This window comes from Stenella coeruleoalba (genome assembly GCF_951394435.1).
Source record: "Stenella coeruleoalba genome assembly, chromosome: 4".
In the NCBI taxonomy this organism is placed as follows: Eukaryota; Metazoa; Chordata; class Mammalia; order Artiodactyla; family Delphinidae; genus Stenella; species Stenella coeruleoalba.
The window spans coordinates 78,865,816-79,299,565 of NC_137149.1; the positions used below are offsets into that span (position 1 = coordinate 78,865,816).

At 35.2% G+C, this 433,750-nt stretch overlaps 2 long non-coding RNA genes across 4 annotated transcripts; one reads left to right on the forward strand and one right to left on the reverse strand.

The window, feature by feature from the left end:
• Positions 1-63,792: 63,792 nt before the first annotated feature.
• On the reverse strand, positions 63,793-130,488 carry LOC307185679. Of its 3 annotated transcripts, XR_013828142.1 has the most exons (4): positions 130,342-130,488; positions 99,722-99,785; positions 70,118-70,267; positions 63,793-64,541 (listed from the first exon to the last, which is right to left on the reverse strand). It is a non-coding gene; the product is annotated as an uncharacterized lncRNA (long non-coding RNA). The 3 variants fall into 3 exon arrangements; XR_013828141.1 differs by lacking the exon at positions 70,118-70,267; XR_013828143.1 differs by lacking the exon at positions 63,793-64,541 and having other exon boundaries at positions 69,813-70,267.
• A 153-nt stretch (positions 130,489-130,641) lies between these two features.
• Positions 130,642-342,863, forward strand: LOC307185944. The gene is made up of 4 exons (XR_013828214.1): positions 130,642-130,746; positions 171,554-171,726; positions 326,501-326,649; positions 341,042-342,863. It is a non-coding gene; the product is annotated as an uncharacterized lncRNA (long non-coding RNA).
• Positions 342,864-433,750: the final 90,887 nt, after the last annotated feature.

Consider the following 433,750-nt stretch of genomic DNA (forward strand, 5'->3'; position numbering starts at 1 on the left):
ACTGTGTTAGCTACTAAGGTTACAGTGACACACAAGGTATATTTTTCATTTTTTGATAATATTATTTCAATTTGAATATTATAATTCAAATTGGCTTACAAGCAAAAATACTACAATAATAATAATAAAAAAAAAGACAGTAGATAATATTGAGTACATTCTACTCAGGCATTGTCCTGTGCTAAGGGTTTCATATTTTATCCCATTTTATCTTCTTGACACTATGAGAATGGTTAACATTTTTATTCCCATTTTAGAGTTAATAGATCTGAAATTTAATGAGATCAAGTTATTTGCCCAATGTTACACAGCTGCTATAGGGAAGAGCTAGGATTCAAATAAGTTTCTCATTGACTACACAAGCAGAACTTTTAACTATATGATTTATGGAACCATTGAGGTCCCATATGAAGATTATATAAAAAGTCAATTTTTAAAAGAGTTCTATGATTTATAAGTCATGAAAAGTATTTTCAATTAAATAAGAACAGATATAATTTCACACATTTTAAAACTAACAATATTTCTTAAAAATGTGACCTTATGTTTGAAAAGTTTCAGTCATCCTAGAACACACATAATATATCAGTGACTTTGAGTAACTATTCTAGAAAGCAATATGTTAACATTTGTCAAGGGTCGTGAAGAGTTTTTACATTTATGACACATATAGGGTCACTACTAGAAACCACTCTAAGAAAATAATTCAAAGGAATAGTCAAAAAGCATATGTGTAAAGATGTTTTAGCATTATTTTCAAAATTTTTAAAATGGCCTAAATATCCAATAGTATGTGAATTGTTATAATTTTGGTTAATCTCTCCAGAAAATGGTATCGCTTGAAATAATTGAAAATGATAATTATAAAAATAAATATATTTAACATAATATCATGCAATAAATATAACTAAACATAATGAAAAATTAACTTCTAGAATTCCAGCTATTTATAATTGATGAATATTTATAGACAATGACTGGAAATGAGTATAAAAATAAAAACATTTCAATTGTGGACTAGAAAGAAAATGAGTCAATATTTCTCTCATTTTTGTTTCAAATAAGTAAGCATTGTCTTAAAATTATTTTTAAAAGCTTACATTTTCAAAGAATGTTTTTCATCTAAAGGGCAGAAAAATGTCTTAATATACGTACTTTAAAATATGATATATAATTCATATTTTTCAATACAATAATTTCTGAAGATTTTTTTAAGTGTTCCCATAATTATATGCACAATTATGTTTATTATATAATGGTATGTAATTGAATTCCTAAAGGCAAAAATACCTTGTCTTTGTAAAAGCTACAGGTCAACTAGGATGTAATATTTTTCTTTTTCTTTGTTGGATACTTGAAAAACTCAAATAACTTGGTAATTTTTCCTTCCCGTTTACGACAAAATAAATTCCGACTTTAGGCAAAAATATCAACTTATGCAAGAATTGATTTATTTTTTATTCATAGTATAATGGCTCCATACTTTTATGGGAAGATGAACTGAGAAAAAATGAAGAGAAAATTCAAGGTGATTTCCCCTCCCATAGAAGGGTATATTTGAAGTGCTTCCAAGCAACAAATTTAGAAGTTTTGGCAACACCAAAGAGGAGAAAGAACTAGTGAAAAAAAAATTTTTTTTTGAGTGTTGCTTTTGATTTGTTTTCCAATTAAAAACTTGTTTCTACAGTTTAGCAGATTGATTTTTATGGCTAGAATCAGTAAAAGTATAAGTTGCTATCTGAACATGTTAGATTATCTTGATATATATATATATATGTTGGATTATCTAGTAATCAAAATTTCTATTAATTTCAATTTTAATTTCTTTGAAAGGCAAAACCTAAAAGAAATCAAAAACTCCTTGAAAATAGCAGGAATGTGAAAGAAAATTAAAGCAGTACTTTCTTATTCTAGAGTAATCTCTAATTTCCCAAGTTGTGAAGAAAGTTATGTTCTCTTTTACTCACCCTTTGAGTGTCACCTAATAAGCTGGTGCCTTTTTTTATATCTTGACCTATTTTTTTTTTTAACTTGTGATATTTCTTGTTCCAGTTTCCATTCATGTGTAATATACCACTCCCAACTTAGTGGCATGCAATAACAATTGTTTATCAGGTTCACAGTTTCTGTGTGTTGCGAATTCAGAAATGGTACAGCCAGAGCTACTTGACGGCGATCTACAAAGTCTGATGCCCTAGCTAGAAAAACTCAAACACTGACAATGATGTCTGGCAATCAAAATCATATGAAGGATCATTCGTTCACTTCTCCAACAGGCAGGACTAGAAGTCTGTGGACCTGAGTATCTACACATGCCTCTCCGTGTGGCTGGGCTTTCAGAGTGTTGTGGCCTTAGGGTAACTGGACTTCACATATGGTAGTTCAAGCTTCCAAGCATGAGCATTCAGGAAGCAAGGCCAAGGTGATACAGTGAGGGAACATAGACCACAATTCTTGACGGGAGAAGTTCCACAGTCACATTTTAGAAGAGCACGTGGAATAGGAGATACTGTTGTGACTAATTTTGGGACGATACAGTCTGGCATTCAGCTTCTAAATCTACTTAGAAGTTTAGAGTTCACTTCCTGTGTTTTGCTAACATCTGTGCATTTGGCAACCACATCACCTTAGCACTGTACTAGAAGTTGAGATTTAAAGATGAACAATATACATCCTCATTCCTATGGATGAGTAATGAGCAATTACAGCAATTGCTGGTTGAAAGATATATACAAATCAAGATAGTTGAATATATTGGGACTTCCCTGGTGATGCAGTGGTTAAGACGCCACGCTTCCAATTCAGGGGGCCCGGGATCGATCCGTGGTCAGGGAACTAGATCCCACATGCATGCCACAATTAAGAGTTCACATGCCACAACTAAGGAGCCCTTGAGCTGCAACTAAGGAGCCTGCCTGCTGCAACCAAGACCCAGTGCAACCAAAAACAAACAAAAAAAAGATAGGTGAATATATAGAAAGGGGTTAGGTATAGGGAAGAAGATAAGTCTTAAATGACTGATGGAAATTTGCTAAGAAGTAAGAAGAAAGTATTAGAGAACATTTCACCCAGAAGAAGTACATGTTAAAAGTTATGAAAACCTGAGAATATGATCCAGCTGATAGATGATAGCTAGTTCAGAATGGCAGGAGATTAGAATATGAGAACATGATTGTAGGAATTGAGGCTGGAAGGGTAAATATGAGCCACATTATAAAGCATTCTGGATGTTACAATAAGGAGACTTGCCCTGAAGCTCCTTGGAATCATGAGATGGTTTTTAATCAGAGGAATAAAGAATCAGATTTGTAAGATCAACTGAGTTACACAATAGAGAATGCATTGAAGGTAGGCAAGAACAGAAACAGGAAGATGAATTAGTAGACTAGAAGTTATGAGAACTTCAGTGATAATAGCATTGAGAATTACCTAAATTACCAAAAGCGGACTGTTTTGTTTGGGAAGTAGAATTGCTAGGACTGAGTGATTTATTAGACTTGGGAGCTAAGGGAGAGTGTCTTTAGCCTTTTGTGTCTGCTCTAGCAAAATACCACAGACTAGGTAGCTTTTAAACAACAGAAATTTATTTCTCAGCATTCTGGAGTCCAACATAAGAGTGCTGGCACAGTTGGGTGAGGGCTCTCCTCTGAGTCACAGACTTTTCATTTTATCCTCACATGGTGGAAGTGGCTAGGAATCTCTCTGGAGCCTCTTTTATAAATAAATCTTATTCATGCGGGTGGTACCCTCATGACTAAAGCACCTCTAAAAAATTCCATCTACTAATACCATCCCCTTTTGGGGGGGTAGGATATTCATATGAATTATGAAGGGACACAAACATTCAAACCATAGCAGAGAGGCTCATGACTACCATTCTGGGGTTTTTGACTTTGAATACTAGGTCAATGTTGGTCCTTTCATGTGAAATGATGAATATAGTGGGTGAAGAAATTGGGATCTGGGGACAGGTTTAGTCAGTTGTGAATGTGGTACAAGTGGCCTAAATGAAAATGTAGAGTGAGGAGTTAGACTTATTATAGGGATTAGTTTCTATCAGTTTATACATGATAGATTAAAAAATGGATGCAATGAAGTCTCCTGAGGAGAGTCAGTGGTGTGAGGATAGCACAGGACTAAAAAATCAGAACATGAAGAAATGACAACAGTTGAGATTATGATTCAGTCAAGAATTCTGAAAAAGGGCAGATAGAAAGTAAGAGGAAAACAGATGAGTGTCAAGTGATAGTAACAGTAATAATAATAATAATTATAATAGAGAAAGGATTTTGGAGATCAATCAAAAGTAAGTTCTTGTAAGAAAAAGACAAAAAGTTTCATTAATTGTGTTTAACAGCAAGAATTAAGCATAGTAAGAGCAGTTTCAGTGGATGAATTAACAATGATTTGAGATGTAGGTAGAAAGTGAAAATATGGAACAAAGAATAGAGGTAATGTTTTCAATATGGGCTATAAGGTAGAAAGACAGAACAGTATTCTGGTTAGGAGATGGGAAAATCTGAAGTAGTGTAAATGTAAATTCAAAAGAACAAATAGAAAGTAGTTAAAAAGACTAGAGAGAGGTTACATAATTAACTAGTATTTTCTTTTCTCATTCTCCTTTGCAGATTTGTGAGTTCCCTGAGCATTGGGTCCAGACTGAAGTAAGGTATCCTAGAACCATTGGTTGATTATGGGAATAATCTGGATTTTATCAATGAATTTGTAGTGCATCACTTAAATAGCATTCCAAGAGGCATTATCCAGAATCAAAATAAAAAAAATAAGCCAGGGAAACAGCCCCTGTGCTAATTATTAAGACATCAGAGATTATGAGGTAAAAAGATGAAATCCAGGTGTGAACCAATAGAATAGATGTTAGAGAAAAGTCTGGCAGAAATAGGAAGAAAAATGTGTGAGGAAGAATCCAGAGTGATTTCCTAAGCTAACTGGATATAGATAACCTTAAAGTTTAAAAATATAACTGAAAAATTTAGCTAGTTCTCAAGTCAAAAAGGTAGCATCTGATTTCTATAGACTGAATTGGTGTTCCCCCCAAATTCTTATGTTAAAGCCCTAAGTCCCAATATGATTGTATTTGGATATAGGGTCTTTAGGAGGTAAGTAAGCTGTTTGGAGAGCACTCGTGTACTTATAAGAAAAGACACTGGAGAGCTCGCTCTCATGTTCTCTCTCTCTCTCTCTCACTGAGGAAAAGCCATGTGAGGACACAGCAAGAAGGTGACCATCGGGCTTCCCTGGTGGCGCAGTGGTTGAGAGTCCGCCTGCCGATGCAGGGGACACGGGTTTGTGCCCCGGTCCAGGAGATCCCACATGCCACGAAGCGGCTGGGCCCGTGAGCCATGGCCGCTGAGCCTGCGCGTCCGAAGCCTGTGCTCCGCAATGGGAGAGGCCACAGTGGTGAGAGGCCCGCGTACCGCAAAAAACAAAAACAAAAACAAAAACAAAAGGTGACCATCTGCAAGCCAGGAAGAGAGCTCATACCAGAAACTAAAGCCTGCTGGACCTTGATCTTGAATTCTCCAACATCCAGAACTGTGAGGAAATAAATTTCTGTTTAAGCCACACAACCTGTGGTATTTTTGTTATGGTGACCTGAGCAGACTGAGAGGCTGATGGAGACTTATGTGTGTAAAGAAGGAAAAGGCAGTCCACCATACCATACAGAAAGCAGACCACTACACTGGAGATCAGATGAACAGAGTTCTAAAATTGCCATTCACTCTTGTTGTGCATTGTTAATTTAGCCTTTCAATTTTATCATTAAAATATTTTCTCATTATATTGGTATCTGGATAATTGTAATAATTTTAGAGAATATCATATTGGTTTGTGAAAGTAAGACATTAACCTTTCTTTATAATAGTTGCTAAGAAATTTAAGAATTCCTAATATCATGCAAAACCATTAAGGCAGATGAAATCATTAATTAATTCCTGATACCTGCTTACCAGTAGATTCTGGGGCCAACACTATTTTTCAAGCCAATTGGCAGTATTTTTGATGAGGTATTCTACCAATTCATCAAAAAAAAATGATATGAGAGATTCAGAATATTGGAACATATTGTTAGACCTATTCAATCAATAAAAGAAATATATAATAGTCACATTCAGTGTCAATAATTAATACAGACATTCAAATAATTTTCAAGCTTAGCAGTAATGTTTATTTTCCACCTTAAGTACGTCCTCTGATACTTGTAAACATTTAAAAAATATAACATGTATTGTTCATTTTTCAGGTTTTCTTTAATTTTCTCCAGCAAGTTTTATAGTTTCAGTTTCTAAACCACATTTTATTAAATGTGTTTTATTTTTTAAATGCTGTCACAAATTATGCTGGAACAAGAGATAGCACCTCTATGACATCTGGTCCCCAAAATTAGTCCAGGTAGCATGAGGGTGAACAAAACCAAGAAACTACTGAAATCTGGGTATAGAGTATTAAGCAGTTGTTTCATTTTGTAGATTGGTATCATTAGCTTCCTAAAGAACTTTTACTAAAATTCATTGTGAAATTAACTAATACAGGAGCAATCTCATTGGTTTTGCTGCAGAATAGAGGAGCATGTTTGGGTGATACAGGACCCACAACTTACTATTGAACAATTATGTCTGCCTATAAATGATCCAAATACACAGCAGGTATTCCCAAGGGTGCAGCTAGCATGGTAGACTAGATAAATGCTTCTATAAAATTTGCTTATCCTGAGAAAGAGAATTGTCCTTCCTCTCCTTTAAATTCCAAGTGGAACTCCCAAGATGAAGCAGCTGATATATTGTATATACAAACCATGCTAGATTGACTTTATGATGATTAGATGTGCATCTAATTAATATGCTTCTTACCCAGGTCATAACAAATACGTGATTAAGGAACCCTTTGGCATCAGCACCCAACATAAACTAGCTGCTACAAAATCAAGTAACGATCAGAGAAGCCATATCAGATTCGGTGTGTCATCTTCCTCTTATTAGTCTTACAGATGCTAAGAAAATTAGAATAGTCAAGGGACTTGTCCCAGCAGGGTGAAAATTGTAACACTGTGACTATGAAATGGTATGAATTAAGCAAACATTGATGGGGTCAAAGCAAAATCATAATGTAGCACTAGCAGAGGTGGGGTAGGCTGATGGGAGCTCCTCTGGTCCCTCAACTTTGAAGGGCCTAAGAAAACCCCCTCTATTTATCCTCATCTGTAGGAATTCTGAAAGCCAGAAGACAAAAAGGATGATGAGAAACCTGACCTTGAATTGTCAGATTGATAGTCTGGGAAATTAATGAAAGTGACAATAGAAGAAAAAACAAGATCTCCCAATGCCATACGGCCATATAGGGGTAAAATGGTCAAGGGTAGAGAAGAATCCTTTCTGTGACTCTGACCCAGCAGCCCAAGGCACTGTGATGCTGAAACCTTTGATGAACTCCTAATGAGGGCTATAATGAAATCAGAATAATATGAGGATGCAGTGGTTGATGAGATTAAGGTAAAATTTCGAAGAAAAGTGGAAAACAGAACAGACTTTATGTGAAGTGGTTGCATCTTCTTTACATGAATGTATTATTGGGGAAGATATCATGTTTGATGGGTGAACATCCCCTTATTTAATATTGTAAAACAGAAGGCATGTAAGTTTCTCCTTTTCCCAGTATTAACTGGATACACTAAATAGCAACCTAGAGATTTGCCTGAGTCCATATAGATTATTAATATGTAACACTATCAGATACGTGGTGGAGAAAAAGACACTACCACTTTAACTAAGGACATATTAGACGTGGGAGGACTGTTATCAACAAATTTGCTGTACAATTGCCCTGTGTGGCCTCTGATAAAGGCAGATGTCTTATGGAGACTAAACAATATATTACTGAGGCTTGAATAAAGAGTACCACCTAGAGCATCAGCAGTCACTAATTTGTTTTCACAGTGGCTGGAAAAAATACAATGTGATAAGGAGACCACTACTCAGTGATTTACCTTACAAATTTTTCTTGTTCTTGATCTCAAAAAAGAGCCAACTAAAGTTTGCCTTCATGTGGGAAGGATCCCAATCAATGTTTGCTAGACTGCCACAGAGTTATTTGAATTCACCAACTTACTGTCTTAATTTGGTAAGGAGGGATTTGGACTTCAGTCAGGTTCTGAGTGTGCTAATACTACATTGATGGTATCATGATATTATCAAAAACAGAAGAACAAGCAAAGACTGAAGAACAATGTAAATATACCAAAACCATTGAATTTTACACTTAATATGGGTGAATTGAAAGGTATATTAACTATAATAAAGCTGTTATATAAAGAAAAGCAATATATTAGTGCCTTGGAACTGATTGGAAAACATATTTGAATATTTCTAATTTATATATAAGAAAAACGTGTTGGTTAACTCTTGTATTTGTTAAGATATGTTAATAAATTGTGTTTCCTGAAAAAGAAATCAGAAGAGAAAAGATGAACTGACTCTGTATCAGGAGCCAGATAAAAGGATCTATAGTGAGGATAATTTATCATCTAAATCAGGACCATTTTGAATGTTAAGGGGTGGAATTTATGGGTTTTTTTTTTTGAATTTTATTTTTTTTTATACAGCAGGTTCTAGTCATCAATTTTATACAAATCAGCGTACACATGTCAATCCCAATCACCCAATTCATCACACCACCCTCCAACCGCCACGGCTTTCCCCCCTTGGTGTCCATAGGTTTGTTCTCTACATCTATGTCTCAATTTCTGCCCTGCAAACTGGTTCACCTGTACCATTATTCTAGGTTCCACACATATGCATTAATATACGATATTTGTTTTTCTCTTTCTGACTTCACTCTGTATGACAGTCTCTAGATCCATCCACGTCTCAACAAAGGACCCAATTTTGTTCCTTTTCATGGCTGAGTAATATTCCATTGTATATTTGTACCAAATTTTCTTTGTCCATTCGTCTGTCAATGGGCATTTAGGTCGCTTCCATGACCTGGCTATTGTAAGTAGTCCTGCAATGAACATTGGGGTGCATGTGTCTTTTTGAAATATGGTTCTCTCTGGGTATATGCCCAGTAGTAGAACTGTTGGATCATATGGTAATTCTATTTTTAGTTTTTTAAGCAAGCTCCATACTGTTCTCCATAGTGGCTGTATCAATTTACATTCCCACCAACAGTGCAAGAGGGTTTCCTTTTCTCCACACCCTCTCCAGCATTTGTTATTTGTAGATTTTCTTTTGTTGCCCATTCTAACTGGTGTGAGGTGATACCTCATTGTACTTTTGATTTGCATTTCTCTAATAATTAGTGATGTTGAGCAGCTTTTAATGTGCTTTGGGCCATCTGTATGTCTTCTTTGGAGAAACATGTATTTAGGTCTTCTGCTCATTTTTGGATTGCGTTGTTTTTTTAATATTAAGCTGCATGAGCTGTTTATATATCTTGAAGATTAATCCTTTGTCCATTGATTCGTTTACAAATATTTTCTCCCATTCTGAGCATTGTCTTTTTGTCTTCTTATGGTTACCTCTACTGTGTAAAAAGTCTGAAATTTGATTAGGTCCCATTTGTTTATTTTTGTTTTTACTTCCATTGCTCTAGGAGGTGCATCAAAAAAGATCTTGCTGTGATTTATGTCAAAGAGTGTTCTTCCTATGTTTTCCTCTAAGAGTTTTATACTGCCTGGTCTTACATTTAGATCTCTAATCCATTTTGAGTTTATTTTTGTGTATGGTGTTAGGGAGTGTTCTAATTTCACTCTTTTACATGTAGCTGTCAAGTTTTCCCAGCACCTTTTATTGAAGAGACTGTCTTTCTCCAGTGTATATCCTTACCTCCTTTGTCATACATTAGTTGACCAAAGGTGCATGGATTTACCTCTGGGCTTTCTATCCTGTTCCATTGATTTATATTTCTGTTTTTGTGCCAGTACCATACTGTCTTGATTACTGTAGCTTTGTAGTATAGTCTGAAGTCAGGGAGTCTGATTCCTCCAGCTCCGTTTTTTTCCCTCAAGACTGCTTTGACTATTTGGGGTAATTTTTGTCTCCATACAAATTTTAAGATTTTTTGTTTTAGTTCTGTAAAAAATACCATTGGTAATTTGATAGGGATTGCATTGAATCTGTAGATTGCTTTGGGTAGTATAGTCATTTTCACAATAATGATTCTTCAAATCCAAGAACATGGTATATCTCTCCATCTGTTGGTATCACTTAATTTCTTTCATTAGTGTCTTATAGTTTTCTGCATACAGGTCTATTGTCTCCCTACGTAGGTTTATTCCTATGTATTTTATTCTTTTTGTTGCAACGGTAAATGGGAATATTTCCTTAATTTATCTTTCAGATTTTTCATCATTAGTATATAGGAATGCAAGAGATTTCTGTGCATTAATTTTGTATCCTGCCACTTTACCAAATTCATTGATTAGCTCTAATAGTTTTCTGGTGGCATCTTTAGGATTCTCTATGTATAGTATCATGTCATCTGCAAACAGTGACAGTTTTACTTCTTCTTTTCCAATTTGTATTGCTTTTATCTTTTTCTTCTCTGATTGCCGTCACTAGGACTTCCAAAACTATGTTGAATAATAGTGGTGAAAGTGGACATCCTTGTCTTTTTCCTGATCTTAGAGGAAATGCTTTCAGTTTTTCACCATTGAGAATGATGTTTGCTGTGGGTTTGTCATATATGGCCTTTATTATATTGAGGTAGGTTCCCTCCAGGCCCACTTTTGGGAGAATTTTTATCAGAAATGGGTGTTGAATTTTGTCAGAAGCTTTTTCTGCATCTATTGAGATGATCATAAGGTTTATAGTCTTCAATTTGTTAATATGGTTTATCACATTGATTTGCATATATTGAAGAATCCTTGCATCCCTTGGATAAATCCCTCTTATTGTGGTGTATGATTCTTTTAATGTGTTGTTGAATTCTGTTTGCTAGTATTTTGTTGAGGATTTTCGCATCTATATTCATCAGTGATATTGGTCTGTAATTTTCTTTTTTTAGAGTATGTTTGTCTGGTTTTGGTATCAGGGTGATGGTGGCTTCATAGAATGAGTTTGGGAGTGTTCCTTCCTCTGCAGTTTTTTGGAAGAGTTTCAGAAGGATAGCTGTTAGCTCTTCTCTAAATGTTTGATAGAATTTGACTGTGAAGCTATGTGGTCCTGGACTTTTGTTTACTGGAAGATTTTTAATCACTGTTTCAATTTCACTACTTGTGATTGGTCTGTTCATATTTTCTATCTCTTCCTGGTTCAGTCTTGGAAGGTTATACCTTTCTAAGAATTTGTCCATTTCTTCCAGCTTGTCCATTTTATTGGCATAGAGTTGCTTATAGTAGTCTCTTAGGATGCTTTGTATTTCTGTGGTGTCTGTTGTGACTTTTCCTTTTTCATTTCTAATTTTATTGATTTGAGTCCTCTCTCTTTTTCTTCATGAGTCTGGCTAATGGTTTATCAATTTTGTTAATCTTCTCAAAAAACCAGCTTTTAGTTTTATTGACCTTTGCTATTGTTTTCTTTGTTTCTATTTCATTTATTTCTGCTCTGATCTTTATGATTTCTTTCCTTCTGCTAACTTTGGGTTTTGTGTGTTCTTCTTTCTCTAGTTCCTTCAGGTGTAACGTTAGATTGCTTATTTGAGATATTTCTTGTTTCTTGATGTAGCCTTTTATAGCTATAAACTTCCTGTTAGAACTGCTTTGCTGCATCCCACAGGTTTTGGATCATCGTGTTTTCATTGTCATTTGTCTGTATGTGTTTTTTGATTTCCTCTTTGATTTCTTCAGTGACCTCTTGGTTATTTAGCAATGTGTTGTTTAGCCTCCATGTGTTTTTTTACATTTTTTCCCCTGTAACTCATTTCTAATCTCATAGTGTTGTGGTCAGGAAAGATGCTTAATATTATTTCAATTTTCTCTAAATTTACTGAGGCTTGATTTGTGATCCAAGATGTGATCTATCCTGGAAATTGTTCCATGCACACTTGAGAAGAAACTCTAATCTCCTGTTTTTGGATGGAATGTCCTATAAATATCAATTAAATCTATCTGTTCTATTGTGTCATTTAAAACTTGTGTTTCCTTATTAATTTTCTTTTTGGATGATCTGTCCATTAGTGTAAGTGAGGTGTTAAAGTCCCCCACTATTATTGTGTTACTGTCAATTTACTCTTTTAGAGCTGTTAGCAGTTGCCTTATGTATTGAGGTGCTCCTATGTTGGGTGCAGATATATTTATAATTGTTATATCTTCTTCTTGGATTGACTCCTTGATCATTATGTAGTGTCCTTCCTTGTCTCTTGTAACATTCTTTATTTTAAAATCTATTTTATCTGATATGAGTATTGCTACTCCAGCTTTCTTTTGGTTTCCATTTGCATGGAATATCTTTATCCATCCCCTCACTTTCAGTCTGTATGTGTCCCTAGGTTTGAAGTGGGTTTCTTGTAGACAGCGTATGTATGGGTCTTGTTTTTGTATCCATTCTGCGAGCCTGTGTCTTTTTGTTGGAGCATTTAATCCATTCACGTTTAAGGTAATTATCAATATGTATGTTCCTATTACCATTTTCTTAAGGGTTTTGGATTTGTTTTCGTAGGTCCTTTTCTTCTCTTATGTTTTCCAGTTAGAGAAGTTCCTTTAGCATTTGTTGTAGAGATGGTTTGATGGTACTGAATTCTCTTAGCTTTTGCTTTTCTGTAAAGCTTTTGATTTCTCCATCGAATCTGAATGAGATCCTTGCCGGGTAGAGTAATCTTGGTTGTAGGTTATTCTTTTTCATCACTTTAAGTATATCATGCCACTCCCTTCTGGCTTGTAGAGTTTCTGCTGAGAAATCAGCTGTTAACCTTATGGGAGTTCTCTTGTATATTATTTGTTGTTTTTCCCTTGTTGCTTTCAATAATTCTTCTTTGTCTTTGATTTTTGACAATTTGATTACTATGTGTCTTGGTGTGTTTCTCCTTGGGTTTATTCTGTATGGGACTCTCTGTGCTTCCTGGACTTCAGTGGCTATTTCCTTTCCCAATGTAGGGAAGTTTTCGACTATAATCTCTTCAAATATTTTCTTGGGTCCTTTCTCTCTCACTTCTCCTTCTGGGACCCCTATAATGCGAATGTTGTTGCGTTTAATGTTGTCCCATAGTTCTCTTAGGCTGTCTTCATTTCTTTTCATTCTTTTTTCTTTATTCTGTTCCACAGTAATGAATTCCACCATTCTGTCTTCCAGGTCACTTATCCGTTCTTCTGCCTCAGTTATTATGCTATTGATCCCTCCTAGTGTAATTTTCATTTCAGTTATTGTATTGTTCATCTCTGTTTGTTTGTTCTTTAATTCTTCCAGGTCTTTGTTAAACATTTCTTGCATCTTCTCGATCTTTGCCTCCATTCTTTTTCCGAGGTCCTGGATCATCTTCACTCTCATTATTCTGAATTTTTTCCTGGAAGGTTGCCTATCTCCACTTCATTTAGTTCTTTTTTAGTTTTTTTTTTTCTTGTTCCTTCATCTGGTACATAGCTCTCTGCCTTTTCATCTTGTCTATCTTTTTGTGAATGTGGTTTTTGTTCCCTGGAATTTTAAACTATGCTGGGACAGGAAGTATAAATTGGGACTCTCTCAGGCAAACCAAGATGGACAAGCTTCCTTTATATAATACTGATGGGTGTGAGCTACTAAGTTCAGTGAACATCCATGGGTTAAAATAATGGAAAGGAAATAATTTATATGTTAGAAACATTGGGATTGCAAGAAATGTAGTGTAAGAATAGACTGGATTTCATCAGTTGGCAAGAATGAACAATATACCAATTTAGGAGGAAGTGAGAGTAATTTAGGCAAAGGGGAATGATTCCCTGTAATAAAATGGTTTTGGTGAGAATGGTTAAAAGTAGAAGGACTTAAAAGATAGGAGTAGATGTGTTATATAATAGCTGTTGATTAATGGGTAAGGGAGCCAATGGAAAGGAAAAGTTTGATGACAAAGAAAAGAGAATGACCAGTTGATGGAGATGTGAAATTCAGGTGGAATCCTGAACAGAGAGAGTATACATCAAAGGAGTTATTTTACGTTTATGTTACAGTTACTGCAATTATTCCGGGAGCAGAAATTGGATTTGTCATCGAGATTGAGGAAATGTCAGGTGTTTCCGTATGATGGTGTTTGACAACTGAGAGAAACAGCTGAGGTCATCTGAAGGTAAAAAGTGGATAAGAGGTGGGACAATAGAGAATGTTCGATGTTGTACTTGAAATCAATGGTGAGAGCTGAGTAGAAATAAAAGAAGGATAGAGATTTAGCACTTTTTAATAAAGATCTAGTGTTGTTTGAGACCATAAATTTGTACAGGAAGCATATTTGTGGTTACCTGAATTCGTTTTCGGTAGCACCGAGCAGTTCAAATGTAGAAGGAGAGAAGAAAATCCAGGAATAAAATGCAATATTTGATGCAATATAATGCCAACAGCAAAGCAGCTGAGGTTGAAATGATGAATTCTATCACCTGAGTTAGATGGTGAATCACTGAAGACAGAAGAGAATTGACTGACAGTAGAGAAGTGTATCAAAATGCTAGTGGCCTTAATAGAGTCAAAGTATAAATTAAGTGAGATGATATCAAGTGTAAAAAGATTGCAGTCAGGTATGGGATTATTGACTTTAATATTTTTGAGATTTATTAGTGTAACCAAATTATATGTGGTTTTGGAATTAGATGCCAGGAGCTGAGTTTTGGTAATAGGTATGGTGTATTAGTTCACTAGGTTTGCCATAACAAAGTACCACAAACTGGATGGCTAAAGAACAGAAGTTTATTGTCTCACAATCCTGGAAGCTAGAAATCTGAAATTAAAGTGCTGGCAGGGTTGATTTCTTCTGAGGGCTGAGAGGGAAGGATCTGGTACAGGCCTCTCTCCTTAGCTTATAGAGGACGTCTTTTTCCGATGTCTCTTCACATCATCTTCTCCCTATGCCTGTTTGCCTCTCTGTCCAAATTTATCCTTTTTTTATAAGGCCACCATGAATTAGAGCCCACCCTCATAACCTCATGTTTAACCTGATTATTTCTGTAAGAACCTTATCTCCAAACAAGATCACACTCTGAGGTACTGGGGGTAAGGACTCCAACATATATTTTTTGAAAGGACACTATTCAATTCATGACATAAAAGATTTAGAAGGTTAATGCATTGGGAGCAAAGGGTGATATCTCAGGTGTCCTCATAAAGATGACGTCATCTAGGGCACATGAATTTCTCAGCATAAAGGAGCATATTCTTCAGGAACTGACAGGTAGTTTCTAGGGTACTGAGGCAGAAAGAAGAAGGGTAATATTTCCAGATAATGTGGCTTTCAAATATATAAAAGTTTCCACTTTATAAGGGTAGGTAAATGGTATTTGAAAGCAGGTTGGAGAGGGAGGAAGATGTTGACATGCCTTCTCAACTCTGTAATAACTGGGGTAGAGAAGAATCAGCAGAAAGACTGAGAAGGCTGCTAAGGCAGTGGTGTCAGCAATGACCAGTAAGTATAGATTAATTTTATGAAATAGGCTTAAAGTAGATGTGAAATTTTTAAACATGGATTGTAGGTTCCTGATTGCAGAGCTGAACATTTAGAAAAGAAGGAGGTAAAAAGGAAGTTGAATCTAAGAAGCGGATGTGCTAAAATACCAGTGGAGGAAAGAGAGTAAATTGTCATTAATGACCAAAAGGACAAGGTTACAAGAAGACAAGGTAAGTCCACAAAATTTTCGAAGTATTAGTACCAAAATTCCCATTTCGAATCCAACAGGCTTTCTAGGCACTCTAGGTTTTTGGAAAGAGCAGCAGCCTGTGAAGCAGGGTTAGTGGATGTAAGATCAAAAACTCCCCATGAAAGCTAGAATTAATTTTGCTGCCAAAGGAATCCAACCCCTAAGAAGCAGTAGAATTAATTAACTGTATTTCTTCTGTTCAAAGTCATAATTAATTGAAAAAAAAAAACTATCAGTGATATAAGAAGTGTTTAGAGAGGCGGGGGACCGTAGAGGAGTTGGTAGGGACTCCACTAAATAAAACAAATATTTTATGAGAAAATATTTCCTGTAATTGATGAAATATAGACTTTTAAGGACTCTAATCTTATACTGCAAACAGCCACTGAATCAGGTTGGAGGAGGTAAAAAGGAGACATCTGTAGAAGGAGTTAGCTAAAGGAGGGGAGGCTATGTATTAAGGTTCTCTTTTCAAAAATACCTCTGTTCTCTTTTGTGTTTGTTATTCCATTCCCCCCCTTTGGAAATACTGAAGTATTACTTTATTCATGCAAAAAAATTTAGAAGTTTTACAAATCATTTGTATGATAGTATCTTAGAAAAACAAATCTTTAAATTTTATTTTGATTGGAGAATATATTATTAATATGTTGAGCTCAGGAGTCTGATTGGAGAATAGAAAATGTGACCCTGCTCTGGCAAATGGGGCTGCAAACCGTATGACTCATGGAGGATGAAGAGGCGGCTGACATCATCGCCAAGATCCTAGACACTTCCATATATAAAAGTTTGAGAACTTACTGAGAGACCCACAGGAATGTGATGCCCCTAAGAGAAATCTGGTTTTGATATAAAGAAGGTACAAAAGTCATTTTGTTAAAAGATCTGCAATAAGGAAGGACAGTGAGTCCTGGGAATTTAAATTGTTGTAGAAGTAGAAAGAGTCTGTACCGATGTTCTGCCATTTCCTTCTAGTCAGGAGATAGATGGGAAAAATGGTTATGGGTTTGGATGTCAAAATATGTTAGACCCAGTCTCTTGGGGACAGGATTGCATTTTTAAGGAAAGACACTGTGTCATTAAAATAAAAGATTGTGATACTGGGAACTTAGGCCCCACATAAGAATACAATATTCTCATCAGAGTAAAGAACTAGAGATAGTAGTGAGGTGGTTCATTCTTTTCTCCTCATCTTCAAAGACCTCTGAGAAAAGGACAGGATTCAGTCTTAAGGGTCCAAGTGAAGTAAAGAGGATTAACCATATATGAGGGCTACAGTTATAGTGAGCAAACTTATTAGGTATCCATTTGGGCACTGGATTTCTTCCTTGGTGGTACTGGAAGTATTTTTAAAACAGGGGTGTTCTAAATTTCTGCCTCCATCCTGACTACATATGTGATCAGGAAAGCCTTTGGACAAATATATGGGTGAGGTTGGTTTAGGGTTATCACTGGGCAAATGGCCTTGGGAGGAGAAAATATCATTTCCCTAGTGGGTGATAAAGTGACTTGCAGGATTAATTTGGAACACTGAAGACAATAATACTTTTCCTGAACCCCAACCTGCTGACAAGGACACAATTTTATACCCAATTTTGAAGATTATTTAACAATATTTGAAAATATTAATGACTAGAAAATAAGTGGAAATAAGAGTAACAGTATTCTTAATGTATTACCCAAATTTTGTAAAAAGAAAAAGGGATAGAGGCAAATGTTTAAAATTGTGATAATATATATCTCTGGAAAAATATACTAACCTGGACTTGCATAAATGCTATTCTAGATGTAACTCAAAAATGTCTGAAAAACATTATTCATTCTAACATATGTGTTTAAATTTTAAAATATCTCCAACAATACCTTTTTACCAGAACTTGCAAATAAGTGAATCCCTATTATTGTAAAGATGAAACCGAAGTACTTTAAATTACAGAGGTTCACATAGCAAAATATATGAAAAAGAAATGCAAAATAGCACTTCCAACACTGCCCTCTAAAGAGAGAAAAGCCAGTGTTTCTGAAGTAAATTTCTAAATTTAAATCATATTTTCTGTATTCAGAATTTTGCATGTGATTAGAATAAAAGAAAAATCTCCAAGGAACAAAACATGAAGTAAAATATGGACATTTGAGCAATTATCAGAGAAGACAAAAGTCCTTGAACTTAAGAACATTTTCTCAAAAGTAATTTCTCAGCTGTTAGATATCAAAAGAGTCCAGGCTTATTCTGTGTAAAGCAAGACTTCAGAATCCTGCTTTAAAAACTATTCCAATATGGAAATAATTCTTTATATTTTATAGCTTTATGAAGTCTTTCATCTAAGGATCTCGAAAAGGAAATGAAGTAAGGGCAATGATTGAATTTTTGCATATTAATGACTGCAAGAAAAATGGAAACAATTAAAAAGAAATAGATGTCTACTATAATGAAAGCCACTTTTTAATGTTATACATAAGATTAGCTGAATAGTTATAGAAAAGTGATAGCTGATGGCTATTATTTTGTTTCTGAGTTTCTTTGTAAGCACTATCATTATGCTATATGGACAGGGTAGAGATGTCTCAGAAGGAAACGTGTTTTATTCTAGCAAGGAGCTGTCCCTTTTATACCTATCAGAACACTTGTATTCATAAAATGTTTCAGTACTGAAACATACAGCAACTATGTTCAAGATTGTTTACAACCCAAGGCCTCGAATAGAAAAATAATTTTTTTTTAAAAAAACTTAAAATGCTGCACTGTACTTTACAGTCAAGGCCACTATTAAGTAGCAACATAGTGTCCTGTGAGATATCATTTATAGGCCTCTAAAAGTCTCATCTGCTCCAAAATGATAGCTATACATTTAAAACAGTTTCTTAGATGGCCATCTTTAACCCCTTTTTTGTCAAAAAGGGCCTCCACTACCTTCTATAAAGAGTCTTTTTGCATATTGCAAAACAAGTAGCACTTTTAGTCATATTAATACAAGACAGCCCTTCCTACAGGCTGACTCAGCCTCAAAAGAGATTGAAGGGTTTAACAAGCATAGGAAGTGCTAGATTTTACCTCTCTACTTTCCTCTTGGCCAGACGCCTTTGTACAGTGCAAATATACAGCAGTACCCACAGCACACTGGTTGCCCTACAGTTGAGAAGTCACTGTCAAAAAAGCCATCTTAAAATGCAAATTACATTAGCTAGGAAGAGATAACACATATGTCTGAAGTTATATTAAGGGCTTAAATATAATCAATGTCCTTTAAAACTTTAATTGTATTCCTAAAATATTATTTACTAGAATACATTATTGCTCATGCCTCCATTTCCCATAGGAGGAAAAGCATGGAAGGAACACATGTGGGTGGCTTACTGCTCCCTGTTCAACAACTGAGGTACATAATTAAATAAGGGGGAATAAACTGCACATATATGTATCAACCCTTCTGGGCTTTCTCGCTGAATCTTGCAGAACCACTTGTCCTCAGGATGCACATATTTTCTTTCTCTTGAATTCAGTAAGCTCCCTGTTCCTCTGGGGATGCCTCTGACTGGGGAGAATAATATAATTCAAGAGAGCAAAAGGTGAGGGGGATTTATATTGGGAAATATCTGACTGTAGGTTTATGCCATATTTTCTAATCACACTACAAGTTTGACCACTCATTTCTTAATTGATACAGAGGTTGAGAAGTAAGTAGAAGTTATTACACATTCTCCAATCTCCAATACTATTTATTGAGAGTAACCACTAGGATTGCTTTTCTCTGATGACAAGCTTTTCATTTTTCAATTGTTCTGGATTTTAGAAAATATTTGGATACTGGTAATATCACAGTGCTATTACTTTATAGTTATCATATTTTCAATATCAAATTGTGGAAAATTTAGGGTTTGTTACTCTAAAACAAGTATAAAATTACCTGCACAACACCTTGTAAGCAGCTGTGAATGAGAAGAATTCAAGCCTACAGCTTTCAGTATAATTAAATACAGAGGAAGAAAGACTAGAGTATCAAATGTAAAAATGTAAAATATAAAAACCGTAAAGAACAGGAGATAATCCCCAATGTCCTCCCCATTTTAGAAACTTGCCAAGAAATTACTACTCAATGGCTTTTAAGTATACATTCCATGCTGGAAAACCAATTTATTTTAAAGGGAGAGTTTATAATTGAAATGGAATGTCCAGTAATATTAGAATCTCCAGATGCTATCCATTTGCAAATGAAAAACATAAGCAGTGTTGTCAAGTCAGAAAATCTATGTCACAGAAAGGCATGTTTTTTCCTGTCAAAACAAAATAAAGGAAAACAAAACAAGCTTTGAAAAAGGTCTCTGGAAACCACCTGACTTTAATGATGAGAAAGAAACTCATTGGATGAATTATCGAGTCCTGCATGTTTATTAATAATTTATGTAATTTAAAAGTCTGACAATATAAATATGGCCATAAATTACAAAGGGGAAAGTACAATCACTGTAGACAAATGAAAGAAAATGTGTTCGTGTCACTTGAAAAAATTACTCACACATTAAGGATTCTTAATGAGAGAATGGGAAATATTTCTACATTTCAGATGAATCAAGAAACATAGGAAGATCAACTCAAAATCAAGCTTGAAGAGAAAAGAAGTATGTAGATAAAAACTCAGCTATTTGCATAGGGTAAGAGTGTGTGATTGCCCTGGAGTTCTAGACAAATAATACCTAGCCTGAATTCAAAGAGAGATTGTCTACTCCAGTATTAGTCATTGCTGTTACAATAAATTCTCCATATAATACCTCTAAAGAATTTGCTAGAACAAATCTTTTATTTTCTACCCCACTGTTAAAAAATGTAATATGGGGAGTTGAGGAAGATGGTGGAAGAGTAAGACAGGGAGATCACCTTCCTCCCCACAGATACATCAGAAATACATCTACACGTGGAACTGCTCCTATAGAACACCCACTGAATGCTGGCAGAAGACCTCAGACCTCCCAAAAGGCAAGAAACTCCCCATGTACCTGGGTACGGCAAAAGAAAAAAGAAAAAACAGAGACAAAAGGATAGGGACGGGACCTGCACCAGTGGGAGGGAGCTGTGAAGGAGGAAAGGTTTCCACACACTAGGAAGCCCCTTCGTGGGCGGAGACTGTGGGTGGCGGAGGGGGGAAGCTTCAGAGTCGCAGAGGAGAGCACAGCAACAGTGGTGCGGAGGGCAAAGCGGAGAGATTCCCGCACAGAGGATTGGTGCCGACCAGCACTCACCAGCCCTAGAGGCTTGTCAGCTCACCCACCGGGGTGGGCCGGGGCTGGGAGCTGAGGCTCAGGCTTCGGTCGGATCGCAGGGAGAGGACTGGGGTTGGCGGCGTGAACACAGCCTGAAGACGGATAGTGCGCCACGGGTAGCCGGGAGGGAGTCCGGGAAAAAGTCTCGACCTGCCGAAGAGGCAAGAGACTTTTTATTCCCTCTTTGTTTCCTGGTGCGCGAGGAGAGGGGATTCAGAGGGCCGGTTAATGGAGCTCTAGAGACAGGCAAGAGCTGCGGCTAAAAGCGCGGACCCGAGACGGGCATGAGACGCTAAGGCTGCTGCTGCAGCCACCAAGAAGCCTGTGTGCGAGCACAGGTCACTATCCATACCTCCCCTCCTGGGAGCCTGTGCAGCCCGGCACTGCCAGGGTCCTGTGATCCAGGGACAACCTCCCCAGGAGAACGCACGGCATGCCTCATGCTGTTGCAACATCACGCTGGCCTCTGCCGCGGCAGGCTCGCCCCGCACTCCGTGCCCCTCGCTCACCCCAGCCAGAGTGAGCAAGAGACCCCGAATCAGCTGCTCCTTTAAGCCCGTCCTGTATGAGAAAAGAACAGAAGCCCTCAGGCGACCTACATGCAGAGGCGGGGCCAAATCATAACCTGAACCCTGGGAGCTGTGCGAACAGAGAAAGGGAAATCTCTCCCAGCAGCCTCAGGAGCAGCAGAATAAACCTCCACAATCAACTTGATGCACCCTGCATCTGTGGAATGTAAGAATAGACAACAAATCATCCCAAATTGAGGAGGTGGACTTTGAGAGCAAGATATATTATTTTTTTCCCCTTTTCCTCTTTTTGTGAGTGTGTATGTGTATGCTTCTCTGTGAGATTTTTGTCTGTAAAGCTTTGCTTTCACCATTTGTCCTAGGGTTCTGTACATCCGTTTTTTGTTTGTTTAAAGAAATTTTTTTCTCAATAATTATTTTTTATCTTTTATTTTAATAACATTATTTTGTTTTACCTTACTTTATTATATTTTATCTCCTTCCTTCCTTCCTTCCTTCCTTTCTTTCTTTTTTTCTTTCTTTCTTTTCTTTCTTTCTAATTTTTCTCTCTTTTATTCTGATCCATGGGGATGAAAGGACTTGGTGCTTCAGCCAGCAGTCAGTGCTGTGCCTCTGAGGTGGGAGAGCCAACAACAGGACACTGGTCCACAAGAGATCTCCCAGCTCCATGTAATATCAAACGGCAAAAATCTCCCAGAGTTCTCCATCTCAACACCAAGAACCAGCTTCACTCAATGACCAGCAAGCTACAGTGCTGGACACACTATGCCAAACAACTAGCAAGACAGGAACACAAACCCACCCATTAGCAGAGTGGCTGCCTAAAATCATAATAAGTCCACAGACACCCCAAAACACACCACCAGACGTGGACCTGCCCACCAGAAAGACAAGATCCACCCTCATCCACCAGAACACAGGCGCTAGTCCCCTCCACCAGGAAGCCTACACAACCAAATGAAACAACTTTAGCCATGGGGACAGAAACCAAAAACAACGGGAATTACGAACCTGCAGCCTGCAAAGAGGAGACCGCAAACACAGTAAGATAAGCAAAATGAGAAGACAGAAAAACACACAGCAGATGAAGGAGCAAGGTAAAAACCGACCAGACCTAACAAATGAAGAGGAAATAGGCAGTCTATCTGAAAAAGAATTCAGAATAATGATAGTAAAGATGATCCAAAATCTTGGAAATAGAATAGAGAAAATGCAAGAAACATTTAACAAGGACCTAGAAGAACTAAAGAGGAAACAAGCAAAGCTGAACAATACATAAATGAAATTAAAAATACTCTAGAAGGGATCAATAGCAGAATAACAGAGGCAGAAAAAAAGATAAGTGACCTGGAAGGTAAAATAGTGGAAATAACTACTGCAGAGCAGAATAAAGAAAAAAGAATGAAAAGAACTGAGGACAGTCTCAGAGACCTCTGGGACAACATTAAATGCGCTAACCTTCGAATTATAAGGGTCCCAGAAAAAGAAGAGAAAAAGAAAGGGACTGAGAAAATATTTGAAGAAATTATAGTTGAAAACTTCCCTAATATGGGAAAGGAAATAGTTAATCAAGTCCAGGAAACACAGAGAGCCCCATACAGGATAAATCCAAGGAGAAACACTCCAACACACATATTAATCAAACTATCAGAAATTAAGTACAAAGAAAACATATAAAAAGCAGCAAGGGAAAAACAACAAATAACACACAAGGGAATCCCCATAAGGTTAACAGCAGATCTTTCAGCAGAAACTCTGCAAACCAGAAGGGAGTGGTAGGACATATTTAAAGTGATGAAGGAGAAAAACCTACAACCAAGATTACTCTAGCCAGCAAGAATCTCATTCACATTTGATGGAGAAATTAAAACGCTTACAGACAAGCAAAACCTAAGAGAATTCAGCACCACAATACCAGCTTTACAACAAATGCTAAAGGAACTTCTCTAGGCAAGAAACACAAAAGAAGGAAAAGACCTACAATAACAAACCCAAAACAATTAAGAAAATAGGAATAGGAACATACATATCGAAACTTACCTTAAATGTAAATGGATTAAATGCTCCCACTAAAAGACACAGACTGGCTGGATGGATACAAAAACAAGACCCATATATATGCTGTCTACAAAAGACCCATTTCAGACCTAGGGAAATATACAGACTGAAAGTGAGGGGATGGAAAAAGATATTCCATGTAAATGGAAATCAAAAGAAAGCTGGAGTAGCAATTCTCATATCAGACAAAATAGACTTTAAAATAAGGACTATTACAAGAGACAAAGAAGGACACTACATAATGATCAAGGGATTGATCCAAGAAAAAGATATAACAATTGTAAATATTTATGCACCCAACATAGGAGCACCTCAATACATAAGGCAAATACTAACAGCCATAAAAGGGGAAATCGACAGTAACACAATCATAATAGGGGACTTTAACACCCCACTTTCACCAATGGACAGATCATCCAAAATGAAAATAAATAAGGAAACACAAGCTTTAAATGATACATTAAACAAGATGGACTTAATTGATATTTATAGGACATTCCATGCAAAAACAAAAGAATACACATTTTTCTCAAGTGCTCATGGAACATTCTCCAGGACAGATCATATCTTGGGTCACAAATCAAGCTTTGGTAAATTTAAGAGAATTAAAATTGTATCAAGTATCTTTTCCAACTACAACGGTATGAGACTAGATATCAATTACAGGAAAAGATCTGTAAAACATACAAATACATGGAGGCGAAACAATACACTACTTAATAACCAAGTGATCACTGAAGAAATCAAAATATACCTAGAAACAAATGACAATGGTGACATGACGACCGAAAACCTATGGGATGCAGCAAAAGCAGTTCTAAGAGGGAAGTTTAAAGCAATACAATCCTACCTTAAGAAACAGAAAACATCTCAAATACACAACCTAACCTTGCACCTAAAGCAATTAGAGAAAGAAGAACAAAAAAACCCCAAAGTTAGCAGAAGGAAAGAAACCATAAAAATCATATCAGAAATAAATTGAAAAGAAAGAAACGATAGCAAAGATAAATAAAACTAAAAGATTGTTCTTTGAGAAGATAAACAAAATTGATAAACCATTAGCCAGACTCATCAACAAAAACGGGAGAAGACTAAAATCAATAGAATTAGAAATGAAAAGGAGAAGTAACAACTGTCACTGCACAAATACAAAAGATCATGAGAGATTACTACAAGTAACTCTAAGCCAATAAAATGGACAACCTGGAAGAAATGGACAAATTCTTAGAAATACAAAACCTGCCGAGACTGAACCAGGAAGAAATAGAAAATATGAACAGACCAATCACAAGCACTGAAATTGAAACTGTGATTAAGAATCTTCCAACAAACAAAAGCCCAGGACCAGATGACTTCACAGGCGAATTATATCAAGCATTTAGAGAAGAGCTAACACCTATCCTCAAACTCTTCCAAAATATAGCAGAGTGAGGAACACTCCCAAACTCATTCTATGAAGCCACCATCACCTTGATACCAAAACCAGACAAAGATGTCACAAACAAAGAAAACTACAGGCCAATATCACTGATGAACATAGATGCAAAAATCCTCAACAAAATACTAGCAAACAGAATCCAACAGCACATTAAAAGGATCATACACCATGATCAAGTGGAGTTTATTCCAGGAATGCAAGGATTCTTTAATATGCGCAAATCAATCAATGTGATCTACCACATTAACAAATTGAAGGAGGAAAACCATATGATCATCTCAATAGATTCAGAGAAAGTTTTCGACAAAGCTTAACACCATTATGATAAAAACCCTGCAGAAGTAGGCATAGAGGGAACTTTCCTCAACGTAATAAAGGCCATGTATGACAAACCCACAGCCAACATCATCCTCAATGGTGAAAAACTGAAAGCATTTCCACTAAGATCAGGAACAAGACAAGGTTTCACACTCTCACCACTCTTATTCAACATAGTTTTTGAAGTTTTAGCCACAGCAATCAGAGAACAAAAAGAAATAAAAGGAATCCAAATTGGAAAAGAAGAAGTAAAGCTGTCACTGTTTGCAGATGACATGATACCATACATAGAGAATACTAAAGATGCTACCAGAAAACTACTAGAGCTAATCAATGAAATTGGTAAAGTAGCAGGATACAAAATTAATGCACAGAAATCTCTGGCATTCTTATACACTAATGATGAAAAATCTGAAAGTGAAATTAAGAAAACTCTCCCATTTACCATTGCAACAAAAAGAATAAAATATCTAGGAATAAACCTACCTAAGGAGACAAAAGACCTGTATGCAGAAAATTATAAGACACTGATGAAAGAAATTAAATATGATACAAATAGATGTAGAGATATACCATGTTCTTGGATTGGAAGAATCAACATTGTGAAAATGACTCTACTACCCAAAGCAATCTACACATTCAATGCAATCCCTATCAAATTACCACTGGCATTTTTTACAGAACTAGAACAAAAAATTTCACAATTTGCATGGAAACACAAAAGACTCCGAATAGCCAAAGCAATCTTGAGACCAAAAAACGGAGCTGGAGGAAATCAGGCTCCCTGACTTCAGACTATACTACAATGCTACAGTAATCAAGACAGTATGGTATTGGCACAAAAACAGAAATACAGATCAATGGAACAGGATAAAAAGCCCAGAGATAAACCCATTCACATATGGTCACCTTATCTTTGATAAAGGAGGCAAGAATATACAGTGCAGAAAAGACAGCCTCTTCAATAAGTGGTGCTGGAAAAACTGGACAGGTATATGTAAAAGTATGAAATTAGAACACTCCCTAACACCATACACAAAAATAAACTCCAAATGGATTAAAGACCTAAATGTAAGGCCAGACACTATCAAACTCTTAGAGGAAAACAGAGGCAGAATGCTCTATGATATAAATCACAGCAAGAACCTTTTTGACCCACCTCCTAGAGAAATGGAAATAAAAACAAAAATAAATAAATGGGACCTAATGAAACTTAAAAGCTTTTGCACAGCAAAGGAGACCATAAACAAGACGAAAAGACAGCCCTCAGAATGGGAGAAAATATTTGCAAATGAAGCAACTGACAAAGGATTAATCTCCAAAATTTACAAGCAGCTCATGCAGCTCAGTAAGAAAGAAACAAAGAACCCTATCCAAAAATGGGCAGAATACCTCAATAGACATTACTCCAAAGAAGATATACAGATTGCCAAGAAACACATGAAAGAATGCTCAACATCATTAATCATTAGAGAAATGCAAATCAAAAGTACAATGAGATATCATCTCACACTGGTCAGAATGGTCATCATCAAAAAATCTAGAAACAATAAATGCTGGAAAGGGTGTGGAGAAAAGGGAACACTCTTGCACTGTTGGTGAGAATGTAAATTGATATAGCCACTATGGAGAACAGTATGGAGGTTCCTTAAAAAACTACAAATAGAACTATCATATGACCCAGCAATCCCACTACTGGGCATATACCCTGAGAAAACTATAATTCAAAAAGAGTCATGTACCAAAATGTTCATTGCAGCTCTATTTACAATAGCCAGGACATGGAAGCAACCTAGTGTCCATCAACAGATGAATGGATAAAGAAGATGTGGCACATATATACAATGGAATATTACTCAGCCATAAAAAGAAATGAAATTGAGTTATTTGTAGTGAGGTGGATGGACCTAGAGACTGTCATACAGAGTGAAGTAAGTCAGAAAGAGAAAAACATATATCGTATGCTAACACATATATATGGAATCTAAAAAAAAAAAAAAGGTCATGAAGTACCTAGGGGTAAGACGGGAATAAAGACACAGATCTACTAGAGCATGGACTTGAGGATATTGGGAGGGGGAAGGGTAAGCTGTGACAAAGTGATAGAGTGGCATGGGCACATATACACTACCACATGTAAAATAGATAGCTAGTGGAAAGCAGCCGCATAGCATAGGGAGATCAGCTAGGTGGTTTGTGACCACCTAAAGCGGTGGGATAGGGAGGGTGGGAGGGAGAGAGTTGCAAGAGGGAAGAGATATGGGAACATATGTATATGTATAACTGATTCACTTTGTTATAAAGCAGAAACTAACACACCATTGTAAAGCAATTATAGTCCAATAAAGATGTTAAAAAAGTAATATGTATATGCATATATATATACAATCATCTGTATAACTATGCTTTATAATTATATAACTATATGTATAATGACTATATATAACTATATATATATTAACGGAGGAATAAAAATCTTTGTTACTAAACACTGGATAAAGAAAGCAAATACTTCTATACAATGTGGAATATTCATGAACTAGTCACACATTACTTTATGAAAATTGAGGAGGGAAGAATAATCTGAATACATGAAAACTAGTAATAACTTTTAAAATGAAACTAACAAAAATATTTGCAATATAAAATGAAAAGTAGAAGATTTATGTTAAAAAATTTTTAATTATTACAACTCAGTGCAAGAAAATATAATTTAGAATACAAAATTCAGGGTAAAAATGTTAATAAAAGCTAATTGAAATGACTATGTGTCATGGCATGAGAGAACTTTAGAAGAAAAATGTCTTAATTCAAAGCTCTAGTTTGTCTACAAATGATATGTGTATTTGGGCGTTGTAAGGATTAAATGACATAAAGTGTCTAACTTAGAGTAAGTTCTCAGTAAATGAAGGGAAATAGAAATTATAAACCCTATTCCCTTTCCAAATGCTAGAAAGAAATTTCTAACAGAGTGACACATATACAATAAAATCTAAGTGGCTTTTAATGATATTTACCAAATGCTATTTTAGGCATGTCTCAGTGATAAATATAAACAGAAGTTTATGTTCCATGATTTTCATCCCTAGCAGCAGGCATTTAAGAGGAAGTAATATTTGGCAATATACAGAACAGAAAGTTAATCTACTGATACTTTCCTATTTATTAAACTTTAATTTAGCATTTTATGACATCTTGATTATATATGTCTCAGTGAAATATGAACATTAAAATAAAATGGTCACCTTATAATAGAGCATGCATGTATTTTAAAATCATCCTCTCATCATATATTATAAAAGTCTTATGTATCATATTTTAAAGTATTTTATTTTAAATGTTTTGTTATGAATTCACCCTTTTGAAATATACTGAAGGATAACACTGCTGTAAAGTGCATCCTAATTTAAACTACAACTGGATATAAAAGTTAAATATTTGTGAATGCAGTTCTAAATCTTTGGGCTCAGTTAAACTACTCATTTGATAACTATATTCTTCTGACCTTTTTAAAAATATAGTCAGTGCTGTCACAGAGAAAATTGTAGCTCAGAGACAATCTGGAAGGCACACAAACATTCCAAAAGAACTGAATCTATGTAGAAAAAATTATGCTTGAAACATTCTCATTTATTTCAAGGTTTTTAAATGAAAGCATAGAAACACTTTCCCCCCTAAGGCTTTAAACAGCATAGCCTGGATCACTTCAATTCCCATAAGGTCTATTTCTTGAATGGCTTTTAAATGTAAGCAGAACAACCTTCTTCAATTGACTTCAAATATGTTTTCATATGCCTCATAGGAAATAAGATGAGACAATAAATTGCTACAGTCCATGAATACTGGAGACCAGCATTCACGTATTTAAAGTTATTTTTAAAGAATGTGTCTACAAAGTACAATATGAATTAATAAGTTGACAATTATCTAGTTAATATAATCAAAAGCACAGCCAAAATTTATGATATAATGCCAACTCAGAAGCTTGTGCATGATGATCAAGCTGTTTCTTGACCTTGTGATACATAGATCAGACCCCAGACCAAGGCATTTAAAAATTTATTTCTCATGGGTTCTGCTTTCAGGAAGATGGAAGAGATTTACTTTTTCTTATTCCAACTAAGTAAATCTTAAAACCTCAACATTATATATAAAACAAACGTGGACTTACAAAAGTAGAGAAAAAAGGCAGACTGGATAGGAAACTCAAAACCCAAAAAATGATGAGTGGTAGATTCCCTCAGGGTTTTTTTTCTTTTTCATATTTTTTTTTCATATATTTTGGACTTGGAGCTGAAGAAGCAACCCCCCAGAAATACTAACAGGCACAGATAATAAAATCCCCAGCAAAAGCCTTCTCTCTTTGGCCTAAAAAATGGGAGTGGGCAGCTACAAGCATAGAAAAACTTTTAGACAATAACTGCTTTCCTATAGCCAAACACCACATTTTTAAAAAAAGTCAGTGGCCCCATCTCCACTCATGTAATCAAAGGCCAAGTGGGAATCTAAGACTTCAATCCCTGCCAAGTTATAACAAGGCACCTTTGAAAGTTAATTTTATTTGTCAACTTGACTGAGCCATGTGGTGCTCAGACACTCGGTCTAGCATTTTTCTGGGTGTATCTGGTTTGTGAAGGTGTTTTTGCATAATCTTAATATTTGAAATGGTAGACTGTGTAAAGCAGATTGCCCTCCCCAGTGTGGATGGGTCTCATACTGGCAATTGAAAGTTTGTATAGAACAAAAAGCCTGACCCTCCCATGAATAAGAGGGAACATCTTCTGGCTGACAGCATTTGAACTGGTGCACCAGTTTTTTCATGCCTTCAGACTTAAACTTTAACATGGGTTTGTCCTGGGTCACAAGCCTGACTGCAACAGAACAGGAACTACATCATTAACTCTCTTGATCCTCATGTCCTGAGGCTCAGATTGGAACTACACCATTGGATCTCCTGGATCTCCATATGGCTGAATGTAAATCTTGAAACATTTCAGCCTACATAATTACGTGAGCCAACACATTATAATAAATTTCTTTATATATATAGATGTTTCTCAAGGAAATATATGTATATAAACAAATATATATACATAATTGCATTATATAAACAAATATATATACGTAATTACATTAAATATATATACACACACAGTGAGTCCCCTACATATGAACCTTCAATTTGTGAACTTTCAAAGGTGTGAACATGCATCGCTCATCCATCCTATGGACGAGGGAAGTTATAGCTACTTTCAAGAAATATTATTTATGTCACACTTTTCATCAGGCAGTAAAGGTGAGTGATGAATCAGGAACAACCTTGTGACAATTTTGGAAGGACTATAATATCTACAAGGCCATATAAAACATTGACTTTGCTTGGCCTGAGGTTACAGCCATCACCATGAATGGGGTTTGGAAGAACCTTTGCCCCCAGTTTGTTCACAGTTTTCGTGGATTTGAGAAGGTGGATGAGGAGTCCAAAGAGGTCTTCAGCAACTTAGTGACCCTCGGAGAGAAGTTGGAGCTAAACCTGCAGCGGATGACTTCATTGCACTCCTTGCTATGCCACATGAGGAGATTACTAATGAAGACCTGATGGAATTGGAGGCCCAGAGAAAGGATAAAGAGAAACAAGAGGAAGAAGAAGTGAGTGAGGACCCGAAGAGATTCACAGTGCAGGAAATAGCAAGGGGGTTTTTCTTTATTTGAGGAGGTACTGTTAGTTTTTGCGGTATAGGACCTGAATGTAGAACGGTACATGAAGGTTGCAGCAGCCTTTCAGAATGCAATCCAGTGCCACCGTGTCATAGATGTTGAGAAAAAAACAGCTACTACCCAGGGATGTCATTTTTTCAAGAGAGTAGATAGAATTGAATCCAGCAAGGAACCAGAACCTGTGCCATCAACGTCAGGTGTGAGTGAAATTGCAGGTTGCCCTCCATCTCCTATTGCTGATGATCCTTCAGCTCTATCATCTCTCACCTCCTCTCCCTCCTTCAGTCAGTAACTCTTCTTGCCTTTTTACTCGATGCCAGCCCCTGTATGCCAGCTGTTGTACTGTACTACTGTACTTTCCAAGGTACTCTACTGTAAGTTTAAATATCTTTTATTTTCTTTATTTTTTGTGTCTACTTATTTTTTTATGTACTATTTGTGTGAAAAGCATTATAAACTTATTACAGTACAGTACTATTATATATAGCCAATTGTGTTAGTTGGGTACCTAGGCTAACTTTGTTGGACTTAAGAGCAAAATTGGATTTATGAATGCGCTCTCAGAATGAAACTTGTTTGTACGTAGGGGACTTACTGTGTGTATACACACATACACACACACACACACACACACACACATATCCTATTGGTTATGTTTCTCTGGAAAATCCTGACTAATATAGCACCCCAACTCCTCCTCCTTGCACCAGGGTGGTGTCAGAATAGGCCAATTAGGTAGGGAGTCAGGACTTTCATCTCCACAAGGCAGTAAGCAGCCCCTTTCCTATGATGTCAGTGTAGATAACAAGGGAAACCTGGACACCACCACCATTAGGTAATAGCAAGTTGCACCTTCTGCTCCCCTCTGAGGTAGTGTCAGAGAAGGTCTTGTGGAGAGTCAGTACTTTCAGTACCACCACCCAGTAATAAGGCCACTGACATACTCTGGTGTCAGTGACAACTATATGAGCATCAGTGAGGAGGCGTTTCCACCCATGCCATCCAGAGAGATACCACTGTAGGCCTAGTGGGAGATAGAACTCCCACACATGCCTAGCAGTAATGAGGAGCCTTCTCCTCAGGTGTTAATGGATTTTTATTCAGGAACCTAGACTTCTACATCCATCTAGCAGTAATGAGGCAGTGCCCCCTTCCTTTCTGTGTCAGAATGGTATCAAAGAAAGCCAGTAAAACAGAGGTTTAAGTAAGAACTCTAGCCTCATAACATAGTATTCAAAGTGTCCAAGTTTCAATTTAAAAAAAAATCACTTATATCAAAAACCAGAAAGATCTAAAACTGAATGAATAAAAAGACAGTGAATAGATGTCAACATCAAGATGACAGAATTGCTAAGATTAGCTGACAAAGATTTTAAAGCAGTTGACATAAAAATGTTTCAAAGAGCAATTTTAAACACACTTGAGACAAAAGAAATACAGAACACCTTAGAAAATAAAAAAAAGAAAGTTGAATAAAGAAATAAAAAAAATAAAGAAGAATGAAGTGGAAATGTTAGAACTGAAAAATACAATAACAGATTAAAAACACTCAATGCATGGTTCAAGAGCACAATAAAGGAAACAGAAGAAAGGATCAGTGAAACTGGATAAAGATTGATAAAAATTATACTGTCTTGTGAACAGAAAAAGAAATAGACTGAAAAAGAAATGAACAGAGCCACTGGAACTTGTGGCACTAAAACAAAATATCAAAACTTCATGTCATTAGAGTCTTAGAAGAAGAGAAAGAAGATGAGGCTTAAAAATTAATAACTAAAACATGAACAAATTTGACAAATGACAAAGTGAACATCAAATAAAATAACTGGAAGAAATCCACATCAAGACAGAGTCATAGTCATTGTCAAATTTCTGAAAACTAAAGACTAAGGAAAAAATCTTGAAAGAGAATCAAGAGTAAAACAGAAAGAGAGAATCACCTTACCTCTACGGGAAAAAATATTTCAAATGACAATGGATTTATCAGAAACCATGAAGGCCAGTAGGAAGTGGCACATGATGTTTCCTGTGCAAAAGAGAAAGAACCACCAACCCAGTATCCAATATTCAGCATAAATATTCTTTATGAATGAAATAGAAATCAAACATTCCCAGATGAACTAAAACTAAGAGAATGTGTTGCTAACAGACCTACTCTACTAGAATGGCTAAAGGAAGTTCTCTAAACAGAGAAGAAACAAAGAAAAAAGCCTTGAAATATCAAGAAGTAAGAAAGAATACAGTAAGCAAAAATATGGATAAATACAATTGTCTTTCCTTCTATTGTATCTTCTAAATTATGTTTGATGATTGAAGCAAAAATTGACACTGATTTCATTCTAAATGTATGATAAAAAATTAAATCAATTATAAACAGAAGTTAAGGAGACATAAAGGGAAGTAAGTTTTCTACAAAAATAGAAAACAGAACTGGAAAATTAATCATCCTAGTAGACTGTGATAAATTATCTTTATACAACAGAGTTGCTGGATCAATAACTAAGCAAGTTATACAAAGAGATACACTTGGAAACTCTATAAATAAATCAAAATGGAATTCTAAAAGTGTTCTAGTACACTACAGAAAGGCAGGAAAACGTATACAGATAATCAAAACATCAGAGAACAAACAAACAAAATGGCCAACATAATCTCTAACATATCAAGAATTATATTACTACTAAATACATCATTTAATTATGTTAAATGAACTAAATGCACCATTTAAAACACAAAGATTGGCAGAGTGGATTAAAAAATATGACCCAACCATATGCTGTCTGTAAAAAACTCACTTCAAATGTAATATTATCAGCATATTGAAAGTAAAAAATAGGAAAAGATATATTACAAAACAATCAAAATAAAGCAAGAATGGCCATACTATCACAAACAGTAGACTTCAAAGAAAAGAAAATTCCAGAGAGAGAGGAATAGTATATAAACACAAAAATGTGAATCTGCAGGAAAGGTATAGCAATCTTACATGTGTATTCAGCAAACAGCAGCCCTGAAAAATATATAAAGCAAAGATAAATCAACAACAAACCTTTAACAACCTTTTCTAAACAAGTGATAATCAAAGGGAGAGAAAAATATCAAGGAAATAGAACTCAAAACGTTATCAATCAACATAATTGACATTTATAGAACACTCTAATTAACAAGAGCAAAATACACATACTTTCCAGTGTCTATGAAAAATACACCAAGAAGGAGAATATCATGGGTCATAAAATAAACCTCAACAAATTTAACTGAAATCAAACAGAAGATGCTTTCAGACCACATTGGAATCAAAATAGAAATCAACAACATTACATCTAACAGGAAAATCTCCAAACACTTTGGAATTAAATATCACATATGGATTATTTATAATCCAGCACGCATGGACTACAGATAATCCATTGGTCAAAGAGAAAGTAACAAGAGAAAATTTTAAAATACATGGAACTGAATTAAAATGAAAATATAACAAATCAAAATTTGTGAGGTACAATTAAGCAGTACTGAGAGAGAAATTTAGAATACTAAACACATACGTTAGAAAACAGGAAAAATCTGAAGTCACTAATCTAAGGTACTTCCTCAAGAAATTAGCAGAAGACAAGAAAAGTCCAAAACAAGCAGAAGGAAGAAAATAAGAACATTACACTTAATGGTGAATAAATGAATTTCCCCCCCTAAAATCAGAAAGAAGGCAAGGACGTTCATTATCACCACTCTTTCTCAATGTAGAGCTGGAAGTTCTAGCCAGTGTAATAAATCAAGATAAGAAAATAAAAGGCATAGAGATTGGAAAGGAAGGACTAAAACTGACCCTACTTGCAGAAGATATGTTGCCTCTTTAGGACATTTCAAAGAGTAAACACACACACACACATACACACACACACACACACACACACACACACACAAATTTCATATAACTAAGTAAGTTCAGCAAGGAAACAGCGTAGAAGATACACATACAAAAACGTACTACCCTGGTGGTCGAGTGGTAAAGAATCCACCTTACAATGCAGGAAATGTGGGTTTCATCCCTGGTCAGGGAACTAAGATCCCACATGCCACAGGGTAACTAAGCCGGCGTGACACAACTACTGAGCTCATGTGCCTCAACTAGAGAGCCTGTGTGCTGCAAACTACAGAGTCCATGCACCCTGGAGCCTGCACTCCACAACTAGAGAAGGGAAAACCCTTGCACTACAACTAGAGAGAAGCACGCGTGCCACAATGAAAGACCCTGCATGCCGCAGTGAAGATCCCATGTGCCACAACTAAGACCTGACGCAGCCAAAAATAAATTAAATAAATAATAAATAAATAAATCTTTAAAAAATGTATTGTAATTCTATTTACCAGCAATGAAGACGTAGACACCGAAATAGAAATATTTGCAATTTTTTAAAATGAAATATGTAGTATGAATCTAACAAAACATATGCTGTACTTTTATGCTTAAAAATGCAAAGTGTTTATGAAATAATTAAAATATCAGATAAATGAAGAGATATACTATATTCATAAATTGGAAGTTTCATCAAAGTAAAGATGATTAATTTGGGAAAAATTGATATAAAGGTTTGTCACATTTCCTATCAAAAAAACAGAAACATAGTTTTTAGATGTAGATAAGATCACTCTAAAATTTGTATAGAATGTCAAGGGAATTTAATTGCTAAAAGCAATTGTGAAAAAGAAGAATAACACAGTAGGAATCTATCCAATTTCAATTATATGGTCACAGTAATCAAGACTGGTAGTATTGGAAAACAGATTTATGTATAGGTAAATGCAACAGAATTGAGAGTCCAGAAATAGATCCACACCAATATATTCAACTGATTTTTGCCAATTCAGTGAGGAAAGATGGCCCTTTTAACAAATGCTGGAGTAATTGTATATTGATAAGTAAAATATGAAAATTGACCTAAGTATCACACCTCATATAAAAGTTAACTCAAAACAGATTACAGCCTTAAATGTAATATAAAGCTAAAATCCTTTAGAAAATATATGAGTAACTCTTTTGGTTCTAGGGCTAGGCACGGAATTGTTACACTTGACATCAAAAGCAAAATCCTTGCAAGAAAAAAGTTGATAAATCAGACTTCATCAAACCTGCTCTTTGAAAGACCTAAAGGGAATGAAAGGACAAGCTACAGACTTGCAGAAAATATTTGCAAAACACATGTTCAACAAAGGATTAGTATCTTGAATATGCAAAGAACTCAAAATTCAAAGGTAGAAAAACAAAAAGCAAAGATCCAATGACCCAATTAGAAAATGGTCAAAAGACATGAGCAGACATTTTACTGAAGAAAATATACAGACACCAAATAAGCACATAGAAAGATGTTAAACACTGTTAGCTTTTAGGGAGATGCAAATTAAAATTACAATGTGATAGTTTCAGAATAGCTAAAATAAAAATGCTGGTGAGGACACAAAGAAATGGATGCCATGATTATACAGATACTCTCAAAACAGTTTGTGTCTAAAAAACAAGACAAGCAACAACAAGAACAACAAAAACCCTAAATATACACATAACTATACAACTACATTTATCCAGAAAAATGAAAACTTCAGACTAGACAAAATTTATACATAATTGTTCATAGCAGTTTTACTCATAATGGCCAAAAACCTGGAAACAACCCATGTATTCTTCAATGGATGAATGGTTCAACAAATTATGGTACAACTATGCTAGTTGTTAATAAGAGGAATAAATGATTCATAATTGCAACCTGGGTGAATCTCCAGAGAATTTTGCTGAATGAAAAATAGACAATCCCAGAAGGTTACATAATATAAAATTTATGTAGCACCCTTGAAATGACAAAAATTACAGGAATAAAGAAGAAATTAGTGGTTTCTATGGGTTAAGGAGGGAGAAGCAGGTGTGGCCATAAAAGGGCAACACTAGGGATTTTTGTGGTGATGGAAATGTGCTGCATCAATGTCAATATTCTGGTTAGAAATGATATACTATATAGTTTTGCGAGACATTACCTTTGGGGGAAAGTGGGTAAAGGGTATACACAATATCTCTGTATTATTTTTATAACTACATGTGGCTCTGCAATTTTCTCAAAAAGTTTATTATAAATAAAAGGTGTGTAAATATTTCTGAAAAGTAATATATTAGCAACTAAAATTTTTAAGGTTTGTGGCCTGTATCCTATAATTTTATATTATTAGTCTCTAAGGATTGTTTCATATAAGCTCTTTTAAAATTATTTTTATTCAAAAATGAACCATAATGATTAATCTGAACTAGAAGACAAAATGATTAACACTGGCACCAATATTTCTACAACAAAAAAATAAAACACGTCCCTCATTATAGTAGTCTGTTTTATATCATATAATTCTGATTCTTGGATTGAATCATTAGTTTGTTTTTGTTTTTAAACAGTATTGAATTATTGCTTTAACATTTTAGAAAAGATTCTATTTTAACTACTGTGGTGGTAGAGTCAAAGAACAGGAATGTGATTTCTGAGTAGTCTAAACACTAGTTCAGGGTTCATGCTTCTAAACTCCAGTACAACACTGACTAATCATTTTGTATTATAGATGATCTTATTTGCAAAACAGAAATAGAGACACAGACATAGAGAACAAATGTATGGATACCAAGAGGGAAGGTAGGGGGAATTGAGAGATTGGGTTTGACATATATACACTATTGATACTATGTATAAAATAAATAAATAATGAGAACATACTGTATGGCACAAGGATCTCTACTTAATGCATTGTGGTGACCTAAATGGGAAGGAAATCCAAAAAAGAGGGCATATATGTATATATATATATAGCTGATTCATCTTACTGTACAGTAGAAACTAACACAACATTGTAAAGCAACTATATTCCAATAAAAATCAATTTTAAAAAATCTAATATACAAAGATCATAATACTTATGGAAAATGAGGCTAAAAAGTCCAATAGACTTTCTCTACTTCTTTTGCAATAATAAGGATGATTGCAATAATTATAGCTTAACATTTCTGAGTACAACTAGGAGTACAACTAGATACTAAATTCTATGTATTTTACTTGACATCAAAAATACTTCAACTGTTATGATTGTAATTATTAATGAATAATATTTCATATGAACTTGATAGAACAAAAATTTAGGAATACATCTTAGCTAATGTTAGAAAAATCAGGAATTCATTATAATTTAACTAAGATTTTACTCAGTGAGCATTTAGAATTCATATATGACTTTAAACTAATTATAAACAAATTAACAATTAGCCCAACCAAGTAAGTGCTCATTCAGGTTCAGAAATCCTTTGCCTATACTCAGAGTATATTCTTACAATTCACTTTAACTTTAAGTCACCACATTAAAAAAATTCCTTAATGAGTGATGTCAACAAGATGGCCAAATAAGATGTCCCTAGTTCATATCCTCTGCTTAGGAATAATTTGGCATCTATCCACGGACAAAGGTGACTTTCTGGGAGCTGCAGGATCCAGGAAGAACTTTATGAAACCCTGGTGCAGTCCAAAAACAAAACAAAGAAAACCATTTTGAGAAGACAGGCTCACACATAGGCTGCTAACTCATCCACCCAGATCCTAACTATAGACCCAGAAACAGCTCCATACTCTTGAAAACAGTTACAGCTCCATTTGGCTTTGGTTCTGTCATAAGCACCATATGCTAAGGGACCTGGGAAGAGTCTTGCCAACCCACACGTTGGGAAATAGGCATACAGACCTCAGTCCTAGCTGTGGACCCTGAAATGGCCCTTGAGCCAGTTCTAGCCCTTCTTGGCCATGGTTCAGGAACCTCTGGAGAACACTGATCTAGACTATAACCCACAGATAAGAGAGTCTTTGTGGAAGTCCAGGAGTCAAGTGGAGAAGTTCTGGTACACCACTGTATCAAAAACAAAACAAAAAAGCCAAACTTGGATGTTTTGAAGAGGGTAAGAGGAACTATCTGACTTAACCCACATCACCCTCTCCCAAGGCTACACAGCTCAGTGCCAGGAGAGCACCTCTTAGCCTTTGTATTCTCCCACAGGGGAAAGTGCTGGGCTTCCCTAGCTGTGTGGGCTGCTGCCCAAGAGACCAGTTTCTCTCTCACCCCATCAAGAGTACTGAGTATGACTGAGGGTTAGTGAGCAGCTAAGAAAACAGCAGTGAAGGCTCAAGAGGAACATATCAAAGGGACAAGGATCCTACAAATCTTGTCATAGACTCCATTGAAGGCCCACCCATGAGCTGCTGGGCTGGGCCCATGACACCCCCAGTGCTCCACAGGCCTTACCCACACAACACCCACCCCTTGGCCAGCTCCCTATGCATATTCCCAACAGCATAATGAGCTTTTGTAGACTGCTAGTGAGCATGTGCAGAAAGCTGTCCTGAATCTGAGCGCCTGGGAGAAACCACAAACTTGAGCATACAGCACCACCCTAGGGAAAGCAAAAGGGACACTGTCAACAAATTGGGTCACCTAGAAGAATTGGACAAATTCCTAGAAACATAAACCCTATCAGGACTGACTCACAAAGAAATGGGAAATATGAACAGACCAATAATGATTAAGGAGATTAAATCAGTAATCAAAAACCTCCCAACAAAGAAAAGCCCTGGACCAAACAGACTCACTGGTGAATTCTACAAAACATTTGAAGAATTAACATCAAGCCTTCTCAAACTCTTTCAAAAAATAGAAAAGGGGATAACACTTCTAAACTCACTTTACAAGGCCAGCATCACCCTGATACCAAAGCCAGATAAGGATACTATAAGGAAAGAAAACTATAGGCCAATATCCCTGATAAATATAGATGCAAAAATTCTCAACAAAATGTTTTGTTTTAAATGTTTTCTAGTGAAAATCAAATTCATAGCACATTAAAAGGCTCATACATCATGATCAAATGGGATTCACCCCTTGGACTAATGGTTCAACTATGCAAATCAATAAATATGATACACCACATTAATAAAATGAAAGATAAAAATCATATGATCATTTAATAGACACAGAAGAAAAACTTATTTACAAAACAGAAGTAGAGTCACAGATGTAGAAGACAAACTTATGGTTACCAGGGCATGACGGGGAGGGAAGAATAAACTGGGAGATTGGGATTGATATATACACACTATAATATATAAAATAGATAACTAATAAGGACCTACTGTATAGCACAGGGAATGCTACTCAATACTCTGTAATGACCTATCTGGGAAAAGAATCTAGAAAAATTGCAGATATATGTACATGTATAACTGATTCACTTTGCTGTACACCTGAAACTAACACAACACTGTAAATCAACTATACTCCAATAAATTTGTTTTTAAAAAAGAAAAGGAATTTGACAAAATACAATATCCTTTCACAGTAAAGATGTTCAGCAAATTGGGTGTAGAAGGAACATAACTCAAGATAATAAAAGCCATATAGGACAAGCCCACAGTTAACATCATATTTGACAGTGAAAGGCTGAAAGTTTCCCTCTAAAATCAGAAACAAGGCAAGGGTAGGGTATTCACTCTCAATATTCCTACTCAATATATTACTGAAAGTTCTAGCCTGTGCAATCAGGCAAGATAAAGAAATAAAAGGCATGCCTGCAAATTAGAAAGAAAGAAGTAAAATTATCTCTGTTTGCAGATAACTTGATCTTATGTATACAAAAATTTAAAGGCTTCACAAAAAAACTGTTAAAACTAATAAACAACTGCAGTAAAGTTATGGGATAGAAAACCAATATACATAAGCCAGTTTCATTTCAGTACACTAACAAATGAAGTGTCTGAAAAAGAAATAAAGAAGAAATCCCACTTACAATAGCATCAAAAAAAAAAAAAAAAAAAAACACCTTAGGAATAAATTTAACCAAGGAGGTGAAATATCTGTATACTGGAAACAATGAGACTTTGATGAAAAGAATTGAAGAATGAACTTTTCCACAAAAAATGGAAAGATGTTCTGTGTTCATGGATCAGAATTATTAATATTGTTAAAATGCCCATACTACTCAAAGCCACCTATAGAGTCAGTGCAATCCCAATTACAATTCCAGTGGCATTTCCTACAGAAATAGAAAAAGTAACCCTAAAATTCATATGGAACCACAAAAGACCCTAAATAGCTGAAGTAGTCCTGAGAAGAAGAACAAAGTTGGAGGCGTCACATTTCCTGATTTCAAACTATATTACAAAGGCATAGTAATCAAAACAGTGTGGTACTGGCATAAAAACAGACACATAGCTGAATGGAACAGAATCAAGAGCCCAGAAGTAAGTCCTAATGTATACAGTCAACCAAGAACAAGGGAACCAAGAACACACAGTGGGAAAGAATAATTTCTTCAATAAATGATATTGGGAAAACAGGGTAATAACATTCTAAAGAATGAAATTGGACCTACCTCACACCACTCACAAAAATGAACTAGGGCTTCCCTGGTGGCGCAGTGGTTGAGAGTCCGCCTGCCAATGCAGGGGACACGGGTTCGTGTCCCGGTCTGGGAAGATCCCACATGCTGCGGAGCGGCTGAGCCCGTGAGCCATGGCCGCTGATCCTGCGCGTCTGGAGCCTGTGCTCCGCAACAGGAGAGGCCACAACAGTGAGAGGTCTGTGTACAACAACAACAACAACAACAACAACAAAAAAAAGAACTCAAAATGTATTAAAAACTTAAACATAGGGAGAGGCCACAACAGTGAGAGGTCTGTGTACAAAAAAAAAAAAAAAAAAAAAAGAACTCAAAATGTATTAAAAACTTAAACATAAGACCTGAAACCATAAAACTCCTAGAAGCAAGCATAGGGTAAAAGTTCCCTAACTTTAGTCTTGGCTATGATGTTTCTTGGATATGACACCAAAAGCACAAGCAACAAAATCCAAAGTAAAGAAGTGGGACAACATCAACCTAAAAAGCTCTGCATGGCAAATAATAATAATAATAATAACCAACAACATGAAAAGGAAACCTACAGAATGGGAAAAATTTTCTTGCAAAACACCTATTTGATAAAGGTTAATATCCAAAATATACAAGGAACACATATAACTCAATAACCAAAAAACTCCAATTAAAAATGGGCAACGGGGGCTTCCCTGGTGGCGCAGTGGTTGGGAGTCCGCCTGCCGATGCAGGGGACACAGGTTCGTGCCCCGGTCCGGGAGGATCCCGCGTGCCGCGGAGCGGCTGGGCCCATGAGCCATGGCCGCTGGGCCTGCGCGTCCGGAGCCTGTGCTCCGCAACAGGAGAGGCCACGACAGTGAGAGGGCTGCGTACCGCAAAAAAATAAAAATAAAAAAAAAAAAAAAGGGCAACGGATCTAAATAGACATTTTTCCAAAGAAGACACACAAATGGCCAATAGGTACATGGAAAGGTGCTCAACATCACTAATCATCAGGTAAATATAATTAAAATCACAATTAGACATCACTTTACACCTGTTAAGTTAGAACAGCTATTATCAAAAAGACAATAATTTGTGACCACCTAGAGGGGTGGGATAGGGAGGGTGGGAGGGAGATGAAAGAGGGAGGAGATATGGGGATATATGTATATGTATAGCTGATTCACTGTGCTATAAAGCAGAAACTCACACACCATTGTAAAGTGGTTATACTCCAATAAAGATGTTTAAAAAATTTTTAAATAAATAAAATTTAACCCCCCCCAAATAAAAAAGACAATAATTAAATATTGCAAGGGTGTGAAGAGAAGGAAACATTTGTGTACCATTGGTGATAATCTAAATTAATACAGCCACTCTGCAAAACAATATGGAAGTTCCTCAAAAAAATTAAAAATAGAACTACCATATGATCCATCAATCCCACTTCTGGGTATACATCTAAAGGAAATGAAATCACTATCATGTAACGATAACTTTACCCCACATTCATGGCAGCATTATTCACAATATAAGATGGAAACAACATAAGTATCTACCTACAGATGAATGGATAAAGAAGACTGGTATAAATATATACAATGGAATATTGTTCAGCCTGAGAAATTAGGAAACTCTTCCACTTATGACAATGTGGATGGACCTTTAGGGCATTATGTTTAGTGATATAAGTCAGACATGGAAAGAGAAATATTGTACAACCTCACTTATATGTAGAATCTAAAAAAGCTGAGCTCATAGAAACAGAAAAGAATGGTTGCTGACAGAGGCTGAGGTTTGGGAGAAATGGAGAAATGTTAATCAAAGGGTAAACTTCCAGTTATAAGATGAATAAGTTCTGAGGATCTAATGTACAGCATGGTGACTATAGTTAACAATACTGTATTTTATACATAAAAGTTCCTAAGAGATTAGATTTTAAATATTCTCACTACACACACACACACACACACACACACACACACACACACACACACACACATACACACTGTAATTATGTGAGGTGAGGGAGATAATAACTAACCTTATTGTGGTAACTATTTCACAATATATACATGTATCAAATCACATATTGTAACCTTATACTTACACAATATTATATGTCAATTATATCTCAGTAATGCTGGGAAAAAATAAAAGACAAAAGATTCCCTTTTTATTACACTGAGAAAAAACAAAAATTCTTATTTTTTGTCACAGAATAATTTTAATAAAGAGATAAAGAGGAAGATTTTAGCAACTTGAAGATTACAATCAAGTGCTGATGATTTTTCTTACAATAATAGCATAATTTTGAAGGATGGCAATACATATTTCATCACATATATTTATCTTAAATCAAAGTTTTTAAATATTTTTGTGTTCTCTGACCACCAAACATACTGATAACATGATAACTGAATTGGGAAGAAACTGTGATTAACATTGTACTCCCCTTTTTTCAGAATGGGTCTTAACAGCAACCATTTGTTAAAAAAAAAATTAATGTGGGAGATATATGGGAAGATAGTGGAAATTCTTGCTCAGGGAAATTAAATTATGATTAAGTAATTTACTATATATCATAGGATCCTAATTCCTTACAATCTAAATTTAAAATACATATTACACACAATGCTAAGACAGTATATGTATATTAATGACAAATTATAATAGAGTACTTAGTATACTATAACTCTATGTGTATAAATTCTATCTCCTCTGTACCAAACATGTAAATCATTTTATTGACAAGGGAAATTCCTTTTAGTTAGAGTAATTATGTATATATGTATACATACAGAAATAAAAGGTATAAAATTATTCATGTTTTCAGTAGATATCTGCAGTTAATATCAATTACTATAATTAACTAAGGCATTCATACAGAAATAAAGTGAGCTAAAAATTAAGTACATAGAAGCAGAATTGTTTAATTATGAACAAAGAACCAATTTTGCCAATACAATATAACTAATCAGAGTAGGTGAAAACACACATAGGTTATTATGTTGGACAAACTTTTTGTCCTTCCCATTCTGTATTATGTGAAGCTCAAAGAAAGAATACTTACTAAGCTTCAGAAATGAGACACTGAAAATAGGACAAGAATTCACAAAATAGAAACCACTGACGAAAGAGACTTCTTTTTTTCACTTCATGTCTCTTTTATTCCTACATTTATTTCCATTTATTTTAAAGCATCTCTCCTTGTTGTTTTTTGTCCTTTTACTTGGCTACCTGAATCATCAAGGAGGATTAATGTGACTTTGAACCACCATGAACTTCTTTTTCCTTTTTCTCAGCACACTTCCTTCCTACCCAGGCCACAGATTCTTTGAAGTCAATGGGCAGCACACATCAGAGGTGATTAGTAGGGTTTAGAGCAAACAAGAATAGCTTCCAGACAAAGGCTCATACCTTTCCACAAATATCTCCAGCCTGGAGTGTCACAACTCTTTTCTAGAAAGCCAAGTTACTTACCTATTCAACTGAGCTCACTTTTAGTCCCTGTGCCTTAGATCTAAGTAAAGCTGTTTGTTTGACTGCTTGGGACAAATCTCTCTTTGGGTCACATACTAAACCATGAACTTTTCCTCTCAGGATTTCTCCCATAGCATGAAACTATCTCTGTGTGTCACCCTTGAGAGAATACTGTAAAGGACCTGAAATATTATGACAGAGTAAAAGGGAAAATGCAGCTGCTAACAAGCACAAAAATGATGAGATGAATATATTTTGAGATGGTTGCTGAACCCTGACAGCTGACTGAAAGCTAATCAGGCAAAGCACCGCCCCCAATGCCAAAGAGAATTCTGGCCAAGGAGAGGAACTCCCTCTTGTAATTACGGGAAACTGAGTAGCATGTTGTAATCGAAAAAGGACCGGCTGCGTTCTGAACCTGCCTCTGCCATTAACACCTGAATAGCCTTGGGCAAGACAGCCTACCTCTTCGAACCTATTTCTTAATGAAAAGGGTCCAGAGAAGAAAATTTCTGTTTCCTTCCAGAATCCCATGATAAAAACATCACAAAATGTACTAATCCAAATGTTTTCATCATTATCACTCGTGCTGGAGACTGGTTGGGTTTCAAGGAACAAGAAGCAAAAGTAACCCACAAGGGACCATTAAAAATAAAGAGAAAACAGGATACAAGACAAAAATAAATCAAATGCCATTTTTTTCTGAAATGTCACTAACATGAAAATAAGAACTGGAAAGCTGAGTAGCTGTAGCTAACATAAGGTCATGTGCAAGAAGATACTGATTTGGGATGGAAATGCCTTCTTGTACCTCACATATCCTGTCATCTATAGCTACTTCTTAATTTGAACTCAGTGAAGATATTAAAAGAAAAAAAAACTTGCTGCCAACTTTTCATAATGTTTTTATAGTATTCTTTTTTGGGCAAAACAGACACATGATTCTTGATATTTTTCTTCTTATCAGCCTTTTTAACTATTTATATTTCTAATTACTTATGATGAAAAACTTATGATTAATGAATTATGCAATATCTAACATACCTTTGGCTGGCCTAGAAATAACATATTAAAAGCATAGAGCTATAAATGTTGGAAAACCCAGTAAACATTCATTTTGCTAGTATATGAATAAACAGAAACCTCAGCAGACATGATTTTCATAGACACAAGCCAGAAATGAAGTAGTGGAAAGAAAACCTGCTTTCAACAGAAGCTAAGTGGTAAGAGAAAATTAAGTTTATTTTGATTATGAATAAACTAATTTATTCAGTGCAAGACGAATTCCAGATATATTTTATTTCATAAACAACATTAACTAAGCAAAATTCATAAATGAGCCAAGTATCTAAAAATAAAAATATAGAAAAATTTAATTTGGGGGGATAAAAGTAGACAAGGAAGAAAAATCCAACAACTCTGAAACATGGGAAATCTTTACATAACCAAATTAACACAGCAGTTTTAAGAAATACCAATGTTTTGATAATGAGCATGACATGAAGAATAGGTCTCAAATGAAAAATGACTTTCTGTGGCAAAATTTTTTCCATTAAAATAATTGGTTTCTGAGTCAATCCTTTTCTAAACAGTAATTAATGAGAACTACTGACAGTGGAGATAGGAGACAATGATATTCCTGGGTTAACTATGGGGAAAATTAGTTCAATGTCTCTGCTTATGGGCTAAGTTGTTAGTTACTTAAAGGGAAAATAATGGAAAGAAAAGAAAGTGTGTATCTTTCTCAGGATGATATCATCATTACATTGGCCTATCTAAATGGAAAGTAGATCCAGGATATAAGCACATTTCATTTCTATATTATTAATTGAATGAGTTATAAAATGAAAGAAAGATTAATTCAGTATCAGAATAGATTGCTGATGTCAAGTAAGTGTTAGTTGCAAAGGCAAATCAGAATTACCTCCAAAATTTATTTCTAAAATTTTTTCATATACTTTTTCCACTGTTACATATTGAGAGATATGTTTGGAGATCCTGAAAAATCTGTTCTTTCTAGTTTAAGTGACTCATCTGTTTCACTAAATTACTAATATACACTATATTGATAAAGCACTAAGATAAATTTGGAGTTTCAAGGAGAAAGATCTTTCAACATACTTTAGGTCTATTATCTTTGAAAATATAAATGCTTACAAATATGAAAGGGGACTTCCCTGGTTGCGCAGTAGTTGGGGGTCCACCTGCCAATGCGGGGGACGCGGGTTCGTGCCTTGGTCCGGGAGGATTCCACGTGCCGCGGAGCGGCTGGGCCCGTGAGCCGTGGCCGCTTAGCCTGCGCGTCTGGAGCCTGTGCTCCGCAACGGGAGAGGCCACAACAGTGAGAGGCCCAAGTACCACAAAAAAAAAAAAAAAAAAAAGGAAAATACAAAGTACGCTTAAAATTTATTGATTTATTAAATTCCTGCCTTCTGTGAATCAAAGTTAACTAGAAAGAACCTGAATGAATAAGAAATGGCTAATATTAAATCACTGAGTGCTTTGCTCACAAGTCAACCAACAGACCTCTGTGATTAGAACTTTTTACATTTCAGTCAGAAAAATGGTAGAAGCTATAAATAAGCTCTTATTATCTTTAGGCCACAGTATAATTACACCATTTCTTTTCCATTCACAAGTTACATAGTGGCAATTTCCTAGGTATCTTTTTAAATGTGTCCTCAAATTTTATCCCCATTTTGTAAGTGAGGAAACTAATATACAAATAAGTTTACTGAAAAGAAAGATACTAATTATCATACTAATTATAAATTAGTATGCTCTTCTAGATCTATAATATCTTATAGTACTTTATCTTGAGGGTTTAAACAATCTTCTATTTCAATAGCAAGCCAATTGCATCATTAAGGGATTTGGATAGAATCAGGAAATTTACTAATATAGATAGTTCAAACATGAGACTTTGAGATTAAAATTAGAAAAAAATTTTCATTAAAAAAAGTCCATCATGGCTAAGCTTTTTTTAACTTATGAAGAGGGAAGAAATCAGTGACAGGTAGACAGAAGGAAGAAAGAGAGGAAGGGAGAGAGAGAAGGAGGGAAGGAGGCAGGCAGGAAAGGGCATGATGGGAGGAGGTACCTTTCAGTACCTTGAAAAGTACAGTATTGCAGTACAACAGCTAGCATACAAGGACTGGCATCAAGTGAAAAGGCAAGAAGAGTTACTGACTGAAGGAGGGAGAGGAGGTGGGAGATGGTAGAGCTGAAGGATCATCAGCAATAGAAGATGGGGGGAAACTGAAATTTTGCTCACACCTGCCGTTAATGGCACGGGTTCTGGTTCCTTGCTGGATTCAATTCTACCCACCCTCTTGAAAAAACAACGTCACTGGGTAGTAGCTCATTTCTTCTCATCATAGATGACACGGTGGCACTGGATTGCATTCTGAATGGCTGCTGCAACCTTCATGTACCGTTCTACGTTTGGGTCCTGTGCCTCAAAAACTAACAGTGCCTCCACAATAAAGAAAAATCCCCTTGTTACTGCCTGCGTTGTGAATCTCTTCGGTTCCTCACTCACTTCTTCTTCCTCTTGTTTCTCTTTATCCTTTCTCTGGGCCTCCAATTCCATCAGGTCTTCATTAGTAAGTTCCTCGTGTGGCACAGCAAGGAGTTCAGTGAAGTCATCCTCTTGCAGATCTAACTCCAGCTTCTTGCTGAGGGTCACTAAGTTGCTGAAGACCTCTTTGGACTCCTCATCCACCTTCTCAGATCCATGAAAATTCTGAACAAACTGGGGGCAAAGGTTCTTCTAAACCCCATTCATGGGATGGCCATAACCACAGGCCAAGCAAAGGCTATGTTTTTTTTATGACCTTGTAGATGTTATAGTCCTTCCAAAATTGTCACAAGGTTGTTCCTGATTCATCAGTCATCTTTACTGCCTGATGAAAAGAGTGATGTAAATAATATTTCTTGAAAGTAGCTATAACTCTCTGGTCTATAGATTGGATGAACAGTGCATGTTCACATCTTTGAAAGTTCACAACTTGAAGGTTCGTATGTAGGGGACTTACTGTACATTAATATTAGAAAGTGTTTCCAAATGATGGGCACTCTGAAGCCCAACAAAGAGCTTCTTTGTTATGGAAGATGGTAAATATCTTCAAGATTATCACTGAACGTTAAACAAACAGACATGCAAAGCCATCATGTAGGTGTTCTCTGGCATGGAGAGATGTCTTTCCTAATTCCTACAAAGGCATTCATGGACTAGCAGCTGTTCTGTTATGTGACAACTCCTTGAGTTACTTGATAGACCCATCAAGGTGGACTAAGGGTGGGGAGAGAGTCATCTATACAATAGCAGTTTCATGACTCAGCCTGGAATAATCAACAACGAAAGTGCTGACAGAATGTCAACCCAATACTCTGTCTCTTTTGCTGTGCAAAACCCTCTGAGAACCCGAATAACAAAGTTTTCTCCCATGAGAAAGTAAAAATTGTTTCCTTAATAATATAGAGTAGTATGATCCAATGAGATTTACGTTCCACAAAAACAAATCAATATTCTGCCATGTTCTGTGGAGAGTGCTTCTTCCTAAGCTTTTCCAAAGGTGTGGTCCTGGTGTGTATCTGGCTTGCTTCTCCAAGAGAGGATAATCCTCTTTACATAGCTTTGAGGGAGTATCCCTCAGCACAGGAGAAAAAAAAAAGAGAGATCCTCTCAGTATCTGCATTGTCTTTTTTTTTTTTTGAGGTACGTGGGCCTCTCACTATTGTGGTCTCTCCCGTTGCGGAGCACAGGCTCCGGACGCACAGGCTTAGCAGCCATGGCTCACGGGCCCAGCCGCTCCGCGGCATGTGGGATCCTCCCGGACTGGGGCACGAACCCGTGTCCCCTGCATTGGCAGGCGAACTCTCAACCACTAGCGCCACCCGGGAAGCCCTGCATTCTTTCATTTTATTTAGGCATCTAGCTGTAATGTAAAGTTGGATCATGAAATATTCCATATTTTAATACAGATGAGAGAAAAACAAATGTCTTTGTGTGACTGGTAGCCAAACACCCTGATATAAAAGCTTTTATATTAGCTAAGATTTGATAAGAAAAGCATTCAGTGATATATAAAAAGGAATATTTTACCAGAATTAGACCTTACGCATTTGTGGGAGCTAGTTCAGTAGTCTACTGGCTATGGCTCTGCATCTAGTTTTAGGACTGAATTCAGGTCTATAGGGGTTGAAAAGGAAAGATGTATAGCAGGGGAAGACAAGGACTAACTGGAAGCCATATCTGTCTCTTACCACCTCCAGCCTTTATGATAAGGGCCACCTGCAGGATAGCCTGCAGCTCTTCACTGTGGATCTGCACACCGCTGGCCCATGATTCAAAGCTGAAGGAGAAGATCCAGTGGGAGCAGAACAGACTGCAAGTAGGATTGCTGTTCCCAAACAACTATTGAGCCCACATATGAGTGAGGATATGTGGAAGCAGCAATAGCACCTGGCCCTGCACCAAACTTGAGAGCATAAAAAATAGGGCCGGGCTTCCCTGGTGACGCAGTGGTTGAGAGTCCGCCTGCGAATGCAGGGGACACGGATTCGTGCCCTGGTCCGGGAATATCCCACATGTCGTGGAGTGGCTGGGCCGGTGAGCCACGGCCACTGAACCTGCGCGTCCGGAGCCTGTGCTCCACAACGGGAGAGGCCGCAACAGGAGAGGCCACAACAGTGAGAGGCCCGCGTACCGCAAAAAAACAAAAACAAACAAACAAAAAAACATAGGGCTACTTCTCCTTCCACACAAACTTCTCTTATGGCCAATCTAACTTGACACCATGCAGTGAAGAAAATCGTGAAACATGGCTCTAGCTTAGCTAAATTGACACAGTGAAAAGAAGCAACATAGGTTTTACTGCAGAAAGCAAATTGAGAAAACTAACATAAATCTTTTTATATAAATTAAACGGGAAGACATACAATAGGCTTCCAAAGAATGTCCACAGGCTGCCTCAGGTTGTGGAGACTTCCTAGGCTAAGCCATCTGCTCAATTCAGAAAAGGTCATCTGATACCCACAATTGGAAATAAGCCAGAAGAAGAAAAAAATCTTAGTAAAAATTGTATGTGATGAAACAGTCCCTTTACCCTTTCATAAATAGATAGAGGATATAGACATGGAGATAGAAATACATAAAATTTAAAATAATCTATTCTTTTTTATAGTTGAAGATATATCAGTACCATCAACCATGGTAGTTCAGAGCCTCTGATTTGAAATTAACAGTAGGCATGCTTGACAGTCACTGTTTGCACATGACATGATACTATACATAGAGAATCCTAAAGATGCTACCAGAAAACTACTAGAGCTAATTAATGAATCTGGTGAAGTAGCAGGATACAAAATTAATGCACAGAAATCTCTGGCATTCTTATATACTAATGATGAAAAATCTGAAAGTGAAATCAAGAAAACACTCCCATTTACCACTGCAACAAAAAGAATAAAATATCTAGGAATGAACCTACCTAAGGACACAAAAGACCTATATGCAGAAAATTATAAGACACTGATGAAAGAAATTAAGGATGATACAAATAGATGGAGAGATAGACCTGTTCTTGGATTGGAAGAATCAACATTGTGAAAATGACTCTACTACCCAAAGCAATCTACAGATTCAATGCAGTCCCTATCAAACTACCACTGGCATTTTTCACAGAACTAGATAGAACAAAAAATTTCACAATTTGTATGGAAACACAAAAGACCCTGAATAGCCAAAGCAATCTTGAGAAAGAAAAATGGAGCTGGAGGAATCAGGCTCCCTGACTTCAGACTATATTACAAAGCTACAGTAATCAAGACAGTATGGTACTGGCACAAAAACAGAAATATAGATCAATGGAACAGGATAGAAAGCCCAGAGATAAACCCATGCACATATGGTCACCTTATCTTTCATAAAGGAGGCAGGAATGTACAGTGGAGAATGGACAGCCTCTTCAATAAGTGGTTTTGGGAAAACTGGACAGGTACATGTAAAAGTATGAGATTAGATCACTCCCTAACACCATACACAAAAATAAACTCAAAATGGATTAAAGACCTAAATGTAAGGCCAGAAACTACCAAACTCTTAGAGGAAAACATAGGCAGAACACTCTATGACATAAATCACAGCAAGATCATTTTTGACCCACTTCCTAGAGCAATGGAAATAAAAACAAAAATAAACAAATGGGACACCATGAAACTTCAAAGCTTTTGCACAGCAAAGGAAACCATAAACAAAACCAAACGACAACCCTCGGAATGGGAGAAAATATTTGTAAATGAAGCAACTGACAAAGGATTAAGTTCCAAAATTTACAAGCAGCTCATGCAGCTCAATAACAAAAAAACAAACAACCCAATCCAAAAATGGGCAGAAGACCTAAATAGACATTTCTCCAAAGAAGATATAGAGACTGTCATGAAAGAATGCTCAACATCATTAATCATTAGAGAAATGCAAATCAAAACTACAATGAGAGGGGCTTCCCTGGTGGCACAGTGGTTGAGAGTCCGCCTGCCGATGCAGGGGACACGGGTTCGTGCCCTGGTCCGGGAAGATCACACATGCCGCGGAGGGGCTGGGCCCGTGAGCCATGGCCGCTGAGCCTGCGCGTCCGGAGCCTGTGCTCCGCAACGGGAGAGGCCACAACAGTGAGAGGGCCGCGTACCACAAAACAAACAAACAAACAAACAAAAAAACAAAACTACAATGAGATATCATCTCACACCAGTCAGAATGGCCATCATCAAAAAGTTTAGAAACAATAAATGCTGGAGAGGGTATGGAGAAAAGGGAACACTCTTGCACTGCTGGTGGGAATGTGAATTGGTACAGCCACTATGGAGAACAGTATGGAGTTTCCTTAAAAAACTACAAATAGAACTACCATATGACTCATCAATACCACTACTGGGCATATACCCTGAGAAAACCATAATTCAAAAAGAGTCATGTACCAAAAAGTTCATTGCAGCTCTATTTATAATAGCCAGGAGATGGAAACAACCTAAGTGTCCATCATCGGATGAATGGCTAAAGAAGATGTGGCACATATATACAATGGAATATTACTCAGTCATAAAAAGAAACGAAATTGAGCTATTTGTAATGAGGTGGATGGACCTAGAGTCTGTCCTACAGAGTGAAGTAAGTCAGAAAGAGAAAGACAAATACCGTATGCTAACACATATATATGGAAATTAAGAAAAAAAATGTCATGAAGAACCTAGGGGTAAGACAGGAATAAAGACACAGACCTACTAGAGAATGGACTTGAGGATATGGGGAGGGGGAAGGGTAAGCTGTGACAAAGTGAGAGAGTGGCATGGACATATATACACTACCAAACGTAAGGTAGATAGCTAGTGGGAAGCAGCCACAGAGCACAGGGAGATCAGCTTGGTGCCTTGTGAACACCTAGAGGGATGGGATAGGGAGGGTGGGAGGGAGGGAGACGCAAGAGGGAAGAGATATGGGAACATATGTATAATTGATTCACTTTGTTATAAAGCAGAAACTAACGCACCATTTTAAAGCAATTATACTCCAATAAAGATGTAAAAAAATAATAATAATTAAAAAAAAGAAAATGAATCGTAGGCATGCTTGAGCTGGAGTCCTGAGAGCCCAACCAACTTTCAACTATGCTTAATAAATCTTCCCTTCTTGTTGATCCAAGCTATTTTCTTCATATTTAAGAGCTTTTATTCCTTTTACACCTTTAATTTAGGAAAAAACAAGGGAAAGTCTTATACAATGATGAGACTAATCAATCCATTTGAATGTCAAGTATATACTTATTTTTAATTCAGAAAGACCAGTTTGAAATTTGTCAATATTAATCCCATGCAGTTGTAAGTATATATGTTTACTAATTTTCTATTTTCTAGCTTTCAGTTCAGAGGATCAAGTACGTGCTAGATTGTGAAACATCTCATTTTAACTCAATATTTATAGTAGATGTGAGTTGCCATAAGAATACTGATTTATATTTCTATGTGTTGAGGGCCATATCAAGTGCTTGTTTGAATAACATGCAATAAACTATTTGGCTATTAATCAAGAGTAGAGATGGATAAATAACTTTTCAATATTATAAATCCTTCATTTATCTCTAAGTGTTATGCTTTATTCAAAACAGATCCTTAGGAATTTAGCACAGGATGTTCTCCAGGTCCTCCAGGAGATTCAACATGATGTCATAATTTATACTTTAACATGGGCATCCATCCACTTAGTGATTACAGTAGGAAAGGGCAGCTACTGAGGTTTAAAAAAAAAAAAAATGAGGGTTAGTGAATACCAAGATGTGGAAAGAAATTAAGTAAGGAATGAAAAAAACTAAAATATATAAGGAGGAAAAAATTAGTAATCATTTGGTGACTACTCATCAAAGAACAGTGTTAAATTGTTTCCTCTCTGTTTCTGCCTCTCTCCCTCTTTCTCTCACATACATGCACAGGCACATGAACAACATTTAAAACAAAAGCTATTGAGCACTGTGATAAGCTCTATAAACACAACCAAGAATAAGACACAGACAACATTCAGTATAATTGAGGAAGCTTGTATAGCCATTTGCCTCCATCCCACCAGAATCATAGTTTCCACTCAATGTTTAACAATTAATTATTTATTGTCATAGCTAAAGTTGTATATCTTCTCTTTGAAACTTTTTCTAACACTACTGAATTAGTCATCCCCATTTTGTGTGGTCTAAGTTATTATTTGTGATAATTCTAACTGATCTTCATGATAATTAGTACTAATAACTGTAACAGATACTCTTTCAATAAAAGACATTATAATAGGTTCAATAGTTTGGGACAGTTGAGTCTGAGACTCTAAAAGAATGTATGAACAGTTGTAGCTTGAGATTGAGTTGTGTAGACTGTTGGAGCTTGAGCCACAACTATGGGCCACTAGCTCAGAAGAAAAATATTGTTCAATTTTCATAGTAAATCTTCAAAACAAATGTCTTTTCACCTTGTTTATAGATAAGACACTTGGATCCTACAGAGATTAATTATCTTTAACAAAAATTCTTCGACATAATGAGAAGTATGATTGAGCCCAAGTGTTTATAATGCTAATACCCAATTCTCACTGAATTGCAACCATCTCTATAACTACTGTGTTCTCTGTTTCTTGTACCTGGCAAATGTGGGTTCATGTAACAGTCATATTAACACTGGCTCATATAAATACTCCATAAATACTCCTTATTAATACTTATCTGAAGTTGATATGCACTAGTGTCAGTTGTCTTTGGTTCTTGTCTGCCCTGATTATTTAGTTCAAGCACCTTACCAGTTGTGGCAAAATTTGAATTCACTCTGGCTGCACAATTTCCTTACCCTATATTGATATTGTACTGAAAAATAAAAATAAATATCAGTAACAACACAGGGTTTTCTTACTGTGCTAATAAAAGTCAAACAGGGCTTCCCTGGTGGCTCAGTGTTTGAGAGTCCCCCTGACGATGCAGGGGACACAGGTTCATGTCCCGGTCCGGGAATATCCCACATGCCATGGAGCGGCTGGGCCCGTGAACCATGGCCGCTGAGCCTGCGCGTCCGGAGCCTGTGCTCCGCAACGGGAGAGGCCACAACGGTGAGAGGCCCGCGTACCACAAAAAGTCAGACAAGTGTTCATTAATAAATAGAGATAAATTAACGTATATTTATTGGATATTTTCTTAATTATTTGTTGATAGGCTTTATGACTTTAATAGACTCAAGTTTTGTTATATTTATGGGTCAATAAACATTTCATATATATATTAAATACAATGTTCATATATGCCTATTAAAGTGAGTCCAACCTACTAAGCAGCAGAAGTGGGTTTTTTAATTGGAGTTTTAAGAATCCTATAGGAGGAGATACGGATATTAACTCTGAGTGCAGTCAGAGGAGAAAGTCTATTGTTCATAGTATTCCCTGACTTGTCAAAAAAAGAAAAGAAAGGAAAATGGAAGGGAAGGGAAGGGAAGGGAAGGGAAGGAAAGGGAAGGGAAGGGAAGGGAAGGAAAAAGCAGGAATTTCTGACTTGATTAGCGTTTACAGAAAAAGAATGAGTGGAGGAGAGACTACTACAGAGTAGATGCATCTAATATTTATACCCATTATGTTAAATTTGAGGTTTGGCATTATCTTAGTCTATTGACAGTAACCCTATTGTACAGGTCTTCCCAAATTTCCTTGATCACATTAATAGCCAGGTACACAAACTTGCAGAATCATTTGAAGTCTCCAGTAAAGGAGTTTAGGAACATGCATTTTAATGAATTCTCATTTGAGGAACAACAGGCAAACTGGACTTTGGAATAGAAAAATATAATTTAGATTCCGAGCTCTCCTGTTAATTATCTATTTGACTTCATATGTATCTTTTTTAAATTAACCTTAGCAGAATTTTTATGGTGTCCATTATGTTTAGAAGACTTCTTGCTTGGTACTACAGTTGAGTATCTTAACTTTATAAAGTAATAGGTTCAAAAGAGATGTGTTCTAATGTCTTTTCCAGCTTCAAAATGTTGATACCATAAAACAGCTCCATTTGTTTTTTTGCTTATTTGTCTGTGTTATTTTCAAGAGATTTGTGGGAGCATAGCTTATTTGGAAAATGTTGAGATGAAAGGGATAAATTAGCAGAAGTTTAAGCATATTGAGATTATCTCAATAGCCTTCTGATATACACAATTTCAGACACCCTATTAACCTAATCCAAGGAGATACAGTTATGCTTACATGAGTAATTCTTAGCGTGAGAATTTTTTTTTAACAGAATGGTATAACAGTATCAATGAGATTAAAATATATGTATTTGACTTTGCCAAATCACTTGTGTAGCAATCTAGATTAACTATTTGTAGTAAACAACTGAACTATTTGATATGGTAAATTCATACTAATCTCATAAAAATATATAGCTAAAATTTGAATCTCAGAAAATATTTTCATTGCCTCAAATATATTTTATTAATCTTAATATACTCTCTGAAAGTGTACTAAACATATTCTCAATATAAATTAGTTGAAGTATATTCATATTAAAAATAATCACTAATTCAGTCAAGAAAAAATTTGTATATCAACATTATGGGGGGAATTTTAAATTTATAGAAGTGATGAAAATGAGGATATTACATTCTAATTTTATTAGTCATAGAAGATCCAGTGGTTAACACCATAATCAAATTTGTGATATTACTGTGCTGGAACTCTGAAATGATAATATTTTGGAGGACTGTTGGGTTGAGTAAATTATATAAGAACTATAAAATATTATGCAACAAAGATGAAATAATCCTATATAATACAGCATGATAACACCAAAATAGTTATCTATTGTTCAAGAAAGTAAATATTTTCAGTTTTGGCCCATAAAAATAGTACTGTACATTTATATATATATATGTATATATATATATATATATATATATATATATAGATGGTTCTGTACAATACATTTATATATATACACATATATTTGCACAAAATATACATATATATGTATATTTATAAAAAGTGAATTAATTTCTATAGTCTAACATCTCAAATTTTCATGTAATGAAATTAAAGATTATGCATATTTTAAAATGTTAGCATATATTGTATTTTTCCAAATATAGCATGGTAATAAAAAAGTGCTCAGCAACATATGAGAGTGCCAACATTTCCATTAGCAATGGAAGGCATTCCCTTTGTCAATCTGATGTTATTTACATTTGTATTTTCTTTACTGATGCTAAAGATGAGCACATTTTAACTTTCGTGATGAATTTTTTATTCATATTCTTTTCAGATTTTTCTCCAGACCTTATTTCTTTTATTTATCTCTTTTAAAAATCAGATTCGAAATTTTACTTCATAAATATTGAAAATATTTTTAGTAGCCCATCATTTGCATTTTGACTCTGTATGTTTTGCCATTTAAAAAAATTTTCATATTGCTAAATATGTGTATCTTTCCTTTATGATCATGAGTTTTGTTTTTTCTTGGGGATATACATTTCATGTTTTCTCAAGTATTTTCCTTGTCATTTAATATTTTTTTTTGCATCTAAATCTCTGATATGTTGGGAATTATCTATTTATAGGAGTGAAATGAAAAATTAGAGAATGTATTTTTTGCTTTCAGATGGATAATCAAGATGAGATCATTTATAAATAAACCTCCTTTCCTCACTGAATTGAAATGTAAACATTTTTATATTAAACCTTATGGACTGTGTATTCTGTTACACTGATCTAATTCACAATTCCTGTCATAATATCATGTTATAATTACAATGGTTTTATAGAAAAATTCAATAGCTTGTAAACTGTGTTCTCCATAATTCTTTTTTTCTTGTATTTTCTTGTTTCATGGAACTGTAGACTTCCTTATTAGAATCTAGAAAAGTATCCTCATGTATTGTCAATGTAATTTCATTATACTTACATATTATTTTTGGAGGATTGTTTCTTTCTTGAAATTAAATCTTCTCATTAAGAACACAGTATAACTCTCTATTTTTTCTTACAGTTTCAATGTCCTTAAAAATTGGTGTTTCCCTCATATAAATCCTATACATTCCTTATTACATTTATTCCTCAGGTTCTTATATCTTTGATCACTATTTTGAATATATATTTATGCATGTATGTTTATTTATATCTGTATATAGCTCTTTCTTGAGTTAGAGAAAAACTATTTTTTGTGTTTATCTTCTTATCCAACTATCTTAAAAATTCTCACTTATTTCACTGTCTATTAAAAATTCTCACTTATTTCACTGTCTAACTGGAGACTCAAGTTTATAATCCTATCATTTAAAAAATATACAAACTTGGCATTTCTTTCCAAAATATGTATCAATTTTCCCTGATCATGAATTATATAGTGAGGAAAAGCATTCCTCTTTTATTCCTGAAATTAAAAGACTTCAATATTTCAACATGTTGTCTAATGTTTTCTACTGTGCTTTGAAAATTAACTCTATCCTGTTTAACTAGTTTCTATTTCTATCTTACTTAGAATTTTACTATGAATGACTGATATTTTTTATCACTTGGCTTGCTAGAATCTATTGTTAAATTATTTGTTTTCCTTCTTTATTTTTTTCCCTTGTAATGAATTTTCTAGATTAAAAGCTGACTGATCATATTATGTTGTTTTTATGAATTGCTGGATCCATATATAATTCTGCATGTTCTATTTGTATTTACAAGTGACTATAAATTTGGATTATCTTTATTTGTTAGAATATTAAGTTTATACTAAGTTCCAATTGTTTTTATAATCTAAATAAAGAAATTACTTTTTGTTTAGAAACATAAACAAAACAATAGAAAACATTGGCATTCTGTCTTTCTTTTAAAGGTGGAGTTTTAATTGCCTTTCTGATTTCTTCATTAGTATTTGCCTGTTCAATTTTTTTAACTTCTCCCACGTAAAACTGTTACTTTATATTATGCTGAAAAATAATCAATTTTCTCAAGATTTTCTCAAGTATTGTGATTGCACTGCATGTCATATTCTCTTATAATTTTAGTTTTTTCATTGTTAGATTTGTTTCTCTTTTTCTATTTATGAGTTTAAGATGCTTTAGGCAACAAGTAAAATAAACAAATCTGGATAATCAAATGACGTCTATAAACAACAAGAGATGTCACATAAATTAAAATTTTAACACTGTTTATTAATAACTATGTACCTAGTTGTGAAGAAAGACATGGATATAACGTGATAAAAACATTTTAATGGAAGATACAAAGGAAAAAGATAAGTTGAAAAATTAAAAAGGTGTAAAGGTGTCAAAGCTTCATAGTTGTGCATAGACCTCTGTGTCCTCAGTCAGGGTTTTACTATTAGTCATCATTTTCTTTTTTGGATCTCTTGGGGCCGAGCCAAGCAGTTTTCTCTGTGGTTGGCTCTCCTGGTTGGCAAAAACAAGAGTCTCTATAAAGGTATTTTTGGTCTTACCAAACCATGGATTTAATAATTTTACTGTCATACAATGCATTAAACCTCATTGTATTGCTTTACAAAAATAAGAGAAAGAAATACAAGGAAAGGAAAGGAGAAGAGAGGGAAGGGAAGGGAAGAGGAGGAGAGAGAATTCTGGAGATAGGACAGTCCCAGGTCTCATTAAATAAGCAGCTCAACAACATTATTGAGACCCAACTATCTTCAATATTTCCCCTCATCCATCTTTAGGATGTTGCTTTTCCTTTGAAAGCAGTGGTTTTCAAACTTTAACCTGTGTCAGAATCACCTGGAGAGCTTGTTACAGCATAGGGCTTCTACTTTAGTAGCTCTGGGCTGGAGTGGGTCAAGATTTCGTTTTTCTAACTTATTTCCAGGTAACGTTGATGCTGCTGGGTGCACCCTAATTTAAGAAATAATCTTACTGACTCCCCTCATGGCTCCCTAAATGGGTGGAAACTTTTCAGGCATTTAATACAGATTTCAGCATTCTTAGACAGAAAATAAAACACCCCTATCTAGTGTCTCATTTTAGAAACTTTTTTTTTCATAAGCCAGTGAATTGCCTTTCCCTCTCTTTTTATTTTTGAGAATTTTGCTATATGTCCATAACTAAAGCAAGGTCTCTGTAGCATGATTTAGTTTATCCATGTTTATTTAGATACATCAAAATTGACCATCTGGGTTCTCCTGAAGACCTTGATCACCTGCAGGGCAGTAAAAAATAATTTGTTTTATAAGCAACAAAATGGGCAGAATGATTATGAATAGGAAATTAACAGAGCCTTAAACAATAACAGAAATTGCTGTAAATTTTATCTCTCTCTTTTTTACATAAATTAAGCTACGAAAGATTCATTGTTCTTTTTTTTTTTTTTTTTTGCAGTATGCAGGCCTCTCACTGTTGTGGCCTCTCCCGTTGCGGAGCACAGGCTCCGGACCCACAGGCTCAGCGGCCATGGCTCACTGGCCCAGCCACTCCACGACATGTGGGATCTTCCCGGACCGGGGCACGAACCCGTGCCCCCTGCATCAGCAGGCGGACTCTCAACCACTGCGCCACCAGGGAAGCCCTCATTGTTCTTTTTTAAAAAAAGAATTTTATTTTTCAGTTCTATTATTTTCCCTTTTGTCATATTTCATTAGTAATAATTTAATTTCCCAATTCTGTGGTTTAATTTTAGTGTCAATTTATTAAATATTTAATTTATTTAATCTGATTTTTATAATAAATATGTATGCAGTAATAATTATTTGTCTAAATATATTCTTGCTTGATTCCCATAGGTTTACTGAATTGCTCTGCTTTTCATTATTTTCTGGTTTATTTGCAATCATTTTCTTTTGCATTTACTTACTAGAGATTATTTAATATTATCTAGTATCCTGTGGTTATTTTGGAGAATCTTAATTTTTAAAAGTATAAATCTCCCCATGGGGGCCCAGTGTGCAACGGCTGCAAACAGCAGCCTCCTCGGTAGTGTATGCAGCCTGTTACCTGCATGGGTTGCCCCATAGGACCTTAGAGACAGCCCTTTCCAGTGGACATTCATGACTGGCATGCTGTTCCCAATCTAGGCTCCAGACAGGTATGCCCGGTGCCTTTGGAAAGCCCCAGGACACAGTGGCCAGGGTCCACATTGGCCAAGTCATAATGTCCATCAGCACTAAGCTGCAGAACAAGGAGCATGTGATTGAGGCCCTCTATAGGGCCAAGTTCAAGTTCCCTGGCCATCAGAAGATCCACATCTCCAGGAAGCGGGCATTTACTAAGTTTAATGCGGATGAATTTGAAAACATGATGGCAGAAAAGCAGTTCATCTTGGAAGGCTGTGGGGTCAACTACATCCTTAATTGTGGCCCTCTAGACAAATGGCAGGCCCTGCACTCATGAGAGCCTTGGTGCTGCCCCCTCCTTACTCATGCCCACCAATAAATCCTACTTTCCTGTGGGAAAAAAAAAAGTATATATCTCCTTTGATCATGTTTCTATTCTTGATTTTTAAGTTTCATCACATTATAACATAAAATATCTACCCTTTTGGAACTAAATACGAGTATCTTTGTAATCAAGTATATGATAGGTTTTTGTAAGGGAAGTATGGATAAAAGAAAAATGTGCATTATCTATAGAGATGAAAATTGCATACATGTAACATTTGTACACACAAACATTTAAGGTTTTGATGATGCATTATTTAAATCTTTTATGTTATTGCTATATATTTGGTTTTCTGTATAACTGGCATCTTACATTCTCAAAAGGGTATATTAAATCATCCACTAAACTTGTGCTTTTTTTAAGTTGCCCTGCATTTCCAATTAGTTTTTATTTATTTGGCTTTTTGTCATTTGTTTATAAGTGGCTGGTAGCTTCATGGATTTAAAATTTAGTAAGTACATGTTCCTTCTTCTCCTATAGAATGCTTTTGACCCTTAGCTCCAATTTGATATTTATTTGCTATGTATGATTTTTTTTCATTTTCACTTGCTTGGCATATATTTGTTTAAGCCTTAGTTTTCAATTTTAGGCCAGTTTGTTATGGATGATATCTACCTTATTGACTTTTTTTAATATCCAGTCGGCCCTCCACATCGACATCAGATCGAATTCACAGATGTGGAACTCGGAAAGACCAAGCACCGCCTGTACTACTCTGTTTTTATATAAGGAACTTAATTGAGCATCCATGGATTTTGGTATCACCGAGGGAGGGGGCGTGTCCTGGAACCAACAGCCCGAGGATAATGAAGGGCAACTGTATGAATCTTATGGGCTGACACCCAATCTGACAACATCTGTATTTTGATAAGGGAGTCAGCCAATCCACATGTAGTGTAATAACTGACATTTGATTGTATTCCTGTCATTGGTACCTATTATCTGATTGTGTTTCTGCTCATTTATCTTTCACTTTTCCTAGTTCTTAAATTCAGTTCTGCTTTTCAATTTTGCCTGATCCTTCCCTTTCTTATCAACAATAAGTAAAGCCATATTTCTTCAGTCTTTCAAATTATGCTCTCACCCAGATGATTTATTCACCAACAGCTTTTCCATCAGAGTGAAACATTTTGAATACTTTCGCTTTGCTACTTCCTTCTTCTACAACATGAAAGCTTAATTTAGAATTATTTTACTTGCCTGATTTTATCTCTGATTATATTGCCAAAATATAAAATGCCTTAGTTCTGGGTTATTATATATTTTTCTCACACACTTTATCTTCTGCCTCAGTAATAACTTATTACTAATTTTTACCTATAGTTATGATATTACCATCTGAATTTAAGCATAGATAATATAAGGTTTTTCACCAGCCACTGTTTGCCTAATGTATCTTTAAATATCTGTACTGATGCAATTGATATTTGGTTAGAGTACATATAGGAGTGAATATTTTGAGTTCTCAAATGTCTAAATATGTCATACTTGATGTTGACAGTAAAGGGACATATTGGCTGGATAGAGGACTCTGGCTTTCTGTCATATTCTCTCAGTCTACAGATGTTCTTCCAATGTCCTTATCTTCTAGTATAGCAGATAACATAACTGTAAGTAGGATTTATTTGGGTCTGAAGGTCAGTAAAATATCCATTTATCCTCAGAATGTAGAAATATTACTGTTGTGCCTTAGAATGTCTTTAAAATTAATTTTTCTAGGAATTTTTTTAAGTAAAAATTTTCTTCAATTTAGGGAAATTCTCTTATGTTCAATAACCATCTCTGCAATATTTGTCTGTTATATAATTTCTTTTATTTGCATATGAGATTTCCTTTACCTGTTCTACATGCCTGTTATTTTCCCTCATGAATTTCATTTCCATGTATATTACAGAGAGAAAAGTCACAATTTATATTTATATATTATTTGACCTTCCTCAATAATATTTCTATTCATAATAGTAAAAATCCTGTTTTTCAGTTAATCTATAAATTTAAAATTTGAAAACCTTGGGATTTCTTTTGTTTCAGAAAATCATTGTGCCTATTTGTGGGCTTTCTCATTACTATTATTTTTGTTAACTTTTTCACAATGAAATCCTGTCTTTTTCATTTAATGTACTTCAAGGAGAGACTTTTGTTCTGAATGTCTACCCTGAACATCCATCTTCATTGTTCATGCTAACACATCCTTTATTGAGCTGTAATTATTTTCTCTTCTTGATCATGATTTTGAGTTCAATAAGCCTTAATGTATTCCTTCAGGATTCCTTTCTCACTGGTGAATGAATGACTAGAAGATGTGGAGGATTCTTCTCTAGGGAGCAGGTAGAGAAAAAGCTGGTAGAGATTTATTCCATTGTGAATGCACATGGAGGAATTTCATATCTCAAGTCTTCCTGGTATGTGTCAAAAGTCCTCCTCCAAGCAGTAAGCCTGGTGACAATCAACACACAAGAGCTGTTTACCAATAAATCAAATGGAGTCAGCAGGTTCTAGTAGGTCCTGCCAAGATAACACCCAGCCAATGGTAGGCACAGCCCCTTTCTGATGGAATTTACTGGATTCTGCATGCTGAGGCTTCAGGGAGTCTTGAGGTCCTCATTATTTGCCTGGGATCTGGAAGCAAAGCACAATCTCTCATCCACTGTAGACCCTATTCTTATACTCCATACAAAGAAGAAGAAGGTACCACGTCTATTTTTTTTATAGAGGTACAGGGAGAAATGCTGAGGTCAGATGAATGATCTGGGTTCTGCCTAATTTCACCACCCTATAAAAGAATTTGGGAAGAAGAATGGATACAGATGGCAACAAATAATAATGTTTTATATGCCCAGGCATTGCTGCGAGTTTTTAAAATATATTTCTTATTTAATTCTTATAATAACCTTGTATAATAGATCCATTTTATATGTTAGCAAATTGAGGCATTGAGGCATTACACAACTTGGCCAATGTTATGCTGCTGGTAGAGTAAAGGAAATAAGATTAAACCAAAGAGGTATAAATCATAATCAGAACCATCATGCTATATTATTTATTTCACTAGTTTCTTATCAGTTTATTTCTATCTGAACACAACATGCACAAAATGTAAACCCGTCATTTGTTTGTCTATTTTGCACATACTTCATCATAGGGAAAGAAAAGACTTTTGTCAGGACTTGGGAATATAAACAAGATGGCTCAAACATTTAAGAGCTTATAATCTAACGGGCTTGATAGAAAATAAATTAATTTTTAAACATTAATCCCAGTATTGATATACATAAGTGTGTGTGTAGAGGGAGAGAGAAAGTGAGAGGGAGAGTTTTACAAATTGACATAAAACATTTCCAAAATGTTTACAAAGCAGCTTATTTTACCACGTTAACTATTATCTACCTAAAGAATGCCAACAAATAGTTAAAAATGAAATGGATCATAGCAGCAGTGACTCGTTTACATATTATAAATTTTACTTTAGTGCATGGTTTCTCAACCTAGGTACTACAGGTGTTTTGGGCTGAACAGTGCTCTTGTGGGAAGGGCTGTACTGTGCACTGTAGAGTATTTAGCACTAACTCTATCCTCTACCCAGTATATGCTAGTAGCACCAACTCCACAGCTGTGACAACCAAAAATGTCTCCAGACCTTGACAGATATCCCTTGGGGGAGAAACTGCCCTTGGTTAAGAACCATTGCTTGGGGCAGCATACCATCCCTAACTTCTCCCACATGGAGGGGGTTTCAACATCTGCAAAACAGCTCAAAGATATTGTTGTGTGTATTGTTAATGGGGAAACAAGACCTTGCCCCAAGGCTACTCTTGACTATTTCTCCCCCGGTCTCACATCCCCTCCCTTCCCTAATTAACAACTGCTTGAATCTGCCCATTGGAACCCAGGGAAGATCATGGAGGCTGAATGAAGGCTGTTTCCTATAATCAAAGAAATGGGGGACACAGAAAGTCTTTGTGCCCAGGAGCCCCACAGGGCCCTGTGCAGTATCAATCCCCCCTTTTCTTTGATACTCCTCAATCTTGAGGAGAATAGATGTTGGACAAAAAAAGGGAACCATCGTTTTGGATAGAGATGTTAATCATAAACTCGGGAGAGGAACTCAGTTTTAGGGGGACTTGGTTTTTAGGGAACGGGGTCTACTCAACCATAAAGAGTAACACTTTCCTAGCAACAACAAGACAACTCCTTAAAAGATAACATTCCTTCTTCATCTTGTAAGGGGTCACATGACTCACCACGATCATGCTTAGATCTGGATTATGTAAACTGTCAATAATATGTCATTTGATGTACAACCCTCTACCTCAAAAAACTTACATAACTGTGCCTTGACGTCTAATGGGTGAAACAGTTCTCAGAGCTTTCTGAGATGCTCTTCCTGGGTTACAATCCTCAAATTTGGCTCAAATAAAATTTTCCAAATTTATTCTCAAAAAAGAAAAATAGAACCTTTGCTCTGGTGCTATTCTTCAGGGATAACATTATTTATACTAACAAGAAAGAAGTTTTTATATTTAAAGATTTAATGGTGAAAACGGCAATTTAAAATTTTAAAGAATCCAGTTGTTAACCTGCCAATGCCAATTCTTATCTCAGACAGGCTTAATGATCATCCCTTAGTGGAAACGGCATTTCTAAATGAATTTTTTTTAACATCTTTATTGGGGTATAATTGCTTTACAATGGTGTGTTAGTTTCTGCTGTATAACAAAGTGAATCAGTTATACATATACATATGTTCCCATATCTCTTAATTCATGGTCTCTACAGGATCTTTCACAAGGCTCTCTGTCTCAAGCTGTATCAGTCGTGTCTGTTTAGTTTCTTGAAATAATATCTGTTATTCATTATGTGGGTAACTGCATTCACCTTAGAGCTGGTATTTCCTCCAGCTGGGACAGAGATGTCTAAGTTCCCATAACTCTTTGGGCTTCCAACAATAGTTTGACACACCAACCAGACAAGTTGTCCTAAATGAGCCTTACTCATAAGTCACTGGGTCTGAGAGCAGAACATTTACTAAAATGGAGGCAAGAGAAAACAAAGACTAAGGTTTATGCTCCAGTCTTTGTCTATTGAAACTCTGACTTTAACATTGGTGCTTTTCTCTGTTAAATATTAACTTGCATCCTTTATTCAACTCCATAAGCTTGGCATGTAGCCATTTCAGTTTGTTCACTCCTGGCAAAGACACTTTCATATCAAAAAAGGCATTAGTAGATTAGTCACATTTTTAGCACAAATATGTGGACTTTGTGCTACCAGAGCTTTGCATGCATTAATTCAGAAAGTGCTTAGAATAATACCTGGCACTCAATAAGGCATATGAAGCCACCTCATTATTAAATCTTTGAACTTCTTAACTCTATGTTAATTCTTAGGCTTTTATAATAAGTTAGCCATTCATCAATGTTGTACAGTATAACCACATTTAGTTTTGTGAGTTATTGCAGTGGCCAAACATATAGACAAGTAACTTTCTCATTCAGGATGGGGGCTCTCTCCTGCTTGACACATTATGACAGTTCTCTCTAGCAGTCAAACCTACCCTTGAAGGACAATTTTGTTTATTGTTTTATATGTGATACCCAAGCTTGCCCCTTAGTGTTTACCTACACTTCATTTAAGGAAAAGTAGTCTGATGTTGTATCAGGGATTCTGATATTACTCAAACCCCAAATAAAATATTGAAAATAAAAATAATACCTATACCATTGTAATATTCCACCAATTCTTCTTTTTCAATGAGAGAAGTTACTACTCACTCTAATATATCAACTTGCATCTTTTGCAACAGCCCATTTATTACAGTTTTCTTGGGCAATAAATTCCCTTCAAAATCTTTACATCTAATTCTAGACATAGAAAATTTCAAGCTGTGAGATCCAATTGTCACATCCTTAAAATCAGTTCCAGGTCTAAAGCAAGAAAAATCAAGCATGTATAATCTTCTATTTTTGGAAAATGAAACACAACGTTTTTAAATGGGAAAAAACAAAAAGCAAGTTTCTTGTCAGCTATAATCACTTAGTGCCCAAAGTAATATATATACATTTACAATTAGCTCTGTGTTTTATATATATATATTATATATATATGATTATTTTATAATATTGTAATTATATATGTTATATATATATGATTATTTTATAATATTGTAACTATAAGAGGACCTTTTAAAAATTATTTGATGAGGGATTTAGAATTACAAACTGTTGGTAGGTGGAACTGGTTTCATTCATGCCCAGTTAAGGCATCAGTGCTCCTGAGGCAGCTAAATATTATCAGTTGCCCTTGGACCTACAGTTTCAGTTCTGGGTCCATTGCTTATTAGGTGCATTATTTTGGCCAAATTGTTTATTTTCTCTAAGCTTTAGTTACCCCATTGTATTAGGGTTCTCCAGGGAAACAGGACCAATAGGCTATACATAGATTTATATAGAAAGATGTTTATTGTAAGAGACTAGTTCACACAATTATGGAGACTGAGAAGTCCCATGATTTGTCTACAAGCCGGAGGCCCAAGGAAGCTGGTGGTGCAGTTCCAGTCCAAACCTGAAGGCCTGAGAAACAGGGGAGCCAATAGTAAGTCCCAGTCTGAGTCCAAAATTGCACCAGTGTCTGAAGTCAGGAGAATATGAGTGTCCCAGTGCAAGCAAGAGAACAAATTCATCCTTCCTCTGCCTTTTTGTTCTACTTATGTCCTCAGTGAATTGGATGGTGCCCACCTGCATTGATGAGAGTGGTCTTCTTTCCTCAGTCTACCAATTCAAAAGCCAATCTCTTCCAAAAACACCCTCACAGACACACCCACAAATATTTTACCTGCTCTCTAGATATCCCGAAGCCCAGTCAGGTTGACAGCAAAATTAACCATCATGCCCATCCATAAGATAAGAATTATATTTGGCCCTAGGTTCTTCATGACATTAAGAAAAAAAAATGTCATGAAGAACCTAGGGGTAAGGCAGGAATAAAGACGCAGACCTCCTAGAGAACAGACTTGAGGTTATGGGGAGGGGGAAGGGTGAGCTGTGACGGGGCGAGAGAGAGTCATGGACATATACACACTAACAAACGTAGTAAGGTAGATAGCTAGTGGGAAGCAGCCGCATGGCACAAGGATATTGGCTCGGTGCTTTGTGACCACCTAGAGGGGTGGGATAGGGAGGGTGGGAGTGAGGGAGATGCAAGAGGGAAGACGTATGGGAACATATGTATATGTATAACTGATTCACTTTGTTATAAAGCAGAAACTAACACACCATTGTAAAGCAATTATACCCCAATAAAGATGTTAAAAAAAAAAAAGAATTATATTTGGGATCTTACGTTTGTTGTGAAGATTAAATGAGATAATGCATGCTAGCACATTCACAGAATGTTTGAAAAAACACAAAGTGTTTAATGTGTTAGCTGCTAATAGCATTTCAATATATCTCATCATTCAAACATAAGATGGGTAGAGATTACTCTTGAGGGCAAATGTGTAAGACCTTGATAATAATCACACCACCTCACACTGTGCCCACACGCCAGTCCCAAGATGGATTATAAGAAAGATTTATGTACCATTTAAAAATAAATGTACTCTAGTTAGTACAGTTATTTAGGAGATGGGATAGCCTAGGCACTACATTGTTCTTAAGTTAGCACTGGATCTCAAGGTGTCAAATAGAGTGTTGCTGGCATTGCATATAACTGACTCTAGAAGCAAATACAGCCCAACTACCTGCACTTTAGGGGTAATGGCTCTCTGTGTGTGAATTCAAAAAATCACTTCTCTAATGCTATAAACTTTGAGCACCGCCCCCCACCCCCTCCAGGAAGTTTTACAATCAAATATTCCAGACTAAATGTAGTTAAATGTAGAGGGAAGAAACTCCCTCAAGTAATCAATACTGTAATGGTATAGGGAGAAACAGTTGTGCTCCTTTCAATATCCACACATTGCAGTCCTGGCCCACAGATGACCATCTGACCATACATAAGATTTGGGGGAAATACTTCTTTTAATCTTATTTATCCCTCCCCATTATGGGGGGCTGCTGTTATTGATGAAAGCCTGACTGAGTTCCCTTTCACTAGTGTGCAAGAATCCTATTAATACATGAAATGTCCATGAAGCTAATACATAACAGATCCTTTTACCGACTTTAAGTTCTTTACTTCTATATGGCAAAGCATACCTGGCCTGGCCTATTTTGCCATATTTGGCTATGTTCCAAGTACTTTCTTTTTCTTCTGAAGCAAGGTAAGTAATGTAGTCTTCTATGTAGCTGGTCAGCCTTGGAGTATGCCAAGCAGAGCTAGTTTTATCTCATAATATATAGGCACACCTGAGAAAATGAATCCAAATTTTATTTTAGAGTAAGAAGCAGGAGACCCCACTTTAATATCAACTAAAAGCCATGTTTTCTAATCTAGGTTTTATTATACTATATCTTTCTACTGGGAAATCAGAATCTTGCACATTTTTTTTTCTTTTTTTTTTTGCGGTATGTGGGCATCTCACTGTTGTGGCCTCTCCCGTTGCGGAGCACAGGCTCCGGACGCGCAGGCTCAGCAGCCATGGCTCATGGGCCCAGCCGCTCTGCGGCATGTGGGATCTTCCCGGCCCGGGGCACAAACCCGTGTCCCCTGCATCGGCAGGCGGACTCTCAACCACTGCGCCACCAGAGAAGCCCTCTTGCACATTTTTGACACAATGTTTTCCATTTAACTATTTTCTTTGGTTACATGTCCTGTATTGGAAGGAGACCAAAGGAGGGGAGAGTTAAGTGGTACCTCAAACCTGTTACTGCCTGGATAATACTCTAAGATCTGCATTAATGGCAGTGATCATAGAGTTTGCTCTGAGAAAGAGCAGGAAGAGGCAGGCAGTCAGAGCCCCAGCTCCAGAAACTGCCATGGTTTTAGCAGGCTGTGTTAGCAACAAAGTTCACTAACAAGCCACAAGATACAAACAACACTTAATTTCCTGAAGTCATAGGTTACAGAATTGTATTTCAAGAGTACACCTAGATTCAGATCATCCTGGCAGGTATAGTACTTTATGGGCAAGTTAAAGAAATCTTTGAGTTTATCAGAAAAAATTAATAGGAAAGAACTTATGTAAACCACTAGAATTCTTACTAGTAAAATAAGATGTAGTCATTTAGAGAATTTTTTCTCAAATGACGCTACTCTGTGTTTGTGATTTATTTTCCCTAAGGATATTACAATAAAAATTAGAACACAAGAGTAACAATAGAACATTTTCCTAAAGATTATTTTATTCAACATTTGATACACCTAACTTTGTGAATGAAAGAAGGGAGGTAATATTCTGTTAATATAAAGGCTATTTATTTAATAAGTGGCTCATCTAGAAGAATCACATCCCATAGTTTCCCTTTTCCTTATACTATGTTGACCATGAATGATTCCAAGTCACTTTTTAATTCTTACATTTAAAATTCTGGAGGTCTGCATATATTTATAGCTGGACGCAGGCCTTGAATTTTTAATCAGGTATCCCATTCTCATCATTCCCTCATTATACTGTAATTTGTTGTACATTGGGAAAACTGGCAGAAATGTCACATTACATGATTTCTAAATATCTTTCAGTGGGTGGATTATAATTTACAGAATGATAGCAGAATATGTGCACATGAGAACTTTTCCCAAGGCAGTTCAACTTGCCCACTGTCACTGCTAACAACCAGGTAGTAGCAGAAGGTGGTTGGGACATAGCTCTAGTCCCAAACTCTGATTGAGGGGCAGAGAGTGCCTGATTCAGCTTCTTCTGAAGTCCAGTCTTGGCCTTCTTAACATACAATTCCTAACAGCCAGAAGGAACGTGTACATTTAAAACTTTGGACAGATCGGAACCAAGATGGCAGAGTAGAAGGACGTGCTCTCACTCCCTCTTGCGAGAACATCAGAATCACAACTAGCTGCTGGACAATCATCAACAGCAAGACACTGGAACTCACCTAAAAAGATACCCCACATCCAAAGACAAAGGAGAAGCCACAATGAGACGATAGGAGGGGTGCAATCACAGTAAAATCAAATCCCATAATTGCTGGGTGGGTGACTCACAGACTGGAGAACACTTATACCACGAAAGTTCACCCACTGGAGTGAAGGTTCTGAGCCCCACGTCAGGCTTCCCAACCTGGGGGTCCGGCAATGGGAGGAGGAATTCCTAGACAATCAGACTTTGAAGCCTAGTGGGATCTGACTGCAGGACTTTGGCAGGACTGGGGGAAACAGAGACTCCACTCTTGGAGGGCACACACAAAGTAGTGTGCACTTCGGGACCCAGAAGAAGGAGCAGTGACCCCAGGGGACACTGAACCAGACCTACCTGCTAGCGTTGGATGGTCTCCTGCAGAGGTGGGGGGTGGCTGTGGCTCACTGTGGGGACAAGGACACTGGCAGCAGAAGTCCTGGGAAGTACTCCTTGGCTGGCGTGAGCCCTCTCAGAGTCTGCCATTAGCCCCACAAAAGAGCCCAGGTAGGCTCCAGTGTTAGGTTGCCTAAGGCCAAACAACTGACAGGGAGGGCACCCAGCCACACCCATCAGCAGTAAAATGGATTAAAGTTTTACTGAGCTCTGCCCACCAGAGCAACAGTCAGCTCTACCCACAACCAGTGCCTCCCATCAGAAAACTTGCGTAAGACTCCTAGATAGCCTCATCCACCAGAGGGAACACAGCAGAAGCAAGAAGAACTACAAGCCTGCAGCCTGTGGAAAAAAAATCATATTCACAGAAAGACAGACAAGATGAAAAGGCAGAGGGTTATGTACTAGAGGAAGGAACAAGATAAAACCCCAGAAAAATAACTAAATGAAGTGAAGATAGGCAAACTTCCAGAAAAAGAATTCAGAATAATGACAGTGAAGATAATCGAGGACCTTGGAAAAAGAAAGGAGGCAAAGATGAGAGGATACAAGAAATGTTTAAGAAAGACTTAGAAGAATTAAAGAACAAACAAACAGAGATGAACAATACAATAACAGAAGAACGGATAAGTGACCTGGAAGACAGAATGGTGGAATTCACTGCTGCAGAAGAGAATACACTAAAAAGAATGAAAATAAATGAAGACAGCCTAAGAGACCTCTGGGACATTAAATGGAACAACATTCGGATTATATGGGTCCCAAAAGGAGAAGAGAGAGAGAGGGACCAGAGAAAATATTTGAAGACATTATAATCGAAAACTTCCCTAACATGGGAAAGGAAATAATAATGATAATAATCACCCAAGTCCAGGAAATGCAGAGTCTCCCATACAGGATAAAGGCAAGGAGAAACACGCCGAGACACACAGTAATCAAACTGGAAAAAATTAAGGACGATAAACATTATTGAAAGCAGGAAGGGAAAAATGAGAAATAACATACAAGGGAACTCCCATAAAGTTAACAGCTGATTTCTCAACAGAAACTCTACAAGCCAGAAGGGAGTGGCATGATATACTTAAAGGGATCAAAGGGAAGAACCTACATTCAAGATTACTCTAACAGGCAAGGAACTCATTCAGATTTGATGGAGAAATCAAAAGCTTTACAGACAAGCAACAGCTAAGAGAATTCAGCACCACAAAACCAGCACTACAACAACTATAAAGGAACTTCTCTAAGTGGGAAACACAAGAGAAGAAAAGGACCTACAAAAACAAACCGGAAACAATTAAGAAAATGCTCATAGGAACATACATATCGACAATTACCTTAAACGTGAATGGATTAAATGCTGCAACCAAAAGACACAGGCTTGCTGAATGGATACAAAAACAAGACCCATAAATATGCTGTCTACAAGAGACCCACTTCAGACCTAGGGACACATACAGAGTGAAAGTGAGGGGATGGAAAAAGATATTCGATGAAAATGGAAACCAAAAGAAAGCTGGAGTAGCAATACTCATATCACAGAAAGCAGACTATAAAATAAAGAATGTTACGAGAGACAAGGAAGGACACTACATAATGATCAAGGGATCAATCAAAGAAGAAGATATAACAATTATAAATATAAATGCAACCAACATAGGCGCACGACAATACATAAGGCAACTGCTAACAGCTCTAAAAGAGTAAATTGAAAGTAACACAATAATAGTGGGGGACTTTAACACCTCACTTACACCAATGGACAGATCATCTAAAATGAAAATAAATAAGGAAACAGAAGCTTTAAATGACACAATAGACCAGATAGATTTAATTGATATTTATAGGACATTCCATCCAAAAACAGAAGATTAGAGTTTCTTCTCAAGTGCGCACAGAACATTCTCCAGGATAGATCACATCTTGGGTCACAAATCAAGCCTCAGTAAATGTAAGAAAACTGAATTGCTATCAAGCATCTTTTCTGACGACAATGCTATGAGATTAGAAATGAATTACAGGGAAAAAGACGTAAGAAACACAAACATATGGAGGCTAAACAATACGTTACTAAATAACCAAGAGATCACTGAAGAACTCAAAGGGGAAATCAAAAAATACATACAGACAAATGACAATGAAAACACAACGATCTAAAACCTATGGGATGCAGCAAAAGCAGTACTAAGAGGGAAGTTTATAGCTATACAAGCCTACATCAAGAAACAAGAAAAATCTCAAATAAAAACATCTAACCTTACACCTAAAGAAATTAGAGAAAGAAGAACACACAAAACTCAAAGTTAGAAGAAGGGAAGAAATCATAAAGATCAGAGCAGAAATAAATGAAATAAAAACAAAGAAAACAATAGCAAAGATCAATAAAACTAAAAGCTGGTTCTTTGAGAAGATAAACAAAATTGATAAACCATCAGCCAGACTCATCGAGAAAAAGAGGGAGAGGACTCAAATCAACAAAATTAGAAATGAAAAAGAAGTTACAACAGACAGCGCAAAAATACAAAGCATCTTAAGAGACTACTACAAGCAACTCTATGCAAATAAAATGGACAACCTGGAAGAAATGGACAAATTCTTAGAAAGGTTTAATCTTCCAAGACTGAACCAGAAAGAGATAGAAAATGTGAACAGACCATTCACAAGTAATGAAATTGAAACTGTGATTAAAAATCTTCCAACAAACAAAAGTCCAGGACCAGATGGCTTCACAGGTGAATTCTATCAAACATTTAGAGAAGAGCTAACATCCTTCTCAAACTTGTCCAAAAACTTGTGGAGGAAGGAACACTCCCAAACTCATTCTATGAGGCCACCATCACCCTGATACCAAAACCAGACCAAGATACTACAAAAAAAGAAAATTACAGACCAATATCATTGATGAATATAGATGCAAGAATCCTCAACAAAATACTAGCAAACAGAAACCAACAACACACTAAAAGGATCATACAGCATGATCAAGTGGGATTCATGCCAGGGATGCAAGGATTCTTCAATATATGCAAATCAATCAATGTGATGCACCATATTAACAGGTTGAAGAATATAAACCATATGATCATCTCAATAGATGCAGAAAAAGCTTTTGACAAAATTCAACACTCCTTTATGATAAAAACTCTCCAGAAAGTGGGCATAGAGGGAACATACCTCAACATAATAAAGGCCATATAGGACAAACCACAGCAAACATCATTCTCAGTGGTGAAAAACTGAAAGCATTTCCTCTAAGATCAGGAAAAAGACAAGGATGTCCACTCTCACCACTATTATTCAACATAGTTTGGAAGTCCTAGTGATGGCAATCAGAGAAGAAAAAGAAATAAAAGCATTACAAATTGGAAAAGAAGAAGTAAAACTGTCACTGTTTGCAGATGACATGATACTACATATAGAGAACCCTCAATATGCCACCAGAAAACTACTAGAGCTAATCAATGAATCTGGTAAAGTTGCAGGATACAAAATTAATGCACAGAAATCTCTTGCATTCCTATACACTAATGATGAAAAATCTGAAAGAGAAATTAAGGAAACACTCCCATTTACCCTTGTAACAAAAAGAATTAAATACCTAGGAATAAAACTACCTAGGGAGACAATAGACCTGTATGCAGAAAACTATAAGACACTGATGAAAGAAATTAGAGATGACACCAACAGATGGAGAGATATACCATGTTTTTGGATTGGAAGAATCAATATTGTGAAAATGACTATACTACCCAAAGCAATCTACAGATTCAATGCAATCTCTATCAAATTACCAATGGCATTTTTTACAGAACTAGAACAAAAAAATCTTAAAATTTGTATGGGGACACAAAAGACCCTGAATAGCCAAAGCAGTCTTGAGGGAAAAAAATGGAGCTGGAGGAATCAGACTCCCTGACTTCAGACTATACTACAAAGCTACAGTAATCAAGACAGTATGGTACTGGCAAAAAACAGAGACATAGATCAATGGAACAAGATAGAAAGCCCAGAGATAAACTCACGCACCTATGGTCAACTAACCTATGACAAAAGAGGCAAGAATATACAATGGAGAAAAGACAGCCTCTTTAATAAGTGGTGCAGGGAAAACTGGACAGCTACATGTAAAAGAATGAAATTAGAACACTCCCTAACACCATACACAAAAATAAACTCAAAAGGGATTAGAGACCTAAATGTAAGACTGGATACTATAAAACTCTTAGAGGAAAACATAGGAAGAACATTCTTTGACATTAATCACAGCAAGAGCTTTTTTGATCCACCTCCTAGAGTAATGGAAATAAAAACAAAAATAAACAAATAGGACCTAATGAAACTTCAAAGCTTTTGCACAGCAAAGGAAACCATAGAGAAGACGAAAAGACAACCGTCAGAATGGGAGAAAATATTTGCAAGTGAATCAATGGACAAAGGATTAATCTCCAAAATATATAAACAGCTCATGCAGCTCAATATTAAAAAAACAAAGAACCCAATCCAACAATGGGCAGAAGACCTAAATAGACATTTCTCCAAAGAAGACATACAGATGGCCAGGAAGCACATGAAAAGCTGCTCAACATCACTAATTATTAGAGAAATGCAAGTCAAAACTACAATGAGGTGTCCCCTCACACCAGTTAGAATGGGCATCATCAGAAAATCTACAAACAACAAATGCTGGAGAGGGTGTGGAGAAAAGGAAACCCTCTTGCACTGTTGGTGGGAATGTAAATTGATACAGCCACTATGGAGAATAGTATGGAGGTTCCTGGAAAACTAAGAATTGAATTACCATATGATCCAGCAATCCCACTACTGGGCATATACCCAGAGAAAACCATAATTGAAAAAGACATATGCACCCAATGTTCATTGCAGCACTATTTACAACAGCCAGGTCATGGAAGCCACCTAAATGCCCATTGACAGACGAATGCATAAAGAAGTTGTGGTACATATATACAATGGAATATTACTAAGCCATAAAAAGGAACGATATTGGGTCACTTGTTGAGATGTGGATGGATCTAAAGACTGTCATACAGAGTGAAGTAAGTCAGAAAGAGAAAAACAAATATCGTATATTAACGCATATACATGGAACCTAGATAATTGTTACAGATGAACTGGTTTGCAGGGCAGAAATTGAAACACAGATGTAGAGAACAAATGTAAGGACACCAAGGGGGGAAAGCCGCGGGGTGGTGGGAGTGGTGGTGTGATGAATTGGGTGATTGGAATTGACATGTATACACTGATGTGTATCAAATTGATGTCTAATAAGAATCTGCTCTATAAAAAAATAAGTAAAATAAAATTCAAAAAAAAAAAAAAAGAACTTTGCCCATAGTTGAGCTAGAAATCTGTGGCAAAGATTTTTATTTATAAAAGCTGGTTGTCAGTTTATTCAGATTTTATAGAGGAGAAATAAACAATATATTATAGTGTTGGAGATGGTGTATATTTGAGTTGGACAAATCTTCATTTAAATTCCATTCTGCTTTCTAGTGGCTGTTTGACACTGAGCAAGTTTCTTAATCTCTCTGAACCTTTTTCCTCTTTATATATAGTTTAAATAACAGCTCAGTGGGTGAATTTAAGTACAAAATGAGATGCTTTATGTAAATTATTTAGCATAATGCCTTTTAAAATATTCAAAGTAGTTTTATTATAATATTACATATATTTATAATTGCATTAATGTAATAACTAAGTTGTATGATTAAATCAACACATCTTTATTTATTGCTAAAATGTGTCAAGCACTGTACTAAGTTGTGGGAATTTGAAAATAAGCAAATAGTTTGTTTATAAGCCTGTGGGGGAGGTAAATATCAATCAAATAATCATACAAAGTAATGTAAAAAATTACAGTTGTGATTAGTGTTAAGGAGAAATACATCATGTTAAGGAACTGAGTCTTTATACTAAAGTTAAAATTAAATTAGCTTTAAAACAGGGGTTTTATAAGGCTTATTAAGGATTTTAATAATTTTCCTAAAAGAAAGAGAAGTCAATAATGTGTTTAAAATAAAGTGTTAGTATGATCAAATATTTGTGTCAGAAAGTTGTCCTGATCACAGCCTGAGAAAACAGCTAAAAAGAGTCTAAGAGTGGATGAGAAGAGGCCAATTATCAAGTGATTGCAATACATCAGCCTACAGATGGTGGTAGATTTTGGTTGTGGATATTGATAGGAGTTAAAGATTTTAGAAAAATTTAGGATGTAAATTGAGTGAACTTGGTAATAAATGAATAAGGATGATGAAAAGGAGATGTCAATGCTGACACCTAGCTTACTGACATGCCTAATGAGGTGGATGGTGTTGCCATTGCAATAGCATTGATAGTAATTAATAATGAAAATGATATATCTGGAAAATAGCCTAACTTAAGGGCTGAGCAATCACTTTTGAGGTTAAACATGTCCTCCAGAAATGTAACTCATGGTTCCAAATGAGTTAGAACAGAAAACAGTTGAACGTTGAGGAGATAAGAAAAATGCCATTGTTTCCAATACATTCTGATTTTGAAAATCACAAAGGTCAAAAACCTATGGGTAGTAGCTCTACTTCTGTTCAAGATGGAGTAACAAGGATCAGATTTACCTTCCTGCTTAAACAACAAAAAAACAGACAACATGAAACAATGGTTTTAAAGTCACTGGACTTTAGGTATGTTTAGTGATCCCTGAGAGATGAGAAAATAAGATGAGCTCTATGAACATTAAAACTTATAGATGTAGATGGTTTACAGGTGTGGTCCAAAGAGCAAGAAATCAGACAGACTCCAATGTATTCCCTGAATTATAGAGACAAAGCTGAGATTACAGAAAGAATAAGATAGCTATTGCCCACAGGAAAGACTACAGATAGAAGGGAAGAGCACGGAGAGAAAATTTCAGGAATCTGGAGAGTTTCCGCTTTGAGTATTTATACGGTACTGTAATCTATTAAGTGAGTAATAGCATTATGTCTAAAAAAGCAATGTATATACCTTAATTAAAAAGTACTTTATTCCTAAAAAATGTTAACCATCAACTCAGCCTTCTGTGAGTTGTAATCCTTTTGCAACAGTAACATCAAAGATCACTGATCACAGATCACCGTAACAAATACAATAACAATAAAAGTTTAAAATATTGTGAGAATTACCAAAATGTGACACCGAGGCTCGAAGTGAGAAAATTCTGTTGGAAAAATTGTGCTGATAGACTTGCTTGATGCAGGGTTGCCACAAAGTTTCAATTTGTAAAAAACCCAACTGTGAAGTGCAATAAAGCAAAGCACAACAGGACAAAGTATGCCTGTATACATAAAGATTTTATATATTTGTATATACATATTTTCCTATATATATAAAATCTCTCTTGTATATATATATATATATATATATATATATATATATATATATATATATCCTCTGAAGAAACCTCTAAAATAACAAAACAGTATAATTAGTAAGTCAAAAAAAGGAAATAAAATGGAATAACAAATTAATTCAAAAAAGAGAGAAAAGGATGAAAAAGTAAAAATAGATTGGAAATGTAGTAAACAAGTAATATGTAGATAGTACATTTAAAATTAACCACATAAATAATAACCAAAAAGTAAAATGCAAATGGTCTAAACACACCAATTATGAGGGAGAGATTTTCAGACTGGACAATAAACCAGGACTCAACTATATGCTGCCTAAATGAAACATGCTTTAGATACTAACCCCTTATCATATATACAATTATAAATATTTTCTTCCATTTTATAGTTTTTTTCACTCTGTATATGGTTTCCTTGTTATGCAGAGCTTTTTAGTTTGATGTAGTCTAACTTGTCCATTTTTGCTGTTGTTGCTTATGTTTTTGTTGTAATATTTAAGAAATCCCTGCTAACACCAATGTCATGAAAATTTTCTTGTTTTCTGTAAAAGTTTTATAGTTTCATATCTTATGTTTAAATCTTTAATGTATTTTCAGTTGATATCTGTGTACTGTGTAAGATAAGGATCCAATTTCATTATTTTGTATGCAGATGTCAACTTTCTTTTGACATGCAGATGTCATTTGTTAAAGAGACTATTCTTTCCCCGTTGTGTGTTCTTGAAACCTTTGTCAAAGATCAGTTGAACATATATGTATGAGTTTATTTCTTGGATTCTTATCCTGTTCCTTTGTTCTATATGGCTGTTTTTATGCGAGTACCACACTGTCTTAATTACTGTGGATTTGTAATATATTTTGCAGTCAAGATCAGGAAGTGTAATGCCTCTAGCTTTGCTCTTCTGTTTCAAGACTGCATTGACTATTCAGGGTCTTTCATGGTTCCATATGCATTTCAGGATTATTTTTACTATTTATGTAAAAACAATTCAGATAGCAGAAAATATTTGCAAACCACATAACTGAAATGGGATTAATATCCAAAATATATAAGGAACTAAAACTACTCAATAGCAAAAAGTATAAATGATCCAATTAAAACTGGACAAAGGGCTTGAATGTACATTTCTCCAAAGAAGACATACAAGTGGCCAACAGGTATATGAAAAGATGATCAACATTGCTACTCATCAGGAAAATTCAAATCTAAACCACAAAGAGATAACACCTCACACTGGTTAGGATGGCCATTAGCCAAAGAACAAAAGATAATAAGTTCTTGTAGAGGATGTGGAGAAATCAGAGCCCTTGTACACTATTGGTGGGAATATAAAATGGTGTGGCCGCTACAGAGAACAGTATGAAAATTCCTCAAAAGATTAAAAATAGGATGAATACATGATCCAGCAATTCTACTTCTGGGTATATATTCAAAAAAACTGAAATAATGATTTGAAGAGATAGCTGCATTCCCATGAATATTGCAGCATTATTCATATTAGCCAAGATGTGGAAGCAACATAAATTTCCATCAATGAATGATGGATAAAGAAAATATGGTATATACATATAATGGAATATTATTGTTTAGTCTTTAAAAAGAAGGAAATCCTGCCATATGGGGCAACATGGATGAGCCTGGAGGACATTATGTTAAGTGCAATAAGCCAGTCACAGAAGGACAAACACTGCATGATTCCACTTATATAAGGTATATAAATTAGTCAAACTCATAAGAACAGAGAGTACAATGGTGGTTTCCAGGGGCTGAGGGAGAAAGAAATGAGAGGTGCTATTCAGTTACACAAGATGAATAAGAACTAGAGCTCTGCTATACAACATTATACCTATAGGTAACAATACTGTATTGTGCACTTAAAAATTGTTAAGATTGTTGATCTCATGTTGTGTTCTTACCACAATAAAAATAGAATAAATTAAATGAAATACACTCTAAATATAAAGACTCAAATAGATTAAATAGAGAAAATATACTAACACTGGTCAAAAGAAAGCAGGAGTAGCTATGTTAATGTAAGACAAACTTGATTTCAGAGCAAAGAATATTACTGAGGTTAAAGAAGACTCCTTCATAGCAATAACTCTGCCAATTTATCAAGAATACAACAAATATTAAGTGTTTGTGCACCTAACAGCAGAGCTTCAAAATATATAAAGCAAAAACTGATATAACTGCAAGGAGAAATATATAAATCAAAATATAGAAGCAGATATTTCAATACCCCTCTCTCAATTATTTATGGGAGAAGAGATAGAAAACAAATAAGGTTATGAGTTCAACATTATCAAACTTCACTCTTGACATTTATACAACACTCTGTCCTACAATGGAATACACATGCTTGTCAAATATACATGCAATATCTATTAAGATGGACCATATTCTGGGTCATAAAATACGTCTCAACAGACTTTAGAAAAATTAATCCCCATAGGGTATATTCTCTGACAACAATGGAATTAAATCAGTTATTAATACTAGGGAAATTATTTTTAAAATCTCCAAATAATTAGAAAACAGATACAACACTTAAAATAACCCATTATTCAAGAAGAAATAAAAGGAAAATTGACAAATATTTTGAACTGAATGAAAATGAGAATACAACATATTCAAATTCATAAAACATTGTCAAAAAGCAGTATATAGAAGGAAATTGATGGTACTGAAATATAATAGAACTGTATTAGAAAATAATAGAGGTATCCATAATGAAGGCCTTAGGTTCCTCTTTAGGAAACTATAAAAAGAATAGCAAATTAAATGCAAAATGAATAAAAGAAAGGAAACCATAAAGGTAAGCATGAATATCAATTAAATTTATACAAGAAAAAAAGTAGATAAAATCAATGAAACCAAAAGCTTAATCATTAAGAAGATCAATAAACTGACAAATTTATTGGCAGATTGAGCAGGGAAAAGAGGGAGAATACAAAAATTACAAATATCAGAATTTAGAGAACTGACATCACTGTAAATTCTATAAATATTATAATGACAATAGATTAAACAACTTAACAGAAATGGGCAAAATCCCTGAAATGCACATCTTAATCAGGAAGAAAGAAAGAAACTTAATAGAACAGCATGTAAAAGAAAATAGAAATTATAGCTAAAAACCTCCCCACAAAGAAAACCAGGCTGGAATGAATTCACTAGCTAATTCTAGTAAACATTTATAGGAAAAAATAATACTTTTTCTACACAAATTCTCCCATAAAATTGACAAGGAAAGAATATATTGCAACTCATTTTATAAAGAGAGCATTCCCCTGATATAAAGATGACAAAAAATTACATTATTACAAGAAAGAACCTACAGAGTAACATCTTTTGTCAAAGTGGATGTAAAAATCCTAAACAAAACTTTAGCAAATCAAACCCCAAATGTATAAAAGACTAATTCACAATGACCAGATAGAGTCAGTCCCAGGAATGCAAGATTGGATTAGTATTCAAATATCAATAAATGTAATTCACCATGTAAACAAAATAATAAAGAAAAACCACATGATCATCTCAATTGACAAAGAAAAAACATTTGGCAAAATCTCATATTTGATTTCTTTCCACAAATGTTTTGGATTAATTAGATATTCATATTAAAAAACGAACTTTGATCCATACTTTATTCCATATTGAAAATTTAACAGAAGTAGATTACTGACATAAATATAAAATCTAAAACTATAATATTTCTACCAAAAAACCATAGGACAAAACATTTGTGATTTTGTCAAAGATTTCCTTTAAAGAATGAAAAGATCAATTTAACCCCTCTAAAATTTTAAAAAAAAAATCTGCTTTTCTAGAAACATGTTTAAGGTAATGAAAGACAAGCCACAGACTAGGAGAAAATATTTGCAAATCATGTAATTGAGTGGTCACAATATATATTAAAAAAAAACTGTCAAAAATCCATTTTTTAAAATGCCAACTTAAAAAAAAGGACAAAAGTTTTGAAAAGCTATTTAATCAAAGAAGATACATAATGGAGATGTTCATCATCATTTATCAGTAATTGGGGAACTAAAATTAAAACCACAATAACACACAGCTACACACATATTAGGATGGCTCATATCAAGGGCTGGAAGAACTCTTTATACTAGCGCAAACTGGAAACAACCAGAATATCCAATAACAAGTGAATGGATAAATTAGCTGTAGTATATCCATACAATGGAAAACTACTTAGAAACAAAAAGTTACGAGTTACTGAAACACTACAACATGAATGATTCTCTAAATAATTCTGTTAAGAATAAAACCAGATGCCCTCCACCTGCTTCACTGGGTGGGGTGTTGTGCTAGGACCTTGCTTCAGAGAGGGAGACCTTCAAGATGGTGGAGGAGTAAGACGTGGAGATCACCTTCCTCCCCACAAATACATCAGAAATACATGTACCTGTGGAACAACTCCTACAGAACACCTACTGAATGCTGGCAGAAGACCTCAGGCTTCCCCAAAGGCAAGAAACTCCCCATATAACTGGGTAGGGCGAAAGAAAAAAGAAAAAACAGAGACAAGACAATAGGGACAGGACCTGCCCCAGTGGGAGGGAGCTGAGAAGGAGGAAAAGTTTCCACACACTAGGAAGCCCCTTCACTGGCAGAGATGGGGGGGTGGCGGGGGAGAAGTTTTGGAGCCACGAAGGACAGTGCAGCAATAGTGGTGCAGAGGGCAAAGCAGAGAGATTCCTGCACAGAGGATCGGTACTGACCAAAACTCACCAGGCTGAGAGACTTGTCTTCCCACCTGTTGGGGCAGGTGGGGGCTGGGATCTAAGGCTTGGGCTTCAGAGGTCAGATCCCAGGGAGAGGACGGGGTTGGCTACGTGAACACAGCCTGAAGGTGGCTAGGGTGCCACAGCTAGCCAGGAGGGAGTCCAGGAAAAAGTATGGAGCTGCCTAAGAGGCAGGACCATTGTTTCAGGAAGCGCAAGGAGAGGGAATTCAGAGCACCACCTAAATGAGCTCCAGAGACGGGCACAAGACACAGCTATCAGTGTGGACACCAGAGACGGGCATGAGATGCTAAGGCTGCTGCTGCAGCCACCAAGAAGCCTGTGTGCAAGCACAGGTCACTGTCCACAACTCCCTTCCCAAGAGCCTGTGCAGCCTGCCACTGTGATCCAGGGACAACTTCCCTGGGAGAACACGTGGCATGCCTCATGCTGGTACAACATCACCCCAGCCTCTGCTGCCACAGGCTCGCCCCGCATTCTGTACCCCTCCTTCCCCCTGGCCGGAGTGAGCCAGAGCCACCTAATCAGCTGCTCCTTTAACCTCATGCTGTCTGGGCAGGAATAGATGACCTCAGGTGACCTACACGCAGAGGCGGGGCCAAATCCAAAGCTGAACTCCAGGAGCTGTGCGAACAAAGAAAAAGGGAAATTACTTGCAGCAGCCTCAGGAGCAGCAGATTAAATCTTCACAATCAACTTGATGCACCCTGCATCCGTGGAATACCTAAATAGACAATGAATCATCCCAAAACTGAGGTGGTGGACATTGGGAGCAACCGCAGACTTCAGGCTTGCTGTATGTGACTGACTGGATTCTGGTTTTAGGTTTATATTAGTTTAGTATTTAGAGTTTATAATCATTCATAGATTTGATTATTGATTTGGTTGTGCTCTTCCTTTTTTTTTCATCTTTTTATATATAGATATATATATATTTTTTCCTTTTTCTCGTTTTGTGAGTGTGTATGTGTATGCTTCTTTGTGCGATTTTGTCTGTATAGCTTTGCTTTTATCATTCGTTCATGGGTTCTGTCTGTCCATTTTTTGTTTTAGTATAGTTTTTAGCTCTTGTTATCATTGGTGGATTTGTTTTTTGGTTTGGCTGCTCTATTCTTTCTTACCTTGGTTTTCTTTTTATTACTTTTTAATTTTATAAATTTTTAATAATTAAAAAAATTTTTTAATTTAATAACTTTCTTTCTTTCTTTCTCTCTCTCTCTCTCTTTCTTCCTTTCCCTTTCTTTCTCTCTCTTTCTTTCTTTCTTTCTTTCTTTCTTTCTTTCTGTTTTTCTCCCTTTTCTTCTGAGCTCTGTGGCTACCAGGGTCTTGATACTCTGGCTGGGTGTCAGGCCTGTGCCTCTGAGGTGGGAGACTCGAGTTCAGGACATTGGTCCACCAGAGACCTCTCAGACATACATAATATCAAACAGCGAAAGCTCTCCCAGAGATTTCCATCTCAACGCTAAGACCCAGCCCCAATCAACAACCAGCAAGATACAATGCTGGACACCACATGCCAAACAACCAGCAAGACAGGAAAACAGCCCCACCCATTAGCAGAGAGGCTGCCTAAAATCAAATAAGGTCACAGAAACCCCGAAACACACCACTGGATGCGGTCCTGCCCACCAGAAAACAAGATTCAGCCTCATCCACCAGAACACAGGCACTAGACTCCTCCAGAAGAAAGCCTATACAACCCACTGAAACAACTTAGCCAATGGGAGCAGACACCAAAAACAATGGGAACTACAAACCAGCACACTGTGAAAAAGAGACGCCAAACACAGTAAGCTAAGCAAAATGAGAAGACACAGAAACACACAGCAGATAAAGGAGCAAGGTAAAAACCCACCAGACCAAACAAATGAAGAGGAACTAGGAAGCCTACCTGAAAAAAAATTCAGAGCAATGATAGTAAAGATATCCAAAATCTTAGAAATAGAATGGAGAAAATACAAGAAACATTTAATAAGAACTTAGAAGAAATAAAGAGCAAAGAAACAATGATGAACAATACATTAAATGAAATTAAAAATTCTCTAGAAGGAATAAACAGCAGAATAACTCAGGGAGAAAAACGGATAAGTGACCTGGAAGATAAAATAGTGGAAATAACTACTTCAGCGCAGAATAAAGAAAAAACAATGAAAAGAATTGAGGACAGTCTTACAGACCTCTGGGACAACATTAAAGTTACGACCATTCGAATTATAGGGGTCCCAAAAGAAGAAGAGAAAAAGAAAGGGACTGAGAAAAATATTTGAAGAGATTATAGTTGAAAACTCCCCTAATATGGGAAAGGAAATAGTCAATCCAAGTCCAGGAAGTGCAGAGAGTCCCATAGAGGAAAATCCAGGGAAAAACATGCTAAGACATATATTAATCAAACTATCAAAAATTAAATACAAAGAAAAAATGTTAAAAGCAGCAAGGGAAAAACAACAAATAACACACAAGGGAATCCCCATAAGGTTAACAGCTGATCTTTCAGAAGAAACTCTGCAAGCCAGAAGGGAGTGGCAAGGCAAGACATACTTAAAGTGATGAAAGGGAAAAATCTACAACCAAGATTACTCTATCCAGCAAGGATCTCATTCAGATTTGATGGAGAAATTAAAACCTTTACAGACAAACAAAAGCTGAAAGAATTCAGCACCACCAAACAAGCTTCACAACAAATGCTAAGGGAACTTCTCTAGGCAGGAAACACAAGAGAAGGAAAAGACCTATAATAACAAACCAAAAACAATTAAGAAAATGGTAATAGGAACATACATACCCATAACTACCTTAAATATAAATGGATTGAATGCTCCAACCAAAAGACATAGACTGTCTGAATGGATACAAAAACAAGATCCATATATATGCTGTCTACAAGAGACCCACTTCAGACCAAGAAACACATACAGGCTGAAAGTGAGGGGATGGAAAAAGATATTCCCTGCAAACAGAAATAAAAAGAAAGCTGGAGTAGCAATTCTTATATCAGACAAAATAGACTTTAAAATAAAGACAATTACAAGACACAAAGAAGGACACTACATAATGATCAAGGGATCCATCCAAGAAGAAGACATAACAATTGTAAATATTTATGAACCCAACATAGGAGCACCTCAATACATAAGGCAAATCCTAACAGCCATAAAAGGGGAAATCAACAGTAACACAATCATAGTAGGGGACTTTAAAACCCCACTTTCACGAATGGACAGATCATCCAAAATGAAAATAAATAAGGAAACACAAGCTTAAATCCATACATTAAACAAGATGGATTAAATTGATATTATAGGACATTCCATCCAAAAACAACAGAATATACTTTCTTCCCAAGTGCTCATGGAACATTCTCAGGATAGATATCTTGGGGCACAGATCAAGCATTGATAAATTTAAGAAAATTGAAATTGTATCAAGTATATTTTCTGACCACAATGATATGAGACTAGATATCAACTACAGGAAAAAAATCTGTAAAAAACTAGAAACACATGGAGGCTAAAAACACAGTATTTAATAACCAAGAGATTACTGAAGAAATCAAAGAGGTAATCAACAAATACCTAGAAACAAATGACAATGAAAACACGACGACCCAAAACCTATGGGATGCAGCAAAAGCAGTTCTAAGAGGGAAGTCTCTAGCAATACAATCCTACCTCAAGAAACAAGAATCATCTCAAATAAACTACTTAACCTTACACTTAAAGCAATTAGAGAAAGAAGAACAAAAAATCCCAAAGTTAGCAGAAGGAAAGAAATCATAAAGATCACATGAGAAATAAGTGAAAAAGAAATGAAGGAAATGATAGCAAAGATCAATAAAACTAAAATCTGGTTCTTTGAGAAGATAAGCAAAATGGATAAAACATTAGCCAGACTCACCAAGAAAAAACGGGAGAAGACTCAAATCAGTAGAATTAGAAATGAAAAAGGAGAAGTAACAACTGACACCACAGAAATACAAAGCATCCTAAGAGACTACTACAAGCAACTCTATGCCAATAAAATGGACAACCTGCAAGAAATGGACAAATTCTTAGAAAAGCACAACTTTCCAAGCCTGAACCAGAAAGAAATAGAAAATATAAACAGACCAATCACAAGCACTGAAATTGAGACTGTGATTAAAAACCTTCCAACAAACAAAACCCCAGGACCAGATGGCTTCACAGGCAAATTCTATCAAACATTTAGAGAAGAACAAACACCTATCCTTCTCAAAGTCTTCCAAAATATAGCAGAGTGAGGAACACTCCCAAAATCATTCTCAAGGCAACTGTCACCCTGATACCAAAACCAGACAAAGATGTCACAAAGAAAGAAAACTACAGGCCAATATCACTGATGAACAGAGATGGAGAAATCCTCAACAAAATAATAGCAAACAGAATCCAAGAGCACAATGAAAGGATCATACATTATGATCAAGTGGGGTTTATCCCAGGAATGCAAGGATTCTTCAATATATGCAAATCAATCAATGTGATAAACCATATTAACCAACTGAAGGAGAAAAACCATATGATCATCTCAATACTGCAGAAAAAAGCTTCAACAAATTTCAACACCTATTTATGATAAGAACACTCCAGAAAGTAGGCATAGGGGGAACTTTCCTCAACATAATAAAGGCCATATATGACAAACCCACAGCCAACATCATTCTCAATGGTGGAAAACAGAAACCATTTCCACTAAGATCAGGAACAAGACAAGGTTGTCCACTCTCACCACTATTATTCAACATAGTTTTGGAAGTTTTAGCCACAGCAATCAGAGAAGAAAAAGAAATGAAAGGAAGCCAAATTGGAAAAGAAGAAGTAAAACTGTCACTGTTTGCAGATGACATGATACTGTATACAGAGAATCCTAAAGATGCTACCAGAAAACTACTAGAGCTAATCAATGAATTTGGTAAAGTAGCAGGATACAAAATTAATGCACAGAAACCTCTTGCATTCCTATACACTAATGATGAAAAATCTGAAAGAGAAACTAAGGAAATACTCCCATTTACCATTACAATAAAAAGAATAATATACCTAGGAATAAAACTTCCTAAGGAGACAAAAGACCTGTTTGCAGAAATCTATAAGGCACTGGTGAAAGAAATCAAGGATGTTACAAACAGATGTAGAGATATACCATGTTCATGGATTGGAAGAATCAACTTTGTGAAAATGACTCTACTACCCAAAGCAATCTACAGATTCAATGCAATCCCTACCAAACGACCAATGGCATTTTTCACAGAAGTAGAACAAAACAGTTCACAATTTGTTTGAAACACAAAAGACACTGAATAGCCAAAGCAATCTTGAGAAAGAAGAATGGAGCTGGAGTAATCAGGCTCCCAGCTTTCAGACTATACTACAAAGCTTCAGTAATCAAGACAGCATGGTAGTGGCACAAAAACAGAAATATGAATCAATGGAACAGGATAGAAAGCCCAGAGATAAACCCATGCACATATGGTCACCTTATCTTTCATAAAGGAGGCAAAAATATACAATGGAGAAAAGACAGGCTCTTCAATAAGTGGTGCTGGGAAAACTGGACAGCTACATTTGAAAGAATGAAATTAGAACACTCCCTAACACAATACACAAAAATAAACTCAAAATGGATTAAAGACCTAAATGTAAGGCCAGACAGTATCAAACTCTTAGAGGAAAACATAGGCAGAACACTCTATGACATAAATCACAGCAATATCCTTTTTGACCCACCTCCTAGAGAAATGGAAATAAAAACAAAAATAAACAAATGGAACCTAATAAAACTTAAAAGCATTTGCACAGAAAAGGAAAAAGACAACCGTCAGGATGGGAGAAAATATTTGCAAATGAAGCAACTGGCATAGGATTAATCTCCAAAATTTACAAGCAGCTCATGCAGTTCAATATCAGTGAAACGAACAACCCAATCCAAAAATGGCAGCAGACCTAAATAGACATTTTCTCTAAAGAAGAGATACAGATTGCCAACCAACACATGAGAGAATGCTCAACATCACTAATCATTAGAGAAACGCAAATCACAACTACAATGAGGTACCACCTCACACCAGTCAGAATGGCCATCATCAAAAAATCTACAAACAATAAATGCTGGAGAGGATGTGGAGAAAAGGGAACACTCTTGCACTGTTGGTGGGAATGTAAATTGATACAGCCTCTATGGAGAACGGTATGGAGGTTCCTTAAAAAACTAAAAATAGAACTACCATACGACCCAGCAATCCCATTGCTGGGCATATACCCTGAGAAAATCATAATTCAAAAAGAGTCATGTTCCAAAATGTTCACTGCATATCTATTTACAATAGCCAGGACATGGAAGCAACCGAAGTGTCCATCACCAGATGAATGGATAACAAAGATGTGGCACATATATACAATGGAATATTACTCAGCCATAAAAAGAAACGAAATTGACTTATTTGTAGTGAGGTGGATGGAACTAGAGACTGTCATACAGAGTGTAGTAAGTCAGAAAAGAAAAACATATACTGTATGCTAACACATATATATGGAATCTAAAAACAAAAATAAAGAAGAGATGGTTCTGAGGAAACTAGGGGCAGGACAGGAATAAAGATGCAGACATAGGTAATCAACTTGAGGACACAGGGAGGGGGAAAGGTAAGCTGGAACGAAGTGAGAGAGTGACACGGACTTATATATACTACCAGAAGTAAAATAGATATCTAATGGGAAGCAGACCCATAGCACACGGAGATCAGCTCAGTGCTTTGTGACCACCTAGAGGGGTGGGATAGGGAGGGTGGGAAGGAGACACAAAAGGGAGGAGATATGGGGATATATGTATATGTATAGCTGATTCACTTTGTTATAAAGCAGAAACTAACACACCATTGTAAAGCAATTATACTCAAATAAAGTTGTTAAAAATCAACAAAAATTAAAAAAAAATTAAAAAGTAGAAACCAAACCATAAAAAAGGAAAAAAGGAGATATGTCTATTAGTCTATTATTCTATTAGTCTCTTTATATATTGTTCATTTCTACAAAATGAAACCTAATCTCTAATGAGAGAAATTAGATCAGTGTTCTCCTGGGGAACTACCAAGGGCATGAAGAAAATTTAGGGTGATTAATATGTTAATTATCTTAATTTTGTTGATGGTTTCTCTGTGTATACTTATGTAATTTTTAAATTTTATACTTTAAACATGTACACTTTATTGCTTGCCAATAATATATTTAAAAAACTAACCTCTTAATTTTAAGAAATTCTGTTCATCAGGAGGCATCACAAAGACAATTGAAAGAAGAAGAGGAAAAAAAGCCATAGACTAGTTTAATTAGTACTTAGTGATATTATTAGCATGATAGTTTCCAGCTGGAAGTGCAGACGCTTCCTATGGGCAAATGGCTGAACCAGCTCTGACGACTGTAAACCATGTAGCCTTAAGAACTGTGGTGAGCGCCAGTGTCTCGTTATAGGTAACAAGAGAAAGGAATGAGGAGAAAGGAAAATGTCTAGTTAGATGCAATAATCCCATTAACATTTTCTTGTGTGTTCTTGCTCCAGAGAATTTATGCTAAAGGTTTGAACCTGCATGTGATGTCCAGGACTAAAGGAATATTACCATCATGTGTTTGCCAGATGTTGTTCCATGCAGAGATATATGATATAGTTTTTTCCCCAACTTTTACATGATTTTTAAATTAAAAATACTCAATGCATAGAATTATTTTCCCCTATTAGAAATAATATAATCTATATTAACAATTAGGATAATTATTAACTCATTGATAAAACAGGTACTGAGAATTAAAATGATCATGAATAGACTATGGAGACTTGAGAAGTCCCACAATCTGCCATCTGCAAGCTGGTGAACTGGAAAGCTGGTGGTGTAATTCAGTCCAAGTTCAAAGGCCCAAGAATTGTGGGGGCTGCTAGTGTAAGTCTCATTCCAAGTCCAAAAGCCTGAGAACCAGGGGCACCAATGTCGAAGAGCAGAATATCAGTGTCCCAGCTCAGGTGAGAAAAAGCAAATAGAGCCTTGTTCCACCTTTTTATTCTGTTCAGGCCCTCAATGGATTGGATGATGCCCACCTGTATTGGTAAAGGCGAAATTCTTTGTCAGCCTTGCAATTCAAATGCTAGTCTCTTCAAGAAACACTCTCACAGACACACCCAGAAATAATGTTTCACCAGCTATGTGTGTCTCTTAGCCCAGTCAAGTTGACACATAGAATTAACCATCACAGTGTTGATCAATTTCTTGCTAATTGCACTGAGGATTTTAATTAAACGTCAAAGAAAAATTTCAGAAAATAAAATAATAATCATGAACATATCTCAAATACCAGACTGATCACATTGCTATGAGTAGACAAATTTTGCACAATTAAATCAGAAAAAGCCTTATTTAGCTGCTTCATAAGGATTGTTTTCATTAAGATGTACACCACGTTATCCTTTTTCATGTCATTTTACTATCATAATCATGTATCTACTCTTTCTCATGTCTGTTTAATTGTGATACGCACAGTTCTAGTAATGAAAATAAAAATATTTTATACAAACCAATGTCAAGGTAAGTCTATGAGTTTTGTACGTTATATTGCCAACATTTATAGGGAAGATTTTCTCCATAAGCCTTGAGTTTACATGGTAAGTTTTCTAACTCTGTGAACTGAATATATATCTAGAAAGCATATTATAAAACTTCAAGGCACTTCCTTTCATCTGACAAATATATGTTGTTAGGTTTCCCCATTGACCTTATTATCCCTTTCCTTTGAATCACAACAGGTCTTATGTAGCAATATGAGAAAATGGCCAAAATTTCCTGACCCCTCTTGTAAAACTAATCAGGGAATTCCCCCAGCAAGCAAGACCATTTCAATAGCCACCTTAAATCTTTCACGAGGCTTCTAAAGTTCAATTATGTCTAGATAGCTGCTTCTTTATTACTTCTTCCCATGTTCTTTAAAGCAATCATTATTGTCATTTTTATTTGTGTACATATCAACTTCTTTTTTACACAATGAAAACACCGAACACAATCTCAAATTTTTATTCTATTAGAGGAAAGGAATCTTAAGAGAAAGCAATGATTCTGGCACCCTACAAACCAGTAAATTTAGGATACATTTAGAGAATATCTGTGATTTTTGACAGCTCTTTCAGGCCTTGATCCAAAAGAACCTATTCTCTCAGTGCAAAATAAAAATTACTGATTGGACTACTGTGAGGGATTATTGTGACGGGGATGGAAAGAGTGACTGAAAAATAATAGAAATATGAGAAAACAGAGTAATAAAAAAAGAAGAGGGCAGAAGAGAGGAAAGGAGAATGCTTAAAGGAGGAACACAAGAAAGAAGGAAAGAAAACATAGCAAACTCTAAGTCCAAAAGCAAGGAACACACAAGGATGGCCATCCACACAAAAACGCATGCCCAATAGAATTAACCATACCTTTTTTAGCTTTGATAACTTGTTTCAGACAAAGCATTCCTACAAAGCGTATTTCCCCATTCCATAGTTGCTTAGTCTGGGGTGAATAGTACTCACTTGAAGAAATTTGTTATACAAATTCAGAAAATATCAAGAGGTAAAGTTGGAGATAATCATACTTATATAATTTCAATACAACACTGGCTGTACCATGTAATGCCCAAGACAGAAAACAGAAACCACTCACTCTAAGGAAAAAAGAATTTAGCATTAGAATTAGTTGCTTACAAAATTGTTGAAAAGGCTAAAGGAGTCAGTTCAAGGCTGAGGCTCCAGGGTGATACAAAGAAGAATCTAGAACCAGCCCGCTTTTGAAGCTAGCCTGCTGTAGGTTGGGCCATAATGCCTTTTCTACTTCCAGAGAAGCTCTGAATAGCAAAAAACTGAAATGACACACAAAGCTGTAACCCAAGGAGTAAGCAGTAACATCAAGAGGTTACTGCTTCTTTCAGAAAGCTAAAGAATAAGCACTGGGCACCCCGTGCAAGAGGGCCATGAATTTCCTAAATAGCAGGTGTAGCCAGAGTTGAAGGAAGAGGGCCTTCCTGGACTTTGACTTTCAAGTTTTATGGGAGTGCACTTAATTGGTGAGCACTAATTCATATGTAGAATTCTCTCTCACTGCAAGGGAGTTTAGAAAATGTAGGTTTCAGCATTCCAAAACCTCCAAATAAAAGATACATAGAGATTGAGAGAGCCACTCATAATATTTTAACACATGAGGATATATATATATAGATACATAGATAGATAGATTATCTTTATCTTTCTATCTGTCTATATCTACATATCTATATCTATCGATCTATTATCTATCTACCTATCTATCTAGAGAGAACTGAATTTTACATCTAGCAATATAAAATAAACGTCCCAGGAGTTGCATACAAATAGTACCAGAAATATGCGTAGTTTTTTGGAAAAATTGGATACGTTTCTTTTTACCACTAATATTTGGAGTCTCTAGAAAGTAAGATGAGATGACAAATATGGATGGCATATAATAGCATGTAATTCTTTTCTAGAAACTTTAATTTGGCCATTACTTGATAACATTATGGGGCTCAGAAAATATCTGTTTTTATTAGTTTAAAATACCTGCAATCTTTTAGATAAACATGAAACAGGGATTTTCAAATTTGGTGATTTTGATATTTAAATAATATATCTCAAATCTCATACGAAACGTGCTAAATAAAGTGGATGATTTGAAAATGTTGAATAAATGTTGCATCTTCCCCAAACTTGCTTAACTTTTCCACTCAGAATACATGGCTACTTAATAGGAAGTACTTTTCACAGAGGTCTGTTTGCATAGATAATTCACTAGCAAAACTTAATATGAATTAGCAACTCCCAGTGCACAATAAGATATGGGTCATCAATAGATTTGCCATTCTCTTTTCTATTCCTTTCTTCATAAAATAAAATATAAGGCAACATTCCCTTCATTTTAGACTCTATGTACCAAAGTAATTCCTCCAAAAGGTGGTATTTTCTTATTAAAAATTAATATAAACACCTACACTGTTTATATCCTTAATAGCTCTCATCTAGATAATACAGTAAATGTCTGACTTATCTTTTAACTTATCTAACGTCTCTCCTTAATACTAATTCATCCTAAAACATTATTCTAATTCTTTCACTTCCATGTTCATCTTTTTACTATTTTCAATGGCTCCCCATCAGTCCCTCCACTTCCTTAGTCCAGTTTCTTTTGACTAAAAAATGTAGTCCAAATTCTTTACTTCATCACTCAAGATCACCCTTGTCACCACAATTCTATCACCTTTCCATTGCCCTAGGCATCGTATAGCGTTTGTAAAGTTCATGTGTTATGTTGCCACCAGTCATTTACCATTTTTTCTCCATATTCTTTCACTGCCACACATTTTCTCATGTTGTTTATTTTACAATGTCTTTTCTTCTCCATCTCCCCACTGTTGACTCCTGTTCATTCTTCACAAATCACCTCAAATGTTACCTCCTTTAGATTTCTTTCCCCATCACCCTCACCAGAAGTGATTTATTTTTCCTCTGAAGTTTTAAAGACGTATTTCAGTGTCTCTTATGGCATGTGACAATCTCTCTTGTTTAATAATTATTTTGTGTCCCCTGCTATGCTACAAGCTGAGGAAGGAGAGACAGAGTTTACGTTTGTGTCCCCACAGTGCTAGCTAGCATCGTGACATAGACTGAGTAGACACAAAATTATTATTGATTGAATACACATTTGTGAATCATTCTAGAGAAAGAAACTATCTTCTATTTATTAAAAACATGAAAACAACTTCATATTCAGTCTTCTTTCTAACTTTTTTTTTTACCTCTGACATTCTACAGAGAGTAACTTGAAGCAGTTTTGCAATTTTCTAAGAAATAATTCGTCCATAGGCTTTTTCTTATTACTTTACATAATCTACTTTATAAAATTCTGAGCTTTCATTATAAATCAGAGTTTAAAGTTTTCAGATTCATGTACAAAATTGTATTGGGGATTATATGACAAAATCAATGCATGAGCAGCTTTTAAAATACCATTTTATACACTACATAATTGTACATTTGTGCTAATTCCTTTTATCTGCTTTTTCTAGAAATACTTAAAATAGGTTACTGTTTTTCATATTTATAATAATCACATTAGTTTTTAAGACAAGACACTTCTTGTGACAAATTAAAAAAATTAATAAACTAAAAGCCGGCCCTCCTATTTTTTTTTTTTTTTTTTTGCGGACGCAGGCCACTGTGGCCTCTCCCGCCACGGAGCACAGGCTCCGGATGCGCAGGCCCAGCGGCCATGGCCACGGGCCCAGCCGCTCCACGGCATGTGGGATCCTTCCGGACCGGGGCACGAACCCGCATCCCCTGCATCGGCAGGCGGACTCCCAACCATTGAGCCACCAGGGAAGACCCGGCCCTCCTATTTTAATTTAGGAACACTGATGAAAAGTAAAATAGACCACCAATACACACACAGATACACACACACACACACACACACACACACACACACACACTATTAGTTTATATAAATTACTTGAAACATTGTATTTTAAATAATAATATTAAATTGAATATAATAGCCTACATATATAATAAGTGTTTTTTAATTATATTGCATGATATGGAGATTTGAAATAATGTAAAGCTATATAACTTCGGGAGGGAATCAGATTTATTTTATTGCCATTTACCCAGAATGTTGCAAGTCAGTTTGGACAGAGAAACACTGAAATCAAATATGATGTGATTTAAATAGCAGAGAAAAGAAAATAATGGAAGTTGCCTTGATTGAACACTTATTTAGGTATTAGACTGAGACTTAGGAGCTGAACATTATATGCAGGATAGTATCATATATAGGACATTTTTGAGTGTTTCTTAATTTGAAAAGTTAGGCAAAATCCTGTTACTTACATTTTGAGAATTTTAAATCAAACTCTTCTCTCTTCAGCTGCTTCCTTAAGATATCCTCCCCCTCACCAACACATATTGTCATAAACAGATGGTCATTACTCTTACCAGTATGACCCAAATAGCTTCCTAACCTATCGTACACCCAGCTACTGCCATTATAAGTGATTATTCAATATTGCAAATGTGATAGACTTTTCCTTATATCAAATATTTTTATAAATGTCCATTTTCATCAAAATAAACTCCAAATTCATCCTGGAATACAAGGCCTTTCATGACCTCAGTCTTACCCTACATTACCCAGCTTCAATTTTCAACACTCCCTCTTTGATTTTATTTAAGCAGTTCAAAAATGCATATCTCTTGGGGAGTTCATTGACACATTAACTTATGATAGATTTTTTAAAAACCTCACCATTTTATGTTGGGACAAAGCATAATAAAAAATTTAAATGCAAACTCAACTATTCAATTGTTTTATAACTACATATTAAAGACATATGATATTTCAAGCACAAGTGAGCCTTTAGGATTCCAAGATCAAACCAACAGTTCTTAAGAAACCAGGTCTCTAAGGAGGACAAAGAATTTGTACTTAGTTGTCAGATAACAAATCGAATGTGTCCAGAGCTATTGTCTTGTGAAGACTCGGTGTTTATTTCTTTCTCAACTCTAGAATGGTTTTACTGTTTAGTTTATTTCTTTGCTTCATATTGCTTTGCTTTGTTGTTGAATGTGTGTTAGTGATACTGAGAAGAATTAAGAGATTTGCCAATGACAGTAAAGACAGCCTACTCAGCCCTTGCTAGGGTTAGAATGAGGATGAAAATATGGTGGTTCCAGAGTTCAAGGTGAGGGCAGCAGGGAGATAAGGGGAGACTCAAAACAGACCCAAAAGTAGCTGTGAAGAGCAAGGTAACAAGAGAGAAGGAGATTGCAGCATGGATTGAGTCAGGAGTGGGATTAAAAAACAAAAGAAGAAAACTGGAAAAAAAAAGAAACTCATCAAGTACATTAGAGGCAGGTGACATTGAAAGTGGAGTGTAAGTTAACCCCGAGTTCTCCTTGAGAAAAAAAATCCCCCTCTGAAAACACAAAGTCCTCTTCCTGCGTTTCTGATTTCAGACAAAATTACCTGAAAAAATATTTCAGGCACAGCTAGGCTCTCTAAGTATTCAAGATATCTCAAGTAGGTCACTTTGAAATAATTCTTCTAATTCATTCAGAAATTACTGATTAAAAAATAAGAATCATAAATAGCAGAATGTCCAGTGTTCAGAAAAGGTAATTCTTACCCTCCTGTGTGCCTGACAGTATGAACAAACTCTAAACTATGGGAGGAGGCAGGGAATACAGGAAAAGTGATATTCCATTTGTTGACTTCTGAGGTATGTTGTTTATAGTTTACAAGTTCATTTAATTGCATAGGTGGAGTTTCACAGTCAGTAGAATGATGAGGGAAGCAGATGGCATAATCTTTTATTAAAAACTTAGCCACCTTCTTATATATGTGATAGCTCTTACTTCATTCTTTGGAATTTGCATTTTAAATGATTAAGGATCCAATAGGACAGCATGAAACCTCATTAAGAAAGATATATTTTCAGGCCTCTACCTGAAGGGCAAGTGGTGATTTTTCCACCTCATACTCCTCAGTTTAAATACCTGCTGATTTGTTTTAGCTCTACTTACTTCAAAGTATTTCAGCCACATTAATACAGCTTTTAACTAGAGAAACTGACAGAATACAAAATCAAGCTTTTAGCTATATCTTAAAGTAAACAAACCAGAACATTTTTCATTTATGAAGCTTCTACTTTCTATGACATTGTGTAATACATTAGTGGTTAACTAAGGGCTTCTCTTGAGCCTAAGGTAAGAGGGGATAAAAAAACCTCTGTGATTTTTCAGTTCATTTTGAAAACTAACAGCAGATTTGCTTTTAAACAAATGCTGTGTCTTTAGCTGCTGCTTTGAAGTAAGAAGCTGAGAGTAATAGGGGTGGTAGAGATCATACATCCTCACTGTACATATAGTAACGGCGGTATAATAATTAAGGTTTAATCAGAGCATTCTCCTGCTGCTTTCCCAATCACTGTTGAGGTAATAATAGCATTACAGATTAGGTAGCAACTTGCAACAAAGTTAGGCAACTGCATCAAAAAGCAATAGTGATGTATAAAGAATTAGGTAAACTTAGTCAATGAAGCATAACATCTCATTCATATTAACCTCCAGCAGGGCCCTTAGAGTCCCAGGCATTGATCCAATCATTTGCTTGCCTAAGTATTTTCCACCTTCTGTGAAATTGCTTACCTCCTTTCTGAAACACCCACTCTCTTCTTTAGAAATGCTTTGTATTCTCTTTCATGGGGATATCCTAAGAAAAAGAAATGGTGGGTTATATTCAGCAAAAGACAGTACTGAAGCAGTTAGAGTTGTATACTAGAAAAGCATCCAGAAAAAATGTGGGTGGTTTTTTCACTTGTCTCAGACCTGGAAGGGTTAATTCAAGCACAGAAGTCCTACTGATTTTACAGGATAGTGGGACTTCCAAGGCACATAAGCCCTTTAGGTGTCGGGTTAAAGGAGGATGCTGGTGTGTGTGTGTGTGTGTGTTGAATAGTATGTGGTTTTCTTTTGCTGATTTACTTTATTTTTTATCCCATTGTTGATTATATGCCAACCAACGTTTTTCAACTCTACTTCCATGATAAACAATAGACATTTTATAGGCAAGGGTGAGCATTTAAGTCCATGAAAAGAATAGTCATTCTCAGAATGGAGGAAGAGGCTTTAGTCTAGGTGAATTTGGGAATATGACAGCAGAGACTTTGAGTGACCACTATAGATTCCACTGAGAAGAGGATTTCTACGCTGACCTCTGTAAAAACATAAAGAATTGTTATCATGTCTCTCATTGATCTACGACATTAGATGATAACCAGAACTGCCATGAAAACGGTTAAGAGTATTAAGTCAAGGTTCACTGACAGACACTTTGACACCTAAGGACAAGGCAATTATAAAGAAACACAAAAGCAAGTGCTCAAATATTTTTCCTTAGTATATAAATTTCCTCTAATTCATCTGGGGACAGGAGCACATCTAAATGCTGGAGAAGATGGAAGTGAGCCGAGTCTGTTCTACTAAAGTGTCAGAAATAATCTGTCATAAATTATCTATCTATCTATCTATCTATCTATTTAAGCTTATATAAAACAGACATTTATTTCTCATAGTTCTAGAGGCTGGAAGTATGATGTCAGGGTGCCAGCATGATTGGGTGAGGGCTCTCTTCCAGACTGCACACGTCTGTTGTATCCTCACATGGTGAAAGGGGCTGCATAATTTTTTTTAAATGTACTTTGTTCCAAAATGAAAATAATTGGCTAATCAAGTGGGTTACCATCTTGAATAAAATGTAATTAAATTTCCGTAACTAATTTTTCATATTTAATCAAAATTTGATATAAACATTGAATGTATTATATAATAGCATGAATGTTTGGAAGAAAACATTCCTTCAAAAGAAAATTGTAAGTAATGTTTTTTTAATTATGGAAAACAATTTCACAACATAAAACATTTATGAAAAACCTTTCCATAATCTGCTCTGTCGTCAGTTTATCACAGGGCTTTTCATGGAAAAACATCAGAACGAACAGAGACTGTCATACATTGGCTATATTTCTAACACTCTCTTAATAAGGGAAAATATTGGGACAAGATAACCTACTTGCTTTCCGTCATTTGTAAAAGATTTGATATCCAGAAATTTCTCATCATAATGAACAAAAATCAGTCTCTGAGATTAAAATATTGGGTGAGCAGATTACAGGTAACTTCTTTTCTAGTCAAAATTTCTTTTTCTTTTTAAATAAATTTATTTTTTGGCTGCATTGGGTCTTCGTTACTTAGTGGGGTGTTTCTCTAGTTGCGGTGAGCGGGGGCTACTCTTCGTTGTGCTGCGCGGGCTTCTCATTGCAGTGGCTTCTCTTGTTGCGGCGCATGGGCTCTAGGCACGCGGGCTTCAGTAGTTAGTTGCGGCACGCAGGCTCAGTAGTTGTGGTTCGCAGGCTCTAGAGTGCAGGCTCAGTAGTTGTGGCGCACAGGCTTAGTTGCTCCGTGGCATGTGGGATCTTCCCAGACCAGGGCTCAAACCCCTGTCCCCTGCATTGGCAGGCTGATTCTCAACCACTGAGCCACCAGGGGAGTCCTAATCAAAATTTCTATATGCTTTGACCGATGGGTTCAGTTAAAAATATTTCTCTCTCTCAATTTCCCTCTCTCTCTCTCTAGATCTATTTACAGAAGACACAATGAAAACCACCAATCCCCTATTAATTACTTAAATAACTAGATGTCCTTGAAATTTTTCTCAGAAGTGTTTCATCCTCTAGATCTTTCACCTCCAGATATTAATGCTTGTTAGAGTTTAAGGGTGCATGATCTTTAAAGGATTTTTTAAGTAATAAAATGCATAAACACAAGATTTAAGGTTGCTTTAAAGTTATAACTCAGAAAGTCTTTAGGTATTTAAAAAATGAGAACATGTACCCAAATTAATGAGAACTGAAGAAATTGCTTAAGTAATTTTAAAACAACATTGCCTGACTAACTTAGATATACAAAAGTATTTTCCTTAAACAGAAGCTTCATGTTTCTTTCCACATATTTATCCTGCAACATATTTATCCTGCAACATATTTATCCTGCATTTCCTTTTTTTTTTTTTTCATTTTTCTTTCTTCTTCACTCATGAAATAGAGAATTTGATAGGGGAACAATGGGGAGTAGAATACATTTAGTACAGGAAAAATATTAATTGCTTGAAAATGCGAAGTGAGGGAAGAAATCAATTGTGAGTAAACAGCGCAGAACGAAACCTCTTGACCTTGTCAGATGCTTTATGGGAGAGACCCTTCAATCAGAAATGTGCTGATGCTAAATTATCACAGGATTTGATCTATCCTCTAATAATTGAAAACTCCCACTCCTGGAAGAGAACCAGTTTTCTGAACAGCCACTAATTTTTCAGAGTGGAAATTTAGTACTGAAGAGATTGCACATTTATCCACTAAGATTTGTATTTATATTTTATAGGCCATCACATTCCACATTAGGCTCTGATTGTAAATAGCCACATTGTGTTTTGAGATGCACTCTTCTGTGATGCGCAGTTGCAATTCTTTAAAATGCCATATATAGTTTAACGTATTACCTTCAGTATCTCTCCTTTAAATATCAGAGTATGTGAAAAACTTAACCATGAACAGAGATAAATGCCGTTAACTGCAACATCAGGGTTCAATCTTAGTTGCTTACATCTTGCCTATAAAGAAGATGCTCATTTCAAACTCATCAGGTGCTTTGTACAGGGACATAAAAATAAAGAGGATAATAATTTAAATTTCTATTCAAAATTTCCACTTAGTTTTATGTGTGCAATATACTTTGTGTCATTTTATCATTTTAAAAAATCTCTCATCCTAAGATTATTTCTGAAAAGTATGTAAAGCAAATCTCAAACTGACAATTCATGTGAATGTGTAATGAAATGATCTGAGATGATTTTGTTGGGTATTAAAATAGCTAGCCTAGAGATTCCTAAGAAATGTAAAATGACTTTTATTTGAAGCTTTAATCCCTATTGTACCTCATTAATATCTCTTTTTTCTACTCAGGTATGTATAACACCTATAAGAGGAAAATGAGAGAATACATATCAAGGATGAAGGCACTTTAGGAAAAAAATGCTTAAAGTCCAGCCTACAATTAAAAGCAGATTCTGAACAGTACTATCCTCTGTTAGTTGAAAAATATAAAAGAAGTTTAAAAAATTTAAACTTGTCTATGTACATAAACATTAGTTAACTTGCAGATTCAATAGTCATTCAACAGCTAATCTGAGCACTTACCACTAGGATTATGCAGGATGCTCAAAACACAATGAAGAATATGACAAAGTCTCTGCCTTCAAGGAAATTACTGTGGGAGGCAGACAAGTTGGTGAAGTGCAGTAATTGCCATACCTGCCATAGGGATGAGAGTAAGTACAGAGGCTTCAAGTCTGGGCTGTGGGAAGTGGTTAGGGTTGACTCTCAAGAAATGACTTTCACACTAAAACTTGACATATGATAAAAGTATTTAAGCAGGAAAGTGGCATGATCTTATTTGCTCTTTACATTGCTAAAGAACTTCAAAGGAAAGAAAATGAATGGTGGTGACTTTTCGAAGTCAAATGATGTCTATAAAAAAGCAATATGGGGACTTCCTTGGTGGCACAGTGGTTAAGAATCCACTTGCCAACGCAGGGGACACGGGTTCTAGCCCTGGTCCGGGAAGATCCCACATGCCACGGAGCAACTAAGCTCATGTGCCACAACTACTGAGCCTGCGCTCTTGAGCCCACACGCTGCAACTACTGGAGCCTGCATGCCTAGAGTCTGTGCTCTGCAGCAAGAAAAGCCACCGCAGTGAGAAACCTGCACACCGCAACAAAGAGTAGCCCCCGCTCACTGCAACTAGAGAAAGCCCCTGTGCAGTAATGAAGACCCAATGCAGCCAAAAATTAATTAATTAAAATTTATTTAAAAAACAGCAATATGTAGCAGATGGCAACAGGAACATGAAAAGACGCTCAATATCACTAATTATTAGAGAAATAAAAATCAAAACTACATTGACGTACCAACTCACACCAGTGAGAATGGCCATCATTAAAAAGTCCACAAATAACAAATGCTGGAGAGGGTGTGGAGAAAAGTGAACCCTCTTACACTGTTGGTGGGAATGCAAATAGGTGCAGCCACTACGGAAAAATTACAGCGGTTCCTCAAAAACCTAAAAATAGAGTTACCATATTATCCTGGAATCCCAGTCCTGGGCATATATCTGGAGAAGACTATAATTTGAAAAGATACATGCACCCCACTGTTCACTGTAGCACTATTTACAATAGGCAAGAGATGGAAACAACCTAAATGTCCATTGACAGATGAATGGATAAAGAAGATGTGGTACATACGTACAGTGGAATACTACTCAGCCGTAAAAGGAATGAAATAATGCCATTTTCAGCAACATGGATGTACCTAGAGATTATCATACTAAGTGAAGTAAGTCAGAAAGAGAAAGACATACTGTATGATATCACTTATATATGGAAATCTAAAATATGACACAAATGAACTTATCTACGAAACATAAACGGACTCACAGACAACTTATGGTTGCCAGGGAGGCGGGAGGGGGAGGGATGGATTGGGAGTTTGGGATTAGTAGATGCAAACTATTATATATAGGATGGATAAACAACAAGGTCGTACTGTATAGCACAGGGAACTATATTCAATATCCTGTGATAAACTATAATGGAAAAGAATATGAAAAAGAATGCATATGTATGTATAACTGAATCATTTTGCTGTACAGCAGAAATTAACAAAACATTGTAAATCACCTATACTTCAATAAAATATATTTTTTAAAAAAAGTAATATGTAGAACGATCCTTTGGACCCATGAAGAGAAAAATTTAATTGCCGTGGGAAGCTGCTTCCAAAACTGACAGTGGCAGCATATAGACAGGAAACTCTTTGCTCTTTTGTTCAAAGTATATGCGATCTACTTGATAAAATAATGTCTCCTGGTGTCTCCCTGCTAAATTCTACATATTTTCTTCATCTGAAACTACTCAGACAAATACCTGTAATTTTAGTTCAGTGTATACCTCCAGACAACCTGATACTTTCTTAGCTGATAATGTGTTAGAACACCAAATTCTGAGAAGAAAGAAAAATTTGGGGGTAGATACAGAACTGGACTTGAATTATATGTATTTGGGGGATAATTTCTCAAACCTCCCAAATGATACTTTCTGAACCTCTTGAGAAATTATAAAATAAGGATAATAATTACTTCACAGGATTTTTGAGAGGATTAAATGAGGAAACACATAGTCTGGAACATAGTATTAGCCAAATAAATTTGTGTCTTTTATTCTCCTTAAATTTGTTAATCTTATTGGACAAACTGAATTTTTTTTTTTAAATTTCAGCCTAATTGTTTTTGCTTATTCAGTGAACTGCCATTTGGAGTGAGTTGGATGGTCAATGGAACTGCAATAAAAATACCTCTTTTACTAACTAGACATACAAACTATTGTAAATTCCTTTATGTCTTTGCATCTGAGTATACTCATTTGGTAAAGAAGCATATTGAACCTGATGATCCCTGGTATCCTTTCTTGTTTAAAAAAAAATGATTATTTTATAAAATGAAATGGGGATTAATAGTATACTATGTACCAGAAATTGAGAGGTGAGAAAGGCAAGTATTCATAATAATGTAAAAGAACATCCATAGTCCAGAACAGAAGTAAGCATGGAAGTATTTCAATGTCTGAGTGATGGACTAACACATATAATAAACACTGACAGAAATAGGTCTTTTCAAATGCAGCATACCATAAAGGATTCCATTAACCTTGTTTTCATACTACAAATAGAATTCTTAATCTAATAGTTGGGAAAGTTTATGATTGCTAGATAAAATATACAAGATGTCCAGTTAAATTTGAGGTTTAGATAAATAACATTTTTAAGTATAATATGTTCCATGCAATATTTGGGACATACTTATACTAAAAATTTGTTTTTTACCTGAAATTCAGATTTAATTGTACATCCTGTATTCTTACTTCTAAATATAGCAACACTAATAGACTTTACCAAATACGTTATCTACATTTAAGAATACATTGACGGTTTCTTTAACCTAAGATTTTAATTAAGAAAGATTAAACCTGGCCCAGGTAATTTATTCATTATTCATTAATTTATTATTGAAGTGTCTCAGAAATCAAATCCTGCGCTAGGTATTGGGTAGTCAATCTTTAACAAACACAATGCATACCCTAATGAACTTCATAGAGATATATGCCATAGAGATAAATGCCACATAGAAAAAATGATTTTTAGTGGATCTTCATATGCCTTCAGTTACCCTTCGAGAAGAAACTAGTGACAACTATTAACCTCCATGGATAAGATAAAAAACTGATTGTCTGAAACTCTCCAGTGGGTTTTACACTTATTAAATATATTCTAAACCAATATAACACATTATTCTTAATGTGTTATATTGGTTTAAACTGTGAATCACTATATTGTACATCTGTAACATATAATATTGTACAGCAACTATACTTCAATAAAAGTAAATTTTTAAAAAAATCAACTAAAGTCAAAACTTCTTAAATCGCTGGGAATTTTAGAAACAGGTTCATTTAATGATTATGGTAATAGCACTGTCCCAGTCTGTCTCCACTTCTGTGCACCCCACTATGTTCTGGTTCAACCATACTCCAGGATATTTACTTGTCTCATGGCCTTTATTGTCGACCACTGATTGTTCCTGATCTTTAACTTATTGACTCTGTGAGTCATTGCACTGTACTTAAAAAACAAAACAAAAACCAAAAAAACCCAAAAGCCTGTCTCTGTCATTGCAGCGCTTTCTGTTTTATATGTTTATGGAGGACTCATTCTCTCTGTGTTACCACCATCAACACTTTCCTGTGAGCTGTGGGAAAGGGCTGACACACCCTCCTGCAGAAACCATCACTTCTTCTTTGGAATGCATTCTGGAAACAGAGTTACATTTCCTACGGAACACTTAACTCTTACCATTCCTCTCTCCAATACTGGTCTCCCTATCTCTCCCCCAAAAAGGTAACACAGGATATTTAATAACTTTTGTCTAAGATTCTGTGAATTACAATGCCACAAACTTAAACCATACCTATCAAACATTTCCAAATAGATTTTAAAATGTTACCTGTGCTGCTAACCTTGACTGTGTCCATTAAGTAAATAATACTATTAATTCATATTAAAAAACTCTCAAATTTAAAAAACTAGAATATGTATGATTATGTGTTTAAAAGGGAAAAAAGCTATTGTTTTATCAATTTCCAAACCATTTGAAAAAATATGGCAATAAATGAGAACCAAATTTAAATGTTTTCTGCTTATATACTGACTGAGGTTGTATGGTAAAAATAGAAAATAAAATTAGCTTGGAAGGAAGAAACCAAGCCTCTGACTCTAAATAACTGTAAGTCATTTAGAGATTTATTTAACTTTCTTGGCTTCAGTTTCTCCATCTATTACATAGAAGGTAGGAATGGCAGGGGAGCAATTTACTATATATTCTCTAGATTTTTCATCTAAGCCTAAATTTTATCTTACACTCAGTGATAAAGGCTCAGCCCTATAAAAAGAAAACACTTCTTGGAAATGTGTGTGTGTGTTTGTGTGTGTGTGTGTTTAATCTGTCTCCAAAACAATTTAAATACAAGTCAAGTGAACTTATTACCCATCTACTGAAGGTTAAATGCATCTAAAGTATTAGTCTAGTTACAGTGTACTTTTCTCATTATTAACAGAATATAAAATATACCCATTTTCTTTTTCAGGTGTCTGGAAACCCATACCTTTTTCCCTCACTTTGTAATGTTCTATTTATGATTATAAAGGCACAGCCATAACAATAATCCATCAAAGAATATTTCAGTGGCCTCCTTCATAGAGGAATTCAAAAATTGTTATGGCTTCAACCCACCCACTGAAACACCCACAAATGACTTTGAGATTTTGTCACATTATTAACCTTATCAGTTCTGCAAGATGCTATTCTTGGAATGATATTTATACAGACCACAATTTCCTTAAGCATTCTTGGTTTTAGAGCAACTAAAACACTGGAGATGGTGGGGAGGAGTTTATCACTCTTGTGACTATGGAATTGGATAAAACTGAGCTGAAATAGATCATTTTCTGAGCCTTGTAAGTATATGCAGTATCCTTTTTCATTCCTCTTTGCATCATTCTCCCAACTCAATTGTCTTTGGCTCCCCGTTTCTTGTTTCTGGAGCCCTCAGATCCTCATGTCAATCAGTTGCTCATTTTACAGATTTTGCTTCTTTGGCTTCCACTTCTTGTCTGACCACCATCAGTTAACCACCTGTTGCGGTAGAATAAATTGATTTCTGTCTTTTCCTGCTGTAGGTTCCAAGTACTTTAATATTTCAAACTTCCTCTCCTTCCCAAGTACCCTTCTTCAACATCGCAAATGATCGATCATTTCTTATATAGGTAATAAATGTGTCAACACTCTTTTTAAAGTGTTACATTTTCACTGCACTCACTGTGGTCAGAAGTAATTCCTCAATATCTGGCATTGAAATTGCCTGTTTCAAAAGCCCCCCTTCCCTATCCACACATCTGGGGAAATAGAGATAATTGCTGCACTTATGCTGATCTTGTCTTTAGAGCTTTTCACACATCAAGAGCAAGGCCACTTTTTCCTCATTAGTGCAGCAAGCACCTGTCCACACATTGTGATTTTAAAGGCTGTGGGAAGATCTTACTGCTTCTCCAACAATCTTCTCCCATGCCTGTAATTCCTTTAATTGGGAGAAAGCCTTTCATATAAGAAAACATAAATGGCTGATATGAGATCATTTCCTAAGAAAAGGATTAAAAAATTGAGAGGAACTAGAAAACACAAGGACACTCAGCAGCATGAACCTGAGGAAAGGAAGTATATAAATGAGATGTTTCATAAAAAGGGAATCTTAATTGGGAAGCGGAAATTGAGAACAAGACATGCTCTTCCATTTCTACTTTTTGCTTTCTGCAAACCCCATTTTGCTTTGTGTCTGACCATTGATTCCACAGCTGAAAAGTACTCCTTAAACATAATTTAAGTATCAAAACCATTATGGACTTCATCACTGTTCTGTTGATAAAGTATAGATATTTGAGTATACTTGAAAACATTTTCCACCAGAGATGACCTACATCACTTTTCAGTTTCTTTCAAAAGCCTAGAATATATGAACTATTCCAGACAATTTACAGGGGCATTTGCAAGCAACTACTGAATAGCATTATGCCAACTGTCCTCAAATGGAAAGAATTTATCAAATTCCATCAAATTTCCCATTGCATCAAGCTTTTATTTAGCATGAATATATATCAAATTTCACAAAAATATATTTAAGACTAAAAATAATCCTATTTCATATAAGGAAAAGGAATGCAAATATGTAATTAAGGCATATGTTAACCCAGCAGCAATTAACTGAATGCTACTAAACACTGGTCGATACAAATAAATGCTCAGAATTATATCAATAGCATTTCCAATTATGATATATCTTTCAATAAAGACAAGGTGACTTCAGCGGAAGCTACTGAATTGTAAAAGTAGACTGAATAGTTGGAAAGGTACTGGATGACTTTGAACACCTAGTGTCTAGGGTAGCTAGATATGTACTAAAGGGACAGCAGAATGAACAATAAATGCCAGATAAAAGCTGAGATAAATTTGCAAGTTATTTCATTTGAAAACCAAAGGGAATATTTTATCAAGATAGATAATATAAAAGTGTAATCATGGATAAATTTTCTTTTCTTGACATTAAATAGCCAAATTCTTTACAGGGTTCCAAAGCACTTGTTACCCATTTCTACTTGTAAGTAACAATCTTCCTAGGCAGGAGTAGACCTCCTGGGGTATTATATGTGAGATTTTACTGGCCCCCCAACAAGTGAATTATATATCCATGATATATATATCTGACAATATTAATGACTGATTTTATATTGTATTGGTTATTTCAACTACTAATGTGAAAATACATTTCAGACATTCTCTAAGGTAACATTTTGCTCCGTGTTTTACCAGGATAAAGCGATAACTTTTTAATATCTTTTTTTTTACTATTCAAACATTTTAAATATGCTAAATTAAGCCTCAAGTGAATTAGGTTTTAATCAAGCCTTCTTGATTTATGTGTTTTATTAATCTAGTTCAATTCAAAAAACCATTTATTGAGGGCAGAATCAGTGCAGACACTGTGTAAGGTACAGTGTTCTTGCATTTGGTTTGAAATGAGGAGGCTACGAAAATTGCAGGTGCTGAAAGTAAAGCTGAATAGAACCGAGAGTCTGAGAACTATGACTCAGCACTGTGTTTTCACTGCTCCTTAAGGTCTCCCTGCACCCTTGCCCACACCTTATGATTAACCCCTGGTAATCAATCTTCCTTGAATTATCCTAAATTGACTGCTATCCATTTCTACTTGGACATCTGACAGAGCTGACTCCCAAAAAACAGAAACCTGTTTAGGGGGCTGTTTCCCAATACCTTATAAATTTTCCATTTCCATATCTTAACACCAAGCAAGGAAAATATTTCCTATAGTTTAGAAAGCCCCAAATCCAATCAGAAAAGGTTTTTGGTGTAGGGAAGGAAAATATAGCTAATATTCAGTAATTAGAATGATGATATATCAATAAATTATCTTATACATATTTAATATAAAAATAATATTTCAATAAAATAGCCACATAAATGTATAGCAGGTTATATTGGGACTTTATAAACTATAAGTGCTTGTGAATTTGGATATGATTTTATTTAAAGGGAATAAAATGAATTGTATAAGCCAATGAATGTTTTTGACATAGAAAGGTCAGAAATGATGAAAATTTGCTAAACTGTCTTCTCTTTAATTAAACTGAAAATATCAATGATATATATCATGCTCAACGTTCAGTAATTAATTTTTAGTGAGCATATTTTGATGTGAATTCCTGTAACAAAAAATATATATACTTTATATGTAAATGTATATTTAATTATTTAAATATGTATAGCCCAAAATAGCCAAAGTCACTGAGCCTGAATCAATATTTTGCAGATGATATAATTGAAAATAATTAAGATAGATAACTTAGCTACATCATGGCAGAACTTTGACAAGAACTTTAGTTTCCTAACTCCCAATTCTGTTCTTCTGTGAACAGAACTCTTCTTATGATGGTACCATTCCTAAATGCCTATATAATTTAACATATTCACAATTAAGAAAAACACTTTTATTGTGTTTTTTCCCTTGCACTGATTTTTTTGTTTGTTTGTTTTGCATCTACTCTAATAAGAAACATTAATAGGTTAGTCGAACAACTGGCTGTAGTTAAACTAACTCTAATAATCATATTTAGTTGGTTTTTAAATTGTTGCTAGAAATATATGTACAAACATGATTATCTTTATAAATCCTCTTGACAATTTTTACAAATACAACTTTAATTTACTGAAATGAACTACATTCTTTTAAAATAAAAGACAGATGCATGTTTTTCCCCTGCTATTCGCTGGGACAATCTTGGCATCTGACACACTCCTTCCACTACCTTAAATCTTGCCTTTTTAACGTAATTTCTCACCCCACCCTCCTGCCAAAAAAAGCCCTCAGAAATATACTTCAACGTATAATTTTCATTTTTCCATCTTTACTCATCCTTTCCTCTCTCAGAAATATTATTTTGCCAACATTTTTGATGGTCAAAATGAAATTTTCCTTCAAGCTCAATTCAAATATTTCTTCTACTTAAGTGTACTTTCTGATCACCTTGGTCAAGAGTAATTTCCTCCTCTTATCTGTTCTTATAATTTCTCTGTTCTAATATTTACATGCACTATGTACACTGTTAATATGTTGATACCTGACCTAATCTCCACACTATTGAAAATGTGAAGAGGATCATTAAGATGAAAAGAACTGTGTGCTCAAGTGAAGATGAGCGGAGGATAAAAATGAAAATATAAGTTGGGAACCCAAAGTGGTAGAACTTGAACTTCAGAATAAGGGATATGACCTTACTTCAGTAAACACTAGAGAGGTGAGAACCAAATTTCTCTTTATTTTTGAACCAGAAAAATATTTTTAAACTAAAGATTAAGAAAAGAGACCATTTCATACCGTGGACCATTTTGGATCCTACATGTTGCTTCCTATGATAGTTGGCCATGGTTATCATTCAAATTGTAATGCTGAATTTAATATATAGACACACATATTGTTTATAAAGCAGTTCATTGGACAGGACTACTGAATCAAAAATAATGACATTTCATGAATCTGAATATCTGCTATTCAACAATCGCTGTATTTTTCCAACAAAAGAACACATTTCCAACTATGCCTAAAATGATCTTGAGATTCTTATATGAATATTTTCTCATTCCTTCTGCCAGGATCTATTGTAATCATCACTTCTTTTCAATGGAATGTAATGTTTTTAGACTCTTCAGCAAAAATACCACAACATCACATTAATCATACTTGGCAAAACATAAAACACAAGTCACTTATAAGCATTGATTTTTTCCGAACATCTCTATGAACTAGTATAATATTGTGCAGGTTTTGCAGATTGTATTTAAGATCTATTTTTTAACACTCAACATGTGTATCTGGATCACTGCACACAATATTGCATCACAAATATTTGAACATAACTGAGTAGTTATATCCCAGATATATCCCACTGACATTTTCTATAACGCAAAATGGTGACAACTGTTTTCCTTCTTATTCATTTTCATAAGAACATCCCACTTCTATTTTTTTTATAAACCATCAATACATATTCTAAAATAAGATACATCCTTCAGATGTAAACCCAAGTGTTCAGAGACTGAAAGATCTGCTTCCACACCTGTATCTTTTTGGCAGAAAGATGCTTCATTTGAATAGAAAAAAAGAGAGTGGGAGCCAGGAACAGTCATATAATGTGCTTTGGCAGCCTTTCTACGCCACCATACTTTTATTTTTAATCTCTAGGGATAATTCACAGAGAAAGAATCTCCTAATGTGTTGCTGAAATATGTATTATATTGACAGCGAAAAGAAAACTCACTCAGTTTTCTTAAATGTTTAAAAAGATATACCTACTTCAAGATGTTATGGTATGTTAAACTATGAAGATGGAAACATATACTACAAATTAATATTAAAATATTTCTCACATGATCTTCAGCTGTAATAAGTGCCAGGTCTCAAAAACACAATCTGTAATGTTTACTGAGATATGTGGAACAGATTTAATTTAAGGGGAAAAAAGTATATTTCTATGTATTTGAAAAGGTTTCAGATTCTCATTTATGTTTCTACACATCTTCAATTAATATTTGTGTTATGGAACTCAGATGTAAAAGAAAGGGATGTATTTAAAAATCTATTACCCCTACTTCTCTCTTTTCCTCTCTTCTCTTCCTACTCCTTCCTTTCCTTTATTTGTTTCAAATTTTATTGAATACTTTCTACGTACCAGACCCATACTCAGTTCAGAAGTTTCAAGATAGAATAAAACTAATGATTAAGTGTAGGAAATCGATAATATTAAGGCAGGCTTAAAAAGTGTGTGCTCAGTAGAGTTAAGGTGATTATATTCATTCAGCTTAAAAGATTAACACTTACTCTGCTTTAGCCACTGGAGTCTCCACATTAAATAGTATTCCAGGTTCACCAATGTCATGACTTTCCTTATCTAAGGTGGACAGATTTGGTGATAATTTCATAGTCTTTTTTCACAGAATTTTTTTAACTTTTTGTCTTTTATATAATATGTAGAATTTATGCATTAAGGTTCTCTTTCTTATCACTTAAATTAGGGACATGTCCGGCAAAGCTGTGCCTTTTTGTCAAGATTTTGAGAACCGCCACCTCCTTCACAAACTTCTCCAGTGATTTTAGTGGTGGGTGAATCACCAGGAATCAAGAACAAACAAAGTATTGAATAGTAAGTTGACTGATTAAAACCCCCAAGGAATAATATTTCTCAATTATTGTCATATGTTGTATATGACTAATTGCTACTGCTTCCCCTTTTTCTTCAGATAATTCCTTCCCAACACTTACCACACCTGGCGCTCTTCACATATATGGTTTGAGCTGTTGTGTTGATGGGAAAATACTGAGAACAATGTTTCCAAGGGGAAGAAAGTTTTAAAAGAGTTGAGGTTTGAGAAATTCAACACGTAGCATCCCTCTTAAGTTCCAAACCAAGTAAAAAAGATGAAAGCATCAACTGAAAGAGAAGGAAATGTTTGCTTCATCCCTGACAGTGCTGTTGCAGGGCACACCTCAATGTGAGAGCTCCATGTCCCAGTCCACTTGAACAGCTCATCAGAGGAAGTGCTGGACTTTTCAAAAAGGTACATCTACCCAGGTCACCAACTTGACCCGGATAAATGGGAGAGGATATAAATAGGGATCTCTTTCATATACTCTGAAATTTTCTCCATCCAACTGAGAAATGCAGACCAATGGCTGGAATTTATGAATGAATTAACTCACTCTACCTTAAATTGGAGGAGTAAGGAGAGGGCCAAAGGTGAAAGGAAACCCCTTCCTATGTAAACCAGAGAAATTTGAATTACCTGAATAAACCTCCGCTGCAGAAACTACATACATTTCTCTCAAAAAGCACCCTATACACAGTACCATGCAGTTTATGATACCATGTTGGTGATCTCCAAGAAGCCAAGAAATTCTTCTAAATTTCTTGAAGCTGGCTTGGTTTCAGCCTTCATTTTATTTTTACAGAAGCCCTTGGGGACATGATTACTGAGGAGGTAACTAAAATATTAAAAAATTATTATAGTACAGTAATATGCAATGTCATGCCTGTTATATATGAGAGGAGAAGAAAGAACAATTTCCTGCCAGCTAGTATGCCTTGCTTTTTGACCTGCCACATAGTAGAAATTGAAATACCATGAGTAAACGAATATTAAGGACAATAAAGTGTTCCATTTTTATTTTTTAACTCATGAGGACAGCCTACTAATTAGCCACTTAAAAGATAGTATTTCCCACCAGAAGCATAGGACTCTCCTCAAGAAGTAGATCAACATTAGCCCTACCCTTTGACAGGAAAGAAGGGGAGAATAATATAGAAAACAATTTGATTATTTCTCTATGCTTGTTAAGGTGCAAAAACAGCATTAAAAGAAGAAACATGTATTACTAATTAAAATAGAAAAACTTTATGCTATAGTGACTAAACAAAAACTAAACAAAGATAGGAGTGTGAGAACCACAGAAACCCCAAAAATATGGAGCTCTAGAAGCTAATACTTTAGGTTTATAAAAGATAATATAATATTTTGTAAATGATTAGGTACTAGAAAAAGAACCAGGAGTCTGATGTAAGTGAAATCTTCATTGCTAATTTTTACTGGTAAAATAGTGATGGTTAAATAAGGACCACAATGTATAAAACATATCTAATGAACTCTTTCTCTATGTGAAGTTTAACTACCTTAGCACATATTCAAATACATACACTTTTGTTTTTTTCTCTAATTTATATTGAAGCCCCACTACAAATCCAGGAAATATAAATTAATTGAGGTAGAAAAATCTGACCATGCAGGGCTCCCTGGTTGTTATGGACTTGAATAGTGTCCCCCTGCAATTTATAAGTTGAACTCCTAACCCCCTGAAGTACTATTCAGAATGTGACTGTGTTTGGAGATAGTTCCTTCAAAGGGGTAATTGAGATAAAATGAGGCCATTAGAGTGTGCCCTAATCTAATCTGACTGATATTCTCATAGGAAGATGATATTAGGACACACAAAGAGGAAAGACTATATGAAGACACAGCAAGAAGGAAGCCATCTGCAAGCCAATGAGAGAGGCCACAGAAGAAACCAGACCAGCAGACACCTTGCTTTTGGACTTCTATCCTCCTAAACTGTGAGACAATAAGTTTCTGTCTGTAGTTTTGCTACAGCAGCCCTACCAAATAAAACACTACCTTCATTCATTAGGGGCTGCGCGTTGCTTGCATGTGCCAGGAAAGTTGATTCTAGACTAAAGGGAGCTTGGCTTCAGGATTACTAGATACTTAAAAGTTACTCAAAAGCAAACAGAAATCAAATAGGATATACAGATATTGAAAAAGCAGCTTCCCAAGTTATACATTTTAATGCTTTAAAATTAATTTCTTGTTTAAAAATTACAATTTCCAAGTTTGAAGTAGCTCGCATGCCTTCATCATGTACATCCATAGGTAAAATTATAACTAATTCTAGCTCTTGACTATGAAATCAATAAACTGATTTTAAAGATGTTTATGAAAATTAAACTCTCCATTAAAGACTAGTACTCGTACTTATTAAAATAATTACTTTTGTCAAAATAACAGAAGCATCAAAAAGCTTAATTAATGAACTGGCATTTGAAATTATTCCATGAAGCAGGTATTACCCTATTTTCTTTAGCTCCATTTTAATATATGCATTTAATACTACAGTATGATATTCACATCTGTCAACCTTAATAGGTTTTTACTATAGTTTCTATATGTCGTGTTTGCCCATGTTTATGTTATTCGATTTTCTTAACACAAACCTAACCCTGTAGCATCAGGCAAGACACTGTAACTTCCAAGTCTGCTCCCTACTCATTCCATAACTGACTATGACATATTTTCCATTGTAGCCCAACCTATAATGGAGCCTTAGAACAGAATCAAAGTCATATTTATTAAATATACTTAAATTGTGAAAGTGTTATGCAATTAGACATAAAATAGGCATTGCATATACACAATCTTATAATCTTTTAAATTGAAATAACTAATTTTTTGATAATATAGATTAGAAAGAATAAAAAATTAAATCCATGTTCCCATTACAGAGATAAGTTTTTTGGAATTATTTATTTCAGGTTAATATTGCTTAATCTGATCATATAGCATTGAGAATTTTATACACTGTTTTATTTCAGCAATTTTTTCTCTGTGGTGTGGTATTTTTTCATATATTGCATTTGAGCTAATATCCAATAATTATGTTCAAGTGCTTGCATTAAAAATCAATCTTGGCTAGCTTTATAGCAAAGACACAGTTCAGGATGTTGGAAGAGGTAATCAAAAAAGCATTTACGAACATAAATTTATTCTGATTCAACAAGCTTTTTGAGCCTTCAAATCAATTAAGCAATTAAGTTAATTTAGCAATTAAGCAGCTATGTTAGTTCACAAAGAGGAAAAGGAACAGGGAGGAGTGTATGGCACACACTGTCATCATAGGGACAGATCAGGTCCATCTCTCTCTAGGTCCTTGGAAGAACTCTTCCCTTCCAGCTGGTGCCTAATGGCCTCTGTTCACTGATAACCTGCAAAGTTATCTGCCCAAGGAGTTGCTTATTCTCTGATATTTTTCACTCCAGTCCATGAAAATTTCCACCATATTCTGAGGAGATGCAAAGACAAATGTGGTAGCTCACTGATATTCAGTGGTATAGAGGGCTTTTTATACTACGTATGACCCTGGGTGTCATAGACACACCTTATAGTCTAGTTGTTCAAGGTTACTTCATTTTTATCAGTGCATTTGTATCTGTAGTATATAAGAGTATGTTTAAAAAATAAGTCACTCGTTTATAAACTATGTTGTATTTTTTTACAACATTAGGGCAGTTTATATCTGAAGCATACAGCAGGCCATTATTTTTGAGTGAGTTAAACTAACAAGAGGGTGAATAGTTTTACTTACTTTACGTTGCTTATTTTTCTACACAATGCACCATAGTAAATAATTCAGGATAAGACATCCTTTACATAATTTATAACTTACTCATACTCCATACATATTAGTAAATAACATCATCTTTGATCATATTTTAAACATACATTTACTAGTGAATAAAGTTATCTGTATGAATTTTTTTCAGAAATGAGACATATTGAAAACACTGATGACATTTTTAATCTGTTCCAATTAGTGATGTAATTAGTTTAAAAACATCTTTGATTCTGACAAATATTTGATTCTCACTTGTATTTTCAGAGCTGCTATAGACTTTAGTGGTATTTTTCCTATATGAATATTTTCCTGGGTACTTAAAAGGAACTTTAGAAATTGATTTATAGGCATTTCATCTTCTTTTCGACCTGTATACTGTAAATTTCAAAGACACTATGTGACCCAAGATTTGAATAACCTAATACAGACATGTGCAATTGAACTAGATTTTTAAATAGTAGCAAAACTGATTAAGTGAATTCACTGTTATCAAAGGATATGGAAAAAGAAGACTTACTGTGAAAAATGAGAAACTATGAAATTAATGATGACTCTAAAACCACCTAGATCCGCAAATTTAAAAAATCTATCATTAATATGTTCTAGCCTAGAAAATAAAGATAGTGATTAAAACCATTAAGTGTATATTTCTCATATCTCAAAATAACCTAATCTTTCCCTGTGGTGAATACGTTTCTTAGGATCTTAATGAAAATATCCTCATGAGGTCTGAATGGAAAAATAATCTCTAAAATGAGTTTTTCTTGCTCTGACTCTAAGAAACTGTTAAAAGGAAAACATGTTGAGCTGTTCATTCATTTGTTCTTTTTTTAATTTAAAAATATGTACTAAGTAATTATTATTTGTTTGACACCACTTTATACACTAGGAATTTAAATACAAGAGGATGCTGCAAGGATCCTACTTGTTTTCTAAAACCTTATCAAGTAGAAGCTAAAAAGAGGAGTGAATTAAAAATTAAAGCAGTATTTCTGTTTTCAAATTCCAAAGATTTAAATTTATATTAGGAGCATACTATTTATTTTTGGAAGCCCAAGAAATGCTTGACCTCTTAGATTCCTCCCCCCAAAACCCTCTGATTGAAAAAATAATAATTATTGTCTCCTTTTTATAAAACCATTTTTGGAAGCAGCTTAGAGAGAAGGGAACAAATTAACCCTACTGTTGTCCTGAGCCAGAGGCCTGTCTCTACCATAAAGCTAAGAAATAGAGGGAAAGCAGAGTTCCAAGGCCAGATCTGAATCACGTGCCTTGCCCTGTAATAGGGTGCAGGACACCCTGCCTGAACTACCAGCAATGAAAATGTCAGTAGAATGGATGGCTCCCAAAAGGAAAGGAGGATTCTGTACCAGAAGTAGTGCTGTGCAGGCTAACACAACAGATGTCCACTTTGCAGACATTCGGCAAGTAATTATAAGAGGGATGCGTGTTATTAAATTGCATTTAAGAATTCATTACCAAGGGAACTTAATGTAACGCTTGTCAAAATCTTCCTGATGTGTAGAATAACCGGGAATCTACCAAAGAGCAGAGAGATGCGAGAAAGTCAAAAGAGATATTTTAGACAGAATGAATAGCAAATGAAAGAAACAATTTGAAATGTTGTGGAATATTTAATAAACTGACTAAAGTTCAGAATGGTTGCAATCTAAGGAACAAGGAAGAAAGAGAGACCAGCAGAATGGCAGGGCAGAGGTACAGAGAAGAAAAGACAAAGCAGACTATAGGCCATGGTAGGAATTTTAAACTTGATCTTAAAAGCAATGGGAAACCAGTTAAATCTGGGATTAACATGATCTAAACCATACTTAAAAACTGTAGTTTTGCTGTTGTGTGTAAAATGGAAGGGGGTGCAACAAGGCTTGTGGAAGAGGGACCATTTCACAGGCTGACAGTATTTTAGACAGTAGGTGATGATGAATTGGGATAGGATGATAAAGGGAAAGAGAAGTGAACAAGTTCAAAGCTACTTAATGGGCAGAAATAGAACTTGGGACAGAATAAGAGAAAGAAAGAGCTAATTGATTCATCTAACACATTTATTGAACTACTGCAAGATTACTGGCTTTGGCTATACAACAAACAAAATGAATAAAACAAATGAAAATCCCTGCCACCATCAATTACACATTCTAACAGAAAAAGAATTCTCAGAGTTCAAGCTACAAGTCTTTGGATTCAAGCTAACATTAATTGAGAACTTATACTGTAAGATAAAGGCCATATCTAAATCTGTCACAGGTTTGATTCACCATCATTGAAATTCCCTAGTCCCCCAAATAAATTGTAAAATTGTAATAAAGTGATGCAGCTCCAGAAGGAAAAATCTTCCAGTTATTTTATGTGTGGATAGTAGACTAAAGAACTCCTACTGAGAAGAGTCTAGGTCAGCCTAACGGACCTGGCTGCCTCAGAACTTACTCCTCCTCTTAAGACAGGAATCTTCACTTACCCTTGCCCAGAAAGACCACTATGATTCGTTCTTCCTTTACCATGTTCCAAATGGCAACTTTTATTGTCATTCTCCTGCACCATTGTGTTTTAGATGTATAAGAGTCTATAAAATTTATCATTTCTCCACGGATTATTGGACTGTGATGAGCTCCATCCGTACCCATATAAAAGGAATGATAATCATCCTGGATGTAGAACTGGGCAGGTTATGTATTATTTTCCTCTGAGGACAGGATGAGTGAATTTTCAATTGCCTATAGGATAGTTGCATTATGTTAAGAGAGAACATTTTTTAAATGAAATGTATAGGAAGAAAAGTTCTGAGCCCCCATAAAAGTGGTAGAATATGGCTGGTTTATTGTGCTTTTGCCTATGGAGTGTTTCTACTCCTGATAACAAATGCTCTCTCTTTCTTTCAGCACCTATCCCTCACCTATGCTCTGTCCTTGTGATCTGTACAGGATTGATGCCAACTCCAGGTTCCAGAATGTGCAAATGGTCTGAACCCAACCATTCAGAGCACTTCCTTCCTAGATCATATTGACTGGTTCAGGCATGGTAATAAAAAGGAAAACATAGTTATAAGAGGAAGAGGGAGATTCCTGACCACATTGTTTGAATTCACAAAAATACTAATGGCAAATCATCTCTAATACCTGCTTTTTCAACGAGTACTATGTCTGTCTTGATTACTGATTATTCTGTATATCTATTTTTCACATGCAGTGGTAAAGTACCTGAAAGATAACAGGAAGATAACTGCTTGTTTAATTGAATCAAATCAAATTCAATTGAATATTTTAAGTTGTTTCTGGACTGTGAAAGTATAATTCTCAGATGAAAGTAGAAAAGAGTAAATTATACCACACAATGAAATGTGTGCTAAGTAACTCTGAATTATTGATCTTCCTTCCATTGGACTCTTCACCATAAATCTTACATCTTTTCATGCTCTCAGCTCAAACTTCTAGCCAATGTACAAGAGAAAAAGGCTCTACCTGCCAGGTCTACCCCCTTCCTTTATAATATTCAGAACACATTTTTATCGTATTAGAGCTTTTTCATGATAGATTCCTTAATCTTACCTTTAGTCTATTATGCTGCATCGTCTCTTCTTTATTTATAGGTAAAAGGCTTTGTTGAGTAAATATTTGAGAAAGGGAACATAGGAAAAGTAGAAGTTATGGGTACGAATATGAGTTGAATTTCAGATGTATGGCTATGACATATTGTATGATATCTGGGTGGAGCTATCTGATATATTCTGTCTGCAGAATGAAGAAACTTTTTGAGCTGGAAAAACACATTTCAGGGTTATCATCTTATAGATGCAAAGTAATTGTAGACAGAGGAGTAGATGAGCCTATTCAAGGAGTCTAAGAAGTGAAGAATGGAGGCAAGGACCAACTAATGTTAAATGGTACAAAAAACCACAAAGAGATAAATGTAAGAGAAGACAATAAGAGACAAAATATTTTCTGAATTGGGATTAATGTAATCTGAAGGCAGTCAAGTAAAAGTCATTAATTTGTTTGTTCAACATTTATTAAACTACTACTATATTCCAGGAATTGTTCTAGGTGTTGAAGAAACAGGACTAAATGAAACAGAAAAATATTTCTGTTCTTCTAGAGCTTAAATTTGTCTATTCCCCTGCCTTCCACACACTGCTACCACAAGGGAGACTACACAGAGGGGCCCATGAATGGATCAAGAAGAGCTGTCCCACTCATGCAAATACTGAATATCCGTCTCTAGTTTAGCATAGTTTAAGACTGATCAAGAAGAGCACTACATTGCCACACTGATCATAGATAATGAAATAAAATGCATATTTAAAGGCAAGACAAAAAAATAAAAAAAAAATGTTTTCTCTGCTTCTTGGGCCTCCACCCCCTTTCTCTAATGTGCCTTATGTATCTGCACTATGCATTAACCAGACCTCCCCAATGACAGAAATACCTGCTCAACCATAAAGATCAATTTTTTTTTCTTCTGGCATCAGCCTTGTAACTCCTTATAAGATAACATTACTTACTTATGACCTTATTAATGTTACTAGCTATATTATCTCTACCCAGCCTATTTTACAGATTATTGTTTCTTGAACTACCAAATGTGTGACTGAGCTTCTGATAAAAGTAATGATGACTAGGTGACTTGAAACGATTGACCAAACAAATAGTTCTATAAGATCAACGACTGTAATAGTGCAACTCTAGATATGGAAAGAAACGACAAGAGGAAATCATTTTCTGGACCATGACAGACTAGTAAGACAGGCAGTCCAGAGGATTTGGCTATTGTTAACAGGACCTAGTCCAGTAATAGTACATTCAGTGACCTTTCAATGAAATCCTCGCGTAACGTAGGAATGAGCATTCCTAGCACTGTGGGACAAATTGGTCACGAAATGCCTCCAAACCTTGGTTGAAATTAAGGCCAAAAGGGAGGGAATTGTAAAATAAAGAATGTTGCCCACCATCCAGTTCTATAAAAATCAAGTCATTAGCCATTGCAGTCGCTGACCTACAGAACATCTTGAGAGGGATTCAGGGCAAAGATCAGAAGGAGACATTTTGTGCTCTGGGAAAACTGGCAGAACTGGCCCTCAGATAGCTTGATATTTTCAGGAGAAAATTTTATGGACACAGGTTCTTGCATTTTCCCATACTTAGAAAAGCACTAAATCCATTAACTAAAATATCTGTTCCTCACAAATAATAATAACCTTCTACCAAGATGTGTGCTTGATTGCAGGTACCCCTTCACCAAAATCACATATATACAGGCCTCCTGCTCTTACCTCTTCAGAACAGGCCTCAGAGCTATCTGAAAGGCTGTCTCCTGGGTTATAATCCTCAGGTTGTCACACATAAAATTCTCCATTTCCCTTAGATTGACTACTGATTCATTTTTTCATCGATAGAGGCAAGAGAAAAGATTAACTGAAAAGGCCCATTGGGTTGACATATCTTTAAAGGCCTCAAAAGAGGTAGGTACAGCCAGTGCTGTAGAACTGACTGACACACAGCAAGAACTTGAAGAGGAGGTGGTGTGACTGCTCTGAGTGCTGATGGCTAGGGATTCACAGGGTAAACAACACTTATTGCTACCCCCACTGACCACAAATGCTATAGATGAGGGTGGCATCATGCTCAGAGCACCCATAGGTGACAGCTGACATGTGGGCTCACACCAACTGAAGCTCAAGAATTGATATTGGTTATGGGTAACCCAGAGCCCTGACCTCAACCTGTGTGCTATGTAAGTGAGAGTGATCAAGAACCAGTGCATCAGCACTATTCTGACCAACCAATATCATACTACAGTGAGAAAGAAATACTGTGCTGACCAGCAGATTCAGTCTTTTCACCAGGCTGTCCTCCTGGAACCAGGGCCCTGGGAAAACTTTATGGGGGGAGTCACAGAGCACCTCAGTACACCTGGTCAACTCCACACTTAAAGTAGAAGGTCGGAAAACTCTCGAAAAGGAAAAACAGGGACCGTGTCCCATGAGATTCACAGTGGGAATTCAGTACACACCATCACACAGTATTGCCACAAAACTTAAAAGTTCAAGGACAACACTTTTGGCCACCAAGTGGCCTGGGCCTGTGGTACTCTGCCCAGATGGCACTGCTGGCCCAGGCTGCTCCCAGCCACCAGAGTGAAACTTAGAAGAATTGAGAAAAGCACTTCAAAGCGCAGGAAACCCTGAGGCACCAGCCTGAGCAAAAGGTCCTACTTTCCAGGTATAAGGGTCATATCACAATGCACTTCTTAAATAATCTATTAGCCCTGAAATCCTTGTCTCATTCAAGTTCAGTTTCTAAGAGAGATACGTTCACCTAAAATTAACAAAGAAAATATTCAAATAACCAGCAGAAATGATTGTTTCTACTGACTGAACTTAGTACAAATCTCAGTTCCACCACAGGAGCTGGAGAAATAGGCATATTATTTAATTTTCTAAGCCTCAGTTTCCTCTGAAAGCAATTCTTTCCTTATGATACTATTCTGAGGATTTAAGAGATAGAATATGCTAAGTTCCTATTTCTGGCCCAAAATAAACACTCAATAAATAATAACTTTCAATAACTAATTGAAGTACTCTTTACTGTAATTTGTGATGATGAAATAAAGTAAATGTTGTTTATCCTTTAATTTCCTCCCTCATTCTGATGGAAAATACAAAATATGAATACAGCTTAGATGCAATAAATATGCTTCTTCTGAAACACCAATGACTAAGATACACAATTTAAAAAAAAGAGAGAATACTTTTATATGAATAATAAGGTAAAAACACCCTAGTAAAATTGAGGGCCAGAGGAAATAACCAAAAATGCTAAAATAACCATTATATTTAGTTATTGGAGATGAGGGGCAAAACCCACTTATATTAATTGGGCAATGCCGAATGATAAAGAAACTAGCTTATTTATAGTAAATGTCATATTAAAAATGGTTTAGATTTGAGGTACACCAGTTAAGCATTCCTATCAACTAATATTACCATTAAAATAAACTCTCTAACCATGTAAATAAAACTTGGTTCCTACGACAATATGACCTCCTGGTTCTCCTTCCAACCTTCTGGAAGCTTATTCTTTCCACAAATACTTACTGTGTACTCTACTCTGTGCCTGATCTAGTCCAGACACTGGAGAGCTCTCTTATCATTTGGTGAAGAAATAAACAATAAATTAATAATCACACATAAAATAATACTATTTCTTCTAAGGCATATTACTGGATACCTTTTACTTTTATATAAATATCTATATTTCCTGTGGCTTATCATCACTCTATATCCCATCCAGATGTTCTCAATTATTCCTCAAATATCAAATAGGTATAGACCGTTGAGTTTCAAAGCCATATGTTTTGTACCCAACCTCTTTGAGTCACAGCTCTGAATTTCCAACTACTCTATCTGATAGGACTAAAACAGAATTTCATCTAAGCTGATCCCTGGCCTGCTCTACTCTAGACACACTCAAAAGAAAAGCCTTTTCTATTTGCCTTTCATTTTTCACATCCTGTTGCTAACAAAATCTGATTTTGTAACTTTTGAATTGTTCATTCATCCATTCATTCATTTATCGAAACTCTTTTTTTTACCACTTATCGTATGTCAGGCACCAGGAATAGAGAGAGGTTTTTTAAAAACATCGTTTTTAAAAGAAGTTATTTCATGCAAAAGATGATCCACTATAAAATAGAATGAAAAACAATATGAAGCAAAGTCATACATCAGCATAAAGGGGGAACCACTCTGATTGAATGGAGTGGCCTAGAAAGAATTCCAAGAAAAAAAAATAAGGTCACTGTAGTTATAACATGAAGAGCAAATAAGGACCGTTTAGATGTTAAAGCAAGCTAGAAAGGGGATTCTAGACAAAGGATCGGCTGGCACACTGGCACTGATTTGAACATCTTTGAATGTGCCATGACATTCTAAGATGTTCACATGTTTTATTACGATTCAAGTCAATTAATCAAGTATCAGGAAATACCTGATAAGATAAGAAGGAATAGTCAGGTAGGACCTAGTTAGTGCTTAAATATTGTCCTGAAAGCTATCAGACTGTTATTTGACTGGTATAAACAAGGGATTTGCATCATATATGTGTATTTTGGAAAACCACTCTGACAGTATTGTGGAAAAAGAATGTCAATGAATACAAGTTTGGATGCAATATAACTTGTTAGGAACAAACTGAGTCTTGGTGAGATTAGTTGGCTCTCCCAACATCACTAACCTAGGGTTGTTTTCTAGGTTTCTCTGACTCCAAATCTTATGCTCTCATCAACCCTGCTATATGGGCCAAGATGTTCACCAAGAAATAAATATGTCATAACTTAGTCACGTATTTCATACCTTCCTCTCTAGTCTCATCTTGCACCATTTTACACTTCATAACATTTACTCCAGTGAGACTGAACTTTTAGTTCACCCAAACATCAGGACATGTCATACTTCTGGAGCATACAGCATACATCCATATCTGCAAGTGGCGCAACCATTCTACAAAATTACTACAGACCCCCGCTGGAAGTTTGTTTTGGATGTTAAGACTGCTGATGTCACACAGAAAGAAAAATGAGGTTTTTCTGGAGAGATCTGATCTGTCCTCCCAAGCTGGTCCAAAAATGGCTTGAGAGTAAGGAAAGAAGAGTGACTTGGGGTTTTTATGGTGGTTAAGAGATGGGATTCCTGCTTTTTGGCAGGGGGTTGTATGATTTGAAACTCCCACTGGTGCCAAAGGAAAGAATGTCTGCACTGTCTTATCAGTTTGCCCATGTGTGGAGGCAGGGAGGAGGAAGGGGTGTGAGACTTAAAGCTGTCAGCAGTCAAATTTCAAAAGGCTGAGTCAGACTTATTACTACAATTCTCTCAGGAAGCTGTTGACATAAACCCACATGATTATCACACAAACAGGCATGACTTCTGTAATAAGGTTCACCCATTTACCCTGCTTTTATTTTTTCTCCATAGCTCTTAGCACTACTTGCCAAATTTTATTTCCTTATTGCTTATTGTCTGTCTTTCATACTAGAAAGTAAGAGCCATATTAGATTCTTGGTCTATTTAGCTCACTTCTAACTCTCCAGCAAACTAACAGTAGGTGCTAAATAAAGACTTTTTGAGTAAGTTTATAAAAAGTTGAGGGAAAAGTGCATTGCAATAGAAGATATTTGAAAATAAATCTTAAAGCAGGCAGGATTTGAGCTGAATTTTAAAGTAAGAATGTGATTTCAACAGACTGATAAGATATCTAAAGCAGGGAAATGAAGTAACTTAAAAAGTAGTCTGGCTTAATCTTGTACTTTGGCAATTTTTTCACTCTACTTTGCCTCCAATTTTTCAACATTAACTTGTCATTTAGTATTTACTTAGGGGTGTCTCACCTGTCTACTGATGCAAAAAGGAGTTCCAGTAAAAATGCTTTTGACAGTGATTGAGTAAATGCTCTTTGGTGAACTTGTTTTCTCTGTGGCATTAGGTATGGCTCATTGGTGCTATTAATGGAGAAGTTTAAAAGAACTGAAATGATATATGAATTCAATGTCCCCCACAAACTATACCTGAGGTGTCAGAACAACATACCAAATGTGTTTATTAAACTGTGAGTACAAAGACTAAAACTCAGGAAATTGAATCTGCATTGTTATTAATGGAGTTATGAAACTTATGCATATTAACAGAGTAGGCATTGCCTTAAGAATAAGCAAGGCAGTTTTTATAGTGATCTCATAGCATCTGTCTTAAGTGTCGTAGTACCTTTCTGTCCAACTTCAACTGCTTCTAATACTCCCCACTCCACTGCATTGTACAGATTATTGCAAGATTAATTCTTTTGAAGCAAAGCTGAGTTCTGATTACTCCTTTTATTCATTTTATTCCACCAATATATATTGATCACCTATAACACACAAGGCAATATTTAGATGCTATAATATATACAGATAGTGTCCTTATTCTCACGAAGCTCAAAACCTTCTATGGTTTCCTAATACCTAGAAAAACATTTTACGAGGAATTTATGTTACCGTGACTTGGGGAAGAAAAGATACAATGGTCAAGCAATGTGAAAAATTTTGGATTCAGTAAATTTTAAATGTATATTATGCCTTAAGGTCTTTAAGGATGAATGTAGTATTTAATATATTCCAGATTTTTTTGTTCAAAACTTTGTGTGCATATGTGTGTGTATGTGGAGCAGCTTTTGTGGGGATGAGAGAGGTAACATTCTGCAGAAATGCTTCTTTATTTTGTATCTCACACAATTTCATAAATGTTCTATAAATGGATTTCCACAAAGCAATTTCCATTGACTCTGCTGAGGATAAAATAATTTATTGATTAGCGCAAAGTAGTAAAAAATTAGATCTCAGATATTTTAAAATGACACTGTGGAGGTTTTGGTAGACTAACTGCAAAATGCCTTACAGGAAATGATGAAGATTCTGTTTCTCATTCTAGGATTCATATCATTGAGAAATTTGCCCTTAAGCCCCAGTGTTTGACACCCACAACATGAACAACAACAAAAAATCAATACGCCATTTTGAAAATTCTAACTGTATTCTTTAGTGTGCCAAAAAAGAGCCATCCAGTTTATTCATTCATATGCAAGCAGTACTCAGCACTAAAGGATGAATATTAACATATGAAAAGATGCCTGCATTTTCGGTCCATAGTCCACAAAATATCAGTTCGAAGAGCACATTCTATTTTTGAAAGAAAAAGAATGATGAAGCATAGGGGGTAGTGACAGTGAAATTATTTAAAACTTCACTTTCAAAGTAAGATCATCAGAGAAAGGAAATTTGCTCTATGTAGAAATCATGTTTTGTTAACAACCTGGGGCAGTAAGGGCTGAAACGGCATTCTTAAATACATCATCCAAATTTTCATTATTCCCCCCAAAGACAGAGTGTACTGTTTAGTTGTTATTAATGTTCAACTTAAGAGCAAATTGCAATGGAAATTCTGTTGAGGTGGACCGAGATCTCCTGCAGCTATTTACTACTGCTAAAAACAAATTGATCGCATACCTTGCAAATTGCATATACTCAAGAGAAGCATTGTTCAATAAAAGACAAATGTAGGAAATAAGCTAGACCATTACACCAAATTTAATAAAAGCAAACTTTTGATGAGTTAAAAAATTACATAACATTTACATATGTCTTTAACAACACTGCTTATTAGAAAAACACTCAATTAGATTCTAAGGATTATTTTGAGAGACCTGGATAAATTCAATAAAACAAAATGTCTTGGATCTGAGTACATCTTCACTCACTTGAGAAATGTAGACAGTATACTTCACTATTTAGTATAATGGCAGGGTATATTATTTTAAGCAACATAGTCATAGAGAAAGACATTAAGTCCAGAACAAGGTGAGTTCATATCAAATTAAAACTGACACTTCTTAGATAAATAATTATTTTTACATATTCAGTTTCTATCCATAATGCCAAAATCATCAAAAAAAAAAGAACTATATTTACTGGTGTACATGTGGATCTGAAATTAAAATAATGGTAATGATAATGATCAAAATAATAATGATAATAATGATGGCAAAAAACACAGGACAGAATGGCAAAATCCAATACTTGTTTGAAATGGAAAATTGCCCTGCAGGTATCACTGCTGACAAAAATCATATATTTAAACTTCCTTATAAGCATCATAATGCCATTTATAATAGGAAGCATAAAAATGAGTACATACAAATTGCAGAGTTAACCTGTCTTGGCTCAAGTGAGCCCATAGGTCTGGCCAGAACTTTCCCATCAATATGATCATGGCACAATTTAATTACAAAATGAGGCACATATACATAGTGAAAGGTATGCATTAAAACCTGCACTGGAATCAAAAAGAACTATGTGTATACCTTCACACGTGCTACATACTAGTCTGGAACCTTGAAAATCATTTTTTAATACTTCCAAGTCTTAATATTATCATTAAATCATTATGGTACATAAAAAATATATAACACTTAACAAAATGACAAATACTAATATATTAAAAAAACACCTGGCAGAATTACTAATATAACAATTTTTCCTTCTTCTTTCCATCCTTTGTTTTGTTTTGTTTGTTTGGTCTTTTTCCTCTTATTTTATTAATACACATGTTCAAAAATGATGGTTAGTACGGACATTTCCCTGACGTTTATCCATATTATTTTTTGGATTTTTCAAAGAACAAATTTCTCTTCCTTTTATTTAGCATTCTTCTCATCACTATTATCTAGTCTGTTTCATCAGTATATTATAAATTTGGACAAAAATAACCTTCTTTTAAACACTTCTTCAAGAAATTTGGAAAACAACTTAGCGTTCTACATTGATTGTTTCACAAGGAAAACGTGTGCATTGTTATCCTAAGATAGCCTTGAAAGCTGGCTCAGTCCACTGGTGAAGTCCTGTCATCAATAAGTACAGTGATAGATCATGTATTACCTACCCTTTGGAGTTCAGCCCCAACAAGAGTCCTCCTTCCTGGTGTCCTTTGAGTTTGGCTCTGAAGCAAAGGAAAGCTTACTCTTGGAGCAGAGAACCGAGAGGTGTGAGCTCCCGCTCTGGCGAACCGCCTCTCCAGACAGGCCTTGGGCGGGACTCCTCAGTGGGAAGGGGGGAGGGAGCGGAGCCCTCGCCTGCTGCTCACGTGACTCCAGAGCCGTGCCGGTGCAGCATCTCTGCGCATGCCCAGCCGCCGCCATCTTAAATCAAAGTAGCTTGTGGGAGCTGCTGCTCACTTCCCGAACTGAGGGGTCTGCGTGGCTGTTTCACACTACGGACTCTGGTCTGGAGGGCTGATGCGCGCGGCACCCTGTGAGCAAGTGACGCTAGACTGAGCACAAAACAAGAGGTTAGACCTTATCATACCAATTTTTCTAAGAAACCTATGCGTAGTGAGTAGTAGTAATTTTAGTAATTTCCTCCTTCCTTCCATCCTTCCTACAAAAAAGATATTGTGCCGCTTTTTTTGTTTTTATGTTAAACATAGTCGTTTTTTTTAAAAATTGTCTAATTGATTCTCTTTACATGTTAATGTAAATGTGGATTGGGAAGAGTGTCTCCTTTCTAGCCAGATTTCAAATTTGCAGCCTTTTTATACTGAAATAGAAAATATCCTCAGGGCAAAACAACCATTTTAGCTCTCCCTTATCTTTCTCAACTCTCTTGTTTCACTAAGATTTGGGCTGAGTAATTCTTTATTAAATTTATCAGCATTTTGATGTTTCCATAAAGTTTTCTTTTTCTTTCTTTTTTTAAAAATAAACAGGCATTTCATTTTTTTCAATGGAAAAATATTTTTGAGCAAACTTGTTTATCATAACTACACCTCAGAATCCATTACCTATATTAAATTAAAAAAAACTTTTAATGATACAGGTAGAAATTTATTTATACTTCAGTTATGAATAATAATGAAAAATATTAATCCAATTGTTCAGAAATCGTATTGCAATAGGGAAGAGAGATCAGGTTCAACTTCAAATATAATGAGGACAAGTGAGGATTTATAGCCAAATAGCTGGGTGAGGTGGTTTGTGAATATAAAATTATTTCGAGGAGACATCAAGAGTAGAAGATTCTGGTTAAATCAGCTTAACAGTATTCTTGCAGAAGACAGGCCAGGGGTGATCAGATATCAAGGGTGGGGGGGGGGTCAGTTATTTCCATTCTCATCCTTGGTCATTCAGCTGTGGCCATAATAGCATAGGGGAGCAAAATTTGCCACCCTAAATGGTCTCTTTGGCATGCAGATTATTTCAAGGTGAAAACAATGAAGCCCAAAAAACTCAGGAAGAAATTTTACCTTCCCCCTAACTAACTAAAAATAAGTTTAGATAGAACACCTGGTCCTGAAATAAAGCTATCACCAGAGATATCTGCAAAGAATATAGGCTAGGTGTGGTGGAGAAACTCTGGCCTAGAGATCAGAGCCCACTCTGTGTCCCATTATCTGTGCATGGCCTGGCAAACAATTGTTCACCAAACATTTGCTTTTCCATCTTCATATGAATCGCTCTCCTCCCCTTTGAAGTCTCAAACCACCCCCCCAACATTCTCTTTTGTCTTTAGTTGAAGATGGTATTTAAGGTGAGGGTTTCTTCTATTTTAAGTTACTCAGTTTTCCTGGGTCTCTCCCATGTATGCATGGTATAAAACTTTTGTTTGGTTTTCTCCCGTTAATCTGTCTCATGTCAATTTGATTCTTAGACCAACCTACAAGGGTAGAGGAGAATTTCTTCCACTCTGACAATAGCTTGTTGGCTGCAATTTGGAGGCATCAACATGCTTCTCAGGAACTGTGCACTTACTGCTTCCATCTCCCTCAGATACTTTCTTAATTCGCTCTCTCTTAATTTTGGTTGCTGCTCAAATGTCACCAGAGCAAAAAGTCTTTACCAGCCATCCTCAGTTTAAATAGCATCTTGCCATCTAACTTTCTAACTGCATACTCTGTTTATTCTTTTCCATTGCATCTATAGTTCCTAGTAGTTTATGTTTTTTGTTATTTTCTTTCAACCACTTTACTGTGTTTTGGAATGTAAGCTCCAGGACTGCAGAGATTTGCTGATTTTATTAAAAATGGTATCCTCAGCACCCAGAAGAGCTCTTACAGGTAGCAGGTATTTAATGCTTATTTTCTGCCTAAATTATCTCCATCTAACTGGTGAGAAAATTGTGATTCACAGACTTCATAAAATTTACCTAAAGCTGCATAACATGTAAGATACAAGTCAGCTGACATCTTTCCAAAAATTATGTCTTTAAACATTTAGTAGGACACATTTGTAAATTACTGATAACAATGTAAGATTTATTAAAAACAATAAAAATGTTAACAATTGTCATGTACTTAAAATACAGAAATTATAAGTTTAAAAAAATCGTACAGTCAGTAAAGAATGAAGGTGGGGGGAATCAGATATAAGAATTCAGAAATATTACAAATGCTGCAATATCAAGCGCTGATTGACTAAAAGATGTCTAATTGTAATGATTTTTAAAAATGAACTGTTATATAGTGCTTTTCCTTCATCAGACTTATGCTAAAAAGACCAAAAATTGTAGTACTCATATATTATCTAATCCTATATACAATTAGGTCGTACAATTCAAAGCAGTAACTGTCAGATACAGAGTATGGGTTTCATTCCTGTTCCTCTGATTTATGAATTTTTATAACTTTATCTTATAAAAGCTTTCATGTGTTTTACATATTCATGTGTTTTGGAAGTTGTACACTTCTTAATAGTGGTAGGGATTAGAACAGAAAGCACTCAGAAATGAACCATAAAAGTTGAAAGAAAGACAAATGCAGATATCGCAAAATAATTATTTTTAAAACTTTTGGATGAATATGTGAAATTAGAGATAAAAGAGCAGGTAGAATGATTACTTGATAAATTGGAGTATTGTGTTTTGAAAGGAAGGCAAATACTAAGCAACAAAGACAATTCTGAGACTACTTAATTAAACCCTCTCACGAAAGAAAAAAAATTCCTGCTCTTACCCATAGTTTGAGGCTGTCTTTGGCATAAAAGATATCGTAATTACAGTGATGTACAGCACAAGTACCAAATTATGTTTATTAGTGGATAAAAGATTCACATGTAGTATTTTTTGTGTTGTTAAAAATGAAAATTACACGAACTGTCTTTGATAGAACATAATAGAACGTTTTTGCTATAATGATATATTTTCTTTTTAAACGGCTGTAACTGAAAAAGCTGTAGAAGTGACTTATCTTTAGTAATTTCATTAACCACTGCCAGTTAGGATCTTAAGAAATTTATAGTAACTTAAAATACAAGGGATAAGACTATTAGAAATCATTGCAGCATAACTTATCAAATTAAATGTAAAATAAAAGATTTAAATTCGGGGATATGTATATCAGTGAAATAACTCATTTATGCAAATTATAAATCTGATAATTCACTTGTTAGGATGTTTATTATAACAAATCTTGAAGTAAGCTACTATGCTGTATCTGATTAAATTTTGGAGAAAAAAATTCTTGATAAAAGAGCAAAATTAGTTCATTTCTTAAAATGCATTAAACCTTTGTCAACTGACCTATCATTTAGTGTACTAAAGTAAGACTGAACTTTGAAATATTCATATGTGGACTTACTGCAGCAAATATGTAGCCTTAGTCAGACTTCTGGCACTCTGCAAACTTCTCAGCTACTTTCCCTAGATGTGTATACTTGGAGAATTTGAATTAACATTATTAATAATTAAAGAAAAAGTCATTGGCAGTATAAACATTTGGTGCATACATGCTCATATGAAAACACACATATATACAAGTACTTGGGTGTGTGCACACACACCCACATTGTGATGAAGCAAGATAACAATATTCCCAATATTACTGAATTCTTCAGTAATACTATTTTAATTCTTTAACTAAAGCATTGCAAAGGTAGGGTCAAGAACTATGTAAGAAACTGGAAAGCAAGATAGGTATAAAATAATGGCACAGTGAAGTCTTTAAAAAAAAAGCTAATATAGAGAAATCAAGTGACAGTTCAATTTGTATGAAGAGGCAAGCAACATTCCACTTATGGCTAAGAAACATCTAAAACAATAGGGAAAAAAATGCATGCTCCTCAGAAATGGCTGGGAAAGCCATTAATTTGAGGAAGACACTGACTGCATGAAAAAAAATATGAATAGAGCTTGGATAATGGGAAAAAATTGATAAAATTCTTAATATGGACTCTATATCAAGTTATAGCAAATAAAGTAGGAAGTTGAGTGAAATGATCGAATAGCAGTCTAAGACTATTCAGTGTAACTGAAAATTTACTTTGGTTTTTTTATTAGTTTCCTAGGGCTGCCATAACAAAATATCAAAATCTGGGCAGTTTGAAATGTATTTTCTCACAGTTCTGTAGGCTGGAAGTTCAAAATCAAGATTTTGGCAGGGCCAGGCTCCTTTTGAAGCCTGTTAGAGAGGATTTTTCATTGCCTTTCCTAGTTTCCAGTGGTGGCTGTCAATCCTTGGTGCTCCTTGGCTTGCGGCGGCATTACTCCAGTCTCTGCCTCTGTCCTTACCTGGTGTTTCCCTGGTGTCTTCACATCATCTCCCTACTATGAATGTCTATCTTTGTGTCCAAATTTCTTCTTTTTATAGGTTCCCTGGTCATGTTTGATTAGGATCAATCTAATGGCCTCATTTAAAGTTGATTACTTCTGTAAAGACACAATTTCCATATAAAGTCACATTCTGAGGTACTTGGGGTTAGGACTTCAGCATGTCAGGGGTGATAAGGGTGAGGAGGAGATATAATTCAACTAACAGTTTTATTTCCAATATGTTGCACAAGAAACATAAGAACTGGGCCAGGTTCTAAAATTTGCAGAGGCAGTTTACATAGAGATGGAGAACTGAGCTTCAATTCAGACTTACTCTGCCAGTTAATCAGAGTGCATGGCATCCTCTGGCACATCGCTGCATCACAGAATCTCTTCATCTGTAAATAACAGAACTCCCCATAAAATTTGTGAGGATTACCAGAATCCTGACCATGAAAAGTCCAATCTCTAAAATACCCTGCTAATCAATATCAGAGGAGTAGCCACTGTTCAGTTTATGTAGCAAAGTCAGCTGGCCTACATATGGATAAAATCTCAGACCTAGACCTTATGACTGGTATTCTAATCAAGGCACCAAATTAACCTCCATCTTGTCCATGAAAAAATCCTTCCAGATGTACATAAGCAACGTTTTTTATCTCACTATTTCAAAATCTGGTTTATGATTTAAATAATTGTTTAGAACTCTACAAATTAAAGCTATTTTAGATAATTTGAAACATGTTTAATTTCCTCTGAGATGCTAAATAAGCTTACACACTTTTAAAAGTTCAGAGTAGAACAACTGTTATTAACTTTTTTTTTTTCTTTTTTGTGGTACGCGGGCCCCTCACTGTTGTGGCCTCTCCCGTTGCGGAGCACAGGCTCCGGACGCGCAGGCTCAGCGGCCATGGCTCACGGACCTAGCCGGTCCGCGGAATGTGGGATCTTCCCGGACCGGGGCACAAACCCGTGTCCCCTGCATCGGCAGGCGGACTCTCAACCACTGTGCCACCAGGGAAGCCCTGTTATCAACTTTTTTAAGAAAGTTAAAAGGAAAGATTATTAGTGCATTAATTCTATAGTATTTCTAATAAGATAATATCACTGCATGCTATAACTATTTCACATTATTTTGTATTAAAAGTGAAATCCCAACATGCTTTTTTTTTTCACTTGTGCGTATATACCATTAGATAGAAAATAAAGATGTGGAATTATGCTTAAAAGAGTGAAGAGTTCTTTATGAAAGATTTTCAGATAAAGAATAGTTTTTATCCTTATAAACTATTATAAACTACTTATAAACTGACTTATTCCTACAGTTAGGAATATAATGCAGCTCCAAATCCAAAAGACGTAGTGAAACGTGCCCATCCTAATACTTATAAAGCCACTGGAATTGCTTTTTTATTTCACCTTTGCTTTGTTTTCAAAAGTAAACTTTTTATTTTATGATAACTTGTAATTTACAGAAAATTTGGAGAGACAGTGCAGAGACCCCACGATAGCCTACACTGTTTGCTGTAATGTTAACGTCTTGCATTAGTGTGGTACATTTGTTACAACTTATTAACCAATATTGACACATTATTATTAATTAAAGTCTGTACTTTATTCAGATTTCCTCTAGTTTTTGGGGGGAGATACACGGGCCTCTCACCATTGTGGCCTCTCCCGTTGCGGAGCACAGGCTCCGGACGCGCAGGCTCAGCGGCCATGGCTCACGGGCCCATCTGCTCCGTGGCATGTGGGATCCTCCCGGACCGGGGCACGAACCCGTGTCCCCTGCATGGGCAGGAGGACTCTCAAATACTGCGCCACCAGGGAAGCCCAGATTTCCTCTTTTTTTTTTTTTTTTTTTTTTGGCGGTAGGTGGGCCTCTCACTGTTGCGGCCTCTTCCGTTGCGGAGCACAGGCTCCGGACGCGCAGGCTCAGCGGCCATGGCTCACGGGCCCAGCCGCTCCACGGCATGCAGGATCCTCCCGGACTGGGGCATGAACCCGTGTCCCCTGCATCGGCAGGCAGACTCCCAGCAACTGCACCACCAGGGAAGCCCCAGATTTCCTCTATTTTTAATGAATGTCTTTTTTTGTTTTAGGATCCCATCCAGAATACTACATTTCATTCAGATATGAAGTCTCCTTTGTCATCACATATCCTTAGATAGATAGAGATCACAACAGTTTCTCAGACTTCCCTTGTTTGAATACCTTGACAGTCTTGAGGGGACCTTATCAGGCATTTTATAGAATATCCCTTAATTGTGACTTACCTAATGTTTTTCCCAAGGTTAGACTGGGCTTGTTGGTTTTGAGGAGATAGGCACAACAGAAATACGATGCCATTCTCATCACATCATGTACATACTGTCAACAGGACTTATCACTGATGATGTTAACCTTAATGACCTGGCTGAGGCAGTGTTAGTCAGGTTTTTCCAGGGTAAAATTGCTGTTTCCTCCCCTTACATACTGTTCTCTTGGAAAGAAGTCAATATGTACCACTCACACGTAAGGAGTGAAGAATTTCTCACTATCTCATTTTTGTTCTGCCTGAGGAACTTTTAACATTTCATGTAAAATTGGTATGCTGGAAATAAATTCCCTCAGCTTTTGATTATCCATGATTGTCCTTATTTCTCCTTCACGTTTGAAGAATAATTCTTCTGAATAAAGAATTCTAGGTTGGCGTTATTTTCTTTCAACACTCTGAAGATAGCACTCTACTCTCTTCTTGCTTGCGTAGAAATGAAAAGTCTGCTATAACTCTTATCCTTCTTCCTCCATAGATAAGTTGTTTATCTGCGTCGTCCTGTGGCTGTCTTCAAGATTTTCCTTTTCTTTGATTTTCTGCAGTTTGAATAGGCAGAAATATTTTTTGGTATTTATCCTTCTTGATGCTCTCAGCTTCCTGGATCTGTGGTTTGAAGTCTGTCACTAATTTTGGAAAGTTCTCCATCATTATTATTTCAAATATTTCTTCCACTTTGTTCTGTCTTTCTTTTACTTTTTATATTTCATGTCTGCATAGGCTACATTTTAAAAAATTTTATACTGCATTTCTTAGATGATCTCTTCTGTTTTTTTTTCTCTGAATTTTATTTTGCAAAGTTTTCATTGACCTATATTTGAGTCCACATATTCATTCCCTGTCTGTGTGTAGTTTACTGATGAACCCATCAAAGGCATTCTCTGTTATACCATTTTTTATTTCTAGCATTTTCTTTGGATTTTTTTTCCTTAGAGCTTTTATCTCTCTGCTTACATTATTCATCTATTCTTTCATATGGTCTACCTTTTCTGTTAGAGCCCTTAACATATTTATCACAATTATTTTATAACATCTGTCTGTTAATTCCATCTGTGTCTCATCTGGGTCTGATTCTGATGCTTTCTTTGTTTCTTCAGACTGTGTTATTTCTTGCCTTTCATGATATCTTGATATCTTATAATATTTTTTTGAAATCAGGTCATGTTGTATCAGGTATTTAGTATTTTATGTTAATCTAGCTATATATGTTGTGATCTGGGTACTAAAGTTTTCAAATTTCTCTAGTGTCTTTTATTTTAATCTTGGCTTGGGGGTTTCCTTATACACTGTTCATCAAAAAGAGTCTGTGTATGGAAGCTCTGTCAAGTGTAATACTGTTACTGTACTGAGGTTTGTAAATGGAGTGGCAGAGTGTTGGGGAGGGAGTGTTTATATATTACCTTCTGATTAAGTCTCAGTCTTCTATTGTGCCTATGTCTTGGACTGTGGTCTTCACAAGTGTTTTTGTACCTCCCCTGATGGTATAATATTTTTCTCCTTATCCCCCACTCCCTTCCCTGGCTGCAGCTTTCCTTATTTATTCATTCATTCATTCATTTAGAATTCCTGTACCCTGTTGATTATGTTATTTTCTTTTCCCCTTAAGTTAAGCTAGAAGTGTAAAAGGGACATGAGGTGAGAAGCAGTTCCTTTTCCTAAGCTCAGGTAAAGTTTCAGAATTGCACTCTGTCAAAGCCCTTCTTGGAGAGTAGGCTTTAGTTATAGAGAAGGGTCTGGGCATGAAAAGAAGTGAATCTTTCTTGGATTATCACTCTGAGTTTCCTGGAGGTAAAGTCCACAGAAACATACTCCCCACAACACTGCAAGCTTCTTAATCTCATGCTAGTCCACACTCAGCACCATCCATTGTTCAATATTATTGGGTAAGTCTTCCTAGAGTTTATGGCTCCTACAGCTTTTGTTCCAAGGAAGCAGATCTTGGCTGTGACTATCTAGATTCATATGTCTCTCCAGAATTCAGGATGGAAGTTTTCCCTGTAATTCCAGTTCTCTGATTATTCCAAGAAAACTCATTGATTTTCCATTTGTCTGGTATTCTCTTGTTGTAAGGACAAGTGATTATTTCCAAGCTCTCTACTTGTCACAAGTGAAACTGGATGCTCACTAAAATTATTTTTAATTAAAACATCCCTATTGAAGTGGCTGTGGATAAAATTTTAGTGTTGAAGGACAGGTACTTGTTTAAATATATATATAATGTTTTAATAACAGAAAAAAAACTTCCATAATAGGATTGCATGAGAAGAGGGAGGAGAGACAACTCCCTGAGATACAAATATATGCAAGGCAAAACCTAGTAAAAGTCTAGCATAGTTTTTCATTTTTTTTCCTCCCTGGATTAAAAGACAGAAGCAGATATCACAGCTTATTGAAACAATCTTATGAGCAACATCATTTTCATAAAGTTCAATGTAACCAGTAGACCCAAGAGAGTATATTGCTTTCAGCATTCAACTCAGGTCATGATAAAACAACAAATTCAACTCTATGTACATTTTATTATTAAAGCTGATTTAGTATATAAAATATGACCACTAATTTTTTATCAGAGACACAGTTAATGAATTATATATTTTTGATATCTCCATATGGAATGACTAGTAGAATCAATCAGAATATTTATCAATAATAGACACTTCAGTCCAAGCTCATCCTGATGTTAAAAAATATTTTGTATACTTATTTTCATTAAATAACATGTACAAAATATTCATAGTAGCTTCATTCAAAATAGCCATATTATCAATAGCAAAATGAATTAATCATAGTACACTCAACAGTAGAACACAGTATAGCAATGAGAAAAACAAACTGCCAAATTCACAATAATATTGATGATTTTACAAATGCAGTGTTGAAAGAACAGAGACAAAAAAAAAGTACAAATGTATGTTCTATTTGTATAATGTTCAATAAATAATTTATGTTTTAGAAATTGGGAGAGGGGTTATGTTTGAGGACATAGTGACTGGTGGGGGGATGAAGAGTACTTCTAGGGCTTCCCTGGTGGCACAGTGGTTGAGAGTCCGCCTGCCGACGCAGGGGACGCGGGTTCGTGCCCCGGTCCGGGAGGATCCCACATGCCGCGAAGCGGCTGGGCCTGTGAGCCATGGCCGCTGAGCCTGCGCATCTGGAGCCTGCGCTCCGCCCCGGGAGAGGCCACAACAGTGAGACGCCCGCGTACTGCAAAAAAAAAAAAAAAAAAAGAGTACTTCTAGCATTCTGAAGTGGGTTCTATTTAGCTGAACATGTTCAACACTGAACATTCATGAAGTTACACAGTTATGTATGATTTGTGCTCTTTTCTATAAGTATGCTATACTTCGATGAAAAGTAGAATGTATGATTAAACTATTTTAAAATATTGCCTGATGAATAAATTATGTAATTAGGAGTAGGTGATTGTCTCTATTTTTTTTTTCCTCTACATGAAAACTTTAAATTGTCCACCTTTATTTCTGGAATTCAAATATTCTTATAAGGCATTCAAGGACTTGCAGAGTTGTAACCTATTTCACCTTTCTAGTGTCATTTTCCATTTCATTTTTTCATATAATCTTTGCTCCAGTCTCCCCAAATCACTTGTTATTCTCTGATATTCTTTTAGATTCTGAATATTTAAATTCCGTATTCTTTAAACCATACCTCAAATGCTAATCTCTCTTGATTCTCCCAGCTCATCCTGTGTGTTGCCTTCTGTCAAGTACCGGTAGGTAGTAAGCAACTGGGGCCATACATTTAGCCTATGCCTCGCTATTCTACATGTTAGATTTCATCCTTGCTGTTATTTAAATGAGAAATATAAGACCATACTTGTGGGAGTTTTTAGATGCAAGCAAAAGAAAATGACATTAATTAAAACAAAGCTATTTTATTGAGAAAATACTAAATAACCCCAAGAATTGTTAAGTCTTAAGAACCATTGGTTCCTTAAGTGAGAAGAAAGAAAGAATGGGATGACAGCCAGATGTACAGCAAAATTCACACCATAGAAGCTGTGCAGTAAGTAACCACCAAAATTTTTGTGGTTACAATAATAAATGTGGGTTAAGCTTCAGGTTTCCAATGGAGACAGAAACTGCCTGGGAAATGAGAATCAGCCTATGAGCTTAGATGCTTATTATTTCAATATCCAAATCCTTCATTACTAAATAAATTCAGGTATTCAGTCCAAATGACTATTCATTTTCCACATATGTTCTCTTGTAGGAAAGGCAGCAATTTTTCTTTGTATAAAGTAAATTCCATTTTTACATTGCAGTGAAATTATTGCATTGTATAACAACATTGGTTAACATGAATTGTGGCGAAATGGTTCATGTTTTTAATTTATAGTATTGAATAATAATAAACATACTGGACTTACATAGGGGTTTACTAAAAATTAATGCACTGATTAATAAAAGAAGTGGCTCTAATAGAATTTTATCATGCAGGAATATGCAAGGAGTAAACACACAATGGAAGTTAGTGCAAGCTTAGAAATTATTTCATTCTAAATTTCCTTCTTTTTTCCTATTAGGGATTTCCTTTTAACCAAAGCTTCTACTACTGCCAATTAAAGCAGTAAAAATGGCCTCAGAAATTGTTTCCGCCTGCTTTATTAATTAGTTTTCTACTTCAGACCAAAGTTCTTTGCTACAAAGTGTCACAATTGCATCTTTCAGTACAAAAGCAAATCAGAGTCCTATCTTCGTTTCTTCAAAAAGTGATAGTCTGAAGTATTTGATTGAATATGGATTGTTCAGAAATAACCGCTGTGTGGAGTTTGTATCTTATGATCCACCTCAAATACATTTGCACTCTGTATAGCTATTGTTTATCACCAAACCACATATTTTCCTGATGTCAAAACACATTTTCATTCTATATCAGGAAAATACATTTTAGACAGGCAAATTCTCTCTACAGTGAAGTTAAATGTATATAAAGCACCTAAGCAATACAGTTAGAGAATTTCAAGTAATTATAAAGCAATGAGAGGTATAAAGTAGTTTATATACTTAGAGTACTAAGATTCTGAAATAAGATGCAGTATAATTTTTACTGTTGATAATTGTAGAGTAATATTGATAAACAGGAAAAGATAATTTGTCAATGAACCCATATCAGAATCAATACCCTCTAAAATTGCTTTTATTTAACTTCTTTTTAAAGTACATACAAATAAATATTTAGCAAATTTTTATTGAGTGCATAAATTATGGCAGACCCTAAAATAAGAAACGGGGAAACAAAGTTTAGTAAGGCACACAATAGATAATTTCATAATTTTCTTGAGATGTAATTCATGCTCGCAAAAGAAATGTCAACTGAGAAACATTTTCAAAAATGAAGATTTCCCTTGTACTAAAATGTCTCTTTAGAAAAAAATAAATGTCATCACAAATGATGACACTGGAAAAAATATCTTGTAGCATTATTGTATTGTAAACATGCTTTTCGCTTATCTGTGCACACTCTTATTAATCTCATTCATTCAACCACAAATATTTTTTGAGTACTTATATCACCAGCATCTGGCAGGGTAATGGCACATAGTGTCCAAGACATACACATAGTCTGCTTTCATGGAACTTACATTCTAGTGGAGCATTTAGGCATAAATGCATAATCGTAGGTGCTATGATTTCTGCTAAAGAAAAGGAGAGATAAAGTGGTTAGGTCCCCAGTATCCAACAAGGTAGTTTGCCAGTGTGACTTTTTATATGATAAAATGAGAGGTGGTATGGGGTAAGTAGGGCCAATGATTTCATTTTTGGGGAAATATTATCTTTGGTTTACATAGGAGGATTCTCTGAAAAAAATCCTCAATATTTCTGAGTCCTTAGCACTTGAGGAGAAGCACAGCTTCCTGTGACTCTAGAGAATTGAGTACAGAAATATGTCCTTTGAGTAGACATTCCTTATTTAGGAAGGAGTCTTTTGAGAAGCATTATTAATCATTCAGACCTAAACATTTTACTCAATTTTCTTGATTTCACTCCAGACTTGGTGAGGTTATAGAAATACGAACACTCTAGACACAACTGTTTATTCTTTCATTTATTTATTTATTTATTTGTAATTTACTTATTTTATTTTATTTATTTATATTTGGCTGCACTGGGTTTTGTTGCTGTGTGCGGGCTTTCTCTAGATGCCCCGAGCGGGGGCTGCTCTTCATTATGGTGCGTGGGCTTCTCATTATGGTGGCTTCTCTTGTTGTGGAGCACGGGCTCTAGGCGTGTGGGCTTCAGTAGTTGTGGCACGTGGGCTCAGTAGTTGTGGCTTGCAGGCTCTAGAGTGCAGGCTCAGTAGTTGTGGTGCATGGGCTTAGTTGATCCATGGCATGTGGGATCTTCCCAGACCAGGGTTCGAACCCATGTCCCCTGCATTGGCAGGTGGATTCTTAACCACTGTGCCACCAGGGAAGCCCCTCATTTAATTATTTAAAGTGTGGAGCATGAGGAAAGAGATTATATATCTCAAAAGGATAATTTATTTGGTTTGATGTTAATTGAGGAGACTGGCAATTCCTTTTGTTTGCTGAAAACATTTTGTAGTTTCCTGGAACTAGAAGCAAAGTAAATAAAAGGAATAAGCCCTGAGTGGAGATAGAGTACTATGCAATCCAGTAATTCAGTTTGTTTTTAGAATACAAAAGCATTAATTGGCAGTTTATTTACTGCCACAATAGTCCATTCTGTTTCCTTTTTTTTTTTTTTTTGCTGCTTGATTCAGAATGTTTGAGCTTGACTATATAGTATTGTATAATCTGTAGTACAAAACGCTATGTTGCTTTATAGTAAGAGATCTAACTTAGCCTTAGGTTTCTAAGAAGTTTTCTGAGAGTGCTAAATATGACACTACATAGGATAAATAGTCATTTGACAGCTTGAAGTAGAGGAAAGGAGGGGGTGGCGTTGGAGGGAAGAGATGGAAAATCCTGAAGCACATGGAATCATTTTTTTCCAGCTCTATTGAGATATTATTGACATATAACATGTAAGTTTAAGATGTAAACATGATGATTGATACAATATATATTGCAAAATGATTAGCACAAAAGGTTTAGTTAACACCTCCATCCCTTCATATATTACCTTTTTACCTTTTTTTTTTGCAGTGATAACATTAAGATCTACTCTCTCAGTAACTTTCAAGTATATAATACAGTATTGTTAATTGTAGTCACTGTGCTGTACATTAGATTCCCTAAAACTTATTCATCTTATAACTGAAAGTTTATACACTTTGACCACAATCTCCCCATTTTCCCCACCCTACAAGCCTCTGGTAGTCACCATTCTGCTCTCTATTTCTATGAATTTGACTTTTTTCAGATTCCACATATAAGTGAGAACATACAGTATTTGTCTTTTTCTTTCTAATTTATTCACTTAATGTAATGCCCTCAAGGTCCATCCATGTTGTTGGAAAAGGCAAGATTTCCTTCTTTTTTATGGCTGAATAATATTCCATTGTGTGTGTGTGTGTGTGTGTGTGTGTGTGTGTGTGTACAAATCTTGACATGAGGTCACAGACATAATCAGAGGTCAGATAACTTAGTACTTAGTATTTGACATTAAAAATATTGTTCTGTATTTGTAATGTACAGAGATATCAACTCACTGTGCTGTGCACCAGGAACTAACATAGTGTTGTAGGTCAATTATACTTTAAAAAAAAAAAACAAATAAACTCATAGAAAAAGGGATTATGTTACCAGAGGCGAGGGGTGAGAGTAGGGAGAATTGGGTGATGGTGGTCAAAAGATACAAACTTCTAGGTATAAGATAAATAAGTACTAGGAATGCGACACAACATGATTAACATAGTTAACACCACTATATGTTATATACAAAAGCTGTTAGGAGAGTAAATCTTAAGAGTTCTCATCACAAGGAAAAAGAATTTTTTTCTTTCATTTTGTATCTATATGAAATAATAGATGATCACTAAAGTTATTGTGGTAATCATTTCGTAAGGTATGTAAGTAAATAAAATCACTGTGCTTATACCTTAAATTTATATACTATTGTATGTCAATTATATCTCAATAGAACTGGAAAGAAAAAAAAGAATACTGAATTGTGCTTAAAGCAATGAGCAGTCATTAGAGGGTTTTAAGCAATGAAAACTAAAGCAAATGTTGAAAAATAGAAGACAGAAAAATTAGACTTATGATGCAAGATCAACTTCTGGACTCCTAATTCTCCTAGTTTGTCAAGCTGACTCTGAAAAAGAGATGATTACTAAAAGTTCCTTCCTAATTATTTATGAAAGCACTTCAGAGAGATTGCACTCATGTTTTTTTGGTCCTCTCCTTTTCATTGAGTCTGTTGTGGAGAACAGGAATGTGATTAATTGTTCCTCTTCTTGCTTCTCTGTATACAAATGGGGATAGCACAGTACCAATGGGCCAAGATAGTGTTCAATCAACGCACCATCTTATTTCAAAATAACTCCGTCCTACAGTCACAGTCTGTTCGTGCAGCTAGTCTTCTTTGAAATGCAGCTTTGAGTAAGATGGGTTAACAAGGTAGAAAGTACAAATTCATCATCATAATTTCTACAAAATTTTAATTACATATAATCACAAATTCTTTTTTCCCAGATGAAGGGTTTAGATAAAAATAAATATTCAAAAACCTAGATTTTTTTAAAAAAGAAACCTATATTTGGTATACTACAGACACTTTAAAAAAACTTACTTTTTCTTTTTCTCTAATATCTTAGAAGAAAAAGAGACTGTGATATTTAAACATTCTAAAATGCATACATATTGTGACACATTAATATATATTCTTATTCTCATAAACTTGTATATAAATAAATACATTCATATTTGAATTATATTTTCCTTTGGTTGATGGCCAAAACCAGTGTTTACTTTTAGATTAATATAAGTAGTTATTTCTTAAGTCAACTATTTTATTGTCAATAATTTGTATTCCTCTTTGTTTCTTCTGTTCATACTTTGGGGGAAAATTAATACCATTTTCTCTATTTTTAGCAACTTAATTTACTATGTGCTTTTTAAGAATGAATATCTGCTCCCAAAGTCCTACAAAATTCAAAATGAACAAGCCTGACATCTGTTTGCTTACAAGCTATGAAAAAATCAAAACAGAAATAAAACCAAAATCACAGATTTTACAATTCTTAATGTAAATTATTTTATGCAATATATTGTTTAATCCCTAACCTATGTTTATATTCATATTAACATGTAGATTTAGCATAGACCTAATCAAAATGTAAACTTTGTCCTTTTTGTTATTAACAAAGCAAGTTAAGATTTTTCTGGACAAAAAAATGCTTTAATATCTGTATTCACTCTATCCCCACTAATGGTGTGTTTCATTTAATTTGTCTTTTCAAGTATAATCTATAGGCATATTCTAATAACACTGTTATCAGCTCCCTTAGAAATCTCAAATTTTCTTAAAAAGAAAATGCAGTGAATAATGACACCAATATAGTGGTTATTAGTACTATATAGCTATATAATACTTACTTCCCTCTACCTTCCTCATATGGGTAGGAATGGACTTCTGGGTTACTTGGGAGTGGTGATTAGCAATGAGGTGTTATGTGTGGCTCCCAACTAGAGCTTCTAATTGCAGAGTAAACCTCTCCAAAATTTATTTCCTATTGTCTTGATGACTAGCAGTGTTCTAGAGTGTCTATTCTACCAGGCTGGATCCTGCAGTGAGGACATTACAGAAATGAAAGAAAACAGTCAATCCTTGGCAAGAAATATACTTTTATGAATTTGAGGTAGTGAAATTATGGGTTTGTTACTAGAGCATAATAGACCTATACTAATACACATAATAAGCAGTAAAAAAATTTTTAACTAAATAATTTTGAGATTTTAGCTTTAGGTTACAAAAGATAAATATACCCTGAATGCCTTCAATACAAAGTTAGTGACCAGAATGGCAATGAAACTTGTTTTGCTGCCTCTTTATACACTATATTATGCACTAGACACAGTTCTTTTCCTCCATGCCAACTTTTTACAGATGCAAGTCTAAAGATAAAAACATGAATTTCAACAGGGAGAGAACTAATGAGTCCCCATGGGTAAGTTACCTTTGAGATCTTCAGGGGATAAACATTTGAACATTATGACCTTTAACATGTCTCAAAGAGAAAAAATAACTTTTACCATTGCAAAGTAGTTCTGTTTACCAAGTCAAATCTGTCAGGCAGGTCACCTGGACCTCATAAAAAGTGACATCAAAAGTAACCAATGCGGGCTTCCCTGGTGGCGCAGTGGTTGAGAGTCCGCCTGCCGATGCAGGGGACACGGGTTCGTGCCCCGGTCCAGGAAGATGCCGCGGAGCAGCTGGGCCTGTGAGCCATGGCCGCTGAGCCTGCGGGTCCGGAGCCTGTGCTCCACAACGGGAGAGGCCACAACAGTGAGAGGCCCGTGTACCACAAAAAAAAAAAAAAAAAAGTAACCAATGCATGTAACAGAATCCAAGTAACATAGATTGTACTTGGTGGCATAACTATACTTACTCTTTACAAGGCAACTTATCCCAGGTAATAATTAAAATAATATGTTCATATGGGTTGAAATTTAAAAACATGTAAAGCTATAGAGGCAATACTCTTGAGCAGGCTTAATTTAATATGCTTTATCAAACACCTAACAAACTTTATTAAAATATTAAGATAAGTATTACACAATATTTGAAGTGTGTATGGATCAGGCATATATTATTTCCACTCTACTATTAAATAGTGCTGGTTTCCAAGGCAGCTATTTAATTCTTCATAATCTAGTTCCAAATTTCACTTGACCTAAATTTTTTTTTCTACCATATTTCTTTTTTTGCTAGATAGTATGCAGAGATTTCAATTAGCTCTAAATTTTAAGGGTTTTAAGAACACATGATGACTTAAATACAAGCATTTTTTCTTTTGATTCAATTTAACCCTCAAACAATTGACCCACATAGAAAGAGATGAAAGATCCTGATTTCACAGATATCCTAAACTACATCAACTAGAAAGGTTCCAGCCATCCTCTATCCACATCACCACCATTCCTGAATGCCTTTAGGTCATCTGATTTAATCTCATTATATCCTTTATTTCTGTGTACGTGCTGACACCTAACACCAGAAGCTCAAAGTTCCAGGCCACCCTTATCCCCCCCCCTAAAATCTTTGCACATCCTCTTCACTCTTTCCATCTTCCTCTCCGCCCTAACTCATGAAAACCTGACACAGTGCCCTTAATTTCCCAGTCCATAATCAACAAATTTCTCTACATTCTCAAACACTTCCTGAGAATCCTTATCCCCTTTTGCTCTAAACCTGGGCAACGTTTAGACTGCTTCTGCTGCAGCCCTCTAACACAGTTACTATTCTTTCTCCCATTTCATTCATAGCACTATGTTTAAGTTAGAATAATCTCCTTCTTTATCCTCCTTGACTCTGGCAAACAGTTTTCCCTCCTGCCTTCCTTAAAAACAATACTTGAATCATGCTACCCATATTCTTCTCTACCTTCAAATATTCAACTTTCACTCTGCCTAAGCCACTTATTTCCATAGAGTTAATCCTATACCTTGTCATTACCAATTACTGTCACACATTGACCATCTTGATGACCTCTCTTTCCTGATTATCCAGGTTAATTTTATGGTCAGTTCTCATAATTACTTCCTCTCACTTATCTCAACTCCTTAGTCCCTCTCTCACTTGGCCTTATATGCATGAAATATCCATAACATTGTTTAAATGTAATTATCTGCCTACTTTGAGCCTGAACTTATACAGGTAAACTTATTAGAAGAAAAACAGCAATCACACTAATTGGTCTTCCTTTAAAACTCATGACCACAACCTCAAGGGAGCTTAAAGCTATTTAGAAACCACATTGCTATCTTTAGCATCACTTCCCCATTTCCCTCAAGCATTCTTTTTTACCTTCTCTAGTCGCTTCAAAAACTAGTAACATGGATGGACCTAGAGGGTATCATGCTTAGTGAAATAAGTCAGACAGAGAAAAGACAAATACTGTATACTATCACTTATATGTGGAATCTAAAGACTAAAACAAACAAATGAATATAACAAAACAGAAACAGACTCACAGGTATAGAGAACAAACTAAAGGTTACCAGTGGGGAGAGGGAATGGGGGAGGAGCAATATAGGAATAAGGGGTTAAGAAGTACAAACTACTAAGTATAAAATAAAGAAGCTACACGGATATATTGTATAGTACAGGGAATATAGCCAATATTTTGTAATAGCTATAAATGGAGTATAATCTATAAAAATATTAAATCACTATGCTATAGACCTGTAACTAATATAATATTATAAATCAACTATACTTCAATAAAAAAATAAAAATATGCTGTGACTCTCCCCACCCTCCAAAAAAAAGAACATGTTTTTCTTCTCTTATTCTTAGTTAATGACCTTTCTTCTTACTTCACAAAGCAAGCTGAAGTAATTCTAAAAACCTTAATAGATTCCTAACACCACGTATGGACAACTATCAGCATCCGTGCCCATATACTCTACCTTTCTATTAAAATAGAACTATTAGTGTTCATTTCTTAAGACAATTCCTTACCTCTTATTAGATAACATCCCTGTCATCTACTCACTCCTCAGTTCCCAACTCTATATTGGATAATTATCATCAGCATACGTATAAACATCGTGCTGTATCTCCATTCTAAAAAAAAAAAAAAGAAAGAAAAAAGAACAAAAACAAAACAAAGTAAAGCAATCAAAACAAAAATAATTCTGATAAAATTTTCAGTGTCAATTTATCTGCTTTTTCTTTTCAGAAAATACTCACCAATTTCTATCTTTGCATTTTGAACCCATTCCAAACAGGTTTCTTATCCCTGTTATTCAAACAAATTGATCGTATCCGGTTCATCAATGACCTCCAAATTGCTAAATCCAATACCCAATTTCAACTTTTAATTTTACTTGGCCTATTAAACAGCATTTGACACAGTTGATAATAACTTTTCCCTTATACACTTTTTAAATTTGTTTTCCAGCTACCAAACACTTCCCCCCGCCTCAGTTTGATTTGAAAACACGTTCCCCATTTATCAGAAAAAAAGTTGCAACGCTATTTCAATCACCCTACCAACAACTATGCAATTTATGGGAACATATTACTTCAGACCATTATAATATAAGCTAGCCTCACATGCATGCATAAAACAACCCTATTAAATGTGACTTAGAACCACTTAAATTTTTCTAATAGATTTACATAAAATTTAAATGCACTTTCTATATTTCTATACCTTCTGTTTTTTTCCAACCCATCACAATTTGGTTTCTGACCTTTATACTCCTAATCACAAAACCAATAGTAAATTCAGCAAACAGGCACAGAAATGGAAATCTTTCAACATAAAGCTTAAGAGATACCCACATTATAGGGCAGACAACTAAAATATCAATAGAAAAAGTAGGAAGTACAGTAAAATGAGAGATAAGAGATGTGCATGAGTATTCACATATTGCCTATAAGTTTATCTGTAGATAAGAAAAGACATCAGTTTAAGTGTATGGCAATAAAAAGTAAATAAAAGGGAAGATTAAAGTAACAGTTCAAAGAAACAGAGCTATAGGGATATTAGGCATATGGTGAGTGATTTTATGATACCCTCTGGGTACTATTAAAACACCCGCAAGTAATCTGATTATTTGTCCCATCTGGAATCCACAAAGCTTCAGGTTAGCTGCTATGTACCTAACTGCATGCCCTTAAAATAATTGGTGTTGTCTGAATTTTTTTTCCTTATTAGCATCCTTCATCCCTGCCAAAAATGACATGGAAAGAGTACCCAAAGTGCATAACTAAATATGACAAAGGAGTCTCATCTGTTATTTTTATTTTATCTTTGCAGACTGAAGAACATTTTTATTTCATCCTGTCTCATCTAGTGCCTTTGGTTTAGAAATTTTGCTAATTTGAACCATATCCTAGTCTACATTCCAATCAATACACACGTGGCTATATGAGTATTGTATGGACCACTTTTTGCAAGTAAAAGACATTCCAAACCTTTTAAAATCAATTAATAAAACCAGATATCATTGATGTATCTTGCCTTTGTGTACTACTATACCCTCCTTAAAATTTGTCTCTGTTTTAGACATTTTTTAGCAGTGCCAATTTAAGAGGTAACCATCAAGATATGTTTGAATTTTTAATACTTTCACACAAGTTTCAAAGTCAGTTTATTAAATAGGATGCAAGGAAGTCCAGTCATTGCACAAAGAATTAATAATTTCAACTTTATATATTATAATGTAGACTAAGTAAATGGTCCTTTGGTAACATTTCCCTTTCCCTTCCTCTCCCAATCTCCTTCCTTCCTTCCTTCCTTTCTTTCTTTATTTCTTTCTTCCTTCCTTCCTTCCTTCCTTCCTTCTTTCTCCCTTTCTGTCTTTTTTTTTAAGGTATTGAACTAATCAATCAAAACAAGAAAATTCTGGTTCATTATATCATCATATCTTTCGTGGTGACTTGAGAGTCAGTATTTAGGTTCTTCCAGATCAGGAAGGCTAGTAAATCCAACAATAGGACCCCTTAACAAGAACAATTTTCAAAACCAACTTATTGGAAATTACTTGGATATGCCCATAGCAAATCTAGATATTAGCTATAAAGAAGATTGAATATTTATCTAATCTTGTTCTAAACTCTGATTCTCACATTTGGAATACATTTAGGTCCACTTCTATTTAATATCGATGGATTTGATCATCTTTATTTGTAGTTTCAAAATTTTCCCAGTTTTAATAAATTTAAATTTTCTCTATCTTCCTGTTTTCTGTCACGTTAATTTCAATTCATTTTCCTCAAGCTAGCTGTCATCACTTTCTTTGCCAAAGTATCGTTTAGAACTTTCATATTCAAACCAGCCTCTCTTAATTCCCAATTTAAAAAAAACAAAAAAACCCTCTATGGAAATGGAGAAAAGAAGTACTATCTAACAGCAATAAAATTCAAGTGAAACAGAAAACATACACACAATATTGTGGGAATTCACTATAAATATAAAGCAGATGAAACTAGATTAAATGGAAACATTCTAATATTTACAAGACCTTATCTCTGTACCAATCAGAATATGGATAGCAATTTATTTTTATGTGTATGTCTTTTGAGGGTTGGGAAAGATGGAAAATAAAATTTCATTTTCCTCACACAGCACATCATCTCTTTGAACCCATGCAAATGTATGTTACATAAGAATTAAGTGGGAAATAAGAAGGGGTTAATATACATGAGGTCGACCCACTGAAGCACAATGGGTAAATTGTTGGTAGGCAATATTAGACTAGGGATGGAGGGGGCTGTGCACTTGGAACCTGAGTTAGGACCAGAGAAGGATATTTGAACATCCTTAGTGGATAATAAACAATCAATAACACACATTTTCTATTCTTACCAATAAGGAGTCTAAATTAGTTTTTTTTACTTCTAGAATGAATTATCAAAATATAACAAAAAATAGAGTCTAGGGAAATATAATGCAGAACAAGGTAAATGGGATGCGTTTAATTTTTATCCAAAATCCAATTTTGCAATTATTCTCTCAGGTTTTAAATTTCAATGTAACTTTAAAACTTACCTACTCATTTTATGAGTATTTATTACTTTATTTTAAAATCATGTCTCCTAGATTTACATAGACAGAGGCATGAAACTTTGCTTAGCAATGTGATAATTGCATTTCTGTTTTTTTATATTGATATGAAAATAAAGACATAATCATTAATTTTTAAAGATGTATTTTTAAATTTTTAAATAATTTATTTCAACTCAATAGATTTTTCTTTGCATATGTCTATATACATATGTAATTTTTAATACATTAATATGGCTTTAAAGATATATATAACTATTTTAAGTATATTCCCTATTTATAGGTTTTCAAGAAGGCATTCATAAGTATCTTTGATTAAAATACAAATCATTTTGAAATTTTTGAAAACTTACAAGTTAACATGTATATGTAGTTAAATCGTGTATGTGTGTATGTCTATTTTATTTGGCATGGCCACTGTAGAATGTTTCCTAAACTCAATTACAACCTACTCTTTCCCTTGATTTCCTCTACTACAGAGATAAGAAAGATAATATATTCCTCTTTTTAAATTGGCTGGCAGTTAGGGATGGCCAGGAATCACAGTTATGGCCAGTTAGATATAAAAAGAAGTATTTATTGTGGGTTGCCTTTTTTCTTTTAAACAAACAAACAAAATTTAAAGAGGAGATCGTTTGTGCCTTTCATTTTCATCATTCCGGCAACGTAGATGCAAAGTCAAGAGATAATGCAGCCATCTTGTAAAAAAAAACACACACCAAGAATGGAAGGGCAGGATGAGAGCAGGAGCTAGGGTCTTTTACGACATTACTGGACTGCCATACACACCCTGGCCTGTCTTCCTTTGAACTTCTCATTATTAAGATGAATAAACCCATTATTGTTTAAGGCACTGTATTACAATTTTCTGGTATTTCCAAATAAAGTAATTCTAACTGATACAACTAGCTTATACATTCTAAAATTTTTCTAGATGATTTGTATTTTAATAAAATATATCATTCCATGAATGCCTTTCTGAAGGTCTATAAATAGGAAATCTACTTTAGTAACAAAATAGTACTCTCAATTTTTAAGTTTTTCTATTGCTGTTCATTTTATGATGGTGGCTGCATGGGTTAAACTAAATATTTAAAGTAAGAATCTTGATTATTTTTCTCTGAACATAGCTATAATATGATTTTCACATATTGTCTTAAGTTTTACTTGTGTAACATGAAACATACCTTCCTTCAAAATAAAGCAATAAAATATTGAAATCAGAAATGAATATTGAAATCAGCAAATACCTGTTAATTGCTTAACATAGTACTAAAGCAGGCTTTATTGAGGAAACAAGAAAATATATACTCTGTCATGAGACAATGTCAAAAAAATTTCATATGAGAAAAGAAAGCAAATAATATGTAAACTCTCCTCCAAATGATTGAACACAACCCCAAGTTCTATAACAAGTCTATTCTACCAGCTTCTGAGACATCCCCTGTTCCACATGGTCTGCAGCCTCTTTTGGTGAAATGAATATCAACTCTATTTGGCAACAGATGTTCCTGGTGGTCTTTGGTGACTGGTGGTCATTAACAGAACCAAAACGGTTTCATATTGGTTAACTGAATATTTTTATAGTATTAACCCTTTGCAGCAACATTAATTCAAGTGAATACAGTGAGATGAAAATATCACTGTAAACCAAAGTACAATCCAACTGCATTACAGCTGTCTAACTGTACACCAACACTGCCCTATGTTTATTGCTAAGTACCTTCCTGTAGACTATCAAGGGAAATGATGCAGTTAATTGTTATGCTAATGAAACAGGATGACATGGCTGAGTCAGATAACTGATTTTGGAAAAGAGAGTAAGATAAATCTGCAGTGATCATTTGAAGCTGGTTTGATACCCTGAGCACCTGGATGTTATTTACTTTGAGAATAAATAGGCATAATATAATTTGTTTGTGAACGTTAATTTGGTACCTGTGAATAGGAATAAGAGGCTGTGTAAATATCACAAGGGTGTCAGAAAAGTGAAAAAGGAAGAAAATATATTAATAAATATTTTCAATGGGCATTATATATGCTTTCTCAATACATTATTTTAATTAGTTCCATATAGGACCATAATTGTATGTTTTCTGTAGACTTTCAGTTCTTTCAAGACAGTATGCTTGATTTTTCAAACTGAGTTTGTTTATATTCCTGCTTCAGTTATTATAGAAAGCATGTACTCAATAAAATTCTACTGAATATTGAACTTTATTTTCAGAAACATGATTTTGCTTTCTTTTTTTTTCTTCTGTCTTTGATGGATGAGAACTTAAGTGATTTAAATTCAATATGAATTATTTGGGGTCAAATTTGTAATCATGCTAAATCCTTCATGTTTGATAAGCTACTCAGCAATAAATATGTACACTATTGACCTAGTAGCTTTAGAAATCTTATCATCTCCTTCTCTAATAAAGCATTTGACTCTGGTATTGAGCAAAGGATAACACTTATAATTGGATATGTCAATAAATAGGTACAAAATGAAATTTAAAACGGCTATTGAAATCAGTTTTGTTGTCATATATTATGGCTATCAGTGAAATAGAGTAAGGATTATAATACATTAAATATTTCATGCTAATTATTCTGGTATTAGATTTGTTTTCTTGTCACAGTTGAATTGTGTCTGCTTATCACATAGCTACTAAAGAGATTTCCCAATCTACATAACATCTAATATCTGCATTACAACAAATAAACCACCACAATGATTTGCTAATTAGGACTATCTATTACAAATATTCAATGACAAGAAAAGGCCTGAAAAATTGACAGAGATTTTCACTTTGCAATCAGATTCGTTTTTGCCTTCTCTCACAGACGTAACATATTCTTGAAATTAGAAATGATAGGGAAAGCAAAAGAAAGGAATAAAAACATAAGAAAGACATCATATAATCTATTTGGATTAATTATCAATTCCCTAATTAAAATTTTAAACTATTATTTACCAATAATTAAAATAGGTGTACATTGATAGTTGATGATACCTATCAATTAAAATAGGTATACATTTCCATGAAATGGGGAAACAACAAAAATATATTATGACTAGAAGCAAGAAGAATTACAATCCTGCAGCCTGTGGAACAAAAACCACATTCACAGAAAGACAGACAAGATGACAAGACACAAAGCTATGTACCAGATGACGGAATAAGATAAAGCCTCAGAAAAACAACTAAATGAAATGGAAATAGGCAATCTTCCAGAGAAAGAATTCAGAATAATGATAGTGAAGATGATCCAGGACCTCAGAAAAAGAATGGAGGCAGAGATCAAGAAGATGCAAGAAATGTTTAACAAAGACTTAGAAGAATTAAAGAACAAACAGAGATGAACAATAAAATAATTGAAATGAAAAATACACTAGGAGGAATCAATCAATAGCAGAATAACTGAGGCAGAAGAACGGATAAGTGACCTGGAAGACAGAATGGTGGATTTCACTGCTGCAGAACAGAATAAAGAAAAACGAATAAAAAGAAACAAAGACAGCCTAAGAGACCTCTGGGACAACATTAAAAGCAACAACATTTGCATTATAGGGGTCCCAGAAGGAGAAGAGAAAGAGAAAGGACCTGAGAACATATTGAAAAGATTATAATCAAAAGCTTCCCTAACATGGGAAAGGAAATGGCCACCCAAGTCCAGGAAGCACAGAGAGTCCCATACAGGATAAATCCAAGGAGAAACACGCCGAGACACATAGTAATCAAATTGGCAAAAATTAAAGACAAAGAAAAACTATTCAGAGCAGCAAGGGAAAAATGATAAATAACATACAAGGGAATGCCCGTAAGGTTAACAGACGATTTCTCAACAGAAACTCTACAAGCCAGAAGGGAGTGGCATGATAAAGTGATGAAAGGGAAGAATCTACAACCAAGATTACTCTACCCAGCAAGGATCTCATTCAGATTTGATGGAGAAATCAAAAGCTTTATAGAGAAGCAAAAGCTAAGAGAATTCAGCACCACCAAACCAGCTCTACAACAAAAGTTAAAGGAACTTCTCTAAGTGGGAAACATAAGAGAAGAAAAGGACCTACAAAAAACAAACCCCAAACAATTAAGAAAATGGTCATAGGAACATACATATTGACAATTACCTTAAACGTGAATGGATTAAATGCTCCAGCCAAAAGACATAGACTTGCTGAATGGATACAAAAATAAGACCCATCTATATGCTGTCTACAAGAGACCCACTTCAGGCCTTGGGGCACATACAGACTGATAGTGAGGGGATGGAAAAAGATATTCCATGCAAATGGAAATCAAAAACAGCTGGAGTAGCAATACTCATATCAGAGAAAATAGACTTTAAAGAATGTTACAAGAGACAAGGAAGGACACTACACAATGATCAAGGGATCAATCCAAGAAGAAAGTATAACAATTATATATATGTATGCACCCAACATAGGAGCACCTCAATACATAAGGCAACTGCTAACAGCTCTAAAAGAGGAAATCAACAGTCATACAATAATAGTGGGAGACTTTAACACCTCACTTAAACCAATGGACAGACCATCCAAACAGAAAATTAATAAGGAAACAGAAGCTTTAAATGACACAATAGACCAGATAGATTTAATTGGTATTTATAGGACATTCCATTCAAAAACAGCAGATTACACTTTCTTCTCAAGTGCTCATGGAACATTCTCCAGGATAGATCAAATCTTGTGTCACAAATCAAGCCTCAGTAAATTTAAGAAAATTGAAATCATATCAAGCATTTTTTCTGACCGCAACTCTATGAGATTAGAAATCAGTTACAGGGAAACAAATGTAAAAAACACAAACACATGGAGGCTAAAAAATATGTTACTAAGTAACCAAGAGATCCCTAAAGAAATCAAAGATGAAATCAAAAAATACCTAGAGACAAATGATAATAAAACACGACAATCCAAAACCTATGGGATACAGCAAAAGCAGTTCTAAGAGGGAAGTTTATAGCTTTAAAAGCCTACCTCAGGAAACAAGAAAAATCTCAAACAATCTAACGTTACACCTAAAGGAACTAGAGAAAGAAGAACACACAAAACCCAAAGTTATTAGGAGGAAAGAAATCATAAAGATCAGAGCAGAAATAAATGAAATAGAATCAAAACAATAGCAAAGATCAATAAAACTAAAATCTGGTTCTTGGGGAAGATAAAATTGAAAAACCTTTAGCCAGGCTCATCAAGAAAAAGAGGGAGAGGACTCAACAAAATTAGAAATGAAAAAAGAGAAGTTATAACAGACACCAGAGAAATACAAAGCATCCTAAGAGACTACTACAAGCAACTCTATGCCCATAAAATGGACAACCTGGATGAAATGGTCAAATTCATAGAAAGGTATAACCTTCCAAGATTGAGCCAGAAAGAAATAGAAAATATGAACAGACCAATCACAAATAATGAAATTGAAACTGTGATTAAAAATCTTCCAACAAACAAAAGTCCAGGACCAGATGGCTTCACAGGTGAATTCTATCAAACATTTAGAGAGGAGCTAACACCCATCCTTCTCAAAATTCCAAAAAACTGCAGAGGAAGGAAGACTCCCAAACTCATTCTGTGAGGCCACCATCACCCTGATACCAAAACCAGACAAAGATACTGCAAAAAAGAAAATTACAGAACTATATCACTGATGAACATACATGCAATAATTCTCAACAAAATACTAGCAAACAGAATCCAACAACACATTAAAAGGATCATGCATCATGATCAATTGGGGTTTATCCCAGAGATGCAAGGATTCTTCAATATATGCAAATCAATCAATGTGATGCACCGTATTAACAAATTGAAGAATAAAAACCATATGATCATCTCAATAGATGCAGAAAAAGCTTTTGACAAAATTCAACACTCATTTATGATAAAAACTCTCCACAAAGTGGGCATAGAGGGAACCTACCTCAATATAATAAAGGCCATATAGGACAAACCCACAGCAAACATCATTCTAAATGGTGAAAAACTGAAAGCATTTCATCTAAGATCAGAAACCAGACAATGATGTCCACTCTCACCACTATCATTCAGCGTAGTTTTGGAAGTCCTAGCCACGGCAATCAGAGAAGAAAAATAAATAAAAGGAATACAAATAGGAAAAGAAGTACAACTGTCACTGCAGATTACATGATACTATACATAGAGTATCCTAAAGATGCCACCAGAAAACTACTAGATCCAAACAATGAATTTGGTAAAGTTGCAGGATACAAAATTAATGCACAGAAATCTCTTGCATTCCTATACACTAATGATGAAAAATCTGAAAGAGAAATTAAGGAAACAGTCACATTTACTATTGCAACAAAAAGAATTAAATATATTCCTATACACTAATGACGAAAAATCTGAAAGAAAAATTAAGGAAACAGTCACATTTACTATTGCAACAAAAAGAATTAAATACCTAGGAATAAACCAACCTAGGGAAACAAAAGGCCTGTGAGCAGAAAACTATAAGACACTGATGAAAGAATTTAAAGATGATACCAACAGATGGAGAGATATACCATGTTCTTGGATTGGAAGAATCAATATTGTGAAAATGACTGTACTACCCAAAGTAATCTACGGATTCAATGCAATCCCTATCAAATTACCAATGGCATTTTTTACAGAACTAGAACAAAAAGTCTGAAAATTTGTATGGAGACAGAAAAGACCCTGAATAGCCGAAGCAGTCTTGAGGGAAAAAAACAGAGCTGGAGGAATCAGACTCCCTGACTTCAGACTATACTACAAACCCACAGTAATCAAGACAATATGCTGCTGACACAAAAACAGAAATATAGATCAATGGAACAAGAAAGAAAGCCCAGAGATATACCCATGCACCTATCATCAACTAATCTATGACAAAGAGGCAAGGATATACAATGGAGAAAAGACAGTCTCTTCAATAAGTGGTGCTGGGAAAACTGGACAGCTACATGTAAAAGAGGGAAATTAGAACACTCCCTAACACCATACACAAAAATAAACTCAAAATGGATTAGAGACCTAAATACAAGACTGGGCACTATAAAACTCTTAGAGGAAAACATAGGAAGAACACTTTGACAAATCACAGCAAGAGCTTTTTTGATCCACCTCCTAGAGTAATGGAAATAAAATCAAAAATAAACAAATGATACCTAATGAAACTTCAAAGCTTTTGTACAGCAAAGGAAACCATAAACAAGACGAAAAGACAACCCTCAGAATGGGAGAAAGTATTTGCAAATGAATCAACGGACAAAGGATTAATCTCCAAAATATGTAAACAGCTCCTGCAGCTCAATATTAAAAAAACAAACATCCCAATCCAAAAATGGGCAGAAGGCCTAAATAGACAATTCTCCAAAGAAGACATACAGATGGCCAAGAAGCACATGAAAAGCTGCTCAACATCACTAATTATTAGAGAAATGCAAATCAAAACTACAATGAGTTATCACCTCACACCAGTTAGAATGGGCATCATCAGAAAATCTACAAACAACAAATGCTGGAGAGGGTGTGGAGAAAAGGGGACCCTCTTGCAGTGTTGGTGGGAATGTAAGTTGAAACAGCCACTATGGAGAACAGTATGGAGGTTCCTTAAAGAACTAAAAAGAATTACCATATGACTCAGGAATCCCACTACTGGGCATATACCCAGAGAAAACCATAATTCAAAAAGACACATGCACCCCATTGTTCATTGCAGCACTGTTTACAATAGCGTGGTCATGGAAGCAACCTAAATGCCCATCGACAGACGAATGGATAAAGAAGAAGTGGTACATATATACAATGGAGTATTACTCAGCCATAAAAGGAATGAAATTGGGTCATTTGTAGAGATGTGGATGCATCTAGCGACTGTCATCCAGAGTGAAGTAAGTCAAAAAGAGAAAAATGATATCGGATGTTAACACATATATGTGGAACCTAGAAAATGGTACAGATGAATCATTTTGCTGAGCAGAAATTGAGACACAGAAGTAGAGAACAAACATATGGACACCTAGGGGGAAAGCGGCGGGGGGTGGGAGTTGTGATGGGAGGAATTGGGAGATTGGGACTGACGTGTATACACTGATGGATATAAAATGGATGACTAATAAAAATAAATAAAAGATAAGCATAAAAAATATTATGACTAATTATCAAACAATAAAGTGTTACTGCAAAGGATTTATAATCTCTGTTCAATGTAGCAGAAGCTTAACTTAAAATTTTTGTGTGTAGTAATTAGCAAAATATAAACTTCCATATAGGAAAATTATACTTACATAAAACAAAATTAATGTTTTAGTATTCAGTAGCACTTTCCATTGAATTTGTTCTAAAAATGCAATAAACATTTTAAAAATTTACTTACATTTGATATTTTGAAAATATTTGTCATCAGTATTGTCCATTTACTCCCAAATCATTCTGTTTTATCCATCCTGGTCTGTGCATGAGAAGGCTGAACATCATGAACTGAGTCAACAGGCTCTCTTGCACTTGGACTTTCCACTGGTTTCAGGACTATAGGAAAATTAGTGGATAAGGTGTCAATGAGGATGAAGTATATATTCTTCTGGCTTTGTTTTTGTCTGGCTACAGATTTGCTGTGGCTGTGTTGTGAACAGAAGGCCCAGTTCCTGTCAGGTAGCTCTCTTAGTCTCCAACACTCTCTTCAGGTTCTGGTAACCTCTCTGTCGTCTTGACCCCTTGAAGACTAGAGCTGATGATACTTCTTTCCCTATTGGGGCTAACCTGGAGGCTTCACCTTTATTTGTTTGTTTTCTTTCACTATGACCATGTCTTTGTGAATAGCCACTTTATTCAATCCTCTTTAATTGTTCCATGTTAGTATACCATCTGGTTTGTGATGGAATTTGGACTATAAGATTTTTTTTTAATTGTAGTATAGTATTTTCATGTTGGACAATATTATAACTCAAATATGCAAAATTATCAGAAAGGTAATGTTGGATTTTTAATATACGGACACATTAAACACATGAAAATTTTAAACTATCTTTAGTAAGTACTGACTACACAATTGTCTACTAAGTTTATAGTCAAATTTAACATTTGTTTGATGAGTAGTGTCATTATAATTTAAATATTTTATTAATCGTTATAATTTCATGTACAAATATAGATGGCATGGATCAAAAAACACTTTGCAAAATTGTTCTCTAGAAAAGGTTACCATTTGTACTAGTACCAATATCATAAGAAGGTATCTATTTTTCAAGCAGTAACTGTATAAATTTATAATTCTCTTTAAATTTTGCCAATAAATAGACAATAAGTTGTATCTTATTATTATTTTAATTAGCATTTTAGTTGCCAGTGAATTTAAATAAATTTAAATTTATTTTCTTATGTTTATTGGCAAAGTGCATTCTTCTTTAGTGAAATGGCTTTTCACAGTTTTACCCATTTACAGTGGAATTATTAAGCTTCTAGAGGTCTCTGATGTCCAAATTCTGTTAGAGGCAAATTTTGGATGGTGATGTTATACTCATTGTTATCGGGTAGGCAGGGAAAGGAGGCATTTCTAAGTCCAGGTGATGAGTTTTGTTTAGGAGAAATGATAAACTTGTGGTGATTAAATGACATCCAAATAGATACGGGTAGTTGATTATAAAGTCTGTTAGAGTTTGATAAAAGATTTGTACTGAAAATAGATTTTAGAGACTTCAGAATATATTAATATATAATTGAAACCATCTAAGTGATTAGTGTATAAACTGATAAGAAATGTGACAGTATTGTAAACAGTACCAATTTTATGTGGTGAACTTATAAAGAAGTTCACATAGAAGAAGTGCAGAGAGGGAAGAGGACAATTAGAAGCATGTAATATCATGGAAACCAACGGAAGTGCAAGAATTCAATATTATCACATACGGGTAAATGTCAAATAAAATGAAAACAAAATGATGCATTGTTTTTATTAATAAAAGTAGTTTATTAATGACTTTGTTGAGAGACATTTCAGTGTTATGGTAAATCGAGCAGTATCAGGTTAAAGAGAGTGACGGATGAGTAACTGGAGACATGAGTGAAAAAAATTCATGAAAGAAGTTTTATTATGAAAGAAAATAGAGACAGCCTTGGTTTTAGGAAGATGTGGAACTGAGGGAGTTTAGTTCTAAAAATTAAACACTGAAGAGAATTGAGCATATTTAAATTCTAATGGGAAGAAGATAGTTGGGTCAGAAAACTGTAAGAAACAAGAGACAAGGGGTGACTGATAGATTTATGTGCCAGAGAGAGTATGAAGGGATAAAACCCAAAGCATAAACTGAAAACTAAACTTAAGAGAAGAATCAACACTTTGTAATAAGAGAAACTTAGAAATCATAGGTTAAGATGCAATTATATGTATCAGTGCATTGGCATTAAAATAAGTATTATTAGTTTGCACGAATATTCTCTGGAAAAAGAAAAGTGATTTTTTTTTCAGCGTGATGGGAAAATAAGGTGGGTGGTAGGATTAAAGATTTGAATGTCATAGAGAAATTTAAAATAACTGCTAGGGACAAGCTTAAGCAGACTTGGGAGAAACACATGCCCGGTAAAAGACCTGAATACAGAATATACAAAACTGTTACAACTGGAGAACAAGACAATGACCCAATAAAAGTTGGGCAAACATATTAACAGATATTTCACAAAAGAAGATTTACAAATATATAATTAGCATATTAAAATATTCAACATCCTTAGTCATTAGGTAAGTGCAAATCAAAGCCACAATGAGATACCACTTCACACCATCTAGGATAGCTATAATAAAAAAAAAGAAATAATAACTAGTATTGGCAAGGATGTGGAGAAACAGGAACCTTCATATATTTCTGGAAAGAAAGGAAAATGTTGCAACTACACTGGAAAACATTTTGGTAGGATCTCAAAGAGTTAAACATAAAACTACCGTACAACCCAGTCATTTCACTCATAGGTATGTAAACAAGAGAAATGGAAACATGAAGACTTGCATAGGAACGTTCATCATACCATGATTCATAATAACAAAAACTTGGAATCAAGCAAAATGTCTATCAGTTGGTGAATGGATAGATAAATATGGTATATATCCGTAAAATGGAATATCATTCAACAAGAGGAACAAACTATTGATGGTATTTTATGGATAAACCTCAAAATCTAGAAGCCAGGCACAAGAGACCACATATTGCATAATTTCACTTATATGAAATGTCCAGAAAGCAAATTTATAGACAGAAAGTAGATTAGTGGTCACTGGGGTTAAAGGTAGGAGCAGAAATTAACAGTAAATGGGCATGGGAGATTTTATTGAGGGAATGAGAATGTTCTAAAACTGATCTATGGTGATGATTAACCACTTGGTAAGTTACTAAAAATCACTATATTGCACACTTACATGTTATAATATGTAAAATATGCTTCAATAAACATACCTTAAAAATAGTCATTGAGGTTTTCAAGATGCTAAGTAAGAAATGTATGAACAGCATAACAGAATGGGAACCATTCTGACTCTGTTTTAGCTAAAGACCCAAAGTCCAGGTACAAAATAATAGAGGTCAATTTATTTGACATTTCTTTCCGAAGATGTTAGAAAACTTCTTTAGGTATTGCAAGGGAGATTGTTTAAAGAATGTTTTAGTATTTAGCTCATACTTCATATCAACATATAAAAGAATGAAAGTTAAATCTTAGAGAAGAGCTTTAAGATTACCTGGAAAGCTTAATATGTCTCCCAGAGTAAGTGACAGTGGGAGTTACTGTTTGATTCATTCATCACTCATGAGAATAGCAGCCTGCCTTACTGCTCTGATGGTGGAGAAAAAAGAGTCTACATTAGAATTGGTCTGCATTCCCAGAACTTGTTGGGGTAAAGGAAAAATATATATTTCCTGTGCATTAGGTATGAGCCAAGTGGGAGTTACAGAGCCATTCTGTGGCCATCTTGAAGGTACTCTGCCTTAGAAGGCTTTCTGAATGAGCAGTGGGATCTTCACAGTGTGTGGGTGGACCACGAAAAACCAGAGGCTGACACTAAACCAAAAGAGGTGAGCCAGAGGAGGCTTTACCCATATTAAGGGAAGGCAAATGAGAAATATCCCGGGAGAGGGTATGAACCAACAGATCACATCAAAATATTAAGATTTGTTAACACCCTCCAAATCAATAAAGGACTAGTGTCATGTCATGATATTAACAGGTGAGTAAGATCTTTCTTTACTATTATACCTTTTCTATCTCTTTGTTGAGCTGAAACTACTACAAATCACAACTAGAAATCTACAAGCAAAGGGAATGAGGAAAGCTAGTGAAATAGAAGAGAGCCCAAATTTCTGTCATTTTAAACTGTAGGCTTGATCTAGAAATAAGCCAAAAATGAGGAAGGGGGAAATTTAAAATGAATATTAGAGGTTTTATCATTATATGATACTGAATTATCATTTACTGAAATTAAACTGTTATTTGTAACTACAGTTAACAGAGAGCTTTTTATTGTCTGACTGTGATTTGAAAATTTTCAACCTAGAGAATAGTAGGTTTAAAAGAATTTTAATGGGGAAGCAAAATGTCAACTTTTGATTTCTCTGTGTCAAGTTTGAATTTTTTGACAATGCTTAAAAAGAGATAGACTGCTTGGCAGTATGAAAGACTCATTTGAAAGTAGAGATTATAAAATTATGGTTATCTGTAGTCAGTCTGGGCATGTGATTTTTTTTTTTTAGTAAGCAGTGATAGGATATTGTAGTTAAGAATAAAGACAATGGAACCAGGCTGCCTGCATTTCAATCCTGGTTGTGCTGCTTAAAGGCTGTATGATTTTGGTCAAATTACTTAAGTTCTTTTTATCTCCAGGTATTCATTTTTTAATAATGGATTAATGGTAGTGCTTACTTTATGTGATTTGAGGATTATAAAATTGGTATATATTAGCAATTAAAATAGCAAATGGTACAGGGTAAGCATTCTATTAATGTTACCTATCAATATTATAAATGTTCCTTAGCAGCTCTCAATTGCCTATGAATAGGAAAGGGATACGATAACGTATAAAATTATGCAGAATTGGGATGTGATGCTATGAAATGATAATGGGTGAGTTAGAAAAACTGACTACAGATTAGTTAGAGTAAAGGGCTGAAGAATCTATGCTGGATAAGTAGAATGTAAGAGCAGGAGAGGGCTAATAGGGAGATACAAGATGACGATTGCTTTGTAAAGCATATGAAAAGATAAATAATCACATATTATGGTATAAATGTCATAGTTAAGTAAAACATTGAGGGTTATGGGGCCAAATGTCTACAGGAGATTTCAGAAATGTAGAAGGCTGAACTAATGGAGAGTATTTGAAGGTCAGGGGAAAGTAATCTCTTGGTGGACATTTGGAGATAGACTATTAGGCTTGTGATGAGAAAGCCCTAGGGGTGACAATGGGAGTGGTGTCTACAGTAAAAGCAGAGAAAAAGATGAAGGAAGAGAGACAGAGAAGGTCAGGATTTGAGTATTGAGCTATTTGTGTATGGTTTTGAAGGTCACTCAGAATAATAGCTATAGGAGAAATTAAAACTTTATAAAATGATGGTAAATAACTAGGGCTTTAGTAAATGCAAATGGAGAGGAATAATGGAGTGTGACATATGTGGATTTCATTATATTTCATTAACTATATTGTACAATTCTGATCATAATGCTTGCTACATAATTTGCTTCATAAGTATGACTTCAATAAAGGCATGTGCCTTAGAGGAGCTGGGATTTTCTTGCTGTTGGAAAAGCAATGGTCTGGAAGACACAATGTGGAATAAGGAGGGTCTGACCTCATATCTGACTCTATGGATAATTATAATGGGAGACTTTGTGGGTTATGGGAGCAGAAGCAGTTTCCATCTGAAAAAGCTGCAAGCAAATGGTGTAATTGGAGGAAAGTCAGGAATTATTCAAGACAGGTACAAAGAATGATATGTAAGAAGGTGAAGCATACGAAAAGCTTATTCACCATCGAATGGGATGTCATAGAATGATTTCAGAAGGAGAACATGGAGCCTGATCATATTTGTCCACTACATTGACAGTGTCATGCTGATATATCTGTTGACAAAAAAGTATTAATTGCCCCAAAAGTCTAGGTAAGATACATGTTTACACATAAGGTAAAAGCTTTATTCATCCACTCATTTGAAGGCCAGACATTATTCTAAGCACTTTAACATAACTGAGAAAAGAAAAAAAAAGACAATGTTGGCTGAAAGGCAAAAGATAATAAATAGAAAACATAATAAGTTATTACAGAAAGTTAAAAGTGTCATAGTATTTTTTAAAAACTAGAACAAGATAAAAAGTTTCAATAGATTTGGCAAGGGTGGGGTACAGATTAATATGTTAGATACTGAGAGTTAGATATTTGACCAAAGTTTTGAAGAAATTGGAGGATGTATCCATGAGTACATCTGGGAGAACATTCCAGTCAGAGAACAGGACCAGTGCAATGCCCTAAGGGAGACTCTTAACACATTAACTCGTGTCAAAAATGATGATAGTTTGAAACATAGTGATAGCATTTGAGGTTACAAAAAGTGTTCAGAATCAGATATTTTGATAAATTAAAAAAGATAGGGCCCATGAATTAACAAACGATAAAAGGGTTCCACAGCCTGAGGGGCTTGATTATTTCAGTTATCTGAGCCTGACAAATAAATGCCTAAAGGTGAACAGATATCAAACAATGAAACCCCTACAAACTTATAGATGTAATGATTTGGATATCTAGATAAATGATTTTTCTTATTTTATCTATTCTATACTGTGAGGTACAGGTAGGAAAAACTGAATTTCTATTTTTGCCTCCTTTGGTTCTAAAAACCTCTGAAATCAAAGAAGCATATTATAAGACCTACATAGAGATGGAAGAGAGGAATAAGAGGTTATAATCAAGTAGTAAATTTTTCATTCCCCCATTTGTCTAAAATTCATGGTAACTTAATTTCACTTTTAATAAAAGAAGCTTTCAATGGGCACAGCAATGTTTCTTTAAAGTCATTTGAACTTTACAAAATTGTATTTCATTATATGATAATAGAAATACAATGAGGCCTTCAACAAGTGGGAGTAAAACATTTATAAGTCCAATTTTTTAAGTATTATTATTTCGCTGAAGAAAATACACATCTGGTATTTATTATATGAAACTCATTGGGTAATATAAAAAATGAACTGAGGATAACAAAATGTAAAAAAAAAGTAAGAACAACATCAGACAAGGAAACTAGTAGAGGGGTGTTTGCCTATTTTCAGTCAATTTATATTCAAAAGTAAGTTCACAGAACATTTTTATACAGATGCCATAGGAATCAAAAATTAATGAGCCATGCCACTAAAGCATAGATCAATATATTTGATTATTAACTGCTGCTGTACTCTTTGTCAGCATGAGTTCTGAGTTTTGTAAACTTATTTTTGCTTATGTCTGGAAATTTTTCTAAAAAGTAATATGGGACCAGTTCAATTAAATGTCCCACTGTAAGGAAAAGGTTATAGCTTGGGCTAAAAACATTTCATTTCTAATTTTTATTATTTAATAACTAGTGAAGCAAACCACTTATACACTAAGAAATGTAATTGCTAATTACATCTTAAGTTCGTTGCTATTGTTTCATAGTAGAAAATGAATGAACAGCATTTTCCAGTTTTACTCAGAGAATCAGTTATTGAAAGACTTAATGGAAAGGAAAAGTGAGAATTGGAATAAATTTTATATTTCAACCTGATAAACTATTAATGAAAAATGTATTTTTTAAAAAGGAATTGCTAGTTAAGCAATTAGCTCAGCTACAAAAGATTAATAATAATGGCTTATTAATAAGATGAAATAAGATTAATTAATATTTCCTACAGAGAAGAATTTATTCCAAGAAGAAGAAAGTCATGAATCAAAATTTTGAGTTATGCCAGCAGTTTTAAATCATGCTGGTGTTATGAAGCCAGGACATAACGTAAGTAGAATTACAGTTAAATTCAGGTGGTAGGGAGTTTAAGAACTATTAATGATTGTAGGGGTATTTTTTTCTAAGGAATGAGTGGCCCAAAATGAAATTGTCTCCTAAATTTGGTGAACTTGAACTTATTGCTTGACATGTTTGACATTAAAGAAATTTAATCTAGTAGGCAACTTTGCTGATATAAACACAGAACAAGAAGTACCTAAAATTTGGTAGGGTTTATCTTCAGATGAAATTAGGCCAGTGGGGCCAAGATGCATGTTCAGAAAGAAATAGATTAAAAATCAGAATGCAGGGTGGCTCAGATTGTTCATTTCATATGGTTAGAGTTTTGCATGGACAATGTGCCTACATACTCTTGCAGAGTCTAAATTCAGCATTAGCACTATGAGAAGAGAAGCCCCCAAACATCATCAGGTCTAGTTCTCATTGACCTCCTGGCTAGGATAAGATAAATGTTTTTTTGTTTGTTTGTTTTTGTTTTTATGATGAAAATAGGTTAGTCTAAGACAGACAAGATTAATCAGGTTCCAGTGGCTCACAACATTCAAAGGGATGGCTCACCCTGGGATAAGCTCACAGTTGCCTTATCTAACCTACCATTCATAATCCAGTGAGAAATATAGAAGCAAGAGCTGAACCTTCAAGAAATACAATATTAATAATGTACTGATTAAAAGGAAAAAAAGAATCTAGTAGGAAAAAAGTTGATCTGGAAGTTTTAATTTCTTAATATTCTATGCTTCAAAATAGTCATAGAATATTCCAGGGGTTTTAATAAAACATGTAGCATAAAAATTAAAGATGCATCACACCATAAATTGATAGATAACTTCTAAGTATATTTATTAAAGTTAAGCAAAAAGTAATTGGTTATAATGAAAAATAAATCAATTTTATATGAAATATACTTCCAAATTGATGTACAAAGTACTTATGTCTCTTGCTGATGTAACTTCCTCAATTTGGGGGATTTTTTTAATTGCGTAGGAGATTAGCCTAAGAGATCTCATTTTATGATTTTTGTAAACTAATATAAAAAATTTAATTATGAAAAGTAGAACATAAAAAAAGATGAAAAGGAGCACATTATAAAACTCTTTCACCTACAGCTTGATTCACTGGAAAGAATTTTTAAGCATTCTGTTCACTTAAAATATTCAGTTTATAAAATCAGATTCTCATAGAACTCTTTTGGAACACATATTTCAAAGAACAATTTCTAACATACTAAATATCTTTTTTTTGAACACAGATGAAAAGTGGTCCAAGGTAAATTTGGTAGCTGTAAAAGGATATTCCAAAGGCTAAAACTGATTGATATTGGACATATGTAATTTGTAAATTAATACCTATTTGAGGTTAAATACAGGTTATTCAAGTGTTTGCACACTATATTTGGATTCCAAATACAGTTAATGGAGGGAGAAATAAAACTTCAAAGCAGTGAGTAGTTGAGTTAAAGTTTATGGAAGTTTATGCTACAGGTGGGAAATGATACAATAGGCATATTCTTTGTGCGTGTGAGGGAAAAAATATCAGGGTAAAGGGCAGCTACGTTCAGCTTTTCTCTGAGGAATTAAGGCAATGTAAATTTAATTAATTTTCAAATACTTTGCATTCTCATTCATTTTATAAATTTGTGGTTGCTTTTTACTTCTTAAGAGATTTACATTTTCAAAAGTTCCATGCTAAGCTTGTTTCTTCATCAGTCTTTTTTCCTTTCAGATATTTCAAATGTTATTTCTGTTCTTTTAAAGATGGCATTACATTACCTGGAAGCTTTTAGACCTATTCATTTCTATTAACTGATAAAGTTTATAAACCTAACACAGATATATGTTCACTTCCCCAAACCTGCATATTCTTTTGACTTCATCACCAATTGTCATGCTTGACGCCTCCTTCTCACAGGTGACACTGATTAGTTACCAAATGCTGTAAATTCTATCCAAACCCTTAAAGCCAATCTGTATCAAATTACCTGTTCCTAATAATCGTGGACCCACATTGTTAGAATTGCATCCTAAAACCCACCTCTAATCTTTGCCTGAGCTAATTGTCTGCACATAGCAATCATATTTAACTTGGAGATAAAATTTACAATTAAAATTACTATAATATAAAGCTATATTTCTGTTAGAGTTTACTGCTCCAATTTAAAATGCTTATTTTAAAATTTTGAGTCCTATTTTCCTGCTTTGATCTCTTGGGGGGGAACTTGGAAATCTACATTTTCTACCAGTTCTTCAGGTGATGCTCATGCATGATGACCTTTGAGAGCTAAGATTATTGTTCAAAACCCTGCTCATTGGAATCACCAGGAGGGCTGGTTAGAAAGGCAGATTACCATATTCCCGTGTGGGAAATTCTGACTCAGGAGGTCTCAGGATAGCTCTGTGAATATAACCCAGGTTGGTCTGGTATACTAAGAGACTTGACTTTCAGGATTCCTTAGCCTTCAGAATCGACGCTATACTTTATATATATATATATATATATTTTGTTTGTTTGTTTGTCTGTTTTGTTTTGTTTTGTTTTGCGGTACGCGGGCCTCTCACTGTTGTGGTCTCTCCCGTTGCAGAGCATAGGCTCCGGACGCGGAGGCTCAGCGGCCATAGCTCACGGGCCCAGCCGCCCCGCAGCATGTGGGATCTTCCCGGACCGGGGTGCGAACCCGAACCCGTGTACCCTGCATCAGCAGGCGGACTCTCAACCACTGCGCCACCAGGGAAGCCCCGATGCTATATTTTAAAGGTAAATGTTTAATTTCTTAACCTAGGTATCTCAAACATGTCAGTGCTATGGTCAAAAATTGACAATTATTCAATGTTGTCTAATATTAGAGCTCTTTTTTACAAATCTTTGTAATGTTCCCTGATTCAAAGAAGAACAGACTTGCCTACTACTATTGATCTTAGGTACGTTCCTTCTCTTCTGGTTAAACTGGATGTCTTCCCTTTGTTCTTATTAAAAAACGGTTTTAGCTCTTCTATTAGGTGAAATTTATAAGCAGTCTGTTGTAACCCCAATATTGGAAATCAGATTATAATTGCATTAAATGTACTCATGAATTTTGGCAGAAGTTATATCTTAAACTGTTGAATCATCTTCTGCAAAAACTTAGTGTATTTCTGAATTATTTATGTACCTATATATGTGTGTATATAAGTGTATATATATGTCAGTATTTTTTCTGGTTTTTCTCATATAGATCTTGCACATGTCTTATATTCGTGTCTAGAAATAAAAATTATATCTCCAGTGAAAGATTTATTTCGTCATCACATTTTCCAACTGATTAATTCAGACATGGGAAGTCACTTTTCCCTCCATACAATACAGATGTTTTAATATGTGTAATAGTGGTCTCTTTTTTTTCAGTGTGTGCATTTCTTTTCTTTTCTTCATCCCATGACATTAGCTAAAGTCTTCAGAATGATGTTGAACGAGAGTGTTGATGGCAGACCTTAACTGACATGTCCTTGTCTTTAGTGGCAAAAATAATAATAACAACAGTAACAACTGAAACTTAATAGTGCTACTATGTGCCAAGGTGTTGCAAACATTTTACATGTATTACTTCTTTGAATTCTCCCAAGAATAACATGAAGCAACTGAGGCAAAAAATGTTAAATGATTTGCCCAAAATACTAAAGCTAGAAAGTGGAGCAGCCACATTTGAGCCCAGAAAGTTTGCTCCTTAGTTTAATGTTTGCAACCAATCTTGGTAGGCTCTCCTTATTGTGTGATTATATTAAGACAAATTTCTTTCATAATTTATGCAGAAATTTTTATGTACTATTGAAAGGTACCAGCTGTTTTTTGTAAATGTGTTGATACGACATTAGTTTTCTTCTTTAAGCTATTAATGTAAAAATTCATAGTAATTTATATCCTAATTTTGAACATTCCTACATTTGTGGGATGAGGAGAGAGACTTGGCCATGGTGTATTATTTTTTCAGTTCATCTCTGTATTCGCTCTACTACTGGTGTACTAAAAATTTGGCATCTTTATACATGGATTAGAGTCTATATTTTCTTATGTTTTATAAGTTTTTAATAATGGATATTGCTTGCCTCATAAAATAATTTAGTAAGCTTTCTTTTTCTCTATATTATTTTGAATATCATAGAATTATGTGCTTCAATTTTTAAATTTAAATATAGCCTAGCCTATACCTATAAAACTGTATTACCTGTGATATATTTACTAGTAAGTCTTTGACAATCCCTTCAGTTTTTTCTTTGGTTGTGTGGTCAAGTATACACTAAGTTTTAAGTCAATTTTGCCAACAAGTTTTCTTAAAAAGACCATCCAAAAAGTTTATGGAAAATGGAAGGGTTTTTTGGTGTGTGTGGTTTAATTAGTGCCTTACAAGGGATAAGAAAGTGTCTATAAAACAATAACTGAATGCTATGAAAAAACTTTAAAACTTTTAAATGGATTTAGCTATGAAGAAAACAATATATAATCAAATTTTTGAGTTGGAAGATCAGCTGATAAAGTTTCTGAGAATATATTACAAAATTATGAATGAATGGAAAGTAACAAAGAAATGTTTGAAGATGTGATAGGTAAAACCAGCAATTTTAACAATCTGTCTCTTTGGATCTCTAAATAAAGAGAAGTAAAAACATTGACAAAAATATAGAACCAGTGAAATGGTAAAGATAATTTCTGACAGCTGAAGAAAAACCTTAGGATTCTGATTGAAAGAGCCTAACCATAAGAAAGATTAATAAAAAAATTTCTATTCAGACATGTCCTTTGAAACTTTTTTTCTAATCTAGGGGTATGGAAAAAATACTAAACCTTACAGCATAAATAAACAGATTAATTACATAGAAGGAGAATCTTACTGGTATTATAATTTACAATGAAAACACTTTTTTACCTTATAATTTTGTAAGTGATTAAAGAAACATTTAATTATGAGAGTAAAATAGAGTTTTTGTTTAATATTTACAAGCAATTGACTGTGAATAGAATTTTTAAAAAATAACTGCCAGAGGGAAATTTCTAAACATTTTTAAACTTTAGAAATAGCAGAAAACTACCATGCAATAAAACAAAAACATAGGAGAAATTTATTTTGAATATACATGTAAACACTACATGAAATATTTTCAAACTAAATTTATTGATTTTTTTAAAAAAGAATATTACATGTTAATGAGAAATTCAAGATTGCAAGATTAGATCTACACTTGGAAATCTATTCACTGTATTATCAGACAACAGAAAAAGAATGACAGTTTTGATAAGCAAAATATTCATTGTAAACCTTGGCAAGCTAAGAAAGAAGTCATTATAGGAATGTCAAATGTACCCTAAATATCTAATACAAATATTAAACTTCATTGGTAAAATGCTAGAAATAATTCTTATTCAATTCCAAGACAACACAGTGATATCTGCCATCATTGTAATCTTTCAATTCTTTTCATTTGATGAATGGTTTTGGAAAAATAGCAGAATTCTAACCCACACTACACTCAAGAAAAATAAACAGTTGAATATGTACATAGTTGTCTGTAAATATACGGCAAAAATGTCTGAAGAAAGCTGACCAAATTATTAACTCTAGTTATCTCCAGAGATGGGAGGAGGGCAAGTGTGGAGTGGTTTCTTTTATTCTGAATTAGTTTAATCTTTACCAAGTACACATACTTTTGTAGTTTAAAAAGGTATTAGTTAGCTATTTAACCAAAGAGAAATGCTCTCTTAAAAATGCATGGGGTAGGAAGAGTATACAAGCCTAGAGAACAGTGTTGCTTTCTATTATTAGAACATCAACTTTGGGGGATTTTTAATCTAAATTTTCATCATGTTTTACTTTGAAAGAAAATGAATCCATTTTACAGACACTAACTCACATTAACGCAGTTTCTGGGTTCTATGTTCTAGGAGGAACTATTAGAGTAGGTTCAATAACCAATGGAAAATCTTTGTGCATTTTCATCTAGCTAATGGGAGAAAAAAATTATATATATGAATATATGTAAATAATATGTTATTAAAGTGTAAATTATATATAATATAAAACATGAAACATTATTTAAATTTTAAGTAGAATGAAGTACTATGTATCATACTGAATTAAATTCAGAGTGAAAAAGTTATGAGGGATGGAAAGAAAAAATGAAATATATAGTTCTCAGTAATTTTATAAACATCTGAGTTTTGAAAAACTAAACTTGGCACAACAGTAAGTAAACTAGGTGAGGAAAAAAAATATAAATGTCCAAAATTATTTTATCTCACTAGAAAGCACAAAAATCTTTTAGAATTCTTCTAAATTGGCTGAGTGTCAGATCACCATGCATAAGAAAAATAATAAAATTTGTGAACCTTACAGCTTCACAAATACGGTGAATTTTTTAGAGGTAAAATATTTCTAAATGTTTGATTTCATTTTGGCACTTTCTTAGGAGTATTTACCAAACTAGCCTTGATGATGAGAATCGTTTGGGACGTTTGTTATATAGCTTTGCAGATTCCCTCTTACCTATGATTTATGAGGCTTCGGGTTTCTCCCAGGTGTTTATATTTCTAATTACCCAGGTGATTCCTATCATTAAGGAACCTTGGCGAACATTGTTTAAAGAAGGTTTTGAAATCAGCTGTATGAAACAACATATGCAGTTGAAGCAATAGAAAAAGAAAACTGACAAAATTCAAAATTTCTCCCCCCAAAGGGGAGTCAATGTCACGTAAAACCAACTCTAAGTCAAATGAGGTTTTATACTTTTGGTAGACAGTGAACTTAAATCTACCTTTCCTATTCTAAAGTATTTGAAGGCTAAGATATAGGAATGTTGATCTCTATCTTCTAGAATTTTACTTCATTTTTTAATACTCAATTTCAAATGTTCTTCCAATTATGGAAGTTAAAGATGAAAACAGATACAAAAAATGAGATTTTAAATAATTTTTTATCTGGTACAGAACAACATTTCTTCTGAATTACCTCTCTGGAATATATTAGTGTTAAGAGGACACTGAATTTATAGTCTGCTTAAAAGAAAAAAGAAACAGTTTAAAAAAGTATTTTCATAGTTTGATTAAACTTTAAATGCCTAACTGATATGTATATTTGACAGGGAATTCAACCTATTTCCAATCTTTAAGGGAAACTGCCTTAAAGCCATTCTAGAAGACAAGTGTCTAATCCTATCTTCTGAAGTTCCCAGAAAGATTACATAATCCTTCAATAACGCATACTAACATTTAACTTTACCTGCCAGAAAAATTTAATTTTGTTTACCAAACTGAACTTCTCCTCATGATTCCTCTATGATTCCTTTCCAAAATTCCCATAGAACATCCTCAAGCTATTGGCTAGATCTGTTCTCAGTTCCATCGTGTGGTAGGCAGGATTTTGGTTTCCATGATGTTACACCTGCAAATGTGTTACGTTACATGGCAAAATAAATCTGTAGATAGAATTAATAATGTTAATAAACTGACCTTAAAATTGAAGATTACATTGTATGATTGATATGGGCCCAGTGTCATCACATGGACCCCTAAAAGCAGAAGAGGAAGGCAGCAGAGTCAGTCAGAGATATGGTGTAAGAAGAAGCAGGAGAATTGAACAATAAGGAGAAGTCAGAGATCCAAACCATGAGAAGGACTCAACCAACTATTGCTGACTTTAAAGATGGAGAAAGATGGTTACAAACCAGGCAAGGTAGGAATCTCTAAAAGCTGGGAGCAAGCACCAGCCAACAATGATACAGGGAATAGGGACCTAGTTCTACATTTTAATAATATGACCTGACAGTGGATTCCCCCCAGAGCCACCAGATAACAGCTCAGGCTTGCTGGCACCTTGATTTTGTCCTTGTGGGTCCTGGTACAGAGGAATGAGCTGACCTTACAGGATGTTCATCTAGCTATGTATACAAAGAACTGTGAAGTGTCTGATATTTTACACTACTTCCAAGTTAACTAGTTAGTCTGCAAGTTTCATGGATGCTGGCAGAATACTTAGGACTTGGGTTAGAGACAAATGATGGTCTTCAAACAAATTGTGCTGGAACAAATTAGCATCCATATGCATCCATAGTCAAAAAAAAAGAAAAAAAAAAGGACCTAGATATAGGGTGTTATTACTCACAGCAATATCAATAGCCAAAGTCCCAATTCCCACAGGGTAATGTAGTGGGAAGGGAGCCAGGTGGTGTCTTCCCAATTGGGGATTGTGTTACATGAGAACACAAGCTTAGAGATTCTGAGTCTTTTTAGGTGGTAAACCTGCTTGATTTTGTTCTAGAGGGAGAAAGTGTATTTATTATACTGCATAGTACTCATATCTGCCCTTTGCCCCATAGGAAGGTAGTTTATCTTCAAGGCTGTTTTATAAATAAACATTATTGAAAACATAGTCCAAATCAAAATGATAGTGTTCCACTCATTTGTACAGTTACCTAGGTCAGCACCTTCCCCCAACCCCAACCTTCAGTGAGTTGGTTTCATACATTTGTAATATAGTTAGATTGTTTTGTCACATTCCACATTTTATCCTGGGATCCCTCAATCTCCTAAATGATATATTTATTTGCATAAATTAAGATTCCCTTTTTGTGCTATGAAGTTTTATGTATAATGTCATATGTCCACCATTACAGTGTCATATAGAATAATTTCACTGTGCCCCAAATTGTTTCACATATTCAACCCTTCTTCCCATCTCCCTTAGCCTCTAAAACTACTGATATATTTAACTGTTAGTTTTGTCTTTTCCAGAATGTCATATAATTGGAATCTTACCATATGTAGTCTTTTCAGAAGAACTGCTTTCACACAGAAATAAGCACTTAACATTCAACCATGTGTTTTTGTGGATTGATAGCTCATTTGCTTTTATCACGAAATAATATTCCATTGTATAGATGTACCACAATTTCTGTATTCATGCACCTATTGAAGGACTGCATGGTTGCTTTTAGTTCTGGCAATTATGAATGAAGCTGCTATAAACATTCACATGCAGGTTTTTCTGTGGATATGGATTTTGAAATAAGTTGGATAAAAACCTGGGAGTGTGATTGGTGGTTTAAATGGTATGAATATGTTTAACTTTGTAAGAAACTACCAAAATGTCTTCTGAAGAAGTGACTTAACAATTTGCATTCTAACCAGCAATGAATGAGATTTTCTGTTGCTTTGCCTCTTCACCAGCAATTAATATTGTTATTTTATTTTTTTGGTTCTAGACATTCTAATATCATTTTGATTTGCATTTCCTAATGACAAATGTTGTTGAGCATATTTTCATTTGCTTACTTTTTCTTTCCATATATTTTCTGAGTTGTCTGTTCAGATCTTTTGTCAGTTTTTAAGTTGCATTGTTTGTTTTCTTCGTATTATTATTTTTAAAATTTATTTATTTTTGCCCGTATTGGGTCTTTTTTGCTGTGCACGGGCTTTCTCTAGTTGCGGCGAGCGGGGACTACTCTTCGTTGAGGTGCGCGGGCTTCTCATTGGGTGGCTTCTCTTGCTGCGGAGCGCGGGCTCTAGGTGTGCAGGCTTCATTCATTTTGGCTTGTGGGCTCTAGGGCACAGGCTCAGTAGTTGTGGCGCACGGGCTTAGTTAATCCACAGCATGTGGGATCTTCCTGGACCAGGGCTTGAACCTGTGTCCCCTGCATTGGCAGGCGTATTCTTAACCACTTCGCCACTAGGGAAGCCCTGTTTTCTTATTATTGAGTTTAAAATTCTATGATGGTTTCAGAAAACAGTGCATTATAATGTGTGTTTTGTGAATATCTTTTCCAAGTCTGTGGGTTAATTTTTAATTATCTTAATAGTATCTTTTTTTTAACATCTTTATTGGAGTATAATTGCTTTACAATGGTGTTAGTTTCTGCTTTATGACAGACTGAATCAGCTATACATATAAATATATCCCCATATCGCCTCCCTTTTATGTCTCCCTCCCACACTCCCTATCCCACCCCTCTAGGAGGTCACAAAGCACTGAGCTGATCTCCCTATACTATCCAGCTGCTTCCCACTAACTATCTATTTTACATTTGGTAGTGTATATATGTCCATGCCACTCTCTCACTTTGTTCCAGCTTGCCCTTCCCCCTCCCCGTGTCCTCAAGTCCATTCTCTATGTCTGTGTCTTTATTCCTGTCCTGCCGCTAGGTTCTTCAGAACCTTTTTTTTTTCTTAGTTTCCATATATATGTGTTAGCATACGGTATTTGTTTTTCTCTGACTTACTTCACTCTATATGACAGACTCTAGGTCCATCCACCTCTCTACAAATAACTCAATTTCATTTCTTTTTAGGGCTGAGTAATATTCCATTGTATATATGTGCCACATCTTCTTTATCCACTCATCTGTCGATGGACTCTTAGGTTGTTTCCATGTCCTGGCTATTGTAAATAGTGCTGCAATGAACACTGTGGTACATGACTCTTTTTGAATTATGGCTTTCTCAGGGTATATGCCCAGTAGTGGGATTGCTGGGTTGTATGGTAGTTCTATTTTTAGCTTTTTAAAGAACCTCCATACTATTCTCTATAGTGGCTGTATCAATTTACAGTCCCACCAACAGTGCAAGAGTGTTCCCTTTTCTCCACACCCTCTCCAGCGTAATTATCTTAATAGTATCTTTAACAAAGTAGTATTTAATTTTAATAACGTCCAACTTAACAATTTTTTCTTTTATGGATCAAGCTTTGGCATTATATTTAAACCTGAGATTGCATAAATTTTGCCCTATGTTTTCTTTCAGCATTGGTGGTATAGTAGTGAGCATAGCTGCCTTACCCTAGGTTTTCTTTCAGAAGGTTTATAGTTTTGCATTTTACACTTATACCTGTGATCCATTTTGAGTAAATTTTTGTGAAAGATGTAAGGTCTGTGTCTAGGTTTATTTTTTTGGCATATGGATGCTTATAGCCCAACTGTTCAGTGCCATTTGTTCAAAGACCATCCTTTCTTCATTGAATTTCATTGGCTCCTTTGTCAAAGATCAGTTGTCTATATTTAAAAGAATCTATTTTTGTGTTCTAAATTCTGTTCTATTAGAATGAAAGTCTGTTTTTTCACCAGGATCATGCTGTGTTGCATACTGTAGTTTAATAATAAATCTTAAAATCATGTATTCTGACTCCCCCAACTTTATTCTTCTTCAGCATTGTATCATCTGTCATAGGACTTGTGCCTTTCCATATAAACTTTAGAATTTGTTGATATCTACAAATTGCTTGCTAGGATTTTGAATATGATTGCAATGAATCTATGGATCAATACGGACATATAATGACAATGTTTAGTTTTCTAATCCATGCACATGGAATATCTCTATATTTGTTAGATCTACTTTGGTTTTTTAATCAGAGTTTTAAAGTTTTCCACATATAGATTCTGTAAATATTTTGTTGCATTTATACTTAAGAATTTCCTTTGTTAGTGCTATGTTAAATGGTTTTTTTTTTTTTTTTTTTTTTGCGATATGCGGGCCTCTCACTGTTGTGGCCTCTCCCTTTGCGGAGCACAGGCTCCGGATGCGCACGCTCAGCGGGCATGGCTCACGGGCCCAGCCGCTCCGCGGCATGTGGGATCTTCCCGGACCAGGGCACGAACCTGTGTTCCCTGCAAAGGCAGGCGGACTCTCAACCACTGTGCCACCAGGGAAGCCCTAAATGGTATTTTTAAAATACTAATTTCAGTTGTTCATTGCTTGTATATAGAAATGTGATTGATTTATGTGATTCATTCTAGTAGTTTATTGTGTAGACTTAAAGATATTTCCTGTATACAGTCATGTCGCGTGTGATATAGTTTCATCTATAAAATCTTGCATTCTTTTCTTGTCATACTGCATCAGCTAAAACTTCCAGTGTGACATTGACTAGAAGTAGTAAGAGAGGACATCCTTATGTTGTGCTGGAGCTTAGACGTAAAGTGTACTGTTAGCTGTAGGCTTTTTGTAGATGTTCATTATCACATTGAGAAACATGCCCTGTGTATGTATGTATTTTTCTGGTAGTTTTAATTCTGAATTAATTTTTTCAATTTTTTTTTGTATCAACTGATAAGATCATATGATTTATCTTCTTTATCCTATTGATGTAGTAGATTACATTGATTTTTTTTCAAATATTGAACCAGCCTTGCATACCTGGGATAAATCATACTTTTTCATGAAATGTAATTCTTTTTATACATTGTTGGATTTGATTTGGTAATATTAGGTACAGAATTTTTGCATCCATATTAATGAACAATATAGTGTCTGCTGCTTCTTTCTTTTGCAAGTAAGGTAGTGCTGGCCTCAAAAAAATGAGACAGAAAGAGTTCTTCTTGTTTCTGTTTTCTAAAAAACATTTTGGAGATTTGAAATCATCTCTTCCTTCTGTGTTTATAAAAATTCACCAGTGAGACCATCTGAGCCTGGAGCTCTCTCTTTTGGGACATTGTTAGTCATTGTCTTATTTTTTAAATATATGCTTATTCAGAATATATATTACTCATTGTATGTTTTCTTTCTACCAGTTATGAGATGTAATTGACATACAGCATTCTGTAAGCTTAAGGTGTATGGCATGATTTGACTTGTGTACATCATGAACTGATTATCACAATAAGTTTAGTGAACATCCATTGTTTTATATAGATACAAAAATAAATAGAAGAAAGTATTTTCCTTGTGATGAGTACTCAAAATTTGCTTTTAACAGTTTTCATATATAACATACATCAGTGTTAATTATATTTATCATGTCATACATTACATCCCTAGTACTTCGTTATCATATAACTAGAAGTTTGTACCTTCTATCTGCCTTCATCTAGTTCCTCTTTCTACCACGCCCTGCTTCCGATAACCACAAATGTGATCTCTTTTTCTGTGAGTTTTTTTGTTTTTGAAGTATAATTGACCTACAACACTGTTAGTTCCTGTTACACAACATAGTGTTTTAATATTTCTATATATTTCAAAATTATCACTGTGATAAGTCTGGTTATGAACTGTCACCATACAAAAATATTATGTAGTTATTGATATTCCTCACACTCTACATTTCATACCTGTGACACATTTATTTTGCAACTGGAAATTTTTCCATCTTAATCTCCCTCACTTATATTTTTCCTCACTCCACCTACCTCTCCTCTGGCAACCACCTGTTTTTTCTCTGTATCTATAATTCTTTGTTTGGTTATGTTTGTTTGTTTTGTTTTTTAGAGTCCACATATAAGTAAAATAATGCAGTATTTGATTTTCTGTCTGATTTATTTCTCTTAGCATAGTACCTTCTATGTCCATCCATGTTGTCACAAATGGCAAAATTTCATTTTTTATGGCTGAGTGATACTCCATTGTGTGTGTGTGTGTGTGTGTGTGTGTGTGTGTGTGTGTGTATATATATATATAAAACATTTTCTTTATCCATTCATCTGTTGATGGCAATGTGCTTCCATATCTTGACTGTTGTAAATAATGTTGTAATTAACATAGGAGTGTACATATCTTTCTGAATTAGCATCTTCAATTTCTTCCAAAAAAAAACTATTAGTGGAATTGCTGGATCACATGGTAGTTGTATTTTTCATTTTTTTGCCATACTGTTTTCATAGTGGTCATACCAATTTACATTACCACCAACAGTGCATGAGAGTACCCTTTTCTCCTAATCCTCTCCAATACTTATTATTTGTTTTCTTTTGATAAAACCCATTCTGACAGATATGAGGTGATATCTCATTGTAGTTTTGATTTGCATTCCCCTGATTGGTGATGTTGAGCTTCTTTTTATGTGCCTGTTGACCATCTGTATGTCTTCTTTGGAAGATGTCCAATCATATCCTCTGCTCATTTTTTAATCAGGTTGTTTGATTTTTTTGATTGAGTTATATGAGTTCTTTATATATTTAGGATATTAACCCCTTATTGGATTTATAGTTTGCAAATATCTTCTCCCATTAAATAGGCAGGTATTTTGTTTTACTGGTATTTCCCTTCACTGTGCAAAAGCTTTTTATATTGTTGCCATATTTGTTTATTTTTGGCTTTTGTTGCCATTGGCTGAGAAGACTTATCCAGAAAAAAATGATACTTAGACAGATGTCAAAGGGTCTACTGGCTATTTTTTCTTCTAGACGTTTTATGGTTTCAGGTTTTACATTGTCTTTAATCCACTTTGAATTTATTTTTGTGAATGGCATGAGACAGTAGTCCAGTTTGATTTTTTTTGCATATAGCTGTTCAGTTATCCCAACACTGTTAATTGAAGAGTCTGTCTTTCCCCATTATTCTTGCCTCCTTTGTCATATATTAATAAACTGTATAAGTATGGGTTTATTTCTGCAATCTATTCTGTTCCAATGATACATATCTGTTTTTCTGCCAGTACCATAGGATTTCAGTACTGTAGCTTTGTGGTATAGTTTTAAATCAGGGAGCATGATACATCCAGCTTTGTTTTTCTCTCTCAATATTGTCTTGGTTATTCAGTCTTTTGGGTTTCCATACACATTTTAGCATTATTTGTTCTAGTTCTATGAAAAATACCATTGGTATTTTCATAGGGATTGAATCTGTAGCTCACCTTGGTTAGTTTGGTCATTTTAACAATGTTAATACTTCCAATCTATGAGCATGGAATATCTTTCCATTTGTTTGTGTCACCTTCAATTTCTTTCATCAGTTTCTCATAGTTTTCCAAGTGCAGGTCTTTTACTTCCTTATTTAGATTTATTCCTACATATTTTATTCTTGTGATGCAGTTGTAAATGAGATTGTTTTCTTCATTTCTCTTTTTGGTAGTTTGTTGTTAGTGTATAGTAATGCAACAGATTTCTATGTATTTTGTGTCCAGCAACTTTACCAAATCCATTGGGTTCTAGTAGCTTTTTTGTGTGATCTTTTGGATTTTCTATGTATAGTATCATGTTATCTCCATCAGTGATGGTTTAACTACATTTTTCTAATTTGGATGTTTTATAGTTCTTTGTGTTGTCTGATTGCTAAGGGTAGGACTTTCAATACTATGTTGAATAAAAGTGAAAAGAGTGGGCATCCTTGTCTTATTCCTGATTTTAGAGGAAATGATTACAGATTTTCACATTGAGTATGATGTTAGCTGTGGGCTTATAACATATGGCTTTTATTATGTTGATGTATGTTCCCTCCATACATATTTGTTGAACATTTTTTCATAAATAGTTGTTGAGTTTTGACAAAAGGTTTTTATGTATTGAGATGATCATATGTTTTTTATTCTTTGTTAATGTGATGTATCACATTGATTTGCAGATATTGAACTATCCTTGCATATCTGAGATAAACCCCACTTGATCATGATGTATGAACCTTTTAATATATTGTTTAATTCAGTTTGCTAATATTTTGTTGAAGATGTTTGCATCTATGTTCATCATTGTTATTAGCCTGTAAGATTTGCATATATGTGTCTGATATATTTGTCTGGTTTTGATATGAGGGTGATGTTGGCCTCACAGAATGAGTTTGGAAGCATTCCTTCCTCTGAAGTTTTGTGGAATAGTTTGAGAAGAATAGATGTTAACTCTTTTCTAAATGTTTGGTAGAATTCAACTGTGAAGCCATCTGATCCTGGACTTTTATTTGTTTGGAGTTGTTTTACTACTGATTCAATTTTATTTCTGGTAATTGGTCTGTTCATATTTTCTATTTCTTCCTGTTTCAGTCTTGGGAGATTATACTTTTCTAAGAATTTGTCCATTTCTTCTAGGTTGTCCATTTTTGGCACATAGCTGTTCACAGTAATCTTTTTTGATGCTTGGTATTTCAGTGATGTCGGTGGTAATTTTACCTTTTTCATTTCTCATTTATTGATTGGATCCCTTTTTTTCTTGATGAATCTGGTTAAAGATTTATCAATTTTATCTTTTAAAAAAAACAGCTCTCAGTTTCATTGATCTTTTCTATTTTTTTTTAGTCTCTAGTTCATTAATTTCTCTTCTGATCTTTATGATTTCTTTCTTTCTACTAACTTTGGGTTTTTGTTCTTCTTTTCCTAGTTACTTTCTTTAGGTGTAAAGCTAAGTAGTTTATTTGAGACTTCTCTTGTTTCCTGAGGTAGGCTGTATCACTATACATTTCCCTCTTTGAACTGCTTTTGCTGTTTTCCATAGATTTTGGATCATTGTGTTTTTGTTTTCATTTACCTCAAGGTATTTTTTTAAATTTCTTCTTTGATTTCTTCAGTGATTCATTGGTTGTTTGACAGCATGTTATTAGCCTCCACATGTTTCTTTTTTTTCAGTTCTTTTCTTGTAGTTGACTTCTAGTGCCATAGCATTATGGTCAAAAAAAGATGCTTGATATGATTTCAGTTTTCTTAATTTTACTGAAATTTGTTTTGTGGTCTAGCATTTTATCTATACTGAAGAATGTTTCATGTTCACTTGAAAAGAATGTGTATTCTGCTACTTATTGATGGAATGTTTATATATATATATATATATATATATATATATATATATATATCCTTTTGGTCTAATGTGTCATTTAAGGCTGGTGTTTTTTTCTTGATTTTCTGTGTAGATGATCTGTCCATTGATATATGGGACATTAAAGTCCTCAACTATTATTGTGTTACTGTCAGTTTTCTCTTTGTCTATTAATATATGCTTTATGTATTTAGGTGCTTCTATGTTGGGTGTATGTATATTTGCAATTGCTTTATCTTCTTCTTAGATTTATCCCTTGATCATTATGTAATGTCTGTCTTTGTCTCTTAACAGTATTTTTTTTTTAAGTCTATTTTGTCTCTTGTAAGTATTGCTAATCTGGCTTTCTTTTCATTTCCATTTTCATGGAATACCTTTTTCCCTCTCCTCAATTGCAGTTTGTATGTGTGTTAAGATCTGAATTGAGTCTCTTATAGGCAGCATATATATGGGTCTTGTTTTGTATCAATTCAGCCACTGTGTTTTTTTGATTGGAACATTTAGTCCGTTGACATTTAAAGTAGTAGTTGATAGGTATGTACTTATTGCCACTTTTTAGTTGATTTTACGTTGTTTTTCTTTTTTTTTTTTCTTCTTGCCCTCTTCCCTTGTGATTTGATGACTATTTTTAATGCTATGTTTGGATTGTTTTTTTTTGTGTGTGTGTCTATCTATTATAGATTTTTAGTTTGTGGTAACCATGAGGTTTATATATATATAGCAGTCTTTGTATTACATGATCATTATAAGTTGCTGATCTCTTAAATTTAAACACATTTTAACAAATCTCCATTTTTACCCACCCATGTTTAATATTTTTGACGTCATGTTTTACTTCTTTTTGTGTATCCTTTAATTATTGTGGATATAGATGATTTTATTGCTTTTGGTTTTTAACCTTCCTACCAGCTTTATATGTTGCTGATTTACTAACTTTACTGTATATTTTTCTTTACCAATGAGATGATTCCTTTTGCAATTTTCATATTTTTAGTTGTAGCCTTTTCTTCTTCACTTAGAGAAGTCCCTTTAACATTTCCTGTATAGCTGGTTTGCTGGTGTGGAAATCTTTACTTTTGATTGTCTGTAAAATTTTGTTCTCTCTGTTATATCTGAATGAAAGCCTTTCTGGGCAAAATATTTCTCATTTTATATTTTCCCTTTTCATCACTTTAAATGTATATTGTGCCACTCCCTTCTGGCCTACAGTCAGCTGATAGCCTTATTGGAGTCCCCTTGTGTGTAACTTGTTGCTTATCCCTCATTGTTTTAATATTCTATCTTTGTCTTTAATTTTTGCCATTTTAATTACAGTGTGTCTTGGTATGGTCCTCTTTAGGTTGATCCTATTTAGGACTGTCTGTGCTCCCTGTACCTGTATGTTTGTTTCCTTTCCCAGGTAAGGGAAATTTTCAGTTATTATGTCTTCAAATATGTTTTTGCTCCTTTTTTCTCTCTTCTCCTTCTGGGACGTCCATAATGCAAATGTTAATATGTTTCATGTTGTCCTTAGAAGTCTTTTAAACTGTCTTCATCTCCTTTTATTATTTTTCTTTTTTCTGTTCAGCTTCAGTGATTTCTGCTACTATCTTCCAGCTCACTGATCTATTCTTCTCTATTTAATCTACTATTGATTCCTTCTAGTGTATTTTTAATTTCAGTTATTTTATTCTTCATTTGTGTTTTGTTGTTCTTTATATTTTCTAACTCTTTGTTAAAAACTTCTAACTTCTCAATCTATTCATCCAGTCTTCTCTTGAGTTCTTTGAACATCTTGTGATCATTACCTGGAACTGTTTATTGGGTAGATTACATATCTCCACTTCACTTAGTTCTTCTGGGGTTTTATCTTGTTCCTTCATTTTGAACATATTTCTCTGTCACCTCATTTTCCTAATTTGCTGTTTTTATTTCTATGCATTTGGAATTTGGTTACGTTTCCTGACCTTTGAGAAGTGGCCTTTTGTAGGAGACATCTTATGTGTGCCAGCAGTGCACTTCTTGCTGGTCACCTGAGAGACGTGCTCTAGGGGTGCCCCCTACATGGGTTGCATGGGCTGAATACTATGGGCAGCCTGGTAGGTGTGGCCTCACTCTGTAAGATTTGGCAGTGTATCACAAGAAATTAGTCCATTTCATTTAAGTTACAAATTTGTAGCCATAGAGTTTGCTCATCATATTCTTTTAATTTCTTTATAATGTCCAAATGATCAGTAGTGTTAACCCTTATTTCATTTCTAGTATTGGTAATCTGCATTCCCTCTTTTTTTTTTTTTCCTTGTTTGGCCTAACTAGCAGTTTATCAATTTCATCGCTCTTTCAAACACCCAGCTTTTGGGTTCATTGATTTATTTTTGTTTTCTCTATTTTCACTATCATTAATTTCTTCTCTAATTGTATTGTTTGTAATGCTTGCCTTAGAATTAAATAACTCTCATTTCTCTGGTTTCCTAAGATGGAAGCATAGGTTATAGACTTTATATTTCTTTGTTTCTAATATATAGTGCTGTAAATTTTCCTCTACATGCTATTTTTGCTGCATCCAATAAATTTTGTATTTTCATTATCATATAATTTAGTTAAAATATTTTAAAATTTCTATTGAGACTTCATTTGCTCTTCATCTTATATTGAAGTGTATTGTTTAATCTCCAAATATTGGGGGGATTTTCCAGCTGTCTTGATAATTTCTAGTTTAATTTCACTGTAGTCTGAGAACACACTTTGTATGGTTTTTATCCTTTACAATTTGTTAAGGTGTGATTTATGGCACAGAATGTGGTCCATCCTGGTGATTGTTCCCTGTGAGTTTAAAAATAATGTGTATTTGGCTGTTATTGGAAACACTATTCTATAAATGTCAATTAGATTGAGTTGATTTATAATCTTGTTCAGTCAACTATATCCTTACTGACTTTCTGCCTGTTTGATATAGCAATTACTGAAAGAGACGTGTTGAAGTCCCAAGCATAGTAATTTGTGTATCTCTTCTTAAGTTCTGTCAGTTTTGTTTCATCTATTTTGATGTTCTGCTCTTGGGTATATACAGACTTAGTATTGTCTTGTTGGATAATTGACCCTTTAATCATTATGGAATACACTTCTATTCTCTGATAATTTACTGTTTGGAAATATGCTTTGTTTGAAATTAGAATAGCTAATTCCACTTTCTTTGATTCATTTACAGTGTGTTTTTTTCCAGCCTGTTGTTTAGAACCTATGTGAATCTGAGTGTTTATATTTATAATGAGTTGCTTGTAGATGGTATACAGTTAGTTCCTTTATTGTTAATCAGTTCTTCCAGTCTATCTTTTAATTGCTGCATTTAGACCATTTACTTATAAAATGGTAATTGATATAGTAGGATTAATATCCACTATGTTTGTATCTGTTTATTTATTGCATTTGTTTATTTCTTCATTTTCTTTTCCAACCTTCCCTAGTTTAATCAAGCATTTTTTATGATTCTATTTTATATCCTCTCTTCAAGTATCAATTACAGTATTTCTTAGTGTTTGTCATAAAGTTTCCAATATATATATTTTTATCAAATCTAAGTCTACCCTCATCTAATACTATACCACTTCATGTGTACAGAAGGTACTAGATAATGGAGTATTCCCAATTCTTCCCTCCTTGCTTTTGTGACATTGCTGTCATTCATTTCACTTATCCCTATGCTATAGCACCCAATATATTGTTACTATTATTACTTTTAAAAGCTATCTTTTAGATCAATTAGAAATTAAGAAACTTGTTTTTAGGCTATTGTGCTAAGGAGTAAAGGAAAGAAATACAGTATAAATTTAAAGACCTAAGGGAAGCAGATAAAATGGTTTTGGAATTTTAAATAATAAAGTTTGTTATTTTTTAAAATTATTAGATACAAGAGCTTCCTTTGATATGTGAAGTAACAGAAGTGTTTACCAAAGGACAATAAATTTGCTTCAATTTTATTTTTGGGTAGATTCTATTTTATTAGTTGGCAAAAAATGTTTATGAGAAATTATCTGGGTAATGTATGATAAAGTGATAAAAGGAATTTAAATTTAAAATGTTACATTAAATATGTATATATAAATTAATGTAACATCTTAAATATGGTATGTATAGATATAGACATATAGATATAAATTTTAAAGGCTGGGACTTTTCCTTAGAGTCCCAACATAATATTAAGTGTCAACTTTCATAAATAATTGTTTTTTCTTATTTCAGTGTCTAGGTTTTAAGATTTTACATTAGTACCTTACTAGAGTATTTTTTATTTGAGAAACTTAAATGTAACAGCTATAAAGAATGTTGCAGGAAATTATCTACTACCACTGCTGTGTCTGTGGCAGTTGCTGTCATGTTAATTCTTAATAAGCATGTAATTAAGTGGTATAACCACTGTATCTATTAGAAATAAGACAAGATGATTCAGTGTTTGGAAAATGCATGCATACTCACATAATAAAGTTAACTTCCTGGTGGTGACTTGCTGCTAGATATTTCGTAAGAGTCATCTTGCAGAATTAAGATCTCAAGAGCACATTAAAGAGCTTTTCTACTCAGCACATTTGAAAGCATAATTATTACCAAGCATTTGCTATTAAAACATTATCAAATTATGTTTATAGAATATTATTCACTGAAAACTTCATAGCTATTTCCCAACAATGAGCTTGACCATATTAGTGCTTTGGGAATGCTAGTATTGACTTCTTCAAACTAATAAAAAGCCAATGTAATAAATTATGACTAGAGAGTAAAAAAAAAATAACCCTTACTGGCCATAAGATGTTAATGTAGTCATAAAAGATTTCCTCCCTACTCAGCAGTAGATGCTGAACCACATACCATGAGGGAAAGTACAGATAGGAATTCCTGTGTAGAATAAAACAGTACTAAAACGTAGAAATACATGAAAACCCTTCATTTTTTCCCCCAACTGTTTCTTGTTAGTAAGCATTTGCACAAATCTTTAATAAGTGAGTCTCTTTCCAACATATGATTATTAAATTAGTGACTAATTAATAATACATTTTATCTGTGTCAGTCATTGTGCATGCTATTGACTTATTTAATTATCACAGCAAACCTTCAAGGAATGTATAAATAATCCTCTCCAAGTTTTAAAAGATGAAAATACTGAGGCTTAGGGTAAATAAATCACTTGCTTAAAGTCATATTCCTGCAAGTGGAAAAAGCCAGGTTTGACTTATCTTTTTGGATTTTTAATTTATTTTTGGTACTCTTAATGGAGAATATCCTAGAACATTGTACTTATTTGACAATAATTTTCTCTTATCCATTTTAACTAAGTGACAGAGAAGTAAGTTTGTTGAAAATGGATACATTTAGACTACTAACTTCTTAACTGTATTATGTTCCAATTTCATTTACCGGAAGGTAGAGGGGGAACAAAGAAAGCCACTAATTTCAACTTAATCATGACCCTCAAAAGACATCTGGTTGGAAATATGGAGGAGACAGGAAACTTGGTGGTACATGAGCACATCATCTTAGGATTTATAAACTGATTCATCAAAGAGATATATTGGGATTTGCCAGACATATAACCTAGGTACTTACAACAGACTTCTTTTTTTGTATAACACTGTGATATGGAAAAAGACTTGGGCTCAGTGATAACAACTGATATTGACCTTACTGGACTGGTATTCGTTGTCTGTCTAGTCTAAAATAAAAGATGGGTGCTGTCTGATATGGTGGTTCCTAATTAAAGTTGGAGGACTTTGTTCCCATAATTCTCTTATATTATTCCCTATCTGGGATGTTCATTTTTTTAAAAAAATTATTAGGATGTAATTGACATAGCATTGTATAAGTTTAAGGTGTAGGCCTATTGATTTGATACATTTACTATATTGCAATATGTATGCCATTGTAGCTTTAGCTAACAACTCTGTCATGCCACGTGATTATTTCTTCTAGTGGTGGAAACAGTTAAGATAGACTCTTAGAAATTTTAATACTTAGAATACATTTGTCTATAATTATTGTATAATTACATACAGTTTGTTTATAATTATTGTATACTGTGTGTTAGATCTCCAAGCCTTATATACCTGTTAGTTGCAGTTAGGTACCCTTAAATCCAGGATGTTCAGTTTTTAACCTAGTTGGTGATTTTGAAGTTTCAAGCCATAAAGAAATAACCATTTCATTAATTGAAAAAAAATATGATGTATTTATATAAAGAAGTCCTTGTAACATAATAATTACAATAACTGATTGAAATATATACTATTGCTCATTATGAAGAATTAGTTATGAATTAAGAAAATGTTAGCTTAATACTGTTTGGTGTTTGTGTACTTTCTATACTATCTCAAAGTAGTAAGTAAAACATTATAAAACATACAGGAAAGATAATTTTAGAGATTTGGACCTTGATTAACAAAGTTTTTAATTATGTCATGAAAATATTGTATATATCAATAGAAAAGTAATATCTAATGTATACCATTTTAATAATTGATATTATTTCATCCAATGCAGTTTAAACACCCACTTAACCTCCAAACTTTTCCCTTGATTTTATGTTACTTAGCTCATGTTTATACATTGTATGAAGTCTGTAATTACTGTGTAAACAAAATTATGAAGAGAAAACAAGAATAGCAATAAAATTGTTTTGATGTATCATTTCATATACTTTCATGACTCAAAGAAGAAACAGAAAATGTTATTGGTTTCTCACTTTGAATACCTACAAGGGAGATTTTACCCCAATTTATTTAACTATATAAGAGTAATAATTTAAAGTACATTTTTTTAATCAAAAAATAAAAACTGTACATGAAATATGGGGAAAAATATCATTCCTTCAAGAGTGAATATGTGCCCTTTCTTTAGGATATCATCTGAAATTAAGACAAAGAAATGTAACAGAGAAATAAAAATTTCCCGGTTGGAACACCAAAACCTATTTTTCAGGATATTGACCTTTGTTTTAAAGTATTAAATCTTGAATAGCAACTATAGTTATTATTGAAATTTAGATTATGAATCTTACTTTGTTGCTTCTGGGTATTATTTACATTGACAGGCGGAAAAGAGAGTAACTTTGAAATATATGAAACATTTATAGAGCCTAGTTCCCAAACTATTCCAAATGAAATCCTAAAATTAGTAACCTGAAATATTATATATGTGTAAGTATTTTCCTTTACAAAATGATATTGGGGTCTCAATCCTATGGGTTCAGGCTCCCATTAAGTATTATAGTTGTGACATAATAATAGTATGTATAATCTAGGCTTACAGAATTATTATAATTTAGATTGATATTATAATTTTGTAGAAATATATTTTAAAATATATTTTGAAAAATATCTATAATAAATTTATGTGAGAATTCAAAAGCTGTTGAGATTTAGATGATTAGAGTTATAAAACGAAACAAAAATGAAATTCAATCTTGGGGATCCAGTTAGATAACTTGGAATGGTCTCAGTGAAATCATAGAAGATAAATCTTACTGGATGATCTACATTGTCAGGACTGAAATTCTGCTATACTAATACTATACTATAAAGTATCTTCTGTCTGAGAAGTGCAAGTTGAAATAAATGAAGAAATAAAAAATTATACTGCAGTAGACAGGATTGTAGAAATAATATACAAGTCACAAGAAGACATGTGATATTATTGAAACCACATTGTATTGGGGAGTCTAAAAACCTAGTATTTATTACTAGCTATGTCACCATCTTATAGTCTTGGGTGACATTTTCCCACTTAAAATGGATTCTAATCAATTTTTTAATATCAAAGATTAGAAGCACCATTAAGAATTTGCAGCAACATGGATGGACCTAGAAATTATCATAGTAAGTGATGTAAGTCAGAAAGAGAAAGACAAATACCATATGGTAGCATTTATGTGCAGAATCAAATATAAGACACAAATGAACTTATTTACAAAAGAGAAACAGACTCACAGACATAGAAAACAAACTTATGGTTACCAAAGGGGAAAGGGCTGGGGGAGCGACAAATTAGGAGTTTGGTATTAGCAGATAAAAACACTATATATAAAATAGATAAACATCAGGGTCCTACTGTATATCACAGGGAACTATATTCAATAGCCTGTGATAAACCATAATGGAAAAGAATACAAAAAAGAGTAACACACACACACACACACACACATATATATATATATATATATATATATATATATATATATATATATATATATATAACTGAATCACTTTGCTGTACACCAGAAACTAATACTTAGTGATCAACTATACTTCAATAAATAAATAAAAATGATGTAAAATTTTTAAAAAGAATTAAACTAGAACGGAAATATAAAATATCTACTTTGGGGATAGCATTTGAGTGTGCAAGTGTGTATGCGAGTGCACATGTATTTCAGTGTAATATTTCAAGGTTTAAATACAGATATACAGATATATAGCCATGGCTACACTTATTCAAACAGTTTCCTTTAGGTCTTTGAACATATTTAAAATAGATTATCTAAAGTCTCATAAGTCCAACATCTGGGTGTCTTTGGGGACAGTTCCTATTGGTTGCTTTTTTTCCTGCATATGGACCAGACATTCTTGTTTCATTGCATGCCTCATAATTATTTGTTGAGAAGCATAAATTTTGAATATATAATGTGACCACTCTGGAAATAAGATTCTTCCCCAGGATTTGTTTTTGTTGCAGTTGGTTGTTGTTCTTTCCTTGTTTAATGCCTTTTCTGAACTAATTTTATGAAGTCTGTATTCCTTGTCATGTGTAGTCTCTGACATCTCTGCTCTATTAGCTTCGTGGTAAGCTAATAATTGGAGAGAGATTTTCTTATGTGTTTGGAACCAAAATGTTTCCCAGTCTTTGCAGTCTGTGAATGTGCTGGGGGCACACCTTCAATGCTCAGGCAGGCAATTTACAACTCTGCCTTAGTCTTCAATTTTTGCATGCAGAGTGCCTCAGTTTTTGCTAGAAGTGAATGCTTAGCATCTTATCATGTCTTTCCTGAGCATGCACAGAACTGGGCATGCATGTAGCTCTCTAGATTCCCACTTTTTAAAGTCCTTATTCCCCCAAATCATTTCATTCTCCAGCCTTTTCTTCCAAGATTATTTTTTAAATTTTTCTATTTTCTATTGGACTGTAGTTGATTAACAATGTTGTGTTTGTTTCAGGTGTACAGCACAGTGATTCAGTTATACATATACATGTATCTATTCTTTTTCAAATTCTTTTCCCATTTAGGTTATTACATAATATTGAGCAGAGGTCCTTGTGCTATAGAGTAGGTCCTTATTGGTTATGTATTTTAAATATAGCAGTGTATACACATCTTCCAACATTCTTGATTAATGTTTGTTTGCCAAAATTTCTACCCATTATCTCAGTGACTAAAATATCTACCTACAAATGTTTTGACAAATGCCTCCCAGGTAATGGTTTTAGTGCAGGGTGAGTTCTGAATCAAGGAAGATAAAGACAAATATTTTGAGTGGGTTTTCCTGGGAGTCATTAGACAGATTAAATAAGGACAATTATTTGGGAATGAGGTCAATGCTGCTCTTTCCAGTATTGGTGCCAGAAATGTTTTCTGTTATTTTCAACTGTACCTCTGAGTTGGAAAGTGGGGAAAGGGACAAGTTCAAGTTAAAATGCTAACAAGTCTTATGTTCTTACAGAGATTCAGCCATTTTTCTTAAAGGAGCAATTCCCAAATTGCTGCAAGCTTTTGGTTAGTTTTCAGAGTTCCAAAATATTGACTATGGCAGTTTTTGCCATTTTTTTTTATTGCTTCTGTGGTGAGGCAGATATTTGCATTCCCTTACTCTGCCATTTTTACTTACATCCTTTACTTTTTTTGTTTGTTTGCTTTTGTTTTTGCTTTTCCTACAGTTGACCCTTGAACAGCACAGACTTGAACTGTGCAGGTCTACTTATATTCAATTTTTTTTCTTTTTTACTAAATACATACTACAATACTACACAATCCATGGTTCTCTGAATCTGCAGATGCAAAACCACAGATATAGAGGGCCGACTGTAAAGTTATACACAATTTTGACTGTGCAGAGGGTCACCGCCCCCTAGCCCCCAAATTCACGGGTCAACTCTATTTGCTTATTCTCAAATATGGCTCAGAGTTTGTCAACAGAGAAGATGTATGGTCTATTCTTTGTCCTCATTATAATTTTGATCACTTGATGAAAGCTTTTCTCAAATTAATAACTTGTCACATGCATCTTTCCTAACCCAGCTTCTAAGGCCTAGCATTTTTTCTGCCTGATGTAGAAGTGCTGAATCCATGTGTGATAATAACATTCTCTTAATTTCAAAGTAGAGTTTTTGGTATCCTTAAATAAAATCTGCATTTCTATAAGAATCCATTGTACTTCTTTCACATTCACCACTTAAGCTGTTGAACTTAATCTTTAGTTAATAAACCTTTTCCAAGTTTCAGTAGATTACTACCTACAATCCCTGACTCAGTCACCAATTAATGCCTTTTTATTTGCCAAAAGTTGAAGTCTCTGAATAAATTAAGAGGTGGGGGGTGCATTACTGACAGAGGAAAAATTCTGTGGTCACCAGAAAAGTAGTACCACATGAGAGTGTATTTCAGGAGCATTTTTGTCTATTTCTCTTGTTTTGTTTTCCTTTTTTTTTTTAATCTTTATTTTATTAAGAACATACATGAGTCCCCAGTTGTATTTTTCTTTCTAGTTACATCATTTTTATGCATTTTGCATAACTTTCATGAACATTTTGTTAATAGGCTGATTTCAGATGTTATATATTGTGTTTTCTATGAATGATAATACATTTTAGGAAAGAATTAAAGAGACTGTTAGCTAAATGAAATTTCCTAACAAGTTTTAAAAATGGAAGGTCACCTGGAAAATCTGTAACTAATGTAGAGGCTGGAATAGAAAGGAAAAAAGCAACAGGAAAATTATGGTAAGTTGTTTGAAAGACAGATTGTAAGGATGATGAATTTTAGCAAACAGGATCTTAGAAAGGAGACATATACGAGACAAAATTTAGGATGGTACTGACATGATTATTTACTGATAAATTACAAGTAGAAAGATGGACAGCCAAGGATAGTATCACAATTCATAATCTGAGTAACTGGATAAATGATGGTATTATTAGTCAAGGGAAGAAATAAGAAATGAGTAACATATTTGGATGGTAGAGAAGGAAATGTTTGGTTTTTATTCAGAATATCAGCAGCAGAGAGACAGTCTAGATCTGGAGATGGACATGTGGTAGGTGAGGTGATAGTGGACGAATAGTTCACTGAGCAAGGGAGTGAAGACAGAGAAGAAAGAGGAGGAAATAAGGAAAATGAAGTTGAACACAAAGAGATTCAACTAAATTAACATAAAAATTGAAACTACTGACTTTACAATGCTTTATAGACCTATTCAAAAATATTTTAAAACAAACAAACAAAAAATACCCACACAAATGATCAGAATACATTATACTGTTTTTTTCACTCTTTATGACATTTATTGTTTGGGATAAAAATAATACCAACTGTGCTATTGTAAAATACACCTTTGATATCTGTAGTTGATGTATCTTTGTGAATATCAGTTTTGTAAAATATTACCATTTCCCTCTTATTTATCTATATTCAGTTTGTTCCAGAAATGACTAGAGATGAGTTAATACCATCTATGCCTTATTATTTTCTTCATAAAATTTCTCCTTTAAGCTAAGAACCAGACCTCTTAAATTTTGCTTCAGCCATCTCAAAGCCTGAGAGCTGGATTTTTCTTCAGACAATTAAAAAAAAAAAAAAGATGACGTTTACATTATATAAATACAAAGCCACGTTGGGATGCAGAAGTTGGGAGGTCAATAGCTCAATAACTAGTTAAGTGACTCCTTTTTTCACATTAGCTTGAAATTGAATTTGCTTTCAATTCCTTCCTCAGCTGATGTGGTTGTTACTATATTTCACTAACCTTCTGGTAGATCAGCACAACATTGTAGAAGCTGCCAGTGTTAAACCCATGAATAACAAGATTCTACTGCATTTGGTTCAAAATGTGATCCTAATGTCCAGCTCAAAGGACAGATTTCTGGTTTTATAGATCACTCATCCTTAAACTGTCAAATCATAAGTTGGAGAATAAGCAAAAAATTATGAGTTCACCAATACTTAAATGACTTTGAATGAGAAAACTAGAGCAGATTAGGAAAGTTGTAATTAATTCAAAGTACCTACTTTAGGTACTCTTAGATACTAAGGACAGTTGAATAAAGTCTAGGTAAAGATTCAGTAATGTAAGCAGGGAATTAAAAGCAATGCAAGAAGTACTCTGATAAGGAAGTACAGTCTTATGAGAGCCCACCAAGGAAATATTAGGATTTAAGTTAGTGGGGAGAGGTGGTAGTCAAGAAAGAACTCCCCCAAAATTATATATAAATGAAGCTTGAAGAGTCCAGTCATGGAAATCTCTCAATCTCTCCCCCAGACAAAGAAAATATATGGAAAAATCTGGATGCTAGGAAAGCTTGTAAATTAAAGAAATGAAAATGTTTAGTGTGTAACAGCATGCTCACTTGTTGAGTCTGTGTGACAGGAAGCTGGAGAAGTGATCTGGTGCCCTGTGCTGCAGAGGTTGGACTATCTAAGGGCAAAAATGGACCCAGAAGTGAAGTGACTTGATTAGATTTAGGATTTAGTATGATTATTCTGGCTCTGGTGCCAGATTCATATTGTAATTGAAAATTTTTTAAGATATTTTTCCTCCAAAAATAAAGTAGATAAGATATAACATATGTCCCAGAATATTTTGATATATAGAGTAGAAGGAGCATTGGAGTGGGAATCTTAAGATATATATTAAGTCCTAATTCTGCCATTTACTAATGGTGCAGGTTTGGCCATGTTATTTAATATCACTTTAAATGTAAATCTATAAATTAAAAATGTAAAAATTTTAATAATGCCTATTCACAAAGTGGTTTTAAATAACAAGACCTTGAAAGTGCTTTGAAAATTAATAATAAAATATTGAATATTTTTAGAAATATGGCTACGAATATAATATTTTAAATGCCTATCAAGAAAGATGAGCAGTATATTAGGCTTCAAAAACTATAAATCTAAACTGCAAAAGGAAAATATAAAATATTTTCACATTTATGAGTGAAAACTCTTTGAAATAAATTAAAGCTGGGTCATATGGTAGCTCTATTTTTAGTTTTTTAAGGAACCACCATACTGTTCTCCATAGTGGCTGTACCAATTTACATTCCCACCAACGGTGTAGGAGGGTTCCCTTTTCTCCACACCCTCTCCAGCATTTACTGTTTGTACACTTTTTGATGATAGCCATTCTGACTGGTGTGAGGTGATACATCATTGTAGTTTTGATTTCATTTCCCTAAAAATTAGTGATGTTGAGCATCTTTTCTTGTGCCTCCTGGCCATCTATATTTCTTCTTTGGAGAAATATCTGTTTAGGTTTTCTGCCCATTTTTTGATTGGGTTGTTTGTTTTTTTGATATTGAGCTGCATGAGCTGTTTGTATATTTTGTAGATTAATCCCTTGTCAGTGGCTTGGTTTGCAAATATTTTCTCCCATTCTGAGGGTTTCTTTTCATTTTGTTGATGGTTTCCTTTGCTGTGCAAAGGCTTTTATGTTTAATTAGATCCCATTTGTTTATTTTTGTTTTTATTTTCATTACTCTAGATGGTGGACTGAAACAGATATTGCTGCAATTTATGTCAAAGCGTGTTCTGCCTATATTTTCCTCTAAGAGTCTTATAGTATCTGGCCTTACATTTAGGTCTTTAATCCATTTTGAATTTATTTTTATGTATGGTGATAGGGAGTGTTCTAATTTCATTCTTTTACATGTAGCTGTCCAGTTTTCCCTGCACCACTTATTGAAGAGACTGTCTTTTCTCCATTGTATATTCTTGCCTCTTTGTCATAGATTAGGTGGCCATAGGTACATGGGTTTATCTCTGGACTTTCTATCCTGTTCCATTGATCTATATTTCTGTTTTTGTGCCAGTACCATACTGTTTTGATGACTCAGCAATCCCATTTCTGGGCATATACCTGGAGAAAACCATAATTTGAAAGGATACATTGCACCCAGATATTCATTGAAGAACTATTTACAAGTGCCAGAACATAGAAGCAACTTAAATGTCCATCGACAGAGGAATGGATAAAGATGTGGTACATATATACAATGGAATATTACTTATCCATAAAAAGGAATGAAATAATGCCATTTGCAGTGACATGGATGAACCTAGAGATTGTCATACAGAGTGAAGTAAGTCAGAAAGAGAAAGACAAATATCGTATAATATTACTTATATGTGGAATCTAGAAAAATGGTACAGGTGAACTTATTTGCAAAGCAGAAATAGAGTCACAGATGTAGAAAACAAACTTACAGTTACCAAGGGGGAAGGGGTGGGTAGGATGAATTGGGAGTTTGGGATTGACATATATACACTACTATGTATAAAACAGATAACTAATGAGAATCTACTGTATAGCACAGGGAACTCTACTCATTGCTCTGTGGTGACCTAAATGGGAAGGAAATCTAAAAAAGAGTGGATATATGAATACGTATAACTGATTCACTTTGCTATACAGCAGAAACTAACACAACATTGTAAAGCAAATATACTCCAGTCAATCAATAAATCAAAGCTATATAAATAAAATGAATTCATAAATCATATATAGGTTAGAACCCACCTATTACATAAACTGCAACTATTGACATTTTTAGTTATTAATAATTTTGTATAGTTTATTAAAATTAGGAAGACATCAATTATAGTTTAAATGTATCTATTACATCAGACATTTGCTTATAAGGGCATTTATGTAACAAAATTAAAATTATAATGAGATTTGTACCATAGGCATATGATTGAAACCACTATGACAATTTAACTCATTTTTTAATTTTTAAAACTAGTTTTACTCTATCATAGGTGCTTTGTAGGTACCTTTTAAAATATTTTTAGAATAATCCAGAAGATGAATAAATAAAATTATTACAGTCATTATCACTTATTGAATAACCAAATGGAAGTAACTGTATATTTTAAGTCAGTTTAAACACTTACGGTTTTTAAGAACATACAAAATGCAGAACAGAATAAAATGCCATTAAATAAAATGCCATTAAATAAAATGCCATTAAATAATATTGAAATTAGGGAATAGGATAATATTTGAGGGAAAGGGTGGATTGAAAAATAAACTGAGTCCTGTTTGGGTAAATTGAGCTTGAAATACTTGAATGGCATCTATAAGATTTTTGAGAAAATGTTTAACAGGCTTTTAGAAATGTACGTCTGTGTTCAGGAATGGGCCAAGGGTTAGAGACATAGATTTTGGCATCAGCTACCTAAAATTAATATTTGAAGTCTTGGGATTAAAAGAGCTTGCAAAATAAGGGAAGCTTATGCTCAAAAGTTGGAAAGAGGAAAGTAGAGCAAGTACATAAAGTTGAAGAGGAATATCTGATAAATAAGAGGACCAAAGGAAACCAATGTCACAGAAACCCAAAGAAAAGAAGATTTCAGGAAGGATGAATTGCTTCTTAGTGTGGAAAGTAGATTAAAAATGAAAATTTAAAAATTACCATGAAATTTCAACAAATGAAAAATTTTTTTAAAGAGGGAGTTTTAGAGGTTAAGCCCAACATGAAACTAACAAATATACTGAAAGAAGAATAGGTAAATTATGTTACGTGCAGAGCAAAACTGACAAAGGACGAAATCACCTTTTGTATCAAAACCATAGAAAAATCCACAAGTTGAGTGATATTTTATAGAAATCATCGAGGGAAGGAAAATGATAGAAGCTTGCCTGAAAGAATGGTCCAAGAATAAGGAATAGCATGATATACGATGGTCAGCCTGTATTTTTGTATATCTACTGTGAATATGCTGATAAAATTATACTCTTTCCCAAGTAAAAATAATAGCTAATTTTCTGAAAGATTATTGTGTTTAGTAAGCATTCAGTAATGTAGTATCTCATTTAATCATCACAAAACTCTCAGGGAGACAGTATTAATGTCATCCCAATTTCATCGTTGAAGAAATTGAGGCTTGAAAAGCTTAGTATTGTCCAACAGTTACTAACAGAGGCATTCAAGAATCAGGGCTTGAACTATTAATAGTTAATTCTCTGCTGCCTTCCTGATATATTCTCTGAGAAGTTTACTAAGCTTTTATTTTTATTTTTAAAATTAAAAAAAAAAATTTTATATTGGAGTATAGTTGATTAACAATGTTGTGTTAGTTTCAGGTGCACAGCAGAGTGATTCAGTTATATATATACATGTATATATTATTTTTCAAATTCTTTTCCTGTTTAGGTTATTACAGTGTATTAAGCAGTTTCCTGTGCTGTACAGTAGGTCCTTGTTGGTTATCTATTTTAAGTATAGCACTGTGTGCATGTCAATCCCAAACTACCACTCTACCCCTTCCCCCCACCCTTCCCACCTGATAACCATAAGTTCACTCTCTATGTTTGTGATTCTATTTCTGTTTTGTAAAATAAGTTTGTGTCATTTTTTTAGATTGTGCATATAAGTGATATCATATCATATTTGTCTTTATGTGTCTGACTTACTTCACTTAGCATGATAATCTCCAGGTCCATACATGATTGCTGCAAATGTCATTATTTCATTCTCTTTAATGGCTGCATAATATTCCATTGTTTATATGTACCACATCTTCTTTATCCATTCCTCTGTCAGTGGACATTAAGGTTGCTTTCATGTCTTGGCTATTATAAACAGTGCTGCAGTGAACATTGGGGTACAGGTATCCTTTCAAACCACGGTTTTCTCCAGATGTATGCCCAGGAGTGGGAGCGCTGGATCACATGGTAGCTTTAGTTTTAGTTCTTTATGGAACCTCCATACTGTTCTCCATAGTGGCTGTACCAATTTACATTCCCACCAACAGTGTAGGAGGGTTCACTTTTCTCCACACCATCTCCAGCATTTATTGTTTGTAGACTTTTTGATGATGGCCATTCTGACTGGTGTGAGGTGATACCTAATTGTAGTTTTGATTTGCATTTCTCTGATAATTTGTGATGTTGAGCATCTTTTCATGTGTTTTATGGCCATCTGTATGCCTTCTTTGGAGAGATGTCTATTTAGGTTTTCTGCCCATTTTTTGATTTGGTTGTTTGTTTTATTGATATGAGCCTCATGAGCTGTTTGTAAATTTTGGAGATTAATCCCTTGTTGGTCCCATTGTTTGCAAATATTTTCTCCCATTCTGTGGGTTGTCATTTTGCTTATGGTTTCCTTTTCTGTGCAAAAGCTTTTGAGTTTAATTAGGTCCCATTTGCTTATATTTGGTTTTATTTTCATTACTCTTGACAGTGATTTTTGTCAAAGTTTGTTCTGCCTATGCTTTCCTCTAAGTTTTATAGTGTCCAGCCTTACATTTAGGTCTCTGATCCATTTTGAGTTTATTTTTGTGAATGGTGTTAGAGAATGTTCTAACTTTATTCTTTTACATGTAGCTGTCCAGTTTTCCCAGCACCACTTATTGAAGGGACTGTATTTTCTCCATTATTTATTCTTGCATCCTTTCCATAGATTAATTGACCATAGGTGTGTAGGTTTATCTCTGTTGATCTACATGTTTGTTTTTATTCCAGTACCATACTGTTTTGAAGATTGCAGCTTTGTAGTATAGTCTGAAGTCAGGGAGCCTGATTCCTCCAGCTATGTTTTTCTTTCTCAAGATTGCTTTGGCTATTTGGGGTCTTTTGTGTTTCCATGCAAATTTTTTAATTTTTTGTTCTAGTTCTGTGAAAAATGCCATTGGTAGTTTGGTAGGGATTGCATTGAATCTGTAGATTGCTTTGGGTAGTATAGTCAGTTTGACAGTATTGATACTTCCAATCCAAAAACATGGTATATCTTTCTGTCTGTGTCATGTTTGATTTTTTTCATCAGTATCTTATAGTTTTCAAAGTACAGGTGTTTTGTCTCCTTAGGTAGGTTTATTCCTAGGTATTTTTTTCTTTTTGATGCAATGGTAACTGGGATTGTTTCCTCGGGTTCTCTTTCTGATCTTTTGTTATTAGTCTATAGGAATGCAAGAAATTTCTGTGCATTAATTTTGTATCCTGCAGCTTTATCACATTCATTGATGAGCTCTAGTTGTTTTCTGGTAGCATCTTTAGGGTTTTCTTTGTGTAGTATCATGTCATCTGCAAGCAGTGACAGTTTTACTTCTTCATTTCCTATTTGGATTCCCTTAATTTCTTTTTCTTCTCTGCTTGCCACCGCCAGTGTCCTTGTCCCCACAGTGAGCCACAGCTGCCCCCCCCACCTCTGCAGGAGACCCTCCAGTAGTAGCAGGTACGTCTGGCCCACTCTTATGAGGTTACTGCTTTTTTCCCTGGGTCCTGGTGTGTACAAGACCCTGTGTGTGCCCTCCAAGAGTAGAATTTCTGTTTCTTCCAGTCCTGTGGAATTCCTGATGTCAAATCCCACTGGTCTTCAAAGCTACATTCTGTGCAGGCTCCTCCTCCCATTGCCAGACCGTCAAGCTGGGGAGCCTGTGTGGAGCTCACAACTTTCACTCCTGTGGGAGAACGTCTGTGGTACAGTTGTTTTCCAGTTTCTGAGTTGCCTATGCAGCGTATGTGGGATTTGATTTTATTGCAGTTGAGCCCCTCCTGCCATTTCATTGGATGTAGGATATCTTTTTCGGTAGGTTCCTGCATTTCTTTGTCAATGGCGTTCAGAAGTTAGTTGTGATTTTGGTGTTTCTGTAAGAAGGGAGAGCTCACATCCTTCTGCTTCTTCATCTTGTCTCCTCCTCGCTTTTTATTTTTATACCTTACATCTAAGTACATTTAATTCATCATAATAGAATAATTTTTTTTGATCCCCTACTAGTAGTAGTCACTGTTTTAGGTGCCGGAGATACATCATTAAGAAGGTAGGCAGGATCTCTGTGCCTTTGGAGTTTCCATTCACTTGAAGCAATAATCCAATGAGCATAGGAGTCAGGGAGAAAGATCAGAGCCAGGTCAGGGAAAATGCTACTGAGCTTTTTTAAAAAAATGTCACAAAACTTTGGAGTTAAGGAGAATTAATATTTCTTAGTGTAATCCTTATTTTGTAAATGAAAAAAAGTCTAGAGTGGCTTGAACTTACCCTGGGCAGTAAACACCTAGCCTGAGAGCACAGGTCTAGAGCTCTAAATTTGCTTTTCTTTAACTACTACTTGAACTTCTCATAAATGATTTCTGAACTTTGAATCTTACTTGAAGATTCCACTGTTTAACAGAAGGTGAAAAAACTTTATATGACTAATAATGCTGTAGTAATTATAGCTTGTAATTCTCCCTAATATTTCATTTTGCTGTTGGCAGTTACCCATTTTATTGCTTACTGTCTGCATCTGTTTTTCTCTAGTGTTTTTAGAGTTTGTGTATATGCTTTACCTAGATCAAGAATAGCATTGAGAACCTTAGATTTCAGTTTTCCAGAGGACAGGATTTAGACAGAGTAATGAATTTCGTGCTATTACTTTATTTAGATCCAAGTTTAAAGAGGCAACTAATATGCTTTGAATGTTTAAAACAAATGACCTGGATTCAACACTGTGTTCTAGTCCTGGTATTAACTGGGAAATTTTAAACAATTCACTTAACCATTCAATTGCCTTATCTCTATAAGAAGAATCATAAAATAATAATGGTAACTAATCAAAATAACATACTACTAATCTTTGCTATACATACTTTTGTAGATTTTGGTGTAAAAGAATAAGAAAATGCATAGTAAAAATTATATGGAATGGAAAACACATTTCAATTTAAATGTCAAAACAGAAGGATGAATGATAGTGACAAGGGGCAGAAAATGTGAAGCATCTAAATATGGTGTTTTCTGTTCAAAAGACATATGAGCTATAAGTTTACAATTTTGTTTTAATGTCAGAGATAAAGAAAATCACAGATTCTTAGAAATCAAAGGATTTCCGATTATTTTGTCAGCTTCCTTCTTTTATAATTCAAAGAACTGAGAAATAAGGCCACTAGCCAAAGTCTCACAGTAGAACTAAGACTCTGGTATTCTGATTGCCTGTGTGTGTGTGTGTGTGTGTGTGTGTGTACACACATACACATATATATATCTTTTTTTTCCCAATGTACCCTGTTGTCTCACAGAGACAAACAACTAGCACACTTAGTCTCAGTGTGTAGAAGGAAAACAGATAAATGATCATTGGTTGAATCCAATTCAGTCATCAATTCAAATGACTGACATGTTCAAAATCTACTCTAGGCAATATACTGACAATCTCAGAAAAAAGACACATCACCCAGTACTCACTGAAAATTGCTGAGGATTGTGGATTCCCTTAACACAATGTATAGTGATGTGAATCCTTGGTCAAAGTTCCAATAACCCAGAACACCACAATTCCATTCTGTGATTAATCAGTGTCTACCTTCCTAGTGCCTTCAGCAGCTTAAGAAGCATCAGTTGGCACTTTGCCAGAGTTGACAGCCTCCTCTCATCTGACACAAAACAAAGAAAAATGTGTTTCCCAGATGTATTAACATCAACATCTGGTCCTATCAATGCAGGAAAAAACATAATCCTCTAAAAAGCAAATGCATAATATGTACTTCAAGGCCGGTGCATATCTTGCATTTCAATATGACACAAGTTTCAGCTCTCTTCTGATTTGGCTTTAGTCTCTCATTTAAAGGTTGCCAGCTGCAACAAGAGTGTTTGGAGGAGTCAACCTAGGTCCACAGTTAAGTCATTCTAGGATGAACGTTTGCTCTTGCTGAACAGCAGGATCCTACAAGCCAATTCAAAATGAGTGAAAATATCATTATGCTTAAAAAAGTTCAATTATAGATTCAAATGCATCTGTTATCCATCACTTTTAATCATTGTCATTGTCTGATAAGAGAACCAAAGAAAGAAAGCTCAGTATAGTGCTGACGGGTCTGTCTACAAAAACATTCAATTTGCCAACTCTTTTTCAGAGGGGAAAAAATAGATCAAGTGGCAGCCTGTGTGTGTTTTAATGACTTAGGCTTGCTGGGAAACATATATTACACAATGCAAAATAAAAGAAATTCCCCCTTTTTAAAAATACTTATGTATTTACTTTTGCTTTGCTAAAGGAATTCACAGATCCTCAAAGTAATCACCTATGAATTTCATGTTATAGTTCAACATAAGCATTATAATGTACTTGTTATATAAAATAAGGTAGCAATCTGAGAAGTCTCTCAGAAGTGCAACACCCCATTAGTGATACATTCTTATATTAAAGGGACCGAAAATAATAAGGTAAATCAGATAGTTTTTATGAAAAAATTTCCCACAGATACTTTTCAGCAGCTTTATTAGATTTAAATTATTTCTTTTAAAATGCATTCTCCTGTGTAGGAGAAGATTTAATATCTTAATGTATCTTACTCTAATCATTTATACAGGTTGCTGTCTTCTTTATGTCTACCTGGGATCATACAACAGAAATGAGAATTTTAATTGGATCATACAACAGAAATGAGAATTTTAATTGGAGTAAAGAAAGTTTAGTATGTAGAATATTTGAAATTACAGCAGATCATTCTCCAAACAACTATAGGAACATATGTTAAAACAAAACAATCACTGAAACAAAAATGTTAAACATTTCACTTCTCATTTTTATTAGGTCATATGTCATTGATTAAGAACATGAAATTTGCACAAAACTTCATTGTTAAAACATGTTTAAATCAGCTTGATTTTGTTTTTTTTTTGGCTAAATCCCAACGAAAAGAAATAAATTCCCAGAAGAACATTTGCCACCTCAGCAAATCATCAGATTCAACAGTTATGTACCCCAGGTCATTCATACACCCACACTGAAAGCTTACAGAATAAAAAGAGGGTGATCATTGTGAAAGATACTTTAAAAAAAAAGCACAACTAATTTTTTCAATAGTTTTTTCAGATTTGCAAAACCTGATCTATAAACCTATCTGTAAAATAGAGTACCTCATAATCCTGACAAAACATTGACTTATAGTTAAGAGCATCATTTTGGAATAGAAATTACAAGTAAGATAAAATCACTAAATGACTTGCCTGAAGCAGTAGTGACCAGCATAATAATTTTGAATAGTTTGAGTCTATTTCAGTTATTAATGTGAAATCTAGGAAAAGATAAAGATCTTATAGTATAGTTCTATTGTAATACATTTCTACAATATTAATAGCTGCTGATTATTTGGTACCTGTTATATTTGAGGCACTGTTCTGGATCTTTTCCATTTATAGATAGGGAACTAGAATAAAATGTTTATTTTGTCAATGTTATATAGCTAATAATTACTATAACTAGGATTCAAATGACTATCAAAAATCTTAATCTCTCCTAAGCTTATTTGTCCTCCCTAAGGATCATGTTTGAGTATAATCCATAAAGCAGTTTTTCTAGATATTTCACAGAGCATTGTTTTGACCATCAAGGTAATGTTCACACCAAAACTATTTCATTCTTTTCATTCACAGTTTGTCCCTGGGCTGAGTATTCAATACAATGGTAAAACCAAAACACATGGAACTTGTCCACAGGGACCTTTTTCTGTTTCATTTGGCTTTTGTTTTCTAGTAAAAGAAATAGATTTAAACCAAATAGTTGAATAGATATGTAATTATAAATGGTGTAAGTGATATAAAGGAAAAGAGAAGTTTAATTTGAGGGGGGATAACAAGAGAAACTTGATTCAATATTGAGAACACAGGGAAAGTCACTCTAAGGAAGTGATATTTAACCAAATACCTACTGGAAGAGCAGGGAAAGCCAAGGGAAGAGTGGGTCAGAGAAGTCTACACAGAGGAAACAGTGGTTGTGAAAACCTTGAGTTTGAAAGGAGTGGGTAATGAAACACATTAAAACACAACAAAACAACAAAAAAATGATACTAGATCATCTTGATGGAGGAGAGTTTATCGTGTGGTTAGGTTGAAGGGATTGGGCAGGAGCACAGGGTTATTATGACTATAGGTGAGAGACTTAGAGCAACCATCCATGACACAGGTGTCAGAAGAGAGGGCAGGAAGTGCAGACTGAGAGGCTATACATGTGAATTTTTTACATTTAAACCATTTTGACAAAGCAAGACCATCAAGTTTTTAGTTAGCCGTCACACTGTTTCACAATATGCAGTTACAAAATTCAAAGGCCATTATCAAACTAAGTACTATCGATGTCAAGCATGTGCCACTGGTAAACAATTATAGTGGAAATTTTAAATATGTCAATGTATATTGATTTGAAATATTTTTAATGGAGAATATAATTATTTAATGTTTTGTCTAAATATGTTGACTTAAAGCACTTGCCTGTGGTCATATACACAGAATTAATAAAAAATGACTTAAAATATCATAGCTTCCACCCCAAACCAATCCTAATAAAACAAATGCAGTTTTGGCAAGATCTGTACAATGTCAGTGATACATAATTATTCATACATATAAAGGAAAATACAGAAATAAAAGATACATTATTTAAAGTCACTACAATGTATCCAAAATGTACTGGCAAAAAAAGAAAAGGCACTCTACTACTTTGTGTGTCTGAAACAACAAAACAAAACTGCACTCAGTAACAATGATATTCTATTTAGTAGAAATGCCACAAAAAAGCTATGTGATTAACAGTGTATGATTCTGGCAGAGGAAATAAAGTAAATGTAAAAGTTTAACAAAATCTAAGAGTTAGTATCTTAATCACTGGAAGTAGAGTTAAGAATTGAGACCTTTCTTTTGTGTCTGTATGAATTCAGAAAGCTATACCTTAAGGCAACTATCTTCTTTCTTAAAAAGGTATATTTTAGTATAGATCAATTACCTAGGAATGTCAGCTAAAGCCCACACATATTTCATTGTGAAGAACAAAAATACCTCAGCTATAAATCATCACAAACCTTTTGATATTTGGCAGTCAGTTTTGGGAGAAGATTTTTGAAATAATGTTTTTCTTTCAAATCCTAGAAAAGTCTAATTAAATGAATATAATTTTTGTATTTATTATAGTTTTTAACAACATAGCATATATTTTTCAAATTTGTATTTGTAATGGGAATCACAAACTGCCATAACATGACTTCTTTAGTTTTACAGCCTTTAGCAGTCTCACTTAGAACACATTCATAGCCTGATTCTCCTTGAGCCCTCATGAATCTTGATTTTACGGCATAAGCACAAATGCAATAGACACGGTTCTCATTTAAATTATGTGAAATTGATATTGTGCTGCATTCAAATGCCATAAGAAAGAATGTATCCGCTCATGGCAGGGATGTCAGAGTCAATGGAGACTAAGGCCCTTAAGAGAGAATGCCCTAGACTTTACCTTTTTACGAACTTCAGAAACCTTTCCAAAGAGAATTCTGATACTGTCAGAGTACTTCTAACACTGGATTTTGTTACAAGACATAATGCAGCCTTCCTAATGAAAGTTCACATAACCCACTGAAAGTACAGATGTTTTTAAGTAATCTATTGTTGCTAGAGATCAAGACTTTGTTTTATTGATACATAGAAGTGGCATTAAGCTACCTTCTTGTGGGTCTCCAAAAAACCTATTTGCTCCTACTTATTCCCCAATGACATGAATATATCTATCATTTCACAAGATAGACAATCGAACTGTGTAAATGTGAACAGCTTTCCAGAGATTAACAATGTATCTGGTTAATTCAGGGGGAAAAATTGTCTTCTGAAGTTGTTCAGAATGCTGAGAAGAGCTGAATTCTACACTGCTGTTTCTCTTCTGCTATCAGAAAGTGACAATTAATTAGAAATGCTGTTCACTTGTCCTTCTAAGTTTAAGGCCAAAAATGTACTCTGAAGTGTCTTCTAGTGATTTCTTCTTCAAGCCCCTACCCAATTCTATTATGTCTGGTTGCTAATATATTAATCACTTGTTTTACTGATGTTTAACCTTAGTTGGGTATGTTTTCAGTTCTGCTTATAAGCAGAGTAATCCATCCAAATTGCTTTTTCTATTGAAGTATAGTTGATGTGAAATATAGGTGTACATTATAGTAATTCATAATTTTAAAGGTTATACTCCATTTATAGTTATTATAAAATATTGGCTATATTCCCTGTGTTGTACAATATCCTTGTAGCTTATTTTATGTATAATAGTTTGTACCTCTTAATCCCCTAGCCTCATATTGCCCCTCCCCGCTTCCCTCTCCGCACTGGTAACCACTAGTTTGTTGTCTGTAACTGTGAGTTTACTTCTTATTTGTTATATTCACTAGTTTGTTGTACTTTTTAGATTCCACATATAGGTGATGTCATACAGCATTTGTCTTTCTCTGCCTGACTTATTTCACCTAGCATAATATTTCTTTGACCTTCCCAATCATTACTCTGAACTCTTTCTCAGGTAGATTGCCTATCTCCTCACTTAGTTCTTCTTCTGGGGTTTTATCTTGTTCCTTCATCTGGAACATGTCCCTCTGTTGCCTCATTTTGCCTTAGTTGCTGTTTGTATTTTTATGTATCTGGTTGGTTAGTTATGTTTCTCAACGTTGGCCTTCTGTAGGAGACATCCTGTACATCCCAGCAGTGCACTCTCCTTGTTACCAAGCTATAATGTCTAGAGGTTTTCCCTATGAAGGCCATGTGAGTCGTTGTAGCAGGCTGACTCTGTGAGTAGTCTGGTAGTATTGTTTAGCCCCTAGTCCAGTTGGTTGCCAGGCCCTGCCTTGTGCAGAAGCTGCCAACTGCCTGTTGGTGGGGCCTGGCCATGAGGTGGCTGACTGCAGAACCCCAGGGGGCCCTGGGGCTAGTGCTGGTTCACTGGTGGGTGGTGTCAGCGTCCAGAAGACTCTGAGTCTGTTGCCTGCTTACTGGTGGGTGAAGCCAGGTCCTTGGGTTAGTGCCAGACTATTGACAGGCAGAGCCAGGTCCTGGAGTCTGGCTGCAGGGCACAGGGTTCCCAGAGCTAGTGTCAGATTGCTGGTGGTGGGTGTCCAGTTTGTCACACAGTTGGGTATGGAGTCCAAGTTGTCCTGAAGCTTGTGTTGTTCTGCTGGTGGACAGGTTCAAGACCCAGCTGGTCCAATGGCAAGGTCTGGCCTGCTGTGAGCAGACTGGGTCTGCAGGCTACGGGGTTATGATTTTCTTGTGTCTGATGTCTGCCCCCTGGTGGGTGAGGCTGGCCCAGAGGCTAGTGCAGGCTTCCTGAAGGGCAGGGCTGGTGCCTTGCTCACTGGTGGGTGGAGCTGGGTCTTGGCCTTCTGGTGGGCAGGACCATGTATAGAGGCAGCTGTGGGCTCAGGAAGTCACTAGGCATCATCCTGTCTGCTGATGGGTGGGGCTGTGTCCCCACCCAGTTAGTTGCTTGGCCTGAGGTGTCCCGGCACTGACATCTACAGGCTGTTGGGTAGAGCCAGGCTTTGGAGCTCATGAACTAGAGAGAGTATAGCACAATGGTGCCTGCCAGCACCAGTGTCCATGTGGGTTAGAAGGAGTTCCCCAAATGGCTTCTTCCAGTGTCTGTGTCCCCAGTGTGAGTCACAATCAGCCCCCTGCCTCTCTGGGAGACTCTCTAAGAATAGCATGTAGGTCTGGCCCAGGCTTCTATCAAATTACTGCTTTTGCCCTGGGTCTCAGTGTGTGTGAGATTTTGTGTGTGCCCTTTAAGCATGAAGTCTCTACTTCTCCCAGTCCTTTGGGACTCCTGAAATTAAGCCCCCCCTGGCTTTCAAAGGCAAATGCTCTGGGGTCTCTTCTTCCCATTGCAGGACCACCAAGCTGGGGAGCCCAAGATGGGGCTCAGAACTCTCACTCCTGGAGGAGAACCTCTGCAATATAATTAACCTCCATTTTGTGGGTTGCCCATCTCGGGGTATGGGACTTGATTATATCATGAGTCCACCCCTCCTACCTGTCTCATTGTGGTTCCTTCTTTATGTCTTTAGTTGTAGAAGATCTTTTCTGGTAGATTCTGGTCTTCTTCATCAATGGTTGTTCTGCAAATAGTTTCAATTTTTGTGTGCTCATGAGAGGAGATGAGCTCAGGGTCTTTCTACTCCACCATCTTGGCCAGTCTCCCACCCAAAACTACTTTTAATGTGATGAAAATTTAGGAGTTCCTGGACTCCAACTAAGGTTTATTATCAGAATTAAAACATGACCAAAATGTCAATTATAGTGTGATATGAAAAAAAAAATCACGTGATGATGTCTACAGAAAATATGTAAATAAATATGGAGAGTATTTGTCAGGTGTCAAAAATAGTACTCAGTGAAATAACTTGCTTCATCGAACACTATTCCTAGTGAGGGCAAGTGGGTTGTAAGGATTTAAGTTTTAAGCAGACAAGTGTCTGAATCCTAGTTATGGTACTTATTATCAATGTGACAGTGACCAAGTTACTGAACATATTTTATTTCAAATCCATCATCTATAAAATGAAGTTAAGAAATAATCAATAAAAAGGAATGTTGTGCCATAAAAGTGAAATAAGTTTATCAGGTTTATCAAATGCTGATCAGGTAAGGTATGACCTGACTATCTGGCAGAGATTAGTATGACTATACTAGAATAACTACCCTATGTTGGAGAATATTTTAATCAGGTTTCCCCATGACCTGGAAGAAATATCTCTCAAAACCAGTAGTTCTCAAACTGCATATCAGAATCACCTAAAGAAGTTTTTCAAACTTCACATGCTGATTACAGTGTATGAGTTCCTTAAAAAATTGTGTTTTTTTTCCCCCCTGAATTTCTATGAAGTGTTAGGGTGAGAATGAAGTGAAGCAGATATATTATCTCCCCAGGTGTGTTGAAGATTGACTCACCGTCATATCAGCTCCATTTGAGACCTTCTGCTCACAACCATGTGTATCCCTTTTTTGGGCTACTATGTTCAAACACAACTGACAGATTCTGATTATGAATTTGTTGCCCTGTGATCTTGATAACATAAAGCATTGTTGGTTAGGAGAACATGAACTTTCTGGGAAAGATATAACTTCCACAGTTAAGTAATGAATTGGAATCTGCTTTATACATCATTACCTTGTTAATTAGCATGATTCAGCCTCTTCAGACCAGATCCAGTCTGGCTATACCCAAAAATAGAGTTTCAAATCTGGAAACATTGAGGACCACATCCTGGCTAATGATGATTCCACAGGGCCACCACACGTGTTGTTGCTTTGCCAAGTTGAGCTTTTTGCTTCTTTCCCTTATCTTTCTGCTTTTTCTGCATTTAATAAAGAATGAATATAGAGCTATAGGGAGGTTCAAAATCATTTTTATGGTAACGTTATTTTATAGTAAAAACTAGACAACTGAGTCTTTATATCACCCAACATAAGCATGTAGGGCAAATATGTTTTCTGAGGGGCACAGATCCCTATTTAGATGGGTTAGATGGATTTTCAGATCTCAGTCATGCTGACCAACAGCTTTAGAAGACTTTTTATTTATTTGAAGCTTATTACAGTTTTCCCTTCAGTATTGACAAATAGTTTTTGCCTGAGTATGTGGTTTCTTAGATCTGTATTTTAAATCTAATTTTAAAGTGATCTCTGCTTTTAAAATAAGGCCAGTTAACACCTCTTTAAGAGATGATCCATTGTCAAATTTAGTCAAGACTCCATTAATCCATTTAACCAGAGAATTAGAATTTTTTCTATATTTCACATTAAATTATATCACATTAAATTTATTTTCAATACTTAGAGTAATATAGAAAAAAATTTTAAGCTATAATAATACATGGTAAAATATTCCAAATCAAGAATTTGAACAAACATGTATATTCTGATGAAAAATGTTGTGCAGAATTGTTTTGGTATTGGACAGAGTGACATACATACAAAATGTCTCCTATCCTTGCAAATTTTTTTAGGACAGTGTGTTTGGAACCAGCATTAAAACTAAATACTCTCATTTTTTGTTTTTTATTCCATTTCTGTTAATCCCTTCTTATATTTATGAACCATTTAAACACTGAAGATTCTAGGCATCTCCCTTATATTTGACTTAGTATAAGGCGTAGGGAAAGTATCCAGTTCTCCTCTTTCTACAATTTCAAGCTGAGAGCCACAATTAGATCTACCATTTCTCTGTCATACTTCCCTGTCAGTAGAGAGTACTAAACATTAAAAGGGCAATATTTGAAAATGGCGTGCAGTGCACAAGACTGGGATTCAAGGTTCAACTTTACTGGTACTACCACTGAGTAAGTTTTGATATGTGATTTTTATCTCTCCGTACTTCCATTTCCTCATCTGGAAAAAAGGCAGGTCATAACAAAGGACATTTACTGAGTACTTACTCATGCTAGCAGTTCACATATGCACTTTTAATTCACTCTAATGAATACAGGAGATGAGTAATATCCTATTTTAAGGAGGGGGAAACAGGATCTGAGATACTAATAAACTTATCAGAGACTGTAGAACCAGAAAGTTTCAGTGCTGATTTCAACCAAGTCTGCTTCTATCCTAAATCCATATAGTTCTGCTACTATTAATATCTACCTCAGAGATACTATTAAATAGTGATTTTAAAAATTTTTGTATAAAATATAAAGTGACATAGAAATGGTAGCTATCATTGGAACTTATGGTACTCTGACATTGTCTAGTCTCTCAAGGCTTCTGTATATATATTGGACATTGATCAGCATCCAGGTTTAAAGATAAGATAAAAATTCATGCTCCAGAATGCACTGCCTTTGGAAGGTTTGAATTATTTATAGTAATAAGGAGAAATGTAAAATGTGGAAATCATTTAGACTAGGTAGGAAGATACTATGAGCATTAAAATTATGTTTAAACATACAAAATTAAAGGATCATGATATTTATTTGCTGTTGCTTATCAAAACATTGAAATAACAGTTGTATGAACTGTATTTTGAGTACATATGTGTACATGTGTATTTTGAAAAAGCTAATTATAAATAATATATGCTGAGTGGTAGGTCTTGTGATCTGTGTTTATGCACATTATATAAATATATATGTTTATGTATTACATAGTTTATACAATTTAACTATCTTTATATGTCATAAACATGGGCAAAATTTTAGAAGGGTTCACTCCAAAGAGATCATCCTCCTGGTATATTGGTATTTTAGGTCATTTTTTCTTAATTGAGCTTTTCTCAGTTTTCTTTGACTTCTGAATCAAGTAGAATTATTTTCTTAAATAGAAAAAATACAAATTATTAATAAAAAACTCTGTTAGCCAATTGCACAGAATTTTCTTACAATTAACATAAACAGGGAAACAGCTAGCAATTCATGAAAATAAGCCTTTTTGATCTAGCATCATAAAGTAATTTATAGCAACTTAAAAGACAAATAAGTACAGTTCTTATTTATATTCAATTACTGTTTTGTTTTTATACTGATCCTATGTTGACCTTTTGCAAATAGAGGATTTTAAGATTTACTTGTAAAGAGAAAGTGGTCGCATAGTTAGCTATTAACCACAGCATTAGTTAAGTTAAATACAAGGTGGCCTTTAGAAAACATTTTCTAAAATGGTGTATTTTGATAGTACTTGTATATCAGAATATTGAAATCACACTTAGAGTGCAGAGAAATAACTGCTTTGTTCATCTACAGTAAGAGTTCTTAAACTTGATACTGTGTATGTACTGGATGAGCAGACCCAGACAACACTTCAGAAGGTATTTTTATGCTATATACTAGGATAGAAGTTTGAGTACTATAGGGTATTTTTCTAACTGACTTCAAAAGAATTTTGGTAAACAGTCTTTTCTGTGCCTTTAACTTTATTTATATTTATGCTTTTGTTTGCATATGGTGAGATTATTGTTCTCGTACTCAACATTGAACTGAAATTAACTATAAACACCAGGAGGTAGGGCACAGCATTATATTATTTTCCATTAAAAGAGGGGAGGGAGGGCATTGTTTACATTTTCTTAGTCACCCAGTGCACTCAATTAATCATTTCAGATATTCCACTTAGAGCCTAACTAAATCCTTATGGCTTTGATAGTTTGAAACAAATGCCTTTAATAAAAAGCACATCATCCAGGATATGTGTTAATAATTATGTTTTGTATTCAAATAGGGAGAAAGAAACAAGATACTGGAGTTTAATTTACTGATGAAGGGAGGAAAGTTGACTTAAGGAATCCTAAATACGAGGTCATGTTACTTCAAGGAGAGAATTTAGTTAAAATGGTAGTGCTCCCAGATGCTTTTTAAAGCAAAGCAAATACATTTATATATCTATATATATATTTATTTATTTATTTATTTATTTATTTATTTATTTATTTATTTATTTATTTATTTTTGGCTGCATTGGGTCTTCCTTGCATGCAGGCTTTCTCTAGTTGTGGTGAGCATGGGCTACTCTTTGTTGCAGTGTGCAGTCTTCTCATTGTGGTGACTTCTCTTGTTGCAGAACATGGGCTCTAGGCACACAGGCTTCAGTAGTTGTGGCACGTGGGCTCAGTAGTTGTGGCTTGTAGGCTCTAGAGCACAGGCTCAGTAGTTGTGGCACACAGGCTTAGTTGCTCCACAACATGTGGGATCTTCCCAGACCAGAGCTCGAACCTGTGTCCCCTGCATTGGCAAGCGATTCTTAATCACTGCACCACCAGGGAAGTCCCGCAAATACAATTTTTTTTTAAGATTCTCACCTTCAATGGCTGCCTTCAGGAATTTCTAGTGATAATGCTCCAAGAATAACAAAATCACAGTGGCAAAAACAAAGAAACAAAAATAATAACAACAAACAAAACACAAGCCATCATGAATGACAGAAAAAAATGGCAAAGCAGAGATGCACAAAGATTTCAGATACTGAAATTATCAAGCATAATGTTAAAAATATAAGGCAATAAGAAGAAATTAAAAATATGAGTAAAGGGTAAGGGGTTAAAAATTCACAAGCATATATGAATACAATGTAAATGCATGTAAAAATCCTACAAATTAAACAGAGCAATTTTATATAAATAGTATTAACAGTGGACTACAAGAAGCTGCAGGGAATTTATATCCTGAAAAATTGATGTAAAGAAATTATCAAAATTATAACAGAAACAAAGAGGTTAAAAACATGAAAACATTGAGTAGAGACATAGAGAGCAGAGAGAATGTGTAATATACATGCATTTGGGGCTTCTGAAGGAAAAGAGAAAGAAAATGAAACATAGAATATTCAAGAAAAAGGATGAGAATTTTTCATAAATAATTAAGTATAATATGCCAGTGATTCGACAAGGCTGCTGAATCCCCTCAAAAATATAAAGAGAAATACACACCTAGATACAACAAAATAAAATATAGAACACCTAACACAAAAAGAAAATTCTAAAAGCAGCCAGAGAAAAAATGACGATTAACTTCTGTGGAATTGATATTAAAGTGACTCCTGAACTTTCCAATAGAAATAGTGGAAGCCAGAATACAATGGAGTAACATCTTCAACACACTATGAGAAAATGAATGTCAACATCAGATATTATATGAAGGCAAAATACCTTTCAAAAGTTAGAACCAAATAACATTTTAAACAAAACATTTTAAAACTAACAAATTTACTGAGAAAATAAAAATTAAAGGATATACATAAAGATATAAGGGCAATTATCCTAAACAAAATGTCTGAAATGCATTAAAGTATACTTTGTAACAAAAGTTATAGATGTGACATTTAATCCAAGCTCTTAAATGTCTTGCTTTTTAAAAAATAATGTTGCCATTAAGTACAACTCAAAACAATGAAAGAGAAAAAATAATGGGTGTGGAGAAGATCATGAATTTATTTTTTATTTTTGTTCAGCTTCAAGTGCCTTTGAGAGATCCATGCCAAAATGCCAAGTACAAAACTCATGAGAGATCTCTGGGCTGGAGATAAAATATGCGAATAATATGCTTACAAGTGGTCATTGGCAATAATGGGCATGGATGAGATCACTCTAGGAGAGGATGTAAAATGAAAAGGAAATAGACTAGGACTTGGCATTGAAGAACTGCAACATTTAATAAAGAATCTTGCTTGTGAATTGAACATTTGAATTTAGGTTTTTAAAGTGATTTTTACTTCTTAGAGATTTAGTTCATATTAATATATTTCTCTATCCAATGTTAATCCCAATTTCTTCCCCTCAATATGATATTGGGCCAAACAATGCTCTAGAGTCCATAAAGCTCCTAAAATTAGATGTAAATATAAAGTATTACATTATTGAAAATCATTAGTCAATTCAATGACTCTTAATTGTATTAATAAAACACATTAAATAACTGATCCATGATTCATTTATCACTTCTCCAAGGAAAATTGCCAAGCCTACATTTCATGCACCTATCAAAAGTCACTAATTAGCATTGCCACCCCTGTACTTCCCAAATTCCCATTCCGGGGGGGTGGGGAGAGTAGTTCTTTGGCATTGAGAGAACATTTGATAGCCTTGATCACCCAAGCTCAGTGGGTGTCAACTAGGAGATGATCTAACTGAAAACTCTACACAGGATATCAAATTTGTAAACTATATAGGTGTAAATTTTATTTTTTTCTTGATAAATGGCACATTCTTGCCGTTTTCAAACCCAAGATTTTTAGTGCCTCTTTTCAAACATAAGCTATGTTTCCTCTTAAGCTCCCTCATCTAATTATACTTAACCTTTCATTACTATCTGTGCAAAAGTTCCCTTCCAGACCAGCTAACATGGTTGTTTTCCTGTTGATACATTTTGAGTGTTTGTTCTTGAACTTTGTGTAAGTCTTTGCTCTAGACTGGAATCAACTCCACCCTTTCCCCAGCCATTTTCTCCTCCAAACTTTAAAATACCTATTTAAAAATCCCTGGTAGGTGCACTCATTTTGACAATTATTGGACTTCAGTCATCTCAGTGACTAAAGATAGTCATCTCAATGAGCTCAATGTCTCTTTCAGAACTTAAGTACATAATTTCTTCTATAGGCATTTGGCAGATTTTCTGTCCTACATTTTAACATGTATTTGCCCTGTATTTCCCCCTTCTGTATAAATTTTAGTTACTCTTAATATTTTTCATAGGACCTAATAAAATGCCATTCACAAATCAGGAAACAGCAAAACATTCGTTATTATCTATTCTGGTTGATCATTGAATAGTAGCTTGTTTTTCTAACCTATTCACTTTGAGAACCATCTGATTTCTAAAATTTGACAGCATTTTATGTATAGTCTTTTAGCTGTCCAGTGGGGAAAAGCTACATTTATACAATGTAAACTTTTATCTGTGATACTATAAAACAGGCACACTAAATATTTGCCGTAATAAAGAGTCTTAAAATATGTAGCAATCCAGAAGCTAATCTGATTGAAAACACTTCAGCATCTTACTTTAGAGTGATAGGCTTGACTATGTGCAAATTGTTTAGGAAAAGTCCCTAGGTAGTTAGTTGAGAACTCAATACTTGCCTTGGAAAGAGGCATCATAAATAAAGATATGCTTCCTTGATTTATCAATGAATATTTCTGCTCTTTCTTTTGAATAGTAAATCATGTTGAGAAAATACACACATATAAATGTGTCAAGGCATATTATGGCATGACAATAGATTGTCAGCATGTTTACAGATGCCATTATTATAGTAAATGGATGATTGATGAAAAGAGGCACTGACCTAGAATTAAAAGAAAAAAACTTTAAAAAGTTGTTCCAAATTCCAGGCAACTACATTCAGTAATATTCATAGGGCCACAGTGGTTAGATGTTGTATCTGTTTGCAAAAAATATAATGGCATTTGACAGATGTCATAAGATTTTCAACACAATAGCATAGCTAATAAGGGAACTTATAATAACTTTAAAAAAAATGTTTTAGTGGCTGAATTTAGATTGTCATTACTTCCAACTCTCTAATAGTATTGAGGGGATACATGGTCACCTGAAAAGTACTTTATGCTATTTTAAAGGAAGTTATTATACATTTCTAAAAATCTCACATCAAAGGCATTAAATATGTTGTATAAATATAAATATGCTGTATAACAAGCTGTACAGAGGTCAAATGAAATACAACTATAAAACAAATAAATTAACCATCTCCTCTTATAAATAAACCATGTCCACTTATGATTGGTTAAATGTAAAAGAATAACTTGGTACTAAATGGGACCTTATTTAATTCATGTTCAAGACTGTTCAGGAACATAATTTATAAGTATTCTTAACACAAATACAATGAAATCTACAAATATGTACTGCTAATGTACAGCAAAGAGAATTTGTGGTAGAGTAATATACTTTTGCAACTAATTAAGGGAAAATATGGAAATGTAATCCCACTAGGGCTAGTAGCTACTGATATTGCCTATTTTCATATTCAATTTTCTTTGCTCCTGAATGGCATTTTTGATATTGTACTAAAAATAGATTTTCCCCTTGACAGGAAAAATCTTCCAAAATAAATAAGATGTCATTAAAAATGAAAACAAAATTATTAAATGTTAGATTGTATTTGTGTGCAAATAAGGATTATTTCTAGGCCTATTCACATCTGTTTCATATTTTACTTTCTCTTTTAGTTATTATTTTATTAGTATGTTCTATGTCTTAGAGGGCACATATGCATGTGCATGCATTAGTAAGAGGAAGGATGGATTTTGAGTGGCAGAAAAGTATCTTTTCTATAACATTGTCGTAGTGGTGAAAAACCAGTTGTGTTTCCCATGTATCACCCAATTATTTTCCATAAAATATTTCTATAATTATTTTTATGCTCCATATAATTGAATATGTAAAAATTTCGTCATTGCTCAGTAAGATCATTGTAATAGTATTTTAAGGCTGCTGATATTAAATGCATATTTTAAAGCTCTCATCATAGTCATTTTGATCTATATCTTAATTCATTCCATGTTGCCTTAATGAGTTGATTGTGCTCATGAAATAATGTCTGGAAGTTTGTTTAGAGTGCTTGCAAATGGTTTACTTCCTTTTCTTTTATCTGTTAAGCGCATATTGCATTTTGAAGAATATCTAACAGCATGATTGACACAGTATTTCAACTTCAGGATAAATTCATTTTATGCAAGAAAAAATAAGTTACATAACAACATATTTAAAATCATATGAGATAAGTAGGAAAAAAAACCCAGGCTGAAAGAGGAGTTTAAATGCTTATGATTCTGTTGTACCTTTGGGGTTTTTATTAGCAAAGGGCAAAATATGAATTGAAAACCAAAATGTCTACATCCAAAGATTTAGCATAGTCTTATATACACATCAGTTATTTAATAAGTGTTTACTAAAACTGATGATGTCTAAATATTCTTCCAAATGTTTTTAATGTTGAAAGATGTTTTCTATGCCACCTACAAAATTATTTTATTTTCAGTATACTGTAGATAAAAAAATAATTATATAGTGTTAGTACCCTGAAATTTATCTTCTGAAATCCTTCCCATATAGAGGCAAATCTTTATTGATTTTGTGATTTAAGCATAGGCCAGAGTACTCAATACAATCTCCCACTGGCTTTGTTGAATTGCACAGCATATTATGTTTTTCACATTGTTACAATATATTACTTTTCCCAGAGGAATACATCAGCTTGTAGACTTTCACTTACTTCCTATTATCTATAAAATATCTGCATAAGATTTTTAAATTTTCTTTAAGAAAACTACCTAAAGTAGAGCTCAATAATTTTCCTCCAACTTTCTTAAAATTCTTTTTGCTGCCAACTTCCCTATCTTCATAGGTTGCCTACTTATGTTCCTGATCTCAAGAGTTCATAATTTTGTAATCCATTCTACACTTTTTCTTTTAGCCAAACAGCAACATCCACAGGTGTCAACAAAAGTTCTGTTTATAGGAGCAAATGCCACTGAAAGGAGAATATTATTCAGTATGTTTAAAAGTTCCATATGATAATTTATTTGAATTCCCTTTTCACTATTTTAAATAATTTTATTGAAAATCAGGACAGAAGCATATTTTATTGATATTGTTTTCCTAAATAAACTCAAGAATATTTTAAACATGCACATAATATCCATATCATTTTAATAATAAGTACATGGGTTTTAGAATGCTAAGACAAAAATTAGAAGAAAATAATAATAAAACTTGTAAAGACAGGAATAAAAAAGGTCATTAGTACTGTAGTAATCTTACTAATGTATTTAATACTCTATCAAAAAATCACAAAAGCAATAAAATAATATTTAGAATATTACTGTAACAATATGAAGATACTCAGGAAAAAAGCTTACAACTTTGAAATACATTTAAATATATAAAAATAGGTAAAGAAGATACAAAAGTGTGCATTTTCAAAATAACTAGTGTTGACTGAAATTCATGGGAGTACTAGGAACTAAAATTAGAAAGAGTTGCTTGTTTTATGGTCGTAGAATATTCTCAATTATACAATTGCCAATATCTTTAAAGAACTGAATGTGATAATAATATTACAAATAGTACTGTTTTCAACAAATATCATACTTACAAATCTAGCCTAAACATTTTTTATTAGTAAGAAACAAATTATATCTAAATTTTCTTAATATCAGAGTTTCAGGCTTGTGTTCCCTCCAAATTTCTATGTTGAAATCCTAATCCCCCAATGTGATGGTATTTGGAGATGAGGCCTTTCAAAGGTGATTAGGTCATGAGTGTGGAGCCCTTATGAATAGGATTAGCACCCCTATAAAACAGACTCCAGAGAACTCTCTAGCCCCTTCTGCCATTTGAGGACACAGCAAAAGGATGGCCTATGATGTCTGGTGAGGAAGCAGACTTCCAAGACACCATATCTGTCACAATCTTGATCTGGGACTTCCTTGCCTCCAGAATTGTGAGAAATAAATGTTTGTTTCAGCCATGCACTCGATGGTATTTTTGTTATAGCAGCCCAGACTAACTAAGACAAGGCCGGAGCCCCTTCTCTTTCATCTGAATTGATTCATTTTTATACTTAGCATTCTTTCATTCAGTAGGTATTTATTGAGACCCCATTATATGTTGAAGGGAGAAGATGCACTGATTTCATCATGCTTGTGACAAATAACCCCAGCCCCACCACAACCACCTATGTCATCTATCTTTGCCTTTTATTTCTATTTCCAGATCAATGTTTTCCCTTCTTTCCAATGAAATTTAGTTTCTCTAAAACACATGATACCAACTCTCTCTGCACATTGCAAATACACACCATTCTCCCTGTTATGCTCTCTTTCTTGAAGACATTTGAATTCTGTTTTCTAGATTTTTATTCATTATTACACAGGCCTTGTGATTTTATTATTCATTATGATTGTCCCAGCACCCTGGTCTTTTATTTTCTTGACTTCCTCACCTACAGTGATCTTATTCCTAACCTTTTCTCACCTCTCGATGCCTACATTCATATCTTAAACATTACCAATAATGTCACCACATTCAGGCCTCAACTGAAATCATCCTTCTCTGTGACTACCCCCTCTTTCTGGTTCATTTCTTTTAATACTATCCTTCTATAAAATTTGAACTCTACCAGGCACTATCATATTAACTTTTTTCATATCATCACTTACATTCATAACTAGCATCTTAAGTTATTATTGTGGTAAATGTTAACATGAGTCCTACTCTCTTAGCAAAGTGTTAAGTGTAAAATATGATTTTGTTAGCTATAGGCATAATGTTGTCCAGCATATCTCTAGAATTTATTCATCTTGAATAACTGAAGTTTAAATCCATTGAAGAGCAACTCCCCATTTCCATCTCCTCCAAACCTTTGGCAACAACCATTATATTCACTATTTCTATGAATTTGGCTATTTTAGGTACCTCATATAAATGGAATCATGCAGTATTTGTCCTCCTGTGACATATTAGAATTTACATCCAGAAGTGGAACTTCTGAATCATGTGGTACTTCTATTTTTAATTTTTTGAATAACTACCATACTGTTTTCTAAAGTGGCTGCACCGTTTTACATTCTGACCTGTAGTACAGAAGAGTTTGTTTTATAATGGCCATCCTAAAATGTGTGAGGTGATATCTTGTATGGTTTATTTGCATTTCCCTGATAATTAGTGATATTGAGCATATTTTCATATACCTATTGGCCATTTGTATGTCTTCTTTGGAGAAATATTGCTTGAAGTCCTTTGCCCATTTTAAAAATCAGGTTTTGTGGTTTTCTTCTATTTTGCTATTAAGTTGTAGGGGTCCCTTTATATAATTTGGATATTAACATTTTATCAAATACGGGGCTTGAAATATTCTCTCCATTCTGTAGATTGTCTTTTCACTTTGTTGTTTCCTTTGCTACTCAGAAGCTTTTGAATTTGATATAGTCGCACTTGTCTATTTGGCTTTTATTACTATATTTGTGTATTCTTTAATTTCTTTCATCAATGTTTGTAGTTTTCAGTGTACAAGTCTTTTACCTCTTTAGATAAGTTTATTTTTAATTATTTATTCTTTTTTATGCTATTGTAAATACAATTGTATTCATAATTTATTCTTTAGATAGTTCATTGTTAGTGTATAAAGATGCAACTGAGTTTTGTATGCTGATTTTGTATCCTGCAACTTTGCTGAATTTGGTTATTACTTCTAATTGTATGTGTGTGCAATCTTTAGTTTTGTACATACAAGATCATGTCATCTGCAAACAGAGATAACTTTTTTCTTTCCAATGTGGATGACCTTTTGCTTTTTCTCGTCTCATTGCTCTGGCTAGAACTTCCAGTACCATACTGAATAAAAGTGGCTAGAGTGAGTACCCTTGCCTTTTTCTTCATCTTAGAAACTTTTGTTTCATGTGCTGTCATGGTAAGTCACCATTTTGTATGCCACCTCACCATCCTTGGCTTCTTTCTTCCTCCACTGTACTTTTATTTTTGAGGTGATTTGTTATATGACAAGAGCTGTCTACTAAATCTCTCAGAGGCTGTCACTTAGTAGCCACAGTGATGCTTTTTAATGATAATTCAGATCATATCACTTTCTTCCTTAAAATATCCAATGAATTTAAATTATAAATACAACATACGGACAATGGAACCTACATAATCTAGTCTTTAGTTTCCTCTTGTCTATACCACCTATGGCTCTATCCCTACTGGCGTTCCTATTCATCTTTGAAAATATAATACTAATTCTTTCTTCAGCATTTTTGCCATGCCATTCTGTATTCTTGGATCACTCTATTCCAGATTTTTGCATGGCTCACTTTTTTGTGATTTAGGTTGCTGCTGAAATGTAACCTTCGTAAGAAGGCCTTTTCTAAACACTCTATTTAAAATTGTACCTATTTCCATTCTATTTTCTATCTTGCTGTGTGTTTTTTTTCCCATAGCTCTTATCACTTCTTGGCATTCTGTTCATACCAATGTATTCAATGTATTGTTTCTGGTGTACTAGAATATAAGCTCTAGGTAGGCCTGGACTTTATCTTTTGTATTCACTACTGGATTACTAGTGACTAGAAGAGTGTCTGGCATTTAGTAAGCATTCATAACTATTTTCTGCATGAATAGCATGGGAACAATATGGCTGAGAACTTATACCAGGAGAAAAATGGGAGTAAAAACATTCCAGGTAATGTGAATAATACATGCTTAAAGTAGCAAGCATACTGGAAGTTTGAGTAACTGAAAGAACACCAAGTTAACAGGATATGTGGTGAGCAAAAGGAAAGTACACATGGAAAGGAGTCCTTAGAGAGTCTATACTAGTTAAAATCTGGATTATGCTAATTGTCAAAGTCCATACTATGGGCTTTATCTATGAATTTTATCTGAAATGAATCAGGAAGCCATTGAAAGATTTTAAACAGTAGAATGACATGTACCCATTATGTTTTAAAAGTATTTCTGAAGAAATAGTTATTTGTATAGAAACACAAATCATTTTACAAATGAAACTCAAAAGAGAAATGGAAAATCTCTGCTGTGATATTTACCTGTTCTAAAAATCTGTATAAGAGACTATACATATATACCTGGGATTTCAGTTGAAAATTATAAAGCAGGGTGATAACACAGGTAAGACAATGAACAATAAAATTTGCTACATCATTAAAAAAAACATGGAATATTTACTGCAGTTTACTGTCCTCATGGGTCTGTATCCTAAAAATTTGTTCTCAGAGTAACATGCCCATATGGAATAATGATTGTTTATATGTGAGTTTATTTCAATCATTAAGATGGCATCTTTCATATCTCTTCTAAATGGAAAAGCGTATCTTGTAAAAGGAAAAGAAAAAATAATTTCCCATAAAAACATTGATATATCAGAAAATCCCTGCTACCTCAGTGTTTGTATGTGATTATCATCCATTATTATATATTAACATGCTTTTTTATAGTGCCTGAACACTATTTAAAGACAATTAAATATTGTTTGTCTCAAAAACAGCAGTTATTTCTTGAAATATGTGTCCTCAATAAATCACAAAAAATGATTTAACAGATGGCACTAATATCAACACAGAACTTTCAGCAGCAGTATCAGAGTTTGACTTCTGGTTTCTAAAGAAAATAGCAACATCATTATTGAAAAAATTAAATGCTTTCTCCTTCTCTTTCTCCTCCACACTTTGGGCCATATCAACATTTATAAACCATGAGTAGGTATGCAATTTAGAGTTAGAGATGTAGACATATATCTGTATGTCATAAACATAGACAATGATACATTCAGCTTATAAATCAACTCCTAACTGAAACAATTAATTCCTATGATAATTCCAGCATGCTAACCCTTTACCACAGCTATTAAAGAATTTGTCCCTAAAGCATGTTTATTTGACTAGGGTAGAAGAAACAGGCTTGAAAACAGTCAGGAATGTGGTAGCTCCAGAAGGTTACTGGAACAACTTGACATCAGGCTCTGAGTAACTATTTTTCCTTGCACCACTTTTTCTAGATTCTTAGTCCCTAGACTAGAGAGAGGAATTCTATTGCCTGAGCACTCCTTGGCATTGAGACTATGAGTCTAGTGGAGAAAATCTCGAAGTATTCTATAATATTTGTAGTGAGAAAGTAGAAAATTTTTTTCAACAATCCCATCAGGATTGGGCATAATTTGAAAATATTAATCCCTCAAAGAATACCAATTTGCTGTTAAGGAAATAAGTATTGGATGCCCACAGTAAAGGATTTGTAAAATATACCCTAAATTCTACTTTTATATTTATTTCATCTTTATTTCTATATTTCTGTATTATTTCATCTTTATATTAAGATAAAATTTTTCTATTTAACAATTAGAATATATGTTTATATTTTTATAGTCAGAATCTATTTGAATATTTAAATCAATTTTAGTGAAAAACCCTTGGACTCTGTACTTAGTAAATCTTGAAAAACAGCCCTAATTCTTAACAATGTTGATAAGAACATTTCTTCATAAGGTTCTTATAAAAATGAAAAGGAATTGTATTTAGGGGCAAATCATATTAGGGTTGGGATGATCATCCATACTGATTTCAGCTCTGTAATCTGGCTACTTGATTTCTAATACATATTTAACCATCCCTAATCAGTAACACATAGTACCTGAATTACTGATCATCATCAAACACTCCAACTCTCTGCAATTCGTATTTACAAATAAAAAACTAATTAAGAAAATCAATATTTATGAAGTATTTTTGAAGAACTTACTATTCATTCTTTTTTCAACATTAGGCATTCTCAAGCTTTCCCATCAATAATAATTACATGGGATAAGTCTAAATATTTAGAATCCCAGGCACTAATCCAAGAGATTCTGATTTAATAGGTCTGAGATTAGTTGTGGGAGTCATCCTTTTTATCAAAAGTCCTACTGATAGTGATGTAGGCTACCCACATTCCATCTTTGAGAAATGTTGCTTTGGTTTAGTACTACTTATTAAGCAATTTTTAAATGTTTTTGTTGTTGTTGAGAATAATTGACATACAACATTATATTAGTTTCAGGTATACAACATAATGATTTGGTATTTCTATATATATGAAATGATCACCACAATAAGTCTAGTTAACATCCATCACCACATATAGTAACACGTTTTTTTCTTGTCATGAGAACTTCTAAGATCTACTTCCATAGCAATTTTCAAATATACAATACAGTATACATAGTCACTGTGCTGTCATTACACCCCTGTGACAATTATAACTGGAAGTTTGTACCTTTTGAAAACTTTTACCTATTTCACCTATCTTTTCATAAGGATAGGCACCTCTGGCAACCACCAATCCATTCTCTATATCTCGGAGTTCAGAATTTTGCTTTGTTTTTAGATTACACATATAAGTCAGATTATAGGGTATTTGTCTATGTCTCTCTGATGTATTTGCCTTAGCATAATGCTCTCAAGGTCCATCCATATTGTGGCAAATGGCAAGATTTTCTTTTTTTTATGGCTGAATAATATCCTGTTATATATATATATAAAACATATATATGCCACATCTTCTTTATCCATTCATCTTTTGGTGGACACTTAGGTTGTTTCCATGTCTTGGCCATTTTAAGTAATGTTGCAATGAATACTGGGGTGCAGATATCTTTTTGACAGAGTGTTTTTTTTCCCTTCACATATATTCCAGAAGTGGAATTGCTGTATCATATGGTAGTTCAATTTTTAACTCTTTGAGCAAACTCCATACTGTTGCCCATAGTAGCTTCACCAATGTAATTTCCTATCAGCAGTGCACAAGGGTTTCCTTTTCTTAACATCCTTGCCAACATTCGTTATCTCTTGTCTTTTTGGTAATAGCCATTCTAACAGATGTGTGGTGATATCCCATTGTGGTTTTGATTTATATTTCCCTGGTGATTAGTGATACTATGCACATTTCATGTACCTGTTGGCCATTTGTATGTCTTCTTTGGAAAAATGTCTATTCAGATCCTCTGCCACTTTAATCAGGTTTTGTTTGTTTGCTATTGAGTTTTATGAAGTCTTTCCATATCTTGGTTATTAACTTGTTATCAGATGATTTCCAAATATTTTCTCCAGTTTGTTAAGTTACCTCTTCTTTTAGATGATGGTTTCCTTTGCTCTGCAGAAGGCTTTGAGTTGATGTGGTTCTACTTGTTTATTTTAACTTTTGTTGCCATTGCTTTTGGTATCAAATCCAAAACATCATTTTCAAGACCAATGTCAAGGAGCTTACTGCCTATATTTTCTTCTAGGAGTTTTATGGTTTCAGATCTTACTTTCAAGTTTTTAATGCATTTTGAGTTAACTTTAGTGTATGATGTAAGATAGTGGTCCAGTTTCATTATTTTGCATAATAACTGGGTTGTTCAGTTTTCCCAACACAATTTATTGAAGAGACTGCCTTTTCCCCGTTGCATATTCTTAGTTCCTTTGCCATAAATTAATTAACCATATATGGTTGAGTTTATATCTGGGCTCTCTAATGTTGTCCATTGATTGATCTGTTTTTGTCAGTGCCATACTGTTTTGATTTCTATCATTTTGTAATATAGTTTAAAATCAGGAAGCATGATCCCTCCAGCTTTGTTCTTCTTTCTGAAGGCTGCTTTGGTTATATTGGTCTTTTGCAGTTTCATACAAATTTTGAGATTGTTTGTTCTAGTTCTGTGAAAAATGCCATTGGAATTTTTATAGGGACTATGTTGAGTCTGTAGGTTGCCTTGGGTAATATGGACATTTTTACAATATTAATTCTTCTGACACATGAGCATGGAATATCTTTCCATTTATATGTCTGACAATTTCTTTAATCACTTTCTCGTACTTTTCAGTGTAAAGGTCTTGTACAGGTTTTCATTTCCCTGATTAAATTTATTCCTAGGTATTTTACTATTTTTTATGGAATTGTAATGGGTTTGTTTTTTTAATTTCTCTTTCTGATAATTATTAGTGTATAGAAACACAACAGATTTCTGTATATTGATTTTTATATTCAGCAGCTTTACTTAATTCATTTATTAGTACAAACAGTTATTTTGTTGGAGTCTTTAGGATTTTTTATACACAATAACACGTGTTTTGCAAGCAGTGACAGTTGTACTTCTTCCTTTCCATTTTGGATGCCTTCTTTTTCCTTTTTCTTGCCTAATTCCTCTGGCTAAGACTTCAGTACTATGTTGAATAAAAGTGGTAAGAGTAGGCATCCTTGTTGGTTCCTGATATTAGAGGAAGTTCTCTCAGCTTTTTACGGTTGAGTACAATGTTACACGTAGGCTCGTCATACATAGCCTTTATTATGATGCTATATGTTCTTTCTATACCCACTTTGTTGAGAGTTTTTATCATAACTGGATGTTGAATTTAGTCAAATTTTTTTTCTGTTTATTTTAAGATAATCATATATTTATCATTTCCTTAATGTGTTGTGTCACATTGATATGCAGATGCTGTATCATCCTTGCATTCCTGGCATAAATCCCCCTTGCTCATACTATATGATTCTTTTAATGTATTATTGAATATGATTTGCTAGTATTTTGTTGAGGATTTTACATCTATACTTCATCAGAGATATTGGCCTGAAATTTTCTTGTGGTATATTTTTCAGGTTTCTGTATCAGGGTAATGCTCTCCTCAGAAAATGCTTAGAAGTGTTCCCTCCTCTTCTATCTTTTGGAAGAATTTGTGAGGATTTGCATTAATTCCTTAAATATTTGGCAGAATTCACCAGTGAAGTCAACTCATTCTGGAATTTTTGGTTTCTGGGAGGTTTTTGATTATCAGTTCAATCTCCCTACTAGTAATCAATCCATTCAGACTTTCTCTTTCTTCATGATTCAATCTTGGAAGGTTCTTTGTTTCTAGAAATTTCTCCATTTCATCTAGGGTGTCCATTTTTTGTCATATAATTTTTTATAGTAGTGTTTTATGATACTTTGTATTTCTTTAGTGTCAGCAGTGACATCTCTTTCATTTCTGATTTCAATTGAATCCTCTGTAATTTTCCTCTTGGTGAGTCTACCTAAAGGTTTCTTAATTTTGTTTAACTTTTTTAAAAAGCAGCTCTTGTTTTCCTTGGTCATTGTATTTTTTTCCCTCTATTTTACTTATATCTACTCTAATCTCTATTTTCTTCCTCCTACTAACTTTGGGGTTTATTTCTTATTTTTATAGTTTGTTGAGGTGTAAAGTTATACTGTTCATTTGGTATTGCTCTTGCTTATTGATGTAAGCATTTATTGCTATGAAGCTCCCTTTTAGAACTGCTTATGCTGCATTCCAATTGTTTTGATAAGTTGTATTTCGATTTTCATTTGTTTCAAGGTATTGTTTTAACATGTTTATTGGAGTATAATTGCTTTACAATGGTGTGTTAGATTCTGCTTTATAACAAAGTGAATCAGTTACACATATACATGTATCCCCATAACTCTTCCCTCTTGTGTTTCCCTCCTTGCACCCTCCCTATCACACCCCTCTACGTGGTCATAAAACACCAAGCTGATCTCCCTGTGCTATGCAGTTGCTTTCCACTAGCTATCTATTTTACATTTGGTAGTGTATATATGTCCATGCCACTCTCTCACTTTATACCAGCTTACCCTTCCCCCACCCCATATCCTCAAGTCCATTCTCTAGTAAGTCTGCATCTTTATTCCCGTCTTGCCCCTAGGTTCTTAATGACCTTTTTTTTTTCTTGTTTTTTAGATTCCATATAAGTGTGTTAGCAAACGGTATTTGTTTTTCTCTTTCTGACTTACTTCACTCTGTATGACAGACACTGGGTCCATTCACCTCACTAAAAATAACACAATTTTGTTTCTTTTTATGGCTGAGTAGTATTCCATTGTGTATATGTACCACATCTTCTTTATCCATTCATCAGTTGATGGAGACTTAGGTTGCTTGCATGTCCTGGCTATTGCAAATAGAGCTGCAGTGGACATGTTGGTACATGACTCTTTGAATTATGGTTTTCTCAGGGTATATGCCTAGTAGTGGGATTGCTGGGTCGTATGGTAGCTCTATTTTTAGTTTTCTAAGGAACCTCCATACTGTTCTACATAGTGGCTGTATCAAATTACATTCTGACCACCAGTGCAAGAAGGTTCCCTTTTCTCCACACCATCTCCAGCATTCATTGTTTGTAGATTTTTTGATGATGGCCATTCTGACTGATGTGAGATGATATCTCGTTATAGTTTTGATTTGCATTTCTCTAATGATTAATGATGCTCAGCATGCTTTCATGTGTTTGTTAGCAATCTGTATATCTTCTTTGGAGAAATGTCTATTTAGGTCTTCTGCCTATTTTTGGATTGGGTTGTTTGGTTTTTTGATATTGAGCAGCTTCTAAATTTTGGAGGTTAATCCTTCGTCATTGCTTCATTTGCAAATATTTTCTCCCATTCTGAGGGTTGTTTTTTGGTCTTGTTTATGGTTTCCTTTCCTGTGCAAAGGCTTTTAAGTTTCATTAGGTCCCATTTGTTTATTTTTGTTTTTATTTCCATTTCTCTAGGCGGTGGGTCAAAAAGGATCTTGCTGTGATCTATGTCATAGAGTGTTCTGCCTGTGCTTTCCTCTAAGAGTTTGATAGTGTCTGGCCTTAGATTTAGGTCTTTAATCCATTTTGAGTTTATTTTTGTGTATAGTGTTAGGGACTGTTCTAATTTCATTCTTTTATGTGTAGCTGTCGTGTTTTCCCAGCACCACTTATTGAACAGGCTGTCTTTTCTCCATATATATTCTTCTCTCCTTTATGAAAGATAAGGTGACCATATGTATGTGAGTTTATCTCTGGGCTTTCTATCCTGTTCCATTGATCTGTATTTTTGTTTTTGACCAGTACCATACTGTCTTGATTACTGTAGCTTTGTTGTATAGTCTGAACTCAGGGAGCCTGATTCCTCCAGCTCCATTTTTCATTCTCAAGATTGCTTTGGCTATTCGGGGTCTTTTGTGTTTCCATACAAATTGTGAAATTTTTTGTTCTAGTTCTGTGAAAAATGCTTGTAGTAGTTTGATAGGGATTGCATTGAATCTGTAGATTGCTTGGGGTAGTATAGTCATTTTTCACAATGTTGTTTCTTCCAATCCAACAACATGGTATATCTCTCCATCTATTTGTATCATCTTTAATTTCTTTCATCAGTGTCTTATAATTCTCTGCATACAGATCTTTTGTGTCCTTAGGTAGGTTTATTCCTAGATATTTTATTCTTTTTGTTGCAATGGTAAATGGGAGTGTTTTCTTGATTTCACTTTCAGATGTTTCATCATGAGTGTATAGGAATACAAGTGATTTCATGCATTAATTTTGTATCCTGCTACTTTACCAAATACAAAGATTAGCTCTGGTAGTTTTCTGGTAGCATCTTTAGGATTCTCTATGTATAGTATCATGTCATCTGCAAACAGTGACAGCTTAAATTCTTCTTTTCTGATTTGGATTCCTTTTATTTCTTGTGCTTCTCTGATTGCTGTGGCTAAAACTTCCAAAACTATGTTGAATAATAGGGGTGAGAGTGGGCAACCTTGTCTTGTTCCTGATCTTAGTGGAAATGGTTTCAGTTTTTCACCATTGAGGATGATGTTGGCTGTGGGTTTGTCATATATGGCCCTTATTATGTTAAGGTATGTTCCCTCTATGCCTACTCTCTGTAGGGTTTTTTATCGTAAATCAGTGTTAAATTTTGTTGAAAGCTTTCTCTGCGTCTATTGAGTTGATCATACGGTTTTTCTCCTTCAATTTGTTAATGTGGTGTATCACATTGATTGATTTGCGTATATTGAAGAACCCTTGCATTCCTGGGTTAAAAGCCACTTGATTGTGGTGTGTGATCCTTTTAATGTGCTGTTGGATTCTGTTTGCTAGTACTTTTTTTTTTTTTTTTTTGCGGTACGAGGGCCTCTCACTGTTGTGGTCTCTCCCGCTGCAGAGCACAGGCTCCGGACGCGCAGGCACAGCAGCTATGGCCCATGGGCCCAGCCTCTCTGTGGCATGTGGGGTCTTCCCTGACCGGGGCACGAACCCGTATCCCCTGCATCGGCAGGCAGACTCTCAACCACTGCGCCACCAGGGAAGCCCCTGTTTGCTAGTATTTTGTTGAGGATTTTTGCACGTATGTTCATCAGTGATATTGGCCTGTAGTTTTCTTTCTTTTTGACATCTTTGTCTGGTTTGGGTATCATGTTGATGGTGGCTTCATACAATGAGTTTGGGGGTGTTCTTCCCTCTGCTACATTTTGGAAGAGTTTGTAAAGGATAGGTGTTATCTCTTCTCTAAATGTTTGACAGAATTTGCCTGTGAAGCCATCTGTTCCTGGGCTTTTGTTTGTTGGAAGATTTTAAATCACAGTTTCAATTTCAGTGCTTATGATTGGTCTGATCATATTTTTTATTTCTTCCTGGTTCAGTCTTGGCAGGTTGTGCATTTTTCAGAATTTGTCTATTTTTCTAGGAGGTCCATTTTATTGGCATACAGTTGCTTGTAGCAGTCTCTCATGATCCTTTGTATTTCTGCAGTGGCAGTTGTTACTTCTTTTTCATTTCTAATTCTGTTGATTTGAGTCTTCTCCCTTTTTTTCTTGGTGGGTCTGGCTAATGATTTATCAATTTTGTTTATCTTCTCAAAGAACCAGGTTTTAGTTTTATTGATCTTTGCTGTCATTTCCTTTATTTCTTTTTCATTTAATTCTGATCTGATCTTGATGATTTCTTTCCTTCTGCTAACTTTAGGGGTTTTTTTGTTCTTCTTTCTCTAATTGCTTTAAGTGTAAGGTTAGGTTGTTTATTTGACATGTTTCTTCTTTCTGAAGGTAGGATTGTATTGCTATAAACTTCCCTCTTAGAACTGCTTTTGCTGCATGCGATAGGTTTTGGGTCATGCTGTCTCCATTTTCATTTGTTTGTAAGTATTTTTTGATTTCCTCTTTGATTTCTTCAGTGATCTCTTCGTTATTAGGTAGTGTATTGTTCAGCCTTCATGTGTTCGATTTTTTTACAGATTTTTTCCCGTAATTGATATCTAGTCTCATAGTGGTGTGGTCAGAAAGCATACTTGATGCTATTTCAATTTTTTAAAATTTACCAAGGCTTTATTTGTGACCCAAGACATGATCTCTCCTAGAGAATGTACCATTAGCTCTTGAGAAGAAAGTGTATTCTGTTGTTTTTGGATGGAATGACCTATAAATATCAATTGTCTTTCTTGTTTAGTGTATCATTTAAACCTTGTTTTTCCTTATTTATTTCCATTTTGTATGATCTTTCCATTGGTGAAACTGGAGTGTTAAAATCGCCTACTATGATTGTGTTACTGTCGGTTTCCTCTTTTATGGCTGTTAGTATTTGCCTTATGTATTGAGGTGCTCCTGTGTTGTGTGTATAAATATTTACAATTGTTAAAAATTCTTCTAGGATTGATCCCTTGATCATTTTGTAGTGTCTTTGTCTCTTGTAATAGTCTTTATTTTAAAGTCTCTTTTGTCTGATAACGAGAATTGCTACTTCAGCTTTTTCTTGATTTCCATTTGTATGGAATATCTTTTTCCATCCTCTCACTTTCAGTGTGTATGTGTCCCTAGGTCTGAAGTGGGTCTCTTGTAGATGGCATGTATACGGGTCTTGTTTTTGTATCCATTCAGCCAGTCTGTGTCTTTTGGTTTGAGCATTTAATCCATTTACATTTAAGGTAATTATCGATATGTTTGTTCCTATTACCATTTTCTTAATTGTTTTGAGTTTGTTACTGTAGGTCTTTTTTTTCTCTTGTGTTTCCTCCCTAGAGAAGTTCCTTTAGCATTTGTTGTAAAGCTGGTTTTGTGGTGCTGAATTCTCTTATCTTTTGCTTGTCTGTAAAGGTTTTAATTTCTCTGACAAATCGGAATGAGATCCTTGCTGGATAGAGTAATCTTGGTTGTAGGTTTTTCTCCTTCATCACTTTAAATATGTCCTGCCACTCCCTTCTGGCTAGCAGATTTTCTGCTGAAAGATCAGTGGTTAACCTTATGGGGATTCCCTTGTGTGTTATTTCTTGTTTTTCCCTTGCTGCTTTTAATATTTTTTCTTTGTATTTAATTTTTGATAGTTTGAGTAATATGTGTCTTGGCGTGTTTCTCCTTGGATTTATACTGTATGGTACTGTCGGTGCTTCCTGGACTCGATTAACTATTTCCTTTCCCATATTAGGGAAGTTTTCAACTATACTCTCTTCAAATATTTTTTCAGTCCATTTGTTTTTCTCTTCTTTTTCATTGACCCGTAAAATTCGAATATTGGTGCGTTTAACATTGTCCCTGATGTCTCTGAAACAGTCCTCAATTCTTTTCATTCTTTTTTCTTTATTTTGCTCTGCAGTAGTTATTTCCACTCTTTTATCTTCCAGGTCACTTATCCGTTCTTCTGCCTCAGTTAATCTGCTATTGATTCCCTCAGGAGAATTTTTAATTTCACTTACTGTGTTGTTCATCATTTTTTCTTTGCTCTTTAGTTCTTCTTGGACCTTGTTAAACATTTCTTGTATTTTCTCCTTTCTATTTTTAAGTTTTTGGATCATCTTTCCTATCATTATTCTGAATTCTTTTTCAGGTAGACTGCCTATTTCCTCTTCATTGGTTAGGTCTGGTGGGTTTTTACCTTGCTGCTTCATCTGCTGTGTGTTTCTCTGTCTTCTCATTTGGCTTAATTTACTGTTTTTAGGGTCTCCTTTTCTCCGGCTGTGGCTGTGTAGTTCCCGTTGTTTTTGGTGTCTGCCCCCAGTGGGTAAAGTTGTTTCAGTGGGTTTTGTAGGCTTCCTGGTGGAGGGGAATAGCTCCTGTGTTCTGGTGGATGAGGCTGGATCTTATCTTTCTGGTGGGCAGATCCATGTCTGTTGGTGTGTTTTCGGGTGTCTGTGAACTTATTATTATTTTAGGCAGCCTCTCTGCTAATGGGTGAGGTTGTGTTTCTGTCTTGCTAGTTGTTTAGCATAGGGTATCCAGCACTGTAGCTTGCTGGTCGTTGAGTGGAGCTGGGTCATGGCATTGAGACGGAGGTCTCTGGGAGAACTTTGCCATTTAATATTACATGGAGCTGGGAGGTCTCTTGTGGACCAATGTCCTGAACTTGGCTCTTGAACCTCAGAAGCACAGCCCTGACGCCTGCCTGGAGCACCAAGAGCCTGTCATCCACACAGCTCAGAATAAAAGGGAGAAAAAAAAAGAAAGAAAGGGGAAGATAAAATTAAATTAAATTAAATAAAGAAAAAAGTTATTAAAATAAAAACTATTAAAAATTTTTTAAATAAAAATGAAAGAAGGAAGGAAGAGAGCAACGAAACCAAAAAACAAATCCAGCAACGATAACAAGTGCTAAAAACTGTACTAAAAGCAAAGCAAAACAAAACAAAAAATGAAACGGACAGACAAAACCCAGGACAAATGGTAAAAGCAAAGCAATACAGGCAAAATCACACAGAAGCATATGCATACACACTCACAAAAAGAGAAAAAGGGAAAAATATATATATATCGTTGCTTCTAAAGTCCAGCTCCTCTATTTGGGATGATTTGTTGTCTATTCTGGTATTCCACAGATGAAGGGTACATCAGGTTGATTGTACAGATTTAATCCACTGCTCCTGAGGCTGCTGGGAGAAATTTCCCTTTCTCTTCTTTGTTTGCACAGCTCCTGGGGTTCAGTTTTGGATTCGGCCCCGCCTCTGCATGTAGGTCGCCTGAGGGCATCTGTTCTTCGCTGAGACAAGACGGGGTTAAAGGAGCAGCCGATTCGGGGGGCTCTGGCTCACTCAGGCTGGGGGGAGGGAGTGGTACAGCATGTGGGGCAGCCTGTGGCGACAGAGCCCGGTGTGATGTTGCAACAGCCTGAGGCGCGCTGTGTGTTCTCCAGGGGAAGTTGTCCCTGGATCATGGGACCCTGGCAATGCCAGGCTGCACAGGCTCCCAGGAGGGGTGGTGTGGATAGTGACCTGTGCTCACACACAGGCTTCTTGGTGGCTGCAGCAAAAGCCTTAGCATCTCATGCCCATCTCTGGAGTTCGTGCTGTTTGCCGCAGCTCGCGCCCATCTCTGGAGCTCCTTTAAGCGGTGCTCTTTGTCCCCTCTCCTCGCACACCAGGAAATAGGTAAGAAAAAGTCTTTTGCCTTTTCGGCAGCTCGAGACTTTTTCCCGGACTCCCTCCCGGCTAGCCGTGGCACACTAGCCCCCTTCAGGCTGTGTTTACATAGCCAACCCCAGTCCTGTCCCTGGGATCCAACTGAAGCCCGAGCCTCAGCTCCCAGCCCCGCCCACCCCGGCGGGTGAGCAGACAAGCCTCTCGGGCTGGTGAGTGCTGGTCGGCACTGATCGTCTGTGCGGTAATCTCTCCACTTTGCCCTCAGCACCCCTGTTACTGCGCTCTCCTCCGTGGCTCCAAAGCTTCCCCCCTCCGCCACCCGCAGTCTCCACCTGCGAAGGGGCTTACTAGTGTGTGGAAACCTTTCCGCCTTCATAGCTCCCTCCCACTGGTGCAGGTCCCATCACTATTCCTTTGTCTCTGTTTTTTCTTTTGCCCTATGCAGGTACGTGGGGAGTTTCTTGCCTTTTGGGAAGTCTGAGGTCTTCTGCCAGTGTTCAGTAGGTGTTCTGTAAGAGTTGTTCCACATGTAGATATATTTCTGATATATTTGTGGGGAGTAAGGTGATCTCCATGTCTTACTCTTCCACCATCCTGAAGCTCATCCTTCAAGGTATTTTTTATTTCCTCTTTTGATTTCTTCTTTGACTCATTTGTTGTTCAGTAGCATGTTGTTAAGTAATGATAAACATATCAGAGGAACATATCAGAATCATTCGTGAAATGTCTTGAATGTGTAGATGACTTTAACCTCGAGAAATACCAGAATGAAGAAAGTTAGGAAGGGAAGACTGATTTGTTCATTTTGGGAAAACAACCCCAAAAATGTAGCTGATACTAATATACACCCATCACATTTTAAAGACTTCTGTTCCAAATATTCTCTATTTTTCTGAATATAGAACTGTATCTATATAGTTAATTGAATTGAATTTCTAATGGAAATTATGTCTATGGCTTCAACATTACTACAGTATTTCTGCCCACTTCTGTTTTTTGTCTCCTCTATTCCATGCATTAAATCCAGAGCAATAGTTTTGAAATACATATTTGCTAATGCCCCTGCCCCTAGTAAAAAGCATATTTTTCTTTCCGTTATGCTAGGATAATGACTAAATTTATTAACGTACACTGTTAATGAATTCACATGGGCTTCCATTCGTGGGCTCCCTACCACACACCTTTATACCCTTGTCTTTTGTGTTTTCGTTTTTTTTCTTTTGTCTACATTGGGTCTTCTTTGCTGTGTGCAGGCCTTCTCTAGTTGTGGCGAGCAGGGGCTACTCTTTGTTGCGGTGCGCAGGCTTCTCATTGCGGTGGTTTCACTTGTTGTGGAGCATGGGCTCTAGGCACCTGGGCTTCAGTAGTTGCAGCACACGGGCTCAGTAGTTGTGGTGTGCAGGCTCTAAGGCGCACGGGCTCTCTAGTTATGGTACACGGGCTTAGTTGCTCCGTAGCATGTGGGATCTTCCCGGACCAGGGATAGAACCCATGTCCTCTGCATTGGCAGGTGGATTCTTACCCACTGCGCCACCAGGGAAGTCCCCTATTGTGTTTTCTGCTACTCTCCTTCCATTCCTCAATTGTCCCATCCTCCTCAAATCTTTACAACTGTAATACTCTGAAATTTTATCAAGTAAAATTGCCTCTTTTATCAAGTAATACTTTACAACCGTAATACTCTGAAATTTTTTGTTCTAGCTCTGTGTAAAATGCCTGTGGTAGTTTGATAAGGATTGCATTGAATCTGTAGATTGCTTTGGGTAGTAGAGTCATTTTCACAATGTTGATTCTTAGAATCCAAGAACATGGTATATCTCTCCATCTATTTGTATCATCTTTAATTTCTTTCATCAGTGTCTTATAATTTTCTGCATACAGGTCTTTTGTCTCCTTAGGTAGGTTTATTCCTAGATATTTTATTCTTTTTGTTGCAGTGGTAAATGGGAGTGTTTTCTTGATTTCAATTTCACATTTTTCATCATTAGTATATAGGAATGCCAGAGATTTCTGTGCATTAATTTTGTATCCTGCTAACTTACCAAATTAATTGATTAGCTTTAGTAGTTTTCTGGTAGGATCTTTAGGATTCTCTCTATATAGTATCACGTCATCTGCAAACAGTGACAGCTTTACTTCTTCTTTTCCGATTTGGATTCCTTTTATTTCCTTTTCTTCTCTGATTGATATGGCTAAAACTACCAAAACTATGTTGAATAGGAGTGGTGAGAGTGGGCAACCTTGTCCTGTTCTTGATCTTAGTGGAAATGGTTTCAGTTTTTCACCATTGAGGACGATGTTGGATGTGGGTTTCTCATATATGGCCTTTATTATGTTGAGGAAAGTTCCCTCTATGCCTACTTTCTGCAGGGTTTTTAATCATAAATGGGTGTTGAATTTTGTCGAAAGCTTTCTCTGCATCTATTGAGATGATCATATGGTTTTTCTCCTTCAGTTTGTTAATATGGTGTATAATGTTGATTGATTTGCGTATATTGAAGAATCCTTGCATTCCTGGGATAAAAGCCACTTGATCATGGTGTATGATCCTTTTAATGTGCTGTTGGATTCTGTTTGCTAGTATTTTGTTGAGGATTTTTGCATCCATGTTCATCAGTGATGTTGGCCTGTAGTTTTCTTTCTTTGTGACATCCTTGTCTGGTTTTGGTATCAGGGTGATGATGGCCTTGTAGAATGACTTTGGGAGTGTTCCTCCCTCTACTGTATTTTGGAAGAGTTTGAGAAGGATAGGTGTTAGCTCTTCTCTAAATGCTTGATAGAATTCTCCTGTGAAGCCATCTGGTCCTGGGCTTTTGTTTGTTGGAAGATTTTTGATCACACTTTCAATTTTAGTCCTTATGATTGCTCTGTTCATATTTTCTATTTCTTGCTGATTCCATCTTGGCAGGCTGTGCATTTCTAAGAATTTGTCCATTTCTTCCAGGTTGTCCATTTTATTGGCATAGAGTTGCTTGTAGTAATCTCTCATGATTCTTTGTATTTCTGCAGTGTCAGTTGTTACTTCTCCTTTTTCATTTCTAATTCTGTTTATTTGAGTCTTCTCCCTTTTTTTCTTGATGAGTCTGGCTAATGGTTTATCAATTTTGTTTATCTTCTCAAAGAACCAGCTTTTAGTTTTATTGATCTTTGCTATCATTTCCTTCATTTGTTTTTCATTTATTTCTGATCTGATCTTTATGATTTCTTTCCTTCTGCTAACTTCGGGTGTTTTTGTTCTTCTTTCTCTAATTGCTTTAGGTGCAAGGTTAGGTTGTTTATTCGAGATGTTTCCTGTTTCTTAAGGTAGGACTTCATTGCTATAAACTTCCTTCTTAGAACTGCTTTTGCTGCATCCCATAGGTTTTGGGTTGTCGTGTCTCCATTGTCATTTGTTTCTAGGTATTTTTTGATTTCCTCTTTGATTTCTCTAGTGATCACTTCGTTATTAGGTACTGTATTGTTTAGCCTCAATGTGTTTATATTTTTTACAGATCTTTTCCTGTAATTGATATCTAGTCTCATAGCATTGTGGTCAGAAAAGATACTTGATATAATTTCAATTTTCTTAAATTTACCAAGTCTTTGTTTGTGACCCAAGATATGATCTATCCTGGAGAATGTTCCATGGGCACTTGAGAAATATGTGTATTCTTTTGTTTTTGCATGGAATGTCCTATAAATATCAATTAAGTCCATCTTGTTTAATGTATCATTTAAAGCTTGTGTTTTCTTATTTATTTTCATTTTGAATGGTCTGTCCATTGGTGAAAGTGGAGTTTTAAAGTCCCCTACTATGAGTGTGTTACTGTCTATTTCCCCTTTTATGGCTGTTAGTATTTGCCTTATGTATTGAGGTGCTCCTATGTTGGGTGCATAAATATTTACAATTGTTATATCTTCTTCCTGGATCAATCCCTTGATCATTATGTAGTGTCCTTTGTCTCTTCTAATAGTCCTTATTTTAAAGTCTATTTTGTTTGATATGAGAATTGCTACTCCAGCTTTCCTTTTATTTCTGTTTGCAGGGAATATCTTTTTCCATCCCCTCACTTTCAGTCTGTATGTGTCCCTAGGTCTGAGGTGGGTCTCTTGTAGACAGTATATATATGGGTCTTATTTTTGTATCCATTCAGCCAGTCTGTGTCTTTTGGTGGGAGCATTTAATCCATTTACATTTAAGGTAATTATCGATATGTATGTTCCTATTACCATTTTCTTAATTGTTTTGGGTTTGTTATTGTGGGTCTTTTCCTTCTCTTGTGTTTCTTGCCTAGAGAAGTTCCTGTAGCGTTTCTTGTAAAGCTGGTTTGGTGGTGCTGAACTCTCTCACCTTTTGCTTGTTTGTAAAGGTTTTTATTTCTCCATCAAATCTGAATGAGATCCTTGCTGGATAGAGTAATCTTGGTTGTAGGTTTTTCTCCTTCATCACTTTAAATATGTCCAGCCAGTCCCTTCTGGCTTGCAGAGTTTCTGCTGGAAATTCAGATGTTAACCTTATGGGGATTCCCTTGTGTGTTATTTGTTGTTTTTCTCTTGCGCTTTTAATATGTTTTCTTTGTATTTCATTTTTGACAGTTTGATTAATATGTGTTTTGGTGTGTTTCTCCTTGCATTTATTTTGTGTGGGAGTCGCTGTGCTTCCTGGACTTGATTAACTATTTCCTTTCCCATATTAGGGAAGTTTTGAACTATAATCTCTTGAAATATTTTCTCAGTCCCTTTCATTTTCTCTTCTTCTTCTGGGACCCTTATAATTCAAATGTTGGTGCATTTAATTTTGTCCCAGAGGCCTCTGAGTCTGTCCTCAGTTCTTCTCATTCTTTTTTCTTTTATTCTGCTCTGCAGTAGCTATTTCCACTATTTTATCTTACATGTCACTTATTCGTTCTTCTGCCTCAGTTATTCTGCTATTGATCTCTTCTAGAATATTTTGAATTTCATTTATTGTGTTGTTCATTGTTGCTTGTATTCTCTTTAGTTCTTCTAGGTCCTTGTTAAATGTTTCTTGAATTTTCTCTATTCTATTTCCAAGATTTTGGATCATCTTTACTATCATTATTCTGAATTCTGTTTCAGGTAGACTGCCTATTTCCTCTTCATTTATTAGGTCTGGTGGGTTTTTATCTTGCTCCTTCATCTGCTGTGTGTTTTTCTGTCTTCTCATTTTGCTTATCTTACTGTGTTTGGGGTCTCCTTTTTGCAGATGTAGGTTCGTAGTTCCCATTGTTTTTGGTGTCTGCCCCCAGTGGGTAAAGTTGTTTCAGTGGGTTGTGTAGGCTTTCTGGTGGAAGGGACTAGTGCCTGCGTTCTGGTGGATGAGGCTGGATCTTGTCTTTCTGCTGGGCAGGTCCATGTCTGGTGGTGTGTTTTGGGGTGTCTGTGGCCTTATTATGATTTTAGGCAGCCTCTCTGCTAATGGGTGGGTTTGTGTTCCTGTCTTGCTAGTTGTTTGGCATAGGGTGTCCAGCACTGTAGCTTGCTGGTCGTTGAGTGAAGCTGGGTGTTGGTGTTGTGATGGAGATCTCTGGGAGATTTTCGCCGTTTGATATTACGTGGAGCTGGGAGGTCTCTTGTGGACCAGTGTCCTGAAGTTGGCTCTCCCACCTCAGAGGCACAGCACTGACTCCTGGCTGCAGCACCAAGAGCCTTTCATCCACAGGCTCAGAATAAAAGGGAGAAAAAGTAGAAAAAAAGAAAAAAGGTAAAATAAAATAAAATAATATAAAATAAAATAAAGTTATTAAAATAAAAAGTAATTACTAAGAAAACAATTTTTGAAAAAGTAAAAAAAAACGGAGAGAACCCAGGACAAATGGTGAAAGTGAAGCTATACAGACAAAATCTCACACAGAAGCATATACATACACCCTCATAAAAATAGGAAAAGGGGAAAAAATAATACATCTTGCTCCGAAAGTCCACCTCCTCAATTTGGGATGATTCCTTGTCTATTTAGGTATTCCACAGATGCAGGGTGCATGAAGCTGTTTGTGGAGATTTAATCCACTGCTCCTGAGGCTGCTGGGAGAAATTTCCCTTTCTCTTCTTTGTTTGCACAGCCCCTGGGGTTCAGCTTTGTATTTGGCCCTCTCTCTGCGTGTAGGTCGCCTGAGGACGTTTGTTCTCTGCTCAGACAGGCTGGGGTTAAAGGAGCAGCTGATTCGGGGTCTCTGGCTCTCTCAGGCCGGGGGTGGCAGTGGTACGTATGTGGGGCCAGCCTGTGGCGGCAGAGGCTGGCGGGACATTGCAGCAGCCTCTGAGGCATGCCGTGCGTTCTCCCGGGGAAGTTGTCCCTGGATCACAGGACCCTGGCAGTGGCTGCCTGCACAGGCTCCCGGGAGAGGAGTTGTGGAGAGTGACCTGGGCTTGCACACAGGCTTCTTGGTGGTGGAAGCAGCAGCTTTAGCACCGTTTCTGGGGTCCACGCTTTTAGCCACGACTCACGCTCGTCTCTGGAGCTCCTTTCAGCAGTGCTCTTAATCCCCTCTCCTCGAGCACCAGGAAACAAAGAGGGAAGAAAAAGTCTCTTGCCTCTTCTGCAGGTCCAGACTTTTTCCCGGACTCCCTCCCGGCTAGCCGTGGTGCTCGTGCGCCTTCAGGCTGTGTTCACGCCGCCAACCCCCGTCCTCTCCCTGGGATCCGACCGAAGCCCGAGCCTCAGCTCTCAGCGCCCACCCCCCCCGCCCCCCCCCCCGCAGCAGTGAGCAGACAAGCCTCTCGGACTGGTGAGTGCTTGTCGCCACTGATCGTCTGTGCGGTAATCTCTCCGCTTTGCCCTCCGCACCCCTGTTGCCGTGCTCTCCTCCATGACCCCAAATCTAACACCCGGTGCCACCCGCAGTCTCCGCCCGTGAAGGGGCTTCCTAGTGTGTGGAAACCTTTACTCCTTCACAGCTCCCTCCCAGTGAGGCAGGTCCCGTCCCTATTCTTTTGTCTCTGTTTATTATTTTTTCTTTTGCCCTACCCAGGTATGTGGGGGCTTTCTTGCCTTTTGGGAAGTCTGAGATCTTCTGCCAGCGTTCATTGGGTGTTCTGTAGGAGTTGTTCCACGTGTATATGTATTTCTGATGTATCTCTGGGGAGGTAGGTGATCTCCACGTCTTACTCTTCCGCCATCTTCCTCAACTCCTCTCCAATTATTTTAAATTTTTATGTGTCATCATCTAGTAAGTTTATAGCTACACTAGCCTCAGTAATAAATCCTAATCCCTAGAACTATAATAAATATACACCATTCACAAAGTCAGGTTAGGTCCAAAGATGAAAATCCAGAGTATCTCAGACCTTTCAGAATTGTCCCTAAGTACCTCAGGTTTAATATTTCAACATTTTATTTTATTCTTTAGGCAAATAAGGTACTTGGTTGGCAAAAACAGTTTGTTCAGATTTTTCTGTAGGATGATATGAAAAAACTCTAACGGGCTTTTTGGCCAACCCAGTATTTCATATTTGTGTTACAAAATAAATTTTTAGTTAATGTAAAAATGATCATAATGGTTATAAGTATTTGGCTTTTATTACTCTATTTGTTTTATACTATTGTATATTGTCAATAACTCTCAACAAGTTCATGACTTCCAAAATCATCATTTATCTGCCAAATTCTCACATTTTAATGGTGATTCTTTTTTTCTGAAGCTTTAGAAATTACTCAGCTTCCTTAAATGCTATTTTCCTTTTTCATAAAATACCCTTGACTATCACCCATATTGGTCTTTTTTCCAGTTTCCTCTTTCCTACCCTTGACACATTAGGGTTTCCCCAGGGATTGGCCCTTTAGCCCTCACTTTAACTCTAGATATTTAACCGATAAAATTTTATACATTATCATGATTTGTAGCACCAACAGTGACCTATTTTTTATCTCCAGGTTATATATTTCTCCCGAATTTTAAATCAAGATGTTAAATTTATTAAATCAAATGTTTTGAGGACTTTCAATTTGCTAAGCTTTTTTGGAGAGGTTGGAGATATGGTCCCTACAAAATTATTCTTACATGCTTAGAAACTACTAATACATGAAACTCAATGTGCCCCAAAATGAAGTTAACTGAGTAACCTCTGTCCACTACGACCAAACCCCCAGAACATTCTCTTCCTCTTTTTTTCCAGTTGAGATAATTGACATATAGCACTGTATAAGTTTAAGGCATATAGCATAATGACTTGACACACACACACACATATATATATATATATATATATATATATAGTAAAATGATTTCCACGATAATTTTGGTTAACATCCACCATTTCATATATAGAGAAAAAAAGTTTTTTTTCTTGTCCTGAGAGCTCTCTGGATTTACTCTCTTAACAACTTTCCTATATATCATACAACAGTCTTAACTATAGGCATCATGTTGTACATTATATCCCTAGCACTCATTTATCTTATAACTGGAAGTTTGTACCTTTTGACAATCTCTATCCAATTGTCTCTCCGCTGCTCCCTGCCTGTGGTAACCATAAATCTGACCTCTTTTTCTATGAGCTTGTTTTTTGGGGTTTTGGTTATTTTTTTAGATTCTACATATAAGTGAGATCATACAGTACTTGTCTCTCTGTCTGACTTATTTTACTTAGCATAATGACCTCAAGATCCATCCATGTTGTTGCAAATGGGAGGATTTCCTTTTTCAAATAATATATTAATGGCTGAGTAATATTCTATTATATATGTATGTATATATATAATTTTCATTTTCTTTATTCATCTGTCAGTAGACACTTAGCTTGTTTCCATGTCTTGTCTATTATAAATAATGCTGCTCTGAACATGAGGGTGCAGATATATCTTTGACACAGTGGTTTTATTTCCTTCCAATATATTCCAGAAGTGGAATTGCTGGATCATATTTTAGTTCTATTTTTAATTTTTTGAGCAACTTCCATACTTTTTTTCATACTGGCTATACCAGTTTACAATCCCATCAATAACACACGAGGGTTCTTTTTTCTCTACATCCTTGCCAGCATTTGTTATCTCTTTTGATGATAGCCATTCTAACAGGCATGAGGTGATATCTCATTGCAGTTTTGATTTGCATTTTCCTTATGATTAGTGACATTGAGCATTTTTTCATGTTCCTGGCGTCCATTCATACACCTTCTTCAGAAAATGCTTTATTCAGGTCCTTTGCCCATTTTTCAATTGGATTATTATTATTATTCTGCTGTTGAGTTGTATGAGATCTTTATATATTTTGGATATTAACCCCTTATTAGATATATTGTTTGCAATTTTTTCGTTCTGTATGTTTTCATTTCATTGATCATTCTTTTGCTGTCTAGATAGTTTTAATTTGATGTACTCCCACTTGTTCATTTTTTATTTTGTTACTGTGGTTCTCTTGCTCTGATTACTGCTATACCAATTGTGATTTTGCCCCCAAAAGAAATATGTTTGTGTATTTTTTCTCTTACATATAAATTATTACAAAAATTCCATTACTTCTTCTGAAATCTTTCCAATTCCATCACCACTGTCACAGCTTTTCTTCAGTCCTTATGTGTTAACTAGACTATACCAACTGAGAAACTGAATATACAAATGAACACTGTCTAGACCATGTATAAAAATAGAAACCTGTCTCACAACGTGCAGCAACCTGCCCAGGAAACCAACAATTTTATGTGCAATAACCAGCCAAGGGAGCCAGCCTGTTATAAGTCAGACTTATAGGAAGTCAGAGCACTATCTGTAGTAACAATACAGGAAGCTAAATGATAACTTCTGTAACAGTTGGCCCAAAATGGCCAGGCCTTGGTTAGTAACGAATAGCTTCCCAACTTAGGACCAACCAGAGAAAGCTTCCAACTTAGGACCAACCAAAGAAAGCCAAATATGTACACTAACCAATCACACAGGATGCCCATTTCTAGTTAGCCCACCTCTAGCTTCCTCATGCCAATAGCCTCCAATCAGAGCCTACCTAGAACCTTCCCTTTTTTCATTGTAAAGCATTCCTACTCCTCTGTCTGCCTTTGAGACTCAGCCAAAACAAAAGTGATGGTGGCTGACTCCCTTGCTATAGCAAGCTGTGAATAAATAGCCTTTGCTTGTTCTCGTTTGGTTGCTCTTCATTTATTTCCACACAACAAAGTCCTGACTAGTCTCTGCCCATTGTCCGGATATTTCCAATTGGTTTCACTCTACAACTAGAGTGATATTTCAAAACTCAGAACCTGTATTGTCACTGATCTGCATATTTTTCAGTGGGTCCCCGTTGCCTTGGGGACTGAACTATAAAGTTCTTCAGCCGATCACAGAAGTCCACAGTCTCAATTCTTACCATTTCCCCAAGTAAAACATCTTGCTGATCTCATAATATACTGAACATTTTCATTCCTCCAATTGTTTGAACAATCTGGTTTCGTTTCCTTTAATGAGTTTGTCTGCTTTATCCACCTGTTTAACTCTTTTCTTTTCCTTTGAGACTGGATTAACTTTTTTCTTAAAGAATCTTGCTACCAAGACTTATTTGACTTTTTCTCTTCTATACTCCAATAATATCCTAAGGTTACTTCTACTTCACATTATTAAGATCAAACTATTTTATATACTTTTATCTGTATCCTGTTAAACTGAATCTCAAGTGTGAAGTTCTAGTTTTAATCAATTTTCTATTCATGGAAATTAGACCAATTCCTAGAGCATAGTAGGCTCTCAACAAATAATATTGGCTATTTTATTTCTGGCTTTGATTTGTTACCCATATAAATTATTTACTAACCTATTAGTAAATAATATATATAACTGTATCTTAATATTATTAAATAATTATTAGTAATTGATAGTTAATGAACATAAAATATTAATGTTATTTTTCAATATAAAAATACAGGTTTTGACCATCATCAGTAATTGTATACCTCTTATCCTGATGAGCAGCATCAAAAAAACCTAACAGAAGCAATGCAGTATATATGTCCTATAGAGTTTGCTGAATATTGGGCATATTTCAAGTGCCTCCTCCCATTCACTCAAGACCATCATTTCCCAGACCCTCAGCCACTGAGCATAATAGCTTAAGCCCATGTGGTTTTGCTGCCTGGGGTGGACTAGATGTTTGCGTTAGGGCTGGGCCTTATTTTTCTATCTCTATACAATTATGTCTGCCACATGACCTCAATTCATGGTTTCTCCCACCACTTCCAAATTGAATGAAGCACCCACCATAGGGCATGAGATCTGGCGTCCTGACCAACTAAAGAAAGATTAGCACATAAATATTAGAAGCGAAATGGAGTTTTTTCCCTATGGGGAAACATTAGTCATTGTGAAAGAAGTCTAGAGAGATTTGGGCAAATAAATTTGCTCTTTTTCCTACCCCCAGTTGGCTGTATCATGCTGGGGAGATACGTCCTATGTTGCAGAGTGCGTGTACCTCTTGAACAGATAGTTACATCTCCTTGCATTTACTGGTGAACTTAATAAAGTATCACCAGCATTGCTATTCATCCTTTCCTATTTTACCTTCCATTTCCCTCATTCTTGTTGCCCTGTGATTGTAACTCCTAAGTCAACGACTAACAATAATCTTTGCCTCAGGTTTTGTTTTATGGGGATCAAGGTCTAAAATAGGATGGATATAAATGTTAGCCTGCAAGAGCTTATAAATTAAATGAATGAAAAATGTTGTATAACCAACAGTAACAGAAATCTTGTCTTTGTCAACATGAAGTTTTTAGTCTCTTTATATTGTTACATATACATCTAGTAGGATGCTAAAGTCAAATCCCAAGAGTTTGTGCATGTATTAATACTTGTTATTCTATGCATAAGCACTGCTGAAACACTGAAAAATCTCAATAGGTATTTGCTAAGAAAAGTAAAGCTAGTAATGTGTTTACATTAAACAACCAATTTCAAAGGGCTATTTTATTCCAAATATATTTGGAATGGGTTCAAAGGATAGAAAACCTAGTGATCCCTGATTTTGTGAGCCATGCTAGTGATCTATATGCACATTTTGCTTCCCACTTACCCCTTTTCTGCATTAGTCCTTGAAAACCTCTGACTTAAAGGCTCTGAGGAAAAGCATGAACAAAAGGTATAATCAAATACAGAAAAGGAGATGTTTGCTGCAATTGATGCCTGACAAAGCCGTAAACACTTCGTGAACACTGGAGACATATGGTTGCCACAGTAGAAGTAAATAGGCCTGCTAGTGCAGAGCCCACGAAGCCAAGGATCCTGTGGAGTGTTTTGTAAGTTCTATATAGAAAGGAACGTATTTGTTGTGTCCAAATATGTACATGGATTGCTTCTTATTTTTTTAAAATATAAAATCCATCATTTCTACATGAGTGGCTGTTTATCCATATTGGCACTCTGGAGACACCTTAATCTACTTGAAAATGACATTGAATTTGATGTCATGATATGCTTCAAAAGAGTAGGTCTGTTCACAGAGAAAGATTGCAGTTCAGCAGTACTAACTTCATGGGACAAGAAGAAAGATTTTAACTGAAGTGTGGGCGTAGGGCTGTGCATGGCTGGCTGAGTTCTCCCTGTTATCAACATGAGTGTACAAGAGAAGAAAAGAAACAAAGGTTCATTGCTAGATGGTAATAAGGGCTTCAAAATGAGTAATAAACTTGTAATTTCTAAACGCATTGATCCATAGGATTCTAATCAATTTTTCAAAATGGAAAAATATTCTGAGAAAAGAGACCATTTTATACAAAAAGAATGGATATTCTATTTTTTTGATTTTGATTTATTTACTTTTTTGTTGTTGTTCAGGTATAGTTGTTTTACAATGTTGTGTTAATTTCTACTGTACAGCAAAGTGGAGTTCCCTGTGCTGTACAGAAGGTTCTTATTAGTTATCTATTTTATACATATTAGTATATACATGTCAATCCCTATCTCGTAGTTCATCCCACCATCATAGCCACTGCCCACTTTCTCCCCTTGGTGTCCGTACGTTTGTTCTCTACATCTGTGTCTCTATTTCTGCCTTGCAAACCAGTTCATCTGTACCATTTTTCTAGATTCCAAATATATGAGTTAATATATGATATTTGTTTTTCTCTTTCTGACTTACTTCACTTTGTATGACAGTTTCTAGGTCTATCCTCATCTCTACAAATGACCCAATTTCATTCCTTTTTATAGCTGAGTAATATTCCATGGTATCTATGTACCACATCTTCTTTATCCATTTGTCTGTTGATGGACATTTAGGTTGCTTCCATGACCTGAGTATTGTAAACAGTGCTGCAATGAGCATTGCGGTGCATGTTTCTTTTTGAATAATAGATTTCTCTGGTTATATGCCCAGTAGTGGCGTGGCTGGGTCGTATGGTAATTCTATTTTTATTTTTTAAGGAACCTCCATAATGTTCTCCATAGTGTCTGTATCAATTTACATTCCCACCAACAGTGTAGGAGACTTCCTTTTTCCCTACACCCTCTCCAGTGTTTGTTGTTTATAGATTTTCTGATGATGCCCATTCTGACTGGTGTGAGGTGATACCTCATTGTAGTTTTGATTTGCATTTCTCTAGTAATTAGTGATGTTGACCATCTTTTCATGTGCCTCTTGGACATCTGTATGTCTCCTTTGGAGAAATGTCTATTTAGGTCTTCTGCCCATTTTTTGATTGGGTTGTTTGTTTTTTTAATGTTGAGCTGCATGAACTATTTATGTATTTTGGAGATTAATCCTTTGTCTATAGATTCATTTGCAAATATTTTCTCCTATTCTGAGGGCTGTCTTTTTGTCTTGTTTATAGTTTCTTTTGCTGTGCAAAAGCTTTTAAGTTTCATTAGGTCCCATTTGTTTATTTTTGGTTTTATTTCCATTACTCTAGGAGGTGGGTCAAAAAGATCTTGCTGTGAGTTATGTCAAAGAGTGTTTTTCCTAGGTTTTCCTCTAAGAGTTTTTACAGTGTCTGGTCTTACATTTAGATCTTTAATTCATTTTAAGTTTATTTTTGTGTATGGTGTTAGGGAGTGTGCTAATTTCATTCTTTTACATATAGCTCTCCAGTTTTCCCAGCACCACTTATTGAAGAGACTGTCTTTTCTCCATTGCATAGCCTTGCCTCCTTTTTCATAGATTAGTTGACCATAGGTGTGTGGGTTTATCTCTGGGCTTTCTATCTTGTTCCATTGATCTATATTTCTTTTTTCTGCCAGTACCATATTGTCTTGATTACTGTAGCTTTGTAGTATAGTCTGAAGTCAGGGAGTCTGATTCCTCCAACTCCATTTTTTTCCCTCAAGATTGCTTTGGCTATTTGGGGTCTTCTGTGTCTTCATACAAATTTTAAGATTTTTTGTTCTAGTTTTGTAAAAAATGCCATTGGTAATTTGATAGGGATTGCATTGAATCTGTAGATTGCTTTAGGTACTATAATCATTTTCACAGTATTGATTCTTCCAGTCCAGGAATGGATATTCTAATGCAATATTTCTATGTATACTAGTCATGTGCTTTTAAAACATACTTTAAAGAGCAATGAGACTTTTTTTTTATCATTTATGCATTTTTTCAACTCTTGGTATCATTTGAAATCTGAAGCCCTATAGGTAGGTGAGAGAAAGTGAGCAGCTTACAACAGGTATTAAAACGACTATTGAATATCTGTATACTCATTTTGAAAAAGACTGTTTTCTTAGTCTATCCTAGGGCACAGAATATTGATATAAAGCTCGTGGTTAATTACTTCTCAAACACAGGTGTTCACAGTGAACTTAACTGAGGGATTTTTAAAACTTGCTCCTCGAAGTCAAGAAACATAATATATGTACTCTATCTAAACAAAAGAACTCCAGAAATTAACTAAAAGTCTATTGAAAAAAAAAGGAAAAACGTCACTTTCATGAAAGTAGAATGAAGCTTAAAGTTTTGAGGAGTGGAATGAACTCTGTTTGATAAAAGATACTCTCTAAAATTAATAATTAACTTCTGTATATTCTTCAAGTTTTGCTTTACACTAGATATTTTAAAATAAATACAGCATATAAGATCTACAGCATATAAGATCCCTCATAACCAGACTCCAGATTATAGTCGCACTTTCATCCCTCTCAACCATGTACCCGATTCTGTAGTCAAATCTCTGATCCCCAAATCCGCAGAGCATTTTATTTATCTTTGCCTTTGTTTATGCTACTTTCTTCACCTGGTAGTCCCTCTTCTATTCTTCTTCCCTCATCTACACTGTCTCCTTTTCCATCCAGCAAACTCCTACTCACTTTTAAAGGTGACATCTTCTCTATAACTTCCTGAGATCATCCCCCTTCCATTTCTCCTTCTAGGCAGAGTCAATTTTTCCCACAAATGTATCCCATTTAAATGTTAACAGTGCCTTTGTTTTAGCCCTTATCATCTTGTATTGTTATTTGCTTCTGTTATTGTTATTTGAAACTACCTTATGTTTCCTGAGCTCTTTATAGAGGAAAAAAATTAATCTTGATCATTTATGTAAACTCTGCTCCTACTTACAGGGATTAGCACATGGTTATAGTGCAATAAATATTGTTGGATTGATGAAGATAGACTTTTATTACATGTCTCTTTAGTGTATATTTTCTATATGTATAGTAAGCTCATGTTTTCAAAATGATTTCTTATAAATGGTTCTGTCTGTGTATGTCTGAGAAGATTTTTATTTCTCACATAAGTGATGGCTGAATTGAACATACAATTCTAGGGTTATATTTTTTTCTTTACAATTCTGGATATAACATCTTTCTCTGATAACCAGAAGAAATTATAGGCCAAACATTGCTCTTCCTGCTTTCAGCCAATATCCTTTCCTTTTGAAAATTTTTGTCACCTTTCAGCCCAAATGCTTTGTTCTTGTCATTCACTTGGCCACATTTTGTTCTGATGTGCCTCTCTGTCCAGTGATCCATTGATCACTTCTGTGATTTTCTCATCATTCTAGTCATGTTGTTCAACCATAGTCTTTTTTAAAAACTTTTGAAGTTTTCTTTAGCATGTATCTCTGCTAGTTAAAATGTAATAAACACCCTGTAGAAGTAATGATTTTTGAGGTCTCAGGATTATGTGTAACTTTTCTTTCTAAATAACAAAAACTCAATTCAGTGTTCTGCATATATTGTCCTTCAAAACAAAATTCTTCAATAAATCAAATAATTGAGCAGTACTCTGTAGGTCACTCACCTTTTCTATTATCAGTTTCATTAAAACTCAAAGTTAGTACTGGATGCAAAAGTTTTCTAATTTTTCACACCATGCATCCTTTTAATAAAGCACACTAGGCTATGCCGAATGATTGTGTATTGTTGAATTGTTGCGGAAACACATTAGGTCATCAACAAACTTTTTTTTAATTGAATGACTTGATGTATCAATCAAAATCCTTGTCTGATTTATAGGTTTGAAAAAATTTATTGGAGCTCTGTTAGCCTGAGAGGGTACTTTTTTCCATACTCATTACCCACCTTGCTGGCATCCTGAACAGGTAAAACAAATAAATCTTACAGTGGGAAAATGGCTTTCATAATGGTAATAAAAAAACAGGACTCTGGAATCAAGCACATTTTGATTTCATATTTACTACTTAGCTGTATGATGAAAAAGTTAATCTCATTTTTCTTATTGTAAAATGAAATCCTTCTTCATAGTGCTGTTGTCAGAATTTAACGTGAATATGTAAGTAAAAAATTTGGCACGGTAGTCAACCCTAAACATGACTTTATCTAGAAGAAAGCAAAATTTTTATAATTAACTTTTTTAGTAAACCACTCTTAACTGGAGAATTAAATAAGAACAGTCAGTGGAAAAATAGAAAGCCCTTGTCTTTGCTTTTTAAAAAATGGTACATTTTAAAGCACTTTTAAGAAGAGCTTTCACAGAAAACAAGTAGTTTTATCCCTACTTGTTGAGCCTTTTAGGGCAGAATTAAGATGTATTACTGGATGGAATCTTAGTTCTTTCAGGAGAGCTCAAAAAGAAGGCTAAATAACTGTAAACTTGGTGAAATCTAATTGTATTTCTCTGTTTTGCTAAATAAACTATTTGCTTCCTCCATCCTTTGCCATCCTCCTACACAGTTAGGGGCGTTTCCAGTCATTTGGCAATTTGTTCATAATAGGGAGAATAATGTATAATCAAAACTTGATTTCATGCCTGATTTGATTACAGGGTACTGATTAAACCAATGCTAGCAAATTTTGTTTAATTCAGTAATTAGGAGAGGGGTGATTTCCCATACATCTTTGAGAGACCAATCACTGTAGGTAAAACTCCCTGTCCTTTACGATGGGGAGGCCTGAATCAGGCTTTATATAATGTATTCATTCTGTTAAATGTAAATTTATTAACAGGTTTTTATGTTTTCCCAAGAAACTGGGACTTTTTAGGTCCTGAGTAAATGAAAGCAAAGCGATCTCCTTGTCTCTTGAGTTTAATGACATTTATTACTTCAGAGTCTTGACAAGTCCCATTATTACATTTCACTTTTTGAAAAGTGGCTGTATGCTAAGCCTGGTACCTGACATAGCATTAGATATCTTGCCCAGTAGGTTTACAAGTTAATTCATTAAACCAAATCATTTTCATTAGAACACTGGCCTGATACGTTACCGGTACCACTAAAATAATTTTATTCTGTCCATTATGGTAAGTGATACGTCTGATACAGTTATTAAGTTAAAGTGTTCTCTCAAATTCTCATGTTCAGTTATTCTTGCCACCACTCACAATATTGATGGCTCTCTCAGGAAGCATTACCTATAAGGATAAATTCCAACTTTGTTTCTTGGTATTGATATTCCTCCACAGTTTGGTCACAGCATACTTTTCCAACCTCTTCCCCTACTATTCTGTACCCAAATCTTCCACAGCAACCAGGCTGCCCTATTCATGTCTGAAGCTCTGCTAGGAACACTGTAGCTGCCCAATACTTCTCCTTTGAAAGAGAAGGCTTCGCCTCTCCTTTGTTTAGGCAAACTTCCTTTGTGATCAGATCCAACCCCACATTTTTCATGAAGAGTTTCCTTTCTTCTTCTCATCTGTACATCTCTTTTACACATAACATTACATTCTGATAAAAATAACCCTTTTTCTGCTGTCCTTACTGTGCTGCTAACAGGTATCATACTTACTTCTCAGGTGACTACTCCTGGAACTTCTAATTTGGTTTTTATCTTGTGTAAGGATATAACTACTCTGTTGTAGTTTTCTCTATCCACCCAAAATGTAGCACCAAATGCATAGAGAACAGCGCTCACGTTAAAAATGTCTCAGTACTTGCATATTGTATTTTGTCTGGAGTCAGAGGAGAGGTAATGCCTCTCTACCAAAGGCACTCTTAATAAAATCAGCTCTAAGTTCTCACTTCATAGATTGGTGGTCACTCTTCTCATTTCTTTGCTTCTATTGAGGTTATGACATGCCTTAGACCATAGTTGCTTCCAGCTATATTTTCTATAATTGTTGAGTAATGTTCCCAGGAAAAAGTGATATTTGCTAAATCCCTAACCTGTATGGAGACTTCTATAAATTTGTAATTTCAAATTCAACTTTAGCTCTATGTGTGCTATATTATATATTCCTTGAATCTTCTTGAACTTCACTTCTTGGACGTACTGAACAGTGCTATTATGCTATCACTTGTACATTTTTTTCAGGCATTATAGTACAAAAATATTAAACAAATTAGAAAATAATAAATTAATTAACATGAAGCCACAGTAGAATAAAGAGCAGAGATTTCACATCTTACTGAATTTAAGATAACTCAATCTATTGCTTATTGGCTGAGTATTGGTGAAATGGTGCAAAAAAACTTTTAACCAAGGATATTTACAATAGATTTATTCACTAGGTTTCATTGGCTGAGAGCATAAGACAGGAATAAAATGTATTCAGTATATTAATAGTATAATCTATTAGATTGGTACATATATAATGTATGTTTATGTATATGCACACATATATATTAAATATTTCAGAGAAAAATAACATTATAATAGTTCCCCCAGGATGCTGAAAGAATAGACTATGCTTATGTTAAAACTTAAAACCACAAAAAATGGGTAAGTATGTTTGGATAATTACTTCAGTAATGTAAAATAGATGATTTGCTACTTCAGTGATTTTCATGTACTGTATATTCAATAAATTCTGATAATATTAATATATTTGCAATATTTTTGGAACCAAGGATTTCAAAACTCAGTCCTGGATATTAGATGCTAATAATATTAATGAAAAGAGATGTGGCATTATATAACTATAAAATAATGTCGACTCCTCAACTCACATACTATACATGCTATTGTGATGAATTCTTAATGTGTAAATATTGCTAGGTTACAGTCCCTAGTTATTCAATCAAACACTAATCTAGGTATTGCTCTGAAGGTATTTCCATAGATGTGATTATCATCAGTTGATTTTAAGTAAAATAGAATTTTCCAGATAATCTGGATATGCCTGATTTAATCATTTGAAATGCCTTAAGATCAGAGCTGAAGTTTCCCTGATGAAGAAGAAATTCCACCTGTGGACAACAGTTTCAGCCATGGCTAGCAGGGTCCCACACTGCCTTTCCTGACAGATAGCCTTTCCTGACAGCCTGCCTCATACATTTTGGGCTTGCCCAGCCAGCCCCAAGATCCCGCAAGCCAGTGCCCTGCAATCGGTCTCAATTTATATCTACTGTTGGTCTGTTTCTATGGTTGAAGTTTGACTGATGGAACTGTGCACACTCAGTGTGTGTATGTGTGTATGCACTTATATACAAATATGCAAGTATGTAGGTTTATACACACACACTCAGATCTGTTAATAGAGTAAGCAGATAATCCACTTAGGGTAAATAATATGTTCACTCGATAGGGTGGCTTTTTTATGCTTAGAACAAAATGGTGGCCAACAATTAACCAGGTAAAAAAGGTGGGCGGTGGACTGAGTATTATGAGCACATGAATCAGTGTGTGCAAAGGCTTGGAGATCAGAATGAGTAGGGTGCTGTCTGGAAATATAAGATGGATATGGAACCAAGACTATAAGTTTGAGAGGGTCAAGAGACTAGACCGGTACTGGCCAAGTCCCAGGGAATTTAGCCTTGCTCAAAAATTTGTATTTTGTCCTAGTGTAATGTAGTTAAAACCTGGATCTATACCTTCTGGTGTCTGTGACCTTAGGCAAGTCCCTTTAGCTTTGGTAGTATCAGAACTTTTTTAGTTTTGCCTTGAATATTAGCTTTCCTGCCACTACTTTTAAAAATATATAACAAAGTGGTTTGTTTTCTAGAGTCCTAACATAGTAGGTATGCCCAGGCAAGTTGGTTGATAGATGAGCGTCCAGGGCTCTTGTAGAGAAGGAGGACAGCATCTCAAACTTATTACTTAGGAACACAAAAGGTGGCTCAAACCCATCACACCACCATATGTTGACAGCTGAGAACACTGAAAAGGGAGGAACCAGGATAGAAAAGTCTTCTTTTCAAGTTCCTGAAAACTGCAGCCCAAGGTGGCACTGGTGGCCTATTTATTCCCTGGAGCTCTGGAAGAGTTCTGTTTATGTAATTCTAGGCAGAAAATGTATGTTTTATCTTGATAAAGAGGATAGTTTATGATTAGAGGAATATTTCCTTAGTGTTTGTAATTGAAATAGAATTGACATATAAAGTTAGTTTCAAGTGTACAACATAATGATTCAGTATTTGTATATATGCATATGATCATCATCACAATAAGTCTAGTTAATATCCATCACCACACATAGTTACAAATTTTCTTTCCTTGATGTGAGAACATTTGAAACCTACTCTATGAGGAGCTTTCAAATATACAATACAATATTAACTATAGTCACCATGCTCTACATTACATCCCGTGACATTTATTTTATAAATGGAAGCTTGCATATTTTGAGCCCTTTAACCCATTTTGCCCAACCCACACTAAGCTTCTGCAACCACTAATCTGTTCTTTGTATATATGAGCTTGTTTTTCTTCCCAGATGCCACATGTAAGTGAGATCACACTGTATTTGTCTTTGTCTGTCTGACTCATTTCACTTAGTATAATGCCATCAAGGTGCATCTGTGTTGCTGCAAATTGCAAGATTTCCTTCTTTTCATGGCTGAGTAACAATCCTTTGTGTGTGTGTGTATATATATATTATATATTATATGTATATATATAATATATATATTATATATATATAGCAATTTTCTTTATTCATCTGTTGATGAACTTAGAATGTTTTCATGTCTTGGCTACTATAAATAATGCTGCACTGAACATGGCAGTGCAGATATCTTTTAGAGTTTGTGTTTTCATTTTCTCCAGATAGATACATAGAAATGGAATTGCTGGAAAATAGAGTAGTTCAATTTTTTACTTTTTGAGGAAACTCCATACTGTTTTCCACAGTGGCTACCCAAATTTAGAGTTCCACCAGCAGTTCACAAGGTTTCCTTATTCTCTGCATCCTTACCAACGTTTGTTATTTCTTATCTTTTTGATAATGGCCGTTCTAACAGGCATGAAGTGATATCTCACTGTGCTTTTGATTTGCATTTCTCTTATGCTTAATGGTGTTGAGTATGCAACTGTCAGTCATCTGTATGCCTTCTTTGGAAACAGTCTGTTCAGGTTCTCACCATTTTTTTGTTTTGTTTTTATTTTATTTTATTGAAGTATAGCTGATTTACAATGTAGTGTTAATTACTTCTGTATAGCTAAGTGATTCAGTTTTATATTTATATATATATATAAATATAAAACTGTGCCATATAATAGGGCCTTGCTGCTTATCCGTTCTACATATAAAAGCCTACATCTGCTAATCCCAACCTCCCACTCCATCCCTCCCCCAACCCGTTCCCCCTTGGCAACCACCAGTCTATTCTCTATGTCCATGATTCTGTTTCTGTTTCATAGATAGGTTCACTCATGTCACATTTTAGATTCCACATGTAAGTTATATTATATTGTATTTGTCTTTCTCTTTCTGACTTAACTTCAGTTAGTATGATAATCTCTAGTTGCATCCATGTTGCTGCAAATGCCATTGTTTTTTTCTTTTTTATGGCTGAGTAGTATTTGCTGTATATATGTAACACATCTTTATCCATTCATCTGTTCATGGACTTTTAGGTTGTTTCCATGTCTTGGCTATTGAGAATAGTGCTGCTATGAACATAGGGGTGCATGTATTTTTTCAAATTATAGTTTTGTCTGGATACATGCTCAGGAGTGAGATTGCTGGATCATATGGTAATTCTATTTTTAGTTTTCTGAGAAACCTCCACACTGTTTCCACAGTGGCTGCACCAATTTACATTCCCACCAACAGCATAGGAGGGTTTCCTTTTCTCCACATTCTCTCCAGCATTTATTATTTGTAGACTTTTTAATGATAGCCATTCTGACCTGGTGTGAGGTGGTACCTCATTATAGTTTTGATTTGCATTTCTCTAATAATTAACAATGTTGAGCATCTTTTCATGTGCCTCTTGGTCATCTGTATGTCATCAAATACAGTCCATATATCTGGGCTATAATTTGCAAATAACTTTTCCTGAAATAAAAACAAATGCTAGTCTTCTGCCCTTGATTTTTGGTTGCACATTTGATTCACACAATAATCCTGTGATTTAAGGAAGAAATGTAGTTCTACTAAGTAAAGACACAGAGTTGTATTTTTAAAATGCCTGTGTTTTATGTATTATGCCAAGTTGTTATACCAAGGTGTCTTCATTTTAAACCAATAACCTACCAGTTTTGGACTGCCTGGTGATTCTGCATTGCCCATGCTTCTGCAACTTTACCATTACTGTGGTATATCTGAAAAATAGAGAGATATCTTTGGTTTGTCTTCTCAAGTTTTTAAACAATTCTGAAAGGAGGTCCTTGAAACAGAGGATAATAACTATTAATGAATGTAACATAAAATTTAAAGAATATATGTAACCTAGAAGTATCAAACTTCCCAAGGCAGCAGCTGTCAACAGCAAGGGACTCTTCTGTGATTTATACTGGCAAGCCTAACACAGCATTCTTCATGATTTTTAAGGGAATTGAATTCAAACACAATGAAAATACATAAAACAATGTGAAACGTGCATAACAATTCCCAAGAAGACAATTTGGACTTAGAAATATTTTGAACTTCAAATCACACAATTCAGTTTTATATCTGTGATCTCACACTACAAAAATCAATTCATATTTTAGACCTATCATTTTTAAATTCCTTAAGGAAAGGAAGCATCCAAATCAATTTTGTGATTATCAGCTACATCTTTGTAAACGTGGATATATGTATTGTCAACATAATAATTTATTTATGTTGGTTATGCTGGGTCTTAGTTGCGGCTCCAGGGCTCCTTAGTTGCAGCATGTGAACTCTTAGTTGTGAGATGCACATGGGATCTAGTTCCCTGACCAGGGATTGAACCCGGACCCCTGCATAGGGAGCATGGAGTCTTATCCAGTGTGCCATCAGGGAAGTCCCTATAAATGTATTTTTAAATAGCTTTCTCTGAATGCATTAAGGCTAAAGATATATAATGTTTAATTTACAAATATGAAATAAGTGCTTACTTAAATTAAAAAAAAATGTAATAAAAAAGCCAAAAGCTACAATAAATGATTTTTTTACTGAAGATTTGATGGTGGAAATCAGCTACTATTTTTTCCTTTGTGTTTTACAGAGAAACTCCTAGTTTTCACAAGAACACTCTGCATGTTACTTATGATAAGTGGCCCTAAAATGTAATTTCCACAAGGAACAGAATTTTTGTTTGCCTTATTCACTGTTGTAATCTAAAAGGTCTAGAAATAATGCTTGACCCATAGTAGACACTCAAAAAGCTTTTGCTGAAAGTCTAAATAATCACTTCTTGATTATTGACTTCTTGACTATCAGGTCAGTAGTCATAAAAGTTTAGAATATCAACCCCATAATTCAATGTGTTCTCCTTTGCTTTTGATTAACCATATAGTCCTCCGAGGAGATAGAGATTACTTCATTTTAATTCAAGGGAAACAACAAATAAAAAGAGGGTTGACAAGGATTGCTTTTGTGGGAACAAAACAATGAAAATGAGAACGTTTTTACAAGATAAAGTAGGTTGATTCTGTTGTTTTTTGGGATTAATATTATTGTTTTTTGTCTCTATTTTTATTTTTTTCCTACACAAGAAGCAAAACACTGAAGTAGAAAAAAACTGGAGTAAATACTCAAGTTTTCTTCTGGAATGGCTCTGAGGGCAGAGGTTGGAAATCTAATCTTAAAAGCAAATCTTAAGGATCCCCTTTGTCCAATCACTCTTCTACTTATCTTCTTGGCTCTGCATTTTCTTCCAGTTATTCTGTCAGCCTGTGGTAACAATATAAGGCCACCGGGAAGAAGTATAAATCTTAAATCCTGACCTTCTATTGTTTAGGAGATACTTTTGCCAAGGTTATATCTTTGTAGATTTTTTTTTAACCAATAAATTGAACATAACATTTTTTCTAAGATCTGTGTAGATGAAATTTCATCACCCGTCCTTTCTTTTATCTTTCAAAACAGCATTCCTCTTGCAACAGTAAGTACAGAATCACCCAAGCTGCTTAGGAAAAGGGTCCCTGCTACCCCTATTTTGAGGGGGAAAAGATATCTGGAGTCAAGGTAATAGAGAAGATCAGTGGAAATAAATTATATCTATATGTTATCCTGGAGATGTATTTGCTATCACCAATAAAAAATGAACACCCTCATGCTTACCTGAATACCTCAATGCATTTTTTTTTCTCACCTTTGGCTTGATTGATTATTTTTTCAGTTAATGGTACAGACCATACTGCAGGATCAAACAGATTTCCATGGCAAGTATCATCATTTCCCATTGTTACTACCATAAATAGATTTGGCTTTTCTAGATTCAGCAACTTTGGTTTGTCCTCTGCTTACAGCTGCTCTTTTTTTTCTCTCCTCTTTTCTGCCATGCCTTTTTTCTCTTACCTGATTTTCTTCAAACTCATCTGTTAGCACTTTATCTCTTGTTCTCTCTTTTTTTTTACATTTTTTTTAACTTTTAATTTTATATTGAGATCTTAGTTCTCTCTTTCTGATGCTACTTCCCTCCCTGCCCACATTTTCCTTCCCCATATCCCTTTTTATTTCAAGAACTCGTAATGGGCTCAAGTTCTTTCAAATGCTGGAGGGAGGGGCTATTTACCCTTCAGGAAGCCTCCATCACAGAGCTTTGAGAAGAAAGAATGGCCGTTGCCACTAGGAGGGCAATTCTTGCTAAGAATCAAAACAATCTTCTATACTGTTTTCAGTTTCTTCAGTTTAAGGCAACTCCCAATAGAATAAAAGCCACATATCATACGTGGCATCTTTTTGGAACGGCAGAACTTGAATTCAGTGTATTAGAAGCATGGCGATTACTCTTTTATATTTTCCTCTTTATTCTTCCCTTCAGTTTTCTTTGGCACTCCCTTTGACAACAAACTTTAGGAATGCATTAACACTGGATCGCGCGCGCTATTTTACCTGTGGGAAGAGGTGAGAATGGAAAAGACAGTAGTGAGGAGAAAGGAAGTTCTGATATAATTAACCTCTGGACAGGGTTGGAAGTCTCCTCAGTGGTAGAAATGTGGTTGGTGTTTACTGAAATCTTCACATCTCAGGAACACTTTCCTAGCTGCATAGTAAACTCTTGGATAAGCTGAAGAGTGAGCATAATTTAGAATCCCCATTAGGAAGATTCCATATAGAGAACTGAGTGTTAATAAAGGCATAATCAGGGTAGGGAGAGAGAAAGGGGAAGCAGCAAAAGTAATGAAAGAGGTAGGAAAACAACTGGAATAGTTGGTCATTTTTAAGACTGGTCCTGATTACTAACACTATATCCTGTGAGAATCTCTCAGGGACTCAGGGAGAGGTAACTCTGCTTGTCTATTTGTAAATAAGATTCATTTTTGTGTCTCACAGAAAAAGTGTAGGTAAATATAATAGGTCAGGGCTTGAAAAAATGCTTATGTATTGTTGTAATGGAAAGAAAAAATGGGAAATGTTCTTAGCTTTTGTTCATCAACTTAGTAGTGTATGTGCTTAGAAAAGCCAGTTAGCTCCAGATATCTCAAGTCCTCATATATAAAATAAAAATCCTCTATGATCCTAAATTCTACAATTATAGAAGAACCTCATTGAGATTATTTAATAATAACAATAATTCATATTTATTAACATATTTTATGCCAGGCACTATGCTAACATTTGCATACATTATCTCAGTTAATATTCACAACAACCTAACAACGTTAGGGATGCAATAAATTATTTCCACTCTATACATAAAGAAATAAAGGAACCAAATAACTTGACCAATATGATATATCTTATAGGGGATAGTGCTGATATTTAAAATTTTAGTCCAAAGCCCAGAATACTAACCATTAGATTATATATCTTATACTATGCTTGTCTCTTCCTCCTCACATTTTTCTTCAAAAAGCAATACTCCTGGCAGTCAAATTATCCACCATATTATATGCATGCAATCTTTTTTTTTTAACTTTTTATTTTATATTGGAGTAGAGACAATTAACAATGTTGTGATAGTTGCAGGTACACAGCAATGGAACTCAGCCATACATATACATGTATCCATTCTCTCCCAAACTCCCCTCCCATCCAGACTGCCACATAACGTTGAGCAGAGTTCCCTATGCTATACAGTAGGTCCTTGTTGATTATCCATTTTAAAAATAGCAGTGTGTACATGTTGATCCCAAACTCCCTAATTATACCTTCCTCCCATGCTTCCCACCCGCCCCAGTAACCATAAGTTTATTCTCTAAGTTTATGAGTCTGTTTCTGTTTTGTAAGTTCATTTGTATCATTTCCTTTTTTTAAATAGGTCTTTATTGGAGTATAATTGCTTCACAGTACTGTGTTAGTTTCTCCTGTACACCAAAGTGAATTAGCCATATGCATACATGTGTCCCCATATCCCCTCCCTCTTGAGCCTCCCTTCCATCCTCCCTATCCCACCTCTCTAGGTCATCACAAAGAACCGAGCTTATCTCCCTGTGCTATGCTGCTGCTTCCCACTAGCTAACTATTTTATATTCGGTAGTTTATATATGTTGATGCTACACCCGCTTCCCCCTTCCACCCCATGTCCTCAAATCCATTCTCTATGTCTACATCTTCATTCCTGCCCTGCAGCTAGGTTCATCAGTACCATTTTTTTTTTTTTTTTTTTAGATTCCATATATACACATTAGCATACGGTATTTTTTTTCTCTTTCTGACATACTTCACTCTGTATGATAGACTCTAGGTCCATCCACCTCACTACAAATAACTCAATTTCATTTCTTTTTATGGCTGAATAATATTCCATTGTATATATGTGCCACATCTTCTTTATCCATTCATCTTTCGATGGACATTTAGGTTGGTTCCATGTTCTGGCTATTGTAAATAGTGCTGTAATGAACACTGTGGTACATGTCTCTTTTTGAATTATAATTTTCTCAGGGTATATGCCCAGTAGTGGGATTGCTGGGTCATATGGTAGTTCTATTTTTAGTTATTTAGGAACCTCCCCTCCATACTGTTTTCCATAGTGGTTGTATCAATTTACATTCCCAACAACAGTGTAGGTGCGTTGCTTTTTCACCACATCCTTTCCAGCATATATTGTTTCTAGATTTTTTGATAATGACCATTCTGACAGGCGTGAGGTGATACCTCATTGTAGTTTTGATTTGCATTTCTCTAAAAATTAGTGACATTGAGCATCTTTTCGTGTGCCTCTTGGCCATCTGTATGTCTTCCTTGGTAAAATGTCTATTTAGGTCTTCTGCCCATTTTTTAATTGGATTGTTTGTTTTTTTGATATTGAGCTCTATGAGCTGTTTGTATATTTTGGAGATTAATCCTTTGTCTGTTTTTTCATTTGCAAATATTTTCTCCCATTCTGAGGGTTGTCTTTTGTCTTGTTTATGGTTTCCTTTGCTGTGCAAAAGCTTTTAAGTTTAATTAAGTCCCATTTGTTTATTTTTATTTTTATTTCTGTTACTCTAGGAGGTGGGTCAAAAAAGATCTTGCTGTGGTTTATGTCAAAGAATGTTTTTCCCATGTTTTACTGTAAGAGTTTCATAGTGTCTGGTCTTACATTTAGGTCTTTAATCCATTTGGAGTTGATTTTTGTGTATGGTATTAGATAGTGTTCTGATTTCATTCTTTTACATGTAGTTCTCCAGTTTTCCCAGCACCACTTATTGAAGAGGCTGTCTTTTCTCCATTGTAGGTACAGGGTAGAATGCCCAGAGAACCCATGCACATATGGTCACCTCATTTATGACAAAGGAGGTATCATTTCCTTTTTAGATTATGCATATAAGGTCTATCATACGATCTTTCTCTTTCTCTGTCGGACTTACTTCACTCAGTATGACAATCTCTAGGTCCATCCATGTTGCTGCAAATGGAGTTATTTCATTCTTTTTAATGGCTGAGTAATATTCCATTGTATATATGTACCACATCTTCCTTATCCATTTTTCTGTCGATGGACATTTAGGTTGCTTACATGTCTTGGCTATTGTAAACAGTGCTGCAATGAACATTGGGGTGCATGTATCCTTTTGAACCCGTTTTCTCTGGACATATGCCCAGGAGTGGGAGTGCAGGATCATATGGTGCCTCTATTTTAGTATCTTAAGGAACCTCCATACTTTTCTCCATAGTGGCTGTACCAATTTACATTCCCACAAACAGTGTAAGAGTGTTCCCGTCTCTCCACACCCTCTCCAGCATTTATTGTTTGTGGATTTTTTTGATGATAGCCATTTTGACTAGTGTGAGGTGATATCTCATCGTAGTTTTCATTTTCATTTCTCTAATAATTAGCGATGTTGAACATCTTTTCATGTGCCTCCTGGCCATCTGTATGCCTTTTTTGGAGAAATGTCTATTTAGGTCTTCTGCCCATTTTTTGATTGGGTTTTTGTTTGGGTGATATTAAGCCCATGAGCTGTTTGTAAATTTTGGAGACTAATACCTTATCAGTCACATCATTTGCAAATACTTTCTCCCAATCTGTGGGTTTTCTTTTCATTTTGTGTTATGGTTTCCTTTGTTGTGTGAAAGCTTTTGAGTTTAATTAGGTCCCAATTTTTTTTTTAATTTATTTTTGGCTGTGTTGGGGCTTTGTTGCTGCACACAAGCTTCTCTAGTTCTGGTGAGTGGGGGCTACTCTGCATTGCAATGCACGGGCTTCTCATTGCGATGGCTTCTCTTGTTGTGGAACATGGGCTTTAGGCACATGAGCTTCAGTAGTTGCAGCACCCTAGAGCATGTGGACTTCAGTAGTTGCAGCACGTGGGCTCAGTAGTTGTGGCATGTGGGCTCAGTTGTTGTGGCGCACATGCCTAGTTTCTCTGCGGCATGTGGGATCTTCCCGGACCAGGGATCGAATCCATGTCCCCTGCATTGGCAGGTGGATTCTTAACCACTGCATCACCAGGGAAGTCCAGGTCCCATTTGTTTATTTTTGTTTTTATTTCCCTTATTTTGGGAGACGGATCAAAAAAAGTTATTGCTACAATTTATGTCAGAAAATGTTCTGCCTATGTTTTTCTCTAAGAGTTTCATAATGTCTGGTCTGACATTTAGGTGTTTAATCCTTTCTGAGCTGATTTTTGTGTATGGTGTTAAAGAATGATCTAATTTCATTTTTTTACATGTAACTGTCCAGTTTTCCCAGCACCATTTATTGAAGAGACTGTTTTTCCACCATTGTGTAGTCTTACCTCCTTTGTCTTAGATTAATTGACTATAGGTGTGTGGGTTTATTTCTGGGCTTTCTATCCTGTTCCATTGATTTATAGTTCTATTTTTGTGCGACTACCATACTGTTTTGATGACTATAGCTTTGTAGTATAGTCTGAAGTCAGGGAGCCTGATTCCTGCAGCTCCATTTTTCTTTCTCAGGATTGCTTTGTCTATTTGGGGTCTTTTATGTCTCCATACAAATTTTAAGATTTTTTTTTTGTTCTAGTTCTGTGAAAAATGCCATTGGTAATTTGATAGGGATTGCATTGAATCTGTAGATTGTTTTGGGTAGTATAGTCAATTTGACAATTCTGATTATTCCTATCCACGAACATGGTATATCTTTCCATCTGTTTGTGTCTTTTTTTATTTCTTTCATCATCATCTTATAGTTTTCTGAGTATAGGTCTTTGTCTCCTTAGGTAGGTTTACCCCTAGGTATTTTTTTCTTTTTGATTCGATGGTAAATAGGATTGTTTCTTGAATGTCTCATTTAGGTCTTTCATTCTTAGTGTATAAAAATACAACAGATTTCTGTGTATTAATTTTGTATCCTGCAACTTTACCAAATTCATTGATGAGCTCTGGTAGTTTTCTGGTAGCGTCTTTAGGATCTTCTATCTGTAGTATCATTTCATCTACAAACAGTGACAGTTTCCCTTCTTCTTTTCCAATTTGGATTCTTGGATTCATTTTATTTCCTTTTCTTCTCTATTTGCTGTAGCTAGGACTTCCAAAACTATGTTGAATAAAAGGGGCGAGAGTGGACATCCTTGTCTTGTTCCTGATCTTAGAGGAAATGCTTTCAGCTTTTCACCATTGAGTATGATGTTAGCTGTAGGCTTGTCATATATGACCTTTATTATGTTGAGGTATGTTCCCTCTGTGCCCACTTTCTGGAGAGTTTTTATCATAAATGGGTGCTGAATTTTGTCAAAAGCTGTTTCTGCATCTGTTGAGATAATCATATGGTTTTCATTCTTCAATTTGTTGATGTCGTGTATCGCACTGATTGATTTGCATATATTGAAAAATCCTTGCATCCCTGGGATAAATCCCACTTGGTCAAGGTGTATGATCCTTTTAATGTATTGTTGGATTCAGTTTGCTAGTATTTCCTAGAGGATTTTTAGGTCTATTTTCACCAGTGATATTGGCCTGTAATTTTTTTTTGTGCGTGTGGTGTCATTGTCTGGTTTTGGTATCAGGGTGATGGTGGCCTCATAGAATGAGTTTGGGAGTTTTCCTTCCCCTGCAATTTTTTGGAACAGTTTGAGAAGGATAGGTGTTAGCTCTTCTCTAAATGTTTGATAGAATATGCTTGTGAAGCCATCAGGTCCTGGACTTTTGTTTGTTAGGAGTTTTTTAATCACAGTTTCAATTTCAGTGCTTGTGATTTGTTTGTTCATATTTTCTGTTACTTCCTGGTTCAGTCTTGCTAGACTGTACCTTTCTAAGAATTTGTCCATTTCTTCCAGGTTGTCCATTTTATTGGCATACAGTTGTTTCTAGTAGTCTCTTATGATCCTTTGTATTTCTGTGGTGTCAGTTGTAACTTCTCCTTTTTCATTTCTAATTTTGTTGATTTGAGTCCTCTCCCTTTTTTTCTTGATGAGTCTGGCTAAAGGTTTATCAATTTTCTTTATCTTTTCAAAGAACAAGCTTCTATTTTCATTGATCTTTTCTCTTGTTTTCTTCATCTCTATTTCATTTATTTCTGCTCTGCTGTTTATGATTTCTTTCCTTCTACTGACTTTAGGTTTTGTTTGTTCTTCTTTCTCTAGTTGCTTTAGGTGTAAGGTTAGGTTATTTGAGATTCTTCTTGTTCCCTGAGGTAAAATTGTATTGCTATATACTTCCCTCTTAGAACTACTTTTGCTGCATCCAGTAGGTTTTGGATTGTTGTGCTTTCATTTTCATTTGTCTCTAGGTATTTTTTGATTTCCTCTTTGATTTCTTCAGTGATCCATTGGTTGTTTAGTAGCATATTTTCAAGCCTCCATGTGTTTGTGTTTTTTATAGTTTTTTTCCTTGTAGTTTATTTCTAGTCTCAGCCTGTGATCAGAAAAGATGCTTGATGTGATTTCAGTTTTTTAAAATTTACCAATATTCGCCCTGTATGTGATCAGTCCTAGACAGTGTTCCATGTGCACTTGAGAGGAATGTGTATTCTGCTGCTTTTGGATGGAATGCTCTATAAATATCATTTAAGTCCATCTGGACTAATGTGTCATTTAAGACCTGTGTTTCCATATTGATTTTCTGTCTGGCTGATCTATCCATTGAAGGAAGTAGGGTGTTAAATTCCCCCATTATTATTGTGTTACTGTTGATTTCTCCCTTTATGGGTGTTAATATTTGCCATACATATTGAGGTGCTCCTATGTTGGGTGCACATATATTTACAATTGTTATATCTTCTTCTTGGGTTGATCCCTTGATCATTATGTAGTGTCCTTCTTTGTCTCTTATAACAGTCTTTATTTTAAAGTCTATTTTGTCTGATATGAATACTGCTGCTCCTGCTTTCTTTTGATTTCCATTTGCATGGAATACCTTTCTCCATCCCCTCACTTTCAGTCTGTATGTATCCCTAGATCTGAAGTGGGTGTCTTTTAGACAGCATATATATGGGTCTTGTTTCTGTATTCACTCAGCCAGTCTGTGTCTTTTGGTTGGCACATTTAATCCATTTACATGTAAGGTAATTATCAATGTGTGTATTCCTATTGCCATTTTCTTAATTGTTTTGGGTTTGTTTTTATAGGTCTTTTTTCTTCCCTTCTTCTTTTGTTTTCTTGTGGTTTGATGACCATTTTTAGTGTTGTGTTTGGCTTGCTTTTTCCTTTGTGTGTATGTATCTATTGTAGTTTTGGGATTTGCTCTTCCCATGAGGTTTTGATATAACAGCCTATATATATACAATTTTTTTTTTTAAGTTGCTAGTCTCTTTCCCACCTAAAGTAGTTCCTTTAGTGTATGTTGCACAGCAAGTCTGGTGGTGCTGAATTCTCTTAGCTTTTGCTTGTCTGTAAAGCTTTTGGTTTCTCCATCAAATCTGAATGAGAGCCTTGCTGGGTAGAGTATTCTTGGTTGTAGGTTCTTCCCATTCATCACTTATAATATATCACGCCATTCCCTTTTGGCTTGCAGAGTTTCTGCTGAGAAATCAACTGATAACCTTATGGGAGTTCCCTTGTATGTTATTTTTCGTTTTTCTCTTGTTGCTTTTAATATTTTTTCTTTGTCTTTAATTTTTGTCAATTTAATTACTACGTGTCTTGGCATGTTCCTCCTTAGGTTTATCCTGCCTGAGACTCTCTGCTTACTGGACTTGATTGACTGTTTCCTTTCCCATTTTAGGGAATTTTTCAGCTATTATATCTTCAAATAGATTCTCAGGTCCTTTCTCTCTCTCTTCTCCTTCTGGGACCCCTATAACGTGAATGTTGGTGTGTTTAATGTTGTCCCAGAGGTCTCTTAGGCTGTCTTTATTTCTTTTCACTCTTTTTTCTGTTCCGTGGCAGTGATTTCCACCATTCTGTTTTCCAGGTCTTTTATCTGTTCTTCTGCCTTAGTTATTCTGCAGTTGATTCCTTCTAGTATATTTTTCATTTCAGTTATTATATTGTTGATCTCTGTTTGTTTGTTCTTTAGTTCTCCAGGTCTTTGTTAAACACTTCTTGCATCTTTTCAATCTCTGCCTCCATTCTTTTTCTGAGATCCTGGATCATCTTCACTATCATTATTCTGAGTTCTTTTTCTGGAAGTCTTCCTGTCTCTGCTTTATTTAGTTGTTTATCTGGGGTTTTATCTTGTTCCTTCATCTGAGGCATAATCCTCTGCCTTTTTATTTTGTGTCTAACTTTCTGTGAATGTGGTTTTTGTTCTGCAGGCTGCAGGATTATAGTTCTTCTTGCTTCTGCTGTCTTCTGATGGATGAGGCTACCTAAGAGGCTTGTTCAAGCTTCCTGATGGAAGGGACTGGTGGTGGGTAGACCTGGGTCTTGCTCTGGTGGGCAGGGCTGTGTTCGATAAAACTTTAATTCATTTATCTGCTGATGAGTAGGGCTGTGTTCCCTCCTGGGTTGTTTGGGCCGAGGTGACCCAGCACTGGAGCCTACAGGCTGTATGTTGGAGCCAATGGTGGCCTCCGGGAGGGCTCACACTAATGGGCACTTCCCAGAACCACCACCGCCAGTGCCCCTGTCCATGTGTTGAGCCACAGCTGCCCCCTGCCTCTGCAGGAGACCCTCCAACACTAGCAGGTAGGTTTGCTTCAGACTCCTGTGGGGTCACTGCTCCTTTCCCCTGGGCCCTGGTACACACAATACTCTGTGTGTGCCCTCCTGGAGTGGAGTATCTGTTTCCCCCAGTCCTGTGGACGTCCTGCAATCAAATCCCACTGACCTTCAAGCAGGTTTCCTGGGGATTCCTATTCCTGTTGCCACACCCCCGGGCTGGGAAGCCTGACGTGGGGCTCAGAACCTTCACTCCAGTGGGAGAACTTCTGTGGTAAATTGTTCTCCAGTGTGTGGGTCACCACCCAGCAGGTATGGGATTTGATTTTATCGTCATTGTGCTCCTCCTACCATCTCACTGCAGCTTCTCCTTTGTCTTTGGTTGTTGGTATCCTCCCTGGTGGGTTCCAGTGTCTTCCTGTCAATGGCCATTCAGCAGCTAGTTGTGATTTCAGTACTCTCACAAGAGAAGGTGACTATATGCATGCAATCTAGATGGTTTAGCTACATTTTGGAGATCGACTTGGCTTTTTTAAAAGCTATTAAACAATTATCTCTGGTGGAATTGTATTTGCATTATTTATATATTATCTGATGGAGTTATGTTTCTAAGGATGTGAGGATACTTGGAAGTGGCTGCAGCTTTTTCTGTTTCCATGTAGTTAGACCCTGAGTGAGAAAGGAAGAAAAGCTAAGATGGACAGAAAGAAATAAGATGTTAATGATACTGTTACTGTGTGAGCACCTACATCAAGTTGCATCTGAGGTCAAATCTTCCCCTAGATATTTCAGTCACGCAATCCAGGTCATTTGGTTGTCCTGCAACTTGCAGCAAAAGTGGTCATGGCTGACATTTTCTCTCCAGCTTATAGAGAGTGGATGTATAATAGTCTCAAACAGAAAACAATACAAGTGCTCATCAATAGATAAGTGGATAAACAAATTATAGTCTGTCCATATGATGGAACTGACATACACAATAACATATATGAACATTAAATACTGTGTTACATGAAAGAATCCAGACAGAAAAGAGAAAATTCTGTAAGAATCTGTTTATTTTAGAAAATCAGAAAGTGGTAACTCCCTAAAGTGGGAGGGGATTTGAAAAGGACATGAAGGAATGTTTTGGATTGATGGAAATTTTTATATATTGTCTAGGGTGGTAGTTTTATGGGAATATTCAATTCTCAAAACTCATCAAATTACTTAAGATTTATGCATTTTATTGTATATTAATCATACTTTAATTTCAAATGGTGATATTGTATTCTTCTGTTTATATCAGTAACATCTATATCTGCTATCCAGTACGGTAGCTATTAGCCATGTGACTATATAATTTGAAATTAAATTAAATTAACAATTCATTTCCTAGTTGCACTAACCATATTTTAAGTGATCAATAAGCACATACAGCTAGTGGCTACAGTACTGGTCAGTGCAGATGTGAAACATCCTTATCATTGCAGAGTGCTCTGTTGGGCAGTATTAATCTAGTAGAATGCCATACAGTCAGTGTTTGAGCAATAACCATTACCTACTGGTGATTGATTCAATTGATTCCACTGATTCTTCTGACTACTCTTTTATTTCTTTCCTCTTTTTTATTGATAAAATTTCCCATTATGTTTACAAGTTTATCTTCCTTCATTTCATTGTTAGCTTAATTCTACTTGACTTACTCTCTTCAGAAAATTTAATCACAAAAGTTACTAGTAGACAACTAATCATAAAATCCTGCCAGCCTTTCTTAGACTCATTCCATTGGCAACTTTAGCATCATTTAATACTCACTACTCACTTCCTTAGTTATCTGTAATTCACACTGCCTGCATTTTCTTCTCTCTGTTTCTCCTACTTTGTTAAGTCTTCTTCCCTCTCAGCCTTATCCAGACTTTGTTAGAATTCTCCAACACTCAATATTACTCCAAATAACTTTTCTAAACATGAAATACTTTTTTCAATGAAAATATTACCTAGAATCATAGTCCCTCCAGGACTACTCTGGTTGATACGATGATGAGGTACCAAGAGGACCATACTCTACATACCCACCCAATCGTGGCTATGACTTTAAACCAGGATAACTCTTCTACTCTCAATCACAATAAGTATAGGCTTGTAGTGACTGCTTACTCTCTTATCCAAATTGGTACTTGAGTTTTAGTTCTACCTCTTCAACTGGATATATTTTCCTACCTGTATTAACCAATACCCTCTGAAACAGGCCGTGTCCTAAAGCAACTTTATAATCTAATCTTTTGCTAAATGGGTCCCCATATGACTTCTCCATTTTTCTCTCCCCTTGATAATTTATTCCTATCTATCTATCTTTCTGTCTATCTATCTATCAGTAATAATCTTAGTTACCCTCTTCTTTGATGTCTTCCTTGAGCACTTTGATTAACATTATACTTTGCAGTCTCTCAACAATAACAGAACTAGTTTTGGAACCATACATGGCCATTGCATCATATCATGTCTTGATGTGCAATTAAATGTTATTGTGTGATTATCTAAAAAAAGAAACAATGTACCTAAATGAGCAACTACCTGAATTATAACACATACCAAAAATGTTAGCTGTCGTCATTATTACACATATATCCTGTCTTGAAACCTAGACAATAAGGCTCTTATTAATGGAAAAAAAATGTATCTAATAATTTTAGTGTACACCAACAGTGCCTAACAGTGTTTTATATACATATTATTTATCTGTACAGCACATATTGATTAAAGATGATACTTTGTTCTACACATAACGATAATCAGTAAACTTCAAAGATTTTAATTACAACATATGCAAATGATTTGAATGCAGCTAGGAACAATAGAGTATAATCCTCTGCTAGATGAAAGAGGAATGTAAAGGAAATCAGCCCTGAATTTCTTAACATCAGTGCCTGTTGTTTATTTGATGTTTAACTCCCATGTAAAGAATACTTAAAAGAAAACATAAGAGCTCATTGTCAAAGCAAACATACTTCCTTGAAACAAAGAGCTAGAACACAGTGATACAAGTTGCAGCTCATTCTACAAAGCCAACTGCTCCAAGCAGCCTTCTCTCCTCTTTGGCAGATGGTACTGGTTACGATTGCTCTTGAATGAGAGAGTGGTTTGAAGCAGGCTTGTATTTACAATTATGGCTCTCGCATAAGGAGGTTTACTAGGGTTCTGAAGCTAATTACCTCTGTCCACATCTCAATATTTATTGTCCCTCTAGTCCGTAACCATTTTGGCAATAATGAAGAGAGGACAGCCTAGGAAAAGGGCAGAGAACAACTGAGGATACAGATAAGGCTCTTAGACTGTGTTACTCTTTTTTAAAATATTGGGTTAAAAGAATAATCTTAAAAGCATTGCTATGGTTATAAAAACTCATGGGGCATAAGACAATTCAAGATTCAGGGAGACCTGAATATTTCTACATAAGAAATAGAGAAGTAAAATACTAATTTCTAACCTATGCTTGTCTATCTTATTCTGACACAGCCACAGTAGAATGGAGGTTTGAGGTGATGTATGTCCGTTGATGGCTCCTTAAGCACAGAACAATGGAGTTCAGTTGGGGAGGATTTGACTGATGGTGTATCTGACTGAGGAATCCTTTTTTTTTTCATTTTTAAGAAAAGAACATGAATATACCAAGATATATTGTTATTGTAAAATCCTGAGAGCGTGAGGACAGGGAAAATAAGTGGAGACTGACTTAAGTTTTACAAATGGGAGCAGCATTCCTGAGCAAAGTTAAGCTAGTAAGCCAATCACCATCCATCTCCATACAGAGCAAAATTCAATCGAAAACAAAAGTATATTAAAAAGTTAAGTTGCTACATGTCATTGATTTTTAATAGTTGCCGTATAAATAAAATCTCCATAATCAAGATGCAGTAGACATTCCTCTGGCAGGCTCACAAAAAGAAAACAGTCTCAAACAAGCCATTTATATCAATAAATGGAACTTGGCCTTTCTGAAACTCAGTATTCCTATCTATCTCTTCCTGCCTTTACTAGACTGGGTTATTAACCTGCATTGCTAACCCTCAAAAAAGAGTGTCTTTATACTTAATTATTAGTGCTTTGATTCTCATTTGCTAGTTAGAAGAGGAAGCTTTAAAACAAATTCATTTTAATGAACACATTCTGTTTTGCAACAGCTTTCCATTTTCTTTATCTTAGAATTTTTTAAACTAAAGTGCTCTTCAGTATATCCAACCAGTAATACCCTCTTTTCTGTTTCCCTCCTGTTCTATTTTGATATCACTGAGGAACATTTTGTTTCTGGATACATGGGTAATTCTTGATACTGTGCCTGAACACTTGGATACTATTCTGTTTCTTAATTTTGCAGTGCATGTCTTTTTACTAAGAACATAAGAATGTGAGAAAATGAAAGTGGGTATTTTTCAATCACTTGTTCACTGTTGCTCACTATATTATTTGAATATGAAGAATGCAGGTGACAACTTCCACTAGTCAAGCAAAATTTTGAAATGTGTAAATCAAAGCAACTTTCTTTACAGAAAGAAAATGACAGTAAGTAGGAGAAGGTACATTTTATCCTAACATTTATCAATATGCTAACTTTAAAGGATCTTAGCAATATAGAGAACTGAAAATCTTTTTTATAGAACAAAACTCTATCTCCTCAGTATCACATAACTCTTAGTAATTTTCTTAAGACTCTTAGCCACCAGTCTTTAGGTTAGTCTACAGATACTTTGGTATTGCTGTAGTATTTCTTAGTTGTAAAGAAGTGTTTCAAATAAGGACAGGGGAAATGTTTCTGAATTTAAGAAGTTACAAAAGAAGTACAAACATTCTGATGAGTTATATATTTGGAAAAACAAATTTCAAAAAAATATAATTTTGGTCAGGAGAGAATGCCATATTTGGAGCTTTGATAAAATTAGGCAGATTAAGCTTTGGGAATTAACAGAAAGTGTTGTCCACAAAATTATTTCTAAAACTTATAAAACAGTGAACTAAATGTCAGCATGAATTGAAAAGCTTTCACATAAATGATAGATAAAATCTAGACTACTGACATAGTCATCAAAAAAGTAATCTGTAAGACGTTCCAATCCAAGAAATTCCTGAAGCTATATTCTGTCTAACTTGGAATATTGTCATACACCACTAATTTTTTAACTTACTCTTCCTCATGTAGGGGATTGGTATTGTTTTAAACTTTAAAGATACCATGTATTAACATTTGGATTCAGCATTTCACTATTAATTTGGCCTCAGGTTTTTAGATGTAATATTTTTAATATTGTATAATTTTAAATGCTATGTGCAATAGTCAAAGACTCTATAATTATAGATTAGCCAAATACATCAAATCATAATTATATAGTTTAATCCAGTTCCAAAATATGACAATTTCATGGTAAGTACTTTAAAGCACTTAAGAAGCAAAGACAATGCTTCCTGCTTTCTAAAATGTTAACTTCTATGCATTTTTACATACAAATAAATGAAATAGGAAATTGACTATTGAATTGCAGGATTGATAATTTCATAAGTTATCAACTTGATATAAAATCGTACTATATCATTATTATGAGATTTATTGAAAAATAGTAAAGGTTTATGGTTAAATATTTTGGATATTTTAACAAATGTATGTAGGCCATAAAAATTTATTTAATTAAATAATCTATTTAACTAAGACATTAAAAAAGAATTCTCTGAAGTAGTTACAGTACTGAAACTTTTCTTTTCCTATGAGTCATAGACTAGAGGTTTCCTAAGGTTTTTTCCTATCTGGAAACCTTTGCTTCTATGACTCTACCTTACATACATCTACATGCCAGTTGGATATCAAGCTAGAGGAAGCATAGGTCAATTTTATGCATACAAAGTTTCAAGGTGGCCAGGTGGAGAAGTTTGGGTCTACCAATGGTTTACTGTCAGAGCCCAAGTATTTCGATCTCACTCTAATTTTTGTTTAAAAAACCTCTAAAACACTAGACTAGTTTTAGGGTAATTATGACACATTTAATTCAATTCAGAAATGAGGGAAAAAATAAAGCCATGTGTTCTGAGAAGATAGTTTATATAGGTTCAGAGAGCATAGGCTCAGGATCTTGCAGGAAAGAGAAATATCCCCCTAAGGAGTAAAGCTACATACTTTCCCATTTAAGAAAGAAGTACCAAACAAACAAACAAAAAAAGAGGCAAATTACCATTTTCTCTGAGCATACTTTACGTTCTGTATTTACTCCTAGGAATAAGGATGGGGAAACTACAAAGTCATCACCAATAGCACTTGCATATTTAGACATCCCACTTCTACCCCTACACCCCTTAGGACAGTTCTGCACTGTCTTCGTCTTGTGGAGCCTTCTGAAAAGTGGACTTTTGTTTTTTAATCCTTTTGGCTAAGATAGTTGGCAAAACAGAGTTCAAAGCAGACTAGTAGAATTCAGTCAAGACATATTTGAGGTTCAGTGTAAGAACTGCATTTCTTAGCTCTAAAATTTTCAGCAAGTTGCTGAACATCATAAAACCTCATTAAAATGACATAAAAAGTTTAATAAGGTACAAAATAACAAAGGAAGGGACCAAGAGTTGAAAACTTTTGCATGAAGCAGTCTCCAAAATCAAGTTTCGTAAACGTCCAGAAGAATGGAGTTTATTCTGATGAGATTGAACCCTGGAAACTCTGGACTAAAGAACATCAAGAAGAACTGAGGGCAGGAGTCCAGGATTCAGAGGAGAGAGATGAAGTGCAAGTCTGGTTAATCAACTGTGTTTAGTCACCCACTCCACAAAACCCTGAGAATGCTTGCAAACATGGGTTCAGATCCCATAGGCAAGAGACTGGAGAATTTGTCTCTGGGGAAAATAAGCCTAAAAGAAATAATGTACAATTATTAACAGTATTCCCAGCAAAAGAGCAGCCAATAGTGAAATCAACCAGTTGATGAGACTCGCCATAGACAAAAGTGTCCAATCACTTGTAAGGTGCCTTATTCCTAAATATGAATGGACAGCCGAAGGTCACCATTCACCTGAGCAAAAACTCTAAGATATAAGGTGAAAGAAGAAAAGAGAGAAAGTACAAAGAACAGATAACATTTTTTTAAACATAATATTTCATGGTATTTCAGGGATAAGGGAAATGATTAAATAAAACAAGTCCATAAAAATAGAACATACAGATAATACAAAGCATCTCTTAAAAAGTAGAAACATAATATGAGAATCAAATGAATATGAAAAAGTAAAGCTGGAGAACAATTACTAGAAATAAGAATAAAAATACAAAGAGAAGGAAATTGGAAAGGAAATATTAGAGAATGAGAAGGTCAGTTAAGAAGTCCAGCATCCATATAATAAAAATCTCAAAAAGAAAGAACAGATAAAATGGTTGGAGTGTAAACTATAAAAAATTAATTCAAGGAATTGTCTCAGAATTAAAGGGATTACCCCAAATGTTATGGGCTGAATTATGTCCCCTCAAATTTATATGTTGATATCTTAACCCACTGTACCTCAGAATGTAATTGTATTTAGAGATAGAGCGTTTCAAGAAGTGATTAAAATGAGGTCATTATCATGGACCCTAATCAAATCTGACTGGTTTCCTTACAAGAGAAATTTGGAGACACAGAAAGACACCAGGGGCCCACTTGCACAAAAGAAAGACCATGTAAGGATACAGCTAAAAGGCAGCCATCTGCAAGTCAAGGAGAGAGACCTCAGAAGAAATTAAACTTGCTGGCACCTTGATCTTGGACCTCTAGCTTCCAGAACCGTGGGAAAATAGATTTCTGTTGTTTCAGCTACTGAGTCTGTGGTATTTTGTTACAACTGCTCTAGCAAACAAATTTACCAGAGGATAAGGAAAAATCCTTACTGAGACACATCATAGTGAAGTTTCAAAACACAAAGTTCAATAAAGAATCAGAAAAGTTTCCAGACAAACAAGTCCTCAAAATAGCAGTCGTCCAAACTATGATATGATTCACAAAAGCAACCCTGGAAACCAGAAGGCAGCTGAGTAATGCCTTGACAATTCTAAGGGGAATTAATTTCCAAACTAGAACTTTATATTCAGCCATCCTATCAATCAAGAATGGAAGAAAGAATTTTGAGCAATGTAAGGCCTGAAAGTATTTACCTCCCATCCATTTCTTCTCCAGAACATATTGAAAGATACATTCACCAAAGTAGATGAGGTAATCAAGTAAGAAGGCATGGAACTGAGAACACCAGAGATTTAACCCAGGCGGGAGGTAAAGGGAATCCTGAAGGTGATGATGAAGTGCTCAGAGAAAATCTGGGGCTTATTGTAGTGGGGACAGAAGGCTCCAATAGTGATGCCCTGAAGAAGTGAAACTAAAATGAAAATGAAACCTTTTAAAAAGCATATTCTGAGTATGAGAGTGAATTCATGATAAAAGTACAGAAAACTAAAGAATGAAAATGTAGGCAATCTTTAACTTAAGCAAAAATATAAGAAAGGAACTTTAATATTTATATGATTTATATGCCAAAGGGCTCAGTTGTGAACAGTAGTTACATAGAGATAATAATGTGTGCATGGGATAATAACTTTATGTTCTCACTGACTGTATTGGGAGGGCAGGGGAAAGGCAAATGCATGTGACGTGAAGTACTGGTCTGTTATAAGAAGCTACATACTCATCTTTAGTAGGAAGGTAATAGATAATATCCAAAATTAAAATTACAAACTCACAGAATATTATATAAGCATTCTGTTTAGAAATATGAAGGTGATTACTAGGAGAAATATTTAAAACAGCTGTCTCCATGAAGCAAGAATCAGAAGTGAAGAGGGATAGGGCAGGCACTGCTTTTTGTTGCTCTTATAAACTTGTGAAACTTCGTGAATTTTATAACTTTGTGCATTGGATAATTTGACCAAAAAACTTTTTTTGAAGAAAACTCAGGTGACTCTGAGTCAAGACAAGTATACTGGTAATCCTGATTTGAGCGAATCCTGTTTTCAGAGCATTTCTGCTTCCTGCCAGGCCAAGCCCCACTCTGGCCCAGTCTTTCTTGACTTCGGCTTCACCAGCAGAATCATTATTAGGTTTCCAAAAGTCTTTTACCCTTGTATCCCCTTCTGACATCCTTGGATCCTTTTTCAGATAAAATGGTTCTTACAAATTCCCCTTGTATTAGAAATTGGACTGGATTCTTTGTTTCCTGTTTCCATGTAGGAACCCAAAACAAGACAGAAATTCACTTATTAGAACTGGTACCCTGAATTAGAACAGGGAACATGTCTCTTTATCACTCTTCTAAACAGGAGTCTTAAAATGCCCCTGGCTAACAGCAGATGGATAGTCTGAAGAACTAGGTCCCTATCTTATTGCTGCTTGTCTGCACTCCAGTTACATAAACTCTCAGCAGTGGTTTGTTGTTGGCATTTGGAATGAGGGCCTGCTCTTGAACTCTATTGCTGGTTGGAGTTCCCCTGCATTCTTCATTCCTTCCTTCCTTCCTTTCATCCAATCATTCATGATTCATGCAACACACAGTGGCAGTTTATCTGTTGTCAGGCCTCACTGATGACATCCTTCTTTAAAGAGGATTTGAAAAATCTCTGCCTCTTAAGCCCTGCCTGGACACAAAGTTGTTAGCTCTTTGCTGATTTGACTGCCTGGACTGAGTCTCCTCCTATCACCACTATTTAGAACTTCTCTCCCATAAACCACTGATTAAAGTCATGCTGGATTTAGGATAACCTCCTTAAAATGAGTGTGGTATAAATATGCATGCCTGAAGACAGGAAAGCTTGAAAAATATGTCTTGAAGTTTATTCCAGCTTCAAAAACCTTTGTTAAATGTTATTGGTCTTCTCAGACATAGCTTACTATAAAAATATACTATGCTAAAAAGTAACACGGAAGCAAAGAAATGTCTAAAACCTCTGACAATAACAATCAACAGGATAAATATTTTAGGAAACTGTTTCCAACTGTTATTCTTTGATCACTACTGAGTAACTAACATTCAGGAATAGACAGAAAAGGTTTTTGGCAATTGAGCTCTTGAACAAAGAAAGCTGATGGATTTCTCAGTGGGGAAATCAGAGACACATCGTTGGCTCCTTTTTAGATCTTGTAAGTACATTAATGAGTCTTGTTCTCTGGTTCTTATGAATATAAAACTCTCATTGACTTGCATGCCCTTCAGTTTTCCTAGACTGCTGTTGGAGCTTTGCCTGGGAAGGGACCCAGAACAGTACTCCTGTGCTGTAGGTCCTTAGGGGTAAGTGGCCCTGGAGTGTACACAGGATCATGTCTTTCTTTTTGTCCCTCAAACATGTTATATTTTCATAAATTATAAATATATGTAAAATTATGATATATGTGTTACTTTTCAGTATTTTTTCAACTTTTACTGGGGTATTTCTACTACAGGACAAATGCTTGCTTTCTAGAGGAGTCGTGCCTCTAAACTAGCAAAGAGAACAAAGGCATTTTGACTTGTGAAAGATAGATATTTCCCTACATGTACTATTAGAGGTTGTAAAAGCTAAAATCAATTTCACTAATTCCTTGATGGCCATGTATCCAAGTCCTGGCCAGTGAAAGAGTTCTGCTGCTTCTTCCTCTTCCTCTGTGCCTGAATATTCTGCACTATGCATGGAATGACAGCAGCCATATTGAATATGCTAGAACAGGAGGAAAGGATACTTGTTCCTTGATGGCATCATTGAGCAGGTAATGATAGCTTAAATTTTGTCTGGAAATTTGTCTTTTTAATAGGTGCTAGAGACTGAATTTTTGTGTCCCCCCCAAAAACTTTCATCTGTCGAAACCTAATTCCCAATGTGATGGTTCTTGGACGTGGAGACTTTTGGAAGGTGACTAGGTCTTAATGACACAGCCCTCATGAGTAGTATCCTTATTAAAAATAGAGACTCCAGAGAACTTTCTTGCCCTGTCATATGAGGACATAGTGTAAAGATGGCTGTGAACCAGGAAGCAGATCCTTACCAGACACCAAATCTGCCAGCATCTAGATCTTGGACTTCCCAGCCTCCATAACTGCGAGAAATAAATTTCAGTTTATAAGCCACACTATCTGTGGTATTCTGATATAGCAGCCTGAATGGACTAAAGCAATAGCTGCAGAACATCGTCCATACGTGGAAACATGGACTGGAAATAGAAATTAATGGAAAATCATGGTTTACAAAGGCCAAGCCCTTCATTTGAGTGCTGTATTCTGAAAGTACATGGCAGGCTTTTGGAAAAGTGATGTAATCTTTACAGACCTGTAAGATGAGTTTACCAAACTTTACAATGTACCCTTGACAGTATATATTTGAGGGAAAATTATTTCATACTGGACAAAAGGCTTGTCTTGCTCCCCTATTTACTCTGCTTTCTAACACAATATGCAAATTTAACATTTCAGAAAAATTTTAGGAAGAAGGAATATTTTTATAGAACTATTCCAGAAAAGATAAAGGGTATGTGTGTGTGTGTATTCTCAAAGTTAGCACAAAAATGAGATCATATTAAATACATTAGTGTATATACCTAGAGTATAACTGCTATATAGACAAATGTCTCTTTCTTTATAGAAATTTAGGTTATGGAGTCTGCTCATCACATAGGCCAGTCAGCAGAGATTCCCTAAGCTATTTAAGCAGATCAGTTGGAGAGGATCAGATTGATCAGGGTTTCCCTGCTCTGCCTGAATTATTTCCTGCTGGGGGATCACCTCTCATTACTAGCTGCTTAAAGAGCAGAGGTTTACAGTAAAAGAAATTGATAATTTAATGAGGGGGGAGTGAGGCACTGGGTGGAAAAATCTCAACTGCTAATACACCTCAAGCAAACTTTTTGCATCTAAAAATGTCATTGTATATATAAAATATTAAGTGACTACTTCTGGGTGTACACAGGCACACATGCACACACACATACAAAGATAACAAGTGAAATAAGAACGACTAGGGAGAGGATTCTGTTCGTCTGGCCTTTTGTAAGTCAAGGCAGGAGCCTGTGAATTAGTATTGACACAGAGAACAAGCACTTGTACTCTTGTGGGTTAAAGTTCCAATGGGCACTAATGAGCATACCTTCTAGCACGTCCTCATTAGACGCCAATTCTTTTCTTCCATTTCCTGAACAGTTTCCATTACAAACTCCATGTTCAATTAATATTAAAATATTCAAAAATCATTATTTTCAGGAAAAGTCAGCAAACTGCATCGTCTTCAGTATTTTCAATAATACATTGCACAGTGACCTTCCTTCACAAATAATTCATTTACCAACTAAAATGCCACATTCTGAAACGAGATATGTAATCTTAAGAAATCTGCCACAAAGACATTGCAAACAAGAGGAAGCTTTCCCAAAAACTGTCCCAGTTACTGTCCATGAGATATACTTTCTGAGCCAGTGCAAAAGGAAGCTTGAGTTAAATAAAGACTTTCTCATCCAGCCTCAAAAATAATAAGTCATGACAATTTCAATTATGGATCGTGAAAACAACTAACACATACAGAGCACCATAGAATTGAAAACAGGCTTGCACATACATTTCTCCCTATGAAATATCATTATTGTTAGTAATTGTTTTGCCAGCTAGCTACAAAACAGGGTTCCTCAGGGTGTTTTATTACTTTTCAAGCTAAAGAAATAATGATTTGTGACAATTAGTCAGATGTCAAGCTGCAGGAGATAACAGGAGATTTTGCGGAATTTTCAGTTTCATTGTTAAAAGGAAATGGAACCCCTTACTCGAGGTCCAGGCAGCTCTTTTAAACCTCTTCATCAGTGTCAGTGAAAGTCACCTTTAAAGGTATCTAAACATCAATAAAGCTACAGAACTTTTTTTTACACCCCAATTTAAGTCATCTTAACTAAATTAGGAGCTGGTTAAAATTTTCCCAAGGATTTTTAGACTTGTCAAAGTGGAGGAATTGCCAGCATTTTGACAGGTTTAAATCTTAACAATTTTACAGATAAAAAATTAAAAGGCAGTTTTCAAGCCCTCCAGGATTAAATGAATTCTAGATCCACTTTGGTGGGTATGAGGTTGGGGGTGGTAGGGGGTGGTTTACCAGGTGGAGAAAATGCAGAGCCAAGAAGATAAGTAGAAGAGTGATTGGCCAAAGGGGATCCTTAAGATTTGCTTTTAAGATTAGATTTCCAACCTCTGCCCTCAGAGCCATTCCAGAAGAGAACTTGAGTATTTACTCCAATTTTTTTCTACTTCAGTGTTTTGCTTCTTGTGTAGGAAAAAAATAAAAATAGAGACAAAAAACAATAATATTAATCCCAAAAAACAACAGAATCAACCTACTTTATCTTGTAAAAATGTTCTCATTTTCATTGTTTTGTTCCCACAAAAGCAATCCTTGTCAACTCTCTTTTTATTTGTTTCCCTTGAATTAAAATGAAGTAACCTCTATCTCCTCGGAGGACTATATGGTTAATCAAAAGCAAAGGAGAACACATTGAATTATGGGATTGATATTCTAAATTTTTATGACTACTGACCTGATAGTCAAGAAGTGATTATTTAGACTTTCAGCAAAAGTTTTTTGAGTGTCTACTATGGGTCAAGCATTATTTCTAGACCTTTTAGATTACAACAGTGAATAAGGCAAACAAAAATTCTGTTCCTTGTGGAAATTACATTTTAGGGCCACTTATCATAAGTAACATGCAGAGTGTTCTTGTGAAAACTAGGAGTTTCTCTGTAAAACACAAAGGAAAAAATAGTAGCTGATTTCCACCATCAAATCTTCAGTAAAAAAATCATTTATTGTAGCTTTTGGCTTTTTTATTATAATTTTTTTTAAATTTAAGTAAGCACTTATTTCATATTTGTAAATTAAACATTATATATCTTTAGCCTTAATGCATTCAGAGAAAGCTATTTAAAAATACATTTATAGGGCTTCCCTGGTGGCACAGTGGTTGGGAGTCTGCCTGCCGGTGAGGGGGACACAGGTTTCTGCCCCGGTCTGGGAGGATCCCGCGTGCCATGGAGCGGCTGGGCCCGTGAGCCGTGGCCGCTGAGCCTGCGCATCCGGAGCCTGTGCTCCGCAACGGGGTAGGCCACAGCAGTGAGAGGCCCGCGTACCACACACACAAAAAATACATTTATAGGGACTTCCCTGATGGCACAGTGGATAAGGCTCTGTGCTCCCTATGCAGGAGTCCGGGTTCAATCCCTGGTCAGGGAACTAGATCCCACGTGCATGCCACAACTAAGAGTTCACATGCTGCAACTAAGGAGCCCTAGAGCCGCAACTAAGACCCAGCATAACCAACATAAATAAATAAATTAAAAAAAAATACATTTATATTCAGTAATTTCAGTAGTAGCATCAATAGTTTCAAATCCTTGAAGACAAAATATATAAATGAATAGGTACCAATTCTTAGAGGCAATATTTTCTCACTAACCTGAGAAATTTTTTTCAAAAAAAAAAAGGTTGAGAAAGAAGTTTCCTTAATGTCTTCTAGATTATATGCATACACACACACCACACACACACATATATACTGTTATATTCTAACAATGACTATAAAAATGATCATTTGATGCTTATAGTTCAAGTACAGTATTTTGAAATACAAATTCTTATAGCTATTGTTAGAAGTTATCATAGCAGAAGCATGGTGGGTAGAAGCTTTCAAAATCTGCTAGTTGAGGACTATAATAGAAAGATCCAGAGAATTCTCTAGAGTGATCTTAATACCTGTCACATCTGAAAGAATATTTGTTAAAGTATTGTGTTTAGGTAGGCTAAGTTAAAAATATTCTAGATCAAGAACGTTGGAAATGCAATGAACTAAATGCAAACTTGAGTGTCAAGAGCCCATGTTTATATTTGCTCTAGTACTGCCAAGAAATAAATGTCTGTCCCAGGGCAGACTGCAGAAAGAACCACCTGGAAATAGCATCATGAATTTCTTAAAAAAATAATGTGCTGATAAATCTTTTAGTTTTGGCATCATGGGAATTTTTTTTAACAAAATATTCACTCTTAAGTCGAGGCAATTAAGATTGACAAGAGAGTCATGAAGAACCTAGGGGTAAGGCAGGAATAAAGACGCAGACCTCCTAGAGAACGGACTTGAGGTTATGGGGAGGGGGAAGGGTGAGCTGTGACGGGGCGAGAGAGAGTCATGGACATATACACACTAACAAACGTAGTAAGGTAGATAGCTAGAGGGAAACAGCCGCATGGCACAGGGATATTGGCTCGGTGCTCTGTGACAGCCTGGAGGGGTGGGATAGGGAGGGTGGGAGGGAGGGAGACGCAAGAGGGAAGAGATACGGGAACTTATGTATATGTATAACTGATTCACTTTGTTATAAAGCAGAAACTAACACACCATTGTAAAGTAATTATACCCCAATAAAGATGTTAATAAAAAAATAAAAAAAAAAAAAAAAAAAAAAAAAAAAAAAAAAAGATTGACAAGAGAAAACTAATGAAATTATTAGATCTGCATCCTTTTTTTGTTTTTCTGTAGTAATAATTGACTTCGAACCCAGAAGAAATACTCTAGTTTCCAACTCCTATCACACTTTAAATGACCTCATGATTTCCTACACATTAAATGAAATCTCTGCATTAGCTTCTATAAAGCCAGAAGCCCAGGAGCAATGTGAGGATGGGGGAGGGTGGAGCTGTCTGAAACCCAGTCTGTTACTGTGATATACATCCTAGCTTGGCTTAATGTCTGCTCTTTTCAGTTCATACCAAAACAGATGGAGAAAGAAAGGGGGAAAATTATTATATGTATGTCTAGAATTTTAATAGCTAAGAAAACTCAGAATTTTAGCGTAATCATTATTATCAAGTGAACATATATAGAGTAAAATAACAGCTTTGCTTAATGCCACATAAACAAAAAATATGTTAACACACTTACAAAAGCCCCAAGTCAAAAACATGGTTACTTGATTTATTTAATGATTTGTAAGTGTCTAGATTTTAAATGAAGATACATTATGATTAGATCCCTATCTTTAGTGAGCTCAAAATCTAGTAGGAGAGAGAAACATATAATCACTGTATTAAAAATGCTATAAATATGGGAACCTACTTTAAGGTACTCTACCTAAATAGCAGTTACAGGATTGGGGAAGAGAAAAAAGGATTAGAGTATGAATAGGTGTTCTATGTTGATAAGGGAGAAATGGGCATTCCAGATGATGGACATAAAATGTACAAGGGCAAAGGAAAAAGAAAATTTTTTTCAGAAAAATGTCAGTAGTTCAGTGCAGTTTAATCAGAGGTTATGAATTGGGGAATTGTTGGAAAACCATTCTAGGTCCATGCAGTAGAGCCTCTTGTATCCAGAAGAGAAACTCAAACACTTCTACAAGGGATAATATGCTCATTATGGGTCTTAAGCAAGGGTAAACCTGATGTACTTTTTTAAAAAAATCACACAGAGAAATAGGGAAATGGAAAAAAAACATAGTGTTTAACCCATGGGTTCAAAATTAGATTTTGCCATTTTGTTATAGAATCTCTTTAGAGATCCCAGTTTTACCTTCTGGGGATAAAAAATTACTTTATAGGATTAGTGTGAGGATTAAATGAGATGTTTACATAAAGTATCTGGCAGATGGATATATGGGGTAGATAAGGAAAGATATTTAAGATAAAGATATATTTATGGACATTAGTTGGATATAGGTGGTAGTTGAAGTCCACACAAAGAACGAAGAAACATGCCTGAGTGGGGCACATACTGTCTCCAATACCCAAGAATCCAACAAAGTAATGGCTTCCTTTTTGATCGAGGGGACCTGAAGGGACAGTAGTCTTTCTTTGACTGACACAGAGATTGAGTGTTGTGAGTCTACTCATAAAGCCCCAACAAACTTTACTTGGTGGGTAGGTCCCTGAACTTTATTCTGGGTATTTCTGTTTTTAAATTACTCAAATTAAGAACTCAGTCTTAAAATAACAGAATATTCCCAATAACATGCATAGTCATATAAACATTGGGATTTAGTTACAAAAATATCATCACAGTTCCAGAAAAAGTAACTATATTTATTTCTGGTTTAAAGTGTGCAATAAAAAGGTAATATAGTATTTTAAAAAAGGGCTGTTCTTCTAATTATCAATACACAAGTTAGCCAGGTTTCAACCTAGCTCTCTCTGGATCCCAGGCTCAGAATCTTTTCCTTATGTGACACAGCCTTACTGTTCAAAAGAAAAAAAAAAGTAAAACAGGACTGCAGGAAGAAAATGGGAAAGGTCAAACACCAGGGGGATTTCAGAAAGTAGTTGAGGAAAAGGCAGTGAAAAACAGGTTAGGAAGGCACAAACAAGAGGCAAGAAGGAAAACAGAAGAGGGAGCTTGAGCAAGGAAGGAGCCAGGTGTCATGTGCCTCCAAAGAAATGCATTTTCCAAAATTCTTAATGGTGAAAAGAAAGGTGTTAGGGCTTCCCTGGTGGCTCAGTGGTTGAGAGTCCGCCTGCCGATGCAGGGGACACGGGTTCGTGCCCCGGTCCGGGAAGATCCCACATGCCTCGGAGCGGCTGGGCCCGTGAGCCATGGCCGCTGAGCCTGTGCTCCGCAACGGGAGAGGCCACAACAGTGAGAGGCCCATGTACCGCAAAAAAAAAAAAAAAAAAAAGAAAGAAAGGTGTTAGGCAAAACATATAAAGAACAAATGGAGAGAAATACTTAAAGGGAAAAAGTTAAAGGGCTCATTAAAAATTGAAGCAAAACCTATTAGAGGAGAGACAGAGAGAGGGAGAAAGACAGGGAAAGCAATTAAGCAGGCAACTGAAAGATAAATCAGACTCAAAAGAAGTAAGTTAATGGAAACCAATTTTAAAAAATTAAAATGACTTCTGTATTTCAAACCAACTCAAAACCACATATAACCAACACACACACACATACACACACAGCAGCACATACCTACACTCTCATTCTACAATTTTAGAAGTTATTGTGAAATAATTTGAAATTTTATTGTGAATTCCAAGTAGTCAGGGGTCTTTGTATAATGTTTAAATGAGAGAAGAATCACATTTTCTAGCTAGAACTAACTCTTTCGATAGATGTAATAAATCCAGTAATTAAAGGGATATCTATTGTTTTATATTATTAAAGTGGTCATTTTAAGGTCCTAAAGTGATGATCCTACATACCTAAATATAAAGGACTATGTTTCTGCACATTTTAGAAAGGTAAGATATTGGCCAGCTGCATTCTTTTCCTTTGGATCTATGATTTGCTGATTCTTGTGACTTGTCACTGAGGGCCACACTGGCTTTTATTCTCTCCACAAGATACTTCCTGACTTCGTGAAGTTTGCCATATGTTTATGTGAAGAAAACACTTGCGTGGGCTGAAATGTTTCTTAAATGAATATAGGACTTATTAAGAGGTCTGTGGACATTGTTTTAAATTATACACAACATTTTTAAAATATTAATTCAGGTTCTTTGCTTTAATGTGCAATGTCATAAGGGCTATGACGTTCACATGCTGAGTATTACACTGTCTTTTCTTGTCCCATTAGACCTTGAATATTTACTATATTCCTGACATTACTATATTCCTATACCTTTCAAAGGCTAACAGTTTTTATCTGTCTGTGTTACTAGTTTACTCTCAAAATTTAGATTTGCCTGTTGAAAAAGTGGAGAATAATTTCTTAGAAATAAAATCCAGAATCTTCCCTTTCTTAAAAATGTGTCTTTCATGCAACATCCAATTGTAAATATTTGAGCAGCTTCTAAGTTTTATATTCTGTGTTAGGTATGGAGAATATGAGGTTGAGCAAGGGACACATGCTTCATTCACAAAGATTACAGAGTAGTTGGACATAGAATAATTAATAATGCCATATTTTATGAGTACATAAATTAGAGGAAGTATAAGGTTCAATGCAAGTTCATGTCAGGGACATCTATGCTAGACTTGGAAAGTTAAAATTTCCCCAAAAGTTGTGACCTCAAAGTTGAAACAGTCGAGTTGGATAGATCTTAGCTAGATAAAGAACATAATGTGAGGTTGGTTGGATAGGCATATCCCAGGGGTGCAAAGAAACTGATAATAATTCATTATGATTGCATCATAGATTGCAAGTGATGAGAGAAGAATCTGGAAAGGCAAGCAAATACCAGATTACAAAGGGTCTAGTAAAGCATGCTTAGGACTTTGAACCATAGAGCAATAGGTGTCTCTCAATTAAACAGGTCTGATTTGATGGGTTTTCAACTTACACATTCTCACAGGGATGTGGGCTTAAAGGGGACCCATGCTTGGTTTAAAGCTCTGATATTTCCACCTTGAAAGTCTTAATAATTTTTCAACAAGATGCCCTGCATTTTTATTTTGTACTCTTTCCCACAATTATATAGCTCATCCTACAGTTGGGATTATATTTGGCTTCATGTAACGAAAAACCAAGTATGTGAATAAATAAGATAAAGGTTTGTTTCTTTCACGTAAAAAAGATTGAAAGTAAGCAAGCCAGGACTGGCGTGACTATTCCATAGACATAAAGGATTCAGCTTGCATTTTTGTAGCCCATCCACAGTCCTTAGTACATTATATGGCTTCTATCCTCATAGCCTCATAGTCCAAAATGGCTGCTGAAGTTCCAATATCATAGCTATCTTCCAGGTACAAAAAGGAAGAATGGCAAAAGTGCACACCTCCTTTCTGAGCCTATACTCTTTAAGGAGCTACCCTGAATACAATTGTGGTTCTGTTTTTAAGGAAGAAGAAGGAAATGAATATTATGTAGTCAATTAAGAAACTGTCATACTGGAAGTCATAGAATGCTTTCAGAAGGGGAATGCCAAGATCTGATTTGCATTTTATAAAAATCATCCTGGCAGAAGTGTGGAGGAAGTTGAACTCAGAGACAGAACTGCTAGGCTGATAACATAATCTTGCCCTGAGTTGATGGTGGACTGAAAGAAATGTGGCAACACGGGTAGAAAGAAGTGGAAAGTTCACCAACCAGCTAGGACTAGAATACACAGGATTTGGTTTTTGAAAGTGCAGAGCAAAGAAGAAGAAGAAATTGAGCTGAAGCTCAGGTTCTCTTTGGGTAGTTCTTAGTGCCATTCAATGAAATAGAGAACAAAACAGGTCAGGGGATCAGGTCAATTTTTAAAGATCTGTGGTAAATTTAAGTGACAGTATTTAGGATTTGGCTGAATCTGTAGCCTGGAGCTCAGGGCAGGTTGGGAACTAGAGACAGGTTTAAGGCATCATCATAGAAGCAGTACTGAAATGGGAGCAGTTAGTTGAGTTCCCTCACGGAGGCCTAGCCTAAGAAGAGGAATTGAGAAAACACATAGGGGATATAGCCATAAATTCATTTAAAGTGCTTGATGCAGCTTATGAGAAAAAAAGTTTAAATTTTAATTGACCAGAAAGAGAAGACTGTATCATACCTAAAGTTGAAAAAGGAATCAGTCACAGTAAATAAAGATCTTTAGTCCAGTGCCATCATTGCACAGAGGAGAAATCAAGTGCCGTGCAGAGCCCACCTACATGTCATTTCCTCTGTCTGGAAGGCCACTGCTCCAACTCCTGAATAACTCCTATTCTTCTCATACTTCAAAAACTAATTTATATGTGACAGATGATGTCAGAGTCACTCGGGCTATTGTGGTGAGCCAGTAGACAAGGTCCTGCCTTTATGGACTTCACAGGAGAAAACCGTTTCTGACAGTCATTATCACTGTGTTGTGACTAAAGGGGAAGTGCATGGGTTTCTCTAATCTCTGTGAAGAGAAAGACATAACGTCCCTTCCCTTCAGTTACCTCTCTGCCGTGTCCCATTATAGCAGTTATAACATTGTGCTATATACATCTTTATTTGTGTGTCTTCTTGTATTTTGTGTGCGTGCACATCCAGATTGATGCTTCCAGAGCATGAATCATAGTACATTCCTCCTCTGCTCAAAATACCTCACTCATAGTAAAAGGCAAAGTCCTTAAAATAAGCTACAGCACCTGTCCCTTGTTACCACTCTGACCTCATCTCCTACTTCTCTCTCCTTTGTTTAAACTAATCCATTTACACTGGCCTTTTACATTAAACACATACCAAAAGCTTGGCCTGATCTACCTTAACCTTTTTTTCTAGCAGTTCCCTCTGCTTAGAACTCTCTTTCTCCAGACATCTGCTTGGTTAATGCCCTCATTTCCTTCAGATCTTTTCAAAGTCTTAACGTTCTCAGTGTGGATTTCCTGACTAGCCTGTTTAATACTGTGCACTTCCCTTTCTCCCCACATTTTAATACCTGTTAACCTACTGTAATTTTTCTAAAGCACTTTTTACCATGTAATAAACTGTGCACTTTACTTATTTATTATTGTTGTTGTTCCTTGCCTATCTACCCCTCTACCCACTAAAATATGAGTCCCATATGGACAGGAATAGTTACTTCTTTTGTCACCCTTGTATCCTAAGCACGTAGAACAGTGGCTGGCACCTAATCGTTAGTTGCTCAATAAATATGTATTGAATGATAGGGGGTCGTCCAAATGTACTGAGAGCTCCTTGAGAACAGACAGCATATTTACTTGTCTTTTTATCCAGAGCATCTGCTGCAGTTCCTGGTATCTATAAGCCTCTCAAAACAATACTTGCAGAATAAACGAATGAATGAATGATTATAGCTTTAGCTCACAGCAGTTTTACCATATGTATATAGGTACTTGGAATATATGAACATTTTATTTGACATTTTTTAAAATGTCAGGAGTCAGGATGAAAAAATATCAGGGTTCTAATTTGTATATCATCAAAAGATGGGAAAAAGTTTCTTTAAGGATATAATGCCATTTCTTCAATGAAGACAGTTTGAATATTGAAAAGGGATATCAACTAAATCTAGAATAGAGTAAAAAGTAAATAAAAGTTTATTGTAGTGCCCATGCTATACACTGCCCAGAATTTATTCATCTTATAACTAGAAGTTTGTACCCTTTGACCAACATCACCTCATTTCTGCCACCCCCTAGGCCCTGGCAACCACCATTTTACTATCTATATGTATGAGTTTGGCTTTCTTTCCACATATAAGTGAGATTATACACTATTAGTCTTTCTCCATCTGACTTATCTTACTTAACATAATGCCTTCAAGGTCCATCCATTTTGTTGCAAATGGCAGGATTTCCTTCTGTCTCATGGCTGAATAATATTCCATTGTGTATGTGTGTGTGAGAGTGTGTGTGTGTGTGTGTGTGTGTGTGTGTGTGTGTGTGTATATCTCCATTCATCTGTAGACAGGCACTTTAGTTTTTTCCCATTTCTTGGCTATTGTGAATAATGCTGCAATGAACATGGGAGTGCAGATGTCTCTTCAAGATCTTGGTTTCATTTCCTTTGGATATACCCAGAAGTGGGATTGCTGGATGATATAGTAGTTGTTTTTAATTTTTGAGGAACCTCCATAATGTTTTCCACTGTGGAAGCACCAATTACATTCCGAACAACAGTGCACAAGTGTTCCCTTTTCTCCACGTCCTCATCAACACTTGTTATCGTCTTTTTGATAATACTCATTCTAACAGGTGTAAGGTGATATCTCATTGTGGTTTTGATTTGCACTTCCCTGATGATTAGTGATTTTGAGCACCTTTTCATGTACCTATTGGCCATTTGTAGGTCTTCTTTGGAAAAATGTCTGTTCAGGTCCTTTTCCAACTTTTTAATCAGATTGTTTCTTTTTTTGCTGTTGACTATAGTTAACAATACTGTATTATACACAGCTGTCTCTCAGTATCTGTGGAGGACTGTTTCCAGGACATTTTGTGGATAACAAAACCCGTTGATGCTCAGGTCCCTTACAGTCAGCCCTCAGTATTCATGGGGTCCACATCTGTGGATTCAATCAACAGCGGATAGAAAATATTGTTTGATCTGCAGTTGGCTGAGTCCACTGATGGAGAACCCACAGATATGGAGGACCAACTGTACTTGAAACTTGCTTACATATATTATATGTTAATTATATCTCAATAAAGCTGGAAAAAGCACATGCAAAAAAAGTCTATTGTATCATACAGTAGAAATATTCTATAAGAATAAAGGATTGAATAAATGTCTCTGGATATACTTTTTTATTTTTTTTATTTTTTAAAATGTTTATTGGAATATAATTGATTTATAGTGTTGTATTACTTTCTTCTGTACAGAAGTGAATCAATTATACATATACATATATCCACTCTTTTTTAGATTCTTTTCCCACATAGGTCATTACAGAGTATTGAGTAGAGTTCCCTGTGCTATACAGTAGATCCTTATTAGTTTATTTTATTATAGTAATGTGTATATATTGATCTCAATCTCCATTTTATTCCTCCCCTTCCTCCCCCCTGGTAACCATAAGATTGTTTTCTAATCTGTAATTCTATTTCTGATTTGTAAATAAGTTCATTTGTACCGTTTTTTTAGATTCCACATATAAGCGATATCATTACAATGTGTATATGTACCACATCTTCTTTAGCCATTCTGTCTCTGGATATACAGTGCTGACTGAATACAACAAAAGATGTAAATGGATCAGCAGAATTGAAAAAAAGTTCTTTGAAAATCATACTGTTGGCAATTTTAAAATGTCTACTTTTCTCACTACAGAAATAAAACATGGAAAATTTGGAGCATTTTGAAGGAGAACAAATTCTGATTCATATGGAAAGCATTTCTTTTAATTGTTGGAGGAATAAGCAAGGGAAGGCCCTTAATTTTCTGTTCAAGAGTCTATAAGATAATGCACTACAGTCACTGTATAAAAGAAATTTTTTGAATAAAATTAGTAAGGGCAAGATTTCTAACAAACAATGACATTTTATTTGCTTTATTAAGTAGTAGAAGGTATAGATTTTTACATTGGGCAAAAATCAAAAACAACAACCATAACAAAAACAGAAGATGAATTAAAGATATTTTTAAAGACAAAGGTTAAGGGGACTTCCCTGGTGGCACAGTGGTTAAGAATCTGCCTGCCAATGCAGGGGACATGGGTTCAAGCCCTGGTCCAGGAAGATCCCGTTTGCCGCGGAGCAACTAAGCCCGTGAGCCACAACTGCTGAGCCTGTCTGCTACAGCTACTGAAGCCTGCATGCCTAGAGCCTATCCTCTGCAATATGAGAAGCCACTGCAGTGAGAAGCCTGCACACTGCAACGAAGAGTGGCCCCCGCTCACCGCAACTAGAGAAAGCCCACGAGCAGCAATGAAGACCCAACTAATTTAATTAATTCATTTTTTAAAAAATGACAAAAGTAAAAAATAATCAGGAAGACAGAAAGCCAAACATTTGTAGAAAGCCCACTAAAATATAGACCTTCCATAATTTATAAAGAATAGAGAGTGGTGGTCAATTTCCAAGGCAAAAAAAAAATGAGTAAACTTGAGAAACTATCAAGAATAAGTTATTTATAGAACAATTTCAGGAAAAAGAAAAATAAATGAGGAAGAAGGCCAGGACTTCACCTATTTCCAGTATACCATTCCGGAGAAGTCAAAGCATGTAGAGTGAGTAATATTTTCAAGGGACAATTGTTTCTGGATTCTATAAGATTCAAGTATTGTATAAATAAAGCTTTCTTCTTTTAGTTCTATTGAAAAGAGAAAAAACTAGGGAATTGCTTTGGCTATTCGGGGTCTTTTGTGTTTCCATACAAATTGTGAAATTTTTTGTTCTAGTTCTGTGAAAAATGCCAGTGGTAGTTTGATAGGGATTGCATTGAATCTGTAGATTGCTTTGGGTAGTAGAGTCATTTTCACAATGTTGATTTTTCCAATCCAACAACATGGCATATCTCTCCATCTATTTGTATCGTCTTTAATTTCTTTCATCAGTGTCTTATAATTTTCTGCATACAGGTCTTCTGTCTCCTTAGTTATGTTTATTCCTAGATATTTTATTCTTTTCATTGCAATGGTAAATGGGAGTGTTTTCTTGATTTAACTTTCAGATGTTTCATCATTAGTGTATAGGAATGACAGAGATTTCTGTGTATTAATTTTGTATCCTGCTACCTTACCAAATTCATTGATTAGCTCTAGTAGTTTTCTGGTAGCATCTTTAGGATCCTGTATGTAGAGTATCATGTCATCTGCAAACAATGACAGCTTTACTTCTTCTTTTCCGATTTGGATTCCTTTTATTTCTTTTTCTTCTCTGATTGCTGTGGCTAAAACTTCCAAAACTATGTTGAATAATAGTGGTGAGAGTGGGCAACCTTGTCTTGTTCCTGATCTTAGTGGAAATGGTTTCAGTTTTTCACCATTCAGGATGATGTTGGCTGTGGGTTTCTCATATATGGCCTTTCTTATGTTGAGGAAAGTTCCCTCTATGCCTACTTTCTGCAGGGTTTTTAATCATAAATGGGTGTTGAATTTTGTCAAAAGCTTTCTCTGCATCTATTGAGATGATCATATGGTTTTTCTCCTTCAGTTTGTTAATATGGTGTATAATGTTGATTGATTTGCGTATACTGAAGAATCCTTGCATTCCTGGGATAAACCCCACTTAATCATAGTTTGTGATCCTTTTAATGTGCTGCTGGATGCCGTTTGCTAGTATTTTGTTGAGAATTTTTGCATCCATGTACATCACTGATATTGGCCTGTAGTTTTCTTTCTTTGTGACATCTTTGTCTGGTTGTCGTATCAGGGTGATGGTGGCCTCGTAGAATGAGTTTGGGAGTGTTCCTCCCTCTGCTATATTTTGGAAGAGTTTGAGAAGGATAGGTGTTAGCTCTTCTCTAAATGTTTGATAGAATTTGCCTGTGAAGCCATCTGGTCCTGAGCTTTAGTTGGTTGGAAGATTTTTTTTTTTTTTTGGACAGAGGGATCTTTTATTTATTTATTTATTTTAACATCTTTATTGGGGTATAATTGCTTTACAATGGTGTGTTAGTTTCTGCTTTATAACAAAGTGAATCAGTTATACATATACATATGTTCCCATATCTCTTCCCTCTTGCGTCTCCCTCCCTCCCACCCTCCCTATCCCACCCCTCCAGGCGGTCACAAAGCACTGAGCCGATATCCCTGTGCCATGCGGCTGCTTCCCACTAGCTATCTACCTTACGTTTGTTAGTGTGTATATGTCCATGACTCTCTCTCGCCCTGTCACAGCTCACCCTTCCCCCTCCCCATATCCTCAATTCCGTTCTCCAGTAGGTCTGTGTCTTTATTCCTGTCTTACCCCTAGGTTCTTCATGACATTTTTTTTTCTTCTTAAATTCCATATATATGTGTTAGCATACGGTATTTGTCTTTTTCTTTCAGACTTACTTCACTCTGTATGACAGACTCTAGGTCTATCCACCTCATTACAAATAGCTCAATTTCGTTTCTTTTTATGGCTGAGTAATATTCCATTGTATATATGTGCCACATCTTCTTTATCCATTCATCCGATGATGGGCACTTAGGTTGTTTCCATCTCCAAGCTATTGTAAATAGAGCTGCAATGAACATTTTGGTACATGACTCTTTTTGAATTTTGGTTTTCTCAGGGTATATGCCCAGTAGTGGGATTGCTGGGTCATATGGTAGTTGTATTTGTAGTTTTTTAAGGAACCTCCATACTGTTCTCCATAGTGGCTGAACCAATTCACATTCCCACCAGCAGTGCAAGAGTGTTCCCTTTTGTCCACACCCTCTCCAGCGTTTATTGTTTCTAGATTTTTTGATGATGGCCATTCTGACTGGTGTGAGATGATATCTCATTGTAGTTTTGATTTGCATTTCTCTGATGATTAATGATGTTGAGCATTCTTTCATGTGTTTGTTGGCAGTCTGTATATCTTCTTTGGAGAAATGTCTATTTAGATCTTCTGCCCATTTTTGGATTGGGTTGTTTGTTTTTTCGTTATTGAGCTGCATGAGCTGCTTGAAAATTTTGGAGATTAATCCTTTGTCAGTTGCTCCATTTGAAAATATTTTCTCCCATTCTGAGGGTTGTCCTTTGGTCTTGTTTATGGTTTCCTTTGCTGTGCAAAAGCTTTGAAGTTTCATTAGGTCCCATTTGTTTATTTTCGTTTTTATTTCCATTACTCTAGGAGGTGGGTCAGAAAGGATCTTGCTGTGATTTATGACATAGAGTGTTCTGCCTATGTTTTCCTCTAAGAGTTTGATAGTTTCTGGCCTTACATTTAGGTCTTTAATCCATTTTGAGCTTATTTTTGTGTATGGTGTTAGGGAGTGATCTAATCTCATACTTTGACATGTATCTGTCCAGGTTTCCCAGCACCGCTTATTGAAGAGGCTGTCCTTTCTCCACTGTACATTCCTGCCACCTTTATCAAAGATAAGGTGTCCATATGTGTGTGCGTTTATCTCTGGGCTTTCTATCCTGTTCCATTGATCTGTCTTTCTTGTTTTTGTGCCAGTACCATACTGTCTTGATTACTGTAGCCTTGTAGTATAGTCTGAAGTCAGGGAGCCTGATTCCTCCAGCTCCTTTTTTCGTTCTCAAGATTGCTTTGGCTATTCAGGGTCTTTTGTGTTTCCATACAAATTGCGAAATTTTTTGTTCTAGTTCTGTGAAAAATGTCAGTGGTAGTTTGATAGGGATTGCATTGAATCTATAGATTGCTTTGGGTAGTAGAGTCATTTTCACAATGTTGATTCTTCCAATCCAAGAACATGGTATATCTCTCCATCTATTTGTATCATGTTTAATTTCTTTCATCAGTGTCTTATAATTTTCTGCATACAGGTCTTTTGTCTCCTTAGGTAGGTTTATTCCTAGATATTTTATTCTTTTTGTTGCAATGGTAAATGGAAGTGTTTTCTTTATTTAAATTTCACATTTTTCATCATTAGTATATAGGAATGCCAGAGATTTCTGTGCATTAATTTTGTATCCTGCTGCTTTACCAAATTCATTGATTAGCTCTAGCAGTTTTCTGGTAGCATCTTTAGGATTCTCTGTGAATGGTATCATGTCATCTGCAAACAGTGACAGCTTTACTTCTTTTCCATTTTGGATTCCTTTTATTTCCTTTTCTTCTCTGATTGCTGTGGCTAAAACTTCCAAAACTATGTTGAATAACAGTGGTGAGAATGGGCAACCTTGTCTTGTTCCTAATGTTAGTGGAAATGGTTTCAGTTTTTCACCATTCAGGATGATGTTGGCTGTGGGCTTGTCATATATGGCCTTTATTATGTTGGGGAAAGTTCCCTCTATGCCTACTTTCTGCAGGGTTTTTATCATAAATGGGTGTTGAATTTTGTCAAAAGCTTTCTCTGCATCTATTGAGATGATCATATGGTTTTTCTCCTTCAATTTGTTAATATGGTTTATCACATTGATAGATTTGCATATATTGAAGAATCCTTGCATTCCTGGAATACACCACACTTGATCATGCTGTATGATCCGTTTAATGTGCTGTTGGATTCTGTTTGCTAGTATTTTGTTGAGGATTTTTGCATCTATGTTCATCAGTGATATTGGCTGTAGTTTTCTTTCTTTGTGACATCCTTGTCTGGTTTTGGTATCAAGGTGATGGTGGCCTCGTAAAAGGAGTTTGGGAGTGTTCCTCCCTCTGCTATATTTTGGAAGAGTTTGAGAAGGATAGGTGTTATCTCTTCTCTAAATATTTGATAGAAGTCTCCTGTGAAGCCATCTGGTCCTGGGCTTTTGTTTGTTGGAAGATTTTTAATCATAGTTTCAATTTCAGTGCTTGTGATTGGTCGGTTCATTTTTTCTATTTCTTCCTGATTCATTCTTGGCAGGTTGTGCATTTCTAAGAATTTGTCCATTTCTTCCAGATTGTCCATTTTATTGGCATAGAGTTGCTTGTAGTAATCTCTCATGATCCTTTTTATTTCTGTAGTGTCAGTTGTTACTTCTTTTTCATTTCTAATTCTGTTGATTTGAGTCTTCTCCCTTTTTTTCTTGATGAGTCTGGCTAGTGGTTTATCTATTTTGTTTATCTTCTCAAAGAACCAGCTTTTAGTTTTATTGATCTTTGCTATCGTTTCCTTCATTTCTTTTTCATTTCAAGTCCATCTTGTTTAATGTATCATTTAAAACTTGTGTTTCCTTATTTATTTTCATTTTGGATGATCTGTCCTTTGGTGAAAGTGGGGTGTTAAAGTCCCCCACTATGATTGTGTTACTGTCAATTTCCCCTTTTATGGCTATAGCATTTACCTTATGTATTGAGGTGCCCCTATGTTGGGTGCATAAATATTTACAGTTGTTATATCTTCTTGGATTTATCCCTTGATCATTATGTAGTGTCCTTCTTTGTCTCTTTTAATAGTCTTTGTTTTAAAGTCTGTTTTGTCTGATATGAGAATTGCTACTCCAGCTTTCTTTTGATTTCCATTTGCAGGTAATATCTTTTTCCGTCCCCTCACTTTCAGACTGTATGTGTCCCTAGGTCTGAAGTGAGTCTCTTGTACACAGCATATATACGGGTCTTGTTTTTGTATCCATTCAACCAGTCTATGTCTTTTGGTTGGAGCATTTACTCTATTTACATTTAAGGTAATTATCGATATGTATGTTCCTATTACCATTTTCTTAATTGTTTAGGGTTTATTATTGTAGATCTTTTCCTTCTCTTGTGTTTCTTGCCTAGAGAAGTTCCTTTAGCATCTGTTGTAGAGTTGGTTTGGTGGTGCTGAATTCTCTTAGATTTGCTTGTCTGTAAAGGTTTTCTCTGTCAACCCTGAATGAGATCCTTGCTGGGTAGAGTAATCTTTGTTGTAGGTTTTTCCCTTTCATCACTTTAAATATGTCCTGCCATACCCTCTGGCTTGCAGAGTTTTTCTTTGTATTTAATGTTTGCTAGTTTGATTAGTATGTGTCTAGTGTGTTTCTTCGTGAATTTATCTTGTATGGGACTCTCTCCGCTTCCTGGACTTGCTTGACTATTTCCTTACGTATATTAGGGTCATTTCAACTGTAATCTCTTCAAATATTTTCTGTCATTTTTTTTTTTCTCTTCGTCTTTTGGCACTCCTATAATTCGGATGTTGGTGCATGTAATGTTGTCCCAGAGGTCTCAGAGATTGTCCTCAATGTCCTTTTCATTCTTTTTTCTTTATTCTGCTCTGTGGTATTTATTTCCACTATTTTATCTTCCATGTCACTTATCCATTCTTCTGCCTCAGTTATTCTGCTATTGATTCCTTCTAGAGAATTTTAAATTTCATTCATGGTGTTGTTCATCATTGTTTGTTTGCTCTTTAGTTCTTCTAGGTCCTTGTTAAACATTTCTTGTAGTTTCTCCATTCTATATCCAAGATTTTGAATCATCTTTACTATCATTACTCTGAATTCTTTTTCAGGTAGATTGCCTATTTCCTCTTCATTTGTTTGGTCTCGTGGGTTTTTACGTTGCTCCCTCATCTGCTGTGTGTTTCTCTATCTTCTCATTTTGCTTAACTTACTGTGTTTGGGGTTTCCTTTTCACAGGCTTTAGGTTCATAGTTCCCGTTGTTTTTGGTGTCTGATCCCAGTGGGTAAGGTTGGTTCTGTGGGTTGTGTAGGTCTTCTGGTAGAGGGGCCTGGTGCCTGTGTTCTGGTGGATGAGACTGGATCTTGTCTTTCTAGTGGGCAGGACTACATCCGGTGGTATGTTTTCTGGTGTCTGTGAACTATGATTTTAGGCAGCCTCTCTGCTAATGGGTGGGGCTTTGTTCCTGTCTTGCTAGTTGTTTGGCATAGGGTGTCCAGCACTCTACCTTACTGATCGTTGAGTGGAGCTGGGTCTTAGTGTTGAGATGGAGATCTCTGGGGGAGCTTTCACCATTTGATATTACATGGTGCCGGGAGGTCTCTGGTGGACCAATGTCCTGAACTCAGCTCTCCCACCTCAGAGGCTCAGGCCTGACACCAACCAGAGCACCAAGACACTGTCAGCCACACGATTTCTGATGACGGGAGAATGGGGCCTGAAATGAGCACAATTAGAAGAGAATCCTCCAGTGTAATCCAAATAAGTGTGGCCATGCAGAATATTTAATCTATCCGAGTCCAATCTCGCTCTGCTCGCCACACAACAGACCGATGAATAGGAGACAAGATGTTGAGACAAGGAAGATGACTTTATTTAGAAAGCCAGTAGACTGAGAAGATGGCAGACTATAGTCTCTGAAGAACTATCTTCTAGTTATCTATTTTAAATATAACAGAGTGTGTATGTCAATCCCCAAATCCCAGTCTATCCCTCCCCCCAACCCTTCCCCTCTGGTAAACGTAAACTAAGTCTGTGAGCCTGTTTACATTTTGTAAATAAGTTCATTTGTATCATTTTTTTAGATTCCACATATGTGATATCATATGATATTTGTCTTTCTCTTTCTGACTTATTTCACCTAGTATGACAATCTCCAGGTCCATCACAAATGGCATTATTTCATTCTTTTTAATGGCTGAGTAATATTCCATTGTATACATGTACCACATCTTCTTTATCCATTCATCTGTCGATGGACATTTAGGCTGCTTCCATATCTTGGCTATTGTAAAGAGCTCTGCAGTGAACATTGGGGTGCATGTATCCTTTCAAACCATGTTTATCTCTGGATATATGTCCAGGAGGGGGGTTGCTGGATCATAGGGGGCTCTACTTTTACTTTTTTAAGGAACCTCCGCACTGTTATCCATAGTGGACATACCAATTTACATTACCCCCAACAGTGTAGGAGGGTTCCCTTTTCTCCTCACCCACTCAAGCATTTTTTGTCTGTAGACTATTTTTGATGATGGTTGTTCTGACTTGCATGCAGTGATATCTCATTGTAGTTTTGATTTGCATTTCTCTAATAATTAACAGTGTTGAACATCTCTTCATGTACCTCTTGGCCATTTGTATGTCTTCTTTAGAGGAATGTCGATTTAGGTCTTCTGCCCATTTTTTTATTGGGCTTTTTTTTTTATTTGTTATTGAGCTACATGTGCTGCTTGTAAATTTTGGAGATTAATCTCTTGTCGATGGCTTCATTTGCAAGTATTTTTCCCATTCTGTGGATTGTCTTTTCATTTGGTTTATGGTTTGCTGTGCAAAAGCTTTTGAGTTTAATTAGGTCCCATTTATTTATTTTATAAATTTATTTTATTTATTTATTTTTGGTTGTGTTGGGCCTACATTGCTGTGCACGGACCTTTTCTAGTTGTGGCGAGCTGGGGCTACTCTTCATAGAGGTGCGCAGGCTTCTCATTGTGGTGGCTTCTCTCATTGTGGAGCATGGGCTCTAGGCATGTGGGCTTCAGTAGTTGTGGCTTGTGGTCTTTAGAGCGCAGGCTCAGTAGTTGTGGTGCATGGGCTTAGTTGCTCCACAGCATGTGGGATCTTCCTGGACCAGGGCTCAAACCTGTGTCTCCTGCATTGGCAGGTGGATTCTTTTTTTTTTTCTATCCTTTTTTTTTTTTTTTGCGGTACACAGGCCTCTCACTGTTGTGGCCTCTCCCGTTGTGGAGCACAGTCTCCGGACGCGCAGGCTCGGCGGCCATGGCTCACGGGCCCAGCTGCTCTGCGGCATGTGGGATCCTCCCAGACCGGGGCACAAACCCATGTCCCCTGCACCGGCAGGCAGGTTCTCAACCACTGCGCCACCAGGGAAGCCCATAGCAGGCAGATTCTTAACCACTGCACCATCAGGGAAGCCCTAGTCCCATTTATTTATTTTTGTTTTTATTTCCAGTTGCTTTAAGAGATGAATCGAAAAAGATATTGCTGTGATTTATGTCAAATAGTGTTCTGCCTATGTGTTCCTCTAAGAGTTTTAGAGTGTCTGACCTTACATTCAGGTCTTTAATCCATTTTGAGTTTATTTTTGTGTATGGTGTAAAAGAGTGTTCTAATTTTCATCGTTTTAATGTAGCTGTCCAGTCTTCTCAGCATCATTTATTAAAGAGAATGTCTTTTCTCCATTTTATAGTCTTGCCTCCTTTGTCATAGATTAGGTGACCGTAGTGTGTGGGTTTATCTCTGGGCTTTCTATCCTGTTGCATTGATCTATATTTCTGTTTTTGCTCCAGTACCATACTGCCTTGATTACTGTAGCTTTGTAGTATAGTCTGAAGTCAGGGAGCCTGATTTCTCCAGCTCTGTTTTTCTTTCTCAAGATTGCTTTGGCTATTCAGGGTCTTTTCTGTCTCCATACAAATTTTAAGATTTTTTGTTCTAATTCTGTGAAAAATACGATTGGTAATTTTATAGGGATTGCATTGAATCTGTAGAGTGCTTTGAGTAGTATAGTCATTTTGACAATATTGATTCTTCCAATCCAAGAACATGGTATATCATTCTATCTGTTTGTGTCATCTTCGATTTCTTTCATCAGCATCTTATAGTTTTCAGAGCACAGGTCTTTTGACTCCTTAGGTAGGTTTAGTCCTAGGTATTTTTTCTTTTTAATATGATGGTAAATGGGATTTTTTAATTTCTCTCTGATCATTTTGTATCCTGCAACTTTACTGAATTCATTAATGAGCTCTAGTAGTTTTCTGGTAGCATCTTTAGGATTTTTTATATATACTATCATGTCATCTGCAAACAGTGACAGTTTTACTTCATCGTTTCAAATTTGGATTCCCTTTACTTATTTTTCTTCATTGATTGCCATGGCTAGAACTTCCAAAACTATGTTGAGTAAAAGTGGTGAGAGTGGACATCCTTGTCTTGTTCCTGATGTTAAAGGAGATGCTTTCAGCTTTTCATCCTTGAGTATGATGTTAGCTGTAGGTTTGTCATATGTGGCCTTTATTATATTGAGATATGTTCCCTGTACCCCCACTTTCTGGAGAGGTTTTTTTTTTTTTGTCATAAATCAGTGTTGAATTTTGTCAAAAGCTTTTTCTGCATCTATTGAGATGGTCATATAGTTTTTATTCTTCAATTTGTTGATGTGATGTATCACACTGTTTGATTCGTGGATTGAAAAATCCTTGGATCACTGGGATAAATCCCACTTGATCATGATGTATGATCCTTTTAATGTGTTGTTGGATTCAGTTTGCTAATACTTTGTTGAGGATTTTTGTATCTATGTTCATCAGTAGTATTGGCCTCTAATTTTCTTATTTTGAGGTATCTTTGTCTGGTTTTGATATCAGACTGATGGTGGCCTCCTTGAATCAGTTTGGCAGTGTTCCTTCCTCTGCAGTTTTTTGGAATAGTTTCAGAAGGATATATATGTGTTAACTCTTCTCTAAATTTTTGATAGAATTCGCCTGTGAAGCCATCTGGTCCTAGACTGTTGTTTGCTGGGAGTTTTTTAAATCACAATATCAATTTCAGTACTTGTGACTGGTCTGCTCAAAGTTTGTATTTCTTCCTGGTTCATTCTTGGGGACCTTTCTAGGAATTTGTCCATTTCATCTAGGTTGTCCATTTTATTGGAATATAGTTGCTGGTAGTAGTCTTTTATGATCCTTTGTATTTCTTTGGTGGCAGTTGTAATTCATCCTTTTTTTTTTTCTTCTAATTTTATTGATTTGAGCTCTCCTTTTTTTTCTTGATGAGTCTGGCTAAAGGTTTATCTATTTTGTTTCTCTTTTCAAAGAACCAGCTTCTAGTTTCATTGATCATTTCTATTGTTCTTTTGTCTCTGTTTCATTTATTTCTGTTCTGATCTTTATGATTTCTTTCCTTGTACTTACTTTTGGTTTTGTTTATTCTTCTTTCTCTTTTTGCTTTAGGTGTAAGGTCTGGATTTTTGTTTGAGATTTTTCTTGTTTCCTGAGGTAGGATTGTATTCCTATAAACTTCTTTCTTAAAAATGTTTTTGCTGCATCCCATAGGTTTTAGATTTTCGTGCTTTCATTTTCATTTGTCTCTACGTGTTTTTTGATTTCCTCTTTGATTTCTAAAGTGATCCATTGATTGTTTATTAGCATGTTGCTTAGCCTCCATGTGTTTGTGTTTTTTACAGTAGTTGGTTTCTAATCTCATAGCATTATGGTCGGAAAAGATCTCTGATATGATTTCTGTTTTCTTAAACTTTACCAAGGCTCACTTTGTGGCCCAACATATGATCTATCCTGGAGAATATTCCATGTGCACTTGAAAAGATTGTGTATGCTGCTGTTTTTGGATGGAATGCTCTATAAATATCATTTAAATCCATCTGGTCTAATGTGTTATTTAAGGCCTGTGTTTCCTTATTGACCTTCTATCTGGATGATCTGTCCATGGATGAAAGTGGGGTGTTAAAGTCCCCCACTATTATTGTGTTACTGTCAGTTTTTCCTTTTATGACTGTTAGTATTTGCCTTACATATTGAGGTGCTCCTATGTTGGGTGCATATATATTTACAATTGTTACATGTTCTTCTTTGATTGAATTATGTAGTGTCCTTCTTTGTCTCTTGTAACAGTCTTTATTTTAAAGTCTATTTTGTCTAATATGAGTATTGCTACTCTAGCTTTCTTTTGATTTCCATTTGCATGGAATAACTTTTTCCATCCCCTCACTTTCAGTTTGTATGTGTCCCTAGATCTGAAGTGGGTTACTTGTTGGCAGCACATATATGGGTCTTCTTTTTGTATCCATTCAGCCAGTCTATGTCTTTTAGTTGGAGCATATAATCCATTTATGTTTAAGGTAATTATCCATATATATGTTCTTATTGCCATTTTGCTAATTGTTTGGATTTATTTTTGTTGGTCTTTTTTCCTTCCCTTCCTCTTTTTTTCTCTTCTCTTGTGATATGATGACTAACTTTAGTGTTGTGTTTGGGTTCCTTTTTCTTTTTGGTGGGTGTATCTAAAGTAGATTTTCAGTTTGCAGTTACCATGAGGTTTTGATATTGCAGTCTATATATAAACAAGACTGTTTTAAGTTGCTGGTCTTCTAATTTCAAATGCATTTCCGGTATTCTATATTTGTACTCTCCTTTTCTCATGATTGCTGATTTTGATATCATATTTGTGTGTGGATGATTTCCTACCTTTACTGTATGTTTTCCTTTACTGGTGAGCTTTTCCATTTGTAATTTTCTTGTTTCTAGTCATGGCCTTTTCTTTTCTGCCTCGTCAATACACTCTCCCAGAATTTTGGTCTCCTCCTCAGCTTTTTCCCTTCTCAACCTCTGCTCCTTTAGATTTCACTTGCCAAAACAGTTCTGACCCTCCCTTCCTTCCTTGTTTCACAAAGTATAACCTTAGGTATCATAGCAGAGACTGTGCTACGTGTTTTACCAGTTTCTATTTCATTTCCATCTTCCTGATCAAAAAGGAAGACTAGATTTTCTAGTTTGGTGCTTGTGATTGGGTCGAGGCTGTGTGATGAAGTTTTGGCAAATGACATAGCAGGTTACCCCTGCTATCTGAAAGTAGAGGTTTCCTGTGAAAACTCTTGTAAGTTGAAATGGCATAAAGCTAAGAAACAATTACCTTAGGACACATGTTAATAACGGATGCACAAAATAAATTGAGATTAAGTGCAGATGCTCACAGACAGTTTAAAGCCATGGCAGCTTGATGCTGAGATGCTGAGTGTAGCTTCTGAGGAGGGAGCTTGGCAGTGCCATTCTCTGCTCTGAGTATGCACTGCCTCTATAATGGCTCACTGCAAAACAAACACTGAATGCTACTTTCACTTTTCACCTTTTCCTTAAAAGTGAAAATCCTCTTTGGATTTCTTCCAGTTAGAAAAAAATGGGTACTAATATAGGTCTTTTGTAAAAGCAAAGTGGCATGAAGCAATCTTTGAAAAAGCAGGGGATACCTGTATTTTCAGGATACAGAGTATTTAGAAGCTTGGTTCTAAAACGTCCTATATACATCTTCTCCTCCTGTTCTGTGGTGACACCAGAAAGCAAGTATTTATGAAAGCAACACCATAGAATGGAAGGCACCTTGTGTTACCATATGAGGATAGATTCCAAGGAAATCCACTACAGCCACACTAGATACAAAATGAACAATAAATCTATGTGGTCCTCATCACTGAAATTTCAGTTCATTTGCTACTGCAATACAAACTATCCTAATTGTGACTAATAAAAATGTGAAAATAAATCAAGAGATAAAAAGTGGTTGCAATGGTAATACCCATAAAAAAGAAGAAGCAACCTTTGTTTAGTTGAATTTAAATTATTTTAAATTTTACAAAATTTAAACTTTATAAAATTGGTGATGTGTTAAAATAATCAGTGTAAAAAAGTACAAAATTAAACATGTCATTAGTTTCAGGGGAAATAATATTTGAACGAGGTGGAAAGTTACTAAAGTTATCTTCCCTTATATAACTCAGGAAATATCTAACATTCTAAAGAATTTCAGTTTATTTTGAGATACTTTATATGTATAGACTTCACCCTGTACTGCAGTGTTCTGAATGATCTCACTCCCTCATAACCCCACCATCTACAGTATTTTCCCTTTGGTTTTCCATGTGTATCTTCTACACCCTGGCACTGCTTATCACCTGAAGCTCATTACAATTACTCTTTAGTGTTTCCTCCATTTAAGAATATTCTTGTATCCAAGTAACTATAACATTTTTCACTTTAAAATGATTTGTTTCTTTTTTAGCTCTTTCAATTCTAAATTGTGCTTCCATCATTATGCTGAAAATCCTCATTCTAGCATCATGTATGACCTACTCCCAGAAAAATATAAAACTTTAAGCAGTAACATCACAGTTTAGGCATTGGTATATACCTAGAAGTCATTTAGACCAACCTATCACACAACGACATCCCACAATACAAAGTCCACCTTCTTCTTTGGAAACCTTAACACTTTTTAAAAAAACCTATTCTATGATCGACAAGGTGGAATGTTTCTACTCAGTACTTCTACCAGATTATCCAAATTCTGTCTTTGTAAACAAAAGAAAATAACTCTACTCCCTGTTTTACAAAATACATTAAAAATGTTTTCTAAGTAGCTTTTCTTGATATTATTCCCCAAATATTCTTGAAAATATTCTCCGGACATTTCCTCCTACAAAGTAAACAAGCATACATTCAGAAATGCATGGGTTGTTTGATTCCATTAGTCACTCTACATATGAATTAATGTGCTATCCGTTATCATTAAAGTTTTTTAATGTCACCTCTAAATGATAGTGAGAGCAATGATGATTGTGATATGATAATTATGTAATGATAGATAATTTTCTTGAGCATTTCTAGGTTTTAGTTATTACACTATGGATTTTATGTATATTATCTCACTTTTTCACCAGAATGTTGTGTTACAGACTAAGTTGTGTTCCCCCCAAATTCATAGGTTGAAGTCTTAGCCACCAATGTGACTGTATTTCGATATAGGGCCATTAAAAAGATAATTAAGGTTAAATGGCTTAAAAACTCCATCCATGTGGCAACATAGGAAGTACAGGGAGGTAAATATATCAACAAGGTTTGTTATGAAAGTAGGAGAGAAGTACTAAAGTATTACAAACTTGAGAAAACATTTTGAGTAACAAGCAATGTAGAATATGTAGGCAAGAGGGGAATATGTAGGCAAGAGGGGAATAAACAGTGGACAGGGAAGACACACAAAGACAGCTTATGACACACAAATTTCTAGTTCTTAATATATATAACACTCCAGTTCACTGGTACCCTGCAATACAAAGAAGTCTCTGGGTTGATCTGTGTTGGTGTAAAACTTTATTAAAGTCCTCTGGTAAACAAGAGCCATCTATCCCATGCCGTTACACTTTAACAACACAAAGAATTAACGGAAACATTGAAACTAAATTTTACCTTTAAATATGATAAGATTCCTAGGCAAGGTTCACATTTCCAATAATCTTTATAAGTAGAATTACTGTTTAGAAATTTGTTTTCCCTAAAGAAAATTTCCTCAGTTGTATAATTGTTTAATATTTGAATTTGTTTTTTCATAAGGTACTCCTATATCCATATTAATTTATAATATTTCTTATTTTCATTCATCACTTATGCAATTATTTTTAAAAGATTTTGTGGATAGTATTAAGTTATAGTTTCCATGGCTTCCAAACATTAGTTGTCACCATTCTCCCATAGCTAATGCAGAAGAAAAAATCAACTAATTTGTTTTCAAAATACCAAGAAAATTTAAGCTCAGATAGCCTATTCTGTGTTCTAAATGAAGAGGAAAAAATGTTAAACAAAATAGGTCTTTGTTCTTGGATGTCATTTTAAAAGAACTTCATGCAGTTTTACAAAGAACCCACTATGAATAAGCAGCTATTAATGAAGTTACACATGGGCTCGGCTGGAGACACCGAAGTGTTATATGTGCATGGATCCAGCCAACCCAGTTAGAAATTATGTTCGATTTCTTTCAGACATCACAGCTGGATACAAAGTACTAATAAGGAAATCTATTATTTCAAGATGTGCACCAACAATCATAATTTTATTGTTTTACATTCTATCTGTAGTATAGGCAACCACTACAATGTTTGGTGAAGAAACATGAACTATAACAGAAAATGAAGGCACATGGCTAGTACAGTTTAAGAGGAAACATGGCTGGTTCTCATTTTGGATTTAGTTTTTTTTTCTATACACACTCTTTCAAGCTGTGCCACTACCAATTCAGTTCAGATCTATTGACCTGTAAATATAATTACATATTTGATCACTAAATTAACAAAGTAAATTAACTTTTAATGAGTGGTATTATTCATTATACCTTGAAAAATATAAAAATCTTTACTAAAATCCATGTGTCCTTCCACACTGACTTCTTGTTAAGTGGGCATTTTGACCCAGATAATCATATGGTTGCCAAGGAATGCTGAAATTGCTGTATGCTATGAATCATTGTCTAAAATAAAATGAAAAACATATTATATAATTAACTCCATATGGCTTTTCCTTTGACTCATTTGATATAGGCCAAATTCTCACACTTTTCTCAATTAAACATCTTGAAATAAATTCTATTTAACAAATTTTAAAAGTAACCTTGCAAATTTCATATAAGAATGTATAGAAATGTGTAGTTAACATTCTGTGAATAATTAAAACTCATTTGTTAGTTGATGGTTTATCTAGAAAATCAAAAATAGAGTTAATAATATTTCAAGTTCCAGAAAAAAAAAATAAGTGTTTATAATTTTTAGCATGTTTAATGAAACACGATGCAAATTGCCACAGAGCTTTAATGTTATCTTGTATTTTAAAGGTATGTCAGTTAACTTATTTTAAATTATCTGAAAATTAGATAACACTATTATTTTAAATACACCTGAGACTAGAAATGATATGTGTTTGGTTTAATTCTAGTTCTGCCACCAGATAAATAAATCTGTCTATTTGTAAAATACTGATATTGCTGATTTGTCAGCTATTATCATTTTAGAATATAATACACTATCGATAAGAAATCTTTATTATAGTCTATTAATTACTCAAGTCATATTTAGACTTTCTAAACAATTTTAGTTAACATATTTTGAGATGGGTTGGGAGATACTGATTGTATGAAGTTCCTTCCAGATATATTATTCTGTTATTATTTGATAAAAATACTTTTAAGTTATTTCTGACCTGGAGGTTAAATAAGCATAAAGTTTTAAATATATAATTTATTCTAGTGACTTCAAAACTTCTTAATCACAGTCTACAAGAATTACATTTTATATCATGAACCAATATATAAACATGCACTCACATGCACACATATACACACAATCATATATGTAAACTACACAGAAAAAAATGTCATGCCTGAAGTGTCCTCATATTCCTTCTAATTCTTTTCCTTTTTTTCAGCTTATTTAGATTTAATTGTTGTACAGCAGGGTATAAGTTTTAAGATGTACAGTATAATGGCTTATGTTTTCTTCTAATAGTTTTATGATTCCAGGATTTATATTTAAGTTTTTGATTCATTTCAAATTAGTTTTTATGAGTGGTATAAGGGTCTAGTTTCATTCTTTGAGATGTGAATATGAAGTTTTCTCAGCACCATTAATTGAAGAGACTGTCTTTCCTATAATGAGTATTCTTGGCTCTCTTGTCAAATATTCATTGACCATATATGCATGGTTTTATTTCTGGGCTCTTGATTCAGTTCCATTGGTCTGTGTGTCTGATTTTTGCCAGAACCATACAGTTTTGATTACTATAGTGTTATACTATAGCTTGATATCAGGAAGTGTGATGCTTCCTGCTTTGTTCTTCTTTCTCAGGATGCTTTGGCAGGTCCTGATCTTTCGTGTGCCCATATAAATTTTAGGATTGTTTTTCCTACTTCTGTAAAAAATGCTATCAGAATCTTAATAGGGGTTGCTTTGAATACATAAATGGCTTTAGATAGTATTGAGATTTTAACAATATTCTTCCAATCCATGAATAGTTTTCCATTTATTTGTGTCTCTTTGATTTCTTTCATCACTGTTTCGTAGTTTTTACTGTAAAGATCTTCCACCTCCTTGGTTAAATTTATTCCTAAGTATTTTATAGTTTTTGATGCTCTTGTTAATGGGGATTATTTTCTTTATTTATTTTTCAGATAATTTATTGTTAGTGTACAGAAAAGCTACTTTTCTTTTTTTAGGTTTAAAACCATATCCAAATTTATTTATTTATTTATTTTTCACACACACACACACACACACACACACACACACACACACACTGTATTTTATTTTTACAAGAGATAAATAAACTGACATCAAACATTGTAAATGGATGACCACAAAAAAAAGCAACAATGATTGCAATTACCAAACACGAAACACACTCATACTATGTCATAATATTGACATTCAGTCCAGTAATCCTCCACTGTAACAGCTCCTTTACTTTGCAGTGAAAATTGATTTGTATATTTTTTGCCTCTGAGTCCTTGTGGAATTTTTTTGTGTGTGTGTGGTACGCGGGCCTCTCACTGTTGTGGCCTCTCCCATTGCGGAGCACAGGCTCCAGACGCGCAGGCTCAGCGGCCATGGCTCACGGGCGCAGCCGCTCCACGGCATGTGGGATCTTCCTGGACCGGGGCACAAACCCGTGTCCCCTGCATCGACAGGAGGACTCTCAACCCCTGCGCCACCAGGAAAGCCCCGAATTTTGTTTTTTTATTATTCAAACAGAAAGTCACAAAAATTATAATCATCCTCATCAGTTCACTCAGTCCCATGTAATTAATTTTCTGTTTCATCTTGATCTTTGTTAGCACTTTTATGAATTCATCAGTTACCCATTAGAGTTCTGAAAATGCTTATTCATTCAGTTCAGCAGTATAGTCAGTTACCAGAAACCTGTACTTGTCAGAGTCTTTTCAGTGAATTCCTTGAAGATGAAACCCTTTTACAGGATCATTTTTGCAAAAGCATCAGAGTACACCCAGAACTGTCTGTAAATGACAAAAGACTTAAAAATGACCACGGTTAAAGATTTGATGAAAGTTCATAATAATGCAATTGACAAGTAAATTTAGTTATTTCTGAGATATACATTTTAAAGTAATAACTAGAATTATGACTTATAATATTATACCAGAACATATAAAATTTTTAGAAATTTCATGTAATGTCTGAAACATTTATATTAACTTATTTCCATACAAATAACCCAAAGAGGTTTAGTATTAGTTGTTTGTTTTGTTTGTTTTTCTTTGTACTGCAGGTTCTTATCAGTCATCAGTTTTATACACATCAGTGTATACATGTCAATCCCAATCGCCCAATTCAGTACACCACCATCCCCACCCCACTGCAGTTTTCCCCCCTTGGTGTCCATATGTTTGTTCTCTACATCTGTGTCTCAACTTCTGCCCTGCAAACCGGTTCATCTGTACCATTTTTCTAGGTTCCACATACATGAGTTAATATACGATATTTGTTTTTCTCCTTCTGACTTACTTCACTCCGTATGACAGTCTCTAGATCCATCCACGTCTCAACAAATGACTCAATTTCATTCCTTTTTATGGATGAGTAATATTCCATTGTATATATGTACCACATCTTCTTTATCCATTCATCTGTCGATGGGCATTTAGGTTGCTTCCATGACCTGGCTATTGTAAATAGTGCTGCAATGAACATTGGGGTGCATGTGTCTTTTTGAATTATGGTTTTCTCAGGATATATGCCCAGTAGTCAGATTGCTGGGTCATATGGTAATTCTATATTTAGTTTTTTAAGGAACCTCCATACTGTTCTCCATAGTGGCTGTATAAATTTACATTCCTACCAACAGTGCAAGGGGGTTCCCTTTTCTCCACACCCTCTCCAGCATTTGCTCTTTGTAGATTTTCTGATGATGCCCGTTCTAACTACTGTGAGGTGATACCTCATTGTAGTTTTGATTTGCATTTCTCTAAAAATTAGTGATGTTCAGCACCTTTTCATTTGCTTCTTGGCCATCTGTATGTCTTCTTTGGAGAAATGTCTATTTAGGTCTTCTGCCCATTTTTGGATTGGGTTGTTTTTTTCTTTAATACTGAGCTGCATGAACTGTTTATATATTTTGGAGATTAATCCTTTGTCCATTGATTCGTTTGCAAATATTTTCTCCCATTCTGAGGGCTGTATTTTCATCATCTTTATGGTTTCCTTTGCTGTGCAAAAGTTTTGAAGTTTCATTAGGTCCCATTTGTTTATTTTTGTTTTTATTTCCATTACTCTAGGAGGTGGATCAAAAAAGATCTTGCTGTGATTTATGTCAAAGAGTGTTCTTCCTATGTTTTACTCTGATTTTATAGTGTCCAGTCTTACATTTAGGTCTCCAATCCATTTTGACTTTATTTTTGTGTATGGTGTTAGGGAGTGTTCTAATTTCATTCCTTTAAATGTAGCTGTCCAGTTGTCCCAGCACCACTTATTGAAGAGACTGTCTTTGCTCCATTGTATATCCTTGCCTCCTTTGTCATAGATTAGTTGTCCATAGGTGTGTGGGTTAATCTCTGGGCTTTCTCTCTTGTTCCATTGATCTGTGTTTCTGTTTTCCTGGAGTACCATATTGTCTTGATTACTGTAGCTTTGTAGTATAGTCTGAAGTCAGGGAGTCGGATTCCTCCAGCTCCATTTTTTTCCCTCAAGACTGCTTTGGCTCTTTGGGCTCTTTTGTGTCTCCACACAAATTTTAAGATGATTTGCTCTAATTCCATAAAAAATGCCATTGGTAATTTGATAGGGATTGCATTGAATCTGTAGATTGCTTTGGGTAGTGTAGTCATTTTCACAATATTGATTCTTCCAATCCAAGAACATGGTATATCTCTCCATCTGTTGGTATCATCTTTAATTTTTTTCATCAGTGTCTTACAGTTTTCTGCATACAGCTCTTTTGTCTCCCTAGGTAGGTTTATTCCTAGGTAGTTTATTCTTTTTGTTGCAATGGTAAATGGGAGTGTTTCCATAATTTCTCTTTCAGATTTTTCATCATTAGTGTATAGGAATGCAAGAGATTTCTGTGCATTAATTTTGTATCGTGCCACTTTACCAAATTCATTGATTAGCTCTAATAGTTTTCTGGTGGCATCTTTAGGATTCTTTATGTATAGTATCATGTCATCTGCAAACAGTGACAGTTTTACTTCTTCTTTTCCAATTTGTTTTCCTTTTATTTCTTTTTCTTCTCTGATTGCCATGGCTACAACTTCCAAAACTATGTTGAATACTAGTGGTGAGAGTGGACATCCTCGTCTTGTTCCTGATCTTAGAGGAAATATTTTCAGTTTTTCACCATTGAGAATGATGTTTGCTGTGGGTTTGACATATACGGCCTTTATTAGGTTGAGGTAGGTTCCCTCCGTGCCCACTTTCTGGAGACTTTTTATCATAAATGGGTGTTGAATTTTGTTAAAAGCTTTTTCTGCGTCTGTTGAGATGATCCTATGGGTTTTATTCTTCAGTTTGTTAATATGGTGCATCACATTGATTGATTTGCATTTATTGAAGAATCCTTACATCCCTGGGATAAATCCCACTTGAGTGTGGTGTGTGATCCTTTTAATGTGTTGTTGGATTCTGTTTGCTAGTATTTTGTTGAGGATTTTTGCATCTATATTCCTCAGTGATAGTGTTCTGTAATTTTCTTTTTCTGTAGTATGTTTGTCTGTTTTTGATATCAGGGTAATGGTCGCCTCCTAGAATGAGTTTGAGAGTGGTCCTTCCTCTGCAATTTTTTGGAAGGGTTTGAGAAGCATGGATGTTAGCTCTTCTCTAAATGTTTGATAGAATTCACCTGTGAAGCCACCTGGTCCTGGACCTTAGTTTTCTGGAAGATTTTTAATCACAGTTTCAATTTCAGTGCTTGTGACTGGTCTGTTCATATTGTCTGTTTCTTCCTGTTTCAATCTTGGAAGGTTGTATCTTTGTAAGAATTTGTCCATTTCTTCCAGGTTGTCCATTTTAATGGCATAGAGTTGCTTGTAGTAGTCTCTTTGGATGCTTTGTATTTCTCCGGTGTCTGTTGTAACGTCTCCGTTTTCATTTCTAATTTTATTGACTTGAGTCCTCTTCCTCTTTTTCTTGATGAGTCTGGCTAATGGTTTATCAAGTTTGTTTATCTTCTCAAAGAACCAGCTCTTAGTTTTATTGATCTTTGCTATTGTTTTCTTTGTTTCTATTTCATTTATTTCTGCTCTGATCTTTACTTCTTTCTTTCTTTCTGCTAACTTTGTGTTTTGTTTGTTCTTCTTTCTCTAGTTCCTTTAGGTGTAAGTTTAGATTATTTACTTGAGATTTTTCTTGTTTCTTGAGCTAGGCTTGTATAGCTATAAACTTCCCTGTTAGAACTGCTTTTGCTGCATCCCATAGGTTATGTATTGTCATGTTTTCATTGTCTTTTGTCTCTAGGTGTTTTTTGATTTCCTCATTGATTTCTTCAGTGATCTCTTGGTTATTTAGTAACGTATTGTTTAGCCTCCATGTGTTTGTGTTTCTTACGTTGTTTTTTCCCTGTAATTCATTTCTAGTCTCAGAGCATTTTCATCAGAAAGGATGGTTGATATGATTTCTATTTTCTTAAATTTACTGAGGCTTGATTTGTGACCCAAGATGTGATCCATCCTGGAGAATGTTCCGTGCGCACTTGAGAAGAAAGTGTAATCTGTTTTTGGATGGAATGTCCTACAAATATCAGTTAAATCTATCTGGTCTGTTATGTCATTTAAAGCTTCTGTTTCCTTATTTATTTTCATTTTGGATGATCTGTCCATTGGTGTAAGTGAGGTGTTAAATTCCCCCACTATTATTGTGTTACTGTTGATTTCCTCTTTTATTGCTGTTAGCATTTGCCTTATGTATTGAGGTGCTCCTATGTTGGGTGCATATATATTTATAATTGTTATATCTTCTTCTTGGATTGATCCCTTGATCATTATGTAGTGTCCTTCCTTGTCTCTTGTAACATTCTTTATTTTAAAGCCTATTTTCTCTGATATGAGTATTGCTACTCCAGCTTTCTTTTGATTTCCATTTGCATGGAATATCTTTTCCCATCCCCTCAGTATCAGTCTGTATGTGTCCCTAGGTCTGACATGGGTCTCTTGTAGACAGCATATATATGGGTCTTGTTTTAGTATCCATTCAGCAAGCCTGTGTCTTTTGTTTGGAGCATTTAATCCATTCACGTTTAAGGTAATCATCGATATGTATGTTCCTATGACCATTTTTTTAATTGCTTTGGGTTTGTTTTTGTAGGCCCTTTTCTTCTCTTCTGTTTCCCACTTAGAGAAGTTCCTTTAGCATTTGTTGTAGAGCTTGTTTGGTGGTGCTGAATTCTCTTAGCTTTTGCTTGTCTGTAAAGCTTTTGATTTCTCCATGGAATCTGAATGAGATCCTTGCTGGGTAGCGTAATCTTGGTTGTAGGTTCTTCACTTTCATCACTTTAAGTATATCATGCCACTCCCTTCAGACTTGTAGAGTTTCTGCTGAGAAATCAGCTGTTAACCTTATGTGAGTTCCCTTGTTTGTTATTTTTCCCTTGCTGCTTTCAATAATTTTTCTTTGTCTTTAATTTGTGACAGTTTGATTACTATGTGTCTTGGTGTGTTTCTCCTTGGGTTTATCCTGTATGAGACTCGCTCCGCTTCATGGACTTGGGTGGCTATTTCCTTGTCCATGTTAGGGAAGTTTTTGACTATAATCTCTTTAAATATTTTCTCTGGTCCTTTCTCTCTCTCTTCTCCTTCTGGGACCCCTATAATGTGAACGTTGTTGTGTTTAATGTTATCCCAGAGATCGCTTAGGCTGTCTTCATTTCTTTTCATTGTTTTTTCTTTCGTCTCTTCCAGAGCAGTGAGTTCCACCATTCTATCTTCCAAGTCACTTATCCTTTTTTCTGCCTCAGTTTTTCTGCTATTGATTCCTTCTAGTGTAGTTTTCATTTCAGTTATTGTATTGTTCATCTCTGTTTGTTTGGTCTTTAATTCTTCTAGGTGTTTGTTAAACATTTCTTGCATCTTCTTGATCTTTGCCTGCATTCTTTTTCCGAGGTCCTGGATCATCTTCACTATCATTATTCTGAATTCTTTTTCTTGAAGGTTGCCTATCTCCATTTAGTTGTTTTTCTGGGGTTTTATCTTGTTCCTTCATCTGGTATATAGCCCTCTGCCTTTTCATCTTGTCTATCTTTCTGTGAATGTGGTTTTTGTTCCACAGGCTGCAGAATTGTAGTTCTTCTTGCTTCTGCTGTCTGCCCTCTGGTGGATGAGGCTATCTAAGGTGTTTGTGCAAGTTTCCTGATGGGAGGGACTGGTGGTGGGTAGAGCTGGCTGTTGCTCTGGTGGGCCAAGCTCAGTAAAACTTTAATCTGCTTGACTGCTGATGGGTGGGGCTGGGTTCCCTCCCTGTTCGTTGTTTTGGCCTGAGGCAACCTTACACTGGAGCCTAACAGTGCTCTTTTGTGGGGCTAATGGTGGACTCTGGGAGGGCTCACGCCAAGGACTACTTCCCAGAACTTCTGTTACCAGTGTCCTTGTCCTCACGGTGAGCCACAGCTGCCCCCCGCCTCTGCAGGAGACCCTCCAACACTAGCAGTTCGATCTGGTTCAGTCTCCCCTGAGGCCACTGCTCCTTCCCCTGGGTCCTGATGCGCCCACTACTTTGTGTGTGCCCTCCAAGCGTGGAGTCTCTGTTTCCCCCATCCTGTCAGAGTCCTGCAATCAAATCCTGCTAGCTTTCAAAGTCTGGTTCTCTAGGAATTCCTCCTCCCCTTGCCATAACCCCAGGTTGGGAAGCCTGATGTAGGGCTCAGAACCATGACTCCAGTTGGTTGACTTCTGTGGTATAAGTGTTCTCCAGTTTGTGAATCACCCACCCAGCAGTTACGGGATTTAATTTTATTGTGATTGCACCCCTCCTACCATCTCATTGTGGCTTCTCCTTTGTCTTTGGATGTGGCGTATCTTTTTTGGTGAGTTCCAGCATCTTCCTGTCGATTATTGTCCAGCAGCTAGTTGTGATTTTGGTGTTCTTGCAAGAGGGAGTGAGAGCATGTCCTTCTACTCTGCCATCTTGATTCCTCCTCCCATATCCAAATTTTAAAAAAGCTACTGGTTTTTGTAAGTTATTTTGTATCCTGTAACTTTATTGAGTTTAATTATATTTAGCAGTTTTATGGAGTCTTTAGGATTTTCTATATATAAAATCACATCATCTGCAAATAGAGACCATTTTACTTCTTCTTTTCTAATTTTGATGCCTTTTATTTCTTTTTCTTAGTAATTGCTTTGGCTAGGGCTTCTGTACTATGTTGAATTGGAGTGGTAAAAGTGGGGACCCTTGTCTTGCTCCTGATCTTAGAGGAAAAGCTTTCAATCTTTCACTATTGAGTATGATGTTAGCTGTGCATTTGTCATATATGGCCTTTATTACATTGTGGTACATTCCTTCCATATCTAAATTGTTAAGAGTTTTTATCATTAACATAATTCTTTTACTTTAAACATTTTCTGGATCGTCATTGTCTTGTTTTCTATATCATAGGCCAGCAGATACCTTTCAGGTTTATGTTTTTCAATCTAACTAACTTTAATTTTTCCTTATTACTTTACCTCCATTCATATGCAATATCTCCAATTGAGTCATCATAACTGACCTATAAAGAAACTAAGAGACTTCTGTTTTCCTGTCCAGAACATAATGAGCTTAGAAATCATCACCCCATCTTAACAACAAGTAAAAATCTGAAAAAAGAAACCTTAAGAAGTCAATACTTCTTAGATCCATCTGAGAAGTTAGGTCACAGGGTAAACCACTGGCCCCCAAATTAGAAAGAAAGATAGGTGAATACAGAGAATGACAACCTACCAGCAAAGAAACCCATAAGCATAAGCATCTGGGATAACCAGTGCCAAGGTAGGAAAATCTAAACTGTAACTGACAAATTGCTGGAGGCTCAATGTGGACAATTCCAAAAATTAAAAACTTCAGTGGCAGGGGGACTTCCCTGGTTGCTCAGTGGTTAAGAATCTGCCTGCCAATGCAGGGGACACAGGTACGAGCCCTGGTCCAGGAAGATCTCACCTGCCACGGAGCAACTGAGCCCATGTGCCACAACTACTGAGCCTGAACTCTAGAGCCCAGAAGCTACAACTACTGAGCCTGCATGCCACAGCTACTGAAGCCCACGCACCTAGAGCCCATGCTCTGCAACAAGAGAAGTCACCGCAACAAGAAGCCCACACACCGCAATGAAGAGTAACCCCTGCTCGACACAGCTAGAGCAAGTCCGCGCTCATCAGCGAAGACCCAACACAGCCAATAAATGAATGAATGAATTAATTTATTTATTTATTTTAAAAAAAACTTCAGGGGGAATGAGTTCTTGGGGGGTCTCCAAACTTTTGTGAGATTTACCTCTAGGATTTCTACCAGGTTGTCTTGGTGAAGATTGGAGAAAAATTCCTTGTGATTCCAGCAGTAGGTGAGGAAAAGTAACCATTTTGAAATGCACCCAGGCATGCTGTTCTTCTAACAAGACCTGCCTTGAGGAGGAACTATTTTGCCAGAACCTCACATATTGCAGTTTAATCAAAGCCTAACTGAACATGGAGGAAAAAAAAAACCCAATTCCAGTCTCCTCTAGCAATCCTGTCCCACCTAATGATGAGGGTGGAGGAGGAAGGAGCAAGTGAGGGAGCAGAGAGCCCTTGTGAAGTTCACAGCCCAGTGGCAGAGTCTCACTAAAAGACTAAGACTTAACCATAGCAATACATAGTGCTTCCCTTCCCCCCATACCTGAACACCATATTACTAAAGGGCTATTCACTGAGCTCCTTTACTGAGTACATCATTTCTGGCTTTTAACAAAAAATTACAAAGCACACTAAAAGGCAAAAATCAAAGTTTAAGGAGACAGTGCAAACATTAGAACCAAATTCAGATATGGCAGGTATTGTAAAATTATCAGACTAAGAATTTGAAACAACTATCATTAATGGGCTGAGGGCTCTAATGGAAAAAGTAGCCAGCATGCAAGAACAAATGGGTAACATAAGCAGACAGATGGAAATTCTAAGAATCAAATAGGAATGCTAGAGATTAAAAAGAAAAGAATATCACAAGGTTTTATCTAATATGGTAGTCTTAGAAATCATTAAAACAATGCTTTTGTAAACTAAGATAAAACAGTATTTCAAGAACTTGATAAACTACATTTGAAAACAAAGAACCACAAATATTAATTATTAATTAAATATATTTCAATGTGTCAAATTATCAGATGCTGAGAAATATTACCGAAACATGCTTGAAAATGAAGGAAACAGCAAAAATTTATAAAATATAGTTGAAATAGCTAATGCAATAGCAAATATTGAATAGTTTCAATGTAATTGTAAAGTGTGTCATAATTATTCACCTATATATCCTTTCAAGATTATCGGTCATATTTCCAAAATTAATAGTAATGTGTCAGACTATATCAGTTTTTCATATTCCTAATTTACAACTTAAGGAAAGATATGCTTTTGTAGATAAAATAAGAGAAGGAACAGAAGCATGAGGAAAGTGTGATTCAGTGCAAAAGACATGAAAATATTTGATCACATTTGTTTCAGTAAAAGATTTTACTTCATAGAACAAAATGCAAAGCATGAAATAAACTCATCTTTAAAACAATAGTGATGAAGTTTTTGCCCAGTGTCATTATAAGGATTCCTGGTTTAATCTAATTTAATCTTCACCATCACTATATGAGTGTTGGTTAATGGAGTGCCTACTCCAATTCTTTTGATTTTACAAATGAGTAAACAGAGTTTAGAGAGTTGATATCCTCTCTAAGGTCATAGATTAAGTAAGTGGAAGAGCTGGATACAAACTGAAGTCATCTGACTCCAGAGCCTGTACTACTAATAGGCTGTATTTATTAGTGCCTGAAATTACTGCAGTATACCTACATGATGGCTGAACGCCCTCAGCTTGTTAGTCTTCTCTGAAACTGTACAATTTAAGGAGGTTTTAGACACTTCTCCGGCACCTAAGCTGTGGATTATCTGGCCATTGTTGGACTAGTGTTATTCCCTAACTGTTCTATTTACCCTGTCACTCCTCTGATCCATCATCTACAATACCACAGGAATAACTTAACTGATTGTGTTACCCTTGCCTATAAATCTTCAGTGATTCCAATTGATCTTTAGAATAAACAATACAGAATCAACTTGTTCTAATGAAAATAATCATATGCTTTGCAAGATTACACTGCTACAGCTATTGCAGCTATATCTGGTCTTTGTGGAAATAATTGATTATTTCATAAACTTAAATTGGAGGAAGTCCATTTGAGTGGAATACAGATTGATACATGATTCTTCACTACAGAAACTTCCACATCAATTTTCATTTGCAAGTCACATTTCTTCTTTGTGTTCCCAATATATAACTCATGGATGGATGATGACTAAAGTGGTGAATGAATGAAAATATGGCATATTTTAAATTAAAAAATTGTATTAGTCACTATTCATATTATATGTGATATACCCATATGCATATTTATATCTTAATACTATGAGATGAAAATATAATCATTAACCAGCCTCTTCAAAAAATATAACACTGTACAGAGTCTTCTTAAAATATTACCATGGAAGGAGAAACAATTTAATTACAAAATAGCAATTACTTTTTATTGAAAAAATATAGATTGAAATTTAAATATATATAGAAGTTTCCCTTTGGAGAGATTTTCTTATGGAAACGCAAATCTTTCTGAATATTGGTTTGTTTAATGTTTAAAAATTTAGAATATTAGTTAAAAAGATTAAATGTAAGGGGGGGGGACTTTAAAATCTTAGAGTAAAAGATGTTGAACTTGAATCTCAAAGGAACGGTAGATGAGAAACCTTCAGTCACACTCAAGTGAGTGTTGCTTTAGTTACCAAAGCAGAGAACTGAAGCCAAAGAAGTAAGAATGAGGAACAATGTTAAAAGAGCAGAGAGATCTTGGACAACAGAAGCCAAAACGCTCCAGTCGTATGTACTCTGTCTGGCAGAAAGTCAAACTCCAGTTGTGTCAGAGAGCCATAAGAAGAGGGTGAGAGAAAAGTTAAACAGACATTGGATTCATTCATTCATAAATACATTTGAAAATAATTCTTTTAAAACATACAGGCCCCAGCTGAAGACTGTGCCTATCAAAGGACAGTGGTACAGTGTGTGTGTGTACTGTAGGACAGAGAAAAACAAGAACAGTGGTCTCAGTAATGAACTATATACTCCATCATCTTCCTGAAATAACAGAATATGTTGATACTTATGGAGAAAAACAGTGTTGAAGTGAACATTTACTTGTCATCATTTTCAGCTGACATACTGATTTGTCATACGTTGAAATGATGACAAACTAGGAGTATATTAATGCAAAATAATATGCCATATAATAATCACCAAGACATTAGGTTTACTCATATTCTCCTGAAGCAATGTTTTCTACAGCATTTAAAAAAATTGTTCCTGCTCAAGTTAATAAAATTTTGTTTAATACAATCCCACCTACTCTTTCATCATTCCTTAAATATGAACGTCTCATCGTCTACATTCTGATTTAGACATCAGCTTGATTCCCCTACAGTAACTGTGGCCAAAAAAAAAAAAAATCAGTTGCCTATTCAACATCTATTTCCCCTTTTCCTTCCTTATAGATGCTGATTTAGTTGGGGTGGGAAAAAATATGCCCTGTCCCAGGCGCTTAATTAATTGGTTTAAGCCAACTGTATTAATTTCATTCCTCCTTGAAATTCTAGGAGTAATCAAGTGGAAAATATTTGGACAAGGAGCATAAAGGACTTAGGAAAATTTTTAAATCTCTAACATAAATGGAGAAAAGAAAGGCAAGCATTTTCCTCCATCCACTTTTGTCAGGATGCAATGCTTGGAGTGCTACCAAGAATGGTGAAAATGTAGAAGACTAGCCTCCTGTTGATATGTTGAGTTTCTGAACTAATCCTCTAAAATGCTTGTCTCACACATCACTGTTAAGTGAAGTCTACATCATATGAGTTACTTTCTGGGTAGTCTCTTACTTGAAGCTGGAAGCATGATAATTGATATTACTTCAATATTCTTTAAAAACCAGATAAATGGAAAGAGAAAACTTTTTATCAACATTAAAATTTTTATAGATACATTATTTGAGATTTATAATTGTTCATTCACTATATCATTACCATACAGGCTAAAAATATTACATTTCACTCTGTTGCCCTATTATGCTATATTTTTACCCCATGGAAACAAATTTTATTCTGTTGTGTTGTAAGCATCATGAGATCAGAGAGTGGATGCTGTACTGCACTGACCAGATAATCCCTTACAGATTGAGACATTCATTCGCTCAGCTGCTGGGAAAGCTGCAGGCTATCAGTTCACAGCTAAGAATTTCCTTGGCCAGGAGAGCTGCCTCTTCCAAGAATATGCCGTCTTGAGGGCAGAACATCACTGAAGAATGATCCCAACTTCAGTGCTCCCCGTGGGATTGGCTGAATTCTCTGTTGTCTTTGTATCAAAGTTCAAATTTTGTCTTATTTCAATCTTGCCTCCCTCTCTCCCTCACAGGTGTTTCTAAGAGCACACTGGAATAATCCACCTATTTGCAGATTCCGATTTCTGGGAAATCTGACCTACAACATTTGGTGCCAGGAGTCATAGGAAGCAGATTCTAAACCGGCTTTTGGAAGCTGGATTTCCAGGCATTCAGCTCACTGGTAAGAGGAATACTGATAGCCTTTAGCATGTAGGCTTGGTGAAATTGTTGAAGCTGTCACTGGTGATAAACTGGGATTGTTATACCAATGTAAAGGAATGCACTGGCAGATAGACTATCTCAGGTGTTTGTGAAGTTTGGGGAAGAAAAGGTACTTATAAGAACTATGGAAATTGATGATTATTTTGTAGGGGTGTGTGTGTGTGTGTGTATAGACAATAAAAGGTGATAACTCATCAACTTAAGGTAAAATGTGAGGGTGACATAGTTCCCTTGGGAGCTTATTAAAGAAACTACTGTCTCCTGCAACCAAACAACAGAAAATTTAAGATCTTACCTAAAATTTTCTTATAAGGGTAGTATTGCTAATAGATTGAAATCAGGGTCCTGGTTAAGAATTAGACTCGGAAATTTGGAATAGGAGCATTAGGATTATCATAATCAAAATTTTTGAAACCCTAGGTCCCTCTGAACCCTCTGGGCTTACAGAAGTGACCCACTTCTCTCAGTTAAGTTAATATCCCCTCCTTCCATGAAGATGATTCAGAGGCCCCTGCCTTAACTGACAATGTGCTGCTCACCTTCAGGCTCTGTCCTCATCTTTCATCCCGGCCACTTGACCAATAACTAGAACTAAGTGGCAATATAATTAGGTCAGGAAAATGTCAGGTCTCCTAAGAGAGAAGTGATTATAACCCAGAAGAGCTGTAGTACATGTACCAGCTGAGTAGAGAAAACATGCTTGAGAAAGGACCCTGAGGGTGCTGGATCAGGAGGGTGGTATATAAAGTTGGATAAGTGACAATTTATCAATATGGGGGCACTCTACCACAATATAGAATTTAACACACTGATAAGGCCCCAGGACACAGTGCTAATACGAAGCTAGGATGGCTTTTGGAAGCAGCAGTGATTGATGACCTATGTAAAGCAGAAATGCCAGGACTGCCATGGTAGAGAATAGAAGAAGAGATCATGGGCTCAGAGAAGCTGACATGCCAGTATAGATGTACAGCATAAAGCTAGAAGATCCACAAACTAACATCAATGAGAGAATCCAGAGGACACTCCATTTATTACAGTGATAAGGAATGCTCTAGGGAGAATACTAGCTGTACTGATAATCTCAATAGAGGCTGTCCTCTGTAGGCTAGGGATGAACGTAGATGATGCTATTACAGAACTGAGTCCCCTAATAACAGAGGCCAAGTAGAGGCACAATAACTCAGCATAATTATCAGATGAGTGGCCGTGTCGGATGCCATCCAGGGTAGTCTGAGATACACAGCATAATGAAAATGATTTCTAGAACAGAACAACCCTAGGAACAAAATAGAAGGGCAACAAAGATGTTAATGTATAAGAAATCAAGGTTGAATATCAGGAGCTTAGAGCAGTTGATCCTCAAAAATTTGAAGACTCTAGCCAATCAGGCTTTGACTCTCTTGACTGAGAGACAAGATTCCCCAAAAACAAGGACCCTGCAAGACTGCAACAAATGTACAAGGTAATAATCTTACATTCCTTCCCCATTGGGACCTATGGTCATTTATTCATACAAAGTGTGCATGGATAAAAAGGGAGCAGTGAATACCATGACATTTGAAGGGCTATTGGGTACAGGGTCTGAGTTGAAATTGATACTCTGTGACCAGAATCGTCAGGAGAAGATAGGTTGCTATTATATTACCGGGCCAAGAAAGAATATGTTTGCCATGTTACTGATCCATAGGAGCTTCTATGGGTATTCTCCTGCTCAGATTTTATCATAAATTGACAAATATAGCAGGTACAGCATGAGAAATGCATAAGTGAGGGTGCAGAACTTTTAGGGATGAGGGTCTGGGTCACCCCACCAAGTAAGACACCTAAGACCATCAGAGTTTCTAAACAAAGATGAGGAGACTCTAGAGCTTCCCTGGTGGCGCAGTGGTTGAGAGTCCGCCTGCCGATGCAGGGGACACGCGTTCGTGCCCTGGTCTGGGAAGATGCCACATGCCGCGGAGAGGCTGGGCCCATGAGCCATGGCCGCTGAGCCTGCGCATCCGGAGCCTGTGCTCCGCAACGGGAGAGGCCACAACAGTGAGAGGCCCACGTACCGCAAAAATAATAATAATAATAAATAAATTAAAAAGATGAGGAGACTCTAGAATGAGTAGTAAAGTAGAGAAAAGATGAGTATCAGTTGTTGTCCTAAGACAAACTATGGTGGGTGGTTTATATTTTGTCCCATTAACCTTTCTCCTGTAATTTTGCCCAGGAATTGGAACTAATCAGAATTTCAGAGGATCACTTCAAAGATGGAATCAGTTGATTATGTGAAGCAAATGGGTCTTTGTAGTGCAAAGGGTGAATTATGGTAGATGCTATGGTGTTCCTTCCAGATAACCCTTAGGACTGAAGCATTCATTTTCCAAAAACTGCCCTCAACCAAAGCGAACTGCCTCACCTGAGGTTTTCTCCTCTTCCCAGGGTCAGTCTTCACCTGTGTCCGATAAACACAAAGGAATGAAATCTCAATCACTTTCCCTAAAATAAGGGCATCTCAGATTCAGAGCTTCCTGTATAGCATTACCACCGCCGTCATCCCAAGTCTCTCGTGCTTCACTTTATAATAGGAGTTGATGCTGAGAATACGCCCTAATAAACAACAGGCATGCAAATCTCCATCTCAGAGTCTGTTCCCCAGGAAAAACTACCTAAGACAGGGGTTATTAATTTTTACTTTCAGAATTCTTAAAATAATTTTGGACATACTGTCATATAATTATGCTGAGGAAACTCTAAATACTAAAGTTGAAATGCACAATTCCTTTCAAAGTTACCCATTCAAACCATATTTAAGGAAGTCCAAATAGTATTTTCTTTTTTTGTTTTCGGTACACGGGCCTCTCACTGTTGTGGCCTCTCCCGTTGCGGAGCACAGGCTCCGGATGCGCAGGCTTAGCGGCCATGGCTCACTGGCCCAGCCGCTCCGCGGCATGTGGGATCTTCCTGGACCATGGCACGAACCTGTGTCCCCTGCATCGGCAGGCGGACTCTCAACCACTGTGCCACCAGGGAAGCCCACAAATAGTATTTTCTTTGACACGGAATATAGCCAGCATCTCTAATAATTATCAGAGAACAAGCATTGGAGTATACATTACAGTTAAAATTAGATGCCAGACATCTTTGGTTATACTTAAAGATTGACTCCTTTGTGAAAGGAAGTATGATGTATAGCCAGGGACAAGTATACCTACCCAGAATGACTTGCCTTATGAAAAATAAGGTAGAAAAGGGAAAGAGGATGAGATGTTGCTAGATACACTAGACTAAGAAGAACAAAGAAAGGATATACTCACAGCTTGGACTAAATTTAGCAGACAGAGGGAGTTGTAAGTCCTGAATTTTGCTTCCCTTGCCTCTGCCAAGGAGCAGACCCCTTCAGCCTAGAAAAAGGAGGGTAGATGTATGATATGAACAGAAACTAAAGATGATTGAGGAAATAGTAAAAGAAACTCACGTGTTCTTCAGTGAATTCCATCTCCAACCACAGAAACAATCCTACCAGGTCACCACAAAGATTTGTAGTGAGACTATAAAGGCATTGGTAGTAATTTTTGAGTAATCATGGCTAGCTGGAAAGTGTGAAAGAAAAGATATGGGAGAATGATATTTCAGTTTTTGAAAGGGCAAAAATAATAGAAGAATTTACAGACCAGTGAACCTGGAACCAGACCAAATCTTCAAATGGATTATTTAAAGAAGAGCCTGTAAATATTTGGAAAGGGAAGTAGACTTGGTTAGGTATTAGAATGCTAGACTGACATCAATTCCTATGTTGATTCAGACATTAGAATGACAGATCAAGTGGACCCCATACACAGAGTAGTTCAGAATTTCAGCAAGACATTAGCAAAGTCTCATGGGAATTATACACACAAGATAAAATCCATGAGCTAGATGATGGTGAAGTTCGAAATTTCATGTAAAAAGAACACACTCAGGTCAATTGGGAAGAAAGTCTAGAGCACTATGGCTCAAGCTTCATCCACTGCAAAAACTTAGGACACACTTTTTATGTATTTACCACAATGATATACATGGCCCACATATCACCTTTAAGCATAGTAACAAATCGAGAAAAAGACAAAAAATTCAAAATCCAAAAGACTTCTCTACATTATCAGGATAATATTAACCCAACAAATGAGATTATACATAATTAGCCATATATTTAAATAGCAACATTCCATGATGAGAACACTAGCTTACTGTTGCTATTCATGTGAAAGAGATTGATGACTAGAAATATTAACTAAATCACTATGAAGAAGCGTCCCAAAAGGATAAGTCACAGGTCGGTCACATTGACAGTAGGATTATTATACAAATCAACACAAAGATAGTCCCAGCCATGGACTTGTGAAAGTGAATCTTGAATTCTGTGTATGGTCCTAATTGTCATTAGTTAAGAGAAAAAGAAAGAGCCCCAGCATTTATTATATACCAAGCACTATGTTAAAGTCACCAGAGCAGCTGATGTTATTTCATTTAATTTTTATAATAATTAACTGAGGTAGATAAAATTATTTGAGTTTTACAGTACAGCTGAACAAACCAAATCTCAAGTTGTTTAATAAATTTGGCCAAGCAAACAAAGCTGTAAGTAAAGGGAGTAAGATTTAACCAAAGTCTGTCAAACTCTGAAACTTTCTAAGTTAGAGTTCCTGATATGAAACTCTATGTCCTTAATAAAGAAACACAAACCTATGGAAGGTATAGCTTCTATAACCTATAATAACTGACCTCTTAGCACTTCTCTTACTTTCATTGTGATATCGTAAGAGTCATAATTCTCCTGCTTCGAGTCAGGATATTTTTTCTTCCCCTACACAGCTTTCTTCTCTCTCCTACACAGCTTCTCTCTGTCTCTCTCTCTCTCTGTCTCTCCACCCTCCCCATGTGTGAATAAATGCTAAAATATTATTTATAGGAAATAAAATTATGAGACAAATGCATATGTCCTCAACTGTTTTCATTTCATTCAGATTCGTATCTACAAGTTAATGAGTATAGTCATCACGATTCCTTAAGTAAGCTTATTCTATATATTTTCAATATCAAACAAATTGAAACATATTGATAAACTGCTATAGATTCCTTCATATTATTTAATTGCAGATATTTTTATCAAGTGATGTCTTGGGGATTCTTTCTGTAGCTTGTATGTTTACACACATATATACAAGTTATTTTACAGTTGTTTTTAAATTGCAATTTCTTCAGTTTTATCTGGATCACTATAGTATAAAATCCAAGTGAAAGTGATGAGTGAGAATTCTGCAAGCCCAAATGCCTAATCTCCAGGACAGACCTTTAGGTTGATAAAGACAATTGAGAACCATTTAAGTAGCTAGCCAGTAATGACTGAGGTAAACAGGTTGATTTTGAGTCTACTGGCTTTAAAAAGTATATAATATCTGTAACAGAAGACATTTATTTTTGACACGAGGTCTCTTGACTCATAAGACTACAGGCTTCAAGAAGGTTACTACATTTATATTTGACCTCAGTTTACAATACACTCCTGCGATCCTTGGAGGTTGTTCATTTAGGCCTTGAAATACAAAGGCTGCCACTCCTTCAATTCTGGCCTACTACCTAGCTTCAGGGTGCCTGGCCTACACTATTTCACCATGCTATTTACTGTCATGCCCTTTGCATTTAACTAGATATTCCCTCACTGAAGACCCTGAGGCATTTTAATAGCAGCATATGTTGCCTGGCTGACTCAAAAGTAATACTTTTCAAAATTTGTACTTTCAATTCTACTGCTTGGTAAGAATAGCTTACAAAATGTTCATGTATTTACACAATGTTTAGAAAAGGTTCTTTTACTTTGATGTGGTAGAGAACTAGTACATATTAAGCTAGTACTAAAATATTTAAATCTTATATTAATAAGCTTATACCAACCAGTGGACTTATGATGTTTTATAGCTTGTAAGTTCTAACAGAGGCAATGGCTTCACAAACCAGAAAATAACTCAGCTGTCAAAATCCTAATCCTCAAGGGATGCATATTTGAAATAGAAAGTTTGTGTTATTCACTGTAGAAAAGAATTATTAAATGCCTAAGTATAGCATGAAAATGGAATAATTTTCCAGACTTTAATCATGTACTGTGTTTTTGTTGCTGTGGCCTATGATGTTTTATTTATTAATGATTTATATTTATGAACTAAAGTAAGATAACTATAATGTGTTAAATATGAATTTAAGTATTTTTTCTTCAATTTGTGAGAAAATGAAGCCCAAGAAGCATCTCATATTGGTTTACTTTCAAAGAAAAAGACAAAAAAATACTATGAAAAATTGTAGTGTTTTTCTGTTGAAAATAGATTGTGATCATTTTTCAATCCTTAAATATTTCTTGCATTCTCGTGTAAATTGCTTTACTCAATATAAATAGTAATGCTAACTTACTACAATTTGTGTTATACTTAAATTGTTCAGTAGTTAACTGTAGCCTCTATACATATTAATGTATTTAGAAGTGCTGTCATTGACAGCACATAGGAACCATATATGGTATTTGCTGCCATTATACTCCTGGAGTATGTTAACAGCTGTTGTCATAGAGCACAGGAGCAAATACAAATGAAAATCTAGCTTGAGCTGTTTGAAAAGTGAAAATTATTACAGTGATATTAATGATGTGTATACAAATTTAGAATTATGTATAACATTTTATATATATATATATATATATATATATATATATGGTTGCCACTTACTATTGATGAATGATACAAAAACCCAAAATTAATTCAAGTATCAATAATATGTCTCATCTATGTTGAGCTCTTAGTTCTAACAGAACCCCTATGAGGTAGATATTTTTATTATCCATTTTACAGATTAAAAGTCTGAAATGAAGAATTTAAGGAAAATTCCCTTGACCAGCCAGTAGATAAATGAAGTAGTCAAGATGAAAAACAAGGTTGTTGACTTTAGCAGTCCTGTTCTTGAATACCCCCTCATTTTATTCTAACCAGAGTCTTTCTTCTTTAAGGATTCCTATATTTAATGCAATATTTTTTAAGAACACAAAGAATGTGTGTGTGTGTGTGTGTCTAATGAATAACATAGCTACAGCAAGAAAAAAGCCTCACGAAGAATGATTTAAGTTCTGGGCAAAATAGGGTGATTTAGAGTAAGTCTATAAATAAAATAATATAGAATCAGATCTTCAAATAATGCTGTATCACAGTTTTCCCTCATACATTGATTCACAGAAAAGGTATTTATTTGGCACCTCATTAGATACTTTGGGAACAGATGAGGATTAGTCAGGTACCAGCCCTATCTTCAAAAATCTTACTATAATAAAAGAGATAATGTATTACACAAAGAATAAGAGTAGAATATAATAATGAAATGCAAGAGAAAAGTATAAATATCAATAAAACAAATGCAGTGGGAATTCTAACAGGAGAGACATCTAATTGGGGGATGAAGAACAATTTCATTAGGGAAAGAGGAAAAGTATCATTTCAGCTAGCTGTGAATATGGGTATATCAAACTGGAAGGAAAAGAATGACCAAAGAGAATGAGGCAGTATTTCCATTTAATAAGATGTATTAAGGGGCATAGGAGGAGGTAATTTTAAGGAGGTTTGGAGGCTGGGAGGCTGTTGTTTGAACTTTCTTCCCTTTTTAGTGGGAAATCCTATCAAGATCTTTTTGCAGGAAACTAACATGTTCAGAACTGTAACTTTATGACAAGGATGGATTTTCCTCCGGTTTCCAATAGCATGTTTCTCTTTTCCATCTGAGACCTCACCAAAAGAGCCATTAATGTTCATGTTTCTAGCAACATTCTCTTTATGATAATATTATCACATTAACAGCAAATTAATATCCTCTAAGGTGGTAGAAACTTTTGTATAGTTCTCTTTATTTCTTTGAGTCCTCACCAGAATTACCTTTAATGTCTCTGTTTCTACCAACAGTCCCTTCAAGGCGGTCTAGATTTTAATGTACTTCCTAACACTTCCATCCTCTATCTATTACCTTTAAGAGAACATATTTTCTTTGCGAATGAAAAATATCTCCACGCGTTTAATAAACACACTTCCACATTTGAGTATTTGGCACAGTAGCGCTCAACTTCCCAGCACTAAAGTCTAAATTTGTTTCCTAAGACAAATTTGGTGGGTTAGAAAAACAGAATCTTTGTCTCACAGTTGTGGAATGTAGAAGTTCAAATCAAGTTGTCAGCAAGACCATGTTCGCTCTGAGGCTTGGGGTGGTGAGGGAGGCGTGAATTCTAATTTTATTTCTCCCAGCTTCTGTTAATTATCAGCAATCATTGGCATTCCAATCTTTGTTTCCATTTTTTAAACTTTTTTTATTAAAGTATAGTTAATTTACAATATTCCAAGTGTGCAGCACAGTGATTCAGTTATACATATATATATATATATATATATATATATATATATATATATATATATTCTTTTTCAGGTTATTTTCCATTATAGGTTATTTCAAGATAGTAAATATAATTCCCTGTGGTATACAGTAGGTCCTTGTTGTTTATCTATTTTACTTAAAGTAGTGTGTATATGTTAATCCCAAACTCCCAATTTATTCCTTTCCCCCCTTTCCCCTTTGGTAAATTTGGTAAGTTTGTTTTCTATGTCTGTGAGTCTGTTTCAGTTTTGTAAATAAGTTCATTTGTATCACTTTTCTTAGATTCCACATATAAGTGATATCATATATTTGTCTTTCTCTGTCTGGCATACATCAGTATGATAATTTCTAGGTCCCCATCCATGTTACTATAAGTAGCATTCTTTCTTATGGCTGAGTAATATTCCTTTGCATATATACATATGTGTGTATATATATATAAATAGCATATCTTCTTTATCCATTCCTCTGTTTATGGACATTTAGGTTGCTTCCATTTCTTGGCTACTGTAAATAGTGCTGCTGTGAACATTGGGGTGCATGTATCTTTTCAAATTATGTTTTTCTCCAGATATATGCCCAGGAGTGTGATTGCTGGATCATATGGTAACCATATTTTTAGATTTTTAAGGAACCTCCATACTGTTTTCCATAGTGGCTGCACCAGTTTACATTCCCATGATCAGTGTAGGAGGGTTCCCTTTTCCGCACACCCTCCCCAGCGTTTATTATTTGTAGACTTTTTAATGATGGCCATTCTGCCTGGTATGAGGTCATACCTCATTGTGGTTTTGATTTTCATTTCTCTAATAATTATCAAAGTTGAGCATCTTTTCATGTGCCTGTTGGTCATCTGTATCTCTTTGGAGAAATGTTTACTTAGGTCTTCTGCCCATTTTTTGATTGGGTGGTTTGGTTTTTTTTGATGTTGAGCTGTATGAGTTATTTGTATATTTTGGAAATTAATCACTTGTTGGCAGCATTGTTTGCAAATATATTCTCCCAGTCCGTAGGTTGTCTTTTCATTTTGTTTATGATTTCCTTTGCTGTGCAAAAGACTGTAAGTTTAATTAGGTCCTATTTGTTTATTTTTGTTTTTGTTTCCAACACTCTAGGAGATGGAGCCAAAAAATATTGCTGTGATTTATGTTAAAGAGTGTCCTGCCTCTGTTTTCCTCTAGAAGTTGTATAGTATCTGGCCTTACATTTAAGTCCTTAATCCATTTTGAGTTTATTTTCGTATATGGTGTTAGAGAATGTTCTAATTTCATTCTTTACATATAGCTGTCTGGTTTTCTTAGCACCACTTATTGAAGAGCCTGCCCTTTCTCCATTGTATATTCTGGCCTCCTTTGTTGTAGATTAATTGACCATAGCTGTGTGGCTTTGTTTCTGGGCTTTCTATCCTGTTCCATTTGTCTGTGTGTCTGTTTTTGTGCCAGTACTATTCTGTTTACTGTAGCTTTGTAGTATAGTCTAAAGTCAGGGAGGGTGATTTGTTCATTCAGCTCAGTTCTTCTTCCTCAAGATCATTTTGGCTATTCAGGATCTTTTGTGTTTCCATACAAATTTTAAAAATTTTGTTCCAGTTCTGTGAAAAATGACATTTCATTGAATCTGTAGATTGCCTTAGGTAGTATGGTCATTTTAACAGTATTGATTCTTCCAGTCCAAGAACACAGTATATCTTTCCATCTGTTTGTATCATCTTCAATTTCTTTCATCAGCATCTTATAGTTTGTGGAGCACAGGTCATTTGCCTCCTTAGGTAGATTTATTCCTAGATATTTTATTCTTTTTTTTTTTTTTTTTTTTTTTTTGTGGTACGCGGGCCTCTCACTGCTGTGGCCTCTCCCGTTGTGGAGCACACGCTCCAGATGCGCAGGCTCAGTGGCGATGGCTCACGGGCCTAGCCACTCCGCAGCATGTGGGATCTTCCCAGACCGGGGCATGAACCTGTGCCCCCTGCATTGGCAGGCGGACTCTCAACCACTGCGCCACCAGGGAAGCCCGATATTTTATTCTTTTTGATGTGATGGTAAATGGGATTGTTTCCTAAACTTCTCTTTCTGATATTTCATTGTTTCTTTGTCTCAATTTTACATGACCTTTTTCCTTGTGTGTTTGTGTCTCTGTGCCCAAATTTCCCTCCTCTTATAGGGACATGACTTATACTGGATTTATGGGTTATCCTGATCTTAACTTGATTACATTTGGCAAGACCCCATTTCCAAATAAGGTCACACTCACAAGTTCCAAATGAACGTAGTTTGCAGGGACACTCTTCAATTCAGTATAGAAGTTAATAAAACTGTCTTGAGAAACTTATGGAAATTCCTTTTGGAATAGCCTAACTCTAAAATTTTAACTTTCCCAGCAAAAGGATTTAGACAACTCTTAACATTCATTAATCCCTTTCTAAAAAAAGACAATTCAGGCTTTATGTAAGTCTTAAGTCATGTTTGGGTCTTCTTTTTTACGGAGGAGAGCCAAACATGAGGGTTTAGAGGGCCAGGTCTGGACTCTCTTACTATGTAAAAGGAAAAAAAAACAAACAAACTATTTTAATGAATAAATTCTCAGAAAAAATGACATCAGCAACAAAAATCTAAATTCAGTCTGAGGTGGCAGGCCGTTCATGCCTCTGGGGGTATCAATTACCTTTGAAACACGAGCTTGATCAAAGGAAACAGAATACAAAGCATCCCAATCTCTCTTCCTCTCTTAAGCCATTTTATTGCAGAGGTTGCTTGGCTTCAAGGATCCGTGCCCTGTGCCAAGGGTCTTTGTGTAAACATCAGGTTTTGTTATGGGTCTATATGACAACAGATCTCCTTCCTTTCCAGGTGATTGTGTTGGCACCCACACATGAGCTGCCTTCATCAGTCACAAATCAAATTACAATACCAATGGACTGAACATTCACTAAAAAGAGACTTCCCGAAGGGAAAAGAATTGGCACATGATATGCCAGACAGGCTGCCAATACTCTTGTTTTATTTCTGTGCATCATTTTATGCTATTCCATTATAATGTGTGACTGGTCACCCAGAGATTACACTTCCCTTTCAGTACATTCTACCCAAAGCAAATCGAAGATGTCACACTATGTACATTATGAAACTTAGGTCTGCTAATGCAACAGCAAATTAACAAAAACAGAAAGAACCATTTATAGTTACTAGGATGCCATTCATCCATTTAGGTATTTATTAATTTTTTAATAATTGCATGCTTCCTGCATGCCAGGTATCGTCATGTATGAAGAGGTTACAAATCTGACTTCATTATTCTTAAAATTTAGTTTTAGTAAAATAACAAATTTTATTTTACAGGATTTTTAATTGTTTTAGTCTTGTACATAAAACACTAACATAATGCTTGATTTATCTACCTTAAATAAATAATTTGTGCAGACACATTCTGCATGCAAAGAGTTTCTAGAATGTTTGCACAGACAAACCTCTTGTGGTATACATTTTCAATGACAGCAATGCAGGAAACCCTCATACAATTAAAAATAATTCACCTTTGTCATAGTAACGTTAAGTATAATTTCAAACTTCAGGAGGGTCTACAGTATTGCCTATTTTACTTAAAATTTCCACCAAGAGTAGATAAATCATCATCATGCATCTTGAAAAATGAAATAGAATTGTCTTCCAAGTAACTTCAACCATTCATTCATTTTATTTTGCTTGTTATGCTATTATGGTGATTTTGTGTCATATGCCATGCTAATTTGTTCCTGTACTTAAAAAAAAATCAAAATAAATTAAACTGATGAACAAACACACAATTTGCTAATTAGCGTCATAACAATTATCATAATATGGCAAGGAAAATCAAAGAGAAGTAACATATAATCTTTATTTATTATCAATGTGAAGAAAGCATAACTGGCACTAATCCCCTGCAAGAAAATCCTCTATAGAGATGTCTGAATCTATCAGAAGATCTTTGTTCCTGCTTCATTAACACCCATTAAGATCTGTGCTTAAACAATACTGTTGTCTTTCAGTATAGTTAAGGAAAAAAAAAAACCTTACAAAGAAAAAAGAGAAAAGGAGAAATAAAAATTTAAAAGACATCAATTCAAAAATTTCACCTTCCTTAGTTTCATCAATTAGCTTTCTACATAATGAAATTATAAATCCAAAAATGCACTTTTTTGGTGACTTGAATTGTCACCTTTAAAATGTGGTCAATGTGTTACACATCTATGCACAAATCCTTAGAGCTAAATCATTTTTGTTCACACACTTCTGAACAAATAACAGTGTAAATCTCTTCCATTTCAGTTCACAAAATGCTGTCTCTTTTTTGTCTATGACAATTTATTATAGATTATATAGCAAGGACAAAATGAAAAGGAGAGGATACAAAATATGGACCCTAATTCAGAATAGGTGATTAACTTCTTCAATTGAATGGAATATGCAAATGTAATTCCGGATTTTCTTTTTTATTTTTGTAGTTGTTGTACAAAAAAAGGAATTTTGATTGCGATTGACTCCTAAGAGTAAAATGAATCTGTATTATTTTAATTTAGACTGTTCATTACTCAGTTGCCATGATTTCCTCCAGTTATGTCTGTAGTACAAGATTTCATCCTTCAAAAATTTCTAAACAACAGAGTTTTAAAAAAATATGTTTTGTGATTATTATATTTTAAATAGACATTCATTCAAAACAGTTCTTGTTTTTCATTAAAAGATCTCCAATTTATGTCTTCAAATGACTAGGTTTTTAAAATTTTTATTTACTTGAAAAATTTATTTTACTAAGCAAGACTGCTTAATATTAATGTTATGAAATAATAGATAAATGGAGATAGAAAGTTAAATGTTTTCATATTAAATGATGTAATTTTTCTTAACATTTGCGTTTTCTTATTGCTTTATTTTTTAATATAATAGTTGTCCATATATGCAGATAATTTTCTGTAATCCTCATCAGAGTTACAGTTTTTGCTATAGAGTTCATGTGTATTCTTTTAAAAATGAATTCCTATTTAGTTATGGTATTTGTTGTTCTATAGTTATTATCTTATTTTTTTATATATTTAACTGTTATTTCTGGTGTGGAAAATTCACTTTTTCTATTTGCCTAATTTTCAACAAACTTACTAAACTTTTAATTATAAAGTTTTTCTGTAGTTTCATGTATATATATAATCATATAATATGGAAATATTAGTTTTCCTTATTTTCCTATGTTTATATTTTTCAGTTAATTTTCTTGTCTCACTGGGTTGGCTAAGACCTCCAGGAAAATACTGAATAAATATTCAAAAATGTATGAATATAAATCAATGGTATTGGCTATTTTTGCCTATTCCTTGATTTTATAGGTAATGATTTTTATATTTCCTCATTGAACATAACATTTCCTATAAATGTCAGGCTGACATTGTTTATAAGGTTATGGAAGTTCTCTCCTTGTCCTAATTTGCTACTTTTCTCATGATTGGATGTTGAATTTTATCATAGGATTATTTTCTGCACCAGTTCATTAATCATTTTTCCTACCTTTTTATTGTCAATGTAATACATTACAGTGTAGTCAATATTTTTTTTTCTAATTTTAAACCACCTTTGTATTCCTGGGCAAGACCAATTTGGCTAGGATGTAATTTAATTTTAAACCACTGATACAGTCTAATCACTATTATTTTATTAAGGATTTTTGCATCTATGTTTATGAACTTGTCTGCAATCTTCTGAATTTCCTTACCTGGTATGGTAGACAGCCTTTAAAGTGGTCTCCTGTGAATCCCTGGCTCCTAGTAGTCGCACATTTGTGTAACCCTTCTCTTTGATTGTGGACAGAGTATTGCAGAAGGGATGGGATGCCACTTTCAATATCAGGTTCTAAAAATATTGTGACTTCTGTCTTGGTTACTGTCATGCATACTTCTCTCTCAGATACCTGTCTCTGGGAGAAGCAAACTGCTATGAGGTGAGTGGCCCTATGAAGAGAACCATGCAGCAGGCAATGATGTCCTTCTCCAGTGATCAGCGTGTACTCAACGCCTGCCAAGAGCCACAGGAGTGAACTTGGAAGTGGCTAGTTTTCCAGGTGAGTCCCGAGGTAACTGCAGCCCCCTGCTGACATCTTGATTGCAGCTTAGAGAGAGATCCTGAGTCAGAACCTTACAGGTAAGCATCTCTGAGATTCGTGACCCACAGAAATAGATAATAAATGTTTATTATTCTAATCACTAAGATTTGGGGAATTTTTACATCTGGTTTTAGAATTAAATTTATACTAGCATTAAAGAATTTGAATTCCCTCTTTTTCTACTTCCTCTACTCTTTTTACTCTCTTGATGAGTTTGTGAAATATTAGAACTGTTTCTTGATTGTCTGATAGAATATGATACACATTCTAAACTATCTCAGATTTGTGTGTTCTTTGTTGGAAAATTTAAAATTTTTCATGATTTAATTTTAAATGTAGTGAGTGAAGGAAATTCAAAACCTGAGTGAGGTCAAGCTAGTGACTTTTTAAAAATTCCACAAGAGTTTTGTTGTTGTTACTGTTGTTTCTGCCTTTTCAAATTTCACGTTTTATCTCCATCCAAAGGTAAGTACAAGATAGAAAAGTACCCAGCCTATCTGTGTATACTGGGTAAGTTTTATTCTGACTCACCTTTTTTTTTTTTCTTTTTCTCAGACTCTGGCATTTTCAGAATCATGACTTTATATGTGTGTGTTAAAGGTGCAGGGGGGTGGCAAGGGAACTTTTATTTAGCTTTTCATCCTAAGGGTGAGGATAGTTTAACCACAGCCACATCCAAAAAACTTAGTCTTTGGAAGCTAGTAAGCTACTTGATTCTAAAGATGCCGTCCAAAAGTACTGGGGTCCATCACCATGTTATCTCCTTGGATTGATGTGTATGATTAGTTCTAATCTTCTAAGTGATTCCCCTTTTTTTTGATTTCATCATTAATTACTTGATTAAAAATATGTGTGGTCTAATGTTTTTGTATATTTTATAACTAAACAGTCAGTGGATATCTAGAAATCATATTTCTGTAAAGTAAATTTTCTTCCCTTGTTTTCTCTCCTATAAAATCTTACTTAAAATTTGTGGCCCAGCTATGTCTTTTTAAACCCACCTTAACTCTCTTAACTCCTCTTTGTTCTCAAGACACTTAGCACATCCCCAAATTTTAGTTACTAATAACCAAGTATGGGAAATAGAGTATATCATCAGAGATAGGTTAAATAAGAGAGAAGCATTTTTAATCACTAAAAATGCCATATTACCCAGTTGAAGCTACAATTCATTTGTCCAGGTACTAATAACAAAATGAAAAAAAAAAATTGGGGTAGTCTTTGATGAAGACCAAACATTAGGCTTTTTTGCAGTTCATTATTAATCAACTGGATCCAAAAATAAGTTTATGAATTTGGCATAATTCAAAATTCAAAATTTTAGATATATTTCAAATTGTTTATAAAGTACAGATTTTGAGGGGCAATATTTTAACATTTGACTAGTGTTAGGATTTCAAAAAGAATTCAGCAATTTAGAAATACACTGGATAGCAAATTCCAAATCTTAGTCCCAAGAGGAGAAGGAATTTTTGCCTAATATTATGCTCAAAATTTTGCAGAGAATATTTTAGAAACTAAAATTAAGTGGTCTTATTTAAATGTGAAACAGTTGGAGAATACTAATTACCAAATCCAAATTATCAAAATCTTCCTTTTGGTCCATATATGTCAAAAACATCTGAGAATCTAAGAGAAGACATCTATTAAATAATCATCAAGGGAATGTTTAATCTCATTAGTCCAAAAGGAAACATAAATGCTGAGCTGAATATATATCAGCATAAATGCAAATCTGAAGGCATATTTGACAAATGTATAATGCAAATATTCTAAAGCCATAATAATGAAAAGATAATACTTTGTAAATAATTAATTGAAAATAAAACATAAAGGCTATTATTAGTTTGCTAAATATTTATATTAAAAGCATGTTACATATGTACTATTCTTTTCTAGCTACACAATCTTTCCTTTTTGCTAATCGCTCTGTATTCCACTGACAAACTATGCCTGGCTTTAACTTCAAAGTCAAACCCATGATATTAATATTTTCTATTTACCTGCTTATTTACTTTGCCAATTTTACATTGAGTGAGGACATGAACTTTAGTGTGTAGTTTAGTGCCATAAGTTTGTACCTGGCACAAAGCCTAACATATAAAAAAATTTGCACCAAAGACATTAAACTAAACTCATTTTATGTAGGGTAGGCAAGTGTGGAAATAAAAAACAACCAAATGAGTACAGGCGAAGGTTATTTATTCAGAGCTTGTTCTAGCAAGAGAGTCAACCATAATCACTTGCGTTTTGACAGAATCTCAAAGGCAGACAGAGGAATGGGAAAGCTTTATGGTGGAAAAGAGGGAAGCCTTCAATTATGCCCTAATTGGAGGCTGTTGGCATGGAGAAGCTGTAGGCAAGCTGTAGGTGCATCCTCTGTGTTTGGGTAGGAGTGCATATTTAGCTTTCTCTGGTTGGTACTAAAATGGAAATAGGACAAATATTAGGAAAGCAATCAATTGCCAGTCAAGTCCTGGCCACTTGGAGCCAATTGTTACAGGGGTTCTTGTTTGTCTATATAGATTATTTTTTAGAGATAGTGGTATGACTTCCTTTAAGTTTGACTTATAGATAATAAGATGGCTTCCTGGACTAGTTACTGTAGATAATGAACTGGTTTCCTGGGCAAGTAACTGAAGATTGTGGGTCAGAGTCCTATTTTTATATATGATCTGGCCATCATCTGTTTTTATACCTAGTCTCTCACAAGCATCTAATTAAGAACATAAAGATTTTAACAGTTATTGTCCTGATATATAATACTTTACCAAAAAAAAAACCCTTTTAAAAAATCTTATATCTATAGAAATGCAATAAAAATAAAGCATGAAGTCCCTCAGCGACAATATTTGATCTAACTTCAGCTGCTATACACAAGCAATTTCAAAATTCTATTTTGGACCTGTATAAGATCATGAATCTTCAAAAACTTCTAAAAGTAGACCAGAATAGATAGGTTTCAGACATAAAAATGGGAACAGTAACTATACCTGAAAGGAGAAAAAGATACTGGACTGGCATTCATCTGTGCTAAGCTAGATATTAAAACATATAGATAAGCCTTGATGTGGAATATATTGGTTTATTATGAATCACTGGTAAGTGGTTCACATGACTTTATCAGACTCTAGGACAGCAGGAAAAGCTGGTTTAGCACAGCTTTTTGTGATTACCAAATCATAGAGGTTAGCTTGAAAAATGCTGGTTCTGTTACTCTTGTTTGGAGACCAGTGAGCAAGAAAATCTTTTTCATAAAACTCTACATCTGGTTTGTGTGTCACAGATAGTTTAAAAAATTAATATGTAAAGTGTATTAAAATAAAAAACATCCAAGATAAGAAGAAGTGGATTTGGTAACAATGGCCACAGAAGTCTAAAAATCCCTTCCTCATCAATATTGTGGTATAAATACATCTTGGCAAAAGAGCAAAAAGTGAGTTAATTTCAACTCTATAGAAAAACAATTAGCAAATTACAAATGGTATTTCATTTCACCCAATTTTCAGAGAAAATTTTTTTAAAACTTTGCCTTGATTGTAGTTTATATTCATATAATATATATGCAGTTTAAATCACAAGAGGCAGTAATAACAATCCCTCCATCCTCTAATGAAAACCCCAAATGCATTTGGCTAACCAGAAATGAAACAGGAAAATTTTGTTTCAATGCACTCTACTTATCTTGATTTATTTTCTTTCCCCTTGAGATGTGCCTCTTCAATTCATGCTAATTCATGTCTTCCCAGAATGTCCCAGCATAGACTTATCCTTCAGCAAAACTTTTCTGTGTAGCCCTAAATCATACATACTTTTCCTAAGATTCCCCCCCATCAAATTATACAAACTGTCCCACTTTTTCATTCAGAGTATGGTTACTTTGTTAATATTATTCAAGTTCAGGAAGGGAACATTTTTAGGGGCAAACATAATTCAAGATGCTGGCGCCATAATAAGAACGAACATAATTCCTGCTGTCCTGGAATCTGAGAAAGTCATTTGAGCTACTTATCACTGATTCATAATAAGCCAATATATTCCATGTCAGAGTTTATCTGTATGTTTTTAAAATACACTTGTAATTAGTCTAATATTTATAAACTTTATACGGTGTGCCAGCTGCTTTATTAGGTGCCTTGAAAAATTATCTCATTTATTGTTTATATCTGGAGGAATAGTGATCTCCATTTAGCAGATGATAAAACTGAGTGTCTAAAGGTTAATTGCTTTGTAAAGTTTGCACAGGCAGTAAGCAGTAAAACTGTTACTCAGTCCAGTTCTTTTCTGATCATCTGATTCCAAAGTCAACATTCTTTATACCCTCCCTACTGGCTTGTGCTATAACACAAAAAAGTGAGATAACTTATGAAGCTCAAACATGGCCTGGAAGGAAAATATATTAAGAATAGAACTATACTTCCTACAATCTTCCCATAAATTTTATTGCCTTCCAGATATGGTTGAAACTCTAAACACTGTAGTACATCAACATCCTTTTTTACTGTTTTGGAAATTAAACCTATAAAGTTATAAGTGTTTCTCAAGTTCCAAAAGCTACTGTACACACAGATGCAAAACTAGGATTCTGTTCTCCTGACATACTTTGCTCTGAAAGCTACGAGGTCATACCTGTGGTAGGATGATTCTCATCTTAGGAAGAAGTGTGTCTGTGTCATTGTAAATGCTCATTTTTTAATATAATGCCCTCTAAATTAACATAAGTGTGACAGGCTGTTAGATCCAGGCACAATTCATGTGCCTTGAAATATATCTTCTTAAGTGGTTGCTTATATATTTAATAATAACCATTTACATGTTTAAGTATTCACAATTTGAAGAATTCCTGAGAAGCAGGAGAAGGCCTGAAAACTTGAATGCAGTGACTACAACACAAAGATTTTGCTTCACTCTTTATTAAATAAATGCTCCAATGTAAGCAACTTTACATAATGAAAAAGTAGAGCATTCTTATTCCAAGCAAAAGATGAGACAGCAAGGTTTTAGCTTAGAATTAATCAAAGGGTTCCTTAATTTCAATAAAATCTGTTCCTCTTTTGTTATATTTAGTATGTTAATAAGGAATTAATGATCAAAATTAAATTATTTTAAGGTTGGTTAAGCAGAGGGACTTAATAAGAGTAAATTTTGCTCTTGGTAGAAGGATAATAAATTCAAAGCTATATCTCTTGTCATAGTGCAGTTTCAAAGGATTATTGAATATTTCATGACTAGAGATCCCAATGTCCTCTCCATAGAGAATCATTAAAAAGTATATCATGCGCTTCCCTGGTGGCGCAGTGGTTGAGAGTCCGCCTGCAGGGGACACAGGTTCGTGCCCCGGTCCGGGAAGATCCCACATGCCGCAGAGCGGCTGGGCCCGTGAGCCATGGCCGCTGAGCCTGCGCGTCCGGAGCCTGTGCTCCACAACGGGAGAGGCCACAACAGTGAGAGACCCGCATACCGCAAAAAAAAAAAAAAAAAGTATATCATTATTATTTTCTGTAGTACCCTATATCTACTATGTCTACATGATGCCAAAGAGTTTTAACATGTGAAAAGTTTAGTTGACTTTTTATCTGTATATTCCAAACAATTGGTATGAATCACATTTGATTCTTTTGTTTGACCATAGTGACCAGTGACACCATCCTGGCTACCTTAAGCATAAAAATAAGATATTCAAACACTTGGAAAATAAAGTTCCATGCAACATATGTAAACAAAGGTATATCCTATAATTATCTATTTCCTAGATTTTCTTCTAGTATAACACTTCTGAGTATACTTACTAATGCCCACAGTATGTGACATGAAGTCACTGTAAAATAATATAATTTATTATAATTTTGTGACCACTGAGTATAAGTTGGTATTACTGAGTATAGTAATAGCATTTAATCAGAGCTATTTGTAGCAGTTAGGGATACATTTAGCTGCAAATAATAGACACACACACACACATACAACTTCATTTAAACAAATTAATAGGGTTTTTCCCCTATCATTTAATGACAAATTCAGAGGAAAACAGTGCCGAGCTGGCTTAGTGGTGTTATGACATATGCTCTGTCATGCATACCTTCTATTTTTTTTTCCTATTTTTATTCAGCATCTTCAGAGAATGCATTTCGGAAGGTGGTTCTCCACTGCCAGATTTACATCACCAATCTAGGAAAGGTAAAAAGGAAATAAGAGAATAGCAAATGCTCATGAGACAGTAGGCAGCCCAATTTTAAAGGGGTTTTCCTAAAGCTCCATCTAGTGAATTACATCTCATTGGCAAAAACTGCTAAAGGAGTGACATGGATTTTAGTGGGTACTTCCACTCAGATTGGGATTCTGACTTTAAAGAGAGAAGATATTGGGCAAGTAATTACTAATATTGCCACAGTATTTTATCATTCTGCTGTACCATGGTGAAATACTTAATATATCCAAAATAAGTAAATCTAACTGAATGAAAAATAAGTGTGCATTCTTTCCAGTTCTCCCCCAAAGAAATAACATATATTTATTAATTAACCAAACGTCACTTATTAAACAGTGAAATGCAAACTAAGCATACTATCTTATGAGTAGATGTTAAAGGTTGAGAGAATGTATAAACATGTATGAATAGAAAACTGGGAAGGTGTACATGACCAACAAAATATCTTGGATTCTATGTTATATTTAGAATAAAAAGGGAATAACACTTGAGCTCAATAAGTTTACATAATATAACTCACACTGAGCTTAAAAGATAAACTTTGTTATACTAGAATACTGCAATGATAAATCCCTAAACTTTCGTGGGAAAAAGAAGGCATGATGAGGCAATCTATGCTTATCAACAGGACCAAGCAGATGATGAGAAAATAAATCATTTAACCAGAAAACACAAAATATTAAACTAATTCCACTTGGCTAGAGAGGGTGCATCTCCTGTCTACAACAAGGTCAAGATGATGAAAATATTGAATTCCCACAGTTCTAAAAAAGAGAGATCATCTATACCAATGATTTTAAGTGAATATGAAAAGAAGTTGAAAACTTCTAATTAATTGCAGTTATTTAACCATGACAAGTAATACTATAACTGACTTCCATGTATAATTAATGATGGATCACTACAGTAAACATTTTTCTGAAACCAGATCAATTCATAGCTGTCTCATATTTTGAAAGTCATCGGATCTATAGTGGACTCAACTTCAGTCAACAAAATTCTGTAGGTAATTTTAATCCCTTCATGCCTTTAAACCAACACAAATATCCTTCTAAGGCAGAATCAACCCAATCTTTCCTCAGCAGGCAACACAATTCCACAACATCTATATGGTTCTGAAGCAGATGTTTTTCAAGGTATGTGGGGACTTCTTTCTTTCTTTTCTGTCTTAAGTTCTGTTCTTGGTCAAAGTTGTGGTAGAGAATATCAGGGATGGTCCAGATCTCACTAATGTTTTTGATTCTTCTTGAAGAAAGGTTTCATTTGCAGAAGTCTAGTTTTAAGTTTCAACCATCGTTCAGCATGACTTCACCATGTTTTTGTCTTTGAGTCATTTGTATGAATCCTTTGTATGAACAGTGACTGCAGAGAAGCATTCTAGTTTCTGAACAACAATGAACAACTCTTGAGAAAAACAACTGAAGATGATTGATAGATTTCAATCATAATGTATTTTTGTCTGAATGTTAACATAGATTCTATTTGCCAATGTTTTATTTAGGATTTTTGCACCAATATTCATAACAAGATTAGTGTATAGTTTTCTTTGGGGGACTCCATTCTTCAGGTTTAAGTATCAGTTTTATGTAAACTGGAACAATTTATGTGGCAATGCAATTTTCTGATCTTTTAAGTGTTGCTAATGACCCCCAATAAATGATCTGAACTTGATACACTTTTGGGGGGCATATTTGTAATAATTTTATTTATTTCTTCTATGGAATTTTTGTTTAATTTTTTTCCCTTAACTGTCATCAAATTTGATTCATGTATTTTCCTTAATAGTTATCCATTTCATCTAGAGTTTCAATTTTTTTTTTGACTGGTGCAAAATATCACATATTTCTTAATTTCCTTTTGTTATGTTTAGTTTTCCTTTGTAATTTTTATTTTGAATATTTGTTGTTTTCCCAATTTTCCTTTGTTTTTATTTGTCTATTTGATTAATTTTTAAATAAGCACTCAGGGACTTCTCTGGCAGCCCAGTGTTTAAGAATCCGTGCTTCCACTGCAGGGGGCATGGGTTCCATCCCTGGTCAGGGAACTAAGATCCCGCATGCCACATGGTACAGTGGAAAAAAATAATAATAAGCACTTAAATATATTAATTATTTATATTGTTTTTACTTTTTCTGCATCACTTGTTTTTTCTTTTATTTATAATACACCCTATCTTGTCCTTCCTTTTGATTTACTTTGTCCATTTTCTATTTTGAGTTCGTAATTAGTTCATACCTACATTCTATAATTTTCATTGGTAGAGTATTTAAAGCATTATTTTTTCTTTTGTCACTGCTTTAAATGTATCCTGTTGGTATGAAATGTTTGTTATTACAGTTTACAACTTCTGCAATTTTGGTTTGCATTTCACTTTCAACCAGAAGTTTTTTAATAGAAAGCTTTCAAATTTCCAGCTGAAAAGTCCTTTTTGAATTTTTATTTTATTAATATCCATTTTCTTATATTTTTACCAGAGTGTTTATATCTTTACTGTAACTTGGAACTCGATAATGTTGTTTCAAAATATAAGGTATAGGCAATTTAAAAATATTTTTAATTTTATGTTAGAGTATAGTTAATTTACAACGTTGTATTCATTTCAGGTGTACAGCAAAGTGATTTGGTTATACATATTCATATATCTATTCATTTTCAGATTCTTTTCCCAGATAGGTTATTACACGGTACTGAGTACAGTTCCCTGTGCTATACAGTATGTTATTTTTGATTATCTATTTTATATATAGTAGCATGTATATGTTAATCCCAACCTTCTAATTTATCTTCCCCCCTCACCTTTTCCCTTTGATAACCATAAATTTGTCTTCTATGTCTGTGAGTCTGTTTCTGTTTTGCAAATAAGTTCATTTGTATCATTTTTTTAGATTTCACATATAAGTGATATCAAATGATATTTGTCTTTCTCTGTCTGACTTACTTCACTTAGTATGATAATCTCTATGTCCATCTATGTTGCTGCAAATGGCATTATTTCATCCTTTTTTATGATTGAGTAATACTCCGTTGTATATATGTACCACATCTTCTTTATCCATTACTCCGTTGATGGATACTTAGGTTGCTTCCATGTCTTGCTATTGTAACTAGTGCTACAATGAACATTGGGATGCATGTATCTTTTCAAATTATGATTTTCTCCAGATATATGCCCAGGAGTGGAATTGTTGGATCATATGGTAGTTCTATTTTTAGTTTTCTAAGGAACCTCCATGCTGTTCTCCATAGTGGTTGTATCAATTTACTTTCCCACCAACAGTGTAGGAGGATTCCCTTTTCTCCACACCCTCTCCAGCATTTATTGCTTGTAGATTTTTTGATGATGGCCATTCTGAATGGTGTGAGGTGATACCTCACTATAGTTTGGATTCACATTTCTCTAATATCAGTGATGCTGAGCATTTTTTTCATGTGCTTTTTGACCATCTCTATGTCTTCTTTGGAGAAATCTCTATTTAGATCTTTTGCCCAGTTTTGATTGTGTTTTGTTTTTTTACTATTGAGCTGCATGATTGTTTGTATATCTTGGAGATGAATCACTTGTTCATCACTTCATTTGCAAATATTTTCTCCCATTCTGTGGGTTGTCTTTTCATTTTGTTTATGGTTTCCTTTGCTGTGAAAAAGCTTTTAAGTTTAATTGGGTCCCATTTGTTTATTTTTGTTTTTATTTCCATTTCTCTAGGAGGTGGGTCAAAAAGGATCTTGCTGTGATATGTCATAGTGTTCTGCCTATGTTTTCTTCTAAGAGTTTTATAATGTGTGGCCTTACAGTTAGGTCTTTAATCCATTCTGAGTTTATTTTTGTGTATGGGGTTAGGGAGTGTTCTAATTTCATTCTTTTACATGTAGCTGTCCAGTTTTCCCAGCACCACTTATTGAAGAAGCTATCTTTTCTCCATTTTATATTCTTGGGTATAGGTGATTTTTTTGTCCAAGTTCTATGTGTGATTGAGCAGAAGATATATTTTCTCTTAGAGGGTATAATATTGGAGACATTGCTTTAAAATTGGCCTTAAAGATTATGCTGTGGATGACTTTATATCCTTATTGTTTGGGTCTCATGACCTCTTTTTAACTGCAAGTGGCTTGGTCTCCAGTTAGTCTGATTCTGTATATTTCTTCTTGAATCTCCTGTAGTTTATGTTGATGAAGATTATTGCTATGTTATTTTGTGTATAGATATTCAATATTCTAATACTTAATTGTGAATTGGGGCTTTCAGAATTTCAAATTGTCTTATTTGATACATTTAATCATTTTTTATCTGGAATTACCTTAATACCTGGAATGCAATCTCCACTTTCTTGAGGTTTAAATATTTTTCTGTTATAAATTTGCCCTTGTATATTTAGACTCCATGAGTCCCTTTATTTTAGGTAGGTCTCCTGTATACAACACAAAGCTGGATTTTGTTTGTGTGTCAATTTGAAAATATTTTAAGTAAGTGAGTTAAATCCATTCACATTTAACCATATGATTTATTCTGTTCTAACTACCATTTTATTGTTACATCTATTTTCTGTATATATGTATTGTGTTACTTTTTAAAAATGGTTTAATTCCTTAGCTTTCTTTTTAATCCCTTTTGCTGTGAAGATTGATTTTATTATTATATGTTATTTATTTTACATTGTTTTGGGGATTTTTTTCTCCCAGGTACTCTAATTGCATGTATTATAGATTTTCTTTGTCCGAACTATGTATGAATGTCCTTTCATACCGATATTTATACTTTTCTCCACTTCGTCATCATGCTCTTTTTAGTCTTCAAGCATCTCCTCAATGCATTCATTAAATTTTAACTGAGTATAGCCTCCCTTTGGCAGCTTGTAATTTAGTAGTCATTTTTAAGAGGTTGTGGTATTTTTATTCAATATTTTTTCCTGAGTTTAGTTAATTGTTTCAGAATGGGAGAAAATATTTTCAAATGAAGCAACTGACAAAGGATTAATCTCCAAAATTTACAAGCAGCTCATGCAGCTCAATATCAAAAAAAAAAAAGACAACCCAATCCAAAAATGGGCAGAAGACCTAAATAGACATTTCTCCAAAGAAGATATACAGATTGCCAACAACCAAATGAAAGGATGCTCAACATCACTAATCATTAGAGAACTGCAAATCAAAACTACCATGAGGTATCACCTCAAACCAGTCAGAATGGTCATCATCAAAAAAATCTACAAACAATATATGCTGGAGAGGGTGTGGAGAAAAGGGAACCCTCTTGCACTGTTGGTGGGAATGTAAATTGATATAGCCACTATGGAGAACAGTATGGAGGTTCCTTAAAAAACTAAAAATAGGACTACCATATGACCCAGCAATCCCATTGCTGGGCATATACCCTGAGAAAACCATAATTCAGAAAGAGTCATGTACCACAATGTTCGTTGCAGCCCTATTTACAATAGTCAGGACATGGAAACAACCTAAATGCCCATTGACAGATGAATGGATAAAGATGTGGCACATATATACAATGGAATATTACTCAGCCATAAAAAGAAATAAAATTGAACTATTTGTTGTGAGGTAGATGGACCTAGAATCTGTCATACAGAGTGAAGTAAGTCAGAAAGAGAAGAACAAATACCATATTGCTAATGCATATATATGGAATTTTAAAAAGCGGTATTGAGCTTCCCTGGTGGCGCAGTGGTTGAGAGTCCGCCTGCCAATGCAGGGGACATGGGTTCGTGCCCCGGTCCAGGAAGATCCCACATGCCGCGGAGGACTGGGCCCGTGAGCCATGGCTGCTGAGCCTCCGCGTCCGGAGCCTGTGCTCTGCAACGGGAGAGGCCACGACAGTGAGAGGCCCGAGCACCACAAAAAAAAAAAAAAACGGTACTGATGAACCCAGTGGCAGGACAGGAATAAAGACGCAGACATAGAGAATGGACTTGAGGATTTGGGGAGGGGGAAGGGGAACCTGGGACGAAGTGAGAAAGTAGCATGGACACATATACACTACCAAACGTAAAATAGATAGCTAGTGGGAAGCAGCCACATAGCACAGGGAGATCAGCTCAGTGCTTTGTGTCCATCTAGATGGGTGGGATAGGGCGGGTGGGAGGGAGATACAAGAGGGAGGAGATATGGGGATATATGTATATGTATAGCTGATTCACTTTGTTATACAGCAGAAACTAACACACCACTATAAAGCAATTTTACTCCAATAAAGATGTTAAAAACAAAATAATAATTGTTTCATATCTTTGTTTTTAATACATATATGTTCTTGAATCAGGTTTTTGAATTCCTGACTCAAGGCATTCTTTATATTTGAAAATTAATGTGTAGTATATTTTATTCAGGTTAGAATGTTGTGATGTACTTTTCTTCAATCTTGTATTTGTGATTGGTGGAAGAAAGTTCTTAATTTGAAACATTTTTATTCTAGTTTTCTAGGGTTTTTTTTCTTTCTGAATCCTTGTATAAATGTCATTTTTCATTTCCTGTTCATTTCCTAATTTTATTTCCCACCGGGACCAGCTATTACTCTTGTGCACAGTCATAGAGAAAAGTATGGGGATCTAACTAGGTTCCTAAGTTCAAGACTGCTCTCTTGCATTGAAAGTATAGTTTCTTTTATTTATGGTGCTACTTCATTTGATGAGGGAGAATACATTGAACAATGGCCCACACGTGTCCATGTCATAATTCCTAGAATCTGCATTACATTACATCACAGAAGAGACTTAATGATTAAATTAAGGGCCTTGAGATGGATAGATTATCCTAGGTTATAAAAGTGGACCCAATGTAATTACAACAATTCTTATAAGAGGGACAGAGGAAGAATCAGAGAGAAAGAAATGTGATAATGGAAGCAATTTTTTTTTTTTTTTTTTTTTTTTTGCGGTACGTGGGCCTCTCACTGTTGTGGCCTCTCCTGTTGCAGAGCACAGGCTCCGGACGTGCAGGCTCAGCAGCCATGGCTCACGGGCCCAGCCTCTCCGCAGCATGTGGGATCTTCCTGGACCGGGGCACGAACCCGTGTCCCCTACATCGGCAGGCGAACTCTCAACCACTGCGCCACCAGGGAAGCCAAGAAGCAAATTTTTGAGTGATGAGCTTTGAAGATAGACAAAGGAACCCCAAGCCAAGGCCACAGGCAGCCACTAGAAGCTTAAAAAGGCAAGAAACAAAGGTTCCCTGAGCCTGCGCATCCGGAGCCTGTGCTTTGCAAAGGGAGAGGCCACAACAGTGAGAGGCCTGCGTACCACAAACAAAAAAAAAAGGGCAAGAAACAGATTCTTCCAAAAACCTTTCTGATTTCCAAAAAGAAATTAATCCTATGATATGTTGGAATAACAACTTGACTTCAGCCTAGTGAAACTAATTTCAGACTTCTGGCTTCCAGAACTGTAAAAGAAAAGATTTGTGTTGTTGTAAGCCACCAAGCTATGGTAATTTGTTACAGCACCAATACAGTGGGAAACTCATAAAGGGTGAGACTTACAAGTTTGTAATTTGCATGTGTACAGCAATATAATCAATTTTCCTGCTTGCTTCTTTTTCTTTACCTCCAAATCTTCAAGGGATGCTTCCTTCTTCTAAATTAGCCCTTTATGATACAGAAGTGGTGCCTTTCTAGTACTGTTTCCTTGGGCCCCACAACCTTTCCACCTTCTTCCTTTTGATTTCTCAATAGTTACTATTCTGATATATCAGACATCAGATATCTTCTCAGTATTTATCATTCAGTGTGTGATCTGTCTTTCTGAAAGTGATTGTACCTGTGATCCGTCACACCTACATGTGGGATCTGGAGTTTCTGGTAGATTGGGGTATTTATTTTTCTCAGGTACAGGTAGTTTGAAGTTCACAGTGTTCTCCATCTCATAGTTACGTTGAATACATGAGTTATTTTATTGGTAGGAGTGGGTAGAGAGATTTAAATTTAGGGTATTACCACTATTCTGTGATAAACCAGAAATCCAAGCAGTGCCTACTGACTCCTTGATATGAATGACGATGATTTTGCTGTCTTCAATACTTTGTATCATTAAATGAGGATTTCACATATATATATTACTGTTTTTCTATTGGCTATCCCTATAATTGTTAATGATATTCTTAAACCTCCGTCAGTATACGAAAAGTTCTTTTTGGATCTACACTTTGTCAGATAATGTTATCTGCCCATATTCTCTCAGCTATGCATCTGATTTCACTTTTACATTGTCATGGTGATAATCATTTACCTTTTGTTCTCCAATAACTTACTTTTTCTTAAGTTTGCTCTAAAATTTATCTCCCAGTAATTTATGTTCATATCATTATGATTTTATGACTCTTACTCAAATATCAAATTGTGAGTTAAAATTATATTTCTGTATCCGTTAGAAAAATATAAGCCTGTCCCTCTAAAAGAACCTTATGCCTAGGATCAAAGCCAATTGGAAATTTTGTTATTCTTGATGCCATATTTTAGAAAATTAGTGATTCTTGTACATAGTTTTTCTTAATCCTTTGTTTTTCTTATTACCATATTCTCATCTTTCCTTCAGCTCTTAAATAATGTTTTCCCAGTGTCATGCATTGTTCTCATTGTTTACAGTAATTTTGTTTTTTACAATAATTTTATTATCCCAGTTGCATAAAGAAATTGAGGCACAGAGCTGTTGATGAATGTAACATAGGCTACAGAGTTGATGATCTGAAGTGAACCCTGCTACTCTAACTCTAAATTACATAGTCACACATCTTTTCTTTTAAGCCCTCCTTCACATTTTACACTGACTCCCTCCCCAGAGAAACCTCTCTTAGTGCTCTTGCTGTCCCAATTTTTAATGTTCAAAATATGGGCTGGCTGACATTGCCCTCCAATAATCCCCTTGCCCTCCTTATAGTACTCTTCTGGATTAGATCCAGAGCTAATTATTGAACCACTGCTACAGCACACTTGCTGGTGGCCAAGCTGATTGGCCTGTGCCTGAGTTCTACAAAATACACCTAATTCGTTTCCTAGTTTTCCTGGGATATATTCCAAAATAGTTCCCTAAGAAAGGGTACATGTCAGGTGAAAGGACTAAGTCCATGATGTTTTGTGAATTGTAGGTGAGAATTTCTTTTTCCTTAGGATTTTAAAAAATATCGCTACAGTGCCGAAGAAATCAGTTTTGCGTCGTATTTAAATTTGAATCTGCTAAAACCACCATTTGTTTTTCTTTAATATCTCAATAGGATAAAAACTAGACACAAGAGACTGATATTCTCCACTAATAGAAAAGCCTAAACTCTTTTTATAGACCCAAGTAAGATTAACACAGTTCATTAACTTATTTTCCTGTAACAATCTATAGATTAAATGAACAATATGTTTTGCAATTTAAATAAGACCCTTTTTTGCACTTGCCTAATATATTAATAGCAACCTGTTTTTACCATGCTCCTGAGATTATAGACTTTAAGTATCTGTATCTTACCAGTGTAACAATATTTTATGTCCAAGGCCAAATACATTTAAGACAATTAATGTAAGATCAAAGAATTCGGCTAATAATTAGTATTTCCTTTGTCTTTAAACATCTAGTGGCCCTAATAGGAAGATATATACCACTCTGTTTTTTGTTGTTGTCCAGAAAATTTGTTTAATTTCATTTAGCTTAACATTATTTGGTTTGGTTTCTCTGGAAGCTTTCAGAATCTCTTCTTAATTTTTGGTGTTATGAAATTTCCTGTTGATGTAATTAAATGTAGGTATGTATTCTGTTACTATGCTCGCACTAATTTAGATTTTTAAAAATTGAATATGTGCATTCAACTTTGAGAAATCCCCTTCTTTAGTTACCTTCCCACTACTTGCAAAGAAAACTGGGTTGGTTTTTTTTCTGATAATGGCCCTCTTGGATTGACCCTCCATGTCCTTTATCTTCTCCCATTATCTATCTCTGTGTCTTGGTTTTTTTAATTCTATATTCTGGGATATTTCTCAAATATATTTTTCTTTATTTTGATTTTTCAACTTGGCTGTCTTCTTTTAAATGTGGAAAAGCTGTTATCTCCTTAAATTTATCTTTTTTTAATATAGCAGTTTGTTCTTATATTTATGAAAATAATTATTCTTGAATTTCTCTGAATATGTTAATTTAACCAAAAAAACCCATAATTTCTTTCAATTTTTTGAACAGTTTCTTCTGGAGTTCCTTTCGTTTTTCTATTTATTTCCATTGTGTTTTATATTAGTCTTTGTTTTTATATGCCTGGGGATCCTCAATTTTCCATTATGAAAGACTGGCCTATTGTTGGGTGTGTAGGAATCACTTTCTTTGTTATCGACCTGATTGGAGTGCTGTATATGTAGTGTGAGGCACACAAGCTATGCCAATCTCACAGGTCTTATTTTAGAATAGGCTTCCTATCAGGCAGCAATTCGCGTCCCTTCAGACTCACACCAAATTTGCTTTGCTATTTTGCTTTCTTTTTTTAATATCTCATTCCCCTAAAATATTTTTCTCCTCAGACGGTTTCCCTTCCTACTCATTTACTGTATTTTTTAAAATCTGGAACACCAACATATACATTAAAGGCTTTACCGTTCTCCAATTTGCTTTAATATTTTGACATATATCTCTCTTTTCTGCCTGCTTCTCTCTTCTAAACTCCACAGACCTAAGAGCATCTTGGGGGTTCCAATGCCACACTTTTTTGTTCCTCCTCCACCACCCACTTGCAGCCATTTCCTTTCTGCTTAACCTCAATCATTCCCTACGTTTTTCTTCCTGCAGAAATGTGCTGAAATGTCTCATCCACTATTCACTATTGAATAGCCTACCAACTTCCCGTTCTCTTTGCAGAAATTGAATCATTTTCATAATTTTTTATTTTAGTAGAATTAGAGGAAAAACTGAAGCTAAGTACATGTGCCTAGTTTGCCATTTTGACGTTAAACATGCCTTTTGAAACTGTGTGACTAGGGGTTACTGACTGATCTTATAGGACCCCCAAAAGATGCAAAATTTTAGAAATAAGTATTTGGAGAAACAGTTAACTTATATGCAATGAGGAGAAATACTCAAATTCCTTTCTCAATAAGATTTATATGGCTTCAGCTCTGATCATGATGCTGTCATTCCAGAGATCACATAGCAGGAGTCTGCCTTGAACCAATATCGCCCTGTACAGTCAATCCCCAGCACCTTTCTACATAGCTTGCAGTGTCAAGATTCAGATTCCTTATCTCTCCCAAGATTGCACTGAGTGATTCTAAGAAGTAGATGCTGACTTTAGCCACTATCACAGATCACCATCATTCTCCCCCAGGCTGCAAAACAAGCATCTATACGTTAAAAATGCAAACATTTGGGCTTCTCTGGTGGCGCAGTGGTTGAGAGTCTGCCTGCTGATGCAGGGGACGCGGGTTCGTGCCCCAGTCTGGGAAGATCCCACGTGCCGCAGAGCGGCTGGGCCCGTGAGCCATGGCCGCTGAGCCTGCGCATCCGGAGCCTGTGCTCCACAACGGGAGAGGCCACAGCAGTGAGAGGCCTGCGTACCGGAAAAAAAAAAAAAAAAAAAGCAAACAGCTTCAAAATGAATCTATTATTTCCAAATATCTCCTAGAAATTCTGAGACATTCCTTGAAAACTACATCTGCTACTTCTCTATCATTAACATTATTGTCCCTGTATCTTCTAATTCCCTGTCATCTTTCCCAAACAACCTTATACACAGGAGTAAAACATTTACATCACTAAATCTTAATTTGAAGTTTTCTATTTTTAAAATAGATATACAGAGTTATGCTTAGTGCAGTAGAATTTTGCAAAGGAGGAATTATCAGTCAGGGTGATATTAAATAGAAATGGTTAGCTGTTTCAAATTGTTTCAGAGGGGAATTCCTGTTAGAATGCACCACTAAAACTTCTTTACTGTAAGACAGAAATAATAGCCTGTTTCTTTTGTCTTCTCAAGACCTGAAAGCAATAAACCACCTAATTCTTAAATATGAAGGGTTGCTCCATGTACACTGAGTATAAAATTTTAATGATGTTATTGTTTAAGTGCTTGTCTATGATGGAAATGTTGTGAAGGAAAATTACTCTGGGTAAATTTTCTGAGAGTATTCATTAGTTTTCTTGTAGTTTATTTCTCCATCTATATGTATACTATATTTGAATATTGTTGATAAATTTGTGGAAAGGCAATATTCTTGTTTTAAGTATGATGGAATAAAATTCTTTCTTCATTATAAAAATATGTATACCAACAATTGCAATGTTTAAACTATTAGAACACTGAAATATGCATACATTAAAACCAAATGTTATGCATAGTATCTTCCCTGGAATATTGAACTTTTCCTAAATAGTACTTCATTATTAAAACTATCCATTTCAAAGTAAAAAAAAATGTTCAGACTATCACTGAAATATAAGTGCTCTATCAGAAATGTATTACATAAGAAAAGCACATTTTTATATCTTAAAACAAAAAACTAAACCCTGGAATCATTCACATATTTTAGCAGTAAGTAGTGTGTATATATTTACCAAAATATTTAACTACAACATCCGTTTTACGGCATTTTTTTCCACAAAGAGAAGGCTCTTTGAAAAGAATATTCTGACAGATGGACCACTTAAATTGTCAAAATATCATGCATATATATTATAAATTTCCAAACATAGCATTTCCTGAGTAAAAAAATACTGGCTTCGACTATGAAAATGTTGTCCCCCAATCTTCACAAATGGATGTTCCCCTGAGCAACTTTTTTTTCATATTATCAGATAAAATACCTTAATCTAGAAAATTAATCTAGTACTGTGCACTAAGATAAAAAGCACATGTTCTAGACTGAGTCATAACCTATTAAAGTCATAACTATTAAAGTATATTTAACAAAAGAATTTCAGATATGCTCTAAACATCCTGTTCTTTAAGTAGAAAACCTTTGTGCTTCATGTGTGAAGTAATCATTTGCCTTAGCAATGATTTTTTTATTGAGATATAATTGACATGTAAAATTGTATTAGTTTCAGTTGTACAACCTATGACTTGATATTTGTATATATTTCAAAAACGATCACCATGATATGACTAATTTACATCTATTACCACACAGTTACATTTTTTTTCTTGTGGTGAGAACTTTTAAGATATGCTCTCTTAGCAACTTTGAAATGTACAATACAGGATTGTTAACTATAGTCACCATGCTGTGCATTACAGCCCCATGAATAATTTACTTTATAAGCAGAAGCTTGTATATTTTGGCCCCCTTCACCCATTTAGTCCACCACCCACTGTATTCCTCTGGAAACCACCAATCTGTACTCTGTATCTATGAGTTTAAAGTTTGTTTTGTTTGCTGTTGTTTATTTTTTAAGATTTCACATATAAATGAGATCATACAGTATCTGTATTTCTCTGTTCAATTTATTTCACCTACCATAATGACCTCAAGGTCCACCCATGATGTCATAAGTGGCAAGATTTCTCTTTTTTATGGTTGAATAGTATTCCATTGTGGGGTTTGTGTGTGTGTGTATCCCATCTTGTTTATCCATTCATGCATTGATGGACACTTAGGCTGTTTCCATGTCTTGATTACTGTAAATAATGCTGCAGTAAACAAGGAGGTTCATATAACTATTGAAGTTAGTGTTGTTTTTTCCTTTGGATAAATACCCACACATAGAATTGCTAGATCACACAGTCGTTCTGTTTTAGTTTTTTGAGGAAATTCCATACTGTTTTCCATGGTGGCTGTGCCAATTTACAGTCCTGCCAACAGTGCATAAAGGTTTTCTTTTCTCCACACCATCTCCAAAATTTATCTGTTGTCCTTTTGACAGTAGCCATTCTAATAAGTGTGAGGTTATATCTCATTGCACTTCTGATTTGCATTTCCCTGATGACTAGTGATGTTGTGCATCTTCTCATGTACCTGTTAGCCATCTGTATTTCTTCTTTGGAAAAATGTCTATTCAGAACCTCTGCCCAATTTTAACCAGATCATTTGATTTTGCTATTGAGTTGTATGCATTCTTTATATTATATGTTTTGGATATTAACTTGTTATCAGATATATGATTTGCAAATATTTTCTTCCATTCGTTGACTGTATTTTTATTTTGTTGATGGTTTTCTTTGCTGTGCAGAAACTAGTTAGTTTAGTATAGTCCCACTTGCTTATTTTTGCTTTTTTTGCCATTGCTTTTGGTATCAAATCCAAAACTTGTCACCAAGTCAATGTCAAGGAGCTTAACATCCATGTTTTCTTCTAGTAGTTTTATGATTTCAGGTCTTACATTCAATTCTTCAATTCATTTTGATTTACTTTTTGTGTATGGTGTAAGATCATGGTCCAGTTTCATTCTTTTACATGTGACTGTCCTAACACCATTTATTGAAGGGACTGTCCTTTCACCATTGTGCATCCTTGGCTCTCTTGTCATAAATTAATTGACCATATATATGTGAGGTTTTTTCCTGAGCTCTCTGTTCTGTTCTATTGACCGATCTGTATATATTTATGCTAACACCATACTGTTTGATTACTGTAACTTTGTAATATAGTTTGAGATCAAGAAGCATGATGCCTTCAGCTTTCTGCTGTCTCTTTTTTCCCCTCATAAAGTTCATGCCTTTATGGGTGAAAGGTAAGTTAGACAGGTGGAGTTTTAGCCAAGATGTAGAATTTTCTAGAATGAGGCCATTATTTTCCAAATATAAGACATTGCTTCCTAATCATGTGGTTTTAATCTCTGGCAAGCTATTGAACTTCCCTTTACCTTAGATTCTTTTTTTTTTTACATCTTTATTGGGGTGTAATTGCTTTACAATGGTGTGTTAGTTTCTGCTTTATAGATTCTTTTTTATTTACTTATTTATCATTTATTTATTTATTTTTGGCTGCATTGGGTCTTGGTTGCTGCACAGGGAATGTTTTCTTAATTTTTCTTTTTGATAGTTCATTATTAGTGTATAGAAACATAAGTGATTTGTAGAAATTGATTTTGAATCCTGGAACTGTACTGAATTTGGTTATTAGTTCCAACAGATTCTTGGTCAAATCCTTAAGGATTTCTATATATAGTATGATGTCATCTGCAAATAGTGACAGTTTTACTTCTTAATTTCCAATTTGGTTGCCTTTATTTCTTTCTCTTGCTTAATTGCTCTGGCTAGGACTTCCAAAACTATGTTGAATAAAAGTGGCAAGAGTGGATATTTTTTCTTGTTCATTATCTTAGATGAAAAATTTTCAGATCTTCACCATTGAGTATGATGTTAGCTATAGGCTTGTTACATATGGCCTTTATTATGTTGAGGTATGTTCCCTCTAAAACTGCTTTCTTGAGAGTTTTTATCATAAATGGATATTAAGTTTTGTCAAATGTTTTTTTGTCTGCATCTATTTAGATGATCATATGATTTTTGTCCTTTAGTAATATGGTATATCACATTGATTTGTGGATATTGAGCCATCCTTTCATGCCTGGAATAAAGGTCATTTGGTCATGGTATATGTGATGTTAATGTATTGTTGAATTTGTTATACTAACATTTTTTGAGGATTTTTGCATCTATGTTCCTAAGGGATAATGACCTGTAATTTTCTTTTCCTGTAGTGTCCTTGTCTAGATTTAGTATCAGGGTAATGGTGTCTCATAAATTGTGTTTGGAAGTGTTCATTCCTATTCTCTTTTTTTGAAAGAATTTGAGAAGGATTGTTTTTAATTGTCTTTGAATGTTTGATAATTCATGAGTGAAGTCATCTGGTCCTGGACTTTTGTATGTTGGGAGGTTTTTGATTACTGATACAATCTCCTTACCAGTAATTAGTCTATTCAGATTTTCCACTTCTTAATGATTTGGTCTTCGTAGACATTATATGTCTAGGAATTTATCTGTTTCCTCTAAGTTGTCCAATTTGTTAGTGTATAACTGTTTATAGTATTCTGTGATTCTTTCTATTTCTGTGGTATTGGTTGTAAGTCTCTTTCATTTCTGATGTTGAGACTTCTCTCTCATTTCCTTGGTGATTCTAGCTAAGGGTTTGTCAGTTTGGTTTATCTTTTAAAAAAAACAGTTCTTGGTTTCTTTGATATTTTCTATTGGTCTCTATTTTATTTTTATTTCTGCTCTCACCTTTGTTATTTTCTTTCTTCTACTAACTTTGGTCTTTGTTTCTTCTTCTTTTTCTGTTTCCTTGAGGTATGAAATTAGGTTTTTTGAGATCTTTTTTTTTCTTGATGCAGGGATTTATTACTATGAACTTCCTTCTTAGAACTGTTTTTGCTGCATCCCGTAAGTTTGAGTATGATGTGTTTCCATTTTTTAGGTATTTTTTATTTCTCTTTTGTTGTTTTCTTTGAACCACTGGTTGGTCGGTAGCATGTTGCTTAATCTCCACATATTTGTCAATTTTCTAGTTTTCTTGTTGTATTAATTTCTAGTTTCATACCATTGTGGTTAGAAAAGATACTTAATATAATTTCAGTCTTCTTAAATTTATTAAGACTTGTTTTCTGGCTAGCGTGTGATCTATCCTGGAGAATGCTTCATGTGCACTTGAGAAGTATGTGTATTCGTTTGCTTTTGGATGGACTGTTTTGTATAAGTCTGTTAAGTCTATCTGGCCTAACATGTCATTTAAGGCCAATATTTCCTTAATGATTTTCTGTCTGGATGATATATCCATTGATCAAAGTGAGTTATTAATTTTCCCTTCTATTATTGTATTGCTGTCTCTTTCTCCCTTTAGGTCTATTACTATTTTCCCTATGTATTTAGGTGTTCCTATGTTGAGTGCAGAAATACTTACACATATTATATCCTCCAGTTGGATTGACTCCTTTATCATTATTTATCTCTTATTACAATCTTTATCTTAAAGTTTATTTTGTCTGATATAAATATCACTACACGAGCTCTCTTTTGGTTTCCATTTGTTTGGAATATCATTTTCCATTTCTTGGCTTTCAGCCTGTGTGTGTCTTTAGGTTTGAAGTGAGTGTCTTGTAGGCAGCAAATAGATGTCTTGTTGTATTTTTGTTGGTTGTTTTTTTCCGGTACGCGGGCCTCTCACTGTTGTGGCCTCTCCTGTTGCGGAGCACAGGCTCCGGACATGCAGGCTCAGCAGCCATGGCTCATGGACCCAGCCGCTCCATGGCATGTGGGATCTTCCCGGACCGGGGCACGAACCTGTGTCCCCTGCATCAGCAGGTGGACTCTCAACTACTGTGCCACCAGGGAAGCCCAGATGTCTTGTTTTATGTTGTTGTTTTTTAATCTATGAGCCATTTTGTGTCTCTTGATTGAACAATACAGTCCATTTACATTTAAAGTAATTACTGATGAATGTGAATTTACTGCCATTTTGTTAATTATTTCCTGGCTGTTTTGTAATTCTTCTGTTTCTTTTTTCTTCTATTGTTCTTTTCCTTTGTGATTTGATGATTTTCTGTAGTGATATGTTTAGATTCCTTCCTTTATTTTCTTTTATATATCTAATATAGGTTTTTGCTTTGTGATTACCAGGAAGCTTACATAAAACTACTGATAACAGTAATTTAAGTCAATAACAACTAAGTATGAACACATTCTAAAGCACTACATTTTTACTCCCCCAGCCCCTCAATTTTTATGTTTTTGATACCACAGTTTACACCTTTTTATCTTGTATATCCGTTAACAATTATTGTAGTTATAGTTATTGTTACTACTTTTGTTAACCTTCATAGTAGTTTATAAATAATTAACCCACCAAGTTTACATTATTCTGATATTTACTATATACTTACATCTTTCAGTGAGATTTATGCTTTTATGTGTTTTCCTGTTACTAATAAGTATCCTTTCATTTCAGCTTAAAAAAATTCCTTTAACATCTCTCCTTTTTAATTAATTAATTTTTTAATTGGACTAAAATTGCTTTAGAATGTTGTGTTAGTTTCTACTGTACAATGAAGTTAATCAGCTATATGTATACCTATGTCCCCTCCCTCTTGGACCTCCCTCCCAGCCCCACCCCCATCCCACCCATCTAGGTCATCACAGAGCACTGAGCTGAGTTCCCTATGCTATACAGCAGGTTCCCACTAGCTATCTATTTTACACATGGTAGTGTATTTATGTCAAACCTAATCTCCCAATTAGTCCCACCCTCCCCTCCCCCACAGTGTCCACATGTCTGTTCTCTATGTATACATCTCTATTCGTGCCCTACAAATAGGTTCATCTATACCAGTTTTCTAGATTCCATATATATGCATTAATGTATGATATTTGTTTTTCTCTTTTTGATTTACTTCACTCTGTATGACAGAATCTAGGTCCATCCACATCTCTACAAATGACCCAGTTTTGTTCCTTTTTACGGACGAGTAATATTCCATTGTATACATGTACCACAGCTTTTTTATCCATTCATCTATCATTGGATATTTAGTTGTTTCCATGTCCTGGCTATTGTAAATAGTGCTGCAATGAATATTGGGGTACATGTGTCCTTTTGAATTATGGTTTTCTCAGGGTTTATACTCAGTAGTGGGACTGCTGGGTCATATGGTAGTTCTATTTAGTTTCTTAAGGAACCTCCATACTGTTCTCCATAGTGGCTGTATCAATTTACATCCCACCAACAGTGCAGGAAGGTTCCATTTTCACCACATCCTTGCCAGCATTTATTGTTTCTAGATTTTTTGATAATGGCCATTCTAACCAGTGTGAGGTGATATACCTCATTGTAGTTTTGATTTGCATTTATCTAATAATTAGTGATTTTGAGCATCTTTTCATGTGCCTCTTGTCCATCTGTATGTCTTCTTTGGTGAAATCTATTTAGGTCTTCTGCCTGTTTTTGGATTGGGTTGTTTTTTTGATATTGACTCTTTGTATATTTTGGAGAGTAATATTTTGTCTGTTGCTTCATTTGCAAATATTTTCTCCCATTCTGAGGGCTGCCTTTTCATCTTGTTTATGGTTTCTTTTGCTGTGCAAAAGCTTTTAAGTTTCATTAGGTCTCATTTGTTTATTTTTGTTTTTATTTTCATTACTCTAGGAGGTGGGTCAAAAAAGATCTTTTTGTGGTTTTTGTCAAAGAATTTTTTTCCTATGTTTTCCTCTAAGAGTTTTATATTGTCTGGCCTTACATTTAGGTCTTTAATCCATCTGGAGTTTATTTTTGTGTACCATGTTAGGGAGTGTGCTAATTTCATTCTTTTACATGTACCTGTCCAGTTTTTTAGCACCACTTATTGAAGAGGCTCTCTTTTCTCCATTGTATTTTCTTGCCTCCTTTGTCATAAATTGGGTGACCATATGTGCATGGGTTTATCTCTGAGCATTATATCCTGTACCATTGATCTATATTTCTGTTTTTGAGCCAGTACCATAATGTCTTGATTACTGTGGCTTTGTAGTATAGTCTGAAGTCAGGGAGCCTGATTCCTCCATCTCTGTTTTTCTTTCTCCAGATTGCTTTGGCTATTTGGGGTCTTTTGTGTTTCCATACAAATTATAAAATTTTTGTTCTAATTCTGTGAAGAATGCCATTGGTAGTTTGATAGGGATTGATTCTGTAGATTGCTTTGTGTAGTATAGTCATTTTCACAATATTGATTCTTCCAATCAGGAACATGGTATATTTCTCCATCTGTTTATGTCATCTTTGACTTCTTTCATTAATGTTTCATAGTTTTCTGAGTAGAAGTCTTTTGCCTCCTTAGGTAAGTTTATTCCTAGGTATTTTATTCTTTTTGTTCCTATGGTAAATGGGATTGCTTCCTTAAATTCTCTTCCTGATTTTTTGTTGTTAGTGTATATGAATGCCAGAGATTTCTATGCATTAATTTTGTATCCTGCAACCTTACCAAATTCATTGATTAGTTCTAGTAGTTTTCTGGTCACATCTTTAGGATTTTCTATGTATAGTATCATGTCATCTGCAAACAGTGACAGTTTTACTTTTTCTTTTCCAATTTGGATTCCTTTTATTTCTTTTGTTTTTTCTCTGATTGACATGGGTAGGGCTTCCCAAACTTTATTGAACAAAAGTGGTGCGAGTGGACATCCTTGTCTTGTTCCTGATCTTAGAAGTAATGCTTCCAGCTTTTCACCATTGAGTATGATGCTAGATGTAGGTTTGTCATATATGGCCTTTATTATTTTGAGGTAGGTTCCCTCTATGCCCGTTTTCTGCAGTGTTTATCATAAATGGGTGTTGAATTTTTCTAAAGCTTTTTCTGCATCTATTGAGATGATCATATGGTTTTTATTGGTGTAGAGTTGTTTGTAGTAGTCTCATAATCCTTTGTATTTCTGTGGTGTCAGTTGTGATTTCTCTGGTGTCAGTTGTGATTTCTCCTTTTTCATTTCTAATTTTATTGATTTGTATCTTCTCCCTTTTTTTCTTGAGTCTGACTAAATGTTTATCAATTTTGTTTATGTTCTCAAAGAACTAACTTTTAGTTTTACTGATCTTTGGTATTGTTTTGTTTCTGTTTCATTTATTTCTGCTTTGATCTTTATGATTTCTTTCCTTTTACTGAGTTTGGGTTTTCTTTGTTCTGCTCTCTTTAGTTGCTTTAGGTGTAAGGTTAGATTGTTTATTTGAGATTTTTCTTTTTTCTTGAGGTGAGATTGAATTGCCATAAACTTCCCTCTGAGAACTGCTTTTGCTGCATCCCATAGGTTTTGGGTCGTTGTGTTTTTGTTGTCATTTCTTTCCATGAATTTTTTTATTTCTTCCTTGGTTTCTTCAGTGATCTCTTGGTTATTTAGTACTACACTGTTTGGCCTCCATGTATTTGGGTGTTGTCGTTTTTGTTTTTTTTTTCCTGTAATTAATATCTAGTCTCATAGCATTGTGGTCAGAAAAGGTGCTTGATACAATTTCAGTTTTCTTAAATTTTCTGAGGCTTGATTTGTGACCCAAGATGTGATCTATCCTGGAGAATGTTCCGTGTGCACTTGAGAAGAAAATATATTCTGCCACTTTCAGGTGGAATGTCCTGTAAATATAAATTAAATCTATCTGGTGTATTGTGTCGTTTAAAGCTTGTGTTTCCTTATTTATTTTCTGTTTGGATGGTCTGTCCATTGATGTAAATGTGGTGTTAAAGTCCCCTACTATTATTGTGTTACTGTTGATTTCCCCTTTTATGGTTGTTAGCATTTGCCTTATGTATTGAGGTGATCCTATGTTGGGTGCATAAATATTTATAAGTGTTATATCTTCTTCTTGGATTGATCCCTTGATCATTATGTAGTGTCCTTCCTTATCTGTAGTAACAGTTTTTATTTTAAAGTCTATTTCATCTGATATGAGTATTTCAGCCTTCCCAGGGCCCGATTGGGTAGGGGAAATGCTAGGAGCTCTCCCCTCTAATCCTCTGAGCCCCCAAGGGTCCCTCCAGGCGTGGGAACTCCTCCCCCGTCCCAGCCACCCCTCAGGGGTGCCAGTTCTGTCCAACCTCCACTTCTCCTCTCCCCACACTCCCTCCACATCCTACCCAGTTGCTCGGTGGTTCCTCCCATCTCCTTGGGCATTAAGGTCCCCCACCAGCATATGACAGGCACCCTAGTTGTGGGGAAATGCAAACTCTGTGTCCTCCCCCACCACCATCTTGACTCTGCCCCCAACATTTCTTAAAAGGCTGGTCTGTGGTGATAAATTCCTTTATTTAGCTTTTCCTTCTCTGGAAAACTCTCTCTTTCAATTCTGACCAATAACTATGCCAGGTAGAGCATTTTTGATTGGCAGGTTTTTTTTTCTTCCAACACTTTGAATACATTGTTCCACTTCCTTTTGGCCTACAATGTTTCTGCTGAAAAATCTACTGATGGTCCTTTGGAAGTTCCCTTTTATATAACAAGTTTTTTGTTTTTGTTTTGTTTTGTTTTCTTTTAGTGTCTTGCTTCTTTCAAGATTCTCTCCTTCTCATTAACATTTGACATTTTAATCATAATGTGTCTTGGTGTGAGTCTCTGTGGGTTCATCATCTTTGTAACTCTTTGTTCTTCCGGGACCTAGATGTCAGGTTCTTTCCCACGTTAGGGAAGTTTCCAGCCATTATTTCATCAGTTAAGTTTTCTGCCTCATTCTCTCATTCTTCTCCTTCTTGGACTCTTATAATGTGAATGTTGGTCTGATTGTTTTCCCACAAGTCCCTTAAGCTATATTCACGTTTTTCATTCTGTTTTTCTTTCTGTTGCTGTGATTGAGTGAGTTCCACTGCCCTGTCTCAAGTTCACTGATGCTTTCTTCTGCTTCATCTAGTCTGCTGTTGAATTTTTTTTAATAAATTTATCTTATTTTATTTATTTTTGGGTGCATTGGGTCTTTGTTGCTGTGCATGGGCTTTCTCTAGCTGCGGAGAGTAGGGGCCACTCTTCATTGCAGTGCACGGGCCTCTCATTGCAGTGACTTCTCTTGCTGTGGAGCACAGGCTCTAGAGCACAGGCTCAGCAGTTGTGGCCCATGGGCCCAGTTGCTCCACGGCATGTGGATCTTCCCAGACCAGGGCTCGAACCTGTGTCCCCTGCATTTGCAGGCAGGTTCTTAACCACTGCACCACCAGGGAAGCCCCTCTTGAAGTTTTAAATTGTATTTTTCATTTCAGTTATTGTATTCTTCAGCTCTGTGACTTCTCTTTGGTACTTTCTTGTATTTTCTCTCTTTGTTGAAATTCTCACTTAGTTTATCCATTCTTTTTCTGAGTTAAGTTAGCATTTTTATGACCATTATTTTGAATCCCTTTATCAGGTAAGACATTTATCTCTATTGCATTCAGGACTTTTTCCTGAGGTTTTATCTCGTTCTTCTTTTGGGAACATACTCCCATTGCCTCATTTTCCTTAACTCTCTGTGTTGGTTTCTGTGCATTATGCAAAACAGCCACCTCTCTCAGTCTTGAAGGAGTAACCTCATGTAGGGGATAAACCTTATTTTTCAACCCTACTCTAGCGCTTTGTTGTCTCTCAAACCTTGGTGATTTTCTAAGTAGCCTTTACTTTTAAAGACTCTCAGTAGTTCAGGATGTGTTAAAACCTTTTAGTGTCCCAAAGGGGACAATCTTGGTTATCACCTAGATTCAGGCTGATTGGAAGCCAGACCCTCAGGCAGCAAATATACCTTCTTCAAATGAAGACTTAGAGATGAACATTTCTGTCTGCTCCCTCTACACTGAGCTGAGGGTTGATAACCAGTTAATCACTGTTTGTTTCTTTGCTACAGCCCCATTTAACTAGTTAGCACAAACCTTGCTGGCCAACAGAGCCAGGCAATAAAGGGGTGTCACCTGGGTAGCAGCTGCAAAAGCCAGGGTACCATACATAACAACTAGGGTATTAGGCGTGTGCACATACTCCCCTCCAGGAGATTCTGGCACTCCAGAATGCAGCAGAGGGAGTGGGCAAAGATAGAACCGACCCTCCCAGGTCTCTGGAGAGGATTCCAGTGAGGCCTTAGCTGTGTGTTTAATTAGAAGCCTGTCCCTTAGCCCACAGCTATGAAGATAAGCTAGTAGGCCCCTTTCACAGAAAGACTGGGTTCCTCAGTCTGTTGTCTCTTGGCTGTGTCCTTAGAGTGGTAGCTATTTGAGAATTCTTTCTCCATTTGTTTTAGTCCTGTGGAACCTGTGAGCATAAGCCCTGTTAACCACAAGAACAAGGTGATCTAGAGGTGTCCCATGGGTGGCAGTCACAAAAATTGGGTTGCCATACAAAAATACAAGCTCCTTTCTGGGGAAGGAGAGAAAGAGGGAGAGGGAAAATAAGGTCCCCTCTGGCCTCCATCTTTAGGAGAATATTTCAGTAGCCTTCTCTATGTGTTTTAAATTAAACGCATACCCCTCGGGCAGATGCTTTCAGGTAACAAGACTTTTTCACCGAAAGTCTGTGCACCTCTCCATGGCCTGCCTCTGTGCTGGTCCCTAGGGTGGGTGAGTCTGTATGTGAGTCATTTAAGAACTGTTTCTCAGTTTCCTACACACTTGTGAGTCTCATGAACAGAAGCTCCATTGGCTTTCAAAGCTAGATGTATTGAGGGATCATCGCTCAAGTGCAGGTCTTAAAACATGGGATGCCCGATGTGGGGTTTAAACCTTTGCTTCTCAGGGAGATGCTCAGGCTTGTGAGTTCCCTAGAGACTTGATTTGCCATGCCAGGGGGTGGAGTTTATGGCAAAATTGTGTCTCAGCCTCTCCTATCTGCTTTGATGTGGGTTTCTTTTCATTCACCTGATATGTAGGAGTTGCTCAGCTATTTTGGGGGATGTTTTCCCAGAGGAAATTTTTTGTATGTAGCTGAAGTTTCCGTGTGTCTATGGGGGAGAATCCTCCTCCATCACCATCTTGAACCAAACCTCCTTGCAATGATTTATTAAATATTAGCAGTCATATATTAAATATCTACTAGAATAGTAATTCTTCATTTTTAGTATAGAATTTGATCACAAAATAAATTTATAAAATGTATGAGTTACATATAATATTTATTAAACCATATCTTTTTACCTAATTAAAGGCATTTTTAAAACATTTTGTGGGTGTCCAAATATGTTTTCTCTATCTAAATAGATATAAATTTAAGAGAAAGAAATTACTGTATAACCTTTATCTGCACCTTCACGTTTCTACCATGGTACTTCCAATAATTAATTTACAAAGATATTTTCCTATACCAGCCATATTAACTAGTTAGATGGACTATATTATTTTAATATACTAATAATACAATCTTATTGTGTTCTCTAGAAAAATGCTTGTGAACTGGTAGTAGTGAGAAAGTAGGGATATCATACATCCATCTTAAATTTTAATAATGCAACTATGCAAATGTATACAAAATTTTCACACATTTTCTGGGATTCATACATTCTGGTCTCTAAGGATGTGTTTGAAAAATGTTATCATGCAATGCACTGTTTACCTGAGAGTGAGAGGGAAGAAAGACCATAACAGCTGTATGAATGTCCCAGATGCTATGAATAGTAAACATTTCAGAAGTGAATGATAGAAGGCAATAGGCCTTGCCTTCCTCAGATGATTTAATAACATACTGCAGGCCTTCTAGGGGAGGGGTGCAAAATAGGAGTTATCTTCCCTGAATTACCTAGAATATATAGCCTCCATGGAATTTTACATTTTCTTCTTTAATCATTTATTAAATGATCTCAATTTGAAAAGATTTGTACAAGTTGATGTAAAATAACTTTAGTGTACTTCCATTCATCAAAGCTGAATAAAGTAGTCAATCTCATTGTAACTGGACTTTTGACAAGTGAAAAGACTCATGAAAATTGACTACAGTGAAGATCAGAATGTGAACTGTGAACAAGAACACAAAGACATGAAGACAGTTGAAAAATTAACAAAATATTTATCAATGTTGACAATACAAAGCTGTCCTTGCAGCTAACATTTCAATCTTGGGAAATTAAGTTATAATCTATTAATGTTTTATGAATAAGATGGATGGTGATCTTGATAGCAAATCTAATAGAAGCCTAGTTTGGCAAAAGAATTACTATCCAAGATAGTCAAGTTTAAAAGCAATGGCTTCTAGTACAGGAAATAGCTCAAAATCCATGAGAAATAGTCTATGAGAGTGCTAAGTTAGGAACCGTTTCCAAGAAGTAAAGGACTGATTAAGTGTGTGTACCACGTGACCCTAACATTTTCCTATTTCCATCAGATGTAATAATCTTTGCAGCTTTCTGCTGAAATGAATAAAGATTATTTACCACAAGAAGAAACTCACATAAAGAAAGGAATAAGAAAAATGTACAACCTTAGCTCTTTTTCTGTGCTTGATGTTTTACTGTAAGTTTATTCTGCACTATATTTTTAGGGAATGACAATACATTAGCTCACATACAATACTATAGCATTTTCTCTTGAATAGTAAAGTGTGGACAAATGTCTCCTTGAGTAGAACATCCTGGGTAATACCCACTTCCACTCATCAATTATTGTCTATATTGGGGCAATTATTTAAAAAGTATTCTGTTTGGCTGAACTTTTTGTACATCATAGATACATATGAAAAACAGGAAACAATTGTGTAAAAGTGTTTTGTAAACTTTAAAGTGCCATACAAATTTATTTCTTAGAAACAGTAACTGGGGATGACTTCTCTTACCCTCCCACATATTACTATGTTTTTTTGTTTTGTTTTTTTAATTTTTGGCTGTGTCAGGTCTTAGTTGCGGCACGTGGGCTCTTCATTGAGGCATGCGGGATCTTTTGTTGCAGCATATGGGCTCTTCGTTGCGGCACTTGGGCTTCTCCCTAGTTGTGGCGTGTGGGTTTTCTCTTCTCTAGTTGTGGTGTACAGGCTCCAGAGCATGTGGGCTCTGTAGTTTGTAGTATGCAGGCTCTAGTTGAGGCATGTGAGCTCAGTAGTTGTGACCCTTGGGTTTGTTGCCCCATGGAATGTGGGATCTTAGTTCCCTGACCGGGGTTGAATCCACTTCCCCATCATTGCAAGGCAGATTCTTTACCATTGGACCACCAGGGAAGTCCCCTGTTACCATCTGTTCTAAAAAATATTTTCATACACTCTTTCTTGCCTTAAATTGAGAAACAAATTTTGGCATTCTGTAATGTTTCCAGTAAGAATTTTTATAAGTGTTTAAAGTGTTTAATAATACATAACACTCTTCTAGCATATTATCCCACTACTGATAGACAAAATTATGACATAAATCATTTGATTCTTCTTAGTCACTGTTCAAAATATTCACAAGTTCTTCTTTTTATTGGCAGTTTAAATAAATATGGCAAAGTTGAGGAAAGTGGTATGTTTTAAAAACTCCATTCACTAAGAATGTTAATTAGAAAGGATAATGGAAAATGTGAATAATTCATAAGTGTCTAATGATTTTGTGGGTGTAGATAATATAATTACTAAAGGTGCTTTGTTTTGTAGAAAAAAGAGGACATTCATAATGAGGTGCCAATGCTACATTCTTAGATGTTCTATCATTAGCATTATTAATAACAGAGCCTTGTATTTATATAGCAGTAGCATTACCTTCATGTTCACTTTAAAGATTTTTTTTAAAGAAAGAAAGAAATCTGCCACTGTACTTTCTGTCTCTGGGCTTCAGGCTACTGCAACACTGCTTAAATGATGTAAAAGTAGTAAGGAGGAAATTTTGTTTACAGATGTTAGTGTATCCCAGAGTTTCTAAAAAAGCATTGAGCCCTTTATCAGTCAGGATTCTCTAAAGAAACAACAGCACTAGGATATAGATATACAAATACACATATGTACATAGAGAAATATATAGATTTATTTTAAGGAATTGCCTCACGCTTGTGGAAATGGGTAAATTCAAAATCTGTAGGTCAGGCTGGCAGGCTAGAAATTCCAGTAAGAGTTGACATTGAGGTCTTGAATCCAAAATCCACAGAACAGGTTAGGAGGCTAGAAAGTCAGCCAAACTTTCTATGTTACAGTATTGAGAAGGAATTCCCTCTTCTCCAGGAAGCCTCAATTTCTTTTCTTAAGGCCTTTAACTAATTGAAAGAAGCCCACTCACATTATCAAGGGTAATTTGATTTACTTAAAGAAAAGTGATTATAAATGTTAATCACATTGACAAAATACTTTTACAGAAGCATCTAGACTAGTGTTTGACCAAACAGCAGGGCACCATAGCCTAGCCAAGCTGACACACAAAACTAACCATCACAAGTTGTGATGTTAAGTATTTGACTTTTACTTTGTAATCTTAATTAAGAGATAATTGAAAGATATTATTTAGGGACCAACAAGGCAAGAAAGTAATATATAAAATACCTAAAAATGTAAATGATGTTGACTAGAACCAACTGAACTAGTTGTGACAGCTGTTAATCATCCTTGATGATTATTTTAAACATGATTTGAAGTCAACGAATTTGGACAAGATATGACAGGAATCTGCTGCTTAAAGGAAATTCTTAGCTTTTTATTCAGCTTTCCATGATAGCTTAAGATAGGTGTGCAAGTCATAACACTATGCAAAGAAAAGCAATTATACATACCTGTAGTGATGTGTTACCATTTTTCCTTTCAGTTTTTTTAGGATATAATTGACATATATTATAAAAGTTTAAGGTATGCAGCATAATGATTTGACATAAATACATCATGAAATGATCACCACAATCAGTTTAGTGAACAACCATCATCTCATACAGATAAGAAAAAAATAATTTTTGCTTGTGATGAGAACACAGGATTTTCTCTCAACAATTTTCATATATAATACACAGCAGCGTTAATTATATTTATCATGTTGTACATCACATCTCATGATGTACTTATTAATATTACAACTGGAAATTTGTACCTTTTGACTAGATCCACTTCATACTCCTCCCACCCCCTATTCTTTTTGTTTTAAATTTTTATTTCATATTGGAGTATAGCTGATTAACCATGTTGCATTCGTTTCAGGTGTATAGTAAACTGATACAGTTATCCATATGCATTTATCCATTCTTTTTCAAGTTTTTTCTCATTTAGGTTAATACAGAATATTGAGAAGAGTTCCTCTGCAATACAGTAATTCCTTGTTGGTTATCTATTTTATATATGGCAGTGTGTATATATCAAGATATCTATATATTGATATATACACACTGCCATATATAAAATAGATAACCAATCCCAAACTTCCAACCTATCCCTTTCCCCCTGGTAATCATAAGTTCACTCTGTAAGTCTGTGAGTCTGTTTCTATTTGTAAATATGTTCATTTGTATCCTTTTTTTTTTAGATTCCACGTATAAGCAATATCATATGATATTTGTCCTTCTCTGTCTGACTTACTTCACTTAGTCTATCCATGTTGCTGCAAGTGGCATTCTTTCATTCTTTTTAATGGCTGAGTAATATTCCATTGTATATGTGCAACATCTTCTTTATCCATTAATTTGTCAATGGACATTTAGGTTGCTTCCTTTTCTCGGCTATTGTAAACAGCACTGCAGTGAACATTGAGGTGCATGTATCCTTTTGAACCATGTTTTTCTCTGGATATATGCCCAGGAGTGGGATTGCTGGATCATATGGAAGCTCTATTTTTAGTTTTTTAAGGAACCTCCATACAGTTTTCCATAGTGGCTGCATCAATTTACATTCCCACCAACAGTGCATGAAGGTTCCCTTTTCTCCACATCCTCTCCAGCATTTATTTTTTGTAGACGTTTTGATGATGGCATTCTGACTGGTGTGAGGTGGTACGTCATTGTAGTTTTGATTTGCGTTTCTCTAATAATTAGACATGTTAAGCACCTTTTCATGTGGCCTCTTGACCATCTGTATGTCTTCTTTGGAGAAATGTCTATTTTCCCCATTTTTAATTGGGTTGTTTGTTTTTTTGATATTGAGCCTCATGAGCTGTTTGTAAGTTTTGGAGATTAATCCTTTGTTGGTAACATCGTTTGAAAACATTTTCTCCCATTCTGTGGGTTGTCTTTTCATTTGGTTTATGGTTTCCTTTGTTCTGCAGAAGTTTTTAGGTCCCATTTGTTTGTGTTTGGTTTCATTTCCAATTACTGTAGGAGACAGATCAAAAACGATATTGCTGCAATTTATGTCATAGAGTATTCAGCCTATGTTTTCCTCTAAGAGTTTTATAGTATCCAGTCTTACATTTAGGTCTTTAATCCATTTCGAGTTTACTTTTGTGTGTGGTGTTAAAAAGTGTTCTAATTTCATTTTTTTACATGTAGCTGTCCAGTTCTCCCAGCACCATTTATTGAAGAGACTGTCTTTCCTCCATTGTATAGTCTTGCCACCTTTGTCATAGATTAATTGACCACAGGTGCGTAGGTTTATTTCTGGGCTTTCTGTCCTCTTCTATTGACCTATATTTCTGTTTTTGTGCCAGTAACATACTGTCCTGATGACTGTAGCTTTGTAGTATAGTTTGAAGTCATGGAGCCTGATTCTTCCAGCTCCATTTTTCTTTCTCAAGATTGCTTTGACTATTTGGGGTCTTTTGTGTCTCCATACAAATTTTAAGATTTTTTATTCTAGTACTGTGAAAAATGTCTTTGATAACTTGATAGGCATTGCATTGAATCTATAGATCGCCTTGGGTAGAAGAGTCATTTTGGCAATATTGATTCTTCCAATCCAAGAACATTGTATATTTTTCCAACTGTTTGTGTCACCTTAAATTTCTTTTGAAAACATTGCCATTGGTATTTTAATAGTGTCTTATAGTTTTCAGAGAGAAGGTCTTTTGTCTCCTTAGATAGGCTTGTTCCTAGGTATTTTATTCTTTCTGATGCGATGATAAATGGGATTGTTTCTTTTCTCTTTCAGATTTCTGTGTATAATTTTGAATTCTGCAACATTACTGAATTCATTGATGAGCTCTAGTAGTTTCTGGTAGCAACTTTAGGATTTTCTATGTATACTGTCATGTCATCTGCAAACAGTGAGAGTTTAAATTTTTCTTTTCCAATTTGGATTCCTTTTATTTCTTTTTCTTTTTCTCTGATTGCCATGGCTAGGACTTCCAAAACTATGTTGAACAAAAGTGGTGAGAGTGGACATCCTTGTCTTGTTCCTGATCTTAGAGGAAATGCTTTCAGCTTTTCACCATTGAGTATGATGCTAGATGTAGGTTTGCCATATATAGCCTTTATTATGTTGAGGTATATTCCCTCTATGCCCACTTTCTGGAGAGTTTTTATCATAAATGGGTGCTGAATTTTGTCAAAAACTTTTTCTGCATCTATGGAGATGATCATATGGTTTTTATTCTTCAGTTTGTTGATGTGGTGTATTACATGATTGATTTGTGAATATTGAAAAATCCTTGCATCCCTGGGATAAACCCCACTTGATCATGGTGTATGATCCTTTTAATGTATTGTTGGATTCAGTATGCTAGTATTTTGTTGAGGAATTCTGTGTCTATGTTCATCAGTGACATTGGCCTGTAATTGTCTCTTTTTGTCATATCTTTGTCTGTTTTTAATATCAGGTTGACGGTGGCCTGATAGAATGAGTTTGGCAGTGTTCCTTTCTCTGCAATTTTTTGGAATAGTTTCAGAAGCATAGGTGTTAACTCTTCTCTAAATGTTTGATAGAATTCACCTGTGAAGCCATCTGATCCTGGAATTTTGCTTGTTGGGAGTTTTTTAAATCACATTTCTGATAACCACAAATCTGACCTCTTTTTCTGAGTTAGTGAATTTGTTTCTGAAATATAATTGACCTACAGCTCTATGTTAGTTCCTTGTGTACAACATAATGATTCAGTATTTCTATACATTTCAAAATTATCACCACAAAATGTCTAGTTACCATCTGTCACCATACAAAGATATTACATTATTGACTATATTCCCCACACAATACATTTCATACCTGTCATTAATTTATTTTGTAACTGGAATTTTGTACCTCTTAATCTCACTCACCTATTTCTCTCATCCCTCTACCTGATTCCTCTCTGGAAACCACCTGTTTGTTCTCTGTGTCTATGACTCTGTTTCTGTTTTGTTGTATTTATTTTTTTAAATTCCACATATAGATGGATTCATACAGTATTTCTCTTTCTCTTTCTGACTTATCTCACTTAGCATAATACCTCTAGGTCCATCCATGTTGTCATAAATGGCAAGATTTCATTCTTTTTCATCGCTCGGTAATATTCCTTTGTTTATATGCCATATCTTTATCCATTAATCTGTCCAGTGGTACTTAGGTTGCTTTTATATTTTGTGTATTTTAAGTAATGCTGCAAAGAACAAAGGGGTAGTATATATCTTTTTGAATTATGGTGTTCATTTTCTTCAGATAAATACACAGAATTGGAATTGCTGAATCATATTATAGTTCCATTTTTAATTTTTTAGGTACCTCCATACTATTTTCTATAGTGGCTGCACTAAATTATACTCCCACAAATAGTGCACAAGTGTTCCTTTTCCTCCATATCCTTGACAACACTTGTTTTTTATTGTCTTTTTTTTTTTTTTTTTTGCAGTATGCGGGCCTCTCACTGTTGGGGCCTCTCCCATTGCGGAGCACAGGCTCTGGACGCGCAGGCTCAGCGGCCATGGCTCACGGGCCTAGCCACTCCACGGCATGTGGGATATTCCTGGACCAGGGCACAAACCCGTGTCCCCTGCATCGGCAGGCGGACTCTCAACCACTGTGCCACCAGGGAAGCCCTATTGTCTTTTTAATAATAGCCTTTCTGAAGATGTGAGGTGATATCTCACTGTTTTTGACTTGTATTTCCATGATTATTTGTGATGTTAAGCATCTTTTCATGTGCCTGTTGGCCATCTGTATATCTTTGGAAAATGTCTATTCTGGCCCTCTGTTGAATTTTTAATTGGGTTGTTTGGTATTTTGATGTTGAGTTGTATGAGTTCTTCATATATTTTTTATATTAACCCCTTATTGCATATATTGTTTAAAAATCTTCACCCATTCAGTAGGCTGCCTTTTCATCTTGTTAATATTTTCTTTCACTGTGCAACAGCTTTTTAGTTTGATATAGTCCCATTTGTTTATTTTTGCATTTGTTACCTTGCCTGAGAAGACATATCCAACAAAATATTGCTAAGACCTATATCAAAGAGTAACAACTTGTTTTCTCCTAGAAGTTTTATGGTTTCAGTATTTATATTTAAGTCTCTAATCCATTTTGAGTTTATTTTTTTATATGGTGTGAGAAAGAAATGCAGTTTCTTTCTTCTGCATGTAGCTGACCAGTTTCCCAACACCATTTGTTGAAGAGGCTATCTTTTCTCCATTATATATTCTTGTCTCCTTTTTGTGCATTGACTATATAAGTGTGGGTTCAGTTCTGGTCTCTCTGTTCTGTTCCACTGATACATGTGTGTGTTTTTGTACTAGCACCATACTGTTTTGCTTGCTGTAGCTTTATAGTATAGAGTTTAAATGAGAGTGCATGATACCTCCAGCTGTGTTCTTCTTTCTCAAAATTGTTTTGACTATTTGTGGCCTTTTATGTTGCCATACAAATTTTATAGTTCTTCTATGGAAAAGGCCATTGGTATTTTAATAGGGATTGCATCAAATCTGTAGATTTCCTTGGGTAATATTGCCATTTGAATAACACTAATTTTTCCAACCCATGAACACAGTATAGCTTTCCATTTGTTACTGTTTTCTTCAATTGCTTTCATTAGTATCTCTTTGTTTTCTGAATACACATATCTTACCTCCTTAGGTAGACTTATTCCTAGGTATTTTTTTTTTCATTCTAATAGGATTATAAATGGGATTCTCTTCTTAATTTCTCTTTCTGATAGTTTGTTCCTAGTGTATACATATGCAATTAATTTCTGTATATTAATTTCGTATCCTGCAACTTTACAGGGTTCATTGTTGTTGCATTCTAATAGCTTTATGATGATGTCTTTAGGATTTTCTATTTATAATATCATGTCATCTGCAAACAGTAATAGTTTTACTTCTTTCTTTACAATTTGGATTCCTTTTATCTCTCTTTATTTGATTCCTGTGTCTAGTATTTCCATTACTGTGTTGAATAAAATTGGTGAGAGTGAGCATCCTGGCATTTTCCTGATCTTAGCAGAAATGCTTTCAGCTTTTCATTGACAAGAATGATATTAGCTGTGGGCTTGTCATATATAGCCTTTATTTTATGTTGCTGTCCCTTTATACCCATATTCTGGAGAGTTTTTATCATAAATGGATGTTGACTTTTGTTAAAAGTTTTTTCTGTATCTAGTGAGATGATCATATGATTCTTAGTCTTCAGTTTGTGAATGTAGTGTATCACATTGATTAATTTGCAGATATTGAACCATTCTTGTTTCCCTGGGGTAAAGCCAATTTGATCATGGTATATGACCCTTTTAATGTATTGTTGAATTTGGTTTGCTAATATATTATTCAGGTTTTTTCATATATGTTCATCAGTGATATTAGTGTACAATTTTATTTTTTTGTGGTATCTTTGGTTTTGGTATCAGGGTGATGCTGGCCTCATAGAACAAGTTTGGAAGCATTCCTTCCTCTGTAAATTTTTGCAATAGTTTGAGAAAGATAAGTGTTAACTCTTCTTTAAGTGATTGGTAGAATTCACTCCTGAAGCCATCTGGTCCTAGACTTTTGTTTATTGATAGTTTATTTTATTACTGATTCAAGTTCATTACTCGTAATTGGTCTGGTCATACTTTCTATTTCTTTCTGGTTTAGTCTAGGGAGATTGTACCTTTCTAAGAATTTGTCCATTTCTTATAGGTTGTCCATTTTATTGGCCTATAATTGTTTGTAATAATCTCTTAAGATCCTTTGTATTTCTGTGGTATGAGTTGTAACTTCTTTTTCATTTCTGATTTTATTTATTTGGTGCCTCTCTCTTTTTTCTTGATGAGTCTAGCTAAAGGTTTGTCAGTTTCATCTTTTCAAAAAATTAGGTCTTCATTTTATTGATATTTTCTACTGTTTTTAGTCTCTTATTTCATTTATTTCTACTCTGATCTTTATGGTTGATTTATTTCTATTAATTTTGTGTTTTGTGGTTTTTTCCTCTAGTTCCTTTACGTATAAGTTTAGGTTGTTTATTTTAGATTTTCCTTGTTTTCTAATGTAGGCTTCTATCTCTGTAAACTTCCCTCATAGAACTGCTTATCCTGCATCCTGTAGATTTTTGGATTGTTGTGTTTTTGGTTTCTTTTTTTCTCCAGGTATTTTATTTTTGCTTCCTCTTTGAGTTCTTCAGTAACCCATTGGTTGTTAGTATCATATTGTTTAGTCTCCATGTGTTCTGGGGTTTTTGCAGCTTTTTTCTTGTAGTTGATTTCTAATGGTATGCCATTGTGTTTGGAAAAGATCATTGATATGATTTTGGTCTTCTTAAATTTACTGAGACTATGTATTACCATTTTATATTCAGGCTATCTTAGTTTGAGCTGCTATAACAAATTACCATGGACTTGGTGGCTTAAACAACAACATTTATTACTCACAGTTCTAGAGCCTGAAATGTTCAAAATCAAAGTTCCACCTGATTCAGTATCTGGTATGGACCCTCCTTCTGGTTTGCAGACAGATGCATCTTGTGGTATCCTCATATGACTGAGAGTGAGAGAGCATGTCAACTTTTTGTTATAAGTACACTAATCACATCATAGGGGATCCACCCTCATGACTTCATCTAAACATAACTACCTCCCAAAAGCTCCACCTTCAAATATCATCACACTGGGGATTACGGCTTCAGTGCAAACGAAATAAATCTTGATTCCATTTGGCAGATGTCTTTCACAAGCTTGATGACTTCATTATTCATCTATTTCCCTTTCGATCTTGTTTTGTTATAAAATTGGTAGATGTGCATTCCAATCTTTCATGGAAGGTGGTTTGATGGAGAATTTTGCTTCTATCCTTTAGATTATTACAATATACTTTTCTCTTTAGGAACAATAAAATTGGTGAAAATCCAACCAAAGAGTTGAGCAATAAAAACAGAAACTGCTTCTCATGTAGCATGTGATACCGTATCACCTTATTTGCTCAAATTTCATTTATACTATCTTTTATTATCTTTTTAACTGTCTTTCACCTCCAAAGGGGATGATGGAGATAAGATGTAAAATACAAGAACACATTCAATCATCAGTTCAGTTAAAGTCACAGTGAAGATTCAGAAATCTTTTTTTTTAACATCTTTATTGGAGTATAATTGCTTTACAATGGTGTGTTAGTTTCTGCTTTACAACAAAATGAATCAGTTATATATATACATATGTTCCCATATCTCTTCCCTCTTACGTCTCCCTCCCTCCCACCCTCCCTATCCCACCCCTCCAGGCAGTCACAAAGCACTGAGCTGATCTCCCTGTGCTATGCGGCTGCTTCCCACTAGCTATATACCTTACGTTTGGTAGTGTATATATGTCCATGCCTCTCTCTCACTTTGTCACAGCTTACCTTTCCCCCTCCCCATATCCTCAAGTCCATTCTCTAGTAGGTGTGGCTCTTCATTCCTGTCTTGCCCCTAGGCTCTTCATGACATTTTTTTTCCCTTAAATTCCATATATATGTGTTAGCATACGGTATTTGTCTCTCTCTTTCTGACTTACTTCACTCTGTATGACAGACTCTAGGTCTATCCACCTCATTACAAATACTTCAATTTCATTTCTTTTTATGGCTGAGTAATACTCCATTGTATATATGTGCCACATCTTCTTTATCCATTCATCCGATGATGGACACGTAGGTTGTTTCCATCTCCTGGCTATTGTAAATAGAGCAGCAATGAACACTGTGGTACATGACTCTTCTTGAATTATGGTTTTCTCAGGGTATATGCCCAGAACTGGGATTGCTGGTTCATATGGTAGTTCTATTTGTAGTTTTTTAAGGAACCTCCATACTGTTCTCCACAGTGGCTGTATCAATTTACATTCCCACCAACAGTCCAAGAGTGTTCCCTTTTCTCCACGCCCTCTCCAGCATTTATTGTTTCTAGATTTTTGATGATGGCCATTCTGACTGGTGTGAGATAATATCTCATTGTAGTTTTGATTTGCATTTCTCTAATAATTAATGATGTTGAGCATTCTTTCATGTGGTTGTTGGCAGTCCATATATCTTCTTTAGAGAAATGTCTATTTAGCTCTTCTGCCCATTTTTGGACTGGGTTGTTTGTTTTTTTGTTATTAAGCTGCATGAGCTGCTTATAAGTTTTGGAGATTAATCCTTTGTCAGTTGCTTCATTTGCAAATATTTTCTCCCATTCTGAGGGTTGTCTTTTGGTCTTGTTTATGTTTTCCTTTGCTGTGCAAAAGCTTTGAAGTTTCATTAGGTCCCATTTGTTTATTTTTGTTTTTATTTCCATTTCTCTAGGAGGTGAGTCAAAAGGGATCTTGCTGTGATTTATATCATAGAGTATCCTGCCTATGTTTTCCTCTAAGAGTTTGATAGTTTCTGGCTGTACATTTACGTCTTTAATCCATTTTGAGCTTATTTTTGTGTATGGTGTTAGGGAGTGATCTAATTTCATACTTTTACATGTCCCTGTCCAGTTTTCCCAGCACCACTTATTGAAGAGGCTGTCCTTTCTCCACTGTACATTCCTGCCACCTTTATCAAAGATAAGGTGACCATATGTGCGTCGGTTAATCTCTGGGCTTTCTATCCTGTTCCATTGATCTATCTTTCTGTTTTTGTGCCAGTACCATACTGTCTTGATTACTGTAGCTTTGTAGTATAGTCTGCAGTCAGGAGCCTGATTCCTCAAGCTCCGTTTTTCGTTCTCAAGATTGCTTTGGCTATTCGGGGTCTTTTGTGTTTCCATACAAGTTGTGAAATTTTTTGTTCTAGTTCTGTGAAAAATGCCAGTGGTAGTTTGATAGGGATTGCATTGAATCTGTACATTGCTTTGGATAGTAGAGGCATTTTCACAATGTTGATTCTTCCAATCCAAGAACATGGTATATTTCTCCATCTATTTCTATCATCTTTAATTTCTTTCATCAGTGTCTTATAATTCTCTGCATACAGGTCTTTTGTCTCCTTAGGTAGGTTTATTCCTACATATTTTATTCTTTTTGTTGCAATGGTAAATGGAAGTGTTTTCTTGATTTCATTTTCAGATTTTTCACCATTAGTGTATAGGAATGCCAGAGATTTCTGTGCATTAGTTTTGTATCCTGCTACTTTACTAAATTCATTGATTAGCTCTAGCAGTTTTCTGGTAGCATCTTTAGGATTCTCTATGTATAGTATCATTTCATCTGCAAACAGTGACAGCTTTACTTCTTCTTTTCCAATTTGGATTCATTTTATTTCCTTTCCTTCTCTGATTGCTGTGGCTGAAACTTCCAAAACTATGTTGAATAAGAGTGGTGAGTGTGGGCAACCTTCTTGTTCCTGATCTTAGTGGAAATGCTTTCAGTTTTTCACCATTGAGGACGATGTTGGCTGTGGATTTCTCATATACGGCCTCTATTATGTTGAGGAAAGTTCCCTCTATGCCTACTTTCTGCAGGGTTTTTATCATAAATGGTGTTGAATTTTGTCGGAAGCTTTCCCTGCATCTATTGAGATGATCATGTGGTTTTTCTCCTTCAATTTGTTAATATGGTGTATCACATTGATTGATTTGTGTATATTGAAGAATCCTTGCATTCCTGGAATAAACCCCACTTGATCATGCTGTATGATCCGTTTAATGTGCTGTTGGATTCTGTTTGCTAGTACTTTGTTGAAGATTTTTGCATCTATGTTCATCAGTGATATTGGCCTGTAGTTTTCTTTCTTTGTGACATCCTTGTCTGGTTTTGGTATCAGGGTGATGGTGGCCTCATAGAATGAGTTTGGGAGTGTTCCTCCCTCTGCCTTATTTTGGAAGAGTTTGAGAAGGATAGGTGTTAGCTTTTCTCTAAATGTTTGATAGAATTCACCTGTGAAGCTATCTGGTCCTGGGCTTTTGTTTGTTGGAAGATTTTTAATTACAGTTTCAATTTCAGTGCTTGTGATTGGTCTGTTCATAGTTTCTGTTTATTCCTGATTCAGTCTCGGCAGATTGTGCATTTCTAAAAATTTGTCCATTTCTTCCAGGTTTTCCATTTTATTGGCATAGAGTTGCCTGTAGTAATCTCTCATGATCTTTTGTATTTTTGCAGTGTCAGTTGTTACTTCTCCTTTTTCATTTCTAATTCTATTGATTTCAGTCTTCTCCCTTTTTTTCTTGATGAGTCTGGCTAATGGTTTATCAATTTTGTTTATCTTCTCAAAGAACCAGCTTTTAGTTTTATTGATCTTTGCTATCATTTCCTTCATTTCTTTTTCATTTATTTCTGATCTGATTTTTACGATTTCTCTCCTTCTGCTAACTTTGGTTTTTTTTTGTTCTTCTTCCTCTAATTGCTCTAGGTGCAAGGTTAGGTTCTTTATTCGAGATGTTTCCTGCTTTTTAAGGTAGGCTTGTATTGCTATCAACTTCCGTCTTAGAACTGCTTTTACTGCATCCCATAGGTTTTGGGTGGTCGTGTCTCCATTATCATTTGTTTCTAAGGTATTTTTTAATTTCCACTTGCATTTCTTCAGTGATCACTTCGTTATTCAGTAGTGTATTCTTTAGCCTCCATGTGTTTGTATTTTTTACAGATCTTTTCCTGTAATTGATATCTAGTCTCATAGCGTTGTGGTCAGAAAATATACTTAATACAACTTCGATTTTCTAAAATTTACCAAGGCTTGATTTGTGATGCAAGATATGATCTATCCTGGAGAATGTTCCAGGAGCACTAGAGAAAAATGTGTATTCTGTTGTTCTTCGATGGAATGTCCTATAAATATCAATTAAGTCCATCTTGTTTAATGTATCATTTAAAGCTTGTGTTTCCTTATTTATTTTCATTTTGGATGATATGTCCGTTGGTGAAAGTGGGGTGCTAAAGTCCCCTACTATGAATGTGTTACTGTCGATTTCCCCTTTTATGGCTGTTAGTATTTGCCTTATGTATTGAGGTGCTCCTATATTGGGTGCATAAATATTTACAGTTGTTATATCTTCTTCTTGGATCGATCCCTTGATCATTATGTAGTGTCCTTCTTTGTCTCTTGTAATAGTCTTTATTTTAAAGTCTATTTTGTCTGATACGAGAATTGCTACTCCAGCTTTCTTTGGGTTTCCATTTGCATGAAACATCTTTTTTCCGTCCCCTTACTTTCAGTCTGTATGTGTCTCTAGGTCTGAAGTGGGTCTCGTGTAGACAACAAATATATGGGTCTTGTTTTTGTATCCATTCAGCCAATCTGTGTCCTTTGCTGGGAGCATTTAATCCATTTACATTTAAGGTAATTATCAATATGTATGTTCCTATTCCCATTTTCTTAATTGTTTTGGGTTCATTATTGCAGGTCTTTTCCTTCTGTTGTGTTTCTTGCCTAGAGAAGTTCCTGTAGCGTTTCTTGTAAAGCTGGTTTGGTGGTGCTGAACTCTCTCAGCTTTTGCTTGTCTGTAAAGGTTTTAATTTCTCCATCAAATCTGAATGAGATCCTAGCTGGGTAGAGTAATCTTGGTTGCAGGTTTTTCTCCTTCATCACTTTAAATATGTCCTGCCAGTCCCTTCTGGCTTGCAGAGTTTCTGCTAAAAAATCAGCTGTTAACCTTATGGAGATTCCCTTGTGTGTTATTTGTTGTTTTTCCCTTCCTGCTTTTAAGATGTTTTCTTTGTATTTAATTTTTGACAGTTTGATTAATATGTGTCTTGGCATATTTCTCCTTGGATTTATCCTCTATGGGACTCTCTGTGCTTCCTGGACTTGATTAACTATTTCCTTTCCCATATTAGGGAAGTTTTGAACTATAATCTCTTCAAATATTTTCTCAGTCCCTTTCTTTTTCTCTTCTTCTTCTGGAACCCCTATAATTCAAATGTTGGTGCGTTTAATGTTGTCCCAGAGGTCTCTGAGACTGTCCTCAATTCTTTTCATTCTTTTTTCTTTATTCTCTTCTGCAGTAATTATTGCCACTTTTTTATCTTCCAGGTCACTTGTCCATTCTTCTGCCTCAGTTATTCTGCTATTGATCCCATCTAGAGTATTGTTCATTTCATTTATTGTGTTTTTCATCATTGCTTGTTTCCTGTTTAGTTCTTCTAGGTCCTTGTTAAATGTTTCTTGCATTGTCTCTGTTTTATTTCCAAGGTTTTGGATCATCTTTACTATCATTATTCTCAATTCTTTTTCAGGTAGACTGCCTATTTCCTCTTCATTTGTTAGGTCTGATGGGTTTTTATCTTGCTCCTTTATTTGCTGTGTGTTTCTCTGTCTTCTCATTTTGATTAACTTACTGAGTTTGGTGTCTCCGTTTTGCAGGCTGCAGGTTCGTAGTTCTCGTTGTTTTTGCTGTCTGTCCCCAGTGGCTAAGGTTGGTTCAGTGGGTTGTGTAGTCTTCCTGGTGGAGGGGACTAGTGCCTGTGTTCTGGTGGATGAGGCTGGATCTTGTCTTTCTGCTGGGCAGGTCCACACCTTGTGGTGTGTTTTGGGGTGTCTGTGGACTTATTCTGATTTTAGGCAGCCTCTCTGCTAATGGGTGGGGTTGTGTTCCTGTCTTGCTAGTTGTTTGGCATAGGATGTTCAGCACTTTAGCTTGCTGGTCGTTGAGTGAAGCTGGGTGATTGTGTCGAGATGGAGATCTCTGGGAGATTTTCGCTGTTTGATATTATGTGGAGCTGGGAGATCTCTTGTGGGCCAGTGTCCTGAAGTTGGCTCTCCCACCTCAGAGGCACAGCACTGACTCCTGGTTGCAGCACCAAGAGCCTTTCATCCACATGGCTCAGAATAAAAGAGAGAAAGAAAGAATTAGTAGAAATAGAAAAAAAAAGAAAAAAAGGAGGGAAGGAGGGAGTGAGGAAGGAAGGAAGAAGGAGGGAAGGAAGGAAAAAAAGAAAGAAGATAGATAAAGTAAAATAAAATAAAGTAAGGTAAAATATAATGAAGTTATTAAAATAAAAAAATAATTAAGAGAAAAAAAATGGACAGATAGAGCCCTAGGACAAATAGTGGAAGCAAAACTATACAGACAAAATCTCACATAGAAGCATCCACGTACACACTAACAAAAAGAGGAAAAGGGGGAAAAAATAATAAATCTTGCTCTCAAAGTCCACCTCCTTAATTCGGGATGATCGTTGTCTATTCTTGTATTCCCCAGATGCAGGGTACATCAAATTGATTGTGGAGCTTTAATCTGCTGCTTCTGAGGCTGCTGGGAGAGTTCCCTTTCTCTTCTTTGTTCTCACTGCTCCCAGGGGCTCAGCTTTGGATTTGGCCCTGCCTCTGCATGTAGGGCGCCAGAGGGCGTCTGTTCTTCACTCAGGATGGAGTTAAAGGATCCGCTGATTCGGGGGCTCTGGCTCACTCAGGCCGGGGAGAGGGAGGGGCGTGGAGTGCAGGGCGAACCTGCAGCGGCAGAGGCCAGCGTGACATTGCACCAGCCTGAGGCTCTCCATGCATTCTTCCGGGGGAGTTGTCCCTGGTTCTCCGGACCCTGGCAGTGGCGGGTTACACAGGCTCTCCGGAAGGGGGGTGGGGATAGTGACCTGTGCTCACACACAGGCTTCTTGGTGGCGGCAGCAGCAGCCTTAGCATCTCATGCCTGTCGCTGGGGTACACGCTTTTAGCTGCAGCTCACGCCCATCTCTGGAGCTCCCTTATGCAGCGTTCTTAATTCCCTCTCCTTGCGCACCAGGAAATAAAGAGGGAAGAAAAAGTCTCTTGCTTCTTCGGCAGGTCCAGACTTTTCCCCGGACTCCCTCCCGGCCAGCCGTGGTGCACTAACCCCCTGCAGGCTGTGTTCATGCCACCAACCCCAGTCCTCTCCAGGCGCTCCGACCAAAGCCCGAGCCTCAGCTCCCAGCCCCGCCCATCCTGGCGGGGGAGCAGACAAGCCTCTCGGGCTGGTGAGTGCCGGTCGGCACCGATCCTTCATGCGGGAATCTCTCCACTTTGCCCCCCGCACCTGTTACTGTGCTCTCCTCCGCGGCTCCGAAGCTTTCCCCCTCTGCCACCCGCAGTCTCCGCCCACGAAGGGGCTTCCTAGTGTGTGGAAACCTTTCCTCCTTCACAGCTCCCTCCCACTGGTGCAAGTCCCGTCCCTATCCTTTTGTCTCTGTTTATTCTTTTTTCTTTTGCCCTACCCAGTTACGTGGGGGGGGGGGGGGGTTCTTGCCTTTTGGGAGGTCTGCAGTCTTCTGCCAGCGTTCAGTAGGTATTCTGTAGTTGTTCCATGTGTATATGTATTTCTGGTGTATCTGTGGGGAGGAAGGTGATTTCCGCGTCTTACTCTTCCACCATCTTCCTGGAAGCTCCTCCATTCAGAAATCTTTGTGAGATTTATATTTGTTGCTGTTTACAGCATGTCAAAATTTTACAAATTGAACTAATAGCTTAAAGCTTTTTATAGTATTTCTATTTCCACTAGTTGTTTTAGTTCCTGCTTATTTACTAACAAACACTTACAAATATCATTTGAATACTTAGCTTTTGCTTTTTCCAAACTGTTGCATATTTTAACCATGACAATGTAGCAACAAATCTCTGGTACCCCACTAGACTTCTCCTTCTAATTAGATTCACTTTGGCTTTTTCTAGATTTCAGGAGCTTTTCAATACTAAATTACTTCTCATATACTTTTTTTTTCAATACTAAATTACTTTTCATATACAGGCCAATACAGCCTCTGAAAAGCCTTGAGGACTTTTCAGAAATGGTAAATGCATAAAATAATCCTTTGAAAAATCATAGAAAATAAGGTCAACGGGTCCCACTGATCTGCATATAGCAAATATTTCTAATTACTACTCTTTTATCTACTTTTTCAACGGACAAGTTTTCAAGCTCTTTATTTCTCACTTGTCTGTCTACAGTTTAATGACAGAATTGACAAATAATATGACAGTACTGTTCCCTTTTAACATCATCATTAATGTTCTTTCTGGAGTATTTCTCTGTTAGAATATTTCCCCTGAGTATGTGCAAATGCTTTTTATTATAATCTTAAAAGCCATTTATGAACAATAAAGTAATTCTATATTTAGATTTTTACTTCACTGTGCTTTCTTACACTCTCTTTATATTGTTTCTTTTCATCTCTTTCCTCCATTTTCAGGATATCTATTCCCCTTTCCTTCTACAGCAGCTTTTTGATAAGTCACTTTTTTAAAAGTGAAATTATAATTTAATCTATTCATAATATAGTATATTTTATAATGTAATATCTTTCTAATTTTCTAGATTTTGGTACTTTACTTTGTTACATATTATAAATGCATTAATTCCCCAACTTTCTCTAATTGAAGTCAAATATTATTTCCTCTGATACTGAAAATTAATGTTCTACTGTGTTAAAACAAAGTAATTTCTGGTGCTAAGCCTATTTGCAATCAGGCTTCTATAATCGTAAATTTAGCAACCTATTTGGTATACTAGATTTAGTTGTGTTTGTTATCCAAAATACGTAATAATATAAACTATTATATACAGTTGAACAGCAGTCAGTACAAAATATTTTCCAAACTGTTCGTGTTTCTCATGCCTTTGTTACAATTAAACAAGAGATAATATCCACATATGTTTATTCATATGTCATTCTTTCATTAAGCAACCATTTATCAACTATATGCCTGACCCTGGTCTGTACTTGGGAGACAAATGAGACACAGGAAAAAGCTCCTAATCTCACAATGAAGTGGAGAAAGACAAAATAATTTACAAATATAATGTATATTCTTTAATGAAAGCAGGGTGAAATGATAGGGAGTGACTGGGGGGGCTTCTGAGATAAGATGTTTAGGGAGGGATTTTTTGGAAGAAGGAATATTTGAGCTAAGAGTTGCATAATAAATAGAAGACAGTCTTACAGGAAAGTTTCATAAATAGAAGACAGTCTTACAGGAGAGTGAGTTTCCCAGACTGAGGAAAAGCTAGAATTAAGACCCAGTATAGCAAATACTGTGTCATGCTTAACTATCAGAAACAAAGCTGTGAGTTTGAAGCTTAGAGATTGAAGGCAGATAAGGTACCACATACCCATCCTAGTTCTACTATCCGAAATAATACATGATCTCCTCTAGATAGCATGTCTTCAAATATTTAGATATAAGGGACAGACTCACAATTTCTCTCTCTAGGTACCAGTATGAAAAATGGTGTAGTATTGAGTGAAGTAATCGGTAAAATAATCTTGAGGGCAATTTAAAGAATCCCGCCATCCCTTGCTGAGAGTTTCTATGCTCTGTCCTTAAATAGTGGTGTGTGAGTGTCCGAAAGGACCAGTAGAATGGAAAAACTCTCAAGTTTGGAAAAGAAAGACATTTTCATGGGATGTACCTTATGCTGAGTGAACCTAAAATCAAGACAGAAGTTTGTAAAACAGCAGCAGATGCTCAGAGGAGAGACCAATGCCCAAGATCAAGTAAAAATAGTCTATAGCTGAGAAGTGGCTAGGAGAATGGATTAAGAATAATCAGTTCCAACATTACTGAATGCTGCTTTAAAAAGTAAACTTATATTTGACAACTAATATTCCCTTGAGAGAAAGAAGAAGGAAGAAAAAATCCTTGAACTGAAAGTGACTAAGGCTCTTACAAGTCATAGCAAATTTCAATCGACTGAAATCATACCAGATACCTTTCTGACCACAATGGTATAAAACTGTAAATCAACCAAAGAGGAAACTGGAAAATTTACAAACATGTGGAAACCAAACAACTCACCTGTGAAAAATCAATGGGTTGAAGAAGAAATCAAAAGGAAAATAAAATAATATATCAAAACAAGTAAAACTTGAAACATAACACACCAAAACATTTAGGAGGCCAAAAAGCAGTTCTGAGACAGAAGTTTAGAGTAATAAATGCACATATCAAGAAAATACTTTTCAAATAAACAAACAATTTAATTTTACACCTTAAGAAACTAAAAAAAGAAAAACAAACTAAGCCCAAGTTAGCAGAAGGAAGAAGAAAACAAAGATGAGAGTGGAAATAAATTAAGGAGAGATAAGGAAAAGAATAGAAAAAAATCAAAAGATCAACAGAACTAAGAGCTGGTTACATTGGCAAACCTTTAGCTAGACTAACTTAGAAAATGAAAGAGAGAAGACTCAAAATAAAAATTAAAAAAGGAGACGTAAGTGACACCATAAAAATATACAGAATCATAGGAAATTACTATGAACAATTATATGCCAACAAAAGGGATAACCAAAAGAAATGGATAAATTCCTAGATGCATGTAATTTACAAAGACTGAACCATGATAAAGTAGAAAATCTGAACAGATCAATAACTAGTAAGGAGATTAACTCAATAATCAAAACCCTCCCAACACAGAAAACCCCAAGACCAGAAGGCTTCACTGGTGAATTCTGTCACACATTTAAAGAAGAATTAATTTCAACCCTTATCAAAGTCTTCCCAAAAAATGGAAAAGGAGGGAATACTCATTTGACAAAGTCAGCACTATCTAGACAACAAAGTCAGATAAGGACACAACAAGAAATATATAGACCAATATCCCTGATTAATATAGAGGCAGAAGTTCTTAACAAAATATTAGCACAATTCAATGACACATTAAGCTGATCAAACATCATGGAATTACCCATCAGATGCAAGGATGGTTAAACATATACAAATCAATAAATGTGAAACATCACATTAAAGAATGAAAGAGAAGAAGCTCTCTGGGAAGTTGCAAGATGGCAGAGTCGAAGAATGTGAGCTCACTCCTTGCAAAAACACCAAAATAACAACTAACTGCTAAACAATCATTGAGGAAAAAACGCTGGAACCTACCAAAAAGGATACACTGCATCCAAAGACAAAGAAGAAGCCACAATAAGATGGAAGGAGGGGCACAATCATGATAAAATAAAATCCCATACCCACTGGGTGGGTGACCCACAAATTGAAAAACAAGTCACAGAAGTTCTCCCATATGAGTGAAAGTCCTGAGCCCCCATCAGGCCTCCCAGTCTGGGGGTCTGGCACCAGGTGAAGGAACCCCCAGAGAATCTGACTTTGAAGGCCAGTGGGGTGTGATTGCAGGAATTCCACATGACTGTGGGAAACAGAAACTCCACTCTTGGAGGGTGCACACAAGGTCTCGTGCACACCAGGACCCAGGGAAAAAAGCACTGACCTCATAAGAGACTGGGCCAGACCAACCTGCTAGTATTGGAGGGTCTCCTGTGACAGTGGGGGTGGCTGTGGCTCACTGTGAGAACAAAGACACTGGCAGCAGCAGTTCTGGGGAGTACTCATTGGTGAGCCATCATGGCCACCATTCCAGAGGGACAAGACCTAGCACCACATACCAGTGGGCAGGAACCAGTCCCTCCCACCAGGAAGCCTGCACAAGCCTCTTAGACAGCTTCATCCACAAGAGGGCAGACAGGAGAATAAGAAGAACTACAATCCTGCAGCCTGCAGAACGGAAACCGCAAGCAAGGAAAGTTAAACAAAATGAGACAGCAGAGTAATGTGTCCCAGATGAAGGAACAAGATAAAACCCCAGAAAAACAACTAAGTGAAGAAAAGATAGGCAATCTACTGGGAAGAAAATTCAGAGTAACGATAGGGAGGATGATCCAGGATCTCAGAAAAAGAATGGAGGCACAGATCAAGAAGACACAAGAAATGTTTAACAAAGACCTAGAAGAAGAACAAACTAAAAGAGATGAACAATACAATAAATGAAATGAAAAATACACTAGAAGGAATCAATAGCAGAATAACTGAGGATGAAGAATGGATAAGTGAGCTGAAAGAATGGTAGAAATCACTGCAACAGAATAAAATAAAGAAAAAAGAATGAAAAGAAATGAAGACAGTCTAAGAGACCTCTGGGACAAGATTAAACACACCAACATTCACATTATAGGGGTCCCAGAAGGAGAAGAGAGAAAGGACCTGACAAAATATTTGAAGAGGTAATAGCTTAAAACTTCCCTAACATTGGAAAGGAAACAGTCACCTAAGTCCAGGAAGTGCACAGAGTCCCAGGCAGGATAAACCCAAGGAGGAAGAGACCAAAACACATAGTAATCAAATTGACAGAAATCAAAGAAAAAATATTAAAAGCAACAAATAACATACAATGGAGCTCCAATAAGGTTATCAGCTGATTTTTCAGCAGAAACTCTGCAGGCAAGAAGGGAGTGGCATGATATATCTAAAGTGATGAAAAGGAAGAACCTACAACCAAGAATACCCAGAAAGGCTCTCATTCAGATTCAAAAGTGAAATCAAAAGCTTTACAGACAAACAAAAGCTAACAGAATTCAATATGACCAGATCAGCTTTGCAACAAATGCTAAAGGAGCCTCTCTAAGTGGGAAAGAAAAGGCCACAACTAGAAACGTAACATAAAGGTAGGAAATCATCTACACACAAATATAATATCAAAACCAGCAATTGTGAGAAGAGAGCACAAATGCAGGATATTGGAAATGCATTTGAGATTAAAAGACCAGCAGCTTAAAAAAATCTTGTTTATATATAACTGTTATATCAAAATCTCATGGTAACGTCAAACTGAAAATCTACAATAGATACAAAAACAAAGAAAAAAGCAATCCAAACACAACACTAAAGATAGTCATCAAATCACAAAAGAAGAAAACAAAAGAAGAAGGGAAGAACAAAGACCTACAAAAGAATCCAAAACAAGAAAATTGTAATAGAACATATATAGTGATAATTACCTTAAACATAAATGGAATAAATGCTCCAACCAAAAGGCATAGACTGGCTGAATGTATACAAAAACAAGACCCGTATATATGCTGTCTACAAGAGACCCACTTCAGATCTAGGGACACATACAGGCTGAGAGTAAGGAGATGGAAAAATGTATTCCATGCAAATGGAAATCAAAAGAAAGCTGGAGTAGCAATACAGTAAGTCTCCTACATATGAACCTTCAAGTTGTGAACTTTCAAAGATGCAAACTTGAAAAGCACAGGGAGATCAGCTCAGTGCTTTGTGTCCACCTAGAGGGGTGGGATAGGGAGGGTGGGAGGCAGACGCAAGAGGGAGGAGATATGGGGATATATGTATATGTATAGCTGATTCACTTTGTTATACAGAAGAAACTAACACACCACTGTAAAGCAATTATACTCCAATAAAGATGTTAAGAAAAAAAAGATCAATCCAAGAAGAAGATACAACAATTGTAAATATATATGCATCCAATATAGGAGCACCTCAATATATAAGGCAAATGCTAACAGCCATAAGAAGAGAATTCAACAGTAACACAATAATAGTGGGGAACTTTAACACAATAATAGTGGAGGGCTTTAACACCCCACTTTAATCAATGGACAGATCATCCAGATAGAAGATCAATAAGGAAACACAGGCCTTAAATGACACATTATACCAGATGGACTTAATTGATATTTATAGAGCATTCCATCCAAAAGCAGCAGAATACACATTCTTCTCAAGTGCACACGGAACATTCTCCGGGACTGAACACATGCTGGGTCATGAAGCAAGCTTCAGTAAATTCAAGAAAATTGAAATCATGTCAACATCTTTCCAGACCACAAGGCTATGAGGTTAGAAATCAAGTACAAGGAAAAAAAAACTGTAAAACACCCAAACACATGGAGGCTAAACAGTATGCTACTAAACAACCAATGGATCACTGAAAATATCAAAGCGGAAATTTAAAAATATCTAGAGACAAATGACATTGTAAACAAGATGATCCAAAGCCTATGGGACATACAAAAGCAGTTCTAAGAGGGAAGTTTATAGCAATAAAATCTTACCTCACAAAATAAGAAAAATCTCAACTTAAACTTACACCTAAAGCAACTAGAGAAAGAAGTAAAAACAAAACCCAAAATTAGTAGAAGGAAAGAAATCATAAAGATCAGAGGAGAAATAAATGAAATAGAGACAATGGAAACAATAGCAAAGATGAATGAAACTAAAATCTGGTTCTTTGAAAACATGAACAAATTTGATAAACCTTTAGCCAGACTCATCAAGAAAAAAAAGGAGAGAATGCAAATCAATAAAATTAGAAATGAAAAAGAATTTACAGCTGACACCACAGAAATACAAAAGATCATAAGAGACTACTACAAAAAACTATATGCCAATAAAATGGACAACCTAGAAGAAATGGACAAGTTCTTAGAAAGATAACAACCTTACAAGACTGAACTAGGAAGAAATAGAAAATATGAACATATTAATCTCAAGTACCAAAATTGAAACAGGGATTTAAAAACTTCCAGAAACAAAGTCCAGGAACAGAAGGCTTCAAAGGTGAATTCTAGCGAACATTTAGAGAAGAGTTAACACCTATCTTTTGGAAACTATTCCAAAAAATTGTAGAGGAAGGAACACCCCCAAGCACATTCTATGAGGCCACCATCACCTTGATACCAAAACCAGACAAAGATATTATGATCAAAGAAAATTACAGGCCAACACCATTGATAAACATAGATGCAAAATTCCTCACCAAAATACTAGCAAACCAAATTGAAAAATACATGATCAAGTGTAATTTATCCCAGTGATGCAAGGATTTTTCAATATCTGCAAATCAATCATTGTGATACACCACATTAACAAGCTGAAGAATAAAATCCATATGATCATTTTAATAGATGCAGAAAAAGATTTTGACAAACATCAATGCCCATTTATGACAAAAAATCTCCAGAAAGTGGGCACAGAGGGAATATACCTCAAGATAATAAAGGCCATATATGACAAACCTACATCTAGCATCATACTCAACAGTGAAAAGCTGAAAGCATTTCCTCTAAGATCAGGAACAAGACAAAGATGCCCATTCTCACCACTTTTGTTCAATGTAGTTTTGTAAGTCCTAGCCACAGCAATCAGAGAAAAAAAGAAATAAAAGGAATCCAAAATGGAAAGTAAGAAATAAAACTGTCACTGTTTGCAGATGGTATGATACTATACATAGAAAATCCTAAAGATGCTACCAGAAACTACTAGAGCTCATCAATGAATTCAGTAATGTTGCAGGATATAAAATTAATACAGAGATCTGTTGCATTTCTATACACTAATAACTAAAGATCACAAAGAGAAATTAAAGAAACAATTCCATTTATCATCACATCAGAAAGAAAAAAATACCTAGGAAAAAGCCTACCTAAGGAGGCAAAAGACCTGTACTCAGAAAACTATAAAACACTGATGAAAGAAATTAAAGATGACACAAACAGTTGGAAAGATATACAATCTTCTTGAATTAGAAGAATCAGTATTGTTAAAATGACTGTACTACCCATGGAAATCTACAGATTCAGTGTAATCCCTGTCAAATTACCAAAGACATTTTTCACAGAACTAGGACAAAAAAATCTTAAAATTTGCATGAAGACACAAAAGACCCCAAATAGCCAAAGCAATTTGAGAAAGAAAAACAGAGCTGGAAGAGTCACACTCCTTGACTTCAAAACTACAGTCATATACTGCAAAACTACAGTCATCAAAACAGTATGTTCCTGGCACTAAAACAGAAACATAGATCCATGGAACAGGATAGAAAGCCCATTAATTGACCTATGGTCAATTAATGTATGACAAACGAGGCAAGACTATATGATGGAGGAAAGACAGTCTCTTCAATAAATGGTGCTGGGAAAACTGGACAGCTACATGTAAAAAAATGAAATTAGAACATTCTTTAATATCATACACAAAAGTAAACTCAAAATGGATTAAAGACCTAAAGGTAAGACTGGATACTATAAAACTCTTAGAGGAAAACATAGGCTGAACACTCTTTGACATAAATTGCAGCTATATCTTTTTTGATGTGTCTCCTACAGTAATTAGAAATAAAAACAAATATAAAAAAATGGGACCTAATTGAACTCAAAAGCTTTTGCACAGCAAAGGAAACCATAAACCAAACAAAAAGACAACCCACAGAATGGGAGAAAATGCTTGCAAATATGATATGAACAAGGGATTAATCTCCAAAATTTTCAAACAGCTTGTGAGGCTCAATAAAAATAAATAAATAAACCCAATCAAAAAATAGGAAGAAGACCTAAATAGACATTTCTCCAAAAAAGACATACAGATGGTCAAGAGACACATGAAAAGATGCTCAACATGTCTAATTATTAGAGAAATGCAAGTCTAAACTACAATGATCATCTCATACCTGTCAGAATGGGCATCATCAAAAAGTCTACAAACAATAAACGCTGGAGAGAGTGTGGAGAAAAAGGAACCCTCCCACACTATTGGTGGGAATCGTAAATTTGTACAGCCACTATGGAGAACAGTATGCAGGTTCCTTACAAAACTAAAAATAGAGCTACCATATGATCCTGCAATCCTATTCCTGGGCATATATCCAGAGAAATACATGGTTCAAAAGGATACTTGCACCCCAATGTTTATTGCAGCACTGTTTACAATAGCCAAGACATGGAAGCAACCTAAATGACCATTGACAAATGAATGGATAAAGAAGATGTGGTACATATGTACAAAGGAATATTACTCAGCCATTAAAAAGAATGAAATGATGCCATTTGCAGCAACATGGATGGACGTGGAGATTATCACACTAAACGAAGTAAGTCAGACAGAGAAAAACAAATATCATATGATATTGCTTATATGTGGATTCTAAAAATATTGACACAAATGAACTTATTTACAAAACAGAAACAGACTCACAGACTTAGAGAATGAACTTATGGTTTCCACGGGGGAATGGCTGGGGGGAGGGATAGACTGGGACTTTGAAATTGACGTGTACTCACTGGTATATTTTAAATTGATAACCAACACAGACCTACTATAAAGCACAGGGAATTCTCCTTAATATCTTGCAATAACATAAATGGGAAAAAATTTTGAAAAAGAACAGATATATATATATGTATAACTGAATCACTTTGCTGTGCATCTGAAACTAACACAACATTGTTAATCAACTATACTCCAATAGAAAATAAAATTTTTTTAAAAGTATGAAAGGTAATAAAACACATGATCATCTCAATAGATGCAGAAAAATTATTTGCCGAAGTACAACATCTTTTCATAATAATAATTCTCAAGAATTTAAGTGTAAAAAACACACCTCAACATAATAAAGGTCATATAAAACAAACCCATGGTTAACATACCCAACAGTGAAAGAATTTCCTCAAATACAGGAACTAGACAAGGATGTCCACTCTTACTCAACATAGTATTGGGAGTCCTTGCTAGAGCTATCAGGCAAGATAAAGAAATAAAAGGAATCAAATCAGAAAGGGAGAAAGTAAAATTGTCGTTATTTGCAGATGATATGATCTTATATATAGGAAATCGTAAAGACTCAACCAAAAAACTGTTGGCACTAATCAATGAATTCAGTAAAGTCACAGGATATAAAATCGACATACACAAGTCAATTGTGAATCTAGACACAATTTTTGAAAAAGATTGTTCAAATATTCAACAATATTTGAAAAACAAATGAGGAAAGCCATCCCATTTACAGTAGTGTCAAAAACAATACACTCCTTAGGAATAAATTTAATCAAGGAAGTGAAAGAATTGTACAATGAAACTTATATTTTGATGAAGGAATTTGAAAAAGATACAAAGAGATAGAAAAATATCCCATTTTCCTGGATCATATTAGTACTGTTAAAATCCATATTACCCAAAGCCATCTATATATTTATTGCATCCATATCAAAATTCTAATGACATTTTTTACAAAAAAAAATTTTTAAATCTTAAAATTCATATGGAACCACAAAAGATTCAGAATAGCCAGAGCAATCATGGGAAAGTAGAACAAGCCTGAGGCATCACACGTCTTGATCTCTAACTATACTACAAAGCTATAGTAGATAAAACATTGTGTACTGGCATAGAAATAGAAACATAGACCAATGAAACAGAATAGGGAGCCTGGAAACAACCTCTTACATATACAGTCAACTAACGTTTAACAAGGGAATCAAGAACACTCAATGCAGAAAGGATAGTCTTTTAAACAAATCGTTCTGGGGAAACTGGATAAACACATGCATAAAAACTAAACTGGGCCCTTATATCACTCACAAAAATTAATTCAAATGAATTAAAGGCTTAAACATAACCTGATACTATAAAATTCCCAGAAGAAAACATAGAGAAAATCTTCTTGACAATGGTCTTGGCAATGATTTTTTTGGTTATGACACCTAAATCACAGGCAACAAAATCAAAAATCAACAAGTGTGACTATATCAAACTAAAAAATAATCTGCACAGCAAAAGAAACAATTGACAAAATGAGAAGGCAGCCTACAGAATGGGAGGAAATATTTGCAAACTATAGATAAGGGGTTAATATCCAAATTATATAAAGAACTCATACAACTCAATAACAGAAAATAAACTATCTGATTAAGAAATGGGTGGATAAACTGAATAGATATTTCTTCCAAAGAGGACATGCAGATGGACATCAGGTACATGAAAAGATGCTTAAAATCACTAATCATCAGGAAAATGCAAATATTTCACTCTGTCAAATGACTATCATCAAGAAGACAAGAGATAACAAGTGTTGTTGAATATGTGGAGAAAAGGGAACACTCTTACACCGTCAATGGGAATGGTTAGCCACTATGGAAAACAATATGGAGGTTCCTCAAAAAATTAAAATTACAGCACTATAATGATCTATATCATGGTATGATCCAGCAATCCCACTTCTAGGTATATAGCCAAAGGGAATGACAATATAATATCAAACAGATGGCTGCACTTCTATGTCTATTGCAGCATTATTGGATGTATGGATGGCAAAGGACGTTGTGGTATATATATACAATGGAATAATGTTCAGCCATGAGAAAGAAGGAAATCCGGCCTTTTGTGACAAGGTGGATGGAACCTGAGGGCATTATGCTAAGTGATATAAGTCAGATAGAGAAAGACAAACATGGAATAATATCACCTATATGTGGAATCTAAAAAACCTAACTCATAGAAACAGTAGCATGATGTTTACCAGGGGCTGGAGGAGTGGGGGAATTGAGTCGATGCTGTTAAAGGTTACAAATGTGCAACCAGAAGATGAATAAGTTCTGAAGATCTAATGCACAGCATAACGATTGTAGTTAACAATACTGTCATATACTTCAAAGTTGCCAAGAGATTAGATCTTAAATGTTCTCACCACAAAAAGAAATGATAATTATGTGATGTGATAGAGGTGTTAGCTTTGGTGGTAATCATATTGCAAGATATAAATTTATCAAATCAACAAGTTGTACACCTTAAACTTACACAGTAACTCAATTACATTCAATAAAAAAAATATTCCCAGGTGATTCCAAGTGATATCCCAGGTTGAGACTCACTGCCCTTGGGAATTAAGTAGTAGGTTCTCAGTATGTTTTCTGTGATTTTCCAGTTATGTCATGAATGTACAATATTATAGTTTGAAGCATAATCTCACATATTCTTGATGAAGTAAGTAAACATGTAGGAGAAGCCTATATAGTAAGGAACTACAGGTGGCTTTTAAGAACTGCAATAAGCTCTAGGATCTGAGGGTGGCCTCCAGCCAATAGCCAGTAAAAAGCCAGGGCCCTCAGTCATAAAACCACAAAGAAAGAAATTCTTCCAAAAAACAAACAAAGCTCAGTTCTGCCAGCAACTGAAGCTCAGCTGAATGAGCTTGGAAGTAGAATATTCCCAGCTGAGCCTCCAGATGAGAACAGTTCATCGATGCCTTGATTGCAGCCTTGGGAGACTCTGGACAGACTACCCAGCTAAGTTGTGACTGGACTACTGACTCACAGAAACTATAAGATAATACATGTGTCTTGTTTTAAGCCACTAAATTTGTGATACACTTTTACCCAGCAAAACATAACTAATACAGGGCTTATGTTGGCATTTTCAGCTCTGTGGCTTATTTGGACATGAATTGTTTGAATTTTTCAAACATAATTTATCTTGATGTTTCGCATTAACTCTGCTAATCAATCAGAACTGTTTTAAAAACTAATAATGATGCAGTATAGAATCTTGCCTAAGAGTAATATCACCGTAACCTTCACCATGATCCAACAACTATAAAGAAAATATAAACATAGTATCATAATTCAGTGCTGCTATGCTTAAAATCATGTATTCTGAAATCTACCTATATTTGAGTCTTGGTTCCACTTATTTCTTACCTTCTCTGTGGCTCAGTTTCCTCATTTGTAAATTGGGGAGAATAACAGTAATTATATTCAGGCTTTTCTTTAAGGATTAAATTAGATATCATGTATAAAATGTAAATCCTTAATGAATATTAAGTTTATTATTAATGTTGATAGTATCACTATTAGTAATAGTATATCTTATACTCATCTATATTCTTTTCTTAAATAGAATGGAAGAACAATATAAATGTTCTTTTTTACAATGGCTTTATCTTAAATTGTATAAATCACCTAATGTCAAACTTTGAAAATTGTAGAGCCAATAATTTAGTGTTTGGAGAATAATTATGTCCTTTTTCATTATTTGTAACTTTTATTCCACTAACATCACTACTCATTTGCTGCCAATAATAACTAAAAACAAACTAATAAAAACTAAAGAGCAGAAGTTTTAAGTAATAAAAGTAGGTATAAAACATAAATCTTTCTTACGTATGTTGCCAACCAATGGCTTTATAAATCATCTTTACTCTTCCTATTAAAATTTTGGCAGTTTGGATGAAAAGACAGACTCCACTATACTTTTGTTTATATCAGCATTTCTTAGGAATATTTTTCTAAAGTATAAGAAAGTGGTTTTTTATTGTTTAAATTCATTGAATGCAAAAGTAAGACTTCTATATTATTTCCAGAAAGATTGAATAAATATTCAAACATAAGCTGAGTCCTTATAATTTGCTATTAAATTTCAAGTTTCAATGGAAAGAATATGTTTGAGTCCAATTTTCTATCTGATCTTCTCAATAATGTTACTATGCAAATTTAATTGATTCAGATTGACGTTATTTCCTCCTCAGAAATATGATGCAATGGAAAAAAATTAATGTAGCTGAATTTCAGTGTTTTGGAGTCAATGAGATGCCTTCATAGCTATCTAGTGATTAGAGATGTATCACAACTTCTTGGAGGATGTTTCCTCCTTAAGTCAGGAATAAAATACTCTTTGTATTTTTTTGTTTTTATTTTGTTTTGTTTCTGTTTTTGGTAAATGCATATAAAGTCCCTGACGCATAGGTGATTCAAGAAAATAGAAGTAATTACTAAATATAACTACCAATAATTAGGAAAATGAGACATCAATCCATGACTTTAAGTTCTTATTAACACTATTTAAAATAGAACCTAATTAAGAGATTTGTAATTTAACATGGGAAGGAGTTGGGGAGTGCTCACAGATCATTTTTAACCATGATTAAAGAATAAACATAGAAAACATTAAAAACACCATAACAAAATAAGAGAAAACCAAGGGATAATATTTAATGATACTATTCCTCATTGTTTTGGTTTTTTTTTTTTTTACTTCTAGTACCTTGTTACTTACCCTTTCTTGTTCTGTAATTATATAATTCCAAAAAGTTAACTTTCTACATACTGGTACTGCATAGTAGCTTGCTGACAAAGAAGAAGCCGTATCTTGTCACCCAAAAGGGATCATATATAAAAGTTAACCACATCTTCATTAGCTGCATTGAGATGACAGACACCAGTGGTGTTGTAGGTGGTTCTTGACTAGGAGTAAAAATTTCAAAACTACAGTTGACCCTTGAACAATGAAGGGGTTAGAGGCACTGATCCTTTATGCAGTCAAGAATCTCTGCATAATATATAGTCATCTGTCTGCATCCACAGTTCCTCCATATCCATCGTTCTACATCAGTGGATTCAACCCACTCTGGATAAAAAATCGGCATATAAGTGGACCCTACAGTTCAAACCCCATGTTGTTCGAGAGAACTATATTCCTATTTCTGATATCAATGACCTAAATGGTTCTGAGGAAAGCCATCTCACTCATCTGGTAAAACTGTAAAAATGTATGTAAAAATAAGTGATAACAGTCATTCATATTCTTATTAACTTCAAATATTTTTCACATCAAGGAAAAAGACCTTAAATTACACCATGTAACAATTAGGTTGAATAAAGAATTTACTTCTTAAAATAGTAGTCAAACATTAGAATGACAAAATTTCTTGGCTGTCTTACAAAACAGATTAGAATCTAAATTGGTGGAAATTAAGCTTTATCAGACAATTATCCAAAATTCTACCTACCTATGACAAAATAGATGTTCAATATGTTTGTTAAAAATAAACAATGGGTGCTTATTTGTGATCGCTTTAGTTACTCAGACTAAAAATAGTAATAAAAATTAGCTTCAGGGAAAAATATTAATTTGCTATTTTCTTGTTTTTCCCATTATAAAGGATATAAAATACAATCTATTAGAATATTATTAGCTTAACAAGGACACATGTTAAGGGTTTTTGTTTGTTGAGCACTGACAGCTGTCACTTGTGAAAAGAAAAGGTCATAAGATGATATAAATAACACATGCTCAAAACAAAAAACTAGATATTGCCAAATCTAGATGTTCCCTTTCCTATGCAGTAAGAGTTGCAGCAGTAGCTTAAGTTTTTAGTGCATTTTGTACTTAACAATTCTTCAATATAGCTACAGGGCTCAACCACTTTTTTCCAAATAAGGTGTGCATGTCATGGGAAACTGTGATTCCTTGTATAAATTATACTTTGGTCCTTATTTGCTGAGGGCTATTCACGATCAACTATAATTAAATTTGAGCTCATCATAAAATTTACAACATTGTATTTTAGTATTCCAGCCCTAACTTAAATCTTTCTTCATAGAAGTATACTTTTACATACTCATTTGCTTTTGTAAAGCTTTGAAATTAAATATAGTCAATTGTTTAACTTTTATGATCTCCATACAGATCTTGAGATGCTTGTAATCAGTATGAGGTTTTCTAAAGATTATTTCCACAATCAGAAAGAGGTAAAAAAAGTAGAATTCATTGCTTTATCATGTTCAGCAAAAACTTACTTTTTTCTAATAAGAAAAACATTGTTTCTCTGTTGTGTGTCAAACACAAGTCAATTAAGCAATTGTATTGTTAATAATAATTAATTTACCAAATATATAGAACAACTACTATGGCATAAACATTGTGCTAGACACTCTTAGCAACATTAACTAGAATTTTATACTTAGTGACTGTATCTTTCCAAATTAAAGGTTATAAACCCATTTTTGAAAACAAATAGTGAGAATTACACACCAGCTGAACCACACTAATGGAAATATTAAAGGAGTTATTCTAGCATATAGAAAATTATTCCATATAAAACCACAAAGGACGGAGGGAGGGAGGGAGAGCAGCAAGAGTACATATGTGATTCAGTCTAATATGAGGGTAAATAGGTGGGTAAATCTATTTGCTAATTAAATAATAGCTTCTGGGGTTTAAAAGTATTTTAGAATTAAAGTACATAGCCATAATAACAGAAAAAGGTGGGAAGGAGAGTAACTAGAATTAAATGTGTTCCAAGGTAATACCCTCTTGAATTTACTGAGCATAAGTTACATTTGAGATTCTTATAAAACCACAGGCTCTAATTCAGTAGGTCTGGGATGGGGCCTGAGAATTCTGCATTTCTAGGCAAGGACCTGGAAGATGCCAATGTTGTTGGTCCATGGACTGCACTTTGCAGAGCAAGAGTCTAATGTTCTAGCACAATCTGGAATGTGTTAATATACTATTACATACAATGGTTAAAATTTGTTATCAATGCATATTGTAGTCTCCACGGTACTCAAAATAGTAGTTATAGAATATATAAGTAACAAGGTAATAAAGAGGAAAATATATTAACATAAATCCTAAGTAATCCCAAAAATGTCAAGGAAGGAGAGAAAGTATGGAACAAGTGGCACCAATAGATAATAAATAATAAGATTGTAGGTTTAAATCCAAACACATATAAAAGGGCTAAACATGCCAATTAAAAAACAAATTTTCACACTGGATTTAAAAACAGTACCTAGTTTTTGTTTTAAGAGACATCCCTAATTATCAGGATACAAATTGGCAAACAGTAAGCAGAGAAAAAAGGTATAAATAACTAATAGAAAGTTGACTTTGAAGCAACAGTCATCGCTAGAAATAAAATGAAATAGTTTTTTAATGATATAGGAGCCAATCTACCAGGAAGACACAACAATTCTAACTTTATAAGCACCTAATATCATAACTTCAAAATACACAAATTAAGAGAATACAAAGAAGATACATTTAAAAGTACAGCAGAAGTGAGGGTTAACATATCTTTTCCAAAAACTGACAAGAGACATAGATGTAAAAGGTTTGAAAAAGTATAACCAAATTAATCTGACATACGGAATGCTGCACTGAAGAATTTCAGAATGAAAATTGATTTTTAGGGTTCTTGGAACATTTATATTTATTGGCAATTTGTACGCTCAAATAGTGTTATTTAGCAAATTTCAGTATCGTGTATTGCACTCTGAAATTAAGCAATAAAACAATAAAAAGATAACTTTAAAAACTCCAAATATTATGAAAGTAAGCAATACTGTTCAAACCCATGCTCAAAGAACTCACAGTGAAAATTTTTTTAATTATTAGAATAATCAAAATTTGTGGGATTCAGCTGAATCTGTGATTTATAAGACATATGTACCTTTAAAAAACATGTTAGAAAGAAATGACTAGAAAATAATGAAGTAAGAAAGATCTAATAGAAAGCAATCATGCCAAAAGTTAATTTATTGAAACAATAGAATTTTAAAGTCACTAGTAAGAACCAAGGAAAAAAAAGGAAAGAGAATATAATATTTTGAATAGAGAGTGCCAGACAGTGAAATTAATGAGAGAGTATTATGAATAAATTTCTTTCAATAAATTTATAAATTTGAATAAAATGAAAAAATTTCTAGAAAAAATATACAAATTACCAAAACTAATAGGAAATTTTTAAAATCTGAATAGCCCTTTACCTATTAAAGGAATTGAATAATTTAATCTCTTCACAAAAGGTAAACTCCATGTCCAGACGGCTCCACAAGTAAATCCTTACATTTAATGAAATTTTATATAAAATTTGTACAAAATTTATGTAAGGATTATTTTATTATATAAAGCCAGCATAAGAGTGATCTCAAAGCAAAGTGATATTACAAAAAAAAAATTCCAGGCCAACTTTTCTCACAAACATACATGTAAAATCATAAATGAATTTTTAGCAAACTCAATCCAGCAATTTTTTAAAGTACAAAAATCCATTATAACAAATTTTTTTTTTTTTTTTTTTTTTTTTTTTTTTTTTTTTTGGTGGTACGCGGGCCTCTCACTGTTGTGGCCTCTCCCGTTGCGGAGCACAGGCTCTGGACGCGCAGGCTCAGTGGCCATAGCTCACGGGCCCAGCCGCTCCGCGGCATGTGGGATCCTCCCGGACCGCGGCACGAACCCGTGTCCCCTGCATCGGCAGGCGGACTCCCAACCACTGCGCCACCAGGGAAGCCCCAACAAAATTTTATTTATTCAAGGAATGCAAGATTGTTTAACCAGGCAAGAATGTCCACCTCCATCACCTCTGTTCAGCTTCACAGTCAAGAAAAAGAAATCTGTCATAAAAATTAGGAAGAAGTAACACTGTCTTTATTCATAGAGAGAGGATATGATTGTTTATATCAAAAATTCCAAGCCATCCTAAAAATGTTAAGTGAATCACAGCAAGGTCTTAGGATTCGAGGTAAATAAACAAAGAGTAAGAAAATGGTATTTGCTTATTCAAGTACATTTAATTAAAGTCCATTTTTAAAGTGCTGATATGGGGAATAGGAAAATGGTGATGATCAAGTGTTTTAGAAATGTTAATATTGATGTTGAATGATTAAAGCACTACTGAGATCATGTTGGTGACTCAAGTGTCTGGTAGATGCAAATGTATTTGGTATTTCATCATTTTTTCCAAAACTATTCTTTCTTGATCTAACTTCATATCCACTTCCTTTACTCTTTCTCCTTTAGATTAATTCTGCTTAAGGATACATTCAGGTTAACTATATATTCTCACAAAGGATTTAAAATATTGAATGTTGCCTCAAATGCTAAGCTAAAAAAAACCCATAAAATTGGAAATGTTGGCATATAGAGACAAACCCTAAAAAATATGAGGATAATGGAATTTTCTAATATTATACCATCTCTCACAATATCCAGCAATATATTACACAAAATACTATATGTATTTGATTAATATATACTTGGAAAATAACAAATATATTTTGAATGACTGCCTTTTTACCATAACCCAGGCTGATTCTCAGATCTAGGAAATTCAGTGCCTGTCTAGCTATTAGATGAATGCTTCATGAGATAACATTAATAAGGCCTGGTGATAAGTAGTTCATAAAGAGTGACATTATCAAATTTACAAATAATATTTTCAAGGCATAGGAACCTCTCTGCCAGTGCTGTTAATCTGTAAATGCCCAACCATTTGAGAATTTCAGTTTTATGTCATTTCATTTCTTTTCTAGGAGCTCCAAAGATATTTTCTAAAGCCACTCCCTATGGAAGGATTCTTAATATTCCTAACACAGTGGAAATGTGTGCTGTGTACTGCAAAATATGCCATAGCATTTTCCAAATGCCTTAGACTCACCCCAAGTTCTATTTTTCAAAAAAAGTTCTCTTAAGGGGATTTCCCTGGTGGTCCAGTGATAAAGAATCTGCCTTACAATGCAGGGGACGCAGGTTCAATCCCTGTTCAGGGAACTAAGGTCCCTCATACCACAGGACAACTAAGCCCACGTGCCACAACTACTGAACTTGTATGCCTCAACTAGAGCCCATGTGCCGCAAACTACAGAGCCCATGCGCTCTGGAGCCTGTGTGTCACAACTAGAGAAGAGAAAACCTGCACGCCATAACTAGAAAGAAGCCTGCGCACCACAATGAAGAGCCCGCGCCGCAACAAAAGATCCCGCATGCCCCAACGAAGATCCAGCATGTGGTAACTAAGACCCGATGCAGCCAAAGATAAATAAAATAAATAAATGAATAAATAAATCTTAAAAAAAAATGTTACCTTAAATAATTACATCAGAGAGAAAAGTATGGGAAAGAGCTTCCTCTTTGGTTCATAAAGATTATGTTCATCGTTTAAAACTCTTAATAAATATTCCCCTCCCCCAGCACTGATAAACAAGGGGATACCAGAAAAAAGAATCATGTTTTCACATTTTTTCTATGTCTCAAATTAGCGTTGCTAAGCTTGCTGAAATTCCTCTTTGCCTTCAAATTATACTCAAAGCAGTGACCCGAAGACGTGACTGCTTCAGTGCTTCCATCAAATGCCTGTACCTGTGTACTGTGTTGCTGAAAATCACTGTCATTGGTGTCTGACAATGTTCCCTCAATCTCAACCCCTAATTTATTCTACTCCCCTTTCACTATAGAGTTCAGATAGTCTTAGCTATTTCTTACGAAGAGCAAAGTGGGTCCTGGGGTTTTGTCTTCAGTAATATCCTTAACATTCCACACCTCTATTTTTGGATCTCATCATTGCCCTCCCACCAAAGGTTAAATACTGAAATTCTAAAACTCCTGCATTATGGATGATTGGGATAAACTCAATCAGAGTTATAATTAAGACACGCATTACAATTCTAGGGCCATGCCTCAGCTAGTAAGGTGAGTGGTTTATACATCATGCCAAGTAATCCTATCCTACCTGGAATCACAAGCGTTATTCTTAATATATCACCTGCTAAAATCCTTATTCTTTATTTACCAAATAATAGGGCATCTGGTTAAAATTGCACCATCACTTATTCTTGGAGTCGCGAGAATCATAATCTTGAGTACACAGCCTTGGCCACTCTGAGTCCCTCTCTTTTCTTTTAGGACTGTCACATTTAATCACACATTTAAGACTTTATAAAATAACATTCTGCATTTGAGAAAACTATGCTAATATTTCTTCAAATGTATATAACATTTTCACATTTATTTGATAGTGATGTGTTGGGATTCTCATAATATGGTGTAGATATTATCATGGTCACTTTATAGATTAGGAAAGTGACATCAATATAAAAAAGCTTGCAAACAGCAAACCAAGACTCAGAGCCATGTCTGATATCCCAAAAGCTTTCATTACTTATCTTTTTCTTGTCATGCCTTTTAAATATAAACTCCAGTAGAAGTTACTATTATGCAAATATGTTTGTTACCACATTTCCTATTTCATTAATTCCAAACTCTTCAACCTGACATACAATTCCACTCTTACTTGACACAGTCTTTCAGTTTTGGAAAATGCTTGAAACAAGGATCTAAAATATTTTAGTTTAAACATGAATCTTCTATTTACTAGCTCTATGACAAGTTACATACAAGAAAATAATTCAATAATAGAACCAGTAATATTAAATATGTACACTGCAAATATTGCTATTATTTTTGAACTTAGTATTCATTCCAAACAAAGATTTTTACTTAGCCAAGCTCATTCCCATGCCTTTCCTAAGTTCTACATTTTTGTCAATCTCCATATTTGTTTTCCCCCCATGTCTACCTCAATCTAAATTTTTTCCTATGTGTACTTACAAATCACATATGAATTTTGGTCAACTGATGGTGATTTTCCTCCTGAGTTTCTACAACAATTACTTATACAATATTTTATATTATCTGCTGATATTTCTAAGAGTTAACATCTAAGTTCACAAGCACTCAAATTTTGGCTTCTAAAATAAGAAGTTTCCCGAGTGCGAGGACTTTATTATTATATCATTTTAATGTCCATGATAGAACAGGGCAGTCATGAAATACTAATAGGCATTTAAAATAACTACTTTCATTGGATAAATTAATATTTGACAGAATTTTAAAGCATTATGTTAATATGAGTTTCACTTATGTATTTGTTAAATAAGTTCCATGTTCTTTATCTTTGGTTACCATAATTAACAAATTGTATGTTTTTCTATCTGTAGTGTATAAACGCTATTGAGGTTTTTATGAGATTCTATCAAGAAGACATTTATAAATTGCAACTGTGACCTTGAAGTAGGGTCACAATATATATATTTACTACATATCAGTTGTGCAGTTTCTTATTTAATCTGTAATCAACCTGGTCTTCCATCAAAGCATGTACCTATGGCTGAGGTGGGGAACATCTCCTGAGTATCTAATTCTGCTTAAAGTTAAATCAATGTGATAACTACATAAGGCTCTTCAACTAGTACTCAATCTTCTTAAATAAAAGAATATTCAGCCTGTCATATAATTTACCCTTAAGTCTGTTTCCTCCCCAAAATGGCCTCTGGGAGTAAGGGTGTGTAGTGTACTGGTGTGTAGCTATGCATCACTGTGAGTTAAGGGAAACTTTATCCTGGACTTTGGTCATATGCTGCCTGCATCAGCTGGTCTGCTAGACAATGCCACATGTCCTTTCTCCTGCCATTTTCTGATGCTAAAATCTGAAAATGATGAACTTAAAGTCTTTTTTGAACCAGGAAATGCTCCTGAGATATTCCCTTTCAGAAGTGAAACCTTTGGTTTCAGATACCTAAATCTATAACCACGTCTCCTAACCAGCCTAATAGCCTAGAGGTCACCAAGTCTGCCCACATAGCATCACAGCAGATCCAGTAGCTCTTAGCTCAGTTCTCAGTGTCACTGATAAACATTAACTTGGTTTGGTTCAGTGGGCAGACTCTGAAATCCTTTTGTCTGACTTCTGGGGCTACATCCCAGATTAACATAGAGAAGCTTGAAATTCGGATTCTTTCCAGAGTTCCAAAGAGGAGCCAGAGGTGAGTCCAACCACCTTTGCCCCTTACTCTCCTCTTAATTTCACTTTATACACTTTGTTTCTTTCAATCCAGAGTTAGAAGGGTGGAAACTGAACATTGGCCTGGTTGATCCAATCTCCTACTTCTCTTCTCCTTCACAGCACTCCCCAGAGGCATTAATAATTGAGTTTTCTTTAAATGCCTAAACCATCTTCTCTCTCCATACCCTAGCTAAGCTCTAAGAGCATACTGGAGTGTTCCCCTATACTACTGACCTCTGTGCACTTAATACTCCAAACTAGGTGATAATTGACTTACTGAATAAATGGGGGTAAAAGAAATTTGAGAACCTCCCTTGAAAGAATATCTAGCTTGAAATATTGTCCAATTGCATGATCCTTATTTTGAATGACAGAAGCTGAATATTACTATTACTAATATACCTATTTCTCTCTTGGAACATTCACTGTGTTCCAAGTTCTGATCTCCTCTTATGCCTTCCATCCATCCCCACAGATTGATGCCTGAGTAGCCTAATAAAAAATCCAGTACATTTTACAGAGAAAGGTAAGAAAAGTAGAGTACAATATATTTAATATCACTCCCAACTCTATTAATAATTTGCATTAAGTATTGTAACAGATCAGTTAATACTTAGGAAAATGACTGTAATTTCAATGCAGCCTGCTATCTTTTAGATTTAAGTTCCTTTGTGTATATACAGAACTTCCAAAGCTTATTTAAGTGTATAACTATAATATCAGCTATTGAAAGCACTTTCAAGATCTACTTATTAAGACTAGAAGTTTCTCAGAATACTATTCTTATACATGTCAAACCAGTTACTTTCAAATCTTAATATTTTGTGCTGTTCCTAATGTTCAGTCTCAAAATTCATTTGACCACTTATTTTTAATAGAATACTATTTTAAATTATTAATGAATTCCTTTTGTTTTCTGCTGCTTTGTGTCTAATTTTGAAATAGGACATCTAATTGCTATTGAGCTTTTAAAAATTGTCTATTTTACATTTTTAATTTAAATTGCAAATCATTGTATGCTGTGTTTAAGCCTCTATTTATATAAAATATTATTATCTTAATTAAAGTGCTATGAATCTATACTAATGAGTTCTTCTAATAAACTGGCAGACAAGGTCTTCATACACCATATAAATATGTAGGGTTTTTGCTATTCAAAATGATAATACAGCAGGTGTCACATCTTCATTTAAAAGCTAGCTTAAATTTTTTCAACATATTCTTTTGATAGACTCTAATATTTTAGTTATAAACTCAACCTTGATATTCCTTTTTCAAGTTTTCAGTCTAATTGATCATGACCTTCTAAATGCCATTATTCTGCCACTGTGTAGGCAATCATGATCACGTGGGTGGCCCTAAAGAATTAATTGTCAAGGCAGCATGGAGTTCATGATTTCCTTTCATAGGGAATATTTTTCTCAACTCGGGTTTAAGGTGCACTTTTTGTCTGAATGACATCTTCATAAAAGAACTGAAATACTCTCCTAAATAAGAGGTCAGCAAACTATGGCCTGTGGGCCATATCTTGCCCATCACTTGTATTTGTCAATAAAGTTTTTTTGGAATACAACCACACACATTCATTTAATTTTCAAAGACTGCTTTTATGCTTTAGTGGCAGATGTTGAGTAGTTGCAACAGAGATCCTATGGCTTGCAAAGCTGAAAATATTTACTACCTGGCCTTTTACAAGAGAAGTTTGCCAACCCATATCCCAAATTAAAGATATATTGTGAGTACTTAAAAGTATATCAATTCAGAAATGAAACGAGTGGCCTTGTGATGTAATAATAATACTTATGTAGTATTTACCATGTGGCACTCTATTCTAATTTTGGCATGCTATTTCATTAAATCATCACAATAATGAGATATAGTAAGTGGCAGAACTGGGATTCAGACAAAAGAAGCTGACTTCAGAGTCTTTGCTAACTCCTGTACATGATGTTTCTCAACATTAGAGATGTTCATCTTGCTGAATGAAAAGAGGAGACTCTTAAGGTCAGTTTCCACAGTAAAATTCTATGAATTTGTCATACCCAGATAAACAGAGAGTAATGCCAAAAAAATCAACTTCTTTAATTTCAATAAGATCCACTGTTTGATAGTTTTATGACACAATAAAGTTTAGTTATTTCCATAATTAGAAGACAAGCTAAATATCCAAAAAGTCAAGTATTTGAGCTTTTAACCTCATGAGAAAAAGAAGAATAAATGGTCCCAATGAAGTAGTGGAATATGCAAAGCACTTTTCATAATTCCCTTGGTCTCTCACTCATTAAAACCTATTAATATGTTATTTGAAATTTTCCAACTTAATAGAAAGTCATTTTCCCCATTAAATATTAATGTATAAAGTCATTAAAGAACAAAATCCAACTCACTGCCACCTGACACTCTTAGCTACACAGATATCTATTTTAGTAATATGTAAGATAATTTACGATTCAGACATTTTTAAGAAGTATCTGTGTCTAGGAAGAAAATTACCCTGCTCTGTTTTCCCAATCAGGTGAATAACAAAATCTCATGAAACCACCCACCCCTGTCACCATCTTCCTCAAGTACTGTTGGAGGTGATAGCTTAGAATCCTGTATCCCAAGAATATTAATCCTCTCTCAAAGGAGATCAAGATTGGCAAAACAGACTTATTCTCTCTTTCTTGGTCTCCCAGCATTCCCTTAATTTCTTTCTTCGCCCTCCTGTTCCATCCTTTGATCGTTAATGAAGATCTGACGCTCTCTCCCAGGTGCCACAGAAGGAAAATTAGACCTGAAACTACAGGGTCAGGCACCAGATTCTGAAAGATTCAGTGTGTATCCATTAGTGGCTCACTTCTCTTTACTTACTTTTCACCTTCCCCATTAAAAACATATAATAATATTAACCATATAGGATTTGGAGAAGATAAACGCAAAAGGATATATTAAAACTCCTAGAAAAAAAGCAATCAGTCTGAAACTAATCAATCTTTTCTTTCTAAAACTCAGTCACAGGTGCATTCTAAGTCATGGTTATATGCATTATTCTTTCTCAATGTATGGTTTAAAATTTCCATAATAGAAGTATCATTTACGACAAATTATTATGAGAATTAGAATGCTGAAAAAAGTTACACTTAAAATTGATTTATATCTAAGAAAAAATGATATTTAGGTTCTAATGGAGGAGATAAATTAAGTTCATAAGATTTAATTTTTTTCAGTAGATGTTGGGTAAGCCTAAACTTCTCACCTGTATGCATATTTGCCTCAAATTTATATGTACATGAAATTATTTTCCATTGCATTTAACAATACTGTATGATTTTCCCAAATATTTTGTATAATACCTACTGTGAGTCATGAAGCATAGCTGTGGAATGCTGGGGTAAAAAACAAGATCAGACAAACTCAACCCTGTAGCAAAAGCAATGGCTGACTCATTTTAAAAGAATGTGTACTTCAGCAGAGGCTGGAATTTTAAATCTAGCAAAATCTACAAACAATGTTAATCCAAAATCCTGTACAGCATTGGATTCCAGTCATAATTTGGTCTTTTTAGACATATCTATCTTCAAATAATATGGGAGGGGGTAAACTGTTACCATATGATTCTTTCAAATTTTCAAAAAATTATATCAAGTTCACTTCACCTTCCATCCATGGGCAAGACTCAGCTATTCCAAATTAGATAGTGTTTCAGCTTCACCATCTGCTTTTGATGCTACATAATTCACTGGGGATTAATGGGAATGGTAGGTATGCTTTATTTTTAACATTATCCTCCTTTCATTTGTCACAAAAAATAATATAATACTGGAATAATCCAAAGTACCTTTGGTTTGAAACAACTCAAAACTAATATATGATGTAGCCCCTTACTGAAATGTAGACTTTGCTGGCATAGTGGCTGTTATTAGCATTCTACTATTTTAAAAAGGGAGTCAAAGACTGGTAGGTGTTATAGATTTTATACACTTGCAGTACTTTATGATTACTTAATTTATTTTCAAAAATAAAAATGTGTAAATATCAACTATCACTGAAGTTTTGATTCTGAAAAAGTCACATAAAAAATTACTTCTTATAAATGTAAGCTTAGGCAATATAAATGAAATCTTTTTTGAGAAACTTGTATGAGGTGCTCTACTTTGAAATTAAGTGTTCATACTAAGCATAAGAAAATATCTCTGCCGGGTTAAATGGGATTTCATAGAAGCAAAAGATGGTTTTACATCGTTGTTAATTCAATCATATGCAGTATTTATTAATGGTTATCATTATTACTGACATTTCACACAGATTAATTCAGCTGTCACAACATTGTCAGAAATCTCTCAGTTCTCTCATTATGATGAATTTACATTCATTTCTATGATACATCCATTAAAGCATTAAACTGGCATATAAAGTATGAAATTATTTTATAAAAAAATAAACATGTTCAGACGTACCTCTTCAGCATTCCTTTAGAAATTATAAACATAACTATAGATTATACTTCTTAGCTCCCTTTTAGGTTATTCTGATCCCCAACTCTCACTTTTTAAGGGGTATTTTACCTGTAGTCCAAAACAAAGTATACAGAATGATACACAAATAGTATTCTGAAAGCAATAAAATTGGAACATAATTTATAGTTTGAAGACTTCTTGTCATTTTATAATAACAGAAGCTTCCTGGCTAATTAGAGGACCCTATGAGTAAGTGATATCATTATATCAAAGAATTTTATAAATGAGATCTTTTAGTAAGGCATGTCTAGTAACTAGCTCAATATATTTAAAGAAAACCTTACTCCTTTGGCTTCTCCTGGTTACTATTACTTGGATCTACAGAACTCTCCCACCACAGGCTCAGGCCAGTACTATTCCTATATGAAGAGGGAAATATATCAGCTACCGCCCTCTCAAAAATCTTGAAGGACCTACAATTTATTTACATTTCTAGCCCTGGTATTTCATGGGCAGTGACTATTAGGTTCTTTACAATTCCCATCACAGCAGCCTGATCACCCCAAGGACTTTTGTTCCAGCAATCCAGGTTATGATGTGCCCAGAAAGAGCAAGCTGTGCCTGAAATCTAAACACTCCCCACTCTGCTTCCTCAATAGTCTAACCCAATACTTCTTAATATGAGAGTTTCAAAACACATGCATCAGAATTATGTTTATGTAGTAAAAACACAGTCCCCTCGGGAGAACTCTCTGTACTCTCTTCACAAGTTTTCCATAAATCTAAGCTTTTTCTAAAATTAAAAGTGAATGTTTTAAATGAAGCTCCCTAAGTTCCAAACTACATCTGCTAAATCATAATTTCTTGAAGTGGCACAAGGGAAAGTACATTTTAATGAACACCTCAGCTGATTCTTCTGCACACTAGAGTTTCCATACTGTCTAGGGATAAGCTTAGACCCTTCAGACTCTCTTTGGTATTGCCCAGTTGGCTGACTAATACACCTTCGATGAGAATCTGGGGGCATAGATATTATTACTCTTTGTCCATGACTCATGTCATTGGATGTATCTATTGTGGGTAATAGCTTCCTCAGCATAGATGTTGTCTTCACCTGGAAGCAAATTTAGGCATGCCAGCCTCCAAACAATCTCCTGGCATTAGTAATTGGCATAAATACCAAGCTTCCCTCACCAGGTCCAATCTCAATTCCTGCACTGATAGACCCTCGCCTGCAAACCGTCTTTGCCTAGATCACGAAATGCCTCCCATAGCCACACTCCTGAGTTAGGATGGAGGCAAGAAAGAGAATGGGAAACCCCATTTTGAAAAAAAAAGCCTTGCCATCACATAATTCTAAAACGTAAACACAGGGATACAGTAAAATGGGAGTATTTAATATGTTTCTTTTGGCTTCCTAAAATCAGAAAGTTAATTATTATTTATCACTTATACTATTTACATTTTTTAATTTCCTTATTTAAAATGTTTCCCATTAAGAATGGAGAAGGTAAATTTATCATTGTATGCAGATGACATGATACTTTATATAGAAAACCCTAAAGACTCTACACAAAAACTATTAGAAGAAATAAACAAATTCAGCAAGGTAGCAAGACCCAAGATTAATATACAGAAGTGTGTTGCATTTCCTTACACTAACAATGAAACATCAGAGAAAGTAAAAAAAAATAAATCCCATTTAAAATAGCATCAAAAAAATATTACCTAGGAATAAGCCTAACCAAGGAGGTGAAAGATATGTACGCTGAGAACTATAAAGTAATGACAAAGGAAACTGAAGATGATTCAAAGAAATGGAAGGATATACCATACTCTTGGATTGGAAGAATTAATGTTGTTAAAATGGTTATACTACCCAAAGCAATCTACAGATTTAATGTGATCCCTATCAAATTACCCATGACATTTTTCACAGAACGAGAATAAATAATCCTAAAATTTATATGGAACCATAAAAGACCCAGAATTGCCAAAGCAATCCTGGGGAAAAAAGAACAAACCTGCAGTCATAACCCTCCCAGATTTCAGATAATACTGCAAAGCTACACTAATCAAAACAGCATGGTGTTAGCACAAAAACAGACATATAGATCAATGGAACAGAATAGAGAGCCCAGAAATAAACCCACACACCTATGGTTAATTAATCTTTGACAAAGGAGGCTAGTATACACAACGGAGAAAAGACAGTTTCTTCAGCAAGTGTTGCTGGGAAAGCTGACTGCTCCATATAAATCAGTTAAATTCGAACACTCCCTCACATTGTATATAAAAATAAACTCAAATGTCTTAAAGACCTAAATATAAGACATGACACCACAAAACTCCTAGTAAAGAATATAGGCAAAACATTCTCTGACATAAATTGTAGCAATACTTTCTTAGATAAAGCTCCCAAGGCAAAAGAAGTAAAAGCAAAAATAAACAAACCTAATCAAACTTAAAAACTTTTGCACAGCAAAGGAAGCCATCAACAAAAGGAAATGACAGCTTACATAATGGAAGAAAATATTTGCAAATGATGCAACCAACAAGGGCTTAATTTCCAAAATATACAAACAGCTCATACAAGTTAATATTTTTTTAAAAAATAGACATTTCTCTAAAGAAAACGTACAGATGGCCAACACACACATGAAAAGATGCTCAACATCATTAATTATTAGAGAAATGCAAGTCAGAATCATATTGAGATATCACCTCACACTGGTCAGAATAGCTATCATCAAAAAGTCTACAAATAATAAATGCTGGAGAGGTGTGGAGAAAAGGGAACTTTCTTACAGTGTATGGTGGGAACGTAAATTGGTAAAAACACTATGGAAAACAGATGAATGTTCCTTAAAAAACTAAAAATAGAACTACCATATGATCCAGCAGTCACACTCCTGGGCATATATCTGGAAAAGATGAAAACTCTAATTTGAAAGATACATGCACCCCAATGTTCACAGAAGCACTATTTACAACAGCCAAGATATGGAAGCAACCTAAGTGTCCACTGACAGATGAATGGGATAAAAAAGATGTGATAGGGCTTCCCTGGTGGCGCAATGGTTGAGTCCGCCTGCCGGTGCAGGGGACACGGGTTCATGCCCCGGTCCGGGAGGATCCTGCATGCCACGGAGTGGCTGTGCCCATGAGCCATGGCCGCTGGGCCTGTGCATCCGGAGCCTGTGCTCCACAACGGGAGAGGCCACAACAGTGAGAGGTCCGTGTACAGAAAAAAAAAAAAAAGATGTGATACACACACACACACACACACACACACACACACACACACACACAATGGAATGTTACTCAGCCATTAAAAAAGAATGAAATATTGCCATTTCCAGCAAAATGGATGGACCTAGAGATTATCATACTGAGTGAAGTAAGTTAGACAAAGACAAATATATATCACTTATACGTGGGATCTAAAAAATGATACATATGAACTTATTTACAAAAGAGAAACAGACAGAAACAGACTCACAGACATAGAAAACAAACATGGCTACCAAAGGGGAAAGGGCAGGGGAGGGAAAAATTAGGAGTTACAACACATACAATTTTACTGTACATAAAATGATAAGCAATAAGGATTTACTGTATAACACAGAGAACAATATTCAATATCTAATAACCTATAATGGAAAATCTGAAAAATTGTATATCTATATATGTATATCTGAATCACTTTGCTGTACACCTGAAACTAACAGAATATTTTAAATCAACTACTTTAAGTGAAAAATAAATAAAATATTTCTCATAAGTAGCCACAAACAAAATATAAGTTACTAGTTACTTAACTATAATTATTGAAATTAATATAATACAATTACACTAAAATTTCTGAAATCATCAGCATTTGTAGATCATCTAAAATTTCTCATATTTGCTTTGTATGAAAGATTCCTCCTAAGAAATCCTGAAAATTATTTTGAGAAAATAACCAAATCACTATGGAGTGTTTTTGTAAATGATCTTTACTACTCTTTTCACTCAAAGGAGCCCATAAATAAAATTAATATTATTTTAAGTCATGAATCGTGCCACATAACCCACTTTACTCCCTCATTTTCCCCTTAAGACCATTTTCCATACTGTTCAATTTAAATGCAATATTCAAGTCTCCTGGTCCCCAAATGATTGCAAGGAGTTATGTTTCCAAAAAACTTCTTAAATTACTTGATTTCAATCTCATCTTGTTTCCATAAGATTTAAATTAAATTAATGAAGAGAAAATGTCTATGTGTGCCTAACTAGAGAAAAAGCTGAAATATTAAAACAACCTGCTGAAAACTGATTTCACATCATCCGGCTCTGGGGAGCCCCATCAGGCATGCTGGCCCACTGTGCTGCTCTTGTTCAGTGGGGACCACCACACCAAAACAACTAGTCATTGTGGAGAATTGTTTAAAAATGAATGTGCTGAAGATTTTCTGATTCACATTCATTATCCACTGACCTGCTCTCAATGGATTTCACAAAGAGAAGCAAAACTAATTACTTCAGGCCAGGCTGTCTGGAAAACAATGGCACAGTGATTTAGAGAAAAGCATTCATGCTGTAGAGGCCTTTTGGAATAGTGTATATTTTTAAATTAAATATCACACTTTTTGATGATAAAACTTTTGCATTTGAACTAATGCACCATTGCTTCCTTTTTCAAAAATCTGTTCTAAACATTGGAGGCCTTTGTTGGCTGACTATTAATACATTAGTTTGTGTCATGTTAAGTCATCTTAACATGCTTGAAAGGAAACAAAATATAGGAGATTATATGTGGGGAGGGAGAGCTTTAGAAATGAGGAAACAAAATAATATGATAAACCATTTGGGAAGTCTAGAGTAACATTTATTACTGCTATTTATTATCTGTTTTAATTTACCACAAAAACTTTGTTGTTTCTTAATAAAATATGCATAATGGATAAGGAGAATGATTTCTAATGAAGCATGTCTTGTTACAGGGGGTTACTGATCTTATTGATATACAGAGAGATTCTGCAAATCTCTTTATATATTAGTGTAGAATAGGTAGTGGTGACAACCTAGAAATCTATTGTTTTGCTGGAGGGCAAGCTATCAGAGTTTGGTTATTAGAAATATAATGTGAGGAGTCAGTGCATTCTGGAAACACATAGAGTTCACAAGACCTTGAGAAAAATAGCCAAAATAAAAGGGGAGGGGAACTGTAAAACAATTACATTCTTGTGACCACAAAAGTGAAGCAAATCAAGAACACAGTGGGAGTTTAACCAAATACTGGATCGCTCACTCCCAGAAGCCCTAATTATGGGGTCCTGTCTCTCTCTCACTGCTAAAGAATAATCACATACAAATAAGTAAAGAAGAGTTAGAAATGGAGCTTACTTTAGTGTTCCAATTGACTCTACTTTGTATGAAGTCTGGAAGGGTTTGGAAAGAATTTTATTGTATTCAAAATCTCAGGTCAAGAGGAAAACAAATTGGGCTATATACAAAATATTAATGTAAATCCTCACAATGAAAGAACTGGGTTAGATCCATGCAAGTTATTTCTCCTTCTGAGCATTGTGAAGTGACTTTAAGTAGCAAAGGACATAATTGATCTTTACATGGTTTCACCAATGTCACTAGTGCCTGAAGAGGACCTTGGGCTAGCCAAGAGCAGAAGCTCACTTAGCTTTCTTGGGATGGCGTGATGGGGGAGCCTGCTACTTCCAGTCTTCTCCCTGTCTGTTTTCACACTAGAGATGGCTGTGGGATTAGAACTGAAAATTAACTGCTCAAAAACATATTTGTCTTTCTTTTTTTCCTCCCTTAATCTGTCCTCCTCCTTGTAAAGGACAGCAAATAGAAACTTCTCCTTTAACTTAATGAAGAGAAAATATAGTAGTACCATTTTATCTAGATTTTATTTGTATACCCTGACAATTCCCATAAATTCCAAGGATCACAGGAGAAACAAGCTTATTTATTTGAGCCTAAAAAGAATAAAAGATATTAGTATTTTCTGGAATATGCAAGTAAATGTACAATGTTTGGTTATTCACAACAGACACAAATGGAACCGTCCTGCTTCCTTTAATGGTAAGACCAAATATTCATGTAAATATTTGGATGCAATATATTACATATATTATACTACATATGTGAATTTTATTTTTATAATATATATTTGATTGGTTTTACAGACAACATAGAAGACATAGTGATAACTATCCAAAAGGAATACAGTTTCACCAGAGTTGTATTTACAATTATATTAGCTTTTTCTGTCAAGTTGGTTACCATCATGGGTTCTTTGTTTCTTTCTAAATACTATCATAAAACACTGTGTAGAGCTTATTTTGATGCTCTACCACAGAATCCACTACCTATTGTATCTACTACCTGAAAACTTTGCACTAAAGTCTCTATTGCTAAAATTATTACACCATGTTTTAATCAGAGATTTGCCCTCAATACACTCTTTGGTTGAAAGCCAAATAATTGAATGTTAAAATCAATATTAGGGGAAGCCATCTAATACCATAACAGAATAAACTTTGGGGACTTGAAGAAAAATATGAATATATTTCCAAAAAGGTAATTATGATTATATTTTCACTACTAAAATTGTTAAAAGCCAATTCTAATAGTTTGAACATTTAGTTAGAAAAAAACGATTTGTCCACTCACTTCCAAATGGGGTCAGTGGGTGTGCCTCTACTGGCAGTATAGGCTGCTGTTGATGGTAACATTGCCACTAAGTTTGAAAGTTTTCCATCATCTAAGTAAAGATTTATCAGCTCTTCAATTCCTGTAACTTCATCTAATCAATCGCTCAAATTAGAGTGGTTTGCACTGTTGCACTGCTTGAAGAAGATTCTCCATATTTTCAGAAGACTTAAAAATGTCTTCACATAATATTTTATCAGGAATATTTTTGCTTAGTTGCTGTTTTACACTTACTTGCCTGAGATAAAATCTCCCTTAATCTTGGATCTTGAAATATAGCCATGGAGAAATTTGGTTTCAATATGACAAATCTCCAAATTTCCACCTGCATCTCAACTTTTATCTCATGCACATTAATTGCAGCACTTTCTGTGAAGCAAAATGTTGGGAGACTCCTTATAGCAGGCACGATGTAAGAAGTACTTCTGCTCTCAAGTCACACCAGTTTGATTATTTTTTTACCCAATTCTAACAAATAAACCATGTTCTTTACAAGCAAGCTGTCTTGAAAGCTGGCATTCTTATTGGCAGAGTGCAGTGTTAAATCTTTCTTTAATTCAATGTTTTTTAAAAATGTAATAGCTTCTATTCCATCTTGTTTGAATATCTGATATCTGACAAAGCAGTTCCATCGTCTCTTTTATGTCATGTAGATGTTTTTGAATTAAGTACAGTGATAACATTAGGTCACTATTTTCCTGTCTAAGGGCAGTAATTCTATTACATTTTTCTGTGTTATAATTACTTTTCTAACATATAACTGAAAGATGTGGAAAAAAATCCATCATCTCCTTATTTACATGTCATTCTTAGCTTTCACCACATTTGTGTTTCATTGTCAGTCACAGTTATAAGACATTTGCTTTACTGATTTTCCATTCCATAAATAGTACATCAGTCAGATCCACTCAGTCATTAGCTATGTGAGACCAAGAAATTTCTCAAAAAGTAAAGCAGAAGAATGACTAAATTCTTCATTAACTCAACATAGTAAAAATTTTAAAAATACATATGGTTGTATCTTTATGTCTAAATGTGTGATTATAAAAAAAGAAAAACATTGATTCAGTAACACTGCTAACATTTTTGTTGGTATGCACAGCAGAATATAAGTCAAGAACTAGTGTTTCAGCTATATGTCTTATAGATAGAATTCTATTACTTAGAATTTACAGCTTGGGTTAAACTACAACTTCTTTGATATTCATCCACAGAAAATGCTTGCTATTCTATTGCAGTCATTTCAATAAGGCTTTGCTCAAAATTTTTGCCTCTATAGGCTTAAAATCATCAGAAGATCTATCATTAAATCATTTGTGATGAATCTGTTTTGAAGTTTGATAAATGAAAACAAAATATGATTTTAGGACACCATTTTTCTCTAATTTTAGAAATTCTCTTCTTACCCACTGTTTTAATGTCATAATTAAAGATTATTTATCATAGGTATTGTGGGGCTTTCTTTCTCATGAAATTTTGTAATGGCATTCTGCTCTTAAATCACTTTCTCTACTTGTACAGCGTTCCCAAAAAGAAATACCAAGGTCAAAGCCAAATTTACATGCTCCCCAAAATATTTATGTGAGTACTTTCTCCACCAGACTATAAGAATCATAAGAAAAGGGACTGCGTTTTATTTCTCTCGTGTCAAGAATAGAGCATGACAGATAATAGACACTCAATGAACACTTGCAGATTAAAAAATACTTGTGTTTAAAATAATACACCATGATGTAATGGAGAAGATTTGCATTTGCATTTAGAAAGATATGCTTTTCCATTTGCTAGCACTGTGGTATTGGGCAATTTAATTAACACCTCTGAACATAAATTTCCTCATCTGCAGAATATTCCTGAAACTCCCTGTGTTGCTGTAATATGTATTGGTGTATTTTAAAACACGAGCACAATGCTTGCCATCTAATAGGTGCTCAATATAGTGACTAATAGGAAGGAAGGAAAAAAGAAATGAAGTGAGTTAATGTTTGCATTGATTAAAGAACTATTTGCTTCCCAGTATATAAGCACATATTTAAGGATCTAATTTACTGAACTGAATTTATTGAAATGAAAAAAATAGTAATCCTGGGGCTTCCCTGGTGGCGCAGTGGTTGAGAGTCCGCCTGCCGATGCAGGGGACACAGGTTCGTGCCCCGGTCCAGGAAGATCCCACATGCCATGGAGCCGCTAGGCCCGTGAGCCATGGCCGCTGAGCCTGTGCATCCAGAGCCTGTGCTCCGCAATGGGAGAGGCCACAACAGTGAGAGGCCCGCATACAGCAAAAAAAAAAAAAAAAAAAAGTAATCCTCCATTAAAATAACAAACTTTTTAAAAATTACAGAATAGATCAGGGGTATGTTACAAACATCAGATATTTTCTGAGAAGTTTCTTGAAGTTTATCCAATTAACTCTTCAATAACAAAAAATGACCAAATCTCATTTGTCCAGTGCCTATGAATGTTTCTGCATTTGGGTCATGTTTCTACCACATTATAAAGAAAGCTCATAAATCATTATATTATCTCCTCACAGTCTCCCTTATTTCTAATAATTAGTGCTACTTCTCGCCTTATAACAGCAAACTCAAAGGAATCTCTCTAGTTATGTGAGTTCTGCAAACTTCCAGATTCATATAAGAAATGACTTCAATTACTCACGTTCTTCACTCTTTCCAGTTCCCTTAAGTATTGCAAAAGTATATTAACCAGAATGATGTTCCAAATATTAATACTCCCATCAGTCATTTCTATTTTCTCAGTCTTGGTCACTGGTACCAGTCACTGTTTGTAAAAATTCTACTCAGATTTAGCTACAAAAATGTGCAAATACCTTCAAGTTAATAAGAACCTGCTATATCAAGGGTCTAATAAATATTTCCCTATTGATATTTTGGTGGCTGATTTTCCCACAAAAAATATATATATATATATACATATATATATATATATGCATGCACATTATTTTTAGTGGAATTATAAAGTTATAACATAACACTTAGGAATTTATTGAAAATATTGATAATTTTAAATTAATAAGTAATACTATACATATATGTATATATCTTTACATCATTTTGACCTAAAGAGATTATAATAAAAAATAATTTCCCTGGACCCTAGCCCTACTCAGTTCAACAACCATTTTCAACTCTTAGCTGTTCCTAGTGCCTCAACTCCATAATTTAAACAATATGATGATGTTGCTTAATTTTAAAACTTCATTTGCTTCCTTTATGACAGATGATGATTTAGCTCTCTTAAAAACATCTTCCTCTCACTACTCCTCCCAACATTCCTCAAATGTCTATATATAAATATTCATATAAATATAGGATAAAATTGTTTTAAATTGTTAGTTAATATTTACATTTTTTGACTATGGAAATATTGATTGATATTTTGGTTATGTAATATTTTTCACAGAATTCTGAAAATGCTGCTCTCTATATTTCTAGTTTCTAGCTATAGCAGCTGACAATTTCCAGTAACAGGTTCATGATCATTTGCATGAACCATTTTTTTAAAAATTTCCTAAAATCATTAGATCTTCTCTTTAGGCCCAGTCTCCTGCAATGTGTAATGTATCACCAATTTTCTATAACTTCACTTCCTAGAACTCTTAAAATTTGAATATTTTTATCTAAATTTGAATCTTTAACATCTTGAATTTGTCATTTAATTTTTGTGTCTTTTCCTGCATTTATTTCTATTTTTCCTATTGCATTTTAATTCTCTTTTCTAGAACTTCCTTGAATCTTTGTTCAAAGCTACTAATAAATGCTTAATTTTCACTATTACTTTTTTTTTCAAATTGTTCTTACCTGTTGTAATTCTATTTTATATCAGCTTGCAATTATTTTATGGGTGAATATCTAACGCTTCATCTCTTCACATGGATTATTCAGATTTTGAAATTCTCTTCTCTTATTGTCTGTTTTTCCTCTTGGTTCCTTTATTTTTTATTTATTTATTTATTTTAAACTTACAATTCATTTTATTTTTTTAAATTAATTTATTTTATTTATTTTTGGCTGTGTTGGGTCTTTGTTGCTGTGCGCAGGCTTTCTCTAATTGTGACAAGTGGGGGCTACTTTTTGTTGCAGTGTGTGGGCTTCTCACTGCGGTGGCTTCTCGTTGCGGAGCACAGGCTCTAGGCACGTGGGTGTCAGTAGTTGTGGCCCGCAGGCTCCAGAGCACAGGCTCAGCAGCTGTGGCTCGCAAGTTTAGTTGCCCCGTGGCATGTGGGATATTCCTCGACCAGGGCTCAAACCCATGTCCCCTGCATTGGCAGGCAGACTCCTAACCACTGCACCACCAGGGAAGCCAGTTCCTTTAATTTGTATGTTTTTTTTCAAATAACTCATATCTGAGAATACATAAAGAACTCTTACAAATCAGCAAGATAAGAGAAACACCAAATTAAAAATGGATGAAATAATTGAACAAGAACTTTTAAAAAGTGTATCTAAATAGGTAATAATCATATAGTGTTCAGTGTCATCAATCATGAGGGAAATGCAAAAAAAAACTTCAATGTGCTACTCCTATAGATACTTCCAAATGACTAAAATTAAAAGTTGACAATAACAAGAGTTGACAAGAATGTGAAACAATGCAAAGTTGCAGTAGAATAACTCCCATGTCAGACAGCCAAGTCACACTTAAATAAAGCTTACTAGATATATTTTTAAACTATAATTTTTTATTTTTTGTCTATGCATTTTATGTTGCAGGGATGGTGGTGGTCAAGGTCTTACTGTTATTATATATCTGTCATTTCTCTTCTGTATTTTTAAGTGTTTTCACTTTATATATTTTGTTATGTTATCCAGTATACTGGATACTGTAATATCTTCAGTATGGACAATTCTACTTATTCCTGTAAAATAACCCTTTTCTTATTGCATATTTCTTTCCTTCTCAAATACTTTATCAGATACTAATGTTGACCCTGCTGCTTTGGGCATGAATATTTGTTTTCTTATTGACTTTGTTCCTTTCAACTTTCCATTTTCATTTATCTTATGTGTTTCTCATTTTAACCTGAATAGTCTTTTCTTTCAACTCCTTTACCTTTATTTTAAATACTCAATTCACTGTTGATTTAAACATCCATTTACTAGCCTACCCACAAACACAGAAACAAACACAACACTGCTTTTAAGTCAGACCTCAGAAAGATGTTTAGACATCATCTCTTAAGTAGAGATCACAATACCTATTTTTTTCTCTTTTTTTCTTTGTACTTAGAATTCTCTTCTTTCTAACGCAAACTATTCAGGATAGGCACTTGTAACTGAACAATATAAATATATAAATATTTATATATTTATAGGATAAAATTATTTTAACTTGTTAGTTAATATTTACAGTTTTTGACTATGGAAATATTGATTGATATTTTGGTTATGTAATAATTTTCACAGAATTCTGAAAGTGCTGTTCTCTATATTTCTAGTTTCTGGCTATAGCAGCTGAAAATTTCCAGTACCAGGTTCATGACCATTTGCATGAACCTTTTTTTTTTTTTTTTTTTTAATTTTCCTAAAAACATTAGATCTTCTCTTTAGGCTCTGTCTAAAGGGAAGTCTAAATTTTAATTTTATATTTTAAATTTAAAAATAAATTTAAAAGTAAATTTATATTTATATAAATATAGGCTTTCAGCCTCTGGTTTGGAATCCATGATTTTTCAAAATACTGCTTTCAGCCTTGCTTCATCAATACTGTTCACAGGCCAGAAGTGTGATGACAACATCACCAAAGTGAGACTGTTAATCATGACACCTCAGGAAGAGTGATGTCAGCATTGTGGAGCTTTAAGTCATTCTTATTGTCTCTCCCCCCATTTTTTTAAACAATTAGAGATATTCATAACTGAACAAAAGTGCCTCATACCTTAAAGCAAGGGATCAAGTAATAGTCTTGCCTATCTATGCATCCAAAAGTAAACAAACAAGGCTTCAGAAGGGGCTTTGGATCCAAAAAACTCAGTGAACCTACCCCATCTCCACTCACCATGATCAGAAAAATACCTGGAGAGAGCAAACTTGAACAGATACTCACAGATGAGAGACAAACTGTAGAAGTGCAACCTGCCTGAGGGGAGATTCCAGCATACCACTGGAACTGGATAGAGAGAGTTTGGATGCAGAGGAAGAAGAGGAACTTTCCAGAGTTGCCCCCATCCCTAGGGTGATACTTCAAAGGGCTTAGATGTTTGGCAGTGGCAGTAGCGACCTTTCCCACAGGGGAGGTGGAAAGCAGAGACCTTTCCCACATAGTAGGTGAAAAGTGAAAGTGATGAGTCACTCTGGCTACCCCAGTTGCATGGGCTGTGGCTGGAGAAAGCTGTTTCTCCCCAGAACCACCCTGATTTCTGAGGAACAACCTCCATGACTGGGGGAAAGGAGGAGAAAAGGAAGGAGACAGATAAGAATATCAAAGGGCATTAAAGAAACATGGTTCCTGCTGTCTACTTCAGGACTTCAACAGGAAGTCCACCCACAAACCTCTAGGAAGGCCCCATTAGAGCATCTCCCACTGGATTCCTGAGCACCCCCTAAGCCGTGAATGCTAAACCCACACCTCCCTCCACTCTGCTGCTGGCTTCTTGTGCATAATACCGAGTACGCCCATGATAGTAAGCTCTGATAGACAGGGACCTTGCTCAGGAAATAAGCCAAGCTTGGTGGACAAGGGAGAACAGCAAAATTAAACTATAGCACTGAATTCTTGAATACAAAAGAGAAAAGTTTAGTTAAGAAGATATGTGCTACTTCAAATGTAAAAGCAAAAGCACATAGGAACAAACAATATGAAAAACCAAGGGAAAATGGTATCACAAAAAGAAAATAATAATTCTCCAGCAACCAAACTGAAGTGCACAGAATATTGTGAACTAACTAGTAAAGAATTTAAAATAGCTGTTATGAAGAAATTCAACACACTATAAGAAAACTCAGAAAAACAATTCAATGATATCAGGAATAAAAGCAATGAACAGAAAGAGTTCTTTACCTAAGAGACTGAAATTATATATAAAAAACAAAACAAAAATACCAAATAGGAATTCTGGAGTTGAAGAATTCAACAAATGAGATGAAGAATGCTATAGAGAACATCTGTATCAGGGCAAATCACATGGAGGAAAGAACAAATGACTTGGAGATTAGAATATAGAAATAATAGAAGAGAGGGAACCAAGATTTTAAAAGAGTGAAGAAAACCTAGAGAGCTGTCAGATTATGATCAGAAAGGCAAATAATCAAATAATTGGGGTTCCAGAAAGAGAAGAGAGGGATAAGGTGAATATATGTATAAAGAAATAATAGCTGAGAACTACCCATACTTGGAGCTGGACTCGGACATACACATTCATGAAGCTAACAGAACACACTATTATCTAAATACATAAGGACCTTCTCCAAGACACATTATAATGAAACTGTCAAAAATCAATAATAAAGAAAGAATCTTAAAGGCAGCCATAAAAAATAGAAAGTAACCTACAAAGCAACCTCCACTAGGGTATCAGCAATTTCTCAGCAGAAATTCTACAGGCTAGGAAAAAGGTGTAATGATGTATTCAAAGTATTGAAAGAAAAAATTTACCAGCCAAGAATGCTTTATCCAGAAAAGTTATCTTTTAGATATAAAAAAGAAATAAAGGCTTTCCCAGAAAAACAAAAGCTGAGGGAGTTTACCAACGCTACACCTGTCTTGAGAGAAAAGCTGAAAGGAGCTCTTCAGGAGGAAATGAAATGATGCTAATCAGTGACATGAAAACATATGAAAGTGTTCAATACAGTTGTAAAGGTAAAAAATAGACTGTCAGATTTAGAAAACAGTAACTCTCTTTTAGAATGAGAGTTAACCACTCAACTACAGTAAAAACGTAAAGGAAAAGAGTAGTAAAAATAACTATAGATACTATAAATTGTTAACCAATACATGACATTAAAAATAGGTAAATTGTAATATCAGTAACATAAAAGGGAATAGTAGGGCTTCCCTGGTGGCGCAGTGGTTAAGAGTCCACCTGCTGATGCAGGGGACGCAGGTTCGTGCCCCGGTCCAGGAAGATCCCACATGCCGCAGAGCAGCTGGACCTGTGAGCCATGGCTGCTGAGCCTGCGTGTCCAGAGCCTGTGATCCGCAACGGGAGAGGCCACAACAGTGAGAGGCCTGTGTACCACAAAAAAAAAAAAAAAAAAAAAAAAAAGGAATAGTAAAGGGGGGAGCCTTTAGAGGTTTTGAAGATAAGTTGCTATCAGCCTAAAATGGACTGTTTTATCTGAAAGATGATTTATATAATCTTTAAGTTAACCACATAGCAAAAAAGGAGAGTAAATCTACAAAAGACAAAGAAAGTGGAAACAGAGCATATCACCATGGAAAATAACCAATTTACAAAAGTAGACAGAGACGGAGGGAAAAAGAAACAGTGGAAATACAAAACAACCAGAAAATGATTAATAAGATCATTTTAGTAAGTCCCTACATATCAATAATCACTCAATGTAAATGAATTGAATTCACCAATCAAAAGGCACAGAGTGCCTGGATGGATTAAAAAAATAAGACCCAACTATATGCTGTGTACAAGAGACTCATTTCAGCTTTAAAGACACAATAGGTTCAAAGTAAAGGAGTGGAAGATGATATTCCACACAAGTGGAAACCAAAAGAAAACAGGGATAGCCAAACATATACCAGACAAAATAGACTTTAAGCCAAAAATGGTAATAAGAGACCAAGAAGTCATTATATATTGAAAAATGCATCAAGAAGATATAAAAATCATTGTAAATATGTATGCATCCAAAATTGAAGCACCTAAATATATCAAGCAAATACTAACAAATCTGAAGGGAGAAATAGACATTACAATAATAGTAGGGGAGTTCAGTACCCCTACTTTCACCAATGGATATAGATCATCCAGTCAGAAAATCAACAAGGAAACATTGGAATTGAAACATACTTTAAACTAAATGGACTTAATAGACAACTACAGAACATTCCATGTGACAGCAGCAGAATATACACTCTTTTCAATGCACTCAGAACATTCTCCAGGATAGATCAAGTGATAGGACACAAAACAAGTCTTAGCAAATTTAAGACTGAAATTATACCAACTATCCTCTCTGACCACAAAGTTATGAAACTAGAAATGAACAAGAGAAAAGCTAGAAAATCTGAAATGTATGGAAACTAAACAACACTTCTGAACAACATATGGGTCAAAGAAGAAATCAAAAGAGAAATTCTTAAATGTTGCAAAACAAATGAAAATGGACACAACATATCAAAACCTATAGGATGCCGCAAACATAATTCTGAGAGGAAAGTCTATAGTGACAAATCCATATATTAAGAGGGTGGAAAGATATCAAATAAACAACTTAACTTTACACCCCACAAGCAACTAGAAAAAGAAGAACAAATTAAGCACAAATTTGGCAGAAGAAAGAAATAATAAATATCAGGCTGGAAACAAAGAAATAGAGACAAGAAAAAAAAAATCAGTGAAACTAAAAACTAGTTTTCTGAAAAGATGAAATCGACAAACCTTTAGCTAGACTAAGAAGAAAGGAGTGAAAATCTAAAATAAGAAATGAAAGGGGAGACATTCCAGCTGGTACTAAAGAAATACATAAGATCAAAAGAAACACAGAAAGAAAACTATAAATCAATACCCCTAGTGAATATA